The 571,485-nt window shown below is 48.2% G+C and overlaps 11 protein-coding genes, 1 long non-coding RNA gene and 3 other non-coding genes across 33 annotated transcripts in view; 9 read left to right on the top strand and 6 right to left on the bottom strand.

The window, feature by feature from the left end:
* The window catches only part of LOC129337241 (uncharacterized), a 10,893-nt gene extending 1,518 nt beyond the window's left edge, over positions 1 to 9,375 (top strand). The window contains exons 2-5 of one of the 3 annotated variants that reach the window (XM_054990795.1): positions 888 to 1,002; positions 2,011 to 2,675; positions 5,195 to 5,398; positions 7,564 to 9,375. In XM_054990795.1, the coding sequence (XP_054846770.1) occupies positions 2,204 to 2,675; positions 5,195 to 5,398; positions 7,564 to 8,645 (1,758 nt within the window). In that variant the 5' untranslated portion in view covers positions 888 to 1,002; positions 2,011 to 2,203 and the 3' untranslated portion in view covers positions 8,646 to 9,375. Of the gene's footprint in view, positions 1 to 852; positions 1,003 to 2,010; positions 2,676 to 5,194; positions 5,399 to 7,563 lie in introns of those variants that run through there. The other 2 variants (XM_054990794.1, XM_054990796.1) reach the window with 2 other exon arrangements.
* Positions 9,376 to 15,093: 5,718 nt separating this feature from the next.
* On the bottom strand, positions 15,094 to 28,283 carry LOC129337693 (zinc finger protein 135-like). 2 transcript variants are annotated; one of them, XM_054991605.1, is made up of 4 exons: positions 28,210 to 28,283; positions 21,643 to 21,769; positions 19,671 to 19,763; positions 15,094 to 17,609 (listed from the first exon to the last, which is right to left on the bottom strand). In XM_054991605.1, exons 1-4 carry the CDS (start codon positions 28,231 to 28,233, stop codon positions 15,856 to 15,858), a joined length of 1,998 nt encoding a protein of 665 aa, XP_054847580.1. In that variant the 5' UTR covers positions 28,234 to 28,283; the 3' UTR covers positions 15,094 to 15,855. The 2 variants fall into 2 exon arrangements, with proteins under 2 accessions (XP_054847580.1, XP_054847579.1); XM_054991604.1 differs by having other exon boundaries at positions 15,094 to 17,612.
* A 12,282-nt stretch (positions 28,284 to 40,565) lies between these two features.
* On the bottom strand, positions 40,566 to 56,674 carry ZNF282 (zinc finger protein 282). Its single transcript, XM_054991556.1, has 7 exons — positions 56,487 to 56,674; positions 53,451 to 53,852; positions 52,276 to 52,402; positions 48,631 to 48,753; positions 47,690 to 47,800; positions 45,638 to 45,757; positions 40,566 to 42,229 (listed from the first exon to the last, which is right to left on the bottom strand). Exons 1-7 carry the CDS (start codon positions 56,508 to 56,510, stop codon positions 41,511 to 41,513), a joined length of 1,626 nt encoding a protein of 541 aa, XP_054847531.1. The 5' UTR covers positions 56,511 to 56,674; the 3' UTR covers positions 40,566 to 41,510.
* A 9,493-nt stretch (positions 56,675 to 66,167) lies between these two features.
* On the top strand, positions 66,168 to 77,465 carry LOC129337524 (zinc finger protein 398-like). Its single transcript, XM_054991290.1, has 8 exons — positions 66,168 to 66,320; positions 66,909 to 67,280; positions 69,823 to 69,949; positions 70,370 to 70,489; positions 71,374 to 71,487; positions 72,650 to 72,769; positions 73,533 to 73,607; positions 76,408 to 77,465. The coding sequence occupies exons 1-8, from the start codon at positions 66,294 to 66,296 to the stop codon at positions 77,127 to 77,129; spliced, it is 1,677 nt and encodes a 558-aa protein (XP_054847265.1). The 5' UTR covers positions 66,168 to 66,293; the 3' UTR covers positions 77,130 to 77,465.
* A 1,894-nt stretch (positions 77,466 to 79,359) lies between these two features.
* MAP4 (microtubule associated protein 4) lies at positions 79,360 to 299,483 on the bottom strand. Of its 7 annotated transcripts, none has more exons than XM_054991272.1 (25): positions 299,396 to 299,483; positions 241,635 to 241,683; positions 208,906 to 209,162; positions 198,335 to 198,403; positions 155,994 to 156,125; positions 150,987 to 151,100; positions 148,822 to 148,956; positions 148,195 to 148,287; positions 147,003 to 147,119; positions 146,169 to 146,261; positions 144,397 to 145,074; positions 143,660 to 143,830; positions 138,476 to 142,678; positions 107,233 to 107,336; positions 105,820 to 106,035; positions 101,838 to 102,009; positions 100,875 to 100,934; positions 100,453 to 100,766; positions 98,081 to 98,194; positions 95,153 to 95,245; positions 92,721 to 92,801; positions 90,726 to 90,807; positions 89,370 to 89,482; positions 86,553 to 86,715; positions 79,360 to 86,283 (listed from the first exon to the last, which is right to left on the bottom strand). In XM_054991272.1, the coding sequence occupies exons 3-25, from the start codon at positions 209,141 to 209,143 to the stop codon at positions 86,279 to 86,281; spliced, it is 7,560 nt and encodes a 2,519-aa protein (XP_054847247.1). In that variant the 5' UTR covers positions 209,144 to 209,162; positions 241,635 to 241,683; positions 299,396 to 299,483; the 3' UTR covers positions 79,360 to 86,278. The 7 variants fall into 7 exon arrangements, with proteins under 7 accessions (XP_054847247.1, XP_054847245.1, XP_054847246.1 ...); XM_054991270.1 differs by having other exon boundaries at positions 79,360 to 86,360; XM_054991271.1 differs by lacking the exon at positions 299,396 to 299,483 and adding an exon at positions 297,870 to 297,957 and having other exon boundaries at positions 79,360 to 86,360.
* A 17,133-nt stretch (positions 299,484 to 316,616) lies between these two features.
* Positions 316,617 to 336,415, bottom strand: CDC25A (cell division cycle 25A). Of its 3 annotated transcripts, XM_054991291.1 has the most exons (15): positions 336,342 to 336,415; positions 332,345 to 332,427; positions 332,110 to 332,161; positions 329,633 to 329,669; positions 328,271 to 328,372; positions 327,688 to 327,807; positions 326,501 to 326,635; positions 325,638 to 325,715; positions 324,710 to 324,862; positions 323,492 to 323,587; positions 323,244 to 323,306; positions 322,887 to 322,985; positions 322,122 to 322,252; positions 320,736 to 320,847; positions 316,617 to 319,453 (listed from the first exon to the last, which is right to left on the bottom strand). In XM_054991291.1, exons 2-15 carry the CDS (start codon positions 332,403 to 332,405, stop codon positions 319,313 to 319,315), a joined length of 1,380 nt encoding a protein of 459 aa, XP_054847266.1. In that variant the 5' UTR covers positions 332,406 to 332,427; positions 336,342 to 336,415; the 3' UTR covers positions 316,617 to 319,312. The 3 variants fall into 3 exon arrangements, with proteins under 3 accessions (XP_054847266.1, XP_054847268.1, XP_054847267.1); XM_054991293.1 differs by lacking the exons at positions 332,110 to 332,161; positions 332,345 to 332,427; positions 336,342 to 336,415 and adding an exon at positions 330,101 to 330,175; XM_054991292.1 differs by lacking the exons at positions 332,110 to 332,161; positions 332,345 to 332,427; positions 336,342 to 336,415 and adding an exon at positions 329,990 to 330,169.
* Positions 336,416 to 340,771: 4,356 nt separating this feature from the next.
* On the bottom strand, positions 340,772 to 344,943 carry SFT2D3 (SFT2 domain containing 3). Its single transcript, XM_054991300.1, has 2 exons — positions 344,849 to 344,943; positions 340,772 to 343,888 (listed from the first exon to the last, which is right to left on the bottom strand). Exon 2 carries the CDS (start codon positions 343,593 to 343,595, stop codon positions 342,948 to 342,950), a length of 648 nt encoding a protein of 215 aa, XP_054847275.1. The 5' UTR covers positions 343,596 to 343,888; positions 344,849 to 344,943; the 3' UTR covers positions 340,772 to 342,947.
* Positions 344,944 to 345,060: 117 nt separating this feature from the next.
* TBRG4 (transforming growth factor beta regulator 4) lies at positions 345,061 to 368,145 on the top strand. 3 transcript variants are annotated; one of them, XM_054991288.1, is made up of 11 exons: positions 345,061 to 345,144; positions 348,492 to 348,982; positions 351,444 to 351,761; positions 352,738 to 352,909; positions 354,537 to 354,694; positions 356,952 to 357,062; positions 357,552 to 357,696; positions 358,210 to 358,455; positions 360,579 to 360,690; positions 361,961 to 362,075; positions 367,880 to 368,145. In XM_054991288.1, the coding sequence occupies exons 2-11, from the start codon at positions 348,569 to 348,571 to the stop codon at positions 367,979 to 367,981; spliced, it is 1,893 nt and encodes a 630-aa protein (XP_054847263.1). In that variant the 5' UTR covers positions 345,061 to 345,144; positions 348,492 to 348,568; the 3' UTR covers positions 367,982 to 368,145. The 3 variants fall into 3 exon arrangements, with proteins under 3 accessions (XP_054847263.1, XP_054847264.1, XP_054847262.1); XM_054991289.1 differs by having other exon boundaries at positions 345,082 to 345,102; XM_054991287.1 differs by lacking the exon at positions 345,061 to 345,144 and adding an exon at positions 345,180 to 345,393.
* LOC129338103 (small nucleolar RNA SNORA5) lies at positions 352,052 to 352,186 on the top strand. Its single transcript, XR_008597888.1, has one exon. It is a non-coding gene; the product is annotated as a small nucleolar RNA SNORA5 (small nucleolar RNA).
* Positions 368,146 to 391,541: 23,396 nt separating the features above from the next.
* On the top strand, positions 391,542 to 423,635 carry LOC129337517 (NAC-alpha domain-containing protein 1-like). Its single transcript, XM_054991278.1, has 9 exons — positions 391,542 to 391,570; positions 407,972 to 413,758; positions 414,531 to 414,827; positions 417,116 to 417,204; positions 418,539 to 418,622; positions 420,308 to 420,454; positions 421,341 to 421,472; positions 422,193 to 422,315; positions 423,492 to 423,635. Exons 1-9 carry the CDS (start codon positions 391,558 to 391,560, stop codon positions 423,504 to 423,506), a joined length of 6,687 nt encoding a protein of 2,228 aa, XP_054847253.1. The 5' UTR covers positions 391,542 to 391,557; the 3' UTR covers positions 423,507 to 423,635.
* An 8,787-nt stretch (positions 423,636 to 432,422) lies between these two features.
* Positions 432,423 to 471,526, bottom strand: CCM2 (CCM2 scaffold protein). 3 transcript variants are annotated; one of them, XM_054991295.1, is made up of 10 exons: positions 471,471 to 471,526; positions 446,950 to 447,123; positions 443,704 to 443,787; positions 442,233 to 442,416; positions 440,981 to 441,117; positions 440,288 to 440,423; positions 439,251 to 439,308; positions 438,381 to 438,519; positions 438,142 to 438,280; positions 432,423 to 435,108 (listed from the first exon to the last, which is right to left on the bottom strand). In XM_054991295.1, exons 1-10 carry the CDS (start codon positions 471,492 to 471,494, stop codon positions 434,828 to 434,830), a joined length of 1,356 nt encoding a protein of 451 aa, XP_054847270.1. In that variant the 5' UTR covers positions 471,495 to 471,526; the 3' UTR covers positions 432,423 to 434,827. The 3 variants fall into 3 exon arrangements, with proteins under 3 accessions (XP_054847270.1, XP_054847269.1, XP_054847271.1); XM_054991294.1 differs by lacking the exon at positions 471,471 to 471,526 and adding an exon at positions 470,158 to 470,344; XM_054991296.1 differs by lacking the exon at positions 471,471 to 471,526 and adding an exon at positions 450,571 to 450,696.
* A 226-nt stretch (positions 471,527 to 471,752) lies between these two features.
* On the top strand, positions 471,753 to 477,743 carry LOC129337531 (uncharacterized). 3 transcript variants are annotated; one of them, XR_008597829.1, is made up of 6 exons: positions 471,753 to 471,811; positions 472,550 to 472,605; positions 473,944 to 473,996; positions 474,990 to 475,197; positions 476,357 to 476,527; positions 477,456 to 477,743. It is a non-coding gene; the product is annotated as an uncharacterized LOC129337531 (long non-coding RNA). The 3 variants fall into 3 exon arrangements; XR_008597830.1 differs by having other exon boundaries at positions 475,003 to 475,197; XR_008597831.1 differs by lacking the exons at positions 471,753 to 471,811; positions 472,550 to 472,605 and adding an exon at positions 472,612 to 472,863.
* LOC129338105 (small nucleolar RNA SNORA9) lies at positions 474,139 to 474,275 on the top strand. Its single transcript, XR_008597890.1, has one exon. It is a non-coding gene; the product is annotated as a small nucleolar RNA SNORA9 (small nucleolar RNA).
* On the top strand, positions 475,779 to 475,916 carry LOC129338104 (small nucleolar RNA SNORA9). Its single transcript, XR_008597889.1, has one exon. It is a non-coding gene; the product is annotated as a small nucleolar RNA SNORA9 (small nucleolar RNA).
* Positions 477,744 to 481,343: 3,600 nt separating the features above from the next.
* MYO1G (myosin IG) lies at positions 481,344 to 559,358 on the top strand. Of its 2 annotated transcripts, XM_054991284.1 has the most exons (22): positions 481,344 to 481,461; positions 488,809 to 489,017; positions 490,173 to 490,266; positions 491,651 to 491,816; positions 493,623 to 493,676; positions 494,949 to 495,044; positions 497,556 to 497,672; positions 498,552 to 498,758; positions 501,102 to 501,247; positions 502,494 to 502,608; positions 503,583 to 503,753; positions 505,105 to 505,175; positions 506,139 to 506,213; positions 507,540 to 507,672; positions 513,360 to 513,526; positions 515,337 to 515,544; positions 517,760 to 517,983; positions 519,785 to 519,929; positions 525,772 to 525,876; positions 528,211 to 528,324; positions 529,071 to 529,225; positions 558,820 to 559,358. In XM_054991284.1, exons 1-22 carry the CDS (start codon positions 481,367 to 481,369, stop codon positions 558,974 to 558,976), a joined length of 3,024 nt encoding a protein of 1,007 aa, XP_054847259.1. In that variant the 5' UTR covers positions 481,344 to 481,366; the 3' UTR covers positions 558,977 to 559,358. The 2 variants fall into 2 exon arrangements, with proteins under 2 accessions (XP_054847259.1, XP_054847260.1); XM_054991285.1 differs by lacking the exons at positions 515,337 to 515,544; positions 517,760 to 517,983; positions 519,785 to 519,929; ... (2 more) ...; positions 529,071 to 529,225; positions 558,820 to 559,358 and having other exon boundaries at positions 507,545 to 507,672; positions 513,360 to 513,476.
* Positions 559,359 to 571,485: the final 12,127 nt, after the last annotated feature.

Raw genomic sequence — 571,485 nt, forward strand, 5'->3', positions numbered from 1 at the left:
CCCTCCCACATAACAGTCAGGCCAAAAAAGATCAGGGTTTAAACTAGTGTTGGACATAGCAGCACAGACCGTGTTGCTTGGCAATAAGTCCCACCCAGTTCAGGAGGTCTTGTTTCCTAATAATTCACTCACTCTCCAATAAAGAGCCAGTTTGGTTAAGAGTGCGGGACTCTAATCTGGAGAGCCAGGTTTGATTCCCCACTCCTCCCTTTGAAGCCAGCTGGGTGACCTTGGGCTAGTCACAGCTCTCTCAGAGCTCTCTCAGCCCCACCCACCTCACAGGGTGCTTTATTGTGGGGATAATGGTAACATACTTTGTAAACTGCTCTGAATGGGCATTAAATTGTCCTGAAGGGTGGTATATAAATCTATTATTATTATTGTAGCATAAGCTTTCGAGAATCACAGTTCTCTTCGTCAGATGCAGATGAGAACTGATTCTCAAAAGCTAATGCTACAATAAAGTTGGTTAGTCTTAAAGGTGCTACTGGACTCTTTGATTTTGCCACTACAGACTAACACGGCTAACTCCTCTGGATCTATTATTATTACTCACCGACTGCCCTAAAGCTGGCCACATTTTCCCAGCTGAAATATGAATGTAAAACTTGCACTGTTTAGAAGCAGAGTTCAATGAAAATCGAGGCTTATTGCTCCTGTCCTGCACAAATGGTGTTTGCCCAGGAATTGTTTGCACGAGGCCCAAAACGGCTTTTGTGAAAATACTCGGAATTGCAGCCGGCACTGAGTTCTCTGGCGATATACCAGTCATTTCTAGCAGTCCTATCTTGTAGAGGCAGTCTTCACCTAGAGTTTGTGTGCCATGCCTTTGTGGGTGCAAAAAACATTTACAGTCCTGTTTCCTGTGGTTTGTGTCTCTTCTGCAGGCACTGTGGCCAACCGTCTTGCTGGCATGCTGCGTGAGAGCCTTTTTCCTCGTGGGCACATCCAGGAGCGCCCAGTCTTCAGTGCAGCTTCTCGTGGGAGAACATTCCACCCAAGGTGTGACTTTCCACCTGCTGAGCCACATCCTGGCTGCTCTTTCTCTTTTATTGCTGTATTGTGATTTTAGATTTTTTTGTAAACTGCTTTGAGTTCTGCTTTACAGGGAAAAAGTGGGATAAAATATTTAAATAATATTGCCCAAAGCAGGAAATAAACAGTACCTTTTCCCAGCATGGTGGAGTGGTTAAGAGAGTTGTATTAGAATCTGAAGAGACCCACGTTCAGAGCCTAGCTTGGCCATGGAAGCTCACTGGGAGAGCTTGGGCCAGTTACACACTCTTAGCTCAGCCTTCCTCAAAGGGTTGTTGTGAGCTTAAAATGAAGCAAAAGTGTGTTGTCTGTGGCAAATAGCCAATAAATCCTGTCTGATATTTAAATGGTTCCTGCAGCTGGATTGTCCAGGCCTGTTACTGTCTTCTCCTTGGCACCTTTCTAAGATAAGGAACAGGTCTTCCCCGTGCACGGGTATGTGCGTGTTGGGGTGGTATTCAGGTATCAAATCCTCTGCCTTCATCAAAGGGTGCCTATAGTAATTGGGATGCTTTTCCTAAATTTTCAGATGCACCCGTTGGTTGACTTGGTCATTCTCCAGCAGCAGTTGGCAAGATAGCGCTGACAATCCCAGAGTTAAATAGTAAAGAGTCCAGTAGCATCTTTAAGACTAACCAATTTTATTGTGGCATAAACTTTCAAAAGCCACAGCTCTCTTCGTCAGATGCAACTTTATTGTAGCATAAGCTTTCGAGAACCACAGCTCTCTTCGTCAGATGCATCTGACCAAGAGAGCTGTGGTTCGCGAAAGCTTATGCTACAATAAAGTTGCATCTGACGAAGACAGCTGTGGTTCTCGAAAGCTTATGCTACAATAAAGTTAGTTAGTCTTAAAGGTGCTACTGGACTCTTTACTATTTTGCAACTACAGACTAACATGGCTAACTACTCTGGATCTAATCCCTGAGTTGTCCTCCAACCTTTCACTCACATTCACTATTTCTTTGCTTCCAGGGCTCTTCGGGATGAGGCTGTGTGATTCCAGGGCAGGCCTGTAACCCTTCCCCACCAACAGCATCGAATAAGTCCACATGACTTTGGGTCTGCAGCCAGGACTGATTTTTGAACCTTTCTATTGCCGCCGCTGCTGAAGAGTCAGCTGTTCTGGCTTCAGCTTCCCCCGGCTCCTTTTGGCTCAGGGACCCCGATGTTTTCCTCGGGAGCGGAGAGGGAGAGAGACAAATGGGGACCTCGGTTTGACTCTCCCCCCTCCACTTCGGCCGCTGCCTCTCAGGCCAATGCGACTGGCCGGAAAAGGAAGGCCAACTTCTCCAATGACGAGACGGAGACTCTGGTCTGGAATGTAGTGCGGCACTTCAGCGCCCTGTATGGATCCGAGTCCTTCCGGGCTCACCCCGTCCGGCGGAAACAGCTCTGGACGCAAATCCAGAGCCGGGTCAACTTCCTGGGCTACACCGAACGGTCCATCGATGACCTCAAACACAAGTGGCGAGACCTGAGGCTGGACGTGAAGAAGAAGATAACGGCCAAGAAGCCCCCTCTTGTACACCGGCCGGGGCCCCCCCACAAGCCGCGCCTCACTCCGCTGGAGAAGATGGTGGCCTCCACCTTTCTGCAGCCCACCCATGATTCAGAACCGGAGATCGTCCTGGATCCAGGTGAGCTGAGGAATAGTAATATTAATAATATCATTCGATTTATATACTGCCCTTCAGGACAACTTAATGCCCACTCAGAGTGGTTTACAAAGTATGTTACTATAATCCCCACAACAACAATCACCCTGTGAGGTGGGTGGGGCTGAGAGAGCTCCAGAGAACTGTGACTAGCCCAAGGTCACCCAGCTGGCTTCAAGCAGAGGAGTGGGGAATCAAACCCGGCTCTCCAGATTAGAGTCCTGCCACTCTTAACCACTATACCAAACTGGAAGTAGCATTGATGCCCCTGCGCAGGGGTAGCTGTGACTAAGGAGGTGCTAAGAGGATTGTGCCACAGACAATAGACTAGGCAGGCTCACCCTGTCCAGCAGAAGTCGCTCTGGACACAAATCTAAAGCCGGACCCAGAGCTCTGTCCTCGAGGCCTTTATTTGCCTGTTCGTTTTCCTAGGAAAGATCCTTACAGGTCAAGAAAGTTTGGAGATATGTAGCCCTTGATCTCTGCAGCACAGGTCAAGGCTGTTCTGGGGCCTGAAGCGTAAAATCCCAAACAGCTCTCCCCTCCCCAATCAAGGCAGGGCATGCACACGGTGGGGTTGGAGGGGGGTCGCTCCACCTTGCTGCTGCCAGGCCGAATCCTCTCCTTCAGGCAGCTGCTTCTCAGAGTAGAGCTGCCTCATTTATAAAACCATTTTGATCCAAGACTCCCGAGTTGGTTCTGCTGATGTGCGGTTTTTCCCTCATGTGTAGAGATGGGGGGGGGGGCATAAATCAAAGGCAGAACCCCCTGCTTTGTATGCAGAAGGCTCCGGGTTCAGTCTCTCTGGCATCTCTACTAAAAGACTCTTGGGCAGGAGTGTTGTGAAAGACGCTCTCCTGCCTGAAGGCTCGAGTGGAGCAGACCATCAGCAGATCTAAAGGGACCAGCTCCTTGGGTGCAGATTTCCTTCTCTGTAACTTAACCAAACATCTTGCTTACTTTGCTAATGTTTTGCTAATTCTGTCTCTTCCTTCAGGGGCATTGGAGAGCCTTTCCCCATCCTGTAAATATTTGGTGCAGTGGTTAAGAGCGGCAGGACTGTAATGCGGAGAGCCGGGTTTGATTCCCCACTCCTCTGCTTAAAGCCATCTGGGTGACCTTGGGTCAGTCACAGCTCTCTCAGCCCCGCCCACCTCACAGGGTGATTGTTGTAGGGACAATAATAGCACACTTTGTAAACTGCTCTGAGAGAGGCGTTAAGTTATCCTGAAGGGCAGTATATAAATTGAATGTTGTTATCATTATTGAAAACTCTTCTCTCCCTGCTGTGGTCTGCTTTTCTCCACTGCCCTGTTACAATTTTGTTTTATTTTAACATGATGGATCTTGATGCAGGCATTTTTCCACCATATGTGGTGATTCCGCCCCCCCCCCCAAATGAATGGTGCTTCATTTTTTAAAAAAGTCCTTTCATGAAAATGAGGTGGCGAACTTGATCATCTCGAATGGATGAGCAAATTGGTCAGCTAAGATGGGTTCTTGAGGCCCTAAATCAGATTGGTGGTGTTGCTCAACATTTTCACCCATAGTTTTAAATGACGGTGGACAATTCTCGAGTACAGGCGATATTGTGTGTAGGCACAATATTGGCTCTTTTTCTCTAAACTCAGCAGGGGAGGCAAGGCCTTTGCAATCTCACTGCTCTGCTCAACATTTTATGGAGCTTTAGGTCCTATAAAGACTGAGGAACGCGCCACAGACTTTGTGGATATTGCAAAGACGGGGAACTAGATGCTTCTGGTGGTCCCATGCTGCAAAGCGTTCCTAGAATTATAGAATCATGAAAGGAACCTCTAGGGGTCATCTAGTCCAACCCCCTGCAGAATGCAGAAAATTCACAAATACCTCCCCCCGCCCACTCTCACCCAGTGACCCTTACTCCGTGCCCAGAAGATGGCAAAACACCATCAGGATCTCTAGCCAAACTGGCCTGGGGGAAATTGCTCCCTGATTGCCAAAGTGGCAATTGGCATTACCCTGGGCTTGTAAAGGGGGCCACAAGAACTAAGGACTGATGGAACCCTTTTTGCTCTCCCTCTCATGATCTGCCTAGGTCCTCTACCGTTTAATTACGCAGAATGACTGAAAAAAAGAAATCTTTTGTTTTGCAATCTTCCAGGAATAAATCGTGTTTGTGGATTAAACTGTTGTCCTCCTGGCAGAGACTCAGGGAGCTAATTCATTTTGGCTAATGTGTGTGGGGAGACTGGTAACTTATGTTCAGGAAATGGTTTATAGAGTCCCTTTGCGGCATTCAGCTCTATGTCAGCTCAGATGCATTCGACTAACAGCGGTACTCTGCTCCGGCACAGGAACCATCCACCGATGCAAGAGGCTCCTCTGCTGCACGTGGAAGCGCTTCGTGCGTGGGCAGAAGCCTCCTACCCCCAGAGCAAAGCGCCGCTGTTAGTGGGATGGTCCCTTGGGACAGGCAGCGCTTAAGAAAGAGTCCTGAAACCGGTGGTTGTCTTTCCCTGCAGAGATTTTCTTCCCGGGGGCTTCCAAGCAGTCCTTCATGCCCCCGCAGCCCGGAGCCAGCCACCCCGGCATCTACATCGACACCAACGGGCAGCCCTCCTCCCTGCCGGCCATGGAAGGCTCCACGGTCCCACGGCTGGCTGGCCAAAGCCCTGATCCGTCCATGATTTGTGACTACAGCAGAGGGGAAGGGCAGAGTAGTTCAGGTAGGGGTAGCAATACATGGCGCAGGAGCCGCTGGGGAGAAGGAAATCAAGAGACAAGAGGGTGGGGGGGCGCTCTGTGGTCTTTGTTCTGGGCTTTCTTCGGGCCAGGTAATTGCCTTTTTTTGTCTGGCGCTGTCAGGACTTGGAAATGGGAAAGCGCGGAAGAGACTGGTCTAGCAGATGAGAGTCGAAATGAATCTATATTGCTAAAGCAAACTCCATTTCTGAGAGGGTGGGGGGCAGAGCAAGAGTGGGCAACTAGCGTAGTTGTAAAATAGTGAAGAGTCCAGTAGGACCTTTAAGACTAACCAACTTTATTGAAGCATAAGCTTTTGAGAAATACAGCTATCTTTGTCAGATGCATCGTCAGTTTTCGAGAACCACAGCTCTCTTCATCAGATGCATCTGACGACGCACATGACGAAGAGAGCTGTGGTTCTCCAAAACTTATGCTACAATAAAGTTGGTTCATCTTAAAGGTGCTACTGGACTCTTTACTGTTTTGCAACTATAGACTAACACAGCTAACTCCTCTGGATCTATAGCATAGTTACGTAATGGCCAGGATGTCTGAGTAGGACTGGAGAAATGCGGGTTCATATCCCTACTCTGCCATCCACCGCCTTGGGTCAGTCGATCTCTCTCTCTCGGCTTAGCCTTCCGTGCAGGGTTGTTGAGAGAATAAAGTGGGGAAAGGAGAGCTGTACGTGCTGCACTGAGGAAGGGAGGGAAGGGTCAAAATGCACTCTTGCCTTCAGGCCCCCACTGTGGGTTCTCTGGAGGCATGTGGTCGGCCCCTGCAGGAAATAGGATGCCCGTCTCAGAACTGAATTTCACAAGACGAATTACTCGGGACGCTCAAGTGAAGGGAAAGATCACTCCTCAGAGGGTTTGTTAATTTCCTCTTTGCCTCCCCAAAGGCGCTGTCAATTATTAACAAACCCTCTGTTAATTTCACCTCTGTAGGGAGGTGAAATTAACAAGCCCCCTGAGGAGTGATCTTTGCCAGCTCTGTAGAGAGAGGTGAAATTCAAACTACGCTTCCCAGCTAACATTGCGTCTCCCTTCACTTGAGCGTCCCCGTGTAATTCGTCTCGTGTAGTTTAGCTCTCAGTGGCCTTCGGTCCAGTGCAGCAAGGTGCTTCTTGCGTCCTCAAGGAATAGTTTCCTTTGCCGCTGGTCCTCTCTTACTGACCCTCCGTGGACCTTCTGTAATCTGGCTTTGGCAGTCAACGTAGGCCGTTTCCGTGCAATGGTAATTCCTGGATCGGCCAGTCAGGGCTGGAGTTAGAGCTGAGGCGCTCACTGACATTTATCCTGAAGTCCCACCAGGCCAAATTTTGTTTGGCGCTTCCTTGTTCCCGAGCCACTGCAGTTCCACCCAATCCTCTGCCGGGCGCTTAAGCCCACCGATTTCAAAGGGACGAGGCACAGCTAGACCTGCAGAGGTCTGAGCTATTCGTTGCACCAGCCTCTGCATTGCTAAGCAATTTGATGCAAATCACTGAAATTCCTTGCGGTCCTGGGAGAGGCTGTGGTTTGGGGTAGAGCCCCCCTGAATTTGCTTGCAGAGGACTCATCAGTTGAAGGATCTCAAGTGAGCAGGGGGCTGAGAAGGCCGTTCTCTGCTGCCGATCAGAATAGATAATACTGTGGCAGGGGGAACTAAGGGTCTGTCTCTGTAGATTGCACAGGACGCTTTGCTGTTTATATGGTTTGATCTCGCAACAAAATGGTGAGCTACGACCATTGAGGCGCTGAGAGACCGAATCCTTCATCCTTCTACAAGAAGTCTAGACCGGGATGGGCTGTGATTGGGCTCTTCAGTTGCCTGATGGGCTGTTAGATGGAAGAGAGCAGAGACTCGGTCTCGGCTGCTCCAGAGAACAAGGCTCCATCAAATGGGCTGAAGTTTCAGAGAAGCGGGAACGAGAGCCATACTTGTGCATAAGGGGAAGGCAGACTTGGGTGGAACAAGAGGAACGTCTTAACAGTAAGAGCATTTTGACAAAGGTACCAGCGACCTTGGGCACACGGGGTTTCCAGTACTGAGCAAGGAGCTAGACTAGACAGCCTCTAGGTTCCCTTTACACTCTGGGATTCTGGGAGTGCTGGGCTTGCCTGAGAACCTGCACTGAGTGCCTCTTCCCTTGTTTCTGTTTCAGCAGAGTCTGGAACGGAGCTGCGGACCCCGGAAATGTCAGCCGTTTCTCCTCCTCTGAGAAATGAGTCCCTGGTTTCCTACGCGTCCATGTCCGAGGAGGAGGAACAAGACGCTGCAGAGGTAGAGGGTGGGATGGGCTTGCAGCCCGGCCTCGAGTCGCAGCTGTCCGCTGAGGAAAACGGGAAGGCGTCTGGCCGGCAAACCATGCTGATCCGCAGGTCCAACTCACAGGGTTCGGTGACATCCCTGCCGGAGGACCCCCTCAACCCTGCGGATGCCCATTCAGACTGGGGCCACGACAGGCCCTCGGACCTCCCGGCCCTGGGCCGAGTGCTTGGCCCCTCGCAGCCGGAGGAGGAGGAAACCGCCAACCAGAGTGCGGAGATGGGCTCCTTCCCCCGGATGCTGATGGGGCCCACGTGGGAGAAGCAGGATGGAGAGCAGCAACACTCCCGGTCCCCGCTCCACGTCGGGGCGCTCACGGAGGAATCCTTGCCCTCTTCCGAGTCCCCCCAGGCAGACCGGGTGCCGGCTTCGCAGCCCCTGCCACGGAGAATGGGGTGCTCGCGCCTGCGAGAAGGCAGGCGAGAAACATGGAGGACTAATATCCACTGCTTGCTGGACATGGAGGACCAGTGGGACCAGCTGTACCACCAGGAGCTGGCCATGTGGCAAGAGGAGCGGGCGCAACAGCGTGAGGAGCGGGCCCGGGACAGGGAGCTCCAGTTCCGGCTGCTTGCAGTCCTCACCGACATCCGTGACGAACTGAGGCACTTGCGGCAGGAGAGGACGGCGGCCCGGCAGGAGAGGGCTTCCCAGACCACCGCACCAACCACTGTGCCAGCAGCCACCGCCTCACCTCCACGGTCTGACACTGCAGCCGCAGAGACTTCCGCCGATCCTATCCCCCTCTTCTTCCCCCTCAAAAGCGAAGAAGGCCTCTCTGGGCCACCCCCAGTTAGCGCTGGCCGGGGAGAGGCAGCCACAGCTACGAGAAGCCCTCGTGGCACTCCTCGTCGAGGTAGGGGCCGCCCCCGGGGCTCTACGTCCAAACACAGGAGGTTGTTCGTGACCAATAGCTAGGAGCAGACCGGGCTCTTGCTTGCTTCGACCAATCGGTACAGACTGTGCCTGTGTGCGTGTACAGAGCCTCGGAATTTCCTATACGGGGGTACATGGAGGCCTGGGAGTGTGTGTGGTGGCAGTGGGTGTGAACATATAAAATATATTGCACGCTTTGTGAGAAAAGGACACGGGGGCACTCGTGCCTGCTCTCAGAGGAGGACCATTTAAGATCATGCTCAGGTGCTCGGTGATGCAAGAAGGCAAATGGCCATGTGATCAATACGGTGCAAGAACTGGTTCACGCCCAAAGCCTTAAGCCAAATGGAGCCACGCAGAACAGTAAGACATGAGCCCGTGGCCATGCTGTTGCCCAATGGACTCTCCTGTAAATGAGCGTAAATTCTGAAAGGTTTGTGGCAGGACACTTCCAGTGCTGAAACACAGCAGGTGGCATCAGCCAACATTACATTCAGCTGTTCAGGTTGCTCAGCCTGGGCATGTCTGATGTACACATGGTTAGTGCAGACATGGGAACAGAAGGGTGTGAGCGTGGAGAGCCATACTTGTGCATAAGGGGTGTGCGCGTGCGTGCCTGTGTGAGAAAGAATACAAAACCTGTTCATGTGAGTTGGATTGCTACTGTTGGAGGGTCAGAGGGGGAATTCAGCGTTCTTAGTTGCTGTTGGTCAAGCATTTTATGCAAATCATTTAATGAACTAATTTACATGTATATCTATAAACTTTTTTTAAAAAAAACAAACCAAAGTATGGATTTCAGCGCTGGCTCCATAGTCTTTTTATCCATAGCAGGTGCCTTCTGAGAAAACCACACGCCCATCTTTTTGCTCCCACAGTTTCCCCCACAGAAACCATGTTCATCCTGATATCTTCAGGTCCGGGGGAATCTCTTCTCCACCTTCATCAGGGCCACAGAAAGCCTGGCAGAAATGAGTCCAGAGAGAGTGGCCACCGCCATTGCCATCCTGTTTGTGGGAAGTGCACGCATGTGCCAGGAGGAACATCCCATCTTCCTCCCCCCTTGCCGCCGCAATTTCTCTCTCTGAATTATGCCTTAAAGTTTTAGATCCAGAGGAGTTAGCTGTGTTAGTCTGTAGTCGCAAAATAGTAAAGAGTCCAGTAGCACCTTTAAGACTAACCAACTTTATTGTAGCGTAAGCTTTTGAGAACCACAGCTCTCTTCATCAGATGCATCGTGGTTCATGAAAGCTTATGTTACAATAAAGCTGTGGTTCTCAAAAGCTTATGGTACAATAAAGTTGCATCTGACAAAGAGAGCTGTGGTTCTTGAAAGCTTATGCTACAATAAAATTGCATCTGACGAAGAGAGCTGTGATTCTCAAAAGCTTATGCTACAATAAAGTTGGTTAATCTTACAAGGTGCTCTCGAACTCTTTACTATTATGCCTAATAGTTTGATGCTGCTTCAGGTTGTACCTGAACTCTTTTTTTCTCCCCAGTCTGCATACGCACAGACAATGTCCTTAACTATGTATTTGACAAATTGTAACGTTTTGGCAAATGTGGGACATCCTCTTGCTTTGGCAGAGCTCAAAATTGTAGTGGAGCCTGGCGGTGGGGGTGGCGACGCACCTACTAGATCAATATTTTATTTACATTTAAATACTGGCACCCTGCTTTTCTCTCTGAAAGAACCCAAAGTGGCTTTCAAAAATGACAAAAAAGTATAAATAAAGCAACAAATAATGTCCTGGGCTGATCCCACGTTTGGTGGCTGGTTCCTCCAGAGGCACAGGCCTCCAGCCACCAAAGGCCCAAGAGCTTTATACCTGCAACGAAGGGAAAAGCAAAGCCTCAGCAAAGACGTTAGATCTTGCCAAGGGGTTCCTCGAAGTCAGTCCCTCATGAAGATAAACAGGTGCCAAAAGGCTGAAGCAACGGCTACTCCGGCTCTATACCTCGCCTGTATCGGAGCGTGTTGGGGGTTCCTCTGTAAAGCCCAGTTTAAGTATATACTTGTTGCTGGCCTGGAGTGGAAAATGAGAAAAGAAGTGCCCCCCTCCCTTCCACACACATTGTTCTTGTCCCAGGTTAAGAGGCATATTTAAAGGGCTTACCTACATGGGTGCTGCTAACTCAGAAACCCATGGGCTCAACCTCTGCCCAGCAGGTTTGGCTATGGGGGGGGGGCACTATGAAGGTGCCCTTCTAGCCCAATACCAAAGAAACAGGGTGGAAACCCTAGAAAATACCTTATAGCTACCATGTAGTGCCTGGGTGACCCAGCACATAAGGAAGAGATTCAGAGGAATATCCCAGAGAAATGACCCCTCCAGGGTCATCCAGTCCAACCCCCTGCACAGTGCAGGAAATTCACAATTCCCTCCTCCCACACACACCCAGTGCCCCCTGCTCCATGCCCAGAAGATGGCAAAACACTGCTAGGATCCCTAGCCAAACTGGCCTAGGGAAAATTGTTTCCTGACCCCAAAGTGGCAATTGGCATTACCCCGGGCGTATAAGAAGGGGCCACAAGAACGAAGCACTGCTTTAGTCCTTCCTGCCCTCCCCCTCATGAGCTCCCCAGGTTCACAGAATCAGCATTGCTGTCAGATGGCCATCTACCCTCTGCTTAATAAACAGAGTAAGGAAGCCAAAATGTTTTTATAGGTTGTTTTAAAAAAGGGGGAAATTGTGGATGGATTCAAACAGGGTAGGGAAGGGGACAAAATTCAAAACGGGGAAGAGTACACCAATACACATCACTCAGCAATACCGTTGTCCGACTGCTGTGTACACTTTACCTAGGTTGTAGCAGTCCCCAATCCAGATAAAAATTCCTCAGAAAACTGCTGTAAATTCTGTTGAAACTAGTGGAATTTAGTTGCTCCTTGCTCACCCCATTGATTTCATACTTTGGACTCTCTTGGGAGTGGAGGTCCTCTGCCTAAGGCACTTGATTGTTAAAGGGCAAAAAGTCTGGAAATCCCTATATGGTACTGTTACTTTGGAAGAAACAGACTCTGAGCTCATTTGTTTGAGTTTTCTGTTCCGCTAGTCACTGCTAAACATTTATTTAGGGAAGATTGGCAAGGTGCGGTACGCACACCACGTCACAGACGGAAGGAAACAAAGCCAAGAGGCGAAAAACACAGTGAGATCTGGATCGCTTCCCATCAGTGCAGGCCTCACAAAGAACAGATGAGGCTACCAACCCTGGGCCAGGAATGTACAACTTCAACAAAATGCCCTGTGTTTAAATGCTGGATGTCTGGGAGAAAGGTACTACCGTAAGCCTTGCTGTCTTCATGACTCATTTGGCAAGGATGGGGAAAATGGTACTGGCCAGAAACAGTTTATCCCCTTTACTGCTTTGCCAGAACCAGGTTCAAGCACGATATAGTATCCCATTAGGATCTGAGACTCAAGCTTGAATCACCCCTTTACCACGGGTGACCTTGGGCCTGTCGCACCTTCCGCTCCTAACCTACCTTACAGGGTTGTTGAGAGGAGAACGATGTAACCTGCTTTGAGTCCCCCCCTGAGAGAAAAGCAAAGTATAAACCCAACAAGTCTAGGTAGGAAAAGGGCCCAGATAGTAAGGGAGCCCAGCTTGCCAGAGCAATACGTGTTTGGGAGGGGGGAAAGTAAACAACTGCTGCCAGGAAAAATAAGATACCACAACCTTGTTCTCTCCCTGAAAGCCAGCCTCTTCTTGTGGATGTCTATGAAAGGCCACCGAGCTGAGAAGCCATTTTTCATCGGCAAACCTCCCAATCTAATGCCGTAAGAAAAATTTAACACACAGGAGTGAAAGGAATTGAGAACCAGTTTGGTGTAGTGCTTAAGTGCGGCAGGACTGTAATCTGGAGAACTGGGTTTGATTCCCTGCTCCTCCACTTGAAGCCAGCTGGGTGACCTTGAGCTAGTCACAGCTCTCTCAGAGCTCTCTCAGCCCCACCCACCTCGCAGGGTGTTGGGATAACAACATATTTTGTAAACTGCTCAAAGTGGATGTTAAGTCGTCCAGAAGGGCGGTATATAAATCAAATATTATTATTACTGATTTTGGATGCGGGAATAGACCCTGAGCAACATCTAATTCATATGTTACATGGACAGCAAACTCAGATTACCATAAACTTGTTTGTGATGTTGACACTGCTGAAAAGGCCGGTGGGGGGTGGGAGCTCTCTCTGGACCTGACACGTTTCGCCCAGAACAGCAGGCAGCCAGGTTGGGGTTCAACATTCACCTTACTCCAGTACCTGATGAATCATGACCCCCGGCCAAAAAACCTGCCGACGCTGTGGCACCAGGCGAGTCACGAACCATAAACTTGCCCGCATTACATCCCCCCTCCCTTCTTGAATCAATTTCTGGCCTTTGCGGCAAGCCTTAATTACTGACTTCATTTATATACTACTTTTCTCCCCAAATGGGAACCCAAAACAGCTTGTATCGTTTTCTCCATTTTATCCTCCAGAATGTGGATTCGAATCTGGGTCTTCCAGATACTAGTCTGACAGTCTAAGCACTATTTCATGCTGGCACATGTCTTGTTTTAAAAACAGAACATCCCGTCACGACTCGTTCCCCTCACAAACACTACCAGACAACCATTTTTTGACAGGGGCCTTCAGAGTCGAGTCAGCTGCAAAGAGGGACTCTATTTAAGTATTAGCAATGACTGGCCATTTCACCACGTCTTAAAAACAGTGCCCCATTCACGGAACATTGGTGGCTTTTCCGCGTGATTTCTGACCTCACCAAAAACGGAATCCTAACTGCTTGTCTCTGTTTCGGAAACGGTGAGGTCAGAAATCGCGCGGAAACGCCGCCAGTGTTCCATGAGTGGGCCGCTGTTTTTAAAACACGGGGAAATGGCCACTGTTTCCAAACCATCTGCAGAGGGAAAAGATACCCAAATTTCTGTTCTGTTCCTAACCAAATCTATCCAAACTAAGTTCTTGCTCATGACTCATTTGTGTACATGTGAAGCAAAAATGAACGCCCCCTTACAGGGGGGGGGGCCCTTCTCTGGGCACCTGAGAACAGAACGGCAACACAAACACAACAAACACAAAAGCTACTCCCTTCGGTCTGCTGTCAGCTTCTGCGAGATCCTGTCTTTCCCGGGACCTTTCACCAACTTGGCCACAATTGTTATTTGGCTGAATGTGGTTCCTGCAGTGTTAGTAGAACCAACAGCAAACACAACAAGGACCTAAAGAAGGCCACGGCAGAATGGTTTTTAAGAAGTTAACTACTGTCCAAGGTGCGAAAAGCAGTCTTAATTCATGAGCCACTGGGAGTTTTTAGGAGAGAATGCGGTGGCTCAACAAAGGTGTGAGAGATGTTGTGTATGGACAACTTCAGAAAAGCCCTGCTGGATTCCATCAGCGGTCTATCTAGTGTCACGCTTTGGCCAACCTGCTGCCCTGGAGAGGCCCAACAAACAGGGCCCGGAGGCCAAGGCCTCCCCCCGATGCTGCCTCCGAGCCCAGGTTCGTGGAGGCTCCCTTGACGGACTTTGCCTCCGTGATTCTGCCTAACTCCCTCTTAAAGCTGTCTATTCTTGTGGCCAACCCGACATCTGCTGGCAGTAAATTCCACAATTCAATTACTCATGGAGTAAAGAAGGGCTTTGTTTTCTCTGTCCTGAATCCGTAATACCCCTGTATAAATCAATGGTACGGCCTCATTTGGAATACTGTGTACAATTCTGGTCACCACACCTCAAAAAAGATACGATAGCACTGGAAAAAGTGCAGAAAAGGGCAACTAGAATGATTCAAGGGATGGGACACTTTCCCCTATGAAGAAAGGTTAAAGCGCTTGGGGCTCTTTAGCTTGGGGAAACGACAACTGAGGGGTGACATGATAGAGGTTGACAAGATTGTGCATGGGATAGAGAAGGTAGAGAAAGAAGGATTTTTCTCCCTTTCTCACAATACAAGAACTCGTGGGCACTCAATGAAATTGCTGAGCGTTCGGGTTAGAACAGATAAAAGGAAGTATTTCTTCACCCAAAGAGTGATTAACACATGGAATTCACTGCCACAGGAGGTGGTGGCAGCTTCACGCATAGACAGCTTCAAGAGGGGATTGGATAAACATATGGAGCAGAGGTCCATCCGTGGCTGTTAGCCACAAGGTATAGATGGAGCTCTCTGCCTAGGGCAGTGAGGCTCTGTATTCTTGGTGTTTCGGAGGGGGGGGGGGCAATCAGTGGGAGGGCTTCTTGTGTCCCTTTCCCACCAGCAGGCCTCCTGAGGACACCTGGTTTTTGGCCGCTGTGTGACACACAGTGATGGACTGGATGGGCCATTAGCCTGATCCAACATGGCTTCTCTTATGTTCTCTTATGTTCTTATCGCCCATCAGACTCACTGGGCATCCCCTCGAGGAAGAACACGTTCTCTCTCCACATCGTGCATAATTTTATAAACCTCCATCATGTCCTTTCCCACCCCCACCCCCAGGTTCAAATGGTCGCTCAGCCAAGACATGTGGACACAGCGAAGTCTCTCACTTTGCATGCGTTTACTGTGATTCTGACCCATGTAATCCCCCCCCCTCATTGCACAGACATGTTTGAAACGAACCTCTCCAAACGTTTATATTTGAAGGAGGGGGAACCACAGTTCCTTTCCTCCTGGATATCTGAACAAAAAGAATAAAACATACATGAAGAACCCGGAGCTCCCAACCAGCATGGCCAGACTAGTAACACTTCAGTGCCTGTAGAGAACCTCCCCCCTACCTGCTGGTGCTGATATGAGCCTGCAGGCCTCCTTCCTAGGGGGCACGCTTGTCTTCCCTTGCTTCGCCCCTCTTCCCATGCAGCCATCTCAAGGCCTGCAACAGCTAGCCCCCACCCTTCCCCTCCATCCTCCGTCACCAGCCCCATCAGTACATCCCACATCCTCTCCTCTGGCAGGCCAACGTTCAAGCCTGGCTCTCTCTCTCACACACACACACGCTCTTCAACATGTATCTTCCAGTGCAAGTTGAGGTAGCTCTTGTGGATAAAACTCTTGCCGCATTCGGTGCACTGGAACGGCTGCTTGCCCGTGTGAGACCTGTGAGGCATTATCAGACGACTCTTGCAGGCAAAGTCCTTCCCACACTCCATGCGCTTGAAAGGCTTTGGGTAACTTTTGCAACAGGGTTTGGGCTTCTGCTGCCCGCAACGGTCCTTTTCGCTCTCCGCTCACTTGCCCTGCTTTGTTCCCAAGAGGATGTGCTATTTGTAGCTGTCGGGAGAGATGCGTTTTCCACACGAGTCCTTGGTGGGCCGACTCATCTCTTCTTGACTGCCAGGAGGTGGCCGTGGCTTCTGCTCAATATAAATTCTTTCTAACAGGCAGAAACACTTCTTGGAGGCATCTCCATTCCCACATTTGGGACAGGTGAGAAAATCACCCTTGTCCCTGTGGTGCTGGAGGTGACGGTAACCCGTACTCTTGAAGCTAGACAGTTTCCCGCACCAAAGGCACCTGTACCTCACCCCCGCATGCCACGCCTTGTGGGCCGAAAAGTAGGACTGGGTGAAGCTTTGGCCACATTCGGCACATACGTGGAGTTTCTTCTCTCCTTGCTTCCTCCGTTTCATGGCAAGGGCCGGCACGCCAAAGTCCTTGCGGCGCTGACCGCTACGTGACCTTTCTTTCAGATGCATCCGAAGGTGCTTCCAAATGCTGCCTCTGCAGCCGAAACTTTCTCTGCAAAAAGGACACGGGTAGCAGTTGTCTTTTGCATGAGTTTTCACATGCATGACCAGCTGCCACTTGTACACAAACCTCTTCCCACATTCCAGGCACTTGTGCAGCTTCTTTGTCACGCCAACCGCCACGCTGCCCCCAAAGACGCTCGTCGGGTGGACGCTTTTGTTGAGCCCTGCAGCACTCCAGTGCTCCTCCGCTCTGTGCCTCCGCTGATGTTTGCAGAGGCTTTGCCTAGAGGTGAAACGCTTCCCGCAATCTGAGCAAGCCCACGGAGCACAAGATGCTTGCGAAGGGGGGCAGGAGCTGTTCCCACTGGCCCTCGGGACCGATGTGTTATGTGCCTTTGTGTCAGAAGCCTTTTGGTGCTCTGCTGGGGTCCCGCTATATCTGTATTTCTGCAGCCTCGCCTTAAGGCAGTATCTGTAGTGCACCTTCAGGTTCGTTTCTAATCTAAACCGCTGCCCACACTGAAGGCACGAATAGGGCTTCTCCTGCATGCCCTTCGCTTCCCAGTGCTGGCTCTTGTCCTCCTGCAAACCCGCCCCGCTGCTCTCCACCCTCTTTCCAAGGTGAGGTGCAAAATGGAGCAGGAGCGAAGGTTCGCAGACGCAGTTTTCCCCACACGGAGCACAGCTATACAGCGCTTCATCCAAGTGGCGTTCTTCATGCATCTCAAGGTCACTCTGGTATGGAAAAGTGACACCACACTGGATGCACAGCCAGCGCCTCACCTCGCCATGGGTTTTCTGGTGCTGCAAAAAGCCAAGGTACCTGTGGAAGCTCTCCCCACAGCCTGCACAGAAGTACCACCTCTCCTCCGACTGGCTCCCGCGGCACGTACCCAAGCCGTCGGCACCCCCGCTGTCCACACGTGTACGACTGTGGATCCTCTGATGGCTCCTTAGATACCGGATGCCAGGAAAGCAAATGCTACACTTGGGGCAAGGAAGGGACAACTTCCGCAAACTGACCCTCTGATGTATACGAAGCAGCCCTTTCATCCGGAACCTCTTGCCACATTCTCTACACTGGTACGGCTTTGGTGCCTCCTGGGAATAGGTGGAGCTGGCTTTCGCAGGCACAGCCTTTTCCAGGGGTGGACGGTGCTGGTCTCGCCTCAGGCTACCCTGCTGCATTACTGGCACTTGCTCAGGCGGTGGTGCCCCCAGATCACCATATTGAGCTCCCTCTTCCTCGGATCTGCCGCCCACCATCTTGGGAGGTTCCAGCATCTCGGCATGTCGTTTAGAGGTTACCTGTCTAAATCTTTCATCTGCTGGATTAAAGGGAATATGAAATTATTACCAATCTAGGAAAACAGGTCAAAGGATACCAAGACACTGGGGAAAGAAATGAGAATGCCTCTCGTTTGGTTAAGCACAATTATGCCCCCCAGCCCATTAAGACTTTATCTCCAGTAATTTTGGAACTGGTGAGACTCTCCTAACCTCCGGGAATGCTTAAGGTTTTATCTATGCATATGGCTTCTGCATAACCAACCAGGGGTGCCCGGGAAAGGTACTGCATTTTTATTTAGAATCACTTCCTTCCCCAACGGTATCAAGAAAGCAAACAGAATCATGCATGAAAATAAGACGGGGGGGGGGAGTTTTCCCACTCCCTGACTATTAGAATTCAGCGGCATCCAGATGAGGAAGAGACAAAAGGAAGCAACTCTTTATGCATCAATCACTGCCTCAAGATGGAGTGATGGCTTATTGAAAGCCCAGGTAACTTTAAAAGGGGTTAGAAGTTTCATGGCTAACAGTTGAATGGGAGGGAACCTCCACGTTCAGAGGCAGCAGACCTTTGTACACCTGTTGCTGGGAAGGCAATTACGGGAGCAGGCGTTGTCTCTATGAGCCAAGCTGCAAGAGACGAAGTACACGAGGAGGAGCACGTGAAGGGAGTCGCAATGTTAGCCGGGAAGCTGAGTTTGAAAAGGGATCGGACGGCTTTGTCAATTTCCCCTCTCTACAGAGCCAGGGAGATGGAGGCTCAGAGGGTTTGTTAATTTCCTCTTTGCCTCCCCTGTCAGTTTCGCCTCCCCTTCTAAGAGGTGAAGAGGAAATAAACCCTCTGAGCAGATCTCCCCAGCTCTGTAGAGAGGGGAAATTCACAAAACCTTCCCATCTCTTTTCAAACAAAGCTTCCCAGCTAACATTGAGACTCCCTTCACGTGCTCCTCCTCGTGTAATTCGTCTCTTGTAGCTTGGCTCTATGTCCTGCTTTAGGCCTTCTAAGGACTTCACAGCAGCCGAGTTGGATCAGACCAAGGGTCCAGCAACCAGAAGGTCTGCAGGCAGGGAATGGAGGCTCAAACGCTACTGATGCCCCTTAGTATTAAACAACCGTATTCAGAAGGCTACTGCCGCTGAGCATGGAGGTCCCATTGGTTTGGTGTAGTGGTTAAGAGCAGCAGGGTTTGATCTGGAATCAAATCTGGAGAGCCAGGTTTGATTCCCCACTCCTCCGCCTGAAGTCAGCTGGGTGCCCTTGGGTCAGTCACAGCTCTCTCAGAGCTCTCTCAGCCCCACCCACTTCACAAGGTGATTGTCGTAAGGAGAATAATAACACACTTTGTAAACCGTTCTGAGTGGGTGTTAAGTTGTCCTGAAGGGCTGTATATAAATTGAATGTTGTTGTTGTTGTTGTTGTTATCATCTAGCACTACGGCATATAGCCACTGATCCACCTCCCCTCCTTGAAACAGCCTGCTCCTCTTTTAAGGCCAACTGAAGTAACAGCCATCTAGGGGCAACTAGCTGGCCACCGGGGTAACAGGATGCTGGACTAGAGATGCCATCTGATTTAGCCCTGATATTCTAAAGCAAGAAGTTGTCTCACGAAGACAATCAATCACACCCCATAAACAATTCCATATTTTTGCACGCAATATAAATTGCCAGCCAGAGTCCTCCTTTCAGCAACTGTTATATGCAACGACGTGCTCTCAGTCTGAGAGCAGCTGCATAGATTCTGGCTCACAGAACCAGAGGAGTTAGCCCTGTTAGTCTGTAGTCGCAAAATAGTAAAGAGTCCAGTAGCACATTAAAGACTAACCAACTTTATTGTAGCATAAGCTTTTGAGAACCACAACTCTCTTCATCAGATGCATCTGATGAAGAGAGCTGTGGTTCTCGAAAGCTGACGATGCATCTGACAAAGAGAGTTGTGGTTCTCGAAAGCTGACGATGCATCTGACAAAGAGAGCTGTGGTTCTCAAAAGCTTATGCTACAATAAAGTTGGTTAGTCTTAAAGGTGCTACTGGACTCTCTACTCTAGATTCTGGCTCTCATTCTAAGGCACAAATTCTTTTTTATTTTCACTTACTTGAAGAGGGATCCACGGCTCTGGATTCCTGGCTTTTTATGCAGCTCTGCTGTTCAAACCATGCTATAAAGTCAGACCTCGTAATTGGATTCCCTGCTCACAGAGAAAAAGGGAGCAATGTGGCAAAGGACACAAAAATTGTGACAAAGCAGGGAAAGAAAACTTTGATTCACAGTTTACACACATTCTTACTCCCTCCTCTCCAATTCCACTTTCAGAAATACAGTGAATTCTAAGGCTGCAAGCCCTCTCCGCAGACAGAAATCCACCCACAGAAATGGTTTCTTGGATCCAAGTCTAAGATAGTTAAAAACTGCAGACTTGGGCTTCTCGTGGCCAGAAGCAGCTCTGTCTTCCCTCTCCCCTAGTTTCCATCTAATCTAGATTTTTGGAGAATTTGCACACTACATTGTGGTATTTTAGTTGGCCTTACTGCCCTGACCTGGATAGCCCAGGTGAGTCTGATCTCGTCAGAAGCTAAGCAGGGTCAGCCTTGGTTAGTCACTGGATGGGAGGCCTCCAACGAAGACCAGGGTTGCAGAGGCAGGCAATGGCAAACCACCTCTCTTAGTCTCTTGCCATGAAAACCCCAGCAGGGGTCGCCATCAGTCAGCTATGACTTGAGGACATGCTCCGCCACCACCAGTTGATGTCAGATAAGCCCTGCATATCTGCCATGCCGTTAATTGTATCTGTACTGCTTGTCGTAAGGGGTCTCTGAGTAAGTGCAGAGTGAAGCTGTTTTCTACTGTGCTATGACTAATGATCTTACAGGAGAGGTGTTTTCGTTTTGAGTTCCTGCCAAGCTGCTGGGAATTCGACCTTGGAGAAATTGAGCTCCGTTTTCCCTCCTCCCTTCTTCCCTAGGCCTCTTCTCAGACCTTACCCACCAAAATTCCTCATGAACTGTTTCTCCGTCGGGAGGTGGGGACTTCATCCTACAACTATCTGTATTCTATCACCTTTGGGCATGCCAGCCAATCCCACTGTCTGAGCTACTTGATACTGGTATTAATCCTGAATAAAACCTTTTAACTCTTTCGCACAAGTGATGCAGTGAAGTGTTTGGGGAATTACCTGGCAAGACCTGACAGTTGGCCTTGCTAAAGGTATTAGCCTAGTGATGCTAACACGCTTTGCGGGAGAAGAGAAACAGGTTCCGACAATTAGAACACGACCCAACGGATGACGCTCATGCGTCTCCCTCCATCTGCAAAACCCCAATTGCAGGCGTGTGGTGCCTCAGTTTGCCTGAGGGCTGTGCAGGGAAGGGAAAGGGGTTTTAGCCCTGCAGCTACCTGCCAGTTTTGCTGCCCATCCCCAATATGCTATTAGCAATGTAGCAAAAAAGGAGCTTAAAAATGTTTTCCCCTTAAAATAATTACTCAACACAGAGTGAAAGAAGCTCCAGTGCTTTATTTAAGCAGCTGCTGTTGTACCCAAATGCTGCAAACTTCATTGGCAGCGTACAATTCTGACGGCTGTTTATGTGCTGCTTAATACTTTGTCACAAGAAAGGCCCAGAAAGGGAAAAGCAGCAGCCCTACCCCTGCTTCTCTCTCTCGTGCTGCTATCGAGGCGACTTTCTCTCTCCCCTTTCCATGAAATGGCTACTTTCTAATAGATTGTAAAATGGCTTCTACAACGCTAACACAAAACACAGAGGCAGGTTTCAAACGGCAAAACTGAGTGCGGCCTGAAGGGTAAACCCCTTTTTTCCCTTCTCTGCATGGCCCTGAGGGAAACTGAGGCTGCATGATCGAGTCCACCTGTGTCAGGTTTGCTAGTGCCGTTAGAAGAATGAAATTCTAGGGCAAGTTTTTCTAGATCAGTTGTGGAAGCGGTTGCGTGCTCTGTGTCTGGAGCAATCTCAGTTCTATTATACAAAAGAGAGAGAGCTTGGAAACAGACAGGTTTGCAATTTCAAATTTATCAGACCTGAAAGTCACTTGAGTTCTAGAGTTCTCCTTACCCACGACAATCAAAGACTCGTAGTTGTCCTTCACGACATCCCAGTACAGTTCCTTCTGCCACTTCTCCAGCATCTCCCACTCCGCCTTGGAGAAATAAACAATAACGTCCTCAAATGCCACCTGCATCTGAAACGAGAAACATCCATTTTAAAAGCTGGAGGAATTCTTCCGCCCATCAACCAGACGTTACAAGCCACAGATTTTAAGTAAAGACATCCACAATGGAAAGGAGAAATTCAGTCCTCAACCCGGCTGCAAGTAACCTACGTGAGATTCCGCTTTTGGATTACAGTAACTGCTTAAAATCAACGTTAGGAGCAATTAACATCCCCACTGCCAAACAGCATTACAGTTTGTAACTTTTGCACGAGCAACAGGGGATGGGGGTAAAATTTTCAAATTGGGGAAGAAATCAGGTTGTCATGAAAATGATTGCGTTAAGTTTTAATTAGCTGCATCTTCTCCAACAACGGGCATGTCTGTACTCCTCCCCGCACAAGAACTCTAGCACATCAGGGAAAGTGCTTGCAGTTCTTTTAAAGGCACAAAATATATCTTCCTCCTATGGTTGTGCAAAGGGTAATTTTCAACCTGCAGTCTAAAGTGCGCCCCCCCCAAAAAACTTGACCACTTCATTGGCTGTTTATGTGAACTGGGCCTTATACATGATCTAAGGCAAGGATCCAAAAACCATGACAGTTGCAATTCTATGAACTGCCGGACACAAAATCCGATCAGCAGCCTGTCTATCTCCGTATTATTGGCTGTGCCTGGCAGCACTTGTCCTGAGCTCCAAGCAGAGAAAAGACCCTCCCAGAATCTACAACCTACCTGAAATGTGCCAAGGACTGATCCCGGGTCCTTCTACATGCCAAGCAAGGCATTTACCACTGGGCCAGCGCCTCTGCTCCAAATTCTCTAATACCAGCCCCCCTTCTCCAAAGCCACGTTGCAGGCTCCTTTTAAAACCTGAAGGGAGCTTCAAAATGGGGGTGGAGGTGGGGCGGGACTGTGCAGTAAACAAACAAACAAACAAACCCATATATTCTTCTTTGGATCCAGGCTTACTCACAATGCAACTGTAAGCCGTTTTCAATGGGCTTAGACTGAAGTAACTCTGTTTAGGATTGCGCTGCCAGAGATGTAAAATTCCTGGAATTTTTGAAGCCACAAGGGGAAAAAAACCACTCACACCACAGGAAAATGGAGACTTGAACAAAAACTGAAACATGGGCAATATTTATTTTCTTATCAGATCTTTGGGAACATAAAACGCCTATGCATAATGCAGGACACACAAAATGGTACTGCTTGGTATATTTATGCATTTGTTCTATTCAGTTTCAATTGCATTGGAGAAGAGGTGGCTAAATGCTCCTACCTGTACCCAAGCATCTTTTAATATATGGCAGGCCAGAAAACAGGAAAAAATTTAAAGCTTAAGAAACAGGGAATTTATATTACCTGCCTTTAGAAACACTCTCGATTCAGAAAACCTTATTGGGAAACAACATAAAGCCTCCATCGCTTGCTTAGCAAAGGTGGCAGCAGGGCTTGTATACACACCATACGAAACAATCCCAATTAAAGGGCTTCCATTTGGCACTAAATTGTTCTCTCTAAGATGAGATAAAAACGGTCAGACCATCATAGAAGGGCTAAAGGCATCAAGTCTCTGAATCTACTTTGCCTCTGTTCTTAGAATCACGAATCCTAGGGTTGGAAGGGACATCCAGGGTCATCTAGTCCACCCCCCTGCACAATGCAGGAAATTCACTGAGCGCTGATGCAACCCTTCCTGCCCTCCCTCTCATGATCTGCCCAGGTTCACAGAATCAGCATTGCTGTCAGATGGCCATCTAGCCTCTACTTAAAAAACTCCAAAGAAGGAGAGCCCACCACCTCCTGAGGAAGTCTACAAAAGTTTATCACTATTGCACGCAGCTCTAAGAATGGCCCAAAACGTAAACACCTCTGCACCATGGCTATGCTCTAGAAAGTGATGGACTAAAGCAGCAACGCTTTATTTAATTGTCTTCTGCAATACGTACGCTAAGTTTCCTCAAGGTTTTGCCAGCATGCCACTTATCACAAGGACATTTAACAATATTTTTATTATTTATTTACATCAAAGTCCTCCTTTCCCATTGAGATTCAAGGTGGATTACGCTTTGCAAGTCAATGCAATTAAACATTTAAAAACACTGCAATAGGGCTATGGATGAAATCTCAATACAAGCAGAATCAGGTACAGAGCTGAAGAAAACGTTGAAACGAAGCATAAGCAGTTTAACATATTAAACAACGTAGAACGACTCAGTAGTTACAAAACAGGGTAGTCCAGAGTCCTTGGCCCTTTACCAGCAAGACCAGAGTTGCCAACCTCCAGGGGGAAACTCGTGATGTCCCAGAATTAGAACTGATCTCCAGACAGAAATACCTGCTGATGTCACTCCGCTGGCTGCATTCCCAAATCTCCAGGAATCTTCCCACCTGGAGTTGACAACCCTAGCCAGACCCCATTTCTTAAGCGGAGTAGACAGGGCTAGGTCTCTGGCCAAATCACTCAAGCAACCGGTTGGGGTGGCACAATAAGGAGGGGGCTACTGATACCCAAGCAGGGGCTCGGCTCACTGTCAGCCATCAGCTGCGCGGGAGAGAGAACTGCCTGGCAGCAGCAGGTGCCGAGGAAGAGACGGGGCACCTTGCTTGGGGCCACCCGTGGGAGTGCAGGGGCCAAACATTTCAGGACCGCAGTTCGTAGGGTTGGAAGGGATCTCCGGGTCATCTAGTCTAACCCATGCAGGAAATTCACAAATACCTCCGCCCGTTGGCCTCAGCTGAGCCTTGGCACTGCCCAGCTGTGGCAAATCGCCCACACCAGCCCCAACGGCAAGCACCCCCCCCCCCTTCAGGGATGTGGCTACAAAGCCAGACAAGGGGCTGAGCCGTGAGCAGGAAGGGCCTCTCTATGACCCACTCAAGCCACAGGAACTAATCTGGAGGCACGACCCTGGCTGGCCTTGCTCTGATTTCGGTGATCTGCAGGTCCTTCCAGTTTCACAGCGGACACAGCCAGTTTGTGCGCGGGAGTTTGTTTTCGTTATTAATTCCAAAAGGGAATATTTCATTACCGGATTGTTTCCTATGGTTTTGCTTTGTTATTGTTTCTTTCATTATTGTTGTTTCCCTTTCCTAGTTCTAGTATTATTTCGCACTGGTCTCAGTGGAAGATTCCCATGCCTTTCTTTGGGGCTGTACCTTCATTTTTTAAAATCCAAACTAGACAAAACTGAGGAGGACTGGCGTATTCCACTAGGGAGGGCACCCACCCTGACAAATTTCAGACAAACCAAAATACCATCACCCCTTTGGAGGCAATGAAAAGTCCCCAGGGTCAGGGGGTTTTCCAGGAAACCCAATTCTGGGATACCCCCCGGGCCTGAGGCTTATCTGGGAGGGCGAAGAAACTACTCAAGGCTGTAAGCTGGCGAAGCAGACACATTTTATGCAGAAAGCTCATTCAATGTAGCCAGTCAAAGCAGGCTTACGTCAACAGGGATAACAAGGTCTTTCACTTTTCTAAAGACTAGCTAGGCAAACCACCCTGTAACAAAAAGTCTGCCAAGAAAAGTCCCTGGTCTCCCATTGTTGGGAGTCATTAAGTTGTCAATTGTGCCCTTCCTCTACCTGTTATCAATACTTTTATCTCAAAGATGTGTCGAGCTGGCACCCTCCGTCCTGCATATCACCAAAAGAGATAAGGAGAGACAAAGGGGAGAGCCTCTCCTATTGTCCAGGGAAGGTCACTTAAGGTTCCGACATTTAAACCTATAGCAGGGTCGGTAGAGCCAATCTAGCCTCACCCATAAGCCTTTACAAGAAAAAAAGCAAAATAAATAGTTTTGCTAACCTAATATTTCTAACACCCACCCATGTTTAAACTTGAAGTCACTGGGAGAATGGAGAGGGAAGGTTCCAAAGAATAACACAGGCAGCCGCTGAGCTTGAAAACCAGGGTGCACAAGGAGTAGGCAGACTGGCAATATGTGGTCATTCAGTGGTACAATGAAGCTAAGGCAAAACAGGCAGGCGGCGGTAGGAGAACCTTGAGCTAGATGTGAACGAGGGATAAGATTTGGAGAGCAGCAGGCAAGCAAGGGAGCGCGGACTGATAAGGAAAGTTTGGCACAGCAAGGTTGGCAATGGGAAGAGAACCATAGCTCTCTTTGTCAGATCCATGTGACGCATGCAGGACTCTGACAAAGAGAGCTGTGGTTCTCGAAAGCTTATACTACAATAAAGTTTGTTAAGTCTTAAAGGTGCTACTGGACTCTTTACTATTTTGCAGCAACATAGTGAACTCCTCTGGATCTATCACAGGCGTGTGTAATCCTAGTGGCTACAGCCTGCTGTCAGTCAAGAAAGCCCAGAGCCCGTCTCCTCCCTTCCGCTGAGAAACACTTGAGTTCCTCTCTACGCCCTTATTAGGGAAAGGCTGGCTGGTTGTAAAAATGAAACCAAGAGAGGAAGAGAGGGAAATAATGAAAGAAACCACAACAAAATGAAAGAAAAGAAGATCATGGGTTCCCCCCCCACCCCATTTTCACGTAAGTTCCAAAAAAACCCACCATTTTTATAGTTACTGTAATTAATAATGAAATAAATACTGAAGTCTACATATGCAAGCATGGAGAAAGTATTTTGAGCATGCCTGCTTTATTTGTGCCCGTCTGCCCCAGACTGCAAGATTTGCTGTTGCAAACTTTATACAATTATTGCAGAAGTGACTGGAACCCCAAAGTGCATTATTTCCTATATTTTCGTCAGCACCCCTGCTCCTATCTATGTCTTTAACAGCAGCCTAACAGGTGGGAATTAAGCAAGCTTTCCTTGCTCCCCTTGAAGGCAATTTGGTGCAGTGGGTACAAATTCACATCCAACGATGAAACCTTCATCTCCTTGGACCAGTCACTGTCTCTCAGTAGACCCACCTCGCAGGATGGTTGTGAAGAGGAAAGAATCACTTATCTCACCTCAAGCTCCTTGGATTAAGGCCAGGATAAAAAAATGTAATGATTACAATTAACAAATTAATAAACCTCTATCTGTGAGAAGAGAGAGTTCAGTGGTAGAAAGTCTGGAGGCCCCACGTTCAATCCTTGGTGCACACACACCAGCATTATCTCCTGCTAAAATGTGATGAGAAAGACACAAAGACACGATCCTGGCCTTGAGACACCAAAGGAGGAGGCGGGCGTCTGACTCAGCATCCGGCAGCTACTAGGATATTATTTGAAAGGCAAACAAGCACTTTTCTTTAAAATGGTGGGTTTACTCTGGACTTTTAAAAAAGTGTATTACTTTTTAAAATTATACTGTACAGCATTTTCTGTAAGCATAACCATCAGTAACCATAACACTAGAAGCCCTGAGCATTTTCAGTTACACTGCCAGAGGCTGTCTAAAAACCACATTTGCCGCTCAAGTTACTTCCTTTTTTTTGAACAAGGACCGCCCATTTCAGCAACTGCATTCATCTCCAAGCACCCAAGCAAGCAGCCATCTCCCAGCAAAACCCAACTGCAAACTTTCCCCGACTTCCTCCCTGCTTCCCTCTGCTCCCCAGATCCCCATGTGGCCAAGAGTACTACAGACTCACTCCTAGTCCACAGCGTGAGGCAGAAAAAGGTTCTAAATATTCTAAAGGGGACTGTAATACTTCACACTGCAGCGGGAGGAATGCTATTTTTTCCATACTGCCTCTCTTCCTGGAGACAGAAAAAAATCCCTGCAAGAAGAAAGCCAGTTCTTGGGCAAAGTAGTAAAGAAGAGTCCAGTAGCACCTTTAAGACTAACCAACTTTATTGTAACAAGTTTTCAAGAACCACAGCTCTCTTCATCAGATGCATTTGACGACGAGAGCTGTGGTTCTCGAAAGCTTATGTTATCCGCCCTGAGCCTGCTTGCGGGGAGGGCGGAATATAAATATGATTAAATAAATAAATAAAATAAAGGTGCTACTGGACTCTCTACTATTTTGCGACTACAGACTAACACGGCTAACTCCTTTAGTCCTTGGGCAATAATCTAGCGGCCTCCATGCTGTGCTGGGGGGCCAGTGTTGTGTGTAGTGGTTAGAGAGCTGGACTAGGATCCGGGAGACCCAGGTTCGAATCCCCGCTCTTCCATGGAAGCTCACACACACTTGCAGCCTAACCCACCTCGCAGGGTTGTTTGAGGGGCTTACATGGAGGCGAGGAGGGCGAGGCAAGGGGCTTTGGGGAGAAAGCCGGGGGATACGTGAAGCAAAATAAAAGCGCGCTGTTTGTCGACTGGCAGCCCCTCCTGCAAAGCGGCCCGTTTATTCCGGCGGAAAGGGCGTCTGGGCGCAGCGCGCCAGATCGGGGGCAGGAGCCGCGAGCAGCAGCGCTGCCTGCCGCCCCTCCGGCCTCCCTCGCCGGGGGCAAGCCCGAAAGCCCCGCGCGGAGCAGGCGGACCCCCGCCCGCCGCTGCCCCGGAGCGGCCGCCCGCCCGCCCGCCCAGCAAGGCAGCCCCTCGCCTACCTCGGGCGCGCCGGCCCCGGCCATGGCGCTTCCAGGCCGGACTTCGCTCCGCCTCGTCCGGCTTCCCCTCCGCCGAGCCCGCCGGGGTGGGGCTTGCGCGGCGCTGCGGGGCGTGGGGACCTTCGCGCCGCCCGGAGAGCCCGGAAGGGGGGAGGGCGCCTGTGGCAGGCAGAGGGTGCCGCGGGATTACGTGGCGCTTACTCCGAAGTAAAGGTGCCCCGGACTTACCACGCAATCCTAAACGGAGTTTCTCCAGTAGAAAAGTAACGAGTCCAGTAGCGCCTTTAAGACTAAGCAACTTTATTGTAAAATAGTATAGAGTCACAGAATCCCAGAGTTGGAAGTGGCCATAGAGACCATCTAGTCAACCCCTAAAGCAGCCCTGACCAATATTAATCCAGCCTCTTCTTGAAAACTGCCAGTGAGGGGGAGCTCACCACCTCCCTCGGCAGCTGATTCCACCTTTGAACTACGCTGACCGGGAAAAAGTTTTTCCTAATACCCAGCAAGTACCTTTCTGCATGTAATTTAAGCCCATGCTTCGAGTTCTATCCTCTGCACAAGCTTTCGAGAACCACAGTTTTCTTTGTCAGATGGTTCTCGACCAGTCTTAAAGGTGCTACTGGACTCTACACATTTGCTACTACGGCTAACTCCTCTGGATCTACAACTTTATTGTAGCATAAGCTTTCAAGAACCACAGCTCTGTCAGATGCATCATCAGCTTTCTGACAAAGAGAGCTGTGGTTCTCAAAAGCTTATGCTACAATAAAGTTGGTTAGTCTTAAAGGTGCTACTAGACTCTACTATTTTGCAACTACAGACTAACTCAGCTAACCCCTCTGGATCCAGTAGAAAAGAGCAAGAGTCCTGTAGCACCTGTAAGACTGACAAAATTTGTGCTGGGGTAGCAGCTTTTGTGAGTCACAGCTCACTTCTTCAGGTATCTAAAGCTCCTACCCTACCACAGATTGTTAGTCTTATAGGTGCTACTGGACTCTTGCTCCTTTCTGCTGCTACGGGCAGACAAACAGGCTACCCATCTTGATCTATCTCCATGAGAGTTACTCCAGTGGACTCAGACTGGAGTAACTCTGCTTAGGATTGCATTCTTAGAGCAGGACCCCCTAAGGTGCTTTGGAAATAGGGCCGGTATGTGGGAGGAGCACTGGAGGCAAAGCATAAGAGAAATCCCCCCTTAAGATTCTGGCCACGCTTGACGTCCGTGTGGGGTGCCATGTGGCCAGCTCAGAAAGGGCATGTCTGTGCCTGGCCCATCTTCTTGCAGAGCAGTCACAGGAGGCCAGCATGCGACCCAATGTGCCAGCGCATTAATTCACAACCTGTTAAAAGCCTGATGTTGTCAGAAGCTAAGCAGGGTCGGCCTTGGATAGTAATTAGATGGGAGATCTCCAACAAAGACCAGGATTGCAGAGGCAGGCAATGGCAAACCACCTCTGGTAGTCTCTTGCCATGAAAGCCCCACCAGGGGTCGCCATATGTCAACTGTGACTGGAGGGCAGGAGTTCATTTACCTGATCTTGACCATTCTGAACAGAAAGGCGTTAACTTTTTTTTCACAAGGAGAGCGTTCAGATGAGATCATCTTGTTGTCTTGAGTCTTTAAGAGGATTTCCTATTTGGTGCAAAGCAGTGGATAGTGGGTTTGGGGCCAGTTTTAATTGGTTGGACAGATTATAAGAGTGTGCTGTTGGACCCGATTTCCGCTCTTTTGTAAACTGCCCTCAGTGCAGTATGAGTGAGGCACAGTTTTCAAAATGAATACAATGACTAAGTAAGATAGATTGAGGTCCACCACCGCTACTCTTGGTTGCCTCCCAAGATAACTACTTGGGAAAACACCCAAACTTGCTTCTTGGCCAACCCTTTATCAGTTGTTAGTCTGAAATCGGTCTCGGCTGTCTTGCAACAGAGTTTTCCAGCAACTTTAAGCCACCGAAACAAGAAATGAATAGTATTCTGTTTTAATTAAGATTTCATTGTTTGGTGTTTTTAATTAAATCCGGGGAAGTGCCTCTTAAATACCTCTGAAGTTGTAATGTTTTACTCCTGTTCTGTTTTATTTTAGGCCTATCTTATATTTTTGCATTCATAATGTTATGCGTAAATAAACATATGCATTAATTGTCCATTTCATTTGGACTAAAACATTAGAACGGAAGTGTCCTTCATGGAAAATCCTGTTCCTTTGCCGTCCCCATAGTCACACACATTGCTCAACACAACTTTGATTGTCTATTGTACCTCCTCAATAAACTATAACCAGACAGAAAATGTCACAGTTGAAAATAATGGTTCCAGCTTGGCTGTATGATGTCAAAAATAACTGGTGATACATCAGCAGTGTCAGTTTAAACTAACTATACAGGATACGCGAGTGAAAACATATTGATGGAGACAGGCGATCATTCAGCCACATTGTAACCAACCACATGCTCAACCAATTGCCTGGCCTGATTTAAGCAGCTGATACCACTGATGCCAAAGGACTGCCCTGTGAGATTTTGCACTTCACCCGTTTCCCCCCACAAGCTCAGTGTTCCACGAGGGAGCGTCTGTGGCCCCTGAACATCCCATCAAAGCTAACCGTTCAGCTTCATTAGATCTGGTGTAGTGTGGTGGTTTGAGTGTCGGACTAGGATCTGGATCAGGTTCGAATTCCCACTCTGCTGCGGAAGCTTGCTGAATAACCCTGGGCCAGTCCCAATGCAGTCTAACCTACCTCACAGGGTTGTTGTAAGGATAAAGTGAAGCAGATGGGAATGATGTCAGCCACTTTGGGTCTCCATGGGGAAGAAAGGCAGGGTATAAGTGAGGCAAAATAAAACCAGTGTGAATTTTCTTGTTGCAGATCCTTATGCAAAGGAAGGGAAAGGCAGTGTATGAATGAATGAATGAATGAATGAATGAATGAATGAATGAGTTCCAATGCAGAGCAAAAATGCAGTAAGATTTTCCTCGCCAATGACAATAATGCTTGCAACCATCAGCTTAGTGATGTGGGGTTCTTCTTGGGGATTTACCACTTGCTGAGGGTTGTTTGTACTCACTTAGGGGCAAGGCGGCAGAAGAAGAAAAACAGAGGAGGAAAACAGAGGAACGTATCACGTTTCAGAACAGAAAGATCAGCCGAAGTACTTTTCACTGCACCAATTTGCTGCTTTCGAGGTGACGTGAACTGGCCCTGCAAATATTATCATACTGCTACGGATCCCACAAAATCAAAGGCAACTTTCCAGCTCTGGATTCTGAGAAGCAAACCGTTCATGCATGAGTTCTTTGGGGGCACTTGAGGAAGAGACGAGGGAATGCCACCTCTTCCTCACCTGGCCATGGCTGCATTCAGATGTCATAAACAAGACTGAACCATGAATCGGCCAGCAGAGTCACCAGCACAGGTACCAGACCCTGCAACAGACCCAGATGCCAGCTCTGCCCCTATATCTACCCAGGGAATACAATTACAGGACCCAATGGCATCAACTACACTGTCTCTGGCTCTTACAGCTGCTCATCCTCCAATCTGATATATGCCCTCATGTGCCAACAATGTCCATCTGCTCTGTACATTGGACAAACCAGCCAACCTCTGGGCAAAAGAATAAATGGACACAAATCTGACGTTAAAAATGGCAACATCCAGAAACCAGTGGGAGAACACTTCAATCTACCAGGACACTCCATCTAGGACTTAAAGGTCACTGTAGTTCAACAGAAGCCTTTCAAAACCAGAATCCAAGGGGAAGCTGCTGAATTGGAATTCATATGTAAATTTGATTCAGTCAGGCTTGGATTGAATAGAGACTATGAATGGTTATCTCATTATCAGAAGTAACTGACTTCATTATCAGAAGCAAACTGATCCCATTATCAGAAGCTACTGATTGCATCTACTCCCCCTCCCCTCTCCACCTATATCTCTGACCAGTTTCTTCTTACCCTCCACGCATCTGACGAAGAGAGCTGTGATTCTCTAAAGCTTATGCCACAATAAAGTTGGTTAGTCTTAAAGGTGCTACTGGACTCTTTTCGATTTTGCTACTACAGACTAACACGGCTAACTCCTCTGGATCTACAAACAAGACTGGGCCTGATTTATTCTGAGGCTCATAAAAATAATCCCAATTTGTCAGATCAAACTTGGTAGGCAAGAAACAAACCCCACTTTGTTACAGCACCACATTCTGATGTCACAATAAACGGAGGTTAGCTTGACGACTTTCTAAACCTGTAAGTCTTCAATCTTGGCACTGAATGTGAGGGAAAAGGTGGAGCGTTCTGGTCACGAAGCTGTGTCCTTTCCCATGATGTCTCAATAGATGCTCAGCCCACTGAATGATAATTCCCGGGGCATTTATATTTTGTAATTGCTCATAGCTGACTTATAGCAACCCCTGCTGGGGTTTTCTAGGCAAGAAGCTAACAGAGGTGGTTTGCCAGTGCGGTCTCTGAAACCCTCGGCCTTCTTTGGAGGTCTCCTATCCAAGGACTAACCAAGGCCGACCCTGCGCAGCTTGCAAAATCTGATGCGACTGGGCTGGCCTGAGCTATCCAGGTCAAGGCATCTTTTCTCTATCCAGATCAATAATCTCCAGGAAGTCGACTGCACGGTTACAGTTACGGACTGGAAACTGAGGTACGAAAGCAAATCAAGGCTGGATTGACCGGGTCTGCTGCCGTGTTCCAAACTGGACATATTTTCTCATTGGAGGGTTACCATTGGAACGGCACCCTCCCCTTTAACTTGCACTGGTTGCTCAAATCACATCCATAATCTTAGGCACTGAGAAATTTGAAATCTGAACATGTTAAGTATCTGTACGCAAACCAGCAATGCCTTTTGGGGGACAGCAGTTCATTGTTCTACACAGCAACACACAAGTCACCGTGTCCTCATCTTTTCAAACCATGCTTGTCTAATCCTGCACTCGTCGCAATGTTTACATTCACGTGACAGCATTTCAATGAGGGCTAAATTTATGCAGCCTGTTCCTCTTTTCTCTGTCGCCATGCCAATAAGAAATGGGGTAACCAACCAGAAGGCACCCCCAGTATATGAAACCAAACAACTCGGTGGTGAAACCACAACTGATTGCAGATTTCTCTTCGGCTTCAGTTATTTCCGAAAGAAATAGGAAAAGATATTGACTTAATATTAGAGAATCGGTGAACTCTATTTATGCGGCGGGCACCGACATCAAGCATCTTTGTTGTAACTATTTATATATATTGGAAAATCATATTTGTATGAATATTTATTAGGAGGATATAAGTATTTATTTATAAGCACTAGTCACTTTACACTTGAATACACTTTATATTTATAGATATTGAGTTTTGTATTTTTGTATTCCCTCCAGTTGTGGTTTCACCACCGAGTTGTTTGGCTTAATAAGAAATGGGGTGGCTGGCCTGTATTCCTAGGCTGGCACGGGTACAACAGCCTTTAAAGGGATGCTGTACTGAACCAGCTGTGTCTCAGGAGACAGAGGTGCTTACTCTGAATTCCAGAATGTTCCAGACTCCCTCCTGGCTGCTTTTTCTCCTGGAATGCCCGGAACACCCAGTGATAAATAAATGGCTAGCTACTGCGTGCTGATACTGTTTGCTCTCTGCCCTGGTAGGGGACGCCTCAGGCGGGCAGGAGGTCCAACGGCAAACCATCACCCATGTCTTGTTCTCCATTCATAGATTAAAGTTTTGAGGCAATGCGAGCAGGGTGGGTTTTATCAGGCTGGCTAGGTGATCTCAACTAACCCAAGAAACCGGAGGAGCGAGCCACTATCTTTACATTTTGGGGCCTTGCCTATACACTCAGTAGTATTCCATCAAGTATTGACCTTGTGGCTCTGTGCAATGTCTGTGCTACATATTTGCACCATGAAAAGAATTGTGTGCATCATGTATTTTAGCTGGTTTTCCTGAGTGGCTCTCTTATCAAGCTGAGCAACAAGCAGAAGGTTCTGTTAATAATCGAGCTGCCGGTTAGTTATTGGGGAAGCTGAAGAGCGTGCTGCACTGCAGAGGAAAGCTTTGTTTGGTGAGATTAGCTCAGTCCAAACAAGGGAGTTGAAATCAAGGCTTTGATTGCATCCCTGGGCCAGGCCGCTCAGCCAGTGCCGCGCACACAGGTTCGATGGCCGCTTTTCAGCTCAGTTGAAGAACGGCAGCCATTTTGGGATCTCAACCGTTGCTCAAGAGAAGCACAGCGTCCATTTTGTGACCAGAGGCTGTCAGAGGGAGCTGGAGAGAGGTCCCTCCTCAGCCTATGCAAAGTTCGATCCTGGCCCCAGCCTGGTGGAACTGTCTCCTGAAACCGGAGCCCGGCAGGATCTGCTGTTCTTCCGCCAGGCCTGTAAGACAGAGATGTTCCGCCAGGCGTGTGATTGAGGGTGGGCTAGGCCTCCGCCAGCCGTGGGGGGGGGGGAGTTGATGAATGCTAAAATGCCCCCCACCAGATGTTTTTAGCACCATTCTGTTTTAAAACTCTGTTTATACTGTGGTTTGCCGCCCTCTTGATACCTTTTTAAATTATTTATTATGTAAACTGTGATTTTAATATGTTTTTATGAATTTATAAATTCTCGTCATATTGTGACGATGTTTTTAACTGATGTAATCCACCCCGAGCCTGGCCATGGGGAGGGCGGAATAAATATAATGAAATAAATAAATACTACTCCAAGCACTCCAGTCTTGATCTACTGGGAGGTGGCACTTCACTGTCTTCGTGCCACCTCCGCCTGGGCTTTCCACCACCACCACCATTCTTGCAGAATGGGGGAGGGTCCTAAGGGGCTACAGGCCCAAATTCGTCCTGCCTGGAGGCCTCGTGGCTACCTCATGGGCTGGTGGCACAGCTTCCCTTGCAGGCTCTGGCACGGTGGCCCTCGGTGGTGCTGCTTCATCCTCAGCAGGGGCCTCTGAGTGCTGGCCCCTCTCTAGTCCTGCTAGTCCTCCTCAGCCCCTGCCTGGGCTCCTCCCCTGAGATTTGTGAGTTGGAATCACTCAGATGGCCGGAGAGGGACGTGACAGGCTTAATAATAATAATAATAACAACAACAACAACAACAACAACATTCGATTTATATACCGCCCTTCAGGACAACTTAATGCCCACTCAGAGCGGTTTACAAAGTATGTCATTATTATCCCCACAACAAAACACCCTGTGAGGTGGGTGGGGCTGAGAGAGCTCCGAAGAGCTGTGACTGACCCAAGGCCACCCAGCTGGCTTCAAGTGGAGGAGTGAGGAATCGAACCCGGTTCTCCAGATTAGAGTCCCATGCTCTTAACCACTACACCAAACTGGCTTTCTTGGTCATGGCACCAAAACTTTGGAACTCCCTTCCCAATGAGACTCATCAGTCTCTCTCTATCATTGCTTTCTCCCAGTTGATGTACCCAAGTAACTTATTAGCTCTCCTCCCTGGCCGTGTTAAGTGTATGTCTATGTTTTTAATGAATTTTAAAAATATTTTATATATGCCTTATTTTAAATGCTGCTTTACTGATTTAAATGCTTTAATGTTTTTGTGAGTGCCACCTCAGGAACCCTATTCGGATGGAAAGGCAACGTAGAAATTGTTTTAAATAAATAAATAAAATGTGTAATTCTGGAAGATCTCCAGGCGCCTCCTGGAGGTTGGCAACCCTCTTCATGGAGGCGACCCCTACTTACCCACCCACCCATCCTTGTGCCGGTTGCTCTCCAGACCCTCACTGACCTATTCTGGATCCTGGAGGGTTTTCAGTCTTTGTACAATCCCTCGGGCTGAAAGCGCAGCGCACTTCTGGGCTCTCCATGCTGGGCTGAGCATTTGGCAGCTTGGAAATCAGATCATCTACACAAGGAAAAGCACATCAAGAAATATCAGGTGTCATTCATATTACTCAGACCATTGATCTTTACATATCAAACCGGATCTCCAATCGACTGTTCAGGTGAACTTTAAGTATCACTGCAATTCCATCTTGAAAACATTCCTATTTTATTTCTTGCAACGCCATGCCGAGCGAAGCAGAAAATGGCTACTCTTCTCCTTTCTATGGAAGCTGTGCAGGGACTCCAAAACGTTCAGTTTCATAAAAACTCCCTTTCAGCCCATCTTCTCTTGCTATGCCATAGCCAGGCTGCGGTGACTGCAGGACAAGCTTAATAAAGCAGCCAACAAATGCTGGTTAACCCACAATTTTATTTTTACTGGTCTGCCCATAACTAGAATAAAATAATCCACTTCTATTAATATTCCCCTACCTTGGTCACCGGGAGGGATTTCCTTGTCCCCACAAACAGGTGGGACAGTGGCTGTGAGTGGCTTGACACACACCAAATTAATTAAATTGGTCATAGCAAAGTTTCTGCAGAATTATTTACCGTTTCTCTCCATATGAGAGGCATTTCTGTTGAATATGCCATTGTGTGATAAGACCTGCTATTTACCTTGGACCTGCTCCACCACAAATTCTCTGGCACAAGCTCCTCAAAATAGTGGCAGGTTTGCAGGGACAAAACTTCCTGGTGGACGGGTACCCCTGGATAATGAGTCAACCCCATGGAAGCCAAAGCCAATTCTGGCTACCCCCACCCATCTGACTGTGTGAAAGTGTGTTCCAGTTAAAAAGGCAGACAAGCCTCCATTTCCACAAGGATCTGGCACCCAAGGTGAGTAATCAGGCCAGAGGAGGAAACTATCATTGATGAACAGACCAGTATCTTATAGAAGCAACATTTCAATCAACCAAGATTCATTCAGATGTGGCACGTCCATACAGAAAGTTGGTAGATAATGGCCGTTTCTGCACGTCTGACCTGCATCGCCCGAAAGTCCCAGGAGGCAGCGTCTTCTCACGTGAAATCGCACCAGGAAGACGCTATTTCGCGCAAAACTCCCAGATAACAGCGTCTTCCTGGTGCGATTTTGTGTGAGAAGATGCTGTCTCCTGGGAATTTTGCACTATGTTTCGCAGGCAAGTAAGACATGTGGAAACAGCCCAAATCTGGAACATTTTCTTGGTTCTTGGGGAAGTGTTCAAAGTCAGCTTCTGCGATCTGTAAGGGCAGCTTCAAGACCCTTCTTTTTTGTGGATTTCAGCTGCAAGTCACCAGTGCAAACTCATCACTGGTGTGGTTGCCTTTGCAAGCTGACAGAAATGGCACAGCAGTGAGACCAAACCTTTGGCTTTACCATCCGTATAGGGAAGAAGCAAAGCCAGGGGATGTGGCAACACTCCTCACCCTCGGGAAGGCAGCTGAAATCCAAGCCTTGGCACAGTCCAGATATTGTCTCTCTACACACATATACATCTCTACTTTTTAAAAACATAGGCTTTTAGCATGGAGTGCGGTGGCAAAAAAGGCTAATTCAATCCTGGGTTGTATCAAAGGGGCCATAGCATCGAAATCGCAGGAGGTCATAGCCCCTCTCTATACTGCCTTGGTCAGGCCACACCTGGAGTATTGTGTGCAGTTCTGGAGGCCTCACTTCAAAAAGGATGTGGACAAAATCGAGAGGGTGCAGAGGAGAGCGACAAGAATGATCAGGGGTCTGGAGACTGAGCCCTACGAGGAAAGGCCGAGGGCCTTGGGAATGTTTAGTTTGGAGGAGGTTGAGGGGGGACATGATTGCTCTCTTTAAGTATTTGAAAGGCTGTCATTTGGAGGAGGGCAAAGAGCTGTTCCAGTTGGCAGCAGAGGGTAGGACGCGAAGCAATGGGCTAAAACTACACGCACAAAGGTACCGGCTGGATATTAGGAAAAAACTTTTTCACAGACAGAGTAGTTCAAAGGTGGAATCAGCTGCCTAGGGAGATGGTGAGCTCCCCCTCACTGGCAGTTTTCAAGAAGAGGCTGGATGAATACTTGTCAGAGATGCTTTAGGCTGATCCTGCACTGGGCAGCGGGTTGGACTAGATGATCTGTATGGCCCCTTCCAACTCTATGATTCTATGAGTTAATTTAGTTATACATTTGAAATCTGGGGGTTATATTTTTAAAACAGCTGTTTTGAATGCTGGCACTGTCCAACAGGAGACAGAGTGTCCTGAGAGGCAGAGGCTTTCTGGTGGTGGTACCCTGCTTAAGGCACTTGCTCCAAAGAGTCTTAGCAGGCATAAGGGGATGCTTCAGGAGGTGAATGAAGTTCATTCTGTACCAATAAGCAACAGGAAGTTTTTGATTTTCTAGTTGGTTTTGGAAAATTTCTTATTTCAGCTGCTCTCGTGACTCTTACGTTTTCCATTTTATGGATTTTATTGTTGTTTTCTCCACACTGATCCTCCGTTTTTATATTTTATCGATATTGTATGTTGCAAGCCGCTCTTGCAAGCCACCTTATGTTGATGTGTTTAAAAAATGTAAATAAAAGCATCACATTGCATCCCAGCCTGACACTAGGAGATTGAACAGAAGAAAACATGCAACTGAGAAATGAATGCACATGTCTATCAATGCACACACACACACCCAATGGTTGGGAAGGGCTAGTTTCTGTGAAGTGCAGACACTTATGACTTATGGATATAAACACTGATAGTGAAATGGGTCAGAAAGCCACAACAGGCGCGGTCCAATGGTCAATGGGCATCATGCAACCCCTTTTAACAAGCTTTCAATCATCTTGGTTTTGGGGGGGAAGAGATTTCAGCACGTGAAATCAATGGAATGAAACGCTTAACTGTGGCTGAATCAGCATCACGCATTCTTTTCATCACCCTTCTGCAACTTAAAATGTGAGCACTGAGCAGACTCGCCAGATGGAAATGTGCCCTAGCTCTTCCCTGCTAAGCCTCGTCTCGAAGGCAGGTGAACTGTGGCTCACAGCGGACTTACAGAGCAGACGAACGTTTGGCTTTGACAGACGTGCTCACGGAGAACAGATCCATCAATGGCTATCAGCCACAACGGTTCAATGGAACCTCCACGTTCAGAAGCAGTGTACCTTGGAATATCAGTGCTCGAGGGGCATCCTCAGGAGGCAGCTTTGGCCTCCATGCCTTGCTCACAGGCTTTCCAGGGTCATCTAGTTGGCCACTGCATGAAAGGAGATGCAGGATTAGATGGACCACTGGCCTGATCCAGCACAGCATGAAGGCAGGCCAAGGGGACCAGGGCTGGATAGGCCTCAGCTGCTGTAACGATGGGAGAATCGGGCACCGCTTGGCAGCCTGATGTAGGGAACCTCTTAGGCAGATCCCAGGGGCTGCATGGTCCGGCCTCCGGCTGGCACGCTGGGCGCATTAGGCTTGCTTGACAGTATCCTGAGCACCTGTGGGCCATATGTGGAGTCTTGAGAGTCTTTGTTCCTTTTGAAAGCAAGTGCCTAGTCCTCTTGGTGGGCCAGACAAGACTTGTAAGGCTTAGACGCCAGAGGACCGGGCGGGGCTTCCAGTAGCCAGGGAAATGGGCTTTTCAGCACTCAGCTTGGCGCAGGGGTGGGTGGGGAGAGCAGCCAACTAACACAAAAAGATGGTGGTTGTGGTACCACCTGAGCCCCTCCATCCCCTCCCCCTGCATTAGCGCCACCTCTGGTCTTCTGAGCTAACAGCTGTCTACTAGCCCTGAGCCTTTCTTGGGAGTCCCCCTTTAACGCCCAACTCTCTGTTCAAACACCCTCTAACTGTGCAACATCGCTTAAACACAGGATGGCACACTTCCGGCTCCTGGGGAGGAATGGGGGGGGGCTGGGCCCAGAAGGGTGTGCCTTTTGGCAGAGAACACCCGGTCGAGGGTGTTCTACATCTTGACTGTGCCGGGCTTTAAAAGACTGATTGGACCGCCTACAGCCAGCAGAATGCAGTGTGAATGGGCCACGTCACACTCCCAGGTTGGCCACAATCAATCCCAGCTCTTCCAGGGCCAAACCAGACATTACTTGCGAGTTTCATGCTTGGAGTGCCTGTTGATTTTTTTAAAATCCATTTTTCAGGTGCACAGAGGCCAAATTAAGACTGGGACTGTCTGGGTGTGAGTGAGGGCGGGAGGGTAAAGCCTCCCCTTATGCAAGAGCCTGAACTTCCCTCCCCACAGCCCCAATCTGAATCTGGCCCACCGTGAACCTGAAAATGCAGCTTTAGAAATTGCCGAAAGTGTCAAAATGGAACTCCCCGCACACATTCAGTCTGGCCCCGAAACGCCTACCTTTCGGAAAGGGTGTTTGCAAACACTTGTTCATCATGTTCACAAATTACATTTTGAGCTGAATACTTCAAGGGGGGGGAAAGGCTTTTAGAAAACATAAGGCCAGGCCTGCAGAAAATGGCTGCCAAGCCTGGCTCAGCGCGACTCTTTATGCCGAAAAACGCAACCTGCACAATGGAGATTTTCCTTTTGTTGGTCTTTATTTCCATTGCACCCTGGATACAAAACTACACCTGGAAATACTTTTTTTTTTTCTTAAACAGAGCTGGACTGCATCTTCATGAGATTAAAAAGAATTTTAAAATAATCGCTGTGGCATGGGAGAAAGGCAGGGCAAAGAAGAATAAATATATATGCAAGAGGTGGGGCGCAGAGGAGGAGAAGAGCAGAAGGTGCGTGCAGCCAAAGTGTTTCGAGGCCAGGGATGGAGGCAGGCACAGCGGGATGAGGAAGCCAAAGGCCATGGCAGAAAGGAGTCCCTTGGAGTGTGTGAGCTGAGCAACTCAATACGGTTTACCCGGGGCAGGCAGGAGACGGTCTTGCTCGTGGATGCGGTAGGCAAAAGAAGAACCATTTTTAACCATCCCACCCCAAAGCTATCCAGGTATGTCCTGCCAGACTTGTGATCGATCCTTTTGAAACTGTCAGGAAAGAGAACGGATTACAAATGTGGAGTGGGTGGGTTTGGAATTTGGTTTCTGAGCCGCCACGTTTTCAACCCTTCCACGAGGGCTAGAAACGCTCTTAAGTAAGATTCTCAAATGTTCGTCTCGAGTCTGGCGATTACAGCGCACAAAGATGAGAACTGCCACCTCTCCAGTCCCCAGCGGGTTTGTGGGTTAGTTTGGCTAGGGGCTGTGGTGGAGGGGGGAGAATCCGCTCTTGATTCCCCCAGGCGGTACGTATTTGGTACAGTGTGGCAGGCCTCACTGCCTCTGCAGTGCCCACCTTGACTTCCCACTCAGGCCACGGCCTCATGAAACACCCCCTTCCACATCCAGCAGTCTTTGTAGTGGTTTCCCCCCCACATCGGGCAGGTCTGGCGCTCTGGACTTGGCCACGGAGGGGGAGCAACAGAGGGAACGGAGACGAGAAACCCTTGGCAGAGCTAGAACTGTTCCTTTCCCTACGTTGTGTGGTGTTAAGGGAGCGGGTCCCCAGCCAAGGAGGGAAGGAGACGCTGGGAAGGGGGCCCAGCCTCCGTGCTGTGAGTTCTCAGGTGGTCCTTGAGGGACTCCTTGTAGCGGAAGCTGCGCCCACACTCCGCACACTGGTAGGGCCTCTCCCCCGTGTGGATTCTCTGGTGCTTGAGCAGGTTCTGTTTGCGGATGAAGCGCTTGCCGCAGACGGGGCACTGGAAGGGCCGCTCCCCCGTGTGCAGGCGCTGGTGGTTCTGGAGATGCTCCTTGCGGCTGTAGCACTTGCCGCATTCCTCGCACTTGTAAGGACGCTCGCCCCGGTGGGTCATCTGGTGCCGCACCAGCCCCGAGTGGCAATTGAAGCTTTTGCGGCACTCGGCGCACTCATAGGGACGTTCCTGGCCGTGGTGGCTCCTCTGGTGGACTTTGAGGCTCTTCTTCACCCCAAACATCTTGCCACACTCGCTGCAGCCGTGTGGCCTCTCAGCTGGCCCTTGGGGTGCAAATATGCTTTGCAACTCGCTGTCTAATTCAAGAGATTTACCCGGTCTGCTCCTGGCCGGGCTAAGGGGCTGTGAGATGGGGCCGCATGGACCCACGTAGGCTTCCACTGCTGCAGCAGCTGCTGGTGGTTCCCCCTGGAACAAAGGCTCCCCAGGCCTTGCTGGTTCTTCTGGGCCCTGGCGCTGTTCTTCTGCTTTGACCGCCATGCCATCACCGGCTGGAAGAAAGAAAGGAACAGGCCAGAGTTATTCATCCCTTGGGAAAAAATAAGCCAATTCTATGGAGAAACTGGTCAAGAGAGACAGCATCAAGTAGTGAAGAGATCCAACTTCAAATCCCTTCACAGCCACCTTCAAGTAGCCTAACCTATTTTGTAAGAGCCCCGTTCCCACATTATAGTGAGCAGGGGTGTGTATCCGATTCAGGTATTTCGGGTATCCGATTCGGCCCAATTTGGAAATACCGAAACAAAGCTTCCCGAAGTATTCGGGAAGCTTTGGGGGGGCTGGGGGTTAAGTTTAAAGGGCCCTGTTGCAAGCAGATGGGCCCTTTAAACTTTTCCATTCCCACCCTTTCCTCCCCACCCCCACTTACCTGGCACCGGCTGGAGGAGGAGGCCCTCCCATCTTCCTGCTGGCCTCCAGCGGTGGCGGCCCTCTCTGCTGGCCAGCTGCGCCGGCCGCAGTGGCAGCAGGGAAGGCCCTCTCCGCTGGCCATCTGGCCAGCACGGCATTGGTGGCTGGAGCCTGACCAGGTAAGTGGGTGGGGGGATAGGAGTTTAAGGGTGGGAGTGGCCTCCCCCCCTCCCCCGTCATTTCAGAGCATACTGAAACGACTTAGAAACCCGAATCCGAAGCGAGTTTTTTTCCGAAGCTTTTCCACCGCTTCGGGTAAACCCGAAGTGGGAAACCTGAATATTTTTCGGGTGCACACCCCTAATAGTGAATGCACATAGAATCTATGAACAGTGTACGTTTCATTTTTTAAAATACATGCATTGAGTCATTCTTATTTTACATTCAACATGTGAACAGCTGCATGTGTGACTTAAACCCAACATTTATCCAGCTACTGATCCCCAATTTCTTTGTAAAGAGAATGTGCGGTTGGCTCTTTTCTTACGAATTTACATGCAGAAAGCATAACAGTTCACTGTAACAAGAACAGAACTGAGGGGGTTGTGAAGGCAAAATAGGGAAGGAAAGACCCCTGTATGCTGTTCTGAGGTCCTTGGGAAAGGTAGGAGAAGCATTTATCTTAAAACCTGGCTCTCCAGATTAGAGTCATAGAATCATAGGGTTGGAAGGGACCTCTAGGGTCATCTAGTCCAACCCCCTGCACAAAGCAGGAACTTCACAACTACCCTCCCCAACTGCCCCAGTGCCCCCTGCTCCATGCCCAGAAGATGGCAAAACACCTCCAGGATCCCTAGCCAAACTGGCCCGTGGAAAATTGCTACCCGATCACAAGGTGGCAATTGGCATTACCCTGGGCATGTAAGAAGGGCCACGAGTCTTGCTGCTCGTAACCACAACACCAAACTGGCTCTCAGCTGGCTCTCTTAGCACCTCACGGCCGAGACTTTGCCATGAAAGCCATTCATACATGCAGCTGAAGGAACTCCTACTTCCTGGCTGGGTCTATGTATGGGCTGCAAAGGATGCAAAATGAGGTTCACAGCAAGGTGTTTGTGGGTCACCACTTGCTATCCTGAACCAGCAAGCCCGGGAGAGGGGATTCCACAGCGCTTCAAGTGAAAGACCCCCGGCTGCTCCTCCGACCATCGCCAGGGAAGTCCACTCTGCCCACTTCCGCAATCCCATGATAAGAACCTTGAGAAAGACAATTTAAAACTAGGCTTTTGAATGAATAAAGAACCAACATGAATACAGTTGCAGGTGGGTAGCCCTGTTAAGTCTGTAGCAGCAGAACAAATTTCGAGTCCTGTAGCACTTTAGCATAGCTTTTAAGAGTCACAGCTCATTTCATTAGCTTTGACTCACAAAAGCTTATCCCCTGGGAAAATGCTATTGGACTCAAATTTCTTTTCCTTTTTTTATTTTGAAAAGACAAAGTAATAGTATAGGGGGTAAAGAAAAGAGGAAAAGGGATTACATCATGGTTATATGGATCAAAATAATTATATACAACAAAATATTTTAAACAAAAAAGTTTTCTTCCCAGCATCTCCTCCATTAAATTTTTATGATACTAAATACTGTAATACTTGCTTACGTTAGAATACATTTATAGTCAACATTTTCGGTTTCAAATTCCTATTCAAATATCTGTATTCAATATATTTCAACATTTATATTCAACATTCAACATTTTAAGTTTCCGATTTCATAGCTAATCTGTTTTACACCTATATGATTAATTTCAACCTTACTGCATATTCGATATTACACAGTTTTGCCTCTTCTACCTTGTAACGAGCTTTTGCCCGTGTCTGAAACTAAGCTTCTACTTAACCAAAAGAAAAATGTATCTTTCTCTTGGAAAGCTTTCAGCTACTAGTTCTCAGACCTGTCAAACAGCTGAGTTCTTTGAACCACCTGTTTATCAGTACATTTATTTATATAGGGTTCGATATTGTTTTGCAACTCTTTATCAAACACACAGACACCTATCTAGGGTTTATTTCACTTTATTGAAAATACACCCTAGTTTTTTAATGAAGCAAGTAATTAAAATATAAATGGTTATTAATATGAATCCTATAAAAACAGAACACAGAAAGGCAATAAGAAATAAGTTTGCTAACATTTCCTAATAAATACCATGTTTAACATAATCAAAGTTTCTATGAAATGCATAGGTAAAGATAAAATTCTCTCCTAAATTCTCTCAAGAGATTACTTCCATCAGAGCTCTGACATTCTATTTGCATTTTTATAAGTCATCATATGCAAATATCTAAGAGCTTTTCAAGTGATAGCACAAACAAACAATAATTGGTTTGATGCTTCATTGAATATTCATAGTTTCTATTGTATAACCTTCCAATTAGTAAAAAATGACGTTATACTCAAACTTGCTAAACAAAACTGTAAATCTCTGAGAAGTGTCAGAAAAAGTTAAGTTGAGAGATCACTATTGGTTGAATCTCTGATAGAGGAACATTAATCTCGATAGAGTCCACTATTTTAATTAACTGTCAAAAGATTAAAGCACACCTGTTAGAATTACCTAACACTTAGAAAAAAACACAGACGGTTCATGCAAAGTTTGAAAGTTCATCTAGAATACAAAAGCTTGGCCTAGTATTGCTCAGTATTGATTATTGTCATCTGCTTTTATCTATATTGGTGCAACAACCTAACTACTATAGCTTGGATTCAAATTTCAATATGCATGAAGGAGTTAAAGCAGACCACATTGTAGAAAAACAGCCTCAACACAAACTGCGCAAGCAGGAGGACTAGAAAGCTGATCTCTTCGTAGTGGGGGAACCACGGCCAGGGGTCCCTGTTCTGTAGCCTAAAGTGGATTCTGTGTGTATTTCCACAGAGCCACAGCCAAAGGGGATGTGCGGGTTTCGGGCTGAGCAGAGAGGCGACGCTCCCCCAAGGGTCCTTCCTAATAGCTTTCTGAACCTCACAGCGCTTTCAGGTGTACTCACCTGGGCCAGGGCCGGTCAGCATTTCTCTCTCTGCAGGCTCCCAGTGTCCCCGGACACACGGCTCTTCCTCTTGCTTGATCCAGGACAAGAAGTCATGGGCTGACATAAGAGCCTCGGCACCTGGGAGAAGAGAACAGGGCGGCTGTTTCAACCAAAGGAAACAGCCCTCAAGTCTGTCAACAGGCAGAGAGGGCTGCAAGGACAGCAGACGCTCTCAGGGGCTGCTGTGGAAAAGGATGGCAGGACGGCCCATTTGAAATCAGTGCAGGAAGAGAAAGAGAAGACAGGAATCATAGAACAACAGGGTTGGAAGGGACCTCTGGGGTCATCTAATCCACCCCCTGCACAATGTGGGAAATTCACAACTACCTCTGCCCCACCCCCCCACACACAGTGCCCCCTGCTCCATGCCCAGAAGGTGGCAAAACACGGTCAGGATCCCTAGCCAAACTGGCCTGGGGAAAATTGGTACCTGACCCCCAGGTGGCGATCGGCCTTACCCTGGGCATGTAAGAAGGGGCCACGAGAACTAAGCCCCAATGTAACCCTTCCTGCCCTCCACCTCATGATCTGCCCAGGTTCACAGAATCAGCACTGCTGTCAGATGGCCCTCTAGCCTCTGATTGAAAACCTCCAAAGAAGGAGAATCGTGGTCAACATAAACATCCTAAAAAAACTCAAGGGCGGGGGTGGGCTGGGGTCTCACCAAAACCTAATTTAAATGCAATACTGCATGAAACAAAAAGCACTCTCCTGGGAGGACTTGTTCATTTATTTAGGAAAGTTTTTTGCCCCCTCTAAAGGGGATCCTGCCAAGGGGGCTTTGCACTCAGAGTCTCCTTGAAGCTGGGCTGCCCCGCCCCACGTAAAGCAGCAGTGTGCCATGCCTTCAGGTTTGCGGCCCAGGTTGAACGAGATGCTGCATGGATGCAGGACCTCACGTCTTTCGCCTCATGTTTCACTGAAACCTAAGGAGGCCAATGAAGCAAAGGGGGGCTAATGCTGAGTAGGCCCCGCTCGCCCGGCCCAGTTGAATTTCACTCATGAGAGGAGACACAAGCAGAAAGCGCCTCTCTCATTTCAAAATGTGAAACTCGGGGTCTGAGTTTAGCACGAATCAAGTGGGCTCGGAGCAGAAGGGGAGAGGGCTGTGCCCCGCCAAGCCTTCCAAAGGGCGGCAGTCCCAAAACGCCTGAACTGCCGAGGCCTGGAATGATAAGGAAGAGTCGGGCTTCTGGCCTTGGCCTGGCCTAACATTTTGCTGATTGCACTTCCGTCTCCCATTTTCATCTCAGGGTGACTCAGCGCCAAGAAAGGGGTTCCTTAGACTTGCCAGGGACCCCTCGCCTCCTGTCGAGAGGGTAGGGTACCTGGGACTTACGCGTGTGCGCCCCAGAGCCAACATGATGTCACTTCCTGTAGTGATGTCACCATGCCGGCCGTGTGAACGCTCCTGCGCTCTGCACGGAACTGATTCTGCATGTTTGGGGCTCAAATCTGCCCTAAATGAAGCGTGGAAATGCTCCCTTGGGCAGCACAAAGACGTCACTACTGGTCGTGACGTCGCCACACCAGCTGGGAGTGCCCTGCACAGCACTTACTCCTGAGGTGCCTGCTGGTGGCGGGCAACCTCCGAGAGTGTGCCCCCTCCCACTGATTGCTGGGTAACTGGCAGACAAGGGGGCAAATCCCTAGGAGTTTGTCTGCCACCGGCAGGCACCTGGGAACCCTAGGGTCCCTCCCTGTGTAGATTTGGGCACTGCAGCCCGTAATTTCAGCTTAGTCCTGTCATCCTGAAACTCTTGTTCATGTCAATAGAGCTTGGCCAGAAGAATTTCCCAGAGGACTGTGCCCTAACGCCACCAAAAATAGCGGAACATCAAACTGTCAAATTGGGTTGTAGAAATACAAAAAAATCTTGCAAAAATTTTTTGCAACATATGCCGTCCTATGTTCTCCCAACAGAAATGCCTGGGCCGTGGAGCAGTCAGGATTGGGTTCTGGAGCAGGCTGTCTCCCCAAAAGACAGTGTCCTGTGGTTGGACCAGTCACCTGCGCAGGGGTCTGTCGGGATGCCCCTCTCCTCGGGGAACTGCCCTCCCCCAGCAAAGGGCTCTTCCTGCTTGATCCGGGACAAGATGTCAGGCGTCGACATCAAGGGTTCTGCGGAGGAGAGAGAAGATTAGAGAAGGATTGAGGCTCACTAGAGCGGGCTGGCGTGCTTCGTTGCCGCACTCAGCCTTAAGCTCACTTGATCACGTCAAGCTTCAGACTATTTGCAGTATTGTGACTACTTATTTTATTCGTTTTATTTCTTTATTTTTAACGTTTATTAGCCACCTTTCCTCAAAGATGCTCAAGGCGCTTACAATGCAAAATATAAACAGCATAAATATATTAAGAAACAACAGTTAACAATAAAAAAACAACAATCAAGTCCTGCCTCGCAGGGTTGTTGTTAGGAATGCTAATGAATACATTAAAGCACTGCATCAGTGACAAGAGCATTCTGTGCCATCTGGTTGCCTATCAGCTGCCTCCATATTGCGGGGAGGCTCTGGGTTCCGTTCCTGGCCTGCAGGCCCCCAGCTGCATCTGTCTGCTTACATTTTTATCCTTCTCCAACAAGCTCAAGGTTCTCCCCTCCCTATTTTATGCTCACAACCACCACTCTGAGACACAGAATAGCAAAAAGTCCGGTAGCTCCTTTAAGACTAACCAACTTTATTGTAGCATAAGCTTTTGAGAACCACAGCTCTCTTCGTCAGATGCATCTGATGAAGAGAGCTGTGGTTCTCGAAAGCTTATGCTACAATAAAGTTGCATTTGACAAAGAGAGCTGTGATTCTCGAAAGCTTATGCTACAATACAGTTGGTTAGTCTTAAATGTGATACTGGACTCTTTACTATTTTAAAACTCCTCAGGTGGGTCTTGAGCAACACCACCACCATTCTTCCTACCCAACAACTCCCTTTGCGACAGTTTTCCTCACCTGTGCAAGGATCCGGCGCGGCAACCTCCCGCTCCTTGGAGTTTGGCTGCTCCGGGATGCACGGCTCTGTGCTCCGTTCAATCCTTGGCTGCGCCTCTGGCTTCGAAACGTTGATGTCTGCTCCTGAGGAGGCCACAGAGAGAAGCCGCTGAAGGCTGACCCAGGAAGACCCCTTTGGGTGCTGGCTTTGCAACAGGCTGTTTGTCTCGCTCAGTTTCCTGCCAGCTGTGCTGATGCTTTTTACTGATTTTATGCTGGCTTCTTATTGCTACGAGTTGGATCCTCTTGCTGTTTCAAAGACACTGCCTTGGGAGTCTTTTACTGAGTCAGTGGTCTCTAAATATCACAATAAAATGAATGATTCAAGATTGCCCCCCCACCCCATTTTATCAATCTCATCCTCCATCACCCCAATAGCACAGGCTGCCACTTCAGAACCATGAGCACATCCCACAACGTCTTGCAGCTGCCTGGTAAAAAAAGATGGATGTTGGTGCTGGTTATATCCTCTGATGGCAGGCTTGTACAGGTGAGCTAGCTTGGTTTAGCGGCTGATTTATGTATCTGTTTGCTTGCTTTCTAGCCCACCTTTCTCACTGAGACTCAAGGCAGACTACAGAACGAGATGCCAATGCAATAAAAACAGTACCAACAATACCAACAAAAATACATTGGACAAGCCGTGCAAACTAACAACGCTTGGATTACAAAATCACAAAACCATGCAGTACTATTGGATTGAAAGTAGGGAGAGCTGAGTTCAAATCCCCAACAAGCCATGACGCTTGAACCGGACACTCTCCCTCAGACTTGAAATTTCACAGATTTGTTTCCAGGGTCAAAGGGAGGGAGGCAGGCTCGTGCAAACTGTTTGGGGTGCCTTGGAGGAAGGGCAGGATCCAAATCTGATCAATAAACTGTCAGTTCAGTTTAGCTGTCAAGGCTAAACTTTGGGGGGCCCCAAGCCAGGCCCACTTTTACATTAGAAGTGCACACGAGTCAAAAAGACAAATAAGTGGATACTAGATCAAATCAAGCCTGAATTCTCCCTAGAAGCTAAAACGACAAAACTGAGGCTGATCCTGGAAAAGGCAATAATGCTGGGGAAACTGGACGGCAGTAGGAAAAGAGGAAGCCCTAAAACGAGATGGTTGGACTCAATAAAAGAAGCCACGTCCTCCAGTTTGCAGGATCTGAGCAAGTCTGTTAAGGAGAGGACGTTTTGGAGGTCTTTCCTTCATAGGGTCGGCATAGGTTAGAGGTGACTTGACGACACATCACACACACACACACACACACACGACCATCTCTTGGGGGGTCCCCATAAGACCATTCTGAGTTGACAAAAGCCCCTTGGCATCACTGGGCTTGTGTCTGCTGCCTCCTGGGGCCCTAAAGATGGGGGTGGGCTGCCAAGCCCCTGGAAGGCTTTCTGAAAAAGCTTGGTGGCTCAGCGGCTGCACAGACCTGCTCCTCACTGGCCCTTCCATGACTGTACCATAACTAAGATCTGTATTTCTGTCCTGATATGATTTTTATCTCCTCTTCCTCCAGGGAGCTCGTCCCCACCCCAGCATTTCTGTCCTCACAACAACCCTGTGAGGAAGGTTAGGCTGAGACAAAACGACGGGGTCTAGTTGAGTATAAAGAGCCCAAGGACCGCGTGCTACCTCAAACAGGCCCACCCTCATGCCTGCAGGGACCCCTACAGTGGCCTTGCCAGACTTCCGCATGCCTTCCATAAAAATGTTCAACAGCCTTACAACCAGAATTACAATGGGGGTGGGGGGGAGGTTGATTCCGCAGACCTAAAAGTGGTGCTTTCCCCCCAGTGCACAGCTCACAACAGGGGAAGGTTCTTTGTGCAAGGGGGTGGCCTCACCGTCTCCATCGACCTGCTGTCTGGATCTCCTGCCAGTGCAGGGTCCGGGAATCTTGTCCCCCGAGCTCAGGCCTGCTCACGGCCTCCTCCTGTGCCAGCAGCAGCAAGGTGGAGGTGGAGGCCCTGCCCCTCGCCCCCTTCCTGGATGCTACTGCCCGCTGGAAGTGCACCCCTGTGTGTTGGCACCTTCCTCAACAATGAGAGATGTGGGGGAGGCGGCACAACGGGGGAAGAGCTGCCAGTCTTCTGGGCCGTGTTGCTGCCACTGAGCCAGGCCGCCTTGCAGGACTGGGTCTCAATCCAGCCCTGGTTACCTTTCAGAGTATTTGGCAGAGCCAAGAGGGCCTTCCAGGTCACATGGGCCAGCATGTCGGGTTGCCAGCAAGCCTGGAGAAAAATGTCCTGTCCCTTTAAGAGAGGCATAGACCCAAACAGCATCGCCCTCTAATAAACATCTCGTTAAGCTTCTATTAATGGGACAAGGAAGTTTTTGCTCCAGGCAGTTGGCAATCCTACCACCGTGTCCTTGCTTAATCTGCAAACGCAAGCCTAGCAAACACCGGACCGTAACCTAGGCTTCAGTGCTGCTCTGCCTCCAGCGACTGTGTGGATCCTTCCTCTCAAACCCAGTTGCTTAAAACCAAAACTTCACAGCTGCCACAGAGACGTGATGCCCCCCTTTGTTCCCCAGGCATGTGTTAGAATGTTTATATTTAAATTTTAAACCCGCAAGTGTCAGTAGATCGTTATAGGGCTGTGTATATTGCACTGTATCCATTACTGATTTTTAACAATGGTTTTATGGTAGGAAAAAAAAACTGGGAAAACAGCAATTGCCAGAGGCTGGCTGCAGGAAAAGCGCGCTGATCTGGGCAGAACTTTTGCAGTGGAGGAAAACGCTCTGCATGCCAACTGGACAATGCGCTTTATGAGTACGGGCTGCACTCTTTCCAAAAAGAATGGAGTCAAGTCAGTTTGGGCAAGACCATATTGAGGAGGGGGGGAAACCTGGAAAGAGGACGGCTATAGTACAATGCAGAAATTGGTGGAGGGAGGAAGCGCTCCGGTTTGGAATCCGAAGCAGAGAAAAACCTACTTGAGGAAGCGCTCTAAGAGACAGCGCTGTCAGTGTGGAAGTCCCAGGTTCAAACGGTGTCTCTGCCTGGACTCAGGAAATTACGTCTTCCCCAGCTCAGCTCACCCACCTGCCATTCATGGCTGTTGCATGTGCTACCATTTCCTGATGGGTGGCAGAGCCTTGTCTGGGGTGGCCCCAAACAATTCGTGGCATTCCCTGCTTGTTGCTTTCTGCTAGGAGTCAAGGGAAGTTGTTCTTCATTCCTCCAGATCTTTTGCAATTTTAAGTTAAAATATAATCTGGGCAATTGTATCCCACATATTTTTTTTCTTCATCACAATATCTTTTAAAACCTTTTGCTACTAAAAATTTTGTGTTTTTTTCTGATTGTTGCTGGCTGTTTTAGGCCTAGGGTTTTTTTTAGTGTGTTGGTGTTTTGTTGCCGGTTTTTTTCTTACTGCTGCTGGGGCAACTGGGTTTCTATTGCTTCTGTTTGGGTAAATTTGATTTTCTCTCTCTCTTTTGTTAGCTGGTTTGAGGGTTTGTTTTCTTTTTACTGAGACATTAAATACAAAAATTAACAAAGATGTACAGACCTTAAAGTGTTGTTACAAGATATACAAAGATACTATGAAATGCTTTGAACTTTCTAGCGCATTAGATAAAGATGCTACTATTATTATACCTTGGCTGAGCAAAGATTCGTAGTTCTCCTTTACAAGGTTACTGTAGAGGTCTTTTTGCCACTCGGCCAAGTTCTTCCATTCTTCAGCAGAGAAATATACAGCGATGTCGACAAAAGTCACTGGCATCTGGAATGGGAAAAGGATCCATGCATATTGGCAATTGGCTGCTGCCTCTGACATCAACGCAGAGTCCTTTATAAGTGCGAAACATCGAACTGATGTTCAGGGATTTTATGAGGCAGGAAAACAGGGACACCTTAGACTTTCAAAAATAATTATTCTCTGGCCGTCCCAAACACTCACAAAACTTTTTGGAACAGGTTGTCTAAAGACACAACACAGTCTGCGTGCACATAAAGCCTAACAACAACAACTGCACTTATATACCGCCTTTCTGGACAGAGCGGTGAATAAAGTCAGTGCTATTATTATCCCCACAACACAGCTGGGCTGAGAGGACGGGCTGACCCAAGGCCACCTGCTGAGATCACGGCAGGCAGGAGAGGGAGTCGAACCAGCAGAATCTTGCATCTCAACTACTTAACCGCTATGTTATACAGCAGCTCTCTGCAGAAAATCCTGTGAGATGGGAACACTCCTGGACAAATTCATTGTGGAACAACAACAACAACAACAACAAAATTCAATTGATATACTGCCCTTCAGGACAATTTAACGCCCACTCAGAGTGGTTTACAAAGCATGTCATTATTATCCCCACAACAAAACACCCTGTGAGGTGGGTGGGGCTGAGAGAGCTCCGAGGGAGCTGTGCAAGACTCAAGGCCACCCAGCTGGCTTCAAGCGGAGGAGTGGGGAATCAAACCTGGCTCTCCAGATCAGAGTCTCGCGCTCTTTACCACTACACCAAACTGGCTCTCCCTTTCGTTGCCTCCCTTGGGAAGCCTCGCTTTCTCCCTGGTCATTCTTTCTGCTTGGAAGTCCCTCGCAGACTTCCTGCGCGGTTCCATTTCTGCTCCTCCCCACCCGCCCCCTCCCCAAACAGTCTTCCTTTCTCTTGGCCGGTAGCATCCGCAGACCTTCAGCTGCCTTCATTCCCCCCAGTCTCACCCCCACCCCCGCTCTCAACCTAGGCCCAGTTCAGCATCGTTGCTGCAGGTGGCCCAGTCTGACCCCTCTGACCCTTCCCCAAATGCCCTCTCCTGATGTTTACCTTGGGGATTTCCCCCTTGGACCCTGGTGGCAATCTTAGGACCCAAAAGTTCCGGTTCTTGAGGAGGTTCTCCATGTTCTCCAGCCTCCTCTGGAGCAGCCCGTACTCCTGGATCAGGGTCCCCAGGACAGCCCACTTGCTCTCCAGCTGGTTCCCAAACTCCATGGCCGTCTTCTCGCAGTCCAGGAGTTTCTTCTCAGCGTTCCCAGACCGGCCCTCCAGGCTGAGCAGCCGCGTGGCCAGCAAGTCGATCTTCCTCTCCATGGCCTGGACAGTGGCCACCACGCTCCAGAGGGAGGCCTCGGCCGTGTGCAGCTGCGCTTCTCGCATGTGGCTCAGCTCAGGGACCAGCGGGGGCTGGAGGGGCATCAGGTGTTGGGCCTCGACGTTCCATTCCTGGATCTGTTTGGGGAAAGGAGGCGGGGAAACATTAATTTTATTTATTGGATTTTTATACTGCTTCTACATCAAAAAAGGCCCAAAGCGGTTTACAACATTAAAAACGATTAAAAGCATCGATAAATGCTGCATATTAAAACTAAAAACATCACTACAGTTCAAGGATCCCACAAACACAACCAACAGTAAAAGAACAACCAGGTGGCAAAGATTCCACGATTGATCGTGGCAGGTTAAAAGCCTGCTGAAACAATTCCACGCTGTGGAAGGGCTAGAGAAAGAGGGAGCTCCCCAAGGGTGGGAGAGCGGGCCAAAGGCTCCACCAGCTTCACAGAGGTGGAAGGCAGTTGGCGGATCATCCTGGGTGAACGGCAGGCAAGAAAGGCGAGCCCATACTTTTCCCTGGCAGAGGAGTTCATTAGGCCTTCCCCTCCTGTAAAGACTGCAGCATCCTGGGAGCAGGAGAGGGACCACTCACTCACGCTGTTTCTTTCTAATGCTCTTTCACAGACTCCTAAAAGGTAGGGTGCAAGGGAGCGGAAATCCCTTGATATCGGATCGTCAGAATGAAAGCTCCCGCAGCTGCTCCATACTGAAGGCATTGAATGGGGAGGCTCGGTTCCTTTATTTATTTACTTATTTATTTACAGCCCACCCTCCCTGCAAATGGACTCAGGGCGGGTTACAGTGATAAGAATTACAACAGATAAAACAATAAAATCACAGACTCGATTACCACAAACACAATTTCCAGTAACCTAGATGGGCCCCCTTCCCTTTTCCTTGCATGCCATACACATAAAAAAAGGTGGAGGTCTGAGTTAATAACTCTGATCATGCATGGGGGGTGGGGAACAGATGATCATATAAATCATACCAATCCAAGAATATCAGTGTAGGGATGCAGAGTGAAAATTGTTGGGGGGGCACTATGGCAAGGAATGTGGTTTCCGAGCAGACTTGACCAAGGCTCCTCTCTCTTTAGAAAGGGGGAAATCAAAAAGAGTCCAGTAGCACCTTTTAAGACTAACCAACTTTATTGTAGCATAAGCTTTCAAGAACCACAGCTCTCTTCGTCAGAATCACAGTTCTCTGCGTCAGATGCATCTGACGCAGAGAACTGTGATTCTCGAAAGCTTATTCTACAATAAAGTTGGTTCGTCTTAAAAGGTGCTACTGGACTCTTTCTGATTTTGCTACTACAGACGGCTAACTCCTCTGTGTTTAGAAAGGGGAAACTCTCTGCTTGGACCAAAGTGCTCACAGATTCTAAAGCAGCAATTGGGTGGGAGCGCCTAAGAGGGGACACAAGACATCAGTGGAAGGAACTTGTGCCTCTGCCTGCCCTTCCCCCCATGCCATCTCCTCCTCGCTGGTTCTGCATGGACCTCGAGAAGCAGGAGATGTAACTAGCTCTGCTCTGCTCCAGAACTGGCTGCAATTCAGAAGAGACTGTATGCAAACACCAGGCCAGAAATGCACCGGGTTTCATCAAAACTAAAAGGTAAGCCCCTGCTCGTACCTGTTCGTCCTGGAGTCTGTGCTGTTATTAAAGATTGGAGGGGCAGTTTCCCTGGTCACAACCCATCTGTACTATCTGTACTGGGGTTGTGAAGGACCCAGTGAGTCATGGCTCAGAGGATCCTAGGTTGCCAACTCCAGCCTGGGAAATTCCTGGAGATTTGGGAGCAGTGCCTGTGGAGGGGAGAATCTGGGGACGGATTTTGCCTAGAATCTGTGGTATGTCACAGCATTTGCTCCCTGAAGATGCCATTTTCTCCAGGGGACTGATCCCTGCAGTCAGGAGAGCTGTTGTAATTCCGGGAGATCTCCAGGTTCCACCTGGAGGCTGGCAAACTTGGGGGTCATGTGCACAGGGCAGTGAGATCACTGCATGGGGCACCCCTCCTAGAAGACAACTTCCAGAGGCAGTGTGGGGTAGCAGTGAGGGTGCTGGACTACGGCCAGGGAGACGGGGGCTGCATTCACACATTGGTGGGGACCTCTATGCACAAGCTGGTCCCATTGCACAGGGCAGAGCACTGTCCAGTGATGTGGCTTGGGCTCCCCTCTCTGCCTGGGGCCAGTGCTCTGGTCCTAGCCTACCTCGCACGGGTGTTGTGAGCATAAAAAGGAGCTCCGCCTCCGCCCACCTGGCTCCTCCGAGGAAGGGTCAAAAGGCTCCAGGAGGGCAACCAAGGAGCATCCTCCAGCGGTCCAGAAAGTTGCCGGATCCGGGCCAGCGGCTCAGCGCAGCCTCGCCTGCCCCCCCCCCGCAGCGCATCCCCCGCCCGGAGAGTTCGGGGCCCCCTTGCAGCAGACCCGGCCCGCAAGGGGGGGGGGGGGTAGAAAAGCGCCGCCCCCTCAATCCCCGGGCCCTGCGGCCCTTTCCCTTCCCGCCTCCCGGCCGATGCAGCCCGCAAAGCAGCAGCAGCAGCGGGGGGAGGGGGCAGCGAGCCCCCCCATGAGAGCCCCCTCCTCCCCCAGGAGCACCCCGACCCCCCCCCCGGTGGCCCAACTAAGACCCCAGCCGGGGGAGGGGGCAGAGCAGCCGAGGCCCCCGCCGACCCCCCACCCCCCCACCCCCCCGGGGTCCCGCTCCCCCCGCCCAGCCCCGATCCGCGCGGGGCCGCTCACCTGGGCAGGGGCCCATTCAGCCATGGCCGGCGGCGGAGGGGCGGCGGGCGCGGCGAGGGGCGATCGCGGCTGGGCGCGGGCCGGGGGCGTCCCGGGGCGGCGGCGGAGGAGGAGGAGGCGGCAGGGGCGGCGGGCGCGCGGCGGCGGCGGCGGCGGCGGCTGGTTACATCGGGAGGAAGCGCGCCGGACGCGACTGTAGCGATTTGGCGGAAAAGAGGCGGCGAGCCGCGGGGGCTGGGCGGAGGCGCGCCCCCTGCAGGGCCGAGGCGGCGCCGCACCCCCCGCACGCACCCCCCTCCCCCCCGGCATGCCGACGTCAGGCTCGGCGGGGGCGGGAAAAGCCCCTCGCGGCGGGCGGGTGGACGGGCGGCGACGCGCGGCGGATGCGCAGCAACGGGGCAGCCCGTCCACACGGGGCAGGCGGCGGGAGGGGAAGGGCCTGGAGAAGAGGCGCGAGATTCGGGCCCAGCAGAGACCGGCTAGCTGATGGAGAAGCCTCCGGGAATAAGTTTGGGCGCCTCCATCGGAAGAAGGGAAAGAGTCCAGTGGCACCTTGAAGACTAACCCACTTTATTGTAGCATAAGCATTCGAGAACCACAGCCCTCTTCGTCAGACGCAGCGTGCATCTGACAAAGAGAGCTGTGGTGTATCATCAGATACATCTGACGAAGAGAGCTGTGGTTCTTGGAAGCTTACGCTACAATAAAGTTGCATCTGACAGCTGCAGTTCTCGAATGCTGACAATGCACTTGACAAAGAGAGCTGTGGTTCTCGGAAACGTATGCTACAATAAAGCTGCATCTGATGAAGAGAGCTGTGGTTCTCGAAAGCTTATGCTACAATAAAGTGGGTTAGTCTTAAAGGTGCTACTGGACTCTTTACCGTTTTGCAACTACAGACTAACATGGGTAACTCCTCTTGATCATCTGAAGAAGGGAGCTTTGACTCACTAAAGCCTACACCCTGTGTTTTAGGTGGGCAGCCATATTGGTCTGTAGTGGAACAGCAGGATTTGAGCCCAGTAGGTACCAAGGTTGGAGTCCAGGGGTACCTTAAAGACCAGTAAGATTCTCAGGGTGTGCACTTTAATTAATTAAATTTATTAGATTTCTTGCTCAGGTTGCTGCCTGCAAGCAGCTCAGGGCAGGTTACATTATATAGTAATACAATAAAACAAGATGAAATACACAATTTCATAATTCAATACAAAAGTTAAAACTGCAATCTAAAATGCAGCATGTGATGGTTTAGAACATCAATGCTCCCTTTCTTCAGTGGATCTCCAAAGCTTACACCTTGAGAATATTGTTGGTGTCTAAGGTGCCACTGGACTCCAGTCATGGTATATGCCAGGCTCAAATCCTGCTGTTTGACTGCAGACCTATATGCTTACCCCCCTAAAAAAAGTCACTATCAACACGATTTCCAGGGTAAAAGCTTTCCAGAGTCAAAGCTCCCTTCTTCGGATATTAGGTATCTGGTGAAGGGAGTTTTGACTCTCAAAAGCGCCTCCTCTGAAAATCTTGTTGGTCTCTACGATGCCCCCAGACTCAAATCCTGCTATCCATAATGCAGATGGTGGGCAGGAGGGTTGAGGATGGAGAAGAGGAGTCAGCCCCTCAGCCTATCCCAGGCAGTGGCTCTGTAGTTTCTCAGGTGTGGGCTTTTCGCAGCCCTGATTGCTGACCCCTGGCTTCTTTGCCAGAATTCATTGCCGGAGGATGGCTGCTAGTTTAGTTGGCTCACATGTTCGCGGAGGGCCAACAAATGGCTATTTGTGTAGAACCTCCATGGTCAGAGGCAGTTCCCTCTCAATACCAGTTAGGGTTGCCAACCTCCAGATGCAGCCTGGAGTTCTCCTGAAATGACTACTGATCTCCAGATAAAAAACAACAGTTCCCCTGGAGTAAATGGCTGCTTTGGAGGGTGGACTCCCTGGCATTATACTTGGCTGAAGTCCCTCCCCCTTCCCAAATCCTACATCCCCCAAGCTCCACCCTCAAATCACCAGGCATTTCCCAACCCAGAGTTGGCAATTCTAATACCAGTACAAGGTTAGCGCAACCAAAAAACCTTCCATGGCCTCCGGGGACCATCTGATAGGCCATAACGCACCATGGGCTTGAGCCAATGTGGCGGCTGTATTGTTCTTAAGGATATATTTACATGCCGGGTGTTTAATAATAACATTTGATTTATATATAATAACATTTGATTTATATACCGCCCTTCCGGACAACTTAACGCCTACTCAGAGCAGTTTACAAAGTGTGTTGTTATCCCCTCAACAATAATCACCCTGTGAGGTGGGTGGGGCTGAGAGAGCTCTGAGGGAGCTGTGCAAGACTCAAGGTCACCCAGCTGGCTTCAAGCGGAGGAGTGGGGAATCAAACCCGGCTCTCCAGATTAGAGTCCTGCCGCTCTTAAGTGACTGACCCAAGGTCACCCAGCTGGCTTCAAGCGGAGGAGTGGGGAATCAAACCCCGTTCTCCAGCCGCTCTTAAGTGACTGACCCAAGGTCACCCAGCTGGCTTCAAGCGGAGGAGTGGGGAATCAAACCCGGCTCTCCAGATTAGAGTCCTGCCGCTCTTAAGTGACTGACCCAAGGTCACCCAGCTGGCTTCAAGCGGAGGAGTGGGGAATCAAACCCGGCTCTCCAGATTAGAGTCCCGCACTCTTAACCAGGTTTCAAAACACATTCACCCCAATGCATTCGCCACCGTGAAAGCGGCAGTCTACGAGGGGCCACAAGACTCCTCCTGGAAGGCAGTCAAGCTCACAAGCCTTGTTTGTCAGGGAGAATAAGATCTTATCCAAAGAACCCCTGAGGTGGTGCAGCCCACCAACGGGTCATGGATTGGCAAAGCAAGTACAGAAAGGTTTCCTCTCTGGGTTTCGGCTCTAGGTTTATTTTCAAATTTTCTGCTACCGCCCCCTATTGTATCTCTTTCCCTGAGTAACCTAATTGTTGCTCATTATTGTGTTTTGCTCCAAGAATGTCCTAGCACTATGTAATTCGTCTTGGTTCTCAGTGAGAAAGGGCGATTATGAATAAATAAATAATAAAGAGGAACCATCGCTTTCTTTGGTGAGCTAGCGACTCCCAGTTCCCATTGAGGCCAATCCACAGAGCACAAAACTGGCCTATGAATTTCAGCTCAGCTGCACCACAGCTAGGGGTCCATTAACACACGCAGCCTTGGAGGTGTTGCAAATGCACGTGTGAATCAGGCACTTGTACATACAGGGAAATGTTGGGGTCTGTTAGGTGTGGGTGTTTTACTTTGAACAGCTAGATTCTGGTGGCAGCATGCAAATACATTTAAATCCCATTAATCCCTCATGGCTTGACTCAGTAAAGGAAGCCACATCCTCCAGTTTGCAAGATCGGAGCAAGTCTGTTAAGGGCAGGACGTTTTGGGAGTCTTTCATTCATAGGGTTGCCATAGGTCGGAGGCGACTTGATGGCACAGAACATGCACACTTCCTCGGCTGATCAGCTACCGCGTAGCTCTGCTGCACGCTCCTGATGTTCCTGAATGCCTCCTCTGTGTGGACTGGGTGGATTCAAATGATAGGGGGAAACTTTGGAGCTGCACAGGACTCCTCCAGGGGCTGCACGGCCAGGTAGGGCCAAGCTAGAAGTGACGAATGACACTTGAACAGCAAGTGAACAGACTCACGTGTGTTCCTCCCTGTTCACTTGTGCTCCACTTGCACTCCACTCAATCACAGTGTGTATAGTGCACATAGTGATCGAGTGGAGTGCAAGTGAACAGGGAGGAATACACGCGAGTCTGTTCACTTGCCATTCAAGTGTAACTTGTCACTTCTAGCTTGGCCCATAGAGAATGCGGGCAGCCTGCTGAGCTGAGCTCACACCCGAGATTTCTTCACAATGTAAACATATGATAGCCCCCTCCCTTGTTCCTGCCCCTCCCCGCATGCTGCTGGGGCCTCCCCCTGCTTGAGTCCCAATCCACCCCCCCCTTCTTAAAGCCCCATGTCTCCCTCGCTGCAAGGCTGCTGCAGGTCCAATTAGAAAGAAGGTGCAGGCGCTGGACTGTTTGCTAGGATTCTTGCTCCACCTCCGCGCGGGAGGGGGGGGGGAACAGACGGCTGTGGGTCAAACGTCATCCTTTCCACCTCTTGGAAGACTCCAGTGGCTGCCGTCCACCCTGCAGTCCAAGGGACTGCTTGGGGTGGCACAGTGAGGTGGGCGCCATGCAGTGGGAAGCCTTGACTGGCTCTCCAGCAGGAGGGGCTGGGTGCACCTTAGCAGGGGCAACAAAAAAAAATCTCGAAGTAGAACTGGGAGGGTTGCTATCCTCCAGGTAAGGCCTGGAGATTTCCTGGAATTGCAACTGATTCCAAAATGACAGATCATTTCCCCTGGAGAAAATGGCTGCTTTGGAGGGGGGACTCGATAGCATTATTCCCTGCTGTGGTCCCTCCCCAGACCCTCCCCTCCCCAGGCTCCAGGAATTTCCCAACCTGGAGCTGGCAAACCCAAAGAGGAAGCCACAGGGCCCGCCCAGGCCTGCTAATAACCAGGAACTTCGGAGGGTCCTTTCTGTTTCGTTCTGCAAGAAAAAACACATAGACTTGAAAATCCTGATTAGTATTTTTAATTAAAAATTTGTGTTATCTTAAACAGCTATGTGAATGTCATCTCCATCTGTCAAGGAGAGCTTTGAGTCCTAAAAGCTTACACCTTGGAAAGGTTTGCTGGTCTTTAAGGCGCTATACCAGATCCGCAGGTACGCTACCTGGGGCCGAAGCAAGACACTGACCCGCTGCATTGAAGCTTCAAGCAATAAAAAGGCCCTCTTATACAAGCAAGAGCTCCGCATGCAGCCTGGTTTGCTGAAGGCAGCTCTGACTCTCCAGAACTTCTACACTAGGGCAGCTCTGTCTCCCTTTCCCAAGTGGCAGCTCTGTCTCCCTTTCCCAAGTGGAGATGAAATTAACACACTCTTTGAGGCGCCATCTCTGCCTGCTCTGTGCAGAGGTGAAAGTGACAGGATCTCTCTTTTTAAACTACCCTTGCCAGCTAACATTGCATCTCCCTACACTTGGAGCATCCAGTGTAAGATGTCTGCGTGGAGAGACTCATCTAGTTGGTCTCTAAGGTGCCACTGTATGCACCCCTGCTGGTTTGCTTTTGTGGACTGCCAGCAAGGCTCTGCAGATACCTTGTGAGGAAATGGAAGTGCTGGAAATGGGGGAAACTGGAAATCCCGGGCCGAAACTCCTTCAGCTACTAACCAGGGCTACTCCACATGCCTCGTTTGCCCTGGGTTCAGTACTGTTGATACGTGGTTTCTTTTCCTGCTTCTTCACAGCATCCTGCTGCATTCATGCACCTCCTGGGGTTTCTCCAGCATTTCTCAGGTCTTTTCCAAACCTGTTTTGCTGAGAAGTTTTGGAAAAGATCTCAGCAAAGTGCAGAAAATTTGGATCTTCCCAGAGGATCCCATCCACACGGCAGCCATTTTCATTACTTCTGTTCCCACATCAAATATTTCCTACCCCCTGTGAGGGGAGCAGGCTTTTTTTAAAAAAATCAGCAATTGAAAATCATATTGTTGTTACAATCTGTGAAGAGCTGAATTCTCTGAATTACCAGCTTTAATTTTTTAAAAGTCTCTACCCTTTTCATTGCAGAGAAAGGCACATCTCTGTAATTAAAGGGGCTAAAGGCTTAATTTTTAAAAAAAGAAAAGCTGGGAATTATTCAACTGCTGTTTTTTCAATGAAAAACAAAAAGCCCTGGTGGCACAGGGCAGGGGAATGGCGGCTGTTGGGGAGACTGGGGCTGGGAAACGGCAAGATAACCTGCCACGTGGAAGCCCCTTTGTCACTGCGCTGTATCTGCAGCTGCAACAGCAGTGGGGAAACTAAAGGAGCCCGTCTCCTTATGGGAAAGACCTGGACAAGATCCGCTGCTTTCAGAGTGGTGTAGACACAGCTCTTTACCAAGCTTGCATCTTTCACTGCACTGTTTCAAATGTCCCGTCGTGGGCTTGCACCCATGCGCTGGGACTCTTAGATGAGTCGTGGAGTCCCACAGGTCCCTATAGGGCCCCCATGCTGCCTTTTGGAAGCATCTTCTGCCAATGTGCCTGCCCGGAGAGCCAGGGTGCAGACTGGCATGCCTGCTGAGAGCTGAGCGGCAGGAGAGCCAGCTGAGCTGGTAGGCAGGATTCCTCTCTGGCTGGTTTCTCACTGCCAGATCCTTCCTGCTGGATGAGGTGGTATTTCCTTCCCCTGGCTCTCTTGGTCTGCTTGCAGCTCAGGGTTCCAGGTCTCGAGAGGTTGGAGACCACTCCAGTTGCATCTCTGAACTTTGCTACCAGCCACCTCTTCATTCTTATTGTACAAACAAGGGGGTGCTGTTTGAACTGGGGCCAGAGGATTTGGGGGCTCTCCAAGGCCTTTGCAAAAATATTGGCAAGTCTTTCTGGAGAAGAGCTGAATAATGCAAGGGATTGGTAAGCAGGTCTGAGCTTTGCATCTGTTCGACAGAACTCTGTTTATATTTTTAAACCTGGAACCCGGATGTAGTTCCAAGAATTGCAACTATTCTCACATCTTTAAAAGAGACGACTTAACTAGCAGCGTTATGGTGGCGCCAGGGCGCTAGGGGGCGCTCAAGGCAGGCCTGTCCTGCTACTTCCCTATGGTTGCTGCAAAGAGGCTGCCGGACCTTTTCTCGCAATACGGCAGCGCCACCTACGGACAAAAGGCGGTCAGTACAAGCGCTTAACAGCGCGACGTCTTTCAAAGCTGCCACTGCCTGGGGATGCGCGCGCATCATCTGGTCCTAGAAATGCTGTAGCATAGTGGTTAAGCGGTTGGGACTGCAAATCCGCACTGTGCTGGTTCGAATCCCGCTGTTTCATGAGCTCAGAAGGCAGCCTTGGATAAGCCCTTCCTCACAGCCCAGCTTCTCAGCTGTTTGTGGGGGTAATAATAACATTGACTTGGTTTAGCGCTCTCAGTGGGCACTAATCTGTCTAGAAGGGTGGTATATAAATACACTGTTTTTATTGTTACTGTGGTGTGCAGGGCTTTTTTTCAGCTGGAACGCGGTGGAACAGAGTTCCAGCACTCTTGAAAATGGTCACGTGGCTGGTGGCCCTGCCCCCTGATCTCTAGACAGAGGGGAATTTAGATCGCCCTCTGCGCCGCTGATGGCCCGAGGGCAATCTAAACTCCCCTCTGTCTGGAGATCAGTAGGCAGGGCCACCAGCCATGTGACCATTTTCACCAAGGGTGATTTAAACTTTTAAAAACTCCCCCCTTGTTCCAGCTGATCCAAAGGGACGTCATTGTGTAGTCCTGGGAGCGTGTGTGCACTTTGCGCATGCGCATGTGGTACCTTCTGCCAAGAGTTGCCCTTGTGCTGGCAACCCACTGAGTTCCACCACCTCTTTTCCCAGAAAAAAAGCCCTGGTGGAGCATAATGTTCAGGAGAGACATTGGGGGCTGGATTTTGCAGCTAAATATTGGGTTCGCAGTAGCTCCTGCCTTCAGCTGTTGCCGTCTCGCCCAGGGAAGGTCTTTCTTTCTTGAATAAAAGTTTTCATACGACTCCCCTCCCCCTCCTCCACTGAACAGGATTTGGGATTCTATGTTGCTGCTGCTGTTAATACTCTTAGCAAAACCTGGGAGTCTCCCTCCACCTGTCACAGAATCACAGAGCCTGACCCAGGTCTTTCTCTTATCTTTTTAAAAAGACCACCTGACTGATATAAAGTCCTTCAAGCTGGAAGGTTGTAATCCGCCTCACCTCCCACACCCTCCTTTTGTATTATTAAACCAGGCCCACTGGTATAATGATTTCTCTCACTGAGTGTGTCTTCCTCGTCACACACAGGATTCCTTAATCCTGTCCCAGCCAGCACATCAGCTGCAAATCGACGCTTTTCTCTGGATCCTGCAGAGGGTGTCTGGCAAAGGGAGTGTTGACTCTGGACAGTGGAAATCTTGTTGGTCTCTAAGGTGCCCCTGGCCTGGACTCAAACCCAGACGTTAACTAGGCAGCTTTAACCATTCAGTGTTTTTGTGGCGGAAAAGCATCCAAGCCCTGCCTGTCTAACATCATACATTGGACTCCCTGCCTAGCTGGGATATCTCCCATCCCTTCTCCCTCCCACCCCAAGTCCTCTTTTGGTCTGTTGTCTGTTGATTGTTAAATGCTTCGGGGTCCCCCCCCCCCCTCCAGCATCCCATCCTGCCTTCCAAATCCAACTGAACGGGGAGCAAAAAGAGCAGAATCTTCTCCTGTCCAACACACCACCCCTTACAGGTGTTACCTGTATTTTTCTCGATTAGATTTGAATGTTACATAAGATAACTATATATTTCATTCTGGATATGGTTGCCAGACCCTGACCTGGATAGCCCAGGCAAGCCTGAGCTCTTGTCCGATCTCAGAAGCTAAGCAGGGTCAGCCTTAGTTAGTAATTGGATGGGAGACCTCCAGCAAAGACCCGGCTGCAGAGGCCGGCCATGGCAAACCACCTTTGTTAGTCTCTTGACATGGAAACTCCACCAGGGGTTGCCATGAGCCTGCTGTGACTTGAGGGCACTCACTACCACAAAAGTTGCCAGCTCCAGGTTAGGAAATTCCTGGAGATTTTGGAGGTGGAGCCTGGAGAGGGAGGGGAGGGGGTCCAGCAGAGTATAATGCCGAAGTATCCACCCCCCCCCAGGGCAGCAATTTTCTCCAGGGGATCTCTGTCATGTGGAGATCAGTAGTAATTTCAGATCTCCAGGCCCCACTTGGAGGCTACAAACGAAAGGAGGGGGAAAGCCCAGGTACGTAGAACAACTGAAGCAAAAAAAAAAAAACGGGGCGAGAAAACACTTCTCAAACAGTCATTCCAAACTTAACAATATTTTGCATATTTAAATTTTTATATTTTGATTGTGCAAAGTGCTAAAGAGTTAAGTGCAAGTACAATAAATATACATATAAATACAATAAATAAGTACATAAAGTTAGTTGAGATCACAAGTCCCTGTTGTAAGAACTCCAACTGGTGAAAAACAGAGTATTGGTCACTTTCAATGGGTTTCCTTTTATCCACAGGCTGAAGACCATCACAGAGGAAAACTGAAGCTGAACATTTAAATATCATGCAGCCGACGGGTTTTAGCTCGCATATTTCCAATTCCCCTATGGTAGGATTTACTTCTTCATAGGCTAAATCTTCAAAGATGGTCACCCACACTCAGTTTCTCCCTTCACACAGCTGGCAAGTAATGGAGTTCTGCCGTGTCACAATCCCACCTGGAGGCCGGCAACCCAGTGGAGGCCCTACTGTTTGTCTCCCTCCCCCTCCAATTCCTCTTGTATAAAAGCAGCCACTACATCTTCAGCTGGAGAAGCGGGCCTCACTCCGTCTACACAAGGTTTCTCCCGGAGTTTAAAAAAAACGGTTTAATCTTTAAGGTGCTCCAAGAGGCCTGTTTGTTTTTGCTGCCGCAGAGGAGACGGCTGGCTGCCTCCCCTCTGGCTTCATGGCTTTTCTCCCAGCAAAGGATGCCCGGGCTCCTCCTCCGGGCCGAGGTGCTCTGTAGAGGGCGCTGTTGCTGATCTCCGCTCTCCTTCCCGCAGCCTCTCTCTCTCTCTCTCTCTCTCTCTCTCTCTCTGTGTCCCTGCAGTTGCTTGCCAGGTTCTGTTTCTCCCTCCCAGAAGCCCTGCGCCCAGCTTCCTGGTTCCCCTCCAGACAGCTTCCCTCAGCGCTAGCCTCGCCTCCAAGGAGACAGCCCCCAACAACCCTCAACTGCCCATCATGGCTGAATGGGTCCCTCCTGCTCAGGTGAGTTTGGCCAGATTGCAGGGCGGGCATGAGTGTGCATGCATGTGTTGCTCCTCTGAGGCTAAAAGAGCGGGGCAAGAAATCTCAGGCTTCGGAGGGAAGAAGGGCAGCGCCTCACCCATGCGCGCACGGTGCAGCAGGGAGTGATAGGGCAAGAGGTGCAGGAATTCCTGTCGTGGGGGAGGGGGCTTGAAAGCACTCCTGTGCTGCAGCTAATGCACGCTGCATGTACACCCTGGTGGATGTGGTTTCCTACAGCAACCACGTACAGCGTGGTCAGTCTGCTCCTGTGATCATAGCTCTGGAAATACCCATCTTGTTGTGTGCAGGGATCTTGGTCCAAGTTGGGTCTCCCAGATGCAGGTCAATGTGTGTTTGTTAGGAGAAGCCCCGCCACAGAGGGAGCAAATGGGAGATACTCTGATCTTTGCATTCTTGCAAGAGCCGTTAATAGAGGCGGCAGAAAGAGCAAGAGACGCACAGAGTGTTCGAACAGCGAGCTTCTCTTCCAGCTCGAGCTTAGCTGATCTGCAGGCCAAGGTTCATCTTTCTCTCTCTCTCTCTCTGTCTCTCTCATATTGGGCGCAGTCTTCCAGGGGGCCTTCTGGCGAGCTCCCAGAGGCTGGCTTCCCCAAAGAGGCACAGCTGCAGACAGCCACGATTTCCCTGTGGACGGTGGTGGGGGCTGTCCAGGCCATGGAGCGGGCAGTGGAGGCGCACGCACTGCGGCTGCTGAGCCTGGAGCAGAGGTCGGGAATGGCGGAGAAACGGTTTGCGGCCTGTGAGAAGGCGTTGGCGGAGATGGGAAGCCAGCTGGAGAGCAGGGGGACGGTGCTGGGGACCCTCTTGCAAGAATATGGGCAGCTCCAGAGGAGGCTGGAGAACGTGGAGAACCTGCTCAAGAACTGGAATTTCTGGGTCCTGAGGGTCCCTGCAAGCTCCTCTGGAGAGGCTTTCAAGGTGAGCGGGGTCTGCTGGAATCAGGGCCGAATCGCCGTCGGCTTGGGGAGGAACTCCACAAAAAGCCTGGAGCCGCCTTCATAATCTGTCCTCTCTGTTGGACAGTGTAGAAAGGGAAAAAATGGCAATGCGCTTCCCAGTCTCCCAAGTTTCCCAGCCTGGCTGCCTAGGGGAGATTCTGAGTTGAAACATAGTAAAGAGTCCAGTAGCACCTTTAAGACTAACCAACTGTATTGCAGCATAAGCTTTCGAGAACCACAGCTCTCTTTGTCAGAAGCAACTTTATTGTAGCATAAGCTTTCGAGAACCACAGCTCTCTTTGTCAGAAGCAACTTTATTGTAGCATAAGCTTTCGAGAACCACAGCTCTCTTTGTCAGATGCAACTTTATTGTAGCATAAGCTTTCGAGAACCACAGCTGTCTTCATCAGATGCATTGTCAGCACTCTTTACTATTTTGCAACTACAAACTAACACGGTTAACTTCTCTGGATCTATGAACTGAAACAGGTGACCACGTTATTCACTCACTCCAGCAAAGCAAAGAGCAAGGCTGGCTTGGAGCTTTGTGGAGCCTCGGGAAGCCAAAAAGACGGGAAGCCCATTTTTGCCACAGTCAGGGACAGATCAGTTGAAAGCTTTTAATTGGCTTATTTTGCATTGGTGGATTCCATTTGCTCGCTCACGTTTTGAACCCAAGCAGTATTTCGATGTTTTGTCAAAGGGTGATGAAAAGGTTGGGGGAAGATGGAAGGATGAAACGGAGGTGTTGTTTTGCTAGTTGCTTGAATCTGTCGCTGTTGGTTTCTCTTTTTAGTATTTCTGGTACGATCTCTATATTTGGAAGCTGCTTTGAGCGGATGACAGAACAGCAGCATATAAATATTTTAAATCAGTAAAAGCAATTAGAAACGTTTATTTGCAGCAGTTCTCAAACCTTTTGAAGGGGAACTGACTTCTAAAATTAACTCTGCTTTTCAGAACCCCCATGCAAAACAGCTCCACGCCACTTCCCCTTCCCAGTATAAAATCTAGGGATCTCAGGCTCCTGAACACTGGACTAGTTCATATTTTTCATTTAAAATATGAATCTGTACCACTAGTGAGCAACAGGCATATTTTGCACGTTGTGCAAAGGCAAACCCGAATTTACTGTCAAATTATCCAGAGCCACATCTCCAGCCCCCCAGCCTCAGCAACCACCCATGAGATACCCACTTTTGGGTCGTGAGCCACACTTTGAGAACCAGTGGCTTATACTGGCTAGCAGAGAGCCAAGGAGCCAGGTGGGGGACTTCCATCCCAGAGCCATCAACCAGCTGCAGGCTGCAAGTTACTCCAACAACATAATAATAACATTCGATTTATATACTGCCCTTCAGGACAACTTAATGCCCACTCAGACCAGTTTACAAAGTATGCCCTGTGAGGTGGGTGGGGCTGAGAGAGCTGTGACTGACCCAAGATTCCCAGCTGGCTACAAGTGGAGGAGTGGAGAATCAAACCTGGCTCTACAGATTAGAGTCCTGCTGCTCTTAACCACTACACCACACTGGCTCTTCAAGTGAATGAGTTGGCACAAACAGCTGCCCCCATTTCTTGAAGCCATACTTGGGGCTTTGTCTGATGGGAGGAGGGCAGAATACAGCCTGCCAGTGGCTGAAGAGCTCCACCAATCTCCCTGCCCCACACTATGGCTATCACAGACAGAAGTACTCTGGAGAATTAACAGAGTTTCTTGAGGCAGAATGTGTGGGTTTATTACCAGTATATCCAACGCCATGCTAACGTTTTCTGAACTGTTTTATTATTATTTATTATGTATTATTTTGATAACTCATTTGATTATTTATAATATTTATATTATAATAAATAGTATAGTAATAAAACATACTCACTTTCCTCCCCATTGGGGACCCAACGTGGCTTACGGCATCTTTTCCCCTCCTGCATTTTATCTTCACAACAATCCAGTGAGGTAGGTTAGGCTGAAAGAGAGTGAGTGGCCCACAATCCCCCAGCAAGCTTCCCTGACAGAATGGGGATTCAGGTCTGTGTCTCCCAGATCTGAGTCCAGCACTCGAACCGCTACACTGTGCTGGCTGGGTGAGCAGCAAAGAAATCAAAATGCAAATGTCAAAGCTAAAATTCTCAGGGATTCAAAATTGCTGCCGTGTCCTAGATACCATAAGTAAGACAGTAGCTGCTTGTAATATTTATGAGCCTCCGATATTTCAGAATAAAACAGGTGAATTCAGGTCAGTACAATATTTTCACACTGAATGGCCCTCTAAAACCTAGACCAAGTCGTTTGCCCAAATATGGGAGGGCCTGGAGCAGATTCTTGACAGTGGTTTCTAAGCAAAGTTACGTAGAACTCTTCTAGATTTCAAAAGCCTCCCTGATAGTCTGTTTATCAGCCACATAAAAATAAATGAGTCTTGATCCTCTGATTTTCTGCACTTGGGAGTCTCCAACGAGTTGTTGTTCAAATGCTGTCATTGGTAGCGGATGGTGATGTGTCTGGACTCTTGCAATTTAAGGACTCAGCCGCCTTGGATGAAGCCTCGAGCCATTTTTCTCACGATAAATGGGAAAACCTACAGGAGTGGCAGAAGGATCTTTACAAGAACGTGATCAAGGGAAACTGCGAGTCTCTGATCTCACTCGGTAAGGAACTGGGCAGCTGCTTCTGGGACGTTTTCATTGCTCCGATCAGAGGACAGGAGGATGACCTGATCTAAGCCCCTTTCCCTCCCCAAAGGTCGATCTGTCCACCCACATTCCTGCCCAGGTGGGCTGGGCTGGGCTATGAGACACTAAAAAGAAAGAGTAATGGACAGCAAGAGAGGCTGCAAACATGCAAGGCATGCTCTGTGCTGGGGTGACCAGAACCTCCACAGTCACTGGCCAATCTGTCTCAGCAAGGCCATAACTCTGCTCGTTTTACCCCCTTACAGCTAGCTCAGGCGCCCGCCTCTCACTCTCTCCCGGTCTTGTACTCTTAAAGCAATATAGAATAAGCATCTCTTAAATGCAAAATGCCGTCCAGGTTCCAGCTTTGTGTAATCGCCTTATTCTCCCAACCAGACTTTGCCGTTTCTAAACTGGAAAGTTTGACCTGTATAGAAGAAGGGGACCCACCGTGTGGTCTAACTCAGGCAGACTTGGGGGAGGAGCCCCAAGAGCCCCCAGCCAATACTGGAAGAGGTAAGCGAGAACTAAACCAACAAGCCACAGCCGCGAATACAGGGGAAGCGTTCGATTTCAACATAATGCTGCAGGGGGGGGGGGGGCAACATGTTCTTCCCTGGGGCTTTTCGTTCACATGGTGTTGGAACTGGGCTGCTGGAACGCAGTGCCATGCGGCTGCTTTTCACATGAGGCAGCCCAGGTGAAACGAGCCGCAGTGGCAGGACAGACACCCATGGGAGGGTGTTTGGGTCTTGGCAGGCACGGGCCTCAAACAGGTGTCTGTCGATTTCTCAAGTTCTTATATGGCCAAGTGCGGCTTGAGGAATGGGGAAATGCCCGCCCTGGGCAAGGCTTGTCTACAGCAGCGGACCCGCCTTTTGCAATCCATTCTACTTTGCCATAAGCCGCTTCTGGATTCTCCAGCACTAACTCCTGCAGTCATGTGACCCACACATCAGGCAGAGCCTCGTCACTGGCAGCCATGTGGGGCGTGCTGGGGGACCCCGAGAGCACAAGGTGGAAACCCTCCTTTCCCCTCATTAGCCTGTTATAAGTTGTTCTGTATTTCATTCACCATCCCCTCAACCACCGCTCTCTGGGACGCCCTCCACATCTTGGCGGCGGCGGCAGCGGCAGCGGCAGAACTAGGCTCCCCAACGCTCCCCGGGCCCCCGCCCCTCCGCTCAGCCAAGGTTGATGCCTTCCTCCAGCGAAACAACCGTCCCACAAGCTCTGAAGAGCCTTCCTATTGGAGGAAGGTGCCCAAGGAAGGGCAGAGGAACGCTCCGGTCTCGGCTGGGTGGGGGACGGGACTAGCCAGTTGCTCCCAGCCAGGAGGGTTGTGGACAAATGACCGACAAGCAGGTAGAAAAGGTGTCATTTCCCTGTAACTGCAACAGAACCGTCTTCTGTGGGAACCGAGGTGATCTCTTGGATTAAACAAGAGGATGGCGTGTGCAGGAGGGACCTGGGGAAAGTGCCAAGCGGAGGCCTCCTTCAAAGCACCTGCAACTGTGAGTATTTTGCATGGACGCTGCCCCCACTCCTTCACATGGGTGGCTTCCCCCCCCCTTCCGACTTGCCTTGACAGCCTCCACTGCATCCCCCCTCCCCAGAGAGTTGCGCGTGTGACTTTGCTCAGGCTCTGCTGCTACAAGGCCGACATCGTGGTGTATGTTACACAAAAAACTATCCCGTGTTCAAGACGCCACAGGGTCTTGCCTACACATTTATCAACTTAATTGTTGTGGGAGTTATTCTAGCAGTTTTCATACGCTGCAAGCCATCAAGGCCCAAGGCCCCTCCCTTAGACAGATATACAGATGAGATGTGGGGAGAGATTTGAAATCTCACCTGTTAATTTGCAATCTCCCCCTCCAGGATTTTCTATATACTCACAAGGGCTCGAGCAGCCCCCTACCCCCCATTTTCTTTTAAAACTCTGATCTGCTCTCTGTGTTCTGGGTTTCTTGGAGCATGTGCATTATTCATCAGGTTCGCTGTGTGTGTGTTTCTTTTGGGTCAAAACAGCCAGTGTGGTTTAGTGGTTCAAATGTTGGATGTGAGTTCAAATCCTCGCCCCAAAACTTCCTGAGCAGCCTTGGGCCTTTCATTTTCTCTCAACCTGACCTGCTTTACAAGGTTGTTGCGATGATAAAACGAGAGTAGGTCAAATTGTGGGCGTCTCCTTGAGCACCTTGGAGGAAGGGTGGGTGGGACAAAAAGCACTTCACGGAAATAAATACTGCGGGTGGTCACTTTCTCTTGCTTCCTCGTACAGGCGGCCGCGTTGGGCAGCTTTCATTATCCCTGGGCAGGGGGGAGCCGTTTTGGTAGAGCGATCTCGGCCTCAGCCGCTGCTTCCCTGCGCTTTCAGTGGCCCTTTCCGGGGGCGCCTCTTGCATTCAGCCCCTGCCTGGTCTACCTAACAGGGACTATCAATCTTACCTCTTCCGCTCCACGCAGCACCCAACCTGCCCATGGCGTGAAACAGAGGACAGCGCATCCACTCCGCTTGGCGTTCCTGACTATGGGGCAGTCGCCCATTTCCAGTGCAAGGACTGTCCTGTGGGGAGGCTGTTCTTGCTCTTTGCGGGGCTTAGGTTTCTGGACTTGGCTGCAACAGAAATCCACATAATCCAGAAAATTTTTCTCTATCGTTTTCTCCGGTCACAGATTATACCGTTTCGAAATTGGAAAGTTTACCAAGGGACAGGGACGGGGTCCCACCCTGCCTTCCTTTCCAGCCAGACTTGGAACCAGAGGCTGACACCATCTCTGTTGTACAGAAAACAGGTGAGCGGTGGGTCCAGCTGGGATGTCTTAATGTGCATCGGACCCTTGGTGGGCAGCAGCCAGATTGGAATTCCCGTCCAGGTCAGCTCCATACAGGCCAGCATCCAACAGGATGGCCTGAAGGAGCTCGCCCGGTGATGGCGTTCCTTTCTCCGTGATTTATCTCTGGCATCTGCTGTTTGGAGGTATTCTGCGTCTGACTGTGGAGGTTCTATTTAGCTACGATAGCTGCATCAACCTGTCCTCCATGAGTCCATTTAATCATTTTTTTAAAAACCACCTACGCTTGTAGCAGTGAGTTCCGTGTGTAGTGTGAAGGCTGAATTCTTACCTGTCCTTAACCTTCCGGCAATCCATTTTGCAGGTCGATCCAAAGCTTTATTATTAGAAAATAGGGAGCCAATTCTCATTCCATATTTTAATAATTTTATAGCTGTTCATGTAAGCCTATCCTGCCCTTTTAGCTGTTGTTTTCCTGCTAAAATTAAAAGCCCTTTCCTTTCCTTGTAGGGACGGGGCTCCAAGCCCTTGTCCGTTTGGGGGGTCCCTTTTCCAAGACTATATTCTGTAATCCACCTTGAATCTCCGCGAGAAAAGCAGAGTATAAAGTAAATAAGTAAGACGGAACACGCAGAAACAGTTCCTGGTGTCCCCCGTGGCTGTGCGCTCAGACCTGCATTTCCTGCAGGAGATGCAAGCGGCACCTGTGGAGGGAGGGGATGGGTCTTCGGGCGCAGAACTCACTCCTCTGCTTCCCAAACAGATTTGCCTGGTTCTAGAACAGACTTGATTTCCTGGATCAAGGAGGAGGAGCTGGGCGGAGATGGTCAAAGCACTTGTGAGTAGGAAACGGAAACCACCGAGAAAGCCGCTTTTGAGCCAGAGCGGTCACCGCATGAAATGCACGGTTGCTGCCACTCCCCAGTCCTGGCTAAAGTGGATGCCGTCTCTGCTTAGGTCACGCCCAGCATTTGCTCGCCAAAGAAATGGCGCAGGCGCAGGGAATGTATCACATGTCTGTTACAAATGGGTGGTGAGTGAAAAGGAAATGGAAATGGGTGGGAGCCAGGCATTTAACATGCTGGGTTGGCTCCTGTACAAGGCTTGGGTAATAACTGGGCAAGGAGGTGGGGAATCTTAACAGGCGGGGGTCTTGCCTCTGAAGACTTCAATTGTCCCATTGCTGGACTTTCAGGGTGGGCTGGAGGTCTGCAAAAGAAGAATGGTTGTATCAAACCTGCATTTGATACCCCTATATGCCCCCCCCCCCAGAGGACGCTTCGATCAGCAGGGAAACAACTATAGGGAGGCCCGCCTGACCTCAACCACAGCCAGGGCCTTTTCGGTCCTGGCCTCGACCTGGTGGAACTGTCTGTCCATTGAAACTAGAGCCCAGCAGGATGTGTTCTCTTTCCACCGGGCTTGTAAGACAAGAGATGTTCCGCCAGGCGTATGGCTGACGCTGCCTTAGGCCTCCGCTGGCCTTGTAGGAAGGGGGAGGGGAATGCTTGATTTCTAATCTCGTCATCAGGCCTGTCTGCCACCGTTTTTACTGTTCAGTTGTTGGTGAACATAGCCAAACAGCGACTGCTGCTATCTTGGAAATCTTTTTATCGCTGTCATAAATTGAGTGTGTATAAGGTGTTTTTAATTACATTTTTATGGATATTGTGAAATGTTTTTTTTAAAATGATGAGATATGCCCTGAACCTACTTGCGTGGAGGGCGGAATAAAAGTTTAATAAACTAAACTAAACTAAATAAATAAAATAAACGTAACCCATTCTCAGTTCTCTGAAAAACTATGATCGGATTCTACTCTGAAGATACTCCAGCCGTCTGTGCACAGAGTCTTTCTGCATTCCTCCCTGATCCTCATGGGCCCTGTGGAGGCAAGACTCCAGGTCCTTCCAGATCAGCATTCCGTCTCACGTAACGGCCATCCAGTTCCCCGGAGGCCAACAAACTGGGCATGGAGGGCAAGTCCTTCCCCTTTCGGTTGCCTCTAGCACTGGGCTTCAGAAATTTCCTGGCTCTGAATGTGGTTTCCTTTAATCACCACGGCTAGTAGCCACTGATAGGCCTATCCTCCAAAAATCTAATCCCCCTCTATGCCTGTAGCCATCACCACATCTTCTGGCACTGAATCCGACATTTTAATCACTTCTTCAGTAAAGAATATTGTTAATAAAGGAATTATTTCCTTTTGTACTTCCTGAATCTACTACCCATCAACTTCATTGGATGCCTCTGCATCTTTTTGGGAGAAGAAGAAAAGGTTCTCTCTGTCTACTCTCTCCACCCCGTGCATGACTTTATAATCCTCTTATCGTGCCCCCCCAGCCATCTCTTTTCTAGACTTAAAAGCCCCAGACTCTTTAGCCTTTCCCCATAGGAAAGATACTCCAACCATTTAAGTATCTTGATCCGGAAGAGTTAGCTGTGTTAGTCTGTAGTAGCAAAATAGTAAAGAATCCAGTAGCACCTTTAAGACTAATCAACTTTATTGTAGCCTAAGCTTTCAAGAACCACAGCTCTTTTCGTTGGAAGCATTCTCAGATGCATCTGACAAAGAGAGCAGTGGTTCTTGAAAGCTGACTTTCGGGCTCCCTTACTTTTGGGCTTATAGTAATGAGTCCAGTAGCACCTTTAAGACTAACAAACTTTATTGTAGCATAAGCTTTCAAGAACGATGCATCTGACGAAGAGAGTTGTGGTTCTTGAAAGCTTTTGCTACAATAAAGTTGCATCTGCCAAAGAGAGCTGTGGTTCTCGAAAGCTTTTTAAAAAGGTAAAGGTAGTCCCCTGTGCAAGCACTGAGTCATTACTGACCCATGGGGGTGGGGGGGACGGGACGTTGCATCACAACATTTTCTTGGCAGACTTCCGTTACCGGGGTGTGTGTGTGTGTGTGTGTGTGTGCCATTGCCTTCCCCAGTCATCTATACTTTACCCCCAGGAAACTGGGTACTCATTTTACTGACCTCAGAAGGATGGAAGGCTGAGTCAACCTTGAGCCGGCTGCCTGAACCTTCCGCCAGGATCGAACTCTGGTCGTGAGCAGAGCTTGGGCTGCAGTACTGCCGCTTACCACTCTGCGCCACGGGGCTCCTTCTCAAAAGTTTACTCTCCTTTGTACTTTTTCCAGCTCTTCAATGACCTTAAATGAGATACAGCAGCAGCCTAGACTAGCTGCCTGGAGATGGGACAAGGCGCAAAATACCCCTGCCCACCCCCAGCAGAGCTGCACTTGCGGAAGGGAGAGATGCAGTTTCACCTAATCCCCTCCCCGCAGCTTCCTGACTTGGGGGGTCAGAAGGAGATGCAGGAACTGAGAGCAATAATGAAACACTTCTGTGCACAGGGGGGTGGATACAGGCCAGAGTCTTAGATTTTAGAAGCCAGGTCTAGAGCCTTGACAGTGACAATGAAGCATGACATAATTCTGGGGCAGGACCAGGGATCGTAGTCGCTGGAGGATCAAATTTAGCCAGGAAAAGCCAGGCGCTCAGAAAGGACTGAGTGGAAGACTTTAGGTGTGTTACCAATAATCAAAAAGGCAGCACCTTGGAGACTGAAACGGTCTCAGGAGTTGGTGCCACCAGACTGAAATTCATCCATCTTTCCTCCCCTTACAGCTAACGACAGGCACCTCCTACAGGCGGAGGAACACCAGCCAGAAGACCCTGCCAACCCGCCCCTGCTGCTCTTTTTCCCAGGCGGGTCAGTGGCCCCCATCTGCAACGGCGCCATTGGCGAGAGCCATCCTCTTCCGCCCCTTCACAGTGCATGCATTGGGCCCAGAGCCGTCGAGAGCCATCCAAGCTCTCCTGATGCAGCCGCTGAAGCGGCGATGGACCGGCCGCACACCTGCCCGGAGTGTGGGAAGACGTTCAGCCTCCTGCTCAGCCTCCAGATCCACCAGATGAACCACCAGAAGAAGAAGCTCTACGAGTGCGTCTACTGCGGGCGCACCGTAGGCTGCCCCTCGGAGCTCGCCCGGCACGAGATGATCCATACCAAAGAGAGGCCCTACAGGTGCGCCGTCTGCGGGAAGGGCTTTGTGCGGAAGCAGCACCTCACCCCCCACTTACGGCTGCACACAGGCGAGCGGCCCTACCATTGTGCCGAGTGTGGGAAGAACTTCATCTGTAAGCACCACCTCCTGGAGCACCAGCGCACCCACACGGGGGAGAAGCCCTACGCCTGCACCGAGTGCGGGAAGACCTTCAGGCGGAAGAAGTCACTGAAGGACCACATGCGCATACACGGTGCGGAGCAGGGGCAGACAGACTCAGCCCGGGATCTGCCAGAGGAGCCCCAGAACGACACGGACGCTGGGACAGAAAGTGCAAGGTAGCGAAAGGCAGGCGGCCGCCTCATTCCCAAAGGAAGTCGTCGTCCTACGTTACGCACTGCTACGAGTCGAAAACTTGTTAGGAAAAAGCAGCCAGTGCTGCAATCAGAATAAAGTTCTGCTTGTTTGGCCTCATTTATTCTGCTCCTGCTTGGCCCCAGGGAGGGGTTACACCCAGCACTAAAGCCTGCCTCCCCCACGGAGGCCCCCCCCCATGCTGTTGCCTCGCACATTTTTGTGTGTCACGTCTCTGTCATGTTGTGGTTCTCCCCCCCGTCCAGAAAGTTCATTTTGAATTCTGAGCCATGTTGGCAGCCCCTCCACCAGCAGCTTGATTAGACCTGCTTTTGTTTTTCATTTTTTTGTACGGTGCCTTGCGGTTTTAGGTACTTTACAGTAATAAAGACAATCGCCTGCCAAGCATGATGTTCTAATGCCTTCAGCTGACTTGAGAGCAGTTTTAGTAGCTTCACCTATTATTTAGTGCCTCTTTATTCCCACTTGCCCCTCCAGGGAGCTCACAATGGCCTCTGTGGGTCTCTCCTCCCCCACTTGTCTCATGCCAGTCCCTGGCATCTCCCAGTACGGAAGTGTGGGGTAAGACCCTTCTCCGGCTGTGATCCAAGAGAGCTGCTTCTAGCCAGAGCAGGCAGTTCCCGGCACAATGGGAAGGCATCCCAATTAAATTTTGACATTCCCAGTCAGCCCAAACTTCAGTTGATTTATCCACCGGTAAAGCTCTGTACTCCTTTGTTCCCTCTGTTTACTTAACTGCCATGCATCTGACTGTGAGCCAAGCTGCAAGAGACGAAGTACACGAGGAGGAGCACGTGAAGGGAGTTGCAATGTTAGCCGGAAGCTGAGTTTTAAAAGAGATTGGATGGCTTTGTCAATTTCTCCTCTCCACAGAGCCAGGGAGATGGAGGCTGAGAGTGGGACCACAAGTGACGCCTGACACAGGTTGGACACTTGTCAGCTTCCCTCAAGTTTTGATGGGAAATGTAGGCATCCTAGTCTTGCAGCTTGGCTCTCCGACTGCTGTCCAATGGACTTTTCAACTGTCACTTGTCCAACATTCCGCCAAGCTGCCTACATTTCCCATCAAAACTTGAGGGAAGCTGACAAGTGTCCAACCTGTGTCAGGCGTCACTTGTGGTCCCGCTCTTTAGAGAGTTTGTTCATTTCCTCTTTGCCTCCCACAGGCTCTGTCAGTTTCACCTCCTCTTCTAGGAGGCAAAGAGGAAATTAACAGACCCTCCAAACCCGCCTGGCTCTGTAAAGAGGGGAAATTGACAAAGCCTTCTGATCTCTTTTAAAACTCAGCTTCTCGGTTAACGTGGTGACTCCCTTCACGTGCTCCTCCTCGTTTACTTCATCTTTTGTAGTTTAGCTCTCAGGCCCAAGTGCAAGGCCAGACATTTTTTCTCCCATTCACTCTATTTCAGTGCCTCACATGTCATGTTAAAGCAGCTTCTCAACTTTAATACTGGGGACAAACTATGCCTAAAGGTCTCTCTTGTAATGTGAACTTGGGTTGGCCACCATAAGCCACGCTTGGCCAGTGTGTTTCCAGAGTTGAGTAGTAAGGATTCACACTATGTAGGAACAAACTGCTACACATCAAAATCCTGTGGAAGCCACAGACCTGCTTACAATGGGTGCAGCCAGCTTTGAAAGGGTTGGCTGGAAAGGTGACAAGAACCGGTTTGCTTTCCAGGGAAGAAATAGTGTGGAACTTTGTTAAAGGGGGGAAACAAACTCTGAAGGTGTTTTCTGTGGCCTCTTGTAGATTTGCTAATTTTTTGGCAGGGAAGTTGAGATACTCATTACACCACCTTTGCCTTCCACAGCATGTTAACTCTACTGCTGAAAAAGCCTGTCCCTTCCCCGGCTAGCTGGGAGACCAGCTCCTCATCTTTTGAGCTTTCAGCTAGGCTTAACCTTTGTGCGGTAAAATGCATCATAATTCCTCATCATAAACACGCCACTCTATCAGGAAGCTCCACGGCTGCTTGCTGGTTTGGAACTTTGCAGCAGAGCTAGTTCGACTTTCCGCTATTTAGTACCGAATTGACATCTTGACACCTGAAGTATTTTACTTCCAGGGACCTCTGTGAATTTAAAAGCATGACAACAAATGGACAGGTTCTCCACAATGAGGCCAACATGACCTGAAACAACGGGGGAGTGGGCAGAACAACAAAAGCACAAGAACTCAGACTCAACCGGGAGCCAAGGGTGAACATCTAGAAGCTTTATTTAAACCCTTTACATTAAGTAAGAAGAATCACAACATCAAATCCAGAAATGTTGCTAACGGAGACAGTCATAGTATTATTACAAGTTCAAGAACAGGAGAGGGAAGAAATAAAGGCAAGACGTAAACAAGCTATGAACCGGCCCTGTTGTGGCAATGCAAGGGCTCTGAGCAACCCTACGCAGGCCACAGGCAGGTTTGCCTGCCCACCATTCCTGTGCCCACACTCCCAACATCATGCACTTCTTCCTCCCCCCCCCCCCATAATTCAATACTGCTGCAGAGAGGCTGCCAGGTGGGGCCTCTCTCTGCGGGTTCACCCGCATCTAGTGCCGGCAGAGCAGCGAGAGAGGCTTCCACAGACCTCCTCCACAGCCGCCATCACAAAGAACCCCTTGAACTGCCCCAGGGGCAGCTGCACTTCTCTGTTGGCCTTGCGTGCCACTTTTCCTACTTGACCAAGAGGAGGAAAGGACAGGCGAGCTGCTCTCCAAAGCCAGAGATTTCAGGCCTGCAAAACACTTCCTCCCATGTTGGCCCTCCTCTCTTTCCCCAGGCCACATTTCTTTTTGTATCTCTGTCTAAAGAGAGAGAAAGAGAGAAAGAGAGAAGTAGCTTGAGGTCAGGAAAAAATAAGATTCTCAGAAGGGCAACTGGCGAGATCACAGGAGGAAACCAGTAGCACTCTTTGGAGGCGTGGCACACCGCAGTGCAAGAATACCCACCCCCGAGTTTCCCCAAACCCTCTGTATGAAAGGCGGCAGGCAGACCCTCGGACTTGGGGAGCTTGTCCTTCGCAGGAGGGGGTTCAGAAAGCGGAGTTCTTTCAAGCCCAAGGATGCCCTGGGTCTTGGCCGCTGCCCCATAAAGCACAGAAAACTGCCAAGAAGCACACCTGGCCCAAGACGTTTCAGCCCTCCACAGTGACTCCACTGCATCAGGGTCCAAGTGGACCTCTTGCAGTGTCAGCCATGCACAACTCTTGGACTGCGCAATGCTCACTGATGTCCCAGGAGTGCCAGGCCAAACTTCAAAAGAAAAAACCCTCAGGTTTTTTCTGCCTGTCACATGGTGAGGATGTGAGGAGGAATCCTGGGAAACACCGAAAAAGCTGCCGAGATGATAATGACCAGGGACTGCCAACCAGGACAGGTACCCAGAGCAAGGAGCCACTCGTGAGCTACCCAGAGGCACAATCACATGACTGAAGGTCAAGCAGTGCAAACCACAAGCAGGCTGAAGACAGACGGAACATTTCAATTACGGTGGAGAGCATTTGGCAACATCTCTGCTGCTCTGCAGAGACTTACACACGTCTTACTCTCTTAGGGGGAGTGATGGAAAGAAAGTGTTTTGGAGATTTCAGAGAGGTTCCACTTGAGTGTGGGTGTGGGGTGTTGCCAGCAGTGGACAGCACTTACTGGTAAGCTCCCGTGAAGTCACCAGCATGCCTTCTTCCTCCAGGACTTTTGCAACTCTTAAAAATGCTTGAAATCCTCTGGGAGGCAGCACGGTGAAAGATAATGCCCAAAGACCTGCTTGGTCTTTGCCCTCACTCACTCCTCCCCCCATGAGAAGAACCAAGTATCACTGGTGCATCGGGGGGGGGGGCACAAAGGGTCCAGGCTGTAGCTCAGTCTCCTGGGCACGGGGCACAGCGGCCAACCTATGCCTTTCATTCCAAAGAGTTTTGCTTAACTGCAGGAACCATGTTCCCACCCTCAGTGGTGTATCCCGCTGACAGTCGATGCTGTGGCCCTAACCCTGACCCTACCTGGCCCAGCTGCTCTAGGTGATGGGACCAAGTGCCTGCTCAAAGACACCCAGCCAGCCCTAACGTATGTAACACGGCACCTCCTGCTCTTTCTCGTCAACAAGTTCTACCCCTACCGTCGCTGCCATCCGAAGGAAAACTTCCCAAGGCGATTCTCCAGGAACACAGCCAGAACCGGCCTGACAGTCACCTCCATCTGCCTCTCGTCTGCCTCAAGTCCTCCTGGCCTGCCAGAGGAAGAGTGCTTGCTCCGCCCCGCAGTCCCACTAGATGTAACTGTCACCAACCTAAAGCCCAAAGGCAGTCAGTTTCCTAGGTTATGTTCCAAGGAATTCACAAACGACGCTGGCCACGTTTGTGGGCTTTGTTGCTCTGGTTTCAGCTCAGTAAGCTAGAATACATACAGCACTCTTTTGGAACTGTGCATTGCAACAAAGATTAATAATGGTGGGTGGCCTTTCAGGGAAGCTCGCCTGCTATTACTGATGATCTCCTCTGAGAAACCTCTGAGCAGCTATTTGAAGAAAACAGGTTTCCTTGGAATACAGGCTGAAAAACACTCCTGTCAGTGTCCACCTGGCCTTCAGCACACAATTATCTGCCGGCCAGCAAGCCGCACACCTAAATTTCATCAGTTCACAGTATCATCACAATATTTCCTCCACAATCTACTCAGAATTGCACATAGCTAGTCACTTAGCCACTATCAAGCTTGGCCCTCTGATTTCTGGTTAAGCATGACAATATGGACCTTTACAACACTGCAAAGTTCAGCATTCAATGGAACTTGGACCTCCTCAAAGAAAGAGAACCCAAACCTAAAGACTCCAACAACTAAATTCTTACCAAATTGAGAGAAATTTGTGTAAGTGCCGAATTGGTGCAAGCGGGACCCTCTCTGGCCTAACTGTATCAGGCATCTGCCAAATATCTAAATCTTGACTCTCCGGCACAAAACTGCTATATCCACCCCACCCCCCACCCCGCCCAATCCAAGCTAGGAAGAGTTCCTCACAATATGAAGAACGGCAGTTTTTGCCCCTCACATTCACAAGAACAGTGCAGTCTAGGAAGAAAAGCACAGCCTTTTGCTAGAGTGGGCCGCTTTGACACCTTAGGCAGAAACCCCAAGTGGTGCCTTCCCACACAAAACAATCAACATCTGGTATAATCCACTGGGAAGTCCTTCAGGACACAACCGACGCCCTGTTGCAGAACTCGTTCAGTTCAACGAAGCATGCACAGAAGGTACTGCCAGCGGACTGTGCTTCCTTGAGGCGGATCAGCTACTCTTCACAGCACCTGAATTTTTCCACTTGCTAGCCCCCAACTTGAATGCTGCCTTCAATTGTGGCAACCTTCAGTCTTGCAGGGCCCACAGGTGCAAAATCTAAACTTTTAATATTTCACTTGGGCACCATTTAGAGCCTTCATTTTCAACCTGCACCAAAGTACAGCTAGACCCACGAATATTTCTCATGCTTCCTTAGCCAGAATACCAGAACATCTTTCATTCCTCCAAGCAAGGTGAAGAGAGACCAACTGGGACCTGAAACCTTTTTTGGGAACTGTAGTATTTACAATCCATTCCAAATCTAAAACTGCATTGTTAAAACTCCCCATTAGAACCCAAAGCTGCGCTCCTCCAGCTAATCTCTACATGTCTCTGGATCGGCAGCTAAACACAGGCGTGGCGTGACAGACTGAGCCCGTGGCACAGAAGGGCACCCACCTCTGGGCCAGCCAGCCAGAACTGTGTGGACAGAAAGACTGCTTGCACAGCTTGGAAGGCTGGCCACTGCCACCACACCAATAGGTGACAATCAAATAATAATAATTTGGTTTAGGAACAAAGGAGGAGGGATTATTAACCCTTTACAAGAAACTGACTGTTTTTTTTGCAATCACAGAAGATAAAGTGCAACTTCATCTGAACTTTTCTGCCTGACCAACGGGCAGTAAACCCTCAGCAGGGCCTGTCCGTCTAAGGTATGCAGTGGAAACAGCTGAACTGAGACCTCTGGCCAACAGTGAAATCACTCTCCAAGTCCCCCATCTAGTTTGGGGGACAGTGCAACAGGAACTGACGAGCCAGATTTTTACACATGCCAGCCACTACAGCACCAAGGAGTATGGGTTTCTCCTGGTCTGCAGAAATGAGTATTTCAGCCTCCTCTGGCCTTCCCGTGAGACTTCTCCCTGCCAAAGAATGGCACACCTGCCACTTTAAGGTGGCCTAGTAGGCCCACATTTCAGAGCACAGGTGTGCGTTATTGCTTCAGGAACATGTCCCCATTAAAAGAGGACACCTAAACAAATCTTCTCCCCGCTTTGATCTAAGGGAGAAGTTGACAGACTGGAAGTTCTAAGCTGGCATTTGAGAATTTGGGGAGAGCGTGCAAAGTATGAGCCCAGGGACAACTACAGGCCTCAGAAGGGGGGAAACACACACATGGGGACGGATGCTGATGAGCGACAAAGGCAGGCAGAGAGAGGCCACAGCCTCACGCTTACAGGAGGCGCCTTATGCCCCCAGGTGCAGCCGCAGCCTCACGCTGGCCACGGACCTTTCCAAACGAAGTGCCGCTTGGCTGACAGGCGTGCAGGGCAGTGCCTGGCCCACCTTGCCAGGAGATCGGGTCTCGGAGATGACTGGGTTCACCTGCGATGCTCTGATGCTTCAGTCAAGAAGACGGCACCATCCGGGGAAATCTCCCTGGTCACCTCCAGGCTCCCTTAAAAGAGCACATGCAGGAAGAGTTCCCACTGGACTGCTCCCCAGCAGGAGGCAGAGCTGTCTGTCCTACCCGGCTCCAAACTCACTGCCCAAAGCAGCCATGCCTGATAGCCAAGGCACTCCTGCCCAGGCTCCTTTATGGTGTGCAAACTGAGATGCTGCCACATGACCTTCCAAGTGACAGAAAATGTCTGGTCAGGGAGGAGGAGGAGGAATGAGATGTCGAGGATGGGCCGACTGGTGGGCAATGCGTGACAACATGGGGGGGGGGGTTTCAGAGCCAGGGAGGGGGAAGCACAGGAAGGAAGGGGGAGGACAGACTCAGCAGCTTTCGACTGGTGGGGCTGAGCCGGCTGGCAAGAGCGGTGGGAGAAGGTGCGAGGCTGGGTGAAGAACGACACTGCCCCTTCCAGGTGCAAAATCTGCAATTGCTTCATTAAAAGCTCCTGTAATATTACAAGGAGGAAGATGAGATTACGAGATTTAGCAGGCCAGTTTGATGCAAAAAAAACCCCTGTCACAGTTTAAAAAGCCATTTTATTAGAAATCATGCAAACTTCAATATAAAACCCCCGACAAGTGCAACACGTCTGTGTCTGTGTAGATGCAGAGCTTGGGTGACTGTCGCGGAGAAACATCCTGATGGAGGGGGAGGAAAGTTTTCTTCAGCACCCCCCCCGACACTTTCCACCTCCCTCAGACGCCCCCTTTGCCCCATGCAGGAAGCCTGCCTTCAGGACCCCCCCCCCTTTTTTTTTCTCCCTGCAGTTTGGTTTTCAGATTTAAATTAAATTTTCCCACAACTCTCACAAAACACACAATTTAAAGTTTTATTTACATTTCATTTCTTTAGTGTCATTTGCAATGCAAAATGAGCTTGAATCCTAAAGACTCCCCCTGCCCCCCCCCCCAAGAAAACAGGCTCGGGGGTTCTTTCATTCTCCTTGGCACATCAACCTAACCCCTGCCCAGCCCCGTGCGGACTCAACCTCTTCAGACCCTCATTCACTTCCAGCGACCTTCTGGGAAGGAGCGCCCCCCTCCCACTCCTCCGGACTGCCTCTCTGTCACCAGCCTCATTCCCAAAAACTCTACGCCCTCGTCCCCTCTCTCAGCGTGGACCTCTGGGAGCTAAGTCCACGGTGATGTGGATTAAATAAATACCTGCCCCTTGCTGACTCGGTCGAAGCAATGCCGAGAGCCTTGGGCAGGGGCGGCGGGTGGGGAGGGTCAAACCTCCAATGCGAAGTCCTCTGGGTTGTGTGCAAAGGATCCTGAACTGCCCCCCTCTTGCACTTTTGTGGCAAGGGGCAGCCCCTCCAGTCCCCTCAATGCATCCTTTATCACTTTCAATTAACATGGCTTAATGCAAATTTTGCTCCATTATTTCAAAAATATTTTAAACACACACAAAAATAAACACCACACAAAATAAAATAAAATAAAAAGAACACAGTTAAAATGCCTGGATATGTCAATAAGAAGCCAGCAGAGCTGGGGCAGCGGTTAATGGTGCTTTAATTCTCCTATGGCAAGGGAAAGGGAGTGGGAACGCGGGAGCCCAGGAGAGCACGGCAGGAATCGGCAACGCCGATTCACAATGGAGGGAGGAAGAGGAAGAAAGGGGGGGGGAGAGTTAGAGAGTTCCAAAAGAGAGTGAAGGATGTGTGAGAACAGCACAGACCAGCATTCAATAGGGAGCAGCAGGAAATGCTGCGCAAAGACCAAGGTGTGTGTGCACGCGCACATATATGTGTGTGTGTGTGTGAGACAGACAGAGAGCATGTATGTGAGAAAGGAAGACAGCAAAGCTTACCCCCCTTAACTCGCGCCTGGCCTCAGGACCTGCTCAGGGCAGGCAGCACCAGCCACCCCTACCCAGCCAGTCAAGAGGAAGCTCTTTTTTGTGGGGTACATTCAGAATTGCACATCTGTCTCCACCACCAAGCAAAGAGTGGGAAGAGCCAGGCTAGGGAACTCTGGGTAAACTCTTTTCTGCATTCAAGAGAGGCCCAAAGGAACCAGGGCCAGTCAGCCGCAAAGAGCAACCTCGGCGTAGTAGGAGCCCTGCCCACATGATCTGGCTAGAAAGCCAGGCTTCAAGTTAAGGGAGACAAGCTTTGGGGGTGGGGGGAGGGCAAGGGAGACAGAGTCACAAGCCTTGCTGAGAAGGGGCAGCAGACGTCCCCCCTTCCGCGAGGGAAGCCCGCTGCTGCAGCGGCGGCAAGGAGGCAGCGGAGGCAACAGAGCCCAGGCTCTCGCTGATGGAGGTGCTACGCCGAGGGGAGGGGCCGCCGGAAAATACGGGGGGGTTGGAGACTACGATGTCCACTCCGTGGTCCGTGCGGGCCTTGGCCTTCTCACGGAACACCAGCTTGTGGGACTCAATCTGCAGCGACACAAGGGGGAGCGGGAAAGAGGGGAGAGAGGGACGGAAGGCGACACCAGAATGTCATCGTTAGATGCCTGGAAAATAAAAGGTAATTGGCTTCATTAACAAAGTTAAAAAATACGGCCAGAAGCATCTAATATGATTCTGTTTCCACTTTAAAGGTGAAAAATATAGATAACCCAAGACCAAGCCGACTTTCCTCCGCCGCCCTCACCCCCCCCCCCACATCGAAAGCATTCCCGGGGAGAGACAGGCCTGGCACTTACTTGTTTCTTGTATGTGAGTGTCGAAGCTCTGAATTTCCATTTGGTCACCACTGCCCTGAGCGGGCGCAGCTAACCCCACGCCATTCTCCTGTGCGGCACTGCTGCCTGGCAGGGGCGTGGGCACAGCTCCGTTCTGGGGGGCTGCCTCCTCGCCCCCCTCAGTCTACAATGAAACAATGGGGTGGGGGAGGACAATGAGGCGTCAATACAAGGATGGGGATGGAATGGAGGGAGAAGGAAAGACGCCAGAGGGTGGGAAAGGAGCCCTCCTGAGATGCCCTCACCAAGACACGGAGGTACCACGGGGCTGAGGGGATGTGCGGAGCCAAGCAGCGGACAGCCTGGAGGCAGGCTCAGCTGGCCCGCACGTTCTCTGGAAGCTCCCTTGCACAGGCTCCAGGCCTCTCCTGGCTGGCTTTCCCTTCTCCCCAGAGAGTTCAGACTACAGTAACAAGTCAGGGGATTCCTACAGCATTAAAAGCTTTCGCAAAACTTGGGACGTTGCTGATTATTTCTGTTGCAAATGGTCTTGGTCCTTTTCTTGGCGATAGTGGAGTTCAACATGATTATGTCTCACCCCAAACCTCCTGCATTTCATGGCCATTTGACCCTGCTGATTGTAGCATTTTTCATATATACATGTATATTTACCAAGTGAGCACCCCACTGCATGTGTGTGACCGTGGTCTCTAGTCCACGAAAACACGTTTCAATACAATCTTGTTACTCTTTAAGGTGCCAGCAGCATGGGAGCTCTTATGTGCAGTCCTGCAGGTCTTAGTATTGTTATCAATGTTCTTTAGCATCTATTCAAGACCACATTGACTAAGACTGCCCATGGCTTTGGCACGGGCTGTCATCAATGTGCTGATGACACCCAGCTACATACCACATAGATAAGCCTCCAGAAGCAGCTGTCTGTGTTAGGGCAGTGCCTGGATGCTGGGACCAAGCGACTGAGGAAGCACATGCTGAAGGTGAATCCTAAGGCAGAGGGGATGCTAGTTTGGAAGGCAGAGATTCTGGAGAGAGTTGGGCTTCCCTCCTCGGGTGGTGGGTACGGCTTTATTGGCAACGGACTCAGTTTGAAGCCTGGGAGTTCTGATGGAACCGGACCGCCTTCTGGAAAAGCAGGTAAACCAGGTGGCAACAATTGCCTCTCACCAGCTTCATCTGGCACATAAACTGTCCTGTTTCTGGGCTCAGCCAACCTAGCCACATTACTCCATGCTATGGCAACCTCAAGCCTGGACTACTGCCGGGGCTGCTATAGAAGACAACACAGACGCTACAATTGGTGCAGAACACAGCAGCTGTGCTACTGATGGCAGGTGTGTGTGTGTGTGTGCTAAGCATTTGGAACACATCACCCTGAGTTTAAGACCATTACACCCTTTTCCAATCTGTCCCCACACAGTGGTAACCTTTAAAGCCCTTCAAAACATAGGACCCTCATTTCTGTGAAAGCACCTCCACCTGTATGTGCCTGTATATACATACAACTCTGATCCTCGAACTGACCCCTGTTAAGTCAGTGTGAACTGTCACTGCTTGGGCATGCACCCTCTTTGTGGCTGCCCCTGTGCTGTGGAACTAGCTTCCCAAGGTCTCTGCACTTTCCCCACCCTCAGTAGCCCACGGCTGGCTTCCTTTTACCTGCATCTTCTGCAGGTGTGATATTGTATAGCTGCTTTGAGTCCCATTGATTAGGAGAAAAGTGGGGTGCAAATATCTTAAAAAAGTAAGATGGCTTAGATTGCTCCCTCTCGGGATGGCCTGCCTCCCTCTCCCCATCTCAATCCCCTCAGAGTCCCAAATCGTTTAGCTCCTTTGAACCAGCTGAGGCTCCACCTGATCAACCTCTTCACTGCTAGTTAACCATTCCCACCCACCATCCTAATAAGCCAGGGCCACGAGGTGCAGAGAGAGGGACGGAGAAGTTTAGCCTGATTTTGTCAGACCCTGGAAGCCCAGCGAGACCTGTCCTTGGAAGGGAGTCTGCAGAGGCAGGCAATGGCAAACCACCTCCGCTCCTCACTTGCCCCCTTAAAAGCCCCCTGTTGGGGTTACCAGAGGTCGGCTGCAATTTGACAGCACATACATAAATAACAGGCACCGTGGTAACTACTACACAGAAGCAAGTCTTACACTGCAAATAAAAGTTTGCTTTGGGGCCTGGGCTGGGGCTCTGAAAAAGTCTTCCTACACTCTTTACAAGGAGATACTATTTTCTTGGTTTCCAGGCTGGGTCAGGCCACACGAGGGGACCGAGGCCGGCAACAGCAGGAGTGGTGGCCAGGACACAAAGAGAGGCCACTGACCTTGGCCCTCCTTCTTCCACTGCACAGAACCCTGGCCGTGGAGAAAAATAACGTGCAGGGGGGGAAACAAGCGCCTGCCCCAACATCACTTGCTGAGTACTGACCTGGGGGAGGGCTGGGCTGGGACCAAATGCTGCCTGTGACGACTAGTACCCCCCCCTGCCCCCCCCCCGTTTATCTTTGTTGGTGCTGCCTCACCAGGCAGAAAGGTCAGCGTGAGGGGGGGGGGAAGGAAGGGGTGGAGGAGGGGAGGGGGAGGGGGAGCCTCCTACAATTTCTCCCCTCTGCACTGCTGTGGATCTGACCAGGGCTTCTGCGCTTTACAGACCCCTTAAGGACGGGTTTAGCCCCAAGGCTCGGCTCCAGCACCTTCTGTCAGGCGGCACCACAAAGATGGACATGATGGTGGCAATGAGAGAGGAGAGGACAGGACTCATGAGTGGCCACACACGGGAAGCGGGGAGAAAACCACACCCGAGTGCTCCCTGACACACACCTTCACAGTGCCCCCTGCTGGCACGTGGCCCACGTTGTCCAGAGACCCCACTTTTGCCTGGGCCTTTTCCTTGAAGTTCAGCTTCTGGTTTTCAATCTTGACATCTCCACCCCCTGGAACAAGCAAAAGAAGCAGGAAGGTAATTCATCTGACAGAGGCCTGAGGTTTCCCTCCTAAAACTTGGAAAGAGACAGGGACCAAAGACTTCACTGCTACGTACTCTCTGTTGTCTTCTGTCCTCCTGTTGCTTTGAGTATGTTCCTACTGAGTCGTTCTAGCTGCTGTGGCATGGTGCTTAAGTGGCTGGGCTGCAAGCCAGTGCTCTGCTGGTTCAACTCCCACTCCAGCCACACCTCTCAGACCAGCTTCCCAGCTGTTTTGTGAGGGTAGTAATAACACTGACTTTGTTAACTGCTCTGAGTGTAACACTCATCTGTCCAGAAGAGCAGTATTTACGCACACAGTTATTGCGCACAGCACACAATCTTGCACACAGAAGGCGCCTGGTGCAGTCCTTGCCGGCACCTCCACTTGCAAAACCTCAGACAGATGAAGGGGGCCTTGGAGAGCTTCTGCCAGTTTGAATACTTCAGCTAGATGGACTGGGGCGGGGGGGATCTTTGTTGTTCTGGCTGGCTGCTAGCAAAGCAGTGAGTGGACTACCTTTGAGGCCCAGTGGCCTGTTCTACAGCTTCCCACCCTGGTATTGTTGGGGGATGCTACCTCCACACCACGGCGAGGACAACATGTGCGGCATCAAACAGGATCCTGTGGCTCTCTGGCCCTCCCCCGATAATCCACTGCTGGTCCTTTAAATCCACTCCATAATCTGATCCTGCTGAGTCTTTCTATTAAAAGGTGCCCTGAGTGCTCAGTGGGAAGGAAGTCAGCATGGCTAAGACGGGACTCCTGTGCCTGACTAGCCGGTGCAGCGAAGTCTCTCAGCCCAGCTGCACCCAAGTCACAGTTTGGGTCACTGGCCCGAAACAAGCCGCTCTCCCCTCAGCCCTGGAACAGGTGGGTCGGCCTGCCTGCCTCCCAGAAGTGGCTCCTGTGTCAAGTGAGGAGTTTTGCTCTGCTGGGGCAAGGCTCCTCACTTGGCGGAAGAGCGCCAAGGGACCCAGCTCCAGAAATGCTCAGCCGCCCAATGGCAGGCATGGAAGGCTTGAGACACTCAAACAGTGGACTACATGCACTGGAATCAGCAGCGTCGTTCATCACAGTGGCCACCGGGAACAGTCCCCAAACCTCCCAGTCCACTGCCTCTGTGCAAGCCACAAAGTCTTACCAAACAGCAGACTGAGCCCAGTACCCCGCCCTCCCACCCCCGACAGCCTCCACCACCTCCTCTCTCACCTGGCTTGTGCTTGATATTTGCCTTTGAGCCACACTTGGAGGACACTTTGGAGAGATCGATCTTCTTGTTCAGGATCTGCACCTGCAGAATGGTAGGAGGAAGAAGTGGTCCACCTCAGAAAGGAGGGAGTCCGTCACAGCTCTGCGCGAGTTTTGGGCACGAACACGGCCGTGCCACCGCTGCCCCCTCGCCCTCTCCCAGGTGCATGGCTCGAGCTGAAGGTGCTCCGGGGACTTGCAAGAAAGACGTGCTCATGCAACGGAGGACTTGGGGCTCTCAACAGCCCCACCCACAGGCAGCACAAAGTTAGCATCCTGCAGAGACCCAGCGGGGGGAGCACGGCCAGAGAGGACAGAATCGTGCCTAGCAACAGCACTGGAAATCGTAAAGTGCACTGTGAAATGCTTTAGAGCATTATTATTATTATTATAAATAATAATAATAGCAGCAACGGGGACAAGACGAGCACTGGGTGAACGAAATCCACCTGCTCAGAAATCCTCCAGGCCCTCCTTTCGGCCCTGCCTTTACCTCCTCTCTGAGGGGTCAGTCTCTGCTTTGGGCAGCTGGAAAGACTGGGCCACGCCACGTTTGGAAAAAACAGCCCCTCCCTCCCTCCCTCCCTCCCACGGAATAGAAGTGCGGTACTTGTAAAACCCACGTTCTGTGCCAGGAATATATTATGCCCATCTGCATAATTTATTCCAAGTTTCAAAGAACTTAAAGGGACAGAGTGGGAAAGAAAAATGAAGGGTAGGAAGGGAAAAGAGGTGAGGCAACAAGGGGAGGGGGCACCACAGAGGGCCCCCCCAACGCCCCCGGAAGCTCTGCCCAGCCGCGCCTTCGTATCTCAGCTCTAACCAGGGATTCTTACTCAAAGTTTTTAGGTTTCTCCCTAAAACTACTAAGGCTAGAAAGACACCGTGGCTGCCTGACTAATGCTTGGGTGAGCCAAACCGGCATAAATGCTGCCAATTGGTGAAAAGGCTGTCTCACTCGATGAGTTGGGGCTTCTGGTTATTCGTCAGCGAGCTGGGCATAGAGCAAAAGCTTTTACGTGGGGCAAATGAAGCACCTGAATTGACCTGTACAAAACGCAGCCCAATTCAGTGTAGTCTACGGCTGTCGGGTCCCACAGGTGCTACCAGTGGGCACTTCCCACTGCCCTCAGGGGAAAAAATGGTGAGAAAATGGGGGAGCAGGGACAGGCACCATCCCAATGTGCTACTGAGGGGACATGATGGGCAGTGGCCTAATTATGTTTTGCCCAAATGCTAGAGTGCCCCCAGCAATATGTAATTGTCACTTCTGGGCACACAGGAAGTGACAACAGTGAGTCATTGGCAACATCATTTTGTCAGTGGAGAGGACCGCCCCCCTCAACTGGGTAAGGCTTCCACTGCGTGCCAGCCTTGTCCCTGCTGCTGGCAACCTCAGCACAACCCACCCTCAGATGGGGCAGGAGCCTTCTGCTGGGGGTAGGAAAAAAACAGGTCCTTTCCCCACTCAACACCAAACCAATGCTTCTCCATAAACTTGGGGCCAACATGAAGATGCAGGAGGTACTTTGGAAGGGCCAAGGAAGCTGCTTCAGCCACTGCTGAGTTTCTCCAGAAAATAAATCATCTCTGCTGTCTTGCACAGACCAAGAGTCAATCTTGCCTCCTAACTATGGGCACACAGCGCCTGCAAGCAACTTAACTCCTCCTGCACAGCAGGGAAAATGGTGCATTAAGGGCACCTGGGCAAGCAGCACGTTTAGATGCCTTTGCAACATCATTATCATTGCCTGGCTGATAAGGGTGTTAGGGCCATCTTGTAAGGACTTGGGAGTGACTGTACTGAAGAAATATCATCGGGGCCTCTGGGAGGTCCCAGCAAGGCTGCAGAACAATCAAGTGTCAACTCCGACTGGGGAGGCAACACGAAACGGATCAAAGGTGAAACTCCATCACATCAAAGGCCAAGTTGGCAACTGTGGCGGTTCTACTCACATCAGTACTGCCCTGGCTGGGCTTGGGGCCGGTGCACGGCTGGGAGTGGTTGCCAGAAGCTGGCCTTTGGGCATTTGGAACCTGAAAACAACAAGCACTTTACTCTCTGTTCTGCACGTATGAACAGCTTTGGTTTGTGGATCAAAGTGATGAGAAGCAGATGACAGCGAGGGAAAGGGAAGGAGAGACAGGCCAGAGCGGGCACTATTCCTCTTCCATGCAGCTCCAGAGGGGCCACAGGAGGGATGAGGAGATAGCAAAGTTGGGGAAAAAGGGACAACTCGGCACAAAGGGTTTTAGCATAATCTAGCACGTATCCCTACCAAGCACTTCTGCATCACCTAGAACACATCCCTACAAAGGGCTTGTGCCTGCAACTCTTTTGATGGGGAGGAGAAAGAGAGAGAGTGCCTGCAGCTAACAAGGAAAGGTTCTGCATATAAGAAGAGAACATGAGAAGCAGCAGTACAGGTGGGACTGTTTTCTGTCATGGAGCTTCCCCCTCCCAGTCCAAGAGCATCTGAATGTATAGTGAAACAACGTCCCAGTGCCATTAGGGAAAGCGCAACCCCCCACCCACCCACAGAGATCTACCGAAACATGAGCTTCGCGAGGAACCAGATCAGCCAGGAGTGGAAAGCTGCTGTGGTAGCCAGGATGGATTCTGCTTCATTGAACACCATGGGATGGACTGGCCAGCGTGAGAAGAGTCCTGAAGGCTCACGTGCCCAGCAGAAGAAAGAACGCTTAATAAGGGAAAGGCCTTTTCTTTCTGAGGAGGTAACAGTGACCCAGCGAGAACACACCTCTGTTTTGGGCAGTGTGAAGCCAGGAGGCATATGGGTCCTGTCTCAGATGCCAAGCCCCTGCATGTGCTGAAAAGCCACCAGGCTTAACAGGTCAGATCTCCGTCCCCACCCCCACCCCCACCACTGAAGGCTACAGAGATGCAAGTGGGACACTCGCAACTCCTTGCTGTGGATTCCAGACCACCTTCCTCAAGCAAAAGGAACCTCAGACAGCAAACACAGAAGTAACTAACGCTCTGATGGGTTAATCGCAATATTGAAGGGGTTAGAAACTCACAGGACTAGTCTTCCCTCAGGAAACTCTTCAGGGAGCTCCATGCCAAAGCCACCTCAGCACAGGAGGGTTCCCAAGAAGCCCCGTTTCCCCCCCAAAAGCCCCTCCTAGGAAAGCAGCCGTGAAGCCAGCAGTCTGCAGAACGCAAGCCACAGGAGCCTTCTGCCAGGGAAAGGGAAGGGCACACAGTTAGATCGCTGCCCCTCGCACAGGACACGCATGGCTGTGATGACACAGAAGTGCAGACGAGCCACAGTGTGGCACAGAGAGGACAACATTCAGCTACCGAAGGATCTCACTTTTTTAAAAAAAACCTGCACGGCAAGTTTTTGGCCCACTGAAGAGACAGGCTTGAAAGTGTGTAACATCTGCTGAAACCTCGGTAGCCCGAAAAGCGGCTGAATAAAGTTTCCAGTGGTGGCAGGGCCTCAGAGTCCATGCGATGACTATCAAAACCAGAATTGCACAAAAATCCCCATAGTGCAGACTTTATCTAAAATAAAAATGGCAAAAGAACTCTCTGGATATGCCATACTGGCGGCAGAATCCTGTTGGGTGTGGAATGTGAACATGGCTGCCATTCAGAGCCAACGTTCCCAAACTAGGAGGTTTCCTGCACAGAACATTCACACAGCCGCTCTGCTGCCAGCTGAGACAAGCCAGCCCCAAATCAACTGCGGAGTGGCGGGCCTCCAGAAGATGTTCTGGGTTCGGCTCTGGCAAGCCTTGCAGCTACGAAGCAGCACGAACAAAGGGCTTCCTGGAGCCTAGACCAGCATGCACCGAAAACATCCTGAGCTAACTGTAGCCTGCCCCCGAATACGCTAGGTTAAAGCCCAACCTCAACAGTGAACCGTCAGCAGACGCCTTCATTTTCTACCCTTCTATACAAGGGCAAGATTTTGGGAAATGTCACTCACTCCAGAACAGCCTTGTTCCACACAGGCACCCACCCCCAGCTGAAGAAGATTCGGAAGGAAGACAGAAGGCTAATGCTTCTCTGCTTGAAGTTCTTTAGAAGAAGCTGCCATCTCCTGCGAAGACCCACTGCCCTCCAAGGAACTGTGCACCTTATCAGGTTCACAGACTGTTTAATGTCCCTCACTGCAGCCTTCAGTTCGAGGTGTCCCTCATGTAGCGGGTATGAATTTTTAGACCAGAGAAGGAGGGGAGACTTCAGAAAATGCTCTAGTGCTGCTCCCAGCTCCTTTTTGATATGGAAAAAGAACACACACACACATATACATATATATGGACACACAGAAAAGCACATTACAGTCAAAACCAGGACAAGAAAAATTAAAAAGGAGTTAGTAGAGAGACAGCTGTCCAGTGCCCTTTATACTTACATTCCCACCTCCAGGGACATGCTTAATATTGTCCTTGGACCCACACTTGGACTGGACGTGGCTGTAGTTGGCTTTTTTGGAGACTATCTGGACCTGGAGCGTCATGGAGATGGAGAGAACGACACAAGGGAAGAGGGCCGGTTAGAACTCTCTTACGGGAGCAACACTCTGGTGTGGCAAACAGAGGGACAGGCAGTGAGCGGTGTTAGAATTCCAACCTGACTGAGGATTAAGTGTGAACAAACTCGGACAGGGAAGGGACAGAAAAAGAGAACGGAAGCAAATGAACATGTGAGATGGCAAAGCAGACAGTGGGAGTGGCGCCAGCGTTCTCAGGGCTGGTACGGAATGACCTGTGGGAAGAAGGCTAGTGGCGAGTTGCAGCGGCAGGCGGCAGGCACGGAAGTGTCTCTTACGGCAGGTAAAAGAGTAAGGGGGCCAGGTAACGCAGTCACCGGTTGGCTGGACATGTTTGGCTGCCTGGGGGAGAAGAGTCAGCTGACACATCCAAGGAAGGACTGTGACAACCTGCCATCGAATTAGTGCGGCCCTCCCCGCAGCCACCCTTGTGTGCATCCGAAAGATGCTCAACGACTCCGCTAACATCAGCAGGGCCGAGTCACACCTTGCTGGGAACTCTATACGACATATCCAGTCCATAGGCGCTTTTCCTTCTGTGAATGCAGCAAATGCACACACATGCATACATGGGGTTGTCATCTGTGGTCTGAATAACTATTTTTGGCATGGAAAAATGATTTCCATACAAGAAGAGTGGGTGAGTCTCTGGGCACGTTAATGTCCAGTGCTCACGCTCTCCCCTCACTGCAGAGGGAGGAAGGTGCTGCAGAGCCCAGACCAAGTGTCAGTTGAGTGTGGCATCTCCCTGACCACCCAGACTGTCCCCAGAAAGAAGAAGGGGTCATCGGGGTGGGGGGGGGGGAGGTTCAAGGAGACTGCCACATCCTGACTGCTTTCACCCCGTGGGAGAAGAGGGGCACCTGCTCCCCTGAGATTTCTCCCTGGAAAGTAAAGAGTGAGCAGGCACTAAAACTAATCCCCACGTGGGGGAAAGGGAAGAATGTCCTGAAGCCGAATCGACATTTTTCCACGTGCTTATTCAACACGTGGGGACAGAAAGGCGAGGCAAACACAGCACAAGGCTAGGGCAACAGCAGCAGCTGAGCTCTCGCAGGTTTTCGTTTGGCTACAGCTCCCAGGACAGTCCCTCTCCCCACCTCCCCCCGCCTCGTGAACAACTCTGCTGTTATGCTTGACAAAGTCACCTCCCCTGCCCATTTCAAGCCAGTTTGCCTATAGCCAGGATGAGAAGACCTAGCCAGCGGAAGCCAAATGATTGTATCACCCTGCCACATCAGCAAAATTCAAACTAATTGGGGCCATGTTTGATGCCAGCAAGACTGAGGCATTGTCTGCCCTCCGTACAAGCACAAGCAAGCCCCAGCACCCATCAAATCCCAACAAGATGCATGGAAAGGCTGAGCATGACGAAGTCAAGTCTTAGCTAGCTGTCAGGCTCCTCCACAGAGCGATCAGAGCCTGGGGTGGGTTTGCCCTCCAGCGTTCCTCCTTGCCTCAAAAGTAGGAAGGAGCGGGGTTTGCAGCACCCTTAGCCCTCTCTCCCTCGCACAAGCTCTGCACCTTGCAGTGTGGAACCCTGGGCTGGCTGTTTCCTCCCCGGCCTCCCATGGGAGTCCACCTTTTAAAGGCTCCTCCTTGGGAGTGGCTCTGCCTCCCCCCCCCCAGGCCCCACCAATGTCTGGAGGAGGCTTCTTTCCTCAAGATACAGACTCTGTAGGGGACCTATCCCCATACTCTCGAGGTTTCTCCCGCCCCCCCCTCCTTCCCCTTTCCAATTGGCCCTCTCCAGGCCCTATGGCTTGGCTTGGATGCTGGCTGCGGGAGTATGCCCTGACCTGTCCTCCCAGCCAGAATCGCCACCATCTTTCTCGGTGACCTCAAGGCCTGGCTTGCCTCCCTTTCCCCTCAAGTGGAGGCAGCGTTTTGGGAGGCCTTCAGGGTCTTGGCCACCTTTGCCGCCATGGGCAGCAGTGCAGAGCTGCCTGTCGCTGCAACTCGCCACTAGCCTCCGGCTTGGCTCTCCTCCCAAGGTGATACAGCGGCTGGGGCTGCTCTTTGGCGCACATCTGGAGTTGCGGTGGAATCTATTCCAAGGGGGAGACAGGGGTGGAGGTCCCTCCGACCACGGACACTAGCCTTCTTCCTGACATGCTTCTACCTCCACGGACAGGAAAAGCATTTTTTCCTGGTATGGAAAAGCAGTCCATCACGTGAGCCCTGCACCTGCAGTCTGAAGTGGTATTGCCCAGACACAAGTTCACCACCTCTGTAGGAACTAGACCCTCAAGTCTCAATCCAAGTGTGCATACGATACAAAGTTTAAATGTCCCTTTGCATTTAAAAACAAAGTTCTTAAATATCTTGTGAAAAAGCTCGATGGGAGAAATATAGCAACTGAAAGCTGCCAAGGGACATGGGGCAGGCAAGAGAGAAGAAATTTGGTTCTTCGGGGCTTGGGAAGTTGAAGGGAGCTCCCCGACCTTTTCTGGGCGGGAAGGCTGACCTCAGCTATTTATCCCCTCCTGAAAACAGAGAAGGTCACTTCCGTGGCCCCTCCTGCCACAGCTTCTTATCAGAAAAAAGAAAGAGGGGTGGGGACTCATCTCACCCCACGAACTTCATCGACAGTGGAACGGGACATACACACAGGAAGATGCGTGCAAAGGAAGGGGTCCAAGAGCAGGGACAAGAAGAAGAAGAAGAAGAAGAAGGAAGTGTGAGAGTTAAGAGAGAAGGGAAAGTGACCCAAACAGGGGCAGAGGAAAAATAAGTCACAGAGTCGGTCCTTTTCTCTCCCAAGTCATAGAAGGCTGAAATAAAACTCACTTTCCCATTGGGCTGCTTTTGGGGCCCCTCTTTTGTAACAGCCGTTTTAGATACTGCATTGAGTTCAGGCTTTCGGGCAGCCCCAGCTGACTCTGCCTTTCTCTCTACTTTTGCCTAAATGGAGACAAATGGAGGGTGACTTTTACATCATGAGAATTAAAAAATAAAAAAAGCAATGATGGGAAAGGAGTATGGATGTCAAACCAACACCTGGAGTGTTCACATAGCCCTGTTAAACCAGAGGGGCATCTTTGCAAAGGTGACGTCTTATACCCAAGGTAGGAGAAACACAGAGCAAGGGGCAAAGGGGTGAAGAGCCGGGAGACCTGGGTTCAAGCCCTCACCCCCGTTTGTCATGGACTCCATGTGCGGCTTTGGACACCCCCCCGCCCAATGATGCAGCAGTGCCAGCAGCATCCCTCGCCCGAGACTGTGCCTGGACACACCCAGACCCTCCTGCTGCAGCAGGGCCGGCCACGGAGTTTGCCACCAGCGCTGAGGGGGGCTCTGCCTGGAAGCACCCCCCCCCCCAGATTCTGGTCCCAGCCAAGCTCAGAAAGCATTCTAGAGAACTTCTAGGGGCGAAACCACATGTAAAATCTGGAGCTGGAAAGCTCACCAGGCATCTTGCCACTTCTGGTCTTCCAAACTAGTGCATGTTTTTGCCCTCCTCGAACCTACATGCTCTGTTTTCTTGATCCAAGTATGCCCCCTCCCCATTCTGCAAACGGTCATTGGTTCAAAATGAGAATCTGTTTCTGGAGTAGCTCGAAAGCACCCAGTAACTATCTGCACGGTTTATTAAAAAAACCAAAAAAAAAGCATGCAACACCAGAAGCTTTTCTCCCCTGATGTCCTACACCAAGGCAATTACACAACGGAGGTGTTTCCCTCCTATTCGTTTAAGCAATGTCCTCCAAAGAGAAGGCAACCTGGCCCAAGAACTCCACCCTTGCTGATTTCTAATGCATCATAAGGACAGGAAAATTAGAAACAAATGGCTGAGTGGAATAAGATCAGCAGCCTGCAGAACTGGAGTGCATTAAAAGACATCTCCCAACTGCTAAAATGGGAGGCATCCATTTTGGGGCCATGCCCTTCAGCCCCAGCTCCCACCAATAGCCCTACGGACATGCCTGCAGTTTGTCTCCTGAGTTTTGTTCCTGCTGCTGCTGTCCTTGCGGCCCACACCACAGACAGAGGGACAATCGTTTGCTGAATATGCAGGAAAAGGTGGTGGCTCTGTAATGAACCACCCAACCCCTTGAGGATACTCTTCTGTGCAAGCCTCACTGATACAGAACATGCGCTGCACAGGAGCACAGCACTGTCCTTGCCCAGTCAAGCCAGGGAAGTATGAATCTCCCTGTGGGCTGCACCACGTTAACTAGCGTGGGAACAAACAAACTGGATTTCCCATCTCAGTTTTCAAGATGCTGGTCCACGTCCCCCTCCATGTAAGCACGAATTGTTGGGATGTTTCGCCCCCCCGAACTTTGCTGAATACCCTGGGTCAGTCCTGCACCAATGCATCTCTCTCTTATTCCAGGGATGAGTCTCTATAGCCTCCCTGCTGATGCAGGCAGGATGACTTATCCTGGGATAAAAGAGAGGAGATCTGAAGGGCCTTTGGTGTTGCCAAGGACTGTTGGTGTTCTTTCATGTGTGAGGCTCGGAATACCTGTGAAGTGTGAACATTTTTTTTTAAAATGGGAATTGCTTATCATCTCCCTTCATCCTTTGAGATGGGAAGAGCTCTAGATATCCAACAAATAATTTGCTTATGGACTGAGAAGTTCAAGGATGGACCTGTTCTCTGGAGGCAACCAAATGTATAAACAAGCCTACGGTTAGCCCAACTAAGCCCTCCTTTGCTCAAAACGCTAAGCTGGTCACAGCTGAGAGAGACCCAGGGCCGGTTTCAGGTCACACAGAGAAGGCCTTGACAACAAAAGTGCCTCTCTGCAGTAAAACAAGGGGCTGCTCCTGAGGCCTGTCCAAGTGAAAAGGTGACCAGGTTTGAGTGGGTGGAAGTGTGCCAGGCACAAGCCTGGATCTCCTCTGGCAACGACTGGTGCACCCCCCCCCCCCCGAGAGATGCTGGTGCTGAAAGCCCCGGGAAGTGCTGAACACGCAGAGGCTGGCAGCCACCAACAGGGGGCGCCACAAGAAAGCGGCTGCATAAAAGGCCCTCCCCTCCTAAGGAAGGGCTCTCTCGCAGCCTGCGCTTCCTCATCGGAAGCATCAGAGCCATCTCAATGTCGTCATGAGAACTAAAGCGATCGAAGGACACCGGCGCACAGGCGCTCAGAAGCACTTCCACAGTAGCACAGGCAAACAGTTCTGGATCTTGCCTGCGGAACAGTATTTACCTTTCCTCCGCCAGGCTGGTGCTTGATGTTATCTGTGGACCCAATCTTGGAACGGATGTTCTTCAGGTCAGGAACGGATGCACTGGTCGGAGGCCGAGAGGGCTTGGAAGCGGGGCTGGTTTTGGGTGCGGCTTTTAGTGTGGATGCCTTCTTGGAGTCCGCCATTGTGCTCGCCGTCCCGGAAAGTCTGGGTGCAGTTGGCTTGGGCCGGTTAGTAGCAGCTCCGGGCAGAGCAGAGGAGGCAGCTGTCGGGGTGGTAGCGCTGATCTTGGCAGTGGTGGAGGCAGGGGCACTCTTGGGGCGGCTCAGGTCAGCTGCAAAGGAGGAAAACAGGGCAGTCAGTAGAGGAGGCAGCAGGCGCTCCACACCAGGGTGCTCTTTCTTCCGTGTCTGGCGAGCAGGGCGGGGAGGCAGCCGCTTACCCGATGGTGACTTTGCAGTGGTCTTCTTGGCATCGGCAAGCTTTGTATCCGTCTTGATGGCTGTTGAGACATGAAAAAGAACGAGGTGAGGCTCTGCGCTGTTTTCCTGAGGCTGGCCAGCTGCGCTCTCAGCACCCTTGCCTTGGCAGTCTACATGCAGGCCTCCTTCCCTGGCAGGGAGCTTAAGCTGCGGGAGCACTGCTAGAGCCTCCGAAAGACTTCCCAGAGGGTGCCGGGCAAACGCTGACTGCAGAATCCCCCATGTGGCCGCCGCTCTCCCCTTAAGGCCCTGCTCCACTTCCAGCTAAGCCTGCCCAAGAGCCTGCAAAGAAGTTTGGCGTTCTCTTCAATAGGAACAAAGAACGTGACATTCACATACTCAACCAAGAATATGTATAGTCTGCCTGAACAGAAGACACAGAGAGTTAGTGCTGGGATAAGTTGAAGAGAAGACATCAAAGAACAGTTCTGTTGTTAAGTCTTCTTTGCTGGATTAGACTCCATAATGCTAATAGCAGCTTGGCTCTGGCAGGCCGCCAAGAGAGCAGGGGTGAGTTCTGTGCCTAAACGCATCCCACACAGACGGAGAGGGAATGGCAATTTCCTGGCTTATTTGCTTTCATTCGCTTGCGTTTTGCTCCGCTTGCCTGCCAAAGGTACAGGCGTAGCAGTGAAATGGGAAAGCTCTTCTGGAAAAGGCTCACCTTGTTTCACTACACTCTGTCTAACCTGCATCCACCTGTGGATGTGGAGCTGCACAATTTGTCATTTCTACCACAAGCAGCACGCGCGGCAGTGTGCACACGGGAAGCTGATCCCAGGGCGAGGATGTACCCTCCAACATTAGTTCACATTTTAGTGGGGCTGATTGCGCCATACTTCCAGGTGAAAGGACACCTTGCCCCGCCCCGCCCCGGTTACAGAGCCCTTTTCCCAGCATGCCCCAGGCAGGGAGATACTCACTCGAGGGCCTCTTGGGGGGAGAAGTGGCTGCGCTCCTGGGGCCGGCTGCTGCATTTGTGCCCGTCGTTGGCCTAGGTGTGGCAGGGCTGCTTTTCACACTAGACCGAGGGGTGGTAGCGGACAGTGGCTTTGAAGGGGAGGTTCGCTTCTCCACACTCTTTGCATCTGACCCCTAGTAACAGAAAGGACCTAATTCAACCACCGCTCTTGGAGGGAAAAACCCTTCTCCTAAACAAACAACGGCCTTAAATCAAACAGCAGGCTTTGTCCCACAAGGGCCAGCACCATCTCTTGCGCAGACACTCCAGCACCCTTTCCGGCACCTGCCAAAGCTTCCCATTCTTCCTAGATCCCGTGGGTGTACGTGAAGCCTGTCACTGACACAGACAGGCATCCCCGGCTGTTCCTTCAGTAGTGAAGCAGACTGAAGTGAAGCCACGTGGTTTAGTCAGGGAGATCCTCATCAAATATGCGTTTCATGTTGGGTTGAGGTATCTGTTGACTAACAGGCCAAATATGGTGGAATGCCCCAAACTTTCTAGGCACCTGGTCCTTTCAAATGTAGTCACCAGAGGAAGGGGCCCCAAGTGTCAAGTCCCCCAAGAATCCACTTCATACACATGGAATAATCCTCATTTAGGAGCAGGGACAACCCCCCTCCCAGCTCTCCCCCGCTTCCCAACTGAGCCATGTGGCTCAAGGCCTCCCTCTAGTCATGTGCTGTCAAGGCACACCTCTCGGACTAACAGGCATTCAAACTGCTCAGGCCACAGGTAGTTATTATGAATCAGGATCTCTGCTGAAAGTCTATTGCATTCGCAGTGGGGGGCGAGGGGAGAAAAAGGGAGAGCAGCGGAACTGGACCGCCGTTGGGCAGGACATGGCAGATTTTGTAATCGGTGTAATTATCTGCCTCCCCTTTTACTGTCCTTAATTTGACAGCCAGTGACAACTCAATTAGCATTTTAATGGTCAAATGCAAGCATCATTTTTATCATGTTTTGGAAGTACCCTGAAATAAAAGGTCGGGTGTTCGAGAGAAGTTTTACAAGAGAGCAAGTGGAAGAATATTGATGGGCAAGTCCCTCTCTGCGACACCTCTGTGGTTACATCTGTACGAACTTATGATGAGTCAGACCAGTGGTTCATCCCACTGAGTACTGTCTACCCTGGCATTAGCTCTCCAGGGTCACAACCCCCCCCCCTCGGACCTTGTCCCCTTTAGATCTGTCAGAGATGGAACCTGGAACCTTCAGCATGACAATGATGGGTTCCGCCCCCCAGCCACGGTCTCCCTCCTTGACTAGAGACTGGGACTTCACAGAACCCACGAGGAGGGAGGTCAGAGCTCTATCCTGAAGTCTACCAAACTTCACAGTTCAGTCACGGAGCAATGACCCAACAGGCACCACATCCACGGACACATGCGCAAAATGCTGATTTGTTGTTGTTGTTGTTGTTAAAACTCCTGGGCTCTCGTACTGAGCTCTCCATTCCCTCAAATCATTCATGCCATCACTGTTGTCATCTGCCAAAAGGGAGTTCTTTAATTACAGGGAGAAGAAAGAAAATTGCTCTCCAGGCTTAGATAGCATTTGTCCAAGACCATCTGGGACACAAGCAATGATCAATCCATTTACGAACAGCTGACAGCAGTGGGGAAAGAGGGGGAAATTCCTTTGCCAGGAAGGCATCAAACCTAGGAATACTGGGGGGGCGGGCGGGCGGGGGGAGGTGGTATTTATTTTGCAGATTTCATTCTCACTCATGATATTAAAATCTGACTCTAATCACAATGTCCGGATTTATAGTTGTTGACATATTTCTGGATTCAACAGCTCTTTCTGGGTAAGATTCAGAGCGCTTCTAGGCTCATTGCCCATTTGGTTGAGAAATACACACCCCAATTACAAAGAGTGTCAGAATTTCGATAAGCAAAACCTAGTCACCGGGACTGGTCCTACGGTTACTCCCCAAGAGAAGTATTTACAGGAAAGCACAAGGATCAGCAGCATATGCTCAGGCAACCCGCCCTCCCCCGATTTTGCTCTTTACCCCCCTCCCCCAGATCAAGGGCAGGAGGAAACCAACCAGGGCCGGGGTCACAATGCCAGTTTAAAGTTCAGCAGGTGAGAGGTCACCACAAGAGGCGGCAGCCTAGGTTATTGCCACCCATATCCCGACTCATGAAAAGTCATGCAAATCAGCCTTTATCTCAGCTGGATATCCGAATGACTTTCTAGCAGCTGCTTAGGCTAGCTAAGATCTCCTGCTCTCTCCCTCCTCAAACAATCCTGCCTTTTCTCCCTCCTGGCCCACCACGCTCCCCAAACACCTATGTGAAGTTGTCCTCTCCCCCTGCCTTCGAAACTCCCCTCTTCTTTGAGCCTCTGGCTTGCCTCCTTAGCACACATCCGGCACTGGCAATAAGCCCGAGGATGCTGAGCTAAATGTATATCCTGCTCCCGGTACCCTTGCCCCCATTTGCTGCTTCCTTATGCCAAATTTTAAATTAAGTTCCTTGCTGGGATAGGAACTTGACTTTGTTATTCCTCTGTAGAATGCTATGAATGGTGATGTATTCGTATTAATAATAAAGTTAACACACAGGAAGGGCACACAAGCCCAGCCAGTAGTCCTGGTGCAATGTTATGATGGTTCATGTTTTAAAATCTGATTTTTCTCAAATGCTACAGTGATACAGCTGTACATGCTGACTTGTAGCATGGACCCTGGTGTGCCTTCTAATACTTGCCAAAGCTGATGCGAGTCAAGAGACTCTCAGCACCAAAGGGATGCATCACTTATCACTGAATGGCAAAACTTTCCCCTGGCACGGCTCCCTTGCTTTCAGCTGCGTGGCGGCAGAAATTCTCCAGGTAAAGCATCTCACTCCCTTTCACCTTTATGCCCAGAAAAGCCAGAGATCCTGTCCATCACCCAGCAGTTGAAGGCATCTTTCATGAAGAAATATAGCGGCCAGTAGGGAGGTGCGCTTCAGGTTACACACAGGATGTTTCGGCACTCCTGAACCGGCCTCAGCATTGCTGAAGTGGTTCAGGAAGGCCAAAGCAAAGCTTACTGAAACACTTCGGAATGCTTCGGTAAGCTTCGAGTCGTGCGGAAGCAGTCTTTCCTCAGGAACGCCAAGGGGAAACAGCCTCCGTTGCTAGTGGCGGGGGCGGGGGGTTGGATTTTGCAAGCAAAATGCACCAAACCTGCAAGGGACCCTCTCCTCACCCTCCTCTCAAGACCAAGTTTCAGAAATATTGGACTTCGGGCCCCCCAAAGAAGGCACCCCTATCCACCACCAATCTCCATTGTTCCCTATGGGGAAAATTGGGGGGGGGGAGTCCATAGGTGGCTGGGGGTGGCATTCTGCATTTATCTAATGAGAATATCTTTTTGAACCAAAGCCTTTGAATTTTGTCTCCTGACAGCAATTTGCTCTCCTTAGGAATATTCCTCAAAAAACGAAGGCAACTGCCTGTTCCCTTCTGTAACGGCCAAAGATTCAAAGACTTTGGATCAAAAAGGCATTCCCATAAGATAAGCGACCTGAGGAAGCACATGAAAACGAGCGCATACCGGTGGCCTGTGTCGCTGGGGAGCTGGACGCTCTCGTCAAGGAATTGGAAGAAAAACAGACGCCCATTAGAGACTCCAACTACCTCTGTATTTGTCTGTATTATTTAGCTAAGAAATTGTGTACTAATGTAAATGCAAATATAACTGTATACATAATTATATGTGGAGATAATATAAATACTTTGAAATTCAGCTTAGCATGGTGATACTTGGGTATTACACTAGCTTTAAACACCACGGTCCTTTTGCTGGTTTATACGGGGTCCATAAAAAGGCAGCAAGAGGAGATGGCCATTTGCTGATGAATGTTCCAAGGCTAACCTGACTCCAAGGCCACAAGACACTCCCTAGAAACACCCTTTGGAACTCCCTGCCACAGTGCAACATTCCTTACCTTTGGTTTAGCGTCTTTAGGAGTTAAGGTGGAGGGTCGTGTGGTGCTGGTCACGGGGCGTTTAGGGGTGGTGGCTGCAGCCGGACCTGCAGTAGGGCTGGTGGCTTTTTTGTTTTGGCCAGGTGTGGTGGAAGCCGGCCGCTTAGCAGGGGCAGCGGCAGCCGACACAGGCTTGGTTTTCGCTGCAGCAGGCTTGGCTGGAGTAGAGGCTGAAGGCTTTATGTCAAAACGCACAAAAACCAAGCAGAAAATGGACAATACACACACGTAACAAAAAAAAAAGAAAGAAGCCCATTGTGAACAAAACATTAAGCAGCAAAATATGTGAACGAAAACAAGCCCATTCATAAGAAAAAACAACAACGGCAGTGTTCGGTTCTCTGAGCACGAGACAAGAAGGGACACCAAGGGCAGCGGGAGGAGAGGCCCGTCCTCTGGGAATGTCACCTGGGAGCGGCGACAAGGCAAGTAATCAAACCGGGTTCAATTCCCCACTCCTCCACTTGAAGCCAGCTGGGTGAACTTGGGTCACTCACAGCTCTCTCAGAGCTCTCTCAGCCCCACCCACCTCACAGGTTGTTTGTTGTTGCGGGGATAATAATGACATACTTTATAAACTGCTCTGAGGGGGCATTAAGGTGTCCTGAAGGGCGGTATATAAATCGAACGTTATTTATCATTATTAATAGAATCACTACGCAGAGCGTGGCTTGCAGTAGCCTTTAGAGGTGCTGGCAGGTTCCCAGTCAGTTCAATTACTGTCTGTAAAGGGAGGGGAGAAACAACCTCAATTCACAGCATTTATATTTTTAAAAATTCCTTTACGTAAAAATTCTAACTTTTCTTAATTTTTTTCTCCAAAATATGAAGTTTGTGATTTTTATTGCACAATGGGAATTCAGAGTATATCCCCCAGAAGCTGTGACTTCTTACCATAATGCTCACTAAACACACGAGACTTTTGCCCAAGGACAAAATCCTACAGTGACGGTTTAAGATGCCCTTCATTCTGGCTTTGATTGGGTACAAAAAAAAATCACCTGCTTCACTCCAGACCTGTTGGTTGCTAATTAGTCCAGACACCAAGAACAGGGTCAGAAATTAGTACTTTGTCACAAAATTTGAGAGGAATTTCAATTTGTGAGCTCTGTCAGGATCACACCTAAAGCAGGTATTATCAGACTTGAAAAGGGGAGTGGGCTTGAAAAGGGGAGTGGGGCTAAAACCAAGTTACAGCCTTGCAATACACAGCCGTGAATTTGTGGTAAGGAGAGAACTGAGAGTCCACTCAGAGAACAGAACGTATAATTGGCTTAAGCAGCTAAAGAGGGATGGAATGGGGGAAGAAAGCAAGCGCTCGACTGCTGTAAAATGTTCCAGGGTAACACAAACACAGGTGACTCTGACCCCTACCTTAGTTTTCTTCTCAGGGCTTGGCGGAAGCTCCTTTTTGGGAGGGGCGGCAATGTCGTTTGCTGTCAGTTCCTCAGAAACGGCCTTTGTCTCTTCTGGTTTTGCTGACCAAAGCAAAGAAGGGGGGAGAAAACACTCAGAACAGTCCCGTTAACACACCTTGTGCAACAGGCCAAGGAAGACAGTAAGGCAACACGGGCGCCAATTTTTCCAATTAGTGGGACTCAAAAGCCCCCCACCCAATGGGAGGCTTCTATGTGCTACTTGCTGCATTTTAGAATGGCCGGAAAGCAAACTTCCTGCAGCCAAGCTCAGCCAAGAAATGGCCACCTGTGCACCACAAACAGTGGCCACCTCTTTTCGCACCTGACATGCAAGAACAACCCTGGCCTCGATGTCAAGAACTGAGCCCAACTGTGTCCCTCCTCTGCTCTCCGCTTTTTTGTTAGTGCCTCTGCCCCAACCAAGCTGCTCTCCATGGAACAAGCAGCGTGAAAGCAGCACGGCGGGTGTGGCAGTGGCACAGGCATATCAATGAACCATGGCAAAGCAGACACGGAGAACTATCACACACGACAACCGACACAGATGCAAACTTCCGAGGTGGTGCGTGCGGGGCCCACCAAGAAACTCCCAACACCCACCATCCCCTATGGAATGCAAGACGCCATCCTCAACCACAGCCCCCTTCCCTCAAGCCAGCTAAAGGCAGCCACCCATTCAAGACGCTCTCCTAAATGCACATAAAGGCCCTTTGGGGTGGCTGTGCATTGAGGCCGAATCCAAGGGAACGTGCAGCTCTTCCATTCCGAAATTCAGTCTGAATGGACCCTCGGTGAACCCCAGTTGGATCCTGGATAAACTGGCAATTTTCACTGATTCCCCTTTCCTGCTGCAGACCCCCCCACGCCCTCCCAAAGGGTCTCCTACGCCCCAGGAGCTGTATTTTGTGGAGAGCGATGGGCTGCAGTGGGAGACAGGAAAGCTCCGTTCTGCCACTGCAAAATGTCGTTTGGATCCAACTCCTGGAAAGCTGAGGCCCCTGGTAGAGGAGCCAAGTTCTTGCAAGGAGCTCTGATCTGACCTTGTAGCCCATCTTGGTTCCTTCAACTGGTACCAATGCCGCGCTTCCCAGCATTTTTGGTAAGGTGACCCATGAGTCCAAATACTTGGTTTCATTTTTTTCAAAACAGAGCATGTATAAATCAGTAAAACCACGGAAGTCTTGGACCCACTGTCACAGGCTTTGCAACCCACTTCTGGGTTGGGACTCTCAGGGTGGGAAACCCTGAATTACATGCCCTCCGTAACAAGAGCTTGGCGGCACCAAAGGGAAAAAAGTTTGGGAAAGCAGTGATGGTTAGAAATTTAATACAGCTGAAGAGAAGGGGAACCCTGGAAGGGGAGCACCGCCACGGCAACACCGAAAGGCTTCCCTCCTCCCAAAGCTGCTTGAGCCACGGCATGACTGGGAAAGCACCTGGGACAGGCACTTGATCCTGCCCAGAGGAGGAGGAGGAGGAGAGGCAGCGCCTGACTGTGGGACAAGATACCCGCTCTGAACTGAAGACACCTCGCCTCTGGAGACGGCTCAGCTGCCTGACTCTGACCGGATTGTCACAGCACACGTGACCACAAAGAAATGCTTCAGAAACTTTGGAGCCCATGTTAACATTAGATAAGAGGTCTGGAAGTTGGAGCGGCACGGCTGCTTCCCGTGTTGGCACAGTAAAGTCAGAAATAGCGGGCGACATGATTCCGCCCTGGATGCGGCTTCTTCCAAGAGAAGGAGCCACACCCGGGTGTCTGCTCAAGCAATTCTGGCGCATTTCACGTGTTGCAGGAAGGAGCTGGGCAGCAGTGGCTCCCACATAAGTTGGGCTTGGATCAGAACTGGCTCCTGCTTTTGCTCAGCTAGGGGTGCTGGTGAGGCCTGTGAACTGGGTCTCTTCTGGCTCATCTTTCAAGGCTAGGCTCGTAGGTCCTCCCCATCTGCCTCCCCCGCCAATTCTTAATCAGACAACCTGCCTACCGCTAGCAGATGAAAAACGGAGGTGAAACTTAACAGGGATATTTAAGGCCTTCATGCTGCCTTGCAACCAACTGAGTTATTAATGCATCTCAGAGTTTCCTTCGACCACTGGCAGAACACAATTTATTCCACTCCAAGGGCAGGATCTGCATCGGAACAGAAACGTGCTCAGGAGCAAAAGCCACTGGCCAGATTAAGTGAGGCCTTGATGGCTCAGGGCTGCCTTTTGCCCATTTAATAAGCAAGATAGCCCACCGAGAAGGGACCAGGTGGCAGGGCCAACTCTGCCCACAAATACACACGCAGCGCACAGAACACCCCCTCAAGACTAGCCCTGGCACTTAACAGAGGAGCCAAGCTTTTCCTGCCCTCCACATCTCCTGTTCAAGGGCACCCATTGTCGCTCCACTCAGCAGGAACAAGAAATCACTTTTTCTGCAGTACTATTCAATCAGCGTTCCTGCTAATTCAGCCACTTGGTAACTGCATTTGATGGGATAGTTAAGATTCTTTATCCAAGCACAGCCCTCGACCCCTGACGCTCCCTACTGAGAACACAGCCTTTTCATTCAAGACCAATTGATGACACTGTAGAATGCAACCCTTTCTCCTTTTATAATTGCAAAAACGCAAAATATCAAAGCAAAAAATACACAGAAAGCTTAAAATTATAAATGTAACCAAAACAGCATGTGCGCACGCACACACTCTGTAATAAACATTCCCAGAGCAATATCTACACGCACAGCATTTCTAATTTGACATTTTTCTTTAGCTTTATCTCATTCCAGAAGACAATAAAAAGCTTCTATCTTTCAGCACGCCTAAGAGTCTTCTTTTCCCTTAAGTGCTGAGTTATTGTAATTTCGCCCATCAACGTGCTGAAATAACATTTTCTGAGCCACCTTCCCTCTGAAGGTCTTGCTTTCTGCACCCTCTCTTGCTGTCACTATCAGGTTCCGGAACAAAGTATTCATGTCCCCGTTCCAAATTTTCCTCTATCCGACTAAACAAAATCAATGCATTCTGCTTCAAAGACGTACTGATGATCTGACAGATGACGTGGCCAGTATTTTTTCGCTGTGGGGCAATTCCGCCATCTATGCATCAGTGATTGTTCTGCCTGGGAGCCAAAAGAGATCGGAGACCAGTTTCCGTCATTTTGAACGCTCTGTCTGGTGGACTTGCATCATCTACACAAGAGCTTCAGGCCATTTTCTCTTATTCCAATATTAATGGAAGTGCTCAAAGATATCATTACAGATTTTCACCCAAGTTTGATTTGAGATTTCCTATGCCAGATCTAATTGTCATTCAGTAAACAGGCCATTTTGGTAGTGTTTTCATTTTCAAAGCTACAATCTGGCCTATTCCAGAGATTTTAAATTTGGTCTATCTTAAGATAGCCATTCTGAACCTGTATCTCAGCTATATCTACTTTGTTCCCTTCTTTATATTTACTCCCACAACAAGGACAGCTTCAGTTAGATTAACTTTAGATCCTGAGATCAGACCAAAATATCTCAGTGACTCAACCAAGTCTGAAAAGGAGCCTCTCCAGTATTCTAACATTCAGTGATTTGTTTATGCTGCCTACCTAACCTTGACCGCTAAGACCTTTATGCATAGATTAAATAATAAAGGCGACAGGGGACAACCCGATTCTGTCCTTTTTTCAAGCAGCTCAAAGTGACATGGCCTTGTTCTGAGCCCCTTCCTACCCCTGGGATTTTATTCTAACAACCCTATGACATAAGTTAGATTGAAAGATGGTAGCTGCAGTGAATTTCATGGTTCTGTAGGAATTTGAATGAAAGTGACCCAAACTTAAGCCTCTGTTTCTATCCAAAGAGGCAATGAATGGAAGGAGGGAAAATATGCAAATGGGCGATACAAGACTTCTTCACACCATGTTGCTAACACCTTTGCTGCTTCTGGCCTCACACGACGATGTCAAGACACCGCCTCCATTACCACCAGATTCTATCCCACCCCCCAAGTCTCCGCCCATGTCAATTCCTACCTCTTCCCACCCCACCAAGGATCCACCAGGACATTGCACCGCTCCAAACAGCTGCCTCCACCCAGAGAAGCATGCCTCGTAATTCCTTGCAACATTGCTGCTGCACAATGCTGAGCCGTGTAATGATCTGAGACTCGCATCTCACGTGACATCACAAAGGGTCCTGGAGCATTCCTGCTTCACTGGTGGCCCACAGCACAACCAGCCGTGAAAGCATCACGGAACGCTCGGCAAAAGCACGTTCAGGTATCCGATTAAGGAGCAGCACCAACTGCCCAGCTTTACCGGTTCTTTGTTCTGGGAGGTGAGACTGCGGCAACCGAACCTCACTGGGAACCGCACTGTGGGACAGAGCCATAACCTTGTGATTAATTAGAACGTGTTTAGTACGGAGGTGCTTCCATTTAAGGTGGATCTTTTGGGGGCAACTGAGAGAAAAAAGCATGGGCTGCTCCTTCTTCAGGCTGCTGAGATACCAAGGTAGCAAAGGGAGGGTTTGTTTTGCTCTCTCCCTTCCCCTTTCATTTAATTAACCACCCACCATGCTCATCAGCAAACATTTGCTTTCATTCAACATTTAATTACATGGCATTCTTCTTAGTAATACTGCACAGACTGCCAGTGTGTGAACATTTCCCTTCTCTCCCCTTGCCCAAGAAATATTAGGGGAGGGGAGAACTACTGCCAAATCTTAATCAGGTTTGTTCATTAGTTTACAAAGATTCATGAAGACAATTTTTCAGGCTGCCAGAGCAGCCTCCACAGCCCCCTCCCCAGAAGGTATTTCAAGGACATCTCTGTGAAAATTGCACTCACACATGGGTTGCCCCCCATGTGTCTCAATGCTCAGTGCCACTGATCCAGCGGGGGCGGGGGACACACACAGGAGAGAGCTTGAAGTAGACGAAGTTGCACAAATTTGTACAGTAGCACTGGTTTGATATTACCTGGTGGAGGCAGAGAGAGAGATCTCAGGGTCGTAGTGGACAGCTCACTGAAAATGTTGAGTCTGTGTTTGGCAATAGTGAAAAGGACAAAATCCCTGTTGGAGATTATCAGAAAAGGGAATGAAAATAAACTGGTGATAATGTAATCCTCCTATATAGATCTGTGATGCGTCCTCATTAGAATACTGCGTACAGTGCTGGTTGCTATACTTAGCAAAGGATAATGGGGAGCTGGAAAAAATGGGGATGAGACAACCAAAATGATGAAGGGGCTGGAACATATTTTCTATGAGGAAAGGCTAACGAGGCCGGGGGGTTTCCATTTAGAAAAAAGATGACCGGGAAGGGGGGGGGCAGAGATGACACAGGTTTATAAAATTATACATGGAGTGGGCAAAATGGATAGAGAATTTAGAATCTGTGTTCTAAAATATTAGAACTCAAGGGCACTCAATGAAGCTGACAAGCAACAGATACTGGATGGGCAAAAAGAAGTAATTTGTCAGCCAACCAATATTTTAACTGTGGGATTCAATGCCAGTGGACGCAGGGATGCTCGTAAGCAGGGACAGCCTTAAAAGGGGATTAAACAAACAAATGGAGGGCCAGTCCATCAATGCTACTAGCCATGGTGTCTTCCATATGCAGAGGCAATAAACTCTGAATGCCAGTGCTCGGAGGCAGCGTCAAGGGAAGGCCTCAGCCTCTACGCCCAGCTTCTCTGACCCTTCCGGACAACTGGCTGGCTGTTCCGTGAAAGTGGATTCTGGACTAGATGGACTACTGATCTGACCCAGCAGGGCTCTTACTTAGTTCTTACCACCTTTCTTCTCCTGCCTTCTAATACAAAAAAAGATAACTGATATTGTCACTTGTCAATTGAGGGGTAAGTTTATTGCGAACAAGAGCGACCTCGTTTTTCATATGCATTTGCGTACATGGTTTCCCCATCTATCTCCCCCGCCCCAGTCTAACAATTCTGGAAATATGAAAAGCAGCCCAGTACCACATTTCAGAACTCTAATAACTTGAACCAACAAAATTAGGAAGAGGAAAGAAGAGAGATTTAAAGATATGAAAAACGAGATTCAGTGAATTTTCCTTTGCTTAGCACAGAGGGGAGGAAAACGTTTCAGGGCCAACGAAGCGGCAGTTTCCAAATAGATTTGAAACTACGAAGCAACACATTTTGGGTTAAAGACAGGGTTGGACCTCTCAATTTAAGAACAGCTCAGAGAGAGAACAAGAAGACACAGCGTAGTGGGGATTCCGTGTCGTCTTCCTCAGAGATTCCAACGAGAAAACTAACAGGTATCTGCCAGGAATACTGAAGCTACAAGGAAGACGGCTTAGGGCAGCCGGAAGATTCCCCTTTGGCGTCCTTTCAACAGCTTTCCTCTCCAGCCCCGACTCGCCAACCACTGGGCCTGTCCTATAGACTTCAGCTCTCATAAACCAGGCTAAGGATGACAAGCTGCATCGCAGAAGCCGTCTACGGATTCCTATACACAGTTGGAATAAACAGCAGCCCTGACTAGGTCAGTTCCCCAATCCCCTCTCCTTTGCATTTCCTCTAGTTTTACCCAGGGCCAATACATAGTTTTACTTTGGAGAGCGACAGCTGTCAGGTCTTGCCAGGTACTCCCCCAAACACTTCACTGCATCACTCAGGTGTATGAGCTAAAGTTATTTTTATTAAAGAAAATTACCAGTATCAAGAGACTACGGCAGTGGAATTGGCTGGAATGCCTAAAGGTAGTAAGGCAAGGTTAATTATAGGTGGATGTCCCTGCCTCCAGTGGGAAAGAAAGTCCGTTAGGATTTTTGGCCCACAGAGCCTGGGAAGAAGGGAGAGAGGAGCTCAGTTCAGTCTCTGGGTAGCTTGGTGCAGTCTCTGCGTGGAATTCAAGGCCGAGTTCCCAGGCTTGCCAGGAACTCCTAATCAAAACCCCTTGCCTGCGAGATAAGCCGTTAGCAGCGCAACAGAAAACAAGTTTTACTCTGCATGTACTCAGAGGCATATTACTCAAGCAAGAAACACTTGACACATGGCAGAGAAGCTGGAGGCTTATCTGACAACAGCTTCAGAACAGCATGGAAATGCAAAGTCTGCACCTTTCCTTTGATGTGGCCCTCAAGTTCTGAGCATGGTGGCAGTTTCCCCCCTAGATAATTTAGCCTAGACACTGCCATTTTTTCAAAAAAGAATTTCAGAAGAACAGCTCTATCAGTCTGTTGCAACAAGTGCAATAGATTTGATGAAGTAGGGCATATTCTACAAAAGGCTTCATAGAAAGAATGCATATCACAAATGTATGGGCTTGAGGATGCCAGAGGGTTGTCCCTTTTTCCCTTGAAGGGCAGCCAATTCATGTAAATGTCATGAAAATCAACAGTTTTAACCATGGGCAACAAGCAAAAATAGAAAAGCCAGATGTGTTGTGGCTGGCACAAATATGGCACACTACCAAGCCAACAAATGTAGCTGAATTGCTTCAGGCAACCTGGCCCCAAGTGACAGGACAAAGAACCATGTGGCTTGCTAACACCCAGCATTAACAGCTTTCAAAAGACCAAAGGATCCATGTCTCCAGGGAATGGAAGAACATTTCTGGAGCTACACAGGGATGTTCACGGCAAGGAGCAGTCATATCTAACAAGCTGGATTGGTGCAACAAAGACAAAAGCCCGTTCTCTCTTGCTGCATTTCTTCTCAATGACATCTCTCAAAATTCTCAGTCTTTGGGCTAGAAACACCATGGTGGCAGGAAGAGAGCAGAAATGCACGCGGAAGTACAAACAGCTACCCCTGCAAGATGCAAGAGTTCTGAAGGAGGAGATTAAATCACTAGTCCCTCTGGTAACAGGCACTCTGCGGTCTTGCATGCTACTGAGAAGAGATGAAGAACAAGACAAATCTGGAAGTTTAAACAGCAAATTTGTGTTGTAGAAACAAGGATCTAAGCAGCTCACCTTCTCTGGAAAAAGAAGCTGTTACATGAATGACAAGATGCGTATCAGAAAGGGAAAGCTAGCTCCAGATGCTGAACCAATTAGGCTCAAAAAGTTCTAGGGTTTTTTTTAAAAAAATGTTGTTTTATAACCTCATATGAATAGTTGACATTAAAAGATCGTTTAATGTGATTTTACTCTACATACATCTCCCCTGCTCTGAGCATCTGTCAATCACCTGCAGGTCTAGTATGAAGTGAAAAGAGAGGAGCGAGCGACGTGACGGAGGTTTCCCAAGACAGATTCTTAGGCCGGATTCAATTATGACGTTGGTAAGGTAGAAGAGCTCACATGCAGGACCAGCACAGCATCGCATTGAAACTGGATGAGTACTTGTGCCATATAGTTACTTTAATAATAATAACCACAGTGTATTTATATGCTGCACTTCTGGACAGATTAGTGTCACGCTAAGAGCGATGAACAAAGTCAGTGTTACTATCATCTCCACAATACAGCTAGGGAGCTGGGCTGAGAGGAGTGGCTCACCCAAGGGCACCTGCTGAGCTCATGGCAGGAGTGGGAGTCAAACTAGCAGAGAGCTGATTCGCAACCCAGCCATTTAACTGCTATGCTACAGCAGCTTTGCCTGAGTAGCAGCCCAGTACCAATGACATGCCACGCAAGTGCAGATTTCCATGGGAGGGTGCTTTCCTTGCCAGTAACACATTTAAAGTAAGTTTTAGGAAGGGAGAGGAGAATGGCCGACCCCGCCAACCCCCGACCCCCCCCGCATCCATGCTTCTAAAAATTAAACGGAAGCAGGCTGTATGTGGCAAAACGTCCATCCCAGCAGGACACACACAATCAAAGAAACGCCGCTCCAAGCAGTTGCAGAATTTGACCGTCTCTTGTTCTGACCACTTCAGTATCTAACACTTGGGTTCCGCAACTGAATACTGAATGGTAACTGGGCTGGCAGTCAGACAAGGCTCCAAACCTTCTGTCCACTAAGCAGCACCATCTGTGGCGGCGGAGAGTGCCCTCAAGTCATCGCTGCCTTATGGAGACCCCTGGTGGTGTTTTTCATGGCAAGAGTCTAAGAGAGAGGGGGTTTGCCATTGCCTGCCTCTGCAACCCTGGTCTTTGTTGGAAGTATCCCATCCAATGACTAACCAAGGCCGACCCTGCTTAGCTTCTGAGATCTGACGACATCAGGCTCACCTGGGCTTTCCAGGTCAGGGCAAGCAGCACCATTGAACTGAATACAAATTGGCTGTCTTCCGTTGGGCTGGTGTGCCAAGGGGACTGTTGTGCAACACCTCCTCTTATTTATAAGGGGAGTCTTGGCCCTACGTAACAGAAATGCAAAGGTCTCTCTCTCTCTCCCCCATTCCCCGATTTTTCTCTTAGCTCTTACTAAAAAAATCTGGTGCCTCGTTGCTTGGAAAGCCTTAAACTTTATCCCGCAATAAGGAAAGACATTCATAATCCAATTATCACATCTTCTGTTCAAGCATCACTCAGTTTTTCTACAAAAAGTGCTGTTACTGATGTTACAACCGACAGCTTAGTAGGAGTTTCTGCTTTGAAACATGGTTCTGTGTAAACCAAAAGCTCGCTCTTGCAACATTTGGAACTATACGATTCACAAACAGCCAAAGAGGCAAGCCTCTCTTGCTCTCTGTTTTTTTGAAGTGACTGCTGTAATTCCCTTTGGTCCTGGCAAGAGTCTAGTCAAGATCTACAGTCAGCTGTGACTTACGCCATTTGGGCTATGGAGAAAAAACGCTGCCCTTCCACCCTGTTGGAAGACCGTCTTGGACTGGAGGAACTGGTTTGCTACCACTACTTCACAGTGACCCGTTCGCAGCGAGCAGTTGAGACCAGCATCTTATCGGTGCTTAATTCCAGCCCTCCCACTCACTCCCGCTTCAGGCTCTTGCAGGAGATCAGTTTCACCTGCTCAGACACCACCATCTTTGGCGCATCACCCTGGTGCTTGTGTGTGAACGGGGCCGGTACCCCTGCAAGGGATGCTCAGGCTTCCTAAGCTGAACGGAACTATCCTTCGTTGAAATAGGTTCATAATTCTCATAATGGATTTTCTGCCACTGACGCTAATCCTCTAGAGCAACGGATTAAACTGTGTGGGAATGGCCACCTTTACTCTCCTTTTAAACCAAATCATCGAAGACATTTGGAGAGCAAAGAGAAGCAATAAGGCAGGAAAAAGAACTGGCTTAACATGAAAGGGTGTGGCAAATTCGACACGGCTGGTATTCAAAGCCTTTACGGCTGCAACCACAACACTTTTATATTGTAAAATAAATTGACAGGGTTTGGGTAATAATCACCGCTTTTCCCCAAACATCCAGAAATTGCACTCTTTTGCGTGACCCAAATAGAGAACTGCTAAGCATTTGATCTGGCACGCAGCACATGTTCACTTAGCATAAAGCAGCGAGGATGTCTCGACTTATTCACATCGCTCTAGATTTGGAGAGTTTCAACCTGCTCTGTGGCATTTGTGTGGGGTCTCAGCCCCTTATGCAACCAGCAGAAAGCGGATTTAACAATTCACAGGGGAGCCAAAATGAAAATATCATCAGTTGCCCGAGGAAGGATATGCAGACTGTCACACGAAGCAGAGGAACCAGTCCGTGCGCCCGCTCCACACCCAGCCCTCCATCGGTATAGATGGAACCATCTCCCTCAAGGGCTGTGAAGGACTGTGGGCCAAATGCCACATGAGGGTCAACTGCATGCAGCACCCCCCCCCCCCCAACGCAGCTATGGAACAAGGGGCTTCCCGTTTCCCCTCCAGCAGCCTCCCTGTTAAAATCATCCCTCCCCAGGTCTGCAGGTGAAAAGATATCATGAAGATGCTTTGCATGCTAGAAGTTGCATATAAAATAAACAGGTGGGCAGCCACCGGCTCCCACTCTCTTCAGCCACCTCTTTGCTCAGAGCACCATTTGAGACTAAACTCCAAAGCAAAAAAGCAAGAAAACGGTCTTCAGGGGATCCAGCAAGCCACATCATCACCACACAGGACCCATCCCTGGGTCTTTCAATCGCTGTGCAAAGAGAGAAGATTTGGCACCAGAAAAATACCGAGCTTTCAAAGACGCTGAAATATAGCCGTGCATTCCTGCCGTGTTGGGACACTCAGAGGACTTCAGATCTGATTGTTTTAGCCACTGCCTTAAGGCAGGTCAGCCTGGTGACCTCTGCCTCCCAGCTGAGAGCAGCTTGCCTAGTCCATCCATCGAGTTAATGGCTAAAAATGAGAGTCACGGTGGTGACCTTCTTGTCTGGCAAGCTCCATCAGGGCCTTGTTGACGTGAAAGCAAACCTCACATTATGGGGTACTGCTTGCTGAACCCCATCAAGTGGCAGAAGGGGACAACCAAGACTGAGTACTTGTTCGCTTTTCCCTATACAGAGGGGACGTGGGATTATGCAGAAGTTAATGTGTATAATTTGCATAGCCTAATTAGGCTGCTCCACATGACTCCATTTGGCATGGAACTCAGGTAGGGCAATATTTGCTTTCTTTTAGAAGCAAAGCTATGTAGTATCACCTGTTTCTAAGTTTAGGAGCATTAAAAAGAATTAATTTTTTTTTTGCAATTACAATAGACATCCTATGATAGCAATGTTGTGAAATTTACCAAACTGTCATTATTGGTTCAAATAAATCTTACTTTTAAGAAGCCAGCCTCAAAGGAGTTTGCAACTTTTGTCAGATACCAGAAGAATGCAGGAGAGGGATGCTGTCTCTAAGCGCACACACCTGCCGTCTCACCCGCTGGCTTCCCCTTCCATATTCTGCCAGCCGGAGCTCCTCCCAAAGAGCTGCAGAGGGTGCATACACAGGGCATCACAGCAAGAGAGATGGAAAGTGGCCGGAAGCAATTTCCAATTAACTTACGGAACTCACTCACATAATGCTCGTTAAGTAAGGATAGCTTTTAAAAGGAACAGAAAAATCCACAGGTTCATGTAAACCAAGGACTCTCTTCCATGACGGTCAAGTAGAAGCTGCAAGGCTTGGGGCGGGGGGCAAGCAGGGGCGGCCACTGCCTTCCTGTCCTGCTTACAGGCTTCTCAGGGGCTAGATTCTCAAGAGAACTCTCACAGTAATCTGTAAAGTAAATTTTGCCCCACTGGAAAAAAAAGAAGCGATGCACTCAGGAACGTTAAGCAATACTAAATTAAGCGAACAGTAATGAATGGGGCTGACAGCTACCCTGGACATGGTCGGCCTTGACAGCAGGGAGGCTTTGCCAGCTTGAGCGGCCAACCCCCTCTGCTGCAAGTATAGCCGGTGCTAGCAGCAGGAATCTCTGCTGCGATGATCTACAGGCACAGACTTTGTAATGACAGGAGCTGCTCTGGTTTGATAGCCTTCGCCCTAATCTCAGGTGCCTGTAGTTAGGCAATGCTAAAAGAAAGCGCTCTGTATGGTCTCGGTGGCAATGCCTTCTTTTCCCATGTCTCAGGAGTAAAACAGCATGGATGACCCCTTACCTACGGCCCACGTAAACCTGTAAACAGCGTAAGAAGTGGAAACAGCAGAGCCCCACCACGGAAGAAGTCACTCCTAGCAACGGGGAATGTGTTCTCGTGGGTGACAAGCACACTCTTTTTGTGGGATAACTGCCAAGCAGCTATAGCATGGCTAGAAGCCAGACTCAGTCCCACTGGAGGCGATGGCAAATGCAGGAAGATAAGAGACCCAGAGGAGCCTGGGCCGTCCCAATCACGACCGAGTTGCCTAAATGGCATAATTCCCTTTCTGCAATGCCGATGTACACACGCACACACTCACACACACCCCTTTTGGATTGTTCACTACAACATTCCCATTATTAATGGGGACTCGAAGGGGTTGCAGGGGGAACCGTCACCGATGCTTGTTTTAGAATTCCCTGCCTACAGAGAAACCACGCCTGTATGGTTCCCAGTCTGCTTCAAAGGAGACGAAAAGCTTAGCATTTCCTGCACAAAGACAGAGAGGCAACTGAGATTCTGATCGCAGCCTATACCGGACCCCTACACAGCCACCTGCATATTGGAGGGCATATCCGCTGGGGAGGGAACGTGCTTGGAAAAGCAGAGCAGGATGATCCTGGGCTGTGTACACGACATGCAGAGGTGGAACAAAATGAGACTTCAGCAACATAATTTTGCACAACAGGAACAAAATATCATATACCAGGAACAGGACAACCCCTTGCTGAATAAGCTTTGGTCATACTTGAATGGCTAGTGTGGTGTAGTGGTTAGAGTGTCAGACTAGAATCTGGGAGACCTAGGTTCGAATTCCCACACTGCCATGGAAACTCACTGGGCGACCTTGGGCCCACCTAATCTACCTGGCAGGGTTGTTGTGAGGATAAAACGGAGAAGAAGAGAGCAATGTAAGCCACTTTAGGTCTCCACTAGGGAGAAAGGCAGGGCATAAATGAAGTAAAAAGCTAACGAGAACAAATGGTGTGCAAACAGTAGAGGAAGTTCAAAGGACAGGGATTAAGAGCAATAGGACCCTGAGATCGTCACAGCCTGTGTCTGAGCTTTGTCATGTCATATGGTGGCTCAAGCAATGGAATGCTCTTCAAAGCCAACGTAAAAACTGGCATGTCAGGAAGACTGATTCCAGCCTAGATTCCTGCTAGCTGCCTCCTTGCATGGATTTTTTGTCTAGAGGAGCATTCCGCCATCTGAATGCCACCATCAGCAAAGAAATGTCTTGTATGTTCAACGGCTCACATAAGAACACACCATGCCCATTCCACAGGGTCTCCCGCTGCTTCAGAAGTAAACTTTGATTCCATAACATGGAGGGTCCTGCCTGTGTCTAGAGAATCAACCAGTCTTAAATCAATGGCATGCTTCGCACAGCTGCTGAGGATAACATATGAGAGAGAGATTGCAGCCCACCTGGACCTGAAAAAATAAGGTGAGGCAGAAGTTGAAATCCATGTTTAATGGCCAGACACAAAGAGCCAAGAAATGCCTTTCAGCTTTATTAAGCACATTTCAGTTCAATGAACCTGTGTGTGTTGGGGGGAGGGGGCAGCACCGGCACGCCACCGGCCACAGCAAGCAGCAGGCACTGCGAGCCTCCCCCAGCATGGAGGAGACACCCCAAATATCGCTTCTCTGTACTCTGCTTCTGACAGAGAGATGCTCTTCCACTCTATAATCCTCCTCCGTCTGATTTATCTGATGCCCACGTTACTCGTGCCCTCTACGATCTGCTGTAGCTGGTTCCTTGCATTAGCTACCATTTCCCTGCGGGTTCCAAAGGTGCCAAACAGGGTCGGTCCTCTAGCTCACAACAGAGCTCCCTTGATGAATTCTGTATTTCCAGCAGTGATGCTTCCGCCCACTTGCCACCGCCTACGTCCCCTCATCTTTCCCTGGCTCTCTCTAACCTATTCCTATGGAACAGCCACCTGATGCAGCAGCATCTCCACCAGACAACGCCCCCCCCCCCTCTTTCCAGGCCCTCTTCCCCAATATCATCTCCTCCTCCATTCATAACCCTCATTTTCTTAAATTATGAGCCTGTGACAAAGCTGATCCTGTTTTGAAAAATCCATACAAGCCCAATTTTTACCTTGAAAGACAAAGACAACCACCGCCACCACTACTACCTAAGCAACCAGGCAACTACAATAACCACTTAAGCTGCCCACTGTGTACACTTCCTATGACTCAATATGGCCCAGAAACAATAAATAACCCCTCTCCTTTAGCACTCAGGCAGGCTAGGCTGCTGGGGCAAATAATGCCTGTTTGGCACGGAAAGCAACAAAGCCAACAACATCCCTGCTTGTGGGTTCTTGTGGTCAGAAAGAGCTGGCCGACCACCGGCAGCTTTCAGAGCAGATGTCCCCAGCAGCTCAACAGGCTGCAGGTCGGATGCCATTGAGGCCACCCCTGAGCCTCTGGGCTCACAGTAGGAGTGGCTCAAGTGTGAGAGAAGGGGCACGTGCAGCCACCTGACACATGCTGAGGGGCTCTTTGTTTAGCCCCCCCTCCCCCCCAGGGCCAGGGGGTACACACATGCCTTGCTAAGAGGAGTGATGAGGGCTTGAAGGGGTGCTTGGACCAGTGTTAAGAGCTAGGCAGTGGAGCCAGGATCCTCTGCCCCCCTCCCACCCACCCCCCGCTTGCTAGTGCAGGCTGTCGTTACCTCCTTATGATCCACAAACAGCAGACGTGAGTGTCGCCTTGAGCCTGTAACAAAGGAGGCTGTGAAGCAATGCTTGCTGGAGCGGATCGCTTGTCCCTGCGCGGTCCTTCTGCCAGCCACTGAGAAGAGGCCTTAGAGGCCCCTCACGCGGTCTCTTTTGAGCGCAGAAATCTTATTTCCAGTGACCCACACCATCTGCATCGTCCATCCTTGCAACCACAAGGAGAAACTGCCACCCACATTTTACAAGTGAGGAGGACCTGAGGCTATGTAATTAATTAACTTATTTATTTACCACCCACCTTTCTTGCTCAGACAAGGTAAATTACGCAGTGTAAGGCTTCCTAACAAAAAATGCAATGGGACGAGGATTATAAAATTACAACGGATGAAAATGAAGCGCCAGACACGAGATGTCAAACGATGCAAAAAAGGGGGCGGGGCAGGGGAAGAGGATTACGAAAGATGATAAATACAGCAAACAGCGGAGTAGACTTTTAAAAAGGTCCCTTTAAAAAAGCACCCCCCATTCCATTATGCTACAGCCTTATCTGCCTTTGGACAAACGCCCTGCTGAACAATCCTGTTTCACGCAGCCTGCAGAATGACAGAAGGGCCTTCCTGACCTCCTCGGGCGGGCCGTCCCGCAAGGGGGGAGCCGCCACAGAGGGTGCGCATGTACGGGCAGCTATCATTCTTACTCATGTGCAGAAAGCTTTACTCACACGAGCAAAGCTGCCGTGCAAAGCGTAACTGGTGAGGAGGTCCTGCAGGTCCGAGGATCTGAGGCCACGAAGGGCTCTGTATGCGATAAGCAGTACCTTGAATTGAACCCAGTAACTGACAGGTAGCCAATGGAGATAGTTTCAGGTGAGTAGCCATGTTGGCCTGTAGCAGAAGAGCAAGATTCAGATCCTGGAGCACCTTAAAGACCACCTAGACTTCCAGGGTATGAGCTCTTGGGAGTCAAAACTCCCCTTGACCCTCTATAGTACCAACAGGAGCAAGATGACAATGAGGCGCTGGGCAGAACCAGTGTCGTGAGACCCAAGCGCCAGGCCATTCTCTGTTCTACCAACATGATGCTTCAGTCCCCACCCTGCTCCCCCACAGCCACAGCCACAGCAAAATGGATTCATCAGCTGGGGAAAAAAGGGTTTGATGCAAGCTCAGCAGTCCCTTCTCCAGTGGTGAGATACAGAAGTGCCTCAATACCAGAAAGCAATTGCCACTGGATGTCACTGGAAAAGTGAAGCTGGGAAGGTCACAGATATACTGCCTGGCAGTCCAAATGCCGAGTCTCTCTCAGTGAAGGTGACCAGGAGGTTAGCGTAATTCAATCAGCAACCCAGACACTCCTTTGTTCTCATCACAACCAAGTTGCCAGTTAAGTCCTCAGTCAGAGGCTAGAATTTACGGCCCGACTACTGTGAAGACAATGGGGCAGGAGACCCACCTTCTTCAGAGGGAGCAGCACTGGCTGGTTCTGGGGCCAAGCACCAGTTTTTTCTACTGTGGCTGTCCCCTTTGAGATCTGCCAAGTGCCGGCCTCCTCCGGGAGGTCCTGCGGCTTTCCTTGCGCCTGGTTTTGTTTCCCCATCGATATTCCTCACCATGCTCTGATCCCTGCCCCAAGGGAGTCTGAGGTGTGAACTGGGGTGGGGGTGCTTTCGAGCAGAATCAAGTGAAAAGAACAATAGATTACAATGGATTTGGGAAAGGGGGTTAAGGTGGATTTGAACGTAGGCATTAACAGGAGAAGGTGCCCTCAAACCAGAAAGGAAGTACCAGAGAGGAGTTAAGCACAATTTGGTCTGACAGGATAGCTATGATCAGGAATTCTGTAACCCAAATGGAGCCCTTCAGATATCCTGCCTTGTTAACCTAGAAAACGTTTGCCAGTTTGCATAGTAATAGTTCCAGATGAGAAGCATCAGCCCTTAATAAAGTTTACGATGCACAGAGAGGTAGGTAAAGAAGCTGCATATCAACACGCACTTGGGCACAATTCTCTTCTCCCAGTTCCCTTTTCCCAGCCACTCTTTCCTAGCATTTTAGAACAGACCCAGAAAACACCAATGTTGTTTCCAAGAAAAGAGGAGCTACAAAGCAAGACAGCTCTGCCAAAGCTAGCTGGAATAAACAGATTTACTCTTCTTCTCACATCACGGAAATGGAAATGTCCATTTTTTTCTCCTCAGCTCAGCAGACTGACCTTGAAGAACGAACAGCAAGGCACTAAGAAATAAGACAAGCCCCTATTGATAGAGACCAAAGAGGGCTGGGGTGGGGGGGGGGAGAGGGAGAGAAGCGCTGCTGTGACTAGCGAGTTTAACCGCTGGCCTTACACTGCTGTTCAAAAGAGTAGGTGCTTTCCCCTGTGGGATGGAAGGCTACAGAGAACAAGTGAAGAGGCAGACCCTTTCGGCCTCACACATGGAAAGGCTGCCAAGCTCCCCCTTTTCTCCAAGCTGAAAGGACCAACAGTGGCAATATTCCAAGCCACAAAGGCGACGTGCTTTTCATGCATGACCATTACCAGGAAGGAGAAGCAGCCAGATTTCTAGCGGCACCTGCAAGATTTGCACACCGTCCCTTGTAACTCTACAGCATTTCTAGGGCTTCGGGCTGCCCTCCATCCTACAAGCCGCACCTCCATACTTAAGACAAAGGCAACTCACTTAGTTTTGCAGCTCTTGCTATGCTTTCTGGCACCTGCCAGCAATCTGCTCTAGTGCCTGCTGCTCAAGCCTACCCTCTCTTTCCCTCCACCCCAAAACAACCCCCCATTGTTCTGCCTATTACAAGGCAAGTCGTGTCAGTCTCCAGAGGCTGCTGGCCGTGCCCAACCTCCTGCCCACAATCTGTCAAGTCAGTTCCTCTGCTGCTGTCTGCCTGCTCCCCAAGGAAGTAAAATTTAGCAACATACCATCACGTGGTCTGCCTCCTTGCTGGGAAGATGGAGCGCTCGGCACACTGCTGACCTCAATTTCTTTTATTTCCAGTACGGCAGCTCTGCCTGACTCCATCTCACTGGCTCCGGCGCTTCTTGGAAAGCCGAGAGCAACGGCTTCGTTAACGGCATGGCCCTTCTCCCTCTTTGCCACCGCTGCTGCTGCCTCCTCCTCCTCCTCCTCCTCCCTGCCCCCTTTGCTGTGGCCGCCTATCTCAGGGATTTGCTCCAGTTTTCTATGGTAAAGCCCCGGGCTGGCCAGTTCTCGCTTCGCAGAACTGCTACTGCTGTCCCTTTCCTTGGCAGATGGCTCCTCCATGGGGAGGGACTGAGGCTCCTTCACAAGGCTGGGTGGCTCAGCATTGTTCTGTTCCGTGACTGGGCTGCGGGCAGATGTTTGTTCTTCTGAAACTGTGGCTGACCGTTTCATTGGTGCGCTTGGCTTTCGGGTCATGGGGCTCACGGTGGGGGAAAGGCGGCCACCAGGCAACGCACAACCGGTAGTGAGTTCTTCACGAGCCACTGGATCCGGGTACTTGTCTGCCAGGTTCAGGGCTTGGGGGACAGACAAGTGGGAGCACTCCGACATGGCACGTCTCATTGCCTTTCTCTGGTGCGTCCCTCGGGTGAGAAAACTGCCCTCGTCCTGGCAGCCCAGCTTCTCGTCCGCCTCTGCCACCAATCTCTCTCCTTCCAGCTCATGAGCACTGCTGAAATAGCTGCTCTTGAAGTCGTCTTGGGCTAGCTCCACGGTGGTCACTGGAGGTCCCAGCTTGGGTGCAGCCGGGGAAGAAGCATATCCACTCTCCACGTAGCCATCACTGACAACTCCTATTATACTGTAGCTGGGGGACTCATCTGTCTTTGCAGTCGCCACGGCGCACCCTAAGCTGCTGGATGCAACAGGGTTGAAACTGGGGTTCCAGACACTGATCTCCGGCTCTTTTACACACTTGCCACCACTGTGCCCAGGCAGAGAGGGGCTGGGCAGATTTTGCTGACATTTTGCCTCTTCCACAGCCTTCTTACCTGCTACCTTCTCCTGGTCCGTGATGGCTTCGTTTTGCCCCAGCACCGGCTCTGCTTGCCCTGAACGGAAGTCTGCAATTTTGAGGCTCCCCAGACTCCCTTCCACTGGAGGGAATGGCTCTGAAATCAGAGACCAGCTTTCAAGGTGACCTGGGGTGGCCTGGTGGCTTCTGCCTTGTGCCAACTCGACCTCTCTTCTGTCTTTTGGGGCTGTTTTTAGCTCTTTGTCCAGCTTCCCCTCAAAGAAGCACAGCTTGTCCTCATCTGTGAAGCCGGTGTTTTTCACGAGCCCATCCTTAAGCTGTCCCCCCGAGTTCACATTCAGCCCGATCTCATTTAGCTTGCCCTCTGTCCTCTGCCATTCAAATTCGGTTTTGCCAAAGTCCTTTTGTGTCTCCATGCAGTGGAAGGCTTCTGAAAAGCTGTCCGTGTTCTTGGCTTTGCACAGCGGGCTGTACTCGGAGAGGGGTGCAGGCGGCTGGTTGGAGAGAGACATCTCTGCCTGCTTCTTGCTTTTCTGCTCTTCAAGCTGTAACACCACCCAGCAAGCAAGCCGGGCTCACAGGCTGCCTAATGCTGTGACGACACATCATGCCCCCCTGTGCTCATGCTTTAAAAAACCCGTCCGCTCTACCCCTATGCTATGGCTTATCCGAATATAGCAATTTAGCTAGATGTTTTTTAAAAATTATGCACAATCAAGCTTTCTGTTCCTCCTCAAGCATTAAAATGGAAATTTCATATGCAAATATTCCCCGAGGTGCCTAGTAATGTGTCTGTTGCTATCACAATAAGCAAAGGCATGAAAAAGCCATGGGTAGGTTCACGTAAAAGAAAGCAGCATCAGCCGTCCGACTGGAGCGCCGTTTCCCCTTTACTTAGCAGAGGGCAAAAGGAATATTTCAGGGTGTGTGTGTGTGTGTGCATGCGTGTGTGTGTGTGTGTGTAAAGAAACAGTCCCTCTCAGACACCTTGCAATAAATCTACGGGAACTATATACACGATTAACAATGGAGATTTTGTTTGCTGGACCAGGTGTCAGTTCTGCCAATCAAGAACTCTCAATCTCAGAGACGCTAGTCACCAAGAGATGCCGAGGAGACTCAGTGCTGACACTTGGAACCATGATCCAAACTGGCATGCTGCTGTTTTCTGTGGGCAAAGCATCTTCTTCCTCACCACCCTTTTGCCGGGCAACCCTGAGAAAATAACACCTGCCTGAAATATGCCGCTTGGCCCCCCTTCGTTCCAATAAGGCTTGTAAAAATGATGTCTTGGATCGCACCCCAAACAGTCCTTGACGAGTACCTGGCTTACTGTCGCGTGCTCTTTCATCGGCAAAAGCCTCCATCATGCTAAGCTGTAGCCTATCCTGATCGTGCCACAGCCAATAAAGCAAGGGCAATACCCAAGCAGCCACCAGGCACTGCCTGGGATCCACAGTACACTGTGCTTGAACGAAGGGCTCTTCAGGCAAACTAGATGCCACTGACTTCTGCCTATCCCGTTTTCGGCTGCAGGCTCCTCGCCCCAGTGTCACATCGCAGGCTGCTCAAGTATTGAGTATTGTGCAGGAGCAACTTTTTAAGGTTCACCAGGAGTTGCAGGTAGGGAACAGGGCAGGAACACCACACTCCGTTCCTTAGATCAAAAAGCCACCAATTTCCCCCTGTGCAAGGCTGTCAGAGCTCCACGAATCTGTCCTCATTGCGGCCAACCATAGCGAGCATCTACTGAGCACATGCGGAGTGGCCAAAGCACTTCAGTGTGCGTTATGCCTGCAATCCTCACAATAACTGTGCACGTCAGAATCCCCCCCACTTACCCTCTTAGCCATTATCCTGCACCAGCTTCCAAAATAACATTGCATTTCTGCTTCCATTAAGTTTTAGACGTAGCCCCACAGCTATTCATATTGATGTTTGGAAAATACACGAAGCAGGAAAATACTTGTTGACAGGCAACCTCCATCTTGTGGCACTTTGTAAGCACTGACTGCCACGTTCTCTATGAAGCACAGAGAGAGGAGAGGGTCTGTGCTCAGGGTGTGCTGTGGCTGCATTTTGAGCCAGGAGAGCAGACCCCACCCCACCCCGAAGACTCAGTGTTGCCCTCACGGCAAGCCATAGCAATGACAACTCTTTTTTTGCTAATATGCTAGGAGTATTTTTAGCTTCTCAGCTTCAACACGCCCCCTGAATTTATCCTGCTGCAAAAAATCTGGGGAGGAGGCCATCCTGATTCATACATCTGCTGCTTACATTTAAAATACTGGAGGTGGAAACAATGCAGGAGCCCTTGAGTAAAAGAGTGTAATGTTACATTATGCTTATTTCACGACACTCCCCAATTACCACCCACCCAGCTCTGCTGCTCACAAAGAGAGAGCACTCGCAGATGGAGTCTTGCTTCATACACAGAAACGAAATCAGGCTGCGAAGCCTGAAGCCCCTCCCGAGTGATAAGCAGAGCTGCTATGACACCACAGGTTGTTCATGAGGCTAAGAGCCTTGGGAGCAACACAACACAACAGTGAAAAAAACACCGAAGAGGAGAAAGGAAGGTTTGGAAACAAGCTTTGCAGAGGGCGTAAGGATGGACACGGTGGTGCGGAAGACTTCTGCAGAGCAGGGGGACTGAAGGCCAGGTAGGGGTCACAGGTGGAGGCCCAGGAGCCGGCAGGAAGCGGACTGGGGTGCCTCAATGGCCCTGTGCACATTATTCTCTGATCTTGTGATTCACTTTCATTACATGGTTTGCTTACGTATCAACACTGCTCCTATTGCACTGCTTTGAAGTGGATAATGCATCTCAAGCCTCGGCAAGAAAGCTGGACCAGGCATGAAGGAAGCAAACAACACTCTGTTCTTTCCCGCCAAGATGATGTCTGGCAGCTTACCAAGCTCCTCCTTCAGTGCCTCAGTCAACAGGAGGTGAAGGAAGAAGTCCCAGGAAACTCCCACCAGCTGTGCTTCTTTACCTGACCTGCAGGTGAGGTTTCCTGTGGGTAGAATGCAGCCCCCTGCCCCTGTATCGACCCCAGAAAATGCAGTGGCGGCAGCAGCTTGGATGCCTGAAACCCCACCTGCCCAAGGCAGGTTCCAAGAATCTCTTAACTTCCATTTGAGAATTCTCTTCATCTCTGTCACTCCATGATCTCAGCTGGGCTGCAGCATCTCAGATCTCTGCTCAGTCCATGGTGGATTAACGGTTTAATTAGCAGGAAGGCATGGAGGAGTGGTGAAGAGATCAAACATCCAAACCTTTGAAGGGTGGATGACTATTTCTAGAGAGTAAAAATTGAGATCAAGGAAGTGAAGCAAATTGGGGAGAGGCCAACTGCGCAGCCAATTTTGTGGAGTCTGCCAGGGACGTTTGGGGAAGGAGATCAACACAGAGAGAATAAAGGGGCTCTTTCCAGGAAAGGGTTCATTGCTGCAGAAGGAGAGTAGTTGGTGGAAAGCCAGGGCAGTGGGCACTTTCCTGACAGAAGGGCCATCCCACAAGGCCACTACAGAGAAAGCGCATGTGTGGGCAGCGGCTGATTTTGCCCATTTGCAGGGTGGCACCCGTGGAGAAGGCCCTGTTCAGATGACCAAAGCTGCCGTAGTGGAGCACAGGGAGACAGGAGGTCCTAAATATACGAGGGACCAAGGGCATGAAGGGCTTTGTATGCGACCGATAAAATCTTGAATTGAGCCCCGTAACTGACGGACACAGCTCCTGGTAACAGTCAAGCACTCTGCACCAACTGAGATCTTAAAGCTGACTTTGAGGGGAGCCTTACGGAGAATGCATTGCAGTAGCCTAGTCTCCATGTTACCAAGCCCTGGATCCAGGTGTCCAGGTTGGCCGTGTCAAGGCAGGAGGCTATCTTCCAGGCTAGTCTGAGTTGGGAGAAGGCCTTTCTTTCTTTTTTTTTTGTGGCTGTATTAACTTGCTTCCCTAGCAGCAGTGCTGGATCCAGTATAACCCCAAGGCTCTTGACGGAGTCCGCAAGGGTCAACTGAACTCCATGAAAAGTGGCCTTCCAAACCAGCATCTCATTGGCATTGCCTGGGCTCAGGTACGTGGGATGCAAAAAGTGGTAGGTTTTTCCTCATACAGCAGTTTCCCCATGTGTGTATGGGGGCGGGGAGGGAGGGGAGAGAACGGTTGTGCCACTCAGAGGCAGTCAGGCCACTTAGGTTATGCAACAAACAGCATAACAGAGTTGGGCATTGTTGGTCAGAATTTTTTAAAGTGAAGAAAACGCAGAAAGCTCACAAAATATACAACTGCTCTACCCTTCTAGTGGTAGGAAGGAAAGGCCCTCCACCTGCTAAGGGACTGCTGTGGGATTTGCTTGAATTCAAGATGCACAATGAACACCGCAGCAGGGCGCACCCCAAGCTGCCCCCCCCCCCGTTCCATGCTGCAGCTAATTCCTCTATCAGCCCCCCAGGCCCCCAGTGCCAAGCTGCCAGCTCCCACCCACTGCAGCTTCATGCTTCTATTTTCGCTTTGCTCCTGAAGCTACTACTTATCCCGTTCAATGCCTTAAAAAGATAGAGAAAGAAATGCACAACCTGGTTGTTTCAGCAAGGCCCCTTTTACAATGGTAACCAAGGCAACTCCACCTTCCATGATGATGAAGTGCTCCCTGCCAGGACTCCACCCCCTGCAGTGCAACTGGCAATAGCAAATGAAGTGTTGTTGCCAACCAGAGTCAAGGATGAGACTGAGTGAAGGCACATGGCAACAAGACCAAGAGACTCCTACTATCTACAAGAGGGATTGTTTGCTTGGAGCTCTTCCTCACCCAACAGAAATAATGAATAGCAATAATAAACAGGAAGCTGACTCCATTTATGGGGCAACTCCAAGCAGATCCTTAGGGACTAGAGGCTTGTTATCAGAAATTCATTACATTAGACACTGGAGAAACCAGACAGGGCTGAGCCTGTCTCTTTAAGAATTCTCTGGTACCGCATCTTCCTGGGAGTTCTTAAGGAAGGGGCTAAAACCATGTTGGAGGCGCAAGATGCCAGTTTTAATGGAGATTCCTTGATACTCCAGGCACCTAGACAAGTAAGATGGTCAACTTTTTTAAAGGAAAGAAACCAGAAGTCTTTCTACATAACCCCAGATAGTAATCTGCACATCTTCTGAACCACTATTTTACATTTCTCCATACCCCCTTGGCAGGGGTCATTTCGTAGAAAAAGCACTGGAGGAGCTCATTAGCATAACTCATTAGCATATGCCAGGCCTCTTGCCATCACCGGAAGTGTGTCATTAGTATAACTGATTTGCATGTGCCAAACCCCCTGACATCACCTTTTCTGGCTGTTTTGGACGCAATCCTGGTCATTCAGGGCTGAAATTAGGCCCAAAATGGCAAAAAGGGGCTGAAAATGATTGAAAAGGGGCCCAAAATGGTCAGGATCAGGCCACCGATGAGCGGGAGAGTGATCCACCACCCATCAGAGGCCCGATCCAGGCCGTTTCAGCCCCAATCCAGGCCGAAATGGGCCCAAAATGGCCAAGAATCAGGTGGGCGGGGCCACCTGTCATGTGGCCTCATGTGCTGGAATTGCGTTCCTGTGCGTTCCCCCTCGAAATGAGCCCTGCCCCTTGGACTCGCTCAGCACTGGCCACTCCACTAGACGGTCTGCTTCATGTAACATCCCATGTGGGTTGCTAGATAAACCACACACACTTGACTCCTGCAGCTCTGAACCCGAAACTGTGGGCCGTGGGGGGACTGAAGGCCATCCGAGGGCAGTGAGACTAGAGGCACTAAAGAAACTGAAGAGAACCAATGGGGCACGCGCAAGTCTGCCGCAAGTGAAAGCTGAGAAAGAGGATATCAATATGGATGTCCAGAAGAAGGAAATTTTGTAATTGCATAGACCCACGCTTCTTTGCCTAAGCCAAACCGGGGACTGAACCGCTGGAAGAAAGTCATGTCACAGTGACTGTGTGAGAACACAGCCACAGTCTGGGGAGGAAGAGAAGCAAGAAATGCCAAGGGCCGCTCCAGCACTGGCAGTGCCGTCACGGGGTGGGCTTGGCAGACTGGAAACGGGCCACTCTCACACATGGTTTGTGCACTAGGGCACACAGTGGCACACGGGAGAGCAGCAGGTTTGAATTTCCATTATCTAAAACATTTCTAGGCCACCTTCCCCCGCAAACATGGGCTCAAGGCCGTTGGTAATAGAGACAAGGCGACCATGGCAACGTCTTTAAAAACGGTACAAACCACCTAAATGTCAACAATGTGCAACAGCCAAAGAGCCCCTCGTAACAAAAATTATCAGAAAGCTCTTCGAAATAAAACTGGTTTACAAGTTCTCTCCTCAAGATTCCCACTGGTAGCCCCTTCCAGAGCGTCAGAGCAAACGGGTGAAGAGGCCCTGGAATGGGCAGCCTGGAATGGGCACCTGAAACTTCCAGTGGGAGAGGAGGGCGAGGAGAGATGTGAAGGCTCAGCGAAAAATCCCAGAAAAATGCAGGAAAAGATGGCTGCATTCCTTTTTTCCAAGGACGTTAATAACCCCCAAAATAAAATGAGTAAAATGCTTCTCAAGGCAAAGTTTCTCCAGACTCAAAACATGGAGCGTGAAAAGTCTGTTCCTGATACATAAACATCCAAGTCCCAACAGATCTGTAAGATTTTATCAGCAAAGAAACATGCAGACACATCACACCTAAACTTTAAATCTTTAATGTTTTGAGATTCCGTTTTTAGGAGTCATCAATTACCCTAAGCAACTAACCCGATGTGAGTCAGCTAAGGCAAGGGTAGCAGAGAAGTACGTTGCTATGACCACCACCACACAGGCTTTTAAATGGGCGCCATAAGGTGCTCTTTTGGATTTGTGTGCAATTTCCAACAGTGACTCTTTAGGTTTCTCTCTATCTTCCTCAGCTCCTTCAGAACTGCCTGCGGCCATGGGTCTGGATCTCTTGTGGGTGGGTGGGAGGACAAGAAGTGTCCCACCAGGCCCCGACCACGGCGTCAGTCAAGCCACTGCGTAGGCTCTTGAGATCACCCAGGGCATCTTGCAATCTCGTGGGATCCATCAGCCACTGGGGTGGACTGTCCTACCAGGTCTCTACCCCTACAGGGGAAAGGGGGGCACCCTCAACAGGGCCTTCAGAAGACAGGCCAAATCCGTGGCCCTTCCAGGCCACCAAACACCTGCTGTACACAAAGGACTCAATCGATCCCATGACCTCTTTCAGGGATGGGATTAGCCTTTTAATTTACATGGGAACTTCCCGGTCGGCCACTGCCATGGAGGGCTTGTGGCAGCCAGAAGGAAGCAGAGCCAAGTCCCAGCAGCTATGCCTACACGGCAGGAGCCCCTCAGCTCAGGGCTGGCCAGCAGCACCAATGGGCTCCAGCTGAACTGCTGCCTTCTCCTGCACCACCACCCACCAGTGGCACTATAGGAGAAGGCAATGGGTAAGTGGACTTCTGTCCTTGGTACTGCTTGCCAGATGTAAGCTGAGGAGCCCCTGCCACCGGGGCCATTCTGCTTGGCCATTTCAGCTTCCCGGTTATTCCCTTTCATGTGTTCGGCCCAACAGAATTTGAGATGCAGCTCTGGAGGCCACAAAGTTCTGAGCCTGACCGTACAAATAACCAGACAAAGCAGCCTCTGTGTGAACAATGAAATCAAACGCCCAGCAGCACACTACGGCCTCCCTGTGCCCTCCAGTGGAAGAGCCCAGCAGAGGAGACAAGCCGCAGAGGAGGACTAGCGGGAGCAAAGAGGATGCAGATCGCTTGGTGCCTGGGAACTCCCTGGCTGAGTGCAGCCTTGCCTCACTGCAAGGCAGGCTCTGGTCCCCAGCAGAGCTCCCCAGCCATTGCTATCAGAGTGGACACGTCCCAGGAAGTGATTCTGCATGTGGGAGGCCACACCAGACCCACGTATCAAGCTGTTGGGACAAGACTTTGTACGGCAGAGATAAACCTCTCCATTCAGCCACAATAGGATCCTTCCCCTTCATTGATATGCAACAAAAACATCTCTGAAAGCCACCTCTGAAAACAAGCGTTGATATAACATGCAACAGTCATATTTTAACAGGACCAATTGTAAAACATTTCAGACCATGGCTGTGCACCCAAGGTGACCCAAATTGTATACCCCCTTTGCCCCATTCAGTTCTGCAAAATGTAAGCGCGCAGCTTTTAAGCCGAAGGGGGTTGACAGCTGTAGGAAAAAGCCTTGATGAACTCTGTAGCACCTTCAAAGAACTGAGCACAATGCTGTCAAAGCTAAGCACCAGGAAGTCCCATTGATTTCAATGGGAGAAACTCAAGGCACAGAAAAAAGCACTCGAGTTGGGCCCTTGAGTTCCATTCCTCGAATAGTACATAAAATCCAATGTTGCGGGGTTCATCCTATATTCCAGATGTAGCTTACAGGGATCTCTCCTCTAAGGAGGTCTACTTGGCCACCCCACCTCCACCCTCATTTTTTAAAACAAGCATAATTGCTAGGTAAAGCTAAATATGGGGAAAGGTTACCGCAACACCACTCCACAGACTTTGAACCTTTCAACACATGAACTTTGCCTTGGGTTCCGAAGGTAATGGAGATCCGGCACCAAGCAATCCGCCTCCTGGTTTGCAGCGGCCCTTGGCGGGCAAGTAGGAGGAGAGGATTCCGTGCCTGACGACTGAATGCTGCTATCCTGTCCTAAAGCTCACTCTGCCGTAGCATCAGACGTGATAACTGGCTAGAAAAGCCACTGCTGCTAACCACCACTTTGTTCGCCACTTTCCACATCAGGTTTATAAGCAAGTGTGACATAAAATTCAGGCAGGATGAATAAGTTTTTTTTTTCTCAAACAGCTCAAGGAGGATGTGAAGAAAGCCATGGCTGATTCGTGTGCTGAGGAAACTCTGTCCCAATCCCAAGAGCCCCTCTGAGGACTACCCTTCCCATTCTCTGCTTTACCCCGAATCCCTGCGCTGACAACCCGGCCCGCTCTTGGTGCAGCCAGCACTCTAGGGCACCTCTGGCCATAACCAGAAGACCCCAGCCGTCCTCCAGGCCCTCATATCAATCTCTCACTGACAGCAACTGGGTATGTGTAGTGCCAGCAGGGCACAGGGGCACTTTCACTATCATGCCATCATATCCCGCAACCTTTAAAAAAAGTATTATTTTCTGCTATGAGCAGAGCCAGCCCTGTTCAGAAGGCAGTTCAGGCAGACTCGTGGATTGTTCAAAGTGGAAACCAAGGGGTGGGTGTTCCTCTAGCATTTCTCTCCGAGTTCTTTCTCACTCCTTTGCATTCAAACCTTACTCTGAACCTCGGAGCCATCTCTCCTCGGGGTAGAGTCAGCAGTCTTGGGCACTGGCCCCGCCTCCTAATGAACTATATGTCCCAATCCCCTTTTTTCTTTCTTTTCGAGCTACAATGCAACAGATCGTCTCCCGGTGCATCAGCACCACCAAGTTACACAGCTGACTTTCACCATGAGCCTCTGCACTGTAACCGAGGGGGAGGGAATAAACACCTGCTGGGGGCTCCCCCTTTAACAAACATTCAGCTTGCTTTCCATATGTAGCACAGCCCCGAGAGGGTGGGGAGAGAAGGCAGAGGGGGGTACTTACTCTGGAACTACAATGAGTGCACCCGGCCCACGTACCCAGCTTGCTCTCCCAGAAGGGACACAATGTGCGTTCTGCAGCCCTAATTACCTGCACATATTATTCCATTCAGGGGTGCCATTTCTAATTTGCAGCTGCCTCCTAGTTCATTCAAGTCCTTTTTTCAATATAACAGTTTACAAGGGGTGGGGTGGGGTGGGGGCTTCCAGCAATTCAATTTTTAGTATTCAAAGAAGGTATTGCATTTGAACACCTTCCATTTTGTACCAACCATGCGGGGGGGGATCACAAACACTCACAAACAGACACACACACACAAGTTCATGCAGAGCACTTCCACCAAAATAGAACTACTTGGAGGCTTATGCAACACTCATTAAAGATACAAAGCCACTCAGAAACCAAAGCCAGACATTAAGGTCAGCACGCCTCATTCTTCCACCAAGATCACGATTTCTTCCATGTAAGCTGATGCTATGGGAGGTCCACCCAGCAGCATCGTCCCATCCTGGCATTTCCTATGGAAGGGTGTTTTAACCCCCACCTCATTAATTCAAAGACGGCGGGAAAGACAAAAGTGCGTGTGAAGTGATCAGATATCCAAAAGGAAATGTAAAACCACACAGAACCACAGCTCAGGGGCAAAGCACAGCACTGAACACTGAAGACCCCACATTCTGTCCAACAATTCCAGTAAAAGGATCTCAGGTAACAAGAAAGATGCTGGAGAGCTACAGATCACATGAGACAACACTGGCCTAGCAGGACTCATGGTCCAGCTCTGTACATCCTCCTGCTAATTTAAACCTCTGTTTTGTGTATTTATATCCTGCCCTTTCTTGAAGGAGTTCATGGCAGCATATATTGTTCTCCCCACCTTCCTTTTATTTATAGAAAACAGACACGGCTGGTGACAAAGGAGCCCAGCGTGACCCAGGGAGCTTCAGGGCTGGAACCTGTGCCTCCCAGATCCAAGCCTGACTGACTCTCTAGAGATCTTTTAAGGGATTCCAAATCCAATTCATCTTATACAACTCGACTGACTTGCAAAAAATAAGATCACTAGTCCCCTCTAGAACGCTTCTCATGCAGCGTGACTAGGAATATTCAAACGTCCTTGCCAATTAAAAGGATACATACGCCTGCTGGGGTCTGCAGTGTCCCAAGCCTAGAACAGATCCAGTCCCGAGATTTCTATTAGCCATCACCATTAAGTTTTAGGATTCGTGCTGCCACTGCTCAAGCAGAACCCCTGAAGATGACTCAGGGGCTTGACTCCCTGAGGACAACTCAGAAGTTGTACCAGACACAGAACACAAGTGCTTGTCGAAGAGTCTGGGTGGAGAGCATGCTCCTCTGGTGTGAATCAGCTTCACGGATTACCTATGTGCTGCCAGGCCCAATTCAAGGTGCTGGTTTTGATCTTTAAAGCCCTCAATGACCTGGGCCTGCCTACCTGAAGGACTGTGTCTCCTACCATGGCCCCAAGCACCGTCAGAGCCCCCTCTAGTCAGTGCCCTGCCTGGTTAGCCACTGCTTGGGCTCTTTCTCAGCAGCTGTGGGGTGCCCTTTGGACTGCTCTCCCTGCGCAAGCAAGAAACCGCCCCACATTGTAACCACTGTATGGCCATGTTCTTCAGCTGAGCCATCCACAAGTAGCTAAAGATTATGAGAGGTTTTTAGGAGTGGATGGCTCGGGGCTGGTTTGTGGTTACGGTTTCTCAAGACTAGATTGCCTTGTGGTTTCTGTGTCTCTGTGATTTGCTAATCAGGTCTTTGTGAGCCCATCAAAAATGTGAGAAAGGTGCAATTATCAATGTCTCAATTTATGAAATAACACAGAGTTCCAAAGAAGTATGGAAGGCTTCCATGCTGAATCTGATGCTGTGGTAGCTCCAGAGACATGTGCAAGGAATACCATGTCATCTTACCCAACCGCTTCCCAAGAAATCATGTGATGCAACCATATTCACAACTACGGACAATGCAGCAGGCTCCAGGTCTATCCGTTTCGGAGACATGTATCCTGCCTTTCTACTCGAAAATCACACAAAGCAGCTTAACCCAGGCATGGGCAGCAGGATGAGAAAGTATGCATCAGAACGTGGACCTCCAGTCAAGGGCTGTTTCTTGGCAACATTGGGCCAAGAAGCTCTTCCACCAAAGATAAGCGGTTTTTAATATTAGTGAGTAGGAGTACAAAAATACAGAAGCAAGAATAAGCACGTTAAAGAGAAGCTTTGGAGTTTGACTGACACGACCAGTTCTTCAAATAACTTGGGAATCAGCACTGTGAAACAGGCAAGCAGATTCAAACAGGCTCTTAGAAACAGCCAAGACACACTCATGCCAGGGGTCAGACGCAGGATTAACGGTTAGGTGCTCATGCCAATGTGCTGACAAGGAGCAATGCCTCACACACAAGCCACAGAATGCATTACTGGTGGGAGGCCAAAGTGGCACGCGCACACACCTCTCTCTTGCCTGTGTGGGCCTGGGCCATCGGGCTTCGCAGGCCTCCTCTTGCCCGGTTCTTGAGCAGCCACTCGCAACGGAGGAGGAGGAGGAGGAGGAGGAAGGCCTCTTGACTTGGTAGGTCTCATGTAGCCTTTGATCCGCTCAGGGGCTCTGGCTCTTTCTTCCCTCTTGGACTCCTTTGTCACTTGGTCATGAGATTCAGCAACCGCCGGCTGACTGACCGCTACACTTGAGCCAGTTGTAGACCCAAGTCCCTGTGTGTCCATCTGTTCAGCCGCCTCCCTTGCTGCGTCCTCCTTGCTAGCAGACTGCACTAGTTGGCAGATCACTGGCTTGTCCACGTCACCTTGTCCTCCAGGCTCAGAATGGTCTTGGGGTTTATTGGCAGAAGCCGCTTCCGCTGTGGGAACATCCTCAGAGGCTTTATCTACTCCTGCCTTACTTCCTGACTTGTCTGGGCCGTCAGACCTCCCCTGTTCATCTGCTTTAAGGCCTTCACTTGACCCCCCTGGTTCTGGGCGGCCACCAACCAGTGCTGCTGTAAGGGCATGAAGTGCCGCCGCTTCCTCTTTATTCTCCCAAAGGGCTGGGAGTTCCGCAGGAGGGATGACGGCTTCTCTTCCGGCAGAGGAGCCTACTTCTGTTCCAGCAACTGCCACCAGAGCCATCTTCTTCTCCTCCATTGCTGCTGATTCTGAAGAACAGAGTCCAGAGCTGGGTGTTTTGTCCACAAGGCTGACTCCTCCACCTCCTGCTAAAACAGGGGACAGTGCCCGATCTTCGTCTGTTTTGGCATCCTGTTTGACAAGGTGGTCCGATGAAGACTGCTTGGTCTTGGCTTTCTTCCTCTTCTCTCTTGTCTTGTCACCTGCTTTCACCAAAAGGGAGGTCTCTAGCATGGCCTCTCTAACTTCGCTCATCGCTGAATCTTCTTGCAGCTCAAGGTTCTCGTTCCACTTGCCTCGGCTGGGATCTTTGAGCATTTCTGGAGGGGGAATCTGCTCCTTCTTAATGTCTGCTGCACCCTTGCTTTGATATTTCAGAAAGGGGCATTGATCCGCTTGACTTTTGAAACTAGCTTCGTCAAGGGAAGAAGGGCCAGGTGAACCGAAGGGGCCAAGTGAGCTCACGGTGCTTCCACCCCAAAGCATCTGATGCCCTGGAGGGAAGTTTTTAATGTTTCGGTTCTCGTCAACAAACTCGGTCTCTTCCAAGCCGTACTCCGGCCCGGCCACCTTGGGATGCTGCGCTTGGCTTGCGACTGCCTTTGCAGGCAAAATAAGTGGCTGCTCAGAGGAGCTTGGGACCTTTTTGCTTTTTCCGTCACTGCCCCTCTTCGCAGGTTTCGCACTAGGATCCTGCCTACTGGTGAGATCTGAACTGCCACCTCCTGCCTCACTGCTGCACCTATCAGAAGCGTGCCCTTTGGGTTTATCGTAGATTTCAGCACCCTGAACCTTCTGTGTCTCCACACTAGACCTGCTCTTTCTATTTGTCTCCTCAGCCACACCTTGAGATGTTTCATCCACAAGTGGCACAGGAGGAGCTTGGCTTGCCGCTTCTGCATCCTTCAGGCGACTGTCTACAGCTTTAGTGGGGAGTGGACCTTTCTCAGTCTGACCCTCCTCTTCAGATGCAGCAGTATCCAGCTTTGCCTCTAAAGCAGGGTGACCTTGCCCTTCATTACTGAGGAATTTTGGCTCTTCTTTAGCTAGCTCTTTGAGGGGACTGTGCACTTTTGGTGAAGTTATAGCTTCTGCAAGATGCTCCAAGGCAGCGAGACTAACTTCCTGGCCTTTGTGAGTGGAAGGTACATCTTTGGTTTTGGTAACAGGCTCCGGCTTCACAGGGCTCATTTTACGGGCCGAAGCAGGCGGCTGTTCAGAGCAACTATTTTGGGTAACTGTGCTAGAGTCTTCATCCTTCTTCCCTTCAGTTCTTTCCATCAACTTTATAGCAGGACTCTGCAGTTGGCTTCCACTTGGCTGCTCCAATGGTACAAGGTCACCACCAGGTATCTCACCTTTGTCAACAGCACCCATTTCTTTAGTTGTGGCCATCTTCTTGGAGGGCCTTCTCGTACTGGAGCCAGGTTCTGGCTCTTCTGTAGCATTCTTGCCCGATTTTTTGCTTCTCCCATCACTGGTTTTCTTTTTGGGCTTACCCATCAGCAACATGGAACTCGGCTCTGCCACGAGGGAGCCCTCTACAGGGGTGGAACTGGGCCCCTTGCCCTTATCAGACAGAACAGTTCCTTCTGGCTGGGCATCCGCCTCAAAAGTGGTAGGAGATTCAGACACTTTGGATGGGATTTCCATGATAAAGGGGTATGCTGAGGAAGGGAAGCCAGCCCACTCATCCTTCCAGGTCAGAGGCACGTTTTGTTTTCCAGTTTGGGATGTCGTAGAACGGACTTGCTGTTCTGCTGTATCTGCAGCAATTTCCAGTGACTGGCGTGCCGCTTCCAGGCGCGCCTCTTTATCGGAAAGGGCCCTCTCTCTCATTTGATTAGCCTCACTCACCTCAACGGGAAGGCTGCCTGCAGTGTTCTCTGCCAGCAGGGAAACTGGAGGCCCAAAGGAACTCCTTTCAGCAGCCTTTCGGCTCTTCCCATCACTACCCCTTTTCTTGGGTTTCTCTCCCACCCCTGCAGAGCTATGAACCGCTTTACTGTCCGTTGCCCTGGAGCAGCTCACCTCTTGGCCTGCGGCATCAAGGCTCGCTGTTTCTGGGAGGGCGGCCACTTCTTCCAGAGCCAGAGCCTGACTCGGATCAGAGGTGTCCTCTGAAAGCAAGAGCTGCTGCTCCAAGTAATGTTTGGGTTTTTTGCTTTTCCCATCACTGCTCCTCTTTTTAGGCTGATCGGCCGCCACCCTGGGAAGAGCCACAGCTGGCTTTTCAGACGGACTGGAGCAGGCAGCTGTGCTCGTCTCAGGGAAAGGCACTTTTCCGCCTCCAAGAGTCTCAGCTGGGACAAGAGGCTTCACTGGATCTGAATGTGCTTCCCAGGAAAAGGGATTTTCTAGAGAACCGAAAACAGGCTTCTCACGTGGCACTAGACAGCTCCCCTTAGCACTGCCTGACAGAGTCCCTGTTTTTGCTGCTTCTGCTGGTTCCGACACCACCGGGCAGCTTTCCTTAATTTTATCAACGGACTTCCTTTCTTTGGATACTTCCACGGTCTTCCCTTCTGATGGGGAACTAGCTGCTTCCTTACCAGCCCTTCCGCCTTTTCCATCCCCACCTTGCTGCTTGGGTTCCCCTTCCAAGACCCCACTTCCAGGAACCAGATCCTCTGGTGTCAGCTTTCCATCCACACCTGCTGCTTTTGTAGCTTCCCCAGTCACAGCCACGGAACTGCTTACTGTGGGTTTGACACCCACAGCAGATATGTCAAGGCCCACATTACTGGGAGGCTGGCCCTCCAATTTCCTCTTTTCCCCAGCTTGTGCTGGGGGGGATGTGGGGCTTCCTGGTTTATTCTGCTCGTCGTGGCCCTCCATCTGCTCCTTGGAAGATCCTTTCTTTCTGCTTTTAGACAGCAACTTCGCCCTGTCCTCACTCATTACTTCCGCTCTGCCAAATTCTACTGCTTTTGCATTCAGCTCAAGTTTCCAAGAGCCTTCAGTGTACTGGATCGGCTCTCCTGTTGCGGATAAAGCTGGGCTCTGAGCATTCAAAAGTTGCCACTCCATTTCGCGCTTAGAAGTATCTGTCCGAAGAACTCCTGTGGAGACACTTGTGACCTCTTTGGAGCTCTCAGCGGGCACAGCAAGTGGCATGTCAGATTTTCGGGGCTCGTTATCACACAGGGGAGTTCTCAGCCGTTCAGGGGCTTCCTCCCATGATTCCACCGACCTGGACTGCTGGCTTCTCTTTTGCTTTGGTTTCTTCTTCTTCTTCTTAAATGCTGCGGATGCTTCGAGATCCCAGGTCTCTTGCAAGACATCTTTCTGGCCTTCCGGAAGGTCAAACAGCTGACCAACGACTTTCCGAGGAGCAGCCTTGCTCTGTGGGGACGTTCCAGCGACACAGCCGTATTCGGGTGTGGAAAAGTGACCTTCTCCTTGATGACGGCTTTTCTGTGCTGGAAAGTGTGCAGCAAGCTCCTCTGGGGTTTCTGCAAAAGGCTTTGTTCTGGCAAACCTGCGGCGGTCACTGGATTTATTAGCTTGTCTGACTCGAGTAGTAGAGAAACCTGGAATACAGGAAGCTTGCTCAGGTGCCAGAGCACTTACTCATCAAGAGTAACTTTACCAAGGTGACAAAGTCTACACTAGTGTGAAATCCCACCTCAAAAGCTGCAGTTTGGGGCAAGTGGTGGTACTAATCCAACCTAGTGTATACTTCATTGCCCACTGCCAATTCATTTCAGATTGCAGACAAAAGTCGCCTGAAAGTTCATCGCTTCTCTACATTAAAGGATATTAAGCAACTTCTCTTGTGCTCAAAGAGCTCTCAAAGCCTTTCTTTTAAAGGGGCTTTTGGACTCATTTTGCTTCTTTCTTAGAAAGAATATCCTAGAATGTCCTTGAAGAAGGGAACAAGAAGATAGGGCATGACACAATGTGGGTACAAACAGATGGAGAAGCCAGGTAGGCAGATACCAATGGAAGGCAAAACTCCAGAGGAAGGAAAAAATAGCTCACTGTACTCAGGGCAGAGCATTTGCTCTGTTCAGCATGAAGACTGCAAAGACCAAATTTTCAGAGCTGGGGCCCCAGTTCATCCCCCAATATGGCAGTGGAAAGACATTGTGCGTTTAAAAGGAAAGTAGAAGGCATGCCAAAATTAAACTATAGAACAAGTACAGACCAGTATTGTTAAAGGGTCTGCTATGAAATGCTTCTCTTATAGGCAGAATTAAAAGTTGAGCCAAAAAAATCTCAGCACCAAGGGAAAATATAAACCAAAACATGGTGGCAAAACACGGCAAGAGAGGGGAGAGAATCATGGTAAGTTTGTCAGCGTTTAACACGGCGCCCATTGTAACACCAGCAACCTAAAGCAAGTTCCTGCCTTGGGGTGGGGACATACCGCAATCTCTTCCTCCCACCGCAAAAGATGCAGGCTTGCTCGTTTGGCTGTAACAGGAGACCAGTGCAGTCTGCAGGAGGAGGAAGGATGACGAGCGCTGGAGACAGAGCCCACCCCCCACTCCTGCCATTTCTCCACCTACCTGCAGGCTCCCGAGAGGCCTTTTCCTGGAGCTGCGCCGCAGGCTGGCCAGAGCGAGGCTCGGGTGCTTCCTTGGACTTGTCTGCTTCAGCAAGATCAAAGGCTGCCTTTCCAGGGAAGGGTCCCCGTGACTCTACTTGGGGTTCTCCCAGAGGCACAGGTTCCTCCGACTCTTTTCATAGGAGCAAAGCACAAGAAATCTCATTAAAGCCGGGAAGTAACCCAGCCAGCCAGAAGCACAATCTTCAGGGCCAGAATCCAGCTATCAGAACCTATCGCTTGTTGAGCAAAGCAATCTTTCCATTTGCCTATCCTGAATCTATCGCCTGTCAGCTTCACTGGGCTAGAACGGAATGATCTGCTTCTGAACCTCGCTTGGACATAGGATGAATCACGTTGGAGGATCTTGTTCCGAGTTAAAACGACTGCAGGCCTGACCCAGCTAGGCAAGACAAGATGTGCCTCACCCCAGACCAGAAACCCTCCAGTTAAAAGCTAAGCTTGCGCGGCCAACGGGGGCACTTCCTAAAGAGACCGGCCAACCAGCCCCCCCACCCATGAATTCATCCTTCTCTTCCTCCAAATAGTCCAGCCCTGTTCCTCCTGTGCTTGTGGCTCATGCTATTTACAGGGGTGAGCCTTTTTAAAGACAGTTGGGGGGCTCCATTTGCAGCTAAAGGAAAGACAGGCTGGTACTTGCCTAAGTGAGGAGCCTCTGCTTTCCACAGCTCTCCTTACCTGCAAGTTCTGGGAAATGCTCCACAGGCTTGGCTGGTGGATGCTTTTGTTCCTCTTGTTTCTCAGCAGGTTTGCTGGGAGATTTTTTGCTTTTCTCATCAAGCTCCTCCAGCATGGGAAGGGGCTCCACGGGTTGGCTGGGGGAGGAGGGGGGCTTATTCTCTTCTTGCTTCCCTGAGGGCTGACTGGGAGGGACCTTGCTCTCTTCTACCTTCTCTGCAGGCTGGCTGGGAGAAGGTTTGTGCTCTTCTACTTTCTGGACAAGTGGTTTACTGGCTGCCTCCTCTGTAGGCTGGCTGAGAGGGGCCTTGTTCTCCTCTACCCTCTCAGTAGGCTGGCTGGGAGAAATCTGGCTTTCCTCCACTTTCTGGACGGGCAAGTCACTCTCTCTTGCCTCCGTATAAAGGGCAGGAGAGGGCTTCATCTCTTCTGCTTTCTTGCTGGGAGGAGGTGTAACTGCCTCTTCCGCCTTGCTCTCGTTCACCTCCTGACCAGACTTGCTTACTGCCTCATTCGTCTGTTTGCTGGGAGACTGGCTGCTGCTCTCCTTCTCCTTGGGCAGGCTGGGCGAGGGCTTGTTGTCCTCCTGCTTCTCCAACAAGGAACTGCCTGCAGCAGGGGCCGCTGACTCCATGGCCTTTGTGTGTTGATCCTTGGTCATAGTGGCTTCCGGACAGGCTGTTCCAAGATTTAAAAAAAAAAAAGTTGGGTTTTCCCACCAGCAACGTACTCAGACACACTCCAACCACCTGCAACTGCTGCCCCCCCCCCCAAATTCTAGCACTCTCAAGGATCAGCATTGTATCATCTGCCTATCACGGGCACACCATTTCTCAAGGCACATTTCTCTTGTGCAAAATACTATTGGTAAAACTGAAAAGTGAAGCCTGGATTTTGGGTCAGGTCCTCAGAGTGCAGCCAAAGCCAACAACTCATACCCCACAACTGTTTGGGCTTGGAGATCGGCTGCTAAAAGCGTATGAAGGCCTTGAGGACCGGGAAAAGCACAGCCAGAGACTTGCCTCACAACTGTTTGGTGGGACTGGAAGGCTGAGTGGGAGCAAAGGGATTGTAGAGCTCTAACTGGTCTTCCCTTTAGTTTGGCATCCAGCTTCTTGTGGAGGGAAGCACCTAACCTGAGGATGGTAAAAAGTCCAGTAGAACCTTTAAGACTAACCAACTTTATTGAGGCATAAGCTTTCGAGAACCACAGCTCTCTTCGTCAGGTGCATCGTCAGCTTTCAAGAACCACAGCTCTCTTCATCAGATGCATTGTCCGCTTTCGAGAACCACAGAGCTCTGGTTCTCGAAAGCTTATGCTACAATAAAGTTGGTTGGTCTTAAAGGTGCTACTGGACTCTTTACTATTTTGCAACTACAGACTAACACAGCTAACTCCTCTGGATCTATAACCTTAGAATGCAACTGACCAGAAAATTCAGGACAACCGTTCTGAGTGCAGAGGCCTACCAACCCCACTTGCTAGAGCCTGAGCGGCACAGGACAAGATGTGATATCAGGGAGAATTAGTGGGGCGTGGGAAGTGAGGAAAGCCAAGGAAGGGCAAAAAAAAACCCCTCTCCCTCCAATTGTTGTCCCACTGCACTATTTGCAAGTCCTTACTCATTTGGAAGTACTTGGCACCCTCAATGCTACTTCATATAAAGGTTTATAGAAATGCTTCCTGCCAGAATGAAGAACGGAAGTGATTTTCAGGGTGTAATTACCAAAATAATAACAACAACAATAATAAAGCCCCACTGCAGACTCACTTGCTAGAACTTCTTTAGAATGAAGAGACCGGTGGTCAAAGCAAGGCTCAAATCCCATCAGCTCTTCCACTGCAGAGGCAGGACCTGCGCTGCCTACGGGAGAGAAATCAACACGAACAGCAGGTTCAGAATTTGCCACACCCTTCATTTCTGAAGTCTGGAAACAGGAAGAATGCAAAAGGCCACGGAAGCGAACTGCACTGGGGTCTGCCTCTGAAGCGTGAGTGCGTCCATAGCTGCTGCTACCCCTGGTGACACAATGATAACCCAATCCAAGCTTCTGGTGCTGCTGTACTGCAAAGAGTTGGGGATCGATGGGGGAGACAGTCAAGTCCAAGTCCCCTCAACCAAGAAGTTCCAAACTAAACTGGGAAGGATGTGCCAGCTGAGATCGTTTGAAGAACAAGTCACGTCAAGGTATCCAAAGCCATTTTGTGACTCAGCACTCCCATTTCCATCTGGGTGAAGAAGCCTCCACCGAATAACACCCACTACGAAGGAAACACAGCCAGGAGTGCAGGGGAGAGCTTCAGAAGAGTGAACGGGCAACTGGACAGGCTTTATCAGTGGCTCCGAGCCATGGAGACTAAGGGAAGCCTCCACATTCGGAGGCCATAAATCTCAGAATACCACTGCTGGGAGTTGGTGTCCGGGGAAGGCCTTGGCCTCTCTGCTCTGTCTGTTGGCTATCTAGGGCAACTGGTTGGCTACCGGAATGGATGGACCAGCCGTCTCACCCTGCAGGGCTCTTCTGATTTTCTTAACTCTCATTGCATACAGTCAGCAACGCAGGGCAAGCAAATTTCAAACCTGGCTTTTGCGGAGCTCTCTCACCTGCTGGAGCCAACAGCTTTGCCTCTGGTAGTTTAGGTTCTCCTGGGAGCTCCACAGGACCCATTGCAACATTTGCTGATAAGTGCATCTCTGCCACATCAGGGATCTTGCTGGGCACTGGGCACAAAGAGAGTTTGATTAGACAGAAGCTGAGCTGGGGGGCACGAGCCTGCTTGGACTTTCAGCCAAACCCTCTTCAGGACCGCATCCATGGCTGCACGGGGCACACGGTACCTTAAAACAAGGCTTCTGGGTGCTGCAGTTGCAAGAAATTGTCAAACCTACAACTAGAGAGTAATTAAAACACACTGCTGGCGTCGGTGGCTTGTGCAGACACTATTCTCTTGGTAAGAACCATTTCCCACTACGTTGTATTTTTAGGTATGGAGAAAAAGTTGGCTGCAGTGACATGTGAATGGAAGCAAGACGAGACATGGGAACAGAGGCATCAAGGAGGGGGATGCATGTTAAGGTCTGGAAGGGAGCAAGAGGAATGGTGTGGGTGGGAGCCCTATAAGGGATTCTGGAAGGAAGTTCTGTGGATGTTTCTGTTCCCCATCTCTGGGCTCCTCCCTCTTCCTCAACACTCTTCAGTTTAAGCCTCTGGGACTGGGAAATGCAGCTGTCATCAAGAGGTGGAGGGGGGCATTCCTCGTGTTCCTGGATTTGCACACACTTTCTTACAGCAACCCCTCTGAAAGCTGGCGCTTGCTTGAAAACGGAAGCTGGGTCAACCTCTCCTTTGGTCAACATAATGGGAAACCACCGGGGCTCACAGGCATTTTGAACACAAACACCAGGGTTCTAACCACGTTCCAAAACCTTACGGGCACTTGAGTTTCTTTATGAGGGAGTGGTGATTTCACCAATTCCCTTCCCGCTGCAGAGCTCCACTACTGCTGCTCCTGAGAGTCTGGTGACACCCACTTCCAAAATTACCTATTAAGCAAACCACATAGATGGACACAGCAAGTTTGCCTGTGGACCCAAATCAATCACTGCAGAGAGGTTCCAAACCCACGTGGGGCTTGATCCTCAGTGCTGCCCTTTCCCTCTCCTCCGTCAAGTCTTCAGGGGCACTTCATAAGAGGCAAGAAAAGGCCTTGTTCTTCCTCAAGCCTGATAAAAATTTGCAAGGAAAACAGAGAAGCAAGAATTCTGCACGAGGCCCACCCTGCCATTTTGTTTTTACCTGGTGGCTCAAAGAAAGGGGTTTCCTGTGTCTCGACTATGGGCCCACTTCTCAACCAGAAATCTTCCGGAAGTCCCATTTCACCTGCAGGTACTACAGGAAACAATGAGCAAATACAGACACTTGTGACGCCCCACAGAAGGTGGAGTTACTAAAGCACCTTTGTAACTCAAGTCAAAATGACCCTGTTCGTGGCAAGTCTTAATACAGGCTCCTACAGGTGGGACACACACCTGCTTACAGCGGCTGAACCAGAACCAGAGTTGTTCTAACTCACATGTCAACAGTTGGCTCCAGCTAATGGCCCCCGCCCCGCATACACGCATAGGTGAACCACAGAACTGGCAGACCAACACAAGAATCTGAGTGCCAGATCCTGCCAGGATCTTGGGCACCATCTTGCTTCCATCCGGTCTCCTCTCACCCAGAGGCAAAGTAGCAAATGTTTCTTTCAAAGAAAGCTAAGCTCTGTCACTTCCCTGAAAACAGCCCTTGAGTCGAGCTTTGTGGATTCTTCTGGATGCCTCCTTTGGTCACGCCAGCCCAGGTGAAGAAGGTCTGCTACTTTTCCACCCACCCACCCACCCAGCTTGGATTCTTGCCAGGAGCAGATCAGCACAGGCTCACCTGCTTCGTTTTGCTTCAGCAGAGTTTCTGCGCCCAGATCCTCGTCAAGAAAGGCCAGTGGGTCAAAAACATTTGCAGGAGAATGTGGAGGGCCCAGAGGGGGCTGCCCAGGTACTCCTGCAGCTCCATAAGGCACTGGAAGAAACAAGGGAGGTTTGTGCTACTGGCCATTCGCAAAGAAGCTCTCTCACATGGGGAGCAGGACTGGTTTCACGGAGAGGGCACCAGTCCTACACAAGATCAGGCTTTATCAAGGAGGTGGGCAAAGAGGTGGGGTGTGTGTGTGTTGAGCGGCACATCTGGCCTTCCAGCAGTTTGACAAGTTGCTTGAGCATCTGCTGCCCACCGGACAGCAGGACCAGCTAGCTGACTGATGCTCCCCAAAACAGCTAAACTTATTAACATCAGCAGGTGGGGGGGGGGGGGGAACTGCCAGCAGTGTAAGCAGTGACAACCCAAACTTGGAGAGTCCCAGATATGGCCCCCAAATTAAAAAAAAAAAATGACACACCCCCTGTTGTTTCAAGTTTCTATACTGGGAAACATGGTATTTTTTTTGTTGTAATACTGTATATAAAAACCTGCAAGGAAAATCCTCGGGAGCTTGAGTAATTTGGGATTTCCTCTCTAGAAAGCATTCTGCATTGAAAGATTATTTATTTATTTATATTCAATTTATATTCCGCCCTCCCTACATCAGCAGGCTTAGGGCAGATTACAACGGGGGGGGGGGGGGCAGGATTTCATCTTATCATCATAGATGAAACATTTGTATTGTTCCAAGACTCAGCCTGTACTTTCTTTCCTGGCACTTTGTTAGTGGAAAGAGAAAGGTTTTCCAGCATATAGTATCACTAAAACATGGGGCGAGGGAGTACAGGAAGCTTCACCGCCCGCAATCGAAGAAACCATTCGTTTATTTGCTTGCTTCCTCCTTTTATAGTCTGCCTTTCTCACTGAGACTCAAGGCAAATTACAACTAAATTGCAGTAGAGACTGCTCCTGGTTTCCTCTTGTCAGCTCCTGCATTCAAAACCTTGCGACCGTTCAAAACCATGTGTTTCATGTACCTGCTGGCCACTGAAGCCCAGCTCAAGCCAAGATTGCTTGCAATGCTATAACATATGGGAATCATAAGGCATGGTGGACAGAGCACAAGAAGCAGGCAGTAGAGGAGGCAGATCCCTAGCTTGTCTGGTGGCGATCCAACCGTGACCTCTTTAAAAAAAAACCAAAGAAAACTTGGGTTTCAGTCCTTCTTGAAGGACTGCCTTGAAGCTGTAATGGAGATGCCTGAGGAGAGCAGCACATCAGCCCGAAGCCAGGGCTCATCAGGCCTAAACTGCTTTGATCGTTCAGGATTCCTTGGCTACGAATAACTGCAGGTAGCAGCAGCAAAGAGGGGAAAGGAAGAAAGAAAGAAAGAAAGAAAGAAAGAAAGAAAGAAAGAAAGAAAGAAAGAAAGAAAGAAAGAAAGAAAGAAAGAAAGAAAGAAAGAAAGAAAGAAAGAAAGAAAGAAAGAAAGAAAGAAAGGCCAGACAGGTGGAGTCGTTTCAGAGACCAAATCTGCCACCCATTTACAGTCCTATGAAGAAGCAGGAAGCCAACGGTGTGCCTCCAGATTCTGTATCTGTGGCAAAGTTATGTCACGGTGTGATAAAACGTTCCACTCTTCTGGCAGCAAAGTGTTGGCATCTTTGTTTTCACAGGCTGAAGGAAGGAAACAGAACTCTAATTCACTGGACACTGATAGGCTATAGAGTTACAAGATCAGAAGGATGGAGAAACGAAGGAAATCCCTGACATCCAGTTTACCCAAATTCCTGAAATCTGGGTCTTCAGCGAATGCTGACCTCACATGCCTACACTTTCCCCAATACTTCGAGGGCTAGCAGCTTAAATCTGTAACCTGTAATTTCAACAATTACAAGGATTGCACAAAACATGGATGAAAATCAACTGTATGATAAACAGGATCATTTCAAGCATGCACACTTCCAGATTAGAAAAGTCTGAGAAAGCAGGTTAGGTGCATAAAACGCTCTTCACAACTAATGTGAGTTTCAAAGCAGCAGAAGAAGAGAAGAAAAGGCGTGAGCCATGCAGAAGAGTTCTTCAGTAACACTCGAAGTCACACAAGGGACAAGCCTGGCGAAGTACTGTACCATGGACTTCACTTGACGCTCCAAAATAGTCCCCGAAAGCTGGCACACTCGTCATTTCCTGAGGAAGCAGCAGCAGGTCGGACAGGACATCTTCACGGTGCATCTTAAAAGGTTCTGAGGGACAACCGACAGAGGCCAATATGCCTTATTTTGTGCTGTAGGATGGGGTAGGCCAGTAAGCTTCTTGCTCTGGTGCCAGGCAAGACAGCTGCAAACACCCTGCTTTTCCTGCCTGCAGCACCTGCTGGCAGCATCCCGGTTCCACCTGGCAGTCCTACGCTCCTTTGTTTTCTGCATGGTAAAACTTGGCAAGTGGTGGGGCAGCCGCAGTCTCAGGGAAGGTGCAACAGAAAAATGTAAGCACTGACTGCTAATAGTGCCTTATTCCTAAGGAGACGTGTGGGGTGGAGAGTGCACATCTAGGAGGACCAGAAAGCATTTTAGCACGAGGGCTCATCAGAGTCAGCAGCTGCCCACCCCAAAGACCAAGCTTGCTGCCAAGCTTTATACCGTATGAGAGCGCTGCTTTTCCTCTGCTCAAGATGTGTGCATGATGGGCCACAGTAGAACCGGCCCGATACTGAACCTCATTTAACTGAGCATCACAGCCAGCAGGCTCTGGAATGCTACACTTACTAAGATTCGTGCATTTCCTAATGCTAACAATGCAAGTCTGCCAAACGATAGGGACTGTAATTAATGGGTTAAATATTTCTTACTACTAGATGGTTTCCAGATTTATGCTGTTCAGTAGAGGAAGAGAAAGCAGAGCAAGAGGAGAAAAACCCACTGCCTGCCCAATTTGTGACCCCCACCAAACTCAACACAGCCCCACTGCCTGCACGCAGCAGTGCTCTGGCAGGTCACGAAGCCTCCAGGGTTCTGCCGCCTGACAAACACCTGAAAGACCACACTGGACTGGGCCTGCCCCAGCATTAGACAAAGCCGACTGGGCCTCCTCGTGCAACAGCCATGGGGCCCTTTAGAAGGGTGGCAACTTCCTGGGTATTTTTAAGGAAGGACGCTGATTGGATTTTGGGCCTCGCGCAACAAGACATCTGGACAAGTCCTGATTTCTGGAGGATGGCAGGAAGTGCTACCCCTTGAAATCGGTTCCAAACTCCTGAAATTTAGAGAAGCATTTCAGGCAAGTTTCAAGTATGGTCCTCCAGCCAAGCCATCCACACAGCAATAGGAGACAGGTGGCGATGCACTGCAGGGGCTCTGCTTCCTCCTGGCAACCGGGGGTGTGGGAAGCAACGGCCGCTGCCTCTGGGAGCCATGCCACTGCCAGCCCAGATCCTTGAGGGCAGCTGGGTAACAGGGCCCAGCTCTGTGATTCTAGGAGGCAAAGAACAATCCCCAGCAGCAGCGGCGCTTGTAGAATCAAGGCCTGCCTCAGATCCTGATCTACAGAGGAGGCCAGACTTTGCGGGCAGGGGCAAGGCCACTTTCAGCGGCAGCGTCTGTTTCACAGAGTGGCCTTTTTGAGAAAGTTAGGAACGCCCTTAAATTGCTGCCATTCTAATGCCAGTGTAAAGCCGAGGGATCTAAAACGGCCTTTTTAGTCCAGCCAGGCAGAACCAGTCTGGTTGCATCGATCATGTAACTTTAAAAATCTGGTTTGCTGGCTTTAAAGACTCGTGTATGTGCTCTGCACTTTGATGATAACCTGCTTTGCATCCTTTGGGGGAGAAGTGTGGGTTAGGAATGCTTTAAATAAAATATATGCCTTGCTTGGGGAGGCAAAATACCTCAAGCCAGTCCTGGCTGATTTCATTTTCACTTGCAATCTGGTGTTGGGAGTTTTCCCAGCAGGAAGCCTCCTACGCTTCCTATCATGCTGGTTTTTAGTTTTTGCTGTCTTTTAACAGCGGGGTTTCTTGGAAAGAATGTTGAACTTAAACTTCAAAAACCTGAACTCGAACACCGGCTCTTGGGGATGGAGTCCCAGAAGTCCCAAACCCCACACCGGGCCAGAGTATGGCCATCTGTACAGTGGAAGTTTTGTTTAGTGTTAAGACTCTAGTCCTTCGAGGTCAGTACTGCCTACTCAGACTGACAGCAGCTCTCCAGGGTCTCAGGTCAATGCTTCTCACATCACCCACTACCTGATCTCTTTAGCTGGTGATTGCACCTGGGCAATGCTCAAGCACTGAGCCCGGCCCCTCCTCAGAGACAAAGCCCTAATATTGACAACTACTGGGTTTGCCAACATGTCAGACTCACTGAGCCACGCAAAATTGTCTCACAGACACAGGCTCTCTGTTCCTAATACAACCAAACGGATACAGCCCTTATCTAAGAGGAAAGCTTTCAATAACTCAGCAAACTCTCAGAGCAAGTAAAAAATGTGTGTCTGTGTGTCTGTGTGTGTGTGCGTGTGCGTGTGGTGATGATGATAATGATGACAACAATCTGCCACTTCTAGACAGTTCTCAACCCCAGTGACTTACTGCACGTCTAAGTTGCTCGCTTCTGCCAGGAATCCTTTTACACCCTTGACTGGTCAGAGGCAGCAGAGCAAAATAATGCCCCACAGTAACCTCCTTCCTTGTAGACAAAAGGGCTTTTCTATAGAGAGCCTTGTCCTGCAACTGGACAGCTGGCAACATGCAGAAGCCATTCTTGCAAGCCAGGCAGGGCTGAGCCTTCTGCACTCGGGACCCGTGATTCTACTATTCAGAGCAGCAAGAAAACGTTGAAGAATTTTCAGGGAAGACCCTCCCTAACTATTTGGTGTTCACGCCAAAAGAGGATTCATGGCTTATATACACAAATATACCCATGGCCATTCATCCATCCTTCTCCCCTCCGCCATTAGCTTTTTAATCAGTAAACAGAAAGCTGAACTGCACGTCCCCTCCACATTATTCCCTTGGCATCAGGGCTCTAACAAAAACACACACAAGGCTCCTCTTCCTCAGGTGGTCGGCCTCAAGATAAGCTCTATCTTACACAAAGGAGGACTTCTGGGAGGTTTTGTACTATGAAAAACCGTGGCTGACTCTTGTTTCTGGAGGCATGGGCACCGTTCATTCTACCCACCAAAGAGAACAATTCTTTTGCTTTTTATACCAGTTTTGCCAAGAAAGAAAGGGAACTCTGAAGACTCTCTGATTTAACTAGAAGTTACGAACCCTTGAACCTCTGTTATCCCCCTTCAACATGAAAACAAGACAGAAGTCCAGTGATTATCCCAGAACACCGATGGTGAAAAGGCCCAAGATTCCCATTTTTCAGCTCCATTCCAGAGTAATGAACTCTGACACCGCACATCTCTTAGCACCTGAAGCTATATATATATTTTTAAAAGAGGTTTGAGCCTCTGTGTAGTATGAAATAAAAGTTACTTCTGCCTGTCAGCCACAGACACCTAGCCTAGAGGCACCTCCTTTCGCATGCTGCAGAAACTCTACTGACCATTTCCTATGTAACATTCAAAAGAACTTTTTATAGGACACTACTTACTTCCCTGTACTTGAAATATAACAGAATACTTAAAGTAGCTTAAAAGCTACATACTGATGACAAATTGATTTAATGAACATAACAGACTAATTATCCCTGTAGCATTAAATAATGCACGTATCTCATTGTGCACTCTTCCCAGAAGCTATACTATCCGTGATAATCATGCTGGCCCCAATTTACTTGGCGTAACTTAACCATTTTGACACAGAATTAACTTCCAGGTGGTGGGTAATAAACGAAGGATCAGGCATACAAGTAGACAGTGATGAGCAGCCGAGCAGACATTCCTCCTTATTCAATTTTTGTGAATATGATCTGGCAAGACACAGACATACCCCTCAGTGCTAGGAAGTGGAATGGATGTCTCTGTTATCATTCTTGTGCGCCAATGGCCCACCTTGTTATTTAGTGAAACCCCAAAAAATGAGGAATGGATACCATAGAATTGGGACCTCTATGGCCATCTAGTCCAACCCCCTGCACAATGCAGGAAATTCACAAATACCTCCCCCCCCCACACACACACTCACACCCAGTGACCCTTACTCCATGCCCTGAAGATGGCAAAACTCCATCAGGACCCCTAGCCAAACTGGGCTGGGGGAAATAGAAGGGCACAATTGGAGTCCAGTGACACCTTAAAGACCAACCAGATTTCCAAGGTAGAAGCTTTTGAGAGTCAAAGCTGTTAGAAATAGCAATGCCTGGTGTACTGCAGCAGCAAGAAGGAAGAAGAGCCTACCTCGCAGGGGGCAGCAAGGATCACTTAGTTAGGACAGTGAGAGTAGCACCTCTGTTGTTTCCTGGGGGTCATTTCCTTGTCTTGTCTCCTATTGGGTTAACCAGGGCAATATCCTGCTTCTTCTCTCTCCTGCCCCACTTCTTCTCTCTCTCTGCAAGATGTAGTCAGATAGCTAGGGTCTCTCTCTCTCCCTCTTTCCCTCAAGTATGTAACTTCCTCAAATAAAGCTTTTGCCTCTCTAACCAGCTCGGCGTTTATTCCGCAGCGTTGTTTTACACTCGCTCTAACAAAAGCTCCCTTCATCAGATACCCTTTGAAAGCTTATACCTTGGAAATTGGGTTGATACTACTGGACTCAAATCTCGCTAGTTTAAAATATATATACACACCATGAACAATCTATGGTTGTTATTGTCACATGGTTTACCATTTACAGCCACCATCTAAAGGAGTTTGGGTAACTGCCACTGGAGCCCAAACTGGACATAGATAGCCAAATGGAGAGCCACAGGTGTCAACAAGCTATGCAGGGATACGGGTGGTAAACCCTGCATGCTTTTACTAAAAACATCACTTCGAAAGGGATCCTGAGCCTGAAAAGATCTCTCACACTGGTGAACATTTCTGTTCTAGCCTGAGTCCTGCAGTAGCAAACAAGAAATGGAGCTCCATTTCCACTGCTCATCAAGATACATAGGGGAGAAATGATCCATTTTCATTCCGGTGTTGTGTTCAAGACCTCAGTTCTTGCAGGGCTAAACTGGGAGCTGTTTCCCTCTGCAGCTTCTTACCTGTCACATCGGTGGGCTTAAACGCTGGCTGAGGATCGAAGCATCGGTCCCTTTCATCCACCTTCCACGAGTTATTGTGGTCCAGAAATTCCTTGTAGGAAATTTGATCATCCATGATTTTTCCTGGAGACACTGTAAAGTGAAAGGAAAGCTGCAGCACCATGACTAATATCCAGGACAGGGAGCCGACACAGCCTACACCCACGGTAAACTGGCCATTCTTTCAGAGAAGGAGGAGGGGGAGTAGGTTTAATTGTATATGGCCAAAGGCCGTCACAATATAAAGTTAAGAGAGAGAGAGAGACAAGGAATTCCGCTGGAATTCCAAACAGGCCCTTACACTGAACACACATGAAAGCCACCTTATATACTGAATCAGACCATTAGTCCATCAATGCGAGTACAGTCTAGTCTGCCTGGCTGCGGCTCTCCAGGGTCTCAGGCAGAGAAAGGTCTTTTACATCACCTACGATCTGATACTTTAATGGGAGATGCCAGGGATTGAACTTCGGACTTCCTGTATGTAAAGCAGGTGCCCTTCCTTTGAGCCACACACTTTGCCTGAGGAGAGGCAACACCATTTTTGAAAGGCATGCAGCCAGCCGTGGAGATGCACAAGGATCTGCACTGGGATTGATGCTATTCTGTTCATTCACAAATGATCTGGAGTCAGGAGGAGCAATGAGAGCAAAGTCTGGAAATAGCATCAAATTTTGGGGGTTGGTGAAAGTGAACCAGAAAGAGCTCCACAACTGGGTCAGGCAAGCGCTGTACAGTGTAAAGAAATGGAGTACATTGGGGCAAAAAAATCCAACTTCTCCTATGCTCTCACAGAACCTGAACAAAGCAGCGATTAACTAGGAAAAAGGCCTCAGGAGCATGGTGGGAAGAAAACAAAAGGCAACAAAGAAGGCAAATTCCTTGGCAGGGACTGGGAAAAGGTGACAAGTACCAGACTGCTCCTATATACGACGCAGTCACATCGGGGCTTTTATATACAGCTCTGCTCAGAGAAGTACAAAAAAGAACATCTAAAATGATCAACAGTGCAAGACTACACAGAATTACTTTAAGTCTAAACCCACTGAAATCCACATGCTTAGACTGGAGTAAGTCTGCACAGGACAGTACTGCAAATGTACCTTCGTCATGAGGTGATGTATGAAAAGTTGGGGGCTTGGGAAAAAAGATCACTGGTGGAGGGAAATGACATAGGTTATAAAATTAATTGCAGTCTAGAAAAGGAGGTTGTTTCTTCTTCTTCTCCCTCTTTCAACGACAGTAAAAATCACCCAATGAAACTGATTGTCCCAAATGTGGAGCCAGGCAAAAGGGAACTATTCCACTCAGCATAAAGTATGGAACTCCTTACCAATATGGGGGTAGTCACTAGCATGGATGACAATAAAATGCATTAGACAATTTCACAGTCTGTCAAAGATTATTAGCCACAATGGCTGGAGTAAACTTCAGCTAACAGAGCCGTGTGCCTCACAATATCGGGGGGCAGGGGGGGGGTCCTCATGCCTTACTTAGGATCTTTTAAAAAATGACTGGCTGATCAAAGCAGGAAACAAGATGTTGGGCCAGATGGATCCGTGGCTTGATCCTGGCAGCCTCTTCTTATACTGCCTTCAAACAACTGCAGATAGAGAAATGCTTGTTCCAGAGCAACACAGAGAGTATCTTGTGGCTTGGTCCAGGCTTTGGCTACTACAACACAGATTTTCGCACTGAGTTTTCACGTTTGTCGGCGGCAATGTTGCCCCTACCCGACACCCTTGTCCATACTTGTGTAAGGCTTAAACCAACCAAAAGAGTTCAACGGCAGATTGGGGCAAAAGCCTCTCCAGCTGACGGAGCCTGCTTCTGTCTTTTGGTGAGCTGCACAACAAGACACCCCTCAGTTCCCCTCCAGCATTATTGGATTATTTTCTTAGCAAACGGAAAGAATGCTCTGGAAGTGATGAGGGGGGAAAGCGGGAGGCGGGGGGGGGAGGCTGCCTTCGTCACTGGTCTGTCGGAAGCTGTGCATCTCCTCAGTTGCAAAAGGACAACTGAAGTGACAGCTCAGACTCAACAAGAGACAGGAACGGAAATGTGTCTTTGTGTGCATGGGGAGGGGGGGGGAGACATTGAGATGGAGAATACCAAGGCATCAACCAACAGCAGGAAGCTGAGTTAGGGTCCAGGAGAACCCCCAAGCTCTTTACTTGATACAGCAAGATGCCAGAGATACTGCTTGCTGGACAAATACATCATTCCCCAATTCTGACTGTCAGAATGAAAATCACGGTTGCCTCGGCTGCTGACCCCAAACTGCGTATAACCCCTGAAGGGCCCTGTGGAGTCTAGATTTAGAAATGTCTATTAAAAATATCAAAACAAGGTCTACACTTAAAAAACAAAAACCTCACATGAGAGCCCAAAGAACAGCACTGGACTGTATTCCAAATGCTGCAACAGCTTTGCACAGATTAAACTTTTTTGCAAATAAACCCAAAGCATCTCAGACTGTGGCAATAAAATGGGGACTGCGCAGACGGGTCAAAGAAGCACGGCAGGCGACAGTTCAGGACTCCGGAAACAAAGGAAGCGAAGGGCTTTTTCAGGTCACAGTAAAAGACAGATCCCCAAATTGTACTCGGCAATACAAAGGAAGCCACTACTTTTTTTCTAGGGGACAAGAAACACAAGCTGGAACTCCATGCGGAGCATCTACCTCGAGAGGCAACATTACATGAATGACGCAGGGGATGGGTACATGCTCCCTGCCCCCACCACGCCAAGAGGAGTGTCAGGTTGCTGAGTGGCCGTCAGAACTCCAACGGCCGTGTAGCAAAGACTGTTTCTGGTGACTTCTGGCGCGAGGGGAGCAGTGTTTGAGCAAACCCTTGTAGCTACTCATCCCGAGCATCTCCACTGCAGAACCGAACCCAGCCTGAATGGCAGGCTTGCAACGCTGTCGAAGACACGTTAAGGCCTACGCTCTGGCAAACTTCCCTGACGGACGGCCTTGGCAACCACCAGGAATATTTCACTCGGTCTCTTTCAGGAACTGGTTCCTGTAGGACTAGGTATGCGTAGGCAGCGGCCCATACCGTGGAACCCCAAAGTGCTCAATGGCTCAGGCTGCTCAGGACCCACATGGTCAGGTCTGATCTTTCTTTGTATACGAATAAGCAATTTTTGTTTAAAAAAATGAATTTTTAAAAAAAGATTCTTATCACCCTCCAAAATTCTACATTATTTTCCTTCCCACATCCTCCTCCAGCTCATTCCTTATCAACAGATACTCTATAATCGTTGTTCACAGACTGAGCATGCCGTATATTTTTTTGAGACACACACACACACACACCTTGCATATATGTAGTGATCGTCTCTTAGCTTTAAATGTGCTGCTGTGGCTGTTCCAGGCCGGCAAGTCAGGACCTAACCCAGTGGTGCCCTCCTTGCCCAGCTGCCCCTTAACCGACTCTGCTATCCTACCTTGCAGGACACCTTGTCTCTTCAGCCGGTCCTATAAGGACAGGACGTAGAGTAAGCAGTTCTGCTAGCTGTGCCATGCAGTCTAAAACAGATGTGTAGTTTCACTTCACCCCGAGAAATGAGAACTTTCCCATCGGGCGAGTTAACTTTTCTGCCCAAGCCCTGTTAATTCTGGCCTCTGCGCAGATGCTTCCGGGCCATGGAAAGGCTCTCCCCGCATTACTGCAACAGCCACTGCCAAAGACAATGTATGAGCTGTGAGGCTGGCTCATGTAAAGAAGTCTGATAGGGATGAACAAAGAGAATTGTGTTGGGGACCTCACGGCAGAAGGCTGACACATAAAATGCTGTTCCCTTGACCAACACAATTTGCATTAGATATTTACTGCCAGGAAGCCTGTTGTTCTTTCCTGCCACAGAAGCAGGATGTCACGCATCTAACAGCCATTTTTCATACCGGGCAGGAATGCTTGGCTTCTACAGGACTCCCATTTAACCAGATCGGAGACTGGTGTCTGTTGAATGCAGTCAATGCCGTTCTGTGTCCAAGGGTCCCACGGCTCAACATCTTCAGGTGCCCATGCACTCCTTCAAAGCAGCAATATTCTCCTTTCAGAACAGACAGCCCTGGGCAAGCTTTCAATTGATCATCTCATTTTCATCCTGCTCTTACTCCAAGAAGTGCAAGATGGTGTGCATGGGAGTTGACCTGTTTTCTGTTCTAACAATCCTGGGAAGCTAGTTAGAGAGAGACTGGCCCGCTGTGAGTCAGCCCTGGCCCAAGACCAAGACTGTGCCTACCGTAACTGGCTCTGATTTCAGTGGGCTCCAGTCTGGAAGGGACCTTGCAGAGGAGCTTTGGGCAGGTTTGTAAGACTGCCCAGTCCTCTGCTGGAAGGCAGGATCATCCATACAGCCATCATCACTGTGCAGAGCAATCAACTACACCGTCCAGATGATGGGACCATACGCCCCAAGCTAAAGACAGACACTTCATGAAGGTATCTTTCACTCTGCATAGAAGTTTTGACCAATGCAAATGATCAACTAGGACAACGTAACTTCTCCCTAACTGTCTAGCTGGTCCACCAAAAAGCAAACAATGCGCTTATATACCGCTTATCTAGAAAGATTAGCACCCCACTCAGAGTGGTGAATAGAGGTGGGCACGATCCAAAAAAAAATACTGATCAAGCTGTTTGTGGATCCAGGCCGCCGCCAAACCCAGGTCACCGATTATAACCGATCAAGTCCTGTTTCTGATCCGGAATCGGGGAGGCCAAAGCGGGAGGGCGCCCCGCTGTTTCCAGCGATATAGGAATGGTGGTTGGTGGCAGTGGCCACCAGGCCTGGCGGGCACGGGGAGGCGGCGATGAGGGAGGGGACGTTCACTCACACACACACACACACACACACAGAGAGAGAGAGCAGGGGGGGGAGTTTTTAACCTGGCAACGAGCCGCCTCCCCTCAGGGAGGGGACATTCACACCAGGGCCGGATCCACGGTTGCCAGCGGCCAGAGCCACCGTAGTCAGGCTCTTGTGCGCGAGCGCTAATGGGTCGCCGCCCCCCCCCCGCCCACGCAGCAAGCCAGCTGTGCCGGTGCGCTGTGGAGCTGGCGGCAGCACGAGTGGCTCGGAGGCTGCCTGCGCCATTCACCTGCCCCGCAAGACAAGGGGCGGGCGGCTTGCCCACGCGCCCCTTGTCCTGGGGAAAGGCAAACGGCGCGGGCGGCCTCCCAGCCTCCCGCGCTGCCTTTTGCCTTTCCCCAGGTCAAGGGGCGGCCAGCTTGCAGGAAAAGCAAAAGGCAGTGCAGGTGGCTGGGAGGCCGCCTGCGCCGTTTGTCTTTCTCCAGGACAAGGGGCGCGCGGGCAAGCCGCCCGCCCCTTGTCTTGCGGGGCAGGTGAACGGCACGGGCAGCCTCCCAGCCACTCACGCTGCTGCCAGCTCCGCAGTGCACCGGGACAGCCGGCTTGCTGCGTGGGCGGGGGGGGGGGGCAACCCAGGAGCCTGGCAACTGTAGATCCAGCCCTGGTCCTGGGGAAAGACGAATGGCGTGGGCAGCCTCCCAGCCACCTGCGCTGCCTTTTGCAGAGAGTGACAGACAGAAAAACACCCATTCCTCCTATAAAGCCCCGTTTTTTAAAAAAGCAAAAAACCTTTGTGCCCATGGCTTCAGAACACCCCCTTCCCCCTCCTTCCCCTGGGTTGCTGCTCCGTGGTTGGAAGGAAGCCTGCTAATCAAGGAAAGCTGGGCTTCCATTCGGTTTTCCAGAGTGACAGAAGGAGGGCAAACACAGCTCAGGCATTCCCCTGGCTCCATTGCTAGGGGAATAGATTATTGGCGCCTGAGTGTCTGGCTCTCCGATTAGATCACGATGGCCCCCCCAATCAAGTCCCCCCCCCCGAACGCTGGATCGGTTGTCGTGGATGGAACCGATTAGCTGAGTCCCGATGGTGCAAACACCATTATTGGGGTTTTTTTCACATTGTGATTCCGATCGTGCCCATCTGTAGTGGTGAAAAAAGTGAGTGTTGTTATTATTCCCACAATACAGCTGGGGCTGAGAGGAGTGGCTTTCCCAAGGCCCCTAGTGGGAGTTGAACCAGCAGAGTACTTATTCACAGCCCAACCACTTAACCACTATGCTGCAGCAGCTGCCACCATTCTTTGCACCTTTCACCAGCAGGAGTGATGGCAAAGCTCTTCTTTTTATATGTAGCCCCCACCTAAGAAGATGAGGAAGGCTTTCCCCCCACAAACTATGTAAAACAGAATTTTCAAGCAGGTATTTCTATAAAGGTATTAGAGCTACAGTATAATGGAATGGTTCAGGAAGGCACTTATAAAGGGAAAGGGATTGTGGACTATACCGTTGTATATAGGGCATATTATCTATTTTCTGTATGTTTCACCCTGTTGTGTCTTCATTATTTCGTACTGCTGTAGGACCATTTCCCTGCATTGTACCTGCATTCTGAGTCATGTCTAATATTGTGTGCTTGTTCAGATTTCTGTAATCCTGGTCTTATTACATTGTTTTGTAAATGGGTCTGGAACGTGTCTATCCTATTCAAGTTATTTTAGCTTCGGTAAGAGGGAGAAGAGGCCGTTGCCAGGCAACGCTTGGTAACACCTGGCTCCAGCTGCCTCCTGCCATCCATGAGGTCAGAATGAGAAGAGATCCAGAGGAGTTAGCCGTGTTAGTCTGTAGTAGCAAAATCAAAAAGAGTCCAGTAGCACCTTTAAGACTAACCAATTTTATTTTATTGTAGCATAAGCTTTCGAGAATCAAGTTCTCTTCATCAGATCAGTTCGGATCAGGCATCTGACGAAGAGAACTTGATTCTCGAAAGCTTATGCTACAATAAAATAAAATTGGTTAGTCTTAAAGGTGCTACTGGACTCTCCTTGAGAATGAGAAGAGGCAACTTTCAGGCATTTAGCTTTTGCTGGCAACACCCTCCCTAAACACCTTTTTATTGATATTCTCATTGGTTGCCGTAAGCAGCTTCAGGAGCTAACTTTTTGACTGAAAAAACGAGGAAAAAAAGAGTCACAGAGATATTCAACCTTACTAAATCGGATGCCAGAGGAAAAGAAGAGTTCCTTGCAACACATGGTATTTTCTCAAGTGAATGCAAGCCCTTACATTTGATCCCTTTCCTCAAAAACACACGTTACATGCAGGGCTTTGTTATGTGCACATTTCATTAAAGAGACCATCGCCTTTCAAAGATCTTCAAGCACAAGCAAGCCTTCCCCTTGCACTCGATGAACACAGCACCACAGTCTGGCGAGGAGTTCCCAGATCTCCTTTCTGGGCCTCTTCCCTACTGCGCAGGCCTCACAACAGTCTGAGGCATCGTTGCCTTCAGCCAAGAATACGCAGCTCAGTGATTTAAGACCACCCGTTCACTGCATGGGGTGGGGCAATCAGCTGTGTACAGAAAGGAAAATGCGAGCTAGAATAATGTGAACTCACGCTATGCATGGGGTTAAAGCAAACAATAATGGGTGGAAACTCTCTCCGGATCTGGTAGGGAGTTTGTCGGAAATGACAATTCTGAAGTAGTATTTCACTGAAATAAGCAAGGATCATTATGTGCTTGAGCACAGGCGCTCAATGGATCATGACTTGCCGTGTGACACATCAGAGACTATATCCATCCAGAGATTTTTTAGGAATGGAAGGCGATATGCTTCAGTGCATAAACTCTGGAATAAAGGGTTGTTTGTAAGGTCAGGAAATGCCTTCTCCTGGAGCTAGAGCCGTGGGCACCTCACTGTATCCTCAGAGGTGAAATTAAGGCCCTTGGCTGTCTTTATCTAGAGAGGTGAAGGCTTGAAAAATTCAGGGGGGGGAACCTCTCCCCCACCCCCCACCAGCCATTTCCCCCCAATTTTTCCAATGGAAAAGTTGGGAAATTTGGGGGAGCACTGAAAAAAAATTCATATTACAAATTTTCTCTTTGAGAATGAATGAAATGCTTCTTAAGGCAAGGGGTTTCACATTCCAAATATATAGCATGGAAAGTCCTCAGAGGTTTTCAATTTTGCCAGTGGAAAAATTGGGAAATTTGGGGGAGTACTGAAAAAATACTCTCATGAAACTTTTTCTCTTTTTGAGTGAGAAAAACCTTGTCTTCAAAAGCATTTTACTCATTCCAAATGTATAACACGAAAAAGTCCTCAAGACTTTTTTCTGATGGAAAAACTGGAAAATTTGAGGGAACACTGAGAAAAATCCTGATCCCCCCCACTTTTGGAATGAGTATAGTGGAAGACAATATATTTTAGTTTTTCCCAGAATTTCCACCACCACGCCAAAAATACCCAGAAAAGGTTTTTTTCCATTGCTTCAAAATTTCTGGAAATTTTACCTCTCTGGTTTTGGAGCCGCAAGCAAATCTTGCTCCTCTTCAAAAACATTTCACTAATTCTTGAAGCTTCCTTCAGATACCTAAGAGCCACTATTCTTTTATTACCACAGCACTCCAGAAGAAAGAATGTCCAAATTAAATGCTAATAAACCTGGAGAGCCCCACCACATAAATCATCTTTCTGTCCATAAGAACAGTAATTTTGTACAGGAGCAAGGGGATCGCTAATGAGTCCCAGCCCCATCGCCACACTACAAACTTTAGAAATGGGCGGCGGGGGGAGGGGGGAGCCATAGCATGTATACTAGTATATTCTTCTAGTGTAACTATGCCCAGAATCATGCATAGAGCTTTCAACATTGTGTGGCACAACCTGAAATGTTTCCAAACCTGTTTGAAGAATTTTGCTTCCATGTTTTCTGGTAATTTCAGTCTGCCAAAATCTGGGCCAACATCTCGCTAACAGTTTGCACCTTCTTGACAGGTCAGATCCAGCCAGAGAACAATTAAAGGCCCTGGCAGCCACCCTGCAGCGTTTCATTCTGAGTTGGAGCTGTTTCAGTGGGACCTCTGCTTGCACAGACCACCTCCTCGTTTCTTCCTGGGCCCACACAGTGCACAACAGCACACCATGTCCAGATGAAATGCATCCTGGGAGAAGCCCACCTCCAGCCCCCACCCCAGATGCTGGAAGTCCATTTTGTCCTCAAGCACAAAGAATCATTTGTAAGATCTTTAGTGATTCAAACCTCTGTGCCTTTAAACAGCAGGAGGAGGAATTTCTCAAGCAAAAGGCGATCTGGAAACAAGGGCAGAAACAGGGAACGGGCTACCGAAAGAAGGGCGAGAGGTACTCTGCTTAAGAACTGCTCAATGAAACAGCTCTCCTCACATGCTGTGGAGTCTTCCGCATTTGAAAATGGATTTATATATAGTCTGTTGCAGTGAAACGCACCAGAGAAAACACACAACAGGAGTGTTGCTGAATGCTAACATGAAGAACGTAAGAGCACCACTGCTGGGTCAGACCAGCAATTAATCTAGTCCAGCATCCCGTTTTGCACAGTGGCCACTGATAAGACTTATCCTCCATGAATCTGTCTAATCCCCTTTGAAAGCCTTCTATGCTTGTAGCCATTACTACACCAACCTGGAAGTGAATTCCATAGTTTAATTACTCATTGAGCAACATAGCAAAGAGTCCAAGACTAATCAATTTTATTGTAGCATGAGCTTTCGAGAACCACACCTCTCTTCATCAGATGCATCTGCTGAAGAGAACTGTGGCTCTCGAAAGCTTATGCTACAATAAAGTTGGTTAGTCTTTAAGGTGCTACTGGACTCTTTACTATTTTGCTACTACAGACTAACACGGCTAACTCCTCTGGATCACTGAGGAACAAAACACTTATTTTTGCCCATCCTATATATATATAGTCCATCAATTTCATTGAGTGCCCCTGAGTTCTAGTATTATGGAAGAGTGAGAAAAAGTTTCTTTTGCTCTTTCCTTCCCGTTCTCCAAGCACAATATATATATATATACCTTTATCATGTCCCCCCTCTGTTGTCTTCTTTCTAAACTGAAAAGCTCTCCGACCTTTTAGCCTTTCCTCATAGGAGTCTCGCAGAAGATGCCCAGACACTTTTGAAAGGGTTGCGTCACGCATATAGCCAAACAGGCACATTCAAGTCAAACGTATTTCTCAGATGCAGCCGCAGCTTCACCTCAGAAAAACTCTATTACCCAAACTTTGCAGTAACACACAAGACTTGCTTCCTAACAGATGGAAGCCAACAACGACTGTGTTAACTGGAACGGAAAATGTAGTAATATGGTCAATTTATGCTGCCACCGTAAGCACAATGAAGTCCCAGATTGTGGGGAAGTGCTACAGAAACACAAACTAAGCAAGTCTTTGCACTACAGCCATGGTCTGATTCCTACAGCACCCTGCCTCAGGCCCCAAATACACAAGCATGCGTGTACACTCTTCTCTCTGGCAGCCGGTGGGACTTACTTGCCTGCTTTTATTTTCTCTTCTGTACAGATCAACATGGCAATGTAAACCAACAGAGGGAAAAGTTAATGCATCTAAGACACTCCACGTCAAGAAGCCCACAACCCAGGGTCTCCGTGGAACCCAGAGAGAGCTGGAGCCAAGCTAAACACCAAAAGCAGAGTCTCGAAGGGGATGGTGCCAGGTAGAAATCCAACTTCCAACAGGCAAACTTTGCAAAGGGAATTACAAGGACAGCTCTCCCTGCAGGCAAGCCTAATCTCTTCTGATAAATACCCTCGTTATTAAAAAGCCCACAAGCGTGAGCTCCACGTACCAGCCTTCAGAAAGACACTGGGAGGAACAGACACGGGTTAAAGGGCATAGGAGAAAGTATGTTCTAGAAACTCACTCACAAGAGGGGAAAAAGAGGAACCCCCCCCCCCGCTAAGCAATTCAAGTTTTTAAGAAAAATGGCACTTTTGCCCCAGACTAAGCTGCTCTTGGTGAGTTTTGAGACTCAAATTCACTCCCTTAAAGCAAGGCAGTCAAGAGTCCAGTAGCACCTTTACGACCAACCAACTTTCTTGCAGCATAAGCTTTTGAGAACCACAGCTCTCTTCGTCACATGCATTGTCAGCTTTCAAGAACCACAGCTCCCTTCATCAGATGCATATTAATACTTATGTCCATCTCTGCTTAGAGCAGTCTTGCAAGGTAAGCCGTTATTACCCCTACACTGCAGGGCAAGCGTGGGAGAGAGGCTAACTTCACAGCATCTTTCCTTAAAGAAGGGTAGATCGGTATGAATGTGCGCATTCCCCCTTCCTCTTCTTCCCTTAGAGCAGCAGCCAGCTGATATCTTTGGAGACCAGCTCGAGAAGCAAACAGGCACACCACCAGGTCAGAACTGGCTCCAGATTAAGCACTGCAACTGCCCTGTACTACGACCCTGAGGAAAAGTCTAACTTTCCTGAAGCCAGAGACCCAAGAAAACCTGAGCCTTTGCCGGGTGGTCTGTTCACAGCTTTGTGCTCCGCCCCCACCCACCCCTGCTCCAGCAGATAATAGCCAGAGCATGGCATAGGCCCCAAGCAGATTAGCCTAGCCCGGAAAAGAACAAGCTCAGTGCAGGAGCACAGCAACGTCTAGAAGAGACGCAGCTTCATTTGGAAATTGCCGCATCTGTCTACATGTAGAAGAACTCAGACCAGTGATGGGAGGAAGCAAAGCTAGAAAGGGGAGTGCCATGAATAAGACCACTGCGGCAGAAGAACCTCTCCGGGTTTTCAGAGTTGGTATCATTCCCTCTGTCCAGCCTGAGCGAATCGCCCCCCAAAAGACATTCCTGCTGCTAACAGATCCAGAGGAGTTAGCCGTGTTAGTCTGTAGTATCAAAATCAAAAAGAGTCCAGTAGCACCTTTAAGACTAACCAATTTTATTGTAGCATAAGCTTTCGAGAATCACGTTCTCTTTGTCAGATGCATGATCCGAACTGCTGCTAACAAGCACCCTCTTGGATCACTCACGCGCCTCGCTTCACTTGGCTTTTCGTTCAAAGGCTGAAGTGCCTTGCAAGCCCACCTCAGTACACTCGTCCCAGGATATGTAACCCTCTGAACAGTAGCCAGGTTGTGCTCTTACAGAGAGGGAATTCACAGTTCCATAGTAAAAGTAAAGAAAGGTATGCAAGTGATCTTTCCGTTACGTGAGCTTTGAGCTTTGAGCTCATGTGACTGCGACCGAGGGCCAAGCTGAGAAAAAGTTCCCCCAGGCCAGATGTGGCTCCTGGCTATGCTTTGCCCTCCTCTGTTGTAGAGGAACCTAAACATCACAGCTCTGGGGAAGAACAGAAACACCGCCTGGCTCAAGAACTGGCGTGATGCAGTGGGCAGCACGTCAGGTTTGTCAGGTCTGGCATAAGTTCCTTGTCTGTTCTAACCAGAGAGACTCCATTTTAATCCTGTCAGCGTTTTAAGCTCTTCTTTTGCAGGTGACAAGCAGTCCAGCAACAGTTATCTCGAAGAAGAGGAATGTTTTGACTACAGTCTTTCCAGCCCTGGGAAAGCTGCACTCTCTCAGCTTCAAGCCATTTGTTTTGAGAACTGTGCGGGGAGGATGGGAATTGCTGGGCTATGCTATTCTGTACCTTAACCTTTACCTCCATTCGTAACAATACCCGTGTACCAGCCAAGGTATTGCATCTTGGTCTGTGGACTATAATGGTTGTTTATATTCAGTAAAAGTCTTCTGGAACCAATGGACTCATGTCTAATTGCAAGAGATAGTCTGGATTGCAACTTTTAATAAGCCACAGTCTGACAAGGTTTGGACTTGAACCCCTGCTCAGTCATTTCGCTCACCATTTATCGGGGCCCCTTTAACCCACTTGTCTATGCTGAGTGCAGACTCAAGCGGCTTAAAATGTCAAACAACCACCACCCCCAACAGAAAACCATCAAATACTACAAGGGCTTAAACCCAAGTTACCGAACAACGAATCTACCTATCCTCAACAGACTATTCTGTAGGAGGGGGCTAAGGAGGGGGGCAGCCGGGAGAGGGAGCCACAGCTCTTCTCCCCAGGCCCTTCCTTCCTCCCGGGAGGCAGCTTCTGTTCAGGCTTCCAGGGATGAAGAGGGGATGAGCAGGAGAGACCCCCTTCCTGCCCTTCAGGGCAAGCCTCTCCTTAGGCACTGCATACCTTTGGGCCAGTCCCTCCCCCTCAGCCCAACATACCTCAAGGGATAAAAAGGGACAGCATCGGTACACAATACACTGGTGTCTAGAAGAGGGGTTTGAGGCATGTTAACTAGATTAGTTCAAAGAATTGTACCTGAACACTAGCAAAACAGCTCAGCCAAGTAACGCCAGAGGCATTACTTTTAAAGTACTTATTTTATTGCGTTTGCTCATCAGTTTTCTTCCTTCATGGGACTCAAGGCAGCTCTCGCCAGATCCCCTGGAGCTCTCTTAAACAGGGAATGAGCAAGTCTGCTGCGTGCCATGCCCAAAGAGCGGAAGACTAGGGACCCAGTTGCTGTCCTACCCTCAAACCTGCAGGCCATCTGTGACCCTGTGGGGCAACTGAAAAGGCCAACGGGAGCAAGAGGCAAGGGTCAGCACGGGGATGCTGGCAGACAGCCCGGCTGCTGTAACAGGCTAGTGTCCACAGTGGTCGGGAGAAAGACCACAGATGTGGCTCAGTGTGCAGAAAGGTTGTGAGCTGCTGGCAGGGAAGAGGGACAAAAGCAACAGAAGTAATGCGGGTAAGGGGGCTGACTGCAGGAGGAGGGGGAGATACAAGGCCCCGGAAGCGGAGAGGCCGGAGACATGTCAGCCGGGCCCTCCAGCACGCCCTGATGCACCTGATGAAGGAAGCTGTGGTTCTCTAAAGCTTATGCTACAATAAAGTGGGTTAGTCTTAAAAGTGTTAGTGGACTCTTTACTCTTTTGCAATCTCAGAGGTGGGAGGGAAGTTTCAAAAAGGTGTTAATTTAGACTGCACTCCCTGAGAGAAGGTGGGGAGCCCAGCTCCATCACGGCACCTCAACACACCTTGGCCATTCAGAAGCAACTGAGAGAAGAGTGCTGTCGATCGGGGCACAAAGGCTCCTGCAATCATAGATGAGTACTTGAAACAGCAAGCCCCTGCAGCGTTACGGTCAGGTTTGTTTAATACTGAGATCACCACCCATTTCTCAGCCTACATTCACAACACACAGGCCGCGTGACCTAGTTTCATCTTTCCAACTCCCACCAGCAAAAAAATCTGCAAATTCACGTGACAGCAAAGGAGCGGGTGGCAAGGAACAGTTCCACCCAAGCAGGCTTGTGTTTGTGTAAGGCTATTAATTCCAGAGCGCACCCAAATAGACGAAGTGAATGACATCAAAGGAAGACAGTGATTTGCATAATACAAGCAGCAGCAGAGGCTCTGCTTCGGGATTTAAAATATCAGGAAGCTTCCATTTAAAAGCAGCTCAAGTGAGCGACTAGCAATTTTTCCCTTTTTTCAGTTTTTACTGCAGACTAATCTGGGCAGGAGCCGGGGGGGGGGGGGGGAGAGAAGAGAGACAGGACCAAAAGAAAATACCAGTCCTTGGTAGAGGAAGATAGCTTCAGGTGGGTAGCCGTGTTGGCCTGCAGACAAAGAGTAACATCTGGGTCCAGCAGCATCTTAAAGACCAGCTAGATTTCCGAAGTGTGAGCTTTTGAGAGCCAAAGCCTCGTACCTGACAAAGGGAGCTCAGACTCTCAAAAGCTCACACCTTGGAAATCTAGCTGGTGAAGGTCTGCCATTTGGTCAGCAATGCACTATAGTGACCACAAGGGAAGGATCAAGATGAGTGCACAGAAAACAGGGGACACTGGCAGAGAGACCGACGGCTTTGACTTTTATTACTAAATACAACACAGCAGCCTTGCCTAGAGGTCTTCAGTTCCTTAAAGGCTTGTTTGTTCTCTTTACACTCCGAACTCTTCTAGAACAGCTAAAAGGCACCTCCCCAAACCTTCCTCAGACCCCCCCCACAAAAGCCTACCACTTAACTCTTTTGTTCCCAGATGAAACAGCTGCATGTCTTCATCCCTTGACTTCGGCCCCTCCTCTTCCTTTGTTGTCTCCTCCATTGAGAAGTTTTAGATTGTAAGCTCCTTGGGGCAAGAGCCTGCCTCTTTTTTGTTCCTCTCTCAAGTGCCATGACAGCACTCTAACAGGTAACCATTTTATCCCTCGGAGACTCTCAAGAAAAAGCTCACACAGTATCTACCAGCCAGACTTCTCACACTTTTCTGATTTTTCCTCTTTCATGCAGAAACAAAAAGTGCTCAGGATATACAAGTCTGTCACACACACCCATATGCATACATTCCCGGATCTCAACACCTCTCCCTGATTGACGAGAACTAGACTTGATGTTTCAGACTTCTCGTGGGCAAAGCAGCTCCGCACACGCCAACTGTGCTGTGGGGCTCTGGCAGCGCCAGCGAGTCTCCAGGTTTTTTTCTGTTTGTGGAATGTGGGAAACACGGAGCCTGTGACCTTGGAACACAGCTGTGCAACAGCAGCAGCAGCACCGGCCAGCAACTGGCAACGGCAAATCCCATTAAGAATGGCACACTATTCCATCCAACATGGGAAGCAGAACTACTAAGCACGCCAATGAAGGTACGCCCAAGCCTAAGCCGTGGGCACAGGCTGTGGCACGTGAATGCAGCCCCAGTGAAGCTGCAGGGTTGGGGGAGTTGCTGTCCCCTTTCACCAATCTCTCCTCAGAAAGTCTGACAAGTCAGCCCTCATCTTTACCAGGTGTTTTCATCCTGTTTCCTCTCAGAGTGCAAATATAGCTCGGTTACCCCCTTGGAATTCCTGTCCCTGCCTCATCAGATTGTTTCCCCCAGTACCAGATCTTAGAGCATCTCCCCTCAGGCAAACGGCACTCTTAACAAGAACATCCACGTCTCTAAAGTACCCCTATTCTTGGGGGTGGGGCTGTTCACAGTTTCTTGATTTCTACCAAAAATCCAGATATGGCCTGAAATTATATCCTCTGTAGGAGCTTACCTGTCACCAAGCACCACCTGGGAAAGCATTCTCTCAGGGTGCCAGCCACCTAAACAGACCAAAGGTTGAGCACATCAGAGTACTAAAGGAATTAAGTGTACTGGACTGGAGGATCAAGCTAGATCAGACAGGAAGATCCACATACTTATGCAGGTGCAAATTGTGTGTATAAATGTGTGTCTATTTTTAACAAAAAAAGGAGTGCAGGGGTGAGGCAAGTTCTGCCCATTCTCCTTCCTTACCTTATGCTGCTCCATTACTTGAAGCATTTCCCCCCCAGCCATTATTAAAGCTGAGCACCTTAATTTATTCTTCAGCATCACCCTCTTGTTGGAAGAAATGCAATAATGAGGGTAATTTTGCTCACTGTTGGTGGGAATGTCCCTTGATATCTCGATTTTGGTCAGAAATACTAAATATTATTAAGGAAATAACAGGGTACAGTGTCCCTATGACGCCAAAAGTAATCTTCTTGGGACTGTGGGATCAGACATCAATCCCAAATGTTAGAAGAGACCTTATCAACTCTCTCCTGGTGGCAGCTAGGAGTGCAATAGCAACCCAATGGAAAGACCAATCTCCACCTACTACAGAACTTTGGTTTACAAAAATCTGGAACCATTTGATAATGGAAAAAATAACTGACAATCTACATCAGACGGAATATCAATCTTCGGGATCAAACTTCTGGGAAAAATGGATCCCATTTTATGAATTCATAGAAGCAAGAGATCTGCAGCCTCCCTCTTCACACCACTCATTGTTAATGTATTAAAGTTGAAGCACTGTGTTAATATTTGTAAATCAATTAAAGCTGACCACCGAGACAAATGCTGAACGCAGAATGCTGAGGGGCAAGCGGGTGGCAGAGCCTTGCTCCTTCCTCAGTGCACCCCATCTCTAGTAAAATTTAGACCTAGGCCCACTTGACAAATGAACAGAAGGGCATGTGCATTAACGCACAATTATTCTTCAGTCACGTCTGCTTTTATCCTGGCTCAAATCACCACTGAGCCATGAAGCTCCATAGCTGACACACTGGGCCTGCCGCAACTCCATGTGCAGCATCACGTTACTGTGTTGCTTTTACATTGCGAGCTTCCTCAGTCAGGTCTCTGAAGAGGCAGCATACGCATACACACACCCAGTGAGAAAGAAAGTAAGTCTACCTACAGGGCTGTTGTGAATATAGAATGGCAGGCCCTGAACACATGGAGAACAGCAAAATAAAAATTCTCTGAAAAGCAGCCCCAAGCTGTGGCAAAAACCACCTTCCCCCGGGAATATCTAATTAGAAAACTCTCTCTCTTGTTGGACTCAGCCAATCCAGCCACACTGATCCATCATACTGTTTCCTCTAGGTCAGACAACTACTGCAAGACATGTTATGTCGAGTGGAGACCCTTGAAGACAGCTCCAAAGCTTTTGCTGGTGCAAAATGCAGCTCATAGCCCATTTGCTTACTGAATAAGTTCGTATAAGCACATTATTCCATGTTAAACCATCTCAACTGGGTACCAGTTTGCTTTGGAGTTCAATTCAGAATATCTTTAAAGCCATTAACAACCTGGGTCCCACAAATCTCACCATCCACCCTCTTAGATACGCTCAATGCCCGTTACCATTCCCAGCTCAGAGCTGGTTCACTCTGCCTCTGTTGCCCTTTTCTGTGACTGCACCATCTCTCTGTGCCCTGACCTGGATAGCCCAGGCGAGGTTGATCTCATCAGATCTCCGAAGCTAGGCAGGGTTGGCCTTGGTTAGTAACTGGATGGGAGACCACCAATGAAGACCAGGGTTGCAGAGGCAGGCAATGGCAAACCACCTCTGTTAGTCTCTTGCCATGAAAACCCCAACAGGGGTCGCCATGAGTCAGGTATGACTTGAGGGCACTCTCCACCAGCACACCATCTCTCTGTAGCAGCCTACCTGAACCCACACTCCAAATGTCATTTTTAATGGCCTTTAAGAAGGTCTATAATAATGGGCATTCTGTGGAGTATGTAAGGAAGCTGGACTTTCCTTGTATGAAGGAGAGGTTTGGAACGGTGTGATGGGTTATGCTTTAATGCTGATGCTATCTGGTTGAGAATTATTGGCTTTGCATTTAAATAACGTCTTTACTCATCTTTAGCCCTTGGGAAAGGCAAGGCACAAGGCTTTTTAAAATCATGAACGAATAAAAATATAATTAACAACTATTAATAAAGAAAAGCAGGAATAGTTTTTAGCTGGCACTGGAAGAAGCTGCTGAAGGAACAAGACTGAATTCTGTGGATCCATTCTGCTAATCGTCTGACTGGTCTTGAGAAAAGAATAGTTGCTTTTCAACAACAAAAAAATACCCAAAGCAATATACAACAATATATAACAATAATGTATATTATTGTAATATATAATAATATATTGTATAATATATGCACCCTATAACAATACTACTGTGAACAGCTGTAGAGTGACTGCTGCACACCCAGAGAGGCTATGTCCTCCAAGTTGGAGGAGATGACAGCACCCAAAGGAGACACAGGCTTCTCAGCTGCCTCCAGTGGAGTCAAGGAGGATCCTCCCGTGGAGAGTCGTATCACATGGAGACTCACCTAATCCACGTACATCTCTGTCAACCAGACCAGGTCACAAAACTATTTGGGGGTGGAGGCACCTGGTCATATCTCCTGAAGGAAACCCTGATCAGACTTTTAATTCTATGTCCCAATCTAGGTTCTCTACTCTCAGAAATGTAGACATCTGAACAGACTTGATCCTGTGGATCTATTCTACTGGTGAAGGTGCTTTCCTCCGGGAGAAGGTCACTTTCCCTGGGCAAAGACACTTGGAAGTCTCCTCCAGTGCCGAACAGATGTGCAAGATCAAATCCTTTGCACAGGCAACCTGAAGCCCACGGCTGAAAGCAGAGGGCAACAAATGTCTTTGGGAAAGTGAGTCCCTAATCTCTCATACCCTCACAAAAGCATCACAACCTGGAAAACAAAGGGGAGGGGCAGAAATAGGGAGACCATTTTTAAACGCCCTTCACATGTCAACTGACACATCAGTTTTGAATGTGAGGGGAAGGAGCCTGTGGCTGCTGAGCATTTTGCAACCAAAAATAATTTAATCTCATTTTGAACCATTTGCTTTGATGGCAAAGCTAAAAATGAATGACAAGCACTGCAATTTTGTAGGCACCCACTCGGGGTGCATGACATTTTAAGAACGAACCGTCTGGAAGAGGCCAGACAGAAAAGGCTATAGAAAGTTCACGTTACATAACATCCTCCCACTCGCCCTTAGGTAGTATCCGAATCCATGCAAAATGGCAAAGACAGAAATCAATACAAGCTTGTGGCTGCAGCCCTTTCACAAAGGCAGCTGCAAAAGTTAAGTTGCCTTTGTTTACGGGGGTGGGGGTGGGGTGGGGTGGAACTGGGCTGCAGGGCAAACTCCAACATATTGTAAATGAAGACATTCTTACAGCGCAGGAATGCCAGATGAAGAAGATGGCTCCTTATTCCTCATTCAGGAGGAGGGAGAAAAGGGGCAGGCACATCAAGAGATTGCCCTCAATCGATCACTCATTTCCCTGGTGCATTATTGATGCAAAGCAGCGCAGCTTCCCTTTTCTTGCTTGAAAAAGCACTTCACACAAGCGCATCCATCCGCCCGTTTTTCATAATCAAGCATCTCCAAGAGCTTGAAAGCGGAATTACCCTGAGAGCCCCCAAATTCTCAGGCCCTGGAACATCATCACCATGATAAGAAGATAAACTGCAACAGTCCCTCCCCCATCACCACTACATGGATTTCCTGCCCCCCTCTCTAGTTTTAATACTTTTATTAATTTTTCAAAGGCAACATTTTTACTATAACAATTAACCAGTATTATAAATAAGTGAAGCACGCATTCCCTCCGCAACAAATTCCCTCTCCCCAAACTCTCTGAGATCAAAACCAAGGGCATAAATGTTACCTCTTCTCCCAGCTTCAGCTCAGATTTCTCTAAAGTGATCTCTAAAGTAAGTCTCTCTTTCCATGTCTCCAGGACAGTATCAGGTTGGGAGGATTCGCCCACGAAAAACAGCTTCTCACCAGCCACCGCAAACGGAGGGAACCAAACTCTGTAACAAACCTAGATTTCCATTTTGTCCCCACATCGCTGGACCCAATGCCATCCACCATACCATCTTGGGCTCATTACTCATCCTCCAATTTAATATACGCCATCATGTGTCAACAACATTCTTCTACTCTCTACACTGAACAAACAGGACAATCCCTATGCGAGAGAACAAATGGGTGCAAATCTAAAATGAAAAATCTCAATGTTCAGAAAGCAGTCGGGGAACATTTTAGTCTTCACAACATGCCATGGTTGATCTACAGGTGACTAGTTTTTTCCTTCATAGGTAGGATCCAACAGGGCAGGACAGAGTTAGAATTAACATATTCTAGACAACGTACCCTCCCTAGATCTTGGATTCCTAACTCATTCCCTGCCATCTTAATATCCCATGTCCTGCAGATGTTACTGTAATAATTTTTTAACTGGCATCCACAGGGGATGGGGATTGCCAGTTAAACAAATATGCTGGTTAACAAAGCTTTAACAGAGCACCCACGGGAGACGAAAAAATTCCAGAAGTTTGGAAGCCAAAAATTCAGAGGGAGGGGGGAATTGGAATATATGCAGCACTTATTTTCCTATCAAAGCTAAACTTCTTCCAGTGATTCAACATAAAAAGCATATATGTTAATATATAAATGGTACTACTTTGCATGTTTGTGGAATTTAAAAGTATAAATGTCTTCTTAATTTTGTATAAGAAAAAAAATGCACGTATGCCCAAGTACTTCAGAAAAAGTTGCAAATTGCTGCCCCCTATGATACCATAGCGCATGTACCTCAATTTTTGCCACCTGAGAGGAAGGAAAAAAATAAAAATTCAAAGCAGAAAACAAATTCTATAGTAAACAAAAGTAAATGCATTATCTGGACAGAAATATGCAGTCACAATAGGTAGGGCTACCAGCATACCTGGATATTAAGTTTTATTATATCGCACTGAACTCTTTAATAATATATTATCATTAAACAAATTATAGCATATTCAAAGTTACTAAAATTCTTTACATCTAAATTTTTAAAATCCTGAAATTGTTGTTTATGTATTATGTTTATGGTATACATAGGAATTATCATCTAAGGCTGGAGATTGTCTTACATAAAATTTTCATGCTATACTTTTTGAGTAAAATGGTGGTTTCCATTTCATTCATTCCAAAAGAAAAAGAAATCACAGCAGTTCCCTTTGCTGCCCCTCAAAACTTCCCAATTTTTCCATGGAAAAAACTGAAAAAAGTCCTCAGACCTCTTCATGCTATACATTTTGAGTGCGAGAAACCTTACCTTGAGGAAAATTTCGCTCCTTCTAAAGAAAGAAATATTTCTGAGGGGCTTTCCCACCCCCCTCCAGATCTCACCCAAACGACACAATTTTTCCACTGGAAAAATTGAGAGAAGTCCTTGGGGGGAAATGTGGTTTTTTTTCCAGATTTGCCCATCTTCACATCTCTAGTGTCCACCCATTTCCTTCAGGCAGCTTTCGCTCCCTGGATATGCCAGTTAAGAAAGCTTTTACTGTCACTGTTTCACCATCTCATTTCAACTTGCATCACTCACAGCTTGAATGTCTGTTCTACTTCAGTGTTGTTGGCTGGGAGTGACTCACATGGCTGTGGGTGAAGTGAGGGCTCTTTTGATCGGAACTTGTTTGGACTTCCTTTGTAACAGTTCCCCACACCTTGTGCCGATTATTTAACCAGGCCTAACAGATGGGCAACTCCAACTTGGATAGCCCAGGTTAGCCCCATCTTGTCAGATCTTGGAAGCTAAACATGGCTGACCCTAGTTAGTATTTAGAGAGGAGACAACCAAGGAAGTCCCCAGTTGCTACATAGTAGCAAGCAATGGTGCTGAATGTCAAACTTCTGAATGTCTTTTGCCTTGAAAACTTTATGTGGTTCCCATAAGTCAGTCGTGACTTTATGGTAAAAAAGAGATGTGCACTGCTATGCATGTAAGGATGTGAGCTCTGACTCACCAAACATTAAAAACGCTTTTTAAAACTATAAAATGTTTTAAATAAAAATAAATAAATTATACTGACATAAGTTTAGTCTTTAAGGTATTTGTGGACTCCAGTGTTGCTACAACAGAGTAACACAGCTTCCCCTCTGAAATTATTTGCAAATATGTTGAGCATGTATGAAAATGCCTTATACGAGTTAGACCATTGGTCCACCTAACTCGCTACTGACTATGTGGACTAGCACTAGTCCTCTGGGGTCACAGGCAAAGAAGAATCTCTGCTCTCACTGGCCACTGGGGGACCTCTCGAATACAAAAAATGTGTTCTCCCATCGAATCACACCCCCTCCCACAGCTAAGTGGAGCCAGAACAGCTCTGCCGCCCAGGAGTAAGCGTTCAGCTGCTTGGCAAGTTGGCATTTTAAAAAAGGGTAAGAGCTGCAGGAATGTAATCAATCCATCAACCCGAAAAGGATTAAAGACCTCTCCCCTGCTTTTCAGGCTTAAAATGCAGCAACAACATAAAATATCAATGTCTGTACACCCCCTTTGTCAAAAGTGATCAATATTTTAAGCCGCTCCCTCCGATTCCTATTTCTAGTATAGTTTTTTGCCTAACATTTCAGCGTGTTAAGAGAAGAATGCCAAAAAAATCTACTTTTGCCTGAAGTTCCAAAGAATGTTGATGAGCATGCATTCCATTTGCTATAAAGAACGAGGCATGAAAAGATTTCAGCCCAAAGGCTCCGCAGTGAGAGACAGACCTCTCCATGTTGCATCTTGCCCACATGGCAGCGATTTTATCCTGCATGTGAGCCTATCACGAGCAAAGAATGATATCCTCCTTAGTATGCTGACCTTTTTTGGCTTTAAACACATTTGCATTATCATTCTGCTCTTCTCCAGGAATGCTGAAGGCCTCCTTCTGATCTTACACATTTAACACACTGAGTTTAGCAATGCATTCACAAACACTCTCTGCAGAATATACACTAGCATTGAGATTTGCCCTTTCTGGTCATCTCAGCTGCCACTAAGATAAATTCGAGGGGGGGGGGATGAGTTGAAAGATCAGAAAACAAAGCTGGTCTTGCAAAAAGGCTTCCATTGGAGTGGGATCAGGGCCAGCCCCACCATGGAGTGAGGAAGTCTTTCTCTGGGTAGCAGATTTGAGGACACCCCTGAAAAGCAGCAAACAGCTAGTTCTTTAACTCAAGATTTTTTTATCACCACAGCATGTCCAATATGGATTTTCTGACCCAGGTACCAAAAATGTGGCTCATCACTGCCTTTTCTGTCTCCCTATCCCAGAATTGTGTCTGAAGAAGGGAGCTTTGACTGTCGAAAGCTTACACTATGGAAATCTTGTTGGTCTCTAAGGTACCACTGGACTCAGATCCTACTGCTCTGCTGCAGCCCAACACAGCTACCCCCACCCACCCCCGTCCCAGACACTTCTACAGGCCTTGACAAAATATTCCAAAATCCACTGTCCTCCACGCTCCACCCTCGCCAAAATAAACATCATAAACAGGAGAACAAAACTAATATGAGTAATAGATTACCATGAAATGTCCTCCTCTCTGGTGCAGCCCACACCCACAGTGCTGCTCACTATGCTCAAAACTCAAAAGTACATCTGTGCTAGCAGACTGCAACCCGTTCACTGCTGGAAATGCTCCTCTTGTTTCTATCCAGTCCACAGTTGGCTAGCAGGAATCCAGGTGCTCGATGCAGAAGCCGTTCCAAGCATCAGAGGGGAAGCAGCAGCAAAGAGGCAGATCTGGAGCAAGGAAAGCAGCTACTGATGCCCTTCTGGACAGACAGGACTGAAGCCTCTTTTCATTCCCCACCCTCCTTTATTCAGAGCAATGGGTGACAATATAACCTTCTCTTCTCAGCGTGGGGCCAGAACAGGGACAGTGACCCGTTAAATTCAACAAAGCAGCACTCAGATCTGCACAGAAGCAAACCACAGCACTGCCAAAATTTACGTGGAAGCGAATTAATCAAAGTTAGCCATCACAGCAAACACTGTGCAAATAGGGGAGGGGAAAAACACCGTCTCTCCAGGCAGAAACTGTCAGCCCCACGCAGTGCATAGCTCCTCACACACCATGGCTGCCATATCAAGGACACTCATGGGATGCAACTCCCTGCAAATCCTAAATCCAAGCACTAAATCCCTAAGACCCCACCACTCTTGATTTTAAGCCGTTTCAGTTACCCGCAACTTTTAGCTAGCACTTCTCCCTGAGGTACTACAGCAGCTGAAGAGCATGACAGTATTATGCAATGTACTCTTACCGTCCTGCATGGGTAAAAGAAGAGATGGGCTCTCAAGCACCCCAGCTTTGGACTCTAAGATCAGGCTAAAGTCCACAACAGTCAGGGCTGTTGTATCAGCTGAGACATGACCGCCCCCGAGTTTCTACAGTGGATGAAATATTTATTCTCTGTTCAGACACAGATTAGAATTCTCCCCCCTCCCTGAGAAAATGTTACCCTCCAGCATCCTGCTTTAAACCAACCAAACACACACACACAGGGCTGAGAAAGACAGAATCCTACGTACTAATTAAGGAATATATAGCACTGCCTCAAACAGAAAATTAAGCCACCAACCACATTTGGCCCCTGTCCTGCCCCATCCTGTCCTCATTAACACAGGGGAGGGTTTGGCAACTGTTGGAAACCAGTGAGCAAGGATCCTAAGGCAAGCAGCAATGCCTTAAAGATACTCCACTGAAACACAGGTTGAGAGAGTAATGCTTAGAGAAAATATGCCAAACTGAATCTCGTTTAACTGCCATGGCTCTTAAACAAACAGCCCCGGAATTATTGCACTAATATCAGAGCAAGGTATGTCTTCAGAAGACGATCAGTATCCTCTAACATTTTCTTACTCTTCCTGAGGCAGAGGAAAATTTAGGGGGACATCTACAGCTTCTGCTTTCTTTAGAAGAAAAAAAAACCCTGCATGCTTATTATGCTGTTCCGACAGCATATACAGGCTGACCAGATATTTGGTCAGTCACACCCTCTCAGCTTAACCTACCTCAACCAGGTTGCTGTGAGGGTAAAATAGTGGGGGGAGAATGTTGTAAGCTACTTTGGATCACCACTGGGGAATAAAGTGAGGCATAAATGAGGCAAATACATACATACATACATACATACATACATACATACATACATACATACATACATACATACATACATACATACATACATACATGCAGGGCTTTTTTTCAGCCGGAACGTGGTGGACCGGAGTTCCGGCACCTCTTGAAAATGGTCACATGGCCGGTGGCCCCGCCCTCTGATCTCCAGAAAGAGGGGAGTTTAGATTGCCTTCTGAGCCGAGTGGCGCGGAGGGCCATCTAAACTCCCCTCTGTCTGGAGATCAGGGGGCGGGGCCACCAGCCATGTGACCATTTTCACCAAGGGCGATTTAAACTTTTTTTTTAAAAAAAACACCCTTGTTCCAGCTGAACCAAAGTGACATCATTGCGTGGTCCCGGAACGTGTGCGCACTTTGCATGTGCGCATGTGGTACCAGGGGCACCACCACCTGCCAGGAGTTGCCCCCTCTGCTGGCAACCCACTGAGTTCCACCACCTCTTTTCCCAGAAAAAAAGCCCTGCATACATGCATAAACTTTCAGTTTCCTATCAGCTGGCCACACAATCACCCAATGTCCTGAAAAGGATATTCTTCTGCTTTGTATGATAATAGTCCATGATCATTCAACCACATATCTCAAATGCTATTGTTCTGGGCTCTAAAAACCCTGTTCCAAAACCCTATTCCTGACCATAGTGAAGGGTTCCTCTCTCTAAAAGCGTGAGCTTGTGGTTCTGCTTTGCAAGATTCTTATGTCGCTCCTCTTGCTGGCTCACTAACTGCACCAACACCTGAAGAGACAGCTGCCTGGGATAAGGAAGGCACTCCTTTAAAAAGCCTGGCTCGTGGGAGCAGCAGGTTAGTCTTTTAGAGGGTTATACGCAAATGACTGGATGCAGAGAGCTCAACACACACGCAAGAGTTCAAGCATCTTTTCCTCCATCCTCCAAGGAGTTCTCGCACTGTGCTATTTCTGAAACAGTCAGAAGCACTGAAGCAGTCCAAGGTCAAAGCATCGACCTCTTTCCTGAAACTGTGATGCTGCACTCCTCAGCAGGATGCACTAAAAAGGAAAGTTTAAACGATGAAAAGGAATTTCCAGCACCCTGTGTCAGCCTTAATCCTATTCACTTAGCCTTGGGGAGCCAAGCACAGCACAATTTGGGGATCGCATGAAGGACACAGGATGGCTTCCCCTGTTTCCTGTAGGTAAAGAGGCAAAGTGAGAGAAATTGGGCAACAGAAGCCAGGGTGGACACGGATTAAGCCTGCAACTTTCCAACTGGAATCCTGAAATGTCTTGCCGAGCTTCTGTTGAGATCGAGGTATTTCTGCCCTAGGCCTTCTTTCCTATAACCAATCTACAGCTTCAGAATTTGTAGGTGGTCAAACACCAGCCCTTTTTTCCCTCCATCACCATCCTTTGTGTCCCTCCTTTGCATCATCCTTTGTGCACTTGATCAGTGAATGTGCCCAGACTTCTTTACACCTTGACGCACGTACATGCCAGCAAGAACACCCTGAGAACTGGCTGCCAGTACAATCCACAAAGTCCTGCCAACAAAATGGTACATCAAGAAGTGCTTGCTCCACTATCCTGTTTACTGCCACATCACCTGTTCATCTTAGCCATGAAAAAGAAGGGATGGGTAATGAAATTCATTCTGAGGTGCCAGTGGCTCCTTAAGAAAACACGATCGTATGCACACAACTCAAGAGTCCTGAAATTCCAAGAGGCCTTTTCTCTTGGTCTCCTATGGCCCCAGTCAGCATCATTCATGATGCATTCATATTTTGCAGTTTTGTTCTTCAGCTTGGCAGAAGTTCACCTGCTGTTTCAAGCCCCAAAGCTTATGGAAGTGATGACCTAAGAAAGTTTAGACACCAAAACGGCTGTAATCTTCATTTGAATGACAAATTTTGAGAAAAGTTATGTTTTTTGTATTCTGTATTTCAATAACCCTTGTAGCGCAAAGTTTCATAGTTTTTTCTGACCTTCCCATTCCCTCCCCTTCCTTTTTTTCTGTACTCCTCTTTGTTTTGATAAAATAAAATAAAAAAAATTTAAAAAGAATGTTTAGAAACCAGAAATGAGCTTTAAGAACAGGGGACTGCAATGCGTTTGTGGACAAATGCCAGAGGGGAAGCCTTGTTAGTCTGCAACAGCCAACACAGCACGTCTTTATTTTTTATTATTATTAATTAGATTTATAGTCCGCCCTCCCCGCAAACGGGCTCAGGGTGGATCACAACATACAGATATACAGTGTCTTGTGGCACTGTAACGACTAACAGATTCACTCACTGTAGAAGAAACTTCAATTGCTGCTCTATGCATGCAGTGAAATTTATCGATTTTAGTCTAAGTGGGCAGTTATATACATGCACACTCGATACAGAGAGGAAAAATACATGTAAACACCCACAAGTAAACAAGAACACCTACAGGGGGGCCAACTTTTTTTCTCTTTGTACTCAAGCTGAGTTCATCCCCAGCCATGTAGGCGATGCCCCCCCCCCCCGCCCCCCATGCACCTTTAAAAGGCACCAGAGGATTCTATTGAAATTTTTGGACTAACAACCAGGCAGCTAATAAATTGCTTGGGACTGTTCATGCTACGAGCAAGTTATTTTAAGGTCAACAATGACTATCAGGCTACCCAGAAGGTATCTGAAGAAGAGAGCCTCGGCTCCCAAAAGCTCATACCCTGAACATCCTGTTGGTCTCTAAGGTGCCACTGGACTCAAATCCTACAGGCCACCCAGAAGTATGGCTGGTCTCACTGAAGCCTGCATAACACAAGCACTGTTGGAACAGATACCTCTTATGAAAGGATGTGGCACACAAAGTTGTCATGATTGCGAGACAAAAGACCTTTTAATAGAGCCTAACCGTTAGAAGAAGATTCTAGAAGGACTAACACAGTTGAACAGCAAGATCTGAGTCCAGTAGCACATTAAAGACCAACAAGATTTTCAGGGCACGAGCTTTTGCAAGTCAGAGCTCCCTTGGTCAGATATCAAGTTTGACTCTCAAAAGCTTATACCCCGGAAAATCTTGTTGGTAAGGTGCTACTAGAATCAAATCTTGCTTTTCTACTGTAGACCAACACAACCATCCACCTGAAATGCAGTTGAAGGGTCTCTTCTTATTAATTATCCTAACAAAGACATTCAATCCATGAAGATTCTATTATTTGCTAGGACACAAAGAAATTGTCACCTGTGTTTGGACACCCAGTATCTATGGAAGAGATCAGCTCGAGGGGTTGCAGCTTGAGGCCCCCTTTCCAGCTCTCTTTCCAGCCCTTGCTCAGGAGCCAGAGCAGCTAATGCTCCCATGTTTCCAAGGTATCTTGAACATGGAGCAGAATAACCTTCCTAAAAGGGGCAAGGATAAGACAGTAGCTCCCCCCCCCATACAACACCTGAGACCAAAGCCCCACCTTGCCTCATTATAGTACCATACCTGAAAAACTTGGGTGTGCCCAAATGGGCACACACAACTTCAACTCAGGACAAAGATGGCTTACCCAAGAAGTATGGTTTTATTCTCCTCTTTGCTTAGGATAGTGGAACCTGCTTGTCAGGCACAGCCTTGCAAGCTTCCAGTTCATTTATATGAGGAGGAAGCTCCATCAGCTCTGGAATGTGAAGTGTTCATTAGTGCTGCTTCTAGCAATGATACTAGAACCAAGCAAAGCAGCTTTCAGGTTGTGGCAAATATGCCTGCTGCAAAAATCCTAAGTAATATAACACACGCAGTGGTTCTACAGAAGTGCTATGACCCACAACCCACAACACATGGCACACACAGTTTTAAGGTTTCCTTAAGAGTAACTGTGATGAACAAAGCCAACTCCATCCCCTTTTTCATATCTGCCAATTCACTTTGTACTCTGGTAATCTAACAGAGAAAGCCAGCAATGGCCAATCAAGCCCCTTAGATCTTTCAGAGGAAAAAGGGGAGGAACAGAGCGGAAAGGGGTCACTGAATGAACATTTGGCTCAGATGAAATCACCACCTTTTTGAGCCTACAGGCAGGCACCTTTGGAGTTCTGCCACAGGAGGCAGAGCCAACCACAAAATGTCAGGGAGCGAAGTTATGCATAACTCTAATAGTAAATCTTCAACATTTCAGGCAGAAGCTCTGTTTTGTTAAACATATTGAGTGATTCCACACACGTTGGATAATGCACTTCCAATCCTCTTTATAGATCATTTGGAACGGATTTTTTTGCGTGCGGAACAAAAAATCCACCTCAAACAAGTGCATTGAAAGTGCATTATCCAATGTGTGTGGAATCAGTCATTGTTTAACAAATTGTTTTAAAGTATTTTCTGCATATGCACAGCTCACCTTCAGTCACACAGTGAAGATCCTTGTGCTGTGGCAGCAGCTGCTGCCAAAGCAACGTTTTTCAGCCAATCAGATCTCACAGCTCTCCTGCGCAAATGTTCGTTCTGGCCCACCCACTTTCTAAAAAAATATGGTGGAAGCCAGGAAAGGTGTTGTTTGGTCACCACAGTACCCATGGGCACTATGTTGGGACCCCCTGGTTTAGAGGTTCCTTAGACAGGGAAGAGATCTTGTGTCTCCAGCCATGTCAGGGGGAAGTGGGCTGTTTAGTGTGGTGGCCAAGGGTGGCACACACTGGTACATGGAGCTCATATGTAGTCATTCAGGGTTATTTGGAAGCTACAGGGCAGGTGGTTTTAAAAGGCTCTCAAATAATCTGTCAGGAAACCTGTGAAAGCAAATAACAGCGATTATATATATATATATATATATATATATATATATATATATATATATATATATATATATATATTCCCCCTAAGAACTTATATTTCCGCATCTCTGAACATCCTTGGTTTACTTTCCTCTTACTTGTTGTGTTCAGTTTCTGATGGACAAAGTTTGGTGTAGAGGTTAAGAGTGGCAGGACTCGAATCTGGAGAACTGGGTTTGATTCCCCACTCCTCCACTTGAAGCCAGCTGGGTGACCTTGGGTTAGTCACAGCTCTCTCAGAGCTCTTTCAGCCCCACCCACCTCACAAGGTATTTGTTGTGGGGATAATAATAACATACTTTGTAAACCACTCTGAGTGGGCGTTAAGTTGTCCTGGCGGGTGGTATATAAATTGAATGTTATTATTATTAATGCTGTGAGTTGTAACCCAGGGTTTACCAAGGTAAGAGAGCAGGTACTTCGGGAGCACCATCATGATTTACCTCAGGCATGGCTAGCTATAAATAGTGCCAAGCAGTGGCAAGCCATGAACTGAGTATTTCTTTGACCTCTTTCATGGCTGTACCTGGTGGTGTGACAGGGGAGTACAGCACAGGACACAGTCCTCAATTAATTCCAAAATCTATACATCCTATCTTTGTCAGCACAGTGGCACTGGGCAAAATTTCCACATTATCCAAAATGTCTTGATTTTTTTTCCTGACTAATGAAGAATTCTGTGTATGCAGGGTAGTATAGATAAATATGTAAGTAGAGACCAAAAATGTGTTTTATCCTAGCCTTCCTCTAAGGACCTCTCCCTTCTTAACAGCCACATTTAGTAGCTTAAAGTGTGTGCGTGTGTGTGTGTGTGTGTGTGTGTGTGTGTGTGTGTGTGTGTGTGTGGTGGTGGTGGTGGTGGTGGTGGTGGTGAGGGGGTTACCTGATCCAACGTAACCCATCGATGAACTGCTGAGTGGGGATTTCAGCCTGGATCTCCAACACACCAACCAGTAAACCAAAGTGCCTCTGAAGCTTTCCCCTAAACATGGGAGCTTTTCTTTGACAGATACATTTCGTCTTCCAAAACCTAGTGCCTAAAAACTTGGGAGTCTCGGAGGGATCCTTCAGGAACATGAGCTGGATGCAAATTCTATTTTTTTTTTACCATGTTCAAGATTCTTCTAAAGTTGATTCATCGTTCCAGTGGCAGTCTACTAGTCTTCTGTGGTGGTTTGGGGAAAGATATCCGTTGGGATGGGAGTGGTCTGAATCTGAATCAATGATGCCCCAGTAATGCGGATTTAAATGCCCCATCAGCCACTAGTTGTTTAGGCAAGGCACTGCTGTTCCCCTCGCCCTATCACCAGCAACCCAGGACCTCCTGCACAAGAAATATGAGCTCAGCCACCAGCCCCACGTTCAATCTACTGCTTTAGTATATGTTTTACCACTGAGCTACATCCGTTCTCTTCTTTTTGTCATTTGGAGGGGAGCGCCACTGACGAGGTACGTAGACCCAGCAACATGAGCGCCAGCCAGCGTCACGCTCGATCATGGATACGAGGCCTGCAAATGCAGCAATAACATGGGGAAGGAACACACAGGGCACAGGGGCACGGACAGCAAGCCGCCGTGATTCCTTTATGCTGAAGGGCCCAAGAGGTCTCATCTGCCTACCTGAGACAGACAGAGACTGGGAAGCCACACAAACAGCCTTGAGTCGGATGAGTCATCCTTAGTGGTTCTCTGAATGTCACATAGCTGCAGAAACCACAGAGCAAGGGAAAGCAAGCAATTTAACATCTGAAGCCGCCTTCTACCAAGTTAGACCGTCGGTCCATTACAGTCTACTCTGCTTGGCAGGAGCTCTCTGAGGGATTGGGTAAAAAATGGTTTTCTTCCATACCTGCTACGCTAGCTGGGCTTTCTGCATGCAAAACAGGAGACTCCAAAGTTGAGTAATGGCCCTCTGCATATTCCACTTGAATTATTTCATTTACATCTCTCCTTTACTTCTGATTCCCCATCAGAAGATGAGGACACTATGATGACAGATCCAATGGAGGACAAAACCAGGACCAACCGCGAGGTGCCTGGGCCCTCTGAACCCTCCAGGAGCCATCAGGGGACTTGGGACCAGCTGAGGCTGCCACACCCTATCAGAAGCCCAGGACTCTCTGTAGCAGGAACTGGGACTGCTGAGGGACCCACTTGGAGGGCAATCTCGTCTTGCTGGGGATCCCATGGTTGCCTCCAGGACCTGCAGAGGAGACAGGGAAGCCGGCGGAAGCCCAGCTCAGATGGTGGAGGGCTCAACTAGCTGCCCAAGACCTCTCTGCCGACTGCCAGGCATCTGGAGACCTGGATCACCGTAAGGCTGCACAGAATGCTGGACAAGGTCCAGCTGTGAGTGCCTGCAGACTCCGGGCCACCGCGACAGCAGCAGGAGGCACTCACTCCTACACAGAGGCTCCGTAGAGGCGGGCTGTGGGTCTCCAGTCTAAATACTGACCAGAGCTAGGCCTGCTGACCTCCTGTGCCTTCAGAACATACTCTGGAAACCTGTTTAATGGATTCTGACAAGGGTCCCCACGTGCAAACAGACCAATTTTTAAATGGGGGTGATAACATCTATGGCAGCACTGTATCTGACTCGAAGGAATAACCCAGCTCTAGAGGGAAAGAGAACAGAAAGCCCCCCTCTGCTTGAAGGCCTCTTGTGAAGGGCGGCTCAGCAATGCCCCCAGGCTACTGGCTCGCTGTCCAGCCATTCTTGTCCTCTTGTCACCTAAACCCAAGAGGCACAATCTTACCTCTGGAGAAATACAGAAGACATTCATGCCCTCTTCCATGAGGTAGCCCTTCAGGGAGAAGAAGAGGAAGGGGCTGAAGTCTTGAGTCAGCAACAAACAGAATGGGAGAGGAGGGGAAGCAAACATGGCAATTTCACAATGTTGTAAGCTGCTCAGAGGAAAAAGCAGGCTATAAATATAACTAAGATAATATCAATGAGGGACAATTTGGGTTGATTCCTGGAACTAGTTTTTGCACTTAAAAGTATAAACTGATAATGAGTATATAGCAGCTGCCCAAAAGGATGTCAGACTCACAGTTTATAAACAGTTTCCTCTCTAATTTAGCAAGTCGTGGTTCAGAGCACAATCAATGCCACCTCCTCCTACTGTTCCGCTACTAAATCCGTGAGACTGAAATAATAGGAGCAATATACAGAAGAGAATTCATTGTGTCCAGTGTAAAGGGAGGCTGTACAAGAGCTTCATGCTTACCAGCTACTAAAGCCATGTCCACAGTTTGTCTGGTCAATGTAGATTGGAAGGGATAAGGCCAGGGAACTGTGAACCTATCAATCTCCCTTCCGGTTGTGAATTCCCACCCTGTGTCTCTCTCCACCGATTGCATTTCAGCAGTAGGAGCATTCTGTCTACTTCACCAAGGTCAACTGTGGACTCCTACCTTCCATTTTATGTAGTCACTACACATTTCCTGCAATACATTTTTCAAGCTAACCTCCCCCACCCTTCAGTCCTTTCCCCAAATGCAGGCAATTTTTAAATCAGGAATAAACCAATTGGCAGTTCCCGTTGCCCAGAAACCACCCCGCTCAACCCAGCTATCAATCCAGAGGAACTGGGGAAGAGATGAGGTAATGAGTTACTGCCTACATTTTTACAGCGGCCCTGCAGAAAAAAATAGTTACTAATTATGGACCAAACATAATGCACTCAGTGGGCATGTTGAACAGGCATATGGAGCACTGAATGAGAAGCTAGCAAGATGCACCATTGACCAGAGGACAGAGAGTTCGTATGAATCTGCCATATACCCAAGGAAGTCCTTGGTCTAGCTAAATCAAGATGGTCTCCTCCAGTGATCCCCAGCGTGTCTCCCACCAAGGTGTTTAGTTCCTTAGGTCTTACAGAAAAAATCCAAAAGTTCTTCCAGGGAAGAGAAAACTACCCAGGAGCTTTGGGTCACTCCCAACCAGCTGTATAACTAGCAAAGGACGCCAGTCCTCCTGGGCGCGTACATCACACAGCCACACCCCCTTGGCTCATAGACACAGACTTTCTTATGTCTCTGGGCTGCACAGGAGCAGACCCTCCCCTTCCACTAGAAATCAAACAGCGTTTCTTCCTCAAAGAAAAGAGACAATTCCAGCTTTCCTCCAGCTCCTCAGCACAAGGGGACAAAGAGCAGCCTGGGAGGCATCGCTTGTATGTCTGCATCCACTCTGTTGTAAGCTGTGGCTTGGCACTTCCCACTATTTTGCAACCAGCCCTCACCCCACGGTAGCCATTAGGTGGTGCCTCTCACTACTGTTCCCCAGAATTCCCCAAATGCCCATAGTCTCAAAAAGGTTGGGGGCTCCTGCTCTATTCTAACTGGCAGCAGCAACAGGGTCTTAATCAGAAAAAATATCTTTCCCAACACCTGCTACAACTTGAGGTCATTCTACTGGAGGTGCCAGGGGTGGAATTTGGGAATTCTGGCAAGCTAAGCATTGGGATGTGATTGGGAGACCTGGGCACTGCCGGCAAGTGGCAGTCCGTGTGCAGTGGCAACGTCCCGTTTGGGAAATGATGCAGTGAGCCACTTGGAGGACAAACTCAACAAGTCAATAAGTGCCTTTGGATTTCTTTTAATGAAAAGAGGGTGCAAAGTTTTTGATAAAAGTTTAAATGCTACTTAAATCAGTTGGTAGTCTGAGGCTGCCTGTATTACAGCGACAGCCATCATGTGCAAACAGCAGTTCTCAACGTACAATTATCAGTGACTGTTTACCTGTTTAGTTACCTGTCAGTCTTTGAAAGCAAATTTAAAAAGAAAAGGAAGAATAGCTTCCAAATGAGCAAGCCCCTGAAAATTAACAACTTGCATTCTTTTTTAAAAGGGCAAAAAGAAGGGGGAGCTATAATATTGTGAAATAAGGGGTGTCAGTTATACATTTCCTATGGAGAAGATGAGATACTCCACCTCACTCTTTGTGCCCAGAATAAGCTAGATGGCAGAGTGCCAGTTCAACTTGGCACCATCTTCTACTGCTCTAGGTAGGACGGCAATCAGCATTTAGGGCTAACAAAAAAAGCCCCTTTCACTAACTGCAAACTCCCCCTGGATTCCCACCCCACGCCGACCACAACTCTCCAGGACCCAAGAGCGTCTCTGATATTTGTCCCAATGCCTGCTTGCCACCAAGTTCATGCAGAAGTGAGTAATGTTGCTTTTGTTAAAGTCTTCATTACCTTTGCAGGGGGGGGGGGAATTTCCCTAACTTAGGAAGGTTTGTTAGAGCCAGTTTTAAGGGGTTCCAATTTAGACCTGGCCAATATTACTAGCTTGCTGTTTTTAGAAGTTTAACCAAAAAATTATTCCAGTATTAGGCAATAAAAATCTGGAAAAATAAGCATGGGGGAGAGGGAGAGAGGCACACCAAGAATATTTCCACCAAGAGACAGCAAGACAGTTCAGCGGTTAGCACACAAGTTTATTAGTGTTTATTCAGCAAAGTGGTACAGCATCAGTATATAAGACTGACATAAACAGAGATATGGGTTACAAAATACTGTAGAAGTTTCCTATAATTATTGCAAGCAACTAAGCAACAGAGTATATATTGGTCTGTACTTTTAAAGACCCTGTGATTTAAGAAGTGCACTTGGGCACTGCCAGAGCAGATGCAAAGAAAGGTAGAACAAATCAAAGAGCACCAAGGCTCAAGCCCCTGGACTTTCTCCATCCAACATGCGTGTTACAAACAACAGGAAAATTACATTTCATTCCAAAAAAGGGCAGCCACTCAATGTTGATTAAACGTGCACTATCATCTACTTTCAAGGCATCAACTTCTGCAAGTGCTGTAAACTCAAAGTCAAAAGAAAAAAACTGAAATATAAAGCAAAAAAATTATGATTTAAAAAAAAATACATGCAAGATGGAATTATGGAGAAACAGGAGATAATTTGGACGTGCCTCTTTGGTCCAGGTAAGCAGTGGAACCAATGTCCTTAGAAAGTAGTTGACCTAGCAGCTGAATGCCCGACACCATTGCCTCAACTTTTCCACGCAGCACGCTCCCCTGACTAGCTAGCCATGACATGAACAGGTATCTTGCTACAGAGCTGCTATTTCCGTGCAACCCCTTCATTTTTGCCTTAGACCTCACTTGCTCCCATCTCAACTCCTATCATACTCAATTGGGAATATATTTGCCACCTGATGTTTAAGAAATACCGAATTCAAGAGTTCAAGCATGCAAGCTTTCCCCATAAAATCTTTTCTTCTTGGGAGGCACCAAGCCAGTTTTTCTCCTTAGTAGCAGATAGCCTTAGCAAAGCATAACCCCGTCCCACTTTAGAAGATTTCAACTGCCATTAACACCATCACTGCCTCCCTTGGCTTGGAAGCATGAACACTCCTCCTAACCACGGCACGGCCTGCAGAAGATCCCAGCTGAGCGTGCTGAACTCACACCGGGGAACACGTGCCAGGGCCACCAACCCATTCACTTCACTCTAAGGCCGCATGAGCACAGCCTACATGCCTAGCAGTGCACTGGAACTAAATGGCAGCAGCAGTTTCTCAGTCCTGACTCTCTCCTATGGAGTGTACTAGCGCTGAACCAGGCAGACCCCATTTAGGTGCCTGAGGATGATTTGCATATAGGGCACACTCAGAGGCAAGGAGTTGGACTAAAATCCTCCAATTTTATGGTTAGATGTTAATGCAGAGGGGACTGGCTCATGGCACCTCACTGGGACACCAAAGCTAACCAAGAGCAGCTGCTATTCTGAATGCTTGGAACAAGTTGGCTCCACGAGGCAGCCAGCTTCCAAACTAATGAGGCTGAGGGGCAGGTCATAGCAACGCTCCCGTTTCCTTAAACAAAACAGAAGCCTGAAAGGCCTCGTTGTTCCAATAAATGTTGCAGGAGGGGGACTCGTGTCAGAAGAGCCCAGAAGCAAAGCCATTCTGGATGTGAGCCATTTTATGCAGGGACCACACCAGGTCTCGAGCTTAAACTGGGCTAGCAGGGGTCAGCCCTGCTGCGATCACAGGGGACTTCTAAGGGCTTCAATTAGTAGCCCGCCAGGACTGACCAACAGCCATACTGGGGTGGGGGGGGCAGTGTTAAATGACATGCCTAGGTTGTTGGCATTTCCTTGTGGAAGGCAGCCTCATGATGCTTCACACACACTCGACTCTCGTTCCATTCGTCGCAATGCAGCCTTCCTCAGCACAGAACCGGGGTGTGATAAGACACTTCTGCTGCACAGTGGAAGACTGGCCTGCTAATGGCCAAGGAGGTAATCAAGGGATGTTTCAGAAGGACAGTAGCAACGAGGGAACAGCTGAACCTTGCCAGCTGCCTTCAACACTGCTATCTACGGGAGCCTCCAATTACTAGCACAGGTCTTGGAAAGGCCCGAGAAATGAATGTAGTCAAGAGATGCCCAGTGCCAATAGTAGGGGTTCTGGGTATCCCAACTCCTTGGCAGGTGCTTGATACACCTGCCAAGTACCCTCAAAAGCTACAGTGCAACCAAAGCTAGAGGAAGAGAGGGAATAATGTCAGCTGAGAAGCATGCTAAAATCAAGGGCAGTTCTGGAAGCCCAATCCATTGAGAACCAGCAGATTTTGCCTCAGCCTGAAATTCAAACTGAGATTTCGTTTGCTCTTCTCTTACAACTAAAGCAGCAACTCCCCTCCCCCATGGAAGCCACGAGGTTTAAGGAGAAGTACTGGAAGCACGTCGGCATTTGATTTGCCCAGACCTTGGCAATATGCTCTCACCAATGTATTCCTTGTCCAACAAGAACCCCTCCATGCCTCTGCATGTGGCTAGACATAAGCTGTGAGGAGGGCCAATGTGCAGGAAGGATGGCATGCACAGTAGGCCCCATCTTAGCACGGGCAGCTGAGTGAGGCAGCATCTGCCTTCTGCCACTCTTCCAATCTTGCCTCTCTGAGAGCAAGAGGCTGCGCTTTCTCCATTTGAGCTGTTTTAGGTCTAGGGTTTCTCCGTTTCTGCATGCTCGCCTGTCTTCTACAGCACACATATCCTTTTTTTTAAGAAGTGCGTAAGGCAGTGAGAAGCCAATTTAGCTATGCTTTAAAGAAGGAGAGAGATGTGCCTTGCAGTGCAAAGGAAACCTTGAATTTATGACTGTACACATTTTGAGGGAGTGCGGCTTTGCGCAGAGGGGCTGATTTGTATCCAAGAGAGGGCAGCAACTGAAATTGCAAGTGACAAGCTGAACCTACAGACAGATGAGGAGGAGTTCAAAGAGACCGCTCTCTCCTACTCTGGCTGCAGCCTTGTCAGATGATTATTTCATTAGTGATTCTGACATGTCTGATGTCGTTCTTCATACTTTCTGCAATGTTTCCTTTCCTTCTGTCAGTCGACAAGAGAAGAAGAATTTATATCTGAACAGCACACCACAGGCTCAAAGGTAGACTCAACACACATTAAAAACTTCCATGAAAGCAGAATCCTGTCTGCTAGCTACAACCTTGATACGAGCAGCGCAACAAGATCAAGGTGATCATGTGCCCATTAACAGCTGATGTGTGACAACTTCCCTTCTGAAGACTCCTTTGATAATGCTTGGTTTTTACACACAGTCAAATGCAGATTTTGGAATAATTGTTCAAATGCATTTACAAGGAAGAAATAAAACACCTGTTCCAAAACCGGGGGGGGGGGGGGAGGCAGCATTAAATCAAGTTCCTTCTTTGGAGAGGCTATCAGAGCAGCAGGAACAAAGGAGGAGGGCAGATGAAGGGTGAGGGAAGGCTGAAGTCAGTCTGGCCGAAAACCCAAATGAAAGCATGCATGGGATTGAAGTGGGCAACCAACTCAATTTTAACTCAACTTAAAAAAAGCAAAAAGTGATTAAATTAAAAGTGAAATCATGAAGGTAATTTCAAAAGAGAAAAACTCATCGTCATTTTTAAAAGTGCAGTTTCAGCTCCCGTCAGGCACCTTTGTGGTTACACTCAAGGAAGGTGTAACAAGCACTGCAGAGCAGAGAGAGGGAGGAGGAAGAGGAGGAAGATGGTGGCAGCTGCCCAGCCAACTGCAGATCTACCCTCTCGTTTCTTCAGCCCCATAAAGTCCAGGTAAAGAAGAGCTCTGTAAAATGCGGAAGGATTGTGTGTTTTGTAAAGAAGTGTAATGGCAGGAAGGAAAGCACACTGGTCTTGTGTCAGTAGCAGCCCCAGATTTTAGGCTTCTAGGAGGAAAAAAAGAAAGAAAGAGGGGAGACGACAGGAGAGAGGGATGGGGGTAGAGAGGGGCATAAAAGCATTAAGTCATTAGTAAACATGAACATTAATGCACAACAAGCAAAATATTCTATTAAGAGCAGCCAGCAGGCCAGAGACAAGGGGAAGTGCACTTTCACAAGAGAGACTCATGCTGTCGTGTGTGGAAGGAAGGCAGCCAGTCAACTGTACTAAGCATGCAGAAATTAGCTGGGAATTCGTGTCCATTAGCAACAGAGCGCCATCAGGCCAAGAAGTTCAGGAGGCCCCTAAATACATGCTGCTGAAAGCCAATGCCTCTACAGAAAATTCTTGTAGGGTTTAACAATGCCGAGCTTAGCTTCGAAAGCCCTGACTGCTCAGGAGTCTCGCTGCTGTCAAGAGGAAATCAGGATGAAGCCACTCTTTGCAGGGACATGTGCAGCTAACAGGACTGGGTCAGAACGGCAAGAGCCACATCTTCCACAATCGGGCAAAATACGGAGGCGGAGCCGACCAGGAATTTCTCTTGCACAAGCCGGACTACAAGGAAAGGATGACAAATCTCTTAAAGAGATGTCATTGTCTCCCATCGCTCCTGGTGGACGGTGTTCCAAGCCCAAGCCCCTCAGTGAGTGAAGTTCTCCATTTCTAATGGTCGGCCAGCCTCAATAATCTAATGTTAATCTCATAACCTAGTGCTGTCCTGGAGATCTACAAGATGCGCAAACAGTAACCTTGGTTGCTCCCAGTCGGATGGAACTCTCCAGAAGCCATTTCCTGAACACCAAGAAAGGAGGCAGCTACACCAGTGGCACACACACACACTTCAAACAAACCAAGCAGCAGCGGCCTCACAGTTCCTGCACTTACAAGGTATAGTGTTTTAGCAGGTCTTCATTCTGCACTCCTGTGTAGAAGACCTGCAGACCCACGGGCCTCAAAGAAGAGCCCAGGGTATCTTTAGACCCAGCATGTGCAAGGTGAACAGGCAAACTCATGTTTGTTCTGACAAGCAGCACCTCTCCCTGGGTTCTCAAGCAAAGGCCCTGCCCTAGAAACCAACTGGGACCTTCTGCATACATCACAAGTGTTCTGGCGCTGGCCTATGCAGCCTCCTTCCCTTTTGCAGTTGTGAGCTTCTCCTTTCTCAGGCCAGGTCTCGAGGTTGCTTTGAGTTGAGCCTAAACCCCTTCGCCATAAGGATGCTGTGTCCCCTTCTCATGGTACTAGTACTCATCTTGGTTTGCTCTGGGATGCAACCAGGAAACAGTGATCTAGTTGTCCCAGTGCCACAGTAGCCCTTTACAGGCATCCATAGGACTACACCAACAATATCAGCCCCATTTCAACAGCCCACTAATGGTAGCTATAGAACCCTGACCTACGGAGATGCATTTAGCCAGAGCTGCGATTGTATAAAACGGCATTGTAACCACCTGTTTCCTTAGAAACTCCTAAATATTTTGATGTGTATAAAGCTGTACCATTCTAAAAAAAACTGGCAGCCAGGACTAAGACACCAGCAAGGCCACAGGAAAGGCAGCAGCCTCCTTCCACGCAACAGGCACAGAATAAGAGAACAATTAACGTCCAGCCTGGTCTCTACCCCTCACCCTCTCAAAAAGGAGAATGAAGCAAAGGAGCCATAAAAATGTCTAGGGGATAGACTGAGGTGTGTGAGAGATGCTCTCTCTCTAAGGGCAGGAAAGGTATCCACAGTCTCCCAACAAAGGGAGAGTCAAAGGAAACCCTTTGGGCTGCGCAAGGAGGGCGAAATGCTGAAATGTGTACCCCCAGCCCCACAATCAAACAAAGCTGACTGACTGTTGTAAAAAATTAGACCTTCGAACCTTGCTTTTATACTATGCCAATTTAGCTTAGCATCATACATTTGATTCCAACCCATGTCACAGAGTGTGGCTCAACACATTTGCAAAATGAAGCTAGGAACAGACAGGGGGGATTTCTCTTCAAAGCTGAAGGAAGTCCTAGGTTTGTAGAAAAATCCAAAATTTTAAACACCCACACCCACACCCACACCCACATTTATCAGGGGATTAGAACTCCCCCAAAGAATGAAACAATGCCGCTCGCTTTAAGAAAAGAAGGCCCTGTGGGCTGTCAGTTAACCGTTCTGGAAGTTGCTAGGTAACCACAACACTATTGCTGAACCATCCAAACCTTGGTTTCTATAAAGCCAATCCATTGGGGAGGGGGGGGGGACTTGGAGGCCAAAGCATTCCTGGAAAGGGTTCCTTCCCCCTCTCATAATCTCTGATGGAGGAGGACTTGCCAGCAGCTGCCTCAGGCCCAATTTTTCCTGGGAGAAAGTTGCCATGGAGGAGGGGAACGAAGGAAAGCTAAAGACAGTGGAGTAGATAAAGGTAGGTTGGCTGGTGGGTAGGAAGGAGAAGGAAATAGGAAAAGGGGAGAGGCTATGGGTGCTGGCAGGGAAGTGAAGACAAAATAGTGGGGGAGGGAGATACAGGGAAAAATGAGACCTTTCCCCCAGCAAGTCCTTGCAGGCCCCTCACTTGTTCCTTTCTAAAGAAGAGTTCTATGCAGCCTGAAAGTCTTGCCACACAACTCATGTATGTATGTAGATCTAATGAGGCTACTGCAATTGCTACCTCTCTTCGGGGCTGACCCAGTAACTGAGTATCATGAACTTGTCTGAACAAGGCTGCTTATGTATTTGGGAAAGGGGAAGAAAGCCAGGAAGCAAGGAGGAAGCCGGCAACTTAACTTTCCACAAGACCTCAGATATCTCATTTGAGCATTCCAGGATCAAGGAAGGCAGAAGACTCAAGATCCACTGGAAGCAAAAGGCTTCCTAGAGAGCTGAAGTGCTCAGAAAGGCCTCTCACTAGTTTCAGCTTCTGGCAATGGGACAAGAGAAAACCACTTTGCAGAGGAAACTTCTGTCAGGACAGGGGGAGAGCCACGTATCCAATAAAGTGCCGCTTGAATGTCATAATCCTCTTGCTGACAGCCTCATTCTGAAGTCTGTGGGCAACAGCTAATTGGACGACACATTTGCTTCCAATAAGCATGCATGCACGCACACGCACAAATGGCAGTATGGGATCACATGGTGGGGAAACACCTCCCAAGACGAAAAAGAGAGGTGTGCATGTGTGTACACCCACATACAGTAATGGGGCTATTGAAAGCTTACCCTTCCTGCTGCCTTCTATTGCATGATCGCCGTTCTCTACCACTGCTGCAGGTCCAGTAGCTGAAGTACCTAGAAAACAGACATGGTCTTACCAAGATGTGGGAAACTGCCTATCTCATCTCAACTCTTTGCCAATACCATCTTTTCTCAGAATACAAACTGGAAAGCCACATCTAAGGGACTCTATAGAAACATAATAACAATAGTAAATTGGAAATATAAATACACTCTATTTTTAAATTATTGTCTGTGATTTAAAGTGACTAAGTGCTTACAATAACAATAAATACAACAATTTACAATGCACAGAAAATACAATACACAATATTCACTAGCAAATGCGAGGATATAGTGTAACATTTAAAAGGCAATAGGCCAAAATACAAACTTCCTGTCAATATCCCATCTTCTAAAAAAGTTCTTTTATTAGTAGGTGTGGAGATGCCGGAGTAGACCAAAAGGAATCCCCGGTCACTGGTGGTAAGAGCACAAGACGTTATTCTCAAACAGTAATGGAATAAATCCATTACTGGGATTGAGTGGAGAAAATTAGATGGAAGACCCCAAGGAACCGAAGACCCAACAAGGTACCAGTTATCAAAAAATACTTGTTTCCAAAATATTGCTTCCTCGGGGGTCCACAGACTTTGCCACCATGCATCAAGGCTGACGCGTGGTTATTTTCTAGTGGCAGCCTGGCGCACCCTCGCTTTGGCCGTGCGCCAAAGGCCAAAGAGAGGGTGCGCCAAGGACCCTTCTCCCGCAAGGGTCCACAGATCCTGGCCCTGGTAGTCAGGCCATTGTGGTTCGGCTTCCTCACTTTGTGCTCCACAGGAGCAATGTGCTTACTGTCTTAGCAGCAGAGTTTATAAAAGAGGAGGAAGAGTATGGGTGTTTCGTCATCTGGAACAATCCCAACCCTCCAGTTGTTCACACCGATGTTGCATCCAGCATTTTGAGAGGCACTCACTGCTGTCAGCTTTTCTGTGGTTAAGTATGCTGAAGGTGTTCCCTGCTGGCAGGACTGACAAAGGAAATTCCAAAAAGAAATGCAAAAAGTTGCTACATACTCCTAGGATAGGCATCCTTTTGGAAATGGCCCCCAGGTAGTCTAGCATAGCAGTTAGGGCCTCAAAGGGCTGCCCCTTTGGATACTAGCAGACACTTTGGCATTGTAGTTCCTGACGTTTCGCCTGCAGCTGTGACTGGCATCTTCAGAGGTGTAGCACGAAAGACAGAAATCTCTCCGTGTCAAACCAGTAGCACCTTTAAGTCCAGTAGCACCTTTAAGACTAACCAACTTTATTGTAATATAAGCTTTCGAGAGCCACAGCTCTCTTCGTCAGATGCGCCAGCAGCATTTGCAATACATACAGAGCACAGCCTTGCAAGTCCCAGGCACCACCAAGCTGCTCATCCAGGAATGTCAAACAGTTGACTACAGGTGGCAGAATGAGCTCAGAGCGTGGAAGCCGTGGGCTACCTGTCAGAAATCGATCCACAGGCTATCTGTGAAGGCTATCCAAAGATTTGATGTAGCTACTCAAAGAGGAGAGGCAGCTTCCTTCTGTAACCAGTGAAGTGTTATAGTTAGACCCAGGTTCAAATCCCCACACTGCCACAAAGGTCACCTTGGGCCAGGCAGACAGTCATACTGCCCCACCTCACAGAGCTGTTGTGAGAATAAACTGGGGAACAAAAAGGAGAACCTGGGCCCCCTTTGGGAGATGGCAGGCTGCAGACATACTAAAGACATACAGATTTCTGCATATCAGCATCTGGGAACAAGAAATAAGTACAAAGACATCTCTATAAATAAAAACAGCTTATCTATCATCGAGTCATCAAAAGATCCTGTTTTTAAAAAAGAAAAAAGCAGCATTTGCTACACAGACAAGAGAGTAACAAAAACCAGACCAAGGAACTCTGCTCAGCTCCATCTCCCACAGACAGAGGCCTTTCCTTTTCTCAGCCTCAGGACAGCAAAGAGCCGTGAAATTCCCCCAATCACAAATGCTTCCGCTCTTAAACCAGATGCTCCAAGTAAGTGGCAATTGGCCAAGACATTAACCGCAGTCCTTGCCAGATGTGCCCCAGCAAAGCAGCTCATGATCCTTTCCACCTGCAGCTCTCCAACACCGAAGGAAGTTGGCCTATCCTTCTTACCAAGAACGTGGCATAAGCGTTCCCTAAAAACGCTCTTGTTTTCCATTTAGCTTCCTTCCTTCTTCTCTTGCTCTCTCTCTCTTCCTCCTGATCTACCCCTTTAAAATGATTCAAATAAGTTTTTAAAAAGATGTCCAAACTCACTAAGCCTTGTCCAAATGATTTGATAACACATCTTGACTAATGACTCAAATGATTGATTTTATGTAAACAGTAAGCAGCGGGTGCAAAAAAAAAGACCATCCAACTTCTAAGTAAGAAAGGAGGCAAGAAGGCAAGAAAGTAGGCAAGCCGTGATACAAGAATCAGCATCCAAGTCACTGGGATCTTCCAGCCCCCCAGAGGGGGAAAAAATACTTTCTAGCCATCTGCCTCTTGAGTCAACCTTGAGCCGGCTACCTGAACCCGGCTTCTGCCAGGATCGAACTCAGGTCATGAGCAGAGCTTGGGTTGCAGTACTGCAGCTTACCACTCTGCACCAGGGGGCTCTTTTTTTAGTCCGTAGTAGCAAAATAGTAGAGTCCAGTACCACCTTTAAGACTAACCAACTTTATTGTAGCATCTGACGAAGAGAGCTGTGGTTCTCAAAAACTCATGCTACAATAACGCTGGTTAGTCTTAAAGGTGCTACTGGACTTTTTACTATTTTGCAACTACAGACTAACACAGCTAACCCCTCTGGAACCTGAGCTGCGAACTCCCTCATCTCTTCTCTTCAGTTGTCTGCTGGAATCAAGCAGGGAGAAGGCGGCGTCCTATTCCTCACATGAGCAATGGCCTTGTCGCAGCGACGACGGCTCGAGAGGGAAGAGGAACACCATGAATGAGTTGTGAGGAATCATGTCCAGGGGAATGAGACCACTGCATACGGTTTAGTGTGTGCAAAAGGTGCACATTACCAGTGGAATGCAATAAAGGGGACCACACCCTCCCTGTTAGGGAAACAATGCATTACACACTAGAAAGCAACCGATCGTTTTAAGAACCATTTCTCTCAAGCAAAATGTGCTGCTCTTTCAGTTAAATGGGAAAGACGAATACAGAGTGTGGAACTGCCAGGTTCTGACAGTACTGCCAGCAGCTTCCGCCATTAAATCTAACAGCTGAGCCCCCAAAGGGAAAGCAACAACTGTATGCGCTTCATGTCACACAGTGCAGGTTCAAGCTCTTGATTCCAAAGGCACGTGCTGCAAGAACAGACCAGGGTCTCTCTTCAGACCTGAACTAGCCCCCCCTCCAGGAAACGTCATCCTGGAGGTGTTTTGCAATCTTCTGGGCATGGAGCGGGGCTCACAGTCGGGGGGGGGGGCGGGGTAAGTTGTGAATTTCCTGCATTGTGCAGGAGGTTGGACTAGATGACCCTAGAGGTCCCTTCCAACCCTATGAATCTGTGATTCATGCAAAGGTACAGCAATTATATTCATATGCGCCAGCACAAACTGCGCTCGCAGGCTCTTTTCCAAACCCCACTCTGAAAGCACCACAAAAATAAACTGAGAGCATACGTGAACTATTTTTCACCTCAAGTACGAGGATGTTTCTCTTTACCAAACCACTTTAAAATGCTGGCTGAAAATGGATTCATATTTATATACAATTATCTGCACGGGGAGACGCAACTGAGACATTTAAAGCATTAACTTTCTTCCATTGTGATGGTTTGTTCTGTTGTGGGGTGTGGACGCAGCTTGCCTTGAACTTCTGCAATTTACTTTATCCAAGTCACAAGAGAATACGGCCAGCACCCCCTGGTGGGTATTTCAGAGTTTAATTATCCAGTCCAAGATGTCTATAAATTTGTAGTGGTAATGCTTTAGAAGCCAGACCCTAACAAAGTGAATTGGGAGAAAGGATCAATATGCCATTTAAGCAAAAGTACATCTGACTGGTAAGGCCGTGTAAGTCCAATCACGAGCGTGTAGGTGTATGAGAGAAACGGAGACATTTATTAAGGTTTAAGATTTCATCTCAGCAGATTCTCTCATGCTAAGATTTTATGAAATAAGTGGGATATAAATTGTAATGTAGAAAATGGCTGTGCTTCTTTGTTGTGGTTACTGGTATTTCTAGTTAAGATTAGACTGACCTATTTGGTTTAAAGACCTAGTGATTCAGGGGTAAAAGTTAAATGTTTAGTAAGACCATCTTTATAGATCGCTTATTTTACTAATTTTTGATGATCTATTTGTTTACTTATAGTCTCTGTCTCACTGAATATATTAGAGAATATGTAATTTTATATATTGTCGAAGGCTTTCACGGCCGGAGAACGATGGTTGTTGCGGATTTTCCGGGCCGTATAGCCATGGTCGTAGCATTGTAGTTCCAGACGTTTCGCCAGCAGCTGTGGCTGGCATCTTCAGAGGTGTAGCACCAAAAGACAGAGATCTCTCAGTGTCTCAGTGTTACAAAATATGTAATTTTGTTTGACCTGTGGTGATTGTAAATCACATGAAACTGGAACTGCATATATCACCTTATAAGTAATAAACATAATTTTAAAAGAGAGGAAGGCGGCAGCCACAATGCCACTGAAGAGCCACGGATCTGAATCTCTCCCATGAGCATCAATCCAAGGTCAAACACTGATATTAAAGCTGAGCAGGCAGCTGCTAGCAAGGAAGAAGGAAACAGCCGGCTTTGCCCCCCCCCAAACAATCCCTCAGCATTACATAAAAGAACCAGGAGAATAAGAGGATTAGCAAGAAATTGTCAAATTGCGACATTCAGCCACTTGATAAACTAACTTGTGCTAGTTGTCATTATCTTGCCGGGGGGGGGCAATAATTTGGGGGACAAAGGGGAAGTGTTGCCCCCAAACACTCCACTTCTTGACTCAATCCTGCTCCTCCAAACGCAACCCCTCTGGACTCGCACAATTCATAAAGGTCCTCTGATTGCTTGTTAAACTTGCCTAATCTGGTCAGCCCCCCCCGCCCCCCCCCAGCTGAGCACTGGCAAATCAGCAGGTTCCCCAGGGGAACTGGTTCCAGCTCCGGCTGGACGGTTTACAGGAAGACTAAAGACACAAGCACACAAATGCACAGAGTTGGTTTTCTTTTGGTTTGTTAAATATTCCTCTGAAATATGTAATGGAACAAATATTTAGATTTGGATTGTATTCTGGATATAAACTGAACAAAAGGACAACTAAGATAATACTAATGACAACCAGAACAGAACAAGAAGAGATAGGAAAAAATAACACATTGTGCTGTCACCAGACAACCAGTAAAATATTTGAGAATAAATGTAACAGGACAAAATGATAACTTATATAAAGGTAACTATCAGAAAGTTTGGATAATCATTACGAAAGATCTGCAAAGACGGGGGAAATTGATTATTTCATGGCTAGGAAGAATCTCTGTTAAAATGAATACATTACCAAAATTGAAGTTTCTGTTCCAAATGTTGCCAATCCATATAGATGAGGAAAAAAATTAAAAATAGAAGAAAAGGATAAATGATTTTATATGGAATGGAAACTAAGAATAGGATTTAAAATATTTACAAGATGAAAAAAGCCAAGGTGGATTAGTGGTACCAAATATTAAAATATTAAAGTGTACCATCAAGTGGCTGCACTAGCTTGAATATCAGAAATATTATAAATCCAAACGGGAAAAATATAAAACTGGAGATAATTGACACCAAAGAAGGAATTCATAATTATTTATGGATCAAGAAATCATTAAAAACTTCTACTTTTTACTAACAGAAACTTGGCCTGAAGGCTGACAGTATTGACTGGTGATCCCTCACAAAAGCCAAAAAGATCTCAGGGAGCATTCATTTCTTAAAGGTACAGGTGCTGCTTCTATTATTTGGAATATTAACCACCCCCATTGTAGGTTTGTTTGTTTGTTTAGTTTTCAGATTTTTCTGCTAACCTAAGACTTTTCTCAGATTTGTAAAAAAAAATGTGTTGTCTGTTCATGGATGCAGTCTCTGGATTGAGGCTACGCTGAGCATTAGCTACATTGATAATGCCAGGTATTTTCATAGATCCACCCAGTCATTAAGTCAGATGAATGACAGGTGCCTTCAAAAGACAGTTCAGAGACAATATAATCTACGCACCGGAAACATTTTCTTTATTCAAAAGCTGCTCTTATTTTGTCTTGTGAAGAGGAAAAGTTTATTACAAGGCAAGAGCAAAACACCTGAGGCGCTTATAACATTTTTGAACTATATGGTCACGAAGACCCCTCAAGTGCAGCCCTCTGCCCTATAGTGCCCCCCCTCACATTTAGCCCCTCTGCTGATCAGTCTATTCAGGAGTAGACTCTCCCCAAACCACTTCACCAACACTCTCCTCAGGCTCCCAAATGCATGCCAAGCCATGAGGGCAAGACCAAGACATCTCCAGGGTATAGCCAGCAACGCTTTAGGGGAAAGGCTTTCCACATTTCAAAGTATGACCATATGGACCAAAATCCGTCTTATGAACTTGGCCAGGAGTACGCCCCTCCATCCTGCACTGCAAGTCCATGACAACCAAAAGAAGCTGTTGGAGAGCCCTCCAAAAAGCCAGATGAGGCGTGAAGAGTCTCCGTGCCAAGGCCCGTCCTCGTACCCAAGAGCTGTCCTTTGTAGGCGTAGTGTACACATACAGAGGCACACACACACACGCCTCCGTGGAGTCCATGAAGCTCTTTCCATTGGGTACACAAACAACAAAACACACAGAGAAAACCCAAGCCCATCCCAAGCAGCGCTGCCTGTTTTATAGCTCAGCCACAAGTTAGTAGTAGTAGTAGTAGTAGTAGTAGTAGTAGTAGTAGTAGTAGTAGTAGTAGTAACAACAACAACAACAACAACAACAACAACATCATTTGATTTATATATCACCCTTCAGGACAACTTAATGCCCACTCAGAGCAGTTTACAAAGTGTGTTATTATTATCCTCACAACAATAATCATCCTGTGAGGTGGGTGAGGCTGAGAGAGCTCTGAGAGAGCTGTGACTGACAGCTGGCTTCAAGCAGAGAGGTGGGGAATCAAACCTGGCTCTCCTGCCGCTCTTAACTACTATACCAAACTGGCTAGTAAGTAAACCCTAGATCAATTTATGGTGTGACAATTCATTTCATTCAAGAACATTTCTCTCTAACATGCATTCCCTTGACCTACAGGAAATGTACACATGTGACTAGGAAGAGAACTAGCCAAGAAATGCTCCCTCCGGTAGTCAAGAGACAGCATAGCGCTGATTTCCATGAACTGCTGCTCCTGGGGGAACAAGGGACCCTAAGGAATGACATAAGGAGGGGATTGGAGGAAGCTGCAGGTTTAGCCTGGATCCAACTCCTTATATTTTATTATTAACACCCATGAACACAGTTCCCACCTTGGTCAGGTTAATGCAACACAGGCTGCCGCTTGGAGTTATGTTCACTGAATTTTATGCTTTTCTTTTAAATGGGATTTTATTGTGATATATGATATGTGATGTTATTTGCTCTGAGCCCGCTTGAGAAGACAGCTGACTATAAATTTAATAATAAATAAGAAAGAGATAGTGTAGCAGTTATATAGCAGCTGAGTGATGAACCAGGATTGCCCCAGGTTCAAGCTTCACCTGATCCAACCTTACAGGGTTGTTGTAATGCTAACCAACCATTTTGATTATTGTTATTATTAGCAGCCAAGCCTGCTGAAACCAGGACTAAACCCCAATAGACATGTAGTAACATATTCAAATGTTTGGCCTCTGAACAACTGATTCGGCTTGCACTATCTTTATTGACTTTGCAATGACTCTCGTCCTTGGGTTCTACTCTGCACCCCAGATGCGCCTGAAGCTATAAAACGTGCAGTTTTGAAAACAGAAGTTGGACGTGAGAGCAATTACATCCTAACTGTCAACACAAGCCAAGAGACAGTGTGACCAAGTTCTCAAAAAGATCGAAGCAAGAGATTTCATAGGGAGCCTGTAAGACTTGGCTTCCCTTGACAGCCCCCTCCCTTAGCTTACCACCACAACCCATTTTGGAAGCTAATATTAGGCACTTCTCCCCACAGGCTAGTTATTTTGTGCCTTTCTGGGTAAGACAAGGTTAGACTCACCAGAAGAGAAAGTTATACATCCTGACACAAGATGTAAGTTTACTTTTAAATTAAGGTTATATAAACACAGATTCTCCAGAGCACAGCCTGGAGTGTTATTACATAAGAGTGATGGGGAAACTGCTCCAAACGACAGGGGCAGAGGATGGGAGGGGTGGGGGTGGGGTGGGATTTAGCTGCACAACACTTGAGTTACAAAGGCGGAGAGGGAATAGCGTTAAAAATCAAGACACTTCTGTGGAGTGAAGAAAACAACAACTAAGGTGTGTGTTGAGGCAAAGCATGCCGGGAAGCAGCACAACAGCATGTGGATCAAAGCCACGGGAGCGAAAGTCGACTTGGGCAAAGGCATTTGGAACTAACTGAAGGGGATGAGATCAGAAAGCAGGGCAGCCAGACAGGGAACAGCAACAGCAGTCTAGACAAAGGCCGCGAGATGAATGCTCGGAGCATTCCAGCACTCAGAGAAAGAAACCTCTGCTCGGAAGGCACCATTTGGATATGGGGGGAAGAAGGGAGGGGTCTGCGAGGTCAGGCTTCTTGCTGCTGAGAAAGGGGAGGCATCAGCGACTCCAATACTGCATCAAAAAGAGGGGGCAAGGGCAGCTCTGTGGGATGGAAACATTGGGCTGGTTTCTTACAAACCCTTCAAAGGGGAGAGCTGGCGTCACACACATCATATGGTCAGACTGATTATGATGGGTCTGTCACCATACATGCTATCACCTGGGTCTGGAAACAACAACAACAACAACAACAACATTCAATTTATATACCGCCCTTCAGGACAACTTAACGCCCACTCAGAGCGGTTTACAAAGTATGTTATTCTTACCCACACAGCAATCACCCTGTGAGGTGTGTGGGGCTGAGAAAGCTCTGAGACAGCTGTGAGTGACCCAAGGTCACCCAGCTGGCTTCAAGTGGAGGAGTGGGGAATCAAACCCTGTTCTCCAGATTAGAGTCCCGCGCTCTTAACCACTACACCAAACTGGCTCCCCTAAGCAGCCTTTACTATTCAATTCTCTGACCCTCAAGACAACCAGGTCGTTCAAATGTTCAACCAGAAAAAAATAAATTCCATGTTCATCATCTGCCGCAACCGTTATCAGGATCGTCCTGAAAGGTCTGGGTGATGCAGGCAAATCAGAATGGCAGCCAACCCAGTTTTGAAACCGCTGGGTTTGGCAAATCTCAACAGGACTGCCTCTCTCCTCACCTTACCTCATTCTGCTTTGCAACATTCTGCCATTTCACACTCCCCAAGCCCACTGCAGACCGACCGGAACCACTGGCTACCTCTCAGCTCATCCATGTTTGCTCTCATGGCTCCATCACTCTCATGGACTGGGTTGGCTACTTACACTGGTGTAAGTGCTCCATTGTAGCACAATAGGAAAATAAAATAAATAAGAAACATACATTCTCTTAAGAGAAGTCATCTGCATCCACATCCATATCTACTGACTCAGCAGCTTTAGGGTTCAGGGCATAGCAGTAGATTACAGGAACAATCACAGGCAGCAAGAGAAACGAGCAAGGGACACGTGAAGCCTTTCCCACTGGATGCTACAGCAGAACTGTGGTGACTTTGTGCCCAGCCTTTTCAGCACCATGCCAAATGGAACCATCCAGCCAAGGAGCTTTCAATGCTAGCAGGGGAGTGACGGCAGCCTGTGTGGCCCAAGCTTCTGCTCATTTATACTCTGCAACGCCAATGTTCTGAGACGCCCAAGGCCCCAGCCCCTTGTCAGGAAACAAAACCTGCAGACCTCCTGACTTCTCAGGCCTTGCAAAGCCTGAGTTGCAGGAGAGATCCCATGCTTATTATTCAAGTCAGAAAATTAACATCAGGCGATGTACAATCTCACCCCGCCCTGTTGTGGGGACACTGTAGGCTTGTAACAGCAAACAGGAGGGTTCCAGCTCTGGGATTAGCCATAGGAGGATATATCTAGCTTAAAAAAAAAGAACCACTTCCAACAGGATTTATTTGATCTGATGACTGATTGCTTTTTCCCCAAATGCTTTGGGGTTTTTACAATTGCCTCATCGTTTTTAGCGCAGTGTATTTCACCAGTCAAGTATATGGCATGGCCTTTTGATTCATGTGATTTTTTTTCTTGCTTTCTCTCACTGTATTTTCTATGTTCAATAAAGATTAAAATCCAATTATTGCCTCCTCCTGTCTTCTCTCAAGATACTCTTTTACATTTTCATTCATGTAAAACAGACTTTAAAAGGCCCTTTACCCTGGGACTTGGGGGAGGGACACGTGTAAAGGCCAGAGGTGAGCTGCCAAACAGTTCATATCTGGGCTCGGACACTTACGTTCCACCGGAACACTGTCGACATGGGGCTTGGTTTTCGCCTCCTGGTTCCCAGCCTTCACATCGTCGTCGTCTAGAAGCGGAACATAGTCCGTTTTGCCAACTGTTTCTCCCACCACATCGTCAAATTTCTCAGCTTCTAGGGTGGCCATGAAATCCCGTTTCACTTCCTCCTCGATCTGCGGTGGAGGCTCTGTCAGGGCATCTGCAAGACTGAGACTGTGGTCCAAGTCAGCCATAGTTCAGCACCTTTGCAAGCTAAAGAAAAATATCAGGAAAGAAGGATTAAACTCACTACTATTAAATAGTTTTGTCTGGCACAGAAAAGTTTTTGGGGAGCTTAGGACATGTTGCCTTCAGCCTGTTCACCCCCACAAAGGGCTCTAGAATTGGAACAACAAATTGCTTTCACCGAAGAGAGAATCATGATTTAGTCACCAAGAGAAAGAAAGATTTAACTCAAGTCTCTTACTTGAGTTAAATCTTTTACGTCTCTTACCGACGTATCTGAGGGACCGTCTCTCACCATATGAGCCCCGGAGGACTCTCCGCTCTGGCGGAAAACATCTTTTAAGTGTCCCTGGCCCTAGGGAGGCCCGCCTGGCGTCGACCAGGGCCAGGGCCTTTTCAGTCCTGGCCCCGACCTGGTGGAATGCTCTGTCTTGCGAGACAAGGGCCCGGCAAGATTTGCTTGCATTTCGCCGGGCCGGTAAGACAGAGCTATTCCGCCAGGCATATGGCTAACGCCGGGCAGTGCCCGCCCCCCCCCCCGTGAAGGGGGGGTTAAACCATCACCCCTATGCAAACACAGAAGCATATATGAACCACTATGCAGCATGAATTGTTATATTTAATGTTTTTAAATGTTTTTTAAATGTATTATTTAATGTTTTTAAATGTTTTTAAAAATGTTTGTATTTGTTATCCGCCCTGAGCCTGCGAAAGCAGGGAGGGCGGAATATAAATATAATAAATTAAATTAAATTAAATTAAAATTTATAACTCAGATATTTCTTAAACAGACGAGGATGCACCTTATACTTAGTAGATATAAACGCCAATCTATAACTAAACAAGCCATCGTTCTATCCATAAGGGCGGGGCTTTTTTCAGCAGGAATGCGGTGGAACGGAGTTCCGGCACCTCTTGAAAATGGTCACATGGCCGGTGGCCCCGCCCACTGATCTCCAGACAGAGGGGAGTTTAGATTGCAATCTAAACTCCCCTCTGTCTGAAGATCAGGGGGCGGGGCCACCAGCCATGTGACCATTTTCACCAAGGGTGATTTAACCTTTTAAAAACTCCCCCCCCTGTTCCAGCTGACTCAAAGTGACATCATTGGTCCTGGGAGCGTGTGCGCACTTTGTGCGCACACATGTGATACCAGGGGCACCACCTCCCGCCAAGAGTTGCACCCTGTGCTGGCAACCCACTGAGTTCCATCACCTCTTTTCCCAGAAAAAAAAGCCCTGCATAAGGGTAATCCAAAACGAGCCCCTGCAGAGTGCATGTCCTATCCACTTGTATATCTGGGACGGAGGCAGGCAGGCAGGTAGTGAAATGCACACAAGCCACAAGGAGACCAAATGAGACCATTTACCTGCAGACCACATGCAGATGGCAGGCTGCTCAGCCTCACAGCCATAACTAGGAAATTGGGAAACATTAAATATACACCAGAACCAAACACCCAGATATTTCAGGAACCAAGGGTCAGTAGTTACTAAGCAAGCGAGTTGTCTCCCATGAGATAAGACACTTCAGTTGTTTACTCATTAGGGTAGGCAGTGTCATAAGCAGTCATATTCTGACTGAACATAAAATGGGAATACAAAGCCACCTGTAGATGAGCTCACAGGATTTCTCTGAGAGATCCAGGGTGGGAGCCTGAGGGCCAGTGCTTGGCTCCCAATGCCTAGAATGGCTTGCCAGTCCATGGTCCTTCACGTTACACACATGACGTAGAACATGATCTATGATTTAGAATACCTGATCACAAAAGGTTGTTTTTGTACTCGATCAGTTCTTTCAGTACATGACACAGACATGCTGTTACAGGTTGCTTTGATAGGCCCACAGGTACAGTTTTGAGAGATGATACATGCAGCTTGTTTTACTGATACTAAATTGAGATTTCATTTTAAAACAGGCCTGGTTAAAACACTGAAATTTAACATTATCTTCCTAAGCTGTTTGATTTAAAAAAAAATGGTTTGCACTGACCCTGCCAGAGATTACAAAGTTCTGCATTAACTGCAGGCATGCAACAGGGGATGGATTTCAGAAATTTGAAAACAGAAATCAGAATACAAAGCTGAAACAAAACATGAGCACTTTAACGTGACATATTAAATAATGCAGAAACTACCCAGTGTAACTATCTGCGCCTCATTAAAGCTTCCAAAGGGTCCAGTTCTGGGACTTATAGCCCAAATTCTGAATACCTCAGGGAACTTCAGATCAGGTCTTTTTTTTTTTTTTTTGAAAAATTTTTATTGGGTTAGAATCCATTATTTCCACATTTACATTCAATTTTCCCCAATTTTTTCATCTCTAACCCCCTCCCTTTCCCCCCCTTTTTGTTGACCTCCAACAGCTTTCCAACCCTTTGTCCCCTTTCCCTTACTTTTATTAGCTTCCTCTATCTAAAACAAATATATATTCTCCATTATTCTAAGCAGTACATCCTTAACTATTTTTAACATTATATGCCCAAACTGTAAGCCTTTGTTTCCATCTTAGATAAACAATTTATCCCAATTTTTCAATTTCAGGTATTTCTATATATCATAAACCATATAGATCATACGTTCGTTTATATCAAACAATTTGACTTATTCTCTATATATATTACTCATTCTATCTTTTTATAATAGTTCTATATATCTCTCCTCACGTAGTCAATCAATTTGACCCATCTATATCTTCAGACATTCAGTTTGGTACAAAACTTGTCAGAAAAAAAAGAAAATATTGTTAGTTAATCGCTCCTTATATTTAGTCCTTATAATTAATTATTTTCTCTATGTTCTGTTTGTTAACCTATATATATCTATATATATGTCAATCTATTAATCTGACTGCTTATTAATTCACATTTATCTCTTCTCCCCCCGGTAAAGTCTCCCCCCTCTACTTCAATACTTCAGTAGTTCTCAAACTGCCACAGTTTTCCTCCCACCTCCCATTTCTTCTCCAGGTATTGTTTCAGCTTCTCCCAGTCTGTGTTGAACTGCCCTGAGTCCAGATCTCTCAATTTTCTTGTCATCTTGTCCATTTCAGCCATATACAGCAATTTGTAAGTCCAATCTTCAATAGTTGGCACTTCTTGTACTTTCCATTTTTGCGCATACAAAAGTCTAGCTGCTGCTGTCATATAAAATATCAACGTCCTGTGTTGGGCTGGAATTCCCTCCATTCCCAAGTTCAGTAGCAGGAGTTCTGGGTTCTTATTAATTTGAAATTGTAAAATTTCACTCATTTCTCTTATTATTTCCCCCCAGTACTGCCTGGCTACCTCACACGACCACCACATATGATAGAGGGAGCCCTCATGCTTCTTACATTTCCAGCATTTATTAGAAGTATTCAAATTCCCTAGCGCAATCTTCTTTGGTGTCATGTACCAACGATAGATCATTTTATAAATGTTCTCTTTGATATTAATACATGTCGTTGTCTTCATTGTAGTTTTCCACAAGTATTCCCATGCCTCCATTGTTATTTCTTTATTAAAGTTTATAGCCCATTTCACCATTTGTGTTTTAACTATCTCATCCTCGGTATACCACTTCAACAGTACTTGGTATACCTTGGATATTCTTTTCTTATCTTCTTTAAGAAGGGTCTGCTCTAGTTCCGAATTCTCTATTCGTATACCTCCCTTTACAGAGTCCGAATTATATAAGTCTCTGATCTGTCTATACTGGAACCAATCGTAGTTAGGTGATAGTTCCTCTTGTGTCTTTATTCTAAGTTTGGATGCTTCAGTTTTAGTTATTTCTTTATACGTTAAACATTGTTGTTCATTATCAACAGCTCTCGGGTCTATCACCTCATATGGAACCACCCACAAAGGGGTTCCTTCTTGTAGATAAATTCTGTACTTCTTCCAGATTATGTATAAACTTCTCCGAACAAAGTGATGCAGGAACATTGAGTTGACCTTTACTTTGTCATGCCATAAATATGCATGCCATCCAAATATTTTTTTATATCCCTCTAGGGCTAATAGTTTCTTGTTCTTTAATGTCATCCATTCTTTCAACCAAACTAGGCAGATTGCATCATGATAAAGTCTCAGATTGGGCAGTTGCATTCCGCCTCTTTGCTTTGCATCTTGTAAAACTTTCACTTTCACTCGAGGCTTCTTGCCTGCCCAAACAAAATCTGATATTTTCCTCTGCCATTTTTCAAATTGTTTGGAGTCTCTGATGATTGGTATTGTCTGTAGCAAAAACATTACTCTTGGTAACACATTCATCTTAACTGCTGCAATCCTGCCCAACCATGACAAATTCAATCTATTCCATTTAATCAAGTCTCTCTCTATCTGAGTCCATAGTTTTTCATAATTGTTTTTGAATAGATCTATGTTCTTTGCAGTTAATTCGACTCCCAAATATTTCACTTTACTTGTTACTTCACAATCCGTTGTTTCCATTAACAATTGTTGTTTCTGCTTAGTCATATTTTTGCATAATATCTTTGACTTCTTTTTGTTAATGAAGAAACCTGCCAAGTCTCCAAACTCCTTGATCTTATCTATCACTCTTGGCATGTTCTCCAATGGGTCCTCTACAATTAACATTATGTCATCCGCAAATGCTCTGACCTTATATGAATAGTCCTTTATTTTTATTCCACGAATTTCATCATCTTGACGTATTTGTATCATCAGAATCTCCAATACTAAAATGAACAACAATGGAGATAATGGGCAACCTTGTCTTGTTCCTTTACTTATCGTCAATTTCTTGGTCAATTCATCATTCACCACAATTGCTGCAGTCTGGTCTCTATAAATTTCCTTAATTGCTCTGATGAATCTTTCTCCCAATTGTAGCTTTTCCATAGTGGCAAACATAAAGTCCCAGTTTAAATTGTCAAACGCTTTTTCAGCGTCAACAAAGAAGAAACCAACCTCTTTGTCACAACGCTTGTCATAATATTCAATAGCATTGATCACTGTCCTTAAGTTGTCTCTTATTTGTCTGTCTGGCAAAAAGCCTGCTTGTTCCTCCTCTATGACTTCCGAGAGCCACCCCTTCAATCTCTCCGCCAATATCTTCGCAAAAATTTTATAGTCATTGTTGAGTAGCGATATAGGTCTATAATTTTTCACATTAGTCAGGTCTTGGCCCTCTTTTGGGATCAATGATATATTCGCTTCACTCCAAGTTTCTGGAATCCTTTGATCCCTTAAAACCCCATTCATCACCTCTTTTAGGAATGGTGCCAGTTCATTAGCCATTGTCTTATAGAATTTAGCCGTAAGTCCATCTGGCCCACTTCAGATCAGGTCTTAAGACAGAGGCCTTTCTTTAAAGACTCTGTCACTTAATACAAATATTTTTTATGGATTCTTCTTGTTTTAATCCTTTCCATCAAGGCACACAGAGACTTCTTTATTAAAATAAACTCTAATTTTTTAATTAATCAAGATACTAAAATATAAAGTATTATTAAAATGAAAAATATAACTGATGAACAAAGGTATGCAATAAAAAAACCAATCTCTTAATTAAAGCTAGTAATGACTTTAAATTAGATCATACTCAGTCTACTATAAAATGCACTGGACTTCAAGTAGACAGAGACAAACATTTCTCTTAATCATCTTCATGAGATTTTCTTCATCAAAACCTTAATCACTTATCTGGATGACATTTTTATACTAATTGACATGTGCTTGCTCTCTAAGATCGTTCATACATGACAAAAATATAAAAATATGATTCATCTTAGGTTTAGCTGATTCTTCAGATTTTCAAAATATGATATTCGGCTAAAGCCAAGTGTGATGCTATGGTGTAGATCCAGAGGACTTAGCCGTGTTAGGCTGTAGTCATAAAATAGTAAAGAGTCCAATAAGACACTTTACTATTTTGACCTTTAAGACTAACCAACTTCGTTGTAGCATAAGCTTTCAAGAACCACAGCTCTCTTCGTCAGATGCATCGTCTCAAAAACTGACGATGCATCTGATGAAGAGAGTTGTGGTTCTCAAAAGCTTATGCTATAATTAAGTTGGTTAGTCTTAAAGGTGCTACTGGACTCTTTGCTATGGTGCATGATAGGCTTCATAGAACTTTAAAAGTTGACAAAAAGTTAAGTGAGAAGATTATGATTGGTCCATTCTAGCAATTAAAGAATCATTAATCTACTTTTACCCAACTATGTTTAATTAGTTAAAAAAAGATAAAAGGAACATCTGAATTGTTACACAATCTAACACACTACATTAAAGTTCATGCAAAGTTCACTAGAATACACAGTCAGTTTGTTGTAGTGGTTAAGAGCACGGGACTCTAATCTGGTTTGATTCCCCACTTCTCCACTTGAAGCTGCTGGGTGACCTTGGGTCAGTCACAGCTCTCTCAGAGATCTCTCAGCCCCACCCACCTCACAGGGTGATTATTGATCCAGACCTTCACCCTTTCTATATATGGTGAACAGGTGAATTCCTTGAAATGTTGTGTTGTGAATTCTGTGATTTTATTGTATTTTTGTAATTTATCTTTTTTATTGTAACCCGCCCTGAGCCCGTTTGCAGGGCGGGCTGGCAATCAATCAATCAATCAATCAATCAATCAATCAATCAATCAATCAATCAATCAATCAATCAAACAATCAAACAAACAAACAAACAATATTGTTGTGGGAATATTAATAACATACTTTGTATACTGCTTTGAGTGGGTGTTAAGTCATTCTGAAGGGAAGTATATAAATCAAATGTTGTTGTTGTTGTTAAGTATACTTAGAGCAGATTGTGATTAAATCCTGCTACAGCAGTAGGTGTATCCTTACAGCAACACGGTAGTGCAGTCCACTGTCCCCGCCCCTTTACCAATGCATCTCTCCGAACCATTTCCTTACACTACAACTTTCCCTGTTTGGGTAAAAAAGCCCACCTGAATAATTCCGTTTTGGTTTGCGGAAAGCCAGGAGAGTGGGAACCCCCCTAACCTCATCAGGTATTCCATAAGGTGGGGCCACCACAGAGGAAGCACATGTACACACAGTTATTTATTCTGCCCATTTGCATGCAGCACTTGCAGATGAGCGAAGCTGTCAGGGCAGAACATAGGGAGAAAGGCAGTCCCACAGATATGGACCAAGGTCAAGAAGGGCATGGTATGCAACAGACAAAACCTTGAACTGAGCCTGGTAACTGATGGGCAGCCAATGGAGTGACTGTAGAATGGGCGTAATAAGCATGATCCGCATAGCTCCCAATAATAATCGAGTTGCAGTGTTATGCACCAACTGGAGTATCTGTTTTGACATTAAAGGGTGATCTATGTACAGAGCATTACAGAAGTTTAGCCTCAATGCTACTGTGGCATGGATCCAGGTGGCCAGTTTGGCCAGGTCAAGGTAGGGGGTCGTTTTCTGAGCTAGTCTGGATGTGGAGAAAGCATTTTTGGCAACTACACCAACTTGCTTCTCTAGCAACAATGCTGGATCCAGTATAATCCCTAGACCCTTAGCTAGATCTGCAAGGGTCAACTGAATCCCATCAGAAGTGGGGAGCCCGACTTCCTGTTTGGGATCCATGGAGGTCTAACGCAGCTCCACTTGCGGAGCTGACCGGACTGCCGTTTTAACCGGCCGGCGGGGTGAAAATAGCCCGCGGCCGACTGCTCTCAGGCGGGGAGCAGGCAAAGAACGCTCAAGACCCTAGGGTGAGCCAGATCTCGGACGAGGGGGGGCTCTACACAACGAGTCTCCCCCCGATCCTTGAGGTCCCACCTTGCGACGGGTCGGCTATAATCTCTGCGGCAGTTTTGGGGCCAATTCAGCTGGCATAAGACCTACATACCCAAGCATCGATTGGGGGAAGAAGCTGAGAGGAGAACTTAAAATCGAAACAGCGATTATAACCCGAGAAAAGTGAAGAGAAGGTAAAGATCATTATCTTCTGAGACGGGACAGATTGATAAAAACAGAGAGGAAAAAAAGTAGATTTTTAAACTGCAACAGACTAGTGAAAAGGAGGGGAAGACTCGGCAGGAATCGAATTTAAAAAGAGACTAAGTTTAAAGAAGTTATTAAAGAAATGGGACTATTGTTTTGAATACCTGTGGCTTTGGAGCTGTGAGAAAAAGACACCATCGCGAGATCTGCTGTGGGAAGACGGGAGACAGGAAGTGCGTAATAACAATAGAGTGGCTGGAGAGAAGCGGCCCTTGCTGGAGGGCAGGAAGTAGGGAATCGCCATTTTTGAAAGGGGAAGGGTCGCGGCTTCAGCGGAAGAGGAAGTAGGCCATCTTGGATTACAAAATCACAGAGAAACCATAGAGAAAAGACGCCCGACATTTTGGACTCTTTAAAATTTAATTTCTATAAGAAGACCGGGACATTTAAAATAGAAAAACGTTAAATTTTACGCCACGGAGTTAAGGAAGAGAGCGGATTCGTGGGAGCGAGCTAAAGCAAGCCCCACGATGTCAAAAAAAGAGTGGCAATCGGCAATAGAAAACCTGGATAAAAACCTGGACAAAAAACTTTTAGATATGATTAAAGAACTTAAGGACACGAAATTGGAGCTGATAAAAGAGGTTAAAGAGGTTACACAGACAGTAAAATCGGAGCTGTCAGAAGTGAAAAAAGGTATGGAAACAATACGAAGTGAATTACAAGGAACGCAGCAGAGAGTTAAAACAGTAGAAGACGCGATGGAGAATTTAGCAGACACGCAACAAACAGAGATGAGATTGGTGAAGGGGAGAATGTCAGTTGCAGAAACTAAACATATGGAGAAGCAGCTACGTTTTCGTGGCTTGCCAGAAGTGGAAGGAAAGTCAGCGCAAGAACAGATGACTGAGGTGTTGGCTGAGTACCTGGGGAAGGAGGAGGAGGAAGTTGTGGCTATCCTAGATGTGGCATACCGTGTGAATTCGAGAATAGCAACCCAGAGGAAACTACCAAGAGATGTGATTGTGCAGTTTACAACACGAAATATGAAAGAGAGGATTGTGACAAAACAGTTTCAAGATCCATTGGAGATTGATGGCAAGACGATTATTATAATGAAGGAACTGCCCAGATCAGTGTTACTGGACCGGAAAAAATATAAAGTGCTAATTCAGATTTTGAAGGACATGAAAATCAGGTACAGATGGGAGTTACCGGAAGGAGTGTCCTTTGAGTTTGGAGGGGCCAAAAAACGCATCAGATCTGAGCGAGAGATGGAGCGATTTATTAAGGACAATGAAAAAGACTTACCAACAAGATCATGAGTATGGAGTGTAAAGTATTATCTTGGAATGTAAATGGACTAAACTCACCGAATAAGAGGAAAAATACTTTTCACTGGCTACTAAAACAAAAATGTGACATTGTTTGTTTGCAAGAGACCCATATCAGAAAGCAGGATGTAAAATATTTAAAATCTGGAAAATTGGGCAAAGAATATGTAGCGGCCTCCAACAAGAAAAAAAGAGGAGTGGTGTTGTACATAAAAATGGAGCTACAGCCAAAATTTGTTATGAGAGATGTGGAAGCTAGATTTGTAGCAGTGGAATGTATTTGGAATTTAAAGAGAGTGTTGGTAGTCGGACTTTATGCACCTAACGGTGCAAAAGAAAGCTTCTTTGAGGATTTAAGGAAGCATTTAGACGATCTTGCATACGACCAGATAATTCTTGCTGGAGACTTCAATGGAGTGACAGACTTGGAACTAGACAAAAAGACTACAACGGCACAAAAGAAAAGAGGACTATTACCAAAGCTTTTTTTTGAGTTGATTCAACAAGAGACTCTTGAAGATGTATGGAGGAGAGAATATCCTAAAAGCAGACAGTTTACTTTTTATTCTGCACGGCATTCTACATTATCAAGAATTGATATGATCTGGGCCTCAAAAGACTTAGCATTATGGACTAAGGAGGTAGAAATAATGCCTATGGTAGGCTCAGATCACAACCCAATTATGTGGAAATTTGGAAAAAAGAGAAAAAGGAAAGCATGGAGAATAAATGAGGACTTGTTACAGGAAAGAGAGAATATGGAAATACTGAGAAGAGAGACAAAGTTTTTTATACAATACAACGTGAATAAAGAAGTACCAACCAATAAAGTTTGGGATGCTTACAAGGCGGTTGTAAGGGGCATACTAATGGACTTAAATGGTAGAGCAAGAAAGAAGAAAGAGGAGAAAAGACAAGAGATTGAGGAGAAAATAAAAGCCAAAGAAATACAGCTAAAAAAGAGACCAGGGAAAAAGAAGGTATACCAGGAAATTAAAATACTTCAAGAACAGCTAACAGCAATGAGCAATAAAGAATTGGAGTGGAATCTCAAAAGACTGAATCAAAAAGCGTTTGAGGGTGCTAATAAACCTGGGAAGTACCTGGCATGGCAATTGAAGAAGAAAAGGGAAAAGAAGATAATAAATAAAATTTGCGAAGATAACAAAACGTATTTGGAGCAGGCTACCATTAGTAGAGCCTTTTATAAATTTTACGCTAAGCTGTATAATAAAAAAGAAGTAAACAAAGAATAGCGTCATATTTGGAGAAAACCAAACTTCCAGAAATCTCGGAAGCTTGGAGAAATAAGTTGAATAGTGAAGTAACTGACGAGGAAATAAGTAAGGCAATACAATCTGCAAATCTAGGAAAGGCGCCAGGGCCAGATGGACTTACGGCTAAATTCTATAAGACAATGGCTAATGAACTGGCACCATTCCTAAAAGAGGTGATGAATGGGGTTTTAAGGGATCAAAGGATTCCAGAAACTTGGAGTGAAGCGAATATATCATTGATCCCAAAAGAGGGCCAAGACCTGACTAATGTGAAAAATTATAGACCTATATCGCTACTCAACAATGACTATAAAATTTTTTGCGAAGATATTGGCGGAGAGATTGAAGGGGTGGCTCTCGGAAGTCATAGAGGAGGAACAAGCAGGCTTTTTGCCAGACAGACAAATAAGAGACAACTTAAGGACAGTGATCAATGCTATTGAATATTATGACAAGCGTTGTGACAAAGAGGTTGGTTTCTTCTTTGTTGACGCTGAAAAAGCGTTTGACAATTTAAACTGGGACTTTATGTTTGCCACTATGGAAAAGCTACAATTGGGAGAAAGATTCATCAGAGCAATTAAGGAAATTTATAGAGACCAGACTGCAGCAATTGTGGTGAATGATGAATTGACCAAGAAATTGACGATAAGTAAAGGAACAAGACAAGGTTGCCCGTTATCTCCATTGTTGTTCATTTTAGTATTGGAGATTCTGATGATACAAATACGTCAAGATGATGAAATTCGTGGATTAAAAATAAAGGACTATTCATATAAGGTCAGAGCATTTGCGGATGACATAATGTTAATTGTAGAGGACCCATTGGAGAACATGCCAAGAGTGATAGATAAGATCAAGGAGTTTGGAGACTTGGCAGGTTTCTTCATTAACAAAAAGAAGTCAAAGATATTATGCAAAAATATGACTAAGCAGAAACAACAATTGTTAATGGAAACAACGGATTGTGAAGTAACAAGTAAAGTGAAATATTTGGGAGTCGAATTAACTGCAAAGAACATAGATCTATTCAAAAACAATTATGAAAAACTATGGACTCAGATAGAGAGAGACTTGATTAAATGGAATAGATTGAATTTGTCATGGTTGGGCAGGATTGCAGCAGTTAAGATGAATGTGTTACCAAGAGTAATGTTTTTGCTACAGACAATACCAATCATCAGAGACTCCAAACAATTTGAAAAATGGCAGAGGAAAATATCAGATTTTGTTTGGGCAGGCAAGAAGCCTCGAGTGAAAGTGAAAGTTTTACAAGATGCAAAGCAAAGAGGCGGAATGCAACTGCCCAATCTGAGACTTTATCATGATGCAATCTGCCTAGTTTGGTTGAAAGAATGGATGACATTAAAGAACAAGAAACTATTAGCCCTAGAGGGATATAAAAAAATATTTGGATGGCACGCATATTTATGGCATGACAAAGTAAAGGTCAACTCGATGTTCCTGCATCACTTTGTTCGGAGAAGTCTATACATAATCTGGAAGAAGTACAGAATTTATCTACAAGAAGGAACCCCTTTGTGGGTGGTTCCATATGAGGTGATAGACCCGAGAGCTGTTGATAATGAACAACAATGTTTAACGTATAAAGAAATAACTAAAACTGAAGCATCCAAACTTAGAATAAAGACACAAGAGGAACTATCACCTAACTACGATTGGTTCCAGTATAGACAGATCAGAGACTTATATAATTCGGACTCTGTAAAGGGAGGTATACGAATAGAGAATTCGGAACTAGAGCAGACCCTTCTTAAAGAAGATAAGAAAAGAATATCCAAGGTATACCAAGTACTGTTGAAGTGGTATACCGAGGATGAGATAGTTAAAACACAAATGGTGAAATGGGCTATAAACTTTAATAAAGAAATAACAATGGAGGCATGGGAATACTTGTGGAAAACTACAATGAAGACAACGACATGTATTAATATCAAAGAGAACATTTATAAAATGATTTATCGTTGGTACATGACACCAAAGAAGATTGCGCTAGGGAATTTGAATACTTCTAATAAATGCTGGAAATGTAAGAAGCATGAGGGCTCCCTCTATCATATGTGGTGGTCGTGTGAGGTAGCCAGGCAGTACTGGGGGGAAATAATAAGAGAAATGAGTGAAATTTTACAATTTCAAATTAATAAGAACCCAGAACTCCTGCTACTGAACTTGGGAATGGAGGGAATTCCAGCCCAACACAGGACGTTGATATTTTATATGACAGCAGCAGCTAGACTTTTGTATGCGCAAAAATGGAAAGTACAAGAAGTGCCAACTATTGAAGATTGGACTTACAAATTGCTGTATATGGCTGAAATGGACAAGATGACAAGAAAATTGAGAGATCTGGACTCAGGGCAGTTCAACACAGACTGGGAGAAGCTGAAACAATACCTGGAGAAGAAATGGGAGGTGGGAGGAAAACTGTGGCAGTTTGAGAACTACTGAAGTATTGAAGTAGAGGGGGGAGACTTTACCGGGGGGAGAAGAGATAAATGTGAATTAATAAGCAGTCAGATTAATAGATTGACATATATATAGATATATATAGGTTAACAAACAGAACATAGAGAAAATAATTAATTATAAGGACTAAATATAAGGAGCGATTAACTAACAACATTTTCTTTTTTTTTCTGACAAGTTTTGTACCAAACTGAATGTCTGAAGATATAGATGGGTCAAATTGATTGACTACGTGAGGAGAGATATATAGAACTATTATAAAAAGATAGAATGAGTAATATATATAGAGAATAAGTCAAATTGTTTGATATAAACGAATGTATGATCTATATGGTTTATGATATATAGAAATACCTGAAATTGAAAAATTGGGATAAATTGTTTATCTAAGATGGAAACAAAGGCTTACAGTTTGGGCATATAATGTTAAAAATAGTTAAGGATGTACTGCTTAGAATAATGGAGAATATATATTTGTTTTAGATAGAGGAAGCTAATAAAAGTAAGGGAAAGGGGACAAAGGGTTGGAAAGCTGTTGGAAGTCAACAAAAAGGGGGGGAAAGGGAGGGGGTTAGAGATGAAAAAATTGGGGAAAATTGAATGTAAATGTGGAAATAATGGATTCTAACCCAATAAAAATTTTTCAAAAAAAAAAAAAGAAGTGGGGAGCCCAATGGCCTTCAAGAGCTCCGCATTCCCAAGCATCACTTCCAGTATGTCTGGGTTCCATTTCAATGTGTTTGCTTTCAACCATTTGACCACAGCTGTCAGACTGTGACTCAAGAGACCTCCACTGCATCACCAGGGAATATGGATAGTGAGATACACAGCTGGGTGTCATTTGCATACTGCTGACATCTAGTTCCAGAGCTACAACTTATTTCTCCTAAAGGCTTTACAAAAAGGTTGAATAACATGTAGGATAAGATAGCACTTGTAGAACCCTACCATTTTTTTATAAGCAGAACCAACATATAAAGGCTTTGGAAAGCCCAGACTCCATCTTAGACGCACGCCGCAGAGTTCACAAACCAAAATTCAAGACTAGAATTTATTTCCACACAGATCCAGTCACTGTATTGAAGAGAGCCACAAGTTCTCCCATAATTGTTTGATGTGGTTTGTTCGTTGGTCTCCTTGACAGATGGAGACTGGCAGGTTTTGAATTTGGACATTAGCTGTGAGGCTTTGGGGAGCATTTTTGCTGATAAAATCTTGTCTCTCTGCTGCGATTTGCCAGCCACGATTGATACAGTACATGAACTTGAGACCCCTTGGCTGTCTTCTGGACCAATATTTGATCGTTTCAGTCCACTCTGTGGGGACGGGATCGACAGGACCCTGCGTGCGGTGAGACCTACCACGTGCCTCCTGGACCCATGTCCGTTGTGGCTGGTAAAGGCCAGTGCCAATGGAGTACGGAGCCACTTAGAGGCCATTGTCAACTTGTCCCTGAGCTCCGTAGTTTTTCCTGGGGCATTAAAAGAGGTCGTGGTGAGGCCCCTCTTAAAGAAGTCATCTTTGGACCCCACCGACCCGGTCAATTACTGCCCAGTTTCAAACCTTCCGTTCCTGGGTAAGGTGATTGAGCAGGCAGTGGTAGAACAGCTGCAGGGGTTCCTGAATAAAGTCTCAGCCCTAGATCCCTTCCAGTCCGGCCTGCACCCAGGGCGTGGGATTGAGACATTGCTGGTCGCCCTCACAGGCCAACTTCACAGACACTTGGATCAAGGTGGATCGGCGCTGCTGATATTATTGGATGTTGGCAGCGTTCTATACGGTCGATTATGAACTCTTGACCCACCACCTCGCCAACGTAGGGATACAAGGGACTGCCTTGCAGTGTCTTGTCTCCTTCCTACACGGTCGGGGACAAAGGGTGGTGCTTGGGGAGAGACTGTCATCCCGCCAACCTATGGTGTGCAGTGTCCCACAAGGGGCAATACTCTCCCCATTGCTGTTTAACATCTATATGCGCCCCTCGCCCACTTGGTATGGAGCTTTGGACTCAGGTGTCATCAATATGCAGGTGAGACCCAGTTATATCTGATGATAAACGGCTGGCCTGGCTCGGCCCCGGATGTCCTGGAGCATGCTTTTGAAGCCGTGACTGGTTGGCTGAAACAGAGTCAACTGAAATTAAATCCTATGAAGACAGAGGTCCTGTATTTGAGTCCCAGGGGTTTAGGTACCAGACTCTGACCCGACCCTCGATGAGGCACCACTTGTACCAGTGTCGTTGGTTAGGAGCCTGAGGGTGATTCTGGATGCCTTCTTGAAAATGGAGGCACAGGTTGCTGCGGTTGCCAGGTCCTCTTTTTTCCACCTACGACAGACCAGGTAACTTGTCCTTTACCTTTCAACCAGTGACTTAACTACAGTGATCCAGGCAATGGTCATCTCTAGGTTGGACTACTGTAACTCGCTCTACGCAAGGCTGCCCCTGAGTCTGACCCAGAGACTAATGGTTCAAAATGCAGCAGCACGTGTTATTGTGGGAGCACCGAGTGGAGCGCACATAACACCTACACTGCGCCAGCTGCATTGGTTGCCAGTGGAGTACGGGATGAGGGTCACGCTTTTGGTATTAATCTATAAAGCCCTATGCAGACTGGGACCAGCATATCTGCGGGACCGCCTCTCGCCATATGTGCCCCAGGGGACGCTCTGAGCAGGAGAGAAACACCTATTGGTGGTCCTTGGCCCCAGGAAGGCCCACCTTGCCACAACCAGAGCCAGGGCGTTTTCAGTCCTGGCTCCAGCCTGGTGGAACTCTCTGTCGGCTAAGACCAGGGCCCGGCAGGATCTGTTATCGTTCTGCCGGGACTGTAAGACAGAGATGTTCTGCCAGGCATATGGCTGAGGTCGGGCCTGGCCTTCGCCAGCCGAAAAAGTGGAGAAGAATGTAAGACCTGAACCCTCCCTACTAGGGTTGTCCACCACCCTGTTTTTTGTTTTGCTGAGTTGCACCTGCTGCTTTATTGCTTGCTGCCATCTGGTTACTATATCATTCTATATTAATGTATATCTGTATTTTATGATTGTTTTTTAAACCTTTATGGTTTTATATTGTGTAAATTAATTTTAATGTGTTTTTAACTTGTTGTAATCTGCCCTGAGCCTTTTTGTGGGGAGGGCAGAATAAAAATCCAATGTAAATAAATAAATAAATAAAACAAAGAATCCCAGCTTCGTAATTTTCTCTCTTTGTAAGAAATGCAAAGGGTTATTGTAAACGGGTTACTGCTGTACTGATACTACTGGCTTGGATGACATTTAAGCAAGTATTATTGGTGATTTTATGGTACTTTAAGATGTGAGTGCTGTATGATTCTAACGTATGGAAAATCACCCAAACATTATAGATGAGGTGGTGCATAGATTTTGTAAAGAGATATAATCCCCCTTCCACAGGCAGTTATAATTCAGTGTATTCTGGCAGTGAAGAGAAAAAAAATTAAGCTGCAACATGTTGATGGCCTGCTGAACTTCCTCTTCTCTTATGGAGATTATTGTTTACATAATGAGGGATGTACATCCTTCAATCACGGTAAGGCACATTTATCTCTCCCACGGAGGAGAGCCTGCAGCATGCTTCTGTCCTCAGACGACTCCTCTCATGTCAGCAACCCCTCTTCTAAGTCAATCTTATTTATATGGAAAAGACAACTTCTCCCAGGGCAGCAGTTCAAGAGTTAACTAGCCAGCCTTCATTCAGTACAAAAGAAGGAAGCCCCCCCCACCCTTCCAAGGCTGACCTCCCTCCCTACAAGATCTGTTTACAGCCAGAGCGCCGCCTGGGATTATTTCTACACCTGTTTAGGTAAAACTGAAGCAGTAAACCGATTCATCAAGCTAATACATCTCATTTCCTACAGCTCCCTTTAGAAGTGATTTGTGCCACAGTCCAAGTGGCAGGACGGGCTGAACTCCCAATGTTGCGGCTTCGCTACCACAAGGCCTGTGTCAATGGAAGGGTTTCAGAGGGTGCAACTGATCATGTTCCAAGGGTACAGGAGTAAAAAAAAAAAAAGCTGCATGGCTACTCAAAGTACAGAAGCCCCCAAGAGTGCAAAGCTGGCAGCTGTCAAAAGCCCCTTTCTGACTGCGCTTTAGCGCCTGTTGAGCCCTCCTGCATTATCTGAATTTACTGCTATAGCCAGTTTGGAGTAGTGGTTAAGAGTGGCAGGGCTCTAATCTGGAGAACTGGGTTTGATTCCTCACTCCTCCACCTGGGTGACCTTGGGTCAGTCACAGCTCTCTCAGAGCTCTCTCAGCCCCACCCACCTCACAGGGTGTCCTGTTGTGGGGAGAGGAAGGAAAGGTGATTGTAATCCGCTCCAAGACTCCTTCTGGTATAAAACCAATTCTTCTTCTTCTATAGGTACAACCTGACAGATGTGTCACAACAGGGAAGAAGAACATCTATGCAGCCAGTTTACAGACAGTAAGGGAGATGCCAAAAGGTGGCCGCAGACGACAAAATCCAGAGAGAGGGGCAACAGCGGGTGGGCTGCAAAGGCAGCAAAGCAGATTTAGCCTGGAACCCTGAAAAGATTTCAGCAGTCCAATAACCCAACCGGGGGCTTTAAAGAGCAGCTCAAACCAGCATCTCTCAAAGATGGTTTGAACTTAAAACGAGTCTGCCACGGCAGGAATTTTCAGAACAGAATTCTGGCCATCTCAAAATAAGGAAAGGTCTGAAGGACATCACCTTGTTAACACAGATCCAGAGGAGTTAGCCGTGTTAGTCTATAGTAGCAAAATAGCAGAGTCCAGTAGCACCTTTCAGACTAACCAACTTTATTGCAGCATAAGCTTTTGAGAACCACAGCTCTCTTTGTCAGATGCATCGGTCATTTTCTTGCAGGTTGCATTACAAATACTACAATAGCTCCTGGGCATAGAAAAAGTGCATATAATACTGAAAGGCACAGAAATGGTATATAAAATCTCTTTCTTCAAATCCATATTCCTCACTTATGCTACAATAAAGTTGCATCTGACGAAGAGAGCTGTGGTTCTCGAAAGCTTATGCTACACTAAAGTTGCATCTGAAGAAGAGAGCTGTGATTCTCGAAAGCTTATGCTACAATAAAGTTGCATCTGATGAAGAGAGCTGTGGTTCTTGAAAGCTTATGCTACAATAAAGTTGTCTTAAAGGTGCTACTGGACTCATTACCCTTTTGACACTTTCAGAAACAAGATGTTTAATTCTGCCATGGCTGTTACGAGTTCTGCAGCATCAGCACAGCTAGGGGACTGAATCGCGGCATGCAATCATTTGTTTTATACCCCTTTGCACCTTTTAATTTCTAATGCCACAGGCAACAGGCAAGGGGCACAAAATGGTGCAGCACAAAGCATATCAATGAATTAAAAAAAAAAGCAAACCTCAAGCTGTTCAAGGAACAGTGATCTTGGCTATCTCCTGGGCTTGCAAAGTTCAGCTAGGAATAAAGAGCCAAAAGAGACTATTCATCTTTTCACACTTCTTTAGGGTTTGCACTTAGTAGTTGTTAAAATATGGGATTGTTCTATTCTCAACTGCTAACCAGTTCAGTTTTTATGGAATTATAATACATTTTAATTTAGGTTGTGGGTTGCTGAAGGCATTTTTAACAGAGAGGTTGGGTAGAAATATTTTAAAAATTGTTAAATTAGTAAAATAAATTTTGGTTTGATAGGATAGTTAGCAAATATTGTATATATTTCAACTGCTCCTAAAATTTCCAATTTTTTCCCTATAAAAATGGCAGGAAAACTTTTATTCCTAGGTTTCAAAATTTCTGGAATTTTACATCTGTAATACTGTCAAAGTCAAGTCTCTCCCCACCCACACCCCATGCTTTCCCATGCTTTTTACATTTTAAAAGTCCAACTCAATACGTATCAGAGGGTCACAGCTTCAATGTAAGAGATTATCAATGCAGGCTGGAATAATGTTTTATTACATTCAGATTTCATTTTAAATCAGGATAGTGTTTGCAGAAAGCCACTTGCTTTAATTGCAATGCTAAAAATAAAACCTGGTTTTTCTTCTTTAAAATTATTTTTATCCACCCAGGCAGGGAGCTGTAGGAGGGGGGACGCTGCGGAATCTAGAGCACCTAGTGGCCTATGACTGCTAGGAGCCTGGCTGGCTAGGCTGCTGAACTGCTCACAGCACCCCAGTGCTGTATTCACCTTCTTTTTAGTTCAGGCGCAGGTAACAGCAGCTTCCAAGGGAGGAGGGGTTGAGCAGGGAGATGGCATGAGCTCACGGATAACCCTCTGTTTCCGCAGTGCCACAGCCCCAGTCACAATCCACCGTTTCCCCAGCTGCTTAAGAACTTTAATCTGTTACGAGATCCAATCACAGAACTTCTCTACAACATGTGATTTGACTATCTATTCATCACCTTTTTATTCCAACCGTACTGCAAGGAGTTCAAAGCAGCGTGGATGATTCTACACTCTACCGTGTAATCATCATAAGAACGCTAGTTAACCATTACCCAGTGAGTTTCAAGGCAGAGCGGGAATTTGAATCTGGGTTCCGCTGGTCTTGTTCTACAATTAACCATTTCACTACACTGGTTCTATGGTTTAAAGTGCTGAATTGTGGGATCAGGTGGTCTGGGAGAGTTAAACAATGTGGTTGATGAAAATGAAACATTTTCATTAGTTAATACTAAACTTCCACATACAAAAAGGAAAGTACCTTGTCAACATAGTGTGCCTTCTAAAAAGCCCAATTAATCATCCAGCAATTTTCAAGAATATTGGCACAGAACGGCCACAAGATCGAGGGGGAACTGCATGAGATTCTATGCTCTGAAAAGTGAGCTCTGTCATACAAAAGCTTATACTGGAATAAATGTTGTTAAGGTGTCCCTGGACTTCTGTTTTGTTTTGCTACAAAAGATTAACATAGCTACCACACCGGAATATTCAACTGTGTAAAAGACTGACCTGTAGAGATATCAAGGTGAGAAGTTTGATTTGTTTGAACATCCTGGAAAATGTGATGTTTCTCTCCACTATTATCTATATGCTCACTAATATATTGAGAGATAAGGCAGGGTTTAATCTGGTCTGTCTGAGAGCCAGGGTTTCTTCTACTAATAAAGCTCTGGAAAGGCATTCAAGGCCAAATATGTTTTGCTTTAATTCCATTTCAGATTTCAAGATTCTCAGAGGTCAAGTTCACTATTTTTAAACATAAATATTTTTTGTTTGCCAGAAAGATGGATCCTGTTTGCACTTTAAAAATCTGATTCTTAATACCAATCGGAGAAGAAAGACTGCAATTTTTTATAGTAAAGGAGTTGTCAATTTTAAATACTACCAAACTATTAAGATTTTTTAGAGGGCAATTTGCCAATCTCGTTATATTAGAGATAGGACTGGCATTTTCTCAAGGGCAAAAAATAGTCTGACAGGGCATTATAATGGCCAGTTTTGAACCAACAGTTCCTGTGGGAAAGCACAGGAGTGTCAAATTATATTAAGGAAATGGGCTGCTGCTGGGGGACATTTTCCACTTGGCAGACGGTACTCAAGCGCCTGTGCTAAAAGGGCACAGGCATGTACAAAACTGGACCTACACCCTTATCATACTGTACTGCTTTAGTCTGAGTGGGAGACACTTCCTGGTGGTATTCACCAATGACTTCTCAGGAGTAGAGATGGGCACGGACCACAAAAAAAGCGAACCATGAGGTTCATGGTTTGTGGGTTTTCACAAACCAGGAAACACAAACTGGGGCAAGTTTACGAAAGTGGTTCGTGGTGTTTAAATGGCCCTTTCTGGCCACTTAGCAGCAGCAGGGAAAGGGGCATTTGACAGTTTAAAGGGCCATTTCCTGCCTTGCAAGTGGCAGGTCCCTTTAAACGATCAGCTGGCAGGCGGCAGGGGGGATTCCCCCCCTCGCCACCTGCCAGCTGATCGTTTAAAGGGACCTGCCACTTGCAAGCGGCAGGGCCATTTAAACTGCCCAAACCCCACCCCCACCTCCCACCCCCACTTCCCTGGAGAAATGGCCATTTAAACTGCTTCGAACCAGTAGACCAGTTCGTGGAAGTTTGTGGGAACGAGCTTCCATGAACCACTGGTTCACGAACCATAAACCGGCCTGGTTTGTGTGTTTTTTTGTAATTCGATTTGTGCCCATCTCTACTCAGGAGTTACAGTGAGTTCTGTTGTCATCTTTACAACGTACTGCATAGCCTAGCATTTTGCATTTTGTTCAGACATGTGAGATTCTTCAATATTGCTTCACCCTTAATATTTACAAGCAGACAGCTGTTCAGTGTTACAAACTACATATTTTATTTAATATTCTGAAATGCAGCTTCTCCTACAGTAGTCTCAACATGGTTTCTAAACACCAAAAATATACAATAAATTAAAACCAACATAAAAAAATAACATTAAGATCCACATTCAGCCAAAGGCCATTCTAGAAAGCTCTGGCTGGCAGTTGTCCATCAAACTGGGACGAATGTTGATGTGTGTCCAAAAACCAAAGTTTAATCTTTGAACACCCTTTTTGATGAATAAAATCATGACATGTATACTGAAACTGAACTGAAAGCATATGACCCTGTGAGGTTGCCTTGGTTCACTGAGATCAGAAGGGTCGAATGCAGCTGACAGCAGCTCTGAAGGGCCTTAAGCCGAGCGCCTCTCCCCTCCCTGACACTTGAGGCCTTTTAACAGGAGATGTCAGACATTATCCTTGCAGCAGAAAGAGGCCTGAGCACACAGACCATTATCTCTGAAAATGGTCTAAGCAAGCTAAGAACAAAATCACTTAAAGGATCAGAAACCCTGAATATCAAATCCAGAAAAATCAACACACTATTCTCTACTCACTAATTTATTTGCATACAGCTTTCCTGCAAAAGTATTTCACAAAAGCTTATTCTTACCCATAACAAAAAGTCAGACTTCCGTTTTGTACTTAAAAGGCAAACAGCCCAAGCGCAAGTGCTGCAGGCGAAGTACGAGCCTGTGATCCTCCAGAATGCCCCTACTCAAACCCAATAAAGTTTCCAGGCTGTTGCGCTGCTCCTACTCATTTCAAATTCCACCTTGTGCTGTTTCCATTACTTTAAAAGCAGCTTAAAGAGAAGAGCTCCCTGTGCCCCTAAAGCAACCATGTTGTTTGTTCTTCCCTGCTATTTGTGCAGGTCGTGAAATAATCCACCTCAGGCCTAGCCTAACGGAATCTAAGATCAGCAGACGGCAGTCTTCTAGTGCACACAGCCAATCGCCACAGAGTGGTCTTAGATTTTGTTCCAGAATTAAATTAACCCCTCGTGCCCTACCTTGTCAAGAGAGTGACAGACAAATTGGGGGGGGGGGGGCGAGCATTTAGATGGAACAAAAAGCCACGGCTGGTTTTCCAAATCAGGGTCTGTAGGTAGCCAACCTATCATGGTCTCTCCCTGTAGTAAAAACCATGTTTTGTGCTTGGTTTATGCCTCCTTATCCACTTTCCTCCAGAATCCCCAGATTCAATCCCCAAAAGGTCACAGCACCAACGCAAAGCACAGTCTGACAATTTTTTTGTAACGACTAACTACAGCTTGTTTGCAAAACAGATATGTTGCTGCGTCTGAACCATGACCAAGCCTCTTGGGATAAAACTAAAAATATCCAAAATAGCCTCTTTTCTTCTGAAGGCAGCTATCCAACCAGAGATGTACTATATCCCCTAATCCCTCAGAGCCTGTAGAGAGAATTAGAGACTTGCTGACAGGCCTGCTAACCAGCAGTATGATAACCAAATAAGAGTACAAAGAGCACCATTAGCAAACCACTCAAATCCAAGTGGGTGCATTCAACTATCAAGGAGACAGAGGCTGGTGAGCCTGAAAACTTTAATCCACCTTGACAGCCCTCCTGCTCAAAAGCTTCTGTTCCACAAGTACTTGTATATCCAGAACAGAAGGGCTCCCTGAGGTTAAGGGCGCTTGACAAAAGACGCCTGCTTGCAACGTTTGCATATTTGCAAAGAGAATTCCTTTTTCCCTCCAGCTATTGAACTGTATGCGTTTGGCCTTCCACAATATCACCAATATGAAGGTGCATCTACTCAGCCTCAAAGCTTCATGGCCGCCATTCAGCCTTCGGTAAAACAGCTAAAGAAAACTGAGTATCATTGAAAGACAAAAGCAGGCCTTTGAACAATACACATATTTTATCAGTAATTCTTCAGTGTTTCTATTCTGATTTTTCTTCCATGCTTTTGCAAGAAAAAAGAGGGATATCATCATCATCATCCATCATCATCATCATCATCAATGGAGCTCAGTATATTGGCCTGCTGGAGCAACAGTTATAATTTTTGAGCACAGGGAAGGAGGAGTAGATGGCCCCCACAGCCCTGAGACTCAGACTCTTTTCTGCTTCATTTTACCTATTAAATATATATTAAATATGCATCGCTTGGGGGAAAGCCGCGGCTCCCTGGACCCCGTAATTCTGTAGGCACAAACGCATCATTAATCTTCGGATCTGGGTTTTTTAAAAGCACGTTTCTGGACTCCGTGGCTTTGAAGGTGTGTTTGGAAGAGTGTGGGCACGCTTGCTAAAACTCTCTGAAACTGAAGCAGCGGCTGGATAAGGGTCCAGCAGCTGGAGGGAGCGTCATAATTAGCAATATCAGAATCATGCAAATGCACAGCAAGGTCATCAGTTTTGCACACAGCAACATAATTCAGTTTTCCTTGGCAGAGAAGTTTTGTTTGCTAGTTTTTAGCGCAGAGACCATTTCACCCTCCCCAAAGCCTGGAAATCCTTTACTGGACACGAACCTCCTCCACAAGCAAGGGCTTCTCCCACCGAGACCGGAAGTCCCATGCAAAATGCCCCACCCACAGCCCTTATTGTTTCACGAATGTGTTTTTCATTGAATGCAGCTGCAATTTAGCCCATTGGGATATGCTTTTGACATGGCTTCAGCTGGAAACGCTATTGTTTCCACACAGCATCAACACCCCGAACCATTTCCTCCTTGCCAGATGCCTTGGAAGTTACCACTTCCACTTCCAATTAAGGCTTTTCTTAATGATCCCAAAATACCTTGGTTCAGTGGTTTCAACCTGCCCCTTTCCTCCAAACAGTAACTAAGTGCCAGGGGGGCTGATAACACAGCACAAACCATCTCCTTCGGAGAGAGTCCTAAATCTACTGCAGTGCTTTCGATCTGCCCCCAGAGTTCTGCTCCAGTGCTTTCTCTTTGCTTGCTTGCTTGCTTGCTTGCAGTCCACTTTTGTCACTGAGACTCAAAATGGATTACACAGTGTTAAGTCAATACAATCAACATCTGGGATATTCAATAAACAGCACAACAGGCTATGGATTGCAGAAGTTTGAAAACAAGCATAATTACTATCACAGAGACGAACTTCTCAGCTGACACAGTCCAATCTGCACATATGAAATTAAGCTACAGCCCTAGCTTAACATGTTTTAGATTTTGTGTAATATGACTTGCATTTTCCTAAACATGGCAAAAACAGGTACAGTGGTGAATCCTACCAGTATCTTTTTTTCAGGAAAACTTGCATAGGGGTTCACGGACAGCAAAATAAAAATAAAAATCCCAGTCTTCTAGAAATGTGAAGGAGCCCCAGGCAAAATTGGAATCTGCCAAGGAATCTGAGGAAGGAGGGAACTGAACCCTGGATTCAGCTCTTGATATCTTGATATCCACATTAAAACAATAGGGTTGGGGGGGGGGAAGTTTAATGGATATGGACTTTAGCAAAATTCAGGATTACAAAAAAAAAGTTTTAGGTGAGTGGCTGTGTTTGTCAGTAGTAAAAGGCCAAGATCCGGGTCCAGTAGCACCTTAAAGACCAACTAGATTTCCAGGGTCTGAGCTTTCGAGCACTAAATCCAGCTTCAGTCACCTGAACTCCCCCCCCCCTTCGTTCTACCTAGCACTACTTAGCAAATATCTAGCACTACCTAGCAACCTGCAGAGCAAAGACAAGCCCAGCCTTTCAAAGTCCATGCAAAACAAAGAGAGAAAGAGACTTTTTCAGGAGGGCAGCTGTGTTGGTTTGCAGTGGAAGAGCAAGACAACACCTTAAAGACCAACTAGATTTCCAGGGTCTGAGCTTTTGGGAATCAAAGCTCCTTTCATCAGATACTATATAGACACACAGCATATAGACTTTGTTAGGGCATTTCATAAGCACTGGTTAATTTTCTCCTGGAAATCATCCAAGACTCAAGAGCCTCAGGGCCACTACTGAAAAGGACCGTCTCTCCCCTTTCCCTCACCTTAGGAGAGATTTCAAGCAGGGTGTCATTTGAAACTTAACACACAGGCATTCTCCAAAGCCTGAAACCTGGCACCTACTTTCTATTTAGACAGAAGTACCTAAGGAGAATACAAGCATCTCATTCACATACATCCTTTAATAGTTTTTTTTAAATCAAGAATCAGCTACGAACAAGTGCAGGATTCCCAACAAAAGAGAAGCTATTTCAGACAAAGGTGTCGATCATCTTCTTGTCGTCTTTTTCAGATTCTGGTAGGGAAATTATCTGCAGGACCTAAGAAAACTGTCGAAGGGGATTTTGTTCTTTAAACACACACACACACACACACACACACACACACACACACACACACACACAGAGTTAATAAAGCATTTCCATTCTCCTGCTAAGCCAGAGCCCAAAGAGGAAAGGCGAGCAGCTGTCCTCATCAGCTGCTTTCCTTTAATAGTAGGCACATCAAAAAGGAAAGCTGCTTCCATTGAACTAAAAGCAAAGCTAGGGGAGTAGCGTATTAGTCAAAGCCATTTCTGTAATGGGAATGCCATCTTTATCATCAATCCGGGGTCCAGCCAAAGCTTCTGCCTCCCCCTCCCAATCCACCTGATACAGTGCCAAGTGTGCAGTGGCTTTCTAAGTACTCAAGGGGCTTCTGCGCACTGAACAGTACCACAGCCGGGGTTGGGCTCTTCTAGCACAACAGCACTTGGGAGAAATCTCATGCGATTCTCGTGTGTTCTCTGTCCAGAGAGCCTGTACAACCAAGGCAGCAGCACAAAGCCGGAGAAGAGATCCATGGAAGCCCTCTTCCTTCCAGGGGATCCTCAGGCTCAGATCCACTCCTGTGGACACAGAACGAATAGAAGTCCTCGCTCCTGCTATTTACAGCCACTTTTCGTCAATGCAAATGGCACAGGTTTGCTAGGGAAGCCAGGAGTGATGAGGTTGTGCCCCTGTTTCAAGAAGACACAGGCCAGGAGGTGGACGGAAACGCTGCTGCAATCTGAGTATCTCCTTAATGCTCAAGGCCCAATGGACCCAATTCAGGGCTGGCCTGCTGCACCAACGTGCCCTGGCATGCTCTGGCCGAGGGACAAAGCCAATGTCTATTGTTAGAACCTAAAAGCAGCCCTGCCTTGGTCCAGCTAGTCCAGCTTCCTGTTTCCTACAGAGGCCAACCTCCAGGAAGCCCACAACTACGGCACGATGCCCAAAACTTCCTCAGCGAATATAATGAGGAACGCTGCCTTCAAACAAGTTCAGAGATGATATAGGTCTCTTTATTATTGGCTATGGGGCTTTCACAGACAGGCCTATCCTCCATAAATTTGTCTAACCCCCTTTTAACATCACAGAAACTAACGTCTGTCATCATGTATTGTGACAGTGAATCCTTTAAGTGCGTGCTGTAAGAAACAGATCCAGGAGTTAGCCATGTTAGTCTGTAGTTACAACACAGTAGCACCTTTAAGACTAACCAACTTTATTGAGGCATAAGCTTTCGAGAACCACAGCTCTGTTGCATCTGACAAAGAGAGCTGTGGTTCTCGAAAGCTTATGCCTCAATAGTCTTAAAGGTGCTACTGGACTTTTTACTTTTACTTGTGGAGTTCCACAGGGTGCAATCTTATCTCTCGTGTTATTGAAGCTCTATGTAAAACCTTTAGGAGAACTCATTTGCAGCTATGGAGTTGGATGTCACCAATATGCAGATGATACCCAACTCTATATCTTGCTATCCAGATCCCCACAGGATGCAGTAGAAATCTTAGATCACTGCCCAATAGCTGTGGTGAAATGGCTGAAAAATAACAAATTGAAATTGAACCCAGACAAGACTGAAGTGATGCTTGTTGGGACGGCAGAGATCTTGAAAGACGTTGTACTCCCCACTTGTGATGGAGTTCATCGGACCCTTGCAGACTCAGTTAAGAGCCTGGGGGTTATACTGGATCCAGCACTACTACTAGAAAAACAAGTTAAGGCAGTCGCAAAACATGCTTACCACAACCTCGCTCTAGCCTGGAACATGGCTTCTTACCTCGACCTGGCCACCTGGATCCATGCTATGGTAACATCAAAACTTGACTATTGTAATGCACTATACATTGGTCTCTCATCTAAGTTAACTAGGAGGCTCCAACTGGGGCAAAATGCTGCAGCTCGACTGTTAGCAGAAGCAAGCAGGAGCATGAACATCACTCCCATTCTACAGTTGCTCCATTGGCTACGTATCAGTTACCGTGCTCAATTCAAGATATTAGTTATTACATACAAAGCTCTTCACAGCCTTGGCCGAGCATACCTACAGGACCGCCTCCCTCCCTATGTCCCTCCACGGCAGCTTCGCTCATCTGAACAGGGTCTCCTGCAGGTGCCAGCCTGCACATGGGTGAGATCAACAGCAGCCCGCACACGGGCCTTCTCTGTGGTGGCCCCTACCCTGTGGAACAGCCTGCCTGAGGAGGTCAGGAGAGCCCCCACTCTCCTGGCTTTCCACAAACAATGCAAAACCATATTATTCAAAAAGGCTTTTTACTCAAATAATGTAACAGGAATATGGATTAGACTGGTTTAAAATCAAATCTACTAAGAAATGCACTGAATTTTCAATAAGCATACAAATATATTTCTCACTCAGACTTTCTTCATGAGATTCCCTTCATCAAAAACCCAATCTCTTATCCGGATGGCATCTTTTATACTAATTGGCATGTGCTATCTACTAAGAAAGCTAAGATCTTTCTCACATGACAACAATATAAAAATATGATTGGTTTTAGATTTAGCTGATGCTTCAGATTTTCAATCATGTGACATTTATCAAGCCAAAAGCGATGCCACAGGGCGGGTGCAAGATAAGCTTCATAAATCTTTAAAAGCTGACAAAAGAGGTAAGTGAGTAGGTTATGATCGGGCCATTCTAGTAATTAAAGAATCATTTGTCTACTAATACTACTACTGGTTGTCAAAAGATAAAAGGAACATCTAAACTAAACAGCGAAGTAACAGAAGAAGAGATAAGGAAGGCAATACAGTCAACAAACTTGGGAAAAGCGCCAGGGCCTGATGGACTTACAGCTAAGTTTTACAAGGTAATGGCCAATGAACTGGTACTGTTTTTAAAAGAGGTGATCAATGGTGTTTTGAGGGACCAAAGGATCCCAGATACCTGGAGTGAAGCAAATATATCATTGATCCCCAAAGAAGGACAGGACTTGACCAATGTCAAAAACTACAGACCTATCTCTTTACTCAATAATGACTACAAGATTTTTGCAAAGATCTTGGCGGAGAGAATAAAGGGATGGCTAGCCGAAGTTATTGGAGAAGAACAAGCAGGCTTTTTACCAAATAGACAAATTAGAGACAACCTAAGGACAGTTATAAACGCTATAGAATACTATGACAGGCGATGTGATAAGGAGGTTGGTTTCTTCTTTGTAGACGCTGAAAAAGCATTTGACAATTTGAACTGGGACTTTATGTTTGCCACCATGGAACAGCTACAAATGGGGGAAAGGTTCATAAGAGCAGTGAGAGAAATTTATAGAGACCAGAGTGCAGCAATTGTGGTGAATGACGAGCTGACTAAAAAATTGATTATAGGAAAGGGTACAAGACAAGGTTGCCCGCTATCCCCATTGTTGTTTATTTTGGTTCTTGAAATTTTGATGATGCAGATTCGAGAAGACAATGCAATCCGTGGTATAAAGATAAAAGACTTTTCCTATAAGGTCAGAGCGTTTGCAGATGATATAATGTTAATTGTGGAAGATCCAATTGAAAACATGCCCAAGGTAATAGAAAAAATTAAAGAGTTTGGAGACTTGGCAGGTTTCTATGTAAACAAAAAGGAATCAAAGATTTTATGTAAGAATATGACCAAACAAAAACAACAGTTATTAACGGAAATAACAGATTGTGAGGTAACAAGTAAGGTGAAGTATTTGGGAATTGAATTGACTGCAAAAAATATAGATCTATTCAAGAATAATTATGAGAAATTATGGACTCAAATAGAGCATGATTTGATTAAATGGAATAGACTGAACTTGTCATGGCTGGGAAGAATTGCAGTAATCAAGATGAACGTGTTACCAAGAGTTATGTTTCTGTTACAGACGATACCAATCATTAGGGACTCCAAGCAATTTGATAAATGGCAGAGGAAAATATCAGTTTGTGTGGGCAGGCAGGAAGCCTCGAGTGAAAATGAAAGTGTTACAGGATGCAAAAGAAAGAGGGGGAATGCAACTGCCCAACTTGAGACTTTATTATGATGCAATCTGTCTGGTATGGTTGAAGGATTGGATCATGTTGAAAAATCGCAAACTGCTGGCCTTAGAGGGATATAAAAAATTATTTGGATGGCATGCATACCTATGGTATGACAAAGTAAAAGCAGATTCTATGTTTCTGCATCACTATATTCGGAGAAGCCTCTTTACAATTTGGAAGAAGTATAAAGAATACCTACAAGAAGGAATTCCCTCCTGGGTGGTTCCATATGAAGTAATAGATCCAAGAACGGTCGATAATGAACAACAGTGTTTAACGTACAAGGAGATAACTCAAATAGAATCTTCTAAAATAAGAATAAGAACGCAACAAGAGTTGTCTCCAAACTACGACTGGTTTCAATATAGACAAGTTAGAGATCTTTATTACTCAGACTGTGTGAAGGGAGGGATAAGGATGAAGGACTCAGAATTAGAGAAAGTAATTTTACAAGAAGACCAAAAGGAAATTTCCAAGGTTTACAAAGTGTTGTTAAAATGGTATACTGAAGATGAGATAGTCAAAGTGCAAATGGTGAAGTGGGCTATAAACTTCAACAAAGAAATAACAATGGAGGCGTGGGAATACTTGTGGAAACATACATTGAAAATCACAACATGTACCAATATTAAAGAGAATATTTACAAAATGATCTACCGTTGGTATCTGACGCCAAAGAAGATTGCGCTAGGGAATTCGAATATGTCTAATAAATGCTGGAAATGTAAAAAACATGAGGGATCAATGTATCACATGTGGTGGACTTGCGAGGTAGCTAGGCAGTACTGGGGGAAATAATAAGAGTAATGAGTGAGATTTTACAATTTCAAGTTAGTAAGAACCCAGAACTCCTGCTACTGAACTTGGGAATGGAAGACATCCCAGCACAACATAGGACATTGATATTTTATATGACGGCAGCAGCCAGACTTTTGTATGCGCAGAAGTGGAAAGTACAAGAAGTGCCAACTACTGAGGACTGGATTTACAAATTGCTGTACATGGTGGAGATGGACAAAATGACAAGAAAACTGAGAGACCTTGATCCAGGGCAGTTTAACACGGACTGGGGAAAGCTGAAGCAATATCTGGTGAAAAAATGGGAGGTGGGAGGAGAACTGTGGCAGTTTGAAAACTATTGAGGTACACAGGAGGAGAGAAGTGACTATACCGAGGGGGTGGAGAGTTAATGGAAAAATTCTAAGCAACTTTATATGACTTTTAAGTATTATATTAAGTAGCAATAGTGTTGATACTATGAGAATTATTGGGATAGAAATTAACTAATCTGTATTTTTTTGGAAAGATAACCGTATAACATAGAGTGAATATATACATACATACGTAAATTTAAAGATAGGTCTAATTGTTAGACTTATGGTATATGTATAGATAAAGAACAATATATAGAATAGAAGCCTAAGTAAATGACAATAAGTGTGTATAATAAGTATGTGTATAGCAGTATTGGAATTGATGTATAAAGGGGGGCAAATTGTTTGTCCCATATTGAAGAGAATAGAAGGAGTAAGATAAAACACAGGTTATCAAAATGAATATTATTAGTAGTTTTAATGAAGAAGATAGATTAAGAGGAGTTTATTTATATGACAATTTATATGACAATCTATATGTGAAAGGAAGTGGAAATAGTGCTTAGAAGAATCTGAAAGTATATTATAATAAATAAATAAAATAAGTATGAAGGGAGTAGAGGGAAAGTGGATAGGGGGTTGGAAAACTGTTGGAAGTCAACAAAAAGGGGGGGGAAGGGAGGGGGTTAGAATTAGAAAAAATTAAAGACTGTGATTATAATTGTTATTACATGTTTCTAATCCAATAAAAATTCTTTAAAAAAAAAAGATAAAAGGAACATCTGTGTTGTTTGTTATACAACCTACAGACAAACTATACTGAAATTCATACACAGTTCATTTAAATATATGTGTATAACTAGAGTATATTGTGATCTAATCCGTATTTCCCTTTATAGAGTATAAAATACAACAGTAGTTCCCAATTCAAGAGATATCAACAGGACAGTTGATACTGGGCCTTCCACGGCTTTCCTTCTTTATTGTCTCAAACCACAAGTACCCTGGATATGCCTTATTTATCCATACGAAGAGGTATTTTTAGGCATTCAGTTATATTTGAGTACTTGCAAAACTCGTGGCTGAGAAAATAATCTACGATCCAGGCAGTCACTCGTTCAAAGCGGGTGGCCCTTTAGCAAGCTATCCCCACTCAACCTCAGCCTTCCCATCTGCAAGACAGTTATAATTCTGGCCCACCTTGAAGAGCTGTTGTGAATATACGAGAAGTACTTTGTGCAATGAAAAGGTATACAGTTACTGATCATATTAAGAACAGAGTGGCTGCTTAACGATATAGATTTGCTCGTGGCATAGGATAAATGGGCATGCTTCTGAAAAGCTGACACAGAAGGGGGCTAAAGCAACAGAAATCTTGAAGATGATGCCAACCAAAACAATTATCATGAGAAGGAAGTAGAATATGCCACTAGCAACACCTCCAACACATTCCAAGTCAGAAATGACTTCATCTTGGCCAGCTTTGCAACTTGCTGTTTGGTAACATGAGACATACATATTTTAAATAAACAAAACCAACTGCAATGACTAGATCACCCCCAATAAGTCCTGCTAAGGAGACCAGAGGTAAAAGCTCAAGGAAGCCCCAGTCTTTTGCCTTCTGGAATTGACAGCCACTTTCCTAGCTGCCCGTAGATAAAGAAAAGGGGCCTTCAAGGCAACCTAACGGAAATGCTTCACAGAAGTTCATTCCTTGGTGGCCACAGGCAGGTCAACACACACAGGTGAGACAGTAACGTCTGCAGAGTTATTTGTAGGCTTGAAATAGCCAGCACATATTAAAGAGCAGGGTATCAACAAGGAGTTCCTACCTTAAGCAGATGCTCCGTTAATACGTCTGGAATCTCACAGACTGCTGGTCTGCAAAATAAAAACACACACAATTGTTGATGTTCCAATAAACTGCTCCAGTTTCAGAATGCACACACAATAGTTTGATTATCAGAGGAGCCCAAGAAACCCACCATGACTTTATCATGATTTGGAACACACTGTCTTTGACCTTCCGGTCCGTATGACCGCCCCTTTGTCCATCCAGAAGGCGAAAAAGGGATAATCCAGATCGAGATGCTTCTTAGGTACTATTCAATATAAACTTCAATTATAGTAACAGCCCAAGTAGCAACTCATTAAGGAAGGCTGAGGCAATGAAACGCACCAGACTTTGAAATTGTGTAGAACTCTTCAAGCAGAATAAGCACGCAGCTATTCTTGGTAGAGAAAGCAAGATTTTAAATGCTTGCCCAGGCATTTCTAATCAAGTAAACAGTGACATAATCGTAGAATGTTAAGCATTTCAAAGACATCATAACAATATACAGCAATGTATGAAGACTGAGTCAGACCACAGGTTCCCTGAGCTCAGAATTGGTTTTTTAACTGCCAACAGCTCCTCAGGATCTCAGGCAAATAAAGGTCTTCCCCACAGCTACTACCTGTAACTAGAAGTGCCGGGGACTGCATTTGAGACTTTCTACATATAAAGCATTTATATGAAACATTGCTCAGCAGACAACCAATCACGCCGGTGGTTTCGGACACTGCCAAGTAATACTATGCAATAAAACTAAGGGAAGTTCAAATGTAGAAACTAACAATTACCAACTCCAGATACCTACTCAGGTTATCCAGCGGCATCTTTGAAGCAGCTTAGAAGGAGAAATAGAGCTTCCTAGCCAATAGGTTCATACAGAAGTTAAACAGCACAAGAGGGCAAGATACAATACTGCAATACTCCAGTCCATAAGCACTATGGGGCAGAGCAGCAGCCCCCAAGCACAACCTATGGGAATTGCTCCAATGAGCAGGAGTCCCATCTCAGATAAGGGGGTAAGCGGCTGCCACCACTAAGCCAAGCACCTTGTCCAAAATGAGGAGCAAAATGGTTAGGTCCAGGTAGGGCTTTTTTCAGTAGTAGTCTTACGTCATATCCTCCAAGCAGCAACCCCTCCCCTTGCCTGAGCATTCATTACGCTTTAGACCCAGCGGGTCATTCCAGAGAAGTCTGGAAAATAGAAAGTACACAGACAGTAGGCCACATCCAAACACTGACAGGATCCCCCATTTGCGTTCCAGACATTGTCCCGGCTGCTTCACTGGTCAAAGAATCAATCAAACTCTAGTTAGTGGGAGAGGGTGAGATATTTTATTCCCCTTATCGCCCAGGATCAGGCCGCTGCTGAGATCCATCAGCCTCTTGGGGCAGAACTACTCCTCATCCCCCACCTTTGAAGATCTTAAAAGTCCCATCTGAAGCTAAGCCTCATGTGCTGGAGTGCAAAATACTCCTCGAGGAAGGCTGCCCCAGACCCAATGCCACTGGATACGGGGATGGCTGAGCTCTCACTATGCCAGGCTTCAACAGTCCAAAAAGCCAAGCCCACAAACGACTCTCTACACTGACATGAAAAGGAAAACAAATTCAAGCCAAAAAGGTTCATCTGGAGGCTCTGAAAGAGGTTGCATTTTTAAATTAACTGAGGGACTGAAATCCAAGATTACTGCAAATGCAGCAGCTGGGCAGAAAAGCAAGCTTCAGATGGCAGTGAAGCCTTCATCCCTTCTCTGGAGGATGGCCCACCCATGCAATCCAGCTGAGCCAAAAAGCAGCCCAGTAAGCAGGGGTTTCGGTGGCCGACCCAGCGGTGTTACAGAGACTTGCCCACCTCCCCCAACACCTGTCCACAAGTGTTCACTGTGTTAAGGGAAAGCACCCATTCCTTCATCTCCTGATTTAGCTACCCAATTGCTGAAGCTGGTCAGTCGGCTTCCCTTGGATTGATGGCACTGGAGACTAAGCTGCAGCGAAGCTTTTATAAATCCACATGACATTTCCCAGGGCAAGTAAGAGGAGATAACTTCCCCAAGGATAATCACAGGAAGTGAGCTCAGATCAACAGAGGCAAGAGCATCCTATAGCAAGTGCTGAGCCCAGTCCCCACACAGACTGATAGACCCAGAGCAGGGGGTATTCTTATGCAGACCTGGGGAACCTCCATGTCTGCAGAAAAATATAAAAACCGCAAAATATGTATTTTATTTTATTGATTGATTCTATTTCTAGCCCGCCCTCCACGCGAACGGGCTCAGAGTGGGTTACAATAAAATGCTCAATGAGCGTTAAAACATATAAATTACATTTAAAACCAAGAAACACCACAAATACATACAAAAACAGATGGCGGGCCCCCTCCAATTTCCCAAATCATAATATAAACGAAGAAGAACAAAGGGGAGGGGGGGTTTAAATCTCCCTAAAACAGAAGGACACACAGACAACATAAAGCTACTGCGAGCAGGGAGGGGAGGAGGGGGAAGAACCAGCCAGAGAGGGAGAGAGCCTGCCATTCATGCCAGCCAGCCAGGGGAGGGGGAGGCAGCCCCACCATGGCTGCCTCTCCACTGCCAGCAGGGGAGGTAGAATGGGAGACCCCCCTGCTGCCACCAAGGCAGGCAAGTGGAGGAGGAGGAGCTAGAACTGCCACTTCTTGTCCCCCACTGATGCCAGCCCCCCCACCGCCCCCCACTCCCCCGCAGGTAGGCAGGGGAGAAGCAGGAGCCATCTCCCCACCACCGCCTGAGCTACGTGACCAGGTGGAAGGGGGGAGCAGGAGTGCTGGCAGCCCTCTGGGCAGGCTGGCCTGGCAGTGAGAGGGGGGGTGACGTTCCCACCCACGCGCCTTGCAGTTCACCACGTGTTATATTAAGCAACCAACAAGATGCTCGAAGCCTCAATGGCAACCTACTCTTGAAACACATCTGGGAGGGGAATCCAGACTAAGTATATTGGATCAGTGGGTGACAAATCCCAGGCCAAATCAAGCCTCCCGAGTTGCTCAGTCTGCCCTTTTACCAACTGCCAGCCTAGCGGCAAAAGAGGTTAATGGACAGGCAGTGGGTGAAGCAACTGGAGAGTCCTGCACACACACGCCTGCCTGTTGGGGCCCTGGCTCACTGCCCTCCCTTCTTGAAGTAGCCACTCTCACAAGACTGGATGTGGACCCCACCTATGCGCACTGGAAACATTACTGACTAATGGCACAGTCAAAAATGCTTGCATTCTTCATATGAAAGCCCACTGAATGATGAGAACGCTACTATTAATTTCATTTCCCAGGGACTTCAACTACCCTGGCCGACTGCAGATTTCAACCTCCCTGGCCCCTCAGCACCCTCTACATATTTCTCTGCTGCGTGGCATGTTTGTTTTAGGCCACACTCGGCACACGCCAGCTGCCAGCCAGGCTCGCTGTTGCTCTACGCCCAATACTTTTTGGCAGCTGACTTCCAGATCTGCCATTACTGATTTTCTCATTGATAAACCCCAGGGATTCTACAGGCATGCAGCATGAAAGCTACTAGGGTTAGAAACACAACAGAACACAGCCCGGATCCTGAAGGATCATCTTCTGCCCACAGCCAGGGTACTGTCTCCTAGCGCACACGCACAAGTGCACGCACGTGCGCACGCCACGCTTCCACGACTCTTTTTTGTACTCAGCTATTCAGTCCTCGGCAGAAGATTCTAGATGTGTGCAGATTTCCTCAGAATGCCTTTCCCCTCCATATCAGAGAATTCATTCATCCTAGGGCAGCTCTTGGATGACTTCTGGGGTGGATACAGAGTGAACATCTTTACACAAGCTAATTCCGCTACTTCTTCCATCTTGCCCTCTAGCCTGTCATTTCTTTCAACCTTCACGGTAAGAAACTTTCTCTCATGCTTCTATGTTCAAAAGGTCGCAGTCCTGGACATATTCAATCTGACAGCCGACTGGATGAAAAGTTTATTAAAAAAGCAGAGGGCTGAGCAGGCTGCCAGTCAGAGAGGCATGGCATTGCCAAAGAGGATGGATGCCTTCAACTCCGACTTCGCAGCATGACTTGCTCCCATCCGCGGCACTTCACAGAGCTCAAGGGGAAAAGTTATTCTGCTGGCCCCTAGAGAAACGCTGCATCTCTGCCAAAGCTACGCAACATCACCTGGGGCCAAGGGCATGGCTCTGAGCTCGAGAAACTCGTGCTCCAAGATCACACAACTGCTGTGGGACCAGAGTAGAGCAATTCTACTACATTCCCACTTGGGCCTCCAAACAAAAGCTTGCACAGAGGGAGCAGCGAGCTTGAGTGCAAATTCACTAAAAAGAATTGGGGGGGGTGTTGTCTTATTTGTGTGTTTGGGGGGACATCTTATAAAGTCTTATCACGATCCTCACTGACCTGTCTGGGACAGGTCTCTGGAGAGGCAGCATACAAATTTTGTAAATCACTGAATAAAATTTTATGGATCAGCCTTCATAGAATCATGGAGTTGGAAGGGGCCATACAGACCATCTAGTCCAACCCCCTGCCCAGTGCAGGATCAGCCTAAAGCATCTCTGACATCTTCATCCATCCAGGGTTATAAAGGAAAGATCCAATTAGAACAGCCACAAACTACCACCACCACCGCCCTTTTAAAACCAGCAGCAACAGCCTCAGGGAGGCCTAGAGGAAACAGCCTGGTTGTAACCACTTTCCTTAGTAAGGACAGATGGGCCAGGTCTCTCAGGGCATCGCAAAGATGCGCAAGTATAACACAGAATGGTGTAGTATTTACTGTGTCAGACTAGGATCTGAGAGACCCAGGTTCAAATCCCCACTCTGTGTGGAAGCTCACAAAGTCACCTTGGGCCAGTCACGTGCCCTGTGCCTTACCTACTTTAAGGGTAGTTGTGCGAATAAAATGGGAGTGAGGAGAACTGTGTATGCTGCACTAGGGCTTGCTAGGGACGGATAAAGATGCATCCGACAGAAAGGTCTCACCCCGTATGCAGCTCTTGCAGACTCAGAGAACAAGCCTCCCCAATGATCCCAGACACTCAGGGGGATCTTTTACACAAAACACATAACCAGCCAGCGAGAGCAGGAGTTACAGTATATGAAGTACACAGAATTCTTGGTTTTAGTTTGAAGAAAGCTCTATGGTATTTACTACATTTATTCTAGCCGCTCTGTGAAATCATTATCATTCCTGTTTTACGGATAGGGAAGAAAAGTCAAGAACGGCTTGCTCTGGAATACACCATGAAGCCATGATGACTCAGTGGGGCTGAAACCAAGTCCAAAAAGCTGTCCTTGACTGTATTGGATCTGCCAGTTTGGTGTAGTGGTTAAAAGCAACGCGACTCTGATCTGGAGAACCGGGTTTGATTCCCCACTCCTCCACTTGAAGCCAGCTGGGTGACCTTGGGCGAGTCACAGTTCTCTGGAGCTCTCTCAGCCCCACCCACCTCACAGGGTGATTGTTGTGGGGATGATAACAACTTACTTTGTAAACTGCTCTGAGTGGGTGTTAAGTTGTCCTGAAGGGCAGTATATTAATTGAATGTTTTTATCATCATCATCACCATCATTTTAGAGAGCCAGTTTCTGAAGTAGAACAGCCGGAGTCTACGCTAAAAAGCCTCAGTCTCAGCAGAACAATTTCTCTTTTGCCAGAGGAGACAGTCTCTGCCCCCAAAAGTAACCCTAGCTTATCAAAAGACAGAACCAGATCCAATGCTCCTCTTGGGTAACTACTATCTTCCAGCTGGGCTCCCTGCCAGCATCTGGACTTGCCAGGGGCTTAAATCAAGCGTTTACACCAGAGGCACGGCAGACTCACTTTCCACACAGGTCAAGCAGCCAAGTTTTGGACACATCCCTGCTCAGAATCAAGTTACTGTTCCATGGTGAGGATAAATAAGAATGATTTCTGTCAGTTTCAAATTATAGTACCTAAAAACAACTATTTAAAAAGGCGATTTGAAGTTAAAAGAAATGCGTTAAATCCTGCACCGCCCCTGAAAACTGAGTAATGACCTTTTACCCAAAGGATCTCGAGGACGAACCACAGGGGGGGAATATCCGACTCCGGAGGTTCAGCGTTATTTAAGCAACAGACTAAGTCGTGTATCATGTTGAGAATTATGGGCTTCCATCTGGACCCTGGAATCCTCTTTTATGCCTTCCAGCTACCTAAATGCCATAATGTGTTCAATTCTCAAATTATGAATTCACTGTAGATCAGTTGTACTTGGAAAAGTCATTTGGGAGGGCCAGACTGAACGGCAACCACAGTCCTCTGATATTAAAAATAGACCAAGTCTGATCCAGAAACTCCCTCGCTGAGAAGTTGGGCTCGTTCATCACAAAGTGCAGAGCAACAACGCATAAATGAAACTTCTGAAGCCAGAGCATACGGGGGTGGGGGTTGCTAAAGCTCATCAGATCGTATTTCCTTCAACTAAGGCTGGCTATTTTCCAGCACAGTCATCCAAGTACTAGATGGTAATTTATTTTAATAACTAGTCTTCTTCACCCTGCCTGCATCTCGTCTGACTTGGCATTCTGAATGAACCCTTGCATTGAGCTCTCCTAACAAGGTTTTTTTCCCCTTATCTGCATTAAGTTTATTTTAAAATATTTGTATCCCACCTTATCTCCTTTGACTCAAGATGGCTGACCAAGCAACAAATAGTGGCAAACTTAAAACACAAGATAACAAACAAGTCAAAAACAGCACAACCTGACCTCCGCAAACCAATTTACTCTCCACGAAATGTGCTTTGAAATAAAACTTCTAAATGCATTCCAGAACACAGGGAGCGAAAGATGTCTTTTGCACTCACACTGGCAAACCATTCCAAAGAACTACAAAGCAGTCTGTACTGAGGAGGAAGCAAACAGGCAGCCGGTGCAGCTGACGAAGCTCCAAAGTATTACGTTCCAAGCAGGGGTCTTGCTACCAGCGTTTTGCACCAACTGAAATGCCAAAGAGTCCAGTAGCACCTTTAAGGCTAACCAACTTTATCGTAGCATAAGCTTTCGAGAACCACAGCTCTCTTTGTCAGATCTGATGAAGAGTGCTGTGGCTCTCGAAAGCTTATGCTACGATAAAGTTGGTTAGTCTTAAAGGTGCTACTGGACTCTTTACTATTTTGCGACTACAGACTAACACGGCTAACTGCTCTGGATCTATGAAATGTCCAAGACACCTTCAAAGGGAGACCCACGTACAGCACGGTACAGTAGTCCAATCTGGAAGTTATGGTGATGCAGACCAGCAGGGCTAGTTTGGCAAAGTCTAAACGAAAGGTCAGCTCATAGGACAGGAATAACTGAAAAAGGGGCTCCTGGCAACAGAGCCAGCCCTGCTTCTCCGTCCACAAGATCAGGCCCAGGAACACCCCTAAACTCTTCATCTGGTCTACTAAGAGAAGGCTGGTAAATCCACACCAGCCAAACACTCAGCATTGCCAAGCTGTATCACCTCCACCTTGTCTGGATTCAGCTTCAGTTTGTTCACCCTCAGGCACTTCACCGCAGCCTCCAGACCCTGGCCCAGGACCCTCACGGCTGCTTCCAGGGGCTTCGATAATGAGAAGGAAAGCTGAATGTCATCCACATTATTGGTGGAAGTCCTCTGTGAAGCTCTGTCAATGGCTTACCTTACAAGTTAAAAGAGCGGGCGGGCGGGGCGGGGGGAGAGAATAGGCCCTTGCAGTACCCCACACACCGCTGCCTCTCCTATGGAAATTTTATTTTCTGCCAACTACCAGACAGTGTGACCAATGGAAGACTGCGCCTAGAAGTGTGACTGAAGAAAAGCTCCTATGAATTCGATCCCCCTCCTTTTTTTTTTGAATGAGTGAAATGTTTTTAAGTCAACATTTTATTCAAAATGTGCAATATGAAAATTTCTATATAAGAGTCTACATGACAGGATAATGATAATTACTATGTATTCTGTAAATATATACAACATTTAAAGAATATTCTTAAAATGTAAACAATTTGGGCAACATGCTGTAAGGTGTTTAATAATACATGAAACAGAGTGTCTAAATATGCTAGTAGCCTTGCTTATTGTGTTTCTGTCCACTTTTCTCAACAGCATTTTTCTAACTTCAATTTATTGTTTCCTACCTCTAAGATGGCAAAAATTAAGCTACATGTGCATGGGATACAGTACTTTACCACTCCCTCTTAAGTATTCAGTATATTTGCAATTTTTCTCATAGAAAACAAAGACATTTGTATTTTAACTCTATAAACATGACAAATAGTACAATTTTATATACTACATTATAAAGGATGTATTTTATGTTTATAAACAGTAAAACAAGTTTAGGTTTGATAAGAAAGTAAGTATTGCATGCATTTCAAGCCCCTCCCCAAACTTCCATGTTTTTTTTTAAATGAAAAAAACATTTTTGTACTGTGGCTTCAAAATTCCTAGACATTTTACATCTCTAGCTTATCCCAATTATCAATAGTAGTCAGTCCACCAAAATATCGTGGTTGACCATAGTAAGCACTGGTAGCTATAATAAAATCAATAGTGATGCAATGCGTTTATCCAACTCAGCCAGAGATGATCAACTAAGGTTAACAGTGTCATTTCAGCCCTGAATCCTGATGTGAAAACAGGCTGAAATTAGCCACGGATAGGTTTTTCATCCAGAAATGCCTGAAGTCGCTCTGAAGTCCAGTCACCCGGCTCCAAAAGGGGAGACTGGACACCGCTTGGTTACTGCCCACATCCCTCTTATTCAAAGGCAATTTCTTTAAGAAGAGGTCTAATCTTAGCTTCTTTCAGCTGTGAAGAAAACCTCTTATAAGAGGGTCACTTTAACGATATTCCCCTGACATGATTTTAGTAGTCAGGATGGACTATTAAAAGGCAGTGGATTTCCCAAACCTAAGCATTCTGCTGGCATTGATCAGGGAAAGCAACCATTAAACTAGCTATAGAACTCTGATAAAAAGTCACAACCCAACACAGCTGGGTAACTCCAACACAAGATGTATTCTCCCACTGACGTTTGTTAGATCAGATGAGAGACTATTAGCAAAGAATCTAGCAAAACTGTTAACAGCTAACATCCAAATCAGAATACAGGATGTCAGGTTGAGATGACATTAGGCCTTTAACCACCCTAAATAATTTTGCTCGACAAGGTTCTGCAGCGGTAGCAAAAGAAGTCTTTGCTGCCGCCGCCGCCACCTCACAGGACTTTAAATGGGTTCTACAGGGTGTTCTACCTAATTCAGCATGAATGGTCCACTGCCTTCCTAACTTCTTCATGGTTCCAGCTCCCTCCAAAATCAAGGAGCTGAAGGAACCTTGTAAATAGACCCCTGCAAGCTAGCAATTTATAAGGGCCTCTACAGAGTCCTCAAAATTCCCAAGGGAACCAATTGTATACACCAATCTCTCCGTTTGGTCATCATAACTGGTCTCCTGTCCTTGTGGAGTGAAATAGACATCACAACTTCTGCCTTTAACATAGCTTGGTGGTGAGTCATGTTGCTCTGCTGTAGAAAAAGCAGAATTTAAGCCAGTGGCACCTTATTGGAGATGAATAAGATTTTCAGAGTGTCAGCTTTCGAGAGTCAGAGCTCCCTTCTTCAGCAAGTACTGATCTGACCAAGGTAGAGGTTATAGTATCAACCCCCTAACCAGACACCAGAAGTCAGTCCAGTGCAGAATAAAAGATCCAAGTTCCACCGAAATCTAGGAAAGCAGAGCAGGGTCTGATACAGGGTTTTCCAGCTTCAAACCTTTAGCTGACCTTGGAATAAATACCCCACAAAAACAACTGTGCCACAGAACGGCAATGAAACAGCAGTAGACAAAAAAATCTGGCAACACAAGCACACACACACAGTCTGAGAGGCAGCCAATCCAGGCATTTATATTGCAAGTCACAATGCAATCCAACTCTTTCAAAACTACTGCCAAATGGGAGTTTAAGATTTATATAGACCAAGGTTGAACATGCAAGACCATTCCTCATGAACTCAGTCCAACCTCTTTCTACATATGGTCCAAGAATCTCCCTGAACTGCTAATTTGGTACACAATTAAACAACTCTTTGCCGCTATAAGCAAGGCTAAAGTGGTAAATCAGGCTATTAGTTTATAATGGCTATAGGCTCCCACTGCCAGACTAACAGACACAAGCCCAGCAATGACTTCAGGGAATATTGGGAAAGACTGAAAATGTTTACACCCACCTAGTTTCTCATGACTGTAGTTAATTCAGCTTTCAAACACTTCAATGTGTTGACTCCGTTCACTGAGTACACTGGGACTGAAAAGTGTAGGGGTACACGCTCCAATTTAAGAATGCGTGTTTGAATACTTCTCGTCTGATTGCTTATCTGCAATATTCCAGATGTCCATATGGTATTTAGGATTTTTGGGATACCAGTAAATGGGTCCCAAAAAAATTCGGAAACATTCAGGGATATATGGAAATATCTGGAGCCAGTGTTTTAAGACTCCCCAAACTGTTTTTCTTTAATTTTATACTGTGTCTGGCCAAGTTTGGGTACTGGCTTGAATTCTCTCTTCTAAAACTTCTGCTGGTCTTGTAACATAGTTCTCCGCTTAAGTTAGTTAAGCCTTGAATTCTCTGGTTTGACACTGACTGTGACGGGCATGCCACACTGGCCTGTGGTTCTGCTAGGATTCTCTGGTTTGACAAAGGTTCTATTGGTCTTGTTGATTCTGTTTGCATTGGGAGGCTTCTAGCCAGTGGTTCCTTGCTCTTGCGTGTTTGGCTATTGGCTTTTTCACCCTGGAGAAAGCATGGACATTTTCCTCCCCACAGGAAACACTGGAGACGAGTAGGATAGCTTGAGTCACCTTGTTCAGGATCCACAGAATTGGACCCTTGATCCAATCCACTTGAAACTTGGTGTGGGGGGGGGACCAGCAGGACTAGGTTCTCTGCACTTTTGATGTTATTTGCTTGAAAAACATCCACTCCAGCATCCCCTCCAAAACATTCCCCATAGGGAATAATGGACCTGAAAAATTTTCAGAATTCCAACCTCCTCATTCGAAAATCCAAACAACAAAAAGTTACTGGAGACCCAAATGATGCAGAATACTGGAATTCATGTCCTTCCTGAAATCTGAATCTGAAAATCATTTTTTTTTTCAGGTGCACATTTCTATTCCCATTTCTGAATACTTTGCTTAAAAGAACATTATAGGAGGGCCACCCTCTCCACCCCTTTTCCAGGGCTGTCTGAAATATAGCACAGGTCTCTTACTATAGCTTATAAAGTGTCATGTCCCAGGAAAGAGCTATACGTTATGAAGTTCAGGACAAGGAGAGCAAGTTCTACCTTCAGTAGAACTTCTGTTCCACAGTATCATTAAATTGTGTGTTTGCCCTCTGAATGCAGTCAACAACGCAGGCAAGGAGCATGGCAACACAATCACAGTGATGTGAAGACAAAGGGAAAGGTTGAACTCAGAGCCAAGCTACAAGTGACGCCTTACACAGGTTGGACACTTGTCAGCTTCCCTCAAGTTTTGATGGGAAATGTAGGCGTCCTGGTTTTACAGCTTGGCTCTCCATTACAGCTGCAAGACCAGGATGCCGACATTTCCCATCAAAACTTGAAGGAAGCTGACAAGTGTCCAACCTGTGTCAGGCGTCACTAGTAGCTTGGCTCTCAGTGCTGGGAAGGGGGCACACAGAGATACAATAATACCAGGCTGCCATTTATAGCTGCTGAGCCACATTTTGTAGCGTACAGCAGCAGAAGGCGTGCCTCAAAGGCTAAAATCCTACATTTCCAGTTTAAAGGATCTGAGAAAGTACCCAGGGTAAGAGGCCGCATATTTTTTAGCTATCACAGCTGGAAAGATCCACTTTAACATGCAGGCAAAGCCCAGTAAGGCACGATCTCCTTCATAATTTAAACTGCCATGGTGTTGGAGGAGGATGTATACAGTCTGAGGAATAAAAAAAAGAAACATTTCTAACCTCTCACATATGGAAATGAAGAACACTAATAGTTTTGATTGTTACAAATGCTCAGCATTTTTTCTCAAAGACACATTATTTATTAGTTGATATAAATGATGGGTCATGTAGGAACCATATCAAAAAGTGGCAGAAACATCTTAAACATGAGCACTATACAAAGACTTGGAAATGTATATATCATCAGAGTACTATTTTCTCAAGCAATCTGCAACTAGGGCAGAAGTGATGATTCACCCAACACCTTTTCTTCCAGTGGAGTTTCTCTAAAGTAAATCGAAATCTATCAACTTGTTGTTTTGTTTAAAGGTGCTGACTTCCATCATATGCAATGGACTCACTGCCGAGTTCAGATTTTTTGGAAATTGGTATTAAAAATGATATTCAGAAGACTGAATTATTGCTAAACCAAGAAGAATTTTTGTCAACTGTGTTTATCAATTAAAGTGCCATATTTATTTGTTTGTTTGTTTATAGTCCAGCTTTCTCACTGAGACTCAAGGTGAATCACATGATGTGAGTCAGTACAATCAATATCACTGCGTTTCAATATACATGTAATGGGTATATACATGCAATCTGCAAGATTTAAAGAGAGAGAAAGAATGAAAAGAAAGATTTAAAGATTTAACCGTGTTGAAACACAGCATAGGCAAATTCCATGACTGATATACTAAAACAACATAGGAACTCAGTAAGATTATACTTATAGCCACAGTAGTGAAGTCTATGGACCCTCACTGTTTGCAGAAATAGTAGTGACGTCTTTGGTCCCTCCTTATCCCTTTACTGATGGATCTCTTAAGACCACTTTCTTACAGTACAACTCCCCCATCTGAGCAAAAAGCCTTCCTGAACAATTCGGTTTTGCATGGTTTACAACCAGAAGTGTGGGAGCTTTCCTAACCAGCTCCAGCAGGCCATTCTATGAAGTGGGAGCCACCACAGCGAATGCTCGTGGCATGGGCAGCTGTTGATTTTGCCTGTGTGAAGGGTAGTGCCCGCAGAAAGTCAATAAGGGATCAGAGCTGTAAGTTTAGCCATCTCCACTAACTCCATCATTTTCATAATCCAATCCTCGATTGAAGGCAATACTGTACTTTTTCATTTTTGCCCATATTAAAGCCTAGCCGCCGTGGTCATATATAGAAATAAAATACCATGTTGATTTTCTGACTGTTTATCCATTAATCCCAACAAAAAGGCTTCTGGTTTAAATTATATATTGATCTTCAACGTTTTTTGTATTATCATATGAATTTGTGACCCAAATTTTTTTAGCTTTAGGGCAAGTCCACCAAAGATGATAAAATGTTCCTTCATGTTGCTCACATTTCCAACATTTGTTTGACATACCGTTTTTGCTAATTTGTCAGGAGACATATGTGGAAAGCATTTTTTGCAGCCGCCTTAATTTACTTTTCTAGCAGCAGCACTGGACCCAGAATAACCCCTGGGCTCTTGACCGAGTCTGTAAGGGTCAGATAAACTCCATCCCACGTGAGAAGCACGCCTTCCCAACCAGCATCCCTTTCATCTTGTCTGGGTTCAGGTTCAATGTGTTTGTTTTCAGCCATTTGACCACAGCTGTCAAACAGCGACTTAAGATCTCTACTGCATCCCGTGGTGATTTTGACAGTGTGATCTAGAGCTGGGTGTCGGCTGCATACTGATGGCATCCAATTCCATAGCTATGACTGAGTTTTCCTAAAGGCTTTACATAGAGGTTAAACAGCATGGGGGATAAGATTGCACCCTGTGTTACTCAGCACACAATAATTCCCTTTCTGCAGACAGCCAGTCCCCAGTAGCTACTCTTTGAGTACATATCAAGAGAAATGGTTTAAACCAATGTATTGTCACATCCTGGCTGGGGCTCACTCAGACAGGGTCCTCACTCTCTCCTGGGGCCAGGGTTCCCACAAGTTCCTCCCTGACCCTTGAAGTGCTTATGTTGCTTTACTTCCTGCTGGTCCATTCTGGCCAGCGTCACACCTCGAGTGCCTCACACTGCTGTGCCTTCTTCCAACTGGATCACGACACATGTCCTTGAGGTGGGCGCGCTTTCGTGCTGCTGGCTTCTTTCAGGTTCACCTGGAGTCCTGCCTCCTCCTTCCCCTTCAGGGCCTTGGTAGCCCACCTTGGCCTTTTCCTGGGGTTCCTGGGGGAGCGGCAGCCCCTCCCTGATTCAGGCAAGGGCCTTCCGCACGGCTGCTGCTGGAGTCTGCCTTGGCGCAGGACCCTGGGACTCCTCCCTCAGCTTCCGGCTCCCCACTTCCTTGAATCTGCTCTGGTATTTGCTGGCCCACTCCTGGCCCAGCTGTCACACCACTGCTAGGGGCCATCACCATCCTCTGCTGCCTGCCAGCTCACTGCCGGCTTTTGAAAGACCCTGCATCTGAGCCAGGCCAGGTTCCACCCCAGCAACTGCACGGCAGCTCTGGCCTGGCCATAACCCCTTCCAGGGAAGCGCTCTGCCACTGTTCAGGCCCTGCAGGGCAGCCTGGTCAGCTACAGTGTTGGACTGTATTCGTGTGTCATTGGAAACCACAATCTTTTATCTGATAAGAAAGAATGGCTGACAAAACATAGGCCTAACAAACAGGGAGGTGTTGTTGTGGCCTATCAGGATTCTATCCCCCTGGCTCGATGCCCTGTCTAAGAGACTGCCAGTTTTGAGTATATTCAGTGTTGGGAGTACGAAACAGGACTGGGATTCTGTTGGTGTACTGCCCACCCTGCTGCCCAAACGTATCCCTGCTTGAGCTAGTGGCGGTGGACTCGGAGACTGCTGGGGGGGACCTTCAACATCCATGCCACGTAGTTTTGGGGGACTTCAGCATCCATGCCAAGGTTGCCTTCTTAGGAATGGCTCAGGATTTCACTGTCTTCATGACAGGTCTCATGTAATATCAGGTCCAACACACTGTGCAGGTTGCACTCGTGATCTGGTGTTTTGCTCTGGGCAGGAGGTGATCTGAAGGTGAGGGGTTGAAGACAGTTCCTTTATCATGAACACAGCTCTAGTTTAAACTTACAGGGATACCAAGGCTCCTCAGGGGTGGGGGATGATCTGTCCCTGTAGCCCAATGGCTCCGACTGGCTTTCAGATGGCATTAGGGGATTTTCCTGCTGATATGGCCGGCGCGCCCTGGTTGACCTCAGGAATGAGGACATGGCCGGGGCAACTGACACGACAGCTCCTGAGTGCCCTCTCGCAGGGCTAAAGAGACCAAGCAGCCTCTTGGTGCCTGGAGACAGTTTTGGAATGAGGTCAACAAACTGAAACGTCATCCCGGCAAATTTGATGGGGACTTGGGGAACCTGTTTGGGTGGAAACAGGTATAGGAATGTTTTCAATAAATTAAATAAAACTAAAACAATGCATACGATTATTTTGACAGGTTTATAATGCATTCAATGTATACAGTGTTCAGACATAAATTAGCAAATGGAACAATCTAAATGATGTATTTTTCATATATTCTGCATATGTAGCAAGCAAGTTACTGGGATACTTATGCATCCTTGATATTTTAAGAATTTAGTATGTACTCATATTTTACTTCAATAATTTCTTGTAAATCAGATAAAAATTTTAAAGAAAGGAACTGAATAACCTGAAGGGACACATATGTGCAAACAGGCAAACACACAGGCACACAGTAAACCTGTCACAGAACAAAAGGAAAACGTGGGAATTTGTAGGGCCAAACTACAGGTTATGCAGTAGTTCCGCAATTGGTCACCCAGTTTACTGTGATGCTTTGTAAAAAAATAGCCTCAACAACACTAGAGAGCACTTTAACCCTTTCTCCATGAGCCATACACAGTGGCACCGTTTCCTTTATAAAAGAGCCTTCTTGAATCATTCCATTATACTACAGCCCTATTACCTTTATAAAAATTCCCTTCTGAACAATTCTGTTTTACACAGTTTGCAAAATGACAGATGCATGAGAGCCTTCTTGATGTTCTTGGACTGGCTGTTCCACCAGATGGGAGGTCACGGCAGAAAATTCAAGTTGATCTTTCCATTTTCAGCATGGAACTATTGGAAGGTTTTGTGCACTTGAACAGTCATTGTAACTGAGCAAAGCAGGAGAGGTGGTCTTGCAGATTTAAGGGCCCAAGGCCATGAAGGGCTTTGTAGGTAATAATTGAATTTAACCCAGTAACTGACGGATAACCAATGGAGTGACAGCAGAATTGGTGCAACACACATACTCCGCCCTAGTTCCCAACAGTAGCTAAGCTGTGGCATTTTGCACCAATTGGAGCTTCCAAGGTGATTTCAGAGTCTTTATAAACTTGCAGTGGGAGAACTGTAATGCACTCCACATGGGGCTGCCCTTGAAGACAATGCAGAAGCTGCAGCCGATTCAGAATGCAGCAGCCCGACTGTCAAGGGCTGGCTAATGGGAACATATCCTGCCTACCTTAAAACGGCTACATTTGCTGCCAGTTTGTTTTCTAGTCCAATTCAAGGTGCTGTTTATTCATGACCTTGAAAGCCCTTCCCTAGGAACCCCGTATCTAAAAGACCGTCTCCTCCTATACATCCTTACGCACTAGCTATGGACTTCAGGCTGTCACCTGGCTGGCTGTTCACCCACTCAGTGCTGCCCACACAATAGCAGAGCCTGTTCCTTTTCCACCACAACTCCCACTGGGCAAAATGGGCTCCCAGAAGAGGAGAAAGGAGCAACATTGACAGAAATCTTCATGGGGCACTGCAGGGCAATTCTGTTTGCCGTGACTTTTATTGAAGTCTAAAGTGTAACCATCTTTTGGGAAGGATACCAGGAGTTTTGTTCATTCATTTTAAATTGTAATGTTTTAACTGTGATGTGCAGTATTAAGTATTGTGATTTCTGCTCATAGTGATTCAGCCAGTAAGGATTGCAGAATCCATTGTGCTATGCATGTGTGGGTTCGAATCCCATCCCACAGACAGACAACACAAGCTCAACGTGAGCCAAATACATATACACAAACTCTGCCCCAAAGATAACCAACAACCAATAGGCACATGAAGCTAGATTTTGCATTAACTATATACAAAGTAACATATTTACAGTGCTGTGATTGGACTTTATTGTACATTACGGATTGGATTCAGCCAGCAGAAAAACAGCCAGTAGGAATGAAGGCTTCAGGAGCCTAGGCTCAGACAGAAGCTCAGTCAGTACACAACATGTAGGCCACTTTGAGCCTCAAAGAAAGGTGGGGTATAAATATTAATAAATAAATTTAGTTTAATCCTCACTCAAACTTAGGTCTTTGATGAGCAAAGACAAATATGATTTGCATTTATCAATAAAAACAAAACTATTACATAGCAGACAAAAGACAGTGTCCATTCTCACAACTATTCTCTCTTTTTTGAGAAGGCAGACAACCAGTGTCAGGCTTTGCAATATATAAGCTTTTGGGTTCTCTCAGAATACAGCCCCTCTTAAATCAGTTTCTTAGGACCTGTCAAGATAGCCAGGAACTCTGACAAGTACTGTTTATAACACTTATTTATGTGGGGCAAGAGTACTTTATAAGTACTATTCAGACGTTCCCCAGGTGCAAGAATTAAATGAAAAATTTCCCTGGAAAGTCTCCTTACACCATATATATTTCAGCAGGGGTAAAGAACAATAGTGAAGAGACAGTAGGCATTATTAGTGCAGGTGCAGTAGAACAGTAGGTTCAAGGGGCTGATAAAGCCTCTCCCCAGCCTCCTCTCTCTCTCTCTCTCTCTCTCTCTCTCTCTCTCTTGGAAATAGAGCCCTAGCCCACTGGATTACTGAGGAGCTAAGGTAATTAACAAGGTGGATGATATATTGATATTGCTGGAGAAGATACACAAGATCAGACAGATCATGTCTACTACAGGGGTCATTTGAAAGCCTACGAGAGCAGCAAAGATTATTTCCTCCGCTACTGTTGCATCTGCTGAATCCTATCCGGTCAAATTATTTATGTCGCTTGAAATCTGATGACTCCTAGGATGAAATCAGAGAGAACAACTTGATTATAAAATGGAAGCACTTTTACATAATTCTTTGTGAAATAAGATCTCGCTGATTCCATTTGGACACTAATTTGAAAACAGATGATGTGGTAGCACGTCCAGCTCTGATATGATTCAGAATTATCCTTCCAACACACACCAATGCCGACAGGTTCTTGTGGTTTGTGAAATCTACCACCTATAAATTTGATCTTTGTTCCCCCAACCTAGGAAATCCTGCTGGGATGAAATTGGGATCCTACTCACTATGATACTGAATTATTCCAAAACAGAAGGAAGGTTTCCTTGGACTTCTGGAGATGGTTGTTAGGCAACTCTACCTTGTTGAAGCAAGAGCCACACAGTTATGGGTAACTGAATGCGTAGTGGTCAAGCAACACATCTACCCTTAATTTTTTTCAATCTATCTTCAGTTCTTGCTTTGGGACAGAGACAACATTAGTTGATCTGGCGGACAATCCCAGTCTACAAAAAGTTAGAAGCCATTCTCCTTTACTGATCAGTCTTGCCTGCCCCTAATGGGTGAATCACTATTTCACTCAATCTTCCGGACGGTGGGGTCTATGCGAGAGGTGGTACTCCTATGATTTTAGTCATTTCTGTACCAGTAGGTTAAAATTTCATCAGAGAAACTGACTCAACTCCCTGGCAGTTCACATATAGGGTGCACCAGGGATCTATGCTCTCATCTATGCTGTTTAAAATATATGGCTAGGACACTATACAAGTTTGTCCACAGCTCTGAGGTTAGCTGCCACTAGAAGGCGGATGACACTCGTCTCCATATTTCATTAGCATCCAACAGCAGGTCTCTCGGTCCTACGCCACAGCCTGAATGCCACGGACAAGGGGAACAATCCGGATGCAAATTCGGATAAGGCAATGCAGATGCTGACCAACCCCTCCCCCAACAGCCTGAAGGAGCTGGATTTGGACGAAGTATCCCTACAGAAGGTCTGGAGAGCGTAGGGTTACTTCTGGACTGAGTCTTGCCGATAGAAAGGGAGGCCACTAGCACTGCAAAGTGTTTTTTACCAATATGACTGTTCAAAGATTTACTGCTCTATTGGACTCGGTTCTTCTGGACACACTGATCCACACTGGTGAAACCTCAATGCTAGATTACTATAACACAAATTATGTACGGCAGCAGGATCTGAGTCCAGTGGCACCTTAGAGACCAACAAGATTCTGAGGGTGTTTAAGCTTTCAATAGTCGGAGCTCCCTTTTTTTCAAAAGCTTGAACCTGAAAATCTTGTTAGTCTCGAGGGTGCCACTGGACTCAAATGCTGCTGTTCTACTGCACGAGCCCTGCCTCTCGAAAGCTGACATTGTGAAAATCTTGCTGGCCTCCAAAGTGCCACTGGACTCAAATCCTGCTGTGTTACTGCAGACCAACATAGCTACCTACCTGCAACTATCTGCAGAGAGGAGAAAGCTCAAGGTCAGATCCTTTCCAACCACCGGCTGACCTTGCCGCACCATCCTGCTGCTTCTCTCAGCAGGCATGCGGACAGAAGCTTGAAGATTGGTGTCCTTATTTTCTATAGAGCCGGTCCATCTAAGAGGCAGCAAAAATGGCCATTCTATAAGGGCTTGTGACTCAGGAGGTGCTTCGTGACCCGCCTGAGAGCCCTGTCCCATGTGCTGAAGACCACTTATTCAGATGCTTAAAAGCCATGGAGGGAATGGGGGGGGAAAAGCACACACATTAAGTCCTCAGGATTTCAATAAGCCACTGGACAGAAAGAACCAGAATGCACCGATGCAAATTGTTGCATAGCCACCAATACAGCCATCTTTTATGTCCGGTATGCATCCTGGTATTTATGGTCTGCACAGTCCTTTGGCCAAGGGGAAAAGTCCCTTACCTACATGTCACCAGAGAGCTAATTTGGTGTAGTGGTTAAGAGCGCAGGAATCTAATCTGGGGAGCCGGGTTTGATTCCCCACTCCTCTACTTGAAGCCAGCTGGGTGACCTTGGGTCAGTCACAGCTTCTAGGAGCTTTCTCAGCCCCACCCACCCACCTCACTGGGTGATTGTTATTGGGATAATAATAACACACTTTGAGAGCCAGTCTGGTGTAGTGGTTAAGAGCGGAACGACTCTAATCTGGAGAACCGGGTTTGATTCCCCACTCCTCCACTTGAAGCCAGCTGGGTGACCTTGAGTCAGTCACAGCTTCTAGGAGCTCTCTCAGCCCCACCCACCTCACAGGGTGTTTTGTTGTGGGGATAATAATGACATACTTTGTAAACCGCTCTGAATGGGCATTAAGTTGTCCTGAAGGGCAGTATATAAATCGAATGTTGTTGTGATTATTATTATTAGCTTGAAATACAGTACACAAATCCTAAACTGCTGTGATACTACACAGTCACCACCAACAAAAGGCATTAAGTTCTCCAAAACACTCCTCACTTCCCTGCTTTCTTTGTTCCCAGCATCCATGCTGTTCCCTGTGCTTGCCGCCATATTATTTCCCCCATTTGCCTATCAGCTGCTCCTTCACAACCCAGCTCTTCACAATAGCTGCCCATGACATCACAGCTGCATCGTTTGGAATTTCCTGGACTCTTTCCTACACCCTCATTCAAACCCTGTCATTTTTTGCCTGGAAGATAATTCTGACTGTCAAGCCCTCAGCTGGGTTCACAGATTCTTGCTGATCCTACATAGTTCTCTCTACTTTTCTCAGGTTTGTGCCACTCTAAGTTGGCCAAGAACAGAAGGAAAGAGATTCAATAAGCTCCCAAATTTGGGCTCAGCTGCCACCTCCAATTTCTATTATTATTTCAGGCAGATCAGAGGCCTAAAAGTTGAAGGAGCATAATTACTCCCCAAATACTAACATAGAGAACTAGATAGTTAAACTCTGGGGGCAAGCCAGCAGTTTCAAAAAAGTTACAAGCAGAACAATAGTATAACAATAGTTATCTGCCCTGAGCCTGCTTGCGGGGAAGGTGGAATATAAATACGATAAAAATAAATAAATAAATAATATACATTTAATTAAAGGAGACAGAACCAATAGTTTATACCAGAAACAAAGGAAGATCAATAGAGTGCCTTCTGGCCCTTTATCTTACTTAAGGGCAACTACGCTTAATAGATCCATGTCTGAATCCCCATTCTGCCATGGAAGCTAGCTGGGTGACCTTGGGATAGTTATACCATCTCAACTCAACCTACCTCACAGGGTTGTTGTAAGGATAAAATGGAGGAGAGGAAAACAATGGAAGATGTTTTAGGTTTCCATAAATTCTCTCCTCAAAATATGTCCAAGCAAGCCCTAACAGTTGAAGCGGCAGCAAACCCACCCTAACTGTTGCAAGTCAAGAAGATGGGATCATCTAAGATCTGTAACCGCCTAGGACTGACAGGGCCATGGCACCCAAAGGCATAGTTGTAACTCAACCCAAAGCCTCAAAATAGAAAGCCCTGCGGCTGTGTGGGTCAGCTATAATCCAGATCAACCTCTACCAACTGAACCAAATGACAATCTAAGGAATCGTTCAAAAACTTCTTTTCGCTATTAAGTTCAGCTGTCATAACATTTGCCACGCATGTGCAACAACAAAATTTGTCCAAAATCACATTTGAGGTTTCCTTTTCACTTCTGACACAAAGTTTGCCGATTGTGAATATGGTGAACAGAACAAACCTAAATCACTGACAGAGAAAACTGTAGCCTTTGGTTTTAATACCCATTTGGCATTCCGCATGCCTGAAATTACAAACTGTGGAAAATCAAGGCAGTAGAGTAAAAATGTGTTTAAAAAAAAGACACAATTCTGTGTCTAAAATGTGAATCCTGATGCAGCCTATGCACCGTAAGATACTGAGCTCTGTGATGCAATATACGTTCATACTAAGATCACAAGGAGCATAGGGAATGTGCATTGGTAGCATAATCTCCACTTGAATTTTAAACACCTACTTTAGTCCAGCACCCTTTGGGGGCAAGGATTATGCCCTGGACACGGCATCATGGTGTTTGCTGCAAAGCCTCCGAAATGCAGCTCATTTTAGATTACTATGATCCAACATACAGGGGTACAAGGAAGGCAACGATACACCTGAACTGCTGTGCAGCAGTTGAAAGGATTTGTTCCTTGTCACCCACTTGTTCATAAAGCTCCTACTTTTTAAAAAAAATACACTACATTTCTGGATCAGATACGGACATTTATATCAACCAACATGAGACCAGAAAACAAAGTCTCGACAGCACCAAATTATCACACATAAAAGCACATATAACCTGCCCCTAAATCTGTCAGCCCTCTGGGCAATCACAGAACATACGGCACTAAAACAGAGGGGGGAGTGAACCAACTCTGGTCCACTTATACTTTTTGCACAGTGCCTACCACACAATTTTTACACGTACAGTAATATCATCATGCATAGGATTTTAACGAGTAATACAAGCAAGACAGACAGGCCCCTGCCCCAAACAGCTTCCATTCTAAATTTAGCACTAGAATTTAGAAGAGGCAGTGAAAGGCACAGTGACACTGGAGAGAAGGGAGGACACAGAGAGCCAAGGGTACCAAGGGAAGAATGTGAGCAAATGAAAATACACATTGCCTGGGCTTTGTTTCAGTTGTGGGTGAAGTCTAAGGGTTACGTCAAAGGGAAACAGGGCTTTATAGATTATTGCTTGGGTGCCAACAAGAAATACATAAAAGAAAACTCAGCTATAGACCATGCCCTCGAGCTTACAATCCAAATGGGACAAGACACACAAGGGAAAGAGAGAGAAATGGGCAGCGTCCAAAACCAGTCAAATGCCAGAGTGAATAGGCAAGTTTTTATTTGGGGTTCAGTGCAGCAAATGGAAAGAGCCTGATGGCTGCCAGGAAATTAAAAAGTCCCAATGACAGGAACAGCGAAGAAAGAAAGAAAGAAAGAACGCAGTTAAGGAACAGAGGGTGCACAGAGGACGAGGGCACCAGGGAAGCTGAGAGCGCACAAAAGGGCATGGAAAGAGGGAAGAGCAGAAAGATACATGGGAACAAGAGAATGGTTGCTGGCACATCTGAATGTCAACTGAAGTTTAAACAGAATGTGAGAGGAGGCCAATGTAGGGAGCAGACAAGAGGAGTAATATGATCACACAAAACAAGTGTTGATACTGCTATCAAAACTGCCTAGCACACCATGGTGGCACAGAATAAAAACCTACAGAAATAAGCGATTCCGGGCCTACCGACAAGCAATGTTTAGACTTTCTAAAGTTAGCTGTCTCTGTTACTTCCATTGTTTTGAGAAAAAAGCAGCCATGCTGCATGAATGTTAACCTCAGCTGCTCAATTCCTGCAGAATCCTCTACTCCAGGTGAAACATGAGCCATCTTAAAAGTAGCTGCTTCCGAAGCAAGGAAGCAAGTGACACTCCATGTTACCTTTGCCTACTTCAGTGTCAAGCTTCACAGTGCAAAGTACTTTTGTTTCTCAATTATAGTAACTGGACACTTGAAATTATCAGGGCTGGTTCTTAAAGTGCTAGAAGAGACATGAGCTATCACTCTCAGAACAAACCAATTAAAACCTATCATAGCCACCTGATGCTTTTTATTTGTCAAAGGTCAGTAAATAACTGACAGGAGCACATTTTGTTAGTTCACAAGGCAAAGAAAAAATATATAGTTAACTTCTGGCCCTATAATTCAGCCGCGCTTCCAATTTCTTCCCCTTAATAGCAGCCATCCTCATCACAAGAGATAGAAAGGTGAAGAGGTCCACCAGCACCTAGACGCTAGGGGATCAGCATTCAAGAGTCCCCGGCATAATGGACAGATTAAGAGAATTTATTATCCCACCTCCCGCCCCCCACCCTGCAAAGAAACTCAAAATACAGCCCACAACACATTTTATACAAGACCACACCTCACTGTGTGGAGTTAGAAAAAGAATACAGCCAGGGTTGAAGGCAGCATGTTTGTTACTGAATCAGGAGGCAAACGTCACCAGTATGTGTGTGTTATGTGCCCTCAAGTCACCTCCGACCTATGGCAACCCTATGAATGAAAGACCTCCATAATGTTCTCTCTTTAACAGACTTGCTCAGATCCTGCAAACTGGAGGACGTGGCTTCTTTTATTGAGTCCAGCCATCTCGTTTTAGGTCTTCCTCTTTTTCTGCTGCCTTCCAATCTTCCTAGCATTATGTATGTTCCCTTAACTCAAAGATACAGACTGAAGGCTACACTTAGGCTTACTACAATCTAAAACTACAGCTTCCTGTCTATCACTACTTCTGTACTTAGTGATTAAACAATTGGGGGGTGGGGGAGAAAGTTCATCCTAAATGAAAAGGTAGCTTCACGCCAATGGTTCCAGACTGCCACAGCCATTCCTAGAAACCCAGTGTAATGAGGTCACATTGCCAAACCCCCTCAGCTTGCAAGGGGTATGTATGCAAATTCCAAGTTTCAGAAAGCATATAATGCTTAACAAGCATGTGGATCTTTCCAGTCCCAAAACACAGCAACAGCCGCTAGCTTAGATGTCTTTAGATGGCAATTATCAAAATCACCCATTGACCTATTAACCACAACAGCTAAATGAAAGCACCCACCATATAGGGCACATACTTTTGAAGCGCCCGCTACAGGAGAATGGGCAGAGGCTTTGGCCTCTGTACCCATACTGGTAAATCTTCTGCGGCATGTGGTTGGCCGCTATGGAAATACTTGACTAGATGGAACATTGGTCCGATTCAGGCCAGTAGGACCAAATGCTATGGGGATACTTTACCTTACAGAGTTAGAGTAATGATTATCAAGGTAACATGAAACAATACTACATAAAATAGTGGTATTGTTACTAACTCCAGGTAATACACCTTTAGATGATCTGACAGTTTTGCTTAAATAGCTTTTCAGTACAGTTGTAGCAGTCCGCTGCAAGCAAAGCCTGTACCACTTTAATTGCTCTTGTAGGACACGGGTCACTTTATCACATGCTCAAGTGGTCACCTAAGTGGGTAGAATTATATCTAGAGATGGGCACGAACCAAAATACAAACCAAAGTTTGATGCAAACCAGGCCAGTTCGTGGTTCGCAAACTGGCGGTTCATCAGAGCCCATTTCTGACGAACTGCTACGAACTTTAGGACGGTTTGTTTTTTGGTTTGTCACTGCAGACAGCCCAACGCCAATCAATCAGTTTCCTAGACCACAGGGGTTGGCTTTCTGCAGACCTTTTGCTGACCCAGAAGTGACATTTTCATGAACCAAACGAGATGAATCAGGTAGGTTCCACGTAGACCCAGCTGCAGCTGACCTTGAGTCTGATGAACAGCAATTGCCAACTAATCAATCAGCAGAGCCTTCAGCTGTAAAAGACCCAGCTGCAGAAGGCCACTCCTCCCCTTCTCCTTTGCTAACACCCTTGCAGCGCCGGCGCTGTCAGAGATGGGTAAAGCTGCAAGAACGCAGGAGGAGTGCACGACTCATGAGTCAGCAGCAACTGTCAAAAGACCAGGATGAATGAGCGAGCTCAGGATGTCTACCTAGTAAGTGGCTGACTTTTAGCTCATTAAGACTTTGCTATAAAAACAGCTCGAAGGAGCAGCAGTTTGTGGAAGCAACTAGTACACTTCATAGCTGTACCACTGGCCTGGCTATTGCTCAAGCTCTGGGACTCTGACCCTTGGACTGGACCTGACTCTTGGCTTCTCTGGAACTCTGACCCTTGGACTGGACCTGACTCTTGGCTTCTCTGGAACTCTGACCCTTGGACTGGACCTGACTCTTGGCTTCTCTGGAACTCTGACCCTTGGACTGGACTGGACTGGACTTTGTGACTTCTCTGGAACTCTGACCCTTGCACTGGACTTGACTCTTGGCTTCTCTGGAACTCTGACGCTTGGACTGAACCTGACTTGTGGCTTCTCTGGAACACTGACCACTGGACTGGACTCTGTTTATTCTTTGCTCCCTGGTCGTGACTGGCCCCTGCACTCCGGCCCCCGGCGGACTACGCCAGTACAAACTTCATGGTTCGTGGTTTTTTTCTGGTTCGTGCCCATCTCTAATTATATACCATGAGTTACAGTCAAGGAAAATATTTATTGACCTATACCTTACAGGATAATGCAGAACACAAGCTCCAGGGGGCTCAACAAGTTTAAAAGAAGATATGTGGTTTTGATTTTTAAGAAAAATCTGGGGGAGGGGAAATAAATAGAAAAGAGGCAGTAGTGGAAAAGGAAATTTTTGGGAGATTAAAAATTTTTGCTAAAAGAAGGTAAGTGTTGTAGAGAAAAATGGAAATGAAATATGTATTACTGTTTTTCTTTATTTTTAATTTCTGTTTCTTGTTCTTTTTTGTATGCTTCTTATACTATCTCTTTTATTTCTTTGCCCTTTCTATTGGGCTTTTAACGCTATTGAAAAACATAAAATAAAAATAAAGGATTGCACTGTAAATGTTAAAAAACCAAGTTTTAAAAGAGAAAATTATACGAGAGGCAGAGCAGCCACCATGCAAATTGAAAACCAGCATTAGACATCTTATCCTGTTCCACAGTTCTCTGCTCCTGGACCCCCTTGGGTATTCTGACAAATGCCTCAATATCCACACAAGGCCAGTTTCAAAGTATGCTTACTCCACACACACTTCCCTTGTACACAATCAGCATGTGGATCCACATTCCTATGCATCCGAAGAAGGGAGCCCTGACTTACAAAATACATTTTGTTTGCCTTTGATGCAACACTGGACTTTTTAATTCTGGTTTTCCTTGGAGCTAGAAGATGATGAAAGCAAAGTTGCCAAGAAATTATCTTAGTTTTCTAAAAGTCTGTTGTGATCCGCCCTGAGCCCACTTGTGTGGGGAGGGCGGACTATAAACTGAAGAAAATAAATAAATAAATAAATAAATAAATAAATAAATAAATAAATAAATAAATAAAAGTGCCAAAAGACAAAGTTTCAAGAAGATTTAGCTCTCAAGAGCACAATTTAAACCTTTCCAACAGATGTGGCTTTAAGGTCCATGTTTAGATCAACTTTTAGATCACAATCTGTGGCAGAGCAGACAAAGAAAAACGTTGGAGTCTGTTTCAATAAACTTTCATTTACTCATAGGAAAGCCAAGGATTGATTTGGCCGAACCATCTAAGGTCTGCATGGTCTAGCCAAACGATGTATCATTTGAAGAGCTACCAAACAGCCACCTTTTTGACCCCAAAAGGCAACAACCAAGGCCTCAGAAGGGAAAAGTCAAACTTCCTTGTGTAGAGAAGACTGGGCTCCAGCCACTAATGCATACTTCCCAGCCTTCTGTTCACTCCAAATAGAGGAAAACCACAGAAGAAATGGAAACATCCAGAAACCAGTGGGAGAACACTTCAATCTACCAGGACATTCCATCAAAGACTTAAAGGTCGCTGTAGTTCAACAGAAACCTTTCAAAAACAAAATCCAACGGGAGGCTGCTGAATTGGAATTCATATGCAAATTTGACTCTGTCAAGCTGGGACTGAATAGGGACTATGAATGGTTATCACATTATCACAGGTAGCAGATTTCCTTTACAGAGGCGGGGTCTGGGGGAGCCCAGTGGCACCTGGCGTGGGCTTCCGGGGACCACAGTTCTCTTTGTCAGATGCATCTGGAGGGGAGAGCTGTGGTTATCGAAGGCTTATACTACATTGGAATTGGATGGTCTGGTTGTTCTGCTGCCACAAACCAACACGGCAAACTCCTTTGAAGCCTCACACAAGCCAATTAATCTCCATTCCAAGAGGAGATGTTTACATTTACTAGCAAAGGAATGTTTTGGGTTCCATCCCTCTCTCTCCCCCCCTAACTGCATCTTCTCTCTCCTCCCCTTCTCCCCGCTCCTCTTCTATATTTGACCAGTTTCTGTCCCATGCATCTGACGAAGAGAACTGTGATTCTCGAAAGCTTATGCTACAATAAAATTGGTTAGTCTTAAAGGTGCTACTGGACTCTTTTTGATTTTGCTACCACGGCTAACTCCTCTGCATCTATGACCACAGAAGAGTGAGACTGAGAGCCTTTTACCCCTCCAGGCATTTAGTGCTGTACCCACATCATTTGTGGCCAGAGACAGGTAACGCACACTGGTAAGTTAAGAATAGGGGACCTGCCTTGCTAGATCACACCGAAAGACTGTCACGCCCGGCATTCTGGCCCCAGAAGTGGCCACCCTGGTGCCACTGGGAAACCCATAACCAGAACATGGAGCCCCCAATATGTGATACTCAGAAGTATATTTCCTCTGAACATGGAGAATCTGTTCTCCCCCACAGTAACAACCAACATATGGTGCTATCTGTGGGGTTTTCCTCCACCACTGCCTCGAGTTTTGTTGTTTTTAAGACTTCGCTGAACCATTCTTTTTTAAAAGCTAAAAGAACAAACACCCATTTCTGGCTCCTTAGACACAAAAAGGGTCTCTTCCATTTGGGGAAACAGAAGTCTAAATGGGAGGGAGTCAACCTGGCTGAGACAGCATCTTGGAACACAGAATGGTTCTGTAACACAGAATCCTGCAGGTTACAATTCAAAATGATGTCATCTTTCGACTGTATGGAAAGCCAAACGATTAGCCCTCAAGCCCAAAAGAGTACAGGGGCATGGCTGAGGGGTGGGGCATGTGCTTTGGGTGGATGAGGTCCAAGATTCTACCCAGAGCATCTTAAGCTAGTGATCACTGATAGCAGAGCTAAGGCAGATGCACCCCTGCATGGAGACCCCAAAGAGCTCACTGGAGAAGATAGCACTGAGTTGGATGGATTTGTAGGAAGCAGCTTTATAAGTTCAGTTTAAAAATACACTACCTGTTTGCTTTTCCTCTAACTGGGGCAGCAATGTCAGGGGGGAAGTGTCTCTAATTTGAGATGCCATGGACTGAACATGGGACCTCTTGGGCCCAAAGCATGTGCCAAGGCCCGTGTGCTTTGATGTACATAACATGTTCCACATGAAAAGCATCCAATGCAAGTCAGCTTCAGCACATGATTTACTTCTACAATTAAAAAGAGTCCAGGCATCTGACGAAGAGAACTTGATTCTCGAAAGCTTATGCTACAATAAAATTGGTTAGTCTTAAAGGTGCTACTGGACTCTTTTTGATTTTGCTACTACAGACTAACACGGCTAACTCCTCTGGATCTACTTCTACAATTATTGTTCTTTCAAGTTCTAAACATGTTTCAAATGGGTTCCTGCGATTCCACAGAGGAATATACTTGACACTTCCTATCACAAGACAGTTTGCTCCACCATCCATATCACCACACCAGAGCAATCTGCACTTCATCCTACAGTAAGGCTCTCGGCTCTAAAACAAGCAGCACTTAATCCAGCAGGCTTCATCCTCTGTGGCCAGGCAGCTCAGCAGGGTTTTGTTTAAGCAAATAGCTGGAGCACTGCACATTGCTCAAACTGGTCGCTGAGATGAGATCACCCTTAACAACCAACTCAATCAAAAAGCTTTTTGTCAGGAACTGCAAGCAACGCCTTTCTTCGAGAAACAGGCTCTGTTTTCTAGCTTTAGAAGGCACCAAAAGGATACGGTCTACTTCGGAAAGAATATCTGCTGCCCAAATCAGACAATGTCCCAAGGCCCCACCTACTTCACTTAGACAACAAGAGGGTTGCTTAAAATATTGGCAATATACCAATTTTATTTTATTCGGCATGCTTGAGAAGCAAGCAAATCCACGTGTGTGGAGGTATGTGTGAAATTCATGGTTCTGACTTGAAGGAAGCGCCTGCACCACTGGGAAAGGTAACGCAAGGCATAGAATCTTCATCTTCAGTTAATGCAGATCCAACGATTGTCTAATGCCTCCTAACAGCTCCATCTGGCTTCCCCTCATCCCCTTCACCCAGACTGGCATTTTCCTCTGACTGGCACCCAACAGTAGGCTCAACTTGCTTCAGCTATTCCACAGGCAGACACGCTTTCTGCTCTTATGCCGGGCTCTCTGGGTCTGAGCCATTTGATAACTTGCCAGAAAGTCCTTTGAACAGCTACTACTATCATCAGCTAGAAACAAGAATTGCTTCTCATTTAGTCAGAGGCCCAGTCTAGCAATGAAATAAATGGTGCAAGATGCCCCTTTATTTTCAATGGGATTCAGGCTGGATCAGTGCTCAGCAACAGAAGGCAACACACAATGAACTTTTGGGCAGATGGTATTCTAGAACCTGTATCCATCCCAGCAGAATAAAACGGGAGAGGTAATGCAAGGCATAGAATCTTCATCTTCAGTTAATGCAGATCCAACGATTGTCCGTTTCTTGCAGAAATGTTTCCATGTAGGAAATGTGAAACCGAAGGTGGAGAGGAGGGCACGAAGACAGGCAGGGACACCAGCTAGAGAATATATCAGGAGATGGCTGTGCAGTCATCACATGTACAGATCTAGGTTTATTCCAAGTCCACGAAGACAGCAGAACACAACTAAAGTGGACTTTAGTTTAATGTGATGGTCTAAACACAAACACCTGCCCTTTCTGCAGCATGAATACAAAGTGTTGCAATGGAAAACCAGCTTTCCTTATCAAGCTGTTCAGAGACAAAAGAACTATCCTCTGAAGTACAGTTGCCATCTCCAGGCAGGCAAATTCAAGCAGATTGGGAGATGGAGCCTGGGGATGGTAGGGTTTGGTGAGGGGAGGGTCTTCAGCAGGATATCGTGTCCACCCTCCAAAGTAGGCACTTTCTCCAGAACAGACCTGTCATAATTCTGGGAGATCTCCAGACTCCACCTGGAAGTTGGCAATCCTACTCTTAAGCCATGTTACACAGAGAAATCCTGCTTGCAAGAATATTGCAATGCAGCTTACAATTGTTAGATCAGCTCATTCCGCTTAACATTTAAAGGCAATTAGAAACACAAGCTATTTTACCCGTACATTTGTTTGATATAATCAAATGACATTAAAGAAAATCATCCATCATGAATATCTCACATACTGTACTTTTATACACCCAACAGTCATGCTACGTCTACATATTCATGTATTTCCTTCATTTATAGCCAATGGGGACCCAAAGTGGTGTGCCTAATTCTCCCTGCCTCCACTGTATGCTCAGATAACCTTGCAGAGGAGCTTATGCTGAGAGCCTGAGACTGGCTCAAGGTCACTCAGCAAGCTTCCATGGCAGAGTGGGAATTCAACTCTGGTCTCCCAGATCCTACTCTTGCTTTAACCACTAGACCATACAGTCTCTTACCTGCAGTGCATGAAAGCGCTTGCCTGGAGGCAAACAGCAGGCATTTTAAGCCTGGCAGCCTATGCTTTTAGGACAGAAGAAACCTGCCTCAAGCCAGAAGCTGCTGTTTGGTGTACAGAAGCAGTCAACCTCAAGCAAGGAAGGGCTGCTGCTTTGTATAAAGAGAGCCTCAGCTTTTGTTCTCCACCGGGTCAGCAGGGCGCATTGTCTACATGTACGCCAAGCTCGGAAGCTGGTATATCAAGAGAGGCCAAGCTCTGAAGCCCACAGTTTAGATCTTAGCATAGTCACAGGCCCATACAATGGCCTCAACCCTACCAGGCCCTCTTATCGAAAGAATTACAGGTAAGATATATTTTTTTGTGATTAGATCTGAATTTTACATAATTACATAATTATACTGCAACCTTCCTGCATCCCATGGCCTCTCGACTGCGGTGGCTTTTTCCCAAGCCTCCTACATAAAGTGACTGCACAGTGAAGATCCACTCACGGCATCTGAAGTGGCCTCTAGAGTCCCCACCCCCACCCCCGCTGCCAAGCTTCTGCTTGGAATAAAATTTTGTTCGTCTTTAAGTTGCCTAAGGCTCCTGTTTATTTCAGAAACATACATGAAACAGTTTGAGCACTTAATAATTAATGATCTTAGAACTTCACATATTATTTTTCTCAGCTAAGAGGGTGGTATTGTAGGAAAGGGATTCCAAATGTTTCACTGAGTTAGAAACCATAGATTTCACCATTATGTTGCCTTACGTATTATCTGTTGCTTTAAATATCCTACCTGTGCTTTATGTTGTTCAATGTAAGTCCTAGAACTGCTTATGTTCTGTTTCTGCAATTCCCCAACCCCATACTGGATCCTTGCTAATACTATGTCTTTGTAAACTTATATTCTTTTATCCCATGACATTGTTTATGGAAATGTCCTTGACACTGCATGGAAATGCCTGCCCTTGCCCTTGCCCTTGCCACTGATTGTACTCATCTCGCACTATGTAATCCACCTTGAGACTCAGTGAGAAAGGCGGAATATAAATAACAAATAAATAAAATAAATATTCCGATTTTACAATTTTTGCGTAAGTGAATTTAAAACAACCAACTTACTCACACCTGCAATATTTGCCACAACCAGCCAGAAATTTCAGCCTCTGAGGAATATTATAAAATAGACGGATATTGTGCAACGTCAGCTGCTCTCTCTGCTGATGCCTCAACCAGATTAACAACTGGAAGTCATTTTCACATCTATTTGGGAGTTTATGATCTTCAAGACTGTGCTGCCAGAGGATTAAGGGTTTAGAGTTGAGAAGTTGCTAACTTTGCAGAAGACAGTTTATATCCAGAGAATGTTTATTTTCAGTGGATCACCAGACTGAAATGGTACCCAAAGCTGATTAGAAGCTTTAGGTGAAAGTAAACCACCGTTGGAACTTAGAAACCACCAAAAAGAACGAGACAGACAGGGAGAGACACACCACATTCAAAAGGGAAAAGGGCAGCTGCGATCACATGCGAGAGACATACTGAAGATTAAACTCATTTGTTACTTATTTGGTGACACCAATACTTGGGGAAAAAAAGATTAACCTGCTATGAAAATGCAGATTTGGGAATTTAAGATGATCTTCGACCTATTACGAAAACAGACATGACATATCAGAGCAAGACAGGCCTTGGATTGCAGGGAAAGATGAGCTAAACATCAAACACAAAGATAAAAGTTCTAAAAAGACTCTCAATAGCCTAAATCGTATGATGCAGAACTGTTAAAAGGTTTCCCAGAGAATCCAGCATGGACACTAGGCTGACTTATGTACATGAAAGTATGCATGTGAGTGCCACAAAAGAGCATCTCATGTGCACGCTACAACATAGCTTTATGTTATTTATAATCTGCCTTTTTTGAGAGTCAAGATTACACATTGTGCGAGCAGTCAATTTCAAACACTTTTCAATAAATATGTAATCCATGCAAATTTGCAAAGATTTCAAACAAGCAGAAGTCTAACACAGAGCTGAAGAAATGCTGAAACAGAGCATAAGCAATTCTAAGACTGAAATAGTAAACAACATAGGAACGACCCAGAATCATACATCAATGGTAATGAAGTCTGTAATCCCTACCCCTTTACTGATGCATCTCTCTATATTACAGCCCTTCCGAGTAACGAGCCTTCTTAAATCATTCGGTTTTGCATAGTTTGTGGGAAGGCAGGAAAGTAGGAGCTTTCCTGATATCTTCAGGTAGGCCATTCCATAAACGGGGGGCCACCACAGAGAATGCGCATACATATGATTTAACATAAATTTGATTTAATCGAAATATACTGTGTTAAATGGTATTATGAAAGCCCACACAAAAAAGGGGGGGGTGAAGATGACAAAATGTGCTGTCATTAAGCAGGAGTGAGTTTCTTCTAGTAAAATATGGAGGTTGATTTGGCAAGAGTAGTTCAAGAGACGCACACACACACACACACACACACACACAAGACACACGCAGAAGACTTCCTGGACAGTCATTTCAGATTTAAGTGAAAGGATTAGGACCGATGCATCATATTGATTTAATTATCTCATTAAAGGATACCGGAAGCCACAAGAACTGAGCACCAAATTGGAGAACAGCTGAGCTGTACACATTTTTACATTCTGGAATGATCATTTACACACAGACAGCATGAAAGGTGCTTAAAATCAGTCATTCGTCCTATGTATACTCATTAACTGCTTGCTTCAGAAATTGCCCTATTTGTCAACCACACACTTCATTTGAAAAAGAAAAGATGCCGAGCGCAAAACTGCAGTATACTGCTCCTATTAAAACAGAAAGCACTGGTTCAAGTTTCCTTGTGAAATGTGATACATATGAAGCATTTTTCAATGAAAACCCATCTAAACAGGACCAAAAACATCCTGTGCATGAGATCCCAAGTATTTTTTTTCTTTTTAAAAGGAAGTATGTGGGGTTCCAATTCAAGTTCCACCCCTCAAGATGCCATTTTCAAGATGCCAATAAGAAACAGTCTTGCTGTGGCGCTGTTTCCAATAGGGAAAATGGACGGGAGGGAATGCTTAGCTTTCCTCCCAGTCTTAATCCAGCATATTTTATCACTCCCTTCCTCAAAAAGAGCTAAAAGAACACATGATTCTCTCTTCTCCATTTTGTCTTCATAACAGTTTGCAAAATATATTAGTCTGAACTTGCTGTGTGGGGCCAAAGGTCACACAGCAGAGTCGGGATATGAACCCAGGTCCTTCCAGACTGTATGTAGACTGGTAGTCTGCCTACTACACTATTGAACTGTGGCCCCCCTGAGCCTGCTCTTCAAACAGAAAAATGTCAGCATCACATCTGTTTTCACCTTTAAGCCACTTAAAAGTCATATTGGGGCACTTTTTGTTGTTTAGAAAAACCCCTCACAATGCAGGTACTCTGGCACCCACGGATGAGCATGCAGCTCTCCTGAGAGAAGAGCAGCAGTGTTTCAAAAAAGGCCCACACAGAGAATATCTTTCCTAACATTGCCATCAGATGACTCACGCACTTCCCACGCCCAGTGGCACCACCCCACACACACAGGGCAATAAAATTCTCCAGGCAATCTGAACTCTGAACTATGGGACAAGTTCTGGCCCTTGCTGTTTAAGAAGGGATCTCTGTTCTCCATTAGTTTAAACATCAGAGAAAACTGTCTTAAGGTGGCAATCCAATGTCATTTGTCACCTTAAGAGTATTACCAAAAGTTCTTTTAAAAAAACCCTTGTTGATACTGCCATCATGTTTGGTGGTGGTCGGTGAGAGCCATCATGTTCTGGAATGTATTTGGAATATAGCTCCATACAAACTGATTTTTCATATATAATAGCTGCAGCAAGATACAGTGCAAATATCAGAAAGGGCTAAAACACCCTACAAAACAAAAAAATGTTTTAGTAATATATGGGATTTGTGAAATTGCTCTTTTAAGACACAACATGAAGCAGGAAAAAATCCACAGAAGCACAGCTTTGTTATATTTCCAGATGGGCAGAAGCATTAGTTTGCAGCAATAAAACAAAACCGGAGTCCAAAGACATCTTAGCAATTAACAAACCTTATTCCAGCATAAGTGTTTGTTAGCTAGAGCTTACTTCATCAAATGGGCTCCAACATTAATCTATATTTCAGCTATTTACAGCATAACGTTAATACTGCGTGAATAAATTTGACATAACTTTTGGTGAATGTGTTATATTCGTGTTGCAGTATAACTCAACAAAATACTTTTTTTTAAAATGAGAGTCAAAAGCCCCCTTGCCTCTCCAAGGAATGCCAATCATCTCAAGTAACAATCCCTTGAAACAAAACTTTGAGTAAAAAAGTTTTGAGTTCGGGACTAATGGGCCCGGGGCCCAAGAGTGGGGCTTGTATTCTACCACATAAAGTAAAACAGCTGTGGAAGACATGCTTGCGTTCCTCATTTTAATCCTCAAATTATCTGCAGCTCACAAAGAACATGCAGGAAAGGGCATGCGTTACTCTAGCTGCACTCCAAAAGTTTTGCTGAGACTCAGTTCCACAGCTGGCACACTCAGTAACTGTGTGATAATTTGCTAGTCATCTCCGGGGTTTCCCCTCCACACTCCTGGGGCTTAATAAATACACTAACAAAAGAATGAGTGATAAGTGACGGCTATGAACAAGTGATCCACTACGAAGCTTAACAGACAGCAGCCCAAAGCAGCTCCAAGCCAGGCCTTTCACCCACTCAGTCAGCTGCCTCTTCACCAGCCACAGCCAAGATCAGATGCAGAGGATGAGACGAGAATCCCAATACTGGACAAGTGGGGGACTGCGTGCCCACATATGGAAGGTCCTGTATAATCCTACCGTACAATGAGACTTGGAGCATCTCATATGTCAAACATATCCTGGAAACTCAAGAGCAAGGCCGTCAACAGGACAATCCATGTTCCAGCACCTGATTTTCATATATCAGGCCTGCCTTCCACCCCAGAACTCCTATCAATTTGGGTCTGCATTCATTTCACGGCCAGAGAGAGTGTCCTTCTACCATTTGAAACAGGTACATGGAGCAAATGGGGGAGGGGAGGGATGAGCCCCCCCCCCCCGAAGAGCAAGCCTGGGCTATAGAAATACAGGTGGGCCCCCAGATAGGAGGACAAAGCCAGTCCAGGGTTCCATTCATAACTAAGTCACACCTAAAGTCATCAAGTGACAGAATGGTAATTCCTCCTTTGGGACAGAAAGAGACGGCAATGTCATCACAAAGGTGGAGGGATAAAAAGACTCAGTCCATTTTAGACAACCTACAAGGCACCCTATACCTGAGCCCCTCCTTGATGGTGCCCACTGCCATGTGGCTCTGAATAAGGAGCAGGCAGCTCCAAGATGACTCTTACGGTAATGGATGACTTCTAAATATTGTAACCTTTAGATTTAAAGAGCCTGTCCTTAAGGTAAGTAGCTGATTAGGGTATGTCTAGAACAGGGCAAGGGGATGTACTTATATCAATTTTTCTTTCAATTCTTGCTCATTATCACTGCTTACAGAACACGTGTGTGCTGCTTTGTATCTTTTTATTACTTTTTATATTTTAAGGTTTGGAAGTCTGATCTCTGTACCCAAAATCACACCTAGGTTCATACACATTTACCACAAAGAAGTCAGAGGATGGGTCGGCAGCAGAACCCTCATCTCTTAAGTGCACAAGTACAAATTTTGTCCCAGCAGCAGTTAGTGGCGGAGGCAGTAAAGAGGCAACGCCTTAAAGCAGCAATGCAGTGGAAGCATGCTAATGAGCTAAACCACTCTAGAGCACTAGGGGGCACTCTAGAGATTAGCTGGTGGCCGCGACTGCTAAAGGACTGGGAGTAAGGGAAGTGGCAGAGATACTGGGTGGAGATCTGAGACCGCTATGGAACTCCCCAACCTTCCAGATCCGCTCCTTCACAGAAACATATATGCCAATGGTCCTATCCTGCTTCCCAGGATCAACCAAGACATTATCCAACTAAAAATTCTACACCACAATTCATTTGCACTGGTTGAGATGGAGCATTTCAATCTATAAAGTACCCTTCTTTACCTGAAATGAAGACAAGGGTTTTATCATGTGCGGTCAAGTAATGCATACATAAATTCACATACAAGTTACAGGTATGTACAGTAATTTAAACTGACTATGAATCAATTTTCTTTTAGGAAGGCTGTCTTAGATCTAGGATCACCTTTGCAGGTAAATATGGTAAGGAATCGCAGATCTAAAACTAAGCACAAAGATGATTTATACTCAAACCACAGCACTGACCACTTCAGCAACACCATTAAAGTCCTTAGAGGCACTGTTGGAATAAAGAGCCTTTATGTATATTCTCCCTCCACTGTTCCAACAAAACCAAAAGAAGAACTCAGCTCCATAGCCTTATGGCCACCGCCCTGGCCATGGCTCAACTTAAGTCTGTTGCCCCGTTTGCACCTTTAAGATTGTAGGTTGAAGCACACGTCCTTCTCTTTTAAAAAGTCCTAAGAGCACCCTTCAACACAAATTCCTTGCTGCTCCGTACCACTGTGGTCTCCAGTTCACATGCACCTGTATGGGCCACAGTTCAGTCCTCAGCATCTTCCCCTAAAAGGACAGGTAGCAGGGCTAAGCCTTTGCCTGAGCCAGGAAGTACCCCTGCTGGCCACAGACAATCCTGGGCTAGATGGGATCAGCAGAAGGTAACTTCATGTTTGGACAAGCTCAGATGGAATGGAGTTCTCTGCCGCTTCTCTATCTTTCTGCCAAAGCCTCAGTAAAACTAGAAGTTTTAGATTTAATCGATGGCTCTAACTAAGCTATTAGTAATGTGAAGCCTAGAGTAAATTTTAATGGCCGCTTTTAGGACCTACTACACACTTGAACACTCTAAAGCACTTTACTTATATTCTCAGTAATCTTTACAGCAAGCCTATAAAAAAAATTCCATTTCCATTCCCTCTTAGCACCACTAAGGACTTCGCAAGGGGCAAAGATTAATTAGAGAGCTCACATGCGGTATTTTTAACATAGCACAACTAGATCACTCTGTGGTCAATCAATCAACCAATCAAGTTTATTACAATACAAGATCAGCTCCGAAAAAAAATCAGCAATAATGAAAATAAGAATAAAAATGAATGAAAATAAAAATAAAAAATTAAATTAAAAAATAGGGAGGGGACATGCAGTGCAACAAGCACAGAGCAGTGAACGTAGATTGTGGCGGGGATAGAGAGATAATACCTTCCTCTGACAAAGAAATAAAGTTATTGAGGTCCCTCAAGAATGAGCAAGATGCTGAATCTACAACTTCATCAGGGTGGATTTGATTTAAATCACAATTTAAATCTCTAATCAGTAAGGCTCATTCCTGCTGGTTGTTATAACCTTAATATTTGCAACCCAGATGAGGGTTTCATTTTTAGAACAACTTCTGATTAGTTTTACAGTTATATCAGAAAACCAATGATTGTTTAATTCTTTACCATTTGAAATACTTCAACTTGCAATGAGTTCATAATTATTTATCTCCAGTTTAGTAGTTTTTGTCAGATACGCCTCCAGCATATCAGCCATGTGTTATGAATTTCTTGCTGCAGTGTGTAGTGTACCTCTGACAACATACAGAGGGGACCTGTTTTGCTGACTGGTTTCTAGCTGCTTATCTTGCAGGTGTTTTGGTTACCGTTTCCTGGCCGGTCTGAGAACGTGGCCTTGAAGTTCCAGCCGAGATCGCACCAACCTCCTAAGAGACTGAGCAGAGCTCACCCTTTCCCTCCTCCCCTCTCTCCTGGCTCCTTGACTCAGCACGCCAAAATCCTAACGGACTTTTTTTCCCATTGGTGGGGCGGGGACTGTGCCCTATAATTATCCTTGCTTTGCTACCTTGCGTCACTTCAGCCAATGATCCTGTCTGACCATCTTGATACTGGTATTCTTCTTTAACTACACACCTGAGTGACACAGTGAAGTGCTTGGGGATTTACCTGGCAAGAGCTGACAGTTTTTTTTCATATTTGGACAACTTTTCTGCTGAACTTTACTGGAAGGAGAAAAATAATTATTAACGATAAACATAACCATTTAAATTGTTTTATTTAACTAAAACAATAACATTATATACATATATATATACAAAGAGATGTTTTAGGCTGATCCTGCACTGGGCAGGGGGTTGGACTAGATGGTCTGTATGGCCCCTTCCAACTCTATGGTTCTATATATATTTTTGTATTTGCTTAAACATTCATTTTCAACTAACATGAAAGCCAGTTTGGTGTAGCGGTTAAGAGCACAGGACTCTAATCTGGCGACCCGGGTTTGATTCCCCACTCCTCCACATGAAGCCAGCTGGGTGACCTTGGGTCTGTCACGGCTTCTAGGAGCTCTCTCAGCCCCACCCTGAGAGAAAAAATCACTGGTCTTCATTCACCCTGAACTCCACCATTCAAAGCCAACACTCTACTCTCCCTCCTCTTTCCTATCTCATCAGAGAACGTCCCATTTCTCCTTCAAGATTTAGGCATTCAGCCACACACAAGCTGTCATTGTAAAGCTCACAAAAGAAGGTTAACCAACAGCATTCCACAGCACTTGCAAAACTTACACATTCTTTCCTAACTGATGCATGCTCCAAATCTGCGGAGCAGTGACATAATAGACGATCATGGCTCAGTATTAATTACCAAATCCCTGGCATGCTCTTAGGTTGACAGGATGCAATCCAACCTCGTTATCCACAAGTGAGTTAACTAGGTTTCCAGAATTTCAGAGCATTCTGAAGGTCCCCATCCACCCCACCCCGGGCTATAAATGATAACAGCAACCAAACCAATGCACAAAGAAAAGCCTGCTTATTATTTGACCACGCGTTTGGCATATATTACATAGCTATTCTGGGTTCCTCTTGGAGTGGCAAGAGTTTGAAATTAGGTTGGAAGAGAAAGCAAGTTAAGACAGCCTTTATGAATGCTCTTAGTGCAGATATCAAAGCCGGCAAATCCGGTCATTCATCAATTACACCACAGCAAACTACTAAGAGGGTCACCCTAGGACAAAACACATAATCCTACAGCCTGACACATAATCATGTTGTGCCTGTGGGTTTGCTGTGCCTAATTCAATGGTAGTTTACCCAAAAAGATGAGTAGAAAGCCAATCGCACATCCATCCAAGCAGAGGCCAGGAACTACCCAGAGAGGCAACCTGTCTCACACAAGACCAAACACCTTTAGAACGTACACCATGCTGCTCAGGATTTCTTTCATTTTTGTTCAGTTTTGTGGCTCTGCTGGATTGAGCCAAAGCGCCTTCAAATCCAGCAGGGAGTCAGATATTTCTGGGAAATTGACAAGCCAAGTATGAAAGTAACGGCAATATTTAGACCTAACATCCACTGTTCAAATGTTCTCTGTCCCTGAACATGGAAACCATTTAGCAATCACTGACTACTTTACATGCCTAGCCAAAAATAAATTGGGGAATTCCCCTGTCATGGGAAGGAAGTATCCAAAGGTCCAAGCATGCTCATGCAAGGCTTAATGGTCAGGGCAAAATGGATCATGGCCTTATGCAGGATTAGAATTTTTTTATATCATTTTGTGAACTTGCTTCTTGGACTCAGTTTGCCCTTCTGTAAATGGAAGAAGTACCTGATGAGTAGTAAATCATATGCAAAAAGGCTGTCAGCCCACCCAAAAAGGGGGAGGAGGACTCACCTCATTTGTGACCTTCTAGGGAAAAGGAAACCTGCAGATTTTCTCAATCTTCTTGCTTGGGGGCAATCATTTGCCAAAACCAGCCAAGCAAGCAATTCAAAGGACTGTATGAAGGCAATGTTACCCTTACATCTAAAAATTCAGTACCAGAGAAGCAAAGAAATTGCATTTCCAGCACAGAAAGAATTGATTCCATCAACCTTTTTTCTTGCTAAATTTAAGAGTTCCTATAGAATTAATCAGCAGGGGTTCTCTGAAAGGCTACCACAGTTTCAGACTGTTTAAAAATACCAGATCAGTAACTTAAGTTCTTCTAGGAAAAAAACTTATTTTTTTCTCTCCAGACTGAGGAAGCTCCAAATAGTTTCACAACACAAGAAGCTCTCTACGCTTAGACAATACAAAATCAGCCTTGGAAATATGACATAATCATATGCAAAAAGTCTGCTTATCCACCCACAAAGATCCCACTCTGAATGAATAATACTTCTTATTAAAATGGCTGTTGCACAGGAAGGGAATTTAGACTGTAATGATATCATTAAATCCTTCTCTAAACTGAATTTCTGGCAAGAGCGAGGGGAATCAGCCAGCACTTCTAAAGAATCTTACTATGAAATCAGAAATCTCTAGAAATGTAAAGTATTCCTCAGGCTAAACCTACCCAGCAGGACCAAATGCCCAAACTGCCAACCCAACCAGTATGAAAGCAATTGCCAACTTAGCCCTGTGCAAGGGACAAGGGAAGAGGCCTAGCTGGCCCAGCCCGTATGACCACTCTAGCTAAGTAATTTACAAAGCAAGACTGAACAGCCTCTGATTGGGTCTGACGAGCCTGATGCAACAGCTGCCTGCAGCAATTACATTGTAAAAGCAGGTGATACTCACATGTAAGCAAACACAGTATTCTTCATTCTGTTTCACAACAGAAAACTAAGGAGGACAGAAATGCCATGATGTTTTCATGACTGGGTTGATCTTAACATTTTTCTGCAGATACTTTTCCCATAGGAAAATCCACATTATTATATCTAATTTTCAACATGTGGTTGCAAACCCCAGATTTGCAGAAAAATCTTACATATAAATACATACACCATTTTAAAAAACCCAATATGAGAAATAGTGCCTGTATCTTTAAGAACACTGAGATCTCAACGACCATTTTGGGGGTTGCCAGGCTACCACAAAAATATTGCTAGCCTTCCAGCCTTAGTTTCTGTGAGTAAAAAACAGAGGAAGGGGGAAGGGCCTTTCCACAATTGTTTTGGCCTCCCATTCCATCTCTGCTCTTCTCCCTGCCCTGGAGGGAGGACTCATCAGGGCCAAAACCAGTAGCAACCACTAGATGACTCACTAACTCTGAGCCTGTGCAACTTACTACCATACAATTTACACAATTCATCCAGGTCTGGCAGTGACTATCAGGCAACGTGGTATCATGCAACTCACCTGGACACAACTGCAGCAACCCCACAACTTGGCCAGGACGAGCACTGGCCACCCCATATTCACCCCATATTCACCATATGCTACTACACAACTTTTGCACTTTTGCAATTTGGGTGTACCTTTTCCAAGGAGAGGCTGACAGCGGGGAGGAAAAACTGAGAGCCACTGTGGCATTCAGGTTAGAATGTCAGACCAGGATATGGGAAATGCCAAGTTCACATCCCTTACACTGCCATGAACGCTTGCTAGGTGATCTCAGGCAAGTCACACTCTCAGCCTAATCTACCTCACAGAGTTGTTGTGAGGAGAATGATGTATGCGGTTTTGAGTCCTGTTGGGGAGAAAGGAGAGTATCAGTGAATAAATAAAGTTGAAGACTGGGAAGGCAGATAAAAGATGGATAGGTACAAAGCAGAGGAGGAAGCAGACAAAGAGAAGAGGATATAGGGGCTGCCAGGAGGGAGAAAAGAGAAAATAGCAGAGGGAAGGAGATAAAGTCGGAAATGAGGTACCCCTTCACAATCCTTGCAGGTTCCCTGCTTGTTACAACTAGGAACAAATTTATCTGAATATGAATACTACAGATGAGTTAAGAGGAAAGCTACTCAAATATTACTGAGGCTAGGAAAATCCCAGGAGCATGGTTACCCAGACATTTAAGAAATCACTGGAAAATGCATTTGTTGCTAGCATTTTGAAATTTTCTCTCTAGCCTCTTCCATGGCTAAATTCTTTTGACTAACAGTGCAAAAAACTCCCCAAACTTAATGCATAATAAGCAAGCACAATATCATTTTGATTAAAATCATGCTAAAGACTGCACCTGAAATACCTGCACTTCCTTATGTATTCTGTGTATTCCCATCCAGACAATAACTAGACGAGAAGAATACACGAACACCGATGAAGCTGCCTTACACCAAATCAAGACCACTGATCCATCAAGGTCAGTACTGTCTACTCAGACTGACAGTGGTTTTCAAAAATTCACAAGTTTTAAGCGCTGCAGTGCTCATGCAGAACATAATCAGTTTGAGCTGGGCACAGGTTTCGATAACTGGTACAGCACTGAGAGGACTAGGACACCGATGGCGAACCTTTTTGAGCCCGAGTGCCCAAACTGCAACACAAAACCAACTTATTTATTTCAAAGTGCCAGCACTGCAATTAAACCTGAATATTGAGGTTTTAGTTAAGAAAAAACAACTCATACAGTTGTCCCAACTAATTAACATCTCTCTCTCTCTCTCTCTCTCTCACTCACTCACTCAAGAGCCACGACTGAAAGTAAAGCAAGTTAAATCAAAGCAGTTTGCCCTTCTTTAGACCAGCAGCCCTGCTTGCAAGCTCTCTCTCTCTCCCCCCCTCTCTCTCACTCACTCGCTCAAGAGCCACAAACGAAAGTAAAGCAAGTTAAATCAAAGCAGCTTACTCTTCTTTAGAAAGCCAGCCCCAGCAGCCCGGCTGCTGCCTCTGCTTCCTGCTGCTAAAGAGACGGGCAGCAGGGAGGCAGCCTTGAGGAAAAGGAATCACGTGGGCAGGGCCAAAACCCATGTGATCTCTGCTCAGAACGCCGTTCCAGGCGTTCCCCCTCCAAATGACCCCTGGACCTAGCGATCGGCGACTTGGCTTGCATGCCCACAGAGAGGGCTCTGCATGCCAGCTGTGGCACACGTGCCATAGGTTTGCCATCGCTGGACTCGGACCTGGGAAAATCAGGTTTGAATCCCCACTCAGTTATGAAAGCTTGCTGGGTGATTATGGGCCTGCCATAATCTCTCAGCCTAACCTGCCTAACAGGGTTGTGAGAATAAAATGGAAGAGACATACAAAAATAAAATAAACTTTTGGAGAAGAGAGCTGAAGTCTTCTGCAGTCATCTTTTTCTGCTGCAGAGGACCAAGAAAGGAAGAATGAATGCCTCCCACTGCCACAGAATATGCTATTCATTTTGCCACCCACAAAGTTAGGCATTCTGCTCTGCTAACATATTTCTGGAAATATAAAAGCAGTTTGCTTAAGAGGAGCGGCCTGCCTGCAAGAGAGGGAGCCAAGCCCTTGAGACTGAGAGCCACAGGTCACAACCTCCACATTTTCATTTCACTCATTCACCTTAAGATTGGCATGCCAGCCAATTGACCAGTCAGGTCTCGTCATTTATTAGCTGAGGCCAAGAATGCCACAGTGGTGGTGGCAACTTAACATTTTAATTTCTGGACCCATCTGTTAGCAAGAGATGCTTGCCCACATGCCTTGAGGCAGATGGGGACAGATCAAGCACAGAGCAAAGCTTCTCCTATGGCCCACTCGAGACAACTGCAAGCATCTCCCATCAAGAACTGACATGTTGCTCACTAGAGCTACTGCAGCACAGTGGTTAAATAGTTCGGCTGCGAATCAGCACTCTACTGGTTTGAATCCCACTACTGCCATGAGCTCAGTAGGTGGCCTTGGGTAAGCCACTCCTCACAACCCCAGCTCCCCAGCTGTATTGTGGGGATAAGAAGAACACTAACTTGCTCACTGCTCTGAGCGGGGCACTAATCTGTCTAGAAGAGAGCTATATAAGCATCATCATCATTATTATTAGGGTGCAAATAAACCTGATCTTTCTTTTCTGGTTACTTGGCTTTATTTTTGTCTTAATTTTGAAACTGGAGGCTGGCCGCGGAATTCTTTGATAAAAGCTGAAGAGATGTTTAGTAAGTGACTTGGCCCCACCTATACAAACCTTACCCAAAATTCTTTGAAAGTTATTGTATTGCTTTAAAAAATTTAATTCATTGCTGGTGGTGGAGAGTGCCCTCAAGTCATAGCTGACATATGGCAACCCCTGGCGGGATCTTCATGAAAAGAGATTAACAGAAGGTGGTTTGTCATTGCCTGTCTCTGCAGCCCTGGTCTTTGCTGGAGGTTTACCATCTAATTACTAACCAAGGCCAACCCTGCTTGGCTTGTGAGATCTGACAACGTCAGGCTCACCTGGGCTATCCAGGTCAGGGCTTACACAACAATTAATTTGTTTTTATAGTAATCATAAGTATTAAACTTAATTATTAAAGCTTTTCCCCCTCAAAAAATAATAATGCTTTAAAAATACTTGATCAAGTTTTTTTTGCCCGGTCGACATGACCAACTCTTATTTACCAATATTTCTGGTCTTTGGCATGGGGGGAAGGCAAAAGTGCAACACAATGGTTAAGAGAATGAGCAGCGAGCTAATTTACCTCAAATATGAACAGTTTACTGAGTGGCTCACTCACGTGAAGCACAGGGAACTCTTTGGAAAAGTTTAAGTATTTAAATAGTATTTAAATAGTAAAGAGTCCAGTTAGCACCTTTAAGACTAACCAACTTTATTGTAGCATAAGCTTTCAAGGGCCACAGCTCTCTTCATCAGATGCATCTGACGAAGAGAGCTGTGGTTCTCAAAAGCTTATGCTACAATAAAGTCGATTAGTCTTAAAAGTGCTACTGGACTCTACTATTTTGCGACTACAGACCCAGTTCGGATCATGCATCTGATGAAGAGAACTTGATTCTCGAAAGCTTATGCTACAATAAAATTGGTTAGTCTTAAAGGTGCTACTGGACTCTTTTTGATTTTGCTACTACAGACTAACACGGCTAACTCCTCTGGATCTAAGACTATCCAGGCTAACTCCTCTGGATTTAAGTATTTAAGTGATCATATCAAATCATTCCTTTTTGTACTGCAGAATTTTTCTCTTAATAAATACTAAAAGATAAATTCTGAAGTGGCTAGTGGTTAAACATCGCTTTAATATCTCATCTTCTCCAACCTCAAGGTAACTTGGAAGAAACTAAGTAGACAGGTAAGATCCTCTTCCATGCATGGAAGCACAGTGTTTGTACAAGAGTTACCCAAAAGTTGTCTAGAATTCAACATGCTACAAAGTCAAAATTTGAAAATAGCCTCAAATGGGACACCATCACCACCACAGGATTTTATTAAGTTTTTCCCCCCCAACTTCACAAAAAGAAATTCACAGAAAGGCTTACAAACCAGCACAGATTCACAGGGGAAAAAATTGTGGGGGGCGGGATTCATTGACTCTGGAATTGATTCACAATAGTACCTCTGCTCCTCACCCACAGAATTGGCTCAGTTAGCACGGAAATCACTTTCAAAAATTCTAATACCATCCATATGTTATGAGGCACATGGGAAACCTTTAACTGTAGAGTCCTACCTACTGAGGACTACTTATTTGCACTTGTGGATAGTAAAGCCAAAACTGGCTTTCTTCTTACTCATTTACGGAGCAGAACTACTTTTTTAAATAGTGCCTGTGAAAATGGATCCCTTTTACATTTGAATCAGAGTTTTGATGGATTAAAAACCTAGCTCTCCAACAGCAGATGAAGCAGTCTTTCTGCTCCATACCATGCCTAATCCTTGTCATGTAAATCAGCAGGTGGCTACTCCATGACTGCAACCTCAGCCAGTTTACACAGAGGGAACTACCAGTTTACATAGAGGAGCATTCAGATTTGAGACCATAACTGTAGCCCAAAGTGGTACCGATTAGAAAGGTTTACCTCCACATCTACAGTTTGGGCAAACTAAACAAAAGCATAAAGAAAAACTGTCCTGCTTGCTATCCCTCACCAGGTGAATTGTGTCATACATCAAATACAAAATTCTACTATCCAGATAAATCTGTTCTACGATGAACTTATTCTTGCTACTTGTTGTTACAACTTCTGTCTGTGGAAACCGTGTTCTGGAATCTTTTTAGTTGAGAAATAAAACTTATAATGATTTTAAGAGTGCTCTGGGATAAATTGGGTTAAGATTTTAATTATGATTTTTTTTTTTTAGTATTTTCCCCCTTTGGGAGTTTGTCCTATTTGCATAGATGAGCTATTTTAATAGCTTTAAATTGATTGTTACAGCTTTTGGCTAAGGCAATATACTGAACACATGCTGTGGAGCAATTCCAGCTAAACAGTCCGAAATAATTTTGAGCTAACTTGAACGGTTAGTTTTCTCCATGATGGTGAATAAGAAAATAGGTGCAAATGCAGTGATATAGACTCACCACTGAAGAGGAAAGGCTCCAATATATTAGAGGAGAATTCACCAGAGAAGACGCGCAAGATGTGCTACTTAAATGAAGCGCATTCTTCCACACAATAGAAGGAACTAATGCAGAATGATAAGTTCAGTCCATAGAAATGAGGATCTAGATGCACCTAGATCACTCAAAGGGTTGGTCGTGATGGCTCTCGGTTTCTTCTTTCCCCTGCGTTAGCACTTTTGGTTCCTCCTAAAGCCTTTTTTAGATCATCACAACTAAGAGACAACACACTATAACTTTTCTCCTTCGGCGGAACTCCCCTTCATCGAGGCAATTTAATCTTCCAACAGAATATCAGTGTTTCAGTAAGGGAAATCCTCCACCATTTCATGAAGCTTTGCTCATTCTCCAGGGCACACAGGATAGTAGCAAGAACAGATGCATGATGCCCTTTAGGCAGCATGAGACGCAATCAAGGTGTTCATCCACTAAGTTAAATTAAACTTTTTAGATGTCACCTTCTTAATATTATCCTCACAGCCTAGTGTAATACCACCCAACCCAAGGGCAACCAATTTCTCTCCACACCCCAGTCCTCCTCATCCAGAACAGGCCTTCAGGTTCCAGGTGGGCAATCCATCAAAAGGCAAAAGCAACACAAAGGCAGAAAAGGCAACTGACTTACCTCACCGCCCCCCTCAGTCTTATATCCACCCACAACAACAACAACAACAATACTGGAGGAACTGAACAACAGTTAACAATTCAAAAAGCAAGAGGAACAAGCCAGTCCTAATTACAGAGATTTCAGTGACTGAGTTGCTGTAAATCTGCAGAAGTATTCAATTCAATTCATTTTATTTACGGTCCTCGACCAGATTTAAACTTATAAAAAAAAGCATTTCATTATCAGGTATACAGTATACAAGTTAAAAGAATCTTTGGTTATAAGGGTACAAATATAATATTAAAATATCTGGTTAAAATTACATCATATAATTAAAATTGAATATAAAATATCAAATAGCATCCTACCTAGACTGCAACAAATTTGACAACAGATTTGACAACAAATCTGGACTGGCCATCACAGGGTTTCTTCCTAAACTCAAAAAGCAATGCTGACTTATTCATCCCTGGCTTTCGATTAAGGCCATAAAAGCCAAGCTCAATGCACAAGCATACCGTAAGAAGCCATTAAATATGTTTTAATGCAAAAGAAGACCTGTTCCAACTGTGCCTGATTAAATGTGCCTTGACAGATTTACTCACCATCTGACTGGTGGTTTCACTCAAATCATAAGATTTGGCAGACTCCTATCAGAATTAATTTTTTTATTGGACACACAGAAGAGCTCTGCATTGGGTCTTCTATTTGCTGAGTTGCTGCCAAGCTCCCATACTAGGAACACGTCAAAAAAAGAATATGTGCATTAATTTCACAATGAATTGGTCTCTCATTATGATGGATGGTGTCTAACAAGGATACTTCCATTTCTGCAGAGTTTCACATCCAGGCTCATCTGCTTTCCTTCAGGAAAGGGGTAATCTCCAAAATAACCACAGTAATTCGGGACTCAAATATAAGTACAGGCTTGATCATTGAAATCAAAGCTGTCAGCATTTCTCCCCATACCAAAAGAATTATCCAACTCATCTGTTTAAAACCAAAGAATGAAAGAACATAAGTAGTCATGAGTCTTAAGGTGCTCATGAACAAGCAAGACTTTGATCCGGGGTTCAACAAAACCTTCAAGGGCTGAAAAACGGCTTCTGGCTCAACTGAAACTCCACCCACCTTGATGCACGATTTCCTGGAGTGTAGCATGGGGGGGGCGGGGGACTGAGCTTTGCCCACATACATCACAGAGCCCTAGGAGGCACCACGTTCAAATTTATATCTGACTACATCTCAAGGACTCTGGGCAGATAATCATAATTTTAAAAGTCATATAAAAATTACAAACTGAAGCAGGGCATTCATCTAGAGCAACCTTAGAATGTAACAGACCAAGAAGAGGGAGTCCCTTAGCTTTAACATTAATTTTATTTTTTTAAATCCTAACACATTAATAACTGAAATGTCAATCAATATACAAACAAAATCAAACTTCCACTGGGCTGCGCTGTAATATGCATACTGTCATCCTTGCTCAGGTCCAATTCCAACATTAGCACCATCATCATCATCAACAACAATAACAATAACGTTAGTCCTAGAATTGATTATGTTTTGCTTCAGTATTTTCTACTCTGTCTTGGATCCTTGCTAATGCTATGTCTTTAAACTTGTATATGTTTACCTTATGGTATTGTATTGAAATGTACTTACTTGTTACTGATTGTATTAACCTCATACTGTGTAATCCGCCTTGAGTCTCAGTGAGAAAGGCGGACTATAAATGATGTAAATAAATAAATAAAACAATAAGCGGCTTAGCAAAACAGTAAACCTCAGCCATTTTCTTTCTTCCTTCCACTGTCTCGCCAAACTGTTTTTTATTTAGTTTGCTTTCCTTCTTACTTCGTCTGCCTGCCATAACAGCACCTAAGAGCTGCCACTTACACAACACTGTGCCTCCAGCTGCTGGTACCCAGATGCAAAACACAAACACCATAGATTATGTATGAAGGGTGAAGCAAGAACTGGGCCCAGTGGTCTTCCTTCTGAGCTCATGCTGAAAAGCTCACCACACTAAACTGAGTTCATTTGCTGGAGCAGCAGCTCAGCTAGACCAAGAAAAAACATCCAGGAACGCGTTTAGCGCAAACAGAAAGTAAAACTGTATCCTGAGAACTGTTTCCCCAGCCCTGGAGGATATGTAATCATCAGTCAAACTAACACAATACTTGGCCTGAAAAAATTATGACAACTGAAATCTAGAATAGACATGAAACCAGCAAGGTCACCCTTTAATGTTCTAAATACTCACTGTACCCAATAAAAAGTTCAGTACAATTCAAAAGATGTTTAAATTACCAGGCTGGTAAGTTTTAACTGGTCTTATGATCACATTTAAAATACTTATATCCCACATTCTTTACAATATATTAATAGTTTACAATATATTAAACACACATAGTTAACACGCATAAACTTACATCAGGTTAATGGCAAGTCCTGCAACATATATCACCAACAGTTGCCAGAAAAATTCATTATATAACACCAACCAAAGGAGCATCAAGATAATTCCATTTTTCTCTTTTTACAGAACAGCGTAGGAGTTCTCCATACCACACCTAACCAGTTGCTCCCAAGTGTGGGCATGGCTACTGGAAACAACCACAGGCTGAAGAAGAGCTGACCTCCTGGACACAGCAGAGGCCCGTCAAAAGCAAGGCGCTCGGTGGCCTTTCCTGGCCCACAGAGGCAGATAGGGAAAGCTGGTCTATTAGATGTCTGGGTCCTGGGTAGCAGCGATCTAGCAGCAGCATGCTGTACCCAGCAAAGTTCCCAAACAGTTTCTAAGACATCTTTGCTCCTTTGAACAGGGTCTTCTGTAGATGCCACCATGCAAACAGGTAAAATCAACAGCTGCCCAACCTCTGTGGTGGCCCCCACCATGTGGAATGGCTCTGTATCAGATTTCTTTTCGTTTTCAAATTTCTGAAATCCTGTTCTATTGTGTGCTGAACATTTATTGAGTCCCAACCATTGATTATATTGGCCTACACGACGTAATCTGCCTTGAGTCTCAGTGACACAGGCAAACTATAAATAGCATAAATAATTAAATAAAATAACACACTGCGATAACCTAGCCTCAAGGTGACAATGGCACAGATCAGCACAGTCGAGGTAGGTGGCCACTTGGTGCACTCAAAACAGATAACAGAAAGCGCTTTTAGCCACTTCCTCAACTTGCTTTCTTAAGACGCTTCAAAGTTTTGTTTTTAATTAATTGCAGCCTTGGTGGCCCTAATACAACAGAGACACAGGATACATATTCTATAAATAAAAATAAATAATATACATCTATTTCTATTTGTTACACTTAAAGTATTTATATCCTGTTTTTCTTCCATTGGAAAACTACTTAAATCATTAGAACCAGCTAAAATCTCATTTCACAAAAAACCAAGGCAAGGAAGCCAATGCAGCTGCAAAAACTTAAGAGCAATTTGAGCATTCTTGCAGGACATCTCAAAGGAAGGCATGTGGAGGACACTGATTGAATGTAAGACTGAAGGAATAGCATCAGCTTATCTGTTTAGAGACAATAATCGGATTTCCAGCATGTATTAAATAATTCTGCCTTTGGTCCACTGCCAAGAAAGAACCAGGAGCAACAATACTGCTGCCAGCGTGACAAGCTTAATTAAGGCTATTTCAAACTGAAGGCCCCCATCTACTTGAACCTCAGCAGACCACAGGCCTATTGAACATCAGAAATTGTTAGGAAGCTGTCACCCCCCGCTACCCAGACCCAGATCTGTATTACGTGAGGATAACTCATAGATCCAGAGGAGTTAGCCGTATTAGTCTGTAGCAGCAAAATCGAAAAGAGTCCAGTAGCAGCACCTTTAAGACTAACCAACTTTACTGTTGCATAAGCTTTCGAGAATCACAGTTCTCTTCGTCAGATGCGTCAGGATAGTTAGGATAACTGGCGACCTTTTAACAACTCAAGTTCCAACGAGGCACCGGCCCAGTGGAAAAGTAAGGAAGACAGAAAGAAGCATGCTGGCAATACTAATATATGAATCCAAAGAGTTGCAAGAGTCAATAAATTATCAAATTAGGTTTGGATCTTGCAAGTCAAGGGTGTAAATAACACTGGGCAGTTAAAAAAACACTAAGGCAAGAGTCCAAGAGGGTAACGTGTCCAGATGCGAGAAACAAGCAATAAACAGAACATTCACAAGCCATAATGGGCAAGACGAGAATTTAACAATTGCTGTAAAGCCCTCATGCCACCAGCACAGGACTTGGCAACTACTTAGTAGCAGGGAGGAGACAAAAGGCCCACCACACATCCAGCAGCAGCAGCAGCAGCAGGTTCCTTGCAATACATCACTCAATCCACACGCACACCGCCTAAGCAACACCTGCCAGAGGCCTGAACATGGATACGTGGATACGGTTACTTTGCAGAAAGAGATCAATGGCTCATTTAGCCCAGCCCAGAGATGTGCCTATTACAGCTGAAACGATGCGTTCAGCCACAGGAGTATTTCGGCTACCCCAAAAGCAGTTTCACAACTTTTCAGAAATCAGCCTCTGCGCCTGAGTGGATTTAAGGGCGTTATGTGTAGCAGAAAGGGAGAGCAAGGCACACCTGGGTCTCAGCCTCCTTTTCAGAGCTCCACGTTGGATGTTATTCCTATTCCTGCTGCTGGCTAAGGCCAAGAAAAATGCACCCGTCCCCAAGCTGACCATTTCTATGCGAGCAACCCCTTTGCAGCCCTTCCTCCCCAAGGTGTTTTTAACCAATTCAGCCGCGGCAAACTGGCTCCAAAGGGGACATTTCTGCAAATGGGAAGAGCTTCTTGCTTTTGCTTTTCGGTCGCTAATATGCTTCAAAGCCCACTGATGGGCAAAGACAGGTGGGCTGCTGCTTATGAGCTACTGACTTTTCAAGAATTATCCACAAGGCTGTTTTGACCAGTGAGGCAAAAGATCAAAAGCCCTTCAACATTCTAATTACATTCCTACTGGTTGTATAGTAGTTGTAAGCCAATACATGGTCAGACCAAGGAATGGGGACACTGAAACTGAGAGACTGAGCAGGAAGGGATGAAAAGAGAGCTTATTCTGGCATAGCGCAACCCACCCCTCACAACCAAAAAGCACTTATTTATTTTATTGGATTTCTATTCCACCCTCCCTGCAAGGGAAGCTGGCACCAACTTCAGTGACCCAGCAGTGCCACCCACACCCCTGGATGTGAGCAGGAAGGTCCCTTTCGAGACTTAACCATGGAGCAGGCCAAACAACAGACGTGCACACCAGTCCTAAATGACCAAGGCAGGAACTACACCTGATGTGAGAGCCAGTGGGGTATAGAATCAGGCTCAAATCCCTGCTCTGCCCTGGTAGCTCACTGGGTGATCCTGGGTCAGTCACATGCCCTCAGCCTAACCTATTTCATAGGGTTGTTGTGGGGAGACATTGAAGGAGAGGAGAATAATGTAAGAGCCACTTCTAGTCCGACTGGGGAGAAAGGTGGGATATAAATATGGAAAACAAAAATGCAATAATCAGGAAGATAGTTCAAGCTGCAGATTGTCGGTTATATGTTTCTTTCTGTTTAACTTCATTTATATCCCACCTTTCTTTCCAAAAGGGACCTAAAGAGGCGTGCATTGTTCTCCTTGCCTCTAGTTTACCCTTACAACAACACTGTGAAGTGGATTAGGCTGAAATTGTGTGACTGACCCCCAAGGTCACTCAGCAAGCTCCCATGGCAGAGTGGGGATTCGAACCTGGGTCTCCCAGATCCTAGTCTGACCCTCTAACCACTATACAACACTGTCTCTCTTTGACAGCTGTTCACTCTGGTCTCCCTCAAGCAAGCCTTTTCAGGTCAGCATCTGTCTCCATGCATCTCTCCAATTTTATTTACTTCCTCTTGCTCTTCTTCCCTCCCATTTCTGTTCATTTATACCTTAGACTAGTCCCCATGCTTCTCAAAAATGTCACATCATAGCTCTCTCCTCCTCTTCACACTTATCATCCATCCTAGTGCCGTTTCAGTATTCCTTGACTCATTTTTTTCTCCTCTAGTACCAGGTTTCCCAAATTTCTTACTCCAGAACAATTTCAGATTTCAACATCACAGAGTAATTTCAAGGCAAAATGAATGATCTAAGTCAAGCACCAGGATCCATATAGGAGTGAATACCAGCAGGGTTTTTTCTTTAATCCAAATGTTACCATGATCTTCTGAGCATGTGCAGAATGCCCGTTCCATTACCACAAGAACCACAGGGTTGGAAGGGATCTCTAGGGTCATTTAGTCCAACCCCATGCACAATGCAGGAAATTCACAGTGACCCCCCCCCGACACACACACACATACACACACACAGTGACCCTTAATCCATGCCCAGAAGATAGCAAAACATTGTCAGGATCCCTAGCCAAAGTGGGCTGGGGAAAACTGCTTCCTGACCCCAAGGTTGCGACTGGCCTTACCCTAGGCATGTAAGAAGGGACCGCGAGAACTAAGCACCAATGTAATCCTTCCTGCCCTCCCTCTCATTATCTGCCTGCATTCACAGATTAAGAGGCCAAATCTCTAGTACAAGAAATAAGGGTTTTCAGGAGAAGATTTCTTCCTGACAGACAGGAGCCAAATAAAATATTACAGACTGCTAATATTCAAGTTATTTTGCAAGGTACAGGTGCTATGTCAAGCCAGGAGCAGCCAGAAGGACTTCAGAAATCAACAATGTAACTCCACATAGATTTCAATGAGCTTAGTATGGAGTAACTCTGTTTAGGACTGTACTGTAAATCCTATTAAGAGCTGATGAGAGTACCAGGTAATGAAGTGATAAACATTTCAGAAGCAAATGTTGTGACTGCATCACTTTCTACCTGAAATATTTCTGAATTAGCAAACAATATTTTTAACATCCTGTTACCTACCTAGAGATCTTGCAACAGAGCAGCCTGCACAGCAAATAATGAGGCTTACTCTATACCCATCACTCACAGAGCTGCGCTTCTCATGCTACGCAGTTAAGAGCGGCTCACAAATTTTAAACCATTTTCATACATGTTTATTTAGGGAATTTATATGCCATATCTCCAGAACCTGGCTCAAAGCTACTCATTTTCACATTTGCAGTTCATTTGGGGCCAAACCCAAATTAGTTCCACCCCCCCAGCATCTTTGCTTGCATAAAGGATTATTTCAGTAAGACCCAAATACGAATTTTTAAGCAATCAGAACCTTTGCAGCATAATATCCTTTAAAAAGCATTGCGGTGACAAAGGCACTCAATGCATACAGGATGGTAAAAAAAATGTAGAGGAAAAGGAGTTAGAAAATTAACTTCAGCAAAGTCAGGATTATTAATCCGAAGACCCCTGAATGCTCCAGTGCCTTGAAGACCGACTGCGATTTCCTAAAGTTCCAGGGTGTTCTACCATTCAGACAGACACAAGCAACTACTCTTTGAGAATTTTATTTTTCAGAGACTTGCTAACAAAAAGTGAATGTGGCAATGACAAAGCAGGCAGGCAGGCGGGCTTGGTATGCACTTGATGTGGGGGGGGGGCAGGTCTGCAGCAGAGGCCCCATCCTGCCCAAGACCAGCAGGGCCCTGCATCTAAACTTACCCAAGGCAGCGTAACACTCATACCACACACATTTAATACTTAAAATAGGACAACTGTTCCTTCTAAATCTGTGCACCCAGCTTGAAGCTAGGCCCGGTTTATATAAATAGCTTGCCGTTCAGATCTCCAGTGCCGATGAGTGGACAAAGTTACCGTACAGGCCGGTCGGGCTTTTGCTGCTGTATCCATGCAGCTCGCCACACCCATCCCCTCAAGCAGCGGTTCTGGGAGCGCTTGGCCTGGCTGTATGACTGGATTACAGCACAAAATATCCCCTGATGCAATGCTAGAACCATCCCTGTAAAAGCGGGGAGGGAGACCAGTCCCGCGCAGCTGCAGGAAAGGAACCACGTAACCAGAAACAAAAAGCCAGACGTCTCCGACCCAAAGCCACCACGCATGCAGTGTTAAACACAGAACTGAACCCAAACTCACATCTTTGCAGGCTCGTTACTTCTGAGGAGGCAAGGCCACAAACAAACAACAAAAGGCGCTGAGAGCCTTAACCAGACGACCGAGTAGAGCTTCAACAAAGATGTCTCTTAAGCCTCTCCCCCAGAAGTCCCCACTTCCTCTGGGATGACATAGCCGCAGCCGCTTCTCAAGGCAGATGCTGTCCTAATTTAGACAGGATGTTCCTCCACACGCCCTCTCGGAAAGTTTCCTGTCATTTCTATTAGCACCTATCATAATTACAGTTCCTCTCGCCCTGCCACCACCCAAAGAGTGAGAATTAGAAAGCAGATCGACACCCCCACCCCGCATTCCAGTCGGTGGCCTTTGCCAAACTGCCTCCACCTCACAGAAATGTGCCCCAAAAAGCAGCAAGATGCTTTCGCAGCACGCAAACGGATCTTCGGGGGATATTAGAAGGATAAAGGAGAGGGGAAGTTTATGGGATGGGCCGAGATATAAATCTCAAAACACTTTTCAAACAAATGGGGCTGGAACACTCTGGGTGTGATAAACAAAGGAAAACACGACTTCAGACAACTAAAATGCTACATTTCTAGCTGGCATCAATTCAGGCAGAATCAACTCTCTGCAACCAGGGACCCGCCTGGGAAAAAAACCCACAGCAGGCAGCCGTGACACTCGGATTGCAGCAAAAGCAAACAGGAATCGTGACGAGGTTTTGTGCCAGAGCAAGCTTCGGTGGGCCCGAGCCGGTCGCTCAGAGGCAGGGCGCCGGCTGTCCTTCCCCCCGCATCCTCCCCATCCTCCGCACACGGGACACGCGGGGCCGGGCAAAGGGGGCAGGAGGGCGCCTACCGCGTGGGAGAGAGCACCAGTGCGCGGCGGCGATTAGCAGGCGGGCCTCGGATCTGGAAACCCGGCTCAGCCGCCCCCCCCCCCCGCACAAGACTTGCTCGGCCGAGGAAACTCACGTGGCTAACATGGGTGGGGGGGGGGAGATTTGTGAATTTCCTGCGCTGTGCAGGGGGTGGGACTAGATGGCCCCTGAGGACCCCTTCCAACCCGACGGTTCTGATTCTAAGTCTCCAGTCTTCACTTGTTCTTGGGCCTCGCCTACCTCACGGGGTTGTTGTAAGGATGCTACAGAGGAGAGGATGGGCTGCAAGGGAGGCAGGCTGGGAGAACAATGCGCCGAAGGGAAGCCGGGGCAGGGTGCGAGGCGGGGCAGGCGCCCGCGAAGGAAGCCCCCTGCACGTTGCGAGCCTTCCCGCGCCCCGAGGTCTCGCTCGGCCTCTCCCTCCGGCCCTGGGAACCTGCCAAGCAGCGCGGCGGGCCGTCCACGCCCACCCAGAGCGAAGAGGCCCCCGCCCGGGAGGCTTGGGGGGCCTGAAGAGAGGACGACCCTCCCCGCGCTCCCCTGAGGCAGGCCCTGGCGCCCCCCCCCCGCCCGAGTCGGCGCCCCCCGACCTGTCACTCAGGCAGCCCCTGAGGAGAGGCAGGGCGCGCGCCCGCCCGCCCGCGGCCCCGCCCCCTCGGCCCCTTACCGAGCAAGCGGCCGGTCCGAGAAGGAGCCGCCGCCCGGCGAGTGTGGCTGCCTGCCTTGCCCGTCCCCTGCGGCGAGTCCAGCCGGGAAAAGAAGGAAGGACGGGGGCGGAGAGGGAGGAGCAGAAGCCGCCGCCTCAGGCCTCGCCCGCCTCACCCGAACCTGCTGGCTGAGGCGCCTTCGAATCCGGCCAATCGCCGCACGGGCACTCTGGGACCCGGCCAATGGAAGCGAGCGCGGGAGGAGGGAGTAGAGGGGTTGTGTGACGCGCGGGGAGGAGGAGCCGCCGCGGGAACAGCTGTGGGGAGGGGCCGGTGGAGGGGGCGGGGCTTCAGGGAGGGGGCGTGGCCCTACTAGTACGCGTTGGATGCGGAGAAGCGAGAAGGCGCGCGGCTAGAAGAGGCTGCAAAAAAGGAGAGTTTTCTCGCATGACCGATGCTGATTTTCTGCACTTTGCACCCAGGCTCTATCACGCTTTTTTTTTAAAAAAAAAAATTGTCATTTATAGTCTGCCTTTCTCACTGCCTCAAGGTGGATTGCACAGTGTGAGATTAGTACAGTCAATATCACTTCCATAAACAATGCTACAGGGCAAATAAACACAAGTTTTCAAAGACATAATACAACCTGTATTATACTAGCGTCCTGACACTAATTTAACAACAACAATAACAACATTCGATTTATATACCACCCTTCAGGACAGCTTAAAGCCCACTCAGAGCGGTTTACAAAGTATGTCATTATTATCCCCACAACAAAACGCCCTGTGAGGTGGGTGGGGCTGAGAGAGCGGCAGAGAACTGTGACTAGCCCAAGGTCACCCAGCTGGCTTCGAGTGGAGGAGAGGGGACTCAAACCTGGCTCTCCAGATTAGAGTCCCGCACTCTTAACCACTACACCAAAGAGGCTCTCAATACAATAGCCCTTCCACCCTATTCCTGGATTATATGGAATCCTTTATAAATAACATACTTTTTTAAAAAACAGCATAATAGCCTTTATAACATCCTAAAACCCCATAAGGTGAATAATAGTGCAGAAAAGAGAATTTGGTCAATTCCAACTTTTCCACATTGACCTATAGCAATCCATCAGTGGAAGAATCTGGAGAGAGAAAATAAAAATAAGAGACCTCCTAGCAGACTCTTTGCCACTCCTTTACACAGGAGGTGACCTTCCTGGGATTTCAGGGCAGCGTGCACAAGATTCCCTGAGAGAAAGTTACAAGCCCAAGGTTGCACAGTATGGTTGATCTGAACCCAAGACTCTGTAGTCAAAGTCTTGCACTTGAGTGGCTACACTCCACTGACTGGGGTTTTTGGTTCACTCTAGGAGTGCTACAGAAATTATGATTTTTGTTACTCAACAGGAAATGAAATTTCAGCATATCAGGATGATCAGGATATAGTGGTAGGAACTGGGAAACGGGGGTTCAAATTCCCAGTTAGTGAAGCTCGCTAGGTGACCTTGTACCAGTCACTATCTTAGCCTCACCTGCCTCACAGGGCTGTTGTGTGGAGAAATGTATTTACTTAATTCAGACCCTGCTTTTCTCCCTGATGGGGACCACCCACAGAGGCTTACATTGTTCTCCTTTCCTCCATTTTATCTTCACAACAACCCTGTCAGGTAGGCTAGGCTGAGTGTGTGTGACTGGCCCAAGGTCACCCAGCGAGCTTCCATGGCAAAGTGGAGAGTCAAACCTACTTCTCCCAGATCCTGGTCCAACAAACTACCCACTATATCACAACAGAAGGGAGCTGGGGGGCAGAACCAAGTACGCCTCTCCAAGGTCCTTGGAGAAAGGACAGGATAAAAATTGATAGACCCCTCATGAAGTCACTTGCCACTAAGCCAAGAACATCCACCTGTAATGTCTTGCTAGATCCAGGTTCTTTTGAGACACAACTTAGGACAAGGTTGCACCCGCAAACCCCATGGCACCCACCAGTACCTCTCCTGGCTCCCACCAAGTGCTTTTAGAAAGTGGATGGGACTAGGTGGGGCTTTTGCCAAGTAGGGCTTCTGATTGGCCATTGGAGATCTGACGGGCTGTTCGGATTTTAAAGAAGTTGCTTCAGCCGCAGCTGCCACTACATCACAAAGAGCTTCGCTGTATGACTAAGATAAGCTGTGGGTATGCAAGAAAATATTTTTAAACAATATGCTAATTTAAAAAGACATCCCGGTAAACAGAGCCTCTGCCTGAAATGCTGAGGAGTTTCTATCAGTTACGCATGACCTCACTCCCCAAGGTTTTTTGATGATCCAGTGGCATCTTAAAGACCAACTAACTTCCCAAGGGATTCACTTTTGAGAGGCAAAACTCCCTTCATCACATACAAGGAGATATGAGAAGGGGCTTTGACTCCTAAAAGCTCCTATCTTGGAAATCTAGTTGGTCCCAGATCTTACTGGATTTTTTTTGGGGGGGGTGCTTATGGCAGCCATTTTGTGGGTGCACTCACTGTCCAGGGTCAGAATTCCAAAGGTTCTCACAGCCGGGGACTGTCGGCTAGGGTTGCCAGCCTCCAGGTAGTGGCTGGAGATCTCCCAGGATTACAACTGGTCTCCAGGCCACAGAGATCAGTTCACCTGGAGAAAATGGCTACTTTGGGGGGTGGAGTCTATGGAATTATGCCTGCCAGGGTCCTTTCCCTCCCCAAACCCCCACTTTCTCCAGGTTTCTCCAGCTTTCACCCCCCAGAACTCCAGGAATTTCCCAGCTTGGAGCTGGAAACCCTACTGTCAGCCTAGGTCTTTAAGGCCATCATCCTATACCTCCTTACTTAGCAGTAGGTACCACTGAGCACTTAGGTGCATGCTGTTAATAACTGCAAAGGAAGAAGACTCCTGCCCAGACCAGCTTTTCCAGTCACAATCCTGCACTGAAGGAAGCTCATGCTGCCATTTCCCCTTCTGGGAGCACCCATTGCTGTCGTTCCACTTACCTTAGGGAACGGAGAGGGGGTGCTGCCTAAATAGTTTTGTCCTGAAAGCAACGCTCGGCTGCTGCTCCAGTTGTGTGCAGTCACCACAGCAAAACCTGTCAATGAAGCAGCGTTTCAAAATGTGCTGAATTAACTTCACGTCCTCCAGGTGCAGGATGAGGTCTGTGTCGTCTTTATGACTGTAGACACCCCCGCCCCCAGGCTGAGCCCCGCAGAACATCCACTAATGCTTTTAAGAGAACGCTGAAAAAGACAGAGCCCCACAACTCTGCCCAGCCTTGCAATAAGAGAGAGTCGTCCCAAAGACACAGCACTTTCCCCTCATTGGTGGACAACCATGGCTTGGATCCAGGTAGCTTTTTCCTGAATATTAGCCAGTTCCCCTCGTTATTACAGCCCGCATTCCACATGGCTTTTGTGCAGGCAGGTGGATCTCATGATGCCAGGCAAATTGTGGTCCAAGGGGGGCCCCGTCCTCCCTTTTTCACCATGGAAGAACTGCTTGGATCCAACCTAGTGCTTCTTCCTTCCCACACTGCTGGAACCAGGGCTTTTTTTCAGCCGGAACGCGGTGGAACAGAGTTCCGGCACCTCTTGAAAATGGTCACATGGCTGGTGGACCCGCCCCCTGATCTCCAGACAGAGGGGAGTTTAGATTGCCCTACGCGCCGCTGGAGCGGCACGTAGGGCAATCCAAACTCCCCTCTGTCTGGAGATCAGGGGGCGAGGCCACCAGCCATGTGATCATTTTCGCCAAGAGTAATTTAAACTTTAACCCCCCCCATTCCAGCTGACCCAAAGTGATGTCATTGTGCGGTCCTGAGTTCCACCACTGAGTTCCACCAGCTCTTTTCCCAGAAGAAAAGGCCCTGGCTGGAACCAAGGATAAAAGGTTCCCGTTCCATTCGTGGCACTTCTCCACAGGGCCCAAAGCCTCTCTTTTCCTAAACAAAGCAGTGTCCAAGGCCTGCTATGATGCAGCAAATGAGGCCGGGGCAAAACAAAAAAAAGTTCCGAGTCGCCTTGAGTCACCCTTTATAAATACAGCAACAGCTGATTAAATAAGGAGCCGGACACGCAATGCACGGCCTGGCCTCGGGGATATTCTCTGTCCTTTAGCTGTTCCGCTGTTCAGCTGATTTCTATCTGGAGATTAAGGGATTTGCCTCTCTATTAAAACTGTTCTCCTCGTCTATGTCCCAAATGGTGGGGACAAAGAAGTGTGCATGTGTGTTTGTGTGCCCCTGTCTTGCAGCTCGCTTGTGCCCTGAAAATGACAGGCACAGCTGGCTCTTTCCTCCCGTGACGCCGTTCCGGGAAATGCTTCCAAAACATCTTGACAATAGCCATCGTTGTCTGCAATGTGCCCATACTGGGCACAGTAGAAGAGAAACAGTAGGCAAAGAGCGGCTTGTGCAGGGGGGCGAGAGCAGGGCAGTCTAGAAACTCTGCCCCCCCCGAAATGCAGATAAACGGCAGCAGGCAGCATTTACTGAGTGTGGAGGGAAGTTAACTCCACACATGCTTTGTCACATGACAGACAATAAATGTAGAAAAGAGCAAGAATCCAGTAGCACCTATAAGACTAACAAAATTTGTGGTAGCGTGTGAGCTTGTGTGAGCCACAGCTCACTTCTTCAGATAGGAAGTAAATGATAAGTGATGTTCACACCTGCACCACACAGCCTCATCCTGTCTCTGCAGTGTTCAGTCCACCTAAGCTCACAGCTGTGGTTCGTTTGTGTTATTGATACAGGCTGCAGAACTGCATCTTTCATGGGGCAGAATCGTGTCACTTTCCATGATTACACATTTTTTTTTTAAAGGAAGAGAATAATCTTGTGAACATTTCCAGGCATAAAATCTCCGCTCACAGGGCCACCCAAGACCCCTGCATAACAGAGTTGCAGGGGAGTGCTAGGTGCACCCACAGTTCGTGGAGAAGCCAAATGGAGGATCTGACCTGCAAACCCACATGAGCCAGTTCTCTGGCTGAGCCACAAAGAGGCGGCCAACCCATCATAGAGCCATCATCTTTGCCACAGGGGTGTGGCTTGGATCCAGGGAGTAGCTGCACAGGAGTGAGTGATGGGTGTACCTTGCAAGGGCAACAAAATACCTCGATGGAGCTTGCCCTCTAGAACAGGCAGGCGTCCCTCCACCTGAGTCCTATAGTTGCACCAGGCAAAACAGCTTCTCTTGCTCCTTCCATTCCCTCCCACGCCAGTTCAGTAACGCAGACCGGCTCCAGCAAGGCTGGTAGACTCTGGCTGGAGCAGGAAGCAAGGCCAGCTTCCCACCTGTGCCTGTCTCAACTAGGGTTGCCAGCCTCCAGGTAGTAGCTGGAGATCTCCCGGAATTACAATTCATCTCCAGGTGAGAGAGATCAGTTCACCTGGAGAAAATGGCTGCTTTGGAGAGTGGACTCTATGGCATTATACCATTCTGAGGCTCCTTGGATTCCGTGGGGCCCAGCCAGCCTGAAGCCTGATTTGCCCTGGAACCAAGAGGGAATGAGGGCAGCCCGGGAGCAGCTGCTGCAGTCCTTACTGGTCCCCTTTAAGCATGCACAAGACCCTTGACACCTTAACTGTCACCACTGCCAGCCTTGGGGGTGTTTGGAACTTGCGCAACCAAGAGGGAAAGTAACATCGCACAGCTTCACACGGATTCCAACCGGCTTCTCAGCAGAAGCCTCACCTAGCCTGGCTGCATCTCCAAAGAAGCCCTTTCTTCTTCTCAAGGCTGCAGCTTCCTCTCTGGCCCCTGGAGATGCCTTGCAGCTGATGCTGTCCACAACCCAATCCCGTGACTCAGCTTCTCGCTCCCTCTTGCTGAGCAGACTAGTTGTGCCAAGATCCCGATGGGCGGCACAGTGCTGGCTACTGGCGATCTCCTTCAGAGAGCAGTTCCAACCTGGTTCCGATCATCTGATTCTGCAGCCTGCAGCAGTGGCAGGGGGCCAGGAGCCATCATACACAGAGAGAGCAGCAGGCACAGGAGAGGGTGTTGGGCAAACGGCGGCCGCCTCCATCCACGGTTTCCGTCTGCAGTTGATTGCCTACATGGCAACCGTCTTCCATTAAGAGCAGCTCAGCAAGCATCAGCTCCAACTTCCGGGACAGGCCTATCCTTCTAAAGCATGCTCTTTAGCCGTCAGCATTAGACATGTTTTGTTTTCTGTTGCCAAGGGAGTACACTCAGGAGGACACGGCACAGATTAGCATCTGATCAGATGCAGCAAGTGGGATGTGTGAGACAGAAAGGTGTATGAGAGTTAAGTTTTGATCAATCCTTGGGAGCTCCAGAACTCCCCGTGCTTATCTGGAGGCAAAGCACACATGCACTCTACATGTGTACGCTAGAGAAGGGCTGTCCAGCCTCGGGGACAGAAGCAGTTAGAAAGATTAATGAGACAGACCGATCAGGAGGCAGACATATTTTCCAGGAATATTGTCGGCATCTGTTGCAACAGAGCAAAAATAACCAACCCATCTGCACAAAGCACACTTACAGCAAAGGAAAAAGCAAGAGGAGGTTTGTTTGACTGCAAAGACAAAGGCCCAGAAGCTGAAACACAGCATTCAGAAGGGGGTGGAGGTTATTTTTAAGTTCATGGCTAAACCCGTGGTTTGGCGCCCAACAACTGGGCCTCTGTGAATTCAGTTTGGCTGCCCCATGCAGCTGTACTACACCTTCCAAGCACTCGTTCTTGAGAAGACTGGGCCATCAGGGCAGGACTTTGGGGGCAGAAATCCGGGGCTCACAAGGGGCTCCAAAAGCAGACAGTAGCAATTCTGCCCAACTAAGCGCAGGGGGGCTTGCTTCTGAGCAAATACGCACAGGTTAAAGGTGTTTCTGTCTAGGGAGATAGTAGGACGGATGAGAAAAGCTTGCCCAAGGTTCAAGTTTGCGCTTCATGTCTGAAGAACGGCTTTGTAAGATCATTATGTCTCAAACTGCCCAAGGGCACCATTTAGAGAAGGCCAGCAGCAGCAGGAGGAAGGAAGGCCCTTGGCTTCTGACCCGGGCTTGTGGGCTTTCCAGAAACACCGAGTTGGCCGCTGTGGGCTGATGTCCCCTTGGTCTGACGTAGATGTGCTCTTCTGATGCTGACAGGTGAAGCCTGGAGCCCTTAGGAAAGGTGCCAGTCGGGCTGCACCCCAACACAGTGTGCATCATAGCAGGTAATTCCTTTCTAGCACAGGTCAGTTCAGAAACTCTGGCTCCTCCCCTCTCTGTCACAAGTCTAATGTCACTTGCTTATAATTCAGTGGGTCCCGATGCTGCAGAGAAAGTTGATAGTGGGTCCTCTGGCCAGCAAGATTCATTACCGCTATCCTAAACTCCTGCAGGAAAATCTCCACATGTGATTCTTTGGTCAGAGAATTCCAACCGCTAGAAATCCCCACCCGAGACACAAACGCTCTAAACATCAGAACTCCCTCCACAGGGAGATTCGCCTGCTTCCCTCTGTCTTTGCCTCCCGCCAGCGGGTGAAGCCTTTTCTCGGCCCTCCTCCTTGGTTGTGCTTATATGTCTACAAGTTTTTATTGTATTAATTAAATATTAATATACACAAGTTTAATATTATTTTAAATTAATAATATAACTAGTATAATAATATAAACAATATTAATATCAATTAATTAAAATTAATATTGTTTAATGCTTGATGTTCACCACCCTGGGTGGAAAGGGTGGAATTATAAATATTTGGGTGGTTTAAACCATTGCAATGAAACTGGAAACTTAGAGCAGGATCTCATCTCAGAGGCGGTCCGGGGGGGGGCAGCTCCTGTTAAAAGGGAGCCTCTAGCCCAGGAGCCTTTTCCCTAACCTTAAGATTCATGTCAAGATTTTGCCTCGGAAGACCAGAGAGGCACGCCTGGTCCAAGCACAAAACAACGGCCAGAGGCCTAACCAATCCAAGGGGGAAATGGGCAGATTTTATGCTACAGGCCCCGAGATTAATAATAATGATAATCAAGATGAGACGCTGCTCTCCCCTTGTGACCTAGCTGTCCTCATGGCACAGGCCTGGGCAGCATCCCCCTTGCTTTGCACGGGATGTGCGACTGCTAGAGATTCTGATCTCAGGGTATACAGTAGTCTTAACCTAAATGCATGTTTTCTCTCAGCCCTAACACGTAATCTCATTTTCACCAGGATTGCCAGCTGGGGATTTGGAACTGGGACCACGTGGCCTGTGCTATCCGGGAAGTCAAACCAACCCTGCCCACAACGGGAAGGCACCCAGGAGGCAGGAAGCCTGTTTAGCACCAATCTCAGATATACGGAAACATAATTTTGAAAAAAAAAAAATGGCAACAGGTGACAGGTAAAGCCATTACACAAAAGGAAAGAATGGCAAATTATTTTCTCCTCTCCTGCTTCTACAGCATCATGTATAAGGGAGGATTTTTATAAATTCATCTGTAATCCATATATAATTGGGTCCACACTGTGGAGAAAGAAGGTGCCACTGAGTTACGACCAACCAGTTTGGTGTAGTAGTTAAGAACACGGGACTCTAATCTGGAGAACCAGGTTTGATTCCCCCACTCCTCCGCTTGAAGCCGGCTGGGTGACCTTGGGTCAGTCATAGCTCTCTCAGCCCCACCCACCTCACAGGGTGTTTTGTTGTGGGGATAATAATGACATACTTTGTAAACCGTGCTCAGTGGGTGTTAAGTTGTCCTTAAGGGCAGTATATAAATTGAATGTTATATTGTTGATATTGTTATTGTTATTAACCATGTTAAGGCAGCTGCAAAAAAAAATGCTGTCTACAAACCCAGTCTAACCTGGAAGATGGCCCCCTACCTCGACACAGCCAATCTGGCCACCTGGATCCCTTCCATGGTCACATTGAGACCTGACTACTCGAGTGCACGGTACACTGGCTTCCCCTCTAAATTAACTCAGACACTCCAGTAGATGCAGAATACTACATCTGTTATTACTGGGAGCTAAGGGGATTGTGCATATGAGTCCCATTCTGCAGCTACTCCATTGGCTGCCCATCAGTTACTGGGCTCAGTTCAAGGTATTGGCTATCACACGCAAAGCCCTTCATGGCCCTGGTTCAAACAGCCTCTCTCCCTAGGTTCTAACCCAACAGGTTCACACATCTGAACAGGGCCTTCTGCGGGTGCCCCCTTCCACATGGGCAAAATACATGTGCATGGTCTGTGGTGGCCCCCACCTTATGGAATGTCCTACGTGGAAGAGGTCAGGAAAGCTCCCTCTCTCCTGGCTTTCTGAAACTATGCAAAACTCAATTATTCAAGAGGGCTTTCTGCTCAAATAAGAGGGCTGTAATGGAAAGAAGTAGTCACAAAGAGATACATTAAGCAAAGGGGTAGGGATATATAGAACTTACTGCTGTGACCTGTCTGTTGCTGTTAAGTTTGATCCTACCGAGTAATTCCTGTGTTAATATGTTGGGCTTAAAATTGCTCATGTTCTGTTTCAGCATTTCTTCAACTCTGTATTGGATTTCGGTTGGTTTTAAATCTTTGTAAATTTCCATTTATATACATTGTGTGTGTTATGTGCTGTCAAGTCGCCTCTGACCTATGGTGACCCTATGAATGAAAGACCTCCAAAACTTCCTATTATCAGACTTGCTCAGATCTTGCAAACTGGAGACGTGCCTTCCTTTGTTAAGTCAAACCATCTCGTTTTAGGCCTTCTTTTCCTACTGCCTTCTACTTTTTCTAGCATTATTGTCTTTCCCAGTAAGTGTTGTCTTTTCATGATGTGACCAAAGTACAATAGCCTCAGTTTTATCATTTTATACTATATATTGTTATATGCAGGAACACGGGGGAACGGAGTTCCGGAACCTCTTGAAAATGGTCACATGGCTGGTGGCCCCGCCCCCCGATCTCCAGACAGAGGGGAGTTGAGATCGCCCTCCGTTCTGCAGCGCGGAGGGCCATCTCAACTCCCCTTTCTGGAGATCAGGGGGCGGGGCCACCGGCCATGTGACCATTTTCTCCAAGGGCAACCCACTGAGTTCCACCACCTCTTTCCCCAGAAAAAAAGCCCCGGTTATATGCATTGTTACACTGTTTATTGGAATGTCTTTGAAACTGACTTTCCTGACTCGCAGTCTCAGTGAGAAAGGCGGACTATAAACAATGTAAACCAAAACTCGTTTTGGCCCCATCCACAGACCATTCCAGCAAGAGACAAGCAGGTGGTTTGCCCCTGCCTTCCTCCTTGTAGCAACCCAGCCCCTTCTTGGTGGTCTCTCACCCAAGTTCTAACTGTGACCAACCCGGCTCATCTTCCAGGTTCTGATGAGCTCAGGAAAAGCTGGGCTATTCAGAGTATAAATGAAATAAATCAATAGAATGAACCAGGAGAGAAACACTTACCGTATGGAGGCTGTTTCTGTGGCCATGCACGGCCCAGTTCTGAATCAAGAGTTTCTCAGGCTGACTTTTACATCTTCCAGGCGTACCATGGGCAGGCAAGCTTGTATCTGTCATAGCTAATAGCCACTGATGAACCACTCCCTTCACAAACATATAAATCCCCCCTTTCAAGTAAGTTAAGCCAGTGGGTGGGTCCATGACTTGGTGGCAGAGGAGCTCCTTCACACACAGCAGGTCCCAGATTCAGTCTCTGGCATCTTCCATTAGAAAAATCAGGTGAAAGGTAACAGGAAACACTTTTGGCTCAAGACCCCGGAAAGCCGTAGCCAGTCAGAACGGACAAGGCTGACCAAGATCGACCAGGGGTCTGACTCTGCAAAGGGCAGATTCAGGCACTCAGTGGCCATCCCCCGACTTGCACCAACAAATCTCAGTCAATTAACTGAGCATGATGTGAAATGTTTTGTCTGGAATTTACTGCCCACCTCTTTGAGAATGGCAATTTCAAACACAGCTGGATGGCCCAGACTAGCCAAGTCTCGTCAGATCTCCCAAGCGAAGCAGGGTCAGCCCTGGTGAGTACTCGGATGGAAGACCAGCACGGAAGTCCGCAGCTGCTACGCAGAGGCAGGCAACAACAAACCACCTCTGGTCGTCTCTTGCCTTGAAACCCCTACAGAGTCACCATTAAGTTGGCTGCAACTTGACAACACTCTCCACCACCCGAACTCTCCACTAAAACTCAGAATCCTCTTCCCCAGCCCGTCCAGAGCATGGAATGCATCCAAGGTGAACCAATGTGGGCCACGGAGAGGCATCCTCTAGGCACACAGGAAGAAGTTTTAAAAAAAAAATTTAGAGGACAAGAGTGAGTTGGGGAACAGGAGACTGAAACATTAAAGCTGGCTGAAGAATCTTCACAAACTCAGTCAGGTACATTCCTCAGAGGAAGGCCAGACAAGCAGACCCCAGCCTCTTAGAGAGGGCATCCATCAAGCATCAGAAAAATCCAGATGTCAGTTTCTAAGGCTGAAAGGGCACACGTGCAGCACCAGATGGCATGAGGCAGATGTTCATGTGCGCCCCGAGGCACCCCCGGCATTATGAGCCTCAAGCAGAATTACTCCTTTGCAAAGCATTTAGGGGGGGGGGGCTCTTGAAAAATCCTCTGGGATGGGGGCAGTAACATGGAGGAGAACTGGATGAAATTGAAGGGGAAAGCTGTCTCGATGCAACCCAATAGAATTTCATTGCAACTTTTACAAAATGTGTAATATTTGCTTTGTTGTACAATTAGGGAGGGGAGGCATTGATTAAGAATGGCTCATTAATGTAGTGGTATCTTTAATACTGTTGGGGAACTGGCAGTCGAACCCCTTGCCCTAAGATGACACAACTTTCACTCCAGAATAATGCTGAGAGGCTGCTGGACAAGATCTTTAGCTGCTTTTCACATTCGATTTTTTTAAGCCATTCCTCACCCTGGCAGTCTGTATCGCTGGATTCAGAAACACTACATGCTGTCAGAAGTGGAGAACTGGGGGTGAACTGGACAGACAATCCTCAGAGGGGAAGGGAGGGAGAAGTCACCCTTGAACAAAGCTCTTTAGGCCTGCCTCAGAGGAAGCACGGTCCCAAGAGCTGAATTCAGCTGAAGGCGCCGTCTGCTCTCTTAACTTAAAGGACTGAAGTGCAAGACAGTCGTCTTTACAATCAGAAACAGCTTCCCCGCCAGGAATTACTAGAAGGAAAATAGAAAAGAGACAAGAGTGCAAAAGTGGCGGAGTGCAGCATGTTCCTAAACCATGTGGGGCGTTTGGAAAACCATGGCAGGCATAATCATATTAGACGCTGCCAGATCAAAGCACCAGTAAAAATTTAAAAATAAAGTCCACACAGTTGAAGATACAATTTGCTACCTCAAAGATCTTTAGAGGCCAGAACACCTTTCCTATGAGGAAAGGCTGAAGTCTGGGGCCTTTCAGTTTAGAAAAAAAGACAGCCCAAGGAAGACAAGAGCTTATAGATTATGGCTGAGGCAGAGAAAATAGGTAAGAAGAGGGAGCCTTTTCTCCCACAAAATTAGAACTTGAGGACATCCAAGGAAGCTGACGGGCAATAGTTTCAAGATAAACAAAAAGCGAGTATTTATTTACTCAACATTGTGGAACTCACTGCCAACGGATACAGCGATGGCCACAGGAAGAGACGGCTGTGAGAGAGGGCTGGACAGATCCATGGGGGATAGGGCCACCAGACTACTAGCCATTGAGACTAAGGGGACCTCGGTATTCTGACATCCTTAGCCTATCACTGCTGGGAAGCAGCAATGGGGAAGGCCTAGGGCCTCAATGCCCTATTCAGTCCTCCAGGGCAGCTGGCTGGCCGGTGCACGAAAAGGCTGCCCGACTGGATGGACCACTGGCCTGATCACGCAGAGCTCTTATGTCCTACACCCAAGACCCATCAAAATTTCAACAGACACCTCACAAATAAATAAATAATAAATGGACTGGATTGGGTGTAGTGCTCTTTTTTTAAAAAAAGTGTTGACAACCAGTGGCTTATGCATTCAAATCTCTTACTAATGCAGAGACCAAGTATGTGCAGACTGAGTAAGAGCTATTCAGTATGTTAGCTCCTTGTGAGAGATTTAATCAATCCATTTACAGACCGGCTGTGGAGGCAGATCATAAATCCACGTCCGGCTTTATTTAGAATATTACCAAATGACTTTGCATTAAAGATCCAACAGATGATGATCAAGCTACAGAAATATGACTTCGCTGTGCCTCATACCCCAGGCAAACTTTGGTTTAATGCTGATGCATTTTCCTGGGCAGTTCTGCAAACTGTGGCAGCAGAAAACGCTTCGTCATATGAAATGAAAAGCATACGTGGATATGATTATCCATTCACTTTGGATGGCAAACATTAAAAATTGCAACCTTATTGAGGAAGAAAAAAGATCCAGCACTGCAGATCCAAGTTGTGACTCTTCAATGGCCAGAATCTGAAGATACTTCTGATCTGAAAAATCAGAGAATACTGGAATTGTAGGTATGAACTCAGTGATAAACTGAGCAATCTTTTAGGGGAACAAGGTAGGTATACCAAGTAGCCTTTCACAGAGAAACATTGCAGAACATCAATGGGCACCATCTGGGCACCAAAAAGGGGGTGGGGGAGAAACTCAAGTAGTAATATATTGGTCCTGAATTAATCAGGGCCCATAGCAAAGATAGTAGAAAGCTTCTTTATCTGCTTGAAATACAAGCCAGGCCAACCACCATAGCTCCCATACGGACACCAGAAAGCAGGCACTACTTATTCACATGGAGATTTAATTAGCAATAGGCCTATGTGGGTTCTCCCTGAAAACACAAAGATGATGCCTTCTTGGTTCTTCTAAAGCATCTCCTAATCCGATGCCATGATGGAAGGGCAGGACTGACTCTTTGCTATAGAGGAAGAGACACTTTGCCGAATTAGCAAATGGGCATCAGGAAACCCATCTGTGGGTGCCACAGCACACACGGACACCGAGGCAGGGAATCACTATCACTGATCAATATTCGTTATCTCCGGTAAAATGCACGCTAACAAGAACCAACGAATCAGTGATTGCCCGTCCCGAAAGGGTTACTTGTATATGGTATCCTTCGGGAAGTTTTCAACACCTCCCCCCCCTCCCCCCATTTCCCTGTACAGAATTCAAGGCTTTGACTCTTGTTGGTCTTTAAGGTGCTGCTGGAGTCAACTCTTGCTGGTCTACAGTGCACCAGCAGAGTTACCCACCTGGGACTGACAGAGACCGCGTATGATGCACTCAGCGCAATAGTAAGCGGTGAAGAGAACGGGTGGGATACAATCAGCTTTTCTGCTGATGAGAAAGGATGGACGCATCCCCTCTCCGACCATCCAGAACAGCTATGGTGGGACTCACGGGAACTGCATGGGAACTGAGCCTGCTTGCGGGGAGGGCGGAATATAAATACGGTAAAATAAATAAATAAATAAATGTGCAAAATCCTCTGGGATGGGGGCAGGAGCATGGAGGGAATTGGATGAAACTGAGGAGAAAAGCTAGCTGGATGCAACCTAATACAATTTCATTGTGACTTTTAAACACTGTAATATTTTGCTTTGTTCTTGTGTAACTGTGGAGGGAAATGTAGTGAAAGAATATGTAAGAGACATTTGAGTGCAGCAGCACCTTAGAAACCTTTTCAGGGTATGAGCTCTCAAGAGTCAGCGCTCCCTTCTCCAGCTCTGACTCTTGAAAGCGAATAGTCTGAAAATCTTGTTCGCTTCTAAGGTGCCACTTGACTCAGATCCTTCTGTTCTACTGTAAACCAACACAGCTACCCATCTAAAACTGTAAGAGACTGGTAGTTTGAGGGTAAACTGGTAGTTTGAGGGCCTGCCCTAACACCACATGACCTTAATTCTAGAGCAAGACAGGCTACTGATTCTGCGAACCTGGGTAGATCATGAGAGGGAGGGCAGGAAGGGTTACATCAGTGCTTAGTTCTTGTAGCCCCTTCTCACACGCCCAGGGTAACGCCGATCACCACTTTGGGGTCAGAAATTTTCTCCAAGCTAGTTTGGCTTGAGGTCCTGGAGGTGTTTTGCCATCTTTTGGGCATGGAGCAGGGGGTTACTGGGGGTGTGGAGGGGGAGGGAGTTGTGAATTTCTTGCATTGTGCAGGGGGTTGGACTAGATGACTCTGAAGGTCACTTCCAACTCTATGATTCTACTGTTGTCTATCATATTTAAGCTGTAAGTCATTGCTCGTCCTGTTAAGTATCTGTGGACCCAGAAACATTTCAATCTGTCTATACACACACACTATTGTATGAGTTGATCTGATGTCACATTCTAATTTGGGGGAATAAATTGTCAACAACAGAATGCTAGCAAACAATCCAGCTCTTTTGGATGGGAAAAATGCTACGCTAGGAAAAGGAACAGGTGCAGCTGTGTAGGCGGAGAGACACAGAGGGCTGGAAAGAAAGGATAAGGTGTAGGAAAGCCAGGCAAGGGAAAACTCAAGGGAAAGCGACAGGCACAGCAGGCTTAGGAGCAAAACTGGAAGGAAGGCCGAGCTGAAGCAGCAGAATCTTCAGAAAAGGCAGAAACGAAACAGAACAACTGGGGGAATGGTCCGACAGGGCCGAGAGCTGGGAGAAGAACAGGACTCAGCAGCACCCAGGCTCAAGGCGAGGAAGGAAAACGGGACAGAGCAGCAGCCGGCTGAAGAACACACCTTAAGTCATGGAGGAAACGATGGGCCAAGCAGAACACCCTCATTGTTGCAGAACTTTTGAGGCCGAGTTCCACTGGCAGGGAAAGAAGAAACGGACAAGGGAGACTGAGCACTTCGAGGGAGGGGCGGCAACGGGATTTCTTCTCCACTGGATCAGCCCGACCCAAATCTGCTTGCTTTTAGGTTTCTAGCTGGACCACACAGCAGAACATCTCCCCCAGTCTGGAATGGAGCTCGACACATTTTACAGCTAATACTTTGGCAGCCAACAGATGGAAATAAACTCAAGCAAACCCTTTGGAGAAGGATGTAATGGGAGCGTATGAAGTGAGTGCTGAGGCCCCAAAGAGATCCGGATGGAACCAGCATGGAGTCTCAGGGACAATCACACCGTGACATCCCTAAGTCCAAGGGCCAAAGCATGCCTTTCTCTGACCAGAGGTACTCTGCTTGCAAGACACCCATTTATCTCCAAGCACTCGGCACACCAGCCCCCCGTTTCTAATGTACAGGAAAAAACCCACAATCTGCACCATACCCTATTATTGGGAAGACTGCAAGGGCGGGGGGGGGGAACAGGATGAGTAAATGGAAGCCACTCTGCAATTCCAGCCAAGGGCTGGGCTTATGGGCGCCGAAAGATGTGTTGCTGCCTTCTTGCTGGCCTGGAAGTGGAACACAGCAGGCCATGAATTATTGAGGGGCATTGCATAACACAGAAGCAGCAGGCAAGGCTTGGTGGAGCACCCCATCTTGATTGGTGCCAAGCCAGTTCCCCAGGAAGGAACAGTCGAGCTCTGAGGACAAGGAGAATTTCTCAATCATTATCTTGCTCTGCATCTGATGGAGCAGGCTGCGGCCCACACAGCAGAACAGCCAGCTTCCACGGCTACAGCACCTTTCATGCTCTTGCACCACACAATACAGTTCCAGACTTCTGAACTAGGAACCCAGAGTTCTGGATGGCCCTTCTTTTTTTTTTTTTTTTGTACAAGATACTCTTTGAAAGCAGTTGAAAGAAACCAGAACCAATCTGGAAGATCAAACCTCAAGAAATACGACAGCCCAGAGCAAAGTGCCACTGGTAAAGACAGAATCCAGAGCAAACTGGATTCTGCAGATCCATTCCACTCACACACGTTTTCCTCTGGTGCGAGGTGACAAAGTCTCCTTGCACCAGGGTGAACTATGCCGCTGTGAAACAGATCCAACCCACTGCTAAGAGGACAGACATTCCTTTAAGCCCTCAAATTTTAGGTATAAGCTGGGCTGCAACACACAAGAAGGTTAGCATTCAGAGTAGCGCTGCCACCCAGTGGGTACTTTCTGCTTCATAAAATCTTTCTGCTTCATGGAAAAAATTGCACTGCCAGCCAACGTACAGTGGGAGGAGCTGACTTGTAGTCTTCCATTATTTTGCCTTGAGCCAATGAAATGATTGCTGAACGTCAAAAATTACCTTTTGGAAGAGCATTTTAATCCCGCCACCAGAATTGTAAATGCTCATAGTTACCAGGGCAATTTCATCTGCTTTCATGTAGGATGACAGCTCTCTCTGATTATACCATAGATTTCTCAAATTTTATTTGAATTTGATTACTAGCCTAATATTTTAGCATTACAAGCAGCCATTTAAGAGTGCAGCAGACACCACAGAAGCCTCAGGGATTTCTTAAAAGATCTTACCTTCACTCCTTACAGGCAGTGAGATTGAGAGTCAAAGCGGATGGGGAGAAAGAATTCACCAAGACATCAGCCTACAGCCTCATGCCAGGCCTCAGCTCTAGAATATATGAAATCCAGGTGGGAATGCACTTCCTCCCGATCAAGACTTGAGATTACAAGCAGATTTCCAAGGCAGTTGGTGCAACGTTCAGACCAGTCTCAGACTGGAAGCCACGCAATGTGGTCGGTGACCTGGATCCACAGAGTTATAGGGGAAAGGCTCGGGTTAACCCCAAGCCACTTCTCCTGGGCAAAGGAACCGTCTGCCACTGTGCCCTTAAGCAACAGATATCTTCCATATTTGCCAGGGGCATCTCTTGTTAATGGCTTGCTTTGGAGGACCACCAGCAGTGCCTCATGAAGCTCAGGAGAAGAGCAAGGTGCTTCAGGTGCTTCACGCTTACACATCTAAATACTTTCAGGCTACAAGGAAGTGATGCTTTCAGATTAACAGGCAAGTCCATACAGTAAAAATATTATAGGCCCTGAAAGATGGACGATCCACTTCTGGGCGCCACACACTCAACGCAGTGTTAAGGTTCTTTTAGTAGCTGGGGGCTAAAGGCTTCTCCCTACTAGGCTGTACCTCGAACCAGCTGTTCTCAGGGGAGTAGGGGAAAAAGCACTACACACCTTGGGTGCTGGGCAATTTATTTCCTGAGCCTACAGAAGCAGGTGGTTTCAGCCAAGACCCGTTGCCTCCCTCTTCTGTTCGAGACATTCACAATACGTTCAAACAAGAGCCTTTGCAAATGTCCTTCCTGAATTTAAAAGACAAACGCCAACGAGAACAAACAATACATACCCTCAAGTCTAGGAAGTGTGCACTGAGGAGCTGGAATAAGCACTTTGAGGAACATTCACAGGAAGAGGCCAGTAAGGCAGCCGTGGAATGTTCCGCCACAGGCAGACACTCGGTCAGTTTAAGCACCCGTGTATGTCTGGAGGGGTCCCCAGGCCAAGCCTGCACCTGAGGCTCTCTCCTAAGCACATTTCAGGTTGGGGTCCAAGTGCCTGAGCAGCACATAAACAAGCCACAGACTGCCGATTCAGGCTGCTAAAATATAGGCCCAAGCCACAAGGCTGCTCTACCAAGACACAAACACAAAATTCAACAGCTTCCTGCCCATGTTTAGATTACAAACCGCCCACACTGATTTCTTAATCGTTTTGCCTTCCCCCTCACCCCCTTTTTGCTATAAAAGCAAACAGACAGAACAAACAGCGCAATTTGAGGAAAGTGAAATTTACAATGCCCTGTCCCCATCCCCCCTGCCCCAGCTTCTCCCTCACTGATCTGATGTTAAGAGGATTGGTGCTACTGAGACACACAGCACCTACTAAAGGCAACAAAGGGGTGGATGCTGAGTATTCAGTGCCTTAATTCCATTGATAATTACAAACTACACACAAAATTAACATTTCAATCAGATTATAATACAGACACTATTTGATAGCTGTGTTCATCAGACTTTGCTAGACTACAGATGCCAAGGGGAGCCCCCTCCAGTTCTCAGATCCGGTAGCAATATCCCGGGGATTCAGTTCCTTGCACCAGCCTCCGGCATCCTCATCAGCTGAGAAGCCCACTGACATCATCCCATTTTCTGTAATACCTTTTCCGAAAGGCACCTGGGAGTGAACTAAAACAGTCCCCAAATGGACAAGAACAACTGAAACAGCACCGTGATTACTCAGGGCCAGGTTAACGTTCCAGAAGCCTGCTGCAACCACACCTCCCAGAAGAATGAATACTGTTGTTGACTGTTGTGGGGGGGGGGGGGCAGCTTCTGAAAACCAGCACGTGGCTGTTGAAGTTGGGGCACTTTGCTGCCCACCTGATGCTCTGAGGCACCCACAAGAAAGCCAGCTGCACCCATTTAAAGACTGCCGACTTTCTCACTTAAGAAACTGATGAACTGAAGCCAAATGCAGCCAAGATCAGAGAGTAAGTTATGAGAACATTACAAAGCTGCTTTCCCCCCTTAGGCTGCAAACAGGCTTCCGGCAGAACACTGTCTAACTCCAAGCAGAAACTGGTCCTAAGTTTCTAACTTGTCCTCCTTCCCCACAAACACATTTCATTATAGGAAAGATTGGACATAAAAACATTAAATAAATCAGAACTGTAGCTCAGTGGATGCCCTCGGACTCCTCCTGCTGGCTGTCCTTGCCAGAAAGAAGCCTTGAAACAATCCAGGCACCTCAGCCGCAGCAGTAAATCAGCTTCATTTAACTGTACTAAAATTAAAAAGGTACACTTTTAAAACACGCACTAAAATTTCATGGTTAACACCCCAGAAGGCACGTACAGCTTCCCGTCGACGCTCTGTTTACATGGATTGTCTCAAGGGGCACACAAACACCGTGGGGATTCATGGGTGGAATGTAGATAGGGTCCAGGTCTGCAGCATGGCAATCCGAGCGCTCCCACACAGCCTTGCCAGAAGCGATTCAATAGGCGGCAAGACAAAAACCCTGCAAGGAGTGGACACGTCCCATTGGCTGCAGGGCTAAGGAGGCAGGACCGCTCACATCCTCCTTCAGCCCCAAAGGCAGGCAGGTGAAGTCTGGGGAGATCTCAGAGCTTCTTCAGGCGACTGTACAGTTCCCTTTTGCTCTTCTCACCCGCCCATGTTCTGCTTTTTGTGCGGAATTTCCTCAGGTCTTCCCTGAAGTCTTCGTGGTGCATGGGGCGATAGCCCTGTGGCTCACAGTAGCTCTGGGGGGGGCGAAACACAGTGATTCTTAGATGGCCTGACAGTCACTGACACAGCTCCTCCCACAATGCAACTGAAGGGCAACCATCTTTGCTAGTGACCCTCCTGCAAATCCTCAGGGGCCCGACTGAGCATCTGTCTGCAGAGAGTCATCCGCTTCTCTTTCTAAAGTGGTCTGGGCAAGCCCAGTGGAAAACCTCAAAGGTCACCTTCCCCAATTACTTTCCCCTCAAAACCGCCAGAATCTAGAACCTGACACTTACTCACCGGACTAAATCCGCATAGTAAAGATCACCTGGTACAAGAGGCAGCTGCTAACTGACCTGTAATGGTTCCCCAAGGGCAGCATCGACCCAGCCACTTCTCTCCCTGGCTGCTGCCGCATCTTTCCCAGATAAGCAAACAAAGTGTACTACAAGAGCACATGTTTCTTGGCCCTTTGAATCTGATGTTAGATGCGGTTTTCAACTCAACTCAAATTAAATTTCATTTGCTATTTACAAAACTGTCCAAAAGCTACCCAGAGAAGAGAACCTCAGACCAGTTTCTTGGGTTCTGAAATTGGGAACACTGTTTGCAGTGGCTATGTGAACATGCAGCACCACCTTATTTGTAGTGAGGTCATTGGTCCACCTCACTCAGTACCGTTCTCTTCAAAGCTCACAGGCCAGAGAATTTTCTAAGACATGATACCGAAATTTTTTTTAACAGGAAATGGCAGGGCTTCAATCTGGGGCCTTCTGAATGCAAAATATGAGCCCTGCCACCAAACCAGGGCCTTGTAAAAACAGCAGGTAACGAGGCAAAGGAAGCCAAGGAAGCCAAGCTGGATTTCCCAGTAAAACAGGCGATGTGAAAAGCCAGGTGTTACCACACAGGAGCACTAAGGAAGTTCATATACTGCAGGAATAAAAAAATAAAGCTATTCTTCTCATTCACAGGAGCTCAAAAACTAGCCTGAGTCATGAATCTCCTCCCCCCACCCCACCCCCCAAAAAATTAGGGAAGAAGCACACATACAGAAAAGATCTAGACAATTAAGGTTTCAAGGCTCCAATGCAATCCAGGCCCAGCCATGAAAATCATTGTTGCCAGCCACTACCTATCAAAGCCCAGAGCCCTCCCGCTGCATGGTTAATGCCAGGATAAAGTAGGAGGGAGAAAGAAACTAGGTGTACCACCCAGGCCCCCTGGAGAAAGGGGAGAATACAAATACACACTGCAAACACCACGTATAGAAGCAAGCGACAAAATTAAATATTAACTAAATAAAATGATACCTACCCTGCATTTTAAAAAGAAGTCCTTATAGCCCCCTTTCAAGACATACAGCTCAGGGTAGTGCAGGCTGGGATACTCATTCCCAAGTCTGTCTCTCTCCCTTACAAACCGGCACCTGCAGTTTGCGCAGGGGGGGAGAAAAAGAGAGCATTCATTCTTCTAGCATATTATCCACAGGGTAGTTATATGCAGGTTGGCACTTGACTTGGAGCTCCCTTCAAGGATGAGGTGGAAGCTTTAGCTGGTCCAGAACACGACAGCCTGCCAGACTGTCAGAATTCAACCTATTAAGCCAGGAATGACCTGGGCTCAAGGCATCCCAGGTGTGCTTCTGTATGAAAAGATAAAAGATCTTTTTCTGATGCTCTGCTCCAAAAAAGTTTAGGCAGGATGTCATCAGAGAAGGGGCCTTTAATGGTGGCACTTGTTACCAAACTCCCTCCACCATCTAATTCACCTAGGGCCAGTGCCTACACTCAACTTCTTCCAGGTGCCTGCTCATCATCTTAACATTCAAGTCCCTCAGCAATTTCCGATATCAATTTAATTATGAGTTGGATACGAAGTATTATCAGCTCAGTTCCACTAAGAGATCCAACCCACAGAATGCTTGACTTCAGGTTGGTAAGATGTATTATTGTTACCCTATTAGCACACTCCTTGATAGGGTTTTTTTTTAAACAGAAAAGCAGAATAAAAACTCTTAAATGATAAGCTATAGATGAAAGCCATTTCTAAAAGGAGAGAGTACTACACCTTTTGTTTTTCTAATTTCAACTTCCATTTTTTCCACCCTCTCAGCTGGCAAAAATTAAAACACGTGTTCTAAGACGCACAGGTTGCAGGTGCCTTCAGCTCGCAAGTACACAGCATAGACGTTTCCCTATAGAAAACTACGGCATTTATACCTTTAAATTCCATAAATGTGCCAAATAAGCTAAAATTCATTCATCTGGGTAAAGCGAAAAAATAAACTTAGGTTGGTTAGGAAAGTACTGCATATATTTGTTTTCCCACAAATTTTCTGAAAATAAATTGGTTTTCTCCAGGACTTCTGAATTTTCAGAAGTTTTCATCTTTAAGGATGACTCCACCAAGTATATACATGTTGCCATAGGAAATCAGCTGGGACCCATCGTTCTTAAGCAAACCCTTCCCTGAACCGCCATCCATCTCATCCCTACGCAGCCTCCACTGTCAGGGCCAATACTTGCTTACTTATTTGGAAGACTTGCGTAACACCTTTCTGGCAGCACTCAAAGCACCAATCTGACTGTAACAGATAAATGCTTGTGCCACAATATATTTTTCCAGTATGCCCCTAGCAAAGGTGCTGATCGGGGCGGGGCGGGGGGGTGGGTGGAGGTGTCAGGGGATTCATGTACTCACATCCGAGGACCACGCTCTGATGAGAACTCGCAGTGGAAAACGATGATAACTCGCTTGCTGTCAGGTGACACAATGGGCTTTTTTAGCAAGAAGTCCTCTACGTCCTCTTCCATGTGGAGGTTTACGGCACCCTGGGAGGAAAGGGTATTTGGTTGGCTGGAAGATCTGGAGTTTTAGGGTACTGTGGTACTAGGTCATGTAATCACCGCAGTGTATGGGACAGATTTCATGGCCGCTGAAAAGCCACAGCCCACCCTCAATACCCCATCCAATTCACAAAGCCACTTCACACCCTCTTGGCACAACACCATTACATGAAACACAACAAAGAGGCAACCCTGAATATCAGAAGGGTGGGGAATACTCCCCAACAGGGCAGCAACACAAAGACTATTTGAACGAACTCTCCTGAATGGCCCAACACCATGACAGACATTGGGTGCAACTTCTCTGCACAAAGATTACCTGTCTCAGACTGCAGATTTCTTCAGTAATCAGCTCAATACATGTCCCATCCTACTCCTCCCCCACTTCTAACCAGTTTGCCTTCCCCACTCCTGCTCCATTCCACTTTTTATGAAGAGAAAACGAAAAACAATCTCCGAAGTCTGTGAATGATCAAATAAATGGGCGTATGGGATCCTCACACTCTGATGAATTCCCAGAAGAAGACTGTTCCGCCTGGCTTTGGGATTCATTCTGGCCACCCTAAGCTGGATCTCCTGCTCCGCAAACTATTCAGGAAGCCCCTGAACTCCCCCATACCTTGATATGGCCTCCTTCATATTCATAGGGATATCTGCAGTCAATTATCAAACACTCCGTAATGAACTTTGCAAAGCTGCCATTCAACACTGCAACAATCTAAAGGGAAGAAACAGTAAAAATTAGACACAAATACTGGGAAAACCAATTAAAGAGCTTGAAATCTTAGTTACCTGTGACAGTTTTCAAGGCTGCAATATCATGAGAGATGGGACACAAGTGAGAGGCCAATTCCTCTTGAAAAGAGGCTGTGGCTCATTGGTCTCTCAGTGGGAGGTGGCTTCGTATGTTCAAAATATGTGCTTTCACATAGGTGAGTTTACACACAACTAAGGGAGCGTAGCCTGTGAAACTCACCATTTCTGGGTCAATATATTTCAGATCTTGATGCTTTCCATCAACAGTGTGGAAAAGATAACCCTAAAAATAAAAAAAAGCTTGATTAAAGAAATCAAGTTAGCTGCACAATCTCAGCACGGGAGAAAAGCATATGGGAAGTTGCAAGCACATGAGCTCTTGCTGCTCATAACAAGACACTCAACCCCTAGTTGTGTCAAGACATAAGGCCAAACAGGTTAGAGGCAAGGGGCGGAGCATACTCTTACCTTTGAGAAGTCTCCAATAAGGTCCCTTTGGTCACTGTCCAGAATATTCTCTATCTCTGTTGAAGGTGACAATGATGCCCCAACCAGGGCCTGACTCTGGAGAAAAAAAACAGGGAGAGAAATGGGACACTGAAGGCCAAGCTAGGTTCAGGTTGTGGTAATATCTAATGTATCTGAAGACTAGTTGTTTTCAGCTCTTAGGGCCTCTCTTCAAGGATACAGTTTAGCTGGAAAGATTTGGAGAACAAAGACGAAGCATGCACAGAAAGTAAGTAGTTAAGAAGCAGCAATGGGACCAAGTCTGTTCACAGGGTTTTCTCCTAAAGTAGCAAGCTGGAAGCCAATCTGAGAAGAGGCAAGAATCAAGGGGAGAAGAGGACTGGGGTGGGAACAGTTTCTCTGAATTGTAGCTTGGAATTTTAAGCCCCAGGACCAGAAACAAAAAGGGAGAAAAACAACAGAAGTGCAGGGGGGGAAAACATGGTGTATTTCAGAGAATGCCTGGAAAGAACAAGTAGATAATACAATTAAGATGTTTAAGATATAGGAAACAAAGATTAAGTTAGACATTGGGAACAACTTTTAACTTTAAGAGCACTTCAGCTCAATAAAGGCTCCAAAGGTAAGACAGTCAAGAAAAAGTCTGAGTAGGAAGTGGTATCCCACTTTTAATTATTTATTAATGTTATTTATAGTCGGCTTTCTCACCTAGACTAAAAAAGCACATACGCACTTACTTTATAGCATGGTTTTTAGTTGTAAGCTGCTTCGAGCAGGACTCTGAAGAGACAGCATCAAAATATTCTAATTGAATACTAGATCTCTAGCCTTCTACATCCGTGGACATCACATTCTCAAATGTCTCCCTTCTTCAACCTGGTCACACCATCTGAAACCACTAGGCAAAGATCCTGATACCCACTTGCTCCTTCTACACATCGCAGCCCAACTACATGCACAAAGACCCCTTTCCACCCCAAGTGGTAAGTAGGACAGCTAGCTGTTGCCCCTAGAGCACATCACCGGGGGGCGGAAGGGGAGAGGGAGAGGCGGCTGGGCAAAGTCCCACTCAGGATTCTACAAAGGGCCTCATATGTCCAGTTCCAACTTCGACTGCCCAAGGCAAGTGGGCTCTCGCATGCTTGTATCTGCCGCTTCCTCAGTGCCTATCAACACAAGTGCAGAAAGGAAGAGTCACCATGTTCTTCAGCTACCAACCGTGAGTTCTTCAGACGGTGCTCCACAAGCGCTTCTCCTCCTCTTATGGGCCCCTGAGGAGTTCTCTTCTTGGGATCTCTCCACTCTTTTCAGGGCAGCCTTGGCCATAGTGCACGGCTCACTTTCTGCCCTCAGCAGCCTGCATCGTTTATTCTGGACAAAAGCCACAGTGGAATTAACGCTCTAGCAGCCAGCGACTTCACAATCAGCAATCCTTTGGGCCTTTCCTGTTCGGTCTTGACAAAGCCAGCTCCCTCACAAAAAGCAAGAACGTTCTACAGTCTGCAGGAGTAAGCTCTCAAGTGAGACTAGGCTCTGAACAGATTGTAAAAGGACAGGGGCAGCGCAGATTCAGCAAGGCTCTAGGCATGATTCTTAACTTGCACCTTAGTAGAAGACGGTTGAAGCAGATGACCGCACACTCCAAAGAGCTTTGACAGTTCAGAATTAAACAAGAATACACTAGATTCTGTTTTGACTAAAATAAATGTTTTGAATTCTAGAAAGTCAGCGATGTTAGTCTGCCGCAGCAAAAACAAACAGGAGACTTGACCCCAGCGTAAGATTTCAGGCACTGGAGAGCGCTCTGTCAAAGGCATGCAGGAGGTCCTCAGTAGACAAGCTTTAATATATGAAGGTATGAAAAACAGCCACGAAGCACAGGAAGTAGAGGGGGAGATGCAATTATGTAAACTTTGATGCAAGCAAGAAAGACCCGGAGCCCATTCACAGCAGCAGTAATTGGCCATTTCTATAGCTGTGCTAAGCTAGCCAACATCCATAATGAGCTAGAAGTTTTTTAATGCCTCCAAGCATTAAACACGACAGGACTACTCCAAACTACACTGGAAATGGTGGGGGGGGGGGTTTTAAAAACAAACAAAGCCACAGCTTTTGAGCTCCCTAATGCTTCAATGGCCAATCTTACCTGGGTTTCCTGCTGTGTCTTCATAACTAGCGGTGCCGTCCACAGACTTGCTACACCAAATGGCATCTCTTCATCACTCTAAAAGAATTATCCAGTTAATTCAACAAACACTGGCAGTAACTGCAACAGGTGTCATTTTTATTTCATTAATGACCTTGTTTGGATACCAGAGAAACCCAGATTCGTAGTTCTTGGCCCTTAAATGGACAGCCTGCAAAGAGTTCCGGCAGCGACAGTTCCGGCAGTTCCGGCAGCGAGCAGCACTTTTTTGTCCAAAGTGATTTGGGCTGCTAGTCACTGGTAAGGCCTGTTGTTTATACGACAGTTCTCGGTTTACCATGCAGCCCATTAATGCCAAGCTGTACCAATTCTATCCCAAACGTGCAAATGTTGGTGTTTTTCCATCAGCCCCCCCTCAATTGCGTATACCAAATGACTTGGCACTGTTTAACTTTCTCTCTTCCAACTCTTACATTTCAAGGGCAAGCATACAGCAGACCTCTAATTTTATTCAGATGGGAAAAAAGGGAGGCTCAAGGTAGGGTTGCCAGGTCCCCTCACCCTCCGGGTGGGAGGTGGGAGTCCCGACACTCACTTGTGTTGATGCTGGGGCTTTGCAATGATGTCACTTCCGGGAAGTGATGACATCATGTAGGGCATCATGCTGCAGCGGGCCGATTTGGGCCCCACGTGGGCTTGATTCAGCCCACCGCAGAGCACAGGAATGCAGCCAGAAGGGCCCTGGGGAGCTCCTGCACAGCAGATCCACTGTACTGAACTTGTTCTCCCGGCGCAGCTCTCTACCCCTGGCCACTTGCACAGAACTCTTGCTCAAGGTTTCAAAGGACTTCACCATCACTTACACTGGCATCTTGCCCATCGAGTATCTCTAGGAATCCATCATCCTCATCGTCACTGCCGCAGGCCTTCGGAGAGCACTGCCTCAGAAAAGCAGGACTGCAGCTTCCAAGGCTATTCTCACCTTCGCCACTAGGAAACTAAAGCCAATGACAGTTTAATGCTTGCATTCAGACTGAGCGCGACGGCTTTTCTTCTCAATGAAGGAGATGGCAAAAAGGAGTTTTCATACAGCATACCATTCTCGATGCTTATGTAAGTCTCCTCTTCACCTTCGAAAATCCACAAATACAGATTCTAGACTCTTGCTGAAAGCACACGTTCAGCAGCTTAGCAAAAACCCATTCCAATCTACCCGCAAAACTAAGATGCACAGAAACACATCCTTCACCCCAAGCAGATCTTAGGCCTTAAAGACACTGCAGCTGTCAGCAACAGGCCTCCGTCACAGCCATCAGGTGTCAATAGCAATGAGGGTTCAAAGGGCTTGTTTTCCTCCCAAGCTGTGCTCTGAACACCACAGTGTTGTGTTTTGTACTAAGCAGCTTCTGCTGCAAACAATTTTCTCCATGTCTACTGGGTCCTAAGGAGCCCCCGCCATTGTACAGTTCTAGACATGCAGAAGTAAGAATACAACCTAGTATTTGGCGCAGAATTGCATTTGTTTTTTAAAAAAATGTCTTCTAACAGCACATTTCTAGTTCAGGGAATTTTGGAATCTGGCCTGAAAACATACGCAGTATCTGCTAAAAGTACTGAGAACGAAAATGAGGCCTACATCGTTCTCAGACCTTTCTCCTCATACGCTCCAGTTGTATTTCCCTCTGCTAAAGACTCCCAAGCATAATGGCTATAGTTGAAGAGGAGGCTTTGAAACCTGCACAATGAGGGGCACAATTCAAACACTGCACATTGTAGGCAGAGCTTTCTGGATGAAAAACAGATTGCCTGGGAGCATGAGCAGTCGCTGCTAAAGCCCACCTTACTTGTCAGTCACCTAAACTCTCCATCATGTTTCCGCTACCCCATAAGGATGACAAGCCCTAAAAAGGTGGTGATGCCCCTTCCTGGTCCTCCCTGAACCAGGACTTCTGCTCCACAGACGGGCAGACTCCCTCTCCGATGAAACTCCAACATGTTTAGTTTAAAAAATTATATCCCATACATTCCATTCCCTGGGGCAGATACATACCATAAACACTGGAGCAGACTTCAGCCTTAGCCCTAAAGTGTCTTGTTCACCTTCAAGGGAAGAGTGGCGCAGAGAGCTACGCGAAGCAGGCCGCACTGGCTTTTTGAACTCAAAGGGCTCCTTAAGGAAAAGACCACCATTTTAGCAACTGTATCGAAGAGAATTATTTGCCCCCTTTGAAATAAGCCACAGCAGATTCCAAGAAAACCCTCACCATGAACAAGTCTCGTTCTGTTATATATACACCCTTTCTGTAAAGATTTACGGCCCCGTTCTCCTCCAAGTTTCCTAGCTAATCTTTTTACGACGACAAGTTCAGCCAAAAGAACAAGAGACTCATGAAGATGAAGTTTAACAAAGACATTGGATGCAAGCGTTTGTGGGAGATGGATAAAACTGATACATAGCTGAGGAAATTTAAAATCTTTGTCTAATGGTTCTGCTGACTCTAAACAGATCTTCTTGACCCTCTCTCGAGTTTCCAAGCTTTCTACAGGCCATCGGGACATCATCAGGGCCACCACCCTCCCCTCCCACCCCACTGCTCAGACAGCTGTTTGCAGGACTGTGAAACTGCACTCACATTCTCTTTGTTCCCTTCAGAGTCACGTGACTGAAAGAAACCGCAGCCCAGCACGTCCGAGTGGCTCCTCTTCAGGGCAGGACTACATCCCAGAAGGCTTTGCTGCAAAGTTGAAAAGGGTGAACCAGAAGTGAATCGCAGAGAACACCAGAAACCCAATGCCGTTTGCTGAAAACGAAAGGGGTTACAGCTACTCTCATGTACAAGACCAAAGCAGCCAGACATCAGTAAGGATGGCCATGCTGCTGCCAGGCACCCCAGGAGCTTTGGGGGCGGGGCAAAGGGCAGGCACGGTTTCAGCCAACAGAACTTCCAGAGCATCAGCTGACACAGGAGTCACACCCAGGTTTTCACCCGGACGTGACATTGATGCTTTGCATGGTATCATTTCTGAACTCCACTGTTCTCTGTAACCGAAAAGAATGCTAACCAGAAGTGGGCGCATAGCACGCCTGAAAGCAAACCATCTCATATGGGGGGAGCTGCAAGAACTGAGAGGGCTGCAGGGAGCCACGCTGGGCTTCCTTCCTCCTCCGCCCCCACCGGCCGGCCCCGCTTTGCCTACCTTCTTGCACCCAAAACCTTCTTGCAGGCTCAGAACAGAGACTTCCTTTTTTCCACCCCGTTTGTGGCTCCCAAGTGATGCTCCCAAGCAGCTCACTGCCTTCTCACTCTGGCCTGGGAAAGCGGGTGGCTGGGATGGGCTGTGACTACTCGCGTAGCGCACCCCTTTCAGCGGGGCATGTCCAATCACCTAGTGGAGGTCTGCACATGCCCAGAGTTCAGTTAAGTGTTTTGGGGGGCTTAACCCCCACAATTTTTTATCCGGTTTTCAGATTTTTCTGCAACCTTGAGGAATCCCCTTAGATTGCTGATACATCTGTTACAATATTAGCAGGTTTCAGGTATTAGCAGATCGGGGCCACTTGGCTATTAGTATATAAGATAACCCGAAGCAACTGAATTATTTACAAGTTGGAGAATATACCATCAGGACAGTAAGCATGATGCTTTGTATACAGCACTCAAGCTTAAGCTGCCTCGAGCAACATTCTGAAGAGGCAGCATAGAAATACTCTAAATAAATTAAATGCTATTGTCTGACTGACATCTGTATAGTTCACAAGTGAGCAGGGTTGGATTCCACCGCACACCCACCCCAGAATTCCTAGATAACAGTCTCAGATTTTTGAAAGGTAGCATTCATATTTTCAAAACCCTTGATGCCTGGTGATACAACAGCTAGGAATTTTTTCCCCAAAGCCCTTCAAGTGGGGTTTATGTAACCTGAATGCTCTGCATCACATAAAGAAGCCAAGCTTCGAGTTCACAGAAAGGGAGTCTCCTTTCCAAGCAACTTACCGGGATGGAACGCATTTTTTGCACAGGCAGTCGAAAGCTGAAATGAGAACACAGAGAGAGAGAGAGGCCTCAGAATGGATCCACATCAAAGCTCAAACAGTATTGGCAGGAAGCTAGTGACACACCTCAGATTTCCCACTACAGGTTCAAATTAAGTGGATGGTAATTAGAGCTGATCATGAAATATAGAGTGAAAAAGTGGGACATGGCTCATCAAACCACCCTTCTCCAAGCTGGAGGCGGAGGGTATTAGCTGGATAACAAGAGGGTACCATGTACAGTCAGTTACCTTGATTTGGCTCTGACAAACACCTCTGCCTCAACAAGCCTTAAATGCGACTCCCATCCACCACTCACCCTTTCATGCATCATAGTAAGGAAGCTGAAAACTACTTGGCTAGCAGAAAAATGCTGGTTTCTCTAGGATGAAGCTGTTATCTAGCCCCAATGTTCCATGAAAAGAGTTACCAAGATATTGTTTAAGGCATCTCAACTTGTGCAGGAGCATGGAACAGAAATAACTGCCACTTGCTTAAAAGTAAATTCCACTGAAACCGTTATGCAAACCTAGATAGCTAATAAATGTCTAGCTGATCAAAATAGTCCAAAGATCTGCCGTAAAGCATACAACACATATCTGACACAGGGAGCTCTGACTCTCAAAAGCTCATGCCCTGGACATCCAGTTGGTCATTAAGGTGCTACTGGACCCAAATCTTGCATTTTATACTATCAGTTTTTAAAAAAGGTTAGGTTTGACAGGAAAGTCAAAAACTGCATGTATTTCAACTTTCACCAACATTTCCATTTTCCTCAGAAAAAAAGCTCCCACCTCCCCCCGGCTTCAAAATTCCCAGCCATTTCACATCTCTAAACACGGCCTGTAGAGTTGGGCCGAGAGAGACTGGCTGGACTACATGAGCTTCGTGATAGTGGAGAGGTTTGAACCATTCCTAATTCAGCTTTGTAAACACTATACAAGACTGACACTCAAATAACTGAGCTGCAAAAAAGCAACCATGAAGAAGGGGATACGGGTGGGGGCCAGAGCAATCCTGCAGCGCTGAACTTGGGTTATTTCCAGCAACAGTCATTAAACCTTAAAGGAAGCAATAGCCACCACATCTTGGATTCTCCAAGGGCCAGGCCCGGTGCGTCCATGGAGGCAGTGCCGGCAGCCACCTCGAGTGCTGAACTCTAAAGGAGGCGCTGTGCCAGCCCCCGACGACCCCCCCCAACCCAGAAGCGGGTCGCATCGCTGCTCACCTCTCTGCCCCTTCGCCATTGCCACCTGCCTTGCCTCGGCTCTCAGCGAGCCAGGTGCCCAGGTGGCGTGGCAGCGAGCAGGGAAGTGGGCCGCCTCCCTGTCCCTTTGCCGCTGCCACCCACCTCAGGTGAGGGGGACACTCTTGTGCGATGACGGCACAAGTGACGTCGTCGCGCAGGGCTGGAGCACGCATGCGCAAAGCACACGCACACGGGCAGGCAGGCGGGGGGGGGGAGTAGGTATCTCACCTCAGGCCCCAGAAATCCTGGCACCGGCCCTGCCAAGTGCAAATCTCCTCTGTGGCATGGGATGTCAGGCACTGACTACTGGAAAGGCATGATGAATATATATGGAAATTGTAACCATAAGCTTAGGATTCTATGAATGAGACTTACTTCTACACTAAAGGAAGCCTACTATGAGAATCTGCAACTTGCAAGCTGAGACTCAACAGAAGAGCTACCACAAACATTCCAAGTACTGTGGCCTTTAAGCAGCCATCACTCCTCCTACCATGCGTTCAGAATGTGTATTTGGTATTTTTCAGATATATTTAGGCATCAAGAATGATATTCAGGACTTTCTTAAACCTTGCTTAAATTTATTTAGATTCTCTGGGCTGACACTGGTTATGTAGTGGGTTTGGTTCTGTTTGCATTTTGAGGCTTTGGGCCAACGATTGCTCCCGTGTAATTGGCTATTGGCTTCTTTGCCCTGGAGAAAGCATGGATTTTCTTCTCCATGAGCAACGATAGAGACAAGTAGGAAGGCCGGTGGCACATTGTCCAGGGACCTACGGAAGTGGACCCATGGATCCAATTTGGTGGAAACTTGGAGGGGGGTCATTAGGGAACAGGCAAAGTTAGGCTCCCTGCAATTTTACTGTATTTTTCTTGGAAAGCAGCCGCCACTCCCAGCCCCCTGGAAAAAGCCCCCCCCCCCAGGGAATGGTATTGAAAATTTTTGGAATTCTCAAAAAAACCCCAAAACCAAATCCAAAAACAGTATCAGGGACCGGAACAATCCAGAATTCTGGTATGGAAATTCTTGCCAAAAACCAAATATGAAAAATACCATTTTTTTTCAAGCACACTTCCCAATCATGCACACCTTCCAAAAGTTTAATGCAAACTCTTCTGAACCTTGAGGTACCCACCGAGAAGCTTTAAACAATACATAAAACCAAAAGGTGAGCATGTCGTCTACATACGTGTCATCAAGGTCTTTCATGCCAAGCAATGTGGGAGAATCCACACAACAGCCTGTGGAAGAGAAATATTCATGCAGCTGAAAGGCGCTTCATAGCTCTTTAGAGTAGTAGCACTAAATCTTGTGAGTTTATGAACTGAGATATGAATCAAGGGCTTCGCAATTTACAGAACAGCTATCATGAAAGTTTCACAAAGAAATAAGCTACACACATTTTGGGATGAAAGGATACACACCTGAATCTGTAGAATCAGAGGAGGTGGTCCTTTGCAGGTTGCTATTCCTTTCTTCCAGCATCTGCACACCATTTTCACTTTGGCTGTAGATTCAGAGATGTTGCTGTTATCTTACAGAATGTTAGACAAAAATGCATCCGCATAGCATTCAAATGGAACATGATACGAGTTAGAAGCACCAAGACATGAGCTGCTTTCAGCCAAGCAGTGCACTGCCAAAGGGTAGCCTAGAAAGCTAGGCAGGGATTGCTTCTGTTTAAGAACATTTGTCATAAGCAAGAGACACACGGGTGTTTCCACATTCCAGGCAGCAGCTGTCAGCCGGATTATGGTGCCCATTCTTTCAGCAAACTGGCCTCCATTTGGAGAAAACTCCAGAAATGAATTGTCAGGTCTGTTGCCCACAGTCCCTCCATCTTCACTAGCTTTGCAATCCACCTATGTATTTGTGTGCAGATTCTTTTCACGGGCCATTCAGCTCCTGGGAAGCCAGCACACTTATCTCGGATGGCTGGCCACAGTGGCCTTGGGACGGTTCCTGCCTCTGCTCCCACGGACTATGCCCAGCTGGTTGGGCACTGAGGGTGGGGGGCCCACAGGGAAGGGCTGGAACTGTGTAGCAAGCATTCCTTACGTCATTCTCAACAAGTGCTCTGTGTACAGCCAGACACTATAATAGCTTCTGTGTATTCTATGGACATATATACGCTATAAATTGGTTTCTCAATAAAGAACCTTGACTCAAGAGGACTTGGATTTCTTGCTGGAAGGGGGGAAGTCAGATTCCACGTATCCTGTTTTCCATAGACTGACATGAATATTATCAAAACATCTAGCTTCTTCATATGAGGAAATGAGAAATCAGTTGGATTTTACAAAAGCTTTCAAAAAATTTTCAGAGTACTAGCTTATAAGAATTATTATTGACCAAAATCCAATGGAAATGTTCTAAATGGAAGGCCAGCTTATCTGGAGTAGGAAAGGGAAATATTACCTGCGCTACTCAAAACCCATCAGAACAGACCACCTAATAAATCTATAAGTAGCGTATATTCAAGAAAACCTAATCTCATCCAAGTTCCACTGACACAGAATTCCAAGGATGGTTTACATATATGCACACAAGCACTTCGTATTAGTCAGCAGCTGAGGTCTTGCCGATGAACATGAGAACTGATTCACTGAAGAAATGCCCTGTTGAAGGCAATGTTTTCAACTGTCCTACTGTCTACCCGTATTCCACTACTCACTGGCCCAAACAATTTATTCTGTAGGTATCCCCACCCTTCCTCACTCCAGGCAGCTTATATGGACTCCCACCACAGAGCCTTACCCTCTTAGAGGCAGTTTCAGGTGAGAAATTGGGAGTGGAGGAGGCTGACTGAAGGTTTGGACCAGGGCTTCCATGGGCCAACATTCAGTGTAGCTGCCTCTCACCTACACTCCCCCCCCCTCACAGTTTGGGATCTTTCTGGATCAGGGTCGCCTTGCATTTTCAGGCATACTCCTGCACTGCAAGACTGCAGGACCCTAACCCTAACCCTTCAGAAGAAGAGTCCCCCCTCCACACACACACACACACACACACACACACACACACACACACCTTGCACAGCATGATTGAAAAAGGAACCACAGGAGCCTCTCCCCATGAGAACCATCTACTGCAACTTTCCTCACTCCAAAACTTAAAAATGCCTCCCTCTCCCTTGTTTATGCGTGCAAAATGCAACACTAGGGGAGAAGCTTAAAATCTGGGAAATTCCAGTTCTAATCCCCATACTGCGATGGAAGCTCGTGGGTAGCCTTGGGCCAGTCACTCTCTCTCAGCTGCCCTACCTCACAAGGCTATCAGGATAAGCTGAAAAAGTGACAGAACCCTCTATCGGCCCTGATCTCCTTGAAGGAGTTAGCGTGACAGATCTCAGGGCACTTGACCTCTCTCAGCCTCACACACCTCACAGGCGAGGAGATAAATTTTATTTTTTAATGTAATTTATACTTCACCTTTCTTGCTGAGACTCAAGGCAGATTACACAGTGTGAACCAGTACAGTCAATTTCAAAGACATTTCAATAAACAATGAAATGGGGTCTATAAAAGCAAATCTGCAAAGATTTCAAATCAACAGAAACCCAACACCGAGTTGAAGAAATGCAGAAACAGAGCATAAGCAATTTTGAACAACATCAAACAATATAGAACTACTCAGTAGGATCATACCCAAAGCAACAGATAGCATCCAGTAATAAGTCTTTGGTACCTATCGCTCTACAGAGACATCCCTCACTACCTCTTTACAGTACAGCCCTCCTATCTGAGTAAAAAAAGCCCTCTTGAATAATTCATAGATCCAGAGGAGTTAGCCGTGTTAGTCTGCAGGTGCAAAATAGTAAAGAGTCCAGTAGCATATTTAAGACTAACCAACTTTATTGTAGCATAAGCTTTCAAGAACCACAGCTCTCTTCTTTTAGCTCTCTTCTTTTACTATTGACTAATTCAGTTTTGCATCGTTCCAGAAAGCCAGGAGAGTGAAGGCTTTCCTGGCCTCTTTAAGTAGGTCATTGCATGAAGGGGCCAGACCCACAAATGATGAGATTTAAAATCATCCTACACTAGCTCCATTGGCTACCAATCAGTTACCGTGATCAGTTCAAGGTATTAGTTACATACAAAGTTCTTCAGGGCTTTGGTCCAGCATACCTATGGGTCCACCTCCCTCCCTATGTTCCTCCACGGCAGCTTCTGAACAGGGTCTCCTGCAGGTGCCAGGCTGCACACGAGTGAAGTCAGCAGAAGTCTGTACACGGCTTTCTCTGTGGTGGCCCCTATCCTGTGGAATGACATGCCTGAGGAAGTCAGAAGAGCCCCCACTCTCCTGGCTTTTCGTAAACAATGCAAAACTGAACTATTTGAAAAGGCTTTTTACTCAAATGGGAGGGCTGTAGTGTAGGGATGGAGTCTCAGATGCTTTGCTAATGAGTTAGGGACCATAAACTTCATCACTATATTGCCTTACATATTATCAGCTGCTTTAAATATGTACTTCTATGTACCACCAATGCTCCATATTGTCTAATGTTAGTCCTAGAATTGATTATGTTCTGCTTCAGTATTTTTTCTACTCTGTATTGGATTCTTGCTAATATTATGTCTTTTAAACTTGTATCTATTTACCCTATGGCACTGTTTACAGAAATGTACTTGATACTGATTGTACTAATCTCATACTGCGTAATACACCTTGAGTCTCAGTGAGAAAGGCGGACTATAAACGACATAAATAAAAGAATCATAGCGTTGGAATCATCTAGTCCATCCCCCTGCACAATGCCGGAAATTCACAACTACCCCCCACAAACCCCCAGTGACCTCTGCTCCATGTCCACAAGATGGCAAAACGTAGTGGCTCATAGCCACTGATGGACCTTTCCATGAATTTGTCTCATCTTTTTTTTAAAAAAAACTATTGGCCTGTGGCAGTGAGTTGTGTAACTTAATTATACCGGGAATCATAGGCTTGGAAGGAACCTTCAGGGTCATCTAGTCCAACCCCCTGCACAATGCAGGAAATTCACAACTACCTCCCCCTGCAACACACACACACACACACAGTGGCCCTTACTGCATGCCCAGAAGATGGCAAAACACCGTCAGGATCCCTAGCCGAACCGGCCTGGGGAAAACTGCTACCTAACCCCAAGGTGGGGTCAGAGCAGGGCATGGGACGTAAAACTTTCACAGCGGAACCGAGTACGGGGTTTTGCGGTGACAGCCATTAGAACATGTGGATATTGAAAAAGGAAACCCGGAGGGACGGGCCCGAAAGTTTTGGAGCTGGATCCTAGACCGCCCCCCGCTTCTTTGGCCAGAGAGCCTGCAGGAGGGGACCCGGGCGGGGGGGGGGGGAGGCACTGAGATGTCGGCGGGGGCGGGAAGCTCGAAAGCGGCCGCGTGAGGGAAAGCAGGCGAGGGACGACGACGACGCCCGACTCACCCGCCGCAGTCCAGGCCCACGCGGGGGTCCAGGAGGGCGCAGGGGCTGGCCGCCTGCCCCGGGAAGCGCTGCTGCTGCTGGGGCACGAGAAGGAGGCGGCGGCGGTGGGAGGCGCGCAGCGGGGCGGGGGAACCGGCCTCCATGCCGAGGGACGGCGGGGCGGCCTTCCCCCTCTCGCCGCCTCAACCTTCGGAGGAGAAATGGCCCCTCCGGCCCCCCGTAGCTGAAAGACACAAGCCGCGGCCAACTGAACACTCGCGCGCGCGCGCGTGAGGAGGCGCCCCTTTGTTGTCTCCCGAGGGAGCCGCCCACTCCGGGAAAGATTCGCGTCCTCCCGCCAAAAGTGGGAGCCGCCAATGGGAGAACGTAGACCCGCCCTCGTCTAACGGAGATGATCGACAGAACGAATGACCAATAGAACAGAAAACCATTTTCAGAAAACCAATCAAAAGCAGGCTCTTATTTCCCTCCTCCTCCTCGCAGAGAGCAAATAGAAAACTTTCCCTCCGGTCCACCAATGGCCAGCCGCGCTCTCTGGAAGGGTGGTTGATCAATAATCCCCCAGCCACAATCCTGAAAGAAAACCAATGGAAAAGGCGCAGGGGGATTGAAATATGGTTATATGGTTATATGGTTGCTAGTTCTTCGAGGGTAGCTTTGGGCGACTTCCTGAAGTCCCCCCATCGAACTACAACTCCCAGAATGCTCCAGTGTACCGACAGATAAAGGGCATGCTGAGATACGTAGTCCTAGGCGCTTACCTCGGGTTAGAATCTTCGTAGACGCAGCGCCGTATCTTATATGCACTTAACGGGGAGTAGGCCCAACTGAAGCCAGCCCCCGGGGGAGGGGGCGAGACGCTAGGCTATTTCTTAAAGGTTGTTAATTCAGAGTCGCCATAAATCAGCATCATAGGGTTGGAAGGGATCTCTAGGGTCATCTAGTCCAACCCCCTGCACAATGCTGGAGATTCACAACTGCTTCTCCCCCCACCCACCCCCGCCCTGCTTCATGCCCAGAAGATGGCAAAACACCGCCAGGATCCCTAGCCAAACTGCCCTGGGGAAAATTGCTTCCCGACGCCATAGTAATGATCAGCCTTACCCTGGTCATGTAAGGAGCCACAAGAACTAAGCACTGACGCAACCCTTCCTGCCCTCCTCCTCATGATCTGCCCAGGTTCATAGAATCATGGGAAGGTACCTCCAGGGTCACCCAACCCAACCCCCTGCACAATGCAAGAAAGTCTTGACTCTCTTTCTCCCCCCCCCCCTGCCTTTACACACACCCACCCAGTGCTCCCTGCTCCAGGCCCAGAAAAACTAAATTTCAGGAGCTACTTGATGGCCCATAACATACGCAGCCCTCTGAAGTGGCCAGCTCATGCTTGCTACTACGTGCCATGGGAATTGTCTTCCAAGGAGGCCTCCATACCATTCTCTGACATTTATCGAGGAAGGAAGCCCCAGTTGTTTTGTGGCAATGGAAAATAGCTCTAGGCCACGCTCTGTATGCAGAGGCAGCAAACCACTGAAGAGCAGTGCCAGGGGGCAGAGTCAGGGCAGGCCTCGGGCTCTGTGCCCTACTTCTTTGGCCTTCCAGGCAAATGGCTGGCCGCGCACGAAGCAGGATGCTGGACTAGATGGACGACTAGGCCGATCCAGCAGGGCTCTGAGTTTCCTGTGGCTGTCCCCTGGCAGCCGCACCCTCTGTTCCTTCAGGGTCCAAGATCCATGGCCTTTATTTATATTGTCAATTTTTTGTATTTCAATATACATTTTAAATGCTATTATAATGTTTTACATGTTTTTACATTTGTCATTTCCTAGCTTGAGGGTCCTTTTTGGGTGAAAATGCAGCATAAAAAGGTTTTAAATAAATTTCAGACACTTTGAGCTCACCTTTTCCAAGGACTCGAGGTGGCTGTCACATTTAAAAGAGTGAGAATAAAGCAAACAATGAAAATTCTCCATAACACTGAGATTGAAGCAGATGACAGAAAGCCCTTTATCAGCTGCAAGTTCTGTCTAAATAATTCAGTCATGCCCTGCTGTCAAAGTACTAGGATTGCCAACTCCAGGTTGGAAAATTCCTGGAGGTTTGGGAATGCAGCCCGGAGCGGCTGGGGTTTGCAGTGGGGCAGGGCCTCCGCAGGGTGTAATGCCATAGATTCCATGTCCTAAAGCCGCCGTTTTCTCCAGGGGGAACTAAGCTCCGTAATCTGGAGATCGCTTGTAATACTGGGAGAATTCCTGGCCCCACCTGGACGTTGGCAACCCTATGAAATGATAATAACGTCGGGGCTTTCCTGACCTACACCCCGCTAAGGAGCTCCTGCTGAGAAAATTTTGAAATGAGCAGATACTGCCCTAATTGAGTTGCAGGAGTGCAGTCCAGTCACTGGCAAAGTTCCATCTACAGAAACGTGGCTGATTCTTTTTGTCACCTGTTTTATTTCACCTATTTTGTCACCTGTTTTATTTCAAAGATATTTATTGCTTAAGTGCTTATTGTTTAGCCTTATTCCAGGTTGTGATTCGTAATGACTTCCACAATACTGTTATGTATTATGTTTTAATAATTAAGAAACAAGAATCAGAAGCATTTCATTTGCCAAGAGGACCGAGAAAGGATTGCCGCCTGGCCCATTTTCACTTTGCATCGTCTGCACCTTTGGCAGGCCAGGCAGCTTGACCTCTGTCTTTCAACCCATGACCTAACGACAGTGATCCATGCAATGGTCACCTCCAGGTGGGGCTACTGTAACTTGCTCTACACAGGGCTTCCCTTGGGCCTGACCTAGAAATTACAGTGGGTCCAGAACGCTGCTGCATGTGTCCTGATGGGTTAGGGCACACATCACTCCAATCTTGCAGCAGCTACACTGGCTCCCCATGGAGTTTTGGTTTTAACCTATAAAGCCCTCAGCAGACTGGGACCAGCATACCTGAGGGATCGCCCCTCCCCATATGTACCCTGGAGGACACAGATCAGCGGGTGGTCCCTGGCCCCAGGGAGGCTCGGCTGGCCTCAACTAGGGCCACAGCGTTTTCAGTCCTGGCCCCTACCTGGTGGAACTCTGTCGGAGGATATTTGGGCCCGCCAAAATCTTGTTTCCTTTTGGCAGGCGTGCAAGACAGAGATGTTCCACCAGGCATATGGTTAAGGCCGGTATTAAGTCCATCAAATGAGCCTCCCTACCAATCTCCTGCTAGCAGGGGGGCTATATAGTCATCTCCATAGTGACCTGTCTTCCACACAGGAAATGCTACAGAGCGATATCAACTTGCACCTCCCTCTTTTTCTGTTTGGTGGGCAGGGCAGAGTGAAGGGGGCCCCATCTTGGGATGTCAGAATTTATATCTGTTGGGATTTTTAACTACTGAAAATTATACTTTAAGACTTCTAATTTTATTGTTTCATTCCTTGTATTTTCATTATTGTTGAAACTCACCCTGAGCCTGCTTGTGGGGAGGGCGGGCTAAAAATTAAATAAATAATTACATAATACAGAAGATCAACTTTGTTCAGGAGCACTGAGACTTATAAAGGCAGGTCACACACGAGAAAACACAACTTGCCTTAAGTCAATTATGTTGCTTTGATACTGACAGAAAAGAAGTCTCAGTTTTTGAACTGAAAAAAAGATTCTCCTGGATTTTAGTTCTGTTGTAGGTTATACAGTACCTATAACAGCAGGACTTAGAAGTACAACTATGATTACTATGCACCAGAGAGTACAAACTACATACCTGGAAGCCTGCTCATTATTTCCCAGGAAAAAAGTCATGGCTGGTGAATCTACATTGAATAAATGCATTTATGGCTACTTTTGTCACTTGGGTATCCAGGATTAATCAAACATATAAAGTATGCCTAAAGTGAAAGTTTGCTCCTTCCTCAAGTACTAACCCAACCAGTGCAGACTGAAAACTTTATTGTACCTGGATAAAACTTCTGCTTTATCTGGAACACGCAAAGTCAGAAGTCAGGTAAGTTTAAACACAAGTCTTGCAATTTTCTAATGGAAATAAGACCACCATTTGCTCTGAGCTAAGCTACAAGAGACAAATTACATGAGGAGGAGCACGTGAAGGGAGTCGCAATGTTAGCCGGGAAGCTGAGTTTTAAAAGAGATTAATCAAAAAGAGTCCAGTAACACCTTTAAGACTAACCAACTTTATTGTAGCATAAGCTTTCAAGAACCACAGCTCTCTTCCTCACATGCAACTTTATTGTAGCATAAGCTTTCGAGAACCACAGCTCTCTTCCTCAGATGCAACCTGACGGTTGCATCTGACGAAGAGAGATGTGATTCTCAAAAGCTTATGCTACAATAAAGTTGGTTAGTCTTAAAGGTGCTACTGGACTCTTTGATTTTGCTACTACAGACTAACACGGCTAACTCCTCTACACTTAAAAAGAGATCTGACGGCTTTGTCAATTTCCCCTCTCTACAGAGCCAGGGATATGGAGGCTCAGAGGGGTTGTTAATTTCCTCTTTGCCTCCCCTGTCAATTTCACCTCCCCTTCTAAGAGGCGAAGAGAAAATAAAAAAAAACCCTCTAAACAGATTTCCCTAACCCTAACCCTTCTGATCTCTTTTCAAACTCAGCTTCCCGGCTAACACTGCGAGTCCCTCCACGTGCTCCTCCTCCTCATCTAATTCGTCTCTTGTAGCTTGGCTCTCTGTCATTTAAGCAATGGCTGCGCTAGGCTGTTTTCAGTGAGTGGCCAACTCTTGGGTCTACCAAAAAGGTGCAAATTTTACTTCATTTATACACCACCTTACTCCCTAATAACCTGGCTTACATCATTCTCCTCTCCTCCATTTTATCCTCACAACCAGCCTGTGAGGTAGGTTAGGCTGAGAGTGTGTGACTGTCCCAAGGTCACCCAGCAAGCTTCCATGGCAGAATGGGGATTCAAACCTGGTTCTCCCTGACCCTAATCTAACAGTGACCCTAACCACTACACCATGTTCTCGTAATAGTATTCCCCAGCATTATAACCAAACCGTTAGAATGCAGCACCAAAACCTGCCACATCTGATTCAAGTACTGAAACAAATCTGAACAGCCAGGCAAGCAAGGCAACGGAGTGAAGGAGCAAGCAAATACTGTGTGATTGTTTGTAGATCCATTCACACCAAAAGCTTGCCCAAGAGGAAAACACGAAAGACTGTATTCTAGGAAAATTCTGTAGCAACTATTTAAATGCTACAGCAGAGCTGAGAAACCTGAGTAACTGCAGTTAAACTTTAAACTAAAGCAAAAAGTGAAAGTAACTTTTTCTTTAAAAGGGTTTAACATTTAAAGGGCTGTTGCATACATAAAGCCAGGTGGAACATACTTTGCCTTCAGTTTCTGCACTTCTAGAGGGTAGAAAATTTTTTGGCAACAATGAAGTCATAGTGTCTCAGTTGTGCACAACTGGACCAACTTTGTGACCATTCAACCACCTCCAGTTCTAGTCTAGTCTAGTTCTCTGCAGTAGCCACAGAAGCAATAAAAAGGAAGAAAGTGGGCAACTGTGTAAATTGAGATCGTATGCTATAAAACTTGTGTACTGGAATATTTTTGGCGCGAATTATTCAAGGCAATGACAGAAATGGGATTAGTAAAACATTTTGGGATGGAAGTGTTGGTATGTTATTGCATAATCCAAATAACTGCGTTAACAAATATTATGGTTGCATTGGAGCATTGTACTCAAAAATATCGTTAAACTAGAGATCCAACATAGCTTTGAATGTCAGGAATCTTCAATTTTTTTAAATAAAAAAAATAGAAAGTTTTAATACAAGTCCTGGACTGACAGTAATACGTTCAATATTAGGTATTAGTACTTTGTATTTTTCTAAATAAGGTGTTACATAGTTTCTACAGTGGTTAAGTGGTTCTGCTGTGAATCAGCACTCTACTGGTTCGAATCCCACTCCTGCCATGAGCTCAGTGGGTGGCCTTGGGTAAGCCCCTCCTCTCAGCTCCAGCTCCCCAGCTGCATTGTGGGGATAATAATAGCAGTAACTTGTTCACTGCTCTGGGTGAGGCACTAATCTGTCTAGAAGAGCAGTATATAAGCACAGTTGTTATTATTATTAAAAATTGTATCTTGCATAAACCAAACTTAGAGTACATTGATTAACAAATAATTATAGGATACAGACAATTAATGTGGGCAAGTGCAGTAGAACATTATTCAGAATACTTTTTTTAATGTTATGAGCCCAGATTACTAGAAAGAAGGATGTGGGATCACCGTCTGCAATATAGCATGGAGTCCCCCTGTTCTTTAATCCATTGGTGTTAAAAAAGTAAAAAGAAAGGGATCATATGAAACGGGCTTTTAAAGAACAAGAGCACAGGATACAAAATTGCTTTTCCAGAATCAGAACAATGCTTCTGGAACAGAGACAACAATTCTGTGAAAGGAAGAACTGGATGTTTTCATTTCATTCGTTTTCAAAAATTAGTATCCGACTTCTTGGATTGCATCCTGTGTGGTGCATCGGCATTGAGCAGGTCTCAGGACTCTTTTGCACGAATATTAGCATTGCATGCCCACAGGCCTCTGTCCAGGAGACGGCTCAGTCAACAGCTGCCCTCAGACTGGGAGAGTTTTAGACACACGCCGCCGCACAATACTGCTCAAGAACCCTCCAATATAGCGCAGTCCGGCAGTGCCACCAGGCAATGAGCCCAGCAAATAGGCCCCGCCAGCTATTAACTGGATGCCAGCACCAAGAGTAGTGAGTAAGGTGCTCCGGAGACCAAGTGCAGCATACAGAGTAGCACCCACAGAGCCCAAGTAAAGAAGGGCCAGGCCACGGCGGTCAGGCTCACCCAGGAGACGACTTGGGCCACGCAGAAAGCCAGCAGCACCCAGTGCGAAGGCTGAGCCCAGAGACCAAAGCAATGCAAACTTTCTGAGCAACAAGAGTGAGCCATAGAGGGCAGCAAGGCCAAAGCAAAGAACCGCCAGCAGCACACACAACACGCTCCCCACCAGGCGCTGCCAACGGGACAGGCCTGTCGGCAGCCATGGGTCTGGCTCTGGCTCTGGCTCAGACGCCCAAGGCCACGTTTCTGTTGAGGGGAAGGGGTTTATCTGCCCAAACCAAGCTCCAAAGCCTGACCCACGCTCCTCCGTTTTATCTTGCAGAGGACTCTGAGATACTGATGGGACTGCCGAACCACTGGCTCCCTTCGACTGGGCCAAGTATTCTTGCAGCTGCCGGTTTAGATCCGCCATCTTGGAAAAGAGTTGGGCAGTCAGCAACTTGGCAGAGAAAAGATGTGATGCAAAGACACTCGTCTACAGGCAGGTTTTTTTTTTTAACAGGCAGTTTCTTCACAGCCCCTTGCTCAAACAGCACACTTCAAGGTTGCTGGTCACTGCCACTGAAACAGTGCCAGCACAATCCCAGAGTCATGTTGGCTGTTGTGCTGACAAAAACCAGCCCATGTTGTTCAACACCTACATGAAGCCAACATCTCTGAAGTTAGGAATTCCACATGCTCAGAGGCCCTCAGCGAGTCTTGCAACTGATGGGAAAGAAAAAGTTAAAGCAGTCAAGCAAGGATAGAGACAGCTGATACTCACAGCACAAGCCTATAACCTGTCCACTGCCTAGTCAAGAGCTTCAACTTCCAGGCAAGGCCTGGAATTACACTCTCTTAGCTGTCCTCAAACAACGCAGAACTGAGTTATTCAAAAGGGCTTTTGTATTGTTGTAGGGAGGGGGGTCTCAGATGCTTCACTTAGGGGTTAAGGACCATAGACATCACCACTATGTTGCCTTACACACTACCTGTTGTTTTATGAATTACCTGTGTTTCATGTTGTCTAATGTTAGCTGTAGAATTGCCTATGCTCTGTTTCAGCATTTCTTCAACTTTGTATTGGTTTCTTGCTAATTTGTTTATGGAAATGTCCTTGACTGTACTAATCTCACACTGTGTAATCCACCTTGAGTCTTAGTGGAAAAGGAAGACTGTAAATGACATAAATACATACATAAATAAAATGAATATTCATTTACGGAGCTATTTATACCCTGCCTTTTTCACTAAGACTCAAGGCAGACTCAAATCTTAGGAAAGCCAGTTTGGTGTAGTTGTTAAGAGCCGCAGGACTCTAATCTGGAGAACTGGGTTTGATTCCCCACTCCTCCTCTTGAAGCCAGCCGGGTGGCCTTGAGTCAGTCACAGCTCTCTCAGGGCTCTCTCAGGCGCACCCACCTTACAGGGTGTTTTGTTGTGGGGATAACAATGACATTATTTTGTAAACCGCTCTGAGTGGGTGTTACGTCATCCTGAAGGGCGGTATATATATCTAATAGTATTACTAGGTAGGCAGCCCTGCTGGAGCAAGATTCGGGTCCAGCGGCACCTTAAAGGCCAACCAGATTGGCCGGGGGTGATGGGCGGGGGGCAGCCCTCCCTCCTTCAGTCCGGACCATCCGCCTGACCCCCACCCACCAACAGCTTCCCATTATTCCTCACCTGACAGAAAAGATGGCGACCCCCGACCTCCCTCCTTCCTTCCTTCCTGTCCCGACCAACGATTCTAACGACTGTTGGAGAAAGGCAGCCGCCTCTCCAACGTCACTGGACCCACAACATCCCTCAGTAAAAATGGCGCTCTCGACGCTTCCGTTTCCTCTTCGGAACGCGAAGGGCGCTCCTGTCGCGGAGGAAATGACGTCGCCGTCCCGCGCCGCCCGGTCTCTCCTCTGGCGGCCGTGTGCGTGCTCGAGGTCAGGACTGGCTGGCGGATGAGGCCCGAGAGAGCCGCGCCGGTGAGGGAGCGGTGGGCGGCGGCTGGCTGGCGGCGCGGGCGCGGGGAGAGGGAAGGGGGCGAGGCGGCGGCCGTTCGGGGGCGCCTCTTTCCCCCAAACTCTGCCGCACGCCGGCGAGTGACCCTTGGGCCTCAGGTTTGCTTCGTCTCCAGAGTGGCCAACCTCCAGGTGGTGGCTGGAGATCCTCCGGAATTTCAACGGCTTCCTAAGATCCCGGTCCAGTAGCACCCGACCAACTAGGTTTCCAAGGTATGCGCTTTTGAGAGCCAAAGCTCTCTCTGTCAGATGCGCGCGTGCCTATTTTGTTGTTCTTATTTAGACTTTTTGTCCGTTCTCCCCACAAGCGAGCTCAGAACGGAGCACAGCATAATGGTATGCGAAAAGATAAAAGCAATGGTAGCAATTACAGCCATGGTACAGAGCACTCAATACATCCCCATTTTTCTAAACATCAGGGCCTGTGGGGCAGGGTGGCCACCCACTTGATGACAATGCAGAGTCGGGAGGGCAACATGTTCCCCTCCCTACTCTATGGCAGGAGGCCAGTTGGAGAAACCGCCTGCCTCAACCCCCATAAGCCTGGCAGATCATCTCGGTCTTGCAAGCCTGGTGGAACGCAATAGGTACCGCCTATTATCAATAGATCTACCTTTTGTTGTATTTGAAGAAGGGAGTTCTGATTCTTAAAAGCTCATACCCTAGTTGGTCTTTTTAGGTACCACTGGACCCTGATCTTGCTCTTCAGTTGCAGACCAACACGGTTACCTACCTGAAATTGACCTGCAATTTTACAGAGGAGTTGGCCATGTTAGTCTGTAGTAGCAAAATCAAAAAGAGTCCAGTAGCACCTTTAAGACTAACCAATTTTATTGTAGCATAAGCTTTCGAGAATCAGGTTCTCTTCGTCAGATGAGATATGTCTCCTTCTCTCCCCTATCTCCCCTCCTCTTCTGTATTTGACCAGTTTGGATCATGCATCTGATGAAGAGAACTTGATTCTCGAAAGCTTATGCTACAATAAAATTGGTTAGTCTTAAAGGTGCTACTGGACTGTTTTTGATTTTGCAATTTTACAGAGATCTATTTCTCAGGAGAAAAAGGCAGCTTTGGAGGGTAGAGTCTGTAGCATTATAATCTGCTGAGGTCCCTCTCCCGAACTTGCCCTCTCTTGGCTCCACCCCCAGAATCTCCAGGAATTTTCCAACCTGGAGCTGGCCACCCCATCTCTTTATCACATTTTATCCCTTTCCTCCAAGGCGCTCAGGGTGCTCCTTCTTTCTGTCTATATCTGACCTCTAAGCCTCCCTCAAAATTAACATTCCATATCCACTCTGTTTTTATTCAGCTCCCCTTTTTCAGCAGCAATGAAGATTGGGACTGTATTAAGATCCTTTTAAAAGGATGAATCTGCTTGCGCCAAGATTAAGTTGATGCTTTAGTTTCCTCTCCTGATTCTGTCCCTGTAGGGATTCTGACCCTGCAAGCATTGTAAGATTGAGTGTTTTCTGCCTCTGTGGCAACGGTGAGAGCCCAGGTGGCTGACACAGCAACACCTGGTAGCTCAGGGCCCCCAAGTTTCATTGTGTGGGTTCTGGGGATAAATCTGTAGTACAAGCATAGGCAGGATCATGCACCTTCCTTGTATCCTTCTCCTTCATTAATAAGCCACTATTCCTTCCTGAAGCTGAGGGTCGCGATCCTGGTTCTCCCCTCCTCCACTATATCCTACAACAACTCTGTGAATTAGGTTAGATTGAGAGGGAAATTTACTGATTTAAGCTCAGCTAGTGAACTGTATGCCTAAGTGGGGATTTGAGCCCCAGATCCCTCCAGTCCTGCCTGAGACTAATCACTGCCCTACGCAAAATCTCAGTACAGGTGAGAGTTTGGTTCAAGATTGGCCAATAAACTTTTTATAGAGGAGTGAATTGTTCTGCTTATTTTTGAGGAGAGGCAGCCCCAGAGAGGAGGTTTGTTCAGCAGCAGTTCGGGGCTGAATGGGGTTGTGTAGTAGTAGCTCTAGAGCTGGGTGGTTAATACGACTACTCTTGCCAAAGTTGATTGCTGTTGATCTAAAATAACTTTTAATATGGAATATAAAGATATTTGATGCTAGTAATCAAAGTTAAAATTATTTCTGCCAGACTTTAGGAAAATAAGGGCTGTGTTAAGGAATGCAGTGCTACAATTGATCTCTCAAAGCAAAAACTTGCCTGTTTGTGGCCTTAGTCAACATTTAGCACTACAGTTCAACATAAACTGCTTTACAGGCTATTGCCCTGGAAGGGGAAGGCCTTGGTGCTGTCACTTTGCACAAGCATCCTGTCTAGATGGAATCATACACTCTTTTGAATCTTTTGAAGGGCAGACTCAGCATGCAGGGCTAGACCAAGACATTCTGCGCTATGTTCACAAACCTATTAAGCTGTCATCCTGTTTGAGTGTGTTTAACTTCTTTAACCCTTAAAGGGTGGGGTAATTGTAGCTGTGCTTTCCTTTGAAGGATGTATTTTGGGGGGGGGGGGTTTTGCAAAATCCCTTGAGTTTTGATAAGATATAAGTCAGTGTATCAGGCTCAGTTCCCAGGATTGCTGTACGTGTTCCAATGCAGTTTCTTTTGAGAAGGCTCTCAAAAGGTTTGATTAGCAGATTCAATCTTTATTAAGATCCCTCAAATGGAAATTATGACCTGAGGGGTGGAAGATGTATGACTCACCTCCTTCTTCCTCTTTCCTCCCCAATTAGAAAACTGTTTCTGTAATTTAATTAGATAATTGCTTGTTTTATAAATTTACAACAATACAAAATACAATTCCATAGGGTGTCTTGGGTTAATTCAAAATCCATGTTTCTATTTTGCCATTGATAAGTTAATTACATTGATTTCCCTTTAGTGTTTTGAGCCCTGGTGAACGCAGACGGACCTGAAAAGAGTCCAGGTTGTTGTTCAGTCCAGATCTCCTTCTGACATGATATCTTCATATGTATGATATGCCCAAGAGGCGCAAGGCCAATTCATTCCTCAAAGTCTCCGTGAAAGTTGATGCTTTAGTTTCCTCTCCTGATTCTGTCCCTGTAGGACTGTATTTTTCGTGGATGTTTGACCAAAATACACTTTCTTATGCTACTAAGCTTGTATAGTTTGCCTTGTATTTTATTTACTATTCTTGCAACCCTTTTTTCCTGCTCAGCTTGTCTCCATCTTTCCAAGTGTGGTGTGCACAGTTGACCATAGTACTCTAAAATGGGTCTCAGTGCTATCTAGATCTGTGTATTTATTTCTCTAGGCTTGGAAATGTTGCTTGGAAATTCTGGCAAATGTATTTTTTCTGTTTTCTCTTATGCAGATCCTTGGAAATGATACGTTGATGTCACTACAGCGTTTCTGCTCTTTCCCACCCTCGTCCCTGCCTATAGATATAAAATGGCAGCCAAGTTGATGCAGCGTTGCTGTCGACTCTTTGGTGTCTCATCTCCCTTGTGCATCCACACTAATACAATGTGTGGAAGGGGCAAGATGGTGATTTCCAGAGCACCGTCCCAGATGCCTCTTGCGTTGTTGCATGTTCCGAGCTTCACCAGACAGACAGACAAACTCTCAGCCCAAGAGCAAGTGTATAGAACAGCCTATGAACGCGATGAGATGGAAACCCTCATTGACTCAGCATCCACCACAGAGGACCTCTTACATTTCAGGGCACTTCGCCCCATAAATGCAAACCAGGCTGCCTTAATAATCTGTCGGCTCTCACGCCTGGTGGTGGAGAAAAAACTGGAGCCTGGCAGCATTTTGGTGGATGCACGTTTCCAGCGCCTGCTCCAAATTGTGCACAGTCAGGTACGTTCCATAGCTCTGGAGTGAGCGAGCAAATGACTTCCCTGAGAAAAGCCAATTGCAGAGACAAGAGAAGTTGAAATAATGCACCTGATTCCCAAACCTAGACATGGCCAGAAGGGCCTGCTGAGACAAGGTCTTTCTCTTCCACGCGCCACCGGCAGAGTTCAGCAAATAGGCATTTATACGTAGCTCAAGCTTACAGTTACTCCTGTCATTTCCTGTCACAAGGATCACTTTCCAGTGTTGTGAGGGGACGTGCTGTGATGACTCCATAACCAGCACTCTCATTTTCCCTTTTTGAGCCTTAGAGATACAGGCAAGAGGTGAGACAGACCGCTTCACACGCAGCCTTCATAGGACTTGGCAGGGCTCCCCAACCGTTTTGAGCCTGTGGGCACCTTCGAATTCTGACAACCGGGAGGTGGGCGCAACCACAAGATGTCAGGGAGTCAGATTTTGTACAAGTCTAATAGTAAATCTTCAATGTTTCAGGCAGAGCCTCTGTTTAACAAGATGCTTTTTAAAGATTAAATGAAGGCTTTAAAATATTTTCTTGCATGTACGCAGCTTACCTTCAGTTGTCCAGTGAAGATCCTTTTGCTGTGGTGGCTGTTGCTTCCAAAGCACTGTTTTTAAAGATGTGCCCAGCCAGGGGGGGAAGCCCTGCTGAGCAAAAGGCCCTCCCGCCATTCCTGTCCACTCTCTGAAAGCACTTGGGACGCAGCGTGTAAGGGACACCACCAGGGTTATGCTATGGAGACTGCATACAGAGCCCCGTCCCAGCTGCTGGATGTCAGCTGACCCTGGGGATAGCTCTGCACAGGGAAGAGGAGGGCAAGTGGCAGCAGCTGGGGGGAGCACAGGAGAGGGACTCGAGAGAGTGAAGCAGGCAGCTCAGGTACTGGGCGAGTCCTCCTGGAATAACTGCAATGCTGCACTCGCCGGAGATTGCCCAGGCATTGGTAGCTGGTTCGGTAGATTGTGCAGATGGAAGAAGCAAGAGGCACCCGGTAGTTTTTATTGAGGGCCGGATCTTGTAGGTCCGCTGAAGGAAGCCGGCGTGGTTTATTCAAGTGTTTCACCTCTTTAGCATAGATAAGGAGCTTGAGAAAGCAGAAGTGTTTGAAATTCAGGGCTATAAACTTTAATCTCCTTTTTTTCTGTCGGTGGAGACCAAATCTGTATTTTTTTTCTCAACCCAGTCGTGGTAGGGCAGATACCTCTTGCTCCTTTGCCTTGTTTAAACAGGCGTGGTCCTGTGACCCGTGCGAGCCAACTGGAAACTGAAAGCAGTGTGTCTCAGGTTGGAGCACTGCGGTATGGCTTGCTGCCTTTTCTCTGGGCTCCAGACACCTTGTCCGGTTCAGTGCTTGCCTGCTCCCTGGCGGGGACTGCCCCGTTGGCTGCCTGTTGTTCGTAGGCCCCGAGTCTTTGTTGATGGGAAGCTGGAAGTAAAATCATGCTACAGACACTGTAGTGAACAATCGAGGTTTCTTGTCTAGGTGAAGGGTGGTTGTGAGAGCGATGGGCTAAATGTGCCGGAAGTGCTTTGAGCGCTTGATGTGCCGTTGCTGCTCTCTGTGTTGCTGGCCATTGCTTCTTGCCCCAGGAGTGCAGCTGTTTGTGTGTCGGTTTGGGGGACCTGTTTGCCACCCACAGGTTTCATCCTGCAAAGAACCTCCTGCAGGCAAAGTGTTGTTTTCAGTCCTCCTCCTATCCCCAAGTAGCTCAGACTCATGCTGAAGCGAGAGGGGGCAAGAGAGGCCCAGCCCCTGGATTTGTCGAAACAAGCTTGCAGAAAGATGCAGGCAGCACCTGGCGACACTTCAGGACCCAGCAGAGGCTGAGCAGAACTTTCAGTTGTTGGAGTGGCTGGGCTTGTCCCAAATTTAGCAGCAGTATCTATTTCCCCTTTATATCCTTTAGAACCCTCGCCCCCTTCTTGGCACAGATTAGTTTATTGGAATGTTTTTGTTCTACCTTTCCTCCCAAGAAGTGTTTGCAGAAGTGGTCTTCCCAAGGCAGAGACCATAAACACTGCAATAAAACCCAGTACGCACACAAAAGAGTAACAGTGTAAAGCCAAGTGCCTTTTACCAAGCTGGCAGTCTAAAAAGAGACAGCAGACAACTGAACTCAGCGTTCTTCCAAACAAAGCTGTCTTGCAAGTCCTTCGGGCTGGAGAGGGCAGGGGCCAGTCCAGACCTCTCTTGGCAATCCCTCCTTTTCAGAGCTCTGGGGAGCAATGGCAGAGAAAGCCCTGGGACATGCCGCCACTTTTCCAGCTTCTGTGCGGGGAGGGACAGAGGAAGAATCAACGTATACAGAAGTGGCACATGGATTCTGGTTGTGTTTGACAACAAGTTTTTTAAGAATGCCATTCCTGGAGCCTTCGTTGTGACTTGTCCCCCCTCTCCCCCACCCCTAGCCAAGAGCTAACCCACCTCCTTGTTTTACCCAGCCCTCGCAGGTCTGGAATGCTGCTTTGGTGAACCTCCTGAGAAGCCTTTATTTACTGGGCCTGGAGCAGAACCAGCTGCGCTCGGTGGAGCAGGAGGTGTGGTGGCGGTTGAGGCGCTTGTCGCTCAGGCAGCTGGTCTTCTTAGCTGAGCACTTGGCTCACCCGGGGGGGTGCTGGCTGCCGAGAGACTTGCTGAGTGACCTGCTGAAGCACCTGGAGCTGCGCTGGACGGAGATTAAGGACACCCGGACTGTGGTCGTGCTGATGACTAAAGTGGGGGCGTTCTCTTCAGTCCTGATGGACCGACTGGAGGACAAGGTAAAGGCAGGGGCGCTGCCAAGTCGGCCGGGAAGGGGGTGTTGCAGGGGATTCTCTAGAGCTCGTCTGAGGGCCCCTCTTCCGGCCTGCTCGGGTAACCAGAGCATACCAGACCCACCCCCACACTCCTTGAAGGGTGCTAGTGAGGATAATTTCAGATGGGTAGCCATGTTGGCCTGCAGTAGAACAGCAAGAGTCGAGTCCAATAGCACCTTCAAGACCAGCAGAATTTTCACAGTTTAAGCTTTTGAAAGTCAAAGCTCCCTTCGTCAGATACTTGGGGATGCTTCTGCAACTGTGTCAAATTCATTGCTTGCCTTTTCCATGGCGAGGATCGGTCCAAACAGTTGCCACAGTGAATATCTGTAGCTCATGGGCCTCAGAGCTCTTTGTGGGCTCCGGGGATAGTTTTGCTGCACACAGGCATAGGGTGCCCCAGGGCCAAGCAGCCAACGGACAGAAGTCTCCGGAAGGAGGCAGATTTGCTGGCAGGAGGAGGAGGGTCAACATCTTGGTTTGCGCCTAAGTCCAAGAACAGCTTCGGTCAACAGTGTAAATAATTGCCTGGGAGTGGGTTTCCCCTTGCTCATGCGGACATGACCTGTTAACGCTTATGGTTCGTTTCGCCTCTGTTTCAGATATCTGCAGTCCCGACCCCTCTGCATGGTTTTGGTGTTCTTTGTGGATTCGGTGACTTACATTGTGCAGTGTGCCTTGAGTCTCAGTGAGAAAGGCAGACTACAAACAGTGTAAATGAAATTGCTCAGCCACTGAATCCGCTTCTGCTTCCTCTCCCACCTGCATCCTTGCATCAGTCCCTCTTTGACCATGAAGAGCCATCAGCTCTGTATTTTTAGGGACAGGCCAGTGTCACTGCAGACTAATAATGTAACCTCAGACTTTGTTGTCATAAAACGTCCTGGTGGTGGAGTTTGTTTTCCCCATGCGTAATTTCCAATTTTTTTGTGCCAAACAGGGCTTAGAGTTGGCAGAGCAATTCAGTTCAGAGGATATTCGGAAAATAGCCATGGCTTTAGCACTTCAGAACCGACGTTCCATCCCTCTGCTGCGGGCCATTTCGTACCATTTGGTCCAGAAGCATTTCAGTCTTAGCACCAATGTCCTCCTCGATTTGGCTTTTGCCTACGGTAAGCAACATGGGCTGACCTCTCCCCTCAGGCCTTTGAGTCTCTCCTGTGAGTTGTTCTTTTGTCTTGAACTTGGGCTGTCGGGGGTTTATACAGGACAGCCCCCGCCAGTGGGGTTGTCCTGGGGAAGATACAGGTCCCAGGAGCAGCACGTTTCCTTCCCAGACAATTTGCCATCTGCAGTTGAGGGATTGGACAGGAGGGTTGACGGGATGGCATGTTATTAAACGACACTTCTTCACAGGAGGGTGGTTTAAAAAGATAACAGGCAGAGATGCTCCTCAGTGGGTTTGCTAATTAGATGCAATTAACAAACCCTTTGAGGAGGGATGGGGCTCTATCTTTTCAAACTACCCTCCTGTGGAAAATTGATGGAGCCTTTGGCTTTTAAACTATGTCTCCTGGCTGTCATTACGTCTCCCTCCACTTGACTGTCCTCGTGAAAGAAGTATCGTATAGAGAGACTCTGTGGGTGTCTGGCAGATGCAAGAAGTGACTGAGCAGCCTGCGAGGGTAGAAGGACCTTCTCTGCAGGCTGCCGGCCGGCCTGTTTCCCAGCAGCTCCCCCGGAGGTGGCTGATCTTCCCTCAGCCCCTGCTTGCTCTGGTTGTGAACTGGGTCAATGAGCCCTCCAGCCAGCCCATGTACCTTCACACGGGTGGAAACGCAAGAGGAGGAGGAGGAGGACCCAGACTTGCTCTAGCGAGCTTTAAAGGAGAAGTCTGTAGCGCAGGGTACCTGGTTGGCATGCAAGTTCTGCCCTTCCATAACCATGTCAAAGTTCCAACCCGCTTTTCTGCTGGTGAGGAAAGAAGGAAGGAAGGAAGGATCCTACTTGACCGCGGTGCTGGGAAACGTGGGACCTGCAAGCATAAAAGCCACACGGGGCTCGGCTGCGGGATAGAGGAGCGTCGGACAAGATTGAGTAAAAATGCTGGCGGGATACAATTCACAGGTTTTGATTGACTCAGCGTGGAAATAGGATTGTGGAAAAGCTCAAATACGCTGGGCTCAGGATTGGGCTTGCTAGAGTCTTGGCTTTCATTGTTAAATCTTTTCAAAGAGTAAGCATCTTGTTCTTCCGAATGCAAGGATGGACTTGAACGCATGCGAGCAGCATCCGCTTAAAAACTCAGAAGCTAGGCGGCGGGGGAGATGGAAGAAGGATTCTAGTCACTGAGAGATGAGACTTCAGTGACGGGCCGAGCTCATGGCCCCTGCTCACGAGTAACTAGAGCGGACTAACTTTTGTACAATAGGCGAATTTGCTTGGTTTCCAAGGCAAGTACGAGTTGCAGAATTAAGTTTTCTTTGCATGGAGGAATCTGCTTAACTGTACGCTCTTGGGAGTTTAATTCTGAACCCGTTCCGAGAGCCTCCATGTAAGGCAGCCTAAGCAGTGATAACTTTGTGAAGCTACGAGGAAGACTTTCCTCTAAATTTCTGAATGGTTCAGGGCCTTTTTGTGTGTAGCAGGAGGAGGCAACCAGGCATGGTGATAACAAAAGGCTTTATCCTGAGCTTCGAGGGACAGGCTGCTCTTATAACATCATCCCTCCTCCCCCTGAGACCTTCTTCCTCTTCCTCTCTGTTTTAAGCAGCTGCTGATTTCTTCTCTTCCTTTAAGGGAAGCTGAATTTCCACCAGACGCAGGTGTTCCAGAAGATCGCCTCAGACCTGCACCCCCATGTTGCTGCGATGTCGCATGGGGACGTGGTGCGCTGCATCAAGTCCTTCGCTCTCCTTAAGTGGCTCAACCTGCCCCTGTTTGAGGCCTTTGCACAGGTGAGTGGTAAGGGGGTCAGGAAGCAGGAAGATGCCCTCAACGAGTTTGGGGTCACTGAACTCGGCGACGCGGCTTGAATCACTGGCAGATCAAATTGGGCCAGGGTGGGCTCCCACAGATCTCTTCCGCTAACACAGTGGCATTTCCCCCTGGCGTGAGGAACCTTCCTGGCAGTTCCTTGTGTCAGCAAGAAGTGCCACCACCAACCCTGGGGCCTTGAGATGTGCGCATGGATGATTTGCCTTCTGAGGTTGAGTGCAGGATGCCGGATTTGACCATTTTGGGGGACAAAATGCAAGCATGGACTATGAGTTCAATATAATGCACCAGGAACACTGTTTAAGACAAACCAAATGTGTTTCAAACCAGATCTGACCGTTCTTCAGGGGCCCCTCTGTCGTGGCCCACTCACTAGTCTGTGCGGTGGCTGGCTGTTGTTACAGGCATTTAGACAGACCAGGTAAACTCGGTATGCAGGCTAAAGGTTGCACATTCCTTCACTTAAGGAAAACAGTTGCCATTTGACCTGTTGCATTGCCGCAGTTGTTAAAGAGTGTGTAAAGGTAGCCACAAGCAATGTTCTGCTGCTTTTTTAATATGCCCTTCGCACCTTGCTGTGATCCTCCCTACCACAATCACTTAGCGATTAGAATTGGTTCTCCCTGGAAACAAAGAGCAGCGGGGTGGTTTTTCCTTGTGGATGCTCCTACCCTGATCCTGACATTCCACTGAGCAAAGTTTATTCATTCATACATGCATTTATTAAAATATTTATACCCCACCTTTCATTTTGGCTCAAGTTTGAGGGTTTCCTCCAATCTAAGGGGTCTGAAGAGCCACTTAAGTGGGAGGAAGGCTACTTAGAGGGTGGCTGGATCCATCCCACTGGGGCACTCCCTAACTGGAGGCACTTGGCATGCCTCTTCATTTGAAATGCTCCATGGATTGCTCCCAGCTTGGTTGGTCAACTCTTATGGCATTAGTATTTTAAAAGAATTAACTTTCTGCCAGTGCTGCACTTTAGCTAATGGGCAGAGGTGTTTCTCTCCCAAGCTTGTTACGCACATTGGCTTCTGTATAACTTTGAGCTTAAAAATGCTTCATCATCCTCTTCGTCTTTGTTTGCATTGGCTCAGTGCTCTTTCAAAGAACAGCACATGCAACTGACAGTTCCCCGAGAGGGCCCCCAGTGGTCCAGAGTTTCTAAAGCTTCGCCATCTGCAGGCAATGATGAAGACAAAAGTCAGCATTTAATAAACTTTTATTTTGTTTTTATCTAAGATTTTTATTATTCAAAGTACTTTACATGTATTGCTCTGTTTGTTCCGGGATAACCCAGTGAACTAGAAGTAGTCCCCAAGATTCATCACCTGTCTTATTTTTCTCCCACCTCCAAGGGACTTGGCTCTCAAGGTCACTTGGCAAACTTCATGACCAAATAGATCCAGAGGAGTTAGCCGTGTTAGTCTGTAGTTGCAAAATAGTAGAGGCCAGTAGCACCTTTAAGACTAACCAACTTTATTGTAGCATCTTCGTCAGATGCATTGCCAGCTTTCGAGAACCACAGCTCTCTTCATCAGATGCATCTCCAGATGTATCTGACAAAGAGAGCTGTGTTTCTCAAAAGCTGACAATGCAGCTGACGAAAAGAGCTGTGGTTCTCGAAATCTTACGTTACAATAAAGTTAGTTAGTCTTGAAGATGCTACTGGACTCTTTACTATGACCAACTAGGGATCTCCCAAGTCAGACAGTCTAGCTACTGCACCCATTGGGAGCTATCACCATGACTGGACCAAATCCATAGTATGGCTCCTTGAGCTTTGCTCCCGGTCCCACACCTGTTTGTTGTGCCAGGTGATGCTACCTTTGGGTGCTTAATTTCTGCTCTAATGCAGCTGAGGTGGGGACCTCTCCTTCCTGATTGTGCCGCTACCTTCCCATAGAAATTAAATGTATGCCATTGACTTCTAGGGATTGGGGGCACAGGTGTGTGGGGGGGTATCCTTTCCTGTTCAGACCCTGTTTAACTGGCTGGATTTTTCCCCCCAGCCTGTTCTTGAGATAATTGTAAGTCTTCTGTAGTCTGCTGGGGTTTAAAACATTTTATATTGCTCTTTTTGGCAGCGCTCAAGATGATACCAGATTGGTTGTAGCTGTCATGTGGACTTTATATTCACTTGCTATGTGAATAGGCTTGGATGCAAAAGCAATGCATAGAACCTGGAAACTAAGCTATCTCTTTCTTCCTCCCCAGTACACAGTGGACAAGGCCGACAGATTGAACCCCGTCCATCTTAGCAATGTTGTCCTCGCGTTTGCTCGCCTGAACTTCCAGCCCAGCTGTGGAGAGGCCTTCTTCAGTGCGGTAGTCCCCTTCTTCATCCTGCAGGGGGAGCTGTGGCTGTGCTTAGTGTTGGGGGTGGCTTCTGTACCCCTTGGTCCTGAGTAGGGGTGTGCGCTTCAGGTTTCCGATTCAGATAGATTCGGTATTCCCGAATCAGCCCCAGCATTGCTGAGCCGATTCGGAAATACCAAAGCAAAGCTTTCTGAAGTGCGTCAGAAAGCTGTGGGTAGAGCAGCAACAGCTGCAGCACTTTTTTTGCTACTTGCAAATGGCAAGAAAAGTGCTGCCTTCAAGCTTCCCGCCACTTAGATAAACCCGAAACAGGAAACCCAAATCTTTTTTGGGTACAAACCCGTAGTCCCCTGAGCAGGTTCTGCTTTATTGTTACTATAGTGTTGTAACCAGCCCTGAGCCCACTTGCGGGGAGGGCAGGTAAAAATCAAATACATTAAATGACTGTGGTAGGCTAGAGGGACCTCCTTGTAACAGTTGCTGGGTTCCCTTCCTCAGATCCACAAGCATCTGGATGATGCCCTCGACACCCTGGATCCCTACCTGCTGGTGGACCTGGTGTGGTCGCTGTGCGTGCTGCAGCAGGTGAAGGCTGCCCACCTGCAAAAAGTGCTGGCTCCAGAGTTTTGCGCTCGCTTCTTAGGTATAAGCAGGCGATGCACCAAAGGCACGGGGTGGGGGTGGGGGGGGAGTGTTCCTTGGGTGCAGACGAGGAGCTTCCTTGGCCAGGGATTGGTCACTGTGAAGGCTCAGTGCCGTCAGCTCTTCTCCCAGCAGGCAGCTGGAATCAGGATCAGCCACTAGATGGCAGTGCCGCAAAGGAAATGGAGGGGCGGGCCAGTTGGAAGGCCTTGGTTCCGAAAGAGAAGCTTGAGGCCCATGTTGACCACCAGTTTTCCAGACAAGTGAGCAGCAGAGGTGGTTGGCCATTGTGTGAAGTTAAGAATTTGTCTCCCCTGCTGCTCACTCTGACTTGGAAGCACACTGCGCCTGTGCATGCAGCTCGCAATTTAGCTGTCAGGGCATTAGGCAGAGCGTCCTGCCATGCTCCTGATCGGTCTGGCAAGGCTTGCGTGGGAGAGCATCCTACTGGGATATGTTCGTGCTGGTTTCCCTCAGGTTTCATTGTGCTCCCCCACCTTTCTTTCCCGCATAGGTAGCAAGTCCGCCAAGGAGCAGAACTACCAGATAAAACTGATCCACATCAACTCCACAGCCCGGCTGGAGTGTGGCAGCTACGGCGGGCCCCTCTTGCCACAGGAAGCCCTGAATATCAAGAAGCTGCAAGGAGAAAGAAAGGAGACCCCCCTGCAGAGCGGACTGAGGGAAGTGCTGCAGAGTGTCGCTGGAAATGAAGCCAAGGTGCATTTCAAGGTGGACACTGTCTATGGCTGGCAGCTTGGTAAGCTCTGCCTGGCAAAGGGCGGTTGGCGAGATGGAGCTGCGGCCTGCCTTGCCTGTTCCACGGGGGGTTTCTGTGGCATCTCAGGCTCTGCCTCTATGCTGTGTGTTGCTGACGTTGGACAGGGAGGGAAGTAAGGCAACCAGTCCACCCAGTGAGGTGCTGTGCACAAAACTGCAGGCTGCGTAACAGCCGGGTGTCAGGCTGCTGCAGGCAGATGCCATGCAGTGACTGCTGCACGTGAAGAGCAGCAAGCAGCTGTCGGGTGCTGGCTAAAGGCTGAGTCAGACGAGGAGGGTCAGAGGACTGATCTCCCAGGGGCGATGGCTCTGCAGAGCAGTCGTCTCGGAACATGTCAGCAAAGCAGCAGCACTGGGAAGTCCAGCCAGACTTTCCCCTCCTTGCCAGCTCCCTGGAATAAAGCATCTCCCTCCTGCAGCAGCTGCTGGGGGCCGTGGGGAGGAAGATACCTGACTCATAGCTCCCGGCCCACCCCATGGCAGGTGTAATAAAAGCTGCTGCTTAGATTTGGGAGTGTACGGGGGAGGGAGTAACCCTTCCCCCCCCACCTCAGTCAAAATCAGCTGCTCTGATGTTGGAGGCAAGCATCTGTTGAGACATCTGGTCTCAACAGATAACACAGAAAGGGCCCGCTGGGTCAGACTGAAGGGCCTTCTCCTCCCGCAGCCTGTTTTCCCACAGTGGAGGAGGGGCAAGCTGATGACCCCGGGAGACCTACAAGCAGGGCAAGGGGGCTGAAGCCTCCCCCCGCAGATGCCTCCCAGCCCCTGGAACGCTGTGGTCAAGGAGCCGGTCAGGGCACGGCAAAGGGTTTCACTTAAGCCTTTCCGTTTCCGGTTCTTTTCAGAATCTTTTGTATACATTCATAACTTTTTGAGTTCTCCCATCTTCTCTGTACCTAATTTTTATATCCGTGAGTGTTTGACGACCAACGGGTGGGGAAACCCCCGACTGGGAGCTTTTCTTTCCCTGAGCCTGCTCTCCTGGAGATCTGTTCGGGTCGCCTTGGCATCTTTCTGTGATGCCTGCTGCCGCTTGCACCACAGGTGTGGCTGTTTCCTTGGCTCCACCTGTCCTGGCTGGCCTCCGGGAAGCAGCCCCCTTCCCACCCAATTACTGTATCACAAAGAGAGGCTATCCAAGGGACAAACTCCAGAGCATCACGACGACAATCCCTCGGTACAAAATCAACCAAACTCTTACACCGTATCTTAAAACAAAACTGAAATGCTCACCCAAACTGATGTCACTTCAGAAGTATTGATTCAATATAAATACGATTTTACTCATGACATTTCATTCATAAATTTCCAACAAAATAACTATATACATTTATACAGAAAATAGACCGTGTATTATCTTCCTTAACAAACAATATATCACGTTAATGAGGCAGTGCACCTACACGAAGCCTTTGAACAAACTCGTCATTAGTCCTCCTTCCAAATTGCTTCACGATGCCCTGCGATTAACGTTGCTGAAGATCCGCCAAAATGAAAGAGTTCTGTCAGGAAACACCGTTCCAATGCTGGCTTGACCGGAGCAGGCGAAAAAAGCCCTACTAGTGGTACAGGTCAAGCCACGGGGTCACCCCTGGACCTCTGTCTTGACCTGTCTGGGTGAGCCCCTCTGCCCCAAGTGTGAGCCATCCATGCAGACGGCTAGAACCTGGCAATTAGGTTCCTCACTTTCAAGCTCCTAAAGCTTCAGTGGTACAGCAGAAGTTTATGTTCAAAGGCTTCGTGTAGGTGCACTGCCTGATTAACGTGATATATTGTTTGTTAAGGAAGATAATACACGGTCTATTTTCTGTATAAATGTATATAGTTATTTTGTTGGAAATTTATGAATGAAATGTCATGAGTAAAATCGTATTTATATTGAATCAATACTTCTGAAGAGACATCAGTTTGGGTGAGCATTTCAGTTTTGTTTTAAGATACGGTGTAAGAGTTTGGTTGATTCTATACCGAGGGATTGTTGTCGTGACCCTTCCCACCCAGAGCGAATCTGTGGGGTGGTTTGAGTATGCAAAGCTTTGTCTTCTTCTGGAGAAATGTGGACTCAGGAGCCTCGCTGCTTGTTTTGCCTGTCCTCTGCAGATGCAGAGATGGTGTTGAACAGCATCAACCAGCCTCTGCCTGTAGCAGACTTTGACGCACCTCACCTGCTCCAGTCCGAGGGATCGAAACCCCTCCCACCAGGGGCCCGGAGGTGAGCACATGGCTTTTGTCTGGTGGGGGGGGGTGCTGTCCCCTGTCTTTGCTGACCTTTCAGTGGCCAGAGAGAAGACGCTGGCTTCACCAGGGAAGACACTAGATTCTAGAAGCGAGGACGGGAGGGCTTGTGTGCTCAGCACCCCAGAGCAGTAGAGCAGGCCAAGCCAAAATGTGGCCCCGGCACCACGTGGTTCCCAGGCCAGATTTCCTCTTCTTAGCCACCCTGCCTCGTCCAGGCAAGAAATCAACTCTCAGTGCAGAGCCAGACCCCGTTCAGGAGCTCCAGCCATGCGCCCTTCAAAAAAGAGTGGCATGAGAACAGCACCCCTGGGAAAGGCTTCTCCAGAGTGGCTCCCCCCACCCTCCACAGCTGTGGCGATTCCTCTCTACACAAGCAGCAACTCCCGTTTTCAAGGGTCAGAGTAGCGCACGTGTCCCCTTGCCAACCAAGTCCACACCTCCCTGGGAAGGCTTCTCTTATTCTTCAAGCCAGAGGGTTCTGGGAGCATGCTAAAGGCCGGGGGGCGGAGGCAGAGAAACGTTCTGGGTCTCTTCCTAACCCCCCCCCCACCACCACCAGTGTATTCAACAGGATGCTAGCCTACGATGGTGGGTTTAATTCCCTGCCGTTGTAGGCCAGCACTCCATTTTCCATGGTGGCCAACCAGAAAGGTACTTACGCGGATGCACGTAGCTGCATTATATCAAGTCAACCTACTGGTCTGTCTGGCTTCACGGGGTCTGGTAGAAGAGGCCTGGATCCTGGGACCTGCTGTGTCCTGTGGAAACAAGGGTCCGCCTGCAAAGCATGCGTCTAGCAGAATTAATAGAAACATAGAGCTGGAAGGGTCTCCAAGGGTGATCTAATCCAGCCCCCTGCACAGTGCAGAAAATTCTCAGCTGTCCACCCTCACCTCCCCCATTAACCCTTGTTCTATGCCCAGAGGAAGGCAGAAAACCTCCAGGATCTCTGGCCCAGAGGAAAATTCCTTCCTGACTCCCAACTGGCAACCGGCAGTACCCTGGGCATGTGCGAAAGGACCACGGGAGCCCAGCACCGGCTCATCCCCTCATGCTCTCCCCCCACCCCCCCGATCTGTGTACATTCACATTAAATCAGCATAGCTGTCAGGTGACTGTCGAGCCTCTCCTTAAATACCTCCAAGGCTGCTCAGGATGCAAGAGGCCTCGGGGGGGGGGGGGTGGCAGGGAGCGACCCAGCGCTGCTGACTGCGGCTGCCTCTTTCCCTGGCCCTTCGTTGCAGGCTCGCCTTCCTGAGGTGGGAGTTCCCAAACTTCAGCAACCGCAGCAAAGACCTGCTGGGGCGGTTTGCCATGGCCCGGCGGCACCTTCAAGTTGCTGGATTCTTGCTTGTTGATGTGAGTAACTGTGCACTGCTGTGATACACTGCTCTGTGTGTGTATGTGTGTGCTGTACAAGTACAGGTCCTGGTACTTAGGGGAGAGCACTGTTGTGCCTGACATTTCAGGCTTTTTTAAACAAGAGCTGCTAGCCCTTATGGTGCCTACATGTAGGCAAATAATAAAGAGTCCGGTAGCACCTTTAAGATTAACCAACTTACTTGTAGCATAAGCTTTTGAGAACCACAGTTCTCTTCGTCAGATGCGTCATCAGCTTTCAGGAACCACAGCTCTCTTCGTCAGATGCATCTGACAAAGAGAGCTGTGGTTCTCAAAAGTTTATGCTACAAATAAGTTGGTTAGTCTTAAATATGATACTGGACTCTTTACTATTTGGCGACTACAGACTGACACGGCTAACTCCTCTGGATCTATGTGCATGTAGGCAGTACCCTTGTGATTTCTTCAGGCTGAGAAGGATCCCTGGTGCCCTGGCTAGAACACAGCTCAGTCCTGAAGTTTATAGAAGTGCATTAATTTATGTAAAAATTTAAAAGCACTTGCAGATTTAATTTTTATAATTTGTGCAGGATGAAGAATTCAACCTTTTTAATTTCTGTAGTTTCAGTGTCCTGGCTGATGGAACACCCAAGTCATCGAAGGTTGAATTCTTCAACCTGTACAAATTATGAAAATTAAACAAAGCACTTAAAATTTACATAATTTTTATCCTGCCTTCTTTGAAGGTGCTTACTTCCCTGTTTTACCCTCACAACCACCTTGTGAAGTAGGTTAGGCTTAAAGACTGACTTGCCCAAGATCACTCAGCAAGTTTTCTGGCAGAGCAGGGATTTGAACCACGCTGCCATCGTCGTCCGGGGATAAACACACTTCCACTGGAACAATCCCCTTTGGGCGTGTGCCAGGAAAATGAGATGAAAATCACTCCACACCATCAAGACCGGCATGTGGAGACTCCTGGCCAGATCCGGCACCCAGTGGCCGTACTCAGTCTCTGCAGTGGCCAGCCCGGGGGGACGGTGGCAGCTCTGGCCAAGGGCTTTGACTTGGGGGGGGGCAGCCTTCCACCTTCCTCTCTTGCACTGAGCCTTCAGCTAAGTTTGTACCACTGACCAAGGCGCAGGGGCGCCCTGTAGTTTGGAAATCAGCTAGCCTGTTGCCTCTGAAGCTCCCACTTGCTTCCTTGCTTGACGAATGTCTGTGTATCGGGACTTGTCAGAGTGCTCCATATGCCCCCCCTGCCCTCTAGGTTCTTTGCCAAAGTTGGGTGTCTCCAAAATGCCCCCAAATGCAAGAGGGCAGCTAGCCCAGCCTGACTGGCCCCAGGAGCCCCAAATGTGCCTCTTCACAGGATGCAACTGCTCTGTGCCTGACCAGGAAGAGGGAAAGGACGGTGGGGCCCTACTCCAGGCCACCTAACCCCGTTCCAAGCAGCCCCCCCCCTTTCTGGGTAGCAACGGGCACCATTTGCACCCAGTCCTGGAGGTGCCGTAGTGTGGAGAGGGACGTTCCTTGGAGCCCTTGGCCGTTCCCGCTCTGCCTGGCGTCAGGCTGCCTGCCCAGGGATTGGGGGAGGGGCTGCATTTGAGCAGAGTCATTCATTATTTAGCTCTCAAAAGTAATTATAGCTCTTCAGTCATCCTCAGCACCCTGCTCTGCTCTCTAGCAACTAGGAGGGGGTGAGAGCCATGGCACCGTTAGAAAACCCCCATTTGAGTCGGAGGGGAGGGCTGACTCCTTAGAAGGCACCTGCCAAGACACGCTTGGGCTCCCAGGCTGTAGCTGTGCTGCCTTCCCTGGGCCTGTGTGTGTTTTCCTCTCCTGCTGCCTTTCGTAGCTAGATCACCTTGATGGAAGGGGACATGAGATATTACAGACTGTGTGTATTTCACCCAGGCACAGAAAAGCTGAACAGTTTGTTTTAAGAAAAGAGCATGCTTCTTGTTTTAACCAGGGGGTGGACACTGCCTGGAGAAATTTCACGAGCCAGAATGGGTGTGGTTGAATCAAGTTTCCCAGTGTTGGGGCCCAATACAGCTCCAAACCCTTTTAGATGTAGAATAATGCAAAATAGCTAGATGATGCAAAATAGCTAGATAGATGGGTGTAATTGATAGGAGTTTCCTTTCTCAGCAGAGAGCACACTTCACTCTTATAGCAAAGAGACCAGTAGCACCTTTAAGACTAACCAACGTTACTGTAGCATAAGCTTTCAAGATGCATCTGATGAAGAGAGCTGTGGTTCTCCAAAGGTTATGCTACAATAACATTGCATCTGATGAAGAGAGCTGTGGTTCTTGAAAGTTTATGCTACAATAAAGCTGGTTAGTCTTAAAGGTGCTCCTGGACTCTTTTACTATTTTGCAACTACAGACTAACTCGGCTAACTCTTCTCCACTCTTATGTGCTTCAGTCTGAAGGCGCAGTAGGAGATTCTGGGGGGGGGGGGAGAGCAGGGAGCGTGGCTGCTTTCGACCTGAGTCCCTGTAGCCCCCGTCAGCAGTTAGCTGAGAAGAAGGGAGGAGATTCCTTTTTGTTTCCCATCTTGCTGTTCCCTATTTTTCGAGTATGTTATCATCCCACCCCTTCTTCCAGCAAGTTTAGAGCAGCGTGTATAGTTCTTCCTCATTTTAGCTTCAGTTTAGGCGGAGGGGGAGTGACCACCCCAATGCCAGCCATGCCAGCGAGCTTCCCAGGCTGCGCTGGGGTCTGAACCGGCAACTCCCAGAGCCTAGGCTGGCACTGTAACCACTACCCCACACTGCCTGTTAATTGCTGGTGGGAGAGCAGCAGGAGCACTGCCTCCACTCCCTCCCGTTACTTTGAAGAGCGTACCCTGAAGAGGCGGCATAGGGATAATAATCGGGTTGTACAAAATATTCTTGACTTCCAGGTCAAAAATCAAGAGTGATTTTGATGGAGCAAAAACATTTTCCCTTAAAATAGCTGTGCTATGTAAATATTCTTTGGTTTTGTGTGTTAACCATTTGTCCTTCCACCTGGATTAGTCACATGGGGGGGCTTACAACATAAAAACACGAAAAGCAAAACTTTAAAAGATATTAATTGAAATCCAGCATTAAAAACGCACCTCAGCATAAGAACAGACCACCAAAAGCCTAAAACAGCAGTTTCCATACTAAAATACTGTTAGAAGGTGGTTAAAAGCCTGAGTGAATAGAAATTTGTCCACTTGGGGATTATGTAGCGGAGGGGAAAATGTCGCCACGCTGCGTGGCCGACCAGATCAGTGTGCGTGGGGTGTGTGCGTGAGTGACGGGGCAGTGCGTTCTGGGTGAGTCACACGGGGGATGCTGCCTTGTCACAGGTTAGAGTGACTGGGAAAATGTTGCCGTGCTGCATCATGCAGCAGATTTGGTAAAGTGACCGCATCCGAAGGGCTCCCGCTGGCACAGCCCCAAGCCCTGTTTCACACAGTGCCTCTTATCTGTATGCCTTGGGAAGGCCTGGGCCTGAGGCTGCGGAGGCTGACGCCTGCCCCTGCCCCGCAGAGACGCTCAGCATTCCAACCTTCACCTGCTTGGCTTTGCATCATTTGGTGGCGGTCTAACTTCCCTGTTCATCTCCAGGGCCCTGACCCTCCTGTCGTGTCACGTCCTGTGGTTGCTGCCTCTGAGGCCGTGATTGGTCTAGTCACCTGCTCTTGCAACACACCCTGGCTCATAGGGGGGGTTTCAGAGGAAAACTGTGCTCCAGGCATGCTCCTGTCTGTCCTGTCAGTCACTTTTTATCCTGCCCTTCCTTGACAAAGCACGCGGGTGGAGCACCTGGCTCCCTCTCTCTGGTTTTATCTTTTTGCCAGTTCCGTAAGGTGGGTTAGGCTGAGTCTCTCTAGTCTGACACACTCCCACTCACAGGTCTGCCTCACTGGTGTTTGCCCCCTGGAGGGCAGGAGGTCCTCTTGGAAAGCATGATAATCAGACTTCTTTGTATTTTAAGCTTATTTATACGGTCAAATGTCAGAGGTTATCACAGCATGGTCAACCCTACAGAAAATCCCATTTTTACCTGAACCAGGAATTCCATAGTGCTTTCATTCATTTCTCCAGAAGGAGTTAGCCGTGTTAGTCTGCAGTCACAAAATAGTAAAGAGTCCAATAGCACCTTTAAGACTAACTTTATTGTAACAAGCTTTCAAGAACCACAGCTCTCTTCTTCAGATGACGATGCGTCTGACGAAGAGAGCTGCGGTTCTCGAAAGCTTATGCTACAATCAAGTTGGTTAATCTTAAAGGTGCTACTGGACTCTTTACTACCATTCATTTCTGTTGTCTTCGGGATCTCTTAGAGGGCCCACGTGCACACAGAGGGGCAGCACGTGGCTTTGGGATTTAGCTTGGCTTTTGACTGCTCGCTGCCCATTGGAAAAATAGCATCTCAGGAGGTTTGCCTGGTGCTTATCTTCCTTGCGTGTTTGTGATGCATGGAATAGTTTGTTGGGAAGTTATTCTAGGACCCTGTGCTGTGAAAGGGTACGGATGCTGCATTGTGTGAGGCTGCTGAAGAGCTCGGCTCTTCCCTCCACCCAGCAAAAGTGTGAGCAGAGCAGAGCCATTCCTGAAGCTGCGGCAAGCGTGGGGCCTCTGCCTTCTGGCATCACGGAGCCGTCGAGGCCGTCTCTCTTCTCTCACGGCAAGAATGGGGCCGGGGACAGTCGACCTTTCCAGATTCAAAGGGTGGTGGGCATCGGGCAACTTCTGCATGGCAGACGGCCGCGTTTCCAGTCCAGGGGGCCCAGTCTCTGTTGCTCCAGCTTGGGGCTGAGCTGCTTGCAGTAACTGGGTTTCCCACGCCTGCCAGTCCTCTGAACGGGTCGTGTTTGGTTGGGCTTTTATTCTTCCAGGTACCGACCAGTCACTTGTTTGCACAAGTTTGAGCTGGGGCATTGAAATCCACCCGGGCAGAAGGGGACAGAGATTATCCCTGAGCAGCCAGCCGTCTGCACTGGCTATGGTTCCCGTCCTCCCCCCTCCCCCCTGACTTGGCACTGCCCGTCTCCCTCTTGCTAGAGGCCAAGAGGGTGACCTGTCCAAAGAATATTCAGGCTGAGGCCAGACAAGACATTTCTGTTTAGGAAAGGTTTTCTGTTCTCCTGAAGGGCAGAGTGCTCCGTACCTCAATGACAAGTTGAGCTTGTGGGAATTAAAAGAGCCAGTGTGTGTGTGGGGGGGGTGGGGGGGGGGGAGTAAGAGAGTGGCCCTCAGTTCTGTGAGCCCAGGATCAAATCTCCACTCCACCATGAAGCAGCCGGCTGACCTTGGAACCATCACTCTTTCTCAGCTTAAGCCTGCCTCACAGGGTGGGTGTTAGGGTAAAATAAGACACGGAGAACCATGAAGGCCCACTGAGCCCCTTGGAGAAAAGGTAGGATAAAAGTGGGCTTGCTAGAAAAATGTGCATAAAAAAAGAAAAAAGAAAAAGCTTCTCATCTCTGGGTGCGCTCGCCGGATCTGACGAAGAGGCTGGGACTGTGTTTACGGAGGGTGTCGTTTTTGCATGCCACAGCAGCTGGTTGGTGTTGCAGGAATGACGCTCTCGTCGCCATCTTGGAAGCAACAGCAGAGACGTTTTTTGCAAAGAGCCGCGGAGTGGAGCTCCCGTATTTCTGGAGCTCCAGGACCTGCCACAAGCACACAATCCTGTGATTTTCCACCTGCCTTTCCGATCTGGCTGGCGCAGCTGACCTTCTCTCCCCAGGAACAGGAGCAGCCTGGCACGGCTCTGATTCGCCTTCCTCATCAAGGCCTGACCCAGTTCCCCCCTCCCTCCTTATGTTGCAGGTTCCCTATTACGAATGGCTGGATTTGAAGTCGGAGTGGCAGAAGGCGGCCTGTCTCAGGGACAAGATGAACAAAGCAGTGGCCGAAGACATGGCAAAATAAGGCTCGAGGAAGTGGGGGGGGGGTCAGGGTCTTGAGTGCCGCTTATAAGGGATCCTTCCTGTCTTCTCCCCGTTGCTGATGGGGATGCTGTGAATTTGGGGCTGAGGAGCATCTCGTGCCCTCTTCAGCTGTGCATTTGAATAAATGGCCTGTTGTACAGTTCAGTTCCCCCCCCCCCCCTTCAACTGCTTGTTCAGCTTTTGTGCCACACCGCCGAAAAGGCAACACTCTTGAATCCCGGTGTTAAGGAAGAAGATGGCAGGGTTTTGTCCCCAAGTGGCAGACAGTAAACAGGACTCAGTTCTGGGTACCTCAAGGGCCATCCAAACATTCAGCCTCTCCAATAATTCTGAGATTTCCCCCCTTGGCTCTGACACAACTGTGTGGAAATGGTGAGAGGGTGGCAGAGTGGTGCTGGAACAATGAGTTCATGTTACACATGGAACTGAAAAATCCACGATTTCAGTGCGGAAAGTCTAGATCTGTAGGATTTGAGCAAAGCGTCTTTTCAGCTGCTGTAAGATCCCACGTGCTGCAGGTTGGGGGGGAAATGCTGGCTGCAATTAATTCTCATGTGTGAAATCCATGTGGGTGTATTCTGTGTAGCAACTTCCGGGAATAAGATTTGGGGACTATGGTAGAAAGTTCACTGGAAGAAGCAGATGCTACGGTGCATAGATTAGTCTCTTACTGGGAATGGCTAGGAACACACTTTAGGGTGCTTTTACAGTGTGCAGGATATCATACCAAGCCATGCCATGTTCAGCGTTTTTATAAACGGTTTGGGTGAAGGAATAGAAGGAACGCTTATTAAATTTGCAGATGGTACTAAAGTGGGAGGGGAAGGAAATGCAGGATGATTTTGACAGGCTGGAAAACTGAACCTGAGCAAATAAAATGAATTTCAGCAGGGATAAATGCAAAGTTCTGCATTTAGGTAGGAAAAATCAAATGCATAATTATAGGATGAAGGCGGCTTGTCTTGGCAGTAGTATGTGCAAAAGGGAACTAGGGATCTTAGTAGACCATGCACTGAACATGAGCCAGCAGTGTGATGTGGCAGCTAAAAAGGCAAATGCAATTTGGGGTGGGGTGGGGGAATTTCCTGCATTGTGCAGGGGGTTGGACTAGATGACCCCGGAGGTCCCTTCGTACTCTTGTAATTCTGTGTTTTAAGGAATTTAACTGCTGTCTCAAACTGATGCTGATGTGTGAACAGCCAGCAGGTGTAGAATCAGAAGCCAGGGGTTGGATGCTCTGCATCGGTCCAGCTAACAGTGGCACACTTAAGAGGGACCCTCTTGTCTTGGGATGCTGTTACCGTTAGTGGAATAAATCCACAGGATCCAACTCTGGTGTGATGTGGCTTTTGAATGCCTGGCTTCTGATAGCTGTAGTTTGGTGCAGCCTGAGTGGGCCAACCAGCCTTGCTCGCCCTCCAAAATGGTCTCACTCTTGAAATGGGAGAGGTGGACGAGTGGAAAGATGGGTGCTGACAAGCATCTCTAAGCCGCAGTTTGGCCTTCGTCTTTTAGCTTGCCTGAAAATGCTGAAAAGGAGAGCTAACGTTACCGCAGTGGGTCTTCCTCTAGAAACTTTTTAAGATGGGGAAAGAGATGAGTGTCTTGCTCAAGGCTACACAGAGAATCAGTGGCAGGGGATCTCGCAGCTTGTTGGGGCCACGGGTTTTGCATTCTTCAGTTTGAGGCCCTGTTTTTTCCCCCCTTCAGGAAAAAAAAAAGCTTAAATATTTAAATCGAGAAGTCTGGTAGCTGTGGAGAAGCGCATCTTGCAGCAGAGTGTGTGAATGTGCACCCTTTCCAGTCATGATTTTCCTACTGCACACGAAAGGAAGAAAAAAAGTGTGTGTTGTGTGCAGATGGTATGGCGTCCATGTGCAAGAAGAACACGGGGCATTTTTCTGAATGTTTTTTGCAGGGGCTCAAAGCCTTTTGCGTGTCTCGTCCTGGCAATCCTGCATGAGGTCTTGTCAAGTGGGGCAATGTTTGTTTCCCCCTGTTCGGAACCTGCAATGGCTACTCGGGTCAGGTGGTGAATGTGGATGTCATAGGTGAGGTGCACACTGTCACGTGACTGCTGCACATCATAGCTGTACGGAAAAATGCCACATATGAAACACTGGTAAAGCCGGAACATTTAAAGCCGGTCAGGGGAAGGGCTTGTCTGCATGCGCGCCCTTCTGCCATCAGATTCTCTGGCTTAGTTGGTGAGCCGTGAGCACCAGTCGTGCTTCAGGAGACTGTTCTTTCCAGCAGACTTGAGCGTCCGTATTGTCTCATCTCTGTCCCCTTCTCTGTCCATCTCCGGAGTCCTGCTCAGTTGTCTTTGGGGCCATGCTGCAGGGAGCACGCTCAGTCATGCATGCCCTGCCTGCTGCCCAAAAGGGACGGGGGGTGTCTGCATGTCTCTCGTGGCCTCCCATTTCACTCTTTAGTTCTGCACAAGTTGCTGCTGCTCGCCAGGTGAGCGTTTCGTCATCCTGCACTACTAGGGAGGGTGGGGCTCATGGAGGAAACTGAAATAAGGCCCCTTTTCCTATTCCTCCTCATTTTTAGAGTCTCTGCCTATGAAAATGATGGCCGTGGGACAGGGTCGCAGTCTTTCTTTGGGCAAGGCGTCCTGTACTTAATGCATTGGGGAGAGGGACTGTGGCACCAAAGGAGATGGAAGTCTCCAAACTCCCCAGAGCGATGGACTATAATTGTTGGGGGATGGAGCCTGTCTTTTTTTTTTGGCTAATATTTCCCAAAGGGCAATGTGCCATATAGATTGCAAATCCCCTGTTCCAAGGGAGCTGTCGTGCAGAGTCAAGGAGGGCTTGTATAACCTGAGCATGGAATATATGGTGAAGTAAAGCTCTTGCACATCAGGGCCCCAAATGCCTGACCCCTGAAATGCATCTGTAGGGCTAAATCCCTGTTGTGTCTCTCTGGGGAAAATCTAGGCGTGCTGCCGTGGGCTTCAGTGGGCAGTCGGGGTTCTTCACCGAGAGGGAAATGACCGTGAGCTGTGGTGGGTGGCTTGCTGCCCCTCCTCTCCCATTACCCAATTTGGCTTCCTTGGGCTCTACCTGGTACATCCACACACACAAGTCCCTCTCCAGTATGAATTTATGGGCTGCTCGGTTTCCCCTCTGCCCTCGGCCTTTCAACAGAGCCGTGTGCTCTGTTGGGGGCTAGAGACACACTTGATCACACTGGTGTTTAGGGATGCAAGGGGGTGCTGCGGTTCCCTCTCCTGTTGAGAGAACCAAAGGTGGCATCTCATCCCCTCTCAACCCAGCACCTATTCAAGTCTGCAGGGTCTGTTGCGCAAAGTGCAGGTGCAGGGCTCTAAGAGGAAAGGTGGAAGCATCTCACGCATTTTTCTTCTTTAACTTCCAGCCTGATGAAGAGTTCTGCGGGGCTTGAAAGCTTGCACTCTTTTTGGGGGGAGGGGCATGTGATTCGGTCTTAGTGAAAACGATTGCATGGCTTTGTCTCTGCAATAACAACATTCTGCCGTTGCCCCAATGACTGTTTTGGCCAAGCCTCGTGTCTCCTCCGTTCCTCGTCTGTAAAGCAGAATAGTGATTCTGCCCTCCTTCACAGGGCAGTTATGAGAACAGGCACAATAAAAGGCTGCAAATGCTTCACAGCTTAATAATAAGTGGCAGTAAGGAGGTGGCTGTGTGTGTGTGGCTGTGAGGCTGGCTGGCTTCAGGGAGAAAGTGAATGCAGAAGCAAAGGGACCCAGGCTGGGCCTCAGTGTCAGATTCAATTAACGGGTAACTAGGTAGTGACCTCGTTTGCGAGAGTTGGAAGGAGAAGCGGGAGAGAGGCAGCAAGCGGAGCATGGCCTGGAGCACGTGGGCACGCTGAGCGCTCTGCTAGATCAGGGCAGACCTCCTTGGAAGCGCTTGGCTCCTCTGTTCCTGCTTATTTAAACAGCAGCTTTGCAAGACACAGAGCTAGGATTTTAATGGCTACCTTTTAACATTATCAAGAATTAGACAGTCCAGCAGGATAAACATGCTGGGCTTAATTTAAGCACGATGCCGGCTATGGTCAAAGAGTGCACCCGTGGGACTTGGCACTCACACAACGTCTCAATTCAGCTGTGCGAAGCAGCTACAAGTGAAGCAGCATTCATGAGTGCACAATCTTGCCAGCGAGTTCTCATCCTTATCTAGCATCATGCTAAAATCACGCCCAAGTCTGTCGCAGCACCTTCAAGGCTAACTGAGGCCCTGGAGCAGAAGCGATCGATGGCTGGAGTCATTTTAGTATTGCTACCCAGCAGAAATTGTAACCTGTTTTATCCATATGGACAGGCTAATCTCGGTGTATGCATGCACTTTGCTGTCAGTCTTGGGTCTCTCACAGTCACCACGTAAAGAGAGCTGAGCCTACATCAGCCGGTGCGCACTCTCAGAGGAAGAGCAATGCCTCCCCACCCCATTCTGTTCACCTCCCACTGCAGCTGCTGCTGCTACTTCCCTTTCCCAGATGTAGAACCAAGGCTGAAGGTGACGTGTTCCCGGGAAAGCAGCGTGTCAGTGGCAGAGGCAGACCTGGAACCCAGCTGTCCCATATGCAAGCTCAGCTATCCATTAGGACCACGCAGGGCTTCCCCTTGATACCATGCAGGGACGTATGCATCTGCCCTTTTTTGTGGGATTTTTTTTGTCATTTTGAGCCATTCCGTTTCACCCAATTTGTGTTTCCCCCATGTTCCAGATTAATTTGTATATCTTATACTACGTTTATGCCATTTATATGTACAAGTGAGGAATCTACTAGGAATTTTGGAGGGAGGTCTCATTTTCCCCTACCAGGCTATCACCTCTTTCCCTGAAAGCCCCCATACCCTTTTCCTGCTTCCTTCGCTCCTTCCCACCCACCAGCCAACCTACCTTTTATCTGCCCCCCATCTTCAGATATATTATTTGCTTCAGATATATTATTCCTTCCTTTCTCCACAACAGGGACCCAAATCAGATTACATTATTCTCCTCTCCCTCCTGTTATCCTCACAACAACTTGTGAAGTAGGTTAGGTACATGACTAGACCAAGGTCACCCTGTGAGTTTCCATGGCAGAATGGGGATTTGAACCTGGGTCTCCCAGATTGTAGTCTGAAACTAGTCACTACACCACACTGGCTTTTGAGGGGTGGCTGCTCTTGAAAAATGGCAAGCAGCTGGACCTGGGTGAGTCATGCGAGTTGTGTGGTAGCAAGTAGCCCAGTGGTTGCTGCCAGGCATAGCCCTATGAGTCCTTCCTCAGAGGAGAAAACAGCCCTGGAAAGGACCCTGCCCTCTCCTGTCTTACTGACAGAAACCAAGGCTTGAAGGCTGACAATACTGTTGTGGTTGCCTAGCAACTAACATTGAGGGCATTCCTTTCTTAAAACTACAGGTGCTGCTTCTATAATGCAAAAAAGGCAATTTTTCAGTTTTCAGGTTTTTCTGCATATATGGAGCATTTTCAGGTTTATAAAGATCTGTTTTGTCTCATCATGGCTACAGTCTCGGCATTTAAGTATCCACAGATTTGTCCATGTTGAGAATTAAATATATTGATGTTATGCAGTTTACATGTCACTTAAGCACAACTAATGTAAAAACCTGCTTAAAGTTAATGGGAAAAAAACTGTGTGGGGAATCAAGGGAGGACGCAAAGTTTCACAGACTGGATTTTCATGAGGGAGAAACAAAAAAGAAAACAGCATTTTCAAGTCAAACTACTGGGGTTATGAAATTTGGTAGCAGCCCTCATTTAAGCTGCTAGAAAAAGAAAGAGGCTACTGGACTCTTTACTATTTTTGCAGAAAAAGAAGTGGGAGTCTTCTGGGACTTGTGCTTCTTATTGAAATGCTCTGGGGGCTGAATTTTTTGGTGTCCCGGTGGCATATTAATGATTTAGTTTAGTAAATCAATACCAGTTTAGAGCATTCAAGATGCTCCGGGCACAGATGATGAGCTGCCTTCACGCAGAAGGGACGTGGTTATTACTTGCTTTTGTGGATGGTTCTGGGTACATCACGAGAACTAAAGAGCCACTTTGGATTTTTCAAAAGGAGCTCCCTGAAGGAGGCATGCTTTGGCCCTGGTAGCAGAGGCAGCAGGTGGCTCAAACCCTGTTAGGTGAAATTCAGGGGGGGGTTGTGCTCCCCCCACCACCACCACGCTGCTTTGGAATCAGCAGCTGAGCCCAGCTTTGCTCCAGGAGAAGAGCATGTTGGAGATTCATACATATTTTTATAATGTTCCCAGGGTGCTTTGATGTAACTGGCCAGCTGGAAGCCCAGTTTTTGCTCACTGTCACCATGGAGACTGGAAGGGGGGGGGTCAGTTTCTATGGAAGCAGGGCTCAAGATTGACAACAGGGAGAACCAACGGAATATTCCCCCTCAACATCCCACTCGGTTACATAAGAATGGATAATGATTAAGGCTGCCCACAAAATTTAAAAAAAAAAATGACAATGCCATGGGTGGGGGGGGGCTGCAATTCCTCTCATTTGGGGCCTTCATCCTGCAAAGCTTTCCATCTTTCCATCCCTAAAAATGAATAGGTGGAGTTGTATGAACACTCCTTATCCTGCCCCCAAAGCTCTTCTCAAGTGATAGTATTGGATTCCCAGAGTGAGATTCAAGAAGAAAACAGTCTGTAGCCGTATAAAACGGGCAGGGGCAACTCGCGGGCATTCCATATCCCCGGAGAAGGCCATGATCAAAGATACATTCCTGCTGTTTGACAAGGTGCTAGGGACTGTACAGCCCCAAGGATGGTGGAAGAGGATTTAATTTTTAGTACTCTACATTTTAATTTGATATCCCCTTTCAGCCAATGACTTTACAGCATCAAGACATCAAAGCGGTGGTCTTCAAAGAAAGATGGGTTTATTGAATAAGCCCAGACACATTCTCCATTTCAGAGAGACGTGTGTAAGGGTCAGTAACTTTTGAGGGCTTTAAATACTCTTTAGCCCTAATTGTTTACAGAATAATTGCTATTTGTTTACAGAATAAAAGATCAGAGGTTAGGATAAAACTTTGATATAATGATGCATACACCTGTCAAAAATGACATAGAATTATGCATTTTCCCAGAGAAGATGACATCTGACAAACTTAAGTGACAAATGAATTATACAAACATTTGATAAAGAGTCCAGTAGCACCATTTAAGACTTGCCAACTTTATTGTAGCATAAGCTTTCAAGAACCACAGTTCTCTTTATCAGATCTGACGAAAAGAGTTGTAGCTCTCGAAAGCTTATGCTACAATAAAGTTGGTTAGTCTTAAAGGTGCTACTGGACTCTCTACTATTTTGCGACTGCAGACTAACACGGCTAACTCCTCTGGATCTACAAACGTTTGAGAAGCTGGAGCGATATATCTGATATTTTCTAGAGGAAAGAATGTAATCAAAGTTGAAGTTTTACTTATCTCATTAGAATAACCCAAAACAAGAAAAACGTTCTCTTTGCTCCGCGACCTGCCTCACGCACTAACAAGCAGGATATCTCAGAGGCTGGAATTCAACACTGGAGCAAGGCCTGACTTTGCTCGTTTACATGTTTCTGTGTGCTAGTGCTTGAATTTATGCTCAGAATAAGATTTTATGAAATGGGGCCTAAAAAGTCTTTAACAGACAGACACCATAAAGTAGGGCTGCCAGCTTTGGGCTGGCAAATTCCTGGAGATTTGGGGGTGAAGGCTGGGGAAGGGAGAGACATCAGGTGGGTATAATGCCACAGAACCAACCCCCTGGAGGTGCCATTTCCTCCAGGAGAACTGATCTCTGTACTGTGGAAAACAACTGTGATTCCAGGGGAACTCCGGGCCCCACCCGGAGATTGCAATATAATCAAAAAGACAGGTTAGTATCAAATTATATATAATATTAATTGTATTTGAAGTGCAAGGTGCAAAGTGAAGCATTCAATTCAGTAATATATACAATTTTTATTTATTTATATTTCAATTTATATACCGCCCATCCCCAGGGGCTCTGGGCGGTGAACAGTTAAAATCGATAAAAACAAGAACTAAAATCAATATATAAACAATAAAACAAATTAACAAAGTGCAGTGGTGGGAGAACCCTCCCCCACCCCAAAGGTGGGAGGCCGACATGGCACCGCACCCTTCAATCACCAAACGCCTGGCGGAACAGCTCTGTCTTACAGGCCCGGCGGAACGATAATATGTCCCGCTGGGCCCGGGTTTCCATTGACAGAGCATTCCACCAGGCTGGGGCCAGAACTGAAAAGGCCCTGGCCCTGGTTGAAGCGAGGCGGGCTTCCTTAGGGCCGGGGACCACAAGTAAATATTTATTCGCTGATCGAAGGGATCTCCGGGGAACGTACAGGGAGAGGAGGTCCCGAAGATATGCCGGTCCCAACGTGCTCAAGGCTTTAAAGGTAAGAACCAACACTTTGAACCTGATTCGGAATTCAACCGGAAGCCAGTGCAGCTGGCGCAGGACAGGTGTGATGTGTGACTGGTAATTACAATAACCAAAGTCGGCTATAATAGCCACAAATAGACCAAATAGTTAATAATGAGCCCAACTGGTGCGGATAAGTTGTTATTTTGCACGTGTGCAGACCATCATCCAAGTTGAAGGGAAATACAGCTGTCCTTCCAAACAGCCGATGGGTCTACGCCAGCTTCCTTTTCAATCCCCGTTTCACGAGAACCGCTTCCTCACGGGCATGATGTAATGGCTACAATAAAAATATATACTCAATCTTGTGCAGTTATATTGATTGCATCAATTTATAAATGGTTACATTTTCCATACTCACTGGTCACACAAAACTCATTGTTTCCAACCAGTTGTTGCGGTCAGACGGAACAATGCCGTGCCGCCTCCCAATCAACAAGTGCATTTATATCCGATTGTCTTAAAGGTACAATATCCCATACGTACTAAACACAATCTTATCTAACTTTTGAGAAGACACATTACATTATGAGAAATACAAAATTCATAGAAAGCAGGAAAGATCCATCTCTTGATTCAAACTGTCAGGAATTATACTTTTAAAGTTGTAAATACTTTCCATTTCCAATTGAAGTAATCTGCGTGTGCAATCTATATGCGGCTTAGATTCTAGCACGTGTAAGACGGACACCCTCATATCTCTCGGCTTGTGTTGATTTTCCATAAAGTGGGCCACCAATGGGGCCTCTAGAGCCCCAGTCCTAATACGCGACAGGTGTTCCTGCACCCTGGTCTTTAAGGAACGAGTCGTACTGCCTATGTAGATCAAGACACATTTGCATTGAATAATATACACGACATTTGTGGTCTTACAAGTGGAGAAACTGCAATTTCGATTCCACAATCTAATGTTGGGATGAGATATCTCATTAATTCTAACCATCAATCCACAAACACTGCAGTCTCCACAAGAAAAATGTCCATGTGGTGATGTACTTGGTGCCGTGTATCTCTTGAACTCAGACCTCACCAGCATGTCTCTGAGGTCCCTTGATCTGCGGTACCCAATTGCTGGCGGTTCCCTACATCCAGGTATCCCTTCTACAAGGTGCCAATTTTTGCGGATGATTCTCGTGATCGCTGGAGCCACGCCCGTGTAATCAAGCGCCCACTTTATTCTGGTATCAGGTGCACGTCTTTGAGCAGAGAGAAGGTCCCGATGTGCTGTATCGCATGCTCTTTGTCGTGCTGTCACAATAGTAGTCAAAGGGTATCCTCTTGATGAAAATGCACGGTCCAAATACTTACAGTCTCGTGCAAAATCTGACATAACCGATGAGTTACGCCGCACACGCAGGTATTGTCCTGTGAGAATGTTCTTCTTTAAATGGACAGGATGGAAGGAGTCAAAGTGCAAGTACGAATTTCTATCAATGGTCTTTCTAGGTAATCTCACGCCAAGAGAGTGTTGATTGTATCTTTACACTACCACATCAAGGTAACTGACACATCTCATGCTGCCCTGCCACGTAAATTTAATACTAGGATTGATATCATTCATCCAGTTTAACAGAGCCTCTGCCTATCAGTATCCAGAATCATGATGATGTCATCAATGTACTGCCGGTAAAATATGATGTCCTTGATGAACGGATTAGTATGGGGTGCAAAATGGAATCGCTCTCCAAAGATGACATAAATAGATTGTCTATACTGGGGGCGGCGGCACACCCCATAGCCACCCCCTTGACTTGGTAGTAATACTGATCTTCATGTTTGAAGTAATTACGCTCCAGTATAATATCCAAGATGCTAAGCAAGAACTGAGTTGAGGGTTGTTGCTTCTCCCTCGTGTATAAAGCCTTCTCAACCACCTCCCTTGCTTCCTGGTGTGGAATGGAAGTATAGAGGGAGCATACATCCGCTGTCAAGCAATATGCTGTCTCCAGGACCACCAGCTGCTCTGTCAAATTAATTAGAGGCGTAGTGTCCTTAAGGTATGCTTTGGTACGTTGAACAAGCGGCTGCAAATGATAGTCTAGAAAGAAAGTCAGAGGTTTGAGGACCGAATTGGACCCGGAGACAATTGGCCTTCTGGGTGGAGGGATACCCGGCTTATGTATTTTAGGTAGCAAATAAAATACAGGGGTGCGTGGGGCTCTGATTTATAAGTGCATCATGCGTCTTCTGATCAATTTCATATGATATAAGTGCTTCATCCAGGATGACCTTGATGACATTTTGAATTCGGGGAAGTGGATTGTCCGAGACACGCTGGTAATCCGCCTCCACGCCTAACTGACGCTCCGCATCCTGCAAATAATGTGTTACATCCTGCAGCGCCACACCGCCGCCTTTGTCGGCAGGCTTTATGATGATGCTCTTGTCACGTTGCAAAGTACACAATGCCTCCCACTCCTCCTTAGTCAAATCGTGTCTCTTGTATGGTCTCCTCGTCTCCACCTTCTGTATGTCCCTAAAGGCCACTCGTTCAAAACTATCTATCATTGAATCTGACACGGTGGGAGAAAAAGCAGATGTATATTTAAAGCCCTTATATTCAGGTGCTTCTCCTCCACCACCAAACACCTTCCGAAGCTTAATAAATCTAATTAGCTTAAATATATCCACTTGGGTTTTGAATGCGTTGTAATCTGGTGTGGGCACAAACCCTAAACCTCTATTCAAGACTGACCGCTCAGTCGCGGTAATTTGCCTAGAGGATAGATTAAATGCGAAGTCCTCGGCCTGCCTTTCTTTCGATGGTAAGTCTGGTCCTTACCAGTCTGGACCCTAAAGTGAAGGTCTTGCAGCATTTCCTGCTTAGTTTCCTAGCTTACCATTCCTTTGTCTCTTTACGAGGGTCTGATTCCTCCTCTTGAGCTTTAGAGGTCCATTCTTTGCTGCCAGTCTCAGAAAATTATCTGTATAACAGTAATACATTTAAAAATATACAAATGATAATGAACATATTTGAAGTTGTCTTATACGGAGTCCATCTAGCTCAGTTTGGTGTCCTCTGACCAACTGTCTCTCTTCAGGGTCTCCGGTAGAGAACGTCATTGCCTTTCTTTCATGGGACCCTTCACTGCAGAGGACAGACCCCGTCCTCCCATGTGCAGAGCAAGAGTCTCTCTTTGTCAGATGCATCATCAGCTTTCGAGAAACACAGCTCTCTTCGTCAGATGCATCTAACAAAGAGAGCTGTGTTTCTCAGAAGCTGACAAAGAGAGCTGCGGTTCTCAAAAGCTTATGCTACAATAAAGTGGGTTAGTCTTAAAGGTGCTACTGGACTGTACTATTTTGCGACTACAGACTAACACGGCTAACTCCTCTGCATCTATGTAAATATTGAGGGACCATAGAATTCACTACTATTGCTTAAGTATGATCTTACATGGCAGTTCCTATGTTGTTTAATATGTCAGTCATAGAATTGCTTATGCCCTGTTTCAGCGTTTCTTCAGCTCTTTATTGGATTTCTGCAGGTTTTTAAATCTTTGCAAATTTGCATGTATATGCCCTTTACATGTTTATTAAAATGTCTTTGATATCGATTGATTGATTACATTTATAGCCCGCCCTCAACCATGAGCAGGTTCAGGGCAGGTTACAGCAACAGATATAGTGTAAAACAGTAAAACAATAAAATCACATCTCGTCATAGCAGTATACATTTCAGTATCCCAGATGGGGCGCCACTCCCCTTTCCCTGCACACCATACACACGGGGAAAGGGGGCAGAGGTGCAGGTTGGTAAACTCTCAACGCGTGGGGGGGGGATGGACCATATACCCCCCACACACTAGTAGGAGACCGGCAGGGTGCTACTTAGAATGGATCCAAGTGTGGGCCTTAATCATACACCTGGAGGAACATCTCTGTTTTTCAGGGCTGCCAAAAAGATATAAGGTCTTGGCGGGCTCGAGTGTCTTCCAACAAGAGAGTTCCACCAGGTCGAGGCCAGGATGGAAAACGCCCTGGCCCTGGTCGAGGCCAGCGGAGCCTCCCTGGGGCCAGGGACCACCAGTGGGTGTTTACCTGCCAATCTAAGGGCTCTCCAGGGTACATACGGGGGGATCCACTGTACTGTACTGACTGTACTGATTCACACGGTGTAACCCGCTTTGAGTCTCAGTGAGAAAGGCGGACTATAAATGATGTAAATAAATGAAACTAAATTAAAAATATGGGTTTCAGTTCATTTATTGCCTTGTTAATTTTTAAAAGGACGCTTTTTTCTGAAAGGGCAAAACTTCTCCAGGAACGGGGAGCAAGGTGTGTTCTCGGATGATATGGACTGTTGCAGTTCAGGACATGGGACAGAACTGATCTCACCTGCTGCACTGATGGAGAAGTGCCCTCAAGGCAAGAGGAAAGGAAACGCCACCAGCACAACTACTGCACAACTGCTAAGCTGTTTGAGTTGGTGAATGGCCAGATGAAGAGATGTGACTCTTGGCCCGCAAGTGACCATGGCTGTGAAACAGTGTGTGTGTGTGTCTGCCTTCCAAAAAAGCTCATTGCATAATTCATGGCTTTCTGACTTCAGGTTTTAGGGTTTTTTTCCAATGCTCAGTCCTAAAGAGAAATAGGTATATTTAGATGTCACATAGTGCTGCAACTTGTCAAAAAATGTTGCATGTATCTTCACTAAAGACTCCCTTCCCCCAAATATTTCATCTGTCTTTGCCCTCTGTGATATAGAGGGGGAATGCCACTTCTAGAATGATACCTCCTGTGGCATATGTGCATATAATTAGGAAACAAACATTTTTTTTCACATGCAGATGTAGGCAGATTGAATTAAGAGTGACTAACTGACTAAAGCTCTTATGTTTGATAAACTATAACGTTTTATTATTAATAGTATTGATAATTAAGATAATAATAGTGACAGCCTCTAGCTGTAATAGTATGAATAATTATGATAATAATAGAGATGGCCTCTGACTGGAAGTTCTTTGGAGTCCAAATAATTCTTTTTATTATGGCAAGGCAGTTTTTCTCAAATTTCTGCAATCCAGGAAGCATAAAAGGAGAAAATGCACTGTGTTGCTAGGGTAAAGCCACATGATAATGCACCAATAGTGCGGAGGGGAGGGGGCTTTATGGAAGCCATTGGTACAGAGGGCAACAGTAAGTGGCTAGAATTTTAATCTAGCATCAGCTACGTAACAGACATGAGTGAAGAAGGAAAATGCAAAATTTCCACCAGCCTCTGTCTGGTGGGGCGGGGGAGGGAGTTCTGTAGCTTTGGAGCAAAGAGGGAGGGCAGGAAGGGTTGCATCAGTGCTTAGTTCTCCTGGCCCCTTCTTACACGCCCAGGGTAATGCCAGTCGCCACCTTGGGGTCAGGTAGCCATTTTCCCCAGGCCAGTTTGGCTAGGGATCTTGACGGTGTTTTGCTATCTTCTGGGCATGGAGCAGGGGCCATTGGGTGTGTATGGAGGGGGGAGAGAGCTGTGAATTTCCTGCACTGTGCAGGGGGTTGGACTAGATGCCCCTGAAGGTACCTTCCAATCCTAGGATTCTATAATTCAAACAAGGAAGCTTCATTTGAGAAGCTGGGGCAGCCTATAAAGCCCGCACATCCCCCGAGAGAAAAGTCATCAACTGTCTGGCCAGTCCATACTGGCCAACATTTGAAAACACAGAAAGGGGACTGAAGCCATACAGCTCCTTCACATCCCCCACCCCACACACTAAACTGCAAGTGAAATCCCAGCACAGGATGGGCACTTTTAGGAGACCGTTCTCCCTCGCACCCCATCCTGTGTTGTACGTGGGAGCTGGAAAGCACAGCAGAGGACAGGCAATATTGCGCCGGAGGAGGAGGGAGCAGGGCTTTTGCTGGTCAGGTCACAGAACTGCCTGGACGAAGCAAGGGGCCCCGGCCCGAACTCTCACCTCCCCAACTCGTAAGGGACAGCCTGCTCCTCCAGCCTGTCTGGCCACTCGGAACTCTAAGTTCCATGCAACCGATCCCCTCCCTCATCATTTCGCATGACTGGCAAGAGAGGGTCTTAAGTTTCTAGACCCCAATTCATTCACTGTCCATGAACTGCAGGGCACACTATTTGTGTTTTTCTGTGCTCTGCTTTTCTTATCAGTCAGTATGATGAATCCCCCCCCCCCAATATGCAGGATCCTCAAAAGTGTTCTCAATAAAGATAATAAAATACCAACATAATTCACAGACCTGGCTTATGATCTATTGTATTCTCTCTAGGAAACTTGGTCTAATGAGAAAAGCTTTCACCCTCCTGATGGGCTCACATGGGCCAATATGGGCAGTTCGGGGGCCAGCACAGAGAAGGCCCTGTTCCTTTACACCAGGCTGCCTCTGGAAAGCCCCTTCCCTGCTCATCCTAGTGGTCCGGGGTAATTATGCAAGGAAAGCAGTTGGGTGTGCGGGGCTTTGGGGCACTTCTCACTCGAAATGTCCTCCTGAAAAGAGAACTCGCCTTGCCCAGGAGCGCTTCCTCCACTCCTGGCTCCATATTTGCAAATGACATGAGAATTTTAAGAAGGGGGAAGGTACTGATTATGATATTGTATGGAAAGACCCAGGTCTGCAACCAGGCCACACAAACTGGAAATTCAGTATTAAGTACAAAATAATAAAAAGTCCAGTAGCACTTTTAAGACTAACCAACTTTTTGGTAGCATAAGCTTTCGAGAACCACAGCACTCTTCATCAGACGCATCCGATAAAGAGAGCTGTGGTTCTCAAAAGCTTATGCTACCATAAAGTTGGTTAGTCTTAAAGGTGCTACTAAACTTTTTACTATTTTGCAACTACAGCCTAACACGGCTAACTCCTCTGGAAATGCTGGAATTCCGTTCTCTAGAAAGGCAAGTTCCTCGTTCTTTAGGGCGACCATATAGGCTTGTATTAAGTGATGTGGGAGTTGTCAAGAATCTTGAGAAGGAAAATATCTGGCCCACAGGCTGCCCACCCCACTGGAGGGGATGCACTGCAGTGTCTTGTTCTGTGAATGTGGCAGTGCTGTTCAACACGGTCTGCTTAGAAGTAACTCTCCTCATGTTCCTCCCGTGTTAGAAGGCTGCAGCCCTTTCCTTCTTGCTTTAGGTTTCACACTCATGAATGCAACAATAAGTGCGAAACTGTCATAGTCTCTGCTCAAGGATTGGCACTCCAGAGGTATGCATTTGTGTGTCATTTCTCCCCGCATCTGAAGCTAACAATCCCATCAAGAAAGAAAAAGGCCTGCAGTCACTGCAATGTGGCATCTGCCAGGGAGATGCAGATTGTGTTAATGGCATGCACTGCATTAACTGCAGTCCTGTGCATCCTCTGGGATTTCTGACCTGGCATTCTTTGCAAGCGTGTCTTGTCCAGAGAGCCGCTCCTGAACAGAGTGTGTTGGGCTTTGACCAGGAAGCCTCAGATTCAACCCCACCTCCCCAGTGAGAGGTTGGCTTGAAGCCAGTCACTTGCTTTCATGACCGCTCCCTACCCGTCAGGGTTGTTGTGCATGATCAACATCTAAATCTCATCGCCCATGCAGGACCTACTTGGGATGCAGCCAGAAGGGAAGGGAAGGGTGCCCCGAGTCGTAGGGTTGGCTCCTTTCCCAAAAGAGGACCCCAAGTGACCTCCGAGGGGGTGGGCAGAACCACAACAAAACAAACTGTAGTAACGCAGTAGAGAAGAGCAAGAGTCCAGTAGCATCCATAACAACATTTGCGGTAGGGCATGAGCCTTTCTGAGTCACAGCTCTGGTATCTGAAGAAGCGCGCTGTGGCTCACGAAAGCTCCTACCCTTCCACGATTTTTTGTTAGCCTTCTAGGCGCTACCGGACTCTTGCTCTTTTCCACCGCTACAGACAGACTAACGCGGCTCCCCCTCTTGGTCTATCTCCGCAGTAATGCAGGCAGCCGGACAGCGGGGGCGAGGCGCCTCTTGGCCCGGCTTACCTCGCAGGGTTGTTGAGACGCACCAACGGGGGCCGGGCGCTGCGGGGGGCTCTTCGCAAGATCCCCGCGGGAAGGCGGCCCGCCTCTGCGGCGACACGTGCGCGCAAACCCGCGAGGCCCGCGCGGCCCCGGCCCCGGCCCCGGCCCCGACCCTCCCCGCGGGGCCCTTGGCTGCCGCCGCGGCTGCTGCTGCTGCAAGCGCCCTCGCCCGCCCGCCGGGCTGCTGCAGTGGCGCCCCCTCCCACCGCTCCGCTCCGCTCCGCTCTCCGCTCCCCTCCCCGGCCGGCCGCTCCGCGCAGCGCCCTGCGGCTGACATCATCGGGGATGAGCGCGCCGCGCAGCCCGCCGCCGCCCGTCCCAGCCCCAGTCCCCCGCCCCGGCCGGGCGCTCCTGCCGCCGCCGCCGCCGCCGCGTCCAGGGCCCGCCTCGCCTCCGCCGCCCGCCCCGCCCGCCGCGCCCCCGCCATGCCGGGAGAAGCCCTGGCCGCCCGCGAGGAGCAGGAGGGGAAGGCGGCGCCCCAGGCAGGTGAGCGGCGGCCGCGGCGGGGGGCTGGACGGGGCGCGGGCAGGCGGGGGGCGGCCCGGGGCTGGGGGGGGGCAGCTGCGCGCAGAGCCCCGCGGCGGCGCCGCCAAGGTCGCGCCCGGGAGGCCGGCCGGGCTGGGGGCGCGCAGGGGGCAGCGCCTGGCCCAGCCTGGCCGCCTCTGCCGGGCCGCCCCTGCTGCCGCCCCGGGCGCCGCCCTGCCGGCGGGCTCTCCTCCGGGGAAGAGCGCTCAGCCCCGCCGGGCGCTCCCCTCGCCCGCCCGCCCATTGTTCGCCGCAGCCAGGCAGGCCGGCGGGGCGCCTCTGGAGTCTGGAGCAGGCCCGGCGCGCCTCCCCGACGGGGCTGCGGAGCTGGGCGCCGAGGAGCGGGGAGCGGCCCCGGGGCGCCGGCGGAGCAGCGGGGGGGTCTTTGCTGGCGATCGCAGCGAGGGAATGCGAGGAGGGGGCGCCGAGCCTCCCGGGCCCCCCCTTGGCCCTGCTGAAGTTGGCCCTGCCCGGAAGGCGTGCGAAGGAGCATCGCCGCCTCCCTCTCGCCTGCCGCCCAGCCCAGCCGCAGCGTTTGAATGTGGGAACGCACACGCGTGTTAGCACGTGAGCCGGGGCTGCGTTTACTCTCCACAAGAGGGGTGGGGGTGGCAGTCCAGCCTAGCAGTCCTGCCGCACCCTGTCCCCCACAGGCCCGCGTCTGGACACGAAGCGGGCGGCCCCTTGAGAGAGCTGTCCAGTCCTCGGGGTTTGGTAAAGACCAGCCCCCAAAAGGGTCCCTTTCGGTGGATCTCAGCATAAAGGGGCAGATCAGGGAATAAAGCTTGCCCAGGGACAGGAGAAAATGCCCGTGGCCGGAGAAAATGCCCGTGGCCTCACACTCTCCGCCTTTATTCAGAAGCCAGCCTCATTTTATTCACTGGGACTGACCTCCAACTCATGGAGGACTGCAGTCATACAGCTGAAATCCTGCTTCCAGAACTTAGCCAGAATTACCCTCACCACCCCGGTAAATCTGCACAGCCTTAATCGCTCAGCGTGGATTAGGTGTGCTTAAGCCCCTTCAGGCACCCACCCTGCCTAGGTGGGGAAGGGGGCAGGGCAGGGCCGCAGCTCAATGGCAGAACACCAGTTTCGATCCCTGGAGTCCCCAGTTAAAAGTTCTCAAGCCCGTTCTCAGCCCCAGTCCCCGGGGAGCCACAGCCAATCGAAGCAGGCCGGGGCAAGAGGACCAGTGGCCTGATTCTGTATAAGGCCCACACCCACCACTCGTGCCATATTGCTGTGCACAGAGGTCATTCAAGTAAGCGTTTTCAGCTATCAGCCTCGTGCATGCACTCCCCACTCCCCAGGCAGAAGCAGCTGGCTTGGAATATGGTCTGCTGAAAAGTCCTTCCAAGAATATATTGGGAAACAAAGAGGGTATGCTGGGCAGAGAGGAGCAAGCTCAGTCCTCCATGGCACAGTTACGTACACAGGATTGGATGGGGGCCCTAATACAGCCCAGCAGCCGTGCTTTGCCCTGGCAACAGCGGCAAGGGGTGGGTGGGTATGTTGCAATGGGCCGTGCCCCTCGGCTCAGCTCTTCCTGGATGCCAGGGCAGCCGCCCCTCGGGAGCTTGCCTGACAGACTGAAGGGCCAGTCTGCTGCAAGACATGCAAGGCAATTCAAGTGGGTGAGGAGCAGCCATGAGGGTAGAACAAGTGGTTTGCGAAGCTTCCCTCTCTCTCCAGTTGGGAGGCCAAAGCAAAGCTGCTGAAGGCCTTCTTGCAGGGCAGCTGAAGAGAGATTAAGAAGCCACTGTGACAGGATGGAGTGTGGCAGGGAGCCAAAGGGTGCAGTCTGTGTGAGCCAAGCAGGCAGAACAGTGTGCCTTGGTCTGGATTCAAATGCTGCTTCACCCATGAACTTGCATAACTTCCCGACTCCAGTACTGGCCTGCCTTGCAAGTCTGTCGTGAGCATGGATGAGATGTGGATTGCGTAGCACTTTTCAGGGATGGAAACCAGCAGCACTTCTCAGGGTGTATTTACTTCCTAAGCTCCTTAGTTCATGAGGTCTTTTTGTTGCACTCGGGCAGGGCTCCTCCTGTGCATTTAACAGTCACTGAAACTAGAAAGCCAAGGGCTGTCCGTTTCCCGTGCGTGGAGGTGCAGTGCTGAGAAAGGCTTTGTCATGGTAGGGAAATTCTGCCCGTTACGGAAGTGTTAAAGGCACTGAAGCCCTGCCAGAAAAAAAGTGCTGGCAACTCCTCTGTTAAGCCGTTCTTCCTGGCTCAGAGAAAGCTCTGCTCCACCCCCACCCCCTTTCCTGTTCTGACCCACCACCACTTTCTCGGCGGCTCTTGGTGCTTGACAAGCAGTGCCCCAAATCCTAGCTTCTAAATAGACATCACATGTTAACAAATTCAGGTAGACAAATGAATGGAAGGGAAGCCTTCCCGTTGTGGTTAGCCATGGCAGTTTAACGTGCGGCCCATGTTCAAAGGCAGTCTACCTCTGAATATCAGATGCTGCGCCCCTGCCCAGTATCGGGAGATATCTGACTAGTCTTTTATGTACTGATTCAGTAAGGCAGTTTCCATGTTCCTATTTTCCACACCTCTGTGTTCAACATATCAGTCTGTTCCAATGTACTGTATGTTGGGGTTCCCCGTTACGGTCTGAAATGGAAGCAATAAGGACATTTGGAACGAGCGCGGGTGCAGGGGTCTTGGGGCAGCCACAAATCAGGGAAGCAGGGTGACAATTGGATGCCAAGAGAGCAGCAGTGGAGGTCCATGGATCTGGACTGGCCTTGGAACTCTGAGCTGAGTTGGAGAAGTTAGGGCTTGTTGTGGGGACCCCCAGAAAGCCCCAAGTCATACCCTTCCTCCATCAAGGCCAGTCGTATCTCAAGATGGGTAGCCGTGTTAGTCTGTCTGTAGCAGTAGAAAGGAGCAAGAGTCCAGTAGCTTTTATAAGACTAACAAAATTTGTAGAAGGGTCTGAGCTTTCGTGAATCACAGCTCAGTTCTTCAGATAGATCTGAAGAAGTGAGCAGTGGCTTGTGAAAACTCATACCCTACCAAAAATTTTGTTAGTCTTATCTCAGATGGGCTGCAGCTCTCCAAGATCTCAGGTGGTGGTCTTTCACATGACCTACTGCCTGGTCCTTTTAAACTAGAGATGCCAAAGAGTGAACCTGGGTCAGTCTGCATTCCAAGCAGATGCTCTACCACTGAGCCACGCCCCCTTCCCAAGGATGTGGAGCTCCGGGATGCAGGGAAGGGCAAGATCTTGCCAGCTGCGAGCTGCTGATGACTGTGCAGACCCCACATATTGGCTGGGATCAGAGAAACCGGAGGACTGAGGCACAGAAGGTTTAAGTGGGCAGCTGTGTTGGTCTGCAGTAGAACAATAGGATTTGAGTTTGGTGACACCTTAGAGACCAACAAGATTTTCAAGGTAGTAAAGAGTCCAGTAGCACCTTTAAGACTAACCAACGTTATTGTGGCATAAGCTTTTGAGAACCACAGCTCTCTTCGTCAGATGCAACTTTAGTGTAGCATAAGCTTTTGAGAACCACAGCTCTCTTCATCAGATGCATCTGACAAAGAGAACTGTGGTTCTCAAAAGCTTATGCTACAATAAAGTTGGTTAGTCTTAAAGGTGCTACTGGACTCTTTACTATTTTGCAACTACTGACTAACATGGCTAACTCCTCAAGATTTTCAAGGTGGAAGTTTATTTAGAGTTTATTTACAAATTCAGGACAATCATTGTTATAAAGGTATGTTTCTCATTTCAGGATTGGATGAAAGTTTAAAATTATATATATTGATAAGATTATCTCTGTATTACGATTTGGTTGAGATTTAAGTATTTAATATTGTTGTTATTATAGTTTGTGTGTTACAAGTTAATAATAATTTATTCAAAAAAACAAAAACAAATTCAGGACAATGGTTCCCCCCAGGGCTGAACAGAGACTTGGGATTCTTATCTCCCTACAGCTGCTAATTTCTGCTCTAATCAAGCTGCGTCCTGAGGTCTTCCTTTGCTAGACCCGTCCCATCTAATCAAGCTGCATCATACCTTTACATCCCGAGGCCCTCCCTTGTAACACCCCACCCACCTTTGGCTCAGGCATCTCCATTCCTAGTGTCTGGAGCTCCGACACTCGAAAGCTGACACGCTTGACAATCTCGTTGGTCTCCAAAGTGCAGCTGGGCAAAAAGAGTAAAGAAGAGAGTGATGGGGGGGGCGCATTCTGAGAAATTGGGGAGGAGCCCAAGATGGTAACTGAAGAGAAATGGAAGGAAGATGAGGAAAGGATGTAGAGGTAGTTTCTGGACACAAAGTAAGAGGAGAAAAAGCTTGACAAGAGAGGGGGAGGCGGGTGCAGAGAGCAAGGCTTGAGAAAGGCCACCAATAATCCGTTCAGTGGCTCGGGAAGGGGGTGGGTAGCAGTCAGGTGAGTGGTGACTTCTTCAGGACCCAAAGCCTCTGACTCCGCTCTTTGGACCAGGATCCGCCACGAAGGAGACACCAGTTGCCTTCCAGCCGATGGGCCAGCCCTTCCGTTCCAGCCTCGACAGAGCAGCCGACAACGTGGCTTCCTATTAGCCAGTTGTGTGATTTTCTGCACAAGCCAGTTGTGATGCTGGAGAGAAATGGCTCGGGGGTGGGGGGGAGCTGCAGATATTCGGTTTGCGGGCTAAGGCCCTGGTCAGGGGGTCAGGCCACGTTGAAGACCACTTAGAGAGATGGGGGTGCCTGAGAGACCAGCCCCCTCTCAACAGTGACCAAAACCCGGCTCCAGCACTGGCCTGGCCTGCTCCTCCGTCCCTCGACTCCAGACCTCCCAGCTCTTTCCAAATTCCCTCGTAAGAGCAGGCTCTCGTAGCTAACTCTTGTATGCCTCCAGTACCAAGAGTCTAGAAATCTGTAGCCAAGGAATTGGCTGCTGAGTTTAACAGTGCAGTCCTATGGAGAGTTACTCCAGTCTAAGCCCATTGACTTAGACTGGAATAATTCGCCATAGGATTGCACTGTAAATCTCTGTGTACGGTTCGCCCTCCATTATGTACTTAGTAACCTTCTGCCCCCTTGGCTCCCCCAAACCTCCCTGGCCTGCCCACTTCCTACTTGCCAGTGGGCAGGAGTCATTTCCTAGAAAAAGAGCTGGAGGAACTCATTAGCATAACGCATGAGCATATGCCACGCCCCTTGCCATCGCAGGAAGTGTGTCATTAGCATAACTGATTTGCATATGCCACACCCCTGCCATCACCTATCCTGGCTGTTTTGGACCCAATCCTGGCCATTCAGGGCCAAAATTGGGCCCAAAATGGCAAAAAGGGGCTGAAAATGGCCGAGAAGAGGCCCCAAATGGTCAGGATCGGCCGCTGATGTGCGGGAGAGTGATCCACCACCCGTCAGAGGCCCGATCTGGGCTGTTTTGGCCCCAGTCCAGGCCGAAACAGGCCCAAAATGGCTGAGTCAGGTGGGCGGGGCCACCTGACGTGTGACCTCTTTGGAGAACTGCCGGAACTGCGTTGCTGCGCGTTCCCCCTCGAAATGAGCCTTGCCAGTGGGGCAGGGCTACTTCTGCTGCCCCAGATGCCGTCTAGTACGGATGCCTTGCAAGTGTGAAACAAACGTTGCCTTGCCGTTCTGGGAGGGCTCGCGGGATTTTGTCACCCTGAGCAAGTGGCACACATCCCCCCCCCCCCCCCCCGGGTCCAGGCGGTTGTTACGGGAGCTTGCTTGGCCCCTGCAGGTGGTGTGCCAACTACGGAAGGATGCTGGGCTCCTCACCTGCCGCTTTTGCTGGGACTCGGCTGAGCCCCGGTGTAGCATCACCGGCCCCCTCCTCATTGTGCCACCCCAAGAAGCCTCTCCGGTGGCTCGGCTGGAGAACCGTCCCTGTCGCCTTCCCAGTCCCAGGGGTGGTGCTTCCGCGCCACCTGACCTGTCAGAGTTTTTGGGGAAAGCAGCTCTTCTCCCATTCAGCACCAGCGAGTAGCTCTCAGGCCGATGCCCGCGTGTGTGCCAATTAGCCCCAGGAGAAGCAGCACTGCTGATGCGCAGGCACAACGCGCTCCCGTAGCTTTTGTCTCTCCTCCTTCCTGCCTCTGAGTAAGTGAAAGGGGAAGGGGAACAAAGGAGAGGAAAGAACAGGAACGCCAGCCTCAGTGTGCAAGCATCAAGCGAAGCTCTTGACTGGCCTGTGCCACATCTCCAGTGGAGCAGCACCCGTCAGCCACCCAGATCTTTGCTTCTGGAATCCAGGTGGAGTTCAGGATCCGTCCCAAGCACTCGGCAGCGTGAGAGCAGCCCCAGACTGCAGAGGACAGCCTGGCTTAAAGAATCCTTGCCCTGTTGTTTTAGGGTAAGCCGAGCCGAGTCTGCGCAGTGAAAGCCCAGGACAGGGACCCGGGGGCAGGCAGGCAGGAGAGGGTTGGCGTCGCTGGCTGAGCATACACGGAGCGAAAGAGTGGAGCTGCTGGAGAGGACAAGAGACCCTGGGGGCATCCCAAGGTGGCAGAGGAGGAGGAGACGAGTCCTGAGCAGGGAGGAATGAGGGAAGGAAGCTCAGGCAGCCATCGGCGTTTGCAGTGAAATAACCGTAGCCATAAGACATTAAGATTGCTCATCTATTTGATGAGTCATGCAGGTAATGTCGGCCTTGAATTATTTTACTGTTTGGAAACTTGAGTGATGGTTGATGCGGGCGGCGGTGGGGGGGGCGGGTTGTGGAGGGCTGAACCCCCCCTGTTTCCTGTGCTGGAACTGCAACACCAGCAGCTTCCCCAGCTCCCCCCTCCCTCCCTGGAGCAATGAGATTGCTGACTCCGACATCAGGCGCTCCCGGCTGGCGCTTCCAGCACACGGCCCGGCTTTGGAAGGCTTTAGGGGCCATTCAAAAGAGGCTCCCCCCAGTTTGGTCTGTCCATCCCCACCCCAGTCACTCAATCCACACCGTTTTAAAAAGGGAATCTGGGCAAAATGAAGCAAACGATCAGATTGTTTCTTGCTTACTTATTGCTTACAGGAGAAAGTTATGTTGAGAGAAGCCCCCGCCCAGCAAACGCCGAAATGCTGTTTCATAAACACAGTAACACTTGAAGCTGTCTTAAACAGAGTCGGGCTGCTGCCCAGGTAGCTCAGGATTATCTCTGCAGCGGGCCAAGATCTCCAGAAAATAGCAGCAGCTCTTGGAAAAACCCTTCTTTTCTGGAGATCTTGGAGGGCTGCTACAGAAATCCTGAGCAACCTGGACAAGCGGGCAGACTCTGTCTAAGATGGCAGTATTTGAACCCAAGGCCTCCAAAGAATATGGCTGAGAGCCAAGCTACAAGTGACGAATGACACTTGCCTGGCAAGTGAACAGACTCACGTGTATTCCTCCCTGTTCACTTGATCAAGCGGAGCGCAAGTGAATGGCAAGTGAAGAGGGAGGAATACACGTGAGTCTGTTCACTTGCCAGGCAAGTGTCATTCGTCGCTTGTAGCTTGGCTGTGATTGGCCGTGCTCTTTCAGAGAGTGCAAGGGGCGGAACAGGCTGTGCAAGGGAAGGTTAGAGAGACCCAAGATCTCCATCAAGTTGGAAGGGAGCTGTGGGGTGGGAGAAATCGTCAGTCTCTACTCAGACTGGAGAGAGTAAAGTCTGCTTCAGAGAAGTTAGCCGTGTTAGTCTGTAGTAGCAAAATCAAAAAGAGTCCAGTAGCACCTTTAAGACTAACCAATTTTATTGTAGCATAAGCTTTCGAGAATCACAGTTCTCTTCGCCAGATGCATGGAGGGCAAAAAGAAACTGGTCAGATATAGAGGAGGAAAGGGGAGGGCGGAGTAGATGCAAACAGTAGCTTCTGATATGGAGATCAGTTTGCTTCTGTTGAGGAAATCAGTTACCTCTGATAATGAGATAACCATTCATAGTCCCTATTCAGTCCCAGCTTGACAGAGTCAAATTTACATATGAATTCCAATTCAGCAGCCTCCCGTTGGATTTTGTTTTTGAAAGGTTTCTGTTGAACTACAGCGACCTTTAAGTCTTTGATGGAATGTCCTGGTAGATTGAAGTGTTCTCCCACTGGTTTCTGGACGTTGCCATTTCTAATGTCAGATTTGTGTCCATTTATTCTTTTGCGTAGAGGTTGGGTGGTTTGTCCAATGTACAGAGCAGATGGACATTGTTGGCACACGAGGGCATATATCAGATTGGAGGATGAGCAGCTGTAAGAGCCAGAGACAGTGTAGTTGATGCCATTGGGTCCTGTAATTGTATTCCCTGGGTAGATATAGGGGCAGAGCTGGCATCTGGGTCTGTTGCAGGGCCTGGTACCTGTGCTGGTGACTCTGCTGGCCGATTCATGGTTGTGAGTGAGAAGTTGTTTAAGGTTGGGGGGCTGTCTGTAGGCAAGGAAAGGTCTTCCACCCAGGGCTTCTGAGAGAGAGGTATCATTTTCCAGGATGGGTTGTAGCTCACTGATGATACGTTGGATGGGTTTGAGCTGGGAGCTATAGGTGACAACCAGTGGTGTTCTGTTGTTAGTTCCTTTAGGTTTGTCCTGGAGCAGACTGTTTCTGGGTACTAGTCTGGCCCTGTTGATTTGTTTCCTCACTTCATTTGGTGGGTACTGTAGCCCCAAAAATGCTTGTTGTAAATCTCTCAAGTGGGAGTCCCGATCAAGAGCATTGGAGCAGTCTGCTTGTATCTCTCGAAGTTGATGGAAGCCTGTCCCAGGGCTCCATTTTTCTACAGAGAGCGAGAGCTGGATCCAGGCTGTCTGCAAAAATGACAGAGGGGTAGCTGTTGGTAGCAAAATAAAACAAAAGCCCAGTGGCACATTTGAGACTAACAACCTTTATTTCAGTATGAGTTGCTGAGCTCCTGAAAGCTCATCTTGAAACAAATGCTGTTGGTCTTTAAGGTGCTAGAGATTTTATTAGAAAAGAACAAGAGTCCAGTAGCACCTATAAGACTAACAGAATTTGTGGTAGGGTGTGAGCTTTCGTGAGCTGCAGCTCACTTCTTCAGAAGCGAGTTCTGAAGAAGTGATCTGTGACTCACTAAAGCTCATACCTTGCTACAATTTTTTTAGTCTTATAGGTGCTACTGGACTCTTGCTCTTTCCTACTGCAACAGACGGCTACCCATCTTGATCTGTCTCTATGAGACGTTTTATTGTGCAGGAAGGGCCTCTTCCTTGACTCCTAGAGGCCTGTGATGTCCCATTTACACCCGAGCTTGAGGGCCAGGTGTGGTGGTGCCGTCCCCCCATCCCATAATTCCCTCTTTGGTCTTGCAGACCACGTGGTGAAGTGGATCCCTCCCTCCCTTACGGCAGCCTCTGCCTCAGGCCTCCTGAGAGGGCGTGACCCTCTGGCCAGTTCTCTTGGGGGCCGGAAAATCCAGCAGGGATTAGCAGGGATCAGAGAGAGAGGTCCCCCACCCCCAGCCAAGGCAGGACGGGGACTGGGGCATAATCGACTTTCCAGGCCTTGACCGGCACCAGACCCTTGGCTATTCCCGTCCAGAAATCCTCCTTCTCCTGCTGCCCTTCAGTTCTTACTCACAGCTCCGTCTGATTCTTGTTCTGGGCAGGATTTCCCCCTCAGCCAGGGCAGAGCAAACGCGCACCCACTGAATGTTGGCAATTAAAACAAAATTGGGATTCTAGTCAGACAAGGTTGCCAACTTCCTTCCTGGACCTGCTCCTTTACAGCTTGCTGTTGAAGGCGCAAGAGCAGAACTGGTAAAAATCAGTCCACCTGACAATATCCCCTTGAAGAAGACCAACCTATTTATTTAATTTTTATTAGACTTCTATACTGCCTGTCCCTCGAATGGGGCCCGAAGCATTTACAACATTAAAAACAATAAATATATTAAAACTAAAGGCCATGTCTCTACAGTTGAGGGGGTCCCACAAGAATACAACCAATAGTAAAACATGTATTGTCGAAGGCAATAAAACAAACACACACAGCCGGGTGGTAAAGATCCCATGATACATCATGGCTGGTTAAAGGCCTGCAGCAACAGTTCCACCTTGCAGGCTGTTATCTTCCCATTGCAGGACAGAAAGACAGACGCTTAAGTGCCTTGATCAAAGGAGTGGAGGTGGGAAGTTTTCTGATGCATATTTTCCCCAGAAAATGCCGTGTTACTGGACTAAGGCCATGTAGTGGATTTGTGACAAAAGTGAGATTTGAATGAGCAGCTTCTCGGCTCACGGGGTATTGTCTTGGCCGCTATGGTACGGCAGCTCTTAACTACAGAGCACGATTACGAATTAATATGGGCCACGTCAGCAACGAATGACTCCGTTTCTGCAAACAAGCAATGTGAAAGGCAGTCAGTCACTGCTCTGATGGGACACAGCTAGTTTTAGGACAGTGTAACCAGCTTACAGATTTTTGCCTCGGAATAATAAACTCCTAGAGTGAAAGATACCTTTAGGGTGTGTGCTATGTGCCATCCAGTCACATCCAGACCCTGTAAAGAAGGCCGTGGCTTCCTTTATTGAGTCAACCCATCCTGTGTCGGGTCTTTTTTCCTCCTCCCACTTTTCCTAGCATTATTGTTCGGGAAGGGAGATTTGTTTAGAAGATTTTTACGCCTCCTGCTCAGAGACAAGTAAAAATTATGCAATTAAAGAATAAAAACAGCTACATAAATACTACCAATGGCTAATCAGTTATTAAAACAAGCCAGGGCCATTAGAACTGCCTAGAACTACATTCAGCTGCCTAAAATGATACCCCAAAGCATAAAATCAGCTTTTAAAGTGGGAACTCCTTAGTTAGAAACCTGGATTTTAAAAAGTGTTTTGGTCTGGCATTTACAGGCAAGTAAGGCGTCATGAGCCTCCAGAAGAGGGCATTCCAAAGACAAGGTGCCACCACTGAAAAAGCCCTGTCCCTTTTCTGCACGGGGGAGCACAGAAAGCAGGGCTGGGGAAGACCATCTTGTTTTGTTTGTGTGTAAGAGAGAGAGGATGTGTGCTCTTGTGCATGGGAACTTTTTCCTAGGCAAGAAACTGGTCCTATGCCGATAGTGGCCAAGAAAAGAATCCTCCTGCAAGAAGACACGTTGGATGGAGAATGCAGAACAGAGAAGGAGCAGAGCTTGAAGGAGTTTCTGGGATTCCCCCAGACGATGAGGCAGATAATAGGATAACCTGGGAGACTTTCTATTGTTTCACCTCACCTGTCTGAAGACAGTGTTGAAAGCCAGAGTTACTTACAGTGCAAAGCTTAGCCCTGGGGGCATTGATATTTGGATTTAGAGAGGTGGTTCAGGATCTAGGTTATAACCAACATCCCTGGAAAGGAGCCACACAGACAGAAGGCATGCCAAGTGGCTGTTTAAGGGCTCATAAGCTTTCTAGCCCAGAAGTTTGTTTTCTCCTCCAGGCCTCAGGTATAGAAAAAAAAGTATCTCTGAACAGGCTTTTCTATCACCCCTGAGTAGCCCCAATCTCGTGCCTCCATATGCACCAAATACATGAGCAAGTGTCTTCTACACAAAAACTTGGCAGGATTTTCAAATCGGGGGCTAGCTTATAACCTCTTTCCTCTAGGGAAATCTCCCCTCCACTTCTGCTTTTCTGCTTCCCCGATGCCATCTTCTAACCACTTAAAAAACAAAGATCTACTTTAAAACAATTTACCAGAACAGGGGAAGAAAAATCTCTCTTTAAAGTGGATTTTGATGCTTTGTTAACGAATTAAACTGCGTCTAGAAGCTTGGAAAAGTCCTTTCCCACAGACACCTCCTCTCTTCCATTTCCCACCTTTAAAAACTTCTGTTGTAGCTTCTGGCTAGTTTCCTTAATTTTTCTCGGAGTCTGTGGGAGATTTACAGAGGGGTGGATTGACCCTTTTACTTGCCAGGAGACTGGGAGGCCTGCTGGTGATCAGGATTAATCTTTCCTCCTGGGGATTTACAATACCGAATCTTACAATATTTCTTGATCCACAAGTAGATGAACTGAATGAGGAATGGCTTAAAGCAGCTTTAATATGAGCAGCAACTAAAATGTCTTGTGCAGCGTTCTCTAAGGGCTAAACTGGATGATACCGTATCTGCTACGGGGACATCCTATGGTGCCATTTCACAGCCTGGATCTTTAATTTTCAAAAACGTAATGCTATGGGGGCTCCGTCCTTCTTGAGACTGCTGCATGGGGGGGGGGGGTGTTTGGCGGGGGGGGATTTTGGCTCGTGAAAATGTCATGGTGGGGCAGGCCACCTCATCCCCCACCTCCACCCCCATGCGTCGTGGCTCTCGCTGCTTCCTTGTCTTCCGAGTCTAGCAAAAAAATATCCTTTGGCTTAATTGAGTGCCCTCCCAATTCTCCACTTCTGACACCTTGTAATACTTCCAGGTTCTGTCTTAAAACTTCTTGCGTATGAACAGCAACTAAAACAAAACCTGTTCTCCCTTCCTACTGGGTTGGCAACAGGGCCAGAAAAATGTCCTGTCCCTTTAATAAAGGCTCAATGCATGGAAATGGGCAGCTGGATCTTTTCACCGCATGGAGGTAACTATCACCTGGTAAATATAGTCTTAAGGCTGTATTAAAGGGACAGAGTCATTTTTTGTCCAGGCTGTTGGCAACCATTTCTCCCAGGCTTTCTTAAATTCCATTCTTTCAATTCCAATCTTCGTTTCTGGTTGTGTGCATGAATGTGGAGGGGGGGGGGAATATGGGGAGAGGGGAGCGCTCCGTGACATCATTTCTCCTTCCCAGGATGCAATGCGAAAGCCAACACTCTCACAGTGCACAACACCCAGTGCCTTGTCAGTCTATAGCAGCAAAGTACAAGAAAATTCCTGGGACTTCTTGAAGACTAACATATTTATTAGCTTTTAAATTGCCCCATGATTTTACTTTTGCTCTCAAAGCAAAGCAATATCCCAATATTTCTAACTAAATCAGGTCCAGACGGGCCGCTTAGGGACTGTTGCCTGACCTTTTTAGTGGTGCAGAGTGCCGTCAAGTCATAGCTGACTTATGGCGACCCCTGCTGAGGTTTTCATAGCAAGAGACTAACAGAGGTGGTTTGCCATGGCGTGCCTCTGTCCACAACTGTGGTCTTTGTTGGAGGTCTCCCATCCACTTACTAACCAAGGCCAACCCTGCTTAGCTTCTGAGATCGGATGAGATCAGGCTCACCCAGGGTTGCCAGCCTCCAGGTAGTGGCTGGAGATCTCCCGGAATTACAACTGGTCTCCAGGCCTCAGAGATCAGTTCACCTGGAGAAAATGGCTACTTTGGGGGGTGGACTCTATGGAATTATGCCATGCCAAGGTCCTTTCCCTCCCCAGGATTCTCCACCATGAGTACTTGATGCTTCCAGTTCTTCAATTGCATTATTAATTCTAGAGCTGCTGTTTGACTTTTTAATGGAAGCTGGGACTTTATTTATTTATAAGCCAAGCAATGCAGTGTCTGGAAGCGAAGGATGCTTTATGTGAAGGGCAGTGGCCATTAATGGAGAAGGGACTGGAAGCTGCTTAAGAAGGGCTGCTAACTGGGCGGGTTGTTTTTCCACCTAGCAGGGTTCCAGTGCCTTTGACAGAAGCACGACAGGCAGAAATTCAACAGGTGATGCTTTGGGCAGCTTGCAGACAAAGTAGTAAGGAAAACTTCATCTGCTGGATTCCTGCCTGTTACGCCTATGTTAAAAGCACAGGAGTGCTGGGAGAAAATTTAGCCAGCAAGGAATTTGTTGGTAAGTCTGTTGGACAGTAGATAGGATGCCTCTGCCTGTCCCCACCTCTCCTGCCAGAGCTCACAAGTTGACTGTTCTGGGACAGTAATAAGAGGGTGGGAGAGCAGTGTGTGTGTGTGGGGAGAGCTTGAAGCCCCTTCCCACAATCCAGCAATTAACTAGCCTCTGTCTTCCAACCCCATGAAGATGCCATCATTCAAAGGAAAGGCAGCAGAAAGAGATTGGTAACCCTGGGCATGTCTACCTGCGAGTAAGCCCCATGGAGTGCATTGGGACTTACTTTTGAGTAGACAGGCATATGCTCAGCCTGCCTGGGGTAGGCATCTGCGGAAAGCGCTTAAAAGCCAAGCAGCCTCTTCCCCTGCCCCCGTCTTTCTCTTTAACGCTACAAGGCGACCCCCTCCTTTCGCCTGAAGGATCCGAGCCTCCTCCCCTCCCAAGAACCATTGCAGCTTCCAAGGTCCAGCCCTTTCTCACAACTGATAAAAGCTGAAATCCTGCAGAGGTGCCTTTTCAGCATTCTGTCCGGGGTGTGTGTGTGTGCGGGGCAGGCGGGCTCTTGTTGGGAGCTGCTCCCAAGGAACGGGAAGCGGAGAGATGGATTCTTTGATGGCTCGGCGGCATCCCCCCCACCTGCTCCCGATGGGAGGTAACTCAGAGCTCTTTGCTTGGGCTTCTCGGGAGGGGGTGGGGTGGGGGGTGGGGGAGGGCTTGAATGGTAAGCGAGGGATGTAGCCCTTTTTTGTCATACGTTGAGAGCACTTTGGACCCGTTTGGCCCTGCTCTTGCTGTGAAGCTGTCCCTGGGTCTGCGGGAGCTTGATTTTGAAATGCTTTTTTGAAACTGTTGGGTTGCTATTCCAGAAAGAGGGAAGGAATGATTTCAAAAAATTAATAAAATAATAAAATGAAACTCTGTGTAGGGAGTTGAACTCAAATCCCTCAGATTCTTGTCTGACCTAACAGTTAACCAGGTTTAACTGGTGGCGCTTCATAATCCCAAAGGGAAGCCCTGTGTGTGTGGGAAAGCTCTGGGCTGGAAATCCCCGGTGGGGGCAGAGGCTGTTATCACTGGAATAGCGTGCTGCTGCCACCCAAATGCTATACCGTTCTTATTTCATTTCTCTTGTAGTAGTTTTTCTCTTAAATGCATCCCTTCCTTATCCAGAGGAGTGAGCCGTGTTAGTCTGCAGTTGCAAAATAGTAAAGAGTCCAGTAGCACCTTTAAGACTAACCAACTTTATTGTAAGCTTTCAAGAACCACAGCTCTTTTCATCAGATGCACCATGGTTCATGAAAGCTTATGTTACAATAAAGCTGTGGTCCTCAAAAGCTTATGCTACAATAAAGTTGCATCTGACAAAGAGAGCTGTGGTTCTCGAAAGCTTATGCTGCAATACAATTGCATCTGATGAAGAGAGCTGTGGTTCTCGAAAGCTTATGCTGCAATAAAATTGCATCTGATGAAGAGAGCTGTGGTTCTTGAAAGCTTATGCTGCCATAAAGTTGGTTAGTCTTAAAGGTGCTACCGGACTCTTTACTATTTTCCCTCCCCTATGATTCCCAAGCATGCTAGTTGGAAGCCCTTTGGGCCTTGCTTCTGTGTAAACATGCTTAGGCTTGCTTTGGATCTCCATAAACCAGCGCTGGGTTTGGATGGGGATCCTGGTCTTTGACTCCTTTCCGCTCTGAGGGTGCAGGCAGGCAGGACAAGCAGGGGTCTGGGATGGGTCCCATTCTAAAGAGGCTTGGGCTGGATACTGCCTCCCTCCCCGCCCCACTCACACACACAAGAAAATCCTCAGGCTTATTCGAGGTCCTGGGCCATGCCATTCTCCCGGCCTTTTTGAGGCTTCCATCCTGCCAGTCCTGTTGCGGATTGGTGGGGTGATGGGAATCTCCTCTCCCTTCCCTGGGGGATGGGAATGGCTCTACACAGGAGCAGGATCGTGACCCTCCTGCCATCTTGTACATGAAAAGCTTCTGCCCCAGCCTTCACCCAGTCCTGTTGGCTATCCCAGAGGCAAGAAGGCCACTGGCATGCAGCAGATATTTGGCCCGTTTGGCTCCTGCCTCCAGAAAGAGAGCTAAATGGCTCCTCAAAAAATGACAGTGTGGGTGCAAAGGCCGCCTCTGGGCCTCTGCCTGCTCCTGAGGGTCCCACCCCGTTTCCTGCAGGTTCAGTGACTGAGGCTTGAGCCAAGGCAAAAGACCGTCCTTGTGCAACTCTGCATGTACCGGGATCTCAGCTGTTTTGTTTTCTAAAACCATCTTTATCCCACCTGTCCTCCCAATTAATTTGCTCAAAGTAGTGAGCAGTTAAATTAAAAAAAAATGTTTTTAGAACAATACATATTAGGGTTTCCAACCCCAGGTTGGAAAGTGCATGGGGATTTGGGGATGGAGCGGGGGATGGGGGGTTGGGGAGGGGAGGAAGCTCCCAAAGATGTGCTGCTATAGAGTCCATCCTCCAAAGCTCTCATTTTTTCCCGAGGAACTGATCGCCGTACTCCAGAGATCAGTTGTAATTCTGGGATATCTCCAGGCCCCACTTGGAGGTAGGCATCAAGTACAACAGCAGTTGAAAACATAAAAGGGAAGGAGGGCGTGTAAGACTGGCTGCTACCCATACAGTTGTGTGGGCTCAGTTGGCCTGCCAGCAAACTGTACATGCGGATTTAAGCCTGCATAGCTGCTTTGCCCATGGCCAATGAAATGCTGGGCCTAGGCAAAGTTGTATTGGGGCAGCTGCCAGAGAGCCAAGCTACAAGTGACATCTTACACAGGTTGGACACTTGTCAGCTTACCTCAAGTTTTGATGGGAAATGTAGGCGTCCTGGTTTTACAGCTTGGTTCTCCATTACAGCTGCAAGACCAGGATGCCTACATTTCCCATCAAAACTTGAAGGAAGCTGACAAGTGTCCAACCTGTGTCAGGCGTCACTTGTAGCTTGGCCCTGAGAGTCCCCCTGACTCCCCTCTTCCATGTTATGCGCATCAACGGATGCTAATCGTCATAGTGAATGTGCTGGAGGGGAGCAATAGAGCACCCCCCCCCCCCATATTCTGGAGGTAGCATTGCATTCCTTGCCGCCCTTCCCTTCCATGCAAGGAGAGTTCATGCCGCGCAGCAGCGGATCTTGACTGCAGCTGGGCTCAGCCATCACCTTAATACCTTCTTGGCTGGGATCGGAAGGGCCTGCAGGGAAATGAGCGGCGCTTGGCGTGAGGCAGTCTGAGGGCTGGAGGCTGAGCTGGATCAATAGCAGCTGCAGATGAAAGCAGGGGCGGGGGTGGGGTGGGGGAGAAGGTAGCTCTTGGCCTGACTCGGAGCTGGCACTGGACTAGCACCCTCCCCTGTTCCTGTTCCTGCCATTTAGTTAGCATTTTGGAAGTACCCAAGTCAGGAGGGTCAATAGAACAGGGAACTGATGAGGCATTGATGGGAGGGGGTGGGCAGCACATTAACTAGCCCTTGTCCTTCAAACCATCATGGGGACAAAGCCCCCCCCCCAATGCCTTCAGCCTTGAATCTCTCATAGGGGCTTGGGATGGGTGGAAGGAACGGAGGCAGCCGACGGATTCTTCCCTGCAGCCCCGCAGATTTTCTGTTCAGGCTGAGCAGCATCTTATTTTTTAAAATTTTATTTGTATTATATATAGTCTGCCTTTCTGGCTGAGAAACGGTGCTGATTACATGTAAAAGTCAATGCAGTCAACAGGGTGGGACATCAAATAAGCAAGGTAGGATTGCGAAGATCTGAAACTGAGCAGAGATTGAACCAAAATATAATTATTAATGTGACATGATTGAACAATGCAGAAATTGCATAGTAGGATAGTACCCATCATGGGACTCCCATACCTTCAGACCTGCCTCTCCTGTTACAAACCACACACACACACCCAGCCTCCTCTTTTGTTCATCTTTGCAGGGCTTACTGGTGGTTCTGGGCCCCAAGGTCCAGTGGACTTCCTTCCACCGGGAAGAGGGCCTTTATGATGGTGCCGTCCTCCCTTTGGAATGCACTTTCGAAAGGCACTCATGCTCAGCCGGACCTGTTGACGTTTCGGAAACTCTGCAAGGCAGAACTATTCCGGCATGCCTTTGCTATCTAATATCTTTTTGTGAGGCAGAACAAATTGCTGTGCATTTTTATCTACCTGCAATTTTTATGTTATTTGCCAGGTTTTATAGGCTGAGGTTGGGACTAGAGTGGTTTTTAACTATTTGCGTTAGGCTGCTTTATTGCAATTTTATTGAATATTATATATTTTTGTATTGTTTTTAACCTTTGTAATTGTTGCGAACTGCTTTGAGATCTTAATTGAAGAGAAGCAGTATAAAAATTGAATAAATAATAAATAAATACAGCAACGGACTACACACGAGACGCAGTAGCACAGTCTACACCCTTCCCCCCTTTTAAAGCATCTTTCTGAACCGTACTGTTACGGTATTGACCTTGAACTTGTGCTGGACTTTTGAAGATTTGTGCTGGTGGCAGAAGGGCAGGGTGTGTTGTCAGCTGTGGCAGCTTTTGGGTTTTGTGAGTGGACACAGGAGTTGAGTTTGCATTCTCCAGATCCTAGTTTGATATTCTAACCACTGCACTATGGTTGGTCACCTTTCTTTTTGCATTGCATTGCCGAGAAGATGGATAGAACGCTACTTGGTAGTAGTAATTTCTGGTGCTTAATTCTTAGCTTGCTTTGACGATGAACTCTTTAATAGGAAAAGCTCCACCCTGTCTGCTCAAGGCAGGTAATTGTGTTAGGGCTGCAGTTATTATTGAATGAGACATGCTCTGCCCATACGCCAAAGCGCTTTGCTGTCTGCTTGCACGCTGTAGTAGGAGAACCAGTGTGGTGTGGTTGTGTGTGTCAGATAAGACTGGAGAGACCTGGGTTCAAATCCCTCCCCTGGCCCGGTTGCTCTCAGCCTGACCTACCTCACAGAGCTGTTATGAGGATAAGATGAAGGAGGGGAAAATCTCGGAGATGTGAGAGAGATGGCGGAAATGAGGGCTCTCCTCCTGGATCCATGAAAGGAATCCTTCCAAACACCTTTTAAGAAAGGCGAGTATAAATCCAAACCCAGCCCAAGTTCACACATGCAGGAAAATGAGGTAGGAATGAAGTAGAGCCTTGAGGTGATTGCACATAGAGATGGGCACAAACCAGAAAAAAACTCAACCATGTGGTTCGTGGTTCATCAGATTTCACGAACCACAAACCACGAACTTTCACAAACTTGCCCCTGGTTCGCGAACTGGTTCATTTGGTTCATGAAAATGTCACATCCAGGTCAGAAAATCATCACTTCTGGGTCAGCAGAAGGTCTGCAGGAAGTCCATCCCCTGTTGCCTAGGAGACTGATTGATTGGCACCAGGCTGTCTGCAGTGACAAACCAAAAAACGAACCAAACAAACCAGCCTAAAGTTCATGGCGATTCGTCAGAAATGGGATCTGATGAACCGTGGTTCGTGAACCATGAACCGGCCTGGTTCGTGCTTAATTTTGGTTCGTATTTCGGTTCGTGCCCATCTCTAATTGCACAGACTGCCATTTGTTGCCAACCTCCAGGTGGGGCCTGGAATGCTCCTGGGGATTATCACTGATCTCCAGACTATAGGCATCAGTTCCCCTGGAGAAAGTGGCAGCTTTGGAGGGCAGACTGTATGGCATCACAGGGTGCTGAGCTCCCTACCCCTCCATCCTCTACAGGCTGCATCTTCCATGTCTCCAGGATTTTCCCCACCTGGAGTTGGCAACCCTACAGACAAACCAGCCTGCAGGCAACTGATTCCATCTCTGAATGTTCCACCATATCAAATACTGCTTCTTCCTATCTGAAGAAGTGAGCTGTGACTCACGAAAGCTCGTACCCTACCACAAATGTTGTTAGTCTTAGAGGTGCTACTGGACTCTTGCTCTTTTCTACTGCCTCCAAATAGAAAACTAGCAAAGCAGGGGGAAAGATCCTACCTCTTCTTGGCTTGCTCTTTTGGCTCTCCGTTTGCAGGGAGTTCAACATAGATCTCCCATCTACTGTCTCAAACGGCGCGGCCCCTTCTGCTGCCTTGTAACAGGCTCTCTTGCCTGTGTCTGAACCTCCACTACTCCAAAGGAAAGATTTAGCTTTTCTTTTGGATAGTGTTCGGGAATTAGTTCAAGACCTGTCAAGCAAAATTGTTCTTTGAACCGTTTGCTTTTCAGTACATTTATTTGTAAAAGGTTTTTTATTGCTTTGCCGCTTTTAATCAAAGTACTCAGACACCTGGTTTTTGTGGGTTTTCCGGGCTGTATTGCCGTGGTCCACGGCAATACAGCCCGGAAAACCCACAAAAACCATCGTTCTCCGGCCGTGAAAGCCTTCGACAATACATACTCAGACACCTGTTAGAGTTTATTTCTTTAATTGAAAATACACTCTATTTTTTTAATGAAGTAGTTAAAAATATATGATTAGAACACAGAAAGGCAATCAATTAAATTTGCTAACATTTCCTAACTATTAAGTTTAAAAATAATCAAAGTTCTTATGAAATGCATTAAGATTTTCATAGCCTACATTGCAAAGATAAGAATCTCACCTAATCTTCATGAGATCTCTTCCAAACAGAACTCTAACTCATTATCTAAATTAGCATGTTTTATAGGTTACCATATGCAAATATCTAAGATCTTTTCACATAATAGCATAAGCAAACTATGATTGGTTTAATGCTTTGTTGAATATTCATAATTTCTATTGTATAACCTTCTAATTAGCCAAAAGTGATGTTATAGCTAGCTTGCAAACGAATTCATAAATCCATGAGAAATGACAGGAAGAGTTAAGATACTAGATCACTATTGGTCCAGTCTCTGATAAAGAAACATTAATCTAGATGGAGTCCACTATTTTTAATTAGCTGTCAAAAGATTTAAACGCACCTCTTTTAGTTACCTAACACTCTAAAAAAATGCACAGACAGTTCATGAAAAGTTTAAAAGTTCACCTAGAATACAAGCCGTTACTATGTATGAGGTTAGTATTGATTAGTGAGCTTTAATCTATATTATTACAACAGCCTCTTTCACCTGCATGTGTGAACTTGGCTTTACTCTCCCCAGTGAAGGGGGTGGGTGGGGTGTTTCAGCTGTCACTGGTGTTGTCTAGTCCTGGATTGCTAACGGTGAAATGCAGGGCTGTTGAGTATGCTGCCCATGTTCCAAAGTAGCTGAGGAGGAGGAGGAGGGAGATGAAGGGGAGGGTCTCAGCCGTCTACAAGAGGGATGGCCGGAATGCTGCCTCCCCTGGGCTGCTCCGCTGCCTGTCCCATGTTAGTGGGTGGCCCTGAATGCATGCTCACGTTTGGCTCCTTGCTATCCTGGCCCTCTTCCCTTGGCCAGGTATGGATGCAATGAGTTTGCATTTCCAGTGGCAGAAAAATCCATAGCACTGCTGAGAATTACAAAAAAACTGGCTGGTGTCTAATTTCAGGCGGCGGCGCCTCTGCGGCGGGCTCCCAGCCCACAGGGCTCTGCCTTGGCTGGGCTGCTTTTTCTGGATAGCCCCAGCCAGCCGTACGGGGGTCCCCGGTATTGCTCAGGCAAGCCTTCACTTGGGGTTTGGTCTCCCCATCAGTTCATGAAGGTTTGGCGCGTGGGGGTGGGGGAGCTGAAGCTGAGATCTGTCAGTCGGTTGGCATGGAAGGGACTTAAGGGGTTGGACAGCCTGATCCTGACTTTCTTTACTGGGAAGCAAAACTTGCTGGTTCTGATGGGACTTGTAAGCATATTTAAGGCTGTGGCTGATTTTTAACCTGTTGGGATTCTCTGCTTCCCCCCCCCCGCCCTTCCTCCAAGGAGCTCAGGGCAGCCTGTGTGGTTTTCCTCCCCTCCCCGTTGCCCCCCCCCCCTGCTGGAGACCCCCTAGCAATTGCGTGCCTGTCCTGGGGTCCCCAAGTGTTGCTGGCACATGTTTTCAGGCCCGCTGTTTGTTATATAAAAAACCCACAAAGAAACAGACAAGCAGAGGTTCCCGGATCCTGAGTGCTGATGAACGGTTTCAATGTTGTGTTCCTGCCTTTTTGCCAATTGCAAACAGCCAGGAGTTTAACCAACAATATTAATCCACATGCCTATTTGTAAAATCAAAGCTAGCTTTGGAGAATCTATTGTTGGTTTCTAAAGCCAGGGAGGTATTGGGTTAAAGCAAGGAACACGGATTGTAGGGAAATGATCATTTTGTCCTTTGGCTTCACAAGGAATGGGACAGAAACACTCTGAAATCTCCATAACTATTGGCTTTGAGAGCTCTGGCTTTCCTCTGTTGAAATGAAACCTCCCTCACTATTGGCTCAGCTGCTGCGGTGTTATGGAATGTTCATAGACATTCTGACATTAAAACCCAGGGGACAGATGGGGCTCGGCATTGCTGCTGCTGTTGGTGAGAATGGATTTAGCAGATGACTACGTAGAAAGCATACCTTTGAAGTATCGAGCACCAGGCTGTGTACTTGTGTTTCGGGAAATGACTTTTAAAATATATCCTTAAATTTACATGGGTCTCTGTCTCCCCCCCAACCCCCCAAAAAGCAGGATTTGGTTGGTAGAGACAACAAATAAGGGGAGTGAAAAACAACTACCCTACAAACCGTGCGCAACCAAGAAGGCTGGAACAACAGAAATAAATATATATCCAATTTTTGAAAATAATGGTTGGTTAGAACAGCCTGCCCCCTGACCTGGGTAGCCCAGGTGAGCCTGTTCTTGTCCGATCTCAGAAGCTAAGCAGGGCCGGCCTTGGTAAGTGATTGGATGGGAGACCTCCACTGAAGACCAGGGCTGCAGAGGCAGGCAATGGCAAGCCACCTCTGCCTTGAAAACCCCACCAGGGGTTGCCATAAGTCGGCTATGACTCGAGGGCAGGATTTCATTTCGCCCTGACCTGGGTAGCCCAGGTGAGCCTGATCTCCTCAGATCATGGAAGCGAAGCAGGGCTGGCCTTGCTTACTAATTTGAGAACTCCAAAGAAGACCAGGGGTGCAGAGACAGGCAATGGCAAACCGCCTCTGATAGTTTTTTGCCATGAAATCCCACCTGGGGTCGCCGTAAGTCAGCTGTGACTTGAGGGCACCGCACACCCGCACACAGAACAGCCTGGCCCTGCTTCCTCTTTGGGGGGAGGGATGCCCACTGTTGTGTTTCTGACCGTAAAGGCTTTTAAAAGAGTTGGCACTGATAGGTTGGTTTACAGCTCAGCCAAGGCATTAAAATCTGTCTCCTAGCACGAGGTGGCGTGTACCCCAATAACCTCTCTCTCTCCTTCCCCTTCAGATGGCTGTTGGAATACCTCCGCTTCTTCTACGCCAAGTGGCGATGCCCTGACTCCGCTGCAGCTCTCCCCGATGGCTGTCCCTGCCTGCCAGGCGGATGCCGCACTGGATCCCGCCCTGCGTGGCAAAGGAGTGCCAGCCTTCCAGCCAGCCAAGAAAGAAGACCGGCCTCAACCGGAAGGAGCCAGCTGCGACACAGCGGTTGGTGGGGCGGCGGCTGGCCGGGCAGCCCTGAGTGAATGTGGCCACGTCCTGATGGAACCGGACCCCAAAGCCGGGCAGGGCCCCCCGAAGAGCCTTGGAGCCCCTCTGGCAAGTGTGGACACGCTGGATGCTAGGGTAGTTATGGGGGAGGAGACGCAGTGCCTCAGTGCGGAGGAAGACGTGGGGGGAGCTGAGCCACAGGCGCTGGAAACGGAAGCCGGCTCCGGTGACCCAGAGCAGAACAATGTGGACGATCAGGCCCCGGAGGCCGCCGAGGAGCTCCCCACAAAGCCCCCCCATCAGGTAGCGAAAGACCTGAGCCTGTCTCTGCCAGGCCTCCTGCAGCCTCCGGAGCTGGAGGCGGTGGCAGCGGCATCCCACTCTCAGGACGACCCTACGGCCGATGTGCCTTCCCCGTCTCCTGCACTTGCCAAAGACCTTCCCACAGAGCTGGCCGAGGCCCAGCCGTTGCCTCTCAAGAACACGTGCGGCCTGGATCCCGAGCTCTACTTCACGGCTCCCTCGACCCCCATCAAGACTGTCTTTTCCCACCTCAGGCCTCATCCTTTCTCCAAGGAGAGCCTGAGCGAGGAGCCCGGCGATCTGGACAACGAAGGCCTCTGCTCCCCACCCACCTCCCCCTCGGGGTCCTACATCACAGCCGAGGGGGGCAGCTGGGCCTCTTCGGGCACGGCCAGCACCTCCCCATCCTGTTCGCCAAACCTCATCGCTGAGTCCGAAGCCATGGAGGCCCCCGTGACTGATGGGGAGTCTCTGTCGGAGCTGGAACTCGCAGAGGGCGTGTTGGGACTCCCGAGAACATCCCGTCTGTCTCCGGAGTTGGAGGGGGAGGTGGCCTTCCACACACTGTCTTCCAGCACTTTAGTTCACTCTTTGCTTCCTGCTGAGAACAACAAGGGCGAAGATGAGGAGGAGACGACGCCAGAGGAGGACGAAGACGACTGGGGTTCCGAGATAGCTGCCACAAGGCTCGTCCCTTGGAAGCCTGAGCGGGCGAAGCCGTCGGGGCCAAAGAGCAGGGGCGACTTTGCTGAGGAAGCAGAGCTGAGCACCAAGGGTTTGGGCCATGAACTCTTCAGAGGAGAGCGCTTGCCTCCTGGTGATCCTTCGGGAGAATGTGTGGGATCCACTCCTTCCTCTTGTTCACTGGCTGCCTTCTCAGGGCTTTCATTGGAGGAGCCCACGAGTCCTGCTGGGGTCCACGCCTCTGAGACCGACACATCCAGCAGGCTGCACGAAGAGACAGTTGCTTCCTCCCCTGCGGATGGCACGGAGAGCGCAGAAAACGAGCCCATGATCCCTGCGTTGCTCCTGCCGTTCCATGGGAGCCTCATCTTTGAGGCAGAGTCCATGGAGATCACGTTGTTCCCCCAAGGGGAGCCAGTAGAGAACGACGCCCTCTATGGCGTGGAAGATGACGACAGCACCTCTGCCTCCTTCCTGCACTCCCTCTCGGAAACCTCCATCAACGAAGGGGTGGACGAGTCCTTTGCTTTCCAAGACGACACTTCTCAGTCCTCCGACTCGGCTTCCTACAATGGGGAGGAAGACGAGCGGCTGTACAGCGTTGAGCAATATGCCGTGGTCCCAGAAGCTGCACAGCAAGAAGCAAAATCCTCCATGGAGGGCCCGGGGCCAGAAATGACCCACCTGGGCAGCGAGAGTGAGATGGAGACGTCATCCGATGCTTACAATACCGATGAGGAAGACTCCGCCGTAGGTGAAGTGCGGCCACCAGCAAAGGGGCAGTTAGGGGGGAATGGATCCCCCCAGGACGAGCCTGAAGAGCACAACAGATCCCAGGAAGGACAGGCCAAAGGGAGTTTGAGCTTTGAGCTGGCCGGTGCCTCCACGTTGCAAGCTGTGCCAGAGCTGGAAGGCCCTGGGGATTCTTCGGAATGCTCGAGAAGTAGCAGCAGCAGCAGCGTTTCTCCCGCTGGTCAGCAGTGGGGGCCTCCTCTGGAGCAGGAAATGGTAGCATCTTCTGGAGGGTTTGGTCACAGGGCCGAACCGGAAGAAGACGACTCTCGAGGGGAAACGGGATCCTCCCACAGCTCCCCGGAGCACCCGTTCTTCTCCGACACAGAAGAGGCCCCGGGCAAAGGGGTCCCTGACTCGGAGGAATGCCTGATTGCCTGTTTTGATACAGATGATGAAGCAGATAACCTGCCTCCTTTGGACACCCCCACGGTGAGCCAAGAGTCTGGAGAACGGACTGGCCAGGTGGGGATGGGAGCTGCCATCCCTCTAGGCTGGAAGCCCAGTTGGTGTGTAGAACAGACAAACCAGGAGGCTGCCAGCTCACCGGCCTTTGACATTGGCGCCAGGCTTAAGGAATCGGAGGAACAGCTGCTGGAACTCCTTGACCAAGATGGTGCCTCCGAGGGAGACTCACCAGAACTGGGGACGCAGGGCGGAGGGGTGCTGGACGTTGACCCCGAGAAGGAGAGAGCTCCCTTTGTGTCCCTCCTCGGATCCTGCGAGGCAGCCGCCTTGGAACAGCCAGAAGTGACGCGGTCAGACGAGCCAGCGGGGGAGTGCCTTCTGGCCTGTTTTGAGTCTGAAGACGAGCTAGAGGAGGCCTCGTCTCTTGATCTGATGAACAACAACGAGGACCACATGGCGGTGACGTTTGCAGAGGTGGGGCCAGGTTCCCAGATCCTCCTGGGAGTTAACGCAACACCAGAGAGCACCCTCCTACCCGCAACAGAGGTTGCCTTGGAAGCGCCAACAACTCTGCCGCAAGCATCTCCTCACTCCCACGAGGATGTCGAGGTATCTGATGAAGTCCTGGACCGGGACCTTCATGGTGCTCGGAGAGGCTCAAGAGAATCTGAGGTGGAGAAGCAGGAACAGGGCGATGGTGCGCCCTCTGAACTTCTCAAACGGTGCTCAGAGACTGGGGAGACCAAAGAGCCCGAAGTGGGAGATCCTCCACCCCGTGAGAGCAGCCCTGTGCCAAGATCGGTAGAAACGGGCACCTGTGCGGATGAAGCTCGAGAGGGAACCAGAGAGTGCGGCAAGGGCAAGGACGGGCTGGAAGCAGAAGTTCCTGCAGCCGCCGGCGAGCCTACTGAAATGTTGGAGGAGAAACAGCAAGTCCTGTCAACCTCGGCCTCCTCAGACCAAGATTGGGATACCCCATCGGAGGAGGAGGAGGAGGAGGAGGTGGCCACCTCAGAATTTGAAAGTGAAGAAAGCATCAAGGCGGACTTAGTTTCTGAGATCCCAGCTGCGGAAGCTGCCTGCCAGGTAGACCCACTTGACGCTAAGCGCTTAATCTTGGAGGCCCCGGGTCTGTCGGATTCAGGGCCTCCCGAGGCTCAAGCTCCCCACAGGACCTTTGCACAGTCCAGCCTGAGAGATGACAACATGAATTTGGTGCAGGTGCTGGACAGCGAAGCTACGGATGAACTGCCAGCGGAGAGGACCAGTGGCCACGTGCCATCCCCAAGCAAAGAGCCTGAGGTGGCGATCCCCACCGCTGTGGCTAACTTGGCCACCGGTGAGCCAGCTGGTGGAAGGAGAGAGCCCACTGAATGGCCGCTGCTTGGGAGCACCCAGGTTCCAGAGCCCCGGACAGACGCCAGAGATGCTGAACCTCCCGTTCCACAAGGACCTGAGGCTGACAGTACTGAGGAGCGGAAAGAAGCAGCTGAAGATCTGCTTGCGTCAGCAGACAACTGTGTTTTGGACACCGACGCTCCAATCGCTGGAGCTCCTGCAGGAAAGGTAGCCGAACCTTCTGCAGTCCGGGCGGGGGACCTGCCCAGAGGAGGCCTGCAGTTAGAAAAGAAGACTTTTGCTCAGGCTTTGCTTCAAGGTCTCACGCCAGCTTTGGATGCAGAGGTCACATGGCAGGGAAAAGTAGCAGTAAGTTCTTCCCCAGAGCTCCCCGATGTCTCCTCGCCGCACTCGTATACAGACTCCAGCTTTTTCACAGCGGCTGAATACAGCTCTAGTGAGACTGTTGTGCTGGCTACATCTCCAGACTTCGAGAGCGGAGATCCATCGTCTCCTGAGCAAGCCAAGGGCAGCCCGGCATATGTAGTGGAGGAGAGCCCCCCTCCACAGGAACAGCAGGCAGCCACCCCTGCGCTGGAGCAACTTGTCTTTGAGACGCAACAGTTGGCTGCGGCGACAGAGGGACCTTCCCAGCCCAGCATGGCCCTGTGCCTGCATCACACAGCCCTTGCGGACGCAGCTGGCTCAGCCACCTCACGGCGTGCGAAGGCCCAAAGCGGGGATGCACTCTCCATGTTGAATAATAGCCAGCATCTTTTCTTTGCTTCTGAGGAGGAGATATTCCTGAGTGAGCCCCACGCTGCTCAACGAGACCTTTCCCGTGCAGAAGTGGCGCGTGCGGGTGCTGCAGACTGTTCAGGGGCTACGAACATTGGCCCAGCCGTGGCTGATTCTGAAACTGTTGCTCCGGAGGGCTTGCCAGACACTCATAGCCAGTTCGAACCATCTGGTGCCTTGCGGCAGAGTTCTGCTCCAGTAGCGGAGCCTTCAGCTGTCCTCACGGATCAGCAACAAATAACCAACATGTTGCAAGGATCCTTTGGGAGCCTGACGGAGCAGAGAGTGGGGGGCACGGGTCTCAAGAGCAGCCTGCTGGTAGCAGAAGCACAAAGCCTTCTTGGCAGCCTTAAGGAGAGGTCCTCTGGAAAAGCCACACCTGACCGAACGGAAGGAAGGGGTTCAGAAGAGCTCGACGCTCCGACTTCTCCCAGCGACACCCCTGCCGATCAAGACCGTGATGCCTCTCCGCCTTCTGTGGAAGCAAGAGGTGAAGACGAGCTGGAGACGGAGGGACTGGAAACTGCACCTGAAACGGAAGATGCTCCCCCATCTTCAGGGGAGACCCCGGTGGATGGCCACCAGCTGGTAACATCTGGACCAGAAGAAGCAGCGCAGCCTGGCGAAGAAGGGGCCTTTTTGCTCAACAAAGATGATGTGGAAGATGTTGCCGTTGGTGGACCTCCTTCTCCAAGTTTGCCTGAAGAAATGCCCCCCCGAGTTCTGGACGCTGATTTATCAGCAGAAGAGGGAACTAAGGAGGCACTGGAAGAGACTAGATTAGAAAACGCCGTAGCAGAAGCTAGCAGCCCAATGATGACGGAGAGTGATGAGGAAGCGGAAGCAAAAGCGGTGCCCTCTGGTCTTGTTAGAAGCATGGACCCCCCTGCCCTCGATTCTGCCACTTTGCTCCCTTTAAGCTCCCCCGTCCCTCTGCCGCAGGCCCCTCCTCCACCCAAAGCTCCACCAGAAGCTCCTCTTCTTGCGCCTTCTCCAGCTCCCTTGCAAACAGACCTGCCTGCATCCCCTCCCTTGGAGCTGGCTTCCGCCTCACCACCTCTTTCTCCTGGCTCAGAGTCCCAAGAAGTGCCTGGTGTGTCACTGTTAGCGGTGCTGCCACCACCTCCCTCAGAGAGGCTCCCCCAAGGTCCAGCTGCTACCTCCTGGCTTCCCACCTCTTCTGCAAGCCCTGAGGAGGAATCTGCTCCCGCTGAAGAGACCCTCTTCCACCTGCGAGACTCCAGGAAGCCCCCAGCGGAAGGTAAGGCTGCTTTTCTTGCCGCTTGAGCGTGCCCAAGAACTGTAGCTGGCCCACTGCGATAGAAGGGTTCCCTGGAAGCAAACAGCAGATGGGCAGGATGTGACTAACGTGCAGGTACGATACAGACACCTACTACTATATTCACAGCCCGTAGGATATGAATGTGGCCAGAGCTCTGCTGGCTGCCATTGGCTTAGCTGCAGTGATGTCACGGAGGGACTGAACAGCCGAGGGCTGCCCACTTGCTTAGCCTTGGTCTGCCCTAGTCTTGGCCTGTTGCAGCAGTTTCCTGGCCATGTTACTGATAGAAATGAACACTGCGACAGCACGTGTGTGTAGCACACAGAGGCCATCGTCTCCTTCGTGTGGTTTCCCCAGTTGTGGCAAGTCCCTCACTTCCCTGGTGCCTCCTGAGGATCCGTTCTCCGCTTCCCAAGCACCTTCAGCCTGTAGCTGACTGGTTGTCCTTCCTCCACTTGCCCTGGTTAGCTGGTGGCTTTTGCCTCCCAAGGGCTGTTGTATCTGGCTCAGCTCCTCCTCTTGAAGCTAAACAAGCCAGACTCTCTTTCAGGTTATACAAATAATGACATGTAGCACCTGCAGTGTCCTCGGAGCTGTGCAGAATCCAAGGGCGGGGGGGGGGGGGCGGCTGTTGAGGCTGCTTGCAACTTAAAGCCAGGTGTGGGAAGCGGTCCTGTTTACTTGGTTCTGTTTCCATTCTCCCAAGATCTGTTTTGTCCCCAATGGTGCTCTGACCTGCTCCTTTCCCTAGTTCTTCAGAGTACCAGACCTCCAGTGCCCTGCCGAGACCAGCTTCCCAGTACCAAGGATTCCAGAGGCCGGAAACGCTTGCCTGGGAATAAAGACTCCAGAGCGAAGGACTCCCTCTCCGCTGGAGAGAAGAGAGCTGATCGTGGGCCCCCGCAGCTGGACTCCAGCTCCTCCAGTGAGCGGGAGCTGTCGTATCGCTGCCCAGAGATCGAGAGCCTCAGGGAAGCCACTGGGGTGGTACTCCTGGAGGAGGAGAAGCCCTTGGTGGACAGGGGAAGCCGTGACGCCAACCACAAAGGTAACTTCTCTTCTGACTTCTGCGGGGGGCTGTGAGGCCTTCTGCTGTTCAAGGGGTGGAGGTGGGTGCAGACAACTAGAGGCAGAAGGTTGGGATGTAAGATGCAGGATGAATGCGGTCTTAGACATGTAACGGCCACGCATCTAACCGTCCTGCCCATGGACGAGCTGCTTGCTGAACTCGAGCTACGTATGGACCGAAAAGGTCCTCTGGAGTTGCTGTCCTCGGGGGCAGGTCCAACTTCAGTCTGTGATAGGTAGCCGGTAGCCCAGAGTGAAATGAACTTTGCCTGAAGCTTTGTTCTTTGATGGGCAACTTCCCGAGGCACCTGGCTGGCTGCTGCCAGAACCGGGGTGATGGACTAGGCTGCGCTGGGCCTGCTCTGGGCTAAAATCGGTAGCGAAGGTGAGAAATGTGACCATTCTGCGTTAGGCTGAGCAATGTGACGAGCAAGGTCTTGTGATAGTATCCGATGCAGAGACTGTACAAGTGTTTGAGCAGGGATGAAGTGTGTGCTCACAGAGAAGAAAAACAGATTGGATAATGAAAAGCAAGATCAGAATTGAAAATACAAGAGCTCTGCTCAGCGAGTGGAGTTTGCCTGCCTGGGAGGTGGGGGGAGGCTCTTTTTTACTTGGGGCTCCTTTGTACTTGGGGCTTTCAGACTTACTCTCTTTAAATGTGTATATGGTTTGGACATTGTGTGTGGCATTTACCAGCTTTTCACTTACAAAAACCACAGGCCTCTGCCCACATGGAGTTTGCAGTCTAAAACCAAGTGTGTGTGTGGGGGGGGGGGGTACAATGGCTAGAAAAACATTTTTACCGCACCCTTCCTCCAAAAAAATACTGCTCAAAATTCTAGGGCTAGATTCTACACTCTGCAATGAAGCATGAAAATTGACTAAGCTTGTTCAGAAGAATCTTTGCACAGATCTTTCCTTCCACACACCCCTCCCGGTGGCACAGAATTTGCAGTTCTTTCTGGCACGCAGTTTGGATTTTTTTTTTCTTGGCGCAAAGTATTAATTGTCTGTGTGCAGGCTGAAGCTGGGCCCTGAGACGGAGCTGCCAGAGTAGCCCCAGCTGGAATTGAGACTTCCTGTAAAAGCTTTCTGCTGAAACTGGCGGGGAGGGGAGGCCCCTGCTGCTGATGAGAATCTTAGAAGTGCAGTAGGGGCGGGAAGTGGCTAGCTGCACTTGGGAGCAGCTGCACGAGGCACTGTCAAAAGCCCGTGTTGCCCTTGAGCTTTTTGCAAACTGGCAGGCTGTATTTATAATACAGGAACACTCTCTGCTCCATGAGGCTGTGCGTTAGCTGGCTGCCTTAAAGCATTGCCCCCACCCCAGCCAGTCGGCACAGTCTTGGGCACAGACAGGTCCCATCCACCTTGGCCAGCTTGACTTGAGGAGCGTGGCTACCTAGACCCAAGTTGAATGGGTAAAGTTGAATGCAGAACCGTACCCTTAGAAGTAAGTCCTACTTTGTTGGTGGGAACTGCTCTGGAAGGAGTATGAGTTGGACTGGGAAGGAAGTCTGGACTCCTTTCCTGTGATCTTGTAGCCCTCCTTTTCCCTTGTTGTTGGAAGGATGGCATAGAGCCAGTGAACTTTATCTCTTGATACTGGTGGGGATGCTGCAGCTTGGTAGCATGGGAAACCTGCATGCTTGTGAAACAGGACTGGAAGCCACGGGGAGCTTGAAAACACACGAGCCAAAAACACAGTCTGTCTCTACACAAGACATCTTACATGGGGACGCACAAGTGTAGGGAGATGCAATGTTAGCCAGAAAGTGTCGTTTAAAAAGATAGAGCCGGCAGAGATCACTCTTCAGGAGGTTTGTTAATTTCATCTTCCCCTCCTGGAAGGTTCTGTCAATTAGATGAAATTAACAAACCTTCTGAGGAGCCATCTCCACTCTGTCTTTTTTGACTACCTTCCTGTAGAGAGGTGAAATTAAACTATGTTTCCTGGTTAATATTGCGTCTCCCTACACTTGAGCTTCCCCATGTAAGATGCCTTGTGTAGAGAGACTCACAGTGACACCATGAAGTGGGTTGTATCCCTATGTATGACCCCGAGTATTGTGGAAGATTTAATTTCAGGACTTTGCTGCATCTGCATGCATGACGAACTCATGGCTGGTGATTCCTTGAAGTAGACACTTACTCACAGGTATTATATGGGATGGTGTACATAGCTGTCAACCCAGAAGCAAGAGCCATCCAGGCACAGTTTGAAATCAGGCTAAAATCTGGGGGTCTTGACAGCTTCTCCTCTTTCAGAGTCCTGCAATGATTCGGAAAGCAATGAAGGGTCTCTGCCTGAACTGGAGGAGCCTGAGGTTTCAGAACCACGGACAGCTCAGACGCAGGTACTGCCCTTGGGACGGTGATCACGGGAACGGAGGCAGCAGGCTCAGGGGGGATCCTTTACTCCGATCCTTAAAAACGGAGCCCACTCATTGGAGAAAGCATAAGTGGACCCCTGTTCTTGCAAGGACAAAGGCCGTGCCCTGTGATGCCAGCGGGCCTGACATCAAGAGGAGGTCGCCTGCTCCACATGGGGCATTTTTATGTATTTTTTATTTTACTATGTTTATAGTCCACCTTTCTCAGTGAGACTCCAGGCAGACACACAGTATAAATGGATGCAATCCAGAGGATGAGCCCTCTAATAAGCAACGTAGTAGGGCCAGGATCGCAAACATCTGAAACAAGTCTAGAATATCAGACACGGTTCAGAATGCAGATACTATGCAGAAATGGCATTGCATCACTAGAGGCCGTGCAGAAAACGATACGAGAGTTCTCCGTGTTGCATAGAGAACCTTCTAAGGTATAGGCTGTGGTTTGAGTTTTGCGTTTCCCTTGCCACCTTCCTTTATTGCTATCTGCATAATTTCCTGTGCTTCAGATTTGACTTCCAGAAATGTTGGCACGTGTAAGGGTGATCAACCACGTCAAAGTACTTGCATTAATCTGCATTTAGGTCGCTGCTCAGGTCAAAGCTCTTGCTGCTCTCCGTTTGTAGGTTGCTAGAAGATGCAGGGGTGCTTCGGACTTGCCCTATATTATGGGCTGGGGGCTACATAATCCGCTTCCTTGTTCATACATGGTTGTGGTGCAAGCTTTGGTCCTCTAGCCCAGCTGCATCTTGGGCAACTGAGGCTATCCAGTGAAGACTTCATCGTGACATCCCATGAGTAATTAGATCACTAAGGAGCAGGGCTTTTTTTCAGCGGGAACGTGGGGGAACGGAGTTCCGGCACCTCTTGAAAATGGTCACATGGCCGGTGGCCCCACCCCCTGATCTCCAGACAGAGGGGAGTTGAGATTGCCCTCCATGCCACTCGGTGGCGCGGAGGGCAATCTAAACTCCTCTCTGTCTGGAGATCAGGGGGCGGGGCCACCAGCCATGTGACCATTTTCTCCGAGGGCAACCCACTGAGTTCCACCACCTCTTTTCCCAGAAAAAAGCCCTGCTAAGGGAGCTAACATACATAAATCTAACTTGGTGGTTCTCAGAGTTGGTCCAATAATTATCTGAGATCCCAGAGAGGTCATGAACAGGAAAAACTCCATGGTCAATACTGAGATTTTGCCGAGAAGCCCTAAAAACGAATTCTTGGGAAAGCCTGCCCCAGCGCTGAGCCTTGGTTCACTGGATAGGTGGGTGTGATTGACAGGCCCCATACTTATCTTCTAGGCACAGCTAACACACTCCTTGGGAACTGGTGAAGAATCCATCAGCAAAGCGAAACAGAGCCGGAGTGAGAAAAAAGCACGGAAGGTGGGTCTCGAGGAGGGCTTGCGACTGGCATCTCATATGGCAGGGTCTTTGCACAGCCACTCCCTGCCTGGGCTCTGAGGTGCTGCATCTCTGCAGGCCTCCATCTTATTAGCCTTTCTCGGGAGACTGAGCAGTCTTGTCATCTCTGTCGTTGAGGAGGATTGAATCGTTCATAGTTCACTTTGGGTGTTGTCCCAGGACTTCAGTTGCCAGCCTGGGTCTTGGAAATTTCAGTACAAGAGGAGGAAGGGAGGGAACGGGCTGATTATCTGGTGGGCTGATTATCCCGGGAAAGTTGGCTGAAGCTGTACTTAAGAGAGGGGGCAGACAAGGCCCTGGATGAGGCCCTGCAGACCTCTCTAGCTGTGGGGATTAGCCTTTTACATCCTCTCCCACAGAGCAGCCCCTTCTCTCGCAGAGGTGACGGGGAACAAGAGAGGGCCTCGACCTTTGAATGTCCGGCTCAGGAACTGGTGTTCGGAGATACGGATCTAGGTCGCTCTCTGGCACTTTTGGGGGGGACAGCAGTGAGGTCGGGATTTTCCTAGGTGTTTGCCTGCAAGAGATGAACAGCAAAGCCCTCCTCCCGTGCCAGGCTGCAGCGTCAAGTCCTCCATGTGTGTGTTTGTGTGTGTGTGTTGGGGGGGGGGGAGTTCCTTAAAAAATAAAAACCTGCTTACTGAAAGCTTTGGAGGAGCTTTGCCGGATGCAGCTGTTCATGAAGGAGGATCTCTGCAGACTCCAGAGCAGACCGGCCCTGAGCCCAAGAGACCCCTTTCCTTGAGTGCGTCTTTCAGACCAACGCAGAGCGGAAGCTTACCCGCACCCACATGCAGCCTGGTTGAAGTTCCAGGAATGCTCGTCTGCACTGAGGCCTCCTGCACGGCTGCTAACCCCCCCCCCCAAGTTGTTTCCCCTCCATCAATCAATACTCCCCACTCTGTTTCAAGGAGAAGATCATCTCCATCTTCCTCCCCACCCTGTCTGGTAGCCTGGCCGTTCCGACCTTATTCTTTGCATTGCAGAGGGCTGGGGAAATGCAAACCGGCCCCTCCCGTTCCATTAGAAGTTGGCTTGGTGCCCTGTTTCTCTACCCTGATGTGTGTGGCTGCGGTCTTATTTTCTTCCCTCCCCTCCCCTCCCTCCTGTGCCCTTCAGCCTGCTGACCCATAAGGTTGTCTGTACTCAGCCCAAAGGTGGCTGTTTTGTCCGTCTGTCCCCCTGTTGTATTGAGGGGAGTTTAGCTGCAAGCAGGGACAGAATTGGAGCGCTCGCACACATGGAGATGCTTGAAGATGGATGGTGGGGTCAAGAGTGCTTCTGCCAGCCCTGGATTGCCAGGCAGTCCCACGAGGGGGAGTCTTCCTAGTGCTAGTTGCGTGCAGGTCACCAGGATAAGCCCTGCCTGGTAATCTGTTTGTATAGCCTGAGAATAGCAGGTGCCTTGTCCCGCCATGTAGGAAAATGCCCGTCCTTAAAGCTTGCTGCTCCTGAAGGATCCTGCCAGCCAGCACTAGCCTACTCCCTCGCACGAGGAGCTCGGCTGTCACGTTCTTCTTTGGGCAAAGCAGTTTTCCAGGCTCCCTGCTTGGGAACACCCGAGCCGTGCCGGGGCTCTCCTGTTCAGGCTGATCACAATAGCCCGGTGTCTTTTCTTCTCCCCCACCCCCACCCCCACCCCGCAGGCCATGTCCAAACTAGGGCTGCGGCAAATCCATGGGGTCACCAGGATCACAATCCGCAAATCGAAGAATATCTTGTTTGTGATAACCAAGCCGGATGTCTTCAAAAGCCCAGCTTCCGATATCTATATAGTCTTTGGAGAGGCCAAGGTGAGTGGGGTGGGCTGATGAGGTGGCACTCACTGGCAAGGCCCATGGCCCGCGGGAGGGGGCCAGCTACCTCCCCCCCCCCCCCGCAGCTGCTAGTCTAGGACAGGAGGCGGCTTGAGAATGACGGCAGGGTGGTCTGGACTGTGCCTGACAAAACGTCTCCCGTTCTGCGGGGAGGTGGGAACCGTGTCTGTTACAGGGGGGGTCATGCAGGCTTAGCAGGCAGATGTTTTCTTTGAATGCCACAGCCAGAAGCGGGTGGGGAAAATGATAAAGGTTCATCTTCTGTGGAAAGGCTGTTCCAGCTGCAGGCTGTATTCTGCCTGCAAATCCAGGGGAACACAAAAGCCCAAAGGTGCTGGGCTTCTGGTGGTGTGGGGTGGAGAGCTTACCAGACTGGAAGTCTCTTCAGACTCCATATTCAGGGCTTTCCCGTTCCGCAGCGTCCTCTCCCTGCTGCTCCCACCAAGTTTCTGTCTACAGGCTGAGGGGCTCCCTAAGGGGCATCTGTTGGATTTCAGGAGTCCAGAAGCAGAGGTGTGGGCGGGGATTGTAAAATGTCCCCTCTTGGCCCATCAGCTCCACAGGGTTGGGCCCGGTCCTCTGTAGGAGTGGACTGGGACACTAACATTTCCCAGGGGCCAATGGATTGGCTCCTGGTTGGGACCACGGCTACTTCCAGAAGTCCCTTTGTTGGCCCTCCCGCACCCCCGTTGGCCCCCACTGTGTTGAGAGGCCCCTGCAGTGTGGCCTCTTGGGGCTCAGCTCGGCTCCCCGCCTGGCTGCCAGAGTCCCGCTGGAGAACTTCTTGGCTAAGTAGATGGGTCAACCCGCCTCTGCCCAACATTTGCCTCCCCTCGTGTTCTTCCCCATCTGGCTTCTGCAGATTGAAGACCTTTCGCAGCAAGTGCATAAGGCTGCTGCCGAGAAGTTCAAAGTCCCCATGGAGCACTCGCCTTTGATCACCGAAACTGCCCCCACCCTCACGATCAAGGAGGAGAGCGAGGAGGAAGAGGAGGTAAGCATTGCCCTGGGGAGGAGGGCGCCAGTCTTGCGACACTCCCCAGGGTCTGCAGGCGAGCAAATCAGGCAGGGCCGCTCTGCTTCGGGCCGGAGGCATCCAGCTGCCTGAGACAATCCTCTGTTGAGCTCAACGGTCTCTGGACAGACCAGCATCAACTTCCCAGAGTCTTATCCAAAGAGGTCTTTGCTGTCCCAGACCTGTTGAGGAGCTAGTGGGGACTGAACTTGGGACTGCAGGTGTGAAAAGTAGGTGCTCAGCTGCTGTGCGGTGGCTCCGTCTCACTGTCCCTGATCCCTGGGTGGGTGTAAAAAACAGGGAGAACCCTAGACCACATGAACTGCTGCCCCAGTCTTCTCCAAAGGGGCGCCTGTCCTTTGGAGGAGGGTGGAAAGCCCTTCTTCCTATCCCGTGGGCTTTTTCAAGGGACCTGTAGGAAGGGAGCTGAGTTTTCAGAGCTCGCCATGAGCTCAGAAGCAAATTGGAGCCACTTCTGGGGCAACACATCTTCCGAATTCTCTTGGTGCCCGCTGAGCTCTGGCTTGAGCTCTTTGGGGAAGTGGATTGCATAACCCCCAAAGCCTAAGCTTGGTCATCTAGCCCTGGGTTTCCAGGTAACATTCAGACTTTTTGTTGAAGGAGCTACAACCCCACGGCAGTCCTGTGAACACTCACGGGATTCACATCCTACCCATTTTACTGCACTTCTCTTGCCAGGTGGATGAAACGGGTCTGGAGGTGAGAGATATTGAACTGGTCATGGCGCAGGCGAATGTGTCGCGACCCAAAGCAGTGCGGGCACTTCGGCACAACAACAACGATATTGTCAACGCCATCATGGTGAGTCTTGTGCTGGGGGGGGTGTTTGATCACTTCCTGTATGTGTCCCCCTGCCCCCCACTGCTGGAGCTCAGAGACATCGCTCTCTGCATTGCCTTCTCTTGCTTTGGAACTTGACTGCCAGAGTCTCTTTCTGGCCAGAGGAGTTCGCTGTGTTAGTCTGTAGTTGCAAAACAGTAGAGTCCAGTAGTACCTTTAAGACTAACTTTATTGTAGCATAAGCTTTAAAGAACCACAGCTCTCTTCGTCAGATGCATCTGACGAAGCGAGCTGTGGTTCTCGAAAGCTTATGCTACAATAAAGTTGGTTAGTCGTAAAGGCGCTACTGGACTCTATCCAGTAGACCACAAACTGCTCCTTGGGAACAGGGTCAGGAGAAGAAGGGCGTGAGGATAAACGGGTCTTTCTCAAGGGCAGCTCCCCTTTTGGAGGAGTTCCTGTGGTCAGGAATCCCCTTTAGGCTGTGGAGGAAAGTCCTTCGGTACAACCAAACAAGGCCCGAAAGGTCTCTTCCGTTTGCTTCCAGTAGGCTGCATACTTCTGTGGTAGTTTTTACTCTCCCTTTCTCTGAAGTGGGATTTCCTTCAAATAGGAGAGTACCCATTTCTGTGCACATGTTCCTTAGAGCTTCTTCATGCAAAGGGCAGGTGGAGGTCTCTGGGATACGGATTTGTCCAGCATAGCATTTCCCAGCCTGTGGATCCCGACCCCAAAGGAGGTTGTAAAGCCTGTGAAAGTGGGTTCCATACTTTTGCAGTTTTATTGATCTGCACATGCTCTATTTTTAACAAACATATCAAGTAAATTTGGACTTGCGGGTCCCCATACTGGAAAGGTTAGGAACCACTGGTCTAGCATCTGGATTCTCTCATGGCTCAACGTAGTGGCTCAGTGGAATGTGCTTGCAATGTAAACAACTTTATTATTGTGTTCACGGGGAATGGCGGCGGAGTGTGCGGGTTTCACTCAAAAGCATCACTTTAGAGGTGATGTGAGGCAACAGAAATCTGTCTGGGGGGGCCCACAGGCACTGAATGCCGTAGTCATCTCGGAAAGGGCACGCACGTGTGAATCAGCCTGGAAGTGGCGGACACATGGCAAGTGGAGGATGGAACCTCTCTTCCTCCCCCCCCCCTCTTTTGTAATACTGATCACCCCCATCCTTCTTCCTTGCAGGAGCTGACTATGTAGCGACCGGCTGGCAGGCCCCCCAGCCTCTGCCCCCCCTTCTGTATAGATGCACAGTTACTCCTATCCAATACAGCTGTTGTTCATTAGGACTGCAAATGACTAGTCCCGATTCTCCTGCATTGATGCTGCTGCTCAATAAACATTATATTCACTTGAACTGCACCTAAGCGTCAGAGTCCTCCTTCACCGGGGAGGGGAGGGGATTCCCGTTGCACTCCAGCCGCTTTTGAAATGCATTCAAGGTCACTGCAGAGAGAACGTGAACTCGAAAAGTTTAGCTTCGTTATGATTCTCTTGAAACAATGCCTCTTTGACTTTAGATCCAGAGGAGTTAGCCGTGTTAGTCTGTAGTAGCAAAATCAAAAAGAGTCCAGTAGCACCTTTAAGACTAACCAACTTTATTGTAGCATAAGCTTTCGAGAATCACAGCTCTCTTCGTCAGATGCAGTTCTCTTTGTCGAAAGCTTATGCTGCATCTGACGAAGAGAATTGTGATTCTCAAAAGCTTATGCTACAATAAAGTTGGTTGGTCTTAAAGGTGCTACCGGACTCTTTTTGATCTTTGACTTTATTTTCCATGCCTCTGGGCATGTGCAGAATGACTTAGTTCTGTCATTTTGAGTAAACTAAAGCTGCTGTTTGGGATTAGGGGGTGCAGCTTCTGGGTGGTTTTGGAAACTGGACCTTTAAAACAGAAATTACTCAGTGGACACAGGAGCTTGGGGGGAGTTCTAGGAGCTGCCAGGGGTGGCAGGGTGATCTGTCCCCATCACACACCCATATAATACGTCGATGTGTCATGTCTGCTTACGTTGTATACAGTCTGGGGCAGGGAAGTGGAAAAGAAAGGCGTGCATAACCATTCCCTCCTGGCCCCTTCCCCCTTCCGCTGCTTTCCCCCTTGCGTGTTCTCCGCTGGGCAGGAGAAAATGGCATCTTAGCTCCAGAAGCTCCAATTTCTGCTGCTTGGTGGGGGCCCAAGGGGAGGGAGGCACCTTCCTGGTTCGGAGACTTGCAGTTCCCACCCAGGAGCAGGATGTGGCTGAGCAGGCAGTTGTGCCACTGACTGCAGACTCCGTGGCCCTTGTGGGTCCTGGCTAGTCTACTCATCTGAGTGCTGTGTAGCGGGTAAGCCGAGGGCCGGACTGTTGTCTCTCTTCTGAGTAGCTGCTGGTGAAGGCTTTCCATATTACTAGAGATAGTTTCAGATGGGTAGCTGTGTTGGTCTGCCAAGAGCAAGTGCCGAGTCCAGCAACATCTTAAAGACCAACGAGATCCCCGTTCTGAAGCTTCTACCCTAGTACGCTGGTTGCTCTTTAAGGTGCTGCTGGACTCTTAATCTTGCTCATCTTACTGAAATGTGCTTTACTGGGGATGTACCACTGCTCTTCTCCTGGCTGCCTTGAAAAACGTGAGGGTCAGTGTGCCCGATGAAGCCATGGCCTGAAGACTGCTCCATCTTACCATACAGCCTCCAGGGTAAACTCATTTACGACCAAGGCTAGAAACTTGCTTTTTCTTCTAAGGCAGCATTTGCCGTTATAGGAGTGTGCTGCAGTTGAAGCTGTGCTGCAAATTAATCAGTATTCACAGTTCCACAGCTGTACTGATGTAAGAACAAGGGATCTCTTGAACCTTGTAAACAGACGCCGTGACAGCCACAGTGGGGGCGGGAGGGGGGGGGCAAGAGACAAGAGAGCTCTGGTGTGCGTCTGATGCAAGAGGAGGAAAGAGCCGCGGGGTGTGCTCGGTAGCTGGGTGGCTATTCTCTACTACTCGGGCATGCGAGACTCTCTCAGCGCCCCTCCCAAGATTCTATTGATAGGACTGGCTTCTGCACAAAACATTCAGATTTGAACACTAGCCAGTTCCTGTAAAGACATCCATGTATATCGGCCTCTTCCCAGTCTACTCGTCAGCCCATCTTCCCGTACTGGGACTGCAAGCTCCCAGGCACGTGCCTCTGTTATATTGCTGCTGGTGTACTAAAAATAAGGGGGGGGGGTGGCATATGCTTAGTGGCACAGCCTGAATCCTCTTGAGCTGGCCTGCCGGGGATTACACACAGCTGGGTGCTGCCTCCACAGAGCAGCTGGTGTTGAAGGGTTACTCCTGGGATGTCCCCTCCCCCTTTTATCCACAGAACAGTCTAGAGGTGACAGCAAAACTCACCCCCCCTTCCATGAGGACAGAGGCAAAGCTAGCAGGGCTGCAGCTACACGGGTGCCAGAGCAGGAACCATCCATTAAAGCATTTCTGGCCCCTGCTCTTTTGCCCTCTGGACTGCCTTGCTGGCATTTCCTTGGGGTGAGTGGCTAGCGTGGCCTGCTCCGCAGTCCTGTTGCTTCGCTGGCTTCTCCAGTCTGTGGCTGGCTATAGGCATAAGCGTTAAAAGCACCAGACGAGATGCGTCCTGCCATTTTGCATGCAGCTGCTGCAGAAGGACATTTTGATGTTTTACGAAGACTGTGGCTAAACATCTTTAGAGATGGAGACTGCAGAGGACCGCATTAGGCAAAGCGGAAACCAAAATAACTCAGTACCTTTTTTAAGACCAACCAAAAGAGCAGGGGCCTTCCTCAATGGGTAAGGAATGAGCTGAGGATGGTGGCAGCTTGCTCCCCCCTCCCTACCCAGTCTGGCTCCCATTGGCTCTTCCTGGTGCAGCAACGAACTCTCTCTCCAGTGAATGAGCTACCAGGTTCCCCCCCTCTGCTCTTGGCCTTCCAAAGGACCACTCTGCTCTGCAGGGGGAGAAAAACCATCCCATCGCCGTCCAGTGTTCAGGTGACATCCGGCCTGGTAAGAGAGTCCTGGAGAACTCCTCCAAAGCCAGCACTTACTATCTGAGGAGTCTTGCCTGGCTTTTGCATCTTTCTGGTATTCCCTGATCTACTCTCTCAACTTCAGTGCAGTAGAGGGCGGGCGTTCAACCTTTTCCTGGGAAAGAGGGGTGGGTGGGTGCGTGTGGGTGTTATGCGCCATCCAGTTGCTTCTCACTTGTGGTGACCCTAAGAACGAATGGCCTTGAAAACATCATTTCATTGACAGCCTTGGTCAGGTCTTGCAAACTGAAGGCACGCGGTTTCTTTTATTGAGTCAATCCACCTCGTGGGTCTTCCTCTTTTCTATGGCTTTGTCTTTTCTAGCGAGTCTTGCCTTCTCATGATGTGACTGAAGTACAACAGCCACCGTTTAGTCATTTTTTCTTCTAGTAACAGTTCGGGCTTGATTTGATGTACAGTATATATGTACAAAGCGCCATCTAGTTGCAGCTGACTTAAGGCAGCGCCAATAAGGTTTTCAGGACAAGAGGTGAACAGAGGGGGGGGGGGTTGTCATAGTTTGCCTCCGTCTCCTCTCCAAGTTCGAACCAGGGCTGGCCCTGTGAGCTTCCGAAAGTCGATGAGATGAGGCTGGTCTGAGCCATTCAGTTTAGGGCTGATTCGATCTAGAACATTCATCTATTTGTCTTTCTGGCAATCTGTAAACAGAGGCTATACTGGACTGGCTGAATTCTACCTCAGGGCTTACCAAGCTGTAAACTTACTCTCGTTTCCTCTGGTTCCAGCTCTGGAGAGTGGGGAGACCAAGAACTGCAAATGCTTTTTGCACTTTTCTAAAATCTACATTTTCTTAAATTCAGTAGCTATGGGCTGCTTTGGTTTAAGCTTCTAGCCTCCATCCCTCCTTCCGTTGCTGGCTGGGGGCCCAGAGGTCTTTCCCCACATGGCACGTAGCCTCAAAAACTTGTGGGAGTCTCGTCTGGTGCTCCCCTCCTGGAAAATAAAAGAACCTTAAAGACTAACATTTATTCCCAGGTGAGCTTTCGTGAGCCTCAGCTGAGTTCAGCAGACGGCAGTGGGAGGCCCAGGCTTGGTGTGAATTACAGCAGGAATTTTTCAAGTGTCAGGGGGAAAGGGAGGAGGTGGCGTAGAAAAGGTTAGGTGTGAATCTATTAGCAGTTACACTTAACTGGACAGTGGGAGAGATCAAAAGTTCAAATAGATAAGAGTGAAAATTATTTGCTTAACTGATACTGATACAAGGTTACTGAGCAATAAAAAATGTCAAGAACAGCCAATTAAAAGTGGGGCCTGCAGAGATTGTAATGACTGAGGAAAGTGCTGAATTAGACCACCGTTAAAAATTCAACACTTTGTGTCATCCTGGCTTAAACGGGGATTAGGGGTTCCTCAGTCACTACATACTGTGATTTATACTTGAAAGACTCGTGGCATAATTCACTCTCTCTCACACACACACACTTCCCCATAAGATTATCTCCATGGATCTGCCAAAGCGGGCTGCAGTTCATGAAAGCTCATGCTGGAATAAGTGTTGCTAGCTTTTCAAGTGCCTTTTCTTTTGCTATGCCAGATTAAAAGGGCTACCCCTTCACAGCCTGCAGGACAGAGTTGGTAATAGCTTGGAAGGAAACTGCCATGGCTAAGCAGCCTTGACCGGCTTTTCCTCTTTTGCCTGTCCTGCAAGCCTACTTGGCCCAATGCCTGCTTTGGGTTGGGTTGTGCTCTGGGCCCCCAGGCCTCCTAGAGTTAAGTGTGCACGCAAATATGCATGCTCGCACACACACAAACGTGGCTTGCTTAGATGCTCAGCTCTGCCTGTGCTGTGCAGCCTCAACTGGACCACCTGGCACTTTCTGCTCTTCAGGGAACCTGGAGGGCTGCTGAGTCTCTGGCCCACCCATCCACCCATTCCCACTAGGACCGCACAACAGGAACCTTCCTAGATGTGGGGGGAGGAGGGGCACACCAAGGATGCTCTTCTGGCCTGGCTACACACAGGTGCTCATATGAAGCTGCCTGATACTGAATCGGACCATCAAAGCCAGTCTTGTCCACTTACACTGCAGGTGCCTCTCCAGGGTCTCGGGCACAGATCTTTCGCATCGCCACATCTCTGATCCTTTAAACTGGAGATGCCGCTGGAGACCGAGTCGGGACCTTCTGCAGGCCAAGCCAAGGCTCTGCCCCTGAGCTGCGGCTCCTGTAGAAGGGGAGCTACGGGCTGGATTAGGACTCAGAGGCCTGTCCCGTCAACGGCCTTTCACAAGCTCCCACTTTTCTCCTTGGCTCATGGCAGCCCGCCACTCAAGGTGTGCTCAGTCTCCCGCCCAAGGGGGCCTCTTGGGCACAGAGATGCCAGTTGGGCACAGAGATGCCAACTGGCGCTCCCACCATTGGAGAAGGGCCATGACCCTTAGAAGAAAAGGGGGGAGGGCCCTAACTAGGAGATTGGCACCAGCTACCAAGGAAGAGCTGTGCCCCACTGCTGGCTCTGTCTTCAGTTCACCATGCAGCCACCGATGATAATCCAGACTAGGGGAGACCCTGCGAGCCGCCTCTCTTACTCAGCCACCCCCCCTTAAATATTCTGCACCCACAGCCTCATGTCCATAATGCTTAATTCCCATCTGGCAAGCCCTTTACCACCAAGGCCAATTCTGAAGTTTCAGCAAGGGCCAGGGAGGTGCCGCGATGAAATGCCCGACCAGGAATCGGGGGACCCAGCTTGGACTTCCCCTGACTCTGCCGCGGGAACTTGCCGGCTGATCTTGGGGCCAGTCACCCTCTCCTAGACCGATCTACCCCACAGTGTTGATGGGAGGATGAAGGGGATAATGTGTCAGCCCCTTCAGGAAGAAAAGTGAGGTGACAATGAAGTAAATAATTTTTTAAAATGACAAGCATCACACCACCACGGTTAGGGACAAGCACCTACAGCTCTAGGGTTTTCTCTCTCATGGGAAGCGGCTGCCCCCCCCTCACCCCCAGCAGGCAAGGATGGCCCCACACTGGGGCTGCCCTCGGTCTCTTCCAGCAGGGACTCTTCATTACGCATGGTCTTTGGGCAGGCCGAGGGGGATTATTGTGAGACTCGAGCTCTCCCCCCTGCCAGGTGCTTTCCTCTCTCTCAAGTCAGCCCTTCCAGCAAGCAGGGAAGAGAGGGGAGGGGGGCTGAAGGAAAGACCAAAGCAGACTTTCAGGTGCAGCGTTATATTTGCCAGTAACAAATACTCCATACAGAAAATGGCGGCTGCCAGGCATCAGGAAATCCAGCATAAGAAGTCATGCTCGAGGGTGGTGCTTAAAACAACCTGCAACACAACAGTCAACCCTCCTGCCCCCCATTATGAAGATCGGCAAACATGACCTGGATCTTTGGTAGACTGATTTTCAAAAGCCAAGCAAGGCTACTTTCGGAAAGGCAAAGACTGTTTCGGTTTCTTTCGTGTATGTGGCAGGGAAGGAGAGGCGGTGGAGAGAGGTAAGGCAGACTCCAGGCTTCCTATCCCTCGAACCATTTTTCTGAAGCAGCCATGGACTTGCTCAGATGTGGGTAGGAGATAGGCCGACATGAGGGAATTGGCACCACACCAGTCACAGAGTCTGTCCCATGAGCCTTAGACCCCTGAAAGTTGGGAAGATGTCATGCGACTAGAAATTCTAAGGGGGCAAAAGATCGGTTAAAAGTGAATGGCCCTTACATGCTGTCACAGCCTCTCTTCCCTCAACAGGCCAAGGCCTGGATGGGCTTTGGAATCACTACAGGTAGAAAGATTCAGCAATAAACCCCATTGAACCATCAGTATGGAAAGGGGGGAAAGGAACTCGGGATACAAAAATAGCCCCACTGCTTTACCCCTTTGTTTCCCTGCATTTCATCATTATACAATCATTTCAAAAATAAGCTTTTATTTTCACAAAAAAAACTTTCCATGGTCAGTTTATACTTCTTGAGAGGAGCAAATATATATATTTACTAGAAAAAGGCACTAGGAATAAGCCCACCCTAAAGACTTTGGATACACACACACCACTTCGGGATATCCAGCGATCTACCATGATACCGATTACCGTTGTGTTGGATGGAAGGATTTCAAAGCAGGCACACTCGGTGGGCCGTTGGGGGGGCAGGGCCCTAGCACGTTTCACCTGCATCCTGGGGCGGGGGGCGGGGGCGAGAATTAGACAGTCAGTGCTGTGCTGACGTCACACTGTTGGCCTCCATATTCTCACAATACTGATGGGCACATTCTAGCATCGAACAAACTTCCCGGTCCTATTGATTGCCCATGGGAGGAAGCAAGCATCTCTTTAACGCTTTCCCTGAAATGAAAGGATCCAAGAAATGGGCCTGGGACTTGATCAGCCCCCAGACAGGTACCGATTCTGAAGCACTGTGCCACTGGTGGTTCTGAGACCACAACGCCGCTAGGCATTCTACAACAGGCAATCGCCAAGCTGGATGAAAAGAGGCCGAGTTCTTGGGGCACAGAGATGCCAACTGGACACTGCAATCCTTCTTTCAAAAGACAATTCACTCCACAAATCCAAGTTTCCACAACTCTCCTTTCACAAAGTTTTTGGAAAGCCAAAGATCAATTCGGTGTGCTTTTCCCGTTCAAGCAATAAAGGGGTGGGTGGGAAGGCTAGTAGAAGAGCATTTGCTTTGCATACGGAAGGCCCAAGGTTCAAACCCTGCCATCTCCCATGAGAACCATCAGGTAGGGCGTGATGTGAAAGACCCTTCTTCCTCTGCCGGAGGAAGTCCGGGGCAGTCAAGATAGCGCTTGGCAGATCAAGGGTCTGACTGAGCACGTGTTCAAGGGCTAAAGTCTGAAGCCAAACTACTTGGGACCCTGATACTGCAGTGATCCACAACACTGATTGGTTCAGGCTTTGCACAGGAGGAGAATTGCTGCAAAACCACCTGGGCTGGAGGGTCATCGTGACTGCCACAAACAATGGAAGGCAACCAACAATGCAAAGGCAGAGAGTCCAGCCAACCAAGAATGCAACCAAAGCTGGAACTCTGCATCACAGAACCCAACATGTGTCACGAGTCCCAAATCTGGCAATTAAAATTCTGCAAACCAGGCAAGTTTGTAGCGCTGATTTGCAGCATTCCAGGTCAAATTCACACACAGGTCTGTCATTCAGTGACATTTAATTTGCCCCTTGATAACACTTTCTCATTGCCTAATACCATTCCAAAACCAGATGTTTCAGGGAAGAAAGTGCAACATGCCCAGGGTAATGCCGATCAGGGTCAGGTAGCAATTTTCCCCAGGCCAGTTTGGCTCGGGATCCGGACGGTGTTTTGCCACCTTCTGGGCAGGGAGCCAAGATCACTGGGGATGTGGGGGGGGAGGTTGTTGTGAATTTCCTGCATTGTGCAGGGGTTGAACTAGATGACCCTGGAGGTCCCGTCCAACTCTATGATTCTGTGCTCCATTGTGGATAACTAAGCAAGAAGTTGTCAAGAGCAGTCTGAAGCAGGCAACCTTTCCCCAACCCTCACTGCATGAGGCTTTCTTGAAATGCTAACATGTCATTCTCTAGGAACCTCTTCAGAATGGGAACTGCAAACAGGTGGCTTGCTGGGCTACTGAAACGGGGGTGTGAAAGACTTCCAAGTGCTTTGCATGCACGGAGTGGTACAGACAACTAATACTTTGGCTCCACACTTTGCTCCTGAGGTTTGGAGGTCCAGGGTGGGGTTACACTACAGGTGTGCATAAGCAAGACCGGGGACCCTACCCCAGACCCCTGCAAACTCACTCATATATACTGCTCTTCTTTCTGAGAAGCTTGTGAGAAATTGTCACACATTCTGTTTTTTCACCCTAACTATGAAGGCTTGACCCCCCCCCCTTCTGTGCGAAAGCTCCACTGCATTGGAGGCTTCATGCCGCACTCCAGCATTCTAAAGAAAGCCACACAGAGTTCTATTTCAGGTGGGTAGCTGTAGGACAGCAAGATTCAAGTCCAGTAGCACCTTCAAAACCAACAAGATTTTCAGGGTGTATGCTTCTGAGAGTTAAAGCTCCCTTGGTCAGATACCTAATGGAGCTTTGATTCTCGAAAGCTTATACCTGACAATCCTGTTGGTCTTGAAGGAGCTACTGGACTTGAATCATGCAGAGTTTAGACAACTGGCCTGAACTTTGGTCATTTGAGGCCTTGGCTCTCAGGACACTACACGTTCAGAAAAGGAACTTCCACAGAAAAAGCTACACCTGTGCATCACACATGTAGAACCGTGGTTGAAACTGAGCGGACGGACAGCCCATCAGAAGGCTGTGAGCGTCCAAAATACCAAGGCAAGCAGAGAGGTGCAGACTCAAAACGCCATTGTGGGACTTTCCGCAAAGAGGCCCAAATTAAACATGCTTTGAACCCACTGAAGGAAAGATGCTGGTAGTGTAAATATGCCCTAGAGTGAGTAACAACAGGGAGAGATAAAGTGTATTCTTTGAGCCCAGGTGGCTTCTCAGAGATTCCCCAATTACATGAATGTTAATACTAATTTTTGATGACACACATTCTGGCTTAGTGCCCAGCCCGCTAAAGGGGACCTTATCCTGCTAGAGAGTATTTTTCTCTGAGCTGATCTATAAATAGTATACCAAACTCATTCTGTGGATCCTTCCACTCTGCTCAGCTAACAGCTGCGCCGTTCCCCTGGTCAAGGAGGCGACTTCTAACACAAGAGCTTCTTTGAGCTCTTTGCCCCAGAGGGAGGCACCATGGTTGGCTAAGTGAAGTGAAACAACAAGAACCCCCCCCCCCCCAAAAGGCAGCTGTGGTTCAGTCTACTCTTTGTGCACCATCTACCCACGTCAGGGCACAACACTGCATCTTTGGCATGACCCTAACCAAATCCACATTTAGACGTGCCTATACTGTTTCCCCACCAAGGCCTGCCTGCCACATGGCCCATTCGGGGCCAGAGAGGAAAACGGGCCAGAGTGACACCACTCTCTCTCTCTCTCTCTCTCGGCACAGCTGACAACTAAGGACCTTCTGCTCAGGCCAACACCTCAGGCAGGAAAGGGCTGCTGACGTTCCCTGCCAATCGCCAGTATTTGCTTGCGACTGACGGGTAGCAAAAATGGCATTTTTTGTTATAAAAACCACTCACTCAGGTTTCCCCCCTAAAAAGAGGAGACCGGCCAGTTTCTACTTGCCTGGAACTCTTATGGCATGAAACACACATACAAAAATTAGGGTGCCTTTAACAGTATAATATATACAGCACATATACATTATGTATATAGTTCTTCCGTATCCTGTTCCTCTTAGAAAAAACAAACAAACCAATGAAATCTATTTCACCCTTCAGTTTGTTATTACTTCCCACATTTGAAAGCAGCCCAACAGATTTCATATAAAAACTCCCAAAGGACCTCAAATGACCAAGTTCCCATCCCCCCAAAAGGGAAGTAAAACGGGACTGTCAAATGCTGCAACTGGCGCAGGGCCGCTGGAGACCAGTCCCGGGATCCTACCAGCAACTCTCTGTTGGGACGCGCTTGCCTGGTGCCCCAAAGCCGCTCCCCACCAGAACCACGCCCACGCAACCTACGGGAACTGCAGCGCCAGCGACCTCAGTGGGAAGCAGCATTCCACCACGTCAAGCACAAGCTATCCATGTACTTCTAGCAGGCGAAGGGAAGGCTCTGGGGCGGCACCAGAAAGCTCGCTCGGACACGGGACAGCCTAGCTCGAGGTAAGCAGGGCCGCTGGGGAGGAGATCGCTGGCCGTTCTCAACCGCAGGATCACACACTGTAGGCAAGCTTCCCCATCGCAGCCCCAGCCACAAGCACTGGAGCCAAGGCAAATGCATTGCCACCAGGCTGCTGGGACTCGGCCGGCCAAGGCCGCACTGCCTGCCCCACACCCTGGCTTGCCTAAGGAAAGCTCAGCTGGCAGGAGCCGCCTCTGGGGCCAGGGAAGGTCGGCTTCTGCCAAGGCCTGTGCCACCGAATGGCAGCGCCTCCACTTCTGCAACCAAGGCCACCTCATGACAAACACCTGGAATATTAAGTTATTCACATTGTGGTAAACTTCATTTAAAAAAATAGAAATGTTGTGTGCAACACCGCCAACAGGCTGAGGGGGACCCCCCCCCTCAAGACCGGCGCCCCCTCTCGCCTTCCCTGCTTCCCTGACAGTTCAGACTTGGGCGAGAAGAGAGGGGGACACACCAGGAGGAGCTGCTTAGCCTCGCCACCCCCAACGAAGCCCACTCCCTCTCTTCCACGGCTTGCTCACTTTCACACCTTCACAGAAGAGACCGTCGGCCATGAGCACGCGGCGGATACACGGAACGAGCCTCTGACGGGGGGGGGGGAGGGGGGCAGCTTCGCAGGAATTCTTCGCCTCCAGCTTCCCCCGGACACAAACTGGGGTTGTCGTCCCTCTGGGGGTGTGCGGGAGAGCAACAAAGCCCGTCACGGTGTGTGGGTGTTTTGCAAGAGCTGCCTCTTTCCTCTCCTGACCTCTGGATTTCAAGAGGAATCGTGGTCCATGCTGCAGCCGAGCGCTTCAATGTCATTACTTATGTCCGAGATCATGCGGTCCCACTCGTCTCCCTCCGAGGGGACCGACTGGTCGTCTGAGCTCCCCGTGGCTCCATTGCCATTGGTGGTGGAGGTGGAGGTGGAGCTTACTGTCCGCCGGTACCTCCCGAAGCTGTCAGTGATGATGCCCCGGCCATCCTTCACCCCCAGGGTTTCCAGGAAGTTCTCAAAGTACTGGCTGTCCTTCTCCGGAATGAACGGTCTGAGGCCTTTGGGAAAGGGGGATTCAGGAGAGCAAGAAGCAAAACATTTAGTCCTTCAAGTTGGGGCCAGTCATAAACATTTTGACCCCTTGTTCTCCCCCAGAAGCATCATACCCACAGACCACCACACTTCTAAACCCATCAAACCTAAACGCCCACAGCCTCCTAATACGGAATTGCCTTTAACATCCGCGCTTCAGCTTGTGCATGGCCTGCATTCAGCTCTGGATCACGGAAAAGGAGCTGAGTTTGAATCTAGAGATCACGGGGCTGGCTAGAATCTAGAGATCATGTTGCCCTGCCTTGGGGGTGGTCAAAAAGGCATTCCTCAGTCTAGGAGTTGTGCTGTTCAAAACACTGACTCCAAGCACCAAGGAGAGACTTGCTTTTTCCAGAAGCGGTTGCTCTGAATAAGAACTACATTTTTATCTCACTGTTTGACGTCTGCGTGGCCTTCCATAATAGGAGCAAAATTTTGCAAGGTGCCATTGTAAAATTTGCTGGGACAGCTATGTGTACGTTTTCAGTTTTAACCCTGAGACTGTAGAACCATTTCCCCACAGAAATCGAGAGGATCCCGGAACTTGGTCCACTGAGGTAGACCTGGAAGTATCATTTTAACCTGACTAGTTGGTTACATATTCCAGGGGTTAGCCTGATGCAGCAATCACAAAAGGGGAGTTGTGCAGCACCCTGAAGATGGGCAGAATTATTGAGGCAGAAGCGCCTGCTGATTACTGGTAGGTGGGTGAACTCTCCCTCTCTGGATGTCTGCAAGCAACGGCTAGACACGCATCTATCAGGAAGGCAACAGATCTGTGTATCCTGCACAGAATCAATGCTCCAGGCACCAGTGGTTGGATCCAGAGAGTAACACACTCCCTCCTCTCTTTTGCAGCTTCATCTGGGAAACTCATCACTCTATGGCTGATCTGCCTGCTGGGTGGGGATGGCCCTGTTCCCAACAGCAAACGGGGGGAGGAGAGTTGCAATGTATGATGTGGGGCTGGCCATGACTGGTGGTGCCAGCTGTCAGACCTGGTAACGCAAGGACACTGCTGTGCCCCATCTGACGCATCACCTGTGACTGGCACATTGCCTCTGGCGGGCGGGTGGGCGAAGAGACAGAACTGCCTGCTTGGGGGCGCATCCAGCCTGCAGAAGCCTCCTACCCAGCTGCTCAACCCTCTGTCAGGAGCACTGGTCCACCAGGCCAGCGCCTCAGTTAAGGGGCGAATGCTTGTGAAACTCTCCATGGGTCTGAAGGCCAAGAGCCATTAAGAGACGCATGAGGGAGGCCTTGATCTTCTCCCGCTCTGGAGAGCTCTGAGTTGGACGCCGGTTTCAAAGCAGACGGGATGACACGGATTCATGGGAGAGAGATCCGTCAGTGACTACTAGCCGTGGGGACGGACGAGTCCCTCCATATCCGCAGGCAGTGCTGGGAGGCCCCACCAGGGGAAGGCAAGAGGCCTCTGTGCCCGGTGAGCTGCTGTGTAAAATGGGCTGCTGGACTAGATGGGCCCCAGGTCTGATCCAGCGGGGCTCTACCTACGTTCTTCCTGCTTCAAGGGTCAGAATCCAACTTAGGCTGTCAAAATGGGCAAAGAACCAGACGTGGCCCTCACGCTAAGAAAACCTGATGCAAGAATTATGGCGCTTGTCTTTCATTTCTTCCAGACTTGCATCAAGAGGACTCTGTTGACTGAACCACTAGAGGGAGCCACAACTTGCTAAAATGCTGGCAGATTTCTTTCTACAGGGAGGGCTGCAGCTGACTTTGCCAGGCAAGTTGTTGGCTTACTCAGCACATCCGAAAGAATGAAAAAACCCAAGTTGATCCTCCCAGCCTTGTTCTGCAGGATTCCTACTCGACAGCCCTCATTCTCACCAGGCTTAGCTGGCAGCTGCTGCTCTGTTGATCCTGAATCTTCAAAAAGTTTCCTTTATTTGAAAACAACCTTTGTTTCTCCTTGCAACTGACTGTAGGACTCTCGCAGTGCTGTGGCCATCTGAGTTACTGAGGCCAGCCCCTGAAACAGGCTCTGTCCTGCGCCATGCGCGGAAGGCGGGGCTTGCTGGCACTGCTGAAATACGAGCGCTTCCATCACAGCTGCATGGAGGCTTTTTGCCTTGTAGGAGATCAGCCAGCCCCCCCACCCCAACGTTTCCATTCGAAGGGGCTGCGGATGAGCTTTCCAAGAGATTTGCTCCTCACCCCAAATTCCCCATAAGCAGCTTAAGCATCTAAAAGGACCTCTGGGGTCAGAAGTCAGAAGAGCAAGATTCGAGCTAAGCAGAACCTTAAAGACCACTGAGATTTCCAGGATATAGGCCTTCAGGAGTCAAAGTGCCCTTTGTCAGACACAAGTCTCCTACTTGCCTACTTGTACCTGATGAAGAGAGTGTTGACTCTCGAAAGCTGATCATGCTGAGAGACACAGCAGGATGGTGAGGTGAGAACACTCAGGGATGGAGAGGGCTGGTGCTTTGCTTCTGGGCTTGCTCTACCGCCTCCCCAGCCCCGTCCCGCTGGGCCCCTGGCTTTCTTGGTCTGCTGCCCACAGGCCTAACCTTGATAGCAGCCAAGTCAGGGCTCCGACTCCCCTTCTTCCCATCACATGCTTGCAGCTCAGAGGTCAAGTCTAGAAAGCTCTATGTAAACCAATGGATCGTATCTAGCCAGTAATCTGGCTTCTGGTCACCACTAATTTCTGCTGCTTCTCAGTTTATTCTTTTCTTTACAAATGTTAATCAGTGCGTAAGTGTGAGCGACAAGGCAAAGAGTGAGTGCAAGTGGGCCACCGTCATCTCCATGTTACAAGTGGGAGAGGAAGGCCACCAGACACACTGGATCCCACAGACCTGGTTCCACTAATGGCCACACGAGGAGCCTCCCCCCCGAGCACAGGGAGCCTCCTCCTGATGCAAAATGGGGTTGCAGAATCCAACTCACAGTGAGTGTCATCGCCAGTACCTTTCCAGGATTAACTTCCACTGAGCTAAAATTCTGTGTGGGGAGGAGAGGGGGGGGCTCACCTAGAAGAAGGAACTTCCTGCTATCCCCATAGAGCTGTCGCAGGCTGATGCAGAACTCTTGGATGGACGCTCCGTTGCGGTATTCGTGCAGAAGCATTGCGAACTGCTGGATCTCGTGAGAAGAGAGCTTCGTTCGTAACTAGGAAAGGGGAAGACGGGGGGTGCGGGAGACGACTCATAAGCAGGGAGGGAACCGATCCTTGTCTGGAAAGGGTCCTCCTCCATCCCATCTCGCCTACCGTCATCATGTAGTCCTGGAGCAGCTCCGTCGCAGTGGTGCTCAGCTCACTTTCGCTGGCTGTCTTGGTGTGCGGAGACGGCTGCGTCGCGAAGGGAGAGGGGGAGTTGCCGCCGGTCTCCAAGGACTCTGGGAAAGAGCTGAAAACGTACAGGAGGCCCTGGCGTCATTCTGCCTGAACAGAGGGCTGCCTCTGGGGCTTACGCTGAAGCCTCAGGGATGGGACGTTTGGATCCCCGCCTCCTTGGGAGGGCTCTGAGCTGGATGGCAGCTTTTCCTGCTTCCAGGACTAGCAGAGTAGGTAGTGGAAACAGGTGGAGCTGCTACCCACTCAGAGCCGTTCCCAGCAGGTGGAGACCTAGGTGTCGCCCTCTCTCTTACGAGCCCTCAAAGACACCTACCGTTTGCGGGAAGCGTCAGTCCTCTAGCCAACGCCACAACCTGGAAGGCCGATGCTCCCAACGTATTTTTAAACAGGGCTGGATGGAAACGCATTCCCAGGCTGTAACTTGCCCACCTCTTGTCTACTCACTGGCGGGCGCACAACTTTACTTTCTCCTGCATAACTGCATGGCTGGCGTTCATTCCGACAGCCCTTCGCAGGGTGCATTTTCCGGACTGCTGCACTGCCAGCCCTACCACTACATGCTGGTTTTTGCTTCAGCAGAACACTTGGCTCAAGGCCAGGGCTAAGCAACTCACAGCAGACCCTCCAGGATTCCTATGGCATCCGCTGGCCCTCTTTCCCCCTCTGGCTGTACAGACGTCGGCTGGATTATCTGGTGTCTCAGGACGTCTTTAGTGTAAAGAAACCAAAGGAGCTAGGCATGAAGCAGCCCCCATCTTTCTTCAGCACTCCAGATATACTCACATAGTGCTTGCTTCTGTTTCGTAAGAATCTTTAACATCCACTTTTGTAGAAGAGTCGTCTGCAAAGATGCCAGAGAGAAGACAGCCATCAGTGCTGATGCAGGCCTCCACTTGCCCCACGGGCTGCTTGCTGCTGGCCCCCAAGGCAAGTGGGGAAAAGGGGCAGGCAGAGAGGTCAAAGAGAGACCCTGTGGCTGAGTCAGGGGCAGCTTCAAGCTGTCAGTGGGAAAGGAGAGTGGCAGACAGGCAGGCAAGGGGGCTGAAAAGCTGGATGTGGAAAGACGTTGAAAAGACGGGCCATCAGCTCAGAAGCTGGGGAAGAAGACGCTATCCTGATGCTTCCCGATTTAGAATGAAGCCTGACCACGCCCCGGAGACCAGATGTGAAACTGCACCTGGAGTTATTTTCACAGATACGAAGCCGCTCTTGTGCAGAAAATGCCCCAGGAGCAAACCTTCCTGGACTTGGTTTGCATTTGCATTTGGGAAAGGCCTATCCTGAATGAAAATACGGCGTGAGGAAATACCTGGGTGCATTGCTGGGCCACTCCAGCAGAGACCAGGTCTACAGGAGGGAGGGGCATGTCTTGTGTATGGCAGGAACTGGGCTGGGGAAAGATGGACTGCAAGTCAGGACAGAAAACCCAGAGCCTCTTCTGCCACTTTTCTCTTTCCAAAGCAGGACCTATGACCGGCCCATAGCTTCACTACCCAGCAGACCCCTACAGACGGAAGCGTCCAACAGTCCAAGCCCAGTCTGGAGCTCCAAGGGAGGGCCATCCACCTACCCCCAGGGCCTGCACCCTCCCAACACAGACCTGAAAGAGCAAAAGGGCAGCCAACTCCAGATCATTCAACAAGAGAGGCAGGCTATGCGGAAAGGGGAACAAGGGGACAATGAGTTAAGAGCTCCATTTCAGTTGCACTGTCTTGCCTCAGCATGCCAGGGCACCCCATGTGAACCCAGACAACTGACAAAAGTAAGCGTGGCCCTACAGGATACCCCAGGAGACACAATCAGAGAGCAGCTCTTCGTACCACTGTGCAGGGACAGATGCCGTGTTGGCGTGGAGGCCCCATCAAATATTGCTCTGTCTAGAAAGTCTATAGTGGACTCTGTGTAAACAATATGGAAGACTTGGCTGAGAAGGGAGCAAAGCTCCTCCGCAGTTACCTGGAAAAGGAGAGAAGAGAGTCAGGACAAGAGAGGGAGCCCATCTGCCTTCAGCAGCAACCTGAGGACCTGGCTCAAGAGACAGAAAAATCTCAGCACAGCTAGGAAGTTCTCTGCACAAGTCACCTTTCACCATTCCAGATGTGAGCTCATTGCTGGGTTATGCTGGCCCAGTGCTGATGCGGTCCCAGAGATGCAGACACTCTAGGACTTGGGAGCCAACTTGGAATGCTCAAATGAGCATTCAAATGAGCAACTGGAGTTATTTACCAAATGGCAAAGCCCAAACGGGGCGTCTGCAGAGATTCAACCCATCTCCTTTTGCTCTCCTCCTCTACGGAAGATTGTGTCTGAGACTGGTCCACAGTCCACATGGGACCCTTCGCCACAACTGCACCATCCATGGTGGTGAGAGATTCAGGTCAGGGTGCAATGGGCATTTTGCAAGTCTAGTCCAGGTTGGAAGGACCCTAACGGGGACCCCTTGGGGGGAAATGCACAAGGGGAAACACGGAGGGAAAGGAAAGCAGCCAGGTGACGGGGCAGAAGCATCTTACTTTGTTCTCCGTAGCCAGGACTACCAGACAGCACGCTTCGACGGGTACCACTCCGCTCTCGGAGAGTGATCCTGAAGTAAGAGCTTTAGAGCTTTCAGCACAAAGACTCTGGCTAGGGGAAATCCCGGGGTCCTGAGCTGAGAAGAAAGAGAGACCGTTAGTGAAACCACGAAGCACGTCTGCACAACTCCTGGTGGGAAAGGGGGGGGGGAGACATGGTTAATGGGGCTTCTCTCCCTCCCCTGAGCCTCTTGTTCTTTATCAAGTGAAAATGGCTTCATTTCAGCCACTCATTGTGGACAAAACTATACGTGAAATCAATACGGTCTGCCAAAAAGATATGGAACGTAGGGGGCAGAGGGGTGGGGAATAGAGTAATGCAGAAAACCTTGTGGCAAGCGTTTTGCAAAAGTCTGGCTCTCAGTGGGATGGGCCAACCTGTACCACTGAAGAATGTGGATGAGGCATTCCCAGGACAGAATGCTTCTCCATACAAAGGGAAACAGAATCCCTGCACAAACCTAATGTGTTAAGGGCAAGGTTAGGCAAGAAACCGCCTCTAACATGCTAGGTAAATTCAAGGATCTTTTTCAGTACAGAGAGAGAAGCGCTCCCTCCTATGGGCCCCACCCACCTGCATTCTCAAGTGGTACGGTCTCAGACACAGGCTGAGCCCCTCAGCCAGAACTAGGCCAAACTGTGCGTGCTCCTGTTGTCACAACCAGAAAGACTTACACCACAGAACCCCTCCGATGCTCCCTACGCACTCAGGGCCAGGTTGATGTGCACCAAAGAATCCCACTCCATACTCTACAGCAGCTGAGAGTTTGATTCTCCACTGAGGGGGTGAGGGAAAAAACTGCTTATTCTGCATAGTTCATTTTTTTACTAGTCATTCATGAGTAGGGGAAACAAGGAGCCGCACCAAAGACACATCCTGACAATAGAAGCTCCACTTGTGTTTCGTGTGCAGTGCAATGTTTTGTTCAGATGTTTCCACATGAGGACCAGAATCTCTTTTTTTAACAACTGAATGCCAAGAATTCAGGGAGCTGAACAGGGAACTAAGCAGCAAATCCTACATGCAAAGGTATGTGGAGCACGTTCAGGACCGCCTATAAATTCTGAGCAGATTTACTCTCTTCTAAAGGAGAGAGATTCCAGGGGACTGAGGGACCTTCCCAAACAGAGCGACAAAGGCCGAGGGACGCATCAGGCTCCTAACCGATTCCTCAAGCTGGTCCCAGCCTACCTGTTTTCAACACCACCAAGTGCGAGGAGTCGTCCCGGATGTACGACACCGATGCGATGTCGTGGATGGGGACCCTGAGTATGATATCTTCACCATCTCGCCACACCAGCTTGATGTTGTAGGCTGACAAACTAATCACAGCATCATGCTCTGGGGTCAGCTGCCCTGGAAGCTGATGTGCTCTCTAGGGGAAGGTGAGAGTGACAGCGACTGATCACAAAATCTGCTGAGATTGAGTTCTTCAAGAAATGTAAAAGCCAGAAATGGGATGACATATTTTAAGGAGAAAAGTACAGAAATTAGGTTAGAAACAAATACACACACATATATTCTGGGGCATCAAGCAAACAGATACCTAGTAGTAAAGAGTCCAGTAGCACCTTTAAGATGAAGCAACTTTATTGTAGCATAAGCTTTCGAGAACTGCAGCTCTCTTTGTCAGATGCATCGTCAGATGGTTCTCAAAAGCTGACGATGCATCTGAAGAAGAGAGCTGTGGTTCTCGAAAGCTTATGCTACAATAAAGTTGGTTCGTCTTAAAGGTGCTACTGGACTCTTTACTAGTTTGCAACTACAGACTAACATGGCTAACTCCTCTGGATCTAAAGAAAAGAGAACACCTAAGCAACCGCCGCCTTAGGGTTTGGAAAGAGGTCTCCCATCCTTTCAAAGACGTACCTCACAAGGGCAAATTCACACAACCTCTAAGGGGAGAGGCAAAAAGAATCTGACACACACAGCAGTTCTTGCATCACAGCAGGCAAATCCAGCAATCCAGACTGCTTGGCTCAGCAGGCAGGGCTGCTTCTCTGCCTGAGGGGTCCACCAAGAGAGCTGCTGCCGGGACACACCTCGCTCCAGCATATCTGGCTGCCTCTCCCCTCACCCTTTTGTTTGCCTGCACACTGACATCTTGGTAGGGTAGGAAGATGGAACTTTGGGGGGCACGTAGGCCAAAAAGTCTGCCTATCTCTGTCCCGTGCATTTTCATATGCATATTAAAGGGGCTTCAGACACACCAGCATACAAAGATGCTTTATACCAAGTCATGTTATTGGCTTCTCCAGCCCAGCACCAATTCCTCTGATTGGCTGCAGCTGCCTAAGACCTCAGAAGAAAGGTTCCTTTTCTCACCCTTAATGACCCAGATTCTGGGCAATGCCAAGGACAGCAGTTGGGACTTACTGAGGATGAAGACTGTGCCCCACCATTCATCAACCAGTCTTCTAATGGCCGTGACCAAAGATAATCCCCAGGGAGTGTCCATTAGCAACCCCCCCCCTCCCTTGGGACGTGTAAATTAGGTTATTTTGATATTTGTACTGATCTTTTTGAAAGGTATTTTTAAAAGCTCTCTCATTACCCATCACCCTCAGCCCTCCACGCTCTGCTCCAGAACACCAAAGCAGAGGTTTTAGGTACAGACCTGAGCTCCAAGTGTGGAACGACGCTCGAGTGAACTGGTACGCACCTTTGCATTGTCTATTAAATGCAGTATTTCAGTACGGCTGGAAGGATTCAAGTACCCCGGGACAGATGTTAATTGTCCTAAATACTGGAAAGCAAGAAAAATGTGTCAGAGTGCGAGAGAGAGAGAGAGAGAGAGAGAAGCCCACCTCTTTGCTTTGAGCCCTCTAAATGACAAGCAGTGTGACGTTCAGAATGCAGACCCACGGGGGGGGGGGCTCCTCTCTGCAGAGACCACCTTCATGCATTTAATGTAAGTAATCCAGTCTTGATTTGAAAGGGGTGTCCCTCCATTTTCAGGGGTGTGGGTGGGGGAAAAGAGAGCCTGAGATATGACCAAATCTTTTCTAACCGACTACTAAAGGAGCCCCACGCAAACCACAGCCAACAAGCATTCAGAAAAAAACCCACAAAGAAAGGATTTCTTTCAGACAGGCCATTGGAGATCATGAACACGTGCCAATTTTAAGATCTATTTGACCACCATGTTTACTGCAATACACCATTACCTTTTACACTACTACCCAACACAATACAACCCCCAGAGCCAGAGGGGTAGTGGTTATTTATTTGTGTTATGTGTGTTGTGTGCCGTCAAGTCACCGCCGACCTATGGCAACCCTATGTATGAAAGACCTCCAAAATGTCCTGTCATTAACAGACTTGCTCAGATCCTGCAAACTGGAGGATGTGGCTTCTTTTATTGAGTCCAGCCATCTCGTTTTAGGTCTTCCTCTTTTCCTACTGCCTTCCACTTTACCTAGCAAGGTTAATTACTTATGTTATCTATAATCTGCCTTTCTCACTGAGAATCAAGGTGGATTTACACAGCATAAGTCAATACAATCGATGGCCGGAACATTCAATGAACGATATAATCGGGCACGGATTGCAGAAATTGGAAAACAAGTATAAATCCAAATACAGAGAAACATTGCTAAAACAAAGGAGAACTCATTAAATACGACATATTTAATGATGCGGGCACTACCCAGTAGGAGCATATCGACTTCCACAGACAATACCCAGTAGTATAGTCTACAGCCCCTGTCCCTTTACCAAAGTATCTCTCTGAACCATTTCAGCACTGCTTATCGCCCGAGTGAAAAAGCCCTCCTGAATAATTCCACTTTGCACAGTTTGCAGAAATCAAGAGTGGGAGCTTTCCTGATCTCTGGAGGCAGGCCATTCCATTTACTTCATATATGCCCCGCCTTTCTCCACAACGGGTATCCACAGCAGCTGACATCCTTCTCCTCTCCTTCATTTTATCCTCACAACAACCTGTGAGGTAGGCCAGGCCGAGTGACTGGCGCACCGGGTCAGCAAGCTTCGATGGCAGAGTAAGGATTTGAACATGGATCTCCTAGATCCCAGTCTCATACTTTAACCACACCATCACACTGGCTCTCTGGTTAGACTGTTAGACAGACTGGGTCCAAATCGTCACTTGGCGTGAAGCTCACTGGGTGGCCTGAGGTCAATGTCTCTCTCTCTCTCACCTACCTTATAGAGTTGTTGCGAGAATTAAGCAGAGGAAGGAAGAACCAAGCAAGCTGCTCCCATAAGTTCCTTTGGAGGGAGGGTGGGAGAAAAATGTGGCAGGTAGGCACCCCCCCCACTCCCATCGTAAGCTTAATGATATTGAAAGGGGATGAGTAGAGGCAGCCTTCAATTTCTGAGCATTAGAAAACACAGGTGGGGAAGCCTGCAAGGACTAGCAGGGGGCATTTCATTTCCCCCTTCCCCATCATGTCCACTTTCCTTTTCCTGCCCCCCCCAGTGTCTTTCCCTTTCCCTGCTTCTTTCTGTCCGTAACACCCTCCTTTGACTAACCCCCTGACTTCTGCTTTCGCCCTCCCCTGCCCGGCACCCTCTCCCCTATAGCCCAGTGGGGTGGTGCTGGCTGGGCCCAGGTGTGTGGTAGGGATCCGGCAAGGACTCGGGGCAGGCACTTCACTCCCCCCCACCCTGTATCCTAGGGTTGCCAGGGAAGCAGGGGAGAGGGGAGTGCAGGGGTGCAGCACTTTCCTTTGTACCTCCAGTGAGCAGCCCTCCACAACCCGCCATAATGTGACATTATAGTTTGGACTGATTCTTACGGATTTGGACCTGGTCAAAGTGCGTGTGCACACTTGCCCCTCACGTGATGACATCACTTCCGAAAGTGATGTCATCATGGCAGGGCACAGAGAGAGGTGCGCCCGTTTGCCCAGGATGCCTGCCGGGGCAGGTGACTGCTGGGCAGCTTGTGGCTGTCAGGAGTTTGGCGCTTGCCAGCGCTACTGACTTGCCTTCCCCACACTATGTCCTCTTTCCCTCCGTATGCTCACCTTCCCCTATGTCCTTCTCTCCGTCAAACCCACTAAACAGCTTACCTTTTGCCTGTCCCCATCTCCATTTATCTTTATTAATTTACCTCATTTGCATACTGCCTTTCTCCACAATGGATCTCCACAATGGGGACCCAAAGCGGCTGACGTTATTCTTCTTGCCTCCCTATTACCCTCACAACCACCCTGAGAGGTAGGTGAGGCCGAGAGAGTGTGACTGGCTCAGTCACCCAGTGAGCTTCCACAGCAGAGTGGTGATTCGAACCCAGGTCTCCCAGACCCTCCTCTGAAATTCTAACCACTACATTACACTGGCTTTTGTGGAATGCCTGCTATTGAACAGTAGCAAGCAGTGGGGCGTGGATGAGGCATGCAAGTCATAACGTATCTAGTGGTGCAGCAGCGGCTGCTGCTGGGCCTGGCCCCCAGGAGTCCCCCTCAAAGGCCAAAAGAGCCCTGCCCCTCCCTCTGCCTTTTTCCAGCAAAAACCAAGCCTGGAATACTGGATGTTGCAGTTGCCTGGCAACAGCCATTAAAGGAATCTGGTTAAAGCTACAAGTGGTTCTTTTATCATTTGGGTTTTTTTAACCCCCCCCCCCAAGTATTTTTTTTAATTTCAGATTTTTCTGCAAACCTGGGGCATTTTTCAGGCGTTTACAGAGATCTGACTTGTCCGCCCATGCCTCCAGTCTCCAGGTTTAAGTATCCATAGATCAGGGCCACTGGGCTATTTGGATATAAGATTTAGAACTTTGGGGCTGATTCTACATAGAAGGGGGGCATGTGGTACTCCAGCAGCGCAGGGAAACTCTCATCAATGGACTCGGAACAGGGGGGCAGAGGCCACCCACGTCTTCAGGCCCGAAACCCAGAAACAAAGGCTATGGTCAGACTGCCCAGGAACAGGAAGACGCTACCTTCACTTCCTTTTCAATATAATCGTTCAAGAGGACATCCGGTTCTACCCGATCCGGCAAGGAGAGCGACACCGAATGCAGTGGCCGCCTCTCTGTCACCTTCTCCTGCGCCTTCTTATCCCGTCCCTTTTCGCCTTTCAGGAAGACACGCTTGAAAGGGGACACTATCCCAGGCTGAAAGAAGAAAGGGGTGGAAACATTTCAATATGACATTTCAGGTAGTATCATTTCATGCTCAAAAAGCCACCCGGTTTGTATCAAAGTGCAGGACTGCCAGAAAGGAATCCATTGCCATGGCATTTAAAAGAGGATGTATTCACAGAGCAGAGCATTGCACACCCCCTTCCAGGGGCTGGGCAGCCTTCATATTGACTGCAGCTGCTTCATCCTTCTTGGGAAAGGGCTTATCAGTCGCTTGTTCTTGTAAAGTCCTTAAAATGAACAGCTGGTTCTTTTCTAAGCCGAGCACCCTTCCAGCTTAAAGGAACACAAGTGGGCGGCTATCTATGTCACCCCAGAAACTAGGCTGGCACAAGACAGTTTGCTAGCTGCCTCCAGCCAGATCGACTGTGGAAGCCAAGAAGCGTGCTCCTGAATCTCTTGCAACATCAGAGAATAAACGCGGGGACTTCGCAAGGGGATGTGCGGCACATCCCTCAAACTGCAACCTGCTTCAGCAGCACCTTAACGGTACTGCCCCTACACCCAACCGTAGAGGTTGCCTGCACAGGGAGGCCAGCCCTGTTCCACCAACAATTAACTCTGCTTTCATTCCAAGTCTTTCCGTTTGTGGGGCTTTACGCCTTTTTTATTCCTGATACTAGTTTATAAGGAATTACACGGCTATGTTTGGGAAACTGTATGTTCTTCTGCAGAGAGAGCCTGCCAGTTGCGGAAACTCACCCACAGGCAGTGACTCCCCTCCTCCCAGTGTTCATGCCGACAATCCAATTCCTTGACTGCTTGAGAAAGCGAACATCCTCCGCTGCGTGTGCCCTGTTGGGGACCTGTCCTCAATACAGCCTGCCTCGCCACTAGACAACGCTCCCTGTCTCTGCTCACACCCGAGGAGCCACTGCGCAGCCTCTTCCCCTCACTTACTGGGCAGAGAAGCCCAGTTCTCAGAAACAGGCATGTCAGCTTCGTGGTTGTTTTCCTACAATGGCTTCAGCCACTGCAAGTTCTTTTTTTAAAGTGAGAGACCCCAAGTTTCACAATGTGTCACGCCTCATTTGCAAAAGGCGATCTGGAGTAACACAGGCTTTGCAACCGGATTTTAACTCCACTGCATTCACAACGTATAAAGGAGGAAGTCACGTGGCTTGTTCTGCTGGGACTCGACTCGCACTGCTGGCCTGAGCGCTTGCTTTGATAAGCATCCCTGACAGCAGCGCAGGAAGAGGCCAGGCACTTGCCTCCTCTCCAAAATCCACTTCCCAAGCAGCCAGAAAGCGGCGGGATTCTGCCATTCATCAGGCTGCAACGTGCTTTTTCTTATCCAATTCACCGCTATCCATTTGTGTACTCCGTTAAGTAGCTCTAGATATGAAATATGAATGAGGTAGCCAAGATGGAAAGGGATACAGACGCTAAATGCAGAAGCGAGACCCCGTCGAACAGAAAAACTGCACAAGGAGCGCCAAAGCAAAGAGAAGGAAAGCGTATCCAGGCTGCTCATTTCCACCTGAAGGTCATCAAGGGGGCAGCGCAGACCCTGCACCACGCGAAGCTCAGTTCTGATCAACAAGTGACCCAAGATCACTTAGCACAGATTAGTTGCTTGTTAACATGCTTTAATCCAGCCTTGCAAATAAATCCACAGAACTAATTTCTTTAAGATTTCCTGCCAAGCCATCCGGAGGTGGTTCTTCCGCACCACACATAACAAGACATACGGCTACCTGCAAGCTTGTTTTAACACACACACCCCTCAAGATATTTGGGCATTGGTGGCTGGTGGCTGGATACTGACAAAAGAGTCTACAAGAGTTATTCACTCTGAGATTCGCCATGTTTTTAAGCGGCTGCTGGACCACTAGGAAAATCTTCCTTAAGGCGAGACGTTCCACCAGCATCTGTCTCAGGGCAACAATACTTCCCTCCACAAAGTAACCGTGCACCTTGCTTTCCTTTGCTGTTTTATGGTGGAGCAGTCTATTGGCAGCCAAGCTCAGAAGCAGAATGTCCCCGCTAGCCAAACGCTGGGGAGCAGCTGCCTCTGGAGCCTGCTTATGAACTGCAGCATTCAGCCGGTCACTGTGGGAAACAGGACTAGAACTGACCCCTGGTGTAAACCACCATGACCACTTTTGCGTTCTTTTCAGGCTCTCCAAACCATCGTGTGCAGGTCACAAAGCCACACGCTACAACACAGCAGGTTCAAGTTTCAGTTTTGCTAAGTGGCGCCCAACAAGCCCAGCTCTGGCAGTCAAGAAAGCTCGGGAATGCAGGCTTCCCACCAGATGTACAGCAAGCCAGTCAGCCTGTCCCAGCAGACACAAGCAGAACTCTCCCGAGACCCAGCCAAGGAAGGGACCAAGAACAGAGGCCAGGCAAGATGATGGGCGGCCCTGCCAGCTACAGCTCCAGCATGCGCAAGGATGCCATCTGGGCTATCTGAGGCAGCACACTGCCCGCCCAGAGCTCACGAGCCTCCTCGTTGGGCTATACCTGTGGATTTAACAGGGAGTGGAGCTCCACCGGGGCTGGCAGGGTGGGGCCTGGGCGTATATTCCAGCCAGACTCCCCAAGGACTTTGCCATTCAGCCCCATTCAGACTGCTGCACTGTACTTGGTTACAGAAGACACATGAAAAACAGCATGGGGGGGCAGTGAAGTGGGAGGGTTCCAGCTGAAACTCTTCACAGGTGAGAGACGCTGGGGATTCACTACCTTGCAGGCAGGGTTACATGCCAGGTGAAAACCTTAGCCTGTTGAGGGTATGCAGGACCAATACAGAACGAGATGAACTTTCATACACGGTGGTGTTAGGTGCCAGTGAGGCATTGTGGCTGCAGCATCTCACAAGGAGCTGGGCTGACATCCCCAGTTAGCTCCAGGGTTATTGGGAGGGTAAAATGAGAAGGGCAGAACCACATCCAGTGCCCTGAGCTTCTTAGAGGAAGGGAGGGATACTAATAAGAGATAGCCAGCATAGCTCTGGCGTACAACAACAGCAAAGAGCAAAAAGCAGCCCCGGAAAGGAGTGCTCTGCCGGGACATTGCTGGTGAAGCCAATCCATGGATTTACAAGTTCCAGGGATGTGGTGGCTGAGTTTCCATTGATCTGCCCACCAGTAAGCAGGAATGTTCCTGCACCCAGAGACGCAGGAGCAAGTCTCACACCTGGAAAAACTTAAGAATATGTGGTGCACTTTAATGACCCCAGGAGAAGTTTTGCCGAGACGCCCCTTACGAGGGGATTCAAAACAGGGGAGAAAGGAGGTGGGGTTGATGGTTGTGGATGGAGAGGCTGTCGCAGGCACAGAAGATGGACAGAAGGCATGGCAGAGACAGGGAGGAGGCAGAGAGGAAATGCATGCAGAGACTGCCATGACTCCTGGAAGAGCAAGAAGGGCCTGCTCTGAGCAGGCAGGCAGCTGAGCAATTCCCGAGGCCTACCTCACTCTCCATGAAGGATCCAGGTAGCAAGAGCAGAAACAAACGAGAGGGGCTGAGACAGGAGCCTTCTCGGCCTGCCTCATGGCATCCTGCTGCGCACCGTCAGGCGACCAGCCGACATGTTCAAAGGGCGAGGCACACTGTCAGCTTCTGCTCTTAAGCAAGCCTGCAAGCAGGACACGGGCAGACCACAGCTTCCTTTTGCTCAACCTACGCACGAGCAGAACACCGCCAGAGAGACCCAGCTGGGCCAGCTGCAAAGCCCAGAAGTCCCCGGGGAGATGTGCGACAGGCGCATCTTCAGCCATCAAAGGGCGCTCCTTGTGGCCTCCAGGCAGCCTGAGACGCGGAGCAGAGGCCCTTTCTGCTGACAGAAGGCGCTGCTGATAATGGAACAGGCTGCAGGACCCAACCCAGAAAGCTGGAAGCCAGAAGTTGCCCACTGCGGCACTCTGCAACTGGTAGTAGAGGGCCAGGGGGGCAAGTTTTATCCCATGCTGAGCATGGGCGAGAGCTACACATGGCTAGGAAAGGCACCGTTTAGGGAGGGAGTGCCAATATTCCCAGGAAAACTTCCCCATTTCCCCCTCAGACATTCTATGTAATTTCACAAACATGGAGGTATTGTCAATCTACCTCTTTGTATGGGGTACATAGTAGAGTATATTTGACTGGAAGGGAAGAGGGAGGTAACCACGAAGACTCATTTGGAGAAAGATAGTGGCGATGCAGACACACACACACCCCCACACACACACCCAGCTGCAGGTGCATGGATGGGCACTGAACCAAGTTCTCACGCAGTAGACAGGCAGCGGAACGGCTGTTCTCCCTGCACTCCCATCCTGTGGCCAACAGTATCACCAGGCCGTAACGCTCCTGACATAATTCACAGGGTCAAAAGGAGGATCAAAGTATCACACACACACAAGCACACCACTGACATCCCTGGTGACTGAAGAGTATGTTTGGGGACAGGAGCGCGAGAAATAGGTTGACAGGAAGCAAACAAAAATCCACAGGAAGCAATGACCAGTGAAACAGGTTTAGAAGGAAGTCAGCTGAAGCCCGGAGACACGGGAGTTGTGCACAAAAGGGACTGCCGTGCTGGTCTGCAGCAGCAAACACCACTGTGGGTCTTGTGGCATCTTCAAGACCAACAGACTTCTTTGGGCAGAAGCTTTCATCTTCCACCACTCAAATATGAACACCCTCCCTCCCCACAGAGCTCAGGACAGGTTTATTTTATCCTTGCATCAACCCTGTAAGGTAGGCTAGCCTGAGAATGACTGGTCTGAGGTCACCTGGTGAGGAGCTTGGCTGAGTGGAGATTTGAGCCTGCATCTCCTCAGGCCCAGTCTCACACTCCAACCCCAACCCCTACACTGCATCGGCTAACTGGAACTTCTGTCAAAGTGGGCTCAAGCCCACAAATGCTTCTAGCACAATAAATCCAGCAGTCTCTCAGGAGCCACATGATCTTTTGTTGCTTATGCACAGAAATGGTTTATGCATAAACAAGGATTTTTTTATGCTGCAAGAGACCTCACGCCTTCCTTTTCCTGAGCTTTGGAGACCACAGATCATGCAAACACTGACCGCACCCTCTGCTGGGGAGATCGGCTGAGGCTCAAGGAGCAGATTCAAGGAACGCAGTCGGGAATCTGCAAGAGGCAAAGGAGCACACGTGCACACCAGCTGAACGGCGAGCACACACGCTGCAGCGCAATATTCCAGATCATTGCCAGCGGGCTGTTCCATTAGCCTGATTTGGACACAGTCCGCTTTAAAAGGCACTGAGTCTTTAAGAGCACAGAGCTGAGTTTTCGCCCTGAAGGCTCCCTCTTTGAGAAGCTCAGGCACTCTGCTGCTGCGGATTACTTGGCGAAGCACGTAAGAGCAGCCCTGCCAGGTCAGGCCAGGGGCCCCACTAGTCCAGCATCTTGGCCCCCCGGAAGGCCAAAGCCTGACCACAATATTGTCCCTTCCCCTTGCTGGTTTTCAGAGCCACACTGCCTCTGATCAAGGAAGCGCCACTTCATGAGCAGCTGCCAATGGACCTATCCTCCAGGAATCTCTTCAGCCCCCTTTCAGAACATCGGAGCTTGGGGCTATCACTAACATGACCTCCATCAGTTAATTCTGCCCAGTATGAAAAAGTCCCTTCTTTTGTCTGTCCTGAACCTGCTGGCCACCAGCTTTGATTGCTCCTGACTTCTAATGTGTTATATATGGGGTGAGGGACAGAAAGCTCCCCCCCCGCCCCTTGCCCGCCCAGTTCCGAGGGATCCCAAGTGTAAATTTCCCCAAAGGGCCATACAGTAACACCACCGAGGCCATTTCAGGTTGTGAAACGGTGTGTGTGGGGGGGGGGAGCTGAAGCCCCTTCTCCTCACAAGCGGCACTCCTGCTCAAAATCAGGCCCATACACACCTGGGAAGAGAGTTTCTGGCACGGAACTCCAGGTGCACATCTGACTCGAAGTCCGTGTGTCCGCCACGTGACCACCACATGGATGCTGTAACATGTGAAATGACCCACAGTCATCTTTTCTCTCTGCCAACACACCTCAAGCCTACCCTGAGCCCCTCTGCCAATGGAACGGAAGTGCTCTCCTTCCCCGTATCAGTTCATCTGTCGGTTTCCTCTGCTGCAGTCTTCCCCATTCCCCCCTGCCACGACCTGGCAGACCGCTCCTCTCTTGCTCTTCCAGAAGCCTGCTCCTCCAAGAGGTTTTTCAGACTTCCTGCTACCCATGATCTAACCGGAGCCACCCCATATTATTCCACTACCAAACTCTGTCCCTTTTCCTGCAGACATGCCCTGTGCAGGGTACGTGCAAGAGGGGCAACCGGGGCCAGCCCTTTCGAGGCTTGCCTGACGCAGGCAGAGGCAAAGCCACTCCCCCCGAGGGCCTCTGCACTCACACAGTCCCGTGTTTGCTGGGCTGCTACGAGGCAGAGGCAGAGGCAGATGCTTTGCACAGGTATAGAGCCAGAGGAGTTAGCCGGGCTAGTCTGTAGTCGCAAATTAGTAAAGAGTCCAGTAGTAGCACCTTTAAGACGAGCCAACTTTATTGTAGCATAAGCGTTGAAGAACCACAGCTCTCTTCGTCTGACGATGCATCTGACGAAGAGAGCTGTGGGTCTCAAAAGCTTATGTCACAATAAAGTTGGTTAGTCTTAAAGGTGCTACTGGACTCTTTGCTATTTTGCACAGGTAGCAGCTGAATCTCAGGAATCCAAGAGTCGCTCAGAGGCAAATGTCAGCGTTGTGCTTAAGCCCAGCCTCAAAAGACAGCCAGGCTGCTATTTTGTACGTTGTCTTTGTTGCAAGAGACAAAGAAGGCCTCGAGAGGGAAACTGAAAACAGCCTGATGTGGCACGTGGGCACTGGAAAGATGATTCTGAGCCTGCCTTCAGAAAATGAAACTGCTCCCCCACAAAAGAGAAATCATCTCTGGTGACATCACTGGAAATTTTACATCTCTAATCACCCCTTGCTAAGTATAACAGAAATTCAATAGTAGCCAGCAGGACCTCTGTGCTTATGGGACACTAAGTGTGGGCCAGGAAAGACGACTTACATCAAAGACACCCAATACTCCATACAAGGATGACCAAACAGTGTGACAGTGAGAGCCCGTGTGATGTTGCGGTTAGTGTGTTGGAGTAGGATCTGGGAAACCCAAGTCGGAATCCCCACTCTGCCAAGGAAGCTTGCTGGGTGGCCTTGGGCTACTAACGCCTGGTCAGCCCAATCTACCTCGCAGGGTTGTTGTGAAGAGGTGAATGATGCCAGCCACTTTGGGTCCCCGCCAGGGATAAAGGCAGGGTATAAATAAAGTGCTGCAACAACAAAGCAGGTTGGAAGAAAGCAGAGCTCCCGTATCTCTGGCAAAGGCTGAGGCTGCGAATGGAGAATGCCTACCCACAAAGCTGATTTGGGCCCATCAGGGGAACGCCACACTCAAAAACTGGGGAAACTCCCACACAAAACACCGAATCCTTAATTGGTGTTAATGGCTGAGGGCCTGAAGCAACAGCAAGGAGATTCCCAACGGCTCTGTACTGGGAGCTACAAAACCTCCTCAGCTGGCTTTGCTCGGGAAAGTGGCTGCTTAACTAGTCAGAGGTCTTAAGCTAGCAACAACAAGTCAGGGATAAGCATGAAATCCATATCTAGGTCTCAGCCTACTTTGAGGGCTCCAAGTTGGCCACCAGCTCTTCCCGTTTCTGGCACCAGCATCAATGGTGGTGTCCAACTCAGACCCCTCAAAAACAGAGGAACTCCCAGACGCAGCTGCCACTCTTCGTGGCCCTCAAGCTGTGGAACAACTTTGCTGGAGCACTGGCCCGTTAGCCAATGCTGTACTCTGCTGGGCACATGCTCCCAAAAGGGGTCTAGCAAGTCACAAATTACGTGCCTGGCCTGCTTTCTTCAATGCAGGTTAAGGCAGCTTCAAAACAGCCTTCAACCCTCTCCTCCCCTGTCTGAACAGCACTGGTCTATCTTGGGCAGAATTCCTTCCTGTCATGCCCCCTGCAGCCAGGCCAGAACCAAGAAACAGGCAGACCCAAGCAAGGGAACTGAAGGGCATCAGGAGAGGCAGAGCAGAAAGACCCAGCTGGGAAGGGGAGGGCAGGGACACTGAGACCACACCGGCCCTTAGGACTTTTGGCTAAGGTCACAGCTGGATTTTGATCCAGAGGGGCAGAGATGCCGCCTTTGCAGAGACTGACAACAGCCGGCTGACTACCTGCTGCAGGTCCAGAGTGGGACATTTTACCTGGGTGGGGACCGCTGCGGCGCCGTGTCACCCAACACATTCTGCATGATTCAGGACTAGCAGGGAGAAGGGCAGGACACGCGGGGCTGCGGCGATGGTCACGAGAAGGCTGTAAAGAAAGGCTGCACGCCTTAAGCGGACTCTCGGGCCTGCTACCCAGGACGGAGGCACGTCTTCCTCCTGATTCCAGTCCCACGCCATTCTTGACCATCAAAGAGCCGTTTACATGACAAAGCCCCACACGGCTCTTAACAGACTGTGCTCTTCTGATTCAGACGGCACACAAGCCGCAGAGCCTGGGCAGAACCGTCCGGCTTTCCTGTCACACCCAGAACAAAGCTTACTGGGTCTCCCCAGGGCGCCTGAGACCCAAGTTAGCCACGGGTGGCTGGCCTCTCCATAGCCAGAGATTCGGAACAGGCTCCGGGGGGGGGGGGGCTTCTGAGGCCCTTTCCTGTTCCGCTGGAAGAGCACGAGAGGCCCTCCTTGCTCGCCACAGCTCCGGCTTAGCATTCTGACTCTCATCACCACCACGTGCGGAGAGAGGTGGGGGGGCCCAGCACTCACGCGTTCTAAACCAAGACCACAAAACAAGTGCAACAGGCTTCACGTTCTGCTTTGAGGGTGGGGGGAAAGGAGGCAGGACTCAACAACAGCAAGCCACGTTAAGGGACTCTCTCTGATATGCTCCTCCTGCCCCGCCCCTCACTCTCTCTCACACGCACAAGGTCTAGTTTGTTTTAGACTCTCTGACACTGGCTTCTTTGTTTCTGGCGTTGCTCTGCCTCCAGCTCTGCTCAGGTTTCACAGAACCTTTTCAAGGTGGAAACAGATGAGGCCTAACAAAAGCTCCAGCTCAGCTGATCTAAAATTACTAAACTGGGAAGCACGTTGGATGGACTTCTTCCTGGAGGAGCTGCACCATCCATTGCTCTGAGGTGGCACAATTCCTGGCTGAACAGCACACTTAGAGGACCTCCCGGACGCCCGGCTGATTTTGCTTTTTATCGACATGGCTGTTCAGACCCCTGGCAGCATGGTTTTAGGGTGGCTGTGGGAGGAAGATCTTGGTCCCAAGGGAACATTTACATTGATTCCATCAGGATTCAAGCTTCTCTGGAGCTGCCAGACATGGACTCAGTCTGTGCTAACAGACACCTCCAGTCTGTCCCCTTCAGGCCAAAGGGGGCAGCGGGGAGGGGGGGGTTAGTCAGCCCTGGCAACACCAAACCTACACCCAGAAGGGACAGTGGAAAGAAACCCCGTGACTGCATCTCACCCTCTTCATAAAGTTTTCATTTTAATTAGGCAGCCTTCTTTTCCTTCACCGTATTACCGCATTGCTTACTGGACACATTGTACGGCATCCTCTAACAGCAAAATCCAGTTTATTTGATTATTATATTGTTTCTGTTTCATTGCTCTTAAGGGCAATCCAGTTTTATTGCATGGTGCATGGCACGCGCTAGCTAGGCATCTTTACGGCTGCCTACAATGTCAAATTAAGTAAATAAATTAAGTGCTTCTAGATCAAGCCTGCTTCTTTGGACTGAGAGACCCGCCTCACCTTGCCAAGTCTTTGCCAGTGGCCCATCAGCGTTGGGCTTTGCCGGCCCACGTGGCCCATCAGTGACTCAGAAGCAGTCGGCTCAGGCACACGAGGAGGGAGCCCTGATGCCCCTCAAGCTGCTATAAAATAAAATTTAGAGTGCTGGTCACAGGGACCTCCATGGATGCAGGACCCAGCGAGGTCGCCGTGTTAGGCTGCTGCAGCTGAAACGAGGGAATCCCAGGACAACTGAGAGGCAAACCCATTTATCGAAGTTTATACTCTCAGAGATTAAAGCTTGTGCTACAGGGAATGGATTGTTTTTTAAGGTATCACAGGACGCTGATTTCTGCAGAAACAACAAATCCCTTTCCATACAGTAAAAACATACGGCAGTTTCTTGAGACGATCCCAAGCTTTCCTCCCACCATTGTGCAGCATCCACCCGAGGCTTCGTTTTGCATTGGCAAGGCCAGAAATAGGACATGATGCAACAACACTCTATCCACCCCAAGAGTGCATCCAATACACTCTTCAGCTACACTCTGCAGGCGCCAGAGGATCAGTTTAGAATCAAAGCCTCAAAAAAACCCCAAACCCTCAGTTTTTGTTCTAAACACTTGGGAGGGTGTGTGTGTGCAGAGGGAGCGAGAAAGAGAAGAAAGGAAAATGCCAATCTCAGCCTTCTCCAACATTCCCTGTCCTCTCCCAGCAATGCCAGAATATATTCCTTCTCTGGGAAGTGCCTGAGAGGGCCATACCTCCATGGCACTGCCAGAGGAAGCAGCCTCCAGCCCCCCCCCCGCCCCCTACAAAACCAAAGACGGGAGGAAGTCCCCTGCTCCCAAACACTGCAGTTAGTGTGGGGGTGGGGCGGGGAGAAGAGGCATGTTGGGAACTCTCCATGGCTAACAAATCACCTGACGGGGTAACAGCAAAGCAGTACAGGAAAGAAAACACAAATGTTCTAACTTGTTCCCCTATCAGTTCTTGCTTGAGACTTGGTGGCCGAGTGATTTAAAATACTCGTGTCCTGCCTCAAGGCAGGTCACAAAAGAATACCCCATGGTATCTGTGACAATAAAAACAAATTCCAAGAACCACCCACCCTTAGACACCAAGACTCTGCCGGAGAGAATTACACAGCCAGTTACAGAAAAAGCGGAAAATCCCTCCCAAACACACTGCCTGACCATCTCTTTCAACAGCTCAGCAATGCGGAAGTCTCCTTTACCTCAGCTGGCAGACCACCCCACAGCAGGAGTCCTGCCCCCCCCCCAGGTGCATCGCCATTTCCTGGAGAGAGGGGAAAACGGCAAACAGCAGGAATACCGCTCTGCTCTCTAAGCTAGTCCCTGAGCAAGCCTGATGTCTCCTATATCTGCACACCAAACTTGTTCACATACATTATGAGAATTCTCATATGCAATGCAACACGAGGGGGGGAGGTGTCCCACTTTCCTTTACGATTCACATCTCTCAGCCATAGATAAAAGCCATCCCCAGCAGTTAAGCCAGCTTTGTCCTGACTTGGCCTCATGGAGGTCCCCCCTTCACGCATCCCCCCAAAAGAGAGACAGAGATCTATCCATTCACGTTCAGTAAAACCCTATGGGGTCACCCTAAGCTGGCTGTGACTTGACGACGGCACTTTCCACCACCATAGAAGGCTACCCACGGGCAACTTCATGTTTACTTCAGCTGTGCTGGCCTCCACACCAGCACTCAAGGAAAAAGGAAAGGAATTTTCCCAGAACGCTATTTTTGGAACTGCCTCCTTTCCCTTGCTCTCTTCAGAGAAGAATTCCTGCCTTAGTCCTTCAAGAACACACTTTTATTCTGATTTATTATACCTATTGGAGGGAAACGAAACCGTTTGTTATAGGAAAGAGGCAGAAAAAGTGAAAGGTAAGAACCCCGAGGGATCATTCTTCACCATCAGCAACAACAAGGTAAGATTCTGGCTGAAGAAGTTCACAGCCATACATGAACACTTTGCATACACAAAACCTACATTCAGGACAAAGGGGTTCAATGCTGCGCTCCTGGGTGAAAGCAGCCTACTTAGCTCTGCTACTCTTTCCCTCCTGGAAGGCTAGACTGCTAGGAAACCTCTGTGCTGCTACTGCTTGGCTACTGAGAAAGCCAAGGAGGAGGGATGCTGCAGGCACCAAAGCCCCATTTCAGAAGGAAGCTGAAAGGGAGACTCAGAAGAATCAAATCCCTCCAAGACAGGACACGTATTTCAGGTTAGAAGAGGCGCAATCTTGAAAGGATTCTTGCATACTTAGCAAGCCAAGTCACAGAAGCCATAAGAGGCAAGGCGGCTTTCTTTAAAAAGTGGGAAACTCGTTCAAACAAGGTGAATGGAAAGAAGCACAGGCTCTAGCAAAACAAATACACACTGGGTTGGGTTTCTGGCATGACACTCGTGTTTACCTAGAGATAGTTAGCTTGCGTAGGACTATTCAAATGTCCAGTCGTTCTTTGTGTCAGGACAGAAGGGGAGTTGCATGCTTAATTAAGGGAGGATTCATTATTGGCTGACCAGTTTACTGGCGGGCAATTAGAATTCCTTCACGTACTCAAGGATTAATTGCTTTGTTCAGTTCTTAGTTCACCAAGATGTGAAGACGTAGCAGCTAAGATGAGCTATTCTTTGTTTTATTACCAATGTACCCTTTTAATCCTGTATGTAGTAAATCTCTTTTTGGAAGCCAAAACACGTGTCTGTGATTTTTAATTCTGCTGTGCATATTTCATAACTCTGCCAACACACTGACAGAAAGGGGAACAAAAGAGAATTTGAGGAGCGTGTTGCTTAAAAACTTAAGTGTTTCTTCAAATATATCAGCAGCAAGAAGGCAGTTGAGCAACCAGACAATAAAAGAATGAATGGATTGTGTTAGGAAGACTGGGGTGGGGTGGGGAGGGGGTTTGAACTTTGAGGAAAGATCAAGGGATTGTGGTAGACACCTTGATGAAAACATTGACGGCACTGAGACCAGCAGCAGAGAAAGATGCAAACTCCATGACAAGGACTACTAGGAAAATAAAAGGGCCGACATGGTAATTGCTATGGATGTAGCCCCAACGGGAATACTGTGTGCAGTTTTGGTGAGGATACTCCCCCCCCCCCGCGCCAAATACCGCAGAGGTGGACAAAGTGTGGAAGAGGGCAGCCAAGTGGATTAATGGGACGGACCACCCTTCCTATGAGGAAAGACTAAAGAGCACTGTAGCTCGGACAACAAATGGAACAGAGGCCAAGCCCTTCACCCATGATGCAGCCTTCTAGCACCGGGATTCAGACCTCTGAATCTGAGCAGGAGGCCCCTTTAATCCCACAGCTAGTAGCTACTCATGGACTTATTTGGGAATTCAAGATAAGAGATTACTGGCCTCCCCAGTCTTGTAAAACCTGGGAACAAGTTCTCCCCTGCTATGTTCCAGTGCGACAGCTCCGCTCACCTGAGCAAAGCTTTTCCAAAAACGATACAAGTAAAATCAGCAGTTCGTGCACATTCTCTACGGCAGCGGCGCCTGCATTATGGACTGGAGGCCTTTGTGAAGGCGCCCGCAATCTGATCATTGCCTAGAAAGTGCAACAGAATTGTTCAGGAGGACATTCTTTAGGGTGGAGCAAAGCTCCAGTGTAACAGTTCAGCTCCGGAGGCGATTTTTATTAGGGGGAAAGTTTTTCCTACACTGATAGTCTTGTTGCTTTAAGCAGAGAGGGGTGCATGCATTGTTCTGTCCCCCGCCCCTTTCTACAATCTCTCCCAACCGCATTATTTTTACTAGGCATTTTTACTATTAGATTTAAATGTTATCATACCTGATAATTCATTCACTGATTGCCTGATGTTGCATACCTTGTAATCTGCTTACTGACTGAATGAGAGCTTTCATCATACTCATAATATGCTTTTCAGCATCCCTGTAAAGCCGCTGGGAGAGGTAACCTTGAGATTTGGGCTGAGTTACCACCAATATGCACACGACACTCAGTTTCATCTTGTGTTACAAGCAGATCCCAGGGAGGCTGTGGAAACTGTGAGCAGGTGTCTGGAGGCAGTTTTGGGACAGAAGAAGGCTAACCAGCTGAAATCCTGACAAAACAGAGATGCTATTGCTGGAGGGAAGGTTTTTCCCAGGAATTGGGATAATTCCCGTTCAGAATGGCATTGCACTCCCCCTAAAGGAGAGGCTTCGTAGCTTGGCGGTGCTGCTGGACCTCAGCCTACTGTGGTACGAACAGGTGGCAGCAGTGGCCAGGGATACCTTCCGCCAGCTTTGACTGCTGAGCCAGCTGCAGCCCTTCCTGAACATGAAGAATTTTGTCACCAAATACTAAAACATACTAATACCCCACATACGTGGGGCTGCCCTCGAGGACTGTTCAACATCTTCTGTTAGTACAGAATGTTGCGGCCAGAACGCTGACTGCAGTGAGTTGTAGGGACCATGTATCACTCCAGTCTTGGTCCATCAACACTGGCTCCCAATTTGCTTCCAGGCCCAATTCGAGGTGCTGGTATTGACTCTGAAAGCCCTGCATAGCTCCGGACCCGCACCCCAGCTCAGGACAGCCTTCTCCCCTACGAACCTCCCTGTCCACTCTGGCCATCTTCAGGTGCCCCCGCCATCTGAGGCTAGACAGGTGGCGACCCAGGAACGGGACTTCTCGGTCACAGAGCTAACACTTGGGAACTCCCTCCCCGGGGAGAGCCATCCGCCATCTGTCCCCCTCTATCCCTGCCTTCTGCCAGTGGGCGAAGACTTGTCTTGTTTGGCATCCCCCCGCCCCAGGAACAGTTATGTGCCCTCCTTCCTGTTTGTTTATATGTTTGTAATTAATTATTTTATATATACTTTATGTTAAGTGCTGTTTTAATGTTGAAATGTCGTAATGTTCTGATGTTCTCCACCCTATGTAGGTAGAAAGGCAGCATAGAAATGTTTTAAATAAACAAGTAATCTGCCTCAGATCCCAGTGAGAAACAAGGATTATAAAGGAAACCATCATCAACAACAACAATAATGATAATAAAGGGTCTGGAGAGATTATCCACTCCTTATAGTGGTTTGTAGCCCCCCCCACCCCCCACCCCAAGACAAACCAAACTGCTACTTTAACACTGAGATTCAGCTTACATGCCCAAGTACTCCTGCTGTATGGACAAGTCATTTCACAAGATGGGAAATTTGCCACAGGTTGCAGAACGTGCTGCTGCTTCGAAATGGCAAGGCAGGTGGGATGGGAGAACACGCTTGCTGCTTCATTTTCTCTGTTCCATCCATCTGCCAGCATTTGTCACAGAAAGAGGCGCTGGCCATCTGGGACAGGAAGCTGTTTATAACATGTTTGAGGTGAGCCGTGACAGACAGAAGCATGCAAGCTTTGTGGAGGTCTCTGGACAGACTGTATGCAAGGCCCATTTTATGCAGATTCAAGCCCGTATGCATAATGAGCACTGGTCCTATACTCGTTAATCGTATTTCTCAACACTACGCAGTTACCAAAGATGGAGGCACTTCCAAATTCCTCACAGGCCCTGCACACATGCTTGCAACACAAGTCCCCCCACTCCACCTTATCATACTCTTGTGTCTTTCATCCTTCTCCCCATGAGCTCCAGCCTTCATCGGCTGTTGCAGAACAGACTAATGCCTCAAGCAAAGAACAGCGGCTAGGCCGTATAGGGAACTGCTAAATTAATTTTAAGACCCAGCACCGCACCGTGCAGAAAATACTCTCTGTCAAGCTTACCATTAAGGCAGCCACTGAAGGATTTCTGTACACTTCAAGCTTTGTTTGGCTTTTAATTTATTTGTTTGTTTTCGATTTTTATTCCGCCCTCCCCACACAGGCAGGCTCAGGGCGGATTACACTCAAAAACATTACAATATGATTTACACTTTAAAATAGTTTAAAATGACAATAATAAACAGTCCCATAAATATTTAAAAGAATATAAAATAGCAGCACTCAACCAATAGAAGGTAATCGATGTACCGCCTCCTATCGCTTAAAAAAGGCTAGATAGTGGATGCCTCTAATGGGGAGGGCTCTGATTTCCTCTGGTCTATTCTGTTCGGCCGGTGGAAGCCTAGCCCAGCCTGAACCATACGCCTGGCGGAACATCTCCGTCTTACAGGCCCAGTGGAAGGACAGTAAATCCTGCCAGGCCCTAGTCTCATCAGGCAGAGAGTTCCACCAGGTTGGAGCCAGGACCAAAAAGGCCCTGGCTCTGGTCGAGGCTAGACAGGCCTCCCTGGAGCCAGGGACCACCAATAGTTGTTTATCCCTTGATCGGAGCATCCTCTGGGGCACATACGGGGAGAGGTGATCCCACAGATACGCTGATCCAAGTCTGCATAGGTTAGTACCAAAACCTAAGCCACAATGCTCCACTCTCAAGGAACACAATGCCCGAAAACAAGCAAAGCAAGTCATACAAATTTTTCTAGGCTCTCACCCCTTCCTGCCACACCGATTTAAAACCCCAATTTTATCACTCAAGCTAAGGGGATACTGTCAATTTTTCACTGCCAAAGTTCAGTTTGCCAGTTCCACCACACCTACACCACACACTGAAGGTGTCGGCCAAACAGTGTTTTCATCACTCATCAGCCATTTTTGCACAGTATTCGAGCGCTATGCTACTAAGACAACCATTCCCATCCACATAGGTGGAAGGGAGGTCAGCCACAACAGAAGAATCTTGCTTGCACACAACCACCCCTTCCCCTAACACATGCACACCGGGGGCAGGAAAGGAAGCTTCCTGTAAATTAGGAAGATCTTAGCTGGGCATCACTGGAGTCATTTAAGATATATGGGCATACATATTCACTTTCCAGTACAGAGTGTGAGCAAATATTCACCTCTCTGTGAGTGAAAGTGAAGTATATATCTTAACAGGCATCTCTGGTACTCCTCAGATATCTTCATAACATGGCAGGATCCAGTAAGCAAGTCCTTCCGTATCTACATAGGGTTCGTTTTCAAATCACAAATCAGATCTAGCCACCGGAGGTTCCTGAGTCTCAAGCTAAATAGGGCTCACCTCAGTTCAGTTCTTTTCTACATATAGCAAAGGAGAAATCAATTCTAGCCTCGGCCCATGTAGGATCCTGTGGCCAATGCCCTCCCTAATGGCCTACACTCAGTGGCATCAGTTCATGTCCCTATGACTGTCAGATTGTTTTCCCGCCATGCCATTCACACATGCCTTAGCTTCCAGTTTACTTCTCCAGCTTTCACCCTTGTTTGTTTGCCCGAGTGCCTCCTGCAACATCTTGGCAAGACAGCACAGGAGATGAATCAATCATTCCTCTCTAGGCAGCAAGTTTCTACCATCTGCAATACTTTTAACGATACAAAAACAAAGTTAAGCAATTGCCTGTTTTGAGGGTGAACAAAGTAAAAGGCACAAGGTCTTCACGTGCTTGAGCAGTGCATTGCATTCCAATGTGTTTGTGGGGCAAGAGAAGCCAACCCAACTTCTCCAGGAGTGGTCACTCCCCATAGTAGCTCAAGATTAAACAGCCAGTTAAGGGTTTGTAAATGTAAATTTGCATACGTACATTTCAAAAGGAGGGAGCCTCTATAGGATTTCACAGGCAGCCTGCCAGGACACCCCTTTTCCAGTTTTATCACACCCAGTTGCTACCCACACAAGACTCCTCCTCCCAAATGGAGCCTGCCCACCCACCCCCTCTCACAGATGCACCTCTGCTTGCGCGTTTTACGATGGGAGTTCTGAAGATCCAGGAACATGGTACTGTCACCAAATCCACAAATATTTGATACTCAGATTAAAAATATATATACTATGGATTAGGAAAACTAATGTCAGTGAGATGAATGAACAAAATCAAGAAAATCATAAAAGGCTTCCTTGTCCACTGCTGTGACAATACAAACACTTAAGCCAAAATTACAGCCAAGAAAACGAGATCCAATGGCAATGATTTCCTGCCCCGGATCCCCCAGGTAGGGTCAGCTTCAATCTTTGATTCATACTGTGGACCTTGGATTTCCAGGAAGGAAGAATTTCCTGGTTAACACACAAGGTTATAAAAACAACACTTTCCCAGTTTCAACGTAGCCAAATATACCCATTAATAAGAACTGTGACCTCAAAACCCAACCTTAACCCAGCAGGGTTGATGTGATAAAACTGCTAGGTGGTTGCATCTAGTACAGCTTTTATTAAGGGTGACTTCCTATTCTGTAGCTTCCTAACTAGACTCAGAGAGTATATACCCTTTTAACACAAGAAGCTGAGGCACACTCCGCTCTGGAAGGAGGCTCCTTTGACCACAGCTTTATCCAGTAGACAGGCAAACGTAAGAATGGGTGTGGAAGGACATCCCCCAATGCAACTCAGCCCAAGAGTCCTACAATCAGCAGGAAGCCCTTTGGAAAGTAATTCAGCTGGAAGACGGGGACAAGGCAGGTCGTGATTCCAAACCCTTCAGTTATAACACACTGTAACTTATACCCCCACATCGAAAGTGACTTTCCAGAGCTCTCAGCCTTAAAAGCCACAAACAATGGCTTTTAAGATGTTCCTTCAGACCCTAAAGCCATGATTTAAAAAAACAATAATTCAAACAAAAGACACTGAGTAGAGGCACTGAATTCTGAAAGGTGCCAGAGGGGATTTGAAAAGATTATAGGTAAGATCCTCCAAAATGTATTCATATTTTTAAAGAACCCATTTCCCCTCGTGCTATCAAGAAAAGGGGCACAACCTAAGCTTTCCATATAACTAAATGGTGGGATTAAGCTGGGCGTTCCTGAGCTGCTGTTGCTCCGCATGTCCACATTCACCCATGAAGAGAAGGCCCACTTTTTCCACCCTGCAGGTGTCCTGGGAAGTTCCCATGTGCTGAATCAGACCCTCGGTTTACCTAAGCTGGTACTGTGTACTGACTGGAAAGGACTCTATGGGGTCCCCCACAGGCTAGAAACCTGAGGTGCTGGGCACTGGGTCTGTGGGCTTTTTCATACCAACCTGGTGCCCTACCACTAAGCTATAGTTCCCTTTCATGTTAAGTATGTCAGTCGGCCCTCTTCCTTAGCACGGGTGCATTGGTTGCTGCTATGCAAACAGGTCGCAAGTGAAGATGGGGTTGGTGCAATGGATGGGGATGTCAGGAGAGGCACCAATTGGTCTCTCAAGGAAGGAAAAGCAAGAATACTGCCCACACACTCTATGCAGTTCCTAGGAAGAAAGGGGACGGAGGGGGGAAATAAGCTTCCCAATCACAGTCTACAACCTTCTCTTGCAGTTTCCCAAAGATATCTCACTATTCACTGCACACTGAAACAATTCAGAAGATGGCAGATAGATGGAACAGCCTAGCAGATGAGGGACATTGCAGAAAATAACAAATTTTTAAGTAGTACAGAATACAAAGCACATCTGAACTCTAACAGCAGGAAGATCCCGGCACCGAAGCCTCTCTTGGGATCAGAATGACTCTTGTGCTAGTCTAACAAGACACCATACCAGTGTGTTTAGAATTACTTTGTTGGAGCAAAAGTGTCTCAGCAGAGCACAACGGGAAGCTCTGCTGCCACCTTCTGAAACAGCAGTTACTGCCAATTCCTATGGCAAAAGGGCGTCAGTAAAAATAGCTCCTTTCTCACAGTTATGGCCCCAGCTGGAGAGGGCGGGGAGAGAATGGTCAGTTCAAAGGGGCTGAGCTCATAGGGTGGCTCTAACTGTAGTTCGCATCTTGGAAGCAATTTATATATAAGCTTTGGTTCTGAGCCTTCGCCTAGTCAATGTGTTCAGTTAACACAGCAATGCGGAAGCCAGCAGGGCATCTAAGACTGTGCTAAAAATTCTGAGATGCAAAGGACACTTGGAGGTAGGTTTTATAAGAAGCAGGGCTCTGCATATGAAATATGAAATTAACTGTATCAGCAGTTCCAGGAGAAAAATGGGACAGAATGTTTGAGACCTATCTTTAGACTCACTGACACTGTTCCCAAGATGAGCGGGGGAGAGCACCAAATGAGCGGGGAGAAATTGCTGCCAGGGACTTAACCTGGGGCCTACCGAATGCAAAGCAATGCGGCCGACCACGCTCCCCACCAACGCGCTGGCAAGTGCAGCAATATGAACAAGCCATTCTAGAAAGAGAAACTTTAAACAGCCCAAACCAGAAAACCCTTCAAAGAAAATCACTATGCTAGATGGCTTATAAGCAGGCTGTTCTCCTCTCCCGCCCACTCTCAAGTCATATTTAGAGCAGAGACTAATTGTTGTTCTACACTGAAAACCAACTAAAATTAGCTGCCACTTTTAATTAGAACACTGCTCTTGGGAAGAATCATCACCACTTTATGAGCATATGGGCTGCAACAGAGCATCGCTGACCTGCCATGATGTTTCACTCATATCTGAATGATTTCCTTTAAGCATTACCAAACCCTTGATGTGAAATCCCTGGGAAAATTAACAGCGAGTTCAGTCCCCTTATCAGTTCTTTGAGAGCTAGTATGTGTGGGTGCATGTATTTAAACATGTCTTCCCCTCTCTCTCCTTACAGACTAGTCTCCTTCCTAAAGTTCCAACCAAGAGAAAAAAACACATTTTATTTTCTGGGAAGAACTTCCCCATTTACTTCGAGGGTGCTTTGCACCGAGTGCAAATAAACCCATTCATCCATGAAGCCCATGTTCAATCACAATAGCATGACAGGAAGTGCACAGGAAGGGTGGAAACCCAGAAGTGTTGTCAGCTTTACCCAGTAGTGAGGGGGAAATGTCAGTTTTTAGGAGCCAGGATCACAAAGCACCAGCCCTGACTAGTAGGGAAACAATTGCAAAATCCTAGGGGCCAGGAATATCCCAGCCCAGGCCCTCCCACAGACATCCAAGGAGCGGCCACATTTGCTTTGCTAGGGTGTGCTAAGCTGTATACACAATACAGAGCAGGTCTCCTGCCTTAGTGCCCCAGTGCAGCACGTCTCACGTCTCTCCATTGCACAGAAAGTTTGGTGCCACATCTTCTGACATTACCTGGCACAATGTGTGGTTCAATACCAGCTACATGTAGCTTCCCCCAATGACATCCTGACCTCTCTTCCATCTGCATCCTTCCCTTCTCTAACCAAGCAGCTCACACATCCATCCCAGGACTCCGCAGCAACATACGCCACACAAGCGGTCACACCAACCTCCCCCCACCCTCCTTGGCCCTTTTCAGCCACAGCGTCCCACCTTCTTTACCAATGCCACATTTCCCTGTTTAGTATTACAAGCAACCCTTTGCTCTCGCCTCCATCTTTCTTCACCTTACTCTCTATCAACAAAGTATACTTAAAAAAAAAAGCATACAGAAGTGACAGAGGCCACCTTAGCCTGGGTATGCAGACAGTCAAAGCCCAATTAAATAAGAATTTAGAGAACTAGACTTCATTGATCTTATGGCTTTTTTCTGGACACTGCAGAATTATGGCTGGTTTCTTGCACTGGGGAAAAAATGACCTCATGCAGTGATATGGCTCTAGCATTCATATTCCAACATACTGAAAAACGATGCAGCAAGGTACTGGGGCAATCTTTAGTACTCCAGCTGTTGAGGTGCATTTTCTGCATATCAGTGCTTTGTTTAAATTCTCTTCTAGTTCAGCCACTATTTGAATGTAGAGGTGAAAATTCCGACCACCTTCTCCACTTCCTTCAAGCGTGCCATGAGGGAAGCACAGGAGAACATAGCAGAAGGCCCCAAGTTCAATCCCGTTCCCTGGCATCTCCAGTTAAAAAGCATCGAGCAGCAGTCGATGTGAAAAACCCATGCCTCAGACCCTAGAGAGTTATTGCCTGTCAGAATAGGCAACTGATATACTAATGGCATGATGTAGTATAAGGCAGCTCTGTGTGTGTGTGTATGTGCACGTGTGTTCCTGGTCCCTATTCTGATACACAGTGTTGTTAAACACATTAAATCATTATTCTAAAATAAAATACAAACAGATGTGAAATGCAGCTTTCTGCTGTTGGCTGTTTTAACAACACAGCCTTCTTCGGAAGTCAGCACACAGTATTACAAAACTAAAAAGCATGTAAGCCAGCAGAGTTTACTGTCATGTGTATGTGGTTGGAAGTGAGGACTGCATTTTCTTTCCCAGCTCTGTCTTTTGCTGTGGTTGAGTCTTTTATTGAATATTTGTTGCTCCCCACGGGGCTTTCATTAATTATTTTGATCTGCATGTATGCAGCTTCAGGCACCACTTGGCCACAAACCGTTACAGAAAATGCAATTTATTACAATAAATAGAAGACAGGGAGTCTTTGGGGGCACAGAACCCTTATTAGACAAAAATGGAGAAGAACTATGTAAGATGCTTTGGGTCCCCATCAGAGACAAAAGCAAGGTATAAATAAAGCAAGCAAATAAGTAAGATGCAAGGGTGGGGTTCCAACTACCATCTGGGACTTGCCAGGATGGGATGGCTATCAACCCACTGCCTGGTAAAACGAGCTATTTATTTACTGAAATGCTAAAACAGAACATAAGCAATACTAGGGCTGACATAGGAGCATATATTTAAAGCAACAGATAGTACATAAGGCAACATCCACTATGTTGACTTATGTACTATGTGCTACTTTAAATATGTGCTCCTATGTCAGCCTAGAATTGCTTATGTTCTGAAGTCTATGGTCCCTAACTCATTAGCGGAGCATCTGAGACCCCTCCCTACAATTTTTGAATAATTTCAGCTGGGTGTATTGGTTTCCAGTCCAAGAGCAAGATCTGGGTCCAAGAGCCCCTTAAAGACCAACCAGATTTCCAAGGTATGAGCTTTCAAGAGTCAACAATCCCTTCTCTTCATATCTGATGAAGGGTGCTGTGACTCTTGAAAGCTTATACCTTGGAAATCTAGTTGGTCTTTAAGGGGCTCCTAGACCAGAATATCTAAAAATAAATGAATATATAAAATATATATAAATAAAAGTGCTATTAGAGCAGAATATAAGTAAACAAATAAAATATAAATACTCCCAGTAATTGCAACCTGCATTCCAAATGATGACAGCATTGGACTTATGCAGCAGCCCCTTTCTCATATAAGACGGGGTTTTTCCTCCCCCTACCAAAAGCTCAAGCCGAAGCCCTCAGCGAGGAGCCCCTCCCTCTCAGCGCCCAAATAGACACACCCAGGCGGCCCCGCCCACCGGGAGGCCCCGCCCATCGCCCCCCGCCTCAGTACTCGCCTTTTTCCCCCTCTTGCCTTCTTCCTCCATGTCTCAGGCGGGGCCCGGAGCCATCTCCCCGCCCGGGTCCCCCGCCCCTCCGCCTTCAATGCGCCGCCATAGCCGCACCCGGAAGAGCCAGAGGCTTAACAAGGGAAAGCGGCGCCGCCGCCGCGGCAACAACTTTTCAATCCTGCCGCCATCTTGGGCGTCGGCATTCCCGGCATGCTCCGCGCGCCCTCGCCTCAGGCAGGCCTCGCTCAGCCAGCCGCCGTTGAGAGCGGGAGGACTGACGTCAGCCCTCCAACGGCTGGCCCGCGAGAGGGAGGAAAGAGCGGCTCCGACGATCGGGCCTCCGGGCGCATGCGCAAAGACTGAGAAGTCGCCCAAGTGGATAAAAAAGGCGACGGCTGTGCGCTGCCTTTATTTCCGGTTACAGGTAGACTCTGCAGGGCAAGAAGAGTGGAAATAAAGGATGGGGACGAGGAGTCTTGAAGTTCGGCGGCGGTTATTGTGACATAATTTCTGTGGACTCTAGAGTCGGTTTCATAAAATGCATGAAGGCTTATGCTGGGACACGTGTTTTATTTTTTACAGTAACACCCGGGTCCAATAGCACTTTAAAGACCAACTAGGCTTCAAGTATGATTCTACTGAGTGGTTATATGTTGTCTAATGTCAGTCCTAGAGTTGCTTATGCTCTGCTTCAGCACTTCTCCAACTGTGCATTGGATTCTTGCTAATGCCATGTCTTTGTACATTTGTATTTATTTACCCTATGGCATTGAGAAAGGCGGACTATAAATGGCATAAATAAAATAAGAATAAATTAGATGTCCAAGGTATGAGCTTTCAAGAATCAAAGCTCCCGTCGGTGTTGGGTCTGCAGTAGAACAGCAGGATTTGAGTCCAGTAGCGCCACAAGAGTTTCAGGGCACACAAATTGCGAGTTAAAACTCCCTTCGTCAGATACAGACAAGTTGCCTATAGATCTACGTTTTGCTGTAACTGGAGAAGGGAGCTTGGACTCTCACACGCTTCTGCCCTGAAAATTTTGTGCGGCTCTAAGGAGCCGCTTGACTCAAATCCTGCTATTTTTACTGCACAGGCTAACACCACCTCTGCAAAGGGCAAGAATAAACGTTAACAATATGGCAACGCTAATGGCAGCTTACTCTTCCCTTTATTTGCATTTCTTCGGCATTCCTCTCCCCGTTTCCCTCCCCAGGCAGCGCAAGTACATATGCACGGGGTTCCCCCGCTGTGTCTTTCACACGCCACAACATTCCTTTTCTTCCCCCTCTGCCCCAGTTGTTTCTCTGGGGTTCCCCTACCCGTTTTGCACCGCACAGGACCATTTTTACCAGCTGCAGTCCAGAACCGGAAGTCATTCAGGCGCGCCATTGAAATTGCAACCCCGTTGCCGCGCCCGCCTATGGGGCCTCCATTGCCCCACCTTCACTTGCAAAGCCTTGGACGTTGATTGGGCAGTTGGGCCTGTCCGTTAAGAACTTTTCAGCCGAGGTTCCTGTATAACAGCAGTAGGCCGCTAGGAGGGGCAGAACCTGAAGAAAGGCTGCTTGTTGAAAAGGGGTGGGGATAGTGAGCGTGATGACGTCATGCGCATGGCAGCCGGCGGAGTGGGAGAAGCGGCGGGCTCCGTCCCCCGGGCCAGGTGAGGGTTGGATCCGCCGCCATCCGCGGCGTGTGGGTCCCGGGGCTCGTTGGCGCCTCGGCCTTTGGGGCTGGGCGAGGCGGCCGGGTTTGTTCCGCGCTTGCCGCGGCTTAAGCGGAGACGGGGGTTGGCGATTGAACCCTCTCCGTCGGCGCGCCTTGTCCCCGGTGGGAGCGCGGCCCTGTGGCCCAGTTTCTTCCAGGAAACAGCTCCGGTTGGCAGTTTCCAGGTGGTGGCTGGAGACCTCCGGGAATTACAGCTGATCTCCAGGCTACATAAATCGGTTCCCCTGACGGGTGCTTTGGAGGGTGGACTCCCTCTAGCATTATACCCTTCTGAGGTCTCTTCCCTCCCCAAACCCCGCCCATCCCAGCCTCCACTCCAAAATCTCCAGGAATTTCCCAACAGGGAGCTGGCAGCGCTAGCTGTCCACGTGGAAGCTGTAATTCATTTGTAAAAAGTGGTCCGCTGTTGGGCAGGCCTCTTCCTGCTATTAATGTTGCCCTTTTGCGCCTTTGCCAGTCCTCACGGTGAGCCACGTGACCGTGTAGCCCGAGTGTCCCTGCAAAAATAGGGCTCGTGCCTAGAAACTCCCTTGTGCTTGTGTGGGGCTTTGTGGGTCATCTTTCCTATGTTTATTCCTCTTGTGTATCTCTGTCTCATTCTCTTCTTCTCTGGTGTTGTGCATTGCGTTGCTTTTTGGCCTTCATGTTTCTTTTCTTCCTTTCTCACCTGCAGGCGTGACCTTCCACCTCTGCCTTTGGGGCTTGGCGAAAGGGCTGCTGCATTGCAAGGTACTGAGCCAGAAAGGAGGAGCTGCTGTTAAAGGCCATTGTGGCCACATTCCTACAGCGCTGGGCCAGCAGTACCTGGTGGAGCTGCGTCAGGATGCCTCTTGTTCTGCTTTCTAAGCTGTCGGCCTGCCTTGCTGGAAGGGGGTCTCGGATGCTTGTATGCCGCTTCCCGCTTCAGAAGGTGGCTTACTGTAGTGATGATGAAACAGCTGCATTGACGTGTTGTAATCGTGCCAGTTGCAATCTATAAAAACTGGAGTAAGCAAAATACGTCATGAATTTTTACCACAAAGTTTCATAAAAGGTCTGGATTTGTCATCCCAGTTTTGTAGAGGGAGACGCTTGTCTAAGGCCACGACTTCATAGCAGAGGCAGATTTTAACCTGAGACTCCTTGATTTGCACCTTAATGCTTTCACTGACTTCACCAGATCTTAACTCTGGCATAGCTGACACTTAAAAGCATCTAAGCTATGCTAGATAGCTAGCAAACCGATTAAAAGCGAGTCCTTAAACATTGCTTGGAGATGGTGAGACTACATAGCCTGTCTCCAGAAACTAAGGAAAAAGCAGCTGCTGTTTCTTGGTATAGCAGGGTAAGGTGCTCTGACCTTTTTAAAGTTTGTATGGGCCTCTCTCTGCCTGCTTGAATTTACGCTGGGGCAGCCACTTATTAAAGGTGGACGTTGCCTGGATGGGAAACTCGCGCAGCCACGGAGAAGCCGCCTCACCATTGCTCATAAATGCACACCAGATGGGGACCCACTGAACTATTGAACTGGGGTCAGATTAGGGTCTGGAAGGCGCAGGTTCAAATTTCCCCTCTCCTAGTGACCTTGGACCAGGTACTTGCAGCCTAACCTACCTCTGAGAATTATCTTGAGGTTAAAAGGGGAAAGAATCCTGTTTGTTGACCTGAACTCCTTGGTGAAAAGACAGAGTAAAAATGAATATGAATGTGCAGACCTGGAGGGCATAAAGCGATGACCAGCGCTAGGCTGCTGTGGCTCATTCTTACACGCCCAGCGTAATGCTGATTGCCACTGTGGGGCCAGGAAGGAATTTTCCTCCAGGCCTGATTGGCCAGGAAATCCTGGAGGTTTTCTGCCTTCCTCTGGGCATAGAGCCGGGGTCAGTGGAGGAGGCGACGGCGGGAGATCGCTGTGAATTTCCTGCATTGCGCAGGGAGTTGGACTAGATGGCCCTTGGGGTACCTTCTGGCTCTCTCTCTCTCGATATTTGATATGCTTCGGCCCCTACTCGGGCCTTACTCGGTGGCTTACTCAAGCATTCTGTTACATACTCCTGATGTTACAGCTTTTCCCCCCCTCTCTGGCAGGATGTTTCTCTCTCTGACATGTTGGATTCATCTGGATGTTGAAGGCAAAGCCAGTAAGTGTCCGATCCTGCATGTGCTTATTAAGAGCTCAGTGGCGTTCCTGAGTAAAGCTGCTTCGGAGATCTCCCTCTGAGCCTCCTGGATAAACTGCCACGAAAAAGGCAGCCACTCCAGCTGCTTGCCGCCTCCCTCCCCTCGCAAGCCGTCCAGCGTGGCCTGGGTCTGCTCTGTGGCCCGGTTCACTCCTGTTGTGCTTGCAAGAGCAAGCACGAGATGGTTTGAGGCCTCGCTCTGCTCCAGCCAGAGTGAGGTTATAGAAATCTCAGCCAGGCCTAGTGTGGGGAAAGGGAGAAATGCTTGTTAGCCTTCCTTTGGGGCTAGAGGCTTGATCTCAAAGGAGGGAAACCCAGGTTCGAATCTCTGCTCACTCAGTAGCCTTGGGAAGGGCCCCAGTTGCACTGCTTAATGTACCTTGCAAGGTGATTTAGTATTCTGAGGCCTTTAGGCTGGGGCTGTGTGTAGCTTCTGTTCATGTCCTGCTTATCCCAGAATAATAACCTTTGCTCCGGGTCTCTGTAATTGGTTTGGGGAGGGGGGAGTTGTGACTTGGGATGGGTCTGCTCCAAGGGTCTCAAGGACTGGAGCAAAAGGCAGGTGGTTGGGTTGTGGATCAGCATTCTGCTGGTTCAAATCACGCCACCACCCTGAGCTCAGCAGGTGGCCTTGGGTCAGCCACTCGTCTTAGCCCAGCTCCCCAGCTTATGTGTTTCTGAACGCGAGAACGCTTAAGTGTTTCTGAAAAGAGATCCATGCATTGTTTTAATAACAGTGTACTTCTATACTGATCTTCTCGACAGCAAATGCTGTTGGGGGTTGGGGGAGGAGGCCCTCTTTCTGCCTTCCAATGTAATGAAGCCAGAAAAACCAGGCAGGGGGTAGGAAGGAACTTGTGGGCGCTTATGCCTTCCTGCCCCTGCCCCAAGCGTCTCCGTGCTCTCAGACTTGAGGCTTAACTGACCAGGATGCCAATGAAGTGTCTTTATCAGCTCTCTCTTCCAGGCCAGGATGCCAGATCAGCTACTTTACCTTGGATCCAGATGCGAAAAGGGAGGAGGAAACGGATCTTGCCTTTGAAGCCCTCCTGTTTCCGGGAGTCTTGCCTTCTTGGGACAGTTCCTGAGTTTGAATCCCACGTGGTGGAGTCAAACCACTACAGTGCTCTGACGTGAGATGGCGGTTTCAAGGGAGTGATGGGTGAGTGTTAGGGAATTTTGGGAGGGGGGTGCTAAAAGTTTCCCCCAACAGTGAGGGTCTGAAACTGGCCAGCTTCACGCCCGAGAACTGAGCCTCATTAAGGCGGCTTTGGAGATGTTCCTGGAACAGCCTCTTATTGCCCACGTCACTTTTCCAAGGGCTGTGCCTGCCGGCTCCCAAATTGGTATTTGGTCTTCTTTAAGAGCATGCCAGTTGCAAGAATATCTGAATTTACCTAAGTTATGTTGATGATTGTTGAGCAGACAGGCTTTCCTTCTGTTCTTTAGCAGACAGAACTTTGCACATTAGGAGAAGCCATATGTTGGTTTTGGGGGGTTACGTGCTTTGTTTACATTGATGCAACGTTTGCAGGGCAGGTAACGAGTAATTGTCAGTGTTGTGCATGTACTTATGGAGAGCACCGCAAACTCTGGAATTATTTTAGTCATAGCTGAGCAGCAAGAAGGCTGAAAATCTGCTTTCTTTTATCAAATGACGACAGAGATTCTCTGGTGGGAGAATGCCAGCCCTGGTAGCAGATGTTACAGGCAGGGGGTTCCCTTTCTTTCCTGTTTCCCTCCTTGCAAGCCTTCCAGCATGGCTGGGTCTCTCCCATGACCTTGATCACTCCTGTAGTGCTTGCAAGAGAAGACCTGAGATGGTTTGAGGCCTCGCTCTGCTCCCATTTCGGAGTGAGGTTATAGAAATCTCAGACAAGTATTGCTCGGGAGAGTGCAAGTGGCTGGCCTCAGAGGTGGTGTGGGAAAGACACCCCCACCCTGTTTTGTTACGCGTTCCCCTGATTCAGCATGGAGACGGTTATAGCCAAAGTTTATTGTAAAGCTAGGAAGAACTAGTCTTTGGCAGAGGGACAGAGGCCCACACGTTGCCCCACCTGTGAAGAAGCTTCCGTGCCTCGTCCGTGGCAGAGAGTGGTCTGCAATTCCACACAAGATCTCGTGAGCGTACAGTTTAGCTCTTGGCATTCTGATAAAAAAAACTGCAAAACTCCTTTGCCTTTCTGGTGACTTGTAGAATAAACCATGTATAACTTTAAATTCTTACTAAAATTTGTGAAATGTGCTGGTGTCAGTTCAACTGCAAGATTTTGGTTGTGTGCCACAGAGTACATACAGATCTACCTTCCTTACCTTTGTAGGCATGTCCCTTTTTAACAGTGCCTCCTTGCAAGGGAGAGTTTCGGACCCATCGAAGAGAAGCTTGGAAACCGGTGGAAAGCTCAGCAACCAAACAGAGTTCAGAGCTGCTTAAAAGCAAGCCCAGCTTGCCCCATCTTTCCACTGATCCTCTGGGAGAGAATCTGCTGCTGGTGAGTTGTTGTCAGGGGCGGTCATCTTGTTTGTTTTTCCCCTATCTGATAAAGTGGTTGGCTCATGCCAATCCCATTTGTAGCAAATCCAGGCACATGATGATAATAATAACATTCAATTTATATACCACCCTTCAGAACAACTGAATGCCCACTCAGAGAGGTTTACAAAGTGTGTTGTTATTCGCACGACAATCACCCTGTGGGGTGGGTGGGGCTGAGAGAGCTCTGAAAGAGCTGTGACTGACCCAAGGTCACCCAGCTGGCTTCAGGTGGAGGAGTGGGGAATCAGACCCGGCTCTCCAGATTAGAGCCCTGCCGCTTTTAACCACGACACCAAACTGGCTCTCAAAGTGTTATTATCCTCATGACAATCACCCTGTGAGGTGGGTGGGGCTGAGAGAGCTCTGAGAAGCTGTGACTGACCCAAGGTCACCCAGCTGGCTTCAAGTAGAGGAGTGGGGAATCAAACCTGGTTCTCCAGATTAGAGTCCCGCACTCTTAACCACTACACCAAACTGGCCAGATGGTCAGACTTGGGCTCCTCCTGTAGACACACCAAGAAAAGAAAAACCCCAAAGCAAGAGGCCTGCCTGATGAAGACTGAATGAGCTCCAGGAGGCATAGAATATTGAGAGCAAGAGGGAATGTACTAAAGGAGAGGGGGAGGTGGGCCTGTTCGTGCCTCCACAACCTTACTGAATCCTGAAACAGGTGATTGGGGGAGGGACTTGCAAATTGTTTGTCTCCTCCCCATTTCTTAAATCTGCATGTTTTGGCCTCCCGTTTATCACAAAAGATGTGAAAGAGGCCCAGATGTTGGGGGTTCTGCACAGCAGGGTGAGGCAGGGGCTTAAAAGCAGCTTGAATGAGGACTGGGTGAACTTCCAGAGTCCTGGCCTGCAAGGTGTTGGCTGTTTCTTTCCAGGTCCCACGAGGAGGAGATGCCTGCCCGTGCCCAACAAGATGCTGCCATAGTGTGCTTAGGGCGCTTTCCAGTTTTGGAGCTCCTACCATTTGACGCATCTGCACAACCAACTGGGTGTTGCATTGAATGCACCGGGGGATTCTCTAATGCTGCTGTACGAGGATCAGCTCAGGGACCTGCCCACCTTAGTCGCTGGCTGACTAATTCCGGGCAGGGTGCACAGTCTGAAATCGCTTAAAAGAGGAAGTATCTTGCCGTCAGACATCAGCTTCTTTTAATAAATATGCAAAGGAAGTAATCAGGTGTTGTCTTGATTTCTTTGGTGTGTCTGCTTTGAAAAATAAGCTAAATTAAGAGATGGTTTTGCAAAGAACCAACCCGCAAAGCAAGGTGTCAGGCCTGGGCCGCAGTTGTGGGTGGTAATATTTAAGGAGGTAGCAGTTCAAGAATCTGGTTGACCAGGGAGGGGGGGGGTGTCACTTGGCTTGTGTTTCCTGCCTATAATCTCTTCAGAGGAAGATTAAATGGCCACGTTCGATGGTGTCCTCCCTTTCTTGGCTGCCGTTCTCTCCTGGTCTGTCTGCAAAGTGTTGGGGTGGGTGCAAAAACAGCGTGGAAGGTCCCACCTAAATTCCCTGTGTGGAAACGCAGCTTCTCTGCCTCCATTCTCTCACTGCAGCCTGAAATGCTGCTTCTAGGGGAGTGGCCGGAATCAGTGAAAAGCACACTCAAGTGGATTTCCCCCCCCCCACTGGATCTAACCCATGACCGAGGAGGCAGGGGGGTGCACAGGGGCAGGGGTGTTGTGAGGCTGAATATGTGCTGCCTCTTTGTATGCACACAGTCATATTTTTTGTGTGTTAACTGTTGTTCAGATTGCAAATAACTGAATGGTAGTGTGGTTCATAGAATGGATATTGTAGCCCTCCCGCTCCTGCCGCAAGCCATTCCTGAGGTTCAGAGGCCCCTCTAGAGCTGCTTGTGAGAGACAAGAGTTTGTAGCTCTTCCACAGAAGAGCTGATGGTGCAGCCATTCCTGAGGGTTTGTCAGTTGTCAGAGAATTGACAATATATTCTGCAAGCTGTGTTGCAAACCTATGCATTAAATATTTTTAAAGGAAAAATAAGCTCGAGTATACTGCAGGTGGTTTTTCTGCTGGTATTCGGGTTAAAGTTTGCTTGATCAGGTGGTTATATAAATGCATTAAGCAAAACGTGTGACATTTTCCCGTTGGGCAGTTTTGATGGCTTTTTAGTGTAACGTGCCCTAAGAACACATGAAGCCTTATTCTAAATCACATCATTGGTCTCTCTCAGTATTGTGTACTTAGCCTGGCAGGAGCTGTCCAGAGTCCCAGGTGGAAGTTACCAGCTGGTCCTTTTAACTGGAGATGGAACCTGGACCGCCTGCCGGCCAAGCAGATCCTCGACCACTGAGCCACAGCTCCTGCCGTGGCTTGGGGCGTTCCACACCAGAAAGCCTAGGTTAGAGGGGCTGTGTGCTAACCCACATAAGTCTCCCTGGTTATAACACCTGCTGACACGAAGGCCTTGCTTTCGAAGAGGAAATGACATCGCCAACCGCAGGCAGGAACTGGACGTCTTAGTGACGTTTCCTGCAGCTCCTCCGAAGTTAATGCAGGGGAGCCAAAGCCATTTAAGGCCTGCCCAGGCAGCCCTGTGTGTCTTGAAGCTCTGAAGCTTTGCTTCTCGCGCTCTTTTGAGTTCGTTATGGACAGTGAGGTTTCCCCACCAGATGGGAAAGCCCAGTTCCTACATCAAGAAAGCTCATGAGAGTCACGCCTGAGGGGTTGCCAACCTCCCGCCTCCCTTTTAAAGCTACTGAGTAATGAAAAAAATTCCAAGCATAAATACTCCCACCCCCACCCCCTTGCAAGGTGTGTTACCAAGTTTTGTTCTGCTTCTAGAAGCGACTTGGAATAAGAAGAGCACCAGAAAAGCAACTTATCAGCTGAGCAGCACGGGGAGGGGGGATCCTATGATCTTGTCATGGGTCTTATTGGGATAGACAGGCTCCTCTGCAGCAGCCAATGAGATTCCTGCTTGGAGGTGCCTTCAGAGGGCTCCGTAGTCCTGCGTGTGTCCCTGTTCCCACTGCAGCCTGGTGCTGGAATGTTCCCATTTGGACAGGAACCTGGGTCAGTCACCTGAGACAGAAGCACTGCCCTGTGGCCCCCTACCCCCAAATGTATTCAGTTTGGTAGTGGCAGTTGACTTCTGGGGCAGTCTAGTCTTCCATGGGCTGTATAAGTGGAGCTGGGACTTCCCTCGCCCTTTCCCAGGACTCTGAAGGAGGAAGAGCTGCTTCCTCTTTCCAAAGCAGAGGAGGGACCCCGGCATACTGAGCTGAGCAGGACTCTCCTTCAGAGGGGAGAAAGCTGAGACACAGGAGTGAATACGCTATAGTATCGTGACTATACCTAGACGGCAGGCAACGTTTCATCTGGAAAAAAACTTGAAGGCAAAGCTACTCTGCTGCTTTATGTTCACCCAAGTACAGATTCCCTCGGTTAATCCTAGATTAATGGTTAAATCCAAAAGTAAGCCACATTGGCTTCATGGCTCCTTCCAGACGGTGCATGGCAGAAACTTCAAGGGAGTGGATCAGCACAGGTGTGGAGGTTGCAGCCCTTGGAGCACAACGCATTCTGTCTAAAGTTCAGTGACACCCCCCCCCCAAGCCTCGGCCCACGTCGACATTTGCCCATCCCAGGCACCTGTTGGAATGCCGATTGTATCTTGTTGCTGAGGGAGAGCAGTGCCTTTTGTGAAATGGATTTCTGCAGCAGGAATCGAATCAGCTTTAAGGTTTGCCCCCTCCTCTGTCGTTCAGTCCAGGATGAGACCCGTCATGCCACTGTGCAGATGTTCCATACAGCTGTCACAGCCCAGAAAGAGGCTTGTCTTCCCTGGATTTGCTCATTTCCCCGTTAAAGGTACCAAAGGCGGCGATCATTGCCGCGCCTTGCCCCCAGAGGATTCTGCCTGCTGCTTACATGTTGTGTAACAAAGTTGGGCTGGTTCAAGGTATTTATTGCCCCAAGTCATGTGCGCCCATCCCCTCCGAGGCCTCTGCTGCTACTTGCCAGGGCTTGCTTTGTGCCCAAGAACGGGTGCCGGTCACCTCCTGAGCTGTATATGCATGGGCACCCCCTCCTCTTCGTGCTGCCCCAAGCAGCCCCTGGGGTGGCGTGGCTAAACTATCAGCCTGACAAAGAAGTATTTTCTTTTGTCGCTTCTGGAATTGCTCCTCAGTTTTGAGGGGTGGCCCTGACTGAGTTCTCCTAGGATGAGATGAGATGAGGAAAAGGTCTCGCCCATTCTCTGTGCTGTTCAGTGTCCTACAAATCTTTATCGGGCCTCCCATGAACAGTGGGGTGGAACCTAGCCCTATCCTACCGCTCCGCTGAGCAAAGTTTATTCCTGCATTTATTAAAATCTCTATACCTCGCCTTTCTTTTTCTCTTAAGTTTGAAGCCTTCGTCTAGTCTAAGGAGCCTCCCCCCAATGTCAGAAGTTCTGTTGCAGGAAGAGCTTCTTAAGTTGGAGGAAGGCTGCTAAGAGTGTGGTTGGGTCCACCCCAGTCTTTCCTCCCCTCTAAATTTAAAAAAAACCCCGTGCTATCGAATGAAACAAACAGGCACATGCATGGCTTCAGGGGTTATAAAGTGAAGATGACATCCCAGCAACAGGAACCGTGCAGGGCTGAGAAGTCTTTGCTGACCGCAGAACCCCACCCACTTTGCTGTGAAGGAACCTCGGGGCAGGAAACCCTGCCCAGAGGCTCGTTCGGAAAGTTGAGTCATCTGCTCTCACTCTGCCGGGGAGAAGCACCCCGGCTCCCGAGGCTTGCTCTGAGCGGCTGGGGGCACCTAACCTCGCTGGGCAGCATGGCGGAACAGGAGAGCCTGGAGTTTGGGAAGGCTGACTTTGTCCTCCTGGATCAGGTGACCATGGAGGACTTCATGGAGAACTTGAAACTGAGGTAAAGACCAGATACCAGGGTAAAGGGGGGGTATGGAAGGCCCTGAAAGACAGGGGTGCAACGGTCATGCCCATACCTGCAACTTATGGAATTTGCTCCCTCCAGATGTTGGAAAGGAGAGGGGCAGTGCCTCGTGCTGGTTCAGGCCCAGGGGGACCCATCTCCTTAGGCCTCCAGTTTCCGACAGCAGCCAGTCAGATCTTTCAGGGCAGCCCCTAAGCCAGAGAGGGTGCAGTCAGCCTCAGGCTTCAGTCTGTCCTGGGCATCTGGCAGGTGTCCAAAGAGACATTTCCCCTGAACGTGGATCTCTTGATTTATTTATTTGTGTTTTTGTTCTGCTTTTACAGCCCACGATTCTCTCTCAAAACGGCATGAAGCAATTTTTATGATTTTTGATTAAAATATTCACATATGAGAGAGCTATCCTCCATCCAATACTTTTTAAAGCCTTCCAAGTTGCAGCCAGCTCCACATCTTGTGGAAGTGAGTTCCACGTGCTAATTGCGTGCTGTGTGAACAAATATTTCCTTTGGTCTGTTCTAAATTCACTACCCGTCCCCTTCCCTCTCCTTATTGAAACAGTTTATCCAAGGTCATTGCAGGCTGGTTTCATGCAACTATTTCTTCCAAGACACAGGTTTTCAAAGGCTTTTGAGTTGTAAAAGCAAAACGGAATATCCAAAGGGAGTTGGGTAGAGAAAGGCCTTCCCCGCCACCTGCAGCCTCGTGAAGCATTCACCCCCTACCCTGTCTAGCTTTTTATATTTCGCACAGGTTTGATGCTTTTCTTTGTAGCCATATGGACTAGAAACATCTGTGTTTACAAACAGACTTTAGAATATCAAGTTCTGTGTGAATCAATCACATGCGGACATGATGCATGCAACCCCTGTAAGGGGTGTCAGGCAGTATGGCTCCAGCAGCCTGCTCTTTACTGTTCACAAATGCAGGGGCAGCAAAGCCACGCTTTCTAGCCACTGTATGTACAACTGACAGGGAGCCACAGGTTGCCTCTCTCCTCAGAAACTCACCTGTGAGACACGCACGTTTGCATTTTTAGGGCTATGCCTAGATCAGGTAACATGTGAAGAGGGAGTACGCTGGGCCGTGTCGCCTGGGGAAGCAGCCTTGGGGCCTGGACGGAGGCTCAGGCACACTCAGCCCTGCCCACTCTCGGTCCAGAGACCCGGCTTTAGAAGTTAGTCTTCCTCATCTCAGTTCGCTTTGTGAGGAAGTTTCCTGCCATTGGCCTTCCCCTGTTTACAGGAAGGTGCCCGTTTCTCAACCTCAGAGAAGCTCATGACATTTATGGGAACAGACGCAGGGTAGCGTTTATCCTCACAACAACCTTGTGATGTAAGCTAGAGTGAGAGAGAGAGTACACCTGGCTCCGGGTCACCCAGTGAGCTTCATTATAAAGTGGGGATTTACCTCCTAGATCTTAGTCCAATCCTCTAACCATTAACCACACTGGATTTCCTGCTGACAAATGTCACATATTGGCTGCACATATATTTCTGTGTTCCAGGTAGGTAGCCATATTGGAATGCGCTAGAATAGCAGCCTTTGAGTCCAGTGACAACTTAGAGACCGACAAGATTTTCAGGGCATGAGCTTTTGAGAGTTCCCTCCTTCAGATACACTCGAGGCAGTGGGCCAAGCCACTGTTGAGGTGTTTGGAGGTAGAAGTAGGGATTAAGGGATGTGCTTTGGGTTGGTTTAAAGCGTTCCTTATGTGCAAAATTCCGAAGACTGCTGTTAAGGGGAAAGTTTTCTGCAGTGTGGGACCTGCCTTGTGAGGTTCTACAAGGTTCCCACTTTCGAGGGGGTCTAGTTGTCTCTCACCAACTCGGTTAAGGCCCTACCTGGGGGTGATTCTGGATCCAGCTTCATTGCTGGAGAAGCCAGCTGATGCAGTTACAAAAACGGCATTCGAACAGCACCTCTTTGCTCAGAAGATGTCCCTCTATGTTGACTAGGCTGAACTGGCCACCTGGATCCATGTGCTTACCTAGAGGCTAGACTACTGCAATGCACTTTACATGGGTCTGCCCTTAAAGGCAACTCAGGAACTCCAGCTGGTACAGAAGGCTGCCGCATGGCTGCTATTGGGCGCTAAGCAGAATCGGCATATCACGCCCACGCTGCAGACAGTTGCCAGGCTCAGTTCAAGGTTCCGTCACCTACAAAGCCCTTAACGGCATGGGACCCCCTTACGTCCGGGGCCTCCTCGCCTGCTGTGTTCCATTGCAGCAGCTTCACTCATCCGAGTCTTTTGAAGGGGCCACGCTGCAAACAGGTAACATTAGCAACTGCTTGTTCAGGTGCATTCTCTGTGGTGGCTCCCACATTATGGAACGGTCTGCCTAAAGCTACTAGAGAAGCCCCCACATAACCACTGTTTCGCAAAATGTGCAAAATAGAATTGTTCAGGGGGGTATTCCTGTAGAAGAGTAGAGCTGCGAGACAATGGGTCAGATCAGGAAGTGATCCCTGTTAGGGAAAATGTGTTTCTCCCCCCGCTTCCAGTTCTTAAATACCATCCCATTGCATTGTGTTGTTTTGCTAGGAATCTTTGCTGTCAGACTTAAATGTTATCATATCTGTAATCCCTTTGCTGATTGACTGAATACCTTTGGGTTTTTTGGGGGAAACTTGACTGTTAGATTCAAATATTGCTGTCAATCAAATGTTACCATATTTTGTAATTGCCTTATTGTTTGAATAGTTCGATCATACTTGTAATCCACTTTGAGTCCCAGTGAGAAAGGTGGCCTATACATGGAAATAAATAATAATACTAATGAAAATAAATTGCACAAAGAGTGTCCATACCGGCACTTTGCATTTCTGGAAGCTGCAGAGGTTGTCCATGTGAGTAGACCTACTTATGAAGCCAGCAGCTGACAGCTTTTACACACAGCGCTACCGTGAGATACGTGACTGGGCATGAGTAAAGATGAGACTGTCATTCACCCACATTTTAAAAGGGCATTATGCCACAGACCGATAAGAAATGAGTCAATGCTACTTGCTGCCTTTGGTCTCCAAGCAGCTGACATCTGGAGCAGCCTCGGCATTTAGTGCCAGGTTAGACACAGGAAAGTCCAGACGCAGGCGGGCTGCGGAAGTCACCAGGGACGTTCCAGGTGAGCAACTGTTGATGGTACTACTGACACCACCAGCAATAGCGGTGGGGGTAGCTTGCTCATGGCCTGCTCCTGCGCTGCCTTGGCTAGCAGTATGCCAGATGATGAGCACACCTATCATCCCTTATTTATTTATTTATTTATTTATTTATTTATTTATTTATTTATTTAATTCGACTTATACCCCGCCCTTCCCGCGAGCGGACTCGGTGGCTTCCAACAAAATATATTATTAAAATACAATAAAGCGTTATTACAAATAGCATACACACCAATATTAATACACAATTAGACAATCAGCATAAAAACCCAGGAGCCATCAAACAAATCTGGCCACTACAGAATCACTGTAACCAGGGGCACCGCCATGACGTAACTCCAGGGCAGCTGCAAAAGGAGGGTGTGGCGGTCAGAAAGGGGGACAAAAAGCTGGCCCCTAGTCAAAGGCCTGGCGGAACAGCTCTGTCTTGCAGATAGGGCTGCCAGGCCCCCTCAACCTCCCGGTGGGGGATTGGGGCCTGACACTTACCTTTGGGGGGGGGAACGCAAGTGTGATGACATCACTTCCTGAAGTGACATCATCACGCGGCCCTTGGGAGTGCGCCACAGGGGCCCACATCGCGCCTGTTTCCGGCTGCTGAGGAGCGTGGAAGCAATCCTGCGCTCTGCAGCAGCCCGAAAGGGGCCCGTTTCAGCCCAGATCAGGTTCGTTTCGGGCCCATTTTGGCCTGGATTGGGCCCGTTTTGGGCCGCTGCGGAGCATGGGAGCTCTCCTGCGCTCCACAGCGCCCCAAAACGGGCCCAATCTGGGATGAAATGAGCCCGATCCAGGTGGCTGCAGCACACGGGAGCTCGCAGTGCCATGGGGGCACACACATGGAAGGTGAGCTCCCCACTACTGGCCAGGTAAGCAGAGGCGGGGGTGGGGGCGAGGGATCCTACTTGCTGGCTCTATGGAACTGTAAAAGGCCCCGCAGGGCCCGGATCTCCAGTGGGAGAGCATTCCACCAGGCCGGGGCCAGGGCAGAAAAGGCCCTGGCCCTAGTTGAGGCCAGCCGAATTGCCTTCGGCCCGGGGACCACCAGAAGCTGTTTATCCGCAGAGCGCAAGGCCCTGCAGGAGGCATAATGGTAGAGGCGGTCCCGTAAGTATGCAGGTCCCAATCCGTGAAGGGCTTTAAATACTAAGACGAGTACCTTGAACTGAACTCGGAACCCAACCTTTCCACTGCTGTGAGCTTGGCTTGCTCCTGAATCGTTTCATCCACCCTGCCGCAGTCTGTAGCAGGGTTCTGGATGCTTTGAGATGACGGACAGAGGAAGTCAAAGCACAGGTATCTCTCAAACTTGGTGCAGCCTGTCTGGAGAAAGGCAGAGGAAACTGGGGGCCTCTAAGCAGGATGGAGGAAAACCAAGGTGCCCCCCCCCCTCCAGTCAAGACCAGACTTTAGTGCTGGCAGCAAGGGAAGGTTGGAGGGTATCGAGGTCCTGAAGCCTTAAAAAGGTAATGGGATGGATGAGAACAAATAAACTAAAGCTCAGTGTGGGGCTGCCTTTGAAAATGGTTCCGCACCTTCTGCTGGTCCTAAACGCTGTGCCTCTCGGCAGGGATTGGTTACAGGGGGGGCATCATCCTAGTGCCGGGGGATCTGCAGCACTGGCGGCCTGTCTGTTTCTGGGCCCGGTTCAAAGTGCTGCTTCTTCCTTATAAAAGGCCATGAATGGCTTGTTGCCAAGGGATTATTTATTTGCTTTATACCCCACGTTTTTCCTCAATGGGAACCTGAAGTGGCCTATTTTGTTTTCCATGTCAACCTCACAACAACCTGTGAAGTAACTTAGGCTGAGGGGATGTGACCGGCCCAAGGCCACCTAGTGAGTTTCCATGGCAACGCGGGGATTTGAACCTGCGCCTCCCAGATCCTAGTCCAACACTCTCACCACTATGCAATGCTGCCTCTGGTTCTTGGAATACTACGGATAGGGAAATTTTTTGAATAGTGCTCTGCTGCCAGTTATAAATTTCCCTTCTACCACTTACCCAAATATAATCCAGGATGCCAACCACAGTGATACAGAGAAGTATGAGTTCTGTTGTTACACAAAACTCAGACGCATGAGGTTCGCAGGGCCTGATGCGTACTGAGCCACCTTATCTTTATGCCTGCATACTTTAATGCTAAATTGTTTACAGATCAAAAGGTATTACCGACAGTTCACTTAGACTTCATCTGACAGAGAATGACGGCTTCATTACTTTGAGTGGCAAGATACAATCAAAATACGTAATACAAACAAGAATCCCTCCTGGCTCCTTGTGGTCAGGCCGGAACATAATCAATCTGCAATGTGAAATGTCCAAGGCTGAATGTGGAACCCTTATGCTAGATAAAAATTGCTTATAGTTATGTCTTTACCAAATTGTGTTGCGTCATACCAACCTGCGGGATAGCAACCATCACAACAAGAGACGTGGAAGGTGCTGTTTAGGTGTTTTCCATAACTTTCACATGCCAGGCAAAGTTTCTTGATCGCAAAACTAAAATGGTAGAGGTCTTTATTAAGAATTCCCTAACAACTACCTCCTCCCAAACTGTGCAGCCCACAAGTTAAGATCCTCTTTCCCGACCTTGCTCTGAAGCCCTCCTGGCAGAAACGGGGGCGGGGGAGGGGGGTGCCAGGGCCCTCACCTGAGGAATGCTCTCCTGTCTGAGCTTCACCTGGTGCCTGTTTTTCTTTCCTTGCCGTTTGGTGCCAAGACAAAGTATTATTATTTTTCTTATTAATTAATCAATTTAATTAATTATTTTTAAGCCAGGATTTTAACTGAGGTTTTTAATCTTTTAAAGCTGTTTTTATGGTCTGCTTCTAGCCTGAGGATTGTTTTAGGAGTATAATTCTTAGTCCCTGGCAGTTAGGTCCCCAAGTTCTCCATAGTTAATTTAATTTATTCAATTTATACTCTGCCCTCCCCACACCACAGGCTCAGGGCGGATCACAACAAAGCTTAAAAACACATTTCACAGTTCAGGCCATTAAGATCACTAAAAGCATAAAATACATACTGTATTTTTAAAATACCATATCTATATAAATATAGAAACAAAAAACAATAATCTGGATGACCACCTTTTCGCCATCTCCAAAGCGTTTTACCAGGAAAATATGTGGGAGATGGAAGGTGTCACTGGAAGGGAGGGCATATACTTTATTTCCCCCAGCTGGGGGGGGGGCACTGCCTAGCATCAACCACATGCCTGGTGGAACAGCTCCGTCTTACAGGCCCGCTGAAACGCTAACAAATCTTGCCGGGCCCTAGTCTCATAAGACAGAGTGTTCCACCAGGCTGGGGCCAGGACCGAAAAAGCCCTGGCCCTGATCAATGCCAGGCGGGCCCCCATAGGGCCAGGGACCTTTAACAGATGGTTATCGCTCGAGTGAAGAGTCCTCTGGGGTTCATATGGGGAACATATGGGTTAACACACAGGTGTTCCACTTGAAGTAACTTTATTAGAGATCCATTCAGTACAAGGTTCATAGACAGTGAAATTGGCAGAAGTGACGTAGGTAAGAATAGCAGTGTTAGTTATAGGGCATATTCCCGCCTTAATTTGGACCGTTAGCCTGGGGTGGGTGGGTTTTGGAGTGAGACATTATTTAGAGCAAGTAGTGGGAAAGATGGACTTATCTTTCGTTCTCAGGAAGAGCACACCATGAGCCTGCTTCGGCTGGCTGTCAAGGACACTAGCTCAAAGGAGCGAGAAAGAGAACGTAAATATTGCAAGATAACAGGCACAGAGCAATAAAGAACTCCCCCATTCTCAGGAGCCATAGTTAGAACCCACATACATTCATGGTAGATATGCAGGAGGCATAGACGACAATAATTTTTAGATTGCTGTTTTATGTTGTTTTTATGCTTTGGCTTGTTTTTGTGTATTGTTTTTAATAGCTTGGTTTGTTTATTATTGTCAATGTTTATGTTCTTGTCTTTATGATTTTATTGCATTGTTTTTATCTTGAGAACCACTTCAAGCAGGTTTCCGGAGAGGTGGCACATGTGTTTTCGGAACAAATGAAAGTCAGGACAGCAGTGATTTGTTTCTAGAGACTGGCCCTAGTGTGCAGCCGCCCATAGTGTGATGCTCCAACCACGCTAGGTTGTCCTGCCTAAGTCCAGTTTCTTTGGTCCTGTCTAGGTTTGAGAAGGGAAGGATCTACACCTACATTGGGGAGGTGGTGGTCTCCATGAACCCCTACAGGCAAATGGATCTGTATGGCAAGGACATGATTGAACAGTATCAGGGCCGAGAGCTGTACGAGAGGCCGCCTCATCTCTACGCAGTGGCTGATGCGGCCTACAAGGCCATGAAGCGAAGAGCCAAAGACACCTGCATTGTCATTTCAGGTATGGGGCAGACACGGACTTCTCTCTCCTGGTCCCATCAGCACTTTGGTTGGTACGGGATGGTCCGCACTTGCCTCTCTCTTGGGAGGGGTTGGTGCTGCAGGCAACAGTCGCAGACCTCACTGGGGCTTCATTTGTGTTCAGTATCTCCCGAACTCAGCCCCAGGGACAGATGAATCAATAAATCAAGATGAGTGCATCTACACATCTTTAAATCCAGAGGAGTGAGCCGTGTTAGTCTGTAGTAGCAAGATAGTAAAAAGTCCAGTAGCACCTTTAAGGCTAACCAACTTCATTGTAGCATAAGCTTTCGAGACCCACAGCTCTCTTTTTCAGATGCATCGTCAGCTTTCGAGAACCACAGTTCTTTTCATCAGATGCATCTGATAGAGCTGTGGTTCTTGAAAGCTGATGATACATCTGACAAAGAGAGCTGTGGCTCTCGTAAGCTTATGCTACAATAAAGTTGGTTAGTCTTAAAGGTGCTACTGGATTCTTTACTATTTTACACATCTTTAGTAACCATGGCCAGCCTTCAAAGTTTGACATGCAGGGGTGTGGTTACCAAAGTTAGTGGGTGCGCCTTTCAAGGCAGGGTTTGGCCATTTTGCCTCTCCTTTTTGATTTGGGCCACTAGGATCCACCAGACACTTCCAGTGGGCTTCTATAAGTGACATGTCTATGAAATGGGATGTGTCCCATTTTCTCCAAGGGAACTATTCTCTGTAGTCTGGACATCAGTTGCAATTCTGGGATATCTTCAGACCTCACCTGGAGGTCTGAAGATAGTTTACAAAGTGTCTTATTATCCCCACAACAAAACACCCCGTGAGGCGGGTGGGGCTGAGAGAGCTCTGAGAGAGCTGTGACTAACTCAAGGTCACCCAGCTGGCTTCAAGCGGAGGAGTGGGGAATCAAACCCAGCTCTCCAGATTAGAGTCCTGACACTCTTAACCACTACACCAAACTGGCTCTCCACCAAACTGGATGTCAAAGGCCTAAGAGCAGGCAGTGCCTCAGGGGCTTGGCCATCAAAGGCCCCGTAAGTTAGGGCCCATCCTCCCTTGATGCATACTAAACTAGTCTCTCCAATAAGAGACCATTTGTGTTTCCAATTGCATGTTACTTGTCTGAATGCACTGACCTGCCTTTCAGGAGAGAGCGGAGCGGGGAAGACGGAAGCCAGCAAGTACATCATGCAATATATCGCTGCCATTACAAACCCTACCCAGAGAGCAGAAGTGGAGCGGTGAGCGGTTCCAGAGGTCACGTTTGTTAGATGCACTCAGCCTTCTTAACCAGGAACAGAACCTCTTTATTCAGACTGAAGCAGTCCACCTCCGAGTGCAAGCTCTTGAGTCGTTGCCACGACCTTGCCGGGAGATGTATTTGCATTTATTTATTTATTTGTATCCCATTTTTCCTGCTGGTTGGGACTCAAAGCAGCTGAGAACATTGCTTCCTTTCCTGCCTCCGTTTCCCCACCACAACAATCCTGTAAGGCAGGTCCGGCTGAAAGTTTGTGAGGGGCCCAAGGTCACCTAGCAAGATTCAGTGGTAGTAGTGGGGATTTGAACCCGGGTCTCCCAGGATCCTCGTTCTATCCCCTGCACCCTGCTGGCTTTCATGTGACTGGCTCCTGGGTGACAAAGGCCTTTAGTCTGAACTGGCAGAGCTGCTCCATGCGGCAATTTGTGTTGGGAATGGTGACAGGGCCTGCAAGACAGGGTAGCTCACTCATCTTCTGGCAAATGCCCCCCTGCTTCCCCCAGACTGTTCCCCGAGAAGGGGTGCCGCGTAAGTCCGTGTGACCTTTTCAAAAACTGAATAAAAAACCGGCAAGGCAAAAAAGCCAAGGTGCAATAAGAAATAAGACGTTTATTATGTACTGGAAAAGCCCCTATGCTTTTTGCATGCAACTTTGCCAGGGGATCATTAAATATATCTGCCTCCAGTGAAACACCAGGTTCTACCTGAGACCCTGGAGAGCAGCTGCCAGCCAGAGCAGACAACGCTGACCTTGAAAAACGAAGGGTCTGGCGCATTATAAAGTGGGCTTTATGTATGTTTTCTTGATTTAATCTGTAGTGTAATCTGAAGAGGCTTTTCTAGGGAGAAACACAGATTAGGAAAACATGCCTTAAATATTTGACAGAACAGGTCAGGCCAGTAAGGTGGCAACAGGTGTCCATTCACCAGATTGCCCCTCAGGTGAAAGCTATGGAGTGGCTCCGTTGGGGGCAGGGCGGGTGATGTCAGGGCAGATACCCTAGGAACTGGAAAGACAATCCGTATCAGGCTGCCTTAGCATGAAGCAGCCAGTAAACTATACAACAAGACTTGGATTACAAAAATTAGGAGAGCAGGATTTGAGTCTGGTGGGACCACAGAGACCAACAAGGTTTTCGGGGCATTGGGATCTGATGCCTCGTCTCCCAGCACCTGCCTTTTTGTCCAGCTGCAAACTTGTAATCGGTCTCCAGATCATAGAGGGCAGTCCCGACTTTTGGAATGTGAATTCTAGGATCGAGGGCATTTCTCCCCACACCATGAATCGAGCACCAGGCACTTGCAAAGAGCTTGAGGTGAGCATCATCACTTGTGTGTGTTTGTGTGTCTTTGTCTCACCTCAGAGTAAAGAATATTTTGCTCAAGTCCAACTGCGTGCTGGAGGCTTTCGGCAACGCAAAGACTAACCGCAACGACAACTCCAGCCGCTTTGGCAAATACATGGACATCAACTTTGACTTCAAGGGGGACCCCACCGGGGGCCACATAAATAATTACCTCCTGGAGAAGGTATGTTGGAACATGAGTGGGCCGGGGCAGGTGGCCCTTCTGACTTCCTGTGAGATAGTGACCCCCAGAGGAATGCTGGTGCCCAGGAGTCCGCTGAGAAAAGCCCCAGTGGCCCTTATGGGGCTGCTGACTTGCTCCCGGGCCATTTTAACATCTCTGTCTTTCCTCTACGAGTATGGGTGCCATCATTATCATCACCACAACCAGGGCTTTTTTTCAGCAGGAACACAGTGGAACGGAGTTCCGGAACCTCTTGAAAATGGTCACGTGGTCGGTGGCCCCGCCCCCTGATCTCCAGACAGAGGGGAGTTGAGATTGCCCTCTACACCTCTGTCTGGAGATCAGGGGGTGGGGCCACCGACCATGTGACCATTTTCGCAGAGGGCAACCCACTGAGTTCCACCACCTCTTTTCCCAGAAAAAAAGCCCTGACCACAACAATAACAACTACACTTATATACCACTCTGCTAGAGAGATTCGTGCCCCACTCAGAGCAGTGAACAAAGTAAGTGTTGTTATCCCCTCCATGCAGCTCGGCTGAGAGGAGGGGCTGACCCAAGGCCACCTGCAGAGCTCATGGCAGTAGTGGGAGTCGAACCTGCAGAGTTCTGGTCCACAGCCCAACCGTCTAACCACTATGCTACAGCAACTCTCATAATAACTCTGCTTCTATACCACTCTGCTAGAGAGATTAGTGCCCCACTCAGAGCAGTGAACAAAGTCAGTTTTGTTGTTATCCCCACATACAGCTGGGCTGAGAGGAGGGGCTCACCCAAGACCGCCTACTGAGCTCATGGGCTGATCCACAGCCCAACCACTTAACCACTATGCTACTGCAGCCCCCTTCTAACAAAAGTTTTAACAATTTGCATGAGATTCGGATTTAGGTAGTGATATGCCTGAAATGATCCAAATGGCTCGTTCGTGGCCTCGGGAGCTCATGCGATTCTGCGCTCTAAAAGGGGCTGTGGCTCAGAGGCCGAGCACGGGCTTTGCGTGCAGAAGGTCTTTCGTTTCTTCCCCAGCACCTCCTGATAAACAGACCTCTGCTGAGACCCTGGACAGCCACTGCCAGTAGTAAACATACTGCCCTTGATGGACCTATAGCCTGAGTCAGTAAAAGGCGGCGTTATGAGTGCACAGCTGCAAAATTGTAGATTGGTGACAAACCATTTTTCCAGCTGAGCATTCATTGGCATGCTTTCCATCATTTGCACGGGGTGCTTGAAGTAATTTTTGTGTCGACTTCATTTTATTTATTTATTTGTGTCATTTATAGTCCGCCTTTCTCACTGAAACTCAAGGCAGATTACACAATGTGAGATTAATATGATATTACTTTGAGTGTGTTTTACTTTGTTTTACTCCTCCCGTGGCGCAGGAGCCCCGTAGCACAGAGTGGTAAGCTTCAGTACTGCAGCCCAAGTTCTGCTCACAACCTGAGTTTCATCCTGGTGGGTTCAGATACCTAGCTCACAGTTGACTCATCCTTCCACCCGAGGTCAGTAAAATGAGTACCCAGTTTCCTGGGGGTAAAGTGCAGATGACTGGGGAAGGCAATGGCAAACCACCCCGTAACAAAAAGTCTGCCAAGAAAACGTCGTGATGCGACATCCCGCAACGGGTCAGTAATGACTCGGTGCTTGCACAGGGGACTCCCTTTACCTTTACTTTGTGAGCAGGTCTCTGGAGAGGCAGCGTATAAATGCTTTCAAATAAATAACATTGTGGTGCCTGTTTTGTAGAATTCCGCTTTTTTTTCCTTTGGGGAACTACTGTGGTGTTCTGTGTCTTCTTCCCTGCAGTCTCGCATTCTTCAACAGCAGCCTGGAGAGAGGAACTTCCATGCCTTTTATCAGGTGAGCCGACTTCTGGCAGGTGGGGGCTCATCTCCTTCCCTTTTGAATCCTGGCTTGGATTGTTCGTAGATGCAGCCCAACAGAACGGGATGGATGGGCTTGACCTTCAGAACCGTTTGTATAGCAAAGCAGAACATTGCAGACTGAAGGAAGGGGGGGAGGGTGTCTTCACCTATTGTTGGCTCGAATTTGCCCTCCCCTGGTTCTCCTTTTGGTCTCTGCATTTTGATCATGAGCTGTGGATACAGCTTGCCATCCCGAAATTCCTGTGCAAACAATACAGTCACATCACAATGCAACATTCATTGTACTACTGTACTAATACACATCATGTTACAACACAGTTCCTTCAAATGTCTCTTATTAAAGTGTCTCCAGTGTCTCCAAAGCACATTCTTAACCGCAGGGGACCACCAACCCCATTCCTGTTTCTTCTTAGAACAAGGTAAGAACTCCTTGGGTGAAGAATGAAAATTCCTGTACTGGTCTCTGTAATGTAGTTTCTTTTTACAGGTGTCTCACATGATCTTAACAAGGTGTTACAGGAGAAATACAGCCACTGACAGTCCTAGCTTTCGTCAAAACGACTTCCTCAGGGACTTGTGACACACTACATGAAAACAATCAAAGGCATATTCATAAACATAAGCATTAACAAGTTCATTCTTAACAAATCACAAATGGTTCTCATTGGCATCAATCCAAACTCAGGTTTCTTGCCCTGCAGCTGACTCATCCAATCTAACCCAGAGAGTGACTCGTGACAGACATAATAAGAGACATTTGAAGGAACCGTGTTGTAACATATGTATTAGTACAGTAGCACAATGAATGTTGCATTGTGATGTGACTGTATTGTTTGCACATCATATTCTTTTTCACATTGATAAAGTTTGTTAATCATAACGTGGGATATCCGTGTGTGTGTGAACACATTGTTGCTATTGTCTGTAAACGGGTATCAGGCTTGTTTTGTTTATCCCGAAATTCCTGGCATGCCAGCCATGGGAAACGAAAATCAAGGTGGTACCAAAGGACGGACCTGGGGAGGAGCCGAGCATCTGCTTGTCTCATAGAAAGCCCCAGGTTCAAGCCCCAATTAAAAATGTCCCAGGTGTTGCGGCACTCTTTGGGTGCCGCAACATGCCTTTTGATTTTTGCTGCCACAGACTAAGACTGCTCCTCCTCTGAAATGACTTTCAAAGCGACTGCCGGAGTCTGGCTTGGAAGGCCCCAGGTGCCCATTAACAAGGACTTGCTTCTTTCCCACAGCTGCTTCTTGGGGCCTCGGACGCTTTATTGGACTCGCTCCATCTCAGCAGAGATCCTGAAGCCTACAGGTTTACCAGAGAGGGAGCCAGAAACAATGTGAGTTTCATGCAGTTTAAAAAATGATGCACCTTTTAAAGGTTCCTGCTCTCCTTTAATCTAATCACCTAGAGGAATTACACCTCTTGGGTTTATGCAGACATTCTTTAGTGGGGGGTTAGAACCACCGCCTCACTTCTAATCCCGCATTGCATAGAAGCCCAAAGACAAAAATCCAAACAAGAATCACACACAGCTTGAACTTGCATGAGGAATTGAAAACTGATCCTCTAGGGGTGAGATTGCTCTATCCCTTGGCATCTCCGTGGTGAAAAGTGAGCATGAGATGATATGGTAGGCATTAGACATATTGGTTGCTTTTGTTATGAATTACAATAATTATGAAAATGGGCTGTTCTTAATTATTGTAATTATTATTTATTACTTTTATTTTTTTTATTTGTGTCATTTATAGTCCACCTTTCTTACTGAGACCCAAAGCAGGTCACATACTGTGAGATTAGTACATTTAATGTCAAGAACATTTCTATAAACAATGCCACAGGGTAAATAGATACAAGTTTACAAAGGTATTTATTTATTTATTTCCGTCATTTATAGTCCACCTTTCTCACTGAGACTCAAGGCGGATTACCCAGTATGAGGTTAATACAAACAGAATCAAGCACATTTCAATACAATACCATAAGTTAAACTGAAGTTTAAAAGGATCCAAGACAGAGTAGAAAAAATACTGGAGCAAAACACAATCAATTCTAGGGCTGACATTAGACAACATGGAGTGCTGGTTGTACATAGGAGTACATATTTAAAGCAGCAGATAACGCAAAAATGGTGATGAAGTCTATGATCCCCAACTCATTAGTGAAGCACCTGAGACCCCCTCCCTACAATGCAGCCCTCCCATTTGAGTAAAAAGCCTTTTCAAATAGTTTGGTTTTGCATCGTTTACAGAAAGCCAGGAGAGTGGGGGCTCTTCTGACTTCCTCAGGCAGGTCATTCCACAGGATAGGGGCCACCACAGAGAAAGCCCGTGTACGGGCTGCTGCTGACTTCACCTGGGTGCAGCCTGGTACCTGCAGGAGACCCTGTTCAGATGAGCGAAGCTGCCGTGGACGAACATAGGGAGGAATCCAGTACAACACAGAGGTGAAGTCCATGGTTCTTAACTCATTAGCAAAGCATCTGAGACCCCCTCCCTGCAATACTTCCCTCCTATCTGAGTAAAAAACCTTTTTGAATAATTCAGTTTTGCATTATTTGTGGAAAGCCAGGAGAGTGGGGGCTCTCCTAACCTCCTCAGGTAGGCTGTTCCACAGGGTAGGAGCCACCACAGGGAATCATAGAATCATAGAGTTGGAAGAGGCCATACAGACCATCTAGTCCAACCCCCTGCCCAGTGCAGGATCAGCCTAAAGCATCTCTGACAAATATTCATCCAGCCTCTCCTTGAAAACTGTCAGTGAGGGGGAGCTCACCACCTCCATAGGCAGCTGATTCCACTTTTGAACTACTCTGACCGTGAAAAAGTTCTTCTTAATATCCAGCCGGTACCTTTGCGCATGTAATTTAAGCCCATTGCTTCGCGTCCTCTGCTGCCAACTGGAACAGCTCCCTGCCCTCCTCCAAATGACAGCCTTTCAAATATTTAAAGAGAGCAATCATGTCCCCCCCCTCAACCTCCTCTTCTCCAAACTAAACATTCCCAAGGCCCTCAGCCTTTCCTCGTAGGGCTCAGTCTCCAGACCCCTGATCATCCTCGTCGCTCTCCTCTGCACCCTCTCGATTTTGTCCACATCTTTTTTGAAGTGAGGCCTCCAGAACTACACACAATACTCCAGGTGCGGCCTGACCAAGGCAGTATAGAGAGGGGCTATGACCTCCTGCGATTTCGACGCTATGGCCCCTTTGATACAACCCAAGATTGAATTGCCCTTTTTTGCCACCACATCACACTGACTGCTCATATTTAGTTTACAGTCCATGTAGGGGCTGCTGTTGATTTCACCCATGTGCCGGGTGGCACCTGCAGGAGACCCTGTTTGGAAGAGCGAAGCTGCCGTGTATGCTATATTAAAATGAAACAAATTCCCCATGTTAACAGCCTATAATGAGAAAAAATGTTTTTTTAATGTTATCTTCTTGCAATTTCTTTCATAATTGCAGTCTCTGTCTCTGCTCGTTTCACTTTTACAAGGCAGCCGATGTCCAAAGTGTTCCTTAGAGGGAGGGGGGAGACAGACTCTGGGCTTTCTTGATTGACAGCAGGCTGTAGCCACTAGAATAACATGCATTTGTTAGGTACTGCAATCCTGAAGATGATGGGGTGGGCATGCCATGACTGCCGGTGTCAAAGCCGCCTTTTCAGGGAATCACCAGGCAGTGGTTGGAAATGCTGCAACTCCACAGGAATCCAGTGCATGCAAACAGCATCGGATGCAAATAGAGCCATTGGGCTGCAGGGATGGAGCCTCACTCCTAGTTCGTTGGCAAAGCACCAAGGCGACTTCCTTTGCTCATCCCTTTCTTGCTTCTGTTGTCTCTCTCTAGTACTCGGGCAGTGACAAAGCCAACCACAGAGCAGTTGAAGGTGCCATGAAGGTGATTGGCTTTAGCCCAGAGGAGATGGACTCCGTCTACAAGATCTTGGCGGCCATCTTGCACTTGGTAAAAAAAAAAAAAGGTTGTGCATGTGCTGGAGGGGGGAGGGGAGGCTCCTCGCCCTGCTAGGAGGGGCTTTATTGGCTGAGCTGAGCACTAACTTGGCCTGAAACTCGGGTGTGATAATAGTCAGAATCTGGACATGTTTGGTCACAATTTTTTGGGTTGCAACATTTATTTTTATTCAGGTATTTATAGTCCGCCTTTCTCAGTGAGACCCAAGGCGGATTACGCAGTGCAAGTAGAATACAGTACAATCAATAGGCCATTCACTGAGCACTGAAGGGAATCGAATGCTGTTATTGTTATTGCTATTGTTATTGTTGTATTTCACAGTACAGCAAAGTTTCAGTAGTTATTAAGGGGGACAGAAGCTGGTTCTAAAGCAACCGAGCCACGACGCTCGGTTGCTCCCAAGGCGGTTTGATTCCTTACAGCAGGCTCATTGCTGCGGTTTGAAGAATCTGTGCCTGTAAATGAATTATATAGTTCAAGCTTATATAAAAGTCTATATTTTGTGATTCACGGTCTGTGTGGCTTGTCCTTTTCGTGTGGATTTTTCTAAAGCAACCAAGGCCTGTAAGAATGGCTAAGAATGGCTAGTAGAGAAGAAAGAGGGCCACACCAAGGCAAAACGAAGAGAAAAAAGACAAAAGATACAAATGGAAGAGTCTTTAATGTTTATATAACCTCTACACCTTTTGCAACAGTTTTGTCAGGGGGACCTTCCAAATTCTTTTTAGTATCCTTCCCTTATACATGGAGTTATATCAACATTAAAGAATGGTATCAATATTAAAGGCTCTTCTCTTTGCACTTTCTTTTCTTTGTCCCCTTTGCTGCTGCCACCCGGTGCTGATGTGCTTCTCTCACTGGCTCTCCCAGGGCAATGTCCGCTTCATCACCACAGAGGATGCCATGAAGATCGAGAACGAGGAGCTCCTTTCCTACCTGGCTGAGCTGACCTCGACAGAAGCAGGGAGTCTCCTTAATGCGCTCCTGCACCGGACGGTGGCTGCTGGGGGCGGGGAGGTGATCCAGAAAGCGCACAGCATCAACGAAGCCAGCTACGCCAGGGACGCGTGTGCCAAGGTAACCACAGAGCGGGGCCTGGTTGGGCTCCCTTTATTACCGGCCTGCGGCATTTCGGCTTCTGAGCTGGAATGCAAACATGTTGCTTTAAGGATCGTATATCCCACCCTTTGAACTTCCATGAATGCATAAGGCATCTTGCAAAATAAAAAATATCAAATTAAAATGGCCAATGTAAAATATAACAGAAAACTATGTTAAAACAAAAAAGAAGCCGTATTAAAACAGCCCCCAACATCACAAAAGGCAAGTGCTCAGATTAAGAAAAATGTTTGAAATGCAAAATAAGAAAAATGTTTGAATGATGCCTAAAGGGGAAAAAATGTCTTGGCACCAATCAAGGATTTTTGGAAAGGGCATTCCTGCAACCAGGGTGTCACCACGGAGAAGGCACTGCATCCTGAGTCAGGACCCATCTGGCCTCAGAGGACAGGGACCCCAGACCAGAGCCTCATGTGGTGATCTTAAGGAATAAGTGGCTTCATACAGCAGCAGAGGCCGCCCTGGGATCGTTCCCCATTGCAGAGGTGGAGAAACAGTCCTGTGCTGTCCCATGAAAAAGGAAAACTTCCGTGGTGGAGGTTACCCAGCACTGACTTCTCCATCCCATTAGCTTGGGGTCCGGGGGGATAGCCTCCCACATGACGCCTCCCTCTGATTCTTTGGAGGGGTGCTCCCACTGCATCTCTTCCATATGCCCTGCGGAGGAGAGAATCAGTTCTGGCTGCAAAGAGGAGCAGAAATTCTTCTGGCAGGGAGGTACAGGCACCGCAGATGGTTAGTTTTTAATCTGCCAAAGTCTTGCAGTGACTATCTTTGTTATGCAAAACCAGGGAAAATGTATACAGTTTAATATAATATCAAGAGAAGATGACTTTTTTTTTTTAAAGCAGAAGGGATGTTCACATACAGGAATACATTTTAATTGATTACAAAGCAGACTTTTTAAAAATCAGATGACAAAAAAGTCTTGTAAAAAGCTAGCATGAAGCAAATGAAGGAATTAAAAAATTCAGATTCAGATTTCCGGAAAAAGAATTAGCAACAAGGCTCCTCAAACATTAAAGACACTCTCAAGATCAAAACTTCACAGTTTCATGCAACCTCAGTCTCTATATAGGGATTCCCCAGGTGTTCAGAAAATACTGCCATGACTTTCTTGGGTTGTCAGGTATCACATGCAACAGACAGGTGTCTGCTTGTTGTGGCGCTAGAAGAAGATTCTGGAGCTGCTCAGCCATTTTGCCCTGACGGGACCTGCTCCTCTTTGCTTGGATTTGCTTGTGTGCTTTAACTTAACTGATATGGGCTGTGGAATCCAAATTCCAATTGTCCCTTTGAACTCAGTAGAGTGACCCTCAGTGACATCAGGGAAGCCAAACCCGTGGCAGCCAATGGCAAAAGCCTGCTGCCCCAAGCAGAGATTCATTGCGACATCAGAGAAAATCAGCCAATTGGACTGAGAGTCAGGACAGGTAAAGAAGAGAGATGGGAGGTGTAGGCCTTGTGGAAGGTTTAATGGCATGTGCAGCTTTTAGGCTGTGAGTTGTCTCTGTTACGTTTTTTATCCTGCCCTTCCTCCAAGGAGCTCAGGACAACAGACGTCCTCCATTTTATTCTCACAACAACCCTGTAGGGAAGTTTAAACCAAGAGATACTGGTCCCAGTGAGCTTTATGGCCTGGATCAACCCGCTAATCACCACTGCGCATTGCTGCTGAAATGAACATGCACATGAAAATTCTAACAGCTGTTCCTTTCCCCCCCTTCTCTTTAGCCCAGTAGAGAAGACAACCACACATGTTCAGGGAATGCACAGGGAGGGACAGTGGGCATGAGCTGGCTCGCCCACCTGCCCCCGTGCGAATGCCTGGTCATCTGCAGGGGTGCCCTTGTCGAGGAAGGGGCCGTGCTCACACCCCCTCCCCCTGATCAGCGATGTTTGGAAAGCAGCAGTTGCTGATCATGGGCAGGAGGCACCTATGTGTCCCTTTTTCCTCCTCAACACACCATGTTGATTCATTTTAATGTTGCGCATATGTGCAAAAAATGCATTTCATTGGCAGTATCATGCCTTCAGCCTTCCAGACTTAGCACCAGAGGAGTGAGCCGTGTTAGTCTGTAGTGGCAAAACAGAAAAGAGTCCAGTAGCACCTTTAAGACTAACCAACTTTACTATTGCATAAGCTTTCGAGAACCACAGCTCTCTTCGTGGTTCTCGAAAGCTTCTGCGACAGTAAAGTTGGTTAGTCTTAAAGGTGCTACTGGACTCTTTTCTATTTTCCAGACTTAGCAATGAACAAAATCCAAACCAGCGCACCTGTCTTCCCGCTTTCCTTTACAGGCCTTCTACGAGCGTCTTTTCTGCTGGATCGTTGCCCGTATCAACAAAGTAATCGAGGTGAAGAACTATGATGCCCGAATCCACGGCAAGAACACTGTGATTGGTGTTCTGGATATCTATGGCTTTGAGATCTTTGACACCAATAGGTAGATATTGTGCACCAAGTTGCTGGGGGTGTGTGTGTGGTGTTATCTAGGGCAGAGGTGGGCAAAAGTTGGGCCACGCTCCATCAGGGCCACTGATGCACGGGCTTGGCATGGTCCCAGCCAGCAGTGGAGCAGGTTCAGACTAGGGTTGCCAGCCCCCAGGCGGTGGCTGGAGCTCTCCCAGAATTATAATTGACCTCCAGTTCAGAAAGCTCAGTTCGCCTGGAGAAAATGGCTGCTTTGGAGGGTGGACTGTATGGCATTATACCCTGCTGAGACCCCTCCCCTCCACAAACCCCGCCCTCTCCAAGCTCCACCACCAAACCCTCCCCGAATTTCCCAACCTACAGCTGGCAACCAAGACAAGTCCGTGCCACTGCAGGCTGGGGGCCAGCTGAGGCTGCGCAGGGCCTTGGGATCAACTCACTAGGCCACACAGCTCCTTGGGTGACTTAGAGAACTGGCCAGTTCTGAGTTTCTTTCCTATCGCTGGAATATTCCCTTACTAGATGGCAGGAGACTCAAAACTCTTTGACTTCTATCCCCTAAATCCTTTGCCATCCCCTCTCTTTCCTCCTCCTTACCCTCTGTTATTTATATGTCTGTCTGTTTATTTGTTTAAGCATTTATACCCTTTCTTTCCACATCATTCAAGGCGGCTTACAAAACATTTAAAACTTTTCAAACTAAACCCAAAATAAAATCTGCCTGCCCTTCACACCCCCTTAGAAGAGCAGTCCTTGCAGCCCCTCCTGAATATCTCCAAGGAGGGGGCTCCCCTCACCTCCTCAGGGGGCTCATTCCTCAGAGCAGGGGCCACGATGGAAAAGGCCAGGCGGGCCGCCCCAAGTGGTGGGGCAGCCAACAGGTGGCTGGCTGCCTGAGGATCATAACTGGAGCATCGGGATATATGGAAGGCGATGGTTTTGCCAAGAACTTTCTGAGCTAATTCAGATTATTACCCCAGTCCTTTCCAAGCTTATTCAAATTATATTAGATCACAAATATGTCCAAATGCGTAATGTAAATAAGCAAATGCAGGCAGGTTTGTGTGCATTCTCCTGAATGCAGAATTTCTATGGCTTCTGTTCTTGGATGACTTTGAAATGCTGCAGAGTCCCAATAGATCCCTAGAATCGGCTTTGTGGAGTGGGGGCAGAAATGGGGTGCCTGGATTCCAAGATGGGTTTTGCATGTGCTCCCCTTGGGCTGCATCCTGACTCACCTCTGTGCTGCATCTGTCCAGCTTCGAGCAGTTCTGCATCAACTATTGCAACGAGAAACTGCAGCAGCTCTTCATTGAACTGATCCTGCGACAGGAGCAGGCGGAATACCAACGTGAGGGCATTGAGTGGCAACACGTGAGTTGCATGGCGCCTGGCAAGGGTGGGGCCAAGTCTGTGACAGGGGAGGAAGAAGGGAGCTAAGTGTGACATTCACCCCAATGTTCTGAGGCTCAACGGAGCAGAGCAACAATTCTCTGGCTTAGGCACTGGGGGAAGGTTGGACATGCACAGGGCAGCCGCCATGGAGGAATGGGGGGGGGTGCTTGAATCTTTGCCATCATCCTTACAGGCCAGGCCCAGTTCTCGAGCCTTGAACGGCTTGTGACCAGTCACTTCCACTGATTGATGCAGCACCTGAATCCCACCCACACATCCAGTGCTGTCCTAAAATCGAAAAGAGTCCAGTAGCACCTTTAAGACTAACCAACTTCTTCTTACCCTCCACTGTTTCTTCTAACATTGTTTCTTCTTACGCATCTGACAAAGAGAGCTGTGATTCTCAAAAGCTTATGCTACAGTAAAGTTGGTTAGTCTTAAAGGTGCTACTGGACTCTTTTCGATTTTGCTACTACAGACTAACACGGCTAACTCCTCTGAATGCTGTCCTAGAGCCAAAACACATGAGAAGAAATACCTAGGTTCAGCATGTGTTCTCTTACCTCAAGGTTTGCCGGGATCTGTAGGCGTCCTGGAAGCTTAAAGTTTAGCATTTACAGAGCAGCAGGGAGGGAAATACAAGCGCCTGCATTTCCCTTCCCCTCCCTGCTGCTCTGTAAATGCTAAACTTTAAGCTTCCAGGACGCCTACAGATCCCGGCAAACCTTGAGGTAAGAGAACACGTGCTGAATCTGGGTATTTCTTCTCGTGTGTTTTGGCTCCTAGACAGCTACCAAGGCAGACCTGATCTTGGTTCACCCCTTGTTAGCAATCCCAAATGCCATTTTTCCCCATGCTCCCAGCATTCCCAGGGGGATGCTCCCCAAAAGTGATGATGCGACTTTCCCTAACCATTTTGCTGCCTGGTCACTCCCCCCGCTTGTCCTTGACAGATTGAATACTTCAACAACCAAATCATTGTGGACCTGGTGGAAGAACCGCACAAGGGCATCATCGCCATTCTGGACGAGGCTTGTCTGACAGCTGGGAAAGTCACCGACGCCCTCTTCCTGGAGTCAATGAACAGCAGGCTCAGCAAACACCCCCACTATACCAGCCGGAAGGTCAGGAGGGGTTTGTGACCGGTTGATAAACAGAACCTAAAGCCCATCTGGGCAGTAATGTCATGAGCGGTGATACTCACTCAGTGGCTCGGGAGCCACCTGTGGCTCTTCTGCACACCGTTCCCCCACGTGGCTCCCACCACGTTTCAGGAAAGCGGGCCGAGCCTTTGCCCAGTGGGGCTTGTGGTTGACAGGCAGCTCCCGCGTTGAAGCAGCTGCCAGCGTCGGATGTGTAAACTGCGCATCTCCCTGAGCTGCAGGCCTTGTGCCAAAGTTGGAAACACAAAGAGCTTGCCCTCTCCAACAGCCCCCTGCCCTTTCCTGCAGTCTCTGTGCTCTCACCACACACCTGTGTGGCTTTTAACATATGGAAGCATTTTTTAAAAAACCTAACCTAATAAAGAGTTCTGTAGAACCTGAAAGCTTGCATGCTTTTTTGTGTCATAAGCCTGACTTGCTACCTTACAGGGTGTGTTGTGAGGACCCATTGTGGGAGAACCACGTAGCGTACCCGAGGCTTCTTTGAGGAAGGGCAGGATAACGATCTAACCTAATGAATGAGGGGCAGCACATGCTGCCTAGCTGAAGCGTGTGCTGTGGCCCTATTGTGTCAGCCCTTTAAAGCCCAGAGGGAACCCACTGCGGTGGAGCTGTGGGGCGGAGCACAGCGGAGCCTGCAGCCAAACCAGACAAAACACCCAGATTTCTTCATGCTGACAGCTGCTCTCTACATTGGAACCACCATGTCTTCCAGTTCTTGGGGGCTCTACCACTTCTGAATGCAAGTGGGGAGTTGCACATTTGACCATTTCTCCACGGAAGCAAGAAGCAACCTGCCCACAGAAAAGTGGTGCACCAGGGGCAGGGCTAGGCGGGAGCCTTTCTCCTGTTGTGCACGTTGGTTTGCTTTTTACGTGGAGGAAGGTATCAGCACGTTGCCCTCAGCTGCAGTCTGATTGTACAGCCCCCAGTTACAGTGGTACAGACCCTGTAGGGTGATATTCTTCTGAACGTGATGTTTCTCCGATAAAGATTTTAGCAGCAGAGGAATTGGTACCGTGGATGCCGCTGGAAGTTTTCCAGGTCGGCACTTCCCTCCTTTGGCCCTTTCAAGGCCCTTTCCTGATGGGCAGCAGAACTCTCTCCCAACGCAATTCCGTGCAGAGTTGCTCAGACTCGGCCCACTGATTTCGTAGACTGGTGTAACTCGACACAGGATTGCAGTGTGAGCCCACTGTGTATATCTGCTTGCAAGCACTGCTCTGGCGCGTTGCCTTCCGGTCAGTGAGAACGGATTTGCTTGGCAAAGGTGAGGCTGTTCATGGCAATGCATCTCCTTGTGTGTTCCCAGGTCAACCCCACTGACAAGTCTATGGAGTTTGGACAGGACTTCCGGATCAAGCACTACGCAGGAGACGTGACGTACGTTTTGCCTTGACTTGGATGTGTGGCTTCTGCCTCGTGGTGTGCAGAACTTGGTGGGAGTTGAATCTGAAAGGCTGTCACTGACTAATACCATCTGTAGCTTTCTGAAGAAGTGACCGAGCCAAGTGTATGTGTTGGGTGTGGCAGGGCGTGTGTGTCTTTGTATATGTTTTTATTTCTCTGCCTTTCCTGTACCAGTTGTGTGTCATGCCTAAAATGGAATCTTTGCCTTCATGGTTCTGGTTTGTGTATTTGATTGCTAATTCTAACAATCAGGGCTTTTTTTCTGGGAAAAGAGGTGGTGGAACTCAGTGGGTTGCCCTCGGAGAAAATGGTCACATGGCTGGTGGCCCCACCCCCTGATCTCCAGACAGAGGGGAGTTGAGATTGCCCTCCGCGCCATGCGGTGCGGAGGGCAATCTCAACTCCCCTCTGTCTGGAGATGAGGGGGCGGGGCCACCAGCCATGTGACCATTTTCAAGAGGTTCCGGAACTCCGTTCCCCCGCGTTCCCCCTGAAAAAAAGCCCTGCTAACAATAGACATTAAAAGTGGAGCTCTCCCAGAATTATAATTGACCTCCAGTTGAGAAAGCTCAGTTCGCCTGGAGAAAATGGCACCTATACCTAAATCTCAGTTCATGCCCCACCCCCAGTCACTCAACCACTTCCACTCACCAGATTATCCGTCATCACTCAAAGCCGTACCGAACAGCACATCTGAAACGTCTCAGGCTCTGATTTGGGGAGTTCCACGGGGGGAGGAGGGCTTGACAGCCACAGGGCAGCCAGCAAGAACCAAATGCAGATTTGGCTCATAGACGGCATTGCCAGGAGCTCTCGTTAGAAGGGGTGCAGCTGGGTATTGGGCAGGCATTGGCCTCTTACGACTGCAAGACTATGCAGCAAACCACAATGCCATTTGGCAGGCGGTTCAAAAGCTTCCCTGAATCTGTTTTTCAGGTATTCTGTGGAGGGATTTCTAGACAAGAACAAGGACACCCTTTTCCAGGACTTCAAGCGGTTGATGTTCAACAGGTACAGAGCCAGCGTCAGCGTACCCTAAGGCTGTCCACTGCTGCTGACTCCCTACTTGCGCATCTCCTCCGGTGCCTGCACTCACACCTTTGCACTGCTTGCTTGTGAGCGCTTTGCCACCTCTGCTCCCACCTGCATGTGCCGCCTGGCACTACTGGAGAAGGGTGTGTGGGTGGCACACAAAACATCAACGTTCCTGGTGGCAATGGCAGTGCCACTCCTAGCTGCGCCCAGCACCATCAGGGAAAGGGCGTGCAGGCAGTGCGGGCAGCTGTGATTGCAGGTGCTGGGAGAGCTTGTGAGTGGGCAAAGGAAGGGCGTACAGGCAGGTGGGGGCACATGGGCTGGTGAACTAGAAGGGGAGCCCTAGCAGTGGGTATGGGGTATTCCCCTGAGCAGTCTTTGTCCAGGGCTCCTCGCTCAATGGGAAAAGCACCGGCTTTGCCTTCAGAAGACCCCCGGGCATCTCCAGTGAAAGGCTCTCAGGGAGCAGGGGTGTAGAAAGGCCTTCTCTTCCCGAGACTCTGGAAAGCTGCTTCCAGCACTGGGCATGATGAACTCATCTCTGCAGGGCATGGAAACCCCTGTGCACCCGCCCTTCAGGGAAGTGTAACCTCCTAGTGGCCCCTGAACTGTGCACCACCCTTAAAGCTCCCCCATTGCATGGCCCAAGCATGGCTGGAATGTGTTACGGATTGTTAATGGATCGGCATTAAGTAATCTGGATGTTGCCTTTCTGTGGCTCACACAGAAGCCAGCGGGGCTGAGGGAGGAGGCCGGTGAAGTGACGGAGTCCTCTCAAGGTCTTTGCAAATGCCAGTTTCCCCTTCAATGGAGTTGCCAACCTCCAGGCGGGGCATGGATTTCTCCAGGAATTACAACTGATCTCTAGACTACAGAGGTCAGTTCACCTGGAGACAATTACAGCTCTGGAGGGTGGACTCTATGGCATTATTCCCATCCTTTCCCCAGGCTCCACCCCCAAACCTCCTGGAATTTCCCAACCTGGAGCTGTCAACCTTATGTCCTGCTCAACTGTATTACTGCCCTTTGTTTGGATCCAGCTTGCCTCAGAGCCAAGCTACAAGTGACGCCTGACACAGGTTGGACACTTGTCAGCTTCCCTCAAGTTTTGATGGGAAATGTCGGCATCCTGGTCTTGCAGCTGTAATGGAGAGGACGCCTACACTTCCCATCAAAACTTGAGGAAAACTCGCAAGTGTCCAACCTGTGTCAGGCGTCACTTGTAGCTTGGCTCTGAGGCAAAAGTTTCCTCCTTCTTCCTTCTTCGAGGCCTCTCACACCTTCTCTGTGGTCTTTCCCCAGCGTAGACCCTGTCCTGCAGCAGATGTGGCCGGAGGGCAAGCAGAGCATCACCGAGGTGACCAAGCGGCCTCTGACAGCAGCCACCCTCTTCAAGAACTCCATCGTGGCGCTGGTGGAGAACCTGGCCTCCAAGGTAAGGGCAGCTCCTCCCTTGGCCTCGTCCTTCAAAGCCATGTGAGCTCATCCAGCTAGCTTGGTAGCACCTTTTACTGAACCACCGTCTTTAGATCTCTGCATGCCACAGGAGCTGGTAAGGGAATTTGGCAATCAGCCACCGTGCAAGAGATGCTGGGCCCTGTGCTCTGACTGGGAACTCCAGAGAACTTGTAGGTTAGTTTGTGTCTTTGGTTGCCATCTTTCCCCCTAGTGTGGCTCCTGTGCTTTTCAACGGTGTGTGATAGGACAGGTAGATATGCAACCAATTGACATTCTTCCCTAACTGCATATTTAGAGGGTTTGCATCTGTTCAATTATTGAGAGAAAGAAAGAGAGGGGTGGGTGGGGAGAGATGGGCCGATTCCACACTACCTTAGCTCCCGCTTTTCTTGTGCAATGATTGCTCCATCTGTTATTGCGCATTCTTCGCTTGTTTGTCCACATCACCCTTTGAATAGCGCTTCTCCTGTGCAATCCGTTGATCACACCCCCTTTCAAAAAGACGGGTAAAGGGGCGGGAAAAACCCGAACGGCTCCGCGGTTTTTTTTTTTTAAAAAAAGGACAAATTGATGCTATATCGACGAGTAAGCATCCTGGTTCAATGGTACAACGACACCATTAAGATAATATATTTTAAAAAATCACCCGAGACACTTACGATGAGCGCTTGGAACATCACAGCTTGCATGCTGGTTGAAATCATCCGGGAATGGGTGAGCAGTCACGATCACCTACAGCAGCATCCCACAGCAGAGCTTCATTTTGTCTTTGGAAAATTGAAATCTGTGCCTAACTTGTCGGCACAGTCCGTGTCGGGGCGTAACATGAGCCATGATTTCAGTATCATGTGGATGCCCCCCCCAATATATAAATTGAATTAACATATGAAATTGTTCCTCTGATATTTGAGGTCTGCCCGCTTTTTTAAAATGAGATTAATATGATGAGATGTCGCCATATTGACATGGTACTCTTATTTTTTTAAAAAAGGGGTGGGGACAAAGGCGGAGAATTACTCCTTAATTGGGAGGCGGGTCAAGAGAGGCTCGGAATTCAACGGAGGGCAGTTATTCATCAAAAGATAACCCGCGGCGAAAGTGCAATGGGCTGTGGCGACGCCATGGCGAATCAATGACGGCTTTGGAGACGATGCATGTGAACAGATGAAGGAATGGCGCTGCAGAAGTGAAAAACTGCCGCAAGAACAACGGTAGTGTGGATTCGGCCATGGCCTCGTTGTGGGAAATTTCTAGTTAATTTGGGGGCAATCAAGGACAATCCTAATATACAAGACAGTTGTGTATGAAGGAGTAGATCAGAGTCTGTGGCAACAGAACTTTCCAGGGATCACTGGTGGGGAGGTAGGATGGAGACATAATGTTACACATGCACAGAAATTCATTGTGGCAATCGGTCGCATCCTACCACTTTCAGCGAATTGCATTGTGTTTTCTGCTGCTGAGAAAAAATTGCTGCCCCATCCCGTAGTCTGCTGAGCTTCATAACAATAGATCACATTAGATATTGCTTCCTTATTTTCTCTTGTAATAGCAGTTGTTCCTTGACGCCATCCTCTCCTTCACAGCCGTGGACGCTTCCATTCAGGGCTCTTGCTTTCTCTTGCCCCCCATCCGGTCCTCCCCCTTCCAGGTTTCCCCAACCCTGTTGCATGTTATCCCAAATCCACTTTGGCACAATCCTAAAAGATCATACCCAAAGCAAGTTAGTGAGAAGTGTGGAAAAGAATGTGTGCAGGTGTCTGCACCTCCCCACCCGTATCTGGTGGCCACATCCAACACCATTCACCTGCCTGCCTGCCTGCCTGCGTGCCGTTCCCCTTGGCAGACTTTGTGCCAGTTTTAAAAAATATCAGTAGTAAATCTATCGTTAACATTGTATTGCAGTGCACAAACAACAGCTTTGATAAAAAGCTGGCCGAGAGCCCACTGGATATGGAGGGACAGTGGGTGCTTAGGGGGAAGTCTGGGAAAATCCCTCTGGGTGGAGGCTCCATGCTGCCGCCAGTTACCTTTGCATTCGCAGCAGCAGCAGCAGTGAGATCAAACTGCTCTGGAATTGTCTCCCTGCAGACGCAGCCTGTGTTTGTGCCTTGGGTGGCTGGTGGAGAGCCAGAGGCTCTGGGTCAGGTCCCCTGGAATACTTTTTTTAAGAGAAATTTTTATTTTATTAGTAAGATCAGGGCTCATTTTGAGGGGGAACGCGCAGGAACGCAGTTCCAGTAATTCTCCAAAATGGTCACATGTCCGGTGGCCCCGCCCACCTGATTTTTGGCCATTTTGGGCCCATTATGGCCTGGATCGGGGCCGAAACGGCCCAATTCGGGCCCCAAATGGCCAGGATCAGGCCCAAGACAGCCAGGATTGGTCCCCAAACAGCCAGGATTGGGCCTCTGACCAGTGGTGGATCACTCTCCCGTTCAGCAGCGGCCCAATCCTGACCATTTTGGGCCCCTTTTCAGCCATTTTCAGCCCCTTTTTGCCATTTTGGGCCCAATTTTGGCCCTGAATGGCCAGGACTGGGTCCAAAACAGCCAGAATAGGTGATGTCAGGGGGTGGGGCATATGCAAATCAGGCATGCTAATGAGTTATGCTAATGAGTTCCTGCAGCTCTTTTTCTACGAAATGACCCCTGAGTAAGTTTAAAAGCCCAGTAAAGGGGGCAAAGAAATAAAAGAAAAAAGTAAAGAAAAAAGAACACAAAAAAAGAAAGACAAAGGTCAGAAATAACAAAAAACAATAATACATATTTCATTTTCCATTTTTCTCTACAACACCTATCATGTTTTAACAAACATTATACTTTTAGTTTTTATATCTCCAAAATTTACCTTTTCCAATACTGCCGCCTTCTATTTATTTTTCCCAAATTTATCTTCTTAAAAATCTAATCCACAAATCATCAGTTCATTTTTCCTTATCTCACACAGAAAGTCAATAAGGGGTTTCCAGTTAACCATAAAAATAGACGATGTTTTATCTCTGATCAGAGCTGTAAGTTTAGCCATCTCCGCTAACGCCGTCATTTTCATAATCCAGTCCTCGATTGAAGGCATATAAAAGCCTAGCTGCTGTGGTCAGGGCCGGCCCGCCCATTGAGGCTGGCCCGGCAGCCGCCTCGGGACGCTAAGGCGCTGGAGGGGTGCTGGCCCGGGGACAGGAGCGTGCACCACGGAGCTGCCGCTGCCTCCACTGGCCAGGAGCGCATGCTGGGGGTGGCAGCGTGGGGCACCTGAGTGGGCAGCCCACAGAGCAACAGAACGGGAGGGCTGGAAGGCCCCCCGCGCACACCAGCCCTGCGTGATGACATCACATGCAGTTAAGCTGCCTCAGGTGCCGGCGACGCTGGAGCTGGCCCTGGCCGTGGTCATGGATAGAAATCAAAGGTCCCCTGGAATACGGAGGCTCTCCCTAGGCAACGAGTAGCCCTGCTGCCTGCTGGGACAGCAGATGGTGCAGCTCTCCCCAAGGCATTTGCGTACGTGAGGCAGGCAGCCCCGGGAATCGGGCACCTCCTTTTCTTAATTTACTTCTTGAGTCAAGCATGCTTGCTTGGTTGGTTGGTCTCTTTTTTCCAAGTCCTGCGCTCCAGGAAAAGACTTTGGGCCTACAGCTGAGCTACAGTTTTGCCCTCGTCATGTTGGTTCGTGACTGGGGGAGGGGGTTCCATTCAACTTTTTTGGGCTAGAGTTGACCACTTTAGGGTCAGGAAGGAATTTTCCTCCAGGCCAGATTGGCCAGGGAGCCTGGAGTTTTTTTGCCTTCCTCTGGATATAGAGCAGGGAGGTGGGGGAAATAGCTGTGAATTTCCAATATTGTGAAGGGGGCCGGACTAGATGACCCTTGGGGTTGCCTTCTGCTCTATGTTTCTCTGCTTCCTCAGAATTGTGGGATAAGAGCACCTAGTGCAAGTCCAGACTGCCACTCAGTGGCAAAAACCTCATGCACGCTCAACAGAGTTTAGTTCTACATCCTTGAAAAATGGCCAGACTAGGACTTCACTGGGAACGATACTTTCTAGTAGCCGTTTTTGACATTAGTTGTCTGACCTTATTGCATGTGGTTAGCTTGATTTCTAGGTGAAGGGTTTCATTTGCCTGCTTTGTTTGCATTGCTGAAGAAGCAACTGTCTTTTTAAACAGCCTTTGAAAGGCCTTGGGACTTGGCTGCTAACAGAAGAAATGGTCATGTGTGAACCTGAAGACGCTTGCTTGAGTTGTAGCCCAGGGCACAGCACTATATGGCTCAGATGCTCCTGGACCTTAAACTCCTTTCTGACCCACCTGCCTACTTGGGCACGTGCTCCGGCTGCTCTTCTTGCCAGGCCAGGGCTTCCTCTTTTCTGGTGCTTGCCTCTCCTAAATCACAGTCCTTATTTTGTCCTTTTAGGGGGGCTCAAGTTAAAATGTTAACGGAAGTCTTGCAGCACCTTCAAGACTAGCAAGGTTTTATTCTCATACGAGCTATCTGGGTTAGCTATCTGGGTTAGCTCATACGAGCTATCTGGGTTAGAGCCCACTTCTTCAGAGAGGCTGAGTCGATCCTCACCATGTAGTTGTTTTATGTCGTGATGGAAAGTGCTGTTCAGTCACAGCTGACCTGTGGTGACCTCCCACAGGTTTTTCAAGGCAAGTGATGCTCAGAGATGGTTTGCCATTGCCTGCTTCTACATAAGGACCTGGACTTTTTTGGTGGTCTCCCATTCAAGTATTCACCAGGACTGGCCCTGCTTAGCTTCCGAGACCTGAGAAGACTGGGCTTGCCTGAGCCATCCAGGTCAAGGCAGTCGTTTTTTGTAGGGGTATGCTGTTGTGCATCTGACGAAGTGGGCTGTGGTCCATGGAAGTGTATATAAGAATAAAATCTTGTTAGTCTTGAGGAGGCCATAAAACTCCTGTTTGTATTTGCTGCAATCTAAGGCAGCAGCCCTTAGTCCTCGACACACTTACCAAGGAATAAATCTCATCGAACTTGGTTGGGATCACTTCTGAGTAAACAAGTTTAGGGTCGCACTGTCGTGCAGCTGTCCCTATGAAATTGTTAAAATGCTGGTAGCCGACTTGATAGCCATGCCATTCTTCAGTATTCAGCCCCCTCTACAAGTGGGTGGGTTTTATCTCTAGCACCACCAATATAGGAATCTGTGCACGTGAACACTGAAGCACCACGCAGTCCACAGCCTGCCATGCCGCACAGTGTAACTGCCGAGGCATACTTGAAACTGCTATTGTGTGACCATTTGGTATCCCAGATGTGGCTTTGACCACAGGAACTGTGGCTTTCAAATGCATGGACTTGCAAAAGAAACAAATACGGCATTGATGAGGAGGAAATGTTGGAGTCCATGAGTCAGGGCAGGGCAGAGAGCCAAGGAAACTGCTCAGCCAAGTGGACCTGCCTTGTCGTCTCTCTCCTAACGCAGGACTCACTTAGGGCTGGGCCGTAGTTCAACCGTCAAGGCACTCGCTTTGTGTGCTGAGTGTCCCAGGTTCAGCCCCTGAAATCTGCAGCGAAAGGATCTCAGGTGCGGAGAGAGCCAGTTCCAGTCACAGCAGACGGTACTAAGCTAAATGGACCGGGCAAAAGGTGGCGTCATCTGTTCACTCGCCTCGCTTTCTCTCCCCTCTTGCCTCTTTCCCCAACAGGAGCCGTATTATGTCCGTTGCATCAAACCCAATGACGAGAAGTCCCCGCTGCTCTTTGACGTGGAACGCTGCCACCACCAGGTGTCCTACTTGGGATTGCTGGAGAACGTGCGTGTCCGCCGAGCCGGTTTCGCCTACAGGCAGCCTTATGAGCGCTTCCTGCTCCGGTAGGCGTGATCCCAATCCTTCCCTCGTAGCCCCTGAAAGGCTGCCTCAGTAGGGCCAAGACAAGTGCCAAACTCTGCCTGAGCCTGCAGGCAACACCTGAATCCACATTGCTTCTTTCCAGTTCTCAGCCAGCATTGGAAACCACAAATACCTTTAACCCTGAAGCTCCCTTCCTGGAGTTGACGCGTGATAGAAATAGGTCGTTCTTGGCCCAGCCATAGAGGTGAAAGAAGCGACCTCTTTGGGCCCCACACTTCCAGGCAGGCACCTCAGCTAGGGAAAGAGTCACTCCTTGTACTCATGGAGGAGTTGGGGGCAACTCCGGTGGGGTAATGATTAGTCCCATTTAACTAACGAGGAGCAGGTCAGTGGTTTAAGGGTCCAAATCTGTCCAACCCGCTTATATGAACCAGATGCCCCTGACCCCTATTTCTGGATGCTGGTAACAGCCATGCCAGACCCCTTAGGAGGAAGGAAGGCACCTGTCCATTTTATTTGGTGAGACTTTTCAGCCACTGGGTTCTCCGAGGTTGTACCCATGTGCAACTTATGAATCCAGACACAGGCTAAAATAAAATATCTTCAGTTTATTAAGTACAGAGTGTTGCTGAGCATAAAGCACTCAAATTCAGGCAATAGGTATGAAAACAAATAAACCTTTCTATTGCTAGGCTAAAACCTGCCTGTTTAAAAACACAGGAAGCTTCCTACCGATGCTCCTCTGGCTAGCTTCTTAGCTGGTAGCTTCTCGCCCATTTGCTCAGTAAAGGAGTCCATTTCCACGCCATGCAGCACGAGGCATATTGAGACGAAGGGAGGCACAGAACCAGCTTCTCTTTTACAGGATGGTAGAATAATGCTGGTTAGAGAAGGTGAGCTGGGAAGCCATCTTTTGAGGGCTCCGGGCCTCACCTTACCAACGGACAGCCAATCAGGGCTCAGTTGCTTAATTGGCGTTGCTAGCCAAGTGAAATTAGGGAGTGAAGATAGCAGCTGTGAGAACCAGTCTCTCAAGGACCGGTGACTGGCCTGCAGGTGTAAGATTGAGCCAAGCCAGCTTATTTTTTCTAGCTAGGCTGAAAATCGGGCGTGCGAACACTTAAATTACTGAACCAAAGTCCAGCCTCTCCTGACAAATGCTTGGCCTTTATTGGCAATTCCTTACATCTCTTTAAAAGACATTTATTTTAAGAGGCTGTCATGACAATGAGTTCCGCAAGTCAACCACCTATTGTGTGAAGTGTGTCTGGAATCTACTGCGCAGGGCTTTTTTTCAGCAGGAACGCGGTGGAACGGAGTTCCGGCACCTCTTGAAAATGGTCACATGGCTGGTGGCCCCGCCCCCTGATCTCCAGACAGAGGGGAGTTTAGATTGCCCTCTGCGCTCCTGCGCAGAGGGCAATCTCAACTCCCCTCTGTCTGGAGATCAGGGGGCGGGGCGACCAGCCATGTGACCATTTTCACCGAGGGCAATTTAAACTTTAAAAAACTCCCCCCTTGTTCCAGCTGACCCAAAGTGACGTCATTGTGCAGTCCTGAGTTCCACCGCTGAGTCCCACCACCTCTTTTTCCAGAAAAAAAGCCATGCTACTGCCAATCAGCTGCATAGGTTGACCCCATCTTCTAGTCTTACTGGAGAGAGAGAAAAGTTTCTTTCTATCTGCCCTCTCTTCAGTGTACATAATTTTTGAAGAGCTTGGCAGCATTGCTCCGAACTCCAAAGCCCTCCAATGCTGTTGTCTTGCTGCACTATCTTTGGCCAGTCCATCTCAGACCGGGTCAGTCACTGGTGCCTTGCCCTCCTGCCAGGTATAAGATGACCTGTGAATATACGTGGCCCAACCACCTCATGGCCACAGATCGCGAGGCCACGCAGGCCCTGATCGAGCAACACGGCTTCCAAGATGACATCGCCTACGGGCACACCAAGATCTTCATCCGGACGCCGCGAACTCTTTTCTGCCTGGAACAGGAACGTGCCCAGCTGATCCCCATCATTGTATTGCTTCTGCAGAAGGTACCTGGACATTCACTTGTGTATGTATAGTGTGTGTGTGTGTGTGTGTGCATCCGAGTGTTCGTGTTACATCTGCACACTAGTGAGTTATGAGTCCAGTAGCACCTTTAAGACTAACCAACTTTATTGTAGCATAAGCTTTCGAGAACCACAGCTCTCTTCGTCAGATGTGATTCTCAAAAGCTGACGATACATCTGGCAAAGAGAGCTGTGGCTCTTGAAAGCTTATGCTGCAATTAAGTTGGTTAATCTGAAAGGTGCTACTGGACTCTTTTACTATTTTGTGACTACAGACTAACACAGCTAACTCCTCTGGATCTAATGAGTTATGGTGAAAGTAGGAAGTGGGAGAAATTCCAGTCTGGGATGAAAGAGCTGAGGGTTTCTGGAAGGGATCGGGGTAAGAACAGGGCTACCGGGAGCATAAATCCTAGGCTTTGTGGTTGAGAGGAGACAGACTCATGGTTAGGGCAGAGGAACGAGAAGTCTCCTGTGATACTTCTTTGGCAAACAGTGTCCAATTTTTCCACCTTCTTCATCAAGAAAGTGAATGGCCACAGACAGAGATGCCTTTAAAAGGGGATTAATGGAGGAGAGATCCTTCAGTGTCTACTAGCCATGGTGAGTAAAGGGAACTTCCATAATCAGAGGCAGCCAACCTGTGACTACCAGTACTGGGAGGCAGTACCAGGGAAAGGCCTCAGCCTCTGTGCCCTTTGCCTCTTGGCCCTCTGAGGTAACCAGTTGGCCATTGGGTGAGGCAGAACGCTGAACAAGATGGACCGCTGGGCCAACCCTGCAGGGCTCTTCTGATGTTCTTACGGATATAATCTGGGACGAGTGCAGAGAAGGGCAGCTAAATGGTTGGGGGAAAGGGAAGTGTGTGAGCAGAGATGAAGGAGCTGGGCCAGTTAGAGGAGAAAGAGGGGACTGGCTGCACTTCATACTGGATGGCGGCACCGTCAGATGGGAGAGAGCAACATCGGTCGACGATGAAGCAGGATCTTGCTACTGGTCCCGAGCTTTTATCTGCAGGCTGAGTGTGGAAAGAGATTTAGGATGAGATCTTAGCATGAGCTGCCACAGTGTTACCCAAATAGGCAGACTTCTTATTAATAGGGGGAAATTAGCTTAAAGGAGACAAGCGAGAGATTCTCCACCAATGTTTATGGGGATTTTTCCTTTAAGAGAACTCTCGAAATAAAGCAGTTAGATGTTCAACCAGAAAGGTTTTTATGAAAAAAGAAACAAAAGGGCAAGTGTACAAAAATCACACACAGCACACATACAAGGCTAACTAAGAGAAAATCAGAGAGAAAAAGGGGATAAAGTAGTTTAAGGAAGACAATAGTTACCCGTCTTGAGGACAGAGCTCCACAGAGGCAGCTGCAAAACAAGCAGCATTTCATGGTGAGAAAGAAGCCCAAATAGATTTGGGGACACACACTCTCTCTCCCCCTCTCTCTGGTGGCTCGGGAGCCCAGATAGAGGGCCAAATGCTTTTTGGGGCAAGCTGACATCCTTACCCCCCCCCAAACAATAACTTGATGGCTTTCTCCGGAGGTGGACAATGGTGTTGAGAGAGGCTTAATGAATCTACTTGAGGTGGACGACAGGTGTAAATGGTGCTTGATGTACGTACCAGATGGGAAAAGCTACTAGGTTTGGTGAATAGCTTGGGTGTTGTTTGGGCAAGGTAAATGTGTGATGAAAGTGAGGCAGGGCATGGATAAGATTAGCCAGGAGTTTCTTGGGAGACCTCATTGTCCCAAGTCATGAGTCTCTCCAGGGCACAGAAGGGTTGGTTAGTCAGCCAGCTGCTCTGACTCTCTTAAAAAAAAAAGTTTTTCCGAGCTCTTACCTGACTGGCATCCATTTTGTTTTATTTCAGGCCAGGCAGTGTCTTGTACTTATGCTATATGAGGAAGGGGGGGGGGGTCGTGATTTTATATCTATAAACTGCCCCTCAGTGGGAGGAGGGGTCTGACTGCTAACAGCAGGAGGCGGCATTGGGGTTCCATTAAGGATGGAAGAGTAGAAGATAGATATGTGTGACACGGTGGCAGCAGCCTAAACCTTCTAGGGCCTAATTAACACAGGGCACAATCCACTGTGAAGTTCTGCTATGCAAGCCCCTTTGAAATGAATGGTTGCCAGGAGCGAGGGGGGTTGCAGAGCTTTGTCTGCTGGCATCTGACTCGTCTCTCTGACCCAGGCTTGGAGGGGTGCCCTTGCCCGCAAGCGCTGTCGATACCTTCGGGCCACCTATACCATCATGTGTTACTTCAAGCGCTACAAAGTGAAGTCCTACTTGCTGGAGCTGGTAATGCGCTTCCAGGCCGTGCGCAGCATGCCCGACTATGGCAAGAGTGTGGAGTGGCCAGACCCCCCAGCCGTGCTGGCACACTTCCAGGAAAACAGCAAGCGCATCTTCCGCAGGTAATAGCAGGGAGCACTCCGGGCCTTGGGCGGTGGGCTAGGTGAGAAGAGGATACTGGTGGACTTGCCAGCTGGCTGGGCCTGGGCCTTCGATGACCTCTGCTGATGCTATTAGCCTACCTGAGCTCTACTCGTTGGTGGTGGAGGAGAGTGCCCTCTGTTCAGAGTTGACTTATGGCCACCCCTGCTGGGATTTTCATGGCAAGAGAATAACAGAGGTGGCTTGCCATTGCCTGCCTCTGCAGCCCTGGTCTTTTTTGGAGGTCTCTCATCCAATTACTAACCTGCTTAGCTTCTGAGATCTGACGAGCTCAGGGTCACCCGGGCTATCCAGGTCAGGGCAAGCTCTACTAATCGCTAGTCATAAAATGGCTACTGACTAGCTGAGGCCCATGAGGAATTTGGAATTTTCCCTCCAACAGCTTTAAAATGAAGTTTGTTGTGAGTAAGATGCAGATAGCCCTTTCCTGAAGCCGCCTTACCCCAAGTCAGACCATCTGGCTCACTATTGCTTGGCTGCCAGATGCTCTCTATGGTCTCCAGTCAAGGGAGACTTTACAAAATCTTCTACTGAAACCTGTTGAACTGGCAATTTCTCAGACGCCTGGCTTTGCTTTCTACAGCCAGGCCAAGGATGCACTGAGAATTGGTGTAAACACCTTGAGAAGAATCACAGCTTGCAATTATTTTATAAAAGGAAGCTTCTAGTCCTTATGGGTGCACCCTGAAAACAACAAGTGCCTGGCTTCTTGGCGTGCAAGAATATATGCAGTCTTTGCAAGCCTAAGAACTAATAAAGAGTCCAGTAGCACCTTTAAGACTAACCAACTTTATTGTAGCACAGGCTTTTGAGAACCACAGTTCTCTTTGTCAGATGTAACTTTATTGTAGCATAAGCTTTCGAGAACCACAGCTTTCTTTGTCAGGTGCAACTTTATTGTAGCATAAGCTTTCGAAAACCACAGCTTTCTTTGTCAGGTGCAACTTTATTGTAGCATAAGCTTTTGAGAACCACAACTCTCTTTGTCAGGTGCAACTTTATTGTAGCATAAGCTTTCGAAAACCACAGCTTTCTTTGTCAGGTGCAACTTTATTGTAGCATAAGCTTTTGAGAACCACAACTCTCTTTGTCAGGTGCAACTTTATTGTAGCATAAGCTTTCGAGAACCACAGATCTCTTCATCAGATGCAACTTTATTGTAGCATAAGCTTTCAAGAACCACAGATCTCTTCATCAGATGCAACTTTATTGTAGCATAAGCTTTCAAGAACCACAGCTTTCTTCATCAGATGCAACTTTATTGTAGCATAAGCTTTCGAGAACCACAGCTCTCTTTGTCAGGTGCAACTTTATTGTAGCATAAGCTTTCGAAAACCACAGCTTTCTTTGTCAGGTGCAACTTTATTGTAGCATAAGCTTTTGAGAACCACAACTCTCTTTGTCAGGTGCAACTTTATTGTAGCATAAGCTTTCGAGAACCACAGATCTCTTCATCAGATGCAACTTTATTGTAGCATAAGCTTTCAAGAACCACAGATCTCTTCATCAGATGCAACTTTATTGTAGCATAAGCTTTCAAGAACCACAGATCTCTTCATCAGATGCAACTTTATTGTAGCATAAGCTTTCGAGAACCACAGATCTCTTCATCAGATGCAACTTTATTGTAGCATAAGCTTTCGAGAACCACAGCTGTCCTCTGGATCTAAGAACTAGAAATCTGATAGTGTTGCACTTACAGACACCCTGACTCCGCCGGACCAGGGAGAGTCTCTTAAGTGTCTCTCATGCCCTCTGCAGGTGGCGTGCCAGACAGATTGTGAAGAACATCCCACCCTCTGAGATGGAACAGATCAAAGCCAAGGTGGCCGCTCTGGATGTCCTCCAAGGGCTTCGGAAGGACTGGGGCTGCGGCAGGAACTGGGGCAGGAACTATTTGATGTCGGTAAGAATGGGATGTGGGGCCAGCCGATAGTGAGGCCATTCCGTTCCAGCTTGTCAGGTCTGGCTCCTGTGCGCTCCTGGGAGGGAGAAGAGCGGGTCTCAGACGGGTGAGTTAGACTTGCAGGAGTGTCACTTGGCCCCCTCTGGCCTCCTGATGCCCGGGGAGGGGGGGGACTCCTTGGCTTGCTTCCCTCCTGAGTCCAGAGCCAGGAAGTGCCACACAAGCTTCATCCCCCCCCCCCCCGCCCTCTCTCCCGCCACCCACTCCAGGCAGGTTGGCCATGGCGAGTCAGAGGCCTGGGAGTGACGCAGACACAAGGGTGGATTTTGGAAATAAGAACAATTGCTGAGCAGAAGCGGAGGGGTTTTGAAGCAAATGTCTCACAGGCCCCCAAAGTATCTTTTTAAAAGGAACTGCACATCTTCTAGTTAGGAGCTGATGATGATGGGTGGGAAGTCCAGAAGATGCCTCTTTGTGGATTCCTCGCGCCCCGCAACCATGGCTGTGGTCTCCCACGGCTTGGGGCAAAGGCAGAATCTAAATGGAGAGCGCAGCAAGCTGAGAATCTTCTTTTTCTCTCGTTTCTTGTCTTGCCTCTGTTCATGCTGGCCCTGATCCTGTGCCTTTTGCAGCAGCCTGCATCGCAAGTGAGAGCCCCTCCCTGTGTCGTTTCTTTCTCTGCTGGGGAAAACTTCACCTGCTGGGTTTTGGGGGGGGGGTGTTCAGCCACATGGCTCCAGCAGGCGCCCCTTTCCCCGTCACAGTGCTGTGGTGAGATAAAAGAAAAACCCATCGGCACCTTTTCAGACTTAACCCACTTATTGCAGCTGATGCTTCCGTGAGTCGGAGCTCACTTCCTCAGATACATGCGAGCAAACCCCTGGACCCCCCTGCCAGGGGGCAGCATCAAGAGGAAGGCCATGGCCTCCGTGCCCGGTTTGCTAGCCTTCCAGGGAAGCTGATTGGCCGCTGCTTGAAGCAGGATGCTGGACGGCATGGGACACCGGTCTGACCCAGCAGGGCTCTTCTTATGTTCTTACAAAGTAGCAATTCACTCTTTCGTGCATCGCATACACACGTATGAAGACGCTCCCTCCCCACCGTCCCCTTGAGCAGTTTCTTCTGCTGGGTTGGTTTCCATAGTAACCACAGAGCTTTTTTTTAAAAAGCCCAACTTTGCCACCCCCTCGTCCTCCATCCGGGCCCCTCTACCCCTTGCCATGCCCTTTCCCCCTCGCGTCTCCAAGTCACCCCCACCTCTAGTCTTGCTTGAGTCAAGGATGTCGATTCTCTTCCTGGCATTTTGCTTGCCTGTTGCGAACTCTGGTTAGTTCTGGTACCCTGAGGAGGTTCTGGTTTGCACCTCGCTCTGTGCACAGGGGGGCACTAGAGGGCGCTCTGACACAGCGGCTAGTCGGTCAAATCATTATTGCTAACAAGCATGTGCTACTTTCTGAGCATCTATAGAGCTTTTCTCATGCACGGTCTTTGGATCTCTTACAACACCCCTTATGAGTTTCAGGTGGGTAGCAGTAGAACAGCAGGATCTGAGTCCAGTGGCAGCTTAGAGACCAACAAGATTTTCAGGGTAGAAGCTCTTGAGAGTCAAAGCAATAGGGAAATTTTTTGAATAGTGCTCTGCTGCCAGTTATAAATTTCCCTTCTACCACTTACCCAAATATAATCCAAGATGCCAACCACAGTGAGACAGAGAAGTATGAGTTCTGTTGTTACACAAAACTCAGACGCATGAGGTTCGCAGGGCCTGATGCGTACTGAGCCACCTTATCTTTATGCCTGCATACTTTAATGCTAAATTGTTTACAGAACAAAATGGATCAAAAGGTATTACCGACAGTTCACTTAGACTTCATCTGACAGAGAATGATGGCTTCATTACTTTGAGTGGCAAGATACAATCAAAATACGTAATACAAACAAGAAATCCCTTCTGGCTCTTGTGGTCAGGCTGGAACATAATCAATCTGCAATGTGAAATGTCCAAGGCTGAATGTGGAACCCTTATGCTAGATAAAAATTGCTTATAGTTATGTCTTTACCAAGTTGTGTTGCGTCATACCAACCTGCGGGATAGCAACCATCACAACAAGAGACGTGGAAGGTGCTGTTTAGGTGTTTTCCATAACTGTCACATGCCAGGCAAAGTTTCTTGATCACAAAACTAAAATTCCCTAACAACTACCTCCTCCCAACTCCCGCATTCAGTCAGCATCCCTATAGAGGTTAGGGGAATGGTGGCCAGAGACAGGGCTTTTCACCCTGCCTGGCATCTGCTTTGCAATCCTGTCAGTACCAGGCCAAAACATGCCCTTTTATCCAGGCTTTACGCTGACGCAGGGCTCATTTTGAGGGGGAACGCACTGGAACACAGTTCTGGTAGTTCTCCAAAGAGGTCACCTCAGGTGGCCCCGCCCACCTGACTCTTGGCCATTTGGGGCCCGTTTCAGCCTGGATTTGGCCCAAATGTCCAGGATCGGGCCTAAAACAGCCAGGATTGGTCCCAAAATGTCAAGGATCGGGCCTCTGACGGGTGGTGGATCACTCTTGTGCTCAGCAGCGGCCCAGTTCTGACCATTTGGGGCCCCTTTTCGGCCATTTTCAGCCCCTTTTGCCATTTTGGTCCCAATTTTGGTCCTGAATGGCCAGGATTGGGTCCAAAACAGCCAGGACAGGTGATGTCAAGGGGTGTGGCATATGCAAATCAGGTATGCTAATGACACACTTCCGGTGGTGTCAAGGGGTGTGGCATATGCTAATGAATTGTGCTAATGAGTTATACTAATGAGTTCCTGCAGCTCTTTTTCTACGAAATGACCCCTGAGCTGAAGCACTCCTTCTTTAGTTGCTGTTCTTACGGTCTGCTTGTAGCCTGAAGCCTGTTTTGTGAATACCAATTTAGGCTGTTGCATTCAGCTGTTTTTATGCCCTGGCTTGTTTTTAACGGCTCATGATTGATATTGCTGTAGTTGTTTGGCTTTATGATTTTATTACTTTTGAACCACCTTGAGCAGGTCTATGGAGAGGCAGCAGAGAAATTCTCTAAATGTAGAAATAAATACCTGTCCCCTCCTGGGCAAGGACCTGCTTGGCTTGGACCGGGTGGGTCGTGGTGGCATAGGCCCAAGCATGGGTGCTGGTGCTCTCCCCGGCCGCGGCTGGTTGGGAGTGAGTTGAGCCCCTGTGGAACATTGGTGTTCTCCCAGCTGTGCTGCCCAAAGCACTTGCCTGGGTGGCTTGACCAGAGAAATGTCCCTGGTAGGGAAGAATGATGTCCAAAGGAGTTTACAAGTACATAGGCTGATTTCAGTGAGAGACGCAGGCACTGAGCCAAAGGTTTGTGGAAGAGCTGGGATCTGAATTATGTCAGCTTTATATAGCCAAGGCACAGGGCTGGCTAAGAAAATACAAATACAATACAAAAAGGCGTTTGTATTATAGGGAGGGGCTCTCAGATGCTTCACTAATGAATTGAGGACCATAGACTTCACCACTATGTTGCCTTATATACTACCTGTTGTCTTAAATATGTGCTTCTATGAGCTACTTGTGCTTCATGTGGTCTAATGTCAGCCCTAGAATTGCTTCTGCTCTGATAACTGATCGATATCTGACCTCTACCGACTCTGGCTGCTTGTCAGAGGGAAATGTCTGGCATAAGGGTGTATGCAGGGCTTTTTTTCAGCTGGAACACAGTGGAAAGGAGTTCCGGAACCTCTTGAAAATGGTCACATGGCTGGTGGCCCCGCCCCCTGATCTCCAGACAGAGAGGAGTTTAGATTGCCCTCTGTGCAGCCGGGGCCACCAGCCATGTGACCATTTTCTCCGAGGGCAACCCACTGAGTTCCACTACCTCTTTTCCCAGAAAAGAAGCCCTGGATGTATGAATGCTTTTCATTTGTTGGGTTGAGTAGCACCTTAAGGACCAAGGTGCTACAGGACCCCAAGGTGCTACAGGACCCAAAGCTTGCTCTCCTACTACAGACCAACACATCTCCTCACCTGAATCTGGCTCTGATTTTACATTTGTCCCCTGAGAGTTCAGAAAGGTAGAAAGGAAATGGCAGGGTCAGAAGACAGCAGGTCTGAAACTGAACTCGGTGCTTCCCGATCCTCTGCACCAAACTGATCTTGGAACAGGAGAGAATTGCACTGAGACGTTGCGAGAGAGAAGTGGTTGGAGTAAGGCAAAAAGTTTTCCCCCAGCTAATTTCTAAAGGGGTCTGTGTTCCACCCACCCCCGCCCCGCCCATTTTGTTGTTCAATTAAGCACCAGTGCAATAGCGTGACATCCCAATGTTTTTTTTAAAAAATGTGTGATTTCACTTTGAAAAAAATGGACAAATGCTCCTGACAAATTAAGTCGCTTGAGGGCTTCATGAAAGGCTCCCGGAGGCTGGATGTGTCCCTTGGGCTATAATTTGCTCTCTTCTGACTTCATTCTCTCTCCCTGCCATTTGAGGATTCCTGAGTCAGCTTTGGCCTGTTGCGTCAACCCCGTCCCACATAGAGGGGTAGGTGGGTGCTTCGTCACCCGCTGCTGAGTACAATGCCACTAGATTCATGGGGGCACCGGGGGTCTGGAAGACACCCAAGTGCCTGGGATTTCCTGGGGGAAGCAGGGGGACTGTCGCCTTTTAGAACAGCAAGGAGGAAAAGGCTTCACAAGAGCAGGGAGTTATTTCTTTGCACCATCTCCATGGTGATTTCTCCCCAAATCCTCTAATCAGGGAGCAAAAGCCTGTGTGGGTGGAGGCAGCCGCTCCTGTGCTTGCTGGTTATGGAGTTGTGTTAAAGCAGAAGAGCCTCCCCACGCACACCTTCGCTCACAGAGGGGGAACCTCTGCCCCTGTTCAGCATCTAGGGCTGGAGAAGGAAGGGGAACGCCAGGGGCCGTGTCCCCCAGAAGGCAGGCACCTCCTCCCAGAGGCTGTGCCACCGTGCAGGCAAAAAGGATGTTTTTGAGTGAAGAGGAAAGGAGGGCTCTACTTTGCAGAGAAGGAAATAGTGCAATACAGGATCTGTTCTCTGTTTTTTATTTGGCAATGCCAGGAATTGAACCCGCCACCTGGCATATGCAACTCAGGCGCCCTGTGGCCCCTTCCTAATGTAAAGGGCCGAGAGAGCCAACATCTACCACACTCTTTGGGGTCTTTTTGTTAATGGCTATAAGAATAATCTTTTGGTTTTCATCTGGGGCACTGAAAATAAGTTCTATGGTGAAACTCTGACCCAGCACTAGGATGGCTTTAGCAACCGAACTCTTAACATTCCCAGATCCTCAGCTTTGCCTGACCAGCGTTCCCAGTATTCTCACCCAGGACTGCTTGGTGGGTCCTCCATCCGAAGAATGAGGCTGCCCTCTGCTGCTTAGCTCTCTGTAGGTCCAGAGGCCTCTATAAAGGAGTTCTGTAGCAGCAAGTGGACTCCATAAGAATAAGAGCGCCTGTGCTGGGTCATCTGTTTCAGGATCTGGTTTCCTGCGGTGGCCAATTGGCTGCCCTGGAAGGCCCACAAGAGGAGTCACGAACTCCTTCCCTAGAACCTGGCATTCAGACATACTGCTTTTGCACATGGAGGTTCTATATAGCCAACATGACTAATCAGCACCTTTTAAAGCCATCTAAGCTCTTGGCCACCATGATATCTGGTGGCACTGAGTTCCACAAGATGATAATGTGTTATGTAAAGAAGTACTGTGCCTATTTGTCACTGGGATTTCCCTGCAGGATCGTCTCCTTGGATGAAAATGTGTAAAGATAATGGCTGTCTCTTTCTTGCGCTACGCAGGCCTCTCTGCTCATGCCCTTCTCTGTTCCTCCAGGTGGAAGAAAACCCTGTCATGGCCACCCAGTTTGCAAAGCGGGTGGAAGCCCTGAGGCAGAAGGTGCATTTCCGTTCCGTGCTGTTCTCCTGTCACATCCGCAAGGTGAGTGGCCAGCGAGTGTGGAGACACCGGCTGGTTCCGCACATGTTGGATAATGCACTTTCAATGCACTTTATCAATCGTTTAAGGTGGATTTTTTGTTCCGCACACAAAAAAATCCGTTCCAAATGATCTATAAAGAGGATTGGAAGTGCATTATCCAACGGGTGCGGAATCACTCAACGTTCCTTCTTTCAGAAATCTTGGTTATTATCTGGGCAGCTCTACATCATAGAGGCTTTAATAGCCCTGCAAACTGTCATTCTATAAGCCTCTGGTGCGTCCCTCATTCTTGGCCCCTGCATGGAGCTACAGCTCCCAGCTGAACTGGTATGAAAATACCTTAGTTGTATAGAGCCTAAGGTTGCCAGTTTCCAGGTGGAGCCTGGAGAACTCCTGCAATTACTGCTGGTCTCCCGATTACCGACATCTGTTCCTCTTGCGGAAATGGTAGCTTCACAGGTTGGACTCTGTGCAGTGGCATCTCTGCTGAGTTCTCTCCCATCTCCAGACTGTACCCCCATCCCTGTATCTCCAGGACTTTCGCAGACTGGAGTTGGCAACCCTAATAGAGCCTCTCTGGGGGTTCCTTTTTTACAGGTTTGGCAAGATACATTTTTACCTTCTGCATAACCGACCCTATCAGAAGTCCAGAGGGGTCTGGGGCTCCTCCAGTTTTTGCGGTTCTTCACCATAACGAAAAACAGAAAATGACAACACAGGCCGTGCATACACAGCTGAGATATATAAACATATAAAATGCTAAAAAAAAAAAACCACACGTGTGTTTAAGTGTTAGTTCCCCCTTTTAAGCCCAAGTCCCAGGACAAATGGCCCTTCTGTCTCGCCGCCCCCCCCCCCACTAGATCATTGGATTCTGAGCCTGTAAAACGAACCCTTCCTTTCCCTTCCCCGATCCCAGGAGAGGGAACACCCCCGCGGCCTCCTACCAGCTGCTTTGCTGCTTCCGGAGGCAGATGTAGAATGCCTGTTCTCTACTGCTAACTTAATCACAGCGCAAAGGAAGCCGGCCGCTGGGTGACTTCTGGGCCGTAATGTCCTGCCAAGGCCCAGGCAAATATTGACAGCCTGTCTTGTATGTTTTCATCCTACCTGCCTTCTGAGGAGTTCATAATGGCCTGTGTGGCTCACTTTTCTCCATTTTACTACACAACAACCCAGTGTAGGTCAGGCTGAGAGAGAGAGTGAGCAGGCCAAAGTTACCCATGGCAGAATGAGGATTTGAACCCAGGTAGATCAGTTCTTTGACTGAAACTCCACATTGGCTCATAGACCATTAACTCAGATTTCTGTGGTAAGGGATCCAGAGGAGTTAGCCATGTTAGTCTGTAGTTGCAAAATAGTAAAAGAGTCCAGTAGCACCTTTAAGACTAACCAATTTTATTGTAGCATAAGCTTTCGAGAACCACAGCTCTCTTTGTCAGATGCACTTGTTGATGCATCTGACAAAGAGAGCTGTGATTCTCGAAAGCTTATGCTACAGTAAAGTTGGTCTTAAAGGTGCTCCTGGACTCCTGAAGATAGAAAATGACGGGGTCAGGTGCACTTCTCCTGGGGAGATTGTTCCTCAATCCTGGGACCACCTCTGAAAAGGCACTCTTCTGGGTACCCACCCAATAAGCTTCTTTGCTTGATGGACCAGTTAGGAGGGCCTCTCCTTGTGACCTTAAATCCTGGGCAGGAACGTACAAGAGAAGGCGGTCATTCGGTTTCCCGGGCCCCCAGTCACGGAAGGCTTTAAAGAATAAAACCAACACTTTGAATTGGGCTCCAGAGCAGACTGGCAGCCGGTGTAGTTGCTGTAATATTGAGGTTACACGCTCTCAACCGCTGGCCCTGACCAGCACTCTAGCTACAGCATTCTGCCCTAGTTGCAGTTTCTGAACCACCTTCAAGGGTAGCCCCAAGTAGAGTGCATTGCAGCAGTCCAGTCTAGAAGTCAATAAGGCCTGGATCGTTGTGGCTAGATCTGACTGAGCCAGGAATGGTGCAGCTAATGCACCAGCCGAAGCTGGGCAGATGCACTCTGAGCTGCTGCAGCCACCTGACTTTTTAAGGTCACTGCAGTGTCAAGCAGCACTCCTGAGCTGCAAGCCTGACTTTTCAAGGGACGTGTAACCTCATGGGTGTACTTTGTGCTGGAGGTGGAAAAGCAGTTAAATTTGAGATGGAAGGTTAAATTTTAGCCTGATTACGGTGATGTCTTTCTTGGTCTCTGTGGCTGATTGTAAGATGCCCTGGTCACTAACTTCCTGCTGCTGCTGTGTCCCTTTTCCTTCTTCCCTCCATCCTGGTTTTCCCAACAACCCCTCGCAGATAAACCACTGTAACAAGAGCCGAGACAGAGCCCTTCTGATCACAGACCAACACCTGTACAAGATGGAGCCCAGGAAGCAGTACAAGGTGATAGCGTCCATTCCTCTGAGGCTGGTGAGTGTCCCTTGCCGTGAGAGGGGCTTGCAGGGGGCAAAAGGGTCAAGGATTCAAAAGCCCTTGGAACGGGGGGCTCTGTGCTCATCCCTCCTCTAGGTTGGGCCCCTGGGCCCCTGGGATTTGCCCCCCCTTGTTCCGTCCATCTCAGTGACCCTGAACGGAGTGGAGTTTCCGATGTGGTCTGGCTCTTTAATTAAAGTCAGGCCTCTGGCGACAAGGTTGCATAGAGCATGCACTTGGAGGGAGGAAGGGTACTGGCTGGAGGCTGCAAGGGGTCAAGTGTGCATCCTGAGAAGGTCCTTTAAGAGGCAGCTTGAGGGGGGCCTTCGATGTTCTCAGAACGTTCGTAACCGCAGGGCACCATCCGATATCTGCAACCCGGCGTCTGGCAGTGGATGTGGTGGTCAGCCTTTCTGAGCCCGTGGCAGCTGTATTAGCAGCCATCTGAACAATGCTGGAGAGCAACCCCTTGTGGCTCGTGAACAATTGAGCTCATCTTGGTCCTCTCCTAGACATACCACCTTGTGGCAAACAAAACCAAATAAAAATCTCGCGAGATATTGCTTGGACTCTCTATCAAAGGAGAGGGAAATTGGGGGTCAGTTTTTCTGGAGGACTTTTGCATGGGAAGGCAGCATGCTGGAGACTGGCAGTGGCCTGTAAAATCCTGTTTGTTGATGTAGACATTCATTCTTTCACATGCTTTGGAGAGAAGTGGTACCCTTTGGTTTTCATCCCAACAGGTGACAGGGGTGAGTGTGACGAGTGGTGGGGACCAGCTGGTGATATTCCACACGCAGAACTGCCACGGGCTGGTGGCCTGCCTCCACAAGATGCATCCAGCGAGTGACAACCGGGTGGGAGAGCTGGTGGGCGTGCTGGTGGACCACTTCAGAAGGTGGGTGGCAGGGAAATGGGGTGTGGCAAGGGGGAATGGAAGAATCGCAAGGTGGGTTCAGGAGGAGGCTCTGCTGCCAAACGTCAGGAACGGTCATTGGATAAACATACGGAGCAGAGGTCCATCAGTGGCTATTAGCCACAAGGTATAGATGGAATTCTCTGTCTAGGGCAGTGAGGCTCTGTACTCTTGGTGTTGGGGGGGCAATCAGTGGGAGGGCTCCTAGTGTCCCTTCCCCACTGGCAGACCTCCTGAGGACACCTGGGTTTTTTTGGCCTCTGGGTGACACGGAGTGTTGGACTGGAGGGGCCATTGGCCTGATCCAACATGCAGGGCCGGATCGATGTGGGAGCAGGTTAGATAATCTGCCCCCAATGCCACCAAAGAGGGGGCGCCAGGCACAGCTGCCAGCCCCGGGAGTGTGCAGGCAGCAGGACAGGGAACAGGCGAAAGGCAGCGTGGGTGGCTGGGAGGCCGCCCGCACTATTCGCCTGCCCCACAGGACGGGGCACGTGGCAAGCTGGCCACCCCCTGTCCTGCAGGGCAGGTGAATGGCGCGGGCGGCCTCCCAGCCACTCGCACTGCTGCCACCAGCTCTGTGGCACGCTGGGACAGCGGCATGCGCCACCCTGCGTGATGACATCACAGAAGTGACGTCATCACTCAGTGCCGCAAGTGCGCCAGTCTTCAAGTGGCCAATCTTTGGTTGCCCTGGGTGCTGGCAACCGTAGATCCGGCCCTGCCAACATGGCTTCTCTTATGTTCTTAATGTCACCAGGACACTGCCTGTTTTAGTTTAAAACCCGATTTTGTTTCCCTCCCCTGAGGCCTAGGAACAAAAATTTGGAAGGAATGCAGAGGATTCTTTCTTGTTCATGTGCCCCTTTAGAGAACTGCAATTCCCAGGTTCCTTTGGGAAGACAGCTGTGAGAATAAAAAGGCTTGAAGGTGTGCCTTTCTGCTAAGGAGCCCCTGCATGGTTGCCTGGGGTTTGGGATATGCTGTGGGGCACACATGCTGTTCCTATAGGGCAGTGGCCAGGCCTGTGGCTCCTCGTTTGCCCCGAAGAACCAAGGATGCCCCTAGAACAGAACCAGAAAGAGCGCAAACGCACATTTCTCTCCTGTTCATGTCCAGGAAAATAAGAACAACTTAATCAGGCTTGGTTGGACAGATGTGAGGAGGGCATTGCACAGATGCAGGGCCACTGCAGGAAAGACCCTGCTGTGCTGGCCCGTTGCCTTGTCTTGGAAGGTGGGTGCAATCTGTACTGGACTTCCATGGGAAATGTTAGTAGTCAAGCAGATTCATAGGGAAGGAAACCCTAAGGATCTCCCGTCCCCCCAAACCACTGGCTTAAGATTTGTAGCATTGTGGAGAAGTCTGATAAAATGATCTGTTTTTCTCCAGTCTTTGGGGCAATGTGGTAGGATTCTACAGGTATCTCTGAACTCTGTTCTTGGTGCTAAAACTTTGTGTTGGCTCTGTGTGTATTTATTGCGGATGTCTAAATTTTTTAAAAAGGCTTAAAGCTCAGGCCCGTCTTGGAAAGTACATCCCCAAGATTTCTTAAACATGCGCTATGCTCACAGGTACCTTTAAAAGAAGAAATCCTCCCAATTACACTCCTACGACACCCCCGCTACGATCTGTTTAGCTTCTGTAGCATTTTTGTATATACAGTTCCCGTGAGATCCCTCGAATGCTGTTTTTGCATGGCCCTCCCCCGTATGAACTTTGTATAAAGGGGAAAGTGTCTGCCTCTCACGTACCTGTCTGCAGTGCCAGCAACCTAAACCTGAAGGGAGGGAAGCAGCTTTTGGAAAGGGCAACGAGTCCCTGTTTACCTGGGCCGTTTTCACGCTGCTTACTGGCCACGGAACATCGCACCAACTGACCATGGACCACAGAACACTGCTTACTGACCACGGAACATCGCACCAACTGACCATGGACCACAGAACACTGCTTACTGAGTGACCACGGAACATCGCTCCTGGAATGACAGCGTCTTCCTGGTGCAATTTTGCGCAAACTCGTGTGAAATCGCACCAGGAAGACGCTGTCGTTCCGGGAGCTTGGCGCGATGTTCCATGACCGGTGAGCAGTGTGAAAACGGCCCCTGTTGGTCTGGATCCAGTCCTTCTGTCCCTTGTATTACCGGCCCGCTTGGAGGTTTCCTTAGCCTAAATGGATAGTCTTCTATAAACCAAACTTGCCTGGGAATAGCAGTATCTGAGACTGAGCTGTATCCAGCTGCGCTCCAGGCCTCCAGAATCATAAGTGTTTTGAGAGGAGCTATTTTTGTCTAGCTGTGTGTCTGTGCAATGCATCTTGGGAGCACCAATTTGTAAAGCGCAGCTTTCCTAGTTCCATTGTGTACTTAAAAAATGTGTTCTGCAGTTGTGTTTTGGCCCAGATGAAACCCTGGCTCTTAGCTCACGTCCATGTAAAGTGCCATCAAGTCACAACTGGCTTATGGCAACCCCAAGGGGGGCTTCAAGGCAAGAGTTGTTCAGAGGTGGTTTGCCATTGCCTGTCTCTGCGCAGAGACCCTGGACTTCCTTGGGGGGGGGGGTCTCCCATTCAGGTACTAACCAGGGCCGACCCTTCGTAGCTTCTGAGACCTGACAAGATCGAGCTGGGTGGGCATTCCAGGCCAGGACAATTGTGCTCTAGAGCCACTGAAATCAGCAGGGCCCTGGGTTACTTTCATTTCAGTGGGGCTTAGCAAAACCTCCTGTCTTTGGATTAGAGGTCCTTTTGTGGGATCTTCTGGCTGTGACCATGTCAGAAATTGATGGCGGTGGAAAGTGCTGTCCAGTCATAGCGGACTTACGGCGACCCCTGCTGGGCTTTTCAAGGCAAGAGGCATGCAGGCGTGCTTTGCCATTGCCTGCCTCTGCAGCCCTGATCTTGGTTGGAGGTCTCCCATCCAATTACAAACCAAGGCCGACCCTGCTTAGCTTCCAAGACCTGTTGAGATCAGGCGAGCCTGGGCTGTCCAGGTCAGGATGCTTAGCGCATACGGAGGGACAAGCCTGCAGTTGATGGGCCAGTAGCTTCCCCTTGGCATGCTGGAGGGAGAGACTCTGGGTTTCTGGTTCTTCCCCTTGGCCATTAAGCTTGTCTGGCGGTCCATTACTCAGGGACACTCACTAGTGCCCCCCTCCTCCCTAAGTCTAGAGCCACTGCTGACTGTGGATCTGTTTACATTCTCACGACAAGCCTGCTTGTGCCCTACCCCCCACCCCACCCCACTGGTTGGTTTAGGAAGAGCTCGCAGTGTAAGAGAAGCATCCCAAAGCCTGCCTCCACCTGCAGCACATTTTCTTCCACCTCCCAGGAATGTCTTTAGGGAGATTTGAGGAAAGATGCTGTTTTTGAAGGAAGGCCCACTGAGGTTAGGCAGGCTGCTCCCCAGTTCACCCCACAGGCCACCAACTCGCAGTTTAAGAGGTCATAGATCCAGAGGAGTTAGCTGTATTAGTCTGTAGCAGCAAAATAGTAAGGAGTCCAATAGAACCTTTAAGACTAACCAACTTTATTGTAGCAACTTTATTGTCAGATGCATCTGACAAAGAGAGCTGTGGTTCTCAAAAGCTTATACTACAATAAAGTTGCATCTGACGAAGAGAGTTGTAGTTCTCAAAAGCTGACGATGCATCTGACGAAGAGAGCTGTGATTCTTGAAAGCTTATGTTACAATAAAGTTGGTTAGTCTTTAAGGTGCTATTGGACCCTTTACTAGTTAAAGAGGTATAATTCTTCTGCAAAGAGCCACACATCCTCCTTCTTTTCCCTAAGCACCTTAAGAGTCACACGATGTCTCTGAAGTTTTCCTTTTTCCTTGAATGCATCTGTGGAGGCTGCAGGGGGGGGGGGATGCTAAGGGAAATCCTCCCTATACCTCTCCCCTTCTGTGATACTTCACAGAGACACATATCCATTTCTATTCCTCTCTAGGATGAAAAACAACCTTAGAGAGAGAGATCAAGATGGGTAGCCATGTTAGTCTGTCTGTAGCAGTAGAAAAGAGCCGGAGTCCAGTAGCACCTCTAAGACTAACAGCAGTTGTGGTAGGGTGTGAGCTTTTGTGAGCCACAGGGGCATGAAAGCTCATACCCTACCACAAATTTTGTTAGTCTTAAAGGTGCCACTGGACTCTTGCTCTTTTCTACGGCCTTAGAGAAAGTGGATATTTTTAGAGGAGAACCTACCAGAGGGAAAAGGGTTGCCCCCCTCCGACATCTGCTAGTCTTATGTGGGAGAATCTGGGGCTGCATTTTATGAGACCAAGCTGTAGCCTGAAAGAAACCGGCATGCGTTGAAGGGTACCGTGCCTTTTGGCTCTTGGGAAAAGATGCAGTTGCCAGAAGGGGGTGCTGTGAGAGTGGCAACCCTGCCTCCTCCTTAAGCCACCCCCATCCCGCGCAAGGCATGCTGTGTGGAGGCATGCTGCTTACCGTCACCTTCCAGCTGCGTCTGGTGCAACCGGCAGCTGTGCTTGCAACGGATGGACAACCCCGTCTGCTGCACTGGGATTACAGAGAGTGGCGCTTGGCCTTCTGCCCTGGGAACGTCCTGATGCAAATCTGGATTGGAGAAGGGGGAAGTGGTGTCTGAGCTGGGATTAGGAGGAAGGGTGATCCGAAGGCACCCTCTTCTCTTGACTTTGCAAGCAGGGGGCTCTGTCAGTTCGTGGAGGCGGCCTGCATTTGAGGAGGCAGGATTGCGGTCTGAGCTTGGCTCTGAGAGAACACAGTCTGTGGAGAAGGAAACCCCACGCTCGTTTTGCTCATTTGAAGTGACAGATAGGATCAGAAGTGGGAAAAGGGTGTTGTGTGTGTGTGTGTGTTATAAAATGACTTACACATTTGTGCGGAACTTTTCCTTTCCTCAGGCCTACCTCCGGCTTTGTAAGAGTAGGCCCCGGCCTTTCATGGATCTGCTTAGCCTGCTTTTCAGCCATGTGGTCACCGGCTCTGAAAAGGGAGTCCCTGGTTTTCCTCCTCCTTCCTCTTCCTGCCTCATCCTCAGAGCCAGCGGAAAGTGGTGGCTTGCCTCCAGTGTGAGGCTGTGGGATATATTGAGAGTGCAGTGAACCAGCAGTCATTTTGTTTGTGACTGGAGACAGTGGGGTTTGGGAGGGTTTTTTGCCTGGGCCAGTCTCTGCTCCTCTTTTACAGCTACTTTGTATCTTTTCATTCACAATGTCCAACCAAACAGTGGTAACACCTTTAGACACCTCTAGCTTTCCAGTTTCTACTCAGGTTTCCTGTTCTCAGTGGCCTAGACCTACTCTGTTGTTCTCTCAACAAGAATGGTGCCGTATTAGAGGGCTCGGAGGGCCCAGCTTCTGAGTCCTTCTTTAGCCGTGTAGCACAGTGAGTGACTTGGGGCCAGTCACAGTCGCTCAGGCTCACCTACCAGGCAGGGCTGTTGTGTGGATAAAGCTGGGGAGAAGACCATGGATGCCCCTCTGAGCAACCTGGAGGAAGGGCTGTGCATGTTCCTAGGTGATCAAGAGTAGGCAGTTTGGGGGCAGAGACAGTGGGATTCCAGCTGGATTAGTACAGAGGATATTGGGGGGGGGGATCTAGCGCTTGTGCTGCAGCAGGGCAAGGAAGTGGGCCTGCTTTCGTAGCCATTACTCAAGTGAGCAGGAGCAGTGTACCAGACAAGGGCTTCAAGCAAAGAGGAAAATATGTAAGGAGTTTACTAGTATAGTGAACCCTGGGAAGAGGAAGTCTTGAGTTCAAATGCTTCCTCAGGCACGAACTCATGAGAGGGCCTTGGACAGCGCTCCTTGTGCAAAAGCAGCAACCCAGACGTCATTAAAAGCAACAATACATTGTCCTTTTGCAAACACACACACACACAAAGGGACAGAGCAGGAAGTAGAAATGGCTCCAGAGGAAGCCAAGCTGAGCAGCCCTGTGGTGCTACAGGCCAGGATTGCAGGGACTGCTGGGCTCAGCAATGCCCACGGTGGGCTCTTGCTCACTGGGTGCTGATGCAGGTGGAAGCCGTTGGTGGGCTGACACTGATCTCCTTGCCTGTGAAGGCTGTGAGCCCAGTGGCCTCTGTGGCCCTGGCAGAATGAATGGCCAAGTCTTGGCCCTACCTGCCGCTGGAGGCCAGCAGCCCACTGAGAAATGTCCCTGTAAATTCAATGGCCCATCTACCCCCCACCTCACCCCAGCACATATACAGCAATGGAGGCTGTCACACATTCACGGGCAGATGCGTGCACCCCTTGCTCAGCCCAAAGGCTTCCATGGGTGATTATTAAGAAACCAAATAAAACCATCTGCAACCATTGGAATCTCTGTCCAGCCACCCCAGAAGGAAGGTCTTCTTGGCTAATCTAAAAATGTCAAAGGAGCTTGCCAAGGGTGCCCACAGTGCCAAATGGGGAGGCCTGCAAGCCAGCGGCTGTTTTCCACCAGTGAGAGAACACTGAGCTGAAGATGGCAGTGCCCGGTGTGTGAGTAGATGGCGCATCAGATGCACCAGGGCCCAACCGCTTATCTCCTGCGAAGTGGTCACAAGTGGCACTGGAATTGGGCCCAGAGGCTGATAACTGATGCCAATAGATGTCACCCGGACCCTCGGACTGGAACCGCTGCTGGCAAAGAGAGAGTATTTGTCTCTGAGCTTCAGTTCTACAAGCACGTCCATGGCTGGGCAGAGAAGGAGGGTTTGTGCTTCTCCTATTCTTGGTAGAGAAGGTGAGCATATACCAGGCAGGCCTAATGCCGCCTGGGCCCTGCTATGTAGGAGCAGGTGGCAGATGAGAGCTTTCTGTAGCAGCCCCCAGGCCACAGGGTCCAGCCGTCACCATCTGCTCCGAGCAGCTGCTGGCCCAGGGCGGAATCTGACCAGTTGTGGGGAAGAATGATGGAAGGGCAGCAGGAAGGGGAGTGGGCTGTTTACTGTGTTTCTCCCAGAGCGTCTCAAAGAAGATTGTGGGGACTTACTGTATAGTCATGGCAGGTTGGAAAGGAGGGGCTGCCGGACAGCTGGCTGGAGTAGGGTGTGTGGAGGGGGATGGCTTTCGAGGGAGAGGCATGCACAAAGCGCACGTGCACAGAGAGCGACTCGGTGGGAGGGTCAGGAATTTGCATGCCAAAGATAACTTCTCTCACTCCTGCCTTCGGAAATGTGTTTCCTGCTCCTCATGCAATAAGCAGCAAAATCCCACCCGGGAATGACAGCAAGACCAATCTGAAAGAGCAGAGCCCTGCTGGGAACGAGGGAGACCTTCAGGGCCCCCCGTGCAGAGGGCTCTAAAACATCTCCATGCATGGCATAAAAAGTATAAAAGCAAAGAGCGAGGTTTCGCAGGACTGCCAAAGAAGAGAGAATGAAAAACCAGCCCAAATGCCTCAGCCTCCTTCAGGTAGTAAAACCACCCCTATTTAAAGTTAGCAGGCTAAACTACACCCCAGCCAGCCACTTAACAAAAAATATCTTTATCAAAATGGAATCAGGACTGGCATCAGGGGATCAAGTAGGGAGCTGGCATTCCACAGCTGGGGTGCCACAGCTGGCAAGGCCCTGCTTCTAGTAGTAGACTGCCTGGCTTCTGCAGAAGACAAAGCCTTAAGTGTTAAGAAGCAGGTTGAAAGGTAAGAAAGAACAGCTTGTCTGAGGCTGCCCCCTTAATTCATGGCTTGCATCTGATGATGCATCTGATGAAGAGAGCTGTGGTTCTCGGAAGCGTATGCTACAATATAATTGGTTAGTCTTAAAGGTGCTACTGGGCTCTTTACTATTTTTCTCCAGAGGAGACGCTGATCAGCTCTCCGTCCACTGCATTCTGCACCATATACAGCTTTGGAATTTTCTTCAGTGGTAGCATTATATACAGGGCATTACAGCAGTCCGGATGGGAGGTGATCAAGGCATAGATAAACCCCTGCTCAAATCTCTCCTCTGCAAGAAGGCCTGCAGTTGGCCGCCCAGCCAACATACTGCAGAGCAGGTCTGCATTTCTTGCTGTAGATCCAGATCGCATAGCACCCCCAAGCTCTGAGCCTGGTTAGAGGTGTTACTGACCAGCGGCACATTCTTCTTGCCTGGGCTGAGGTTCTGTTTCCTGGGCTTCAGTGATCCCCTGACTGTCTCCAGGCAAGGACTCAGGATACCTATCACTCGACCGGAATGAAATGAACAACTGATATAGAACTGGGCGCAACTAACATATTGCTGGCGCCTCACTCCAGATCTCCAGAAAACCACAAATCGTAGCTCCATATTAGACGTTGGAAAGTGAAGTGAGGAGAGATGGAGTCCAGTGGGGCCCTGCAGCTCAAGGGGCCTGTGCCTGAGCATCGACTTCTGGAATAGATCGGCCCAACAGGACTAGAGCCACTGTAGTACAGCTCCACCACTCTGTGCTAACCGGGCCAGAAGGTCGATGGTAGACCCTGGGCAGTGTTGTGGTTAGAGTGTCAGACTATGGTCTGTGAGACCCAAGATTGAATCCCCATTCTGCCGTGGAAGCTTGCTTGGTGACCTCGCACCAGATGCATAAACTGAGTCTAACCTACCCCACAGGGTTGTTGTGAGGATAAAATGAAGGAAAGGAGAAGGATGTAAACCATTTTGGGTCCTTGCTGGGGAGGAAGGTGGATTATAAAAGAAGTAAAGCATTTTTAACCAAAGCTTTTTCAGTTCTGGACCTGAACGTGGATTGAAATGGGTCCAGATGACCAGTTTCCCCAACGAATCCTAGAGATGTCCGTCTGCCATCTCTGAATAACCTCTCCCAAACCAGGAATCTTATCAACCAGAAAAGAACCATTCAAATCTTTAGAGTCAAGGGAGCATTTTTCCAGGAGGGGCTTCACAGCTGCCTCGCAAAGCAGTCGCCGCTGTCCCTTCCTATAAGGACGCGTTTACCTCTTCCCACACCCAGGTGGTTTGCCCTGTTTCTATAAATCAGGAAGGGCCACGGTCAAGCAGTTGTCCACATCCTCTTCTTGTAATGACGGAAAGTCATCTAAGCAATTGTGATTAGACAGAGCACGGATAATAATGAGTTGGATTTCCTCTGGCAGTAAGCGCCTTCCTCTAGCAGAACTGATTTCACTGATGCCTTGTGAACACGTTGCAGCGAGCTACAGAATGTTCTGAGTCTGAATCTTCTTCGGGGGCCTGATTGCAGAGCCTCCTCGCAGCTTGAAATAGCTCAGCTGGGTGGCTTTGTAGAGACAGAAGGCTGGCTTGGCAACAGCAGAGGATCAAAGGAGAGCTCTAGCCTAGATTTGGTGGGTTGGTAGGCGTGATGTGGGTTGTGGATTTTCCTCCACAGACCTTCGAGCTGTTTGCCCTTGCATTTCATTGCCTGCAGCTCCTCAGGAAGCCGAGGTACCTGTGTTCCAACGAAATGAAGCAGGTGCTTGCCAGTGGTTCTGCCAATCACCTGGGCCATCTCCCAGTTCCAGAGATCAAGCAGAGCTTTGACAGGAGTCCCAGTCTTAGCAGCAGGGAAGTCACATCTACCGGCCTAAAGTGAGGGGCCATCCTCATAACCCCCACCTCCAAACTGACAGCGGGAGGCAAATAATACTTGGACTGTCTCACAGAATTTGGTCACTTCCGTGAGATCCTCCAACCTTCAACATTTGTAACAGCAACAATCGAGGAACAGGGTCCCAAAAGAGGTGGCTCTAAAGTGTATGTCGTTACTTGGTGTGGTACAGGCGTGTAAGAGCTCTAAGCAGTGAGTTCCTGGTTGAGATTTTGTATCTGTCTTGAAGTCCTTGGATGCTGTCTCTGCCTCACGAGCAAAACACATAGTCACTATGTGAACAATAATATTAGGCTGCTTTGTAGAATTATGATAATGGACCCCCACCCCAATGCCCCCCAACTAGGCCTCTGTTTCATGTTCTCTGATAAGTCAACAGGCTGTCAAGCCCTCAAATGCTGCTGGGGGGTAGAGGGAAGGGTGTTGGAAAGTTCCTCTTCCTCTTTGAAACAAATGAAGCTATCTTAGGTGAGTCAGACCTCTGGCCCATCTAGCGCTGAGGTTGCCAGCCGTGGCTTTCTCAAGGCCTCAGTCAGAGAATAGCTCTGTGACCTGAGATCCCTTTTTCATTGGAGGCACCTAGGATTGGACCTGGGGGCCTTTGGCAAGGGTCTGCTCTACTGGTGAACTAAGTCCCCTTGGTAATAATGTTTTTTTAACTCACTTTGTTTTCAACTATGTTCCACTCTTCCTCTAAATGGCTTGCATAGTGTTCTCAGGTAATAATAATAACATAACAACAACATTCGATTTATATACTGCCCTTCAGGACGACTTAATGCCCATTCAGAGCGGTTTACAAACTATGTCATTATTATCCCCACAACAAAACACCCTGTGAGGTGGGTGGGGCTGAGAGAGCTGTGAGAGAGCTGTGACTGACAGCTGGCTTCAAGCAGAGGAGGGGGGAATCAAACCTGGTTCTCCAGATTAGAGTCCTGCCGCTCTTAACTGCTGCACCAAACTGGCTCCCCCTCCCCCTCCATGTTGGCCACTGCAAGGACTACACTTGTTTAGCTTCAGACACAGAACTCAGCACTGCAACAGGCACCTTCTTGGCAGTTTGGAGACCCTGTCTCCACATCTGCTTCCTCTCGCCAGCATCCCAGTTCTCAGGTGTCCTGTGAGTGCTTGAACAGTGCCTCAGAGGAAGAGAATAATTAACCCCCTGAACTTTGGAGCAGAGGGTCACCTTTGGTGTCCCAGCCAGCCACAACTGAGGCACTAGAACAAAATTCGCAAACAGCTCTTTGGTAAACCTACGAGGTTCGCAGAATCAGAGAGCTGTGTATGCATGTCGGTTACATCTGTTTCTAGCATGGATGTAGATCCAGAGGAGTTGGCTGTGTTCGTCTGTAGCTGCAAAATAGTAAAGAGTCCAGTAGCACCTTTAAGACTAGCCAACTTATTTGAAGCATAAGCTTCGAGAACCACAGCTGTCTCTGTCAGATGCATCACTTATGCTACAAATAAGTTGGTTAGTCTTAAAGGTGCAACTGGACTCTTTACTATTTAGCATGGATGTGTTTTCTTTGTAGGAGTTTTTTCCTGTTTTTCCACTCTGAATTAACACTGATAGTAGCAGAGACTTAGCTATCTTGGAAGCAGTTCTTGGAAGGTTTTTCCCCTTTCTCATCTCTCTCATTCAAATAAAAAACTTGCACTGGCTAAAATATAATCCTTCTGCTTTATATACTGTATTTACATTCATAACTTGTAAATCCTACATTGACTAAAAGACTGTCTGAGGCTGCAATCCTAGGCATGCTTTTTTGTGTGTGTGAGTAAGCCCTATTGAATTTGTCCAAGTAAACCTGCATGGGGTCATGCTGTTAAGCATCACTTGTGAAGGGGTCTAAAGTCTGCATTCTCTGGGTTTTTAAAAATATATTTATTTATTTACATCATGTATAGTCTGTCTTTCTCACTGAGACTCAAGGCGGATTACACAGTATGAGGTTAATACAATTAGTATCAAGTAAGAACATTTCAGTACAATACCTAAGGTAAACAGATACAGGTTTTAAAGACATAGCATTAGCAAGGATCCAAGACAGAATAGAAAAATACTGAAGCAAAACATAATCAATTCTAGGACTAACATTAGACAGCATGGAGCGATGGTTGTACATAGGAGTACATATTTAAAGCAGCAGATTATATATAAAGTAAACAACAACGGGCGGCCCCGGTACCAATATGAAACAAAAACAACCAAACCGGGACTCAACAATCTTTGGAGCCGAAATATATTCAAATTTTCGTGTTATAAAGTGCGAACAGTGCAATAAATACAAACATAAATACAAAATACGTTATACAAAATTTTGAAGTGCCAAGATACAAAGTCCAAGCATATATACATATATCACAATGTTTCTGTTGTCCGGAATCGTCAGAAAAATTTTTTGGAAAAAATTTTATAAAGTGCTAGTTGCCAATTGCCAGTACATCAAAGGGAGCCGGTAGGTAGGGAGTTGTGCACCGTACTTATATATTCACAGTCCATAGATATGAATGTAATTAGACGAATGCCGACGGGGGTTTGCTTGCAAATATTATTAACCCGTTTCGTGAGTACTGAGACTCACTTCCTCTTGGGCTTAAGGCGATTCGGACTGGTCATACTGTAAGAAAAAATTAATTATAAATGTCTAGCAACAATTACAATGAAATGGAAAATAAAAATAAAAAGGCAATATCACTTACAGTATGTTACAAGCACAAGGCATACTCTCCTACCACTCCATACATTCCACGGACATGTGATAGATGAAATGGACCATGAGTTAAAATAATCAAAAAGAGGAGGGGCCAATCGTAACAAGAGGAAGGTTTTTACAGAATTCTCCAAAAACTTACAGTAACTTACCTATCCATGAATGGGGAAACTATAGAAAGCAGGAAAAGTTAATTTCTGAGTTCAGACCATGAGGTGACAGGGTGTTTAGTCGGAAAATCCATTTAGATTCTAATTGGAGCAGCAATTTAACCATATCTGTAGCAAAGGGGCGATCAAGTTGCTCTATTACAGAAACCTTAAAATCATTAGGTGAGTGTTTCTCTATATGAAAGTGGTTAACAAGGGGAGCCTCCCAGACCTGATTTCTGATCCTAGATTGATGTTCTTGGATCCTTATCCTTAAAGGGCGAGTTGTGCTCCCTATATATAATAGGGGGCACGGGCACTGAATACCATATATCACATTTATGGACTTGCAGTTAGAAAATCCATGTGAACAATGATTAGGTAGTATTTGCTGTATTTTAACCATAAGGTTGCACACACTACACGAGCCGCATGTAAAATGGCCATTTGGCAAAGTGCCACCTGGTAGATTGTTAGAAAACTCTGATCTCATGACTATGTCCCCAATGGACCGTGTGCGTCTGTAGCCTACCGCTAGCCCTGCTTCACAGCCACGGACACCACTGATAATGTGCCAGTGTTGCTTAATAATTGATATTATATTTGGGGCTAAAGTAGTGTATTCAAGACCCCATTTTATTTTATCATCCATCCTTGGTGGCTTAGATACTAATAAATCTGCCCTATTAGTAGTGTCAGCACGTTGTATAGCTCGTTCAATCGTGTGCTGGGGATATCCCCTCGCTCTAAAATTTTCTTTCAGTTTACGGCTGTGGACCGGTGCTCTTATTTGCATTATCAGTCTTTCCATCCAAGGGGTTTAAGGGACAACATCCCCCTGGGTCAATTTTTACGGCTGAAGCGGAATTCTACCAACCCTTGTTTTTATGAATCTAGTGGCCGTAAACTGAAAGAAAATTTTAGAGCGAGGGGATATCCCCAGCACACGATTGAACGAGCTATACAACGTGCTGACACTACTAATAGGGCAGATTTATTAGTATCTAAGCCACCAAGGATGGATGATAAAATAAAATGGGGTCTTGAATACACTACTTTAGCCCCAAATATAATATCAATTATTAAGCAACACTGGCACATTATCAGTGGTGTCCGTGGCTGTGAAGCAGGGCTAGCGGTAGGCTACAGACGCACACGGTCCATTGGGGACATAGTCATGAGATCAGAGTTTTCTAACAATCTACCAGGTGGCACTTTGCCAAATGGCCATTTTACATGCGGCTCGTGTAGTGTGTGCAACCTTATGGTTAAAATACAGCAAATACTACCTAATCATTGTTCACATGGATTTTCTAACTGCAAGTCCATAAATGTGATATATGGTATTCAGTGCCCGTGCCCCCTATTATATATAGGGAGCACAACTCGCCCTTTAAGGATAAGGATCCAAGAACATCAATCTAGGATCAGAAATCAGGTCTGGGAGGCTCCCCTTGTTAACCACTTTCATATAGAGAAACACTCACCTAATGATTTTAAGGTTTCTGTAATAGAGCAACTTGATCGCCCCTTTGCTACAGATATGGTTAAATTGCTGCTCCAATTAGAATCTAAATGGATTTTCCGACTAAACACCCTGTCACCTCATGGTCTGAACTCAGAAATTAACTTTTCCTGCTTTCTATAGTTTCCCCATTCATGGATAGGTAAGTTACTGTAAGTTTTTGAGAATTCTGTAAAAACCTTCCTCTTGTTACGATTGGCCCCTCCTCTTTTTGATTATTTTAACTCATGGTCCATTTCATCTATCACATGTCCGTGGAATGTATGGAGTGGTAGGAGAGTATGCCTTGTGCTTGTAACATACTGTAAGTGATATTGCCTTTTTATTTTTTATTTTCCATTTCATTGTAATTGTTGCTAGACATTTATAATTAATTTTTTCTTACAGTATGACCAGTCCGAATCGCCTTAAGCCCAAGAGGAAGTGAGTCTCAGTACTCACGAAACGGGTTAATAATATTTGCAAGCAAACCCCCGTCGGCGTTCGTCTAATTACATTCATATCTATGGACTGTGAATATATAAGTACGGTGCACAACTCCCTACCTACCGGCTCCCTTTGATGTACTGGCAATTGGCAACTAGCACTTTATAAAAAATTTTCCAAAAATTTTTTCTGACGATTCCGGACAACAGAAACATTGTGATATATGTATATATGCTTGGACTTTGTATCTTGGCACTTCAAAATTTTGTATAACGTATTTTGTATTTATGTTTGTATTTATTGCACTGTTCGCACTTTATAACACGAAAATTTGAATATATTTCGGCTCCAAAGATTGTTGAGTCCCGGTTTGGTTGTTTTTGTTGCAGATTATATATAAGGCAAAAATGGTGATGAAGTCTATGATCCCCAACTCGTTAGTGAAGCACCTGAGACCCCCTCCCTACAATGCAGCCCTCCCATTTCAGTAAAAAGCCTTTTTGAATAGTTCGGTTTTGCATCGTTTACGGAAAGCCAGGAGAGTGGGGGCTCTTCTGACTTCCTCAGGCAGGTCATTCCACAGGATAGGGGCCACCACAGAGAAAGCCCATGTATGGGCTGCTGCTGACTTCACCTGTGTGCAGCCTGGTACCTGCAGGAGACCCTGTTCAAATGAGCAAAGCTGCCCTGGAGGAACATAGGGAGGGAGGCAGTCTTTCCTGCCTTTCAGCTAAAATCTGCTTAGCTGTTTTATAATCAGATAATTATACAAACGAATTCAAAAGAACCAGAAGGCCTAAAACAAATAAATCACCAGGGTGTAAAATATCAGCAATTTAAAAACCGCAAGAGACGTGACAATTGACTGTCTAACAAGAACGAACTTTGGGAGGAGCTAGCCATGGTGCTGAATGAGGGAGGCTTGAGGAATAGATGCTTGTAAGGGGACAGCGACTTTCCCCTCTGTTTTCCATAACAGCTTGTTCTAGGAAGTGGGACTGGCCCAAAATACGTTGCCAACCAAGTGGTTGCATTGTATCATCTGGGCTAGTCATCCTAGCATCCTTTGCAATGTCTTGCAGATCCAGAGGAGTTAGCCATGTTAGTCTGTAGTAGCAAAATAGTAAAGAGTCCAGTAGCACCTTCAAGACTAACCAACTTTATTGTGGCATAAGCTTTTGAGAACCACAGCTCTTTTTGTCAGATGCATCTGATGAAGAGAGCTGTGGCTCTTGAAAGCTTATGCTACAATAAAGTTGGTTAGACTTAAAGGTGCGACTAGAATCTTTAGTAATGTCTTGCAGCCAGCAGCGGTACCGGGGTTTTCGGCGCTTGCGGCCAGCCGAGCGCCTGCGCCCGCGCACACATACAGTGGCCTGCACAATGATGTCACATGTTATGTCATCATGGGTGTGTGTGCGCCGCCAGCCCAATAGCTGTGGCGGGCAGCTGGGACAGTGCGGAGGTGGCCTCCAAGCTCTCCTGCTCGGTTTCCCTGTGCCACCACAGACACTTGCCCACCGCTGCTGAGCCTGGCCGGGGGAGTGTTCTGGCAGTGGCAGTGGCTTGGGGCGGGAGGGCTAGGAGGCTGCAGGTCCGTGGTGCTGGCTCCTGCCCCCCACGCCTCCTCCGGCGCCCTCTCCGGCACCCCGCGCCCTGAGGCCACTGCCTACCTGGCCTCAATGGGCGTGCTGGCCCTGCTTGCAGCACAATTCCCAGATCATGTACAGCCTGCATGAAATCTTTGCAATGTTGCAAATGTGTGGTACAATGGCTTTGAAGTGTCATGGGCCAACCCTGGCTATAAGGGTGACACTAACTTGTCAAAACTTATTTGCATTTGCAATTAACTTTTTGCTCTCTCGAGTCAGGTCATAGACTTAAGCACTGGATTTAACCATATGGAGTGAAAATCCAGCAGTCCCATGAGTCAATTTTAATTTATTTTATGATCTCTAATGCCTGTCTTCTAAACAAACTGAACCTGGTTTAACATTCTCTGCTTCCCAGGGGACTTTACAAACTGAAATTTTGTGAGAGAATTGCTGGGGCCTCTGCACCTAACAGATCGCAAGATTCTTTGGGTCAAAATGCTATAAAATTGGCACAAATTCATTGTTCTGACAGAGGTTGGCTCTTTCCACTGATAGAGTGCAAAAAATGTCCAAGGGGCACTGCAGAAGCATGCCTCAGATTTTAAGAACAGTGGAAAAGTCTTTTGAACTACAGGCCCAGGTATGCGTGTGTATGTTTAATTACTAAAGAAAAATTATGGATAAAAGATGTGTGAATGGAATGGACATGTTGCACTTCAGGTGCGAGACTTGAAGCTTCAGCTTTTTGTGATGCAATCACCCTGCTAGATGAGATTTTAATTTGCACTTCTTAAGATTTTCACACTGAAAAGCTGTCCTTGCCAATGAAGGCACCGCCAGGAAGAGAGAACAATTTCCAACCACGTCCCACCAAGGCGGTATATTTTACTTTTCTGACAAGATGGAGAGAAGCCCTCAGTCTTTGTATTTGGCAAGCATGTATTCCGATTTCTGGACTCAACTTCTGGGATCAGGATAATTCATGCAAAATGCGTACATTCGTATTTGGGCATTCAAATAATTTGGATATTTAAGTGATAGAGAGAGAGGAAATAGATAGAAATATTGCCAAGGTTTTGTCTGCAATCACTAGCATGTGTTAGGTGTTTCAATGTTCAGACTGCTTCCCATACATTATCTCAGTAATGCTTACAACAGCCCCATAAGGTCGGACAGTGTTTTATCCCAAATTACAGATAAGGGACCTGAGGTTGAGAGAGAGGGTAACTTTCTAAGGCCAGCTAATAAACTTGTGGCAAAAATGACATCTGAACCCAGGACCCTCTGAATTACAGCTCAGCCACTATACTGCATAAGAACTAGAAACTTAGGGTTTTTTTAATGCAAGTGTGCAGGTCTCTAAGAAGTAAGCTTCAGAGATATTTGCTTGGACCCCAGAGCTCTTCAGTTCACAGTCCTGATGTCTAGAGAAGGGCAGTTGGCAGAGATACTCACTCAGAGTGCCACAATGGTATGTGACAATATTTAAATTATATCTTGTTGCGCTGAACCCTGAATGTTGGCAAAAAGCAGATCCAGTTGTCTTTCCTTTGTCCCTCAAATATAGTTGCCCCTGCTTGGGAGCTGTTATGCTGTGATACAATTCACGCAGCTTGGATTCTCTGTGTAAATGACATTTGGCCCTTTCCCTTGGAATTAGCACAGGGTGGAAAAGAGCAGGTGTAGCTCCCAGTGGCATTGCAACAGGGAGAAATTAGCTCCCATATGGCTGCATTTGAAAGTGGCTTCCCATGTGGATGTATTTCAGAAATATGTGCTATTTATATCTGTTAAAGAATTTATAACCCACTAAGTCAAAACAGTCCCAAAGTGAGGAGCAATTCATGATTATTAAAGAACAAACCAATCCCCTTGATAAAATAAAGCATTAGTGTGACACATGTAGGGGGGTCATGTATGGGCTCGAAGGAGAGTTTTCTTTGGACAGATGCTTTTTTAATCCATTTCAAATGTTTCTATGCCACCTCTTCAGAGTCCTACTCGAGGTGGTTTACAATGAAAACCATGTTACAATATTTAAAAAAACCATTCAAAACATTGGATAAACTGCACGAAAACTATCCATGAAACAGAAGCAGAGCATTAAAAAGCTGACAGGAAGATGATGTGATTTGGCCTGGCACCTAGAAGGTACAGTAAAGTAAGGTGCCAGGTGAGCCTGAAGAGGGAGGGCATCCCAAAGGCAAAGTGCCACCACAGAAAAGGCCCTGTCTCTCACTGCCACCCACTTCACCTCTGAAGGTGGGAGCACAGAGAGCACAAGACTTAAGAGGCTGGACAGGGGGGAAGAGACAGTAAGGTCTACCTACCCCAACTCTTCAAATCTGTTTTTCCCTCATTGCTCTCAGTTTTACTAGCACCGAGTGTTTTGTTTTGCTGTTGTTGCTTCCAGACTAGAGGACAACACTATTTGCCTCGGTTCAGTCTAGGTTGCATTGTGCTTGTACTGTGGCCATGATGAATCTGCTCTGACACTGATGGGCTGATCTGGTGCATGGAAGTGGGATGTTCAGTTTGTAGTCCAGCTTTTGTGAACAAAAAGAGAGTTGTCAGTTTGGCTGGGACTGAAAGCTCACACCAGATGGCTGAAAGGGGCGGGGGGAAGAGATCCTAGGCAAGGAGCAAGCCAAGGGACAGGGAGCCCCAAAGCAAGAAGGCTGAAATAAGGGTGCAGCATAGCTCAGTGGATTGAGGGTTAAGCTAGATGAGAATGTTTTTAAACTGCAAATAGCAACTTTGGTTCTTATTTATTTATTTTACTTTCTTTTTGCCCCGCCATTCTCCCTAATGCTGATCCGAGGTGGCTCAAATCATTCTCCTTGCCTCTGTTTTATCCTCACAACAACCCTGCGAGGTAGGTTAGGCTGAGTGTGTGTAATTGGCCCAATGTCACCAGCAGACTTCAATGACAGATCCCCGTGATTCGAACCTGTGTCTCCCAGATCCTAGTCCAGCACTCTAACCACTACACCATGCTGGCTATACCAACTCATTTCCCATTTTGAGTCATTGGCCAAGGTTGCTGAACACTCCTGAACTTTTCCCTACAATGCTAGAGCAGTGGGAACCAGGGCGGCACTTTGCAGATATCTGGGAACCAGGGAGAGGGTTGCTAGGTAACTGCCAAAAGCTCATTAATGGCTGAGATTAAAGAGTGAGCCGGGAAGGAAGGAAAGAAAAAGGTGGAAAGAAGGTGTTAAAGTGGGGCGGGGGGGGGGGGCGGCAGCAGTGCATGCAGGCAATGAAATGAAGTCCTGGCCCATGTCGGGCTGCCACTGCCTCTGGTTAACTGTCGCATCCATCCAGAGGAGTTAGCCGTGTTAGTCTGTAGTTGCAAAATAGCACTTTTGAGACTAACCAACTTTATTGTAGCATAAGTTTTCGATGTTGCATCTGACGAAGAGAGCTGTGGTTCTCAAAAGCTTATGCTACAATAAAGTTGGTTAGTCTTAAAGGTGCTACTGGACTCTTTACTACTTGGTCACATCCATAGCTCCTGTTATGCGCTTGTGCGTCCATGGAAACACATCTTCCAGGTCGGGGGCGGGGGGGGAGGCGGCTTGTTTCCTCTTCTCTCTCCTCGTTTTCACCTACAGGAAGATCTGCAGTATCCTTTATTACTCAATTTAATTACGAATCCTAAGTAGGTTACATGCTTTTTTTCCACGTTTAGAGTGACTTGCATAGGAACACAATTCAAAAGCACATTTAAAATGAAATGCAGTGAGCGAGTGCAAACAAAGGGAGTCATGCCAACACTCATTAAAAGCCGTCTTAACAGCCCACAACTGAACCTTCCACCAGGTGCTACCCGGGAGGGAGAGAGGCAGGAGATGATGATTGGTTGGATCTGAACCTCCCCAAAAGGGGCACCTCACAACAATCTAGAAATAACAGTCTAAAAATACAACATCCAAAATGTTTTCAATTTAAATCCAAATGGCATCTCTTAAAACAGATGAAGGCAGCACCTGGACACCTACTAGCGTGCCAGACAGGTTGCTTGGCGCACCAGGCTCGTTCTCTGCCCGGGTGGCTGCTGTGAGCCCAGGAGGTGCTGGCGGTGCCCCTGCAGCCAGCACTGTGGGAAGCCCAGAGCAGAAGTCCAAAGAGGCAGGAGGAAACAAGGGCCCGTCTCTTGGCCTGCGCGCCACCAGGTCAGAGGCCTCTTCCTGCTTGCTAATCACAGACGCGGATGTTAGCAGTCAGGAGTCCCTGGTCGATCCAATAAGGCCACAGCAGTCGCTGGTGCTAGCAGTGCAGCTTATTTTAAAAGATTGTTAGGGAATGTCGTAAAGAGTCCAGTAGCACCTTTAAGACTAACCAACTGTATTGTAGTATAAGCTTTCGAGAATCACAATTCTCTTTATCAGATGCATCGTCAGCTTTCGAGAACTGCAGCTCTTTTCATCAGATGCATTGGCAGCTTTTGAGAATCACAGCTCTCTTCGTCAGATGCATCAGAAGCTTTCAAGAACCACAACGCTCTTTGTCAGATGCATCATCAGCTTTCGAGAACCACAGCTCTTTTTGTCAGATGCATCTGACAAAGAGAGCTGTGGTTCTTGAAAGCTGACGATGCATCTGACAAAGAGTGCTGTGGTTCTCAAAAGCTTGAGGGCCCTCTCCACCTTCCAAGGCAGCCACTTTCTCCAGGAGAACTGAGCTCTGTCATCTGAGGATCAGTTGTAACTCTGGGAGATATCCAGCCACCACCTGGAGGCTGGCAACCATGCTCTGGAGAACTGCCTGCCGTCCTCCCCCATCAGTGCTGCAGCCGTATCCTCACATATGCACCTACTGTAAGTCTTTCAGGGTAGTAGAGGCTGGTGATGTCAGCGTTTAACACCCAGCAAATGCTGCCTGTGACGCACCAGCCAGCAGAGGTTGCCGTGAATCGGTTAAGCCCTCGTGAGTCTGATTCTGTGGCCCAGCTGAGTCATTGGGGAGGGGGCTGGAGTTGGCTCAGAAAACCTGCAGGCATAATCCAGGGGTGTGTGGAAGGAGGTGGGTCTGACGCACGTACTCTGCCCACCATGCACGGGCTTGGCAGGGGGGTCAGGGCAGGCCATGTCGAAGTGGAGAAAGGGAAGAACTGAAAGGCTACAATTTCCTGGCAATTGCAGCCTGAAAGTGGAAGGTCCAGCAAATGCTGTCCCACAGGAACCTGCTGAGTGGATAAACTGCTCCTCAGCGCCCCCCCCCCCCGGGTCAAAGAGTGAGTCCGACAGTATGGACTTCTGGCTCTAACAGCCATTCCCTCTGCCCGGGAAATGTTAACTTGGCAATGGTTCCTGTTTCCAGGATCCTCTGGGGAAAGACTTGGAAGTGAAACCAATATAACACCAGTGCAAGAAGGCAAAGCTGAGATCTTCCAGAAGTATGGTTGTTGTGGGTTTTCCGGGCTGTATTGCCGTGGTCTTGGCATTGTAGTTCCTGACGTTTCGCCAGCAGCTGTGGCTGGCATCTTCAGAGGTGTAGCACCAAAAGACAGAGATCTCTCAGTCTTTTGGTGCTACACCTACACTGAGAGATCTCTGTCTTTTGGTGCTACACCTCTGAAGATGCCAGCCACAGCTGCTGGTGAAACGTCAGGAACTACAATGCCAAGACCACGGCAATACAGCCCGGAAAACCCACAACAACCATCGTTCTCCGGCCGTGAAAGCCTTCGACAATACATTCCAGAAGTATGTCTGTCCAAGCAGAGTGCTGGGTGGAGAGGCAGGTTCAAATCCCGACTCACCATGGAACGTGCTGGGTGAGCTTGGGCCAGGCACCATCACCTGCTCTCAGCATCACCTACCCTGCAAGGTAGTAGTGAGGCTGAAATGGGGGGGGGGAGATCCAAATGTGCCCCCGGACAAGGGGTGGGATAAAAATGTAATGGAAACCACCTTTTGGCCCTGTCCTTCCTTCTCCAAGTAGGGGGCAGGCAGGGGTCTTTTCTCCTCCATGTAATTCTCACCACAACCCTGTGAGCTGACCAAGAACAAGAGATCGGCCGAAGATTTGAACTCAGGTCTCCGCAGTCTTGTTCTAATATTCTTACCGCTACAAGACGCTGGTTCCATATCCTGCCAGATTTCACTTTGGGCAGTTCTAGAGCTCAGAAGCTGTCCGACATGAACCTGCCTTCTGCTTGGTCCACCACCATTGCCTGCTCAGATAGGCAGAGCTCCTTCTCGTCACCTACCACCTGGTCCGTTTAGATGGAGCTGCTGCCAGGGGTTGAACCTCGGGCTATCTGCATGCCCAGCAGGTGCTTGACCACTGGGCTGCAGCCCCTTGGCTAACCTAGCCTGGTTCCAGGTGTCCTCGGAAAGGGTACAAATGCAATCATAGAATCACAGAGTTGGAAGGGACCTTCCAGACCATCTAGTCCAACCCCCTGCCCAGTGCAGGGTCAGCCTAAAGCATCCCTGACAAGTGATCATTCTGATCCAGAGGAGTTAGTCAGGTTAGTCATATAGTTGCAAAATAGCAAAGAGTCCAGCAGCACTTTTAAGACTAACCAACTTTATTGTAGCATGAGCTTTCGAGAACCACAGCTCTCTTTGTTAGATCCATCATTAGATGCATCTGACGAAGAGAGCTGTGGTTCTCGAAAGCTTATGCTACAATAAAGTTGGTTCGTCTTAAAGGTGCTGCTGGACTCTTTGCTATTTTGCATTCTCCTGATGGAATTTTCCATGTGGTCATCGAAACAGGAGGGGGTGGTCATAACAACATACCAGCTCCAGAGGGAAATCCAAAGGTGTCATGTTTCTACGGATAGTGGTGGAACAGGGTGTCTGTGGTGACCCTCCGGCAGGGCTGTGACTTGATGCCGGAGCTTGTGGCTATTATCAAAAGGATGTCTGGTACTGGGGCGGGCTGGGAAGCTCCGTGCCTCAGACCTTAGAAAGCAGCTGTCCCTTGGAATGCAAGCAATTCCGGACTAGTCAAGTTTGTCTCCCTACAAGGCACTTTCCTCCCAGCTCCTGTGGGCCCAGACAGCACCGAGTGCCAGTTCCCCCAAAGGCACAGGACTCCGCTCCATCCAGGCTCTTGCAAGTGGCTGGCTGCTTGCCTGCCTCTTGTCCCCTTGGCAGCAGTAGAGGGCTTTTTCTGCTCAGCAGGGCTGCTCTAAACATAGTGCTAAAAGAACGCTGTATTCCCACCACTGCCCCTTTGTTCCCCCCTGCCATGTGAGCAACCCGGGGCTGTTCTGCCCAGCCTGTCTATGGGGTGTGTGGTTCCTTGAGCTGCCGTGTGCCATCACTCCTCAGACAGGGAGGAGTCGGCAGCCACCACAGGGACAGGAAGCGGGGTCGTCACCCCTTTCTGCTGATGGTTGCAAGTGAGAATTGCCAGATGGGTTAAAGCTCTTGGGAGAATCTGGCAGGGCATACCTGATGGAGAGAGAGGCTCTCTGCGTGTGCACAAATGTGCTCTCCATTTGATATGCTCCAGAGCTGATCATTGGCATAGAAACCAAGTTCTAGATTGCTCCTGTCTGACTGGAGGCTTGTTTTTTTCAGTACAAAAGCTGGGGTCTTCAGGAGTCTCTGAAGTTCCATATTCCTGTGATGTAGTTACGGGTGATCCATGCGATGGTCACCTCCAGATTAGACTACTGTAACTTGCTCTATGCAGGGCTACCCTTGAGACTGACCCGGAAAGTGCAACTGGTCCAGAATGCAGCAGAATGGGGCCTTACGGGGGTCCCATGTAGGGCACATGTCCACCAAGTGCTATGTCAACTGCACTGGCTACCAATTGAATTCCGGATCAAGTTCTAGGTTCTTGTTATGACATTTAAAGCCCCAAGTGGACTGGGGCCAACGTATCTTCGGGACCAGCTCCTCCCTTATATCTCCCGGAGGACGTTACGTTCCTCTGGCCAGCATCGGCTGGTGGTCCCCAGCTCAAAGGATGCCCGCCGTCTTTAACCAAAGGCAGAGCCTTTTCGGTTCTGGCCCCAGCCTGGTGGAACCCTCTTCCAGCTGACATCCAGGGCCTGCAGGGTCTGTTACGCTTCTGCAGGGCCTGTCAACAGAGCTGTTCCGCCAGGCTTAGGGCTGAGATAGGCGGTCCCTTATTTTTTGGCCTCCCTACTTCTTCCTGGGTGATGACCTGTACTATGTGGTTGGTTACAGTTGCTGCGTTTAAAGCTAATTAGATCGCATTTTGTGTCTTAATCATGTTTTGATGGTATTTATTGTGCATTGCATGTTCTGGTTGTAATCCGCCTTGAGCCCACTTGCGGGGAGGACGGGCTAAATACCCAATATAATAAATGAATACATTCTGTTCCTCACGAGCATGCAGACTCCCTGGATCCAGAGAAGACAGTCAATTATTAGCCTATTTCTAGCCCCCCCCAAACGGCAATATCCTCTCTACCAAAGCCAGCCTCAATCGGCCTGGATTAAGCTCTCCTTTCCCGACACCTCTCAGCTTCACTGGCGAATTTGCACTCGAGTCTCTGCCTTTGGCATCAACATTACAGTCACATGGTCCCCCCCTCTCTGAGCTGGGAGATTCCCAGGCCTTCCCCACCCGGGCAGTCTTCTTTCAGATACCATCAGGAGGGAAGGAGGCTCCTGGAAGACAGATGTCAGCCTCGGGGGATCGATTATCCAGTCTGAAAAGACACAGGTCCAGCCAGGGTCAAGGATCACCTTCCAGATGGCAGCGCATGTGATGTGCAAAAGAGGCGGCTGCCGAGGTGAGGGGAAAGGGGGGGGGAGCACCGAGGAAGGAGTTCTCCTGCAGGCAGGTCCAGGGCTTTTTTTCAGCGAGAACGCGGTGGAACGGAGTTCGGGCACCGCTTGAAACTGGTCACATGGCCAGTGGCCCCGCCCCCTGATCTCCAGACAGAGGGGAGTTGAGATCGCCCTCCGCACCATGCGGCGCAGAGGTCAATCTAAACTCCCCTCTGTCTGGGGATCAGGGGGCGGGGCCACTGGCCATGTGACCATTTTCAAGCGGTGCCGGAATCTGCAGGCAGCACATAAAAGAGAAATGTCAGCATTATTTCTGCAGTGGCGTAAATAGGCAGTACCACGGGGACAGGTTTGCAGCCTGCAGTGGGCTGGTAACGTGTGCCCATTTCTCTCCAATCCACCCAGCTTGGCAGCAACTTCCAGCCGTCAGTTAAGCAGGTGAAACTGTAGATGGTCGGTCTGTGGGGGCTGAAGTGTTGTGGGCCTGGGTCACTTGAAAATGGTGGGGGTTAGAGAAATGACGGTGAAGGTGGTATTGAGGACCTTATGGACGCTCACAATATTATTCATGATGTGGAGAAAACGAACTTTTTCTCCTTTTCGCAGAACACCCAAACTCAGGGTCACCCAATACACAATTGATACTTTTGCTGCCACAAAATGTGGATGGCTTTCAAAGGAGACAAGACCCATGAATGCATGAGGAGGGATCCATAAAGAGCCCTTAGCCAGGTACATGGAACCTCCATGGTCCAAGGCAGTGTACCGCTGAATGCAACTTGCTAGGGAGCCGCAGTACCAGAGGCCTCTTGGCTGCTTTCCCTGCTTCTGGGCTTCCTGGGGGTATCTGGTTGGCAACTGTGAGAAACGGGATGCGAGATGTGTCTGAGCCACCTCGGCTGGATCCAGCAGGGCTCTTCGTCCCCCTTCCTACATTTCTTGCGATGGGCTGTTCCTTTCAGCCAGCTCCATCGCACCAGCCGGCCCTGGTTCATCCACCTTGGAGGCGCGTTTCACTTCCCGGAGCTTCCCTGAGTCCCAACTTCCTGACGCCGTATTTGGACAGCAGGAAAGTGCCTGGGACCTGGTTGCCATGGCACTGACGGAGGGCCCAGTTGCTATGGTGATGGCTGGCCAGGAAAGGTTCGGGATTAGTTTCGACGTGGGTTAAACACTCCGATCCATCTGCCAAGGGAGAAAGAAGATTCTCCATCACTAGACATGCTTTGAAGAGAGGCAGGTTTTTTGCAGGGGGGGGGCGCTGAGGTTCTCTCATCAGGATACCTTAGGGGGCCTAGAGAGCCAGTTTGGTGTAGTGGTTAAGAGCGTGAGACTCTAATCTGGAGAGCCGGGTTTGATTCCCCACTCCTCCGTTTGAAGCCAGCTGGGTGACCTTGAGTCTTGCACAGCTCCCTCGGAGCTCTCTCAGCCCCACCCACCTCACAGGGTGTTTTGTTGTGGGGATAATAATGGCATACTTTGTTAAGTCATCCTGAAGGGCGGTATATAAATCGAATGTTGTTGTTGTTGTTGTTGTTGTTGAGACCCCCTACAGGCCCCAGCGGGGCAAGTGTCTGACTCTTTGGGCTGACGCACTGCCAGTATCACGTCCTCATGGGGAACTTGCACGTATCAGATTGGCACAAGGTCCCCCTCGACTATTCCACAGCAGGACTCAAGGTGTTCCCCCTCATCCAGGCAGCTGCAGAGGTCGGCAGCTTCCAAAGCCCTTCACTTCACCTCAAATGCCAGGTTGTGTTTCCCCAACTTTTGTGTTCTGGGCTACAGGGCTTTCCCCCCCACTTCTGGATTAAAACTGCAGGCTCATTTGTTACACACAAAAACATACACACATCTTTCTTTCACTGACTCCCGGAACAATTCGTGGGTATCCTTCCTGGTGGTACTGCGGGCTGGCCCGATTACTGCCACCTCCTGGCATCTCCCTTTTCTTTTTTGCCCGGTCTGTTGGGGCTCAGAGACAGATGCCTCTAGGATTCTCCCATCATGCTTGTCAGCTGCAGGATGCGCGGCATCAGGGGGTCCTGGTGTCACTGTCTGTGTGTGAAAGGGGGGGGTCAGCCCTGCACGGCATCTCCACGCTCCAAGGGGCAGAAAGCAGCAGATGCAGCATGAACAATATCACAATGCATATTCCCTCCCCCCACTGCTATCATGGTACATTGTTTGGGAATCACAGCATGGGAGATCCAGGGAATCGCCTCTGCAGATCGCCACTTGGGCAGCCCTCTCCCTACCCCCCTTCTGAACACTTTGGAGCTTCAGCTTTAAATCTTCCAGAAAAAGGAACACATTCTGTGCCTTACAAAGGGCCCGCTCCCCTTCTTCTGTTTCTGTTGCCGCAGCGGCTGTGGTTGTTCTCTTGACGATGCTAGGAGAAGCAGCAGAATTGATCTGGGATGTACTCTGCAGTTGCGTCTTGTTCTGCAATACTTTACCTTTGGAGGCCAGTTATGGCTTGCGCATTTTCCAAAGTAAAAGGTTTTTTTTTAAAGAGGACATTGTCAATGCCTGGAGATGTTTCATATGTGTTTGTGTGTAGAGCTGTGTTTGTGTGTAAATGCCAGGCGTTTTCATGAACTTTATTAATGAAGTGTTGCACGAGTACCTGTATAAAGGTGTGGTTGTTTACCTGGATGGCGTGTTAATTTATTCGGCTGATAAAGAATCACATGTAGAAATGGTCCGAAAAGTACTAACCACATTACAGAAACACAAACTGCCAGTGAAATTATCCAAGTGTGAATTTCACAAGGAGGAGCTGGATTTTGGGGGGTACCGAATTTCTCCCCAAGGATTGAAAATGGACCCGGCAAAAATCCAACTGGTAGGGGTGGGAGGCCCCCAAAACAAGAAGACAGTTGCAGTCATTTCTGGGGTTTGCTAACTTTTACAGCTGTGCTATTTGAGATTTTAACTGAAAAACTGTTTTCATTCTTTCTGTGCTCTGGGTAAACAAAAGTGTCCCTTGCGTCTAGTAATCTCTTAAATATGATTATCCAATATGGTAACTGCTTGTGCAACCGTGGCTGCATCCACACATTGTGGGAGGCCACACTACCATTGTCCTATGGCATCTGTGGACTGTCTTGTCCACACAGGGAATTCCAGTTGCTATAAGACTGCTGTAGTAAAAGGGCAACATGCAGCACGTGTTGCAGGGCGCATTCCAAACAGCAGTGGATGCACCACTTGGGCAAGAATTAAAATGCCACCTTATTTGTTTATTTAGGATATTTGTGTGCTGCCTCTTCAGAATGCTGTTCAAGGCACTCCACAGTTAAAAACTACAATATTAAAAGGAAGCCTCTTTCCTGTGGCAGTTTTGTGGTTTGGTGTTTTAAGGAATGTGGATTGCCCCAGGGAACAAAGGTGCTTGCTGGAAAAAGGGGGTTTGGATCACAAGCAAGCAGAGGACGTGGCTGCATTTCTTTGGCTGTCTGGAGAGGCCATTTTCTTATGCAGCCTCCCTTTGCCAGGAGAAAGCGGCAGCAAGCAAAGAGCCAGGCCTGCACCCACAGGACTGACGCAGCCCGCTGAGCCAGAAGAGTCTGATGGGGAACAAGCCAATTAGCGCCCCACAGGGTGGAGGTGGGACGCTCCGAACTCTCAGCTCCTCTGCAGGTTTCCTAGATCAGCTGCTCTCTGGCACCAAAAATAGCTTCCCAGAGCCCAGGCCACTCTTGACACAGATTTAGAGCAAGGCAGACGTGGCAAATAACACTCGGCTACTAATGGCGGTCTACTGTGTGTGTGTGTTTTTTAATTTAAGTTGTTATGTTATCAGCACAGTGCTAGGTGCTGTATGCAGGGCCGGCTTAAAACGTCTTGGTTAGGTACAAGGGAAAATCCGAACAACAAATGTCCCCCTTTTTTGTGGCTGAGGAAAGTAATAATGGGCGTCTGGCTCACAAAACCTACAACCACAATATTTGGGTTTGTCTTTAAGGGGCTGTGAGACTCTCTGTCATTTTGCCTGTGAAAACCTGAACCTTCTTCCCTCTTTGCAGACAGGGAGAGAGCAGCAACACGTCTGTAGCAGGACTCAAATACAGACCCACCAGCTCCGAGTCCTGCTTCCTACCCTCTGGGCATGACTGGCTCTCAGGTCCAGTCCTGGGGTCCAGTCCAGCTACAGGGGAGGAGTTTGTCTGATGTTTTAAAGGGCTGCTCTCATTTACGTCTCCCATCATCTTTCATTGTTTGCAGCTTTATTGGGAAGATTGTTTTGATCTATGACAAAACTAAGCTACTGTGATCCGTAAAGATTAAAATGATTGATGAACCAGTGTAGTGTAGTTGTTGGTGTCAGACTAGGATTTGGGTTCGAATCCTGGCTCTGCCATGGAGGCTCACTGGGTGACCTTGGGCCCGTCACACACTGTTAGCCTATCGTACCTCACAGAGTTGTTGAGAAGATAAAATAGAGGAGATGGGAATGTCAGTCACTTTGGGTCCCCATAGGATTGCCATGCTCCAGGTAGGGCCTGGAGATCTTCTGGAATTACAATGGATCTCCAGGTGATGAAGATCTATTCCCCTGGAAGAAACAGCTGCCTTGAAGAGTGGAATCTATGGGATTATACCCAGCAGAGGTCCCTCTGCTCCCCTAGGCTTCACCCACAAATCTCCAGGAATTTCCCAGCCTGGATTTGGCAACCCTAAGTGGGGGTATAAATTAAGTAAGTAAATAAATAATTTTTTAAAATCTGGCTCTGCATAGAGATTTCTCTGTCCATCTTGGCCCTTCTTCTTTCTCTCTACAAACGCCTCCTTTGTGCTTCCCATCTCCTTGCTGCCTGGTTGGGCCGTACCCTCCAGCTGCCTGCAGAGAAGACTTCCATTAACCGCGCCCCCCTCTCCCTCTGCATCTTTCTCTCTCCAGGTCAAAGCAGGAGCTCCGGGTGCAAGTGTCAGACTGTATCCAGGTCAGCCTGAAAGGAAGGAAGAGACTGGTGACCGTAGAGATGCTCAGCGAGGAAACCCAGCCCAACTTTGCCAAGAGCCGGGATGGTTTTGTGCTTTACTCACCGAGGAGATGAACAGAGGATTTTTGGGGGAGGGGGACACACTGGCTAGGAGGTGTGAAGGATCCCAGAATGGGGAGAGGCCCAATACCTCGCGGACTCCCAACTCTTGGCATTCCATTGCTCTGGGGGAGTTGGGAATCTGTCTTCATTTGTAGCCCAGCCAAAACAGGGGAAAATCTACACCCAGACGTCAAAGAACCTTCACCTGGCTCCCCCCGCCCCATTCTAGTGTTATATAGGATGAGGAAAACTACTCTGGGGAGAGGCAGCGACACGCTGAGACCTCTTTAAGGTGTGTATATATAGGTACATTTGGTATCACCCCAGTTAAACCAGATACTCTTTGGAAGTCTTGGGCATCCTTTGCAGGGTCCCTTTTGCTTGGAAAAGGAGAGCTTTGGTGCCTTTGTAATAAACTCTTTGTTTACAGATGTACAGGCTGAGCAGGCATGATTGGGTGCGGCAGGAAGTGCAAGAGAAGGCACACCGGCAGGAAGTGCTCATGCAAAAGCCACACGAGTCCCCTCCCCTCCCCCGCTCCTCGTCCAAATGACATCATGACAGTAGAGAGTAGGAGTGAAAGCTAAGAGGTTAGCTGTTATGGGATGGGAATGCTCTGCTGTGAACCAGGCTAAGACCCTTTGTGCCCACTGGGGAAGGGAGTTTGAACCGTTGACCTGCTGATTTGCAGTGCCCTCTTTGGTAGGCAAGGCCTCCCCCCCCCACCAGTGCATCCTCTTCCCAGGAGTTGTTGAGCTCTAGATCTACATCAATAAAATCCTCGGCACCCAGTTGCTGCTCTGGCAGTCTGTGGGAACCTGGAGGCAGCTGCTCTTTCTTGCTCCTGCTCCTGCCCTGTACCTTGTGCACCCAGGGAGCGCTCCTTGGCACCCCACATCCCATCTTATTATTTTGCTCTCTCCTGCTGACATTCAGCCGCAGATGGACGGTTGCACCATTGGTGGGGGGATGTGTGCTGGGACAGGTGGAGAAATTTCACTGACCCTGAAAGGGCAGGCAAAAGAGCTGTGCGAAGGGCATCCTTCGATTTCAATACACAGGGCTGGAGCCGTCCTTTTGTGAGGAGGGTTGCCAACTGGCCTGGAGAAAAATGTCTTATGCCTTTAATAGAGGTTTAATATGGGGGATGGGCAGCTGAAGCTCCTTGCGGCCTGGAGGTCAATAATATAACCTGGTAAATAGCATCCCGTTAAGCCTCTAGTAAAGTGACAGGACACTTTTTCTCCAGGCCAGTTGGCAACCATATTTGAAGGTCAGCTGGTATTCTGGCCCAGAGGGGCCCAAGATCAAATCCCCCCCCCTGCCATGAAGCATCCAGGGTAACCTGGGGCCAGGCACTCCCTCTCAACCGAACAGCCCATCAAGAGAGATCCACAAGCAGGACTCCACCTTGCCCAATCCAGAGTTCGGAGGCTGCTGTCCCCTTCCGCTCCAACCCACCTGCACACCAGCACTTGCACTGTGGATGGAGGGGGGGCGGTGTTGGTGAGAGACACGGTTGGCTCCACCCAGTGTCTGAGAGCCAAGCTACAAGTAATGCCTGACACAGGTTAGACACTTGTCAGCTTCCCTCAAGTTTTGATGGGAAATGTAGGCATCCTGGTCTTGCAGTTGTAATGGAGAGCCAAGCTGTAAAACCAGGACGCCTACATTGCCCATCAAAACTTGAGGGAAGCTGACAAGTGTCCAACCTGTGTAAGGCATCACTTGTAGCTTGGCTCTCAGAATCCGACACCGGGGTAAGCCAGCCCTAGCCAAAAAGCTTACTCAGGTCTTAAATATTTGCCTTTCCTGTGATTAGTCCTGCAGGTGGTAATTTGTTCCTTGGTGCAATTGACCCTCTAAAGCCCTAATCACAGATTAACTAACGTCTTTTCTTCTGAATAATTGGTGGAGCGAGACAAGAAAGCCAGCTGGAGTCACCGAGTGATGGGCAGGCATGTGTGAATCAGCTCCAAGCTCCTTCCGAAGTCCGCAAGCAGCCTGACTTCCCACCGTCCCACTCCCTCCACGTTGTGTGTGAGCGGAACAGTTGAGAGTGCTGCTCCCTCCACTCCCCAGTCAGTGCTCATCACCACGTTCATATCTAGGTGTGATTCATCAGAATCAGGCCGCAGCATCCCCCTGACGCCACACCAGGCTCTGGGGAGGCGGTGGAATCAGCTCTTCCTCCTCTGCCTGCCTCCCCACATCGCCCAACAAGCAGCAGCAGTTGGATGGTGAACCCCCACCCCGTGGCCATGTTGGAGCCCCTGGTCACCTGCACCCCACTTTTCCGAGTGGTGAGAAGTCCTGGGGTGTCCGACTCACCTGAGCTGGTTCCCTTTGGAGGAGAGAGCACGGGAGACGTTGCACTTCAGTCACATTAGTAAATACACAAGAACACAAGAGGAGGTGCAGAAGCAACCAGGGCAACAGATCCCCGTATCAGATTCCCAGAGAAAGGAAGGAAGAGATCCTGCACCACGCAGGTGCTTCAGCCCAGACCAGGAGTGTTTGCCTGCTCCTCTCTGCCAGGGAATTGTGCTTTCTTTTCATATGGAGACGCGCGGCTTTTTTTCAGCAGGAAGGCAGTGGAATGGAATTCCAGCACCTCTTGAAAATGGTCACACGGCCAGTGGCCCCGCGCCCTGATCTCCAGGCAGAGGGGAGTTTAGATCGCCCTCTGCACACGGCGTGGAGGGCAATCTAAACTCCCCTCTGTCTGGAGATCGGGGTGGGGGGCCGCCAGCCATGTGACCCTTTTCGCTGAGGGCGATTTAAATTTTTAAAAACTCCTCCCCTTGTTCCAGCTGACCCAAAGTGACATCATTGTGTGGTCCAAGAAGTGTGCATGCACTTTGCACGTGCGCATGTGGTACCAGGACCACTTCCAACCAGGAGTTGCCCCCTGTGCTGGCAACCCACTGAGTTCCACTGCCTATTTTCCTAGAAAAAAAGCCCTGTGGAGATATATGCAGTTTTGCCCCCCTCCCTTCAGCCAGATGGGGGCTTCTTCTCTTCTAAGCCCTGATGGGTGCTTGAATAAAGCCCTTTCCTAACACTTAAGGCCCACTGAGAAGATGGAAAGAAGTGTTGCTGTTCCTTTGCTCTGGCTTCTTCCAGGCTTGCTATGTTAGGCCAATCCTGGAGTCACAGCCAAGCTGGCCACCAGATTTTGGTTCCTGTTTTGTCCCAGATGGGCACATCAGAAACGAATGAGATGACAAGAAAAGGCATTGTAGATTGTTTATGGGACTGAAGTGGGGAGAGGTGGCTAGAGGATAGGATGCCTCTGTTACTGCTGAAAAACCAAGGTGATCAGTGAACTTAACATGTTACACATGAAATCCCGTTTTGGAAATGTCTAAATTTTGTCTCTGCGCGAAACCTCTTACATGAGGACACTCAAGTGAAAGGAGATGCAATGTTAGCTGGGAAGTGTAGTTTAGAGAGACAGTTTCACCTCTCTAGAGCTGGCAGAGATCACTCCTCAGAGGGTTTATTTTATCTTTGCTTCCCTGAGGGGGAGGTGAAATTGACAGAGCCTTCTGGGAGGTGAAGATGAAATAAAGCCTTTGGCTCCGTCTTCCTAGCTAACATTCTATCTCCCTTCACTTGAGCATCCTCGTGTAAGAGGTCCCGTGTAGAGAGACTCATTGAAACTGGTGAAAATCTGGGATGGGAGGGAAAATTCTCCACTTCTCTTGGGCTAATCCCCCCTGGGTAATTTGCTCTTCAATACTGTTGGGAAGATGGGTTTTTTCCCCTGCAGCCTCATAGCATTATGGTACATTTGTGCACCTCCAAGAGTTTCCGCAGCTTTTCTCTGATCTTTCCCAAACCTGCCAGACTTTTAGAAGCCTGGTCTAACCTGCCGCTCTGCTGCCTGCTCACTTCCTCACTGGCCACTCTGCGATCATCACTTCCCCTCCCTCACCTGTGCCGTGTCCATTCAAGCTTTGGGTCAGCAGCTAGAGTGGTCAGGAGCCCTTCTGAGAAGCCAGAAGGAAGGGACACCCCCCCCTCCCCCTCATCAGTTCTTGGTACAGCTCCTTCCACCTTCTTTTCTCATTCCATCTTTCCTGGATTCTCTTCCTCCCTCTCCTCCTGCCTGAAAATCCTAGCGCTCTCACTGAGAAAATGACGATTAGACATTCACACTGCAGGCTTCCATAACCCACCTTTGCCTTCAGGACATACCAGGGAGGGAGATGGTGTGTAAGTAATTCTCCAACCTCCGCTCAGTTTTGCTGTTCGAAACCAGACCCCGTGTGTTGTTCACAATGTAAAGAAGAAAAGACATGTTCTTGAAAACCATTCTTTTCCCAATTAAAGTGAAAATATCTAAACGAGGCGTCTTGTTTCAAATGGGAAAACTGAGTGGAGGTTGAAGGGTTAAACCCCCTCTGGCTTGCATGTACGTCCTGGAAGCCCTTCAGAAATTGCTGTACTCTTTACCCAAATCTGCACGGCCCCTCCGCCCATCTTACCAAAGACGGATTCTTCGGGAAATTACTAGACAACAAGGAAGCATAAGACTGCAGGCTCGAATACTGACTCTTTTGAGATTCCCAGAGAGGAGGCGACAGGTCTTAGATCTGGATAGAAGATGTACGGGCTCTCTTCACTGGAGCCTCTGCGTGTACTTCCTCTCGTTTAGAGAGAGGTGAGCCAACCTGGGCCATCAAATGCCCACTGCTATTAGAAACCTTCCGGACAGGTAGAGCTTCTGCGCTTTCTACAATGCCGGATTTGTAATGTGTCAGCATCTGTGGGCTGAAACTGATGCAAAGAATCATGTTGTAACTTTGCCACAGTCCCTGCCCTCCTGCATGTAGCGAAGAAGGCTTTTAAGCAGTGAAAAATTCACAGCAGTATTGCTGGTCCCGTTCCGCCCCCCTCCCCACCACGCGTCACCACAATCTAAAATTCCTCCCATTGAGCTATTCGAGGCAAAGTGAATCACGGGGAAGAGGAAATTACCATTAATTGGTGCAATCAAGAATAAGCCTTAGAAGAACGGGGTGAGCCTAGGTGGCTTTTATGTGGCAAAGACGCACCTGTTGCTGTAGGGACACTTTTCGGAGAATTTTCCCTTCAGCACCGAACCCGGCTTGTCATTTAGACGTGACAGGTGTTGACAAATACGTCAGTCCATGACAGTAAGACGAGACAGACTGCTCATTTTGATTTTGAGTCAACCGAGGACACCTACTCTGCCTACAAATGGCAGCAAGAAACATGGGGGAAGATGCCAGGAACAGCCTCAAAAATCAAACGTGATTGAGGTTGTTGCATCTCGTCCCACTAGAATTTTAAAATAGGAAAAAGTCCAGTAGCACCTTCAAGACTAACCAACTTTATTGTAGCATAAGCTTTCAAGAAGCACAGCTCTTTTCCTCAGGTGCCTCGCCAGATCCTGTGTGTGTTAATTCTTGTGTTTTAAATCTGAATGCTTTTAAACGTGTATGTTGATCTGTTTTCCGTTTGTTAATTATTTGTTATGTCTTTGCAACAAAGTGGCTGAATTGCTCACTGCCCTGACTCCAAAGAGATACGGTGGGACAGAAATGTTTTAAATAAATAAAATCCCATGTAGTGCTCCTGCTCAGACTTAGACTGGGCCCGGTCCCCATACAGATTGATAGCCTGAGGATTACCTCTGCAGGGTTTGGAGCCGGCCTTTGTCCAGTGGATTATTCCCTTGCATGTGTGGGTGGGATCTGGTCATCCGTCTGAAGAGGGTAATCCCTGTTCCTCTCCAGCCCTCCCCTGGAGGATCACGCATGCCTGGGGCCGTTCTGACACTTAAATGATTACCTGGAAAAACCAACTTGTTTGGAGATACATCCATCCAGCGGATGGTTAGAGGAGAAAGGTTAGCAAACGCACATAGAATTTCTGTTGGGAAAGCTAAAATCGAGCATACATTTATCCTCAGGCTGTGTGGAGCATCCAAGTTCCTTTCTCAAGTGTGTAAAAGGGCAGCTAACAACCCGCGTTCTGCGTCGCTCTCTGGCTGCAGGAGCCGCGATCCTCATGCTGAATAAGCTTGCAAAAATAGGCCAGCCAGTTCCAGTAGAAGAACTATACCTGTCCTCAGCTGACCTGGATATCAGGAAAGGGGTGGGGTAGGCTGAGCACACGCGTATACACACACCGTTGAGCCAGTGGAGCAGTCAAAGGAAGCAACGAGCGAACTGTGTCCCTCTGCCATGGCGTGGGCACATCCTCCCACTGTCTCCAAATGGCAACGAACAGTCAAGGATTCTTGACCAGCCACCAAAGGAATCTCTCTTCCAACATTTCATGCAGCCCAGCGCGCTTCCTGCCAGGAAGTAGGCTCAGGGAAGCAAAAACTGTGGAACAGGGTTGCCAATCGTGGGTTGGGAAATTTCTGGAGATCTGGGGAGGGAATTCTGGGAAGGCAAGCGACCTTGGCAGGGTAGAATGTCATGGAGTGCACCTTCCAAACTTCCCATTCCCTCCAGGGGAGCCAATCTCTGTAATCTGGAGGTCAGATGTAATTCCAGGCATTCCCCAGACCCTACCTGGAGATTGAGAGCCCTACTGAGTAAAAACCAAAAACAAACAGGTGGTTCCTTACAAGTCAGAATGACAAGGCCTGTCCCAGATTATGGCCAGAAGGCACTTGGGCAGTTGGACCCGTGGAACTCGCAGCCACCAGAGGTGGTGATAACCTGTGGCTTATGGATTTAAAAATGGGGATGAAGAAATGTGTGAAGAGGTTGTTGGCTATTAGCCATGAGAGATGACTCAGATGTCTGGATTCAGAGGCAGAGTGCCTCAGATTTTCAGGTGCTGGGGGGAGTCTGGTTGAGGCCAGCGGGCCCTGCCTTTTGGGACATACGACTGGCCACTGTTAGAGATGCTGAGCTACACAAACTACTACTCTGATTCAGCAGACCTGGAGCTGCTTAGTTGTAGCAACTCCAGGTCTGACCTGTGGCCAGATGGGACACCTCCTGGGAACCCATAAGTTACTTGGAGGGGCTGTGGCTCTGTGGCACAGCATCTGCCTGGCCTGCATGTCCCAAGTTCAATCTCTGGCCTCTCTAGTTAAAATGATCAGTAGAAAGAGCAAGAGTCCAGTGGCACCTCGAAGACCCACACAATTTGTGGTAGGGTAGGGTAGCTTTCGTGAGCCACAGCTACTGGACTCTTGCTCTTTTCTACTGCCACGGACAGACTGACACAGCTACCCATCATGATCTAAAATGATCAGGTAAGAGGTGATGTGAACAATGTCTACCTGAGACCCTGGCAAGTTGCTGCAAGCCAAAGTGGACAAGTCTGACCCTGATGGCCTGATACAGTATAAGGAAGGTTTGTGTGTATGGACATGCATAAAGACACGACCAGATGCTCCAGAGCAGAACGAAAGTGGGATATACCAGTAATGATGTATACTCACTTGTGTCTCACTCGTGCTATGGAGTGGCTCACCCTACTTGTCCGGACGGGCCTGCTCTGCCCCCCCCCTCATTACAACTGTTCAATCAAAAAGGATTCATCATATCTTTGGTGGGGGAAGGGCTACAATGTTTTTTTTCACTTTCTATTTTATTTTGCATAAAGTGCCACTGTCAGTAAATTCTGGCCCCCACCCCGAGTTAACTTCCCTTCCCCAGCTGTTAAAAAGGGGGGGCTCTCTGCTCCCTGCAATGATACAAGTCAACACAATGTATAAATCAAACATTTAGGCAAGTCTCAGATAGTAAATATTATACAAACAGATTTTAAATACCATCTGGAGGGAACCCCCCCCTTTTTTTTGCATTAAATATCTGTTGAGTTCCTTGCCCAGCTCAAGGCAGGGCTGTGAACGCAGCTGCCTGCCCTCCTTTGCACAGTCTCTTCCCAGCACTGGCCGCTCAAACTTCCTTGAAAGCCGGAAGCTTTGGGGCAACAAGAGGTCTTCCATGTGCTCCCCGCTTTGGACTGTACGGGACATGTTTTCGAACACCGAACCCAACTCACGTCAGGGACAAAGAGGCTGGGAAAGTCCAACTCGAGAAATAAATAGAAAGTCAAACAAGGAAACGTCACCAGGATAAGGAAAGTTCCAGTTTGGGTTACCAACCTCCAGGAGGGGCCTGGAGGGGAGCTCTCTTGGAATCACAACTGATCTCCGAACTACAGATCTCAGTTCTGCTGGAGGAAACGGCAGCTTGCTGAGCTCTTTCTTCTCCACAAACTCCACCCTCTTCACGCACCACAAATCTCCAGGATTTTCCCCAACGGGAGTTGGCAACTCTCGTCCTACTCCAATCCCATTGGGAAACGGATCAGTTCTGATCATACTGACTGTCCCAATCCATGCTGGAGAAAAATATCCTGTGTTTTTTAAACAGTAAATGATGTAGGAGGGTGGCAGGTTTCCTCTCCCTCCCGCAAACCCTCTTTAAAAATTACAAATCAAACATTCCAAAAATGATCCCCGTGAACAGGAGAGAAAGTCAAAAATTAAATAGATTATCTTGACATGCACAGTTTCCACATTCCCCAGAGGAAAGCACGTTCACACAGGAACATCTCTATCAGCTTCCTCCCCCCAGCCCCGCCCCAGGGAAAATGCTGGTTTAGCAGCAATAGGGTTGATACAGCCCAAGAGGGAGGAGTCTCTTCTGCTGCCCCCATGTCGTCTTTAGAGCTTATCTGGTCAGCTTTCTGAGGATCGAGAATGCACCTCCAATGCTCTTTAGCCCATGGCCCAAATATTTGTTTTTATTTTACTTCATTCACATCCCGCCTTTCCCCCCCAACGGGAACCTAAGGCAGCTTACATCAATCTTGTCTCCTCCATTTTTTCCTCACAACAACCCTGTGAGGTAGGTTAGGCTGAGAGTTTTTCTGACTGGCCCAAGGTCACCCAGCGAGCTTCCATGGCAGAGCGGGAAATAGGACGTGGGTCTCTCAGATCCTAGTTTGCCACTCTAGCCACTACACCACACTGCCTCTCAGTGTGCAGAGTTATGCAGAGATGCATCCTCTCAAACAGTATCTCTTGCCTTGTGGATAAAACAAGCACGGGGTAGAGGATCTGGGAAGTCTGGACTTTAATGTCTATGCCAAGAAGACGTGAATTATGCAACTGGCATAAATTATGCAAATTAGGAAATGTACATACATCGGCTGATTGACTGTATAGATTTTGTTATTCCATCCGCTGTCTCTCAGACTTGGGCCGTTTCCACACACGTTGGATAACACACTCTCAATGCGCTTTCGCAATTCTTTGGAAGTGGATTTTTAGTTTCACACACACACACGAAACCCCAGTTCCAAATGATCACTAAAGAGCACTGAAAGTGCATTATCCAACATGTGTGGAAGCAGCCTTGGTCTCCATCATGAGCTCTGTTCCACACAAATAAATTATCTATCTACATATCGGCTTATGTACACTCAAGCCTATTTTCACAGCCATAAGGACTAGAAACTTGCACGTTTTAAAGCTGAGATTCTCAGCATGCTGATTTTGCTGCCCAACACCAACTTCTGTGTTTGGCACAGTCCCAGAATACACACAGCCCTGGCTATGCAGTTCAAACTGGCAACACCCTACAACCGTGGCAAGGGAGCCCCGGACCAAGAGACTGCCTTTCCCAGATGACATCCTGTGCTCCAGTTTTAAGAAAGCCACTTTCTGGAACAGCCTTTAGTTGCAGAGTTTGGATCTTTTATAAAAAGAAGTCACTGGTCTAAACCCGTATTACACAAAAAACGATTATCTCACGTATAAAAATATACATATACATTGATGATACAGCAAGTGTGCCTCGATAAAGTGACTTTCTCTATCCTGCATCTACACGCTTCTAGCTATGGATGCAAGTATATTCTGTGAGTGGCCAGCAGGTAAGCAGAGCTTGGCAGGGGAACACATGATTTGCACACACAAGGTTCCTGGTTCAAACCCTGGCACCAACAGTTAAAGAGGGATGGGAAAGGCCTCGGTCCAAGACCTCGGGGAGTTCCTAGGCTAGGAAGACCAACGAGGATCTGGCCTAGTAAGCAGCAGAACCACATGACTTCCTGAGCATGGCAGGAAAGCTCCAGTGTCACAAGTGAGTTGATGGCAGCCATGCTGGCCTTTGTAAAATCAAGGATCTGTTGCAAAAACCGAGGGGGCCTTTTAGTCTTGTAGCAACGCCAAGCAGACGAGCCCAACAGACCCCCCAATGAAACCGGGATCCAGACAGCCCACAGCCAAGAGCGGCGGAACAATCTCTCATCCTGGGCACGTTCCAGCGAGGAGTTCTAGCCAGTTGCGGCAACGATGGCAATCGCTGCCTGGCCTATTGGCTGCGTGGAACTCTGACCCAGGTATGCCAGACAGGACTGCCTGGAATTCTCCCCAGTTATAACTGATCTCCAGACTCCTGAGATCAGTTCCACTGGAGGAGATAGATCCAGAGGAGTTAGCCGTGTTAGTTTGTAGTTGCAAAATAGTAAAGAGTCCAGTAGCACCTTTAAGACTAACCAGCTTTATTGTAGCAGAAGCTTTCGAGAACCACAGCTCTCTTCGTCAGATGCATCGTCAGCTTTTGAGAACCACAGCTCTCTTCTTCAGATGTATCTGACGAAGAGAGCTATGGTTCTCAAAAGCTGATGATGCATCTGACAAAGAAAGCTGTGGTTCTCAAAAGCCAACGATGCATCTGACAAAGAGAGCTGTGGTTCTCAAAAGATGACGACGCATCTGACAAAGAGAGCTGTGGTTCTCAAAAGCCGACGATGCATCTGATGAAGAGAGCTGTGGTTCTCAAAAGCTTATGCTACAATAAAGTTGGTTAGTCTTAAAGGTGCTACTGGACTATTTTCTAGAGGAAATGGCAGCTTTGGATGATAGACTCTATGGAATCACATCCCAGCTCAACTCCTTCCCCTCCCCAAACTCTGCCCTCCCCAGATTCTACTCCCAAATCTCCAGGAATTTGCATCCTTTCTAGTTGTGAGACAGGATGCTGGAGAAGATGGGACTCCTGGTCTCATCCAGCGAGGTGCTTCTTATGTTCTTATGCCAAATAAAAAACTGAACAGACAAATCTGCTTTTATTTGGATATGTTCAGTCTACTGGGCAGAGGGAGGCTCACCAGCCAGAAGTCTTGAGAACTCTTGGTCTCAGATTATGTTTGCAGTTGTAACTCGTCTCCCATTAGCATCGCTGACTGTTCTTACAGCTATCTAAATGATGATTCCCTTTTTCCATCCCCCCCCGCCCCCGCTCCAATGCATATCAGAGAGAGGTAAGATTGGAGGGGGGGAGGGAAAGGTTGTGCTTAAATTCAGTTGCCCAAATCCTGAAGTCAGTGTGGCTTAATGCAAAAGTAGCCAACGAAGCAGAAAAGACTTGCTTTGGGACCACAAAGATTACACACACACACACAAACCCTTTCAGCCTTTTTAGTTAAGCTGTGCATTTTAGACAAATAGCTTTCCCCCCTCGACTTTGCCTTTAGATTCCCCACCCCACCCCCACCCCCGCCAAAGCTCTGTCTCGATTTCTGTTGCACCCCACAGCAGTTTTAATCTCAGCCCGAAGTGCAGGAGACAGCTGGCACTGCTCTGCTGGCCAAGAGAAGCCAGAAGGGCCGCCTCTTAGCTTTCATACCATCTGTCTTTCCCTTTTTACTCCACCCTGTTCTTGCAAGGAGCTTCGGATGTTATGCATGGTTCTCCCTTCCCCCTTCCATTCTCACAACAACCCTGCAAGGTATGTGAGGCTGAAAGACAGTGACTGGCCCAAGATCACCTAATTACTAGGTTGCTAATGAGGCTGAGCAGAGATTTCCCACGTCCAAATGCAGCACCACTACACCACAGTGACTCTCCAGTCCCCGGAGGCTTTATCCTGCTTACTCAGGGGGAGTCTGAAAAGCAGAGCCCTCGCCCACTCTGCTCCTGGACATAGTTGGGCGACCTGAGTGCATCTGCTAGCTTGCCATGCTAGATTTCTCACCTGCCCTTCCCTAGGCAATCCCTAGTCCCTGCCACAGAGTTTGCTCTGATATATTTGAATAGTTCATTTAAAAGAATACAAAACTAGAAACAAAAGAGTAAAGAGTCCAGGTGCACCTTTCAGACTAACCAACTTTACTGTAGCATAAGCTTTCGAGAACCACAGCTCTCTTTGTCAGATGCACCGTTATTGTAGCATAAGCTTTCGAGAACCACAGCTCTCTTTGTCAGATGCACCGTCATTGTAGCATAAGCTTTCGAAAACCACAGCTCTCTTCGTCAGATGCAACTTTGTTGTAGCATAAGCTTTTGAGAACCACAGCTCTTTGTCAGATGCATCGTCTGACGATGCATCTGATGAAGAGAGCTGTGGTTCTCGAAAGCTTATGCTACAATAAAGTTGATTAGTCTTAAGGGTGCTACTGGACTCTACTGTTTTGCAACTACAGAGTAATACGGCTAACTTCTCAGAAACATGTTTTCTTTTGAGGTTTTCAGGGAGAACAGTGCTGTTTTAGTCTCATACCATGAG

Source organism: Eublepharis macularius, chromosome 11 (genome assembly GCF_028583425.1).
Source record: "Eublepharis macularius isolate TG4126 chromosome 11, MPM_Emac_v1.0, whole genome shotgun sequence".
Classification (NCBI taxonomy): domain Eukaryota; kingdom Metazoa; phylum Chordata; class Lepidosauria; order Squamata; family Eublepharidae; genus Eublepharis; species Eublepharis macularius.

Coding starts and splice junctions, on each gene's coding strand:
- LOC129337693 (XM_054991604.1), bottom strand. CDS start 28,233: ATGGCCGGGGCCGGCGCGCCCGAG. Junction 21,770..28,209: donor CCGGGGCCGGCGCGCCCGAG/GTAGGCGAGGGG, acceptor TTCTCGTTTCAG/ATGCAGGTGGCATTTGAGGA. Junction 17,613..19,670: donor AGCCGTGGATCCCTCTTCAA/GTAAGTGAAAAT, acceptor CCTTTAATCCAG/CAGATGAAAGATTTAGACAG.
- ZNF282 (XM_054991556.1), bottom strand. CDS start 56,510: ATGGCTGAATGGGCCCCTGCCCAG. Junction 52,403..53,450: donor CCAAGGGGGAAATCCCCAAG/GTAAACATCAGG, acceptor TTCCCATTCCAG/ATGCCAGTGACTTTTGTCGA. Junction 48,754..52,275: donor CGAATCTTTGCTCAGCCAAG/GTATAATAATAG, acceptor TGGCCTCCTCAG/GAGCAGACATCAACGTTTCG.
- LOC129337524 (XM_054991290.1), top strand. CDS start 66,294: ATGGCTGAATGGGTCCCTCCTGCTCAG. Junction 70,490..71,373: donor CCCAGCCAATACTGGAAGAG/GTAAGCGAGAAC, acceptor TAACTGCAACAG/AACCGTCTTCTGTGGGAACC. Junction 72,770..73,532: donor CTCTGTTGTACAGAAAACAG/GTGAGCGGTGGG, acceptor CTTCCCAAACAG/ATTTGCCTGGTTCTAGAACA.
- MAP4 (XM_054991270.1), bottom strand. CDS start 209,143: ATGGCTGACTTGGACCACAGTCTCAGTCTTGCAGATGCCCTGACAGAG. Junction 92,802..95,152: donor ATGTCCCTGGAGGTGGGAAT/GTAAGTATAAAG, acceptor TGTTGTTTTCAG/GTTCCAAATGCCCAAAGGCC. Junction 89,483..90,725: donor AAATATCAAGCACAAGCCAG/GTGAGAGAGGAG, acceptor TGCTTGTTCCAG/GGGGTGGAGATGTCAAGATT.
- CDC25A (XM_054991291.1), bottom strand. CDS start 332,405: ATGCTGGAAGAAAGGAATAGCAACCTGCAAAGGACCACCTCCTCTGAT. Junction 327,808..328,270: donor CTGAAGGGAACAAAGAGAAT/GTGAGTGCAGTT, acceptor CTTTTCCTTAAG/GAGCCCTTTGAGTTCAAAAA. Junction 322,986..323,243: donor AATATATTGACCCAGAAATG/GTGAGTTTCACA, acceptor TCTTCCCTTTAG/ATTGTTGCAGTGTTGAATGG.
- SFT2D3 (XM_054991300.1), bottom strand. CDS start 343,595: ATGGCGGATCTAAACCGGCAGCTGCAAGAATACTTGGCCCAGTCGAAG.
- TBRG4 (XM_054991288.1), top strand. CDS start 348,569: ATGGCAGCCAAGTTGATGCAGCGTTGCTGTCGACTCTTTGGTGTCTCA. Junction 352,910..354,536: donor CGATTTGGCTTTTGCCTACG/GTAAGCAACATG, acceptor TCTTCCTTTAAG/GGAAGCTGAATTTCCACCAG. Junction 358,456..360,578: donor TGTCTATGGCTGGCAGCTTG/GTAAGCTCTGCC, acceptor TGTCCTCTGCAG/ATGCAGAGATGGTGTTGAAC.
- LOC129337517 (XM_054991278.1), top strand. Junction 414,828..417,115: donor CCGTGACGCCAACCACAAAG/GTAACTTCTCTT, acceptor CTCCTCTTTCAG/AGTCCTGCAATGATTCGGAA. Junction 418,623..420,307: donor GTGAGAAAAAAGCACGGAAG/GTGGGTCTCGAG, acceptor CCCACCCCGCAG/GCCATGTCCAAACTAGGGCT.
- CCM2 (XM_054991294.1), bottom strand. CDS start 470,187: ATGGAGGAAGAAGGCAAGAGGGGGAAAAAG. Junction 442,417..443,703: donor ATTTAATAGACAATGCAAAG/GTGCGTACCAGT, acceptor ACCTTCCCCTAG/AGAGCACATCAGCTTCCAGG. Junction 438,520..439,250: donor GAAACAGAAGCAAGCACTAT/GTGAGTATATCT, acceptor GTACGTTTTCAG/CTCTTTCCCAGAGTCCTTGG.
- MYO1G (XM_054991284.1), top strand. CDS start 481,367: ATGGCGGAACAGGAGAGCCTGGAGTTTGGGAAGGCTGACTTTGTCCTC. Junction 490,267..491,650: donor CAGAGAGCAGAAGTGGAGCG/GTGAGCGGTTCC, acceptor GTCTCACCTCAG/AGTAAAGAATATTTTGCTCA. Junction 528,325..529,070: donor CGTCCATTCCTCTGAGGCTG/GTGAGTGTCCCT, acceptor TCATCCCAACAG/GTGACAGGGGTGAGTGTGAC.